The sequence below is a fragment of the Scyliorhinus torazame genome, chromosome 14 (assembly GCF_047496885.1).
Source record: "Scyliorhinus torazame isolate Kashiwa2021f chromosome 14, sScyTor2.1, whole genome shotgun sequence".
In the NCBI taxonomy this organism is placed as follows: Eukaryota; Metazoa; Chordata; class Chondrichthyes; order Carcharhiniformes; family Scyliorhinidae; genus Scyliorhinus; species Scyliorhinus torazame.
The window spans coordinates 20,189,366-20,766,081 of NC_092720.1; the positions used below are offsets into that span (position 1 = coordinate 20,189,366).

The 576,716-nt window shown below is 50.2% G+C and overlaps 1 protein-coding gene and 1 non-coding gene across 3 annotated transcripts; both read right to left on the reverse strand.

Moving 5' to 3' along the window:
- Positions 1-5,020: 5,020 nt before the first annotated feature.
- Positions 5,021-279,757, reverse strand: LOC140389567 (rho guanine nucleotide exchange factor 26-like). Of its 2 annotated transcripts, none has more exons than XM_072473800.1 (15): positions 279,490-279,757; positions 276,160-276,942; positions 251,642-251,690; positions 240,172-240,338; positions 207,396-207,452; positions 204,510-204,670; positions 126,142-126,294; positions 119,771-119,900; positions 113,730-113,804; positions 94,884-94,973; positions 74,474-74,628; positions 45,312-45,521; positions 19,592-19,662; positions 16,155-16,259; positions 5,021-7,213 (listed from the first exon to the last, which is right to left on the reverse strand). In XM_072473800.1, exons 2-15 carry the CDS (start codon positions 276,832-276,834, stop codon positions 7,071-7,073), a joined length of 2,241 nt encoding a protein of 746 aa, XP_072329901.1. In that variant the 5' UTR covers positions 276,835-276,942; positions 279,490-279,757; the 3' UTR covers positions 5,021-7,070. The 2 variants fall into 2 exon arrangements, with proteins under 2 accessions (XP_072329901.1, XP_072329900.1); XM_072473799.1 differs by lacking the exon at positions 279,490-279,757 and adding an exon at positions 279,304-279,439.
- trnac-gca (transfer RNA cysteine (anticodon GCA)) lies at positions 227,462-227,533 on the reverse strand. The gene has a single exon. It is a non-coding gene; the product is annotated as a tRNA-Cys (tRNA).
- Positions 279,758-576,716: the final 296,959 nt, after the last annotated feature.

Genomic DNA, 576,716 nt, shown 5'->3' on the forward strand with positions numbered 1-576,716 from the left:
GAGTCAACTTGCCAGCCAATCAGCACCCTTTTCTCCCCTGATATAAATTGTCGTGATTGTTTGAAATTTTTCATTCTTGGATTTGTCCTGATGAGTGTGAGATGAAAAACTTCAACAACATAGCTATCTTTTCAGCAATATACAAGTTCTGTAAACCAAACAAATATTTGTTTCTGTCCAGGATTGTGTTGTAATAAACTCGATTGTGAAGGGAAGGAAATCTATGCTAGTGCTTCCCATTTCTCAGCTATGAGACATACACCTCTCTTACAGCAATATAAACAAACATGACCTGCCATATGCTTGCTGTGAAAAAGCTGGAACTCAGCCATGAAAAGCTCTTCAGCCCTCATATATATGCTAATTGGGTCAGTCAGGGGAGCTCTGTGCTATAACTCTAACTTCGCTGCCTTGCTGTTGTGTTGCTCTCTGATATATCAATACTTTGAAATCCAGGGCAAAGCAGCCCGCTTGATTAGCGAGCCACCCACAAACTCCCTCCATCATCGACACAGCGGCAAGGATGCACTGCCGAATCTCGCCAAGGCTCCTGAGACAGCACCCTCCAAACCCACAACCGCTCCACCTAGAAGGGGCTGGTTTAGCACACTGGGCTAAATTGCTGGCTTTGAAAGCAGACCCAGGCAGGCCAGCAGCACGGTTCAATTCCCGTTCCAGCCTCCCCGAACAGTTGCCGGAATGTGGCGACTAGGGGCTTTTCACAGTAACTTCATTGAAGCCTAGTTGTGACAATAAGCGATTTTCATTCATTCATTTCATTTTCAAGGGCAAGGGCAGCCTCGGAACACCGCCACCTAGGTATTACCCGCCAAGCCACTCGCCACCCTGATCTCCCTAATAGCACTGTGGGAGTTACTACATCACATGAACTGCAGCGGTTCAAGAAGGCAGCTTGCCATCGCCTCAAGGACAATTAGTGATGGGCGATCAATGCTGGCCTAGCCAATGCCTGTGCGGAGTCTGCACCTTCTCCCCGTGTCTGCGTGGGTTTCCTCCCACAGTCCAAAGATGTGCAGGTTCGGTGGATTGGCCATGATGAATTGCCCTTAGTGTCCAAAAAGGTTAGATGGGGTTACGGGGATAGGGTGGAGGTGTAGGCTTAAATGGGTTCTCTTTCCAAGGGCTGGTGCAGACTCGATGGGCCGAATGGCCTCCTTCTGCACTGTAAATTCTATGATGCCAACATCCCATAGCTGAATATTTTTTTTAAAAGGCCACACTGAAACAGACCCTTAAGTCCAGCGGGTCCATGTTGCTCATCATCATCCACATTCCCAGATCCCTTCACTCCCCCTTTTCCTTCATTTAAGCAATTCTTAAATATTTCTGTGGTCATTGCTCCGATCACTAAGTGTCCAAGAATCAGAAGATTAATTTTCTGGACACTGCAACAAGTCAACCCCCAGAGAAAACCGTTAGAAAACTCATAAAAATGAAATGATTTAGAAAAACAATTCTTTGAGCATTTTTATTAGTTACAGAAATATTGGCGGTTGTGTTGAAGAAGACGGTTTGACCAGGCGAACTGATAAGAGATGGGAGAGCAGGTGACAAAATCTTCAGGAATACGTCCAATTTGTGTTGCCAACACAGGTAGTTTAACACGTAGTAATGTAATAGAAATTCCTCACTCTCATAGAATTTAGTGCAGAAGGCCATTCGGCCCATCGAGTCTGCACGATTCATCATTGTTAACCCCGTAATCAGTCTGTTGTTATCTACACTGACCCATCCTTTAACACGTTTAAACAACATGTATCTGTATATCATAGAGTTATCATAGAAATTACAGTGCAGAAGGAGGCCATTCGGCCCATCGAGTCTGCACCAGCTCTTAGAAAGAGCACCCCACCCAAGGTCCACACATCCACCCTAACCCAGTAACTCCAGCCAACACTATTTCGGCAATTTTGGACACTATGGGCAATTTAGCGTGGCCGATCCACCTAACCCGCACATCTTTGGATTGTGGGAGGAAACCGGAGCACCCGGAGGAAACCCACGCACACACGGGGAGGATGTGCAGACTCCTCACAGACAGTGACCCAAGCTGGAATCGAACCTGGTACCCTGGAGCTGTGAAGCAATTGTGCTATCCACAATGCTACCGTGCTGCCCCCAAATAGAACTTTAATGAAATGGAGTACATCTCGGTGCTTCACGGGCGAACTTATCGAACAAAAATGTGTTTCTGGTTTTTTGAAGAGTTGGTTCTAAACACCAAAAATCTCCTCCTTTCTGTGGACTTACTTCCTCCATTCCTATGAGGGACAATGGGTGGGAAAGCTCTGGCCCATCGCACTTTTTCCTGCTCCAGCCCAGGAGGTGTCCGCCTCTTAAACGTCCCCCTTAAATGTCCCCCACCAGGACTTATTTTGCTGGCCCAGTCTTCTTCTTCCATCTGGTGGTTTTAATTCTACGGCCACTCTATTGAGCACACATCAGGGTGACGAAATACATGTCCTCCCAGCCGCAGTCATTTCTCCATCACAATATTCCCCCAAATGCTTCTGACCAATTCTCCGTAGCTCTTCTTCATTGGTGATCTCTCCATGTGATGCCCAGGATCTTACGTAGGCAGTGTCGGTGAAAGACGTCCATCTTACCTTTGCTGTCCTCTTCCATGACTCACTGGCATAGCTTATAGTGGGTGCGCCTAAGGATGTGAGGCACTACTGTTAAGACAGAGATGAGGAGGGATTTCTTCTCCCAGAGGGGAGTGAATCTGTGGAATTCTTTACCGCAGAGAGCTGTAGAGGCTGGCTCTTTGAGTATGTTCAAGATTTTTAATCACTGAGGGAATCAAGGGTCATGGGGATTAGGTGGGAAAGTGGAGTTGAGGATTATGTCAGATCAGCCATGATTTAATCGAATGGCGGAGCAGACTCGATGGGCCGAATGGTCCACTTCTGCTCCTACGCCTTATGGTCTGATGTAAAGTTGCAGCTTCATAACCGTGTTGATGGTGTTGGATGTGCACACTGTGTGGATCCACTGGAAAGTCAAAGCTGCTTTGCTTAATTCCAGAGTGAATATCAATCTCTACGTCGCTCTCCCTGGAGATGTTGCTTCCCACGTAGGGAAAGCGGTGTACAGAGTGTAACATAGCAGAATATGCGGATGATACTAAAATAGGTGGGAAAGCAGACAGTGAAGAGGAGTTTACAGACAGATATAGATTGGTTGGGAGATTGGACCAAAATTTGGCAGATGGAGTTTAATGTGGATAAGTGTGAGGTTATCCATTTTGGCCAAAAAAATAGAAAGACAAATTATTATCTTAATGTAAAGCAGATTCAAGATGTGTTTGGGCAGAAGGATCTGGGTGAGTTTGTTCATGAATTACAGAAAGTCGATATGCAGGTTCAGCATGCAGTTAAAAAGGCAAATAGAATGTTAACGTTTATTGCGAAAGGACTGGAGTATAAAAGTAGAGAAGTGTTGTTGCAATTGTACAGGGTGTTGGCGAGACCACATCTGGAGCATTGTGTCCAGTTTTGGTCTCCTTATTTGAGGAAGGATGTGGTGGCATTGGAGGCAATTCAGAGGACGTTCACCAGATTGATTCCGGGGATGAAAGGTTTGACATAGGAAGGGGAGATTAAACAGTTTGGGCTTATACTCGCTGGAGTTTAGAAGGATAAAAGGGGATCTGATTGAGGTATATAAAGTACTAAAAGGGATTGATAAAGTAAACGTAGACCAAATTTCCCCCCTGGTGGGGCAATCTAGAATGAGAGACCACGGATATAGATTGGGAACTGAGATGAGGAGGAGCTACTTCTTGCAGTGGGCGGTGAATTTATGGAACTCGCTGCCCCAGCGTACGGTGGAATCTGAATCATTAAATGGTCTCAAGAAGCAGAAAGATATATTTCTGATTTTTAAAAATGGATTAAAGGGATATGGGCAACAGGTGGGGGGTGGATTTGAGACCAGGAAGAGATCAGCCTGGGTGTGAATTGTGGAGCAGACTCGAAGGGCTGAATTGCCGATTTCTGCTCCGAATTCCTATGTTCCTGTCTTCAATAACTCTGGGCATTTGAAAGCTCTCAGCAAAGGGACATATATAGATCAGCCTGTTGATAAGAGCATACTTTTGCCTCTTGAAGTTAAAGGATACAAATTAAGTAATTAAAGAAGTGGATTTATAATTAATCCTTGCATAGAAGCTCTTAAATAGGACAAGGGTGTATATTTCCAATATAACATTTGGGGAGAGAATTGGTTGAGACCCACATTCAAATATTCTAAATACCATTGCTGGGGGTTACCATTGAACAGGAATTAAACTGGTGGAGCCATATAAATACTTGGCAGGATTCTCCGCTGTTGGGATTCTCCGTTGCGTTGGCAGCGCACCTATGCCCGGGGATGTCCCAACAGCGTGGGGCAGCCCACAATGGGAAATCCCATTGGCCGGCTGGCGGGATGGAGAAGACCGACCACTGTGGTTTACGGGAGCAAGTCAGGCGCTCGGAATTCTGCACTTGACTCCTCAAAGTCCACGCTCTGATTGGCACCCCATCCACAAACATTTACCCCCTCCACCACCGAAGCTCAGTGGCAGCCGTGTGTATCATCTGCAAGATGCACTACAGGAACTCACCAAGGCTCCTTTCCCAAATCTGTGACCTATACGTACTAGAAGGATAAGGGCAGCAGATGCTGGAAACACCACACTCACAGTTCCTCTCCAACAAACACACCATCCTGACCTGGTGCTATAGCACCATTCCTTCACTGTCACTGGGACAGAGCCTGGAACTCCCTCCCTAACAGCACTGCGGGTTTACCTACACCACATGGACTGCAGCAGTTATGAAGGCAGCACACCACCACCTTCTCAAGGACAATTAGGGATGGGTAATAAATGCTGGTTTAGCTAGTGAAACCCACATCCCATAAAAATGAATTAAAAAATATATTCTACATAGGACCATGATGGTTCTCTTGGATCCCACTCTTACCTCAGTGAAAGATTGCGAGAACGCCAATGAAAATGTCACACCATCAATACGGGGTTGACTTTACTGGTAATGTTTATACTTGGTGACAAAGGACAGTAGACAAGTCCTCACATTGAGGATATGCATTGTGTTAATGGAATCAAAACAGATCTAGCATCTTAAAATGAGGCATCCATGAGGTGCTGTTGGCCATCAGCAGCAACAGAATTATAACCCACTGCATTCCGTAACATACAATCATAGAATGTACAGTGCAGAAGGAGGCCATTCAACCCATCGAGTCTGCACCGGCCCTTGAAAAGAGCACCCTATTTAAGCTCACGCCTCCACCCTATCCCCGTAGCCCCACCTAACCCTCTTGGACATTAAGGGCAATTTATCATGGCCAATCCACCGAACCTGCCCATCTTTGGACTGTGGGAGGAAACCGGAGCACCCGCTGGAAACCCACGCACACACGGGGAGGACGTGCAGACTCCACACGGACAGTGACCCAGGCCGGGAATCGAACCTGGGACCCTGGAGCCGTGAAGCAACTGTGCTAACCACTGTGCTACCGTGCTGCCCGTACCTACCAGGCTGCCTCATGGACTAGCACGTCCCTCACTCTATCTTTACTGTCAAGTCAGGGGCCAACCAGGCTAAAACACTCAACTCATTTGAAAGATATCAGGATCTGCATTTAATGTGTTGCAACCTGCAAGGCGGCAGACCAGGTGCTGGGAAGCGGGATTAAAATGAGTGGCTAGATTCTTTTCTTTCCTTTGGCCGGTGCAGACACGATGGGCTGAATAGCCTCTTTCTGCATTGTTGAACTTTGGTTGAACGAGCAGCAACAGCAGGCATACCGAAAGCATGAAGTGCCAAACTGGGGAAGCCGCGACACAGGACACCACATGTGAAGCCTCACTCCAGAGGCATCAGCACAAAGTCCAGCTGGCACTCCCCGTGCGGCGCTGAGCGAGTGCTGAGCTGTGGGTGCTGCCCTTCAGGTGCAACTCGAGGCCCCGTCTGCCCTCTTCAGGCGAATACAAAAGACCCCATGTTGCTGGTTTGATGCAGAGCAGGGGAATTTTCCCTTTTGTCCTGGCCAACATTCGTCCCTCAAACAACACCATGAAAAAAATCCCCATGAGGGAAATATCAGATGGCTGGAGTCTGCTGTGTGCAAATGGCCACGTTTCCTACATGATAACAGAGTCGACACTTCACAACTAATACATTGACCGGAAAGTGTGTAAATAAATCGTCGGAATGCAAGTTTATTTGGGGGAATGGATTGTTGAATTATGCAAAAGAACCCACATGTATCAGGCCAATGGAATTTAAAGTTCATCCCTCTGACAGGAATAATCAAGTGTCCAAGAACTCGGGGTTGGCTACTGGACTGCAAAGGAATGATCAGTAACCTTCCTTCTCCCTCACCCTATTCCAAATTTATCTTTAATAAACTGCATCTTTATTCAGTGCATTGTAATCACATTAACAGCACTACAGAGCAACGCATAGTGGGGTCATCCCTGTAGTTGACTTCATTGTTTCGCATGTAGTTAATAAATGGTCCAGCAGCAGTAGCTTTCCATCAAAGACATCCGTTATTTACATGAAGAAATTCCAATACCTGTCCAATTGATTACTGCTGCTTTCAATAAAATAAACAATCAACCGCCGGATTTGGTGCTCCGTCCAAGGTTCCTTCCTTGTCCAGTTAAACAGAACAATCAGAACACCCCCCTCCAATTCATCACTGGGGACTGGCGGCGATCATTTCATTGAGGCCCAAGTGCAATTTCGGACAGGCCGTCCAGCCTGGGACTTTCTTGACTGCATTACAATGACCCTCCACCCCTACCCCCTCCCACCGCCGCGCCCCAATTGTCCTTTTAAGAGGTGCGGTCCTTGCCACAGAAAATTCTCTCAGACGACTGTCTCCCAAGGCTTGATTCGGATGAGGAAGGTGATGCAAAGAACAGGGCTCCACCCTCTGTGAGGCCACAAGCACGTCGCTCCTCTGTCAACGGTGGAAGGGTTAAATGCAGGGGCTCTCCTTAACCCGTGTCCGCTCTCTCTCTCTCTTTCTTAGACATTTGTTTCCACTCCCAGCAGGCGGCCCATACGTTGCATGTTCTTGCTGATCGTAGCTTGGCAGGTGATGACCTTGGCACACTCCATTGGAAACCAGCCTATCTCGGCGTCTCGCAGACGCTCCCCTTCATACCAGCCTGTAAGAGGTCAAGAGTTACATTAGTACGGGGGGTCTGCCACCGTGGGGCGTGGGGCGAGGGCGCGTGGCTGGCCGAGGAGGGGTTATGGCTAGTCGGCGGGGGAGGGGGGGGGGGCGGGTAGCCCCCTGATCCGGCTGATAACCTGCAACGTAAAAACGGGCCGGTTAAGCGGGCCCGGGTGTTCGCACACCTGAAGGGGCTGAAGGCGGATGTGGTCATGCTCCAGGAGACACACCTGAAGGTAACAGGCCAGGTAAGATTGAGGAAGGGGTGGGTAGGCCAGGTGTTTCATTCGGGGCTGGATGCAAAAATCTGGGGGGTGGCGATCTTGGTGGGAAAGAGGGTGTCGTTCGAGGCGTCGAGCATTGTGACAGACAATGGCGGCAGGTACGTAATGGTAAGTGGTAAGCTGCAAGGGGAGAGGGTGGTGCTGGTCAACGTGAACCCCCCGAACTGGGACGATGCAGATTTTATGCGGCGCATGTTGGGTCGGATCCCGGACTTGGAAGTGGGGGGCCTGATAATGGGTGGGGGGACTTTAACATCGTGTTGGATCCGGCACTGGATCGATCCAGGTCTAGGACGGGTAGGAGGTCAGCGGCGGCTAAAGTGCTGAGGCGAGCAGGGACCAGATGGGAGGGGTGGACCCTTGGAGATTTGCAAGGCTGGGGGCTAGGGAATTTTCATTCTTCTCACACGTTCATAAGGCCTATTCCTGGATCGACTTTTTTGTTATGAGCAGGGCGCTGATTGCGAAAGTAGAGGATACTGAGTACTCGGCGATAGCCATTTCGGATCACGCCCCACATTGAGTAGACCTAGAGCTGGGGGAGGAGAGGGACCAGCGCCCATTGTGGCGCTTGGAGGTGGGGCTGTTGGCGGACGAGGAGGTGAGTGAGCGGGTCCGAAGAAGCATAGAGAGATACCTGGAGGCCAACGATAACGGGGAGGTCCGAGTGGGGATGGTCTGGGAGGCGCTGAAGGCGGTGGTTAGGGGAGAGCTGGTCTCCATTAGGGCCCACAAGGAGAGGAGAGAGCAGAGGGAGAGGGAGAGGCTGGTGGGCGAGATGGTGAGGGTAGACAGGAGGTATGCGGAGGTGCCGGAGGAGGGACTGTTGAGGGAGAGGCGTAGCCTCCAGGCCGAATTCGACCTGTTGACCACCAGGAAGGCGGAGGTGCAGTGGAGGAAGGCCCAGGGGGCGATTTATGAATATGGGGAAAAGGCAAGCCGGATGCTGGCGCATCAGCTTCGGAAGCGGGACGCAGCTAGGGAGATCGGGGGAGTTAAGGACAGGGGAGGGAGCGTGGTGCGGAGTGTGGTTGACATCAATGGGGTCTTCGGGGACATTTATGAGGAACTGTATCGGTCCGAGCCCCCACTGGAGGAGGGAGGGAGGGGCCGCTTTCTGGACCAACTGAAGTTCCCGAAGGTGGAGGAGGGACTGGTGGCGGGATTAGGGGCCCTGATTGGGTTGGAAGAGCTGGCCAAAGGGATAGGGAGCATGCAGGCGGGGAAGGCACCGGGGCCGGACGGTTTCCCGGTCGAATTTTACAAAAAGTATGTGGACCTGTTGGGCCCGTTGCTGGTTAGGACCTTCAGTGAGGCAAGGGAGGGGGGGCAGGTTGCCCCCGACGATGTCCCGGGCACTGATCTCCTTGATCCTGAAGCGGGACAAGGATCCCCTGCAGTGAGGGTCTTACAGGCCGATTTCATTGTTAAATGTAGATGCCAAGGTGCTGGCGAAGGTCTTAGCCACAAGGATTGAAGATTGTGTGCCGCAGGTGATCCATGAAGACCAGACGGGATTCGTGAAGGGGAGGCAGTTGAACGCGAATGTGCGGAGGCTCCTGAACGTTATTATGATGCCGGCGAGGGAGGGGGAGGCGTAGATAGTGGTGGCGATGGACACTGAGAAAGCCTTCGATAGGGTAGAGTGGGGCTACTTGTGGGAGGTGCTGAAGAGGTTCAGGGGGGGGGGGGGGGGGGAGAGATTCGTCAGGTGGGTTAGGCTGTTGTACGAGGTCTCGATAGCGAGTGTGGCCACGAACAATAGGAGGTCCGAGTACTTTTAGTTGCATCGAGGGCGAGGCAGGGGTGTCCCCTGTCTCCCCTGCTCTTCGCGCTGACGATTGAACCCCTGGCTATGGCACTGAGGGAGTCGAGGAACTGGAGAGGGTTGGTGCGGGGTGGGGAGGAGCATAGGGTGTCGCTCTATGCGGACAACTTGCTGCTATGTGTGGCGGACCCAGTGGGGGGAATGCCGGAGGTAATGAGGATCCTCAGGGAGTTCGGGGATTTCTCAGGGTACAAGCTCAACATGGGGAAGAGTGAGCTGTTAGTGGTTCACCCAGGGGACCAGGAGAAGGGGATTGGCGAGCTCCCACTAAAAAGGGCGGAGAGGAGCTTCAGGTATTTGGGGGTCCAGGTGGCCAGGAGCTGGAGGGCCCTGCATAGGCTTAATTTTACAAGGCTGGTCGAGCAAATGGAGGAGGACTTCAAGAGGTGGGACGCGTTGCCGCTGTCCCTGGCGGGTAGGGTGCAGTCAGTCAAGATGACGGTGCTCCCAAGGTTTTTGTTCCTGTTCCAGTGCCTCCCCATTCTTATCCCAAAGGCCTTCTTTAGGCTGGTCAACAGGAGCATAACGGGGTTTGTGTGGGCGCAAGCGACTCAGAGGGTGAGAAGGGTGTTCCTGGAGCGGAGTAGGGATTGGGGGGGGGGGGGGGGGGGCGCTGGCGCTACTACTGGGCCGCCAATGCGGCGATGGTGCGCAAGTGGGTGATGGAGGGGGGGGGTGGCGTGGAAGAGGCTGGAGACGGCGTCCTGTGTGGGTACGAGTCTGGAGGCGCTGGCAATGGCGCCGCTGCCGCTCCCTCCAATGAGGTATACCACGAGCCCGGTGGTGGCGGCTGCCCTCAAAATTTGGGGGCAATGGAGGCGGCACAGGGGGGAAGTGGGGGCCTCGGTGTGGACCCTGATATGGGGGAACCACCGGTTTGTCCCAGGGAAAATAGATGGAAGGTTTTCGGGGTGGCACAGGGCAGGGATAAGAAGGTTGGGGGACCTGTTTGTGGATGGGAAGTTCGCGAGCCTGGGTGAGCTGGAGGAGAAGTACGGGCTTCTCCCGGGAAACACCTTTAGGTATCTACAGGTAAGGGCGTTTGCCAGGCATCAAGTGGTGGAATTCCCTCTGCTGCCGCCACGCACGGTACAGGACAGGGTGCTCTCGGGGGGGTGGGTGGGAGTGGGGAAGATCTCGGTAACATACCAGGTGATGCAGGAGGAGGATGAGGCCTTGGTAGAGGTGCTGAAAGGTAAGTGGGAGGAGGAGTTGGGGGAGGAGATCAAGGAGGGGACGTGGGCAGATGCCCTAGGGAGGGTGAACTCTTCCTCTTTGTGCGTGAGGCTCAGACTCATACAGTTTAAGGTGCTGCACAGGGCACACATGACCGGGACAAGGATGAGCCGTTTTTTGGGGGTGAGGACAGGTGTGTTAGGTGCTCAGGGAGCCCAACAAACCACACCCATATGTTCTGGGCATGCCCAGCGCTGGAGGAATTTTGGAAGGGCGTAGCGAGGACGCTGTCGAGGGTGGTAGGATCCAGGGTCAAACCAGGCTGGGGGCTCGCAATATTTGGGGTTGCAGAGGAGCCGGGAGTGCAGGAGGCGAAAGAGGCCGGTATTCTGGCCTTTGCGTCCCTGGTAGCCCGGCGAAGGATTCTTCTTCAGTGGAAGGATGCGAGGCCCCCAAGCGTGGAATCCTGCATCAATGATATGGTGGGGTTTATTAAATTGGAGAGGGTGAAATTTGCCTTAAGGGGATCGGTGCAAGGGTTCTTCAGGCGGTGGCAACCGTTCTTGGACTTCCTGGCAGAACGGTAGACAATGGTCAGCAGCAGCAGCAACCCGGGGGGGGGTTTTGGGGGGGTGCTTTTTATTTATGTATGGGGTGGGGGGGGGGGCACTGGGTTGTTTTGTTTTGTATTTAATTCTATTGGGTTCCTTTTACATTTGTTGTTGATATTTTGTGAAAACTTTAATAAAACATTTTTTTAAAAGAGTTACATTAGTGTCCAGTTTTGTCATTTTATGTACGTGTGCACAAGAAGGAATGGATAACACCCCCACAGATAGAAATGTCTCTGGTTGCAAAGGCTCTCCTCCCAGGGAAAGCATTGAATTCTACATCACAGAAGGGGGCCATTTCGTCCACCTTATCTGTGCCAGCTCTCTGGAAAAGCAACTCAGCCAACCCGCTGCCCAATCCTTTCCCTCTGGCCCTTCTCGCAAATGCTTTCTCTCTCTTCAGCTTCTTACTCAAATTATTTTTGAAAGCCACAATTGAATCCCACTCCTGATATTGGTTTCTGGGGGCGGCACGGTGGCACAGTGTTTAGCACTGCTGCCTCACAGCGCCAGGGACCCGGGTTCAATTCCAGCCTTGGGTGCCTGTCTGTGTGTAGTTTGCACTCTCTCCGCACGTCTGCGTGGGCTTCCTCCGGGTGCTCCGGTTTCCTCCCATAGTCCAAAGATGTGTGGGTCAGCTGTGGTTTTGGGGATAGGAGAGTAGGGTGCTCTTTCAGAGGGTTGGTGCAGACTCGATGGGCCGAATGGTCTCCTTCTACATTGTAGGGATTCTATGAATCTACTGAGAACCATAGTACAGAAGGAGGCCACTCGGTCCATCGAGTTTGCACCGATGACTCTGTTAACCCACCCCCCCTGACCTATCCCCGTAAGCCTAAAACCCCACTTAACCTCCACACCTTTTGACACTACGAGCAATTTAGCATGGCCAATCCACCTAACCTGGACATCTTTGGACTGTGGGAGGAACCGGATCATCCAGTGGAAACTCCACCCAGACAGTCACCCAAGGCTGGAATTGAACCCGAGTCCCTCGCACTGCGAGGCAGCAGTGCTAACCACTGTGCTGCTGCATCTTCACTTCTGTCAACATCTCAGGCAGTGCATTCCACAGTAGTGTGGGAGTTGGTGGTGTGGTGGTAATACCATTGGACTAGTGATCCAGAGGCCTTAACTAATGCTCTGAGGACATGGGTTCAAATCCCCCCAAGGCAGCTCATGGAACTTAAGTTCAATTAATAAATGTGGAATATAAAGCTAGCCTCAGTGATGGCGATGATGGCAACTACCATCGATTAATTGAAAAAACCCAGTTGGTTTACTTTAAGGAAGGAAATCTGCCGTCCTTACCTGGTCTGGCCTACATGTGACTCCAGACCCACGGCAATGTGGTTGACTCTGAAATGGCCGAACAAGTCATTCATCAAGGGCAATTAGGGATGGGCAACAAAGGCTGGGCTTGCCATCATCGCCCACTTCCCAAGAAAGACTAAAAAAAAAGAACGATTGTAACACTTGCTGCGTAAAAAAAATGTTTTGCACGTGTCGCTTGTTTATTTGGCAATTAACTTAAACCTGCATCTTCTAGCTCTCAATATATCTCCTACCCTTCCACCACACCAAGTGCACGTATAATTTCCCACTGCACATCCGTCTGGAATCTGGGGCGGGATTCTCCGACCCCCCGCCGGGTCGGAGAATCGCCGGGGGCTGGCGTGAATCCCGCCCCCGCCGGTTGCCGAATTCTCCGGCACCGGATATTCGGCGGGGGTGGGAATCGCGCCGCGCCGGTCGGCGGGCCCCCCCCCCGGCGATTCTCCGGCCCGCAATGGGCCGAAGTCCCGCTGCTGGAATGCCTGTCCCGCCGGCGAGAATCAAACCATCTACCTTACCGGCGGGACAAGGCGGCGCGGGCGGGCTACGGGGTCCTGGGGGGGGGCGCGGGGCGATCTGGCCCCGGGGGGTGCCCCCACGGTGGCCTGGCCCGCAATCGGGTCCCACCGATCCGCGTGCGGGCCTGTGCCGTGGGGGCACTCTTTTCCTTCCGCCTTCGCCATGGTCTCCACTATGGCGGAGGCGGAAGAGACCCCCTCCACTGCGCATGCGCGGGGATGCCGTGAGCGGCCGCTGGTGCTCCCGCGCATGCGCCGCACGGCAAAGTCACTTCTGCGGCAGCTGGCGGGGCACCAAAGGCCTTTCCTGCCAGCTGGCGGGGCGAAAATCAGTCCGGCGTGGGCCTAGCCCCTCAAGGTGAGGGCTCGGCCCCTCAAGATGCGGAGAATTCCGCACCTTTGGGGCGGCGTGATTCCAGACTGATTCGCGCCGTTTTTGGCGCCGGTCGGCGGACATCGCGCCGATTGCGGAGAATCCCGCCCCTGATTCTACTCCTCTCTTAGGCATTCAAATTCTGGGAACAATGTTACTTCACCAGCATTTGAGCGTCAATCTATTCAGTAGGCAGGCGATTCAATGCTTTTTTGCTCGCCATCGATCACAGGCATCTAATCTAAAACCAGCCTGACAAATTTACATCAATCTCAGAGACTGTCCTAATGTAAGTTTAGAATCAGGAAGCAATTACTGCTGGATTACATTGGCATAACCTTTCAACCGCTGCAAGTCATGTCATCAGTTAACTCCATCCAATAATTATTCTGCCAATGCATAAATTTCCATGCTGGTAACCATAATTCCATGGTTAATAAATAATAATGAGTTTGTAACTTGTCTGACTTACCCGTTTGATAATTAATAAGTGAGAGTTAATCTGTTTTCCTTGGTAATTTGTCTGATGGTAGGAGTGGAGGAACAGCACCTCTAATCTGAACTGGTTGATGCAATGATAGACCTACCAGATTTAAGTATTATTAACGCCTAGTAACAGACTGGGTGGTCCCCTGAAGGAGGTTCTTTGGCATGGGGGTTAAGATGACAGGTTACAGTTTCCTCTGGTGGCCTTGGTGAATATTCTTGTCAGTGTATTACTCTCAAGGTTTTTACAGAAGGTCAAGTTGAGGGCAATTTGGGCCAGGTACGCCTTCCGAGAACATAAGAAGTAGGACCAGTGTAGGCCATTTGGCCCATCAAGCCTGTTCTTTCTGCCAGTCGATAAATTCATGGTTGATCTGATTGTGGCCTCAACTCCACCTTCCTGCTGGTCCCCCATGACGCTTGACTCCCTTGTCAATGAAAAATCTGTCCAACTCCTGTCACTGCTGCCTCACGGCGCCAAGGCCCCGGGTTCGATTCCGGCCCAGGTCACTGTCCGTGTCGAGTTTGCACATTCTCCCACTGCCTGTCATAATAGACACCAGTATATCATGGTGCAGACACACACTGATGGACACACAGTGGGACCAATCAACACACACAACACCGCAACCAATCACCAGTTAGAGCACACTCACTATAAAGACAGGGGGCATCAGAGTTCCCGCTCATTCGAGCTGCAGCTTCCTAGTAGGACAGAGCTCACAGCCTGCAACACAGACATTCACCATGTGCTGAGTGCATCGACTGGTTAGGACAAGGATGTGAATGTGGCTGAAACTGGCAATGCTGCACACATTGTCCATCTCAAATTATCCTGAGAAGATTCTGGTGGGATTTCATCTGCAACTGATGGAGGCCTTTCTTGGAGTTCAAATGGAGAAGGAATTTTCCTTCCGCTATGATAGTGCAAGATTGGTGAAGTTCGGCAGAAGGCCCTACTATGGTTTTACAGTGCGCACTCACCCATTTCTTCCGTGTTCCCTGACCTACATTGACTCCTGGTTAAGCAATGCCTCCATTTTAAAATTCTCTTACTTCTTTTCCAATTACTTTGTGGCCTTTTACTGCTCCAGGTCCCTGCAGGTTCCTTCAGCCCCACAGCCCTCTGCGCTCCTCCAATTCCAGCCTCTTGGACATTCCCAAGTTTAATCGCTCCACAGCTGGTTACCTATCATGCCTTCAGCTGCCTGTCGGCCCTAATCTCAGAAATTCCTTCCCAACCTTTCTGCCCGTGGTTCTGCGTTCAAGTCCCATCCCTGGGCTTCAGCACACAAAATCAACGTGGACATGTCGGTGCAATAGTGAGGGGAGTGCTGCACTGTCAGAGATGTTTCAGCAGCTGTCTCACCTACTTTGGGATGTTTTGACCTCTCAGAGATTCGAGGGATTTGGGGAACGGGTGTCAAAGTGGAGATAAAGCGGAACATCAGCCATGATCGAATTGAACGGCAAGGCAGTCTCCAGACGCTTTGTGGTCTATCCCTGCTTCAAAATCTTGTGTTCTTGTGATGATCCTTAAAACCTTTGACTAAGGTTCTGGACATCGGACCAAATATTCTATTATGAGGCTTGGTGTCATATTTTATTTGATAAAGCATCCTTTGGAGCATATTGTGATATTTTGCCAGTGCTGTTGAAGTTTTCATCTTGCACAAGGGGCGGCATGGGGGCACAGTGGTTAGCGCTGCTGCCTCACAGTGCCGGGGACCCAGGTTCAATTCCAGTCATGGGTGACTGTCTGTGTGGAGTTTGCATGCCCTCCCCTCATCTGCGTGGGTTTCCTCCGGGTGCTCCGGTTTCCTCTCACAGTCCAAAAACGCGCAGATTAAGTAGACTGGCCATGCTAAATTGCCCCTTAATGTCCAAAATGTTAGGCGGGTTTACTAGGCTATGGGGATAGTTTGGGGGTGTGGGCCTGGGTAGGGTGCTTTTTCAGAGGGCCGATGCAGACTAAATGGGCTAAATTGCCTCCTTCTGCACCGCAGGAATTCGATGACTACCAAATTTCATGGGGAGCGATAATTTATACTGCATGAGACACGGGTGCTGGTAAAGTTGTTGCTCCCCTTGAAATTTGACATTCTTGTGTTTGTTCTGATGAGTGCAAGATGAAAAACTTCAGCAATGTGTCTCTCTTTACAACAACACTCAAATTCTATGCTACCGAACATCTATGATTTACTGTGTTGAAGGTGCCATGTGTCGGAGGGGGAGGAGCCCCACTCCCCTCCTCCAGGTGATCAATGGCTGCACAGTTTAACCACCTGATCCATGTGTAAGCACAGAGGGTAGAATACTCACCATCCTCTATACTCTGGTAAAGGAGGACCACATCTGCTACCTGCAGGGACAGCTCATCAGGTTGTTTGGCTGGGTACGTTCTGGTGATCTCCACTTGCGTTAAGGCTGTCAGGAAGAGAAGGAACGTGGTCAGGTATTGTTCAGCCAGCGAACTGTTTAACCCTTTGAATACTTGACGCTACTGCGGTAGTTTGGAAGAAACAGAATCTGGTCAGCCAGGTCAGAGTTCAAAAGCAGAGAAGTTGGGTTGAACTCATTAGGCTGCACTTGGTGCACTGCATGCACTTCCCATCTCCTTTAACACAGGATAATAATAATCTTTATTATGGTCACAAGTAGGTTTACATTAACACTGCAATGAGGTTACGGTGAAAAGCCCCTCGTCGCCACATTCCGGCGCCTGTTCGGGTACACGGGAGGAGAATTCAGAATGTCCAATTCACCCAACAAGCACGCCTTTCGGGACTGTGGGAGGAAACCGGAGCGCCCGGAGGAAACCCACGCCGACACGGGAAGAACGTGCAGACTCCGCACAGGCAGTGACCCAGTGGTTCACTGGGAACCTGGGACCCTGCATCTGGGAAGCAACCACTGTGCTAACCACTGTGCTACTGGCTTTGACAGGCTGGATATACAGAAAGCTAAGGAATCGAAAACTATGAATAAAGGGAGGGATTCCCCAGCCCCCGGCCGTGTGGTTCACAGCGGATCACAGTTCGCTGGCGGAGGGATTCGCTACTCCCTCTGCTTGTCAATGGGATTTTCCCATTGAAGTCACCCCACTCCGTTGGGAAATTCAACAGGCGGGGGTGCACTGCCGGCAGGAAAAGATATTCCCAACGGCCATGATATAATAAACTAGCCCCAATGCCTGTCTATGTACAAGGTCAAAGTCAGGAGTGTGACGGAATACTCTTCAATTTCCAGGATGTGTACTGCTCTAGCAACGATCATTACCACCTCAGGGTAATTAGGGATGGGCAATAAATGCCGGTCTAGTCTGTGGTCAGTTGGGAGCAATCCGGCCTCTGCCACAAGGTCCTGGGTTCAAGTCCCACTCCAGGGATTGCAATGTTAAACCTCCGCTGACGCTCCAGTGCTGTACTGAGGGAGTGCGGCATTGGCAGAGGATGAGGTGTTGAATTGAGTGCTGGCTCGGGTAGATTTGAAAGATCAAAGAGCAATATTTTGAAGAGGCGAGGAGTGATGCCCAAAGTCCTGGCCAATATCGATCCCTCAATCAACGCTACAGAAAAAGCAGATAAGCTGGTCATTGACACATTGTTACTGGCATTTATTAAAATGTTGGCGGAATGTGAATGCTCGCCTGTGTTGCTGACACAAACAAGCAGCAGAAGCCAGCAACACCCACCTTCCCGGAAAGAATCGAATGAAAAGATAGTCGCGATTAAATCCAACATGGAATTGAGAAAAAATAACTTCTCTCCCCACAGAGCAAAACACGGAAATCTGAGATAAAAGGAGACAACTCCTGGAAATACTCAGATTCCGAAGGAGAGAGAAACGGGGTTAATGGGCTGAACTTCAGCACGGGCTTCGGGAGCCGATGTTGGGTTGGAATGGAGGTCCGATGTCTGTCTGCACTTGAGGGCAGCAGGATCTACCTGGTGATTGTCGGCCTCCTAATTGGCTGCCTCCAGATCCGCTGTCCAATTAGGTTTCGGCAGCTCTCGAAGCGTCAACATTGCCACCAGCTGCCCTGGGAGTGAGGGCCCCGGAGGTGTAAGTTAAATAAGAACTAGTGAAGAGCACAGGCAGAAGCCCCTTTTGACGCAACTTGGTAATTCCAGAGATGTAAGGGTTTTAAACAAGTGGAGGGGCTGTGATAGGAGGGAGGGGGTAGAAACGTGGAGAAAAGGAAAGGCAGGGTCTGTGATAAGGGTCGAGTGGAAGGCAAGGAGAGATTCGCTGACAGAAGGGGCGACTGGGTTAAGATGGAGGAGAGTTCCTGTATGGGGACGTCCCTCAGAGCACTGGCCACGGCCGCGCTCCCACCCCTCCCCCAGCCAGATACTCAAAAGGCCCAGTGGTCGTGTTCATGTTGAGGACGTGGAGCCAACTACAGCACCACTTCGGTCTGACCGTGATGTCCATCATGGCGCCATCTGCAAAAACCATAGATTCGCCCCCGCGAAGATGGATGCCTCCTTCAAAAGACGGAGACAGGGTGAAGGGACAATGATGGTACGGAACCTATGTGCAGACGCTCCCCCAGATACCAGAACACTCACTACGGACAGACCGCGGGCGAACTAGGGGATGGATACTAGACGGATACCCCTTGATGAGACACGGGAGAAATGGGAGGAGCAACTGGGCACAGAGATAGTGGAAGGACTCTGGATCGAAGCAAACACATGGCGAACTCCACCTCCACATGCGCAAGGCTGAGCCTGACGCAGCTAAAGGCGGTGCACAGGGCCCACTTAATCAGAACACAAATGAGCGGGTTCTTACTAGAGGTGGAGGACAAATGCGAATGGTGCCAGGGAGGCCCGGCCAACCACATGTTCTGGTCTTGCCCCAGGCTTGTTGGGTACTGGGCGACTTTCGTTGAGGCCACGTTCAAGGTTGTGAGGGTTGAGCGGCGCCCACTAGTGGCGGTCTTTGGCTTATCGGAGCAGCCGGGGAGAATGCCACAGAGGGAACACCGGAAAGGGGAACCGGAAGAGACAAAGGGGAAGCGGAAGTGACCACAGCGGTGAGACTGAACCGGGCCAGGCTAATGCCAAACAAACCCCCCGCCCCCCCCCCCTTCGGGTATGGCTCAGTGTCAGGGGGCAATGAGGACGGGTGGCAAAGCGAAGCGGTGGTGGGGGCCCATCACCGGGGGCTTGCAAGCAGGAGCCCCCACACCTGTACATAGATCTCAAGGGGACACAACTGGATGTCTGCCCACCCCCCCAGTGGAGCTCGTGGGTCTCCCTTAGGTATCGGTCGGTTTTGTCTTTGCTCTCTGTTCCTTATTTTTCACTAACATTGCACTCTGTGAATATATCTTTTTGTTTTCATGTTGCTTTGTAAGCTCTGTTTGTCACAAATGAAATTCTTCTCTCAGTAAAAATACTTTTTCAAAAAATGCAAAAGGAAGCATCACCCTTGTGCCAATTTGAAGGGATTTCCTGCCCCTTTTTCTGGTTTGCTCTGCGATGTGATGTGTGATCAGATGTTCTCCCCCCTCCCCCCGATCTTGTGAGTTACCCGATTGCAGTCGGTTCTGGTGAAGAAATGTCACCCATTCCCGGACAGTGGGTGACTGGTGGGAATGCCGATGCTGCAATCTGGCCCGGTGTCCAGCTGGGGGCAGCACAGTAGCAGAAATGGCTGGCTTCTTCGCCGTGATTATTCTCCTCTTTCTCCCGTTCCCTCCCCCTCCTACCCTCAGCTCCATCCCACGCTGCTGGCCGCACACTTACTTGTCCTGTCTGGGTGTTGTCTCTCAGGGCCCTTCTGCCCCAGGGCGGTGAACCAACGTGCACAGTCGCTCCTGCATCAAGAACCAACAAAAGCAAATGAGATTCCACTCCTTCCCAAGTGACCTTTCAAGTAGTCGCACTCGGTAACCTTTTCCTGGGCCTATCGCCAATTTGTCCAGTTTTCAATGGTTAGAATCATAGAATTTACAGTGCAGAAGGAGGCCATTCGGCCCGTCGAGTCTGCACCGGCTCTTTGCAAGAGCACCCTACCCAAGACCACACCTTCACCCTATCCCCAGTAACCCCATCCAACACTAAAGGCAATTTTGGACACTATGGGCAATTTAGCATGGCCAATCCACCTAACCCACACATCTTTGGACTGTGGGAGGAAACCGGAGCACCCGGAGGAAACCCAAGCACACACGTGGAGAACGTGCAGACTCCACACAGACGGTGACTCAAGCCGGGAATCGAACCTGGGACCCGGGAGCTGTGAAGTAATTGTGCTATCCACAATGCTACCGTGCTGCCCTGGTGAAACCCGTTTGACATCCCATATAATATTGTATTAAACAACAGTTTAACTTCCTCAAGGAAAGTTGCTGATCCTGTTAAGTGCACAGGATTTACACCATGTGTAATACTCAATGTCCGATCCGCCCTTTGCCTCAGTTCCTTCCAGTGATTATTTTCCCTTTACCCTTCATATTCCCTCTCTGCTCTCCTTTTCCCAAATTTATTCTTTCATGGGTTGTGGGCATCACTGGGAAGGTCAGTATAATAATAATAATCTCTATTGTACAAGTAGGATTACATTAACACTGCAATGAAGTTACTGTGAAAAGCCCCTAGTCGCCACACTCCGGTGCCTGTTCGGGTACACGGACGGAGAATTCAGAACGTCCAAATTGCCTAACAAGCACGCCTTTCGGGATTTGTGGGAGGAAACCGGAGCACCCGGAGGAAACCCACGCAGACACAGGGAGAACTCCGCACAGACAGTGACCCAAACCGGGAATCGAACCAGTGCCAAGCTGTCTGTGCCAGGGTACCAGCAGTGCTAGGGTACCACCCTGCCCAAAGGGCATGCACCTGGAGACCTTCAATCCCCTGGGAAGCCCCCAGGAGGGCCATTCCATGTAGTCTCCATTTGTGGAGACCAGTACTGCTGTCGGCAGCTGCTTTGTGGGCACAGCGTGGCTACTACGTTTTAACTTGTTAACACAAGGATCTTAACAAATTATAAATTTAACTGCGCGTAATCCTTCAGCCGAAGGTTCCACGGGCAGAGCCTGTGTGGGTGAAATCTGCCCCTGCAGTTCATGGGCAGTTGGGTTACATGTCAGACAAGCAAATGTGGGAACAGCAGTGTTGTTAGCTCAGCTGGTTTAGCACAGGGCTAAATCGCTGGCTTTGAAAGCAGGCGAAGGCAGGCCAGCAGCACGGTTGAATTCCCGTACCAGCCTCCCCGAACAGGTGCCGAAATGTGGCGACTAGGGGCTTTTCACAGTAACTTCTTTTGAAGCCTACTTGTGACAATAAGCGATTTTCATTTCATTTCATTACCCAAGACCTGAGCTGAGATATACAATGATTAGCTCACATGCACACAAGATGGGCAGATACTTTTTTTGACAGTATCTCTGCCACTGCTTTCCGCCAGGCAACAGCAAAAGCTAATTCAGTGTTAGCGTGTGACTTGATCACAAATACACTGAGAGAGGATTGAATGTTCAGTGCTGGATGACATAAAAGCTGATTGTGAAGCCCATGGGTTGTACTGAGATGGCTGAATGAATTATTTGAGCTCCCCTGTCAATCCTGGGCATTCAGCCATTCTTCATTCACTGATTTCCATAAGAGGCTCCCCCTGCTGTGGGACTGAGTGCATATTCTGTCACGCTATGTATCAAAAGGAAAGAGCTCACTCTGAAGCTGCAGGCTGCTTTGGCACCTTATCTCTTCACTCTCTTCATTAATTACTAACTGCGCTGTCACCTTGAAACTTTTGTGTTCGTTCAAGATTCTGCACTAAAATGTTCAACCCCAATATTTTCCCCATCTCCTAGGTACAATAATACAGTTCCTTTCACAATTTCAAGGCATCCCCAAAGCACTTACGGTCAATGACTGATGGAGGAATCGCAGCCAATATGTGCACAGAATGATCCCAGAAGCAGCAACCTGATAATGACCAGATAAGCTAGTGACTTTGATTGTGGAATAAACGTTCTCCCCTGGACTCTGTGTGAACTCCCCCTGCCCGTCTCCGAAAGACTGCCGTGGAGTATTTTATGTCCATCCATGGAGGCAGACGGGACACGGACTTCACATCTCATCGAAGAGACGGCGCTTCCGACAACGCAGCGGCTCTTCAGTGCCACGCTGGATTGTGAGACTAGTTTACGTCCACAAGTCTCAAGATTGGGGTTTGGAATCACAATCCTCCCAGGTGAGAGTCCTAGCCGTGGTAACAAGACATCGACTTGAAATTTTGTGTAAAATTCAATGTCCTTATCACTGGTTATATTGTAGTTGGTGCAGAAACTGGAACTATAGCCAATGCCAACAGAACATTAAGTATAACTTAGGGTAGGGAGAGTGGCCCTACGTTTAGGTCCTGCATTTTGGGCTACACCCTCTCGTTGGCTGTTTCTCATGGAAGGAGGGTTATCAAAACAGATGACACTCATTTAAGGGAATCGGCAAAAGACCCAGAGCAAGAGTTGAGGAGAATTCTTTAATCCTGAAAGGGTGGCGGCATCCGATTCACCGGAAACTTTGAAAGTGGATCTGGATAAAGACTCGATGTAAAGAGCACTTACTGAGTTCTGGGAAAGAGACGGGAAATGGGACTGATGGGCCAGCTCTCCAATAGAGCCAACACAGACATGTTGGACCTCTTCCTGTGCTGTGTCACTCTGTGATCCTATACGGAGGAAGAAATGGATTTGTCTTTTGACATCCAGTTTATAAGTTTTCCAGCAACCCCACTGTAAACGTCTGCGCCAAACCCTGAATGCTGAGTGTAAATCGCCGAGAGGCATGCAGAATCCTCTGGCGCTGGTGCGAGCTGAGAGCTTGCATGACCTTGCTAAAAAAGCAGCAGTCATTCCTTGTTGGGTCACATCTGTCTTTGCACAAGTTGGAAACAATTTAACTGCCCTTGGAGACCAATCAGCTTCAACAGTCTGAAATCCACAACTGTACACGAGAGTTTAATTAACTGCAACATCAGGAAGAACATGCAGAGGGGGGGGGGGGGGGGGGGCAGAAGAGAAAGGACACAGCCAGGTCTGCTGCAGGTCTGGAAGATCGTGAAAGCGTCTGATTGGGTGGATGTCGGGAAGATGTTTCCACTTTCAGATTGAGACCAGAATAAGGGCGCATAAATGTCAGATAGTCATCAGCAAATCCCATTGAGAATTCAGGAGGGATATCTTTACCAAGATTGTGGTTCGGATCAACTACCACATGAAGTGCTTGAGGTGAATAGCATACAATCATTTAGGGGACGTTACATACGCACATTGGGGAGAAAACGATAAAAAGATAAAAGATAAAAAGAGGCATCTGAATAGATACATGAATAGGGAGGAAATAGAGGGGTACGGACCGAGTAAGGGCAGAAGGTTTTTTTTTAGTTGGGGCATCATGATCGGCACAAGCTTGGAGGGCCGAAGGGCCTGTTCCTGTGCTGTACCTTTCTTTGTTCTTTGTCCATAAGGTTAAGAGAAGGTGGATGGGAGGAGGCATCTGTGGAGCATGAATAAGGGGCTGGTTTAGCACAGGGCTAAATCGCTGGCTTTGAAAGCAGACCAAGGCAGGCCAGCAGCACGGTTCAATTCCCGTACCAGCCTCCCCGAACAGGCGCCGGACTGTGGCGACTCGAGGCTTTTCACAGTAACTTCATTTGAAGGCTACTTGTGACAATAAGCGATTTTCATTTTTTTTTCATCTAGGCTCAATAAGAATGGGCCAAATGGCTGTAAATTCAATGTAATTATAGACTGGATTCTCCGGGCCCCCAGCCGCCTGTTCCTCAGCGGCTCGCCGTTCTCTGATGGTGGGATTCACTACTCCCACCGCTTGTCAACAGGGTTTTTCATTGAAGCCACCCCATGCCACCGGGAAACCCATGGGTGGGGATACACTGCTGGCGGGATCATTGAATCACAACGGCTGGAGAATTCCGGCCTACGTGAATTGCTTTGGCTGCTGTTAGATAGAAACTTCTCTTTGGAGCCCGAGCTTCAGAAATATGTTGCAAAACTGATTGGGGTTGGCCAATAGCCTGTCCGTCGTCCCACCAAGCTGCTTTCAATGGCCGAGCTCCGGGGTCCTGGTGTACCGAGCGCAGCTCTGATATCTAACACGGGTCCCAGCACCTGACACCAATAAAGCGCAGACGTTGTGAGCAGAATAAATTCTTCACCAAATTAACTGCCAACAGCAATCCCTTCCTCGGCTTGCCAAAGCAGAGCTCACTATTCACCGAGCCCCCACATTCCAGCCACCCCCCCCCCCCCCCCCCCCCCACCCATCTGCACTAAGTTGGCTCGTGGGTATTCGTTGCCAAGTAAACCCACAGGACTGGGCAGGAACCAGTGCCGCCCCTCAGTACATTACTGAAAGCTGGATGCTTGAGCTGGGCTCCTCTAACTCAGAAGCGAGTGTGATGCCCACAGAGACTTAGGTGATGCAGAACCTCAGGTTAATCTGGCATCTGCAGTTGAGACACACAGCAAGCCTGGTGTAAGAGTGCACCACTGGAGCCCAGGGCAAACTGGGAAAAGTGTAGTTCCGTTCTGCCAGGTTTTCCAGACATAAAATGAATGCAGTATGTACTGATTTCTGTGAGGTCCTGGGCCAAGGCGGGCGTCTGGTGTGTCCATCAGCGTTTTGGTCTTTCTCTGTCTTTAGGCCTGTTTAGCAACCATCTGAAAGTATGGCAAAGAGAATCCTGCACCAGATTCAGTCCTGCTCTATGATATTCACCAGAAACTACACGGAGAGTGTGCAAGTATGTGTCATAATATCCACTCATGTATATAATGAGATGCAGTGATTGACACACAGGATGACCAATAAGCACACAGCACAGTGCAGCCAATCACCAGACAGGACACCACCACTATAAAGCCAGAGGGCACTAGGTTTCCCACTCTCTCGGGACCCAGCCACTGAGACAGTCAGAGTCCACGAGCTAGCCAGTGCAAACACCATGCGGTAGCTAGTAAGTCTGGTCAGGCTACTAAAAGGTCTCCAGTCAGTTCAGTATAGTGTCGACCCACAGCTGAATATGTATATCAGTTCCATCATTGAATGAAACAGTGTTCGATCTTCTCCAGTGTCAGACATCTGTTTCTAGCTTCCCTGCATCGAGTGCAGTCCACATCGAACCTACCTGCCTAACACAACATGGTACCAGAGTGCTCCTGATCTTGACGGACCTACCTCGAGTGAAGCAGCATTGACCAGCAAGCAGCCATCCGGTGAAATGGAAAACATCCAGCCTCTTCCGCAGCTCTGCATCTCCGGCAACCTCGGCGCCAATTGGAAAATCTTCAAGCAAAGTTCCTCTTGTACATCGAGGACTCCGACCTCGAAGCAGCATCGGATGCCAGGAAGATCGCGCTATTTCTCTCCACTGCGGGGGACCACGCCATCCACATCTACAACTCCCTTACGTTCGCTGACGGCGAAGACAAAACAAAATTCAAAACAGTCCTGCTGAAGTTTGACAGCCACTGCGACATTGAGGTGAATGAGAGCTTTCAACGGTACATTTTCCAGCAGAGGCTTCAGGGTAAGGATGAACCTTTTCAGTCCTTCGTGACCCATCTCCGCATCCTAGCGCAGTCATGTAACTATGACTCGACGTCTGATTCCATGATCCGGGATCAGATCGTCTTCGGGGTCCACTCCGACTCCCTTTGGCAGCAGCTCCTGAAAGTCAAACAGTTGACCCTCCCTGTCGCTATCGAGACGTGCGTTGTCCATGAGCATGCCAAGAATCGTTACTCCCACATCAGGGCAGCAGAAACTGCAAAGCTGGCCTCCCATGAGGCAGAATGGGTGCAGGCCATTGCACAAATGCAGCATCGAGGAGAGTGGCCGTTTTGCGCGCTTTTCCCGGGTCCCTGCGCATGCGCGCCACGACCGAGTGGACGACGAGCCTGACAACCCGACTGCGCAGGTGCGTACATCGACCGACTGCACTGCGCATGCACAATGGCTCACGGAACGCGCTGACGTCGGCGTCATGACGTGCTCGAATTGTGGCTCAGCCCATTTAAAGCAGCAATGTCCGGCAAAAGGACGCCGGGTCTACAGTGTGGCCAGCTTAGCCACTACGCAGCCCTTTGCAGATCTGCTCCACCGCTCAGCAGCCAGCGATCCCAGCTGCGGCACAGAAGTGTCCGCTCAATATAACAAGGCATGGCAGATTCCGATCCCGACAGCCCAACGGACCCTGATGCTGAGTGCCTCAAGTCCCCCTACCGGGTGGGCATCATAACTACACATGCGCTGCCTTCCACCACAACGGCGAAACGCCTCTCGATCCTCAGCGTGGATCCCAACGACGAGTGGTGTGCTGTCCTCACAGTGAACAAGGCTTGCATCCGATTTAAACTGGACACCGGCGCATCAGCGAACCTCATCTCAAAATCCAACCTCGACACCATCCGCGCCAGACCAAGCATTCTTCCACCGGCCTCCAGCTCCTTGACTACAACGGCAATGCCATAGCTGCCAGTGGCTCCTGTCAACTAGGGGTATCCAACAAGGCGATCAAGGCAACACTGCGGTTTAAAATCGTCGGGCCTGACAGAGCGTCCCTGCTCGGTGCTCGAGCCTGCAAGCTCCTGAAGCTGGTTCAGCGAGTCCACACCATGTCATCATCACCGGCGACGGCCTCGCCTGATGGAAACTTGCAAGCCGACATAGATGACATTATCACGCAGTACCACAGCGTATTCGATGGAATGGGCACACTCCCATACCGATATAAAATCCTGCTCAAGCCGAACGCCACCCCTGATATTCCTGCACCACGCCGGGTGCCGGCGCCCTCAAGGATCGTCTGAAGTAGCAATTACAGGACCTCCAAGACCAGGGCATCATATCGGAGGTCACAGAGCCAACAGACTGGGTCAGCTCCATGGTCTGCGTAAAGAAGCCGTCAGGGGAGCTTCGCATTTGCATTGACCCTAAGGATCTAAACTGCAACATCAAGCGGGAGCATTACCCGATAGCAAAACGTGAAGAGTTGACCAGTGAGATGGCTCATGCCAAATTCTTTACTAAGCTGGACGCCTCCAAGGGTTTGGGGCAAATACAACTGGACGCATCCAGTCGCAAGCTGTGCACGTTCAACACCCCGTTTGGTCGCTACTGCTACAACTGGATGCCTTTTGGGATCATATCTGCCTCCGAAGTATTTCAATGCATCATGGAGCAGATGATGGAGGGCATCGAGGGGGTGCGAGTATACATTGACGACGTAATTATCTGGGCCACAACGCCCCAGGAACACATCGCTCGCCTCAAGAAGGTATTCCAGAGAATTCATGAACATGGTCTCCAGCTCAACAGGGCCAAGTGCTCATTTGGTCAATCGGATATTAAGTTCCTGGGTGACCACATCTCACAGCAGGGCATACGGCCAGATGCCGACAAGGTCTCGGCGATCAACGCCATGAAGACCCCGGAGGACAAGAAGGCGGTCCTCCGCTTCCTCGGGATGGTCAACTTCCTCGGAAAATTCATTCCCAATATGGCATCCCACACCACGGCCCTCCGCCATCTCGTCAAGAAGTCGATGGAATTCCAGTGGCTGCCCACGCATGAAGACGAATGGCGTGAGCTGAAAGCAAAGCTCACCACAGCCCCGGTTCTGGTGTTCTTCGACCCAACCAAAGCAACCAAGATATCAACTGATGCAAGCCAGGACGGCATTGGGGCGGTGCTCCTTCAGTGAGATGACTCCTTGTACTGGGCTCCAATGGTGTATGCCTCCACGCCCACTGAACAACGGTACGCTCAGATTGAGAAGGAGTGTCTGGGCCTCCTGACCGGGATAGTCAAGTTTCACGACTACGTTTACGGCCTGCCAAAATTCACGGTAGAAATGGACCACAGGCCTCTAGTCCATATAATTCAGAAGGATTTAAATGACATGACACCTTTGTTACAGCAAATTCTTCCTAAGCTACGCCGCTACGACTTCGAGCTTGTCTACACGCCAGGCAAAGAGCTGATCGTTGCAGATGCCCTATCCAGGTCCATTACCAAACCGTGTGAACAAAGTGACTTCATCTGCCACATAGAAGCGCAAGTGCCGTTGTGTGCCACCAACCTTCCGGCCTCTGACGAACGAGTGGTCCAAATTCGTGAGGAGACGGCCAAGGATCCTCTGCTGCAGCGTGTGATGCAGCATCTTACCAATGGCTGGCAGAAGGGACAATGTCCCCAGTTCTATAACGTAAAAGACGACCTGACGGTGGTGGAGGGAATCATTCTGAAACGCGACAGGATCGTAATTCCTCAGAGCTCGCGGGCTATGGTGCTGGGCCAACTCCATGAGGGTCACCTTGGGGTCGAGAAATGCCAACGCAGAGCTCGGGAGGTGTTCTATTGGCCGGGCTTCAGCCAGGACTTGCCGACAGAGTCCTCAACTGCCCTACCTGTCAGAAGTTTCAACCAGCTCAACCTAAGGAAACGCTGCAACAGCACGAGATCGTGACATCTCCGTGGTCCAAAGTAGGTGGAGACCTTTTCCACGCCAAGGGGCATGACTACGTACTCATGGTCGACTACTTGTCCAGTTACCCAGAAGTGGTGAAACTGTCCAACCTCACGTCGAAGGCGGTAATCAAAGCCTGCAAAGAAACGATCGCCAGGCATGGGATTCCGCTCACGGTAATGAGCAACAACGGTCCTTGCTTTTACAGCCAGGAATAGTCTGATTTTGTACAGTTCTACAACTTCTGTCATGTAACCTCCAGTCCCCGCTACCCGCAGTCAAACGGGAAGGCCGAGAAAGGGGTCCATATTGTAAAGTGGTTGCTGTGCAAAGCTGCAGACTCAGGCTCCGACTTCAACCTGGCGATGCTGGCATACAGGGCAACCCCACTGTCCACTGGTTTGTCTCCAGCGCAGATGCTCATGAATCGCACTCTGAGGACCACAGTTCCAGCCATCCATGTTCCAGGCCTTGACCACCTCACGGTCTTACAGAAAATGCAGCAGTCACGGGCCCAACAGAAGGCCACATACGATGCTCATGCCACGGATCTACCCGAGCTGGCCCCAACTGATCATGTTTGTGTCCAGTTGCCTGAGGGCGGCTGGTCAGCCACAGCTGTTGTGGTCAAAAAAGTGGCCCCAAGATCGTTCCTTATCCGTATGGCTGATGGCTCCCTGCTAGAGCGCAACAGATGGGCATTGCGAAGAGTGCCACGCCTGCTACCTGACTGATGTGCCCCGCCGCCTACGATGCTTCCTCCGGACGTACCCTGCCACGAGACCACCGACCTACCAGCAATCCTGCCGGCCCATGCGACCACCGCGATGGCAGCGATCCCGCCTCTCCAAGCGCAGGCGGCTCCTGATCCACCTCTGCGGCGAATGACAAGAATTTGTCGCCCACCACAAAGACTGAATCTGTAGACGGAACTTTTGTACATTTTGTGACTTCATCAATTTAATCTCTGTAAATATTGTTTTGTTTGCCATGTATCTGCACTATCGACACCTTCCTATGTACATACATTCATTTAGACACCTTTTGCATATAGTCAGGCATATATATATATAATATATATACGCACGCACATCTTAGTATTTATTTATATTTAAAAAAAGGGGAGATGTTATAATATCCACTCATGTATATAATGAGATGCAGACAGGCAGTGATTGACTGACAGGATGACCAGTAAGCACACAAATCAGTGCAGCCAATCACCAGACAGGACACTACCACTATAAAGCCAGAGGGCACTAGGTTTCCCACTCGCTCGGGACCCAGCCACTGAGACAGTCAGAGTCCACAAGCTAGCACATGCAAACACCAGAAGTCTGGTCAGGCTACTACAAGGTCTCCAGTCAGTTCAGTATAGTGTCGTCCCACAGCTGAATATGTATATCAGTTCCATCGTTAAATAAAACAGTGTTGGATCTTCTCCTGTGTTAGACGTCTGTTTCTAACTTCCCTGCATCGAGTGCAGTCCACATCGAACCTACCTGCCTAACACATCAGTATGGAGCTCTTTATTATGAACCCTCGTTCTACAGAGGTCTAACCTTAAAGGGATCACCAGAGGCCAAGGTAACAGGCAAATAAATTTGTTTTAACTTACTGTTGACATGGAGTTGGGGAGGGAGAACGCAAGAGACTTTCTGCAGGTTACATTGGCGAGCTGCGTCTGGGCAAGGGGCATCCCTGGCAGCTCACTGCACATCCTGATCATTGAGATGAGGCCTGAGGATCAATTTGTGAAGGGCCCTTAATCCTAGTACCCAATTTTGACCCTACTAGTCGATGTCCCGTACCAGCCTCCCCGAACAGGGTGGCGACTAGGGGCTTTTCACAGTAACTTCATTGAAGCCTACTTGTGACAATAAGCGATTATTCTTGTTATCTGGAGCACCATTGCTGAAGAACAAGTACATCAAGGTGCTGTAAGAATAACGATTTTTCAATGAGAGAGCTTTAAGGTCCTCATGCAATAAGTAGAGTAGCTCTAATATCTGTCACCAGTTAGATGGCATTGAAAACCAATTTCACACAGATTGCAACTGTGCTGCACAATATTAATAATAAAACTCAGACAATTGTCCTGCACACGGTTTAACAAAGTCATTTTAAATAAAGGAGAGATTCATGCAAACAAATTTGTTGCTAATATTGGAAGATGCAACTTCACCCCCAAGGGTACAGCCTGAATTCATCCCTTCATTGCTTCATAAATGAGCCGCTTCAACTAGTGATTAAACATGAAGGGTTTTCTCTTGTGAGTCAATGAGTCTCTCTGTCTTCTGGTGAAGAAAAATTAAACAGGATGTCTTGGTTTCCATGGCATTGCAGCAAACTGCTGCCTGGTGTCGAAGGCCTCTCTCCAAGCCAGCAAATGGCTGCCCTCAGGAAATTGGGAGCATCCACAACAAAATGTTCATTTCCTGCGCAGATGAAATGATAAGAATCTGAGTGTTGTGGGAATTGAATACTGGAGCACTGTTCTGCTGGGATACCGGGCGTTCTCACAAAAGCCACAGAGCAAATTGTCCAGGGCAGCGGCCCAACTCCCCCCTAACTTGTCTGAAGATCACTCAAACCCTGATGAGTGGAATGGGAGCCAGGGCTCCTCGGAACGTGAGGTGCTGCTTGTCTGGAAATCCAGCCATTGTTGAAAACAGAACATGTCAGAGAGCAATTAGGGATGGGCAGCAAATGCTGGCCTAGCCTGTGATCCCCCCCACCCCGGCCATTCCATCCCATCCCATGAAGGAATTATTTAAAAAGTGTAGTCACGAACAGGGCAGCACGATAGCATTGTGGTTAGCACAATTGCTTCACAGCTCCAGGGGCCCAAGTTTGATTCCTGCTTGGGTCACTGTCTGTGCGGAGTCTGCACGTTCTCCCCGTATGTGCGTGGGTTTCCTCCGGGTGCTCCGGTTTCCTCCCACCGTCCAAAGATGTGCAGGTTAGGTGGGTTGGCCATGGTAAATTGCCCCTAGTGTCCAAAATTGCCCTTAGTGTTGGGTGGGGTTACTGGGTTATGGGGATAGGGTGGAAGTGTGCAGTTGGGTAGGGTGCTCTTTCAGAGAGCCGGTGCAGACTCGATGGGCCGAATGGCCTCCTTCTGCACTGTAAATTCTATGATAATGAAATAAATCTGGGGGCATCACAGGCGGCGCTAGATCGTCAGAACCTTTCAGTTGTCACAATCCCTTTCATTTGTTGTGCTTGACGCAAATAAAATATACCAGTGAGCTGTTTTCATCATTCGTTCTCAGGTGATCGTTGTCACTGGCAAGGTTAGCATTTTCTGCCCATTACTAATTGCTTCGGAGGAGCTGGGTGGTGAGTCTCAATCGTAAACTGCTGCTTTGTGTAGAATTACATAGAATTGTACAGCGGAATTCAACGGAGCCCATATTGGTTGCTTTCTCCCATTCTACGTCTCAAACTTCAGCCAGTATAGTGAAGGTCCTCCCATAATGTTGGCGGGTAGAGAGTTGCAAGATTTTGACCCAATGTCAAAGAAGGAATAACCAGTATATGGCCAATTTGGGGTGGCGTATGCAACTTGGAAGTGGCTGTGTTCTCGTACACCTTGGGCGGGATTCGCCCTCGGAATTCTCCGTCCTGCCAAACGGTCAATGGGGTTTCCCATTGTGGGATATCGGGAAATCCCCGGGCGAGGGCACACTGCTGGCGCAACGGAGAAACCCGACAGCGGAGAATCCAGCCCCTTTCCTTGACGCTTTCATGGGATGTGGCTGTCACTGGCAAGGCCAGCGATTGCTGCCCATCCCTAATTGTCATCGAACTGACTGGTTTGCGAGGCCACTTCAGGTCGCAGTTAAGAGTCAACCACATTGGTGTGGGGTCTCGAGTCACATGTAGGCCAGACCGGGTAAGCACGGCAGATTTCCTTCCCTAAAGGAACATTAGGGAACCAGGTGGGTTTTTCCAACAATCGATGACAGTTATATTGGTCATCATTACTGAGGTTGGCTTTCAATTCAAGATTTTACGAACTGAATTTAAATTCCGTGGTGGGATTTGAACCCATGTCCGGAGAGCACGAGCCTGGACCTCGGAATTACTAGTCCAGTGACATTACCACTACGCCACCATCTCCCCCTGCTGCCCCTTGTCCCGACAGGAGGCAGAGGTGAGTTAAAAACCCTGGCTCTTGGGAAATTAGGAATGCCATCCTGTGGCTGAGATGGGAAGAGCCACTAAACTGTAAACTGGAATTGGTCTCTCCATTTCTGTGACCTCCCGCAGCCAACAACCCTCAGGAGATATCAGCTAACCTCCAATTCAGGCCTCCAGTGCATCCTGATTTTAATTGCTCCACTACAGGCGCACATGCCTTCAGCTGCTTGGGCTCTGAGCACTGGGATTCCCTCCATTGTTCATTCCATCTCCCTCTTCCTCCCTTGCCCCATCTCTTTAAATCGCTCCTTAAAAGCTGTCTCGTTGACCAAGCTTTTGGTCACCTACCCTAAGATCAAATTATGTATAACAATGCTGCTGAAGAGCGAGGTGGGGGGCTGGATTCTCCGATTCTGGGGCTATGTCTGGAGGATCCGTGGCGTTTTACGTGGGAAATGTCGGCGCGGCCCCAGCGCCGATCCTCAACAGTGAGGGGCTAGCAGCCGCACCACGTAAAACGCACGGCCTTCCCGATATAAACGCCTGGTGAATTGCCGGGTCCGTGGCCGCGTATGCGATGGCGATGACCGGCAGCGGTCGTGCCGTACAACATGGCGCCGGCCATGCGCGGAGCCGACCTGCCAGATACTTGCTCTCCTGGACCACCCCTTGCCACCCCCACCAGTCCCCTCAGCCCTCGCCGAAGCCCCCCCCCCCCGGCCAGCAGCACAGCTCCCACCCAACTGTTGGCGGCACTGGTTACAGTCCGCAGCCGCCACGCTGTGTTCCCAGACCGCTGAGACCATACGTCTCCCGTGTGGTCGGGAACTTGTCCCATGGGGGGGCGGAGATCGGGGGAGGGCCTTCAGGTGACGTCCTGAGGCCGTCCCAACGTAAAAAAGGGATTCTCCGTCCGATCGCTGAGTATGAAATCCCGCCTGGGGTATTTTCCTATGTTAAAGGTGCTATATCACACACTGAACGGGAACCCCTTATCGCTGATGTGTATATGTCAGTCCAGCTTCACTTCCATTATATTCCACGCCTGGTTTTTGGTGATCAAAGCCTTTAGTATGCGGTGCATATGCTGCTGTGAAATTTGCTGTGCAGCTCACACACTTCCCAATCCTGCGAAAGCTGATTCGATTACCCCATGTCCAGGAACTGTCACCGTTTATTCGGTAAGAGTAACTAGGTGCCTTATGATGGATATTAGACCAGCTGGCTCCCTCGCTTTTCACAACAGCTTACTTTATGCCCTGAACTATGGAAGAAAGTCGGGCTAGTGGATTTCCTCCTTCGAGAGCAGCATTTTTAATGGGGGTTTTAATGTATTCTGCCCTTACTCTGGAGAGGAGTCACTTAAAAATGTGCTTTGGCTCGCTTGCTGCAAATGCCCTCAATTTTAGGGGAGGGGGGGCGGCGTAGGGGTATTGTTGCTGGGCTAGTAATCCAGAGACCCTGGGCGGGATTCTCTGGCTCCCCGCCGGGTGGGAGAATCGCCGGGGGTCGGCGTGAAACCCCCTCCCGCCGTCCTCCCAATTCTCCCGCCCCCCCAAAACCCGGCCCGGCGTGAGTCGCGCCGCCCACCTCGGAGAATGGCGGGGTCCGGCGCGACTCAATGGGCGCCAGGGCTGTCCGAAATCTCCGACCCGCGATGGGCCGAAGTCCCGCCCGTCTGTTGCCAGTCCCGCCGGCGGAAATTAGAGTAGGTCCCTTACCGGCGGGACCTGGTGGCGCGGGTGGGCTCCGGGGTTCTTGGGGGGGTGCGGGGGGATCTGGCCCCGGGAGGTGCCCCCATGGTGGCCAGGCCCGTGATTGGGGCCCACCGATCCGGGCATGTGCCGTGGGGGCACTCTATTGTTCCGCACGGAGGCTGTGATCCTCCGCCATTCTCGGTTCGGAAGCAAATCCCTCTGTGCATGCGCCGACTCGCGGAGGCCAGCGGAGGCCCTTCGGCGCCGGTTGGCGTGGCGCCAAGCCCCTTTTCCGCCAACCGGCGGGGCGCCAACCACTCCAGGGCGGGCCTAGCCCCTCCTCCGCACCTTTGGGGCGGCCCGATGCCGGAATGGTTCACGCCACTCCGTCCCGCCGGGACCCCCCGTCCCGCTGGGTAGGGGTGAATCCCGCCCCCGAGTCATGCTCTGGGGATCTGGGTTCGAATCCCGCCATGGCAGATGGGAAAATTTGAATTCAATAAAAATCTGTAATAAAAGTCTAAAGGTGACCATGAAACCTTTGTCGATTGATGTAAAAAAAAACATCTGGTTCACTAATGTCCTTTGGGGAAGGAAGTCTGTCATCCTTACCTGGCCTGGTCTACATGTGACTCCAAAACTACAGCTGACGGGGATAGGGTGGAGGTGTGAGCTTAAGTAGGTGCTCTTTCCAAGGGCTGGTGCAGACTTGATAGGCCGAAGGGCCTCCTTCTGCACTGGAAATTCTATGGTTCAATCTGGTTGACGCTTAATTGTCCTCAGGAATGGGCAATAAATGCTGGCCCAGCTAGCAAGGCCCACATCACATGGACAAATAAAAAAACATTTAACCCTTCCACAAATATTTGTAACACCAGGTTAAAGTCCAACAGGTTTGTTTCGATGTCACTAGCTTTCGGAGCACAGCCCCTCCTGAGGAAGGAGCAGCGCTCTGAAAGCTAGTGACATTGAAACAAACCTGTTAGACTTTAACCTGGTGTCGCAAGACCTCTTACTGTGCTCACCCCAGTCCAACGCCGGCACCTCCACATCACAATTATTTGTAGCAAATCATATATATATCATGATATCATGAATAAATCTATCCACTGAATTTCCTTTTGCGTCTTTAATTAAATGTTTTAACTTTAAAGTCTCAGCCTCTCTTTTTTAGTTGTCTAAATAACAGTGAGGCTAACGTCAGTCCCCCTAATTTAAACCAGGCTAGAGGTAGGTGTGAGGTCAAGCACCAATATACTAAATTTGTTGCCTGAGGTGCCTTGTGTAAATATTATCTCTGTCGCGCGCTTAAAATGTGTTGAAGAGGGTCAGGTTTCTGTGTTGTGCAATAGATTCCAACAAAACGCAAGGTCCATTTAAACTGTGATGGTTACTCCCTATCAACCTCCATAGCACTAAAAATGAACTATTGAAAGTGTGGAGCTCATTCCTTCAGGTGTTAATTGTTGTTGGCGATTTTAAAATGTCGATTCTGATTTTTTTTTTCTAACTTCTCCTTTCTGTATCATCTTCCTTTCTCTCTTCATTCAAATGATTTGTCCTCTCACACCTCTCCTTTTGTCCTTGATTTGACATTGAATTTGCCCATTTTACATTACTCTTCCTCCTCAGTCCTTGCACAGTTAATTCCGCAATTCTTCCATCGAAATCTGTTAAGGACACACGCAATTGCTTGGCCTGTCCACTTAAGTTCCAGACGTCTGGTTTTCCCCACTCATCCTGCCAGGACCTTCCCATGCAATAAAATTAAAACTTAAGGAGCAGAACGTATTAGATCCTGCAGCAGCAGAATTTGTCTAAATTATGTATCTGCATTATACCAAAGAGCTAAGAGGTGGTAATTGGAAAACTGAAGGAGAAAAAGTTGCACTACAACTCTACTTAGGTAATTTTGTGCCAAAAATGGCTCCTGGTCTGAAAATCTTATTGCATGGTGTGAAAGATTGCCTGCTTAGTGGGAGCTTGCTGTGATTTTATGCTGGGTGTTGGGATAGGGCATTGTGTGGAGTCCCTTCCCTTTCACTTGGCTGTGGAAGAAATACGGCTGATTGATACCTGCTCTCTCGCTGCTTCAATGGCTTGTTGAGTTCAGGGGCGAGATTCTCCGACCCGCCGCCGGGTCGGAGAATCGGCGGGAGCTGGCGTGAATCCCGCCCCCGCCGGTTGCCGAATTCTCCGGCACCGGATATTCGGCGGGGGCGGGAATTGCGCCGCGCCGCTGGGCGGGCACCCCCCCCGCGATTCTCCAGCCCGGATGGGCCGAAGTCCCGCCGCTAAAATGCCTGTCCCGCCGGCGTAGATTAAACCACCTACCTTACCGGCGGGACAAGGCGGCGCGGGCGGGCTCCGCTGTCCTGGGGGGGGCGCGGGGTGATCTGGACCCAGGGGGTGCCCCCACGGTGACCTGGCCCGTGATCGGGGCCCACCGAACCGCGGGCGGGCCTGTGCCGTGGGGGCACTCTTTTCCTTCTGCCTTCGCCACGGTCTCCACCATAGCGGAGGCGGAAGAGACTCCCTCCACTGCGCATGCGCGGGAATGCCATCAGCGGCCGCTAACGCTCCCACACATGCGCCGCCCGGAGATGTCATTTCCGCGCTAGCTGACGGAGCACCAAAGGCCTTTTCCGCCAGCTGGCGGGGCGGAAATTTGTCTGGTGTGGGCCTAGCCCCTTAAGGTTGGGGCTCGGCCCCCCAAGATGCGGAGCATTCCGCACCTTTGGGGCGGCGCAATGCCCGACTGATTTGCGCCATTTTGGGCGCCAGTCGGCGGACATCGCGCCGATACCGGAGAATTTCGCCCCAGATGTGGCCCCAAAATAAGCCGCAGCACATCTAATCTCAAACTCTTTCCTTATCCCAATATTCTTTCCTTCTTTTCTAAGGTCTCTACAGCAACGGGAATTCCTCTTCTGCTTCACCCTGTCCATTGGGCGGCGCGGTAGCGCAGTGATTAGCACTGTTGCTTCACAGCGCCAGGGTCCCAGGTTCGTTTCCCGTTTTGGGTCGCTGTCTGTGTGCAGTCAGCACCCTCTCCCTGTGTCTGCGTGGGTTTCCTTCGGGTGCTCCGGTTTCCTCCCACAACTCCCAAAACACATGTTGTTAGATAGTTTGGACATTCTGAATTCTCCCTCCGTGTACCCGGACAGGCGCTGGAATGTGGCGACTCGGGGCTTTTCACAGTAACTTCATTGCAGTGTTAATGTCAGCCTACTTGTGACAATAAAGATTATTATTATTACTTTATAACTGCCGTGCACTACAGCTTGCATTGCGGTGGTATCTTTGTCGCAGTAAAATGCACCCCGGACCACGTTGCTTCACAGAGCACTGTCGAAATCATACCAGGCTGAGCCAATTGAGGAAATATCGGGACAGGCCTTTTGGTCACAGAGGAAGGGTTCAGAAAAAACAGGGGCGAAATTCTCTGTTATCGGCGGAAAGTCCGCCGATCGGCGCAAAAAACGGCGCAAATCCGACTTGCGTCACGTCGGAAAAATGGGTCGATAGTCTCCGGCCCGAAATGGGCTAGCAGCGACGTAACGGGATCCGCGCTTGCGCAGTGGTTCACGCCGTGCAGCGTCATACGCGCTGCACAGCATGACGGCTCATAAGGCCGCGCTGCTCCCCCCCACCCGACCGGAACACCCGACTGGATGGATGGCCGTCGCTCAGCCCCGAGGTTCGAGTCACGCGATGTGGAGGCGCTCCTGGACGCGGTGGAGCAGAGGAGGGACGCCCTGTATCCCGGGCACGGCCACAGAGTTGCCCCACGCCACAGCCGGCGTCTGTGGAGGGAAGTGGCAGAGGCCGTCACCGCTGTGGCCCTGACACCACGGACAGGCACCCAGTGCCACAAGAAGGTGAACGACCTCGTCAGAGCAGGCAGGGTGAGCCTCCCCATATCCCCCCCTCCCCCATATCCCCCCTCCCCCATAACCCCCCCTCCCCCATATTCCCCCCTCCCCCATATTCCCCCCTCCCCCATATTCCCCCCTCCCCCATATCCCCCACATCCCCCCTCCCCATATCCCCCCTCCCCCATATCCCCCACTCCCCCATATCCCCCCTCCCCATATCCCCCTCCCCATATCCCCCCTCCCCCATATCCCCCCTCCCCCATATTCCCCCCTCCCCCATATTCCCCCCTCCCCCATATCCCCCTTCCCCATATCCCCCATATCCCCCCCTCCCCCATATCCCCCCTCCCCCATATCCCCCTCCCCATATCCCCCCTCCCCCATATCCCCCTTCCCCATATCCCCCCTCCCCCATATCCCCCCCTCCCCCATATCCCCCTCCCCCATATCCCCCCTCCCCCATATCCCCCCCTCCCCCATATCCCCCCTCCCCCATATCCCCAAGTGAATCCAGCCCTAACCTTAACCTCTGCAATGCACGCGCAACTGATGGCGTGCATTCATATACCTGCCTAACACTGTTGCCTTTTACCCCCCACCCCCCACAGGAGAAGCGCGCACACAACAATAGGGAGCATGTGAGGACTGGAGGAGAGCCCGCTGATGAGAGGCCACTGACCGTACACGAGGAAAGGGCCCTGGAACTGGCTGGCGGACCTGAGGACCGGGAGGTTGCTGATGCAGAGGTCGGGGGCGTACTAGCGAGTGAGCCACCGACAGCCCCTCCCCATATCACCCCTCCCCTATATCCCCCTCCCCCGTATCACCTGATCACTGCCTGATGTCTAACCATGCATGCTTCATTGTGTATCGCAGGACCAAACGTCCAGGCACCCATCCCCGCAGATGCAGACCGCCCGCAGGATGCCCCTCGGAGACCACAGGAGACGGAGAGACCCGCACCCTCCAGCATGCGACGCCCGCAGGATGCCCCTCGGAGACCACAGGAGACGGAGAGACCCGCACCCTCCAGCATGCGACGCCCGCAGGATGCCCCTCGGAGACCACGGGAGACGGAGAGACCCGCACCCTCCAGCATGCGACGCCCGCAGGATGCCCCTCGGAGACCACGGGAGACGGAGAGACCCACACCCTCCAGCATGCGACGCCCGCAGGATGCCCCTCGCACACCACGGGAGATGGAGAGACCTGGACCCTCCAGCATGCGACGCCCGCAGGATGCCCCTCGCACACCACGGGAGACGGAGAGACCTGGAGCAACAGGGAGACGACACCCCCGTCACGTGCGGGAGCGACCACCCAGCGACGAGGGGGGCAGCCACAGGCCCCCGTCACATCCGAGCCAGGACACCACTACCTAGGACACCACTACCCAGGACACCACTACCCAGGACACCCCTACCCGGGACAGCACTACCCAGGACACCCCTACCCGGGACAGCACTACCCAGGAAGACGAAATACCGGACAGTGACTCAGAGTGGATGGGTGGAGACGAACCCCCACCCCAAAGTGCCATGGACTCAGAGTGGGACGAAGAGCACGACACAACGCCACTGCTGTCACCAACACCCTCCACCATCGCAGAAACACTCACCACGGTTGGGCACTTTAGTGATGAGGCGTCTGGTACACTCACTGGTGCGCACAACACAGCCATCCCGGTTCAGCAGGTGGAGGTAGGAGCAGCAGAGGGACCGGGCGGTCGGAGGGCAGCCCAGCCCAAGCGAACATCTGCCGCCCAGATGGATCCCGCGTTCCTGCAGTTACCACACCCACACATCGATCCGATGCAACCACCGACCCGGAGACGAGCGAAGAGGGTGACGGGCGGCTTGCGGCGGCTGCGGTCGCAGGTGGAGGAGTCCACCCGCGTCCAGGAGCTGGGAGTGGTGCCGGTCATGCGTGCCACCCAGGCTGACACCGCACGGGTGGCGTCCGCGGTGGAGGCAATGGGTGCGACGGTGTCAGACATGGGGAACGGTTTGCGAGGCCTGGGGCCTTCCGTGCAGGCGGCGTCTGTGGCCCAGGAAATGGCTGCCCTCTCACAGGAGGCCATGAGCCAGTGCCAGCGCCAGATGGCAGAGGCGCTCAACGCCATAGCCCAGTCTCTGCAGGCCATGGCCCAGTCTCAGCAGGCCATGGCCCAGTCTCTGCAGGCCATCGCTGAGGGCATCGGCGCCAGTGGCCATGTGCGAGCCGGCGTCGCACTGTCACAGACAGGGTTTGCCAACCCCCTGGGCTCCATGGCTGCAAACGTACAGACCCCTGTCGATACCAGCACGGGCCTCCAGGACTGGCAGCGCCAGATGTCGGGGTGGCGTCGGATGGCCAGTCCGTTCGCATCCCCCACCCATGTAGAGGCCTGGGGGCCATCGGGCACCCCGAGGGAGGAGGAGGTGGTGTGGTCCGTCCCGGCTCCCTCTGTAGGGGAGGTCCCGGTACACCGCGACACCTCGGACTCCCCCCTTCCGTCCCAGGTGCATCGGGTGGGCAACGGGCAGGACAGGCTGGCAGCTCGCCATCCCAGTCGCCCGGGCCGCAGCCTGGCCCATCTAGGCCAGGACGCCCCAGGAAACGGCCGCCAAAGGGATCCAGTGTCAGAGGGCAGGAATCACAGGAGTCCACCTCCAGTTCTGCTGTACCGTCTGGGGAACCACGTAGACGTAGTCAAAGGGCCCGTAAGGCCAAACAATTAGACACTGAGTAAGTTGGCACGGGTGCAGGGCACAGATGAGTTTTAGGGGCTAGGGCACGTGCATGAACTCCTTTGGTTATTAAAGTCAATGTTACACCTACCGAAGCTGCCTTTGTGCTCTGTCCAAAGTGTGCGGGGGTGTCATGTACGTTGAGCGCAAGTGTGTGTGTGAGGGGTGGTCTTACCTCAGCCCCAGGTGAGTCTGCCCCCTTCCCCCTGGGCCGCCATCAACATCCCCCGGGCAGAGGACGGGACCGTGCGCTGCAGTGTCACAGCCGCATGCAGGGATGGTCCGGGTGGATGGTGGTACTGTGCCATGGGTCAGACATAGTCCAACGATGTAGAGCCAGGAGCTCATCGCAGGGCGGGTTGTCATCATCCTCCATGGCCTGCGATAGACACGCGTCCACCCGCAACTGTGTGAGCCGGCCCGTTGTGCCGCAGGTGGATCGGCAATGGGGGGGGGGAGGGTGGTGTGCATGCAGGTGGGGTGGGTGGGGTTGGGGAGGGGGGTGAGGGTGCTGGGTGGGTGGATGGGTGGGGGGTGTGGGTGGTCGGCTGTTGCCATGGTGTGCGGTCTGTGGCCATACTACCCGATTCCCACGCCCATCTAGTCAGTGAAGCGGGTGTCTATCAGTCTGTCCCGTGCCCGCTGGGCCAGCCGGTAACGGTGGACAGCCACCCGCCTGTGTCTACCCCGTCTGCCCTGACCATTGCCCCCATCCCCCTCATCTGGGGAGGACTGGGCCTCTTCCTGCTGCTCCTCCACTCCGCTCTCCTCTGCCTGCGGCACATCGCCCCTCTGCTGGGCTATGTTGTGCAGGACGCAGCACACCACAATGATGCGGCCGACCCTATCTGACCGATACTGGAGGGCGCCCCCAGAGAGGTCCAGGCACCTGAAACGCATCTTCAGCACACCAAAGCACCTCTCGATCACCCCCCTTGTCGCTACATGGGCATCATTGTAGCGGTTCTCCGCCTCATTGCGTGGCCTCCGTATAGGCGTCATCAGCCACGATCGCAATGGGTAGCCCCTGTCGCCCAGCAACCAGCCCCTCAGCCGGGGATGGCGTCCCTCGTACATGCCGGGGATGGATGACCGCGACAACACGAATGAGTCGTGTACACTGCCTGGGTGACGGGCGCAGACGTGCAGGATCATCATGCGGTGGTCGCAGACCACCTGTACGTTCATCGAATAGGTCCCCTTCCTATTAGTGAACACGGCCCTGTTATCTGCAGGTGGCCGCACGGCGACGTGCATCCCATCGATTGCGCCCTGGACCATGGGGAACCCGGCCACGGCAGAGAAGCCCACGGCCCGGGCATCTTGGCTGGCCCGGTCCACGGGGAAGCGGATGTAGCGGTGCGCCATGGCATATAGGGCATCTGTCACTGCCCGGATGCACCGGTGCACCGATGTCTGCGATATGCCGGACAGGTCCCCACTCGGTGCCTGGAATGACCCTGTTGCATAAAAGTTCAGGGCCACCGTAACCTTGACGGACACGGGGAGAGGGTGTCCCCCGCCAGTGCCACGCGGTGACAGGTGTGCCAGCAGGTGGCAGATGTGTGCCACGGTTTCCCGGCTCATCCGGAGTCTCCTCCTGCATTCCCGGTCCGTGAGGTCCTGGTATGACTGCCGGGGCCGGTACACACGGGGTGCCCTCGGGTGCCTCCGTTGCCGTGGGGGCCGCGATGTCCTCCTCCCCCTCCTCGTCCTGTCGGTCAGGTGTCCCTCCAGCCTGGGCGGCTGCCGCCTGCCCCTCTGCGGCAGCCTGCGCCGCCTCTCTGGCACGCTCCTCCTCCTCCTCCTCCTCATCCAGGGCAACATAGACATGAGCGGCTGCCACCACGGCGGCCAACATCGCTGGATGATCTGAAAACATGACGGCCTGGTGGGGGGGAGGAGAACGACGACATGTCATCATTGCCCATATCCCCTCCTCCCCCCAGCCAGGTGGCATGGACCGCATGGGTCCAACTGTTGGAGGCTGGCACCTGGCCAGGTGGACCAACTCACTTGCCCTCCCATTCCCCTCCTCGGCACGGACCCCCCCCCAACCTCCACCCCAGCACGGACCCCCCCCCCCAACCCCCAACCTCCACCCCGGCACGGACCCCCCACCAACCTCCACCCCGGCACAGAACCCCCCCCCCCAACCTCCACCCCAGCACGGACCCCCCCCCAAACCCCCAACCTCCACCCCGGCACGGCACGGACCCCCCCCAACCTCCACCCCAGCACGGACCCCCCCCCCCCCAACATCCACCCCGGCACGGCACGGACCCCCCCAACCTCCACCCCAGCACGGAAACCCCCCCCAACCTCCACCCCGGCACGGCACGGACCCCCCCCAACCTCCACCCCAGCACGGACCCCCCCCCAACCCCCAACCTCCACCCCGGCACGGACTCCCCCCCCCACAACCTCCACCCCGGCACGGACCCCCTCCCGGCACTCCCCCGGAGCCCAGCCTACTCTAACCACCCCCCCCTCTCCCCGCCGCACACACGCACACACAACCCGAGACACACCTCTCCTCACGCAATCAGACTGCGGTCACGCCATCGCCTGCCCAGAGCCAACCCCCCAGGCCGTCACTCACCTCCACGCTGGTCGGCGTGAGCCTGGAGCACCGGGTCACGCCGATGAAAAGGAGGTTTGATTCACGTCGACGTGAACGGTCATCACGTCGACGGGACTTCGGCCCATCCGGAAGGGAGAATATCGGCAGGCCGAAAATCGGCTGCCTTGCGCAGACCCGTGACATTCTCCGCGGCAGCGGCGCCATTAACGCCCCGCCGACTTTTCTCCCTTCGGAGACTTCGGCGGGGGCGGGGGCGGGATTCACGGCGGCCAACGGCCATTCTCCGACCCGGCGGGGGGTCGGAGAATAACGCCCCAGGTTCTGAAAATTGAAGGACTGGAGGGAAGTGGGGATGGGGTGGAGGGGGGGGGGGGGGGGGGGGGGGGGGGGGGGTACGCGGGCAGCCATGGAGAGACTTGAAACTAAGGATTAGGGAGGTACAAACTAAAACGCGGAAGGACGGAGTTAATAATAATAATCACTTATCGTTACAAGTAGGCTTCAATGAAGTTACTGTGAAAAGCCTCTAGTCGCCACATTCCGCTGCCTGTTCGGGAGGCTGGTACAGGAATTAAATCTGCGTTGCTGCCTTGTTCTGTATTACAAGCCAGCTGTTTAGCCCAATGTGCTAAACCAGCCCCAGTTACAAACAAAATGCAGAGGGACTGAGATACAAACTAAGATGCAGAGGGACAGAGTTGCAAAGTAAGATGCAGAGGGATGGAGATACAAACTAAGATGCAGAGGGACGGAGATACAAACTAAGATGCAGAGGGACGGAGTTACAAACTAAGATGCAGAGGGACGGAGTTACAAACTATAACACAGGGACAGAGATACAAACTAAGATGCAGAGGGACGGAGATACTAACTAAGATGCAGAGGGACGGAGATACAAACTATAACACAGGGACAGAGATACAAACTAAGATGCAGAGGGACGGAGATACAAACTAAGATGCAGAGGGATGGAGGTACAAAACTATAACACAGAGGGACGGAGTTGCAAAGTAAGATGCAGAGGGACGGAGATACAAACTAAGATGCAGCGGGACGGAAATACAAACTATAACACAGGGGGACGGAGTTGCAAAGTAAGATGCAGAGGGACGGAGATACAAACTAAGATGCAGAGGGGACGGAGATACAAACTAAGATGCAGAGGGATGGAGATACAAACTAAGATGCAGAGGGACGGAGATACAAACTAAGATGCAGAGGGACGGAGATACAAACTAAGATGCAGAGGGACGGAGATACAAACTAAGATGCAGAGGGACGGAGATACAAACTAAGATGCAGAGGGACGGAGTTACAAACTGTAACACAGAGGGACAGAGATACAAACTAAGATGGAGAGGGACGGAGATACAAACTAAGATGGAGAGGGACGGAGTTGCAAAGTAAGATGCAGAGGGACGGAGATACAAACTAAGATGCAGAGGGACGGAGATACAAACTATAATTTAGAGGGACGGAGATATAAACTAAGATGCAGAGGGACGGAGATACAAACTAAAATGCAGAGGGACAGAGTTACAAACTAAGATGCAGAGGGACGGAGATACAAACTAAGATGCAGAGGGACGGAGATACAAACTAAGATGCAGGGGGACGGAAATACAAACTAAGATGCAGAGGGACGGAGATACAAACTAAGATGCAGAGGGACGGAGATACAAACTAAGATGCAGAGGGACGGAGATACAAACTAAGATGGAGAGGGACGGAGTTGCAAAGTAAGATGCAGTGGGACGGAGATACAAACTATAACACAGAGGGACGGAGATACAAACTAAGATGCAGAGGGACGGAGATACAAACTATAACACAGAGGGACGGAGTTGCAAAGTAAGATGCAGAGGGACGGAGATACAAACTAAGATGCAGCGGGACGGAGATACAAACTAAGATGCAGAGGGGACGGTACTCACGGTGATTCTGCTCCAAAGACCATCACCACCTTCTCTCCAGCATGATTACTGAGCATAGTGAGCCGAAAGAGGTGATTGAAGGAGCTCTGCCGGGAATACAACATGCCAGGAGCTGTCTTCATGGGAGATAGATTTAGTTCCTCGGCCTCACAGGGTTCCACCTGTAGCAAATCCCTCATGGCGTAATCGGTCACACTGTAACTGTCCTCGCTGGAACACAAGAATATGGGGATAAAAGAAATCATTAGTGACAAAAAAACCCAACTTAACATAAAATACAGGGGGCTGATTTCTAAACCCCATTCGTTGTCATGGGGAACAGCGCCGCCGGTGGAAAATCCTGCGAGAATCAGAAAACGCATTTTCTGATTTTCTGTGCCCCTCGCTGGTGACATAACAAGGTTCACGCCCAGAAAAGGCAGGAACGTCATTTAAATACATGTTAATACACTCACTGAGCATCCCCTGCGACACGATCGCCCTCACTGAGTTTTTATACCTCAACGATGTGACGTCATGTCAGTGAGGTTGACAACAGGTTTGTAAAAACGGGCATCAGTCGAGGGGATTCCTCCCGCCCCTCCTCCCCGATGGCGCAAAGGTAAGTATAGCCCCCACAGGGGAGGGGGGCTTTTCACAGTAACTTCATTGCCTTGTTAATGTAAGCCTACTTGTGACAATAAAGATTATTATTATTAATAAGCACAGGTTGGCGCCAGCGAAAAATGTTTGTAGAGGTAGCGCTGTGCCGGCAATAAGTGTTCGGGGGGGGGGGGGGCGGGAGACAGCCCCCGAGACCGCCATTATGTAGGCTGGGGGGCCGTTGCACTGCACTGGTCGGGGCACCCTTTATAATAATCATTTTTATTGTCACAAGTAGGCTTCCATTAACACTGCAATGAGGTTACCACGGAAATGTCCTAGACGCCACATTCCGCCGCCTGTTTGGGTACACAGAGGGAGAATTCAGAATGTCCAATTCACCTAACAAGCACGTCTTTCGGGATTTGTGGGAGGAACCAGAGCACCCGGAGGAAACCCACGCAGACACGGGGAGAACGTGCAGACTCCGCACAGACAGTGACCCAGGCCGGGAATCGAACCTGGGACCCTGGCGCTGTGAAGCAACACTGCTAACCACTGTGCTACCGTGGCGCCACGGTAAAGATGGCACCCGATCTATGTGGAGGCGGTTCCCGGCTTGAAGTGTCCTTGCCCTGCCGGAGTAAACCACTCCCACTGGCTTTACTCTGGCAAATATATTGAAAATTCCGTGAGAAAACAGGTCTGTGAAACTGAAGTATTCGGTGCCAGTTTTCAGTGTGGGTCTGACACTTTGCCAGGTTCTGGTAAGCGCCCACCCATGCAGCACGGAGAGAGGCCCTTCAGCCCATCGTGTCTATGCTGACCGTCAAGCACCTATCTATTCTAAACCCATTGTCCAGCACTTGGTCTGTAGCCTCGTACGTTCTGGCATTTCAAGTACTCATTTAAATGCTCATCAGGGTTCCGGCCTCTCCCACCCTTTCAGGCAGTGAGTTCCACATTTACACCATGCTTTGCGTGAAAAGGTTTTTCCTCAAATCCCCTCTAAATCCCCCGCTACTTACCTTAAGGCTATGCCCCTGGTTAATGACCCCCCTGTTAAGAAGAAAGGTTTCTTCCTATCTACCCTATCTATGTTCCTCATAATCTTGTACAGCTCAGTTTGGTCTCCACTCAGCCTCGTCTGCTCCAATAGCTAACCAGCCTGTCTTCATAACGGAAATGCTCCAGCCCAGGCAACATCCTGGTGAATCTCTTCTGCATCCTCTCTAGTGCAATCACATCCTTCCTATAGAGTGGCGACCAGAACTACACATAATACTTTAGCTGTGGCCTAACGAGCGCTTTATACAGCTCGGTCATAACCTCCCTGCTCTTATATTCTATGCCTCGGCTAATAAAGGCAAGTAATAATAAAAATCTGTATTAATGTCACAAGTAGACTTGCATTAACACTGCAATGAAGTTACTGTGAAAATCCCCGAGTCGCCACACTCCGGCGCCTGTTCGGGTACACGGAGGGAGAATACAGCACGGTAGCATGGTGGTTAGCACAATTGCTTCACAGCTCCAGGGTCCCAGGTTCGATTCCCGGCTTGGTTCACTGTCTGTGCGGAGTCGGCACGTTCTCCCCGTGTGTGCGTGGGTTTCCTCCGGGTGCTCCGGTTTCCTCCTCCAGTCCAAAGATGTGCAGGTTAGGTGGATTGGCCATGCTAAATTGCCCTTAAGTGTTCAAAATTGCCCTTAGCGTTGGGTGGGGTTACTGGGTTGTGGGGATAGGGTGGAGGTGTGTGTTTGGGTTAGGTGCTCTTTCAAAGAGCCGGTGCAGACTCGATGGGCCGAATGGCCTCCTGCTGCACGGTAAATTCTATGATTATCTACCTATCCTGCTGTCTTCAGTGACCTATGAACATGCGCCCAAAGTGCCTCTGGTCCCTCCTAGCATCCTATCGTTCGTTGCATATTTCCTTGCCTTGTTTGTTCTCCAAAGATGTTTCACCGTACACTTTTCAGGTTTGAATTCCATTTGCCACTTGTTTGCCCATCTCATCAGCCCCTCTATGTCGTCCCATAGCCCAAGGCTTTCCTCCTCGTTCCTTACCGCACGCCCACTTTTCCTGTCACCTGCAAACCTACTGATCAGACCTCCTAATTTCACATCTGGACCCTTCAGCAGCTCCCCTGCACGCAAACTGTCCAAGTTAAAGGAGCCCTTGGACTGAATAAAAAGGTAAACATTGCCACAGAGTTAGCGAGGTCTCAACAACGCCATTAATTCACTTCCTGCCTTGATCTCAGGCAAGTGTTGGAATAACCCAGAGACGAAGACAACCTCCCAGACTACAATGAACGCAGATTTACCCAACCCCCACTGCAAGCTGCTTTCAATCAACACAGGTCTGTTTATGCTCCGAAATCCTAACGTCATTGTTAATTGGGTTGAAGGGGCCCAATTACGGGTGCTCAAGGATTTGGCAAGGGAATGTGATTAAAGCTGCAGCACTCGCAAAATGAAGCAATTATTGAATTATACAGCACTGACTGGTCTGTCCTGACGTTTATGTTCCACACAAGCCAATCTTACTTCTGTCACCCCTGAATTCATGATAGCCCTTTTGAAGATATAGAGCCACTAAACAGGCCTGGGCAGCCACACCCTTGATTTTTAGACATGACTTAATTGATTAGTATTTTATTAGAGATAAACCTTTAATACATTAAAAATCAGAAATGGCCGAAGCACATTTCCCTCTAAATTTCTGCATCTGTATTTAAGATAGAGGATGCTCTATTAAACGTGTCCGAGTGTAATTTTGGGTTTGGGCTTGAAGACAGGAGCTCTGGGGAATTGGGTGGTCATGGATAAAATTATTTGGACACCTTCCATATATTTGACATGAACCAACAGTCTGCTATCTGCAGCCTATAACTGACACCAAATCCCATTCACCCTTCCGAACTGTGCTCGCCGACCGGTCTGGCAACAAGTTGTAAATTCCGGGGCTGCATTCTCCGTTTCAGCGGCTAAGTGCCGGCTGAAACTGAGACTCCGAGGGCGTTTTATGATGCCAAAATCAGTGCTGAACCCTCACCGGTTCTGGGACCGGTGAGAGGCTAGCAGCTGGGTGACACCCTCCCCCCCCCCCCCCCCCCGCGGCTCCCACAGCAAGAATGGCCGTGCCGTAAAACATGGCGCCGGCAATGCGCGGATCCGACCTGTCACAAAATCACCCCACAAGTCATTCCCTACCCCCCAGTCCCCCCATTCCTCGCGGAAGCCCCCCCCCCCCCGCGGCCAGCAGCACGGATCCCGGCCGAGTCCGCAGCAGCCACGCCGCGTTCCCAACTGCTCAGATCGCACATCAATCGCGCGGTCGGGAACTCAGCCCATCGGGGGGGGCTGCATCGCGGGAGGGCCTTCCGATGACGCACCAACGCCATTTCAATGGCGTGCGGCGTGACGCGATGACACCATTTCAGAGGGGAGCGGTGACTCGAAAACCGGTGTCAAACTGGCGCTGCTCACGATTTTGGAGTCGGAAGGGATTCTCCGCCTGATCGCCGATTACAATATCGCCGTCGGGCAACGGAGAATCCCGCCCTTTATATTTTATTGTTAATGTGGTGAGGGCATCTTTGATTCTATGAAGGCCAACATTTATTGTCCATCACTAACTGCCCTTGGGAAGGTGGTGGTGAGCTGCCTTCTTGAACCGCTGCAGTGTCTTTGGAGTAGGTACACCCACTGCGCTGTTAGGGAGGGAGTTCCAGGACTTTGACCCAGCGACAGTGAAGGAACAGCGATATATTTCCGAGTCAGGGTGGTGAGTGGGTTGGAGAATAATTCCAGCGTGTTCCCCACGTGTCTGCTGCCCTTGCCCTTCAGGATGGTCGCGGTCGTGAGTTTGGAAGATGCTTGAAAACAGCCGTGGTTGTAGTGTTCTTTGCGATTCTGTTTTCAGGATGGATGTCGTAGTGTTCACAAAGACCACAGAAGTTAAGTTCATTAGCAAAGCTAACTTTTATTTACACTACTTAAGTTAAGCTCCACCACTTACTCCTATAGTAAACAATAATTATAGTAATCTACATCTGTAACCAATCACTGTTTGTCGATGTACCAGAAAAATACTTTTCACTGTACTTCGGTACATGTGACAATAAATCAAATCAAAATCAAACTCTACTAACACTAGTCTCTACACTCTAACTCTATCCTCTCTAGATCTCTCCTATCTCGCAGAAGCCTGATAGTCAGTGCTTTATATAGTACTGCATCTAGCTCCATCATAAAACTTACAGTGCAGAAGGAGACCATTCGGCCCATCGAGTCTGCACCGGCTCTTGGAAAGATCACCACACCCAAGGTCAACACCTCCACCCTATCCCCATAACCCAGTAACCCCACCCAACACTAAGGGCAATTTTGGACACTAAGGGCAATTTATCATGGCCAATCCACCTAACCTGCACATCTTTGGACTGTGGGAGGAAACCGGAGCACCCGGAGGAAACCCACGCACACACGGGGAGGATGTGCAGACTCTGCACAGACAGTGACCCAAGCCGGGAATCGAACCTGGGACCCTGGAGCTGTGAAGCAATTGTGCACATCTGGTGGTTAATTGTAACATGACATTAACTCTTTATATGCTGAACATTTTGTGTTCCTCCAGTGCATCTTGTAGATGGTACACATGGCTGCTACTGTGTATCAGCAATGGAGGGAGTGAATATTTATGGAAGAGCCTCCAATTAAGTGGGTTGCTATATCCTGCATTTCCAGGTAATGATATATTTGAGCAAAGCAGCGAAGATAAATTTACGGCATAGAGCTCCCCTGACTGACATTATTAGCATATATATTAGGGCTGAAGAGCTTTGCAAGGCTGGGTTCCAGCTTCTTCACAGAAAACATATGCTGAAGCACATGCCAGGTAGCTCATGAAATCCTGAGAAATGTGAAGCATTACCATAGGGGGCGGGATTCTCTCATCCTGCAGCAGAGTGTCCACGCCATCGTAAACGCCGCTGCCAGGTCTAATTCTGGCCCCTACATGGGGCCAGCACAGCGCTAGAGCGGCAGTGGCTTCCTAAAACGCCCCGACAGGAAATGGCGCAGGGCTACAGGGGCCGGCGCGTAGGAAAGGAGGCCCCCAGCCAGAGAGGCCGGCCCGTCGATTGGTGGGCCCCAATTGTGGGCCAGGCCACATCGGATGCCCCCCCCCCCCCCCCCGCAAGGGTCGGAGCCACCCCGCCCCCCCGCCTCACCACAGGCCGCCACCCTACCCTTCCACGCTGAGTTCCCGCCGGCTGAGAGCAGGTTAGAACGGCGCCGGCGGGACTCAGCGTTTACACGACGGCCGCTCGGCCCATCCCGGCCCGAGAATCGCTTAGAGGGGCCCGCGACCGGCGCCGCGCCAACCACGCGCGGCCCCAATGGCGCCGATTCTCCGCAGCCGGCGTCGGTGGCGGTGTGGCCTGGTCGCAGGGTTTCTCCGGCCCGGCCCAGGGCTTAGAGAATCCCGCCCAGGATTCCTATCCTTCATACTCGGTACATCCACAGTGCTGGTAAGAAGGGAATTTTAGTATTTTGATCCCAAGACAAAGAAGAAATGGCGTGTGACCTGGAGGGGAACTTGTAGCTTCTGGTGTTCCCATGTGTCTGTTGCTCTTGCCCCTCTAAGTGGTAAAGATCACCGTTCTGGAAGGTTCTGTCGAAGGAGCTTTGGCGTGCTGCCATGTATCTTGTAGATGATACATCCCCTGCTGTCAGCGGCAGAGGAAGTGAAAATTTGAACGCGCCGGCCCCGCGCTAATCCAGGCCACTGCCGCTCCAGGATGGTGTGCTACCTTTGTCCTGGATGGTGTCGAGCTTCTTGAGTGTTGTTAGAGCTTCACTCATCCAGGCAAGTGGAGAGTATTCCATCACACTCCTGACTTGTGCCCTGTAGATGGTGAACAGGCTTTGGGGGGTCAGGACCTTGAGTGACTTGTGAATTCCCAATCTCTGACCTGCTCTTATCGACACAGTATTGAAGTCCAAATAAGCTTCTGGTCAATGGTATTCCCCAGCATGTTAATAATGGAGGATTTGATGCCAATGAAAGTCATGGCGAGTTGTTTAGATTCTGTCTTGTTGGAGATGGTCATCACTTGGCACTTGTTTGCTGTGAATGTTACTTGCGGGCAACACGGTGGTGCAATGGTTAGCCTCACAGCGTCGAGGACTCGCGTTCGATCCCAGCCCGGAGCCACTGTCCATGTGGAGTTTGCACATTCTCCACGTGTCTGCGTGGGTCTCATCCCCACGACCCCCAAAAATGTACAAGGTAGATGAATTAGCCACGCTAAATTGCCCCTTAATTGGAAAAAAAGAAATGGATACACTAAATTTACAAAAAAAAGTTGAATGTTACTTGCTACTTGTCAGCATAAGCCAGGATATTGTCCGAGTCTTCACTGCATTTGGACATGACTGCTTCAGTATCTGAGGATTCGTGAATGGTGCTGAACATTGTGCAGTCATCAGAGAAGATCCCTACTTCTGACCTTATGGTGGAAGGATGGTCGTTGATGAAGGAGTTGAAATGGTTGGGCCTGGGACGCTGCCCTGAGGAGCTCCTGTTGTGCTGAGTGCTGTCCTAACACTGAGATTGGCTTCCAACACCCACAAACATCTTCCTTAGTGTCTGGTATGACTGCGACCAGTGAGAGTTTTCCCTCGATTTCCACTAACTTCAATTTTGCCAGGGCCCTTTGATGGCCACTAAATGCTGCCTTGATGTCAAGGGCAGTACCTCTCACCTCACCTCTGGAATTCAGCTCTTTGTCCATGTTTGGACCAAGGCTGTAATGAGGTCAGGAGCACAGTGACCCTGGTGGAACCCAAGCTGAGCGTCAGCGAGCAGTTTACTGGTGTAAGAACACCGTCAGTGACACCTTTCATCACTGTACTGATGGTGGAGAGTAAACTAATGAGATGTTAATTGGCTGGATTCGTCTGGCATTTTGAGTACTGGAATTTTCCACATTGCCAGGTAGGTGCCAGTGTTGTAGCAGAACTGGAACAGCTTGGCTAGGGGCGCGGATAGCTCTGGAAATCACACCGGATCGCTATTGCTGGAATGTTGTCATGGTCCACAGCCTTTGCAGTATCCAGCGCCTTCAGCCATTTCTTGATATCACGTGGAATGAATCCGATTGGCTGAAGACTGACATCTGGGCACATCAGGAGGAGGCCGAGATGGAACATCCACTCTGTGCTTCTGGCTGTAGACAAATCTTTTCCCTGGATGTGCTCCCCCACCATTGAGAATGGTGATAGTGGTGGAGCCTATTGCTCCGGTACAATTGTGCAATTGTCCACCACCATTCACGACTGGACGTGACAGGACTGCAGAACTTAGATCTTGTGAGATTGCTTAGCTCTGTCTATTACACGGTACTGCCATTGGTTGTGTGTGGTTCTGTGTTGCAGCTGCACCAGGTTGACACCTCATGTCTGGCGCTGCTTCTGGCATGCCCTCCTGCACTCTTCAGTGAACCATCCCTTGGCTTGGCGGTAAAGGTCGGGTGCGGGAGATGCTGGCCAATGAGGTTACAGATTGTGGTTAAATACAATTCTGCTCTGCTGATGGTAGCACCTCATGGATGCCTACTTTTGAGTTCCTAGATTTATTCTGAATCTATCCCATTTAGGAGGCTGATAGTGTCACAGCACATAACCCAGGGTACCCTTAATGTGAAGACGGGACCTTGTCTCCACAAGGACTGAGCGCTGGTCACTCCTGCCGATACTGTCATGGACAGATGCTTCTGATGTTGAAGCACCCGGGATGTATTGCTATCATGATGTCACACCAGTGAAGGTTGTTTTTGAGGTAAGGCCCCATGGATGAGAAGCCAACAGAGTTGGGTGGACTGAAAAGTGAAGAGTGGCTACAGAAAGCTGGAACTCTCAGACGGGCTTGCAGGGGAAGAGCATTTTACCTTTCAGTGGCCACCTCTCCAGTTGTCTAACAATAATAATAATCGCTTACTGTCACAAGTAGGCTTCAATGAAGTTACTGTGAAAAGCCCCCCAGTCGCCACATTCCGGCGCTTGTTCGGGGAGGCTGGGACGGGAATTGAACCCGCGCTGCTGGCATTGTTCTGCATTACCCGCCCCTTTTGAGACGCTTCTAAAGGCAAAGTCAATCGCCACCCAACGACCCCCTCATCTGGAACACAGCCAGGGTCAGTGAGGTCAATGCAGATTCAGGGAGATGTGCAGCTCCACTGGGAAACATTCCCTGAACAAGAAGGGAATGAGTTCCAAACACAGGTTTGACGATAGTCGACGAAAGAGCCAGAGGGGCAGATGAGGAGATTGTATTTTTTAAAACAGCGGATTCTGGATTACGTTGCCTCGAAGGGCAGTGGAACCAGATTCAATGATAGCTTTCGGAAGGGAATTGGACAAATACTTGAAAGGAGAAATACAAATTGGGGAAGGGACTAACAGGGAGACTAATTTGATTGCAGTTGGAAAGCAAAATCAAACATGCACTTGCGGTGCTGAACGCTATGTTTTGCTGCGGTAAAATGTGATGTCATCTACTTGGCAGCCAGCTGCTTCCCGGAGCACTGTTCATTTCTGGGTTCGCTTAATGTTCGAAATCCAAACAAACCTGTTTCAGATGAATCCTTTCGGTTCCATCGAGACTGTTTGCAGTTTATGAAGACAATGGCTCTAGGATATTTACCAAGGCTTTGGGCGGGATTTTCTGGTGGCGCCTGGCCACCCCCAGATTGGAAATTCCTGACCAAGGTAACGGACCTATCTATGGTCCTTGAAATTGATTCCCGCGGCGGGCAGGACTGGAGGATTTACCCCTTTGTCGCGCTCATTTCTTTGTGTGTGTGTTGATGTGAGTCGGTACGTGTGTCTGTCGGTGTGTGTGTGTCGGTATGTGTGTGTCGGTGTGTGTGTGTGTCGGTATGTGTGTATATATGTGTGTGTGTGTGGCGGTATGTGTGTGTCGGTGTGTGTCGGTGTGTGTGTGTGGCGGTGTGTGTGTGTGTGTGTCGGTATGTGTGTGTCGGTATGTGTGAGTCAGTATGTGTGTGTGTGTCGGTATGTGTGTGCGTGTCGGTATGTGTGTGTGTGTCGGTGTGTGCGTGTAGGGTGTGTGTGCGTCAGTGTGTGTGTCGGTGTGTGTGTGTCGATATGTGTGTGTGTGTCGGTGTGTGAGTGTCGGTACGTGTGTGTATGTGTGTGTGTGCGTCAGTATGTGTGTGTGTCGGTATGTGTGAGTCAGTATGTGTGTGTGTGTCAGTATGAGTGTGCGTGTCGGTATGTGTGTGTGTCAGTAAACGTATGTGTGTATGTTGGTATGTGTGTGTCGGTATGTGTGTGTGTGTCGGTATGTGTGTGTGTCAGTGTATGTGTATGTCGGTATTTGTGTGTCGGTATGTGTGTGTGTGTCGGTATGTGTGTGCGCGTGTGTGTGTCGGTATGTGTGTGTGTGTGTCGGTATGTGTGTGTGTATGTCGGTATGTGTGTGTCGGTGTGTGTGTGTGTGTCGGTATGTGTGTGTGTGTGTCGGTGTGTGTGTGTGTGTGGCGGTATGTGTGTGTGTGTGTCGGTATGTGTGTGTGTCGGTATGTGTGAGTCAGTATGTGTGTGTGTGTGTGTCGGTATGTGTGTGCGTGTCGGTATGTGTGTGTGTGTCGGTGTGTGTGTGTCGGTATGTGTGAGTCAGTATGTGTGTGTGTGTCGGTATGTGTGTGCGTGTCGGTATGTGTGTGTGTGTCGGTGTGTGCGTGTAGGGTGTGTGTGCGTCAGTGTGTGTGTCGGTGTGTGTGTGTCGGTATGTGTGTGTGTGTCGGTGTGTGTGTGTCGGTACGTGTGTATGTGTGTGTGTGCGTCAGTATGTGTGTGTGTGTCGGTATGTGTGAGTCAGTATGTGTGTCTGTGTCGGTATGAGTGTGCGTGTCGGTATGTGTGTGTGTCAGTAAACGTATGTGTGTATGTTGGTATGTGTGTGTCGGTATGTGTGTGTGTGTCGGTATGTGTGTGTGTCAGTGTATGTGTATGTCGGTATGTGTGTGTCGGTATGTGTGTGTGTGTCGGTATGTGTGTGTGTGTCGGTATGTGTGTGTGTGTCAGTATGTGTGTGTGTATGTCGGTATGTGTGTGTCGGTGTGTGTGTGTGTGTGTCGGTATGTGTGTGCGTGTCGGTATGTGTGTGTGTGTCGGTGTGTGCGTGTAGGGTGTGTGTGCGTCAGTGTGTGTCGGTGTGTGTGTGTCGGTATGTGTGTGTGTGTCGGTGTGTGTATGTCGGTATGTGTGTGTCGGTATGTGTGTGTGTGTCGGTATGTGTGTGTGTGTGTGTGTCGGTATGTGTGTATGTGTCGGTATGTGTGTGTGTATGTCGGTATGTGTGTGTCGGTGTGTGTGTGTGTGTCGGTATGTGTGTGTGTGTGTCGGTGTGTGTGTGTGTGTGTCGGTATGTGTGTGTGTCGGTATGTGTGAGTCAGTATGTGTGTGTGTGTGTCGGTATGTGTGTGCGTGTCGGTATGTGTGTGTGTGTGTCGGTGTGTGCGTGTACGGTGTGTGTGTGTCGGTGTGTGTGTCGGTGTGTATGTCGGTGTGTGCGTGTGTCGGTGTGTGTGTGTCAGTACGTGTGTGTGTATGTGTGTGTGTGCATCAGTATGTGTGTGTGTGACGGTATGTGTGAGTCAGTATGTGTGTGTGTGTCGGTATGTGTGTGCGTGTCGGTATGTGTGTGTGTGTCGGTATGTGTGTGTGTCAGTAAGCGTATGTGTGTATGTTGGTATGTGTGTGTCGGTATGTGTGTGTGTGTCGATATGTGTGTGCGTGTCGGTATGTGTGTGTTGGTATGTGTGTGTCGGTATGTGTGTGTGTCGGTATGTATGTGTGTGTATGTATGTCGTGATGTGTGTGTATGTCGGTAAGTGTGTGTGTATGTATGTTGCGATGTGTGTGTGTGTGTCAGTATGCCTATGTGTGTATGTCGGTAGTGTGTGTCGGTATGTGTGTGTCGGTATGTGTGTGTGTCAGTATGTGTGTATGTCGGTATGGGTGTGTCGGTATGTGTGTGTATGTGTGTCGGTATGTGTGTGTGTGCCGGTATGTGTGTGTCAGTATGTGTGTGTGTGTCGGTATGTGTGTGTGTCGGTATGTGTGTGTCGGTATGTGTGTGTGTGTGTCGGTATGTGTGTGTATGTATGTCGTGATGTGTGTGTGTGTGTGTCGGTATGTGTGTGTATGTATGTCGCGATGTGTGTGTGTGTATGTCGGTATGTGTGTGTGTGTCGGTATGTGTGTGTCGGTATGTGTGTGTGTGTGTCGGTATGTGTGGATGTGTCTGTGTGTGTGTGTCGGTATGTGTGTGTGTGTCAGTATGTGTGTGTGTCGGTATATGTGTGTGTCGGTATGTGTGTGTCGGTATGTGTGTGTGTGTGTCGGTATGTGTGTGTGTGTGTCGGTATGTGTGTGTGTGCGTGTCGGTATGTGTGTGTCAGTATGTGTGTGTGTGTTGGTATTTGTGTGTGTGTCGGTATGTGTGTGTGTGTGTCGGTATGTGTGTGTCGGTATGTGTGTGTCGGCATGTGTGTGTGTGTCAGTATGTGTGTGTCAGTATGTGTGTGGTGTCAGCGTATGTGTGTGTATGTATGTCATGATGTGTGTGTGTATGTCGGTATGTGTGTGTGTGTCGGTATGTGTGTGTGTGTCGATATGTGTGTGCGTGCCGGTATGTGTGTGTGTCGGTATGTGTGTGTGTGTCGGTATGTATGTGTGTGTATGTATGTCGTGATGTGCGTGTGAGTATGTCGGTAAGTGTGTGTGTGTGTATGTATGTCGCGATGTGTGTGTGTGTCAGTATGCCTATGTGTGTATGTCGGTAGTGTGTGTCGGTATGTGTGTGTGTGCCGGTATGTGTGTGTGTCCGTATGTGTGTATGTCGGTATGGGTGTGTCGGTATGTGTGTGTATGTGTGTCGGTATGTGTGTGTGTGTGCCGGTATGTGTGTGTCGGTATGTGTGTGTGTGTGTCGGTATGTGTGTGTGTCGGTATGTGTGTGTGCGTGTCGGTATGTGTGTGTCAGTATGTGTGTGTGTGTCGGTATTTGTGTGTGTGTCGTTATGTGTGTGTGTATGTGTGTGTGTGTCGGTATGTGTGTATGTGTGTGTCAGCATGTGTGTGTGTGTGTGTGTGTCAGTATGTGTGTGTGTCGGTATATGTGTGTGTCGGTATGTGTGTGTCAGTATGTGTGTGTGTGTCGGTATTTGTGTGTGTGTCGGTGTGTGTGTGTATGTATGTCATGATGTGTGTGTATGTCGGTATGTGTGTGTGTATGTATGTCACGATGTGTGTGTGTGTATGTCGGTATGTGTGTGTGTCGGTGTGTGTGTGTCGGTATGTGTGTGTGTGTGTGTCGGTATGTGTGTGTGTGTGTCGGTATGTGTGTGCGCGTCAGTATGTGTGTGTGTCGGTATGTGTGTGTGTGTGTTGGTATGTGTGTGTGTGCGTGTCCGTATGTGTGTGTCGGTATGTGTGTGTGTGTCGGTATGTGTGTGTCAGTATGTGTGTGTGTTGGTATGTGTATGTTTCGGTATGTGTGTCAGTATGTGTGTGTGTGTGTGTCAGTATGTGTGTGTGTCGGTATGTGTGTGTGTGTCGGTGTGTGTGTCGGCATGTTTGTCGGTATGTGTGTGTGTGTGTCGGTATGTGTGTGTGTGTCGGTATGTGTGTGTGTGTATGTGTGTGTCGGTATGTGTGTGTGTCGTTATGTGTGTGTGTGTCGGTATGCGTGTGTGTCAGTATGCGTATGAGTGTATGTCGGTATGTGTGTGTCGGTATGTGTGTGTGTCAGTATATGTGTATGTCGGTATGTGTGTGTCGGTATTTGTGTGTGCATGTCGGTATGTGTGTGTCGGTAGTGTGTGTGTGTGTCGGTGTGTGTGCGTCAGTATGTGTGTATGTCGGTATGTGTGTGTCGGTATGTGTGTGTGTCGGTATGTGTGTGTGCGTGTCGGTATGTGTGTGTCGGTATGTGTGTATCGGTATGTGTGTATGTGTGTCGATATGTGTGTGCGGGTCGGTATGTGTGTGTGTCGGTATGTGTGTGTCGGTATGTGTGTGTGTGTCGGTATGTATGTGTGTGTATGTATGTCGTGATGTGTGTGTATGTCGGTATGTGCATGTGTCAGTATGTGTGTGTGTCGGTATGTGTGTGTGTGTCAGTATGTGTGTGTGTGTCGGTATGTGTGTGTCGGTATGTGTGTGTGTGTGTCAGTATGTGTGTGTGTCGGTATGTGTGTGTCGGTATGTGTGTGTGTGTCGGTATGTGTATGTCAATATGTGTGTGTGTGTGTGTGTGTGTCGGTATGTGTGTGTGTGTGTGTATGTCAATATGTGTGTGTGTGTGTCGGTATGTGTGTGCGTGTGTCGGTGTGTGTGTGTGTATGTCAATATGTGTGTGTGTGTGTGTCGGTATGTGTGTGTGTGTATGTCAGTATGTGTGTGTGTGTGTGTGTGTATGTCAGTATGTGTGTGTGTGTGTGTGTTTGTGTGTGTGTGTTATGAGAACATATCGTCTAGGTGTGGTTTCCAAGCTTCCCTGAAGTGGCCAAACATTCCTGAAGACTCATGGAAAAGCCTGACTGACTAAAATGGAAGAGGTTCGTTCAAAAAGAGAGCGAACAGATCGAGAGATTGTATTGGGAATGGGCAGAGGTGAAGTGGAGGTGTCTTTGGACAAACCTCCAAACAACCCATATTTAAGCAACGCTTCGAGCACCATCGACCCCAGGCCTGGCACAGTCTGCAGATTGCTTGTTGGACATATCAAACATCTCAGAACCCATCAAACTGGAATGAAAGCAAGTCATTCTCATGCCCCAGGGACTGCCTAGAAAAAGTATGTAATTAAAATAATTTTCTGTCTGTGTGGCAGTTGTTTGAGCCGTCTGGCTGCAATACCTAGGCATTCCTCTTGGAAGTATAGCCCACCCCCCTCTCCCCTCCCAGAGCAGCATGTGATTTAGCTGCTGAGAGCTGTCCGCGTACAGCCTGTTTCTGTGACCAGTGGAGTGTTGCTAGAATCAATGCTGGGGCCTCAGCTATTTACAATCTATATTAATTAGTTAGGCAAAGAGACCAAGCATAAATAGCCAAGTTCACTGACGATACGAAGCTGGGAGGGAATGTAAGCTGTGCAGGGGACACAAAGAGACAACAAAAAGATACAGCAAGTGTAGTGAGAGGGCAACAGTTACAAAAGGACCACCATCTGTTCAAACCTGAGGATATTCATTTTGGTAATAAGAATGCAAAGCTAATTTGTTTTTAAAGGCGCAAAGTTTTTAAATGTTTATGTTCAGAGGGACCTGGGTGTAGTCACACAAAGTTAGAATGCAGGTGCTAACAACTGTGCCACCAAGACATTCTGATCTGCTTGTAACTTCAACCCCACATTCCTGCTTATCCCCAATAACCTTTCACTGTGTTTATCAAGAATCTACCTAGTTGCTCTGCCTTAAAAAGCAGCGGTAAAAAATAAATTTAGAGTAGCCAATTCATTTTTTCCAATTAAGGGGCAATTTAGCGTGGCCAATCCGCCCACCCTGCCCACCCTACTCGCCACATCCACCCAGTCAGGACCCTCAGCATTTTAAAGGTTTTGGTTAAGTTACTTCTCACTCAGGGCAGCACTGTGGCGCAGTGGTTAGCACCGCTGCCTCGCGGCGCCGAGGTCCCAGGTTCGATCCTGGCTCTGGGTCACTGTCCGTGTGGAGTGTGCACGTTCTCCCCTATTCGTGTGGGTCTCCAAACCCCAAAGATGTGCAGGGTAGGTGGATTGGCCACGCTAAATTGCCCCTTTATTGGAAAAAAATTAATTGGGCACTCTAAATTTTTTTTTTAAAGTCGCCTCTTACTCTTCACAACACTCTGAGGGACAGAGTTCTTCCGCATCTCAGTCCTGAATGGCTTACCCCTTACTCTTCGGCTAGTTTTGGGCGTGCCCAACATCGGGAACATTCTTCCTGCATCTAGCCTGTCCAGTCCCAGCAGGATTTTATATGTTTCTATCCCCTTCACAATAAATTATAATACTCCATTAGTTTTCCCAATTACTTGCTGTACCTGGATACCAGCAGGAATTTCACATGAAAGAAAGGAGGCTTTGCCAGGGAAGCTGCTTCGACTGAGAGCCTTCTGCCTGGAGTACATCAAAACTACAATGTAGTAGGAAAGTCTCTTGCTGTTCCCTTACCTCAGAAAGTGACAGTGTTTCCCTTGATTCAAGTGTATAATTTATAAACAATGCCTTGAAGTGATGTGTTGGGTGCTCTGCTACACAGACGAACCAACACGGTTGCGAATGGTACAACTCAGTTTTATTACTAACATTTATTTACAGTGGTAAACTGGTTACTGAGGTTCGATCATAACCCTTGAATCTGTGGACCTATTCCTAATACTATCTTGTAGTGGCACTCAGCACATGGTGGATGTCTGAGTGGCTTGCTGTGAGCTCTGTGCCCTGAGCTGTCTCCTGCTGGAATGCTCACGAAGTGTCGTGTTCCCTGTTTTGTACTGTGTATGCTCTTGCCTGTGATTGGCTGTGGTGTTGTGTGTGTGTTGATTGGTCCGTTGATCTGTCCATCAGTATGTATGTATGTTTGTGCTATGATGTTTACCTAAATATCATGACATGAAGCAGTGAATGAATTGGACAACTGACTTTTGATTCAAAATTCAGTGTAGCAATCTTTGAGGCAAAACCTCTGGTTTATTGTTGCAACTTTGGTAGAACATTTAAAGTTGTGAAGCCTGTTGACTCCAGCTCTCTGTGACTTTCGCAGATGTCACACCGCCCCCCCAACCTCCTCCCCACACCCTCCTTGCCACCACCACCACCCCTCCCCACCACCACCATCACCCCTCCCCACTACCACCACCACCCCTCCCCACTACCACCACCACCGCCCCTCCCCACCACCACCACCACCCCTCCCCACCGCCACCACCACCCCTCCCACCACCACTACCACCCCTCCCCCCCACCACCACCACCACCCCTCCCCACCAACACCCCTCCCCCACCACCACCCCTCCCCGCCACCACCACCACCCCTCCCCACCACCACCACCACCCCTCCCCACCACCACCCCTCCCCCATCACCCCCACCACCCCTCCCCACCACCACCACCACCCCTCCCCACCGCCACCATCACCCCTCCCCACCGCCACCACCACCCCTCCCCACCACCCCTCCCCACCACCACCACTACCCCTCCCCACCACCACCACTACCCCTCCCCCACCACCACCACCACCCCTCCCCACCACCACCACTACCCCTCCCCACCACCACCACTACCCCTCCCCCACCACCACCACCACCCCTCCCCACTACCACCACCACCCCTCCCACTACCACCACCACCACCCCTCCCCCACCACCACCACCATCACCCCTCCCCACCACCTCCCCCCCTCGCCCCCCTCACCACCACCACCAGCCCCAACCTCCTCCCACCCCATGACTTTGCTGGTCGACGAAGAAACCAATTTTTAAATGGGGGACAAAAAGGTGTAAAACTGGCTGTCGGGCCTTGCAAAATCAAGACCTAAGCTAAAGTTAGGGCAACTTGCCTCTCCCAATCCTCACTGCTTTATCCACGGTGTCAGGTGGCCGCTTGACATGGCGCAAGAAGCCATTGCTCAGCGGTAGCTCTCCTGTCTTTGAGTTAGTCGTCCCAATATTGACACTTCAGAACACAGTCTAGGCTCCAGTACAAAACTGAGGGAGCGCTGCAGTATCACTGATGCCAACGTTCAGATACGGCATTAAATTGATGCCCCATCTGCCCTCTCAGGTGGGCATAAGTCCCACGGCACTATTTTGAAGATGAACAGGCCAATTCTCCCTGGTGTTCTGGCAAATATTTATCTGTCACTCAATGGCTGAAAGAAAATGATTTGCTCACGTGTCACATACCTGTTTCTGGCATCTTGCCTTGTGCTAATTGGCTGCCAGACTTTCTGCATTTTAACAGTGATGCCAATTCAGAAACACTTAGGTGGCACCAGCGTTTTGGGGTGTCTTGAGATGAAGGAGTATAAAAAAAGTGAAAATGCTTCCTTTGCAGTGTGCTCCAGGCCTCCATTGGTCCAGCTGCCCGAGATTCAGCAGATTTGTCTCTTAACAGATACTCAGGGCCTTCCTCTTTCCAGTCCCAATGAACTGGAGCCATCCTAAACGCTGCAGCCGACATGCTAACTCACAGCAAGACCCTCTCACCATCATCTGTGTGCTCGACGATCTACGATCAGGTGTAGGAGCAGAAGTAGGCCATTCGGCCCATTGACTCTGCTCCAGCATTCAATGAGATCATACTGCTCTGATAGGCTAATCTTCAACTCCACTTTCTCGCCTTGAATCTGTTATGTGTTGTAACCATGGCCCTCTGTACAATATGTCACATGATTACATGGCGACATTATTAGAGGCACTTGGGCGAGTTTTCCTCTCTTCCATTTTAGACTGTGAGCAAGCAACACCTCAGCAATAAACTCTGAAAACTGGATACGTAACCTGCGGTGTGGCAACCTGGTTATCTTTTGTTTACATGATCAAACCCCAAAACAAAACAATCCCATAACCCGTGATTCCCTTACTGATTCCCTTACTGGGGCAGCACGGTAGCATTGTGGATAGCACAATTGCTTCACAGCTCCAGGGTCCCAGGTTCGATTCCGGCTTGGGTCACTGTCTGTGCGGAGTCTGCACATCCTCCCCGTGTGTGCGTGGGTTTCCTCTGGGTGTTCCGGTTTCCTCCCACAGTCCAAAGATGTGCGGGTTAGGTGGATTGGCCATGATAAATTGCCCTAAGTGTCCAAAATTGCCCTTAGTGTTGGGTGGGGTTACTGGGTTATGGGGATAGGTTAGAGGTGTTGACCTTAGAACATAGAACATAGAACAATACAGCGCAGTACAGGCCCTTCGGCCCACGATGTTGCACCGAAACAAAAGCCATCTAACCTACACTATGCCATTATCATCCATATGTTTATCCAATAAACTTTTAAATGTCCTCAATGTTGGCGAGTTCACTACTGTAGCAGGTAGGGCATTCCACGGCCTCACTACTCTTTGCGTAAAGAACCTACCTCTGACCTCTGTCCTATATCTATTACCCCTCAGTTTAAAGTTATGTCCCCTCGTGCCAGCCATTTCCATCCGCGGGAGAAGGCTCTCACTGTCCACCCTATCCAACCCCCTGATCATTTTGTATGCCTCTATTAAGTCTCCTCTTAACCTTCTTCTCTCCAACGAAAACAACCTCAAGTCCATCAGCCTTTCCTCATACGATTTTCCCTCCATACCAGGCAACATCCTGGTAAATCTCCTCTGCACCCGCTCCAAAGCCTCCCCGTCCTTCCTATAATGCGGTGACCAGAACTGTACGCAATACTCCAAATGCGGCCATACCAGAGTTCTGTACAGCTGCAACATGACCTCCCGACTCCGGAACTCAATCCCTCTACCAATAAAGGCCAACACTCCATAGGCCTTCTTCACAACCCTATCAACCTGGGTGGCAACTTTCAGGGATCTATGTACATGGACACCTAGATCCCTCTGCTCATCCACACTTTCAAGAACTTTACCATTAGCCAAATATTCCGCATTCCTGTTATTCCTTCCAAAGTGAATCACCCCACACTTCTCTACATTAAACTCCATTTGCCGCCTCTCAGCCCAGCTCTGCAGCTTATCTATATCCCTCTGTAACCTGCTACATCCTTCCACACTATCGACAACACCACCGACTTTAGTATCGTCTGCAAATTTACTCACCCACCCTTCTGCGCCTTCCTCTAGGTCATTGATAAAAATGACAAACAGCAACGGCCCCAGAACAGATCCTTGTGGTACTCCACTTGTGACTGTACTCCATTCTGAACATTTCCCATCAACCACCACCCTCTGTCTTCTTTCAGCTAGCCAATTTCTGATCCACATCTCTAAATCACCCTCAATCCCCAGCCTCCGTATTTTCTGCAATAGCCTACCGTGGGGAACGTTATCAAACGCTTTGCTGAAATCCATATACACCACATCAACTGCTCTACCCTCATCTACCTGTTCAGTCACCTTCTCAAAGAACTCAATAAGGTTTGTGAGGCATGACCTACCCTTCACAAAGCCATGCTGACTATCCCTGATCATATTATTCCTATTTAGATGATTATAAATCTTGTCTCTTATAATCCCCTCCAAGACTTTACCCACTACAGACGTGAGGCTCACCGGTCTATAGTTGCCGGGGTTGTCTCTGCTCCCCTTTTTGAACAAAGGGACCACATTTGCTGTCCTTGGGTAGGGTGCTCTTTCCATGAGCCAGTGCAGACTCGATGGGCCGAATGGCCTCCTTCTGCACTGTAAATTCTATGATTCTATGATTATAAATCTGTCTCTGTCAACCTTGAACATACTTAATAACCCAACCTCCACAGCTGTCTGCGGTAAAGAATCCCACAGATTCACTATCCTCAGAGAAGAAATTCCTCCTCATTGCTTTCTTTTAAAAAAAATTTAGAGTACCCAATTCATTTTTCCAATTAAGGGGCAATTTAGAGTGGCCAATCCACCTACCCTGCACATCTTTGGGTTGTGGGGGCGAAACCCACGCAAACACGGGGAGAATGTGCAAACTCCACACGGGCAGTGACCCATAGCCGGGATCGAACCTGTGACCTCGGCGCCTTGAGGCTGCAGTGCTAACCCACTGTGCCACCGTGCTGCCCCCCTCATCGCTTTCTTAAATATGTGACCCCCTTACTCTGAGATTATGTCCTCGAGTCCTAAACACTCCGACAAGTGGGAAACATCCTCTTGGCTTCTACCTTGTCAAGCTCCCTGCGAATCATATACGTCTCAATAATGTCAGCTCTCATTCCTCCAAACTCCAGTGAGTACAGGCCTAATCTACTGAACCTCCCCTCATATGAAATTCTCTCCATACTGTTATGGGTCAGGGTTTAGAGAATCCCAAAATGTATCATGGAGTTCACCTGACCCACAACTTTTAATAGATTGTGGTATGGGGACACTACAGCTGTGGTAGAGCAGAAATGGACGAGTATTTTTTAAAACAAAACAATGTTTATTCTATGAACTCCAAGTTAACCTTTCTAAAACAAACAGTGAACATCTTAGCACCCATTAATTCAAATACACCCCACAAAGAATACAACACTAAGTAATCTGTATGCTGTTCTTTTAACGTCCAAAAGACTTAACAAACCTCTAAACAGAAGCACATCAGGCTTTACGTTCAATACTGAAATCATTTATAATTCTGAATTCACCAAATGATTAAGATAGTCTTTGGATGGCAGACTTCAGATGCAGCTCCCTGAAAAACATAGACACACCCAAGCTTTTCTCAAACTGAAACTAAAAACCAGAAGTAGAGCTCAGCTCCACCCACACTCTGACATCACTCCAGTAACATGAGCAGCTCCATTTCTTAAAGGTACATTTCTTAAACACCCATTTCTTAAAGGTACTCTCACATGACAATACCCGGGATTGTGAACCTTCTCTGGACTGCCGCCAACGCCAGTATATTGCTGCAAATTTGAAATTCTCATCCATGAATGTTTCAATTCTTCCATTGCTTCACCCCTCCCTATCTCTGTAATCTCACTCAGCCCTATTAACCTCGACGAACTCTGCATTTCTCCACATTTGGCCTTTTGCGCACCGCCAATTTATTTTGCCCCATTGCTGACAAGCCCTGCTGTCAGCTGCCAAAGCAACCCAGGCCTGAAATAAACTCCTCAAATCTTTTGCAGGGAATATACAGTGCAGGAACAGGCCATTCAGCCCAACCTGTCCTTCAGACTCTCGGAGAGTTCAAACAACCAGTTACTCTATTGTGACATGGAAATTATTCCATCCAACATTTTGCAGAAGCCGCTTGGATTCTTGCAAACAGTCGTTGAATTGGATTGGAGATAGAATACAGTTGCCGATGTCATGCAAGGTGACCTCTTGTGGAATGTTTCGTTCCACCAGTAGAACCTTGAGTGACATCACCGCGTTTTACAGGACCGACAATTGTAATGGCTTTGCCTTAATGCAAATATTCAGTTTCACAGCACCCCTTCACCTCACAGCTTTGCTAGTTACCCAGAGAGCCTCATCTATGTTGCTGAAGAAAGACATGCGCTGTCATAGTTCAGGAGACACAGCTGCCAATTTGTGCGCAGCAAGATCCCACAAATAGCAATGAGATAAATTATCAGATGATCTGTTTTAGTAATGTTGGCTGAAGGATACATATTGAACCACGACAACGGAGAGAACTCCCTGGCTTTTCTTTGTAAATAATGCCATGGGGTCTTTTGCAACTGCCTGCTGGGGAGGCCAAGGCTTTGCTGCTGCCTTCCCACAGGTGAGCCTAAAGGATGGGCCCTATATGAAGAGCAGGAAACTGGTATGTTGGCTAACGTTCCTACCTCAACCAGCATTGCCAAAAAAAAAGACATCTGTTTCTCCAGAAAAACCATACGATGTAATCAGAAACTCTTCCTGTTTAAAAGACTCTCTCAAGTTTAATGATTTTATAGAGGATTATGGCACAGTGCCATTCTTTAAAGAGGAGACATGGAGTCCAACTTGACTCTATGGTTATATAGGCCCATAATTTTGAGCAGGGAAAATGCTATCCTGCTAAGCCAAGAGGCCTTTTAAGCATCTCAGCCCAGCACAATAATAAACAGATGCGAAGACATTCAAAGTAATTAAAGGCAGCTCGTGAGAGAGTAAAATAATGAATGGACGTTCTTCACCATTGGGCTGGCTTCTTTTAAGAAGACAAAGAGGATTGATGAATGGTTATGTTACTGCAGAAGCTGAATTCCAAATTCGCTCTGAACTTAATTCCGAGACTGAGGTCACAAATATATAGGGTTTCTGGCTTGCTCCCAATGGGGAATGTGTGGTCAATGTTCAGGGCTCCCGGCTTCACAGAAAGCACAGTCTGCCTCCAACATTTAGCACAAGGCTCTTGCGCAGTACACTGAAGTCCCAATATGTTGGGTGCACACTGGCATGATCCAACTTGGACCTCTTGTTCACCGCCTGTTATGGCCAGGTACACCACTCGAGTGAGGTCGGAGACTATGTTATTCTCTAAGTCTGAATAAAGATTGTAGACTTCCAGTTAACACAAATACTTTATTCAGTGGGTTTGTTCTGTTTCCAGAGCTTAACTAGATGCAATACAGTCAAGAGGTATGACCAGAGAAGCTAAGGTAAACTGCCTATGCTGAGCTGTCTCTGTCTGCTGCTGCTCACTAGCCTTGTGCTTCTGAAAGAGGATCCTCCCTTGGGCTGGACCCTTTATACCCGTCTCTGATGCTGCCCTCTAGTGATGCTGTGGCTGTTACATCTGTCTGTAGTCCCTGGTGTATGTGCAGATGTAAGTACAGATCACTACATCCCCCCTTTTATTTGACATGTTTTCTAGACTGGCCTCAAGAAAACTACATAACAAGTGGTGAGAATATGCAAATCTGCACACTGTGAAAATGATAAAAGTAATACAGATACAATTAACTGTGTTGTGAGTCCATCGTGAGAAATGTCCGTATTTGTCTTGTGTGTGTGTTGAAGTGTTGTTACAAATCAAACTGGTCGGGTGCCTTACGGCTTCTGCTGGAGCGTCTTAACGGTGGTAGAATGGATGATGGTTTGATGTCATCAAGAGTACTGTCTGGCGTTGTGGGGCGAGGAACGTCCTGTGGACAAATGGACTCGGTCAAGTCCAGTGTGGGAAATACTGGCGTTGTAGGTCGAATCTCTAATAGATCCCGGCGGTTACGGCGAAAAAGTACTCCCGCAGACGATTTGACAATGTAGGACCGCGGTGCCTCCTGCCTGATCACCGTGGCTGACTCAGACCATCCGCCTTCTGGGTCCCTGATTCTGATGGTGTCACCTATTGTCAGTGGCTTGAGTGGGATCGCATGTTGATCGTAGTATAGTTATTGTTTGGAGCATAGTGCCCGCATGTCGTCGAGAACCGGTGCGTTGCCGGGGTCTCGGAATTGCTTTGCCGGTAGGGTTGTCCGGATGTCTCTGCCGAAGAACATTTGCGCTGGCGACAGTCCTGAGCTCAATGGGGTTGCTCGGTATGATAACAGAGCAAGGTTGATGTCGGAACGTGACTCGGCTGCTTTGCTGATGAGTCGTTTAATGATGTGGACACCTTTTTCCCTTGTTCCATTTGATTGTGGGTAGCGATTCTGTGTCGCACCATTGTCTGGCCTCAACTTTTTCCTGTGTTTGTGATATTGATGCTGTACGTCATCGTTTGTGAAAGCTGTTTTGCTCATTTGTTCTGGAGCAGATGTGAATTCATGAGATTCTTTATCATGCCATGGCAAGTTTGTAGTCTTGTCATTGTTTCGTAGTGTGCTGTGGCATTGTCCTTCACGTGCAGAGTTGTACCATGTTGTACAGGTCGTTGTTTCATTGTTGTTGTTTCTGTCATTTCTGTCTTTGTTGTTTTCGGTGTCGTTCTTGTTGTTGTTTCTGTCATTTCTGTCTTGGTTGTTTTCGTTGGCGTGCTTGTTGTTCTTTTTGTCACGCTTGTTGATTCTGTTTTCGTTGTTTTCACTTTTATTCTTGTTCTTTTTCTTGTCATGCTTGTTGTTTCTGGGATGCTTCTTGTTGCTCTTGTCGTTCTTGTTGCGCTGCAGGTTGTTTTTGTTGTTGCTGTTGTTGTTCTTGTTTCTGCTGTGCTTCTTGCGGTTTTTGTTGTTCTTGTTGCGCTCAATGAGTGTGCCATGTGGATGATTTGAGTCATTGTCACAGTTATTGGTGTCCGTGTCCTTTGTGGTATCTGCTACATTGAGCGTATCTTCTTGAGAATTGTGAGAATGATCTGATGTTGCATTGATGTTGGTGACATCAGTCATTTGTGGTGGATTCGATTCCTCTTCTTTGCTTCCTTGGTGCTCCTCTTCTAGAGTCATTTCTGGTTCATTTGAATCATCATTGATTTCTTGGTGCTCCTCTTTTGGAGTCATTTCAGGTTCATTTGAATCATCTGTGATCTCTTTGTGCTCCTTCTCTGGAGTCAAAATCTTCAGGATTTCTATTGACATGGTATCTCTGGACTCATGGGTGGCCGTCCTCTGATTATTGAGTGCTTCTGTGCAGACGAGCTGAGATATGTCAGTCTCGCGCTGTGATCCTGCTCATCCTGTATGGGAATTATGATTTCTTTGTCACTTGCCTCACATACAGTGGGTAGACATTCAGTGTCTTCTTCTGGTGGCTCAAATAAACTTGATAGATCTTCATGGTCATGTACATGCATGGCGTTCGCTATGGAGTGTTTGCTTTCTTCCATTTTTGAGTCTGTCACCGAGCTGTCTGTGGAGGCTTGCGTCGCTCTCTTTGGGGAGGCTTGTGTCGTTCTCTTTGTGGAGTCTTTCATCGCTCTCTCTGTGGAGTCCTTCACCGCTCCCTCTGTGGAGTCTGTCATCGCTCTCTTTGTGGAGTCGTGCAGTGTTCTCGCTGTAGAGTCGTTCTGTGCTCTCTGTGTGGCGTCGTCTTCGTCTTGGGTATTGCTGTCATCCAATGTACCGACAGATCACTACAGAGACCACAGAGACCAAAGAAGCTTCCTCTCCCTCTATCTCCCTTGTATATGATGGTCCATATACTCCCTAGTTCCTGATTTCTGTAAATGGGCCGTTTCAGCTGCTCAGCCGTGCCTCCCCATTCCATCACACGACTGAATCACACCCTTAAAAAAGACGGACCATCAGTCTGTTGTGACCTCAGTTATTCCAGCTTTTCTCCTTCAACACTTTCGGCCACCATTCCACCAAGAAAATTGGGAGTTAAAATGTTGGTCGGTTCAAAGCTGAATGGAATGCCATTCTACGAGCCAGATCATTTGGAAGGGAAATCAGGAAGCATTATCCCTTCAGGAAGGATGGTAGAAATCTGGAATTCTCAGTCCCCAAAATGTCTGTGAAAGCCGGAGGACAATTGCAACCTTTGAGACTGAAATTTGTCTCAGGTCAAGAGATATGTTGCTAAGGTGGCTGAAGGGAGTTAAGGTCCAGATCAGCCATGTTGTAAAGGTTAGGGACAGGCTTGAGAGGTTTAATGACCCTCTCCTGTTGTTAATATACTTGAATTCCCCAGCTATCTATCACCACTGCTAAAACACAGAGCAGGTCAAAGACCAGGAATCCTGTGGTGAGTCACTCACCTCCTGACCCCCGCCCCCAAGCCTGGTCTGTCCACAAGGCACAGTCAGGGGTCAATGGGATACTCTTCACTTGCCTGGATGAGCGCAGCTCCAAAAACACTCAGGATGCTTGATGCCATCCAAGACAAAGCAGCCCCGCTTGATTGCTCCCCGCCCACAAACATTCACTCCCTCCACCGCCGACGAACAGTAGCAGCCGTGCGTGCCATCTGCAAGATGCACTGTGGGAACTCGCCACGGTTCCTCAGACAGCACCTTCCAAACCCACAACTACTACCACCCAGATGGACAAGAGAAGCAGACACCTGGGAACGCCACCACCTGGAGGTTCCCCTTCAAGCCACTCACTTTCCTGACTTGGAAATATGTTGACGTTCCTTCACTGTTGCTGGGTATAAATCCTGGAATTTGCTCCCCGACAGCACATTGGCTGCACCTACACCTCAGGAACTGCAGCGGTTCAAGAAGGCATCTTACCACCACCTTCTGAAGAGCAACTAGAGATGGGCAATAAATGCTGGCCTACCCAGCAACGCCCGCATCCTGCAAATTAATTTTTTAGAAAATTACTCCAAGGGCTGCAGCGGCAACAAGCAGAAGGCTAATTGTAGTGTAAATAATAATAATCTTTATTAGTGTCATAAGTAGACTTACATTAACACTGCAATGTTGTTACGGAGCATTGATGGCAAAATCCCCTAGTGGCCACACTCCGGCGCCTGTTCAGGTACACAGGGAGAATTCAGAATGTCCAATTCACCAAACAGCACGGGCGGGATTCGCCCAGCCCTGCGGGATTCGCCCAGCCCTGCGCCCGGCAGGAGAATCCCCGCAACCGCGCACCAGCGCCACTGCGCATGTCCTCGTTGACGCCGGCGCCACTGCGCATGCGCGGATCCCGCGGCGCACAGTTCGCGCCGGGATGGGAGGCTGGAGTGGTGTGAACCGCTCCAGCGCCGCGCTGGCCCCCTGTAGGGGCCAGAATCGGTACTCCCAGCGGCCCGTTTACGCCGTCGTGAAACGCGATAGAAATGTTATGGTAATGAATGACATAGACCTTGATGTAACACTGACATCAGTCGTCATGTACCTGACACTGTCGAGAGAGCAGTCTGTACTCATGAGAGCTATACCTACTCTGTAATAATGGGATAATAAAGCGTTTTGAAAGATCTACCTGAGTTAGGCTATAGTCTCTGGAGATAGGATAGGCCCCGCCGTCAGAAAATGAGACAGCTTAACGCCACCTTCTCAAGGCAGCCAACAGTTGGGTCATCGCTGCAGCCTTTGCAGTGCATCAGCAATCCTGGGCAAATGAGGGGTAGTCAGCCACCAGCCATTACAAAACACGGTTCTTACAAACCCTGCACTTACGTTTCTCACTGCGTGGGCAACACCAATGCTCTGCGGTTAAGTGACAGTCAGGACACACACATCTGTCAGCTTTCCGGGTTGCTGCGAAACATCTGCTTCTGATCTGTGTTGGATGTTTACAGCGTTCACTTGAATGCACGCCAGCAAACCTTCAGCAGTAACAGTCTTCCCTTCAATGTGTTCGGCTATTTAAAACTAAAGTGACAAAAGGCCCCTTTAACCTCCCTTTTCCCAGCAATATCTTACCTTCTCTTGGTGAGGTCAAGACTTCCAGAAACTTATCAGCTGGTAAAACATTCCCCCAAATTCCCTCAACTCAGAGGAGCGCTGTGTGCTAAACCCGGGGTGTACGCTTCTTATTCTGCAGATAGCAGTAATTGAGAAATACTTCTGGGAAAGCCAAGCTCCAATGATCCTGGTGAGTGGAGATAAACAAACATTGCCCTGTTTAACCCTTTCTTCTGCGGTATCATGGATAGTGCGACTGATTGAAAAGGTTGAATTCAGCATTCCTCGAAAGTTCAGGAAGTGAATAGCTGAGCCGTACGTTCGGCACAACCTTCCACGGGAGGGAGATGATGCCGTAGTGGTAATGTCACTGGGCTCAATCCAGAGGCCCGGGCCACTGGTCTAGGGGCACAGGTTCAAATACCATCACGGCAGCTGGTGAGATTTTAATTCAATTAATAAATCCGGAGTATGAAGCTAGTCTCATTAAGGGTGACCACGGGCAGCACGGTGGCGCAGTGGTTAGTGCTGCTGCCTCACGGCGCCAAGGTCCCAGGTTCGATTCCGGCTCTGGGTCACTGTCCGTGTGGAGTTTGCACATTCTCCCCGTGTCTGCGTGGGTTTCGCCCCCACAACCCAAAGATGTGCAGGGCAGGTAGATTGGCCACGCTAAATTGCCCCTTAATTGGAAAAATGAGTTGGGTACGCTAAATTTATTTATTTTTTAAATTGAGGGTGACCATGACAACTATCATCAATTGTCGTAAAAAATAATTTGGTTCATTAATGTTCTTCAGGGAACGGAATCTGCCTTCCTAACCTGGTCTGGCCTACATGTCACTGCTGACACACAGCAATGTGGTTGACCCTTAACTGTCCCTCTGAAATAGCTGAGCAAGCCAATCTGTTCAAGGGCAATTAAGAATAGGAAATAATGGTGACGTTGTCAACGATGCCCACATCCTGCGCAGGAACAAAGAAAAAATATTTGTGTTTGTCCAATTCTCGTCTCCTGTGCCTAGCTGCCCAGGTCCGAAGCTCTGGAATTCCTTTCCTAAGTTTCTCCGCATCTCTCCCTTCCTTTCGGAAGCTCCTTAAAACTTTTGGTCACATTCCCCCACAGCTCTTTGAGAGGCCCGCTGTCACATTTTGTCTGGTAATGCTCCTGTGAAGACCCATGATGCTGCTATCCTGTGCACAGCAAGCAAGACTTTGGTCAATCTTTATGTTTGTCGCAATAGAACCAAAAACAAGCGAGCTAATACACTTGAGAAGACGAGGGGAATGAAAGGTGAAGGGCTGGGAAGGCGAGAAAGTGGGAAGGCGCGCGGGTGGGAAGGCTTGACAGCGGCAAGACAAGAGAGGGTGCTAGGCACGAGAGGGGGCAAGACACAAGAGGGGAAAGTTAATGAGAGAAAGGGGAGAAGGGAGAATGGGCGAGGAAAGGCCAACTCGGGACAGCTTCGCACTGCTGCCTCATGGCGCCGAGGTCCCAGGTTCGATCCCGGCTCTGGGTCACTGTCCATGTGGAGTTTGCACATTCTCCCCGTGTTTGCGTGGGTTTTGCCCCCACAACCCAAAGATGCGCAGGGTAGGTGGATTGGACACGCTAAATTGCCCCTTAATTGGAAAAAATGAATTGAGTACTCGAAATTTATTTTTTTTAAAAAGGAAATGCCAACTCACCTTTTCTTCTTTGTGACGATAAGGACATCGTTGAACAGGAAGAAATACACTTGTTGCTTTGACATGCGTTTGGAAAATATCCCTGTGTCCTCGACGAATTCCAGCAGCTCACCTCGCTTGGACAGCCATCGAGAGGAAGAGACTAGCGGAAATGGCTGGGAAGAGAAAATGGCAGATTGTCAGGTCGGGCAGGGAAACTATAAAGACAAGTCGTGGCTCCCGATAATTGATAGCCACCTTGTCTAAAAATAGAATATATCGCTAAGCATAACGTGGTCAGAATCTCCACTAAACTGGATGACAGGATTTAGCAGGAGCACCTTTAAAGTGTCTCTTGGCAATTTAATTACTGTGAGGTCCGTGCGATTCCGTCTGGAGCAGAGCAATTCATGGTCTGTTCAGACCACCAATCTTCGGGAGAGTTGATTCTTTTGGGTCTGAAATAATTGACTCTGGGAACACTCATGAAGACTGTTTTTCACAAAAGCAAACCACACCCACCATCGAGAAGGACAAGAGCAGCAGGCACATGGGAACACCAATACCTGGAGGTTCGCCTCCAAGTCACACAACACCCTGACTTGGAAGAATATCATTGTTCCTTCACTGACCCTGGGCCAAATTCCTGGAACTCCCTCCCTAACACCACTGTGGGTGTACCTACGCCACAGGCAGCTCAAGCAGGCGGCTCACCACCACCTTCACAAGGGCAATTAGGGATGGGCAACAAATGCCAGTGAATCCCACATCCCGTCAATGAATAAAATAAAAGCCTCCAGCAGTTTGCCACTTAACACCGGACTATTGCAACGACAAATCTGTCTCCCCCATGCATCAATCCAATTAAGCTCGGCAGTAAGATGTAGACCTCGTCATTAACGAAGGACAGGGATAACACAATGAAGAATAGATTCTTTCCGCCTGCAGACTGACATGCAAATAAACCATAAGACCATAAGACATAGGAGCAGAATTAGGCCACTCGGCCCATCGAGTCTGATCCGCCATTCAATCATGGATATTTTCTCATCCCCATTCTCCTGCCTTCTCCCCATAACCCCTGAAGCCCTTGAAACACCCTGCATGCCTCTGTCTCATGGTTAATTAGTAAAACAGCTTTTTATAAAAATTAACTCTTGAGGCATGCGAGTGTCACCAGCAAGACAAATACTTATTATTGAGTTCTAGTTGATCTTGGGAAGGTGGTGTTGAGCGCCCTACTTTGAACCAGAGCCATCTGTTCAACAAAGCTAACTCCCACAGTGCTGTTAGGGAGTTCCAGGATTTTGACCCAGTGACTGTGAAGGAACAATGATATTTTTCCAAGTCAAGAGGCGAGTGTCCTGGAGGGGAACTTGCAGGCGGTGGTATTCCCAGGTCTTTGCTGCCCTTGTCCACTAGATGGTGGAGGGTGGTGGAAGTCTTATTTCGACAATTGTTAAAAACAGCTTTGTTTTAACCTGACAACAAAGTATTGTTATTTGCATTATTAAAACCACCAACACGTTTGCTGGGACCTTATTCCATTCAGATTCAATCACAGTTTGGGGGGAATTTTAACATTCCCTTGGCCTTCAAGTGGTAGCATGGGATTTTAAATTTTTTTCCCTCTGAGGGCAGACGGGACCAAGGTGTAATAGCTAACATCAGAGTCACCTCTGACAGTGCTTCCTAAATGGGGTGGGGATGGATTCCATGCCCTCATCTTTCCGAGCTCTGCCAATGAATGAAGGCAACATTATCAGTGCAGGATGAAATGTATGATTGCGTGCCTGAATCGGCTTTTTCTGTCTTGCACAGTCTTATGTTCTCATTTGCTTCATTGGTCGAGGGAAAATCGGGGATTTTCCGGAGCTTTTCCAGAAAGTGGCCGCAGTTTGGTTTTTCCAAAGTTGCCATTATTATAGTTCGGGAAAAGTTGAGAAATCTTTATAAAAGCAAATTACTGCGGATGCTGGAATCTGAAACGAAAGAGAAAATGCTGGAAAATCTCAGCAGGTCTGGCAGCATCTGGAGGGAGAGAAAAGAGCTCACGTTTCGAGTCCGATGACTCTTTGTCAAAGCTAACAGACAGAGAAAGTGGGAAATATTTATACTGTGGAGTGAGAATGAAAGATGAGACATAGCCACAGAAACCCAGGGAAACCGGGTGCTAAATGGCCGCAGAAACCAAGGGGAAAGAGTGCTAATGGCAGTCCCCAGAGAGGACAAAAGATGTGAAAGGACAAACAACAGAGAAACTAACATCAGAAGATGAACTGTAGATGTGGGGGGAGAGGACGCAAAGAGGAGAAAGGTTAAGGAAAGGTGGATAAGATTCGGGGTGGGGTTTAAATACATGTTCAGAAAGAAAGAAGTGGTAAAAGACAGTTAAAATGAAATGGGGTGAAAACAAATGGGTGGAGGTGGGGTAGAGCTGATCATCTGAAGTTGTTGAATTCGATGTTGAGACCGGAAGGCTGTAGCGTGCCTAACCGGAAGGTGAGATGTTGTTCCTCCAGTTTGCGTTGAGCTTGACTGGAACGTTGAGGTACTAACCCTGCTGCAAAAAGCCACGTCCAGTATCATATTTCCTTCTGTAACATGTGTTGTCAAATTTAAGTCAGGCTAATGCATGAAGAGACAAAGGATGAAGAACAGGCTCCCTTTGAACAAACGTTTTTCAAATCAGTCTTTGGGCCGATGTCAAGAATGCTACCATTTCAATTGAAGTTGTTTACACCAGCAGTGAATTTGAACTTGTTGTCCTTTTCTTTTCCACCAGATTGTCAGTAAGCCATACTCTTCAGCCAGTGAAAACCTCGGACCCAGTGACATTTTGATGTGGCAAATGAAATGTAGAAATGCCTCATTGTGTGAACACAGTAAGAAGTCTTACAACACCAGGTTAAAGTCCAACAGGTTTGTTTTAAACACTCGCTTTCGGAGTACTGCTCCTTCCTCAGGTGAATGAAGAGGTTCATACCTCTTCATTCACCTGAGGAAGGAGCAGTGCTCCGAAAGCTAGTGTTTGAAACAAACCTGTTGGACTTTAACCTGGTGTTGCAAGACTTATTACTGTGCTCACCCCAGTCCAACGCCAGCACCTCCACATCATTGTGTGAACAGCAGGGTCAATTTGCACTTGACCGAGAAGATCTCACAAGTCAATAGCGACTGGAAGGAACCTGGTGATGCATCCCTCTCCCCGTTTTAGCCCAATGAACAAATGGCCCAGGAAACTTTGGGCTCCAATCTCAAGTTAGGAGTGTTTCTGTCAGCTCAGGCGATGATGCAGCTTAAACTGAAGCAACGGAGAGGAAATGTCATCTTGGAGGTGAAAAAAGTGAGAAAATCGATGAACAATGTGGACAATGACAGGAAGCATTAGACAAGAAAAAAATATAAACAGGCAGAGGTTTTATAAATTGCCACATTCTAGCAAAGAACGCCGAGATATGGAAGTGGGTATCAGAAGCTCTAGCACTGAGGAGTGGAATGGCACATGTGTGTGTGTGTCTGTGAGCGAATGTGTGTGTGTGTATGCATCTGTGTGTATGCATGTGTGCGCCCATGTGTGTGTATGTGCCCATGTGTGTGTGCATGTTTGTGCCCAGGTGCGTGTGTGTGTATCTCCATATGTTTGTGTCTGTAATACATGTGTGTGTGCGTGCATGTGTACATGCATGTGCGAGTATTTGAGTGTGCCCATGAGTGAGTGTATGTTTATGCGTGTGCATGTATGTTTGATTTGATTTAATTTTTATTGTCACATAATAATAATTTTTATTGCCACATGTATGCGTACATTAACACTGCAACAAAGTTACTGTGAAAAGTCGCTTGTTGCCATATACCGCTGCCGCCTGTTCGGATACACCTAGGGAGATTTCAGAATGCCCAATTCACCTCACGGCACATCTTTGGGGATTTGTGGGAGAAAGCCGGAGCACCCAGAGGAAATCCACTCAGACACAGGGAGAACGTGCGGACTCCGCAGGCAGTGACCTAAGCCAGGAATCGAAGCTGGGATCCTGGAGCTGTAAAGCTACCCACTGTGTTACCCTACTGCCCATGTACCAAAGTACAATGAAAAGTATTTTTCTGTGGCCAAGGAAATGTACACAGTACATACACAGTTGACAAAAATGAATAGTAGATAGTTACAGTGAATGCGAAAAAGCACACAATACATTGACAAATAAGTAATTAGCTGCAGTATGGAACAAGGGCCAAACAAAGCAAATACAAGAGGAAGAGCAGCATAGGGCATCGTGAATAGTGTTCTTACGGGGAACAGATCAGTCCGAGGGGGAGTCGTTGAGGAGTCTTGTAGCTGTGGGGAAGAAGCTGTTCCTATGTCTGGATATGCGGGTCTTCAGACTTCTCTACCTTCTGCCTGATGGAAGGGTCTGGAAGGAGACAACGCCTGGGTGGGAGGGGTCTCTGACAATGCGATCTGCCTTCCCGAAGTTGCGGGAGGTGTAGGCAGAATCAATGTGGGGTGGCAAGCTTGTGTGATGCATTGGGCTGAGTTCACCACGCTCTGCAGTTTCTTGCGATCTTGTTGCCGAACAGCTGCCACACCAAGCTGAGATGCAGCCGGATAGAGTGCTCTCTACTTCGCTTCTGAAGTCGATGATCAGTTCCTTGGTTTTGCTGATATTTAGAGAGAGGTTGTTTTCAGTACACCATGCAACCAAGTGATTTATCTCCCTTCTGTAGTCTGACTCGTCGTTGTTTGAGATACGACCCACCACAGTCGTATCATCCGCAAACTATACATTGATTTTGGAGTTAAATCTTGCCAAACAGTCATGTGTGTACAGGGAGTACAGTAGAATACTGAACACACATCCTTGCAGGGCCTCGGTGTTGAGGACTATTGTGGAGGAGGTGCTGTTGCCTATCCTGACAGATTGCGGTCTGTTGGTGAGGAAGTCCAGGATCCAGCTGCACAGGGAGGGGTCAAGTCCCAGATTGCAGAGTTTGGTTATTAGTCTTGTCGGGATAATGGTGTTGAAGGCGGAGCTGTAGTCTGACGTAGGTGTTCTTGGTGTCGAGGTGTTCGAGTGTTGATTGCAGAGCCAGGGAGATAGCGTCTGCTGTGGACCGGTTGCGGTGATAGGCAAACCGCAGTGGATCGAGACCGGGGGCAGTGATCCGTCTCATGACTAGCAGCTCAAAGCATTTCATGATAACAGACGTCAGGGTCACTGTAGGTAGTTATTGAGGCAGGCTACCTTGTTCTTCTTTTGCACTGGTATTATGGTGGTCTTCTTGAAGGAGGTGGAACCTCGGAGCGGAGAAGTGAGGTGTTGAAGATGTTTGCAAATACACTCGCCAGCTGGTCTGCGCAGGATCTGAGTGCTCGCCCAGCGACTCAGTCAGGGCCTGTCACTTTCCGTGGGTTCACTTTCAAGAAGGCAGAATGTGTGTGTGCGTATGTGTGCGTGCATTTGTGTGTACATGTGTGTGCATGCATGTGTGAGTGTGCACATATGTGTGTCTACACTTCTCCACATAAAAAATGATGTGGGCTGTAGACTGTCCCTGTTTGAGTTACAGGGTTATTAAGGTGTTGCCTGCATCAGAGAATTTCTGACTTGCGAGATTTCCCCCAAAAGGATATGCAAAAAAAAGTTTAAAAAGGAAAATTAAAAATAATATCAAAATTGTTCTCGCAAAAAAAACTGTTGAAAATCCACCAGTACCAGATCACAGAATCTAGCCTCCCTCTCATTTGTTCTGATCATGTGCATCTTGGCCCTAGCATTGCAATTTATAATTTAAATATGAACACACGAATTAGGAGAAGGAGGAGGCCCTCGAGTCTGCTCCGTTATTTAACGAGGTCATGGCTGATCTGATTGTTACCTCAACCCCAGATTCCTGCCGACCCCCAATAACCTTTCACCCCCCCCCCCCTTGCTCATCAAGAATCTATCCAGCTGCTCTGCGTGAAACATATCGAAAGATTCGACTTCCACCAGCTTTTGAGGAAAAGAGTTCCAAAATCAGATGATCCAAAAGTAATTCTGCTCATCTCTGCCTCTGGTTGTTGCGGTCGGGATATCACTGCACAAGTTCACCAGGGTAGTGTCCTAGGCCTAACCATCTTCAGTTGCGTTGGCAGTGACCTTCCTTCCAACATAAGGTCAGATGCGGGGATGTTCGCTGATGACTGCACAATGTTCAGCACCATTCTCCTCAGATACTGAAGTAGTCTACATGCAAATGCAGCAAAGACTGGACAATATCCAGGTTTGGGCTGACAAGTGGCAAGTTACATTCGCGCCACGCAAGTGCCAGACAATGACCATCTGAAATAAGGGAGAATCAAACCTCACCTCTTGACATTCAATGGCATTACCATCATTGAATTCCCGACTATCAACATCCTGAGGTTACCATTGATCAGAAACTGAACTGGGCTAGCCACATTAATACTGTGGCTACCAGGGAAGGTCAAAGGCGAGGAATGCTGTGGTGAGTAACTCACCACCTGACCCCCCAAAGTCTGTCATCATAGAGTTAGCATAGAATTTACAGTGCAGAATGAGGCCATTCAGCCCATCGAGTCTGCACCGGCTCTTGGAAAGAGCACGCTACCCAAGGTAAACACCTCCACCCTATCCCCATAACCCAGTAACCCCACCCAACACTAAGGGCAATTTTGGACACTAAGGGCAATTTAGCATGGCCAATCCACCTAACCTGCACATCTTTGGACTGTGGGAGGAAACCAGAGCACCCGGAGGAAACCCACGCACACACGGGGAGAACGTGCAGACTCCGCACAGACAGTGACCCAAGCCGGAATCGAACCTGGGACCCTGGAGTTGTGAAGCAATTGTGCTATCCACAATGCTACCGTGCTGCCCTACACGGCAACCATCTACAAGGCACAAGTCAGGAGTGTAATGGAATACTCTCCACTTGCCTAGATGAGTGCAGCTCCAACAACATTCAAGAAGCTTGAGACTATCCAGGACAGACTAGCTCGCTTGACTGGCACCCCTTCCACAAACATTAATTCCCTCCACCAACGACGCACAGTGGTAGCTGGGTGTACCATCTACAAGATGCACTGCAGGAACTCACCAAGGCAGCATCTCCCAAACCCACGACCACTACCATCTAGAAGGACAAGAGCAGCAGAGACCTGGGAATACCACCATCTGGAGGCTCCCCTCCAGGTCACTCTCCATCCTGACTTGGAAATACATCGCCGTTCCTTCACTGTGGCTGGGTCAAATTCCTGGAACTCCCTCCCTCATAGCACATAGCCTCATAGGTGAACCTACACCACATGGACTGCAGCAGTTCAAGAAGGCAGCTCACCACCACCTTGTCAAGGACAATTAGGGATGAGCATCAAATGCTGGCCCAGCCATCGAAGCCCACATTCTGTAATAAATGATTTTTTTGAAAAATGAGCGACCCTTTTAAACAGTGATTCCTGGCACTACATTCTCGGACAAGAGGAAAGATCCTTTCCACATCTACCCTGTCACTACCCCTCAGGATTTTAAATGTTTCGATCAAGTTAAACTGTAGTGGATACAAACCTCTCCAACCTTTCCTCATAAGACAACCCGCCCATTCCTGGTATTAGTCGAGGAAACCTGGATCAGATCAAAAAGGTTCTCGGACTAAACATTTGCTTTCGACTATTCAACCCGTAAGCCTCATTGACCGAATTTAACCCGGCAATCACAGGTCGTCATTTCATCAAAAGTATGTTCCTGTTGAGCACATCTGACTAAACAGCAAACTAAACAAATGGGCTGCAGACAATACCAAGGTTTCAGGCGAATTGGCAACTTTAATCTGCAGCTTTAACTTCAATAAGGTAGGTAAGACTTGTCTGAATGTAGCACCCCTCATAATGTCAGGACACCCCAAAGCACTTTATAGTCAATGGAAGACCTCCCTTTTGCACTGGTTGCCTGAGAGCTGAATGGTCAAGACCTTGGAGAGCAAGGAAGCTGGATTCTCTGTCGGCAGGATCCTCCGCTTCGCCGGCAGTGCACTCTCATCCGCGGATTTCCCGACACGGGTGGGTGCCCACAATGGGAAACCCCATTGGCCGGCTGCTGGGACGGAGAATCCCGCTCCTGGTCTCCCGATCCGGTTGACGCGGCTCTGGGACCGACGGTCCTGCGGTGGCTCTGGAATCATGAAGGGAGCAGAAGGCCAGCTCAGGGTGGGTGGGTGAATCGCGAGGCTGTTTCCTGGGGGGCATTGCTGTGCCAGTGGGGTTGCCGGCAAGTGAGAGCTCGGGGATTGCCATCTGCTCAGGAACAATCCAGCCCCGTGCATCCCAATTCAAAAATGTATTTCTCTTCGGTGGAGTAACTATTATCATCTCAAAACGTGAGATATTCCAGATGTGGCAGCTAAATAACAGACAGGTGAGGACCCTCTGTCCAGCAATCCAACAAATACAAGGCCTTGTTTATCACTAATGTGTATAATGAAATATATGTTTATTAATGGCTTACATTAACACTGCAATGAGGTTACTGTGAAAATCCCCTAGTTGCCACACACCGGCGCTTTTCAGGTACACAGAGGGAGAATTCAGGATGTCCAAATTATCTAACAGTACATCTTTCGGGACTTGTGGGGCGTCATTCTCCGTCATTCCCCAGCGGGTCGGAGAATGGCCGTTGGCTGCCGTGAATCCCACCCCCGCCGGTTGCCGAAGTCTCCGGTACCGGAGATTGGGCGGGGGCGGGAATCGGGCTGCGCCAGTTGGCGGGCCCCCCCCGCTCAATTCTCCGGCCCGGAAGGGCCGAAGTCCCGCCGGGAAATTGCCTGTCCCGCCGGCGTAAATTAAAGTAGGTATTTACCGGCGGGACAAGGCGGCGTGGGCGGGCTCCGGGGTCCTGGGGGGGGGCGCGGGGCGATCTGGCCCCGGGGGGGGCCCCCACGGTGGCCTGGCCCGCGATCGGGGCCCACCGATCCGCGGGCGGGCCTGTGCCGTGGGGGCACTCTTTCCCTTCCGCCTCCGCAACGGCCTCCACCATGGCGGAGGCGGAAGAGACTCTCCCCACTGCGCATGCGCGGGAAACTGTCAGCGGCCGCTGACACTCCCGCGCATGCGCCGCCCGGGGATGTCATTTCCGCGCCAGCTGGCGAGGCAACAAACGCCGTTTCCGCCAGCTGGCGGGGCGGAAATCCCTCCGGCGTCGGCCTAGCCCCTCAATGTCGGGGCTCGGCCCCCAAAGATGCGGAGCATTCCGCACCTTTGGGGCGGCGCGATGCCCGTCTGATTGGCGCCGTTTTGGACACCAGTCGGCGGACATCGCGCCGTTGGGGGAGAATTTCGCCCGTGGTGAGGAAACCAGAGCACCCGGAGGAAACCCACGCAGACACGGGGAGAACGTGCAGACTCCGCACAGACAGTGACCAAAGCCGGGAATCGAACCTGGGACCCTGGTGCTGTGAAGCAACAGTGCTAGCCATCCTATTCATGTGTGAGGGCGACACGGTGGCGCAGTGGTTAGCACTTCTGTACCGCGGCACCAAGAACCCGGGTTCGATCCCGGCCCCGGGTCACTGTCCGTGTGGAGTTTGCACATTCTTCCCGTGTCTGCATGGGTCTCACCCCCACAACCCAGAAGCGAGACAGAAGTGCTAACCACTGCGCCGCTGTGCTGCCCGAGAGTACCTTACCTAGGCCCACTCCCTCACCGTATCCTTGTAACCTTTGGACCCCCTAGCATAGCCAATCCACCTGGGAACACCCGGAGGAAACCCACGCAGACACGGGGAGAAAATGCAAACTCCACACAGGGAGTCACCCAAGTCCAGAATTGAACCTGGGTCCCTGCCGCTGTGAGGAAAGTAGTGCTAACCACTGTACCAACAAGCCGCTCCTTCAAGACAAAGCCAGTGACAGTTTCAGGGCTGTATAGAGATGCTCGTTGTAACTAAGCAGGCAAGAGAAGCAGAATTGTGGTGCAGCCCTAGTTGCCTGAGCAAAGAAAACCCTAGATTTCACAGCCCTTCTCACCAGGCCAGGAGTGGGGAAGGGTTTGGCTGTGAAACCGCATATCTCATGATCAATTTGCACGATTCCGCATGTCTTCTTGTACCGGGGAAAATGCAGGTCCGTTGATCCCAATTTGCCATCCATTACGGGAAAAAAATAACGGCTATCTGCATGATTCCTGACACGCGCGGTAAAGTCAGAAAATTACCTCTCGGAATCTCAGGGGCCAGGATTGCCTCGCGTTTGACACTCACCAGCCCTCAACAACAACCTGCATTTATACAGCAGCTTGAACATAGAAAAATGTTCCCAGGCATGTCACAACTGAACGACTTGACAGTTCCCCTCATGACCACAAGATGGAGCACCAGCTGAATTGGTGATGAACTGTACTTCCAGCAAAACGTCAGCCTGAAATGTTTAGCTCGGTGGACAAGGGAGGTCTTGTGGTGAACTGGATAGCATCCCTAACTCTGGGCCAGAAGGTCTGGGTTCAAATCCCACGTCAAGACTTGATGGTCATGGAAGGTGAATTTATAATACGGCCAAAGAATTTAATTATCAACCTGTAAATCCTCCCGGTGCGAGCAGGAGTACTCACTGGTCAGTCATGCTGCAGAAGGCAACAGAAAACCACTGCAGTGATTTGCCAAGCAGAATCATGCACCGATCCAATGGTCAACAACTTTTAGTGCATGGTACCTGAAGCAAAATCACGGTGGGCTCAGGTTGGAGACTATTTAGGGAGTGCTGCATTGTCGGAGGTTCTGTTTTTCAAGTGAGACAAGAAACCAAGGACCTGCCAACTCTCTCAGGCAGATGTAAAAGATCGCACACCACTGAAGCAGCATAGGGCGAGTTCACACCAGCGATCTGACCAATATTCATCTCTCAAACTAACATTATGGCCAGAATTATCCATTTCAGATACTAAGTGCTGACGCAGGGACTGAATCGTGTGGGTTCTACAGACCCGAAAGGGGCGCCGGTCCTGGAGCGTTTCAGGACGCCCTATTGGGCTAGCACTGGCGCCACATGGAGCTAGGTGCAATGCCGAGGAACGCTGGCGTGCGATTCTCCGGGCTCGGGGTTGGCACTCGAGAGCCTGACAATCAGGAGCTGCATTTAGTTCTCCACTCCCCACCCATCCTCACCCCAGCCAAGAAGGTGACATTGGAGCACACCCATCCTGCTGATGGGTTGGCTGGGGCCAGAGGGTACCATGCGACCAGTGGTGCTAAATTCACATGTGGCATGTGCAGCCGCACGGCTGCCTTGAAGGCTGCGGCAAAGGTGGTGTGTGCCCGTCCACTCTGACCCCATGATCCACATCCTGGGCACACCCCGTTATTCCCCCCGGCCCTGGCAGAGGCCCCCCCCCCCCCTGCCGCCCCCGGCCAGCGACACAACTGTCAGCACACTATAGCAATGTTGGACAGTTTTTGTACCCCCTCTCAATCCCTCAACAGCCACGGCTCCTGTTTCCCGATTTTAAGTACCACAAATGAACCTCGCCATCAGTAATTCCTCCACGCGGAGGCGGAGCATCGCGGGGGGGCCCGGAAATTGCCAGATCTGGCCCATTAATGATATGCCAATGGTGTTTACTGTAAAACATGCATGCCCACACTGGCGTGCAGTGTAGAACACATTCACGCTGCTGTCGAGGGGACCGGTTCATGGCTTCCTCCGGGCCCTCAGTGACAGCCTCGATTTCCAACTGAGGCGCGATTCTCCACCCAATCGCACTTCGCGATTCCGGCGTCGCGGGACGGGAATCCCGGACTGTGGCGGTGCTTGACACAGTCCCCAGCCGCTCGGCCGGGTTCCCGCACGGCTGAGACCTGAAGTGAACCGCGCCATCGTGAACTCGGCCCTTTCGTCGGAGGTGGAGGATTGGGCGAGGAACTTCAGGTGACGCGCTGAGGCCGTTCCAACGGCGTGCGGCGAGCGCCACGACGATGCCGTTTCTGAGGGGGCGGAGCATACGAAACCTGCGTCAAACAGGCGCCGCTCCTGATTTTGGCGTCATAAAATCATAGAATCTACAGTGCAGAAGGAGACCATTCGGCCCATCAAGTCTGCACCGGCTCTTGGAAAGAGCACCCTACTTAACAGCTCCACTCTATCCCCGTAACCCTGCAATGCCATCTAACCTAAGGGCAATTTAGCACGGCCAATCCACCTAACCTGCACCTCTTTGGACTGTGGGAGGAAACCGGGGCACCCGGAGGAAACGCACGCAGACACGGGGAGAACCTGCAGACTCCGCACAGACAGTGACCCAAGCGGGAATCGAACCTGGGACCCTGTGAAGTCATAGTGCTAACCACTATGCTACCAAAAGGGATTCTCCACCCGATCGCCAATTACGAAATCGCCGTCGGGAACGGGAAATCTCAGAAATGGAGATTCCTGCCGCATAATTTTGAACATCTCTCTGAACTCTTCACTTTCTCCAAACTTTCCTCAACCATGGAACCATTCTCTTCCCCTATTAATAAAATCAAGCACCATGTTCGCTCTTATAACAGCCTTTCTGTCCTGTCGCCTTCAAAGATCTAAGGATCCTGCAGATCCCTATATTTTATTGCTGGATAGATATTTTAAAAAATCCTTCTAATTTTTGCAGACTGACGAGGATTATCAAAAACGTATCAGAAAAATAAAATTTATTTTAAGGAGACAAAGACAGCGAGGCATCCGTCGATGAATGGTGTGCACTACAATATTGCACAGCCACAGATATTCAGCCAAACAGGACTTGAAAAAATATGCTCCTAATTGGACTCTGGTCTATCTGTCTGAAAATCCCACCCACTCACTTCCCACTGTATGCCGTTTCCTGGTTATGGACTTAATGGGTTGCTGGTGCCAAAAGCCTGTCCTTCCTGGGCCAGAGTGATTCACCGAGTGCCAGGACTTAATGTATTCGACGGTAGCTGCTTTTAATATGAAAGTTCTTTCCGGGGGTGGGTTTAGCTCAGTTAGCTGGACAGCTGGTTAGTGATGGAGAGTGAAAGCTAACAGCACGGGTTCAATTACTGCACCGGCTGCCGTTATTCTCAAGCCTGCCCCTCACCTGAGGTGTGGTGATCCTCAGGTTAAATCACCACCAGCCCGATCTATCTAGAATATGTGGAACTTGTGGCCAAAGATGATATTCTGAAAGTCAAGTGTGCAATCTTTCTGGCTCAATGAATGTTGGAATGACGAAAAAGTTACAAAGTGGCTAATCCCGATATGTTTGTGAACCAAATCACTTTTTCTCACTGAACTGGATTTGCCAGAGTTGGTGTCCATTCTGCCCGTGTGGCTGATCAAAGAACGGCAGACAGTTGTCGCGTTCTCTTGAGCTGATCAAGCTTCCGCTGTGTGACGCGTTGCAAATTGAAAAGCCCGGGCCTGAGGGATGGGACAACACCGAGGCTGACAAGAATCAGTCGGAAGATGAGACAAATCAGCAATCAAGTGAAACAAGCTCTTGTGTCCACGTGGACCCAAGTCTCTCTATCTGAGACTTGAGCAGAGAATACAGACTGGCAACCCGGTGCAGTACTGAGGGAGCCCCACACTGCTGGAGGTGCTGTCCTTCCGATGAAACATCAACCAAGGACCCTTCAGGTGAGCAGGGAAGATCCTGTGGCGCTATCGGAAGAAGAGCAGGGAACTTCCCCCGACATCCTGACCAATATGTTTATCGTTCGTCTGACAGCGCCCAGGAGATGGCACCTGGTGATGTATTTTATTGCTGTATGTGGGACCTTGCTGTGTGTAAATGAGCTGTTCTATTCCCCTGCGTTACAACAGTGACAATGGGCGGGATTCTCCCGTACCTGGCGGGGCGGGCGGTCCCAGCGGGAGGAATGTGGCGTGAACCACTCCGGCGTCGGGCCGCCCCAAAGGTGCGGAATCCTCCACACCTTCAGGGGCTAGGCCCACCCTGGAGTGGTTTGCGCCCCACCGAATGGACTCCGCCGGCCGGCGCGGGTCCACGCATGCGCGGGAGCGTCTGCTGACGTCATCGCCGCGCATGCGCAGTGGGGTTCACCGTCACGGCCGGCCATTGCGGAGGCCGACAAGACAGGCGCGTAGGAAAAGGGTGTCCCCACGGCACAGGCCCGCCCGCAGATCGGTGGGCCCCGACCGCGGGCCAGGCCACCCTGTGGGCACCTCCCGGGGCCAGATCCCCCGTGGCCCCCCAAGAACCCCGGAGCCCGCCCGCGCCGCCAGGTCCCGCCGGTAAGGGACCAACCCTGAATTACACCGGCGGGACTGGCAAAGAACGTGCGGGACTTCGGCCCATCGCGGGCCGGAGAATCCGGACAGCCCTGGGGCCCATTGAGTCGCGCCGGACCCCACCATTCTCCAAGGTGGGCGGCGCGACTCATGCCACGCCGATTTTTTTGGGGTGGGAGAATCGGGAGGACGGCGGCGGCGGGGTACATGCCGACCCCCGGCGATTCTCCCACCCGGCGGAGGGGTCGGAGAGTCCCACCCAAAATATAGGGGGCAAAATTCTCCCCCAACGGCGCGATGTCCGCCGACTGGCGCCAAAGACGGCGCCAATCAGATGGGCATCGCGCCGGCCCAAAGGTGCGGAATGCTCCGCATCTTTGGCGGCCTAGCCCCAACATTGAGGGGCTAGGCCGACAGCGGAGGGATTTCCGCCCCGCCAGCTGGCGGAAATGGCGTTTATTGCCCCGCCAGCTGGCGCGAAAATGCGGTGCATGCGCGGGAGCGTCAGCGGCCGCTGACAGTTTCCCGGCGCATGCGCGGGAGCGTCAGCGGCCGCTGAAAGTTTCCCGCGCATGCGCAGTGGGGAAAGTCTCTTCCGCCTCCGCCATGGTGGAGGCCGTAGCGGAGGCGGAAGGGAAAGAGTGCCCCCACGGCACAGGCCCGCCCGCGGATCGGTGGGCCCCGATCGCGGGCCAGGCCACCGTGGGGGCACCCCCCGGGGTCAGATCGCCCCGCGCCCCCCCCCAGGACCCCGGAGCCCGCCCACGCCTCCTGGTCCCGCCGGTAAATACCAGGTTTGATTTACGCTGGCGGGACAGGCAATTTCTGGGCGGGACTTCGGCCCATTAGGGCCGGAGAATTGAACGGGGGGTCCCGCCAACCGGCGCGTCCCGATTCCCGCCCCCCGCCCAATCTCCAGTACCGGAGACTTCGGCGGGGGCGGGGGCGGGATTCACGGCGGCCAACGGCCATTCTCCGACCCGGCGGGGGTCGGAGAATGACGCCCCAGAAGTATTTCACTGAGTGTAGAGCATTTTGGGGTGTCTTGAGATCAGAAAGGCATTGTTCAATTGTGAGCCCTTCTATATTCTTTCCATATTGTGCCTTTAAAGTAAAAAGATTTTCCAAGGTGCTTCTACTGTCCATCAAGTGGCCACCCTGATCTCCCTGCCAGACTATCTGAGAGGCACTCCCATGAGCAGGACATTCTGTATTAGAAGCTGCAATGTTCACTTAATGGCTAATGATTGATAGATTTTTAATCAACTTGGGTCTAAATATGATACAGGGTGCGAACACCTATTTACCCATCAGCCTTGAGGGGTGAATATGGAAGATCACCGAGGAGGAAGATCCCTATCGCAAGGTGGTCGGGTTTCGGTACGTTCCAGTAACATACTGGTCCATGTGTCCACTCATTAATCAGCCCCTTCCTTTGAATTATTCATCCCTCTCAGCGGTTTGAGTGCATTTACCCTGTTGATTTTGGACAGGACTCTAGGTTTGTAATCTGACACCAAGAGTTCAGTATTAGGAAATGTTCTCAGGGACCTAATACCTAATCCTACCTGATAATGTGTGCTGTACATTGCCTGTGTGTTCCAATGCCAGGTCTATAAAACTCTCAGGGTGGCTTTAGGGTCAACTTGGCACTTTGCAAAATCAAAATAAGAACTGAACAAGGTCACTTTTTTTAAATAATGCGTTTTGGGAAAATAGATGGCCGGTTTTGGAAAAGCTGTGCCAGTGGGGGGGAAATTGTCTTGTGGAAGACGGCAGGTTGGCGGGGGAGGGGTGGGTGTTAGCATCAAGGATCACCAGATTAGTTTGGGGGTCAATGGAAAGTAAGTCCCTCTGATCATCATCATAGAATTCTCTGGGCGGCACGGTGATTAGCATTGCTGCCTTGGGGTTACAGGAATAGGGTGGGGATTGGACAATAGTGTGCTCTTTTAGAGGACCGGTGTAGACCCGATATGCCAAATGGCCTCCTTCTACACTGTATGGGTTCTATGATTAAAAATTTTTTTTTTAAAGAGTACCCAATTATTTTTTTCCAATTAAGGGGCAATGTCGCGTGGCCAATCCACCTAACCTGCACATCTTTGGGTTGTGGGGGCGAAACCCAAGCAGACAGGGGGAGAATGGGCAAACCCCACACTGACAGTGATCCTCAGCGCCAGAGGCAGCAATGCTAATCACTGCGCCACCGTGCCGTCCAGGGGATTCTATGATAATGATGATCAGAAGGACTTACTTTCCATTGACCCCCAAACTAATCTGGTGATCCTTCTTGCTAACACTGGCCGCAAACAATGGGGGACCGTCCATTACCTATCAGTAGCCAGTCTGCAGAGAGCATCGACGTAAAACAAAGGTACGGATATTGGATTTGAAACATTGAGAACAAAGGATGTTTGGATCAAATAATACCTGGATCAGAAGTGAATGTACTGGAATGCTGAACAACAAGGCTGCTTGGTTCTGTTATGATATAACTGTTTCAGGGTAAGAAGTCTTACAACACCAGGTTAAAGTCCAACAGGTTTGTTTCAAACACTAGCTTTCGGAGCACTGCTCCTTCCTCAGGCTCCTTCACCTGAGGAAGGAGCAGTGCTCCGAAAGCTAGTGTTTGAAACAAACCTGTTGGACTTTAACCTGGTGTTGTAAGATTTCTTACTGTGCTCACCCCAGTCCAACGCCGGCATCTCCACATCATGTTTCAGTGTTAGTTTGACTCCAATTCAGAAACAAGCTTGGCTCCAAGTGTTAAATTCTGAGGACATGTTGCACGGACTGTTATCCCGTGGGGTTAGTGTGGTAGTCACCACTGTTGTATTATACTGTATATACTGCACGCACTGCATACGAGGGTATTACGGTAAGGCCTCTGTACTACAGGTACGGGGGTAGATCCCTGCCTGCTGGCTCCGCCCAATAGGCGGAGTATAAATGTGTGCGCTCTCCGAACTGCAGCCATTTCGGCAGCAGCTGTTGGAGGCCACACAGCTCTGTGTAATAAAGCCTCGATTACTCTCTACTCTCGCCTCGTCGTAATTGATAGTGCATCAGTTAGAAGATTAAGAGGTGGTCCAACTGAGGAGTTTAAGATGATCAAAGGAGTTAACAGTGCAGATAGAGAAAAACTATTTTCCCTGGTGGGCGAGTTCAGGACAATGGGTTCGAACCTTAAAATTAGAAATAAAAACATGAAATGCTGAATTTCTAGCAGCATCTGCGGAGAGTGAAACAGATTTAGTCTTTCGGGTCCTTACGACTCTTCTTCAGAGCTGAAGAGAGGTAGAAATGTGATGGAGCAAAATGCAAGGTCGGGTGGTTGCTCAGGTGAGACAGACAAAGGTATCATGGATACAAGGCGAAGGGCGTGTTAATAGTAGCTTTGAGGACTAAAGAAGATGCTGGTAGAGGCATAAAGCTCAGGTAGCAGAAAGTGTTCATCGCAGAATGATAGTCAGCGCTCTCTGAAAGCAAAGTATAAGAACAAGTTACAAACTGGCTCGAGTGGGGGGGAGGGGTTGGCAAAAGACATGTCCATATAAACAGAGGACAGAGTTTGTGGTCTGAAGTTGTTGAACTCAATGTTAAGTCCAGAAGGCTGTAAAGTGCCTCATCGCAAGATGAGGTGCTGGCCCTCCAGTGTGCGTTCACTGAAATATTGCAGTCAGTGAAGGACAGAAATGTGGACATGAGAGCGAGATTGTGAATCGAAATGGCAAGCAACATCGTGGACAGGGGGAGGGGTCGGGGCCATGCTTGAGGACTGAGCAAAGGTGTTGCCGAAAGCAATCAGCCAGTTTGCGTTCAGTGGCCCCAATGTAGAGGGGGCCAAATGCAGTAGACTAAATTCAAGAAGGTGCAAGTGAAACGCTGCTTCACCTGGAAGGCGAGTTTGGGGCCATGGACAGTGAAGAGGGAGGAGGTAATTGGGCAGGTGTCACACCACCTACATGGGAAGGTGCCGTGGGAAGGTGGATAAAGTATTGGGAATGATAGAGGAGCGGACTAGGGTGTTACTACAGAATGTTATAAGAGACTTATAAAATTCTAACAGGACTAGACAGGGTAGATGCAGGGAAGATGTTCCCAATGGTGGGTATGTCCAGAACCAGGGGTCACAGTCTGAGGATTCAGGGTAAACCATTTCGGACAGAGATGAGGAGACATTTCTTCATCCAAAGAGTGGTGAGTCTGTGGAATTCATTACCACAGGAAATAGTTGATGCGAAAACATTGAATATATTCAAGAGGCGGCTAGAATTAGCACTTGGGCGAATGGGATCAAAGGCTATGGGGAGAAAGCAGAATTAGGCTATTGAGTTGGTGATCAGCCATGATCGTGATGAATGGCGGAACAGGCTCGAAGGGCCTAAAAACCTGGGCTTGCTCCTATCTTCTATGTATCTATGTATCTATGCAACATGTAGATGGTACACACGGCTGCCACTGTTTGTCGGTGGTGGACGGAATGAATGTCGGCTGAAGGGGTGCCACTCAAGTGGCCCGCTTTGTCCTGGATGGTGTCGAGCTTCTTGAATGTTGTTGGAGCTGCACACATCCAGGCAAGTGCAGAGTATTCCATTACACTCCTGACTTGTGTCTTGTAGATGGTAGTTAGGCTTTGGGGAATCAGGAGGTGAGTTACCTGAGCAAAGAGGTCAGACCGAAGGAATGTCTTAGAGGAGAAAATTGGGGTGGGGATGTTTTGGGCAGGAATTCAAGATGTGGGACTGAGGTGACTGAAGGCATGGTGACCAATCAGTGTTCTTTTTTATCTTGCACACATGGCAGTTTTAATCCATGTACCTAATTTGTTTCCATAGGGCAGCACGGTAGCATTGTGGATAGCACAATTGCTTCACAGCTCCAGGGTCCCAGGTTCGATTCCGGCTTGGGTCACTGACTGTGCGGAGTCTGCACATCCTCCCCGTGTTGCAGCTGTATAGAACCTTAGTTAGGCCACACTTGGAGTATAGTGTTCAATTCTGGTCGCCACACTACCAGAAGGACGTGGAGGCTTTAGAGAGGGTGCAGAAGAGATTTACCAGAATGTTGCCTGGTATGGAGGGCATTAGCTATGAGGAGCGGTTGAATAAACTCGGTTTGTTCTCACTGGAACGAAGGAGGTTGAGGGGTGACCTGATAGAGGTCTACAAAATTATGAGGGGCATAGACAGAGTGGATAGTCAGAGGCTTTTCCCCGGGATAGAGGGGTCAATTACTTGGGGGCATAGGTTTAAGGAGAGAGGGGCAAGGTTTAGAGTAGATGTACGAGGCAAGTTGTTTACGCAGAGTGTAGTGGGTGCCTGGAACTTGCTACCGGAGGAGGTGGTGGAAGCAGGGACGATAGTGACATTTAAGGGGCATCTTGACAAATACATGAATAGGATGGGAATAGAGGGATACGGACCCAGGAAGTGTAGAAGATTTTAGTTTAGACGGGCAGCATGGTCGACACAGGCTTGGAGGGCCGAAGGGCCTGTTCCTGTGCTGTACATTTCTTTGTTCTTTGTTCTTTGTGTGTGCGTGGGTTTCCTCTGGGTGCTCCGGTTTCCTCCCACAGTCCAAAGATGTGCGGGTTAGGTGGATTGGCCATGCTAAATTGCCCTTAATGTCCAAAATTGCCCTGAGTGTTGGGTGGAGTTACTGGGTTATGAGGATAGGGTGGAGGTGTGGACCTTGGGTAGGATGCTCTTTCCAAGAGCCGGTGCAGACTCGATGGGCCGAATGGCCTCCTTCTGCACTGTAAATTCTATGAAAACATATCCTATTATCTCCCATTCCTTTAACCACATATCAAACCTATTCTTAAATGTCGATCTGGTCCCGATGAAGTGAAATCCAAGCTCCAACACCCTTTGTAGAGAAAGGTTTCTGCTGTTCTCCATCTACAACACTTATATTTGATCTGACATCAATGCCCTTATTGCTTCGAGTTATTGAACAATGGAATCATCCACCACCCACTCAATGGTCATTAATTCCAGTTGGTTGAAGCATCCAAAAAGGTAATTGGATAGCTGCGAATCAGAGAGCCATGGGTTGAAGGAAGAACAAAAAGGAAATATAATGTCGAGGTGATTTAATTCAGCGGTGTGGAGGAAATGATCTGAATGAAAGAGCCTTTTGCATTCCTCTCTCTTCAATCACACCCAAAGACAAAACACTTACCTTTATTTTGAACTCCAGTTGACTGTTGATGGTGTACATCATCTCTGTGCGCTCCATTCGCCTTGCCCCTTCATTGCACTGACGCACCAGCTAACACAAAGCACAGGAAAATGATTATTTTCTTTTGCCGCCAGGAAACTTGGTCAGACAAGAAACCTGGTCATACAATGCAAGACGTCAATCCATCTTTGGGATCAGACTTTAAACTGAGGTTCTGTCCCCCCCCCCCCCCCCCCCCCCCGTGACGCTATTGCAAAGAGAAGCAGGGGAGTTATCCCCAGTGACACAACCATTATTTATCACTCGACCAACATCCCCCCAAAAACCCAGATTAACTGGTCATTACCAGGGGCAGCACGGAGGCACAGTGGTTAGTGCTGCTGCCTCACGGCGCCGAGGTCCCAGATTCGATCTCAGCTCTGGGTCATTGTCTGTGTGGAGTTTGCACATTCTTACCCAAAGAGTAGGCGGATTGGCCAGGGTAAATTGCCCCTTAATTGGAAAAAATTAATTGGGTACTCTAAATTTATAAAAGAAACCTGGTCATTACCAGTTTCTGGGAGCTTGCTGTGCACAAATTGGTTGCCACGTTTCCTACATTGCGGCGGAATTCTCCGGTGGCCCAGCTGCGTGTTTCTTGGCGGTGCGTGTTCGCCGGCGGCAGGATTCGATACTCCCGCCGCATGTCAACGGGATTTCCTACTGAAGCCACCCCTCGCCGCTGGGAAACCCTGTCGACGGGAAAGGTGACTCGCAACGGCTGGAGAATTCCGGCCTACAACAGTGAAGAGGCTTCAAAGGTACGTCGATGACTGTAAAGCACTTTGAGATGGCTGCAGCGTGCCAAGGGGCTGCATGAGTTCAAGTCTTTTTGTTCGCATCGTTGGTATATTTAACTGCCACCCACAGTGTCGAGGTGCCGGCCTTGGCTCAGCGTCAGCCCACTTGGGTTCTCAAGACCCGACTCCAGAGGTTTCAATATGGGTTAAAACCCCAAAGCGGGAGTAGGTGATGGATGATCCCGTATTGTCTTTGGGAAGAAATGCTGAAGTCTGTCCTCTCAGGCGTTTATAAAAACTCTCATGGTACTATTTGTCCAATGCAGGAATTCTTCCTGCTGAACTGGTCATTAGTTATCCTGTAACCACCCTCAATGAAAGAAAACACCCTGTCATCTAACTCTTGGCTGTTTTTTACACAGTTGGCTGGCATGAAGCTCTACTAAGCAACAGCGACTACACTTCAAAGGTACTTCATTATCTATTTAGCATTTCAGGATGTCCAGAATACATGAAGGACAATATTGCGCACTGTAAACAAATGCCCTTTTCTTAATCCTGCTTTTATGAGAGACAAATTGCTGTCACGAATTTGAAGTTTGAGAGATTAGTCACCCTCTGTGGAACTTCAGTAAGAAACAGAATCCTTAGAACAAGAGAAGAGAGGAAATATTTTACTCAGAAGAACTGGGCATAAATTTGAAAGGCTTTAGAGACAGGTATGGCCTGTGAGCGGATAGTGTCATCTCCCTGGAACACATTCCCCCGACATGCAAATCGGTGAAGGTATTGTCCTCTGGTGGGACTCTGAATGTCACGTTAGAATCTGTGGGTGGGATTTTCCAGCTCTTTCCGTTGGCGGGATCTTCCCGGTTCCGCTGATGACGACACCCCACGCCGAGTTCCTGCGGCAGGCTGGGCTCGGCGGGGCTGGAGGTTCTAGCAGGCAGCCAATGGAGAGGCGCCTCAGCTGCCGGAAAACACGCCGTGCGGAGGCCTGGAAGTTCCCGCCTCGATGTTCTGCGTTCCAAATCCCACTATTGTTTGCGGCAAAGGTCAGCACAGAAGGAGGCCATTCGGTCTATCGTGTCTGTGCCAGCTCTTCGAAAGAGGTATCCAGTTAGTCCCACGTCCCCGTGGTCCTACAATATTACCCCCTTCAAGGGTTGATCCAATTCCCTTTTGGAAGTCATTATTGAAGCTGCTTTCAGGCAGCGCATTGTAGTCACAACAACGCTGGCTAATATGGTTCAAAATAAATCTCCCCATCTCCCCCCCGGTCCTTTTGCTGTTGTGACACTTTTGCTTATCCTGTGGTAATCTTACATCAGAGTCAAAAGCCATGACCTTTCACCCTGCCCCAAATCTCCCAGGTTACCAACCCCGGATTGGTGTATTTCCCGGACATTTCATCCTCTCTCCTCCACTTTCTCGATCTAGTCAAACTGCCAGCATGCTGAAGGGGAGGCAGTTCCCGGATTCTGACCCAGTGACAGTGAAGGAAGGGTGATTATATTTCCAAATCAGGGTGTTGTGTGGCTTGAGGGGGAACATCCAGGTAGTAGTGTTTGTTTATATCTGCTGCCCTTGTCCTTTTATGTGATAGAGGTCACGGGTGGGACTTTCTGTCCCAGGACGCCTGGAATGCATTCCCCGATGGGACGGGGAATTGAGCGTCGGGGGAAAATCAGGATCGACGTCGGGCACCGACCACAACTCCCATGCTCCGACCCCCTCCTGGCGTTAACGAGGTCCTCGATGTGTGCCGTACAGGGGGATGCAAATAAACGCAAATAGGACTTAATGACCCATTTGCATCTATTTAGCGGGCCTGGTGCCTAATGCTCCAGCCTCCCGTGATTCCCCGGCCCCTATGGCTGGGAATTATATGTGGAGGTTCACTTGTGGTCTCAGCAATCGTGATCCTGCCGTGGTGGACCTTGCGGTGAGCCAGGGGGGCAACGGTTTCCCCCTTGGCCCACCGCGAGGTCCACAACACCAGGGCCACGCTGGTAGCGACCATCCGAGTCCATCCGAGGACCACACCCTCCCCCTCAACTGCCTGTCCACGCCTCCTCTAGCAGAACACCCCCTCCCCCAAATCTCCCACTCCACACGGACCCCTGTAATAGTGGAACCCCCCCCCCCACAGGGACCCCTTTAATAGAACGACTCCCTCCAAGGACCACTGCATCTAGGAGTTTAAAACGATGTCCACCATTTGCAGAGAGAGAGAAAGGGAGAGAGAGAGGGAGGGGAAGAGGCAGAGAGAGGGAGAAAGAGGGAGATAGAAGGGGAGAGAAGGAGGGAAAAGAGGGAGAGAAAGGTGAGGCACAATCAATTGGACAAAGACGATAGTTGAATCCAACTGAGGCTTTATTACTTTCAGATGTGTGGCCAGCAGCTGGCGAAATGGCTGCTGGCTGGAGGACACGCATTGCTCGAGTAACCTTCAGAGAGGGAAGGGAGAACGATTTGTGCAGAAAGAATAAGATTTTACAAACAAATACTCTTACTCGGGGCTGGTTTAGCACACTGGGCTAAACAGCTGGCTTGTAAAGCAGACCAAGGCAGGCCAGCAGCACGGTTCAATTCCCGCACCAGCCTCCCCGAACAGGTGCCGGAATGTGGCAACTAGGGGCCTTTCACAGTAACTTCATTTGAAGCCTACTTGTGACAATAAGCGATTTTCATTCATTTCCTTTCATAGTAGCAGTTTTTATGAACAAGTGGAGTCTCTCTCCCTCTCCATCTTCCTCGCTCTTTGTCTCTCTCCCTCTCTCTTCCTCTCTTTCCTGCTCTCTTTCCCTCTTTCTCCTTCCCTCTCTTCCCCCTTTATCTCACTCTTTTTCCCTCTCTCTCCATCTTCTATGTATCTATTTGAGTTGGACGATCAGCCATGACCGTGATGAATGGCGGAGCAGGCTCGAAGGGCCAAAAGGCCTCCTCCTGCTCCTATCTTCTATGTATCTATGTATCCCTCTCTGTTTCTCTCCCCTTTTCTCTCTTTCTACTCTCTCCTGCTTGTCGTAAACCACTGTTGCACCTGTATTAGGTGATGTACGGTAGGACCTGTACTACAGGTTCGCCGGTAGTCCCTGCCTGTATAAATCAGGATCAGGGGAAAAAAACAAACAGGCAGACAGTGCAGGGATCCCTCGTGGCCGTTCCCCTTCAAAACAAGTATACCGTTTTGGATGCTGTTGGGGGGGATGACCTACCGGGGGAAGGCCCTAGCGGCCAGGTCTCTGGCACTGAGTCTGGCTCTGGGGCTCAGAAGGGAAGGGGGGAGAATAGAAAAGCAATAGTTGTAGGAGATTCAATGGTTAGGGGAATAGATAGGAGATTCTGTGGTCGCGAGCGAGACTCCCGGAAGGTATGTTGCCTCCCGGGTGCCAGGGCCAGGGATGTCTCGGATCGTGTCTTCAGGATCCTTAAGGGGGAGGGTGAGCAGCCAGAAGTCGTGGTGCACATTGGTACCAACGACATAGGTAGGAAAAGGGGTGTGGAGGTAATAAACAAGTTTAGGGAGTTAGGCTGGAAGTTGAAAGCCAGGACAGACAGAGTTGTCATCTCTGGTTTGTTGCCGGTGCCACGTGATAGCGAGGCTAGGAATAGGGAGAGAGTGCAGTTGAACACGTGGCTGCAGGAATGGTGTAGGAGGGAGGGCTTCAGGTATTTAGATAATTGGAGCGCATTCTGGGGAAGGTGGGACCTGTACAAGCAGGACGGGTTTCATCTGAACCAGAGGGGCACCAATATCCTGGGAGGGAGGTTTGCTAGTACTCTTCGGGAGGGTTTAAACTAATTTGGCAGGGGAATGGGAACCGGATTTGTAGTCCAGCAACTAAGGTAGCCGATATTCAGGACGCCAAAGCATGTAATGAGGCAGTGGGGAAGGGAACACTGACAAAGGAGAGTATTTGCAGGCACGGAGATGGGTTGAAGTGTGTATACTTCAACGCAAGAAGCATCAGGAATAAGGTGGGTGAACTTAAGGCATGGATCGGTACTTGGGACTACGATGTGGTGGCCATCACGGAAACTTGGATAGAAGAGGGGCAGAAATGGTTGTTGGAGGTCCCTGGTTATAGATGTTTCAATAAGATTAGGGAGGGTGGTAAAAGAGGTGGGGGGGTGGCATTATTAATTAGAGATAGTATAACAGCTGCAGAAAGGCAGTTCGAGGAGTATCACCCTATTGAGGTAGTATGGGTTGAAGTCAGAAATAGGAAAGGAGCAGTCACCTTGTTAGGAGTTTTCTATAGGCCCCCCAATAGTAGCAGAGATGTGGAGGAACAGATTGGGAAACAGATTTTGGAAAGGTGCAGAAGTCATAGGGTAGTAGTCATGGGCGACTTTAACTTCCCAAATATTGAGTGGAAACTCTTTAGATCAAATAGTTTGGATGGGGTGGTGTTTGTGCAGTGTGTCCAGGAAGCTTTTCTAACACAGTATGTAGATTGTCCGACCAGAGGAGGGGCAATATTGGATTTAGTACTGGGTAATGAGCCAGGGCAAGTGATAGATTTGTTAGTGGGGGAGCATTTTGGAGATAGTGACCACAATTCTGTGACTTTCACTTTAGTAATGGAGAGGGATAGGTACGTGCAACAGGGCAAGGTTTACAATTGGGGGAAGGGTAAATACGATGTTGTCAGACAAGAATTGAAGTGCATAAGTTGGGAACATAGGCTGGCAGGGAAGGACACAAGTGAAATGTGGAACTTGTTCAAGGAACAGGTGCTACGTGTCCTTGATATGTATGTCCCTGTCAGGCAGGGAAGAGATGGTCGAGTGAGGGAACCATGGTTGACAAGAGAGGTTGAATGTCTTGTTAAGAGAAAAAAGGTGACTTATGTAAGGCTGAAGAAACAAGGTTCAGACAGGGCATTGGAGGGATACAAGATAGCCAGGAGGGAACTGAAGAAAGGGATTAGGAGAGCTAAGAGAGGGCATGAACAATCTTTGGCGGGTAGGATCAAGGAAAACCCCAAGGCCTTTTACACATATGTGAGAAATATGAGAATGACTAGAGCGAGGGTAGGTCCGATCAAGGATAGTAGCGGGAGATTGTGTATTGAGTCTGAAGAGATAGGAGAGGTCTTGAATGAGTACTTTTCTTCTGTATTTACAAATGAGAGGGGCGATATTGTTGGAGAGGTCAGTGTGAAACAGATTGGTAAGCTCGAGGAAATACTTGTTAGGAAGGAAGATGTGTTGGGCATTTTGAAAAACTTGAGGATAGACAAGTCCCCCGGGCCTGACGGGATATATCCAAGGATTCTATGGGAAGCAAGAGATGAAATTGCAGAGCCGTTGGCAATTATCTTTTCGTCCTCACTGTCAACAGGGGTGGTACCAGGGGATTGGAGAGTGGCGAATGTTGTGCCCCTGTTCAAAAAAGGAACTAGGGATAACCCTGGGAATTACAGGCCAGTTAGTCTTACTTCGGTGGTAGGCAAAGTAATGGAAAGGGTACTGAAGGATAGGATTTCTGAGCATCTGGAAAGACACTGCTTGATTCGGGATAGTCAGCACGGATTTGTGAGGGGTAGGTCTTGCCTTACAAATCTTATTGAATTCTTTGAGGAGGTGACCAAGCATGTGGATGAAGGTAAAGCAGTGGATGTAGTGTACATGGATTTTAGTAAGGCATTTGATAAAGTTCCCCATGGTAGGCTTATGCACAAAGTAAGGAGGCATGGGATAGTGGGAAATTTGGCCAGTTGGATAACGAACTGGCTAACCGATAGAAGTCAGAGAGTGGTGGTGGATGGCAAATATTCAGCCTGGATCCCCGTTACCAGTGGTGTACCGCAGGGATCAGTTCTGGGTCCTCTGCTGTTTGTGATTTTCATTAATGACTTGGATGAGGGAGTTGAAGGGTGGGTCAGTAAATTTGCAGACGATACGAAGATTGGTGGAGTTGTGGATAGTAAGGAGGGCTGTTGTCGGCTGCAAAGAGACATAGATAGGATGCAGAGCTGGGCTGAGAAGTGGCAGATGGAGTTTAACCCTGAAAAGTGTGAGGTTGTCCATTTTGGAAGGACAAATATGAATGCGGAATACAGGGTTAACGGTAGAGTTCTTGGCATTGTGGAGGAGCAGAGAGACCTTGGAGTCTATGTTCATACATCTTTGAAAGTTGCCACTCAAGTGGATAGAGCTGTGAAGAAGGCCTATGGTGTGCTCGCGTTCATTAACAGAGGGATTGAATTTAAGAGCCGTGAGGTGATGATGCAGCTGTACAAAACTTTGGTAAGGCCACATTTGGAGTACTGTGTACAGTTCTGGTCGCCTCATTTTAGGAAGGATGTGGAAGCTCTGGAAAAGGTGCAAAGAAGATTTACCAGGATGTTGCCTGGAATGGAGAGTAGGTCTTACGAGGAAAGGTTGAGGGTGCTAGGCCTTTTCTCATTAGAGCGGAGAAGGATGAGGGGCGACTTGATAGAGGTTTATAAGATGATCAGGGGAATAGATAGAGTAGACAGTCAGAGACTTTTTCGCCAGGTGGAACACACCATTACAAGGGGACATAAATTTAAGGTGAAAGGTGGAAGATATAGGAGGGATATCAGAGGTAGGTTCTTTACCCAGAGAGTAGTGGGGGCATGGAATGCACTGCCTGTGGAAGTAGTTGAGTCGGAAACATTAGGGACCTTCAAGCAGCTGTTGGATAGGTACATGGATTACGGGAAAATTATATAGTGTCGATTTATTTGTTCTTAAGGGCAGCACGTTAGCATTGTGGATAGCACAATTGCTTCACAGATCCATGGTCCCAGGTTCGATTCCGGCTTGGGTCATTGTCTGTGCGGAGTCTGCACGTCCTCCCCGTGTCTGCGTGGGTTTCCTCCGGGTGCTCCGGTTTCCTCCCACAGTCCAAAGATGTGCGGGTTAGGTGAATTGGCCAATGATAAATTGCCCTTAATGTCCAAATTGCCCTTGGTGTTGGGTGGAGGTGTTGAGTTTGGGTAGGGTGCTCTTTCCAAGAGCTGGTGCAGACTCAAAGGGCCGAATGGCCTCCTTCTGGTTAGTCAGTTTCAGCGGGAGCATTGCGGAAGGAGGGTGCTGGGAGGTAAGTCAACCTTTAAAAGCACTTCTCTTTGCAGGGGCAGGCCAGTCGATTTCGGTGGCGTGAGAGCAGCTGGTTAGTCAGTTTCAGCGGGAGCATTGCGGAAGGAGGGTGCTGGGAGGTAAGTCAACCTTTGAAAGCACTTCTCTTTGCAGGGGCAGGCCAGTCGATTTCGGCGGCGTGAGAGCAGCTGGTTAGTCAGTTTCAGCGGGAGCATTGCGGAAGGAGGGTGCTGGGAGGTAAGTCAACCTTTAAAAGCACTTCTCTTTGCAGGGGCAGGCCAGTCGATTTCGGTGGCGTGAGAGCAGCTGGTTAGTCAGTTTCAGCGGGAGCATTGCGGAAGGAGGGTGCTGGGAGGTAAGTCAACCTTTAAAAGCACTTCTCTTTGCAGGGGCAGGCCAGTCGATTTCGGCGGCGTGAGAGCAGCTGGTTAGTCAGTTTCAGCGGGAGCATTGCGGAAGGAGGGTGCTGGGAGGTAAGTCAACCTTTAAAAGCACTTCTCTTTGCAGGGGCAGGCCAGTCGATTTCGGTGGCGTGAGAGCAGCTGGTTAGTCAGTTTCAGCGGGAGCATTGCGGAAGGAGGGTGCTGGGAGGTAAGTCAACCTTTAAAAGCACTTCTCTTTGCAGGGGCAGGCCAGTCGATTTCGGCGGCGTGAGAGCAGTTGGTTAGTCAGTTTCAGCGGGAGCATTGTGGAAGGAGGGTGCTGGGAGGTAAGTCAACCTTTAAAAGCACTTCTCTTTGCAGGGGCAGGCCAGTCGATTTCGGTGGCGTGAGAGCAGCTGGTTAGTCAGTTTCAGCGGGAGCATTGCGGAAGGAGGGTGCTGGGAGGTAAGTCAACCTTTAAAAGCACTTCTCTTTGCAGGGGCAGGCCAGTCGATTTCGGCGGCGTGAGAGCAGCTGGTTAGTCAGTTTCAGCGGGAGCATTGCGGAAGGAGGGTGCTGGGAGGTAAGTCAACCTTTAAAAGCACTTCTCTTTGCAGGGGCAGGCCAGTCGATTTCGGTGGCGTGAGAGCAGCTGGTTAGTCAGTTTCAGCGGGAGCATTGCGGAAGGAGGGTGCTGGGAGGTAAGTCAACCTTTAAAAGCACTTCTCTTTGCAGGGGCAGGCCAGTCGATTTCGGTGGCGTGAGAGCAGCTGGTTAGTCAGTTTCAGCGGGAGCATTGCGGAAAGAGGGTGCTGGGAGGTAAGTCAACCTTTAAAAGCACTTCTCTTTGCAGGGGCAGGCCAGTCGATTTCGGTGGCGTGAGAGCAGCTGGTTAGTCAGTTTCAGCGGGAGCATTGCGGAAGGAGGGTGCTGGGAGGTAAGTCAACCTTTAAAAGCACTTCTCTTTGCAGGGGCAGGCCAGTCGATTTCGGCGGCGTGAGAGCAGCTGGTTAGTCAGTTTCAGCGGGAGCATTGCGGAAGGAGGGTGCTGGGAGGTAAGTCAACCTTTAAAAGCACTTCTCTTTGCAGGGGCAGGCCAGTCGATTTCGGTGGCGTGAGAGCAGCTGGTTAGTCAGTTTCAGCGGGAGCATTGCGGAAGGAGGGTGCTGGGAGGTAAGTCAACCTTTAAAAGCACTTCTCTTTGCAGGGGCAGGCCAGTCGATTTCGGTGGCGTGAGAGCAGCTGGTTAGTCAGTTTCAGCGGGAGCATTGCGGAAGGAGGGTGCTGGGAGGTAAGTCAACCTTTAAAAGCACTTCTCTTTGCAGGGGCAGGCCAGTCGATTTCGGTGGCGTGAGAGCAGCTGGTTAGTCAGTTTCAGCGGGAGCATTGCGGAAAGAGGGTGCTGGGAGGTAAGTCAACCTTTAAAAGCACTTCTCTTTGCAGGGGCAGGCCAGTCGATTTCGGTGGCGTGAGAGCAGCTGGTTAGTCAGTTTCAGCGGGAGCATTGCGGAAGGAGGGTGCTGGGAGGTAAGTCAACCTTTAAAAGCACTTCTCTTTGCAGGGGCAGGCCAGTCGATTTCGGCGGCGTGAGAGCAGCTGGTTAGTCAGTTTCAGCGGGAGCATTGCGGAAGGAGGGTGCTGGGAGGTAAGTCAACCTTTAAAAGCACTTCTCTTTGCAGGGGCAGGCCAGTCGATTTCGGTGGCGTGAGAGCAGCTGGTTAGTCAGTTTCAGCGGGAGCATTGCGGAAGGAGGGTGCTGGGAGGTAAGTCAACCTTTAAAAGCACTTCTCTTTGCAGGGGCAGGCCAGTCGATTTCGGCGGCGTGAGAGCAGCTGGTTAGTCAGTTTCAGCGGGAGCATTGCGGAAGGAGGGTGCTGGGAGGTAAGTCAACCTTTAAAAGCACTTCTCTTTGCAGGGGCAGGCCAGTCGATTTCGGTGGCGTGAGAGCAGCTGGTTAGTCAGTTTCAGCGGGAGCATTGCGGAAGGAGGGTGCTGGGAGGTAAGTCAACCTTTAAAAGCACTTCTCTTTGCAGGGGCAGGCCAGTCGATTTCGGTGGCGTGAGAGCAGCTGGTTAGTCAGTTTCAGCGGGAGCATTGCGGAAAGAGGGTGCTGGGAGGTAAGTCAACCTTTAAAAGCACTTCTCTTTGCAGGGGCAGGCCAGTCGATTTCGGTGGCGTGAGAGCAGCTGGTTAGTCAGTTTCAGCGGGAGCATTGCGGAAGGAGGGTGCTGGGAGGTAAGTCAACCTTTAAAAGCACTTCTCTTTGCAGGGGCAGGCCAGTCGATTTCGGCGGCGTGAGAGCAGCTGGTTAGTCAGTTTCAGCGGGAGCATTGCGGAAGGAGGGTGCTGGGAGGTAAGTCAACCTTTAAAAGCACTTCTCTTTGCAGGGGCAGGCCAGTCGATTTCGGTGGCGTGAGAGCAGCTGGTTAGTCAGTTTCAGCGGGAGCATTGCGGAAGGAGGGTGCTGGGAGGTAAGTCAACCTTTAAAAGCACTTCTCTTTGCAGGGGCAGGCCAGTCGATTTCGGTGGCGTGAGAGCAGCTGGTTAGTCAGTTTCAGCGGGAGCATTGCGGAAGGAGGGTGCTGGGAGGTAAGTCAACCTTTAAAAGCACTTCTCTTTGCAGGGGCAGGCCAGTCGATTTCGGTGGCGTGAGAGCAGCTGGTTAGTCAGTTTCAGCGGGAGCATTGCGGAAAGAGGGTGCTGGGAGGTAAGTCAACCTTTAAAAGCACTTCTCTTTGCAGGGGCAGGCCAGTCGATTTCGGTGGCGTGAGAGCAGCTGGTTAGTCAGTTTCAGCGGGAGCATTGCGGAAGGAGGGTGCTGGGAGGTAAGTCAACCTTTAAAAGCACTTCTCTTTGCAGGGGCAGGCCAGTCGATTTCGGCGGCGTGAGAGCAGCTGGTTAGTCAGTTTCAGCGGGAGCATTGCGGAAGGAGGGTGCTGGGAGGTAAGTCAACCTTTAAAAGCACTTCTCTTTGCAGGGGCAGGCCAGTCGATTTCGGTGGCGTGAGAGCAGCTGGTTAGTCAGTTTCAGCGGGAGCATTGCGGAAGGAGGGTGCTGGGAGGTAAGTCAACCTTTAAAAGCACTTCTCTTTGCAGGGGCAGGCCAGTCGATTTCGGCGGCGTGAGAGCAGCTGGTTAGTCAGTTTCAGCGGGAGCATTGCGGAAGGAGGGTGCTGGGAGGTAAGTCAACCTTTAAAAGCACTTCTCTTTGCAGGGGCAGGCCAGTCGATTTCGGTGGCGTGAGAGCAGCTGGTTAGTCAGTTTCAGCGGGAGCATTGCGGAAGGAGGGTGCTGGGAGGTAAGTCAACCTTTAAAAGCACTTCTCTTTGCAGGGGCAGGCCAGTCGATTTCGGTGGCGTGAGAGCAGCTGGTTAGTCAGTTTCAGCGGGAGCATTGCGGAAGGAGGGTGCTGGGAGGTAAGTCAACCTTTAAAAGCACTTCTCTTTGCAGGGGCAGGCCAGTCGATTTCGGTGGCGTGAGAGCAGCTGGTTAGTCAGTTTCAGCGGGAGCATTGCGGAAAGAGGGTGCTGGGAGGTAAGTCAACCTTTAAAAGCACTTCTCTTTGCAGGGGCAGGCCAGTCGATTTCGGTGGCGTGAGAGCAGCTGGTTAGTCAGTTTCAGCGGGAGCATTGCGGAAGGAGGGTGCTGGGAGGTAAGTCAACCTTTAAAAGCACTTCTCTTTGCAGGGGCAGGCCAGTCGATTTCGGCGGCGTGAGAGCAGCTGGTTAGTCAGTTTCAGCGGGAGCATTGCGGAAGGAGGGTGCTGGGAGGTAAGTCAACCTTTAAAAGCACTTCTCTTTGCAGGGGCAGGCCAGTCGATTTCGGTGGCGTGAGAGCAGCTGGTTAGTCAGTTTCAGCGGGAGCATTGCGGAAGGAGGGTGCTGGGAGGTAAGTCAACCTTTAAAAGCACTTCTCTTTGCAGGGGCAGGCCAGTCGATTTCGGTGGCGTGAGAGCAGCTGGTTAGTCAGTTTCAGCGGGAGCATTGCGGAAGGAGGGTGCTGGGAGGTAAGTCAACCTTTAAAAGCACTTCTCTTTGCAGGGGCAGGCCAGTCGATTTCGGTGGCGTGAGAGCAGCTGGTTAGTCAGTTTCAGCGGGAGCATTGCGGAAAGAGGGTGCTGGGAGGTAAGTCAACCTTTAAAAGCACTTCTCTTTGCAGGGGCAGGCCAGTCGATTTCGGTGGCGTGAGAGCAGCTGGTTAGTCAGTTTCAGCGGGAGCATTGCGGAAGGAGGGTGCTGGGAGGTAAGTCAACCTTTAAAAGCACTTCTCTTTGCAGGGGCAGGCCAGTCGATTTCGGCTGCGTGAGAGCAGCTGGTTAGTCAGTTTCAGCGGGAGCATTGCGGAAGGAGGGTGCTGGGAGGTAAGTCAACCTTTAAAAGCACTTCTCTTTGCAGGGGCAGGCCAGTCGATTTCGGTGGCGTGAGAGCAGCTGGTTAGTCAGTTTCAGCGGGAGCATTGCGGAAGGAGGGTGCTGGGAGGTAAGTCAACCTTTAAAAGCACTTCTCTTTGCAGGGGCAGGCCAGTCGATTTCGGCGGCGTGAGAGCAGCTGGTTAGTCAGTTTCAGCGGGAGCATTGCGGAAGGAGGGTGCTGGGAGGTAAGTCAACCTTTAAAAGCACTTCTCTTTGCAGGGGCAGGCCAGTCGATTTCGGTGGCGTGAGAGCAGCTGGTTAGTCAGTTTCAGCGGGAGCATTGCGGAAGGAGGGTGCTGGGAGGTAAGTCAACCTTTAAAAGCACTTCTCTTTGCAGGGGCAGGCCAGTCGATTTCGGCGGCGTGAGAGCAGCTGGTTAGTCAGTTTCAGCGGGAGCATTGCGGAAGGAGGGTGCTGGGAGGTAAGTCAACCTTTAAAAGCACTTCTCTTTGCAGGGGCAGGCCAGTCGATTTCGGCGGCGTGAGAGCAGCTGGTGAGTGGTGAGTCAGTTTCAGCAGGAGCTGAGACTTTTTCTCTTTTCTTTAAATTAGTTTTTTAGGCGGGATCAGGAAGTCGACCCGCGGACGTCTGGGAAGACCCTCACCAATAAATTCTGGTGGAGAGGAAACCCGAGACACTACACGTGTAGTGTCTCCCACCCACCCTCCTCCTCTAACCTAATAATAAAACCCATTGGTCTGAGGTAAGTACCATATTTTTATTATATTATTATTATTTTTTATAAAAATTTAATTTAGTTGTTAGCCAGATCTTGGTAGAAAGTTAGAGGAATGGCAGGGAAGGGAGTACAATGTTCCTCCTGCAGGATGTTTGAGGTGAGGGATGCAGTTAGTGTCCCTGCTGATTTTACCTGCAGGAAGTGCTGCCATCTCCAGCTCCTCCAAGACCGAGTTAGGGAACTGGAGCTGGAGTTGGAAGAACTTCGGATCATTCGGGAGGCAGAAGGGGTCATAGATAGCAGCTTCAGGGAATTAGTTACACCAAAGATTGGAGATAGGTGGGTAACTGTAAGAGGGACTGGGAAAAAACCGTCAGTGCAGGGATCCCCTGCGGTCGTTCCCCTGAGAAACAAGTATACCGCTTTGGATACTTGTGGGGGGGACGACTTACCAGGGGTAAGCCATGGGGTACGGGCCTCTGGCACGGAGTCTGTCCCTGTTGCTCAGAAGGGAAGGGGGGAGAGGAGCAGAGCATTAGTAATTGGGGACTCTATAGTCAGGGGCACAGATAGGAGATTTTGTGGGAGCGTGAGAGACTCACGTTTGGTATGTTGCCTCCCAGGTGCAAGGGTACGTGATGTCTCGGATCGTGTTTTCCGGGTCCTTAGGGGGGAGGGGGAGCAGCCCCAAGTCGTGGTCCACATTGGCACCAACGACATAGGTAGGAAAGGGGACAAGGATGTCAGGCAGGCTTTCAGGGAGCTAGGATGGAAGCTCAGAACTAGAACAAACAGAGTTGTTATCTCTGGGTTGTTGCCCGTGCCACGTGATAGTGAGATGAGGAATAGGGAGAGAGAGCATTTAAACACGTGGCTACAGGGATGGTGCAGGCGGGAGGGTTTCAGATTTTTGGATAACTGGGGCTCTTTCTGGGGAAGGTGGGACCTCTACAGACAGGATGGTCTACATCTGAACCTGAGGGGCACAAATATCCTGGGGGGGAGATTTGTTAGTGCTCTTTGGGGGGGTTTAAACTAATGCAGCAGGGGCATGGGAACCTGGATTGTAGTTTTAGGGTAAGGGAGAATGAGAGTATAGAGGTCAGGAGCACAGATTTGACGTCGCAGGAGGGGGCCAGCATTCAGGTAGGTGGTTTGAAGTGTGTCTACTTCAATGCCAGGAGTATACGAAACAAGGTAGGGGAACTGGCAGCGTGGGTTGGTACCTGGGACTTCGATGTTGTGGCCATTTCGGAGACATGGATAGAGCAGGGACAGGAATGGATGTTGCAGGTTCCGGGGTTTAGGTGTTTTAGTAAGCTCAGAGAAGGAGGCAAAAGAGGGGGAGGTGTGGCGCTGCTAGTCAAGAGCAGTATTACGGTGGCGGAGAGGATGCTAGATGGGGACTCTTCTTCCGAGGTAGTATTGGCTGAAGTTAGAAACAGGAAAGGAGAGGTCACCCTGTTGGGAGTTTTTTATAGGCCTCCTAATAGTTCTAGGGATGTAGAGGAAAGGATGGCGAAGATGATTCTGGATATGAGCGAAAGTAACAGGGTAGTTATTATGGGAGACTTTAACTTTCCAAATATTGACTGGAAAAGATATAGTTCGAGTACAATAGATGGGTCGTTTTTTGTACAGTGTGTGCAGGAGGGTTTCCTGAAACAATATGTTGACAGGCCAACAAGAGGCGAGGCCACGTTGGATTTGGTTTTGGGTAATGAACCAGGCCAGGTGTTGGATTTGGAGGTAGGAGAGCACTTTGGGGACAGTGACCACAATTCGGTGACGTTTACGTTAATGATGGAAAGGGATAAGTATACACCGCAGGGCAAGAGTTATAGCTGGGGGAAGGGCAATTATGATGCCATTAGACGTGACTTGGGGGGCATAAGGTGGAGAAGTAGGCTGCAAGTGTTGGGCACACTGGATAAGTGGGGCTTGTTCAAGGATCAGCTACTGCGTGTTCTTGATAAGTATGTACCGGTCAGACAGGGAGGAAGGCGTCGAGCGAGGGAACCGTGGTTTACCAGGGAAGTGGAATCTCTTGTTAAGAGGAAGAAGGAGGCCTATGTGAAGATGAAGTGTGAAGTTTCGGTTGGGGCGATGGATAGTTACAAGGTAGCGAGGAAGGATCTAAAGAGAGAGCTAAGACGAGCAAGGAGGGGACATGAGAAGTATTTGGCAGGAAGGATCAAGGAAAACCCAAAAGCTTTCTATAGGTATGTCAGGAATAAGCGAATGACTAGGGAAAGAGTAGGACCAGTCAAGGACAGGGATGGGAAATTGTGTGTGGAGACTGAAGAGATAGGCGAGATACTAAATGAATATTTTTCGTCAGTATTCACTCAGGAAAAAGATAATGTTGTGGAGGAGAATGCTGAGTCCCAGGCTAATAGAATAGATGGCATTGAGGTACGTAGGGAAGAGGTGTTGGCAATTCTGGACAGGCTGAAAATAGATAAGTCCCCGGGACCTGATGGGATTTATCCTAGGATTCTATGGGAGGCCAGGGAAGAGATTGCTGGACCTTTGGCTTTGATTTTTATGTCATCATTGGCTACAGGAATAGTGCCAGAGGACTGGAGGACAGCAAATGTGGTCCCTTTGTTCAAAAAGGGGAGCAGAGACAACCCCGGCAACTATAGACCGGTGAGCCTCACGTCTGTAGTGGGTAAAGTCTTGGAGGGGATTATAAGGGACAAGATTTATAATCATCTAGATAGGAATGATATGATCAGGGATAGTCAGCATGGCTTTGTGAAGGGTAGGTCATGCCTCACAAACCTTATTGAGTTCTTTGAGAAGGTGACTGAACAGGTAGACGAGGGTAGAGCAGTTGATGTGGTGTATATGGATTTCAGCAAAGCGTTTGATAAGGTTCCCCACGGTAGGCTATTGCAAAAAATACGGAGGCTGGGGATTGAGGGCGATTTAGAGATGTGGATCAGAAATTGGCTAGCTGAAAGAAGACAGAGGGTGGTGGTTGATGGGAAATGTTCAGAATGGAGTACAGTCACAAGTGGAGTACCACAAGGATCTGTTCTGGGGCCGTTGCTGTTTGTCATTTTTATCAATGACCTAGAGGAAGGCACAGAAGGGTGGGTGAGTAAATTTGCAGATGATACTAAAGTCGGTGATGTTGTCGATAGTGTGGAAGGATGTAGCAGGTTACAGAGGGATATAGATAAGCTGCAGAGCTGGGCTGAGAGGTGGCAAATGGAGTTTAATGTAGAGAAGTGTGAGGTGATTCACTTTGGAAGGAATAACAGGAATGCGGAATATTTGGCTAATGGTAAAGTTCTTGAAAGTGTGGATGAGCAGAGGGATCTAGGTGTCCATGTACATAGATCCCTGAAAGTTGCCACCCAGGTTGATAGGGTTGTGAAGAAGGCCTATGGAGTGTTGGCCTTTATTGGTAGAGGGATTGAGTTCCGGAGTCGAGAGGTCATGTTGCAGCTGTACAGAACTCTGGTCCGGCCGCATTTGGAGTATTGCGTACAGTTCTGGTCACCGCATTATAGGAAGGACGTGGAGGCTTTGGAGCGGGTGCAGAATAGATTTACCAGGATGTTGCCTGGTATGGAGGGAAAATCTTATGAGGAAAGGCTGACGGACTTGAGGTTGTTTTCGTTGGAGAGAAGAAGGCTAAGAGGAGACTTAATAGAGGCATACAAAATGATCAGGGGGTTGGATAGGGTGGACAGTGAGAGCCTTCTCCCGCGGATGGATATGGCTGGCACGAGGGGACATAACTTTAAACTGAGGGGTAATAGATATAGGACAGAGGTCAGAGGTAGGTTCTTTACGCAAAGAGTAGTGAGGCCGTGGAATGCCCTACCTGCTACAGTAGTGAACTCGCCAACATTGAGGGCATTTAAAAGTTTATTGGATAAACATATGGATGATAATGGCATAGTGTAGGTTAGATGGCTTTTGTTTCGGTGCAACATCGTGGGCCGAAGGGCCTGTACTGCGCTGTATTGTTCTATGTTCTATGTTCTATGTTCTATGTTCTATGTTCTGCACTGTAAATTCAATGATAATCTATGATTAATCTAGGACAAAGGTTCGGCACAACATCGTGGGCCGAAGGGCCTGTTCTGTGCTGTATTTTCTATGTTCTATGTTCTATGAGCACCATACTGCTACAAACATCATGCCCACGTGGGCAAGCTCTGTACATACCAGCCCTAATCCCCTGTACCAGTCTAACATTGGCTAAAAACGTTTGGGGACACCCTTAACTACAAACCTTTGTGTCGTTTTCAAGGTTGTGATGGATTCCTCCCTCCCCTATCAAACAATAACCCAAAGTAGATACACGCCAGCAAATTATTTAAACTGATGGTCAACTCCCTTTAACACAATCCATTACAAGAGCAAACGTACAGGTGACACACTGGTTTCACCTCCCAATGAAAGTTGCTCCACCAGTTCCACCACATCACAAATTCTTTCCTACCAGTGCATGAAGAAGAGACCTTTCGAGAGAAAGAATTTAAGAGTACTTAATCCCAAAATAGTAACATTACCTCTGGGCAATGAGAGGATCATGCACTTGACGTACTATTTCCAATGACAAAATGACCACAGCCCTGCCTCATTCCACGGCAACTCTCCCATTGTGGGTGGGTTAATTCTATTTTGAGCAGTCCATTTCCTGGGTGTCACTTGAGGAACCTAATCAGGCCCTTCAATTGACCGTTTCTCCCATGACCAGTACGCTTAAATCCAGCAAATGATCAGGAGGATATTCCTGGAGGATCACTTGTGAGGTGTGTGGAGTGCAACTTGACAGTGGCTCGGCTTGCCCATAATTCTTCCCGAGGTCTGTGATCATTATTAGCTTCGTGTTGGCTGTGGGATAAATATTGACCAGGGCACCAGGAAGCACTCCGCTGCCCCTCTCCAAAACCGCGCATTCCACCTGAGGGGGCAGAGAGGGTCACCGCTCCGCAGCTCATCAAAACGAAGGCTCCCATCATCGACAGTGTAGCACTTCCTCATTACTGCACTGGAGTGCCAACATGGGGGTCGTCCTCGTGTCTCTTTACTGGGACTTGAACCCACCACCCCAGAGTCATAGCTGCTGCTTAAACTGTACACACAGCTTCTGTACGTGCACATAACTAGCCCATGGGTTAAAGACATGGAAGCACTCTCAATAGACTGAGCAAGCAACTCCTCCATTTGGGGATCGATCTGAATGCTTTCTGTTAGATGGATCCAAGCCAGATGGTGAAGTATAAAACTAGACAGAGGTCCTTGTCTTGACGGTAGGATTATTCACAGAGTGCAGCATTACATATCACTGCATCCTACATATTAACACCCAGTTTCCCAGCCGTCCCTTTTTATATGTGCTCAATATACTTAGCAATCAATAGCCTCCGGCTGTTTTTCCTTAACCGTATCTCTGCAGTAAACAGCAAGAATTATACACTTGTAATAATATTCCTTGTAATTATAAGGTTGGCTTATACCTTAAGGTAGTTGTTTGATAGGTTTACCACAAAAGGATAAAGTTCCTCACCTTGCTCACAGCTTGCAACGCTTTCTTTGTGCACTCGTTCTCTGGGGATTCTTTCGGCGTTTTCTGGCAAATTGTCTGCAAAGAAAATGTCAGGGTATGACACACGAGTCAGAATGTTCTCTTTCTGAATGACCATGTACTTCAAAAGCCATATCTTACATCAGAAAATCAAACACCAAAGTATCGTCAGGCCATCGTTCATTTGGAACGCTATTCGGGCTCTCAAAAAATGAACCGCGGGCCGGATTCTCCATGCCAGGGACTAAGTGCTGATGCTGGGACTGAATCGCATATGTTCTGCAGGCCCGAAAGCGGCGCCGGTCCCGGAGCGATTCAGGACTAGCACAGGCGCCACGTGTCACTATTGCAATTGCAAAGAACGCTGGCACGTGATTCTGACAAACAGGAACTGCATGACGGCACTCCACTCCCCACACACCTTCATCCCAGCCAGGAAGATGCCAGTGATTGCGCTGGAGCACACCTATCTCGTTGATGGGACGGCTGGGGCCAGATGGTATCTCGGAGGATGACCTACAGAGGCACCATACAACCCGTGACGTTAAATTCACGGTGGGCAGCCAGTGGCATGCGTAGCCGCATGGCTGCCTTGCAGGCGGTGGAAATGGTGGCCCCTGATCCTGCTGTTCTCCCTGGCCCTGGCAGAAGTTACCCCCCCCCACCCCCGGCCAGCGACACAACTGTCAGCACACTATAGCAATGTGTTGAACACTTTTCCAACCCCCCCTCTCTCAATCCCTCAGCAGCGACGGCATCTGGGGCGGGATTCTCCCAGTCCTGGGCCGGGCCGGAGAATCCCCGCGACCAGGCCAGGCTGCCCCGACGCTGGCACGCGATTCTCCACCGAGCGGAGGATCGGCGCCATTGGCACCGGCGTGGTTGACGCGGCCGACTCGCTGATTCTCCGGCCCGAATGGGCCAAACGGCCGCAGTTAAAACACCGAGTCCCGCCAGCGGCGTCCACACCCGCTCGCAGCTGGCACTCTGCATGCAAGGGCCGGGTGGTGGTTTGTGGGGGGGAGGGGAGATGGGCTCCGACCCCGGGGGGGCCTCCGATGTGGCCTGGCCCGCGATCGGGGCCCACCAATCGGCAGGCCGGCGTCTCTGGCTGGGGGCCTCCTTTCCTACGTGCCGGCCCCTGTTGTCCTGCGCCATGTTGCGTGGGGGCCAGCGGGTTGAAGGAGGCCACCGCGCATATGCGTGTTGGCGCCGGCGCCACTGCACATTCGCGGATCCCGCGGCGCACAGTTCGCGCAGGGCACGACCCGCTTCAGCACCGTGCTGGCCCCCTGTAGGGGCCAGAATTACTCCTAATTCTGGAGTTCTGGGCAGCGGCTCGTTCACGCCGTCATAAAACGCATCAGCGTTTCCGACGGCGTGGACACTCTGCCGTGGGATGGGAGAAGCCCGCCCCAGATTCCCAATTTTAAATACCACGGGCGTCATTCTCCGACCCCCTGCCGGGTCGGAGAATGGCCGTTGGCCGCCGTGAATCCCGCCCCCCGCCCTCGCCGAAGTCTCCGGTACCGGAGATTGGGCGGGGGCGGGCATCGGGCCGCGCCGGTTGGGGGGACCCCCCGCTGGATTCTCTGGCCCGGATGGGCCGAAGTCCCGCCCAGAAATTGCCTCTCCCGCCGGCGTAAATCGAACCTGGTATTTACCGGCGGGACCAGGCGGCGTGGGCGGGCTCCGGGGTCCTGGGGGGGGGGGGGCGCGGGGCAATCTGACCCCGGGGGGTGCCCCCACGGTGGCCTGGCCCGCGGTCGGGGCCCACCGATCCGCGGGCGGGCCTGTGCCATGGGGGCACTCTTTCCCTTCCGCCTCCGCCACGGCATCCACCATGGCGGAGGCGGAAGAGACTCTCCCCACTGCGCATGCGCGGGAAACTGACAGCGGCCGCTGACGCTCCCACGCATGCGCCGGGAAACTGACAGCGGCCGCTGACGCTCCCGCGCATGCGCCGCATTTCCGAGCCAGCTGGCGGGGCAACAAACGCCATTTCCGCCAGCTGGCGGGGCGGAAATCCCTCCGGCGTCGGCCTAGCCCCTCAATGTTGGGGCTAGGCCGCCAAAGATGCGGAGCATTCCGCACCTTTGGGCCGGCGCGATGCCCGTCTGATTGGCGCCGTTTTTGGCTGGGGACCACAGAAGTATAGAGTGCCCCCACGGCACAGGCCTGCCTGCAGATCGTTGGGCCCCAATTGCGGGACAGGCCACCGTGGGGGCACCTCCCGGGGCCAGATCCCCCCCCCCCCCCCCCACCGCCGAGGCCGCCCGCGCAGCCAGGTCCGGCCGGCAAGTACCTACACTAATTTACGCCGGCGGGACCGGCCGAAAAATGGGTGGCCACTCGGCCCATCGCGGGCCGGACAATCGCCGGGGGGGGGGGGGTGGGGGGGGGGTGGGTGGGTGGGGGGGGGGGGGGCGCTGCCAGCGGCCGCCGACCGGCAGGGCGCGATTCCCGCCCCCGCCAAATCCCCTGGAGCCGGACAATTCGGTAGCCGGCGGGGGCGGGATTCACGGCGACCCCCCGCGATTCTCCGACCCGGCCCGGTCGGGGGGGGGGTCGGAGAATCCCGTCCTTTATTTTTTCCCCTAAAGAATTCTCAGAATGAGAGCACAATTGTCCATCTCTAACTGCTCTCGAGAAGGTGTTCGTGAGCCATTTTCTTGAATTGCTGCAATATGTGTCATCGTGCTTGCTGAGTAAATGCTTCAGGGAATCAGTGCCATGAGGAAGAGACTCGACAACAATGAGGTTACACATTCGTTCCTCCGATGTTGGTTTGTGTGAGTTCTCATTAGCTCCAGTAGTAGTTGCACCCTCTTTTGCCGTGAGCTTATTCAAGCGAATCAATCCGGAATCATTGTGAAAATGCATTCCTGAGAGTTCGGAGTTGAGGAGGGAAGATGGCTGGGAATAATGGAGAGGTGGAATTCCATGAGCAGGTGGGCCTTGATTCAGGAAAGGAGCAAAAATAAAAAACACCCTGCATTTATGTCGCAACTTTAACACAGTAAAACCTCCCAAGGCACTTCACAGGAGTCTGACCGAGGAAACAGTATTTGTTAGGGAGAGCCATGAGGAGAAACGTCAGATAAGAGGATCGATTGCGGAGGTTGGGTCTGTTCTCCTTGGAGAGAAGATGGACAAGAGGAGATTTGATTGAGTTGTTCAAACTCAGGAGGGGGTTGAACAGAATAGAAGGGAGAAACTGTCCGTAAAAGGACTAAAAACGAGAGGGCAGAGATTTAAAGTGATTTGCAAAAGAAGCAAATGTGATGTGAGGAAAGAGCTTTGTCATAGAACGAGTGGTTTGATCCTGGAATGCACGGCCTGGACGTGTGGTGGAGGCAGGTCCAATCGAGGTGTTCAAGAGGGTATTAGTTGACTAATTTGAATAGAAGCAATGTGCAGGGGTACGGGGAAAAGGCAGGGGAATCGCATAACGCCATGACGCTCGTTTGGAAAGACAATGCAGACACGATGGGCCGAATGGACTGCGCTGTAACAATTCTGTGAAACTAGGCATGTACTCGACAAACTTTTGGTCAAGAAAGATAGGTTTTAAGGTGGGTTTTTCAAGCTGAAAAGTGAGGTGGAGCGGCGGAGATGTTTACAGAGGGAATGCAAAACGTAAGGCCCAGGCAAGTGAAAATCATGGGCGCGATACTTCGCTCCCGCGCCGGTTTTGGAGAATCCCCTGGCGCGCCATTTTTCCCCGCGACACTGGTCCGACGCCCTCCCAAGCGATTCACCCAAGCGGCGAGAACGGCCCCGTCGGGTTCTGCGCCGCGCAGGCCGGAGAATCGTCCGGGACACCCAAAATGGCGATTCTCCACTACACCTGCTATTCTCCGGCCTGGATGGGCCGAGCGGCCTGCCCAAAACGACGGCTTACTGCCGGCGCCATCCACACCTGGTCGCTGCCGGCGGGAACAGCGCGGGAACGCTGGGGGGCGGGGGGGGCGGCCTGTGGGGGGGGGGGCGAGGGGGGTTCTTTCACCCGGGTAGGACTCAAAAGGGGTCTGGCCCGCGATCGGTGCCCACCGATCGGCGGGCCGGCCTCTCTGAAGGAGGACCTCCTTTCCTCCGCGCCCCGCAAGATCCATCCGACATCTTCTTGCGGGGAGGACGGCAACCACGCATGCGCGGGTGACGCCAGTTACGCGGCGCCGGCCGCCTCATTTACGCGGCGCCGCTTTTAGGCGGCGTCAATGCCCGGCGCGCGCTGACACCGCTGCTTTCGCGACACGCTGCCCCGAGTTTCTCGCGGCCCCGATCCTAGCCCATTTTTGGGCCCTGAATCGGTCGAGATCGGGGACGTTTCGCGCCGTCGTGAAACTCGACGGCGGTCATGACGGCGTGGGCACTTAGTCGCAGGAGCGGAAAATCGTGCCCCATATCACCAATGGAGGAGAGATGAAAATTGGGGTGGGAAAGAGACCAGGGGCGGGATTCTCCGTAATCGGCGCGATGTCCGCCGACCGGTGCCAAAAACAGCACGAATCAGACCGGCATTGCGCCGCTCCAAAGGTGCGGAATTCTCCACATCTTGAGGGGCCGAGCCCTTACCTTGAGGGGCTAGGCCCGAGCCGGACTGATTTCCGCCCCGCCAGCTGGCGGGAAAGGCCTTTGGTGCCCTGCCAACCGGCGCGGAAATGACTTCGCGGGCGGCGCATGCGCGGGAGCGTCAGCCGCCGCTCACGGCATCCCCGCGTATGCGCAGTGGAGGGGGTCTCTTCCGCCTCCGCTATAGTGGAGACCATGGCGAAGGCGGAAGGAAAAGAGTGCCCCCACGGCACACGCCCGCCTGCGGATCGGTGGGCCCCGATCGCGGGCCAGGCCACCATGGGGGCACCCCCCCGGGGCCAGATCGCACTGCGCCCCCCCCCCCCCAGGACCCCGGAGCCCGCCCATGCCGCCTTGTCCCGCCGTCCCAAAGGTGGTTCAATCCACGCCGGCTGGCGTGGGTTGACAGTGCCGGGACTTCGGCCCATCGCGGACCGGAGAATCGCCGGGGGATTCCCGCCGACCGGCGCGATTCCCGTCCCCGCCGAATCACCGGTGCCGGAGAATTCGCGACACGGCGGGGGCAGGATTCACGCCGGCCCCCCGCGATTCTCCGACCTGGTGGGGGGGTCGGAGAATCGCGCCCTAGAGCTGGAGGAGATCTGTGATAGTTTCATGGCTGGAGGACAAAAGGGTGAGATGACTAGAAATCGAGGATTACGATTTTAAAATCAAGGTGTTGCTTATCCGGAAGCCAATGTGGGCCAGAGGGTACACGGGTGATGGGTGAACGTGGGTAACGCGGGTAGATAAGGGCAGCAGAATTTTGATGGAGCTCAGGTCTAATGGAGGGTGGAAGATGGCCACAATGGGGGAAACCCCATTGGTCGGCTGCCAGATCGGAGGATCCCGCTGCTTGTTGAAAACGGGGCTGGCGGGACGGAGAATCCCGCCCGGGATTCCCGAGCAGGATTGCAAGAAATCCCAAGAGCCCCTCGCACATCTGCTGTCAGCGTGAAGGCAGGCAGTGAGGGGAGGGGGGTTACTTGACAGAGGGATAAAACATCACACTGAAGGAGTTGGTGGGTATCCTGGCCCAAACATAAATCAAACCCTGAGGAGATGTTCCACTTCCCCGAAATATTCAGTCAGCTGATTTCTGTCTGTCTTTGAAAGCATTTCCAGGAACAGGAGGGCACTACTCAGCTTCTCCAGGCTGGGAGTACATCCTGCCTGATCTGTCTCTGAACTACATTTGATTCCATAAACTTGCCCAACAAAAATCCCTTCCAGACTTCCGCTACATTTTGTGATGTTTCCTGAGGTCACCTCTGATCTTTAAAGTTTAAGATTTTGCCCCATTATTTTTACAGAGATCTTCAAGTATTTTGCATGGTGAGACAAGACGATACAGAACCACAGCCTGTTATCAGCCACCCGCGCCCCACATCCCTTCCCCGTAGATTTTCCGTTCAATTAAGGCAGAGAATATTTCAGTCGCTCCTTACGTCCATCAGAAGAGGAAGCCTTGTGACTCTCTGCATCGGGAGGATAAGAAATGAGATCATGGGCAGGTTTCGGCACTCCGGGTGGGCTTCAATCCTGGTCAGAATTTCTTTGAAGCTCGGATTCGTATTTCTGGAGAAGGGGGGGGGGGGAAGGATAGAAAAGAAAAATTACTGGAATGGAGGGCTCAGTGGGGCAACGGACATGAAAACACACCTCAAACTGAAAGTAGAGCTCAGCGCTTTTTAATAATCAAGCAGTTACCCGTAAGGCCTGAGTTCCTGCTCTCCCGTGGAGTGTGATAGTGGCCATCAGTCCACCCCCCCACCCCCCCCCCCCCCCCCCCCCCCCCACCCCCACCCCGAGTTCCACCACTCCGATGAGGCCGCATCTCACTGCCAACACACGGGACTGGGATGCACGGCAAGTGAGCCGAGGGCCCTTTGGTCCCAGAGGACGCCCACCAGGGGCATCGAAGGCAGTGAGGGGAGGGGACGCAGTAAGCAGCTGGCTGCCTCCGGCTCAGATGTGCGTCCTGGGGACACACCTGGACGTAATGGTGGACAAAGCACATCGAGGTTCACTGAAGGTACTGGGGAGGAGAGGGGGGAGGGGATAGGTAGGGGGTGAAGGGCTGTGGTGGGAGAAGGGGACTGGCAGCACCATTGGACGGGTGGGGAATTGTCAAACACAATAAAGACCTTTGTGCACAACCAGTAGGATGCCTCTATCACCTTCTTCCGCAATGCGGGCCAACCCCCGGTTGTCCCAAACAACGTACCCCAGCCTCCCACGGTGGCCAATCCTGTGGAGGGTCGGCCATCCCTAGCCGAGGATCCCCCTCCCCCACTGACCACTGGGGTGGCAAGCCCAGCCCCCCTGGGCTCTTTGCCTGTAAGCAAAGATGGCTACCCACCTCCTCAGCTCCCCACAGAAGCCCTTCCACCAGGTTCACATTCTTCAAAAGGAGTGCTAATCGGCGCCAGTGTGAGCACTTTCTGGGGAGGCCGATGAATGACGGGAGGCCGTTTGATACAGGGTTGCTCTCGTTAATTGTATCGAAATGGGACTTAAGTGGTGATAATTGGTTTCTCGCCACACTACGGCAAGATCTCGATTTCGCCTACGGGAGCGGGACGGTTGCCTGGCAAACTGTTTGGCGCGTGGCGCGGTTCTCGTTTTTGGCCTCTCCCGCTATACACCGGCCTCGTTTCGCTTGAGCGATAGCGTAACAAGGCCAGTGAATCACACTTAGTCCTTTTATGGAGCTTGGAGAGATTCCCGCTGCATCCTCCCACATTTGGAATTTTTTTGGGAGTGGGGAGCTAACGATGCCGGCAAGACTGGCTCCTTAGAGATTGGGGCGCCATTTTGAAAAGATCTCAAGATCTCAAAGTTAAGTTGAAGGCCATCCACACCCCACCCACGGACATCACAGCCCCCCACCCCCAACCCTTGACACGGGAGGAGCAACCACCCCCCCATCATTAAATATCCACATCAACTCCCCACACCAGGGAGGCATGAGGGTGAACCACCATCCCTCGAACCCCGCCAAATCTATCCTCGCCGCCATCGGCTCCCCCCCCCTCCAAGTGAACGATACCCCGCTATAGGATATCCCAACAGAATCAAACTCCCTCAATTCAATCCCAACAGAACCAAACTTCCTCAACTCAATCCCAACAGAACCAAACTCCCTCACTCAATCCCAACAGAACCAAGCATCCTCAACTCAATCCCAACAGAACCAAACTTCCTCATCTCAGTCCCAACAGAACCAAGCATCCTCAACTTAATCCCAACAGAACCAAACTTCCTCATCTCAGTCCCAACAGAACCAAACTCCCTCACTCAATCCCAACAGAACCACACTCCCTCACTCAATCCCAACAAAACCAAGCATCCTCAACTCAATCCCAACAGAACCACACTTCCTCATCTCAGTCCCAACAGAACCAAACTCCCTCAATTTACTCCCAACAGAATTAAACTCCCTCAACTCAATGAACCAAACTCTGTCAATTTAATCAAACTTCCACAATCCCAACAGAACCAAACTTCATCAACATAATCCCAAGAAAATCAAACTCCCTCAACTCAAATTCTTATTTTTTTAATGATTTAGAGTACCCAATAATTTTTTCCATTTAAGGGACAATTTAGCGTGGCCAATCCACCGACCCTGCACATTGTTGGGTTGTGGGGGCGAAACCCGGAGAGAATGTGCAAACACCACACTGCCATGAGGCAGTAGTGCTAACCACTGCGCCACTGTGCTGCCCCCTCAACTCAAATTCAACAGAATCAAACTTATGCAAATCAATCCCAACAGAATCAAACTCCCCCAACTTAATCCCAGCAGAATCAAACTCCCTCAACTCAAATTCAACAATCAAACTCATGCAAATTAATCCCAACAGAATCAAACTCCCACAACTCAATCCCAGCAGAATCAAACTCCCTCAGATCAAACCCAACAGGATCAAACTCCTCCAACTCAATCCCAGCAGAATCAAACTCCACCAACTCAATCCCAGCAGAATCAAACTCCCTCAGATCAATCCCAACAGAAACAAACTCCCCCAACTCAATCCCAGCAGAATTAAACTCCCCCACCTCAATCCCAGCAGAATCAAACTCCCTCAGACAAATCCCAACAGAAACAAATTCCCCCTGCTCATTCCCAGCAGAATCAAACTCCCCCACTCAATCCCAGCAGAATCAAACACCCTCAATTCAAATTCAACAGAATCAAACTCAAACTCAATCACAACATAATCAAACTCTCTCAACTCAATCCCAACGGAATCAAACTCCCTCAATTCAAATTCAACAGAATCAAACACCCTCAAATCAATCCCAACAGAATCAAACTCCCTCAAATCAATCCCAACAGAATCAAACTCCCTCAGCTCAATCCCAACAGAATCAAACTCCCTCAATTCAAATTCAACAGAATCAAACTCCCTTAACTCAATCACAACAGAATCAAACTCCCTCAAATCAATCCCAACAGAATCAATCTCCCTCAAATCAATCCCAACAAAATCAAACTCCCTCAACTCAATCCCAACAGAATCAAACTCCCTCAAATCAATCCCAACAGAATCAAACTCCCTCAACTCAATCTCAACAGAATCAAACTCCCTCAACTCAATCCCAACAGAATCGAACTCCCTCAACTCAATACCAACAGAATCAAACTCCCTCAACTCAATCTCAACAGAATCAAACTCCCTCAACTCAAATAGAACAAAATCCAACTCCCTCAACTCAAATAGAACAAAATCCAACTCCCTCAACTCAATCCCAGCAGAACCAAACTCATGCAATTTAATCCCACAGAATCAAACTCCCTCAACTCAATCCCGGCATAATCAAACTCCCTCAACTCAAATTGAACAAAGTCAAACTCCCTAAACTCAATCCCAACAGAATCAAACTCCCTCAAATCAATCCCAACAGAATCAAACTCCCTCATTTCAAATTCAACAGAATCAAACTCAAACTCAATCACAACATAATCAAATTCTGTCAACTCAATACCAACAGAATCAAACTCCCTCAATTTAAATTCAACAGAATCAAACTCCCTCAAATCAATCCCAACAGAATCAAACTTCCTCAAATTAATCCCAACAGAATCAAACTCTTGCAATTTAATCCCAACAGAATCAAACTCCCTCAACTCAATCCCGGCATAATCAAACTCCCTCAACTCAAATTGAACAAAGTCAAACTCCCTAAACTCAATCCCAACAGAATTAACTCCCTCATTTCAAATTCAACAGAATCAAACTCAAACTCAATCACAACATAATCAAATTCTCTCAACTCAATCCCAACAGAATCAAACTCCCTCAATTTAAATTCAACAGAATCAAACTTCCCCAACTCAATCCCAGCATAATCAAACTCCCTCAACTCAAATTGAATAAAATCAAACTCCCTCAACTCAACAGAATCAAACTCCCTCAACTCAATCCCAACAGATTCAAACTCCCTCAACTCAATCCCAGCAGAATCAAACTCCCTCAGATCAATCCCAGCAGAATCAACCTCCCTCAACTCAATCCCAGCAGAATCAAACACCCTCAACTCGATCACAGCAGAATCAAACACCCTCAACTCAATCCCACCATAATCAAACTCCCTCAACTCAATCCCAGCATAATCAAACTCCCTCAACTCAAATTGAATAAAATCAAACTCTCTCAACTCAACCCCAACAGAATCAAACTCCCTCAACTCAATCCCAACAGATTCAAACTCCCTCAACTCAATCCCAACAGATTCAAACTCCCTCAACTCAATCCCAGCAGAATCAAACTCCCTCAACTCAATCCCAACAGATTCAAACTCCCTCAACTCAATCCCAGCAGAATCAAACTCCCTCAGATCAATCCCAGCAGAATCAACCTCCCTCAACTCAAATTTAACAGAATCAAACTCCTTCAACTCAATCACAACAGAATCAAACTCCTTCAACTCAATGCCAACAGACTCAAGCTCCAACAACTCACTTCAAGTAGACTAGAGTTCCATCAAATCCATCCCAAATTTGAGCTCCCTCAACTTGTTTCAATAAACACTACCTTTCTCCCTATCCCAGTGTATATGAACTCAACCCCGATTGCTGGACCATTGGCTTTGATTTTTATGTCATCATTGGATACAGGAATAGTGCCAGAGGACTGGTGGATAGCAAATGTGGTCCCTTTGTTCAAAAAGGGGAGCAGAGACAACCCCGGCAACTATAGACCGGTGAGCCTCACGTCTGTAGTGGGTAAAGTCTTGGAGGGGATTATAAGAGACAAGATTTATAATCATCTAGATAGGAATAATATGATCAGGGATAGTCAGCATGGCTTTGTGAAGGGTAGGTCATGCCTCACAAACCTTATCGAGTTCTTTGAGAAGGTGACTGAACAGGTAGACGAGGGTAGAGCAGTTGATGTGGTGTATATGGATTTCAGCAAAGCGTTTGATAAGGTTCCCCACGGTAGGCTATTGCAGAAAATATGGAGGCTGGGGATTGAGGGTGATTTAGAGATGTGGATCAGAAATTGGCTAGCTGAAAGAAGACAGAGGGTGGTGGTTGATGGGAAATGTTCAGAATGGAGTTCAGTTACAAGTGGAGTACCACAAGGATCTGTTCTGGGGCCGTTGCTGTTTGTCATTTTTATCAATGACCTAGAGGAAGGCGCAGAAGGGTGGGTGAGTAAATTTGCAGACGATACTAAAGTCGGTGGTGTTGTCGATAGTGTGGAAGGAAGTAGCAGGTTACAGAGGGATATAGATAAGCTGCAGTGCTGGGCTGAGAGGTGGCAAATGGAGTTTAATGTAAAGTGTGAGGTGATTCACTTTGGAAGGAAAAACAGGAATGTGGAATATTTGGCTAATGGAAAAGTTCTTGAAAGTGTGGATGAGCAGAGGGATCTAGGTGTCCATGTACATAGATCCCTGAAAGTTGCCACCCAGGTTGATAGGGTGGTGAAGAAGGCCTATGGAGTGTTGGCCTTTATTGGTAGAGGGATTGAGTTCCGGGGTCAGGAGGTCATGTTGCAGCTGTACAGAACTCTGGTACGGCCGCATTTGGAGTATTGCGTACAGTTCTGGTCACCGCATTATAGGAAGGACGTGGAGGCTTTGGAACGGGTGCAGAGGAGATTTACCAGGATGTTGCCTGGTATGGAGGGAAAATCTTATGAGGAAAGGCTGATGGACTTGAGGTTGTTTTCGTTAGAGAGAAGAAGGTTAAGAGGAGACTTAATAGAGGCATACAAAATGATCAGAGGGTTAGATAGGGTGGACAGTGAGAGCCTTCTCCCGCGGATGGAAATGGCTAGCACGAGGGGACATAGCCTTAAACTGAGGGGTAATAGATATAGGACAGAGGTCAGAGGTAGGTTCTTTACACAAAGAGTAGTGAGGCCATGGAATGCCCTACCTGCTACAGTGGTGAACTCGCCAACATTGAGGGCATTTAAAAGTTTATTGGATAAACATATGGATGATAATGGTATAGTGTAGGTTAGATGGCTTTTGTTTCGGTGCAACATCGTGGGCCGAAGGGCCTGTACTGCGCTGTATTGTTCTATGTTCTATGTTCTAACACATCTATTCCAAAACCCACCCGTTCTACCCAACAATTCTGACCTCTCACCACACAATCGTACCGGATTCTGCCTTCCTCCACCACAACCCAACTGACTTAAATTGCTCCACTATTTTGCCATAGATTCAAGTTCCATCCATTCGAACCTAAATGATTCCCCAAATAATGGCAATCTCCAAGACCCACCGACAAGGAAGAAATGAAGAACAACTTTTTGATTTGCACAACACCGACAGGGCTTGGCATACTCACATGAGTTTCTGAAGCGTGCGTTGCTGATAGACCTCATTTGAGCAGTACGTCACATAGGGGTCAAAGGTGGACGTGGCGTGCTTCTCCACAATGTCACTGATGTCAGGTATCAGAGCATTCTGTCGGTACCTTGCTTCAAGTTCCTTGAAGAACCTGTGAAAATTAGCACAACAAAAGAGATCAAATCCAGAGATTCAAGGGCTTTCTTACCTTATGTAAAATCATTAAACAGTCACTCCTGCATCAGTTTAAGCACAATTCCCACCAGCGCATATACATTCTCACAGGATCTGTTCCCCTTCCTATTACCAGTCTCAATTGGGATAATACAAAATCTTTAATTACTGATTATTATTATTGGCACATCTTCACACTCACACTGTTTCTTACTCAATGGGGAATAGTGGGGGAGCGGGACGAGATCTCTAGTTACTGATCACACTTCTGGGACAGGATTCTCCGACCCCCCCGCCGGGTCAGAGAATTGCCGGGGGCGGCGTGAATCCCGCCCCCGCCGACCGCCGAATTCTCTGGCACCGAAAATTCGGCAGGGGTATGGAATCGCGCCGCAGCGGTCGGCGGGCCCCCCCCCCCCGGCGATTCTCCGGCCCGCGATGGGCCGAGGTCCCGCTGCTGTCATGCCAGTCCCGCCGGCGTGAATCAAACCACCTACCTTACCGGCGGGACTGGCGGCACGGGCGGGCTCCGGGGTCCTGGGAGGGGGGGGAGCGTGGGGCGATCTGACCCTGGGGGGTGCCCTCACGGTGGCCTGGCCTGCGATTGGGGCCCACCGATCCACGGGCGGGACTGTGCCGTGGGGGCACTCTTTTCCTTCCGCCTTGGCCATAGCCTCCGCGATGGCCGATGCGGAAGTGACCACCCGCCTGCGCATGCGCGGGGATGACGTCAGCAGCCGCTGATGCTCCCGTGCATGCGCAGACTTCCGCCGACGAGCGAAGACCTTTCGGCCCCGGCTGGCATGGTGCCAAAGACCTTTCCCGCCGACAAGCGGCGCACCAACCACTCCGGCGCGGGCCTTGCCCCTCAAGGTGAGGGGGCAGAAAGTCGCTGATGACAACAGGGAATAAACCCAAAACTGCGGCTCCGCCTTAGCACTGTTGCTTCACAGCGCCAGGGACCCGAGTTCGATTCCCGGTTAAGGCCACTGTCTGTGCGGAGTCTGCACGTTCTCCCCGTGTCTGCGTGGGTTTCCTCCGGGTGCTCCGGTTTCCTCCCACAAGTCCCAAAAGACGTACTTGTTAGGTAATTTGGACATTCTGAATTCTCCCTCAGTGGACCCGAACAGGCGCCGGAATCTGGCGACCAGGGAATTTTTACAGTAACTTCGTTGCAGTGTTAATGTAAGCCTATTTGTGACAATAAAGATTATTATTATAGGATATCTATGAGAAACTTGAGAAAGGAAGAACAGAGAATTTGGTCAGCCTCGCACAGTATTGCACGAAATTCTTAGCACTGCTGCCTCATGGCGCCGAGTTCGATCCCGGCCGCGGGTCACTGCCCATGTGGAGTTTGCACATTCTCCCGTGTCTGTGGGGGTCTCACCCCCACAAGCCAAAAAGATGTGCAGGGTAGGTGGATTGGCCACGCTTAATTGCCCCTTCATTGGAATTTTTAATAAAAATGTTGCACTAAATTCTAATTTAGGCGTTAACTGTGGCTCAACAACAACACTTACTTTCTCGGAGGAAGTGACGATCAAAATCCTCATTGATATGGGGGTCTCTCATATAGAACATACAGTGCGGAAAGAGGCCATTTGGCCCATTGAGTCTGCACCAACCAACTTAAGCCATCACTTCCACCCAATCCCCGTAACCCAATAACCCCTCCCAGCCTTTTTGGTCACTAAGGTCAATTTAGCATGGCCAATCCACCGAACCTGCATGACTTTGGACTGTGGGAGGAAACCGGAGCACCCGGAGGAATCCCCCGCAGACACGGGGAGAACGTGCAGACTCCGCACAGACAGTGACCCAGCGGGGAATCGAACCTGGGACCCTGGCGCTGTGAAGCCACAGTGCTAACCACTATGCTACCGTGCTGCCCATAAATATGGAGGGATTCAGAAGGGGGGTGGACGGTCTCTGTTTGGGGTCTGATGGGGCATTTGATGGGAGTGGCTGGAGGGTGGGGTGGGCAAGATTTGCATTGTAGGGCACCCTCCGATGGACTTTGCGTGGGGGGCACCTACGTTTACACACTTACATCTTTGACCCATCGCAGGCTCCACTGAGTCAGGGCCAGGTTTGCAAATACTTGCACCAATCCACGCCCGGGGGAATCCCGGCCGAGGGGACCGGAGCATCACGGGGACGCGGACAATGACCCATTCGCATTCTCCAGCTGATGCAGAGCGTGTAGCTCGCTGCTGCCGCTGGCTGGGGACAGGAGCATCGGAACAGGATCGGTGCCCTTAGGCCAACGTTCGATTCTCCACCGCATTGGGAACGCCGCCACTGGCAGCGGATGGTGGGGAATACATCCTGAGATATCTATCGATCTGTCTCGAATATACTCAATGATTGAATTTGAAATGAAAATGAAAATCGCTTATTGTCACAAGTAGGCTTCAAATGAAGTTACTGTGAAAAGCCCCTAGTCGCCACATTCCGGCGCCTGTACGGGGAGGCTGGTATGAGGCTTCCACATCCCTCTGGGGCAGACAATTAAAATGATTTACCCGGGCAACACTTTGGCGGGTAAAGATGTGCAGGGTAGGTGAATTGGCCACGCTAAATTGCCCCTTAATTTGAAAAATGAATTGGGTACTCTAAATTTATTTTTAAAAATATTTACCACTCCCTGGGTGAAGAAATTACTTCTCATCTCATCCTAATTGGCATACTCCTCATTCTGAGCACGTGGGCTGGATTCTTTGTCCTGGAGGTTAAGTGCTCTCGCTGGAGTAAGTTTGCTCCTGGTCACCGCTGACGCCAGGAGCAGTGCCCAGGAGCGATTCCCTCTTCTTTTCCCTGCAAATGTATGCACGGAGGAGAGCTTGAGGGATTCTGTCGGAATCCCAGTATCAGGCCACCAAGGTTCCGCAGATGACCACGCCCGCCCCCCACAACACAAATCCTGCCCCTGCCCCCCACTGACCAGGAGGGCCATCCTCCCCCACCACCACCACGGGAACAATGGATTACCCATCCCACAGCACACAAGCACGCACGCGTGAGGATGACCTGCCCCCCCATCCCATGACCCCCCATCAGACCCTCAATAGAGACACCCCCCCCCCAGCCCCCATCAGACCCAGACCTTTATCAGACCTGTCGTCCGGGTATTTAAATGAGCCGCGAGACCTCTTCTGGCCAAAACGTACCACTTCACACTTCTCTGCATTAAATCTGATCAGCCTTGTGTCCACCCATTCCGCCAGCCTGGCCTTCTCCTCTGGAAGTCAAGCACTACCCGCCTCACAGATCAAAATGCTTCCAAATTTTGTGTCACCTGCAAATTCTGAAAGTGAACCCTGTACACCACTGAGCAGAATCTGAACCGGACCAGCTATAAAAAGCTGGGCCTGCCAGACCAGGTCAGCGACTCCTCCAGAACCCACCTTCAGACTCCGCAACGCCCGTCCATCATCGACACAAAGTGTGATGAAATGCTCTCTACGGTGCAACACATTTCAAGTAACTTTGCACCATTCGCATCAAGCAACCTGCTCAGCGCCCTACTGACCACCTTAGACATTCCTCCACCGCTCGCATGAGCAGCCGTGTGTACCAGTTATGAGACGCACTGCAGCAACTCACCAAGGCTCCTACGATCTTCCAACCCCGTGTCCTCTACCACCTAAAAGGACAAGGGCAGCAGATGCATAAGAACCCCACCAGCTGCAGGTTCCCACTCCCACCCCCCAAGCCTCACAGCTTGTTTTGTTTTGATAAATTTGAAGTTCCCAATTCTTTTTTTCCAATTAAGGGGCAATTTTTTCCAATTAAGGGGCAAAGTCCACACGGACGGTGACCCGGGGCCGGGATCGAACCCAGGCCCTCGGCGCTGTGAGGCAGCAGAGCTACCCATTGAGCCACCGCGCTACCCGCCTCTCACCGTCCTGACTTGGAAGCATATTGGCATTCCTTCACTGTCGCTGGGTGAAAATCCTGGAACTCCCTCCCTAACAGCACAGTGGGTGTACCTACACCGCAGAGACTGCAGCGGTTCAAGAAGGCAGCTCACCACCACCTTCTCAAGGGCAGTTAGGAATGGGGAACAAAGGCTGGCCCAGCCAGCAATACCCACATCTCTTAGTGAACAGAAATATTTGGTAACACTGCTGAAGCAGAATCCAATGAAACCGTTGCAGCAAATCAGAGAGGACGTTGTGACCCTGGAGGCTCTGTCAGCCTGATGACACAGTACAACCTGGGCACAAAGACTCTGACAGGAGGTCAGGCTGAGTGCCAAAGGTCACTGCAGCCAGGTCACATTCCAGCAATTCTGAAGCTTGTTGGCCAACTGAGACCCAGAATTAAAGGGACATCCTTACTTCAAAGAGCAGGTACAGCTGGTGAGATTATTCATCGGGACCTGTGTGAAGTTTTCAAAAAAGAGTCGGGAAATGTTGGTGGCATTCAGTGATGATGGGCGCGATTCAACTAATTGGGAACAAAGTCACATAGCGAGCGCGTTTGGCCGCGTGCGTCCCGGCGCTTGCAGGGCTGAGAAACATATGGGGCAGGATTCTCCGCCCCCCCCCCCCCCCCCCGTGCCGGAGAATCGCCGGGGGGGCGGCATGAATCCCGCCCCGCCGCAGGCTGCCAGTTTTTCGGCGGGGGGCGGGAATCGCATTGCGCCGGTCGCCCCCCCCCCGGCGATTCTCCACCCGGCGATGGGCCGAGCGGCCGCCCATTATCGGCCGGTCCCGCCTGGCCTGTCCGTACTGGCGGGACCTGGCTCTGAGGGCTGCCTGCGGAGTCCTCGGGGGGCGCGGAGGGGATCTGGCCTGGGGGGGGGGGGGGGGCTACGGTGGCCTTGCCCGCGATCGGGGCCCACTCTTTCCCCCGGGAAAGCTGGATCCCTCGCACTGCTGGTGCCACCTAGGTATTTTGGCAGTGTCAGGCTGGCACCCAGGTGGCAGTGCCAGGATGCCAGGCTAGCAGTGCCAGGGTGCACCAGCAATGCCAGGCATGCAGCTGGGAGCCTTCGATCCCCTAGGAGACCCTCACGAGTGCCGTTCCGTCTGGTCCCTGTTTGTGGAGGCCAGTACCAACCTGCACTCACCCGAGGTCTCCGAGGCTAAAGGGATTCCAAAGCCTCAGGTACCTCGGGAATCTGTACATTAAAGTGAGATTAGCAGTCTCGCTTTAATATGTAGGTTTGCCAAAAAAGGGGTCCCACCCATTGCAATGTTTTGTGAGATCGCGGGAGATCTCGTGAGGTGTTGCGAACCGGGTAGATCCCAGGGTGGAGTCTCCAGGCTTTTAATGGCCATGGTGCGCCACGGCTAGCTGACTTTCAGGCACAGCGTGGCAATTGGATCGCACCCAATATTACAGTAGTGATCATTCACAAAACACGAGTTCAGACACCTTGGCCGGATTCCCCAACCCAGCGCCGGGTCGGAGAATCCCCGGGGGGACGCGAGAATCACGCCCCGCTGCTCTGCCGGTGGCTTCCCCATTCTCCGGCAACCGATTATCAGCCGCCCGCGGGATTCCCCCTGTGATTCTCTGGGCCCCGATGGGCCGAGTGGCAGACGAGTTTGGACGAGTCCCGCCGGCGTGGGTTACTCAGGTGAGGACGTGGAAGGTGAGTGTGCGGGGGCCGTCCTGGAAGGGGGGGGGGGGGTCCGACCCTGGGGGGCGGGGGAGGGGGGGGGCTGCCCACGGTGGCCTGGCCCACGATCGGGGCCTACCGATCGGAGGGCGGGCTGGTTCCGTGGGGGCCTATTTTACTCCACGCCGGGCCCCTGTAGGACTCCGCCATATTGCCCGGGGGCCGGCGCGGAGAAGGGAACCCCCGCGCAAGCGCAGAAGTATGCCAGCCCTAGCGCGCATGCGAGGAACAGCCGGCGTATTTCCGCGCATGCGCGCTAGGGCCGGAATGCTTCCGCTCATGCGCGGGGGTTCCCTTCTCGCGCGGGCCGTTCCACACCGGCTGGCGCTGCGGGGACAACTCCGGTGCCAACCTCGCCGCCAAGGAAGGGGAGCATTCCCCATTATCGGGGACCGTTGACGCCGGAGTGGTTGGCGACGCTTTTCATGCCGGGTAGGGTCATAGCCCCATGATTGGAGAATCCCGCCCCTTGACAATTTGTGAATTTGAATTAATTTTCAATTGAGGATTTTTTTCTGGTCCTATCTTTTAGACAATGCACAAAGCCCTTATGGTTTTTTGTTTTAATAGTCTTTATTGTCACAAGTAGGCTTACATTAACACTGCAATGAAGTTACTGTGAAAAGCCCTGAGTCGCCTGTTCGGGTACACTAAGGGAGAATTCAGAATGTCCAAATTACTTATAGTACATCTTTTCGAGACTTGTGAGAGGAAACCGGAGCACCCGGAGGAAACCCACGCACACACGGGGAGAACATGCAGACACAGACAGTGACCCAAGTTGGGAATCGAACCTGGAACCCTGGCGCTGGGAAGCAACAGTGTTAACCACTATGCTACCGTGCTGCCCGAGAACGTCTTCATTATTCTCAAATACCGAGGGCAACTTTCAGTAACGTGCCTGAGATAACAATCTCCAAACCAAAGCTGGTATCAGTAAAAGTGACCTTGAAGCTATTGTCACAAAAAAACCTCACTAGTTCACTGATGACCTCGAGAGGTAAACCTGATCTTCGACAGTCTGGCCAAGGTCAATGCCATGACTCAATTGATAGAAGTCTTGTCTCCAAGTAGACCCCCCGCCAAGACCTCCCAATCCCCCAGAGACTCAGAAATCTAGACTGACATGATCCAAGCAGCACCATGGGCATGCGGCCCTGCCCGAGGTGCTGGCTCTCAGATGAGACATTGAACATTTTAGGTTGCTGCAAGAGATTGAGGGGCACCACTTCAAGGTAAAGCCAGGGGTTTTTCCCTGGTGTTCAAGTCAATATTTACCCCTGAAGCAACCTCACTGAAAAAAAGTTACCTGATCATTACCACACTGATGGTTGTGGAATCTTGCTGTGCACAATATGGCCGCCCTCCACGATTGTCCAACAGCGACTTCAAAAAGTAATTAATTGGCTATGAGGTGCTTTGGGGTGTCCGAAAATATTTTTTTTGGGGGGGGGGTGGTAGAATGTTCCAGGCTCGTTCGCCGGGGGTGCAAATCCCGCAATGACCGCTAACTCGCGTGAGGTCTTCCAGGCCCCTCCCCCGCCGCCGGTGATGTAATCAGGTTCATGCCCGGTAGGTATCACTATTGCGCTTCAGCAGTCGGCATGACCACGCCAGGGGTGCGGAGACCAGTGTAGTCCCCGGGTGCTCAAGGACATGACAACCTGGCACCCTGCAGCGCCAACCTGGCAGTGCCAACCTGGCAGTGCCCAGGCTGGACTTCCAGGGGACCCCATGGAGGTGGGAGTCCTCCCTCCGTGGGGATGGTGGTCGTGGAGAGCCGGGGTGGGGGGGGGGGGGGGGGGGGGGAGGGGGGGGGGGAGGGGTGGGGGGGGGAGGGGGGTCTCTGTACCCCGATGGTGGTGGGGTGGGGCCTTCAATTTCACTTTGAAATCGGGGCATTCTCGGAGCAGGACTTGCCGGCTCTAGGAAGTCCTGCTCGACCACAGTGACGGTGCAGAACACTGTTTTTTTTTCACAAAGTGTGAGGAGATCGGGAGAGAAAACCTGACTGTTTCTCAAACGCCGATTTTGAAATGAATGAAATGAAAATTGCTTATTGTCACAAGTCAGCTTCAAATGAAGTTACTGTGAAAAGCCCCGAGTCGCCACATTCCGGCGCCTGTTCGGGGAGGCTGGTACGGGAACCTGAAACTTTGACATTTTTGGGGAAACTTTTGCCCGCTATCTGAATTAAATTCTTCTTTATAATCGGAATATAGTGGACAGGATGGTAGCACAGTGGTTAGCACTGCTGCCTCACGCTGCCGAGGGCCTCGGTTTAATCCCGGCCACGGCTCATGGTCCGCTTGGAGTTTGCACATTCTCCCCGTGTCTATGTGCGTCTCACCCCCACAACCCAAAGCTGTGCAGTGAGAGAGAAAATGCCGGAAAATCTCAGCAGGTCTGGCAGCATCTGCAGGGAGAGAAAAGAGCTGACGTTTCGAGTCCGATGACTCTTTGTCAAAGCTAACAGTTAGAGAAAGTGGGGAATATTTATACTGTGGAGTGAGAATGAAAGATGAGTCATAGCCACAGAAACCCAGGGAAACCGGGTGCTAAATGGCCAGAGGACCCAAGGAGAAAGAGTGCTAATGGCAGTCTCCAGAGAGGACAAAAGATGTGAAAGGTCAAACAGCAGGGAAACTAACATCAGAGGATGAACTGTAGATGTGCGGGGAGGGGAAGGGGGATGCAAAGAGGAGAAAGGTGAAGAAAAGGTGGATAAGAATGGGGGAGAATTAAATGTATCTTAAGTAAGAAAGAAATGGTAAAAGACAGTTAAAATGAAATGAAAACAAATGGGTGGAGGTGGGGTAGAGCTGATCATCTGAAGTTGTTAAATTCGATGTTGAGACCGGAAGGCTGTAGTGTGCCTAACCGGAAGATGAGATGTTGTTCCTCCAGTTTGCGTTGTGCTTCACTGGAACATTGCAGCAGGCGAAGGACAGACATGTGGACATGGGAGCAGGGTCTTCTGTTAAAATGGCAAGCAACAGTGTTCCTTCTCAAACATGATTTCCCACCTACAGTTGTTGACAGGGCCCTCAACAGTGTGCGGTCCATCTCCCGCACCACTACCCTCGCCCCCTCCACTCCCTCCCAGAACAAGGATAGAGTCTCCCTCGTTCTCACATTTCATCCCACCAGCCTCCGTATGCAAAGCATAATCCTCCAGCATTTTCGCCAACTCCAGCGTGGTGCCACCACCAAACACATCTTCCCTTCACGCCCTCTGTCAGCATTCCGCAGAGACCGTTCCCTCCGAGACAATCTAGTCCACTCCTTCACCATACCCAGTACCGCTCCCATCACCCATGGCACCTTCACATGCAATCGCAGAAGGTGTAACACCTGCCCCTTTACCTCTTCCATGCTTAACATCCCAGGCCCAAAACACTCATTCCAGGTTAAGCAGCGTTTCACTTGCATCTCTTCCAATTTGGTCTATTGCATTCGCTGCTCCCAATGTGGTCTCCTCTATATCGGAGAGACCAAACGCAGACTGGGTGATCACTTGACTGAGCATCTTCGGTCTGTGCGCATTCAGGACCCTGACCTTCCTGTTGCTTGCCATTTTAACAAAAGACCCTGCTCCCATGCCCACAGGTCTGTTCTTGGCCTGCTGCAATGTTCCAGTGAAGCACAACGCAAACTGGAGGAACAACTGTTGCGACCATCAATCCACTCGAAGACACGTGGAGAAGTAAACCGGGGTTTTAATCAGCTTAGAACTGTGCCTGCCTGCGACCGGTACAATACTGAAGACGGCCCCGCTCTTATACTTCCTCTAAGGGGTGAAGCCATGGGCGGAGCCCGTACATGCCCCAACATATCTCCCTGTGGGCGAAGCCACACAATGGCCCATTGTGGAGCCCACAGGGTTAATAACATAACATAACATAATACACTGCACTGGTGAATTATCAGTAATTATACATTCACCACATTCACCCCCTGTTTAAAAAATGAAGTCCGGCGGGGGTGACGGCCTCATAGATTGAGTCGGTCCGGTGCCCGGATCGTACGTTGCGACCGCCGAAGCACTGGTGTTGCAGCCGGTCCGGGTGGCTGTGGAAGTGGGTCCGGTGCGGGCACAGGCGTGGACTCCGGGAGCGGCTCTTCCGGAGCTTCATTCCTGTGGACCGGTGCGGCGGGTGGGAGGGAGCACCGGAGCCATATAGGGGTGGGGGCTCGGAACACGGGAGGTTGGACGGGACATAGTGTGGGGGATGCAGTAGTGGGAGTGGTGTTGGAGCCTGCGGGCGCCAGGTCCCGGAGGGAGACGGTATCTTGCCGGCCATCGGGGTGTTCGACGTACGCATAGTGTGGGTTGGAGTGCAGGAGCTGGACCCTCTCTACCAGGGGGTCGGTCTTATGGCTCCGAACATGTTTTCGGAGGAGGACTGGACCCGGTGTCATCAGCCAGGGTGGAAGCCAAGCCCCTGAGGTAGTTCCGCTAGGGAAAACAAACAAGTGGTCATGAGGAGTCTGGTTTGTGGCTGTGCAAAGGAGGGACCTAATAGCGTGGAGCGCATCGGGAGGACCTCCTGCCAGTGAGAAACTGGGAGATTCCTGGACCGCAGGGTCAGTAGGACGGTCTTCCAGACCGTCGCGTTCTCCCTCTCCACCTGCCCGTTTCCCCTGGGGTTATAACTGGTAGTCCTGCTCGAGGTGATGCCCTTACTGAGCAGGTACTGACATAGTTCGTCGCTCATGAACGACGAGCCCCTGTCGCTGTGGACATAACTGGGGAAAACAAACAGGGTGAAGACACTATGCAGGGCTTTAATGACAGTGGGGGTGGTCATATCAGGGCACGGGATGGCAAATGGGAAGCGGGAGAACTCATCTATGATGTTAAGGAAGTACGTGTTGCGGTTATTGGAGGGGAGGGGCCCTTTGAAATCAATACTGAGGCGTTCAAAGGGCCGGGATGCCTTTACCAGGTGGGCCTTATCCGGTCGATAGAAGTGCGGTTTACACTCCGCATAGAGTTGGCAGTCTCTGGTTATAGCTCTGACCTCCTCGGTGGAGTAGGACTGGTTGCGGGCCTTGATGTAATGGGCGAGCCGGGTGACCCCCGGGCGGCAGAGTTCATCGTGGATAACCCGTAGTCGGTCATCTTGCGCGCTGGCACAGGTGCCGCGGGACAGGGCATCTGGGGGCTCGTGGAGCTTCCCAGGACGATATACTATATCGTAGTTATAGGTGGAGAGTTCGATCCTCCACCTCAAGATTTTATCATTCTTGATTTTGCCCTGCTGCGTATTGGCGAACATGAAGGCAACCGTTGGTCGGTGACGAGGGTAAACCTCCTACCAGCGAGGTAGTGCCTCCAGTGCTGCACGGCTTCCACGATGGCTTGGGCTTCTTTTTCGACCGAGGAGTGTCGAATTTCAGAGGTGGTGAGGGTGCGTGAAAAGAACGCTACCGGTCTGCCTGCTTGGTTGAGGGTGGCGGCAAGAGCAACCTCTGAGGCGTCGCTGTCCACCTGGAAGGGGACGGACTCGTCCACCGCACGCATCGCAGCTTTGGCGATGTCCGCCTTGATGCAGTTGAAGGCCTGGCGGGCCTCGGTTGCCAGTGGAAAGAGGGTGGCCTTAAATAGTTGGCGGGCATTGTCCGCATACTGGGGGACCCACTGGGCATAATCGGAGAAAAATCCAAGGCACCTCTCCAGGGCCTTGGGACAGTGAGGGAGAGGGAGTTGTAGGAGGGGGCTCATACAGTCAGGGTCGGGCCCTAGGACCCCGTTTTCCACGACGAAGCCGAGGATGGCTAGCCTGGTTGTGCGGAAAACGCATTTCTCCTTGTTGTAGGTGAGGTTGAGTTTTTGGGCGGTTTGGAGGAATCGGTGGAGGTTGGCGTCGTGGTCCTGCTGATCATGGCCGCAGATGGTGACATTGTCCAAGTACGGAAACGTGGCCCGCAGCCCGTACTGGTCCACCATTCGGTCCATCGCTCGTTGGAACACCGAAACCCCGTTCATGACGCCAAAGGGGACCAGGAGGAAGTGGAAAAGGCGGCCGCCTGCCTCAAACGCCGTGTAATGGCGGTCCTCCGGGCGGATTGGGAGCTGGTGGTACGCAGACTTCAGATCCACTGTGGAGAACACGCGGTAGTGCGCGATCTGATTTACCACGTCTGCAATCCAGGGAAGGGGGTATGCTTCGAGTTGCATAAACTGGTTAACGGTCTGTCTGTAATCAACCATCATCTGAAACTTTTCCCCGGTCTTGACGACCACCACCTGAGCTCTCCAGGGACTATTGCTGGCCTCTATGACCCCTTCCCGCAAGAGACGCTGGACCTCGGACCTAATGAACGTCCTGTCCTTCATGCTATACCGCCTGCTTCTGGTGGCTACTGGCTTGCAATCGGCGGTGAGGTTTGCGAAGAGGGGGTGGGGGGGGGTCGATTTTTAGGGTCGCGAGGCTGCATATAGTGATCGGGGGCAGGGGCCCCCTGAACTAAGAGTTAGGCTCCTGAGGTTGCACTGGAAGTCGAGTCCCAAAAGGAGAGGAGCGCACAGGTCTGGGAACACATATAGTTGAAAATTAGCGTACTCAGCGCCCTGTATCGCTAGGGTTGCAGTAGTGCACCCTTGGATTTGCACCGAGTGCGACCCAGAGGCGATGGATATGGTTTGTTGCATCGGGAATACTGGGAGCGAGCAGCGTCTTACCATGTCCGGGTGAATGAAGCTCTCTGTGCTCCCGGAGTCGAAGAGGCAAGGTGTCTCGTACCCGTTAACCCAGACGGCCATCAGGGAGCTCCGGAGGTGCTTAAGTCACGACTGGTCCAGGGTGACCACGCTGAGTTGTGGGTAGCCGGCGGCATGATCGGAGGTGCTGGGGCGGCCCCGCGATGGCTGTCCGTGTAGGTCGTACGCGTCGAGCGGCACAGCAGATGGCGGGCGTGGCGGGCTGTGAGGAAGATGGCATCCAAGATGGCGTCCCCCATGGATCGCACGTGGCCGGCCACGTGGGGATGGCCCAAGGTGGCGGCCCCCATGAGTCGCACGTGTTGTGCGGAGGCGGAGGCGGCAGACACGCTGCCACCTTGCGGGGTCTGCGGGCCTGTGAGTCTGTGGATCGGGTCTGTGAGATCGAGTTCTTAGACCTGGACAGGCAGACCTCGGCTAAGTGTCCTTTTCGTCCGCAGATGCTGCAGTTCGCGTTGCGGGCCGGGCAGTGCTGTCTGGGGTGTTGGGACTGGATGCAAAAATAGCAGGCTAGCCCCCCATGATGGGTGGGCGTCCGTGCGGCACAGGCCTGGGGTAGTCTCTGGACGGGGGCCCACGAGGGGGTCACGTGGTCGGCCGGGAACGCAGTAAGGCTCTGAAAAGCGACCTCCAGAGAGGTAGCCAGTTTTACCGTGTCGTCCAGGTTCTGGACCCCTTTTTCGAGCAGGCGCTGTCTCACATAGTTCGATCGGACCCCCGCCACGTAAACGTCTCGGACGGCGAGCTCCATGTGCTGAGGGGCCGTAACAGCCTGGTAGTTACAGTTGCGCGCGAGGGCTTTGAGGTCGCTTAGGTAATCATCTAGTGACTCCCCGGGGCGCTGGCGGCGAGTGGTGAAGACGTGTCGCGCGTAGACCTCGTTCACAGGTCGCACATAGAGGAGTTTGAGTAGTGCGAGGGCCTCTGTATAGGAAGTGGCTTCGTCGAGCTGGACAGAAATGCGATGGCTCACCCGTGCGTGGAGGAGGCTCAGCTTCTGTTCATCCGTGATGGATGGCGTAGACGACGCGGCGAGATAGCCCTTGAAGCACCGAAGCCAGTGCGAAATAATTTATTTTGCCTCCACGGCCTGTGGATCGAGTTCCAGTCTGTCAGGTTTGAGGGCTGATTCCTTAGTAGTATTTTAAGCTGATTAAATTGATGTGACCATCAATTCACTCAAAGACACGTGGAGAAGTAAACCGGGGTTTTAATCAGCTTAGAACTGAGCCTGCCTGTGACTGGTACAACACTGAAGGCGGCCCCGCAGGTCAGCTGCTCTTATACTTCCTGTAAAGGGGGTGGAGCCATGGGCGGAGCCTGTACATGCCCCAACATATCCCCTGTGGGTGAAGCCACACAATGGCCCATAGGTGGAGCCCACAGTGTTAATAACATAACACAGTGCACTGGTGAATTATCCGTAATTATACATTCACAACAACAACATCTCATCTTCCGGTTAGGCTCGCGACAGCCTTCCTGCCTGAACATCGAATTCAACAACGTCAGATGATCAGCTCTACCCCATCTCGACCCATTTGTTTTCATTTAATTTTAACTGTCTTTTACCATTTCTTTCTTTCTTAATATATATTTAATTTCCCCCCCCTCCAATCTTATCCACCTTTCCTGCACCTTTCTCCTCTTTGCTTCCCTCTTCCCCTCCCCCCACATCTACAGTTCATCCTCTGATGGTAGTTTCCCTGCTGTTTGGCCTTTCACACCTTTTGTCCTCTCTGGGGACTGCCATTAGCACTCTTTCCCCTGGGTTTCTGTGGCCATTAGCATCCGGTTTCCCTGGGTTTCTGTGGCTATGACTCATTTTTCATTCTGACTCCACAGTATAAATATTTCCCACTTTCTCTGTCTGTTAGCTTTGACAAAGAGTCATTGGACTTGAAACGTTAGCTCCTTTCTCTCCCGACAGATGCTGCCAGACTTGCTGAAATTTTCCAGCATTTTCTCTTTCTTTTCAGATTCCAGTACCACTCTCCAATCCCCTGGTACCACCCCTGTTTGATTGAATTATCATTGGGCGGCATGGTGGCACAATGGTTAGCACTGCTGCCTCACGCCGCTGAGGACCCAGGTTTGATCCTGGCCCCGGCTCACTGTCCGTGTTTGTGCATTCTCCCCCCTGTCTGCATGAGTCTCAGTCCCACAATCCAAACATATGCAGGGTAGATGAATTGAGCACTAAATAGCCCCTTAATTGGGGGGGGGAAATAATTGGGTACTCTAAATTTACTAAAACAATTATCATTGCACTTTGTGGTGACAGGACATACATATAGATACATAGAAGATAGGAGCAGGAGGAGGCCTTTTGGCCCTTCGAGCCTGCTCCCCCATTCATCACGATCATGGCTGATCATCCATGAGAGAGTAGTTAGAAAGCATACGGGACCTTGGTCTTCATTAATAGAGTTATTGAGTGTAAAAGCAGGGACGTTATGCTGAATCTGTATACAACTCTAGATAGTCAACACCTTTCCAAAAGGTAGAGGAGTCTAGAAATAGAGGGCATAGGTTTAAGATGAGAGGGGAGAGATACAAAAGAGACCAGAGGGGAAATTATTTCACACAGAGGCTGGTGGGCGTCTGGAACGAGCTGCCAGAGGCAGTGGTAGAGGCGGGTACAATTCTTTACTTTATAAAACAACTAGATAGTTGCATGGGCAGGGTGGGTGTAGAGGGATATGGGCCAAATGCGGGCAAGTGGGACTAGTTTAGTGATGGAAACTGGGCGGCATGGACCAGCTGGGCCGAAGGGCCTGTTTCCATGCTGTAAACATCTATGACACTCTATCCGTAGTAATTTGCTTTTATCCAAAGATGTGCAGAGCAGGTGGATTGGCCACGCTAAATTTCCCCTTCATTGGAAAAAAAGAATTGGGTACTCTAAATTTATTTTTTAAATACCGGAATATAGTCTCATAGCAACATATTTTACCACTTCCATTCATCTGTCTATTAAACATGGACAATGAATGCCTGCCCTGCCTGAAATGGTCAATCAAGGACTGACGAAGTCACACCTTGAAGATTCCTGCAGACCACATTTTAACACAAAAGCTTTGTTTCTTCTGAATTAGCATCAGAGCTTCCTGTGATGTCAAAGTTAATCGGTGTGCGGGAATAGAATGGCGAGAAGGACACTCTGCAGCTCTGACTGAATAATGAATTGAAGGTGCTTCATTTCAAAGGCTATATATTTAAATTCTTCATGCAACAGTGGAGCCTAAACAAACCTCTTGGACACAGGGCCCCTCATCGAAAAAAACAAACGCCTGCAAAAAGAGATCAAGACAGCCTCGTATCGTATGTGTCTGCCCTGATTTAGCTGATGACGTCGACCCCTCTGAGAAAAATGATAGAGCAGAGTACTTTCCATGGGAAGAGATTAGGTGCAGTGGATGTCCAAAGAGACTTGGGGGTTCAGGTGCACAGATTTTTGAAATGCCAGGAACAAGTGCAGAAAATAATCAAAAATGCTAATGTAATGCTAGCCTTTATATCTAGAGTATTGGAGTATAAAGGCTGGGGTTATGCTGCAGCTATACAAAACCCTGGTTCGCTCCCACTTGGGAGTACTGTGAGCAGTACTGGGCACCACATCGTAGGAAGGATATATTGGCCTTGGAGGGAGTGTAACGTCGGTTACAAAAATAATACCTGGATTACAGGGATTGAATTCCATCGGGCAGGAGATACAGAAGTCTGAGAACACGCACCAACAGACTCAAAAACAGCTTGTTCCCCACTGTCACCAGACTCCTAAATGACCCTCTTATGGACTGACTTCATTAACACTACACCCTGTATGCTTCATCCGATGCCAGTGCTTATGTAGTTACATTGTATATCTTGTGTTGCCCTATTATGTATTTTCTTTTAATCCCTTTTCTTCTCATGTACCTAATGATCTGTTGAGCTGCTCGCAGAAAAATATTTTTCACTGTACCTCGGCACACGTGACAATAAACAAATCCAATCCAATCCAACAAGGTGAGATTACTCAAAGCAGATCTGTTTTCGTTAGAATTTAGAAGGTTAAGGGGTGATCTGATTGAAGTATTCAAGATATTAACAGTGAAAGACAGGGTAGATAAAGATTTCCACTGATTCAGGAGAGATGTTAGGAAGAACTTATCCACTCAAAGGGTGGTTGAGGTTTGGAACTCTCTCCCACAAACAGCAGTTGAAGCTAGATCAGTTGTTAATTTTAAACCTGAGATGGATAAGATTTTTTAAAGCAAAGATATTAAGGGATGTGGGCCAATGGCAGGTAGATGGAGTTAAGCCACAGATCAGCCAAAATCTCAGGTTCGAGGGGCTGAATGGGCTACTATGTTCCTGTGTTCCTCTCCAGTGGTTTGTGCGTTTATGCCCCACTCTGAGGACATCAGCACAATATTTTGGCGGACATTCCCATTGCAGCAACGAGGGAGTGCAGCATCATTGGAGGTTCCGTGTCTTGGGGCGGGATTCTATTTTGTAAAAAATTTTGAGCATCCAATTTTTTTTCCCCAATTAAGGGACAATTTAGCTTGACCAACGCACCTACCCTGCACATCTTTTTGGGTTGTGGGGGTTAACCCACGCAGACAGGGGGAGAATGTGCAAACGCCACACGGATAGTGACCCGGGGCCGGGATCGAACCCGGGTCCTTGTCGCCATGAGGCAGCAGTGCTAATTGGTTGGGATTCCAAACAGAGAGCCCCATCTTCCCTCTCTGGGAATAATCTGTAAAAGAACTGGAGAGTTTGTACTGCCTCCTGGTCAATAATGGTCATTAACACATCATTGTTTATTGGCCCTTGATGTGTGCATTTCCTACAGTGCAAATTACACCTCTACAGCACTTGATGGAAATCCTTTCATCATTTTCAGTGTCTCAATCAGGGCACCCTATACTCTCCCTATTCTTCCCCTAACAATTCCCACCCCCACCCCCGCCACTGTCTGCTAACGGACGATTATAAATTTATATCACTTGTGAACTTAAAGTATATTTTTAAACATTGCCAATCAGTGCAAGTCATTATCCGCTGATCATTCTCTGAAAACGGGCTATAACTTGCAAAACGTCGGCTGGATTCCTTTGTGTGAGGAATACCACGGAAACAGCGGGTGCTGTGGCTGAAGTCCAAAGCACAGGAAGGCTTCGATCTGATCTGCAAATAAATTCACCCTTCAATGGACCACTGTAAATTCCTCCCCACATTCACAGCAAACCGGCAGTTACAACCCAATAAAACAGGAGTGGTAATAAAGGGCTTTGCGAAGGCACTGCCTTCAGCAACAGGGGGTGTCACTGCTCAATGGAGGGCCTCCTGAATAATTAACGTCCTGCCGTTTGCAAACTGTAGCTACGGAGCTTTAGGGCGGGAAAGACTGAGAGACTTGAATTATAGTCACCGCTAGGAGTCACAGACAGCGTGCAGGAAGGTTCGTTTAGCTGCGCGAGAGGATCCGTGGTCAAAAACCTTCTGACCAAGCTTCTACGGATGAGCGACTTCAGCTCGGTGGAGAGACTGCAGAAACTGGGATTGCTGGCCTCAGAGCAGGGAAGAGTATGAGAGATTTAAGGAGGTGTTCAAAACAAGAAGACACTATTTCCACTGGCAGGTGGGTGGGTAACGAGGGGACACAGATTTAAGATAATTGACAATAGCATCACATGGGAGATGAGGGGAATGGTTCCAATGCAGTAACTTGTAACGATTTGGAAGAAATGCTCTCCATTTTAAAATCTTCAAATCTCTTCACGACCTCAACCCTCTCGAACCTCCTCCAGCTCTACAACGCCCGAGACCTCTGCGCCCCTTCCAACCCTGGATTCCTGCGCTACCCCGATTTTAATCGCTCAACCATTGTCTGTGCCTTCCGTCATGTGGGCCCATGGCTGTGGCATTCCCTCACGAAATCTCTCCGCTTTGCTACCGTGCCTTTGCCCACCATACATTCCTGAACTTTCCTCTCCCCCTGTCTGCGTGGGTCTCACCCCCATAATAATAATAATCTTTTATTGTCACAAATATGAAGTTACTGTGAAAAACCCGAGTCGCCACATTCTGGCGCCTGTTCGGGGAGGCCGGTACGGGAATTGAACCCGGGCTGCTGGCCTTGTTCTGCATTACAAACCAGCTGCCTAGCCCACTGAGCTAAACCAGCCCAAAAATAACCCCAAAGGATTGGCCACGCTAAATTGCTCCTGAATTGTAAAAAAAAGAATTGGGTGCTCTAAATTTAAAAAATATATATTTTTAAATTACAAAAAACGTAATCTTCCTCTTTGACCAATCATTTTGGCTCCTGCCCTAATACCTTCTTATGGGTTGGGTGTCACATTTTCCACAGAACTAGCAGCAAGTATGGTAAGGGTGGCAGGAGAGTGGCAATCTCATAGTCACCTGACTAAGTCCAAGGTGCGAAGGCTTGTGGACAGCCTTCCTGCCCACGTATCGACAGAGGGTTCTAAGTGGGCTGTTGGTATTTCCCAAGTGGCAGGTGGGGAACTGGCTATGCAGAAACTCTATTGAGTTTTCTTGTGAGTTCCTGGGGGTGAGGAGGGGGGAGAGAGCTCCCAGTGGGGTGAGGGTGTCTGTCATTCAAAGGCAGCATTTCAGTGCCTGATCAAAGGACCCGGCATCGGGAAGCAGGATCCGTTGAAAGCAAACTCCCTCGCCTTGGCACCCATCCCCCCCTCCTCCTCTCCACCGACCGCCATCCCCTCTTTGATCCTCGGCCTCAGGTGCGTTATCTGTAGCAGGCACTGCTCTCTGTGGCGAGGTGCCCACACCTGCTCCCGGGAAGGAGGGTGGGAGCGGTATTTCCAACCCCAGGGTCCTTAATCATAGGGTTTTCCAACGGTGGCCACTTATGACATTTACTATGATGGGCATTCCCCAAGGGAAGTGATGTTGGCTTTCCAGTGAACGGGCAAGACCCCATCACCAAGATTAAATTCTTTGGCAGCACTCCTGCGAGGTTTTACTATGTTAAAGGTGTTAGATAAGCAGATTCAATAGTAACTTTCAAAAAGGAATTGGCCAAAGATTTGAAAAGAAGACATTTGTGATTATCACCCTGTAAATCCTTCGAATGTGGCAGGTGGTAAGATTCATAGAACCCCTACAGTGCAAAAGGAGGCCATTCGGCCAATCGAGTCTGCACCGACTTTCGAAAGAGCACTCTGCCCATGTCCACTCCTTAACCTATTCCCGTAACCTAATCTGCACATCCCTGGACACTAAGAGGCAATTTAGCGTGGCCCATCTATCCTAACCTGCACATCTTTGTACTGTGGGAGGAAACTGATGGACCTGGAGAAAACCCATGCAGCAGTGCCACATGGTCAAAACTGAACCCAGGTCCCTGACGTTGTGAGGCAACAGTGCGAACCATTTTATTCAAATTTTTTAGTAAACTCAAATTTCACTATTTGCCATGGTGGGATTCGAACCTGGGACCCCCAGATCCTGGATTACTAGATCAGGGATAGGATAATACCACTACGCACCATCACTTTTCTGGGAGTGGGAGAGTATCCGGGTCAGCCATACTGCAGAAGGCAATAGCAGACCACTGCACTACTTGGCTAAGGATCATAGACCAGACCTACCGAAGTCCATGGTTCCCTTAGGGCATGGTACCTGGAGGGGGACGGATTCCAATCATTCCATTCCCACCCCCTCCATTATTTCCCTTATTCCCTTTCTTTTTAAAAAAATATATTTTATTCAAAATTTTTGGCCAACCATGACAGTACATTGTGTATCCTTTATACAGTAATATAACAATATAAATAACAATTGCCAGTTTTAAGCAAGAAATAAATAATATATAAACAACATCAAAATTAAAAAACAAAACTAAATGGCAACTGCCTTGTCCCAGATAAATACTCTCCAAAAATACAATTCAGCAGTCCAATATACAATTACCTATAACAACAACCTATACATATTATACATATACACTAACATCCCTGAGAGTCCTTCTGGTTCCTCCCCCCCCCCGGGGTGCTGCTGCTGTCTTCTTCTTTTCCATTCCCTCTATCTTTCTGTGAGGTATTTGACGAACGGTTGCCACCGCCTGGTGAACCCTTGAGCCGATCCCCTTAGGACAAACTTAATCCGTTCCAACTTTATAAACCCTGCCATGTCATTTATCCAGGTCTCCACACCCGGGGGCTTGGCTTCCTTCCACATCAACAGTATCCTGCGCCGGGCTACTAGGGACGCAAAGGCCAAAACATCAGCCTCTTTCGCCTCCTGCACTCACGGCTCTTCTGCAACCCCGAATATAGCCAACCCCCAGCTTGGTTCGACCTGGACCCCCACCACCTTCGAAAGCACCTTTGTCACCCCCACCCAAAACCCCTGTAGTGCCGGACATGACCAGAACATGTGGGTGTGATTCGCTGGGCTTCTCGAGCATCTTGCACACCTATCCTACACTCCAAAAAATTTACTGAGCCGTGCTCCAGTCATATGCGCCCTGTGTAACATCTTAAATTGTATCAGGCTTAGCCTGGCACACGAGGACGATGAGTTTACCCTACTTAGGGCATCAGCCCACAGTCCCTCCTCAATCTCCTCCCCCAGCTCCTCTTCCCATTTCCCTTTCAGCTCATCTACCATAATCTCCCCCTCGTCCCTCATTTCCCTATATATGTCTGATACCTTACCGTCCCCCACCCATGTCTTTGACATCACTCTGTCCTGCACCTACTGCGTCGGGAGCTGCGGGAATTCCCTCACCTGTTGCCTCGCAAAAGCCCTCAGTTGCATATACCGGAATGCATTCCCTTGGGGCAACCCATGTTTTTCGGTCAGCGCTCCCAGACTTGCAAACGTCCCATCTACAAACAGATCTCTCAATTGTGTTACTCCTGCTCTTTGCCATGTTCCAAATCCCCCATCCATTCTCCCCGGAGCAAACCTATGGTTATTTCTTATCGGGGACCACATCGAGGCTCCCTTCTTACCCCTATGCCGTCTCCACTGCCCCCAGATTTTCAGAGTAGCCACCACCACCGGGCTTGTGGTGTATTTCTTCGGTGAGAACGGCAACGGCGCCGTCACCATAGCTTGTAGGCTAGTCCCCCTGCAGGACGCCCTCTCCAATCTCTTCCACGCCGCTCCCTCCTCTTCTCCCATCCACTTACATACCATTGAGATATTGGCGGCCCAGTAGTACTCACTTAGGCTCGGTAGTGCCAGCGCCCCCCTATTCCTACTACGCTGCAAAAATCCCCTCCTCACTCTCGGGGTCTTCCCGGCCCACACAAAACTCATGATATTCTTCTCAATCCTTTTGAAAAAAGCCTTCGTGATCACCACCGGGAGGCACTGAAACACAAAAAGGAATCTCGGGAGGACCACCATTTTAACTGCCTGCACCCTCCCTGCCAGTGACAGGGATACCATGTCCCATCTCTTGAAGTCCTCCTCCATCTGTTCCACCAACCGCGTTAAATTTAACCTATGCAATGTACCCCAATTCTTGGCTATCTGGATCCCCAAGTAGCGAAAGTCCCTTGTTACCTTCCTCAGTGGTAAGTCCTCTATTTCTCTGCTCTGCCCCCCTGGATGCACCACAAACAACTCACTTTTCCCCATATTCAGTTTATATCCTGAAAATTCTCCAAACTCCCCAAGTATCCACATTATCTCTGGCATCCCCTCCGCCGGGTCCGCCACATACAACAACAAATCGTCCGCATACAGAGATACCCGGTGTTGTTCTCCTCCCCTGAGTACTCCCCTCCACTTCCTGGAACCCCTCAGTGCTATTGCCAGGGGCTCAATCGCCAGTGCAAACAATAATGGGGACAGCGGACATCCCTGCCTCGTCCCTCTATGGAGCCGAAAATATGCAGGCCCCCGTCCATTCGTGACCACGCTCGCCATCGGGGCCCTATACAGCAGCTGTACCCATCTAATATACTCATCTCCAAAGCCAAATCTCCTCAACACCTCCCACAAATAATCCCACTCCACTCTATCAAATGCTTTCTCGGCATCCATCGCCACCACTATCTCCGCTTCCCCCTCTTGCGGGGGCATCATCATTACCCCTAGCAGCCTCCGTATATTCGTATTCAGCTGTCTCCCCTTCACAAACCCAGTTTGGTCCTCATGGACCACCCCCGGGACACAATCCTCTATCCTCATTGCCATTACCTTGGCCAGAATCTTAGCGTCTACATTTAGGAGGGAAATAGGTCTATAGGACCCGCATTGCAGCGGGTCTTTTTCTTTCTTTAGGAGAAGCGATATCATTGCCTCTGACATAGTCGGGGGCAGCTGTCCCCTTTCCCTCGCCTCATTAAAGGTTCTCATCAGTAGTGGGGCGAGCAAGTCCACGTATTTCCTGTAAAATTCAACTGGGAATCCATCCGGTCCCGGAGCCTTCCCCGCCTGCATGCTCCTAATTCCTTTCACTACTTCCTCCATTTCGATCTGTGCTCCCAGTCCCACCCTCTCCTGCTCCTCCACCTTAGGAAATTCCAGCTGGTCCAGAAAACACATCATTCTCTCCTTCCCATCCGGGGGCTGAGCTTCATATAATCTTTCATAGAATGCCTTGAACACTCCATTCACTCTCTCCGCTCCCCGCTCCATCTCTCCCTCCTCATCCCTCACTCCCCCTATTTCCCTCGCTGCTCCCCTTTTCCTCAATTGGTGGGCCAGCAACCTGCTCGCCTTCTCCCCATATTCGTATTGTACACCCTGTGCCTTCCTCCACTGTGCCTCTGCAGTACCCGTAGTCAGCAAATCAAATTCTACATGTAGCCTTTGCCTTTCCCTGTACAGTCCCTCCTCCGGTGCATCCGCATATTGCTTGTCCACCCTCAGAAGTTCTTGCAGCAACCGCTCCTGTTCCCTACTCTCCTGCTTTCCTTTATGTGCCCTGATTGATATCAGCTCCCCTCTAACCACTGCCTTCAGCGCCTCCCAGACCACTCCCACCTGGACCTCCCCATTATCATTGAGTTCCAAGTACTTTTCAATACACCCCCTCACCCTTAGACACACCCCCTCATCCGACATTAGTCCCATGTCCATTCTCCAGGGTGGACGCCATTCTTTTTCCTCCCCTATCTCCAAGTCCACCCAATGTGGAGCATGATCCGAAATAGCTGTGGCCGTATACTCCGTCCCCCTCACCATCGGGATCAGCGCCCTTCCCAAAACAAAAAAGTCTATTCGCGAATAAACTTTGTGGACATAGGAGAAAAACGAAAACTCCTTACTCCTAGGTCGACTAAATCTCCATGGGTCTACTCCTCCCATCTGCTCCATAAAGTCTTTAAGCACCTTGGCTGCTGCCGGCCTCCTTCCAGTCCTGGACCTCGATCTGTCCAGCCCTGGTTCCAGCACCGTGTTAAAATCTCCACCCATTACCAACTTCCCCACCTCTAGGTCCAGGATACGTCCTAACATGCGCCTCATAAAGTTGGCATCATCCCAGTTCGGGGCATATATGTTCACTAAGACCACCACCTCCCCCTGTAATTTGCCACTCACCATCACGTATCTGCCCCCACTATCCGCCACTATGGTCTTTGCCTCAAACATTACCCACTTCCCCACTAATATAGCCACCCCCCTGATTTTCGCCTCTAGCCCCGAATGAAACACCTGCCCCACCCATCCTTTGCGTAGTCTAACCTGGTCTATCAGTTTCAAATGCGTCTCCTGTAACATAACCACATCTGCCTTAAGTTTCTTTAGGTGTGCGAGTACCCGTGCCCTCTTTATCGGCCCATTCAGCCCTCTCACATTCCTCGTGATCAGCCGGGTTGGGGGGCTTTTTACCCCCCCCCCCTTGTCGATTAGCCATCCCCTTTTACCCAGCTCCTCACCCGGTTCCCACGCAGCTGTGTCCCCCCCAGGTGGTGCCCCCCCACCCCGCCCACCCCACCCCATACCAGCTCCCCCTTCTCCCCAGCAGCAGCAACCCAGTAAATCCCACCCCCCCCCCCCCCCCCCCCGCTTGATCCCCCACTAGCATAGTTACACCCCCCATGTTGCTCCCAGAAGTCAGCATACTCTGGCCGACCTCGGCTTCCCCCCGTGACCTCGGCTCGCACCGTGCGACGCCCCCTCCTTCCTGCTTCCCTATTTCCGCCGTAATTATCATAGCGCGGGAACAAAGCCCGCGCTTCCCTTTTGGCCCCGCCCCAATGGCCAATGCCCCCAACTCCTCCACCTCCCTTCCTCCCTCCCCCACAACCTGTGGAAGAGAGAAAAGTTACCGGGTCGCAGGATTAACAACATAAAAATCATCTCTCCCCCCTTTTTTCCCCCCTCTTCGCCCCCCATATTCGCCCCACCACTTTGTCTCGAACATTCTTTTTTAATAACCCACTCATTCCAATTTCTCTTCAACAATAAATGGCCACGCCTCATCCGCCGTTTCAAAGTAGTGGTGCTTCCCTTGATATGTGACCCACAGTCTTGCCGGCTGCAGCATTCCAAATTTGATCTTCTTTTTATGAAGCACCGCCTTGGCCCGATTAAAGCTCGCCCTCCTTCTCGCCACCTCCGCACTCCAGTCTTGATATACGCGGATTACCGCATTCTCCCATCTACTGCTCCGAGTTTTCTTTGCCCATCTTAGGACCATCTCTCTGTCCTTAAAACGGAGGAATCTCACCACTATGGCTCGAGGAATTTCTCCAGCCCTCGGTCTTCGCGCCATAACTCGATAGGCTCCCTCCACCTCCAGCGGACCCGTCGGGGCCTCCGATCCCATCAACGAGTGCAGCATCGTGCTCACATATGCCCCGACGTCCACCCCTTCTGCACCTTCAGGAAGACCAAGAATCCTTAAATTCTTCCTCCTCGCATTATTCTCCAGCACATCCAGCCTTTCCACACATCGTTTATGGTGTGCCTCGTGCATCTCCGTCTTCACCACCAGGCCCTGTATATCGTCCTCATTCTCGGCAGCCTTTGCCTTCATGACCCGAAGCTCCCGATCCTGGGTCTTTTGCTCATCTTTTAGCCCTTCAATTGCCTGTAATATCGGGGCCAACGGCTCCTTCTTCATCTCCTTTTTAAGCTCTTCCACGCAGCGTTTCAAAAACTCGTGTTGTTCAGGGCCCCATATTAAACCGCCACCTTCCGACGCCATCTTGGTTTTTGCTTGCCTTCCTTGCCGCTGCTCTAAAGGATCCACCGCAATCCGGCCACTTTCCTCTCCTTTTTCCATCCGTATCCAGGGGGGATTCCCTTCTGGTTTACCGCACAGTGCTTTTAGCCGTTAAAATTGCCGTTGGGGCTCTTATTGAGAGCCCAAAAGTCCGTTCCACCGGGAGCTGCCGAAACGTGCGACTTAGCTGGTCATCGCCGCACCCGAAAGTCCCCCCCCCTTATTACCTTTCTAATAATTATTGGCAAGGTCAGCATTTATTGTCCATCTCTGTTTGTCCGTGAGAAGGTGTTGGTGGTGACAGTGGGCTGCCATCTTGGACTGTCGCTGTTGGTGCCATAGAAGTGGTTGCTGTGGAGATACAGGAAGTCAAATACTTTCCCACAGAGAAGAGGGCAAAAAAAAATGAAATAATTGGTGCTGCAGAGAGCTTGTGGCATGGTTTTTCTCCCAGAAACCTCTTTTCGTCCAAAGCTTTGAAATCAAATGAAAGCCAAAGTGTAAGGCTGTGTCAGACAATAGTAAGATTGGGTTGCACAAAATCACTTGCCTGAAAAAGCCGAGATGGATAGACTTTAGACTGATAGACCATAAGAGCAGGGAGGTCCTGTAGGACCTGTACAGGACTTTGGTTGGGCCACAAATGGAGTACTGTGTTCAGTTCTGATCACCACACTAGAGGAAGGATGTGATTGCTCTAGAGAGGACGCAGAGGAGATTCACCAGGATGTTGCCTGGGATAGAGCACTTTAGCCATGAAGAGAGGCTGGATAAACTCCGGTTGTTTCCTTTGGAGCAGAGAAGGCTGAGAGGGGACCTGATTGAGGTGGATTGAGGTGGATAAGAGGCATGAACATGGTGGATAGGAAGCAGCTGTTCCACTTATTTGAAGGGTCAACAACAAGTGGGCATAATTTTAAAATGAAAGGCAGGAGGTTCAGAGGGGATCTGAGGAAACATTTTTTCACCCAGGAGGTGGAGGGAATTTGGGATGCACGGCCTGGGAGAGTAGTAAAGGCAGGATACCTCACAATCTTTAAAAAGTACTTGGCTGAGCACATGAAATGTCATAACATTTATGGCTATGGGCCAAGTGCTGGGAAGTGGGATTAGTGTAGATTAGAGAAGTTTTTTTTTGTTAGTACAGGCTTCATGGGCCGAAGGGCCTCTTCAGGACTGTATGATTCTATGATTTACGAATGGGAGCAGATGTAGGGTAGCCTATGTTGAGCACATGAGTGAGAGATTGAAGCACAGTGCGGTGCTGGAGATGGAATTTGATGCTTGTAAGCAGCACACAGCTGTTCCCACTTATCAAGGTGAATGTCACCCTCATTGGAACGCAATCCAAGCATTTTATATACATATTAAACACTTGCACTGAGCTCTCTGTTACAGTGACAGTTGTAGGCCATAGCATGTAACACAATACGAATGAATTCCAAGTCAAAGTCCAAGGATTTCTGAAAAATGATTGTAGAGAGGGTGAGGTACCATTCGGAGATAGGGAGCCAGTTGACAAAGGAGGGATGTGTCTAGGAGATATAGATAAGATAGGAGTGTTTAAGTAGGGAGGAGCAAGGGCAGCACGGTGGCGCAGTGGGTTAGCCCTGCTGCCTCATGGCGCTGAGGTCCCAGGTTCGATTCTGGGTCACTGTCCGTGTGGAGTTTGCACATTTTCTCCGTGTATGCGTGGGTTTCGCCCCCACAACCCAAAGATTTGCAGGCTAGGTGGATTGGCCACGCTAAATTGCCCCTCAATTGGCAAAAATGAATTGGGTACTCTAAATTTATATTTAAAAAAAAGTAGGGAGGAGCATAAAACAGTGGTAGCCCTCCTAGTCATAATTATTTTTAGCTTTTCAAATGCCACTGGAATTTGGCATCTTTCACACTTGAATTGGATGGCAGACATTATACTGGTTTAATTCTGACGGTTTGCAAGCTCTACGTATTGGATAAAATGGCTGCTGCAATCTCCTGACTGATCATTACCCTGGTTATCCTGGCTGTTTCTGGGACCCAGTGAAGTAATCTTGCGCAAGAAACTGTTTTATGGCTTTTTTTTTTCTTTCGGAAGTGGAGCTGTTTACTGACTCGAGCTTCAATTTTGGCATAAATCTCAGAACGGTATCTGCCAACCCTCCCAGAAATTTCCCTGGAATCTCCAAGAATTAGCAAATAAACCCCTGGCCTCAGCAGTGGAAGATCATCGGGGAACTACAAGATATTTTGTGATCTTTTTTTCTCCTGGGAACAGTTCCAGCTCTTCCATAAAACGGTTGGAAATGGGGACCAAATGCTGTCGAGCGGGTTAGCTGAAGGCGTGGCCTCATGCGACGCAACCTCCTGGAGTACGTCCAAATAGAGTTGTTTACATGAACTCGCATGGGTCCAGACTAGAGTCCAGGGGTTCCAAACAATTGGACTTCCTCACTAAATTTCTCCGCTTCTCAAAAACGCCCAACATCTTCAACCAACGCTTTCTAATCTCTCCACACCTGGCTTGCCATCTATTTTCCTTCTGGAAATTTGTGAAGCATCTTTGGAAATATCTTTCCCTCAAGGGCGCTGTACCAATTTACGCTTTTGGTAAAGGCCAGACTCAAGACGAGTGGTTTGTGAATTGTAACGCTTGTTCAAAGGGCTACATCACATATTGCAAAGAAATTAACATCATAAAAACAGGCCATTCATCCCCACAGTCTCATGCCAGTGCTTCTGCTCCAGAAGAGGATCCTCTCAGTCCCTCCTTCATCCATCATATCCTTCTTTTTCTCTCATATGTTTATCCAGCTTCCCCTTAAAAGCCTCCACGATGCATATGGCTCTCAGTATCACTTATTTTTCCCGCCTTCCCAAACCTTCTCCCATCCTTTCTCTTGAAGATAACATCAGACTGCAACAGTGTTCCACCAACACCAGCGGTCTCGTTCACCCTAGCTACTGTTCATGTACCAGCCAAGTGACAGCGCCAGGAAGCTATCCATCTGCAGGATTTAATGGCAGCCAATATGGAAGAATATTTACAGTGAGTTGCAGGATGCAATCGGCTTTATCAAAAGGACGGTGAGCAATGTTCTTTGCTGACTGGAGGCAGGTGGATCAGGAAGCTGCAAGCTAGGCCTCCATTCTGTGCTTAAGCATCGGAGCAGCGGTGAGGGAATTCCATTTGGCCTCAGTTTCCTCAACTTAGGAAGGGGGGGAGCAACGGGCAGGATCCCCTGAACGTGATCCAGTGATTCCTGCCGCTAAGCGCATGGTGGGTGTGAACATGCTGGAGTTCGACTGTGATCCCCTCAATGGTCAACATTTCATTGTCAGGGCCCCAGACTTTGGTCTCTATGGTCTCTGGCTAATTGCACGGGGTACTGGCGGCTGAAAGGCAACTGTGCCTCAGTTGGAATCAAGACATGGGGGTGGGGAAAAATTAAAATGGAGAGGGCGAAAAAGGACAGCGTTAAGCAAAGGCAAAGATGACCCAGGCAGTCATCACCAAAAGAGTTAAATCTGAACAGGTTCAGCTTTCCAGGCTTGGCTTGGAACTGCAATATGCAACAGCTGCCAAAAATATCCCAGGAACTGAGTGGAGGCTCGAGTTGATCTCAAGCATGAAGGAACGCAAGCTGCCTGTATCAGCCCAGGGCCAAGCGGATTCTACACTCGTCTCACAAGAGTCGTCCAGCTCCACTTAAGTCAATGGGACATTGTTCAACAGATAGACAGGACATACCCTGGCAAAGCTCCAACCCACAACTTGCCACACATAAGTTGGCACCTCGAATAGGGTGACCTGATAGCAGTCTTTATGATTATGAAAGAGGCTGATAGGGTTAAGATAAACAAGAGGTTTCCACGTATGGGACGTGGTGGTGGTGGTTGGGGGGGGGGGGGATGCAAAACCAGAGTCAATTATTGTAAGGTCCTCTCTAATAACTCCAATAGGGATTTCAAGAGAAACACTTTTTACCCAGAGAACATTAAGGATGTGGAATTCGTTACCACAGGGCCCGTTAGGGGCTGGTTTAGCACAGGGCTAAATCGCTGGCTTTGAAAGCAGGCCAGCAGCACGGTTCAATTCCTGTACCAGCCTCCCCGAACAGGCGCCGGAATGTGGCGACTAGGGGCTTTTCAAAGTAACTTCATTTGAATCCTACTTGTGACAATAAGCGGTTTTCATTTTTCATTTCACAGAGAACTTGAAGCAAACCGCATAGATTCATTTACGGGTAAGCTAGATAATACATGATAAGGAAAGGAATAGGGATATTTACTGATGGGGAATGGAATTTTTTGGCTGTTGGGATTCTCTGCACCCCTGCCAGTAGGATTCCCGGCGGTGTGGGGTGGCTTCAATGGAAAATCCCATTGACAAGCGATGGGAAGAAAGAATCCCTCTGCCAGTGAACGGCGTTCCACCAGGATACACGCGGCTGGCGGAGCAGAGAATCCCACCCAGGGTGAAGTGAAGTAGGATGTGGGGAGGGTCGTGTGGAACATGAACACTGGCACGTACGAGCTGAGTGAATGATCGGTACATTCTATGCATTGGTGTTAGCCAGATGTTTGTGGATAAATGTTTCCACCTGAACGTCTCACTCCTGCTCCTGAGTCCTATGAGATCCTGGGTGTGAAACCACATCAAATATGTGCAAACGCTTGCTCACTGAAGCTCCAGAACTTCAACAATTCAATTCACTTTTTTAGTGTCCGTGGGTTATTCGCACAAGGCAGGGTTAGCTCATTGCTATAGAAATGAAGCAAGTCAATCAACGTAAACCCCAACTCAAGGAAACAACTGAAGGTGCAGGCACCTATTCGCCAAGTCAGAGAGTTCATGGAATTTACAGTGCAGGAGGCCATTCGGCCCATCATGTCTGCACTGATTCTTGGAAAGAGCACCCTACCTAAGCCCACGCCTCCACCCTAAACCCGTAACACAATCTAACCTTTTGGGCAAAAAGGGGTAATTTAGCATGGCCAATCCACCTAACCTGCACATCTTTGGGCTGTGGGAGGAAACCGGAGCACCCGGAGGAAACCCCCGCACACACGATGAGAACGTGCAGACTCCACACAGACAGTCACCCGAGACCGGAATTGAACCTGGGACCCTGGAGCTGTGAGGCAGCAGCGCTAATCACTGTGCCGTTTCCATGGGATATGGTGACTCTTCGTTGATGCAGTCAAAGAGATTTCTTTGTCTTTATAAACAAATGAGGAGATTTTCTGGCAGATATTCCTGCTTTTGCGCCTGAGGCAATTAGGTTGCCTGGGTGTTATCCATTACCCCTGTGCTTGCTGACCTATAGACTCGCGATATCGCAATATCTCAATTTTAAACCTCTCACCCTTTGTTTTAATGCTTTCAATGGCCTTGCCCTCTTAATCACTGTAATCTCCCGCAGCCCGATAGGTTCCCTGGCATCTCTAAATTCTATCTCTCTGGGATCCCTGGTGTGTTTTGCTCCACCATTGGTGGCTATACCTTCAGTACCGAGACCCTGAACTCTCAAGTTCATTCTCTAAAGCTCTGCATTTATCTATTTTGGTCATTTTTCCTAATACCTCATGAGGTTCAGCACCAATTTTTCTCTGATAACATTCCTGCGAAGAGCCTTGGGACATATTCAAATGTTAATGGCAGGATGTGAACCCAAAGGCGACCAAGGCAAGCAAGTTGGGAATGGGGAGAAATTCATTTCCATAGAGGGATCCCAGTCAATTTTCCTCACGGTTACATTCCTGGATGAGGAAATTGGTTGCGTTCTGTTCCAGCAGTAAAGTGACTGGAGCCCAGGCAATTGAGGTGGAGGAAAAACTGTCCCATTTCATAAGATGCCCTTAAATGAGAAGCAGGGGACGGGATTCTCCGAAACGAGGCAGTGTGTCCACGCCGTCGTGAACGTCGTCGTACGGGCGCGGGCATTACCGATTCTGCCCCCCACAGGGGGCCAGCACGGTGCTGGAGCAGTTCACGCCACTCCAGCCTCCCTTCCCGCCGCCAACTGGGCACCGCGCCAACCCGCGCATGCGTGGGGGACCTCGTCAACACGCCGGCCCCGACGCAACATGGCGCGGGGATTCAGGGGCCGGCCGCGTGACAAAATAGGGCCGGGCTGGAGAGGCCGATCGGTGGGCCCCGATCGTGGGCCAGACCCCATCGGAGTCCCGTCCCCCCCGGTGAAGGAGCAACAGGCCGCCCCCCGACCCTGCGCGCAGAGTTCCCGCCGGCTGTGAGCAGGTGTGAACGGCGGCGGCGGGACACTGCCGTTTCCGCGCGTCCGCTTGGCCCATCAAGGCCGGCGAATGGCGGCCCGGCGTCGGGGCGGCCTGGCGTTGTTGCGGCGACTCTCCGGCCCTGTGCGGGGCTCGGAGATTCCCGCCCCATAGGTGGATGTGCCATGGGTTTCCTGGGCTCTAAACTCGAGAATCCCCCCCCCCCACTAACCCTCTCTACCCGTCTCTGCTCCCAAAAGTTAATCCTTAAAACCTACCACCTTGCTGCCATATTTTGTTTGGTAATCGCTGATGTGATTGGACGTTTCACTGTATAAAAGGAACTTTATAAGTGTTGCTGTCATTATAAAGTTGCCATTATTAAATTCCAACATCTAGGTGCCCGCGGAGGGGAATTGCTCAAGCTGTGGTCTCAGAAAGCTGAACGTCACAGAAATGCCAAAGGCTTCCCCACTTTCGGGTGAGTTTGCCGCAATGATCGTGACTCTCTGCAACACTGACAGTTACAATGGTCCCTTTGTTATTTAAACTCACAGTCACTCAAAGTTTGTCAAGCTCCCTGACATATCCTCCCTGCCTCCCACATTCCCAATGTTTTCTTTCTTTTTTTTTTCTCTATCCAGGAATTTGACTCTGCTGTGCATTGAATTCCACGGGCTCCAGTTCCGCTCCAGCACCGAACACAATTGAATGTTCTTCACAGCCGAGTTACATCGAAGTCAAAACATGGGAACAGCAAATTCGACCCAGCCAGGTGCTGCTGGATGTTGCTCCGTCACATCAGCAAACAGCCCATGTCACTTTTCCACACTCAGTTAGAACATAGAACATACAGTGCAGAAGGAGGCCATTCGGCCCATCAAGTCTACACTGGCCCACTTATGCCCTCACTTCCACCCTCTCCCCGTAACCCAATAACCCCTCCTACCCTTTTATGTCACTAAGGGCAATTTATCATGGCCAATCCACCTAACCTGCACATCTTTGGACTGTGGGAGGAAACCGGAGCACCCGGAGGAAACCCAGGCAGACACAGGGAGAACGTGCAGACTCCACACAGACAGTGACCCAAGCCGGGAATCGAACCTGGGACCCTGGTGCTGTGAAGCCACAGTGCTACCCACTGTGCTACCGTGCTGCCCCAAAACGTTCATCCACTTTTTCTCCCTGCTCCTATTCAATCCAATCCTGAATGGTGAGGTGGGTCAGGATTTTCTGTCCCCCCCACCTCCCATCTTCCCGCCCCGCTGCAGGCCATGCCGCTTTCCGTGGCTCACGGGCCGCACTGCCGAGCAGCCCACCGGCGCCCGCCTGGGCCTCCGGAAAACCCGTCATGGAAGGACCGGGAAATCCCGGCCATGGTTTCTGCTTCGATCGCTGTTCCCACAGGGGTCATCAATCCCACAGCCTCGCACTCCCGGTCGAGGAGGTTGCTCCCACCTGATGGTTTCAGCCATGGCTTGGTTGGTCTGTTCTTGCCTCTGAGCCACCAGGTTGTGGGTTCAAGTCCCCGTCCAGGACTTTGTGCAAAAGAAATCTAGCGGGCGTGGCAGGTTCCATTCTAATCTGGTCAATCGTTCTCAGAGAATCACTTGCAATGGCTTCTTTTCCAGCTTCCGCACCATAGCTCTGGTGTACCCTCGACCTGCTCCTCGTTGGAAGCACTTAGGTGGTTTCACATGTTCACTAACGACACCCAAGCTCCACATCACCACCACCTCTGCCTACTTTTCACAGTAAGTTCATTGCAGTGTTAATGTAAGCCTACTTGTGACAATAAAAATGATTATTATTATTCCTGCACTGCTACTCAATTTGGCCTCAATTATCCAACTGAAGGCAGCACGGTGGCGCAGTGGTTAGCACTGCTGCCTCACAGCGCCGAGGTCCCAGGTTCGATCCTGGCTCTGGGTCGCTGTCCGTGTGGAGTTTGCAAATTCCCCCGTGTTTGCCCCCACAACCCAAAGATGTGCAGGCTAGGCGGATTGGCCACGCTAAATTGCCCCTTAATTGGAAGAAATAAATTGGGCATAATTAAAATTATCCAACTGATTATCTGACATCCGGTGAGAAGAAGATGAGAAATTAAATATTGGGAAGGCTGAAACCATTGGTTTTGGCCCCTGTCACAAACTCCATTCTCTGACTTCATATCCCTCCTTGTCAATTCTCTGAAGCTGAACCAGATTGCTTGCAGCCTCAGTGTTGTATGACAAGAGCTGGACTTGTGTGACGTCCCTAAGAATGCCAGTTCCCCCTCTGATATTATCTGTCTCTACCCTGTCACCATTCTTGTGCGGTTGAAACTCTCATTGATGCGTTTGTTGCCTGTACCAAAGCACTTCTCAATAAGTCTGACATTACACCATCTGCAAACTTGCCATGTCCTTACTCACATAAACTCCCGTTTATCCACTACCCCTGCGGTCGCTAGGTTACAATGGCTTCCAGTTAAGCAATGCCTCAATCATAAAATTCATCTCTGATGAAGAGTCATCCAGACTCGAAACGCCCGCTCTGTTCTCTATCCACAGATGCTGTCAGACCCATTGAGATTTTCCAGCATTTCCTGTTCTTGTCTCAGATCTCAGAATCTGCAGTAATTTGTTTTTGTCATCCAATTCTCATCCTCGTTTTCAAATCTCTCTATGGTTGTGCCCCTCCACGTCTCTGTAATCTCCTTCAGTCCCTAGAACGCTCACAAATGGGCAGCACGGTAGCACAAGTGGCTAGCACTGTGGCTTCACAGTGCCAGGGTCCCAGGTTCAATTCCCGGCTTGGGTCACTGTCTGTGCAGAGTCTGCATGCTCTCCCCGTGTCTGCGTGGGTTTCCTCTGGGGGCTCCGGTTTCCTCCCACTGTCCAAAAACGTGCAGGTTTGCAGGTATAGCTTTGAGCAATCCTTTTGTCATCTGAGCCAATAATTCCCATCCTGAATTGGCGACATACTTTGGTTTCATAATGAGCCTGTGTAGCACCTTGGGACGTCCCATTACACTAAAGGCTTCCGCCTAAATATAAATTGTCATTATATTAGGATGGCGTGGTAGCGCAGTGGTTTGCACTGCTGCCTCACAGCGCCAGGAACCCAATTTCAATTCTGGCCTCGGGTGACTGTTTTGCGTTTTCACTTTCTCCCCGTGTGTGCGTGGGTTTCCTCCGGGTGCTCTGGTTTCCTCCCACAGTCCAAAGATGTGCAGGTTAGGTGGGGTTACGGGGATAGGGCTGGGTGGTGAAGGGGGCGGGGGGGAAGGAGGGGGGTGGGAGGGCTAAGTAGGGTGCTCCTTCAAAGGGTCAGTGCAGACCCGATGGACCGAATGGCCTCCTTCTGCACGATCGGGAATCTATAATTCTAAGGAAGTAAATCTCTTGTGCTGGCTCAAACCTGTACTTCATTCAACAACGGGATGTGTAAAAATTGCACACAGTACTACAACCATACAGATTTACATCACCAAACCCCTTTATTTGTATTTTGTGCTTCAGAAAAAAACAAATACTTAAAAGCCAATGGCTCAATCCTCCTTTCATACAAACCCTTCGATTAGTAACTCTGTGATTAGTAACTCAAAGGCGGTGAAATCAGCCCTCCCCCAAAACCAAACAAGACATCAATAGGATTCTCGGGGCCTCTTCCTCTCTGTGATGCTAATTGGACTAACAGTTGGCAATTTTGCAATGAAACTGAAACTCTGGGCAGTCCCATGCTAAACACTTCCAACTTCCATAATATGTGTGTGCGGGGGGGTGAGTGGGGAGTGGGGGGGGGGGGGGGGGGGGGGAGTGGGGAGGGCGGCGGGGAGAATGCGAGCAGGGGGAGAAAACAAAAGGAACAGTTTTGCCAGCAAACAATCACTTGAACCCAACTTTTGCATCTAATGTAATCCATTTCTTCTAGTCAAAACTTACGAGAGTGGAACTTCCAGATTTTTAGACTGAAGCAGTACGTACAATGGAGACATGGCAGTGGTTGTATCAAATTAGATAAGGGCAAATGGTATCCCTCCTGTCAGATATTGCAAAGGGCTCCTCCGTGAGAGGAAAGATCCTGCGCAAGAAAGAGTTAATTGTGTCCCAAAGGCACTTTGTATACTAAATTGGCCTCGTGCCAGGATTTCACTTAACTCTTCAATTCTGATAGCTTTTCAGCAACTGAACAGGTGGCTCACAAGGCCTGGATTCAAGTTGAAACCCAACTTGTACATTGCACTGACAAATGCTACTTGCAGCATCGCAATCCAGAGTAATTGAGTCAGGTGGCCAGGCACTCCAGTTTTGCCGACACCGCTCCGGTTTTTCACCTAAAGTCCCGGCAGCCACCTCCCGGTTTTCAGCTTTCCCATTTATTCTGCGGGAGCGGTATGAGTTTGAGTTGACTTTAGGTTTGCACTCTGCCGCTGTGCCCCGCAACGCGACATTACCTTCCCGCACAGAGTGTGGAAAACGCTGCTGGGTGAGGCGGGCAGAAAATAGGCAGCATGGGCACCGCAGGGAGGGGGGAGAGACGCGGTTTCCTTTACATCCGCCGAGTGTCGTTTCCGTGCGACTTGACAGGGAATCGACTTTAAAAGGAAGAAAAGGGCAGGACGGTGGCAGTGGTTAGCACTGCGGCCTTACAGTGCCGAGGTCCCAGGTTCGATCCTGGCTCTGGGTCACAGTCCGTGTGGAGTTTGCACATTCTCTCCGTATTTGCGTGGGTTTCGCCCCCACAAACCCAAAGATGTGCAGGGTAGGTGGATTGGCCACGCTAAATTGCCCCTTAATTGGAAAAAATGAATTGGATTCTCTAAATTTATTTTAAAAAGGGAAGACACACACACACCTCCCCACACACACACACCCCTCCCCCACACCCCCCCTCCCCACACACACACACACCTCCCCCCCACACACACCCCTCCCCCACACCCCCCCTCCCCACACACACACACCTCCCCCAACACACACACCTCCCACACACACACACCCCTCCCCACACACACACACACCCCTCCCCCACACACACCCCTCCCCACAAACACACACCCCTCCCCCACACCCCCCTCCCCACACACACACACACCTCCCCCCAACACACACACCTCCCACACACACACACACCCCTCCCCACACACACACACACACACCTCCCCCCAACACACACCCCTCCCCCACACACACACCCCTCCCCCACACACACACACCCCTCCCCACACACACACACCCCTCCCCCACACACACACCCCTCCCCACACACACACACACCTCCCCCCACACACACACCTCCCCACACACACACCCCTCCCCACACACACCCCCCCTCCCCCAAACACCCCCCTCCCCACCACACACACACCTCCTCCCACACACACACCCCTCCCCACACACACACCCCTCCCCACACACACACCCCTCCCCACACACACACACACCCCTCCCCACACACCCCTCCCCCACACACACACCCCTCCCCACACACACACACCCCTCCCCACACCCCCCCTCCCCACACACACACCCCTCCCCACACACACACACACACTCCTCCCCACATATACACACAGACCCCTCCCCACACACACACCCCTCCCCACACACACCCCTCCCCACACACACCCCTCCCCACACACACAAACACCCCTCCCACACACACCCCTCCCCACACACACACACCCCTCCCCACACACACACACACCTCCCCACACACACACACACCTCCCCACACACACATACACCCCTCCCCACACACACCCCTCCCCACACACACACCCCTCCCCGCACATACACACAGACCCCTCCCCACACACACCCCTCCCCCACACACACACACACCCCTCCCCCACACACCCCTCCCCCACACACACACCCCTCCCCACACACATCCCTCCCCACACACACACCCCTCCCCACACACACAAACACCCCTCCCCACACACACCCCTCCCACACATACACCCCTCCCCACACACACACCCCTCCCCACACACACATACACCCCTCCCCACACACACACCCCTCCCCACACACACACACCCCTCCCCACACACACACCCCTCCCTACACACACACACCCCTCCCAACACACACACCCCTCCCCACACACACACACCCCTCCCCACACATACACACACCCCTCCACACACACACCCCTCCCCACACACACCCCTCCCCACACACACACCCCTCCCCACACATACACACACCCCTCCCCACACACACACACCCCTCCCCACACACACACCCCTGCCCCCCACACACACCCCTCTCCCATACGCACCTCCCTCACACACACCCCTCCCCACACACACACACCCATCCCCACACACACACACCCATCCCCCACACACACATACCCCTCCCCACACATACACACACCCCTCCCCACACACACACACACACCTCCCCCCACACACACCCCTCCCCACACACACGCACACACACACCCCTCCCCACACACACACCCGTCCCCCACACACACACACCCCTCCCCACACATACACACACCCCTCCCCACACACACACACACACCCCCCTCCCCCCACAAACACCCCTCCCCACACACACCGCTCCCCACACACACACCCCTCCCCACACACACACACCCCTCCCCACACATACACACACCCCTCCCCACACACACGCACACACACACACCCCTCCCCACACACACCCCTCCCCACACACGCACACACACCCCTCCCCACACACACACACACCCCTCACCACACACACACACATCCCTCCCCCCCCACACACACACCTCCCCCACACACACACACACACCCCTCCCCCATGCGCACCTCCCCACACACACCCCTCCCCACACACACACACCCCTCGCCACACACACACCCCTCCCCCACACACACCCCTCCCCACACACACCCCTCCCCACACACTCACATCCATGCGCACCTCCCCCACACACACCCCTCCCCACACACACACACCCCTCGCCACACACACATCCCTCCCCGCACAGACACACCCCTCCCCACACCCACACACACCCTCCCCCCACACACACCCTCCCCACACACACACACACCCCTCCCCACACATACCCCCTCCCCGCACACACCCCCCTCCCCGCACACACACACACCCTCCCCACACACACACCCTCCCCGCACACAAACACCCTTCCCCGCACACACACACACCCTCCCCGCACACACACACACCCCCTCCCCGCACACACCCCCCCTCCCCGCACACACACTCTCCCCACACACACACCCTCCTCACAAACCCCCCCTCCCCCCACACACACACCTTCCCCCCCACACACACACACCCTCCCCACACACACACCCTCCCCGCACACAAACACCCCTCCCCGCACACACACACCCTCCCCGCACACACACACACCCCCTCCCCGCACACACACACCCTCCCCGCACACTCCCCCTCCCCACACACACACCCTCCCCACACACACCCCCCTCCCCGCACACACACACCCTCCCCACACACACCCTCCCCACACACTCCCGTCCCCGCACACAAACACCCCTCCCCGCACCCCCCCCCACACACACACACACCTTCCCCCCCCCCCCCACACACACACACCCTCCCCGCACACCCCCCCCCTCCCCACACACACCCCTCCCCACACACACACAAAAAAAAAGGAAGAAAAGGCACCAGTTTATGGCCGCTTCACCTGTTTCCGGCAGTGCAACAACGGAAAAGTTTGCCTCACCTCAGGTACTGAGGAGGTAAATCTGTTTGTGTTGTGAGGGAGCATTACCTCGGTGGGGGGGCACTTTTGAAAGTCTGGTCACCCTATATGAAAGAGCCCACCGTGTAACAGAAACGGCTCCAAGACCCACAGCATGAAGAGGTCGACAAATAAAAATGCCGAGAGCTTTAAATCACAAATGTCCGCTTCCCCCTGCAGGATACTCCTCTCATACACTATCATCTGTGGCTCAATTGGGTAGCAGCCTTGCCAAAAGGTCATGCTTTGAAGTGCAGTTCCAGATACCCCAGAACAAAAATCAAGGCAGCCATTCCAATAAAGCTCAGGACTGTAATATCAGAAACGAAAGAGAAAATGCTGGAAAATCTCAGCAAGTCTGGCAGCATCTGCAGGGAGAGAAAAGCGTGAACTTTTCAAGTCCGATGACTCTTTGTCGAAGATAACAGACAGAGAAAGTGGGAAATATTTATACTGTGGAGTGAGAATGAAAGATGAGTCATAGCCACAGAAACAATATCAGAGCTGCCTTCTTTCAGGTAAGATGGTAAATTGAGGCTCTCTCAGCTGGATGTAAAAACAAAACGGCAAGGCACTATTTTGAAGAAGCAATCCTGGCCAAAACTTAATCAGAACAAACTTCTCTTAAAAAAAAAGAGATTGTCTTGTCTTTGCCACATTGCTATGTTACAACACTGACTAAAGTTCAAAAACACTTCACTGGCTGTGATGGGTCATCCCGAGGTCATAAATACAAATTCCTGCTCTTGCAAAGGCCTGATTCCGCAGTTGGATCCTCTCAACCAGGATGAGATGGCGGCAGGGAAGCACAGTGGTTAGCGCTGCTGCCTCACAGCGCCAGGCACCCGCGTTCGATTCTGACCTCGGGTGACTGCCTGTGCAGAGTCTGCACGTTCTCCCCGTGTGTGCGTGGGTTTCCTCCGGGTGCTCCGGTTTCCTCCCACAGTCCAAAGATGTGCAGATTAGGTGGATTGGCCATGCTAAATTATCCTTCAGTGTCCAAAGGTTACAGGGGCAGAGCACTTGGGATGTTCCTTCAGAGGATAGGTGCAGACTTGATGGGCCAAAAGGCCTCCTTCTGCACTGTGGGGTTTCTATGATTCAATGATTGTGAAATTGCCCCATCTTTTAATCTTTTTTAAATCCCATTCTTAAAGTTACATAGCCAATGCACAGACTGGACAGGGTAAACCCTTAATCCATCTCATTGCTCGCTTCAAAAACCATCTCAAATTCAAATTGGGTCCAATTCATGGCCTCCACAAGCTTCATTGCCTTTTGGCTCAGATCAAGCCCGAGATGAGGTGCAATGTCTTTTCATGTCAGCTTGGACCGAGTATGTCTCTCTTGTGGAAAATTGCCCGTTATTCCATTTAGTGCCTGCAATTCTCTCGGACAATATTCCATGTGTCGGAACTCTGAACATGATTGGCTCACATTCAGGTCAAACGACCAAAGTAGACATCCAGTAACTCTTCTAAATGGTGGTGGCACTCTCAGGTGAAAGGGGATATCTAAATGCAGGTCTCCCTGACTTCTTCTCATGAATGTGAGACAATGCCAATACACTTCCACCTTCAATGGAATAAATATTACCCAAGGTGCTTCTCAGAGAAAACAAATTATCGAGAAATAGTGCAAATGGTAAAAGCAATGACTTAAAGCAATAAAAGGACAGTTTATGAGTGGTTTGCTGTCTCGCTCCCCATTACTGTAACCTTTTTAGGCCCTAAAACCTTCTATGAACAGTGCGTCCCCAAATTAGGCCTCTTATGCAAGCTCCTCTCCCCTCACTCCATCATTGATGACCATCCCTTTAGCTGTGCAGACTCAGGAATTCACTGCAAAGACCTACCTGTGGCATTTTCCCTTTTAGTTCCTCTCTGAAAACAAATTATTTTGGCCAGACACCCATTCTAATATCCCGCTTGGGCTTGGGGTTAATTTTTACCTGATGACATTCCTGCAAAGCACTGTGGGACATTTTAGGTTAAAGGTGTTATGTCAGTGCAAGTTGTTTCATAGTCTCATAGGACTTAGGAGCAGGAGTAGGCCATTCAGCCCATTGATAAGATGATGGTCGAGCTGGCTGTGACCTCAACCCCACCTTCCCGACTGCCCCTTGTCGATCATTCAAATCTCGAAGAAGATGATGTGGCTGGCTGTGGGAGGGTGAATTAGAAACAGCAGAAGGGTGGGTCAGTGCACGGTTGCGTATGCTTTTAGAAAAATATGCCACTATCCCTCTTGGCTGCCAGACGAGTGCAATGTAGGATTCAGCCAAACCTGTAGACTGAATGAACCTCGGTATTCTGAAACCTTGACTGGCTCTCTGATTCCTGACAATTGAATTGGGTCGAATGTGGGCCAGTTTGGGCTGGAGCCTGGAATCGACAGAACGCTCTTGTTGATTTTCACACAGGCCTCTGCAGAATACACGAGACAGAGACAGGGGCCTAATTTTTTCATTCAATGTTTCATAGTCAGAGACCCCTCCAGTGGTGATATGCATCGCTGTAAATACACAAGGGGTTAATGTAAATACACTACGACTAAGTAAACACTAGAGGGAGCACCGGAGATGTCATGACATGCAGACATACAGCTAATGAACACAGAGAATAGGACACGACCAATGGGCAGTCAAGACACCCAGAGGTGATACTACCACAAGGGGGCATTACACAACCCATATATATGGATAGGGCACACATGCTCTGTCTCTTTCCACAGGCGACACTTAGAGAGGACAGGGGCAGGTCAGAAGCATCACACCCATCACTTGGCTTAGAGCAGACTGGTTAGTTAGACTGAGTTACTGTAGCAAGGTTAGCAGGAGAGTCGAACTTTCGAGAACTGTGCTAATGGTTCAATAAATCACGTTGAACTTACTTTAACGTCTGGAGTATCTTTTGGTCAAAGCTGCATCGAGTTGCAGCCTGTGTTATCCCAGAGTCCATAACACAACACCTCCCACCCACCTTACTCACTCTTCCAACTTCTTCCATCGGGCAGGAGAAAAGTCTGAGAACGTGCACGAACAGATTCAAAAACAGCTTCTTCCCCACTGTTACCTAAACGACCCTCTTATGGACTGAACTGATTAACACTACACCCCTGTATGCTACACCCGATGCCGGTGTCTATGTATTTACATTGTGTACCTTGTGTTGCCTTATTATGTATTTTCTTTTCATGTACTAAATGATCTGTTTGAGTTGCACGCTGAAAAATACTTTTCACTGTACCTCGGTACACGTGACAATAAACAAATCCAAATCCTTCTTGCTTGGTTATAAAGCAACAACAAAAAATGCATTTATATAGCATCTTGGAGATACTGAAAGGTCCCAAGGTGCTGTACATGAGTGGCAAATAAAAATGTGACAGAGCCGTTCAGTGAGATATTCGGGCAGATGGCCAAACATTTGGTCGGAAAAACGGGATTTGAGGATCATCTTATGGAAGGAGATTGTAAAAGCTTTGGGGGGGGGGGGGGAATTCCAATGGGGGACTTTCCATCACCCCACGGTGTGTTTTCCGGCATCAGAGTCATTGGTCACATGGGAACCCGCCGCAGGGGAGTCGTCTTCCGTGGGCCTGGAAATTTCCGCCAAGGGGGCAGGGCTGGAAAATCACCCCCCGCCCCCGCCAGAGCTTGTGTCCTAGATAGCTGAACACATGACCACCAATGGTTAAAGCAAGCGATGCACAAGAGACCAGAGTCAGAGGAGCACCGAGATCTCGCAGGGATAGAGGACAGGATGAGGTTGCAGAGACCGGGAAGCTGAACATTTTATTTATTCTTTTGCTCTGTTACTCAGTCCATGAATACCATGAAGCTCCAGCTTGAGTCAGTTGGCACCAATGTGTTGGCATTAATGTGCCCAGTGACAACTATAGCGAGACGGTGGCAAAGCGGTAATGTCACTGGACTGGTAATCAAGGGGCCTGGGTTAATGCTCTGGAGACATGGGTGGAATTTAAATTCAACAAATAAACGTGGAATTGAAAACTAGCCTCAGATGGCCATGAAACTATAGCGATTCAGATAAAACCCAACTGGTTCATTAATGTCCTTTAGGGAAGGAAATCTGCCCTCCTTACCTGGTCTGGCCTACATGTGACTTCAGATCGTAGCAATGCGGTTGACTCTTAATTACCCTCTGAAATTCCCCTGCCAGCCACTCATTTGAGCTACAAATGCTGACCTTGCCAGCGACGCCCAGATCCCATAAAATAATGGAGAAAAAGAGCAGAACTCCTGCTGACCTTTTGATGCTCTGCAGATTGTGCGTTACCTGGAATGTAGTTCCTACAGAACTGGAGGAGAGCGGAGAATTTTAGGGCAGGTGCAGTAAAGGCCATGGAGGGATTTGAATGGAAGGGTGAGAGTTTTAAAATTGAGGCATTGTCAGATCTGAGTGCCAGTATAGGTGCGCTAGGGGTGATGAATGAATGGAATATGGGTGCAAGTTTGGGTGCATAGAATCATCAACACTTGGGCTCAGCTCCCCCTTTCTCAAAGCAATCAATTGGCCTATTTATCTCTTGATGTTGTGCTATCTTTGTACCATTCCCAAAGTGAGACAACGGCCTTTCGAATCCCTGCAGTAATTCACATTAATGGCTCCTCCCAGGACATCTGGAAAGGCTACAATGGAAATGATCTTGGCACAATGTCAACATGTCAGAGCAGTGATGGACTGGTCCACTTCATTGTGTCAATCGAGCTCAGGAATAGTGCACTTGGCATAGATCAGCTACAAAAACACTTAATGCTGTTCATGCAGGTATCTTCCACTATGATGCCTTCAAAGAACAAGCATTAGAACAACATGTGTGTTACAGTTCACACAGGGAATCCCAGTTGCTGTCCCTTTTTTCATGCATGTTGTAGTTCGGAGCCAAGGATAGTGATGTTGGAGGCTCCAACTATCTTTCTATCACATGGCTGATCAGGAACCTCTCCCATTCTTACCACCTGTTATTGGTGTCAGTTGAGAGGATTTTGCAGGTTGATACTCAACCTGTTTGGCCACGTTACGAATGCACCCTCTGTGCCCATCAAGTCCTGAGCGCGATCCGAACCCGGAGCTTCTGGCTCAGAGGCAGGGATGCTACCCATTGTTCCACACGCCTCCCGTGGAACGCAGGAGGAGGCATTTATTACATTGGGTGGTATCAGGGCCGGAATTCTTCGTTTGAGGACATGAAGGGCCCGATTCTCCCAAAAGCGAACAAAGTCCCTGAGCGAGCGTGTTTAGATCGAGGTGTAATTTAGAAATGGTGTCCCAATCTCCAAAGCGCTCAAAGCGATTCCAGACCTCCCCTCAGCCCAAATGAACACAGGGCACCCCCGGACCGATTGCGCATGCTACCTTGGCAGTGCCCATGCCAGCTGGCAGTGCCATTTGGGCACATTGGCAGTGTCAGGCTGGCACCCAGGTGGCACCAGTATGCAGCTGGGAGCTGCGATCCCCTGGGAGATCCCTTGGAGTGTCATTCCGTCCAGTCCCCATTTGTGGGGACCAGTGCTGAATGGTGCTCGCTCGGGGTCTCTGAGGTGAAGACGAGAATTCCCAAAGACTCAGGTACCTCTGGAATCTGCACACTGGAGTGAGTTAATGGGCGGGATTTACATCGCAACGTCTCGCAACGCCGTGTTGGATCTCGTGAGGCGTAGCGAGCCAGGTAGATCCCGGGAGCGGGGCCCGCTAGCTTTTATCGCCCATGCTGCGCCATGGAGAGCTGCTTTTCTGGCACAGCCTGGCCATTGGATCGCGCCCTAAGTGTTCCCACCGGGACTGAATAGCGTGCGATTCACATTTCTATTGGAGGCACAATTCGGTAAGCGAGTTGGGACATGCAAATGGGCCGGCACTCTGCAGCGCAAAGTGAGAGCAATTCCCGAGAAAAGGAGGGACGCCTCCTACCCCAGTGTGAGCCGCAGACACAAGCCTGCCCTCCTGAACACTGCCTGGGAGGTGGTGGCAGAGGCAGTCAGCGCTGCCAGTCTCGCCAAGAGGATTCAGCTGGAGATCTAGAGGGGTGCGGGTCACCGGTGAGCCCTCCGCCCTGAGGGGGCAGAGAAGCAGAGAGGGTTCCAAAGGCAGCGGGGCAGGTGTCCTTGGGTTGGGGTGAGCTCTGTTGATCTCCTGCTTCCTCTGCAATGGGGCAGCGCTTCTGAGGAGTGCCAACACCTGGTGGGTCCCTGATTGAGCTTGGCCATGCCCATCCACTGGATGAAATAACTGGGGCATGAAGGTGGCCAGAGCGACGACCTGGGAGGTCAGCAAGCCGGATAATTTCTGAGTTTTTTTAGCTTCCCGCTCCCCCACCGCAACCGCGGAGCCCAGGCCCCACTTGTAAATACTTGCATTAATTCCCGTCCGTGAGACTTCCACCTAAGGTGGCAGAACATTTCAGGGAGCGTTGAGCATGAAATGTCCAAGCCGTTAATGATGATTCTCTGCACGATCGTGATTCTTGCTTCCAGTGTTGGAAGCGGAGAATCCAGCCTCAGATCTGGGGCGGGGCGGGGGTTCCCGGTGGGATGGAGTGGCGGGAACCACTCCGGCAGCGGGCCGCCCCAAAGGTGCGGATGTCTCCGCACTTTAGGGGCCAAGCCCTCACCTTGAGGGGCTAGGCCCGCGCTGGAGCGGTTTCCGCTCCACCGGCTGGCGGGAAAGGCCTTTGGCGCCACGCCAGCCGGGGCCGAAAGGTCTTCGCCAGGCAACGCATGCGCGGGAGCATCAGCGGCTGCTGACGTCATCCCCGCGCATGCGCAGTGGAGGGGGTCTCTTCCGCCTCCGCCATAGTGAAGACCATGGCGAAGGCGGAAGAAAAAGAGTGCCCCCACGGCACAGGCCCGCCCGCGGATCGGTGGGCACCGATCGCGGGCCAGGCTACCGTGGGGGCACCCCCCGGGGCCAGAACACCCCGCGCCCCCTCCAGGACCCCGGAGCCCGCCCGCGCCGCCTTGTCCCGCCGTTCAAAAGGTGGTTTAATCCACGCTGGCGGGACAGGCATTCCAGCAGCGGGACTTCGACCCATCGCGGGCCGGAGTATCGGCGGGGGTGGGCCCGCTGACCGGCGCGATTCCCGCCGACCGGCGCGGGGTGATTCCCGCTCCCGCCGAAGCTCTGGTGGCGGAGACTTCGGGACACGGCGGGGACGGGATACACGCCAGCACAAGGCGAATCTCCGACCCGGCGGGGGTTCGGAGAATCCCGGCCCTGTTTCCAGTTCTGACCTCACCTGGATGTATTAATGGGATTCTCCCTTCTGGGAGACTAAGTCCCGCGCCAGCGGGAGAACCGGCGGCAACCACATCCGGCGTCAACAGCCCCCGAAAGTGCAGAATTCTCCGCACTTTCGGGGTTAGGTGGACGCCGGAGGGGTTGGCGCCGCTCCAGCTGGCATGCACAGACCGGCCGGCGTATTTTGGCACATGCGCGGGGGGATTCTCTTCTCCGCACCAGCCATGGCGGAGCCCGACAGGGGCCGGCGCGGAAGGGAGACGTGCCCCCACATAACAGGCCCGCCATCTCCGACCAGCGGGAGGTCGGAGAATCCTGCCTTATGTTTTCAAGATGAATCTCTTAAGGTTTCAACTGCTCTGATTTTACTCCGGGAATCGGAAGTGTGCAGGGGTTGGGGTTGGGCTGCCATGGCAGCCAGGCAGAACCAGCAGAGTTCCTGTGATTTTAACTCAGGTTCTTGGGAGACCTGGAAGCTACCAGGGGACTGGTGAAGAAGGAACTCGTTTGTGTAGCACCTTCAAAACAGTGAACACTCAAAAACAGGAGCGTTTCTCAAAGAACTGACACTGAGCAGCAGGGGATAACAGGACAGAAAACCCATGGAAGCAAAGTTTAAGAGTTACCTTGACGAAGGAGAGGGAAAAGGCTGGAGGGGTTTAGGGAGGGAATTCCACAGCTTACAGCCTTGGTGGTTGAACGCACAACCACCAATAGTGGAAAGAACAAAACGAGGGATGCCCGAGTGGCCACAATTGGAGAAACATTGAAAATAGGAGCAGGAGGAGGCCTTTTGGCCCTTCGAGCCTGCACCGCCCGCCGTTCATCACCATCACGGCAGATTGTCCAAATCAATAGCCTAATCCTGCTTTCTCCCCATACCCCTTGATCCCATTCACCACAAGTGCCATATTTCATAATCGTTATTGTCACAAGTAGGCTTACATTAACGCTGCAATGAAGTTACTGTGAAAAGCCCCTAGTCTCCACATTCCGGCGCCTGTTCGGGTACACGGAGGGAGCATTCAGAATGTCCAAATTACCTAACAGCACGTCTTTCGCGACTTGTGGGAGGAAACCGGAGCACCCGGAGGAAACCCACGCAGACACGGGGAGAACGTGCAGACTCCGCACAGACAGTGACCCAAGCCGGGAATCGAACCTGGGACCCTGGAGTTGTGAAGCAACGGTGCTAACCACTGTGCTACCGTGCTGCCCACCTCTCGAATGAGAAATATTTAGCCGCCTCTCGAATGAGAAACGTAGAGGTCTCAGAGTGTTGTCGGGCTGGAGGAGATAACAGAAATAGGAGGGGCTGAGCCCATGGAGGGTTTTGAACACAAGGGTAAAAACCATAATGTTGAGGGGTTGAGCGACCGAGAGCCAGTGTAGGCCAGCAAACACTGGCGTGATGGGCGAATGGGTCAGGGCGCGGGAAGGCGCAGGTTTTGGATCAGAGGGGGCAAAGGGGTAAGTAAGGATAGGAGAGCCTTGGAAGACTTGTGTCTTGAGGTAACAAAGGTCTGGAATGAGGGTTTCAGCAGATGGGCTGAGGCGGATGCATACTGAAACACCAGGGCCTGACGCAATGAAAACCCCACTTCCCAACCTAACTGTAATTATGGAACGTGCAAATCACTGTACCACCTACTTACAGGTAAGTCCAGGTAACGAGGGAGAGGGGAAACATCTGCAGGAACCTTGTCAACTCCCACCCTCGCTGCTATTTCATTCCAGGGAACAGTCAGAGCGAAGTGGGCACGGCCCTTTTCCCATCATGCTGTGCAATTCAATATTCCACAAAAGTCAGTCGGGTCTCAGGACCTAACCGGTGGGTTGTCTATGAAATGGAACCAAAAATAAAAGGCAAAAATTGCTGCCCTGGACAGCAGCTAAGCTTCAAATCAGACTGAGTGATTCCTGGCCTTGCATTCTGTTGACGTTTGAGAATTGAGATAAAGACCCATGCAACAAAAAAAAAAGTGTCCAGCTCATTTGTTTCGGCACTTTGACATTATGCCAAGGTGAATGACCAGTGCTGTACAATGTGACCATACAGGTGAGGAGTTCATTATCAATTTGTTTTACTACGCACAGGGAAAAATAAACTTCAGGTTCTTTTCCCCAGTGATAAAATGAAAGGACTTTCATTCATATAGTGCCTTCCACCACCTCAGGATACCCCGAAAAGCTTTATAGCTCACGAAATACATTTTGAAGCACTGTCACCATTTCAGGATACGTTACAATCTAATTACATCTATCAAGTTTCCAAAAACAGCATCGCAATCATGACCCAAATTAAAGAGGGAGGGGTCTTTGGGGTAAATATTGGCAGGGAGAATGCCACTGCTCTTCTTCGAAGAAGTCTTACAACACCAGGTTAAAGTCCAACAGGTTTGTTTCGAATCACTAGCTTTCGGAGCACAGCTCCTTCATCAGGTGAGTGAAGAGGTGGGTTCCACAACCACATTTATATAGACAAATTCAATGATGCAAGATGATACTTTGAATGTGAATCTTTGCAGGTAATTAAGTCTTTACAGGTCCAGATAGTGTGACTGGAGAGAGGGATAATCACAGGTTAAAGAGGTGTGAATTGTCTCAAGCCAGGACAGTTGGTCGGATTTCGCAAGCCCAGGCCAGATGGTGAGTGTGAATGTAATGCGACAAGGTCCCAGTTCAGGCCGTACTCATCCGCACGCATGAGTACGGCCTGATGCACCTGAGGAAGGAGCTGTGCTCCAAAAGCTAGTGATTCCTAAACCAACCTGTTGGACTGGTGTTGTAAGATTTCTTACTGGTGATGTAAGACTTCTTTTTTTTTTTAAATTTCCAATTAAGGGACAATTTAGCGTGGCCAATCCACCTAGCCTGCACATCTTTGGGTTGTGGGAGCGAAATACATGCAAACACGGGGAGAATGTGCAAACTCCACACAGACAGTAACCCAGAGCCGGGATCGAACCTGGGAGCTCGGCGCCGTGAGGCAGCAGGGCTAACCCACTGCGCCATCGTGCTGCCCGATTGTAAGACTTCTTACTGAGCCCAACCCAGTCCAACACCGGCATCTCCACATCATCTTCTTCCAAGAGTCTCACAGTGGGCTGGATTCTCCGCACCCCAACGTCGAAATCGCGTCCGGCGCCGGGGCGAAGAATCCAGTTCCACGCATGGAATCGGGACTGGCGCCGGTTCCTCGATTCTCCAGCCCCCAAAAAGCAGCGTACTCAGAGAGTACGCCGCGCCACGTATCCCCCACCTGCGGCCATTGCCTGAGGCCTGCCCCGCTATTCTCCGCCCCCGACCGGCCCAATTTCCGACGGCGTGGACCACTCATGGTCCTGCCGTTCGGGATACTCGCGTGGCAGCTGCGGACTCAGTCCGCGGCTGCCATGGTCAGGGGCAGACCGATCGGAGAGCCTCATATGGGACCGGGGTATTTTTGAGCGGGCGGTCTAGGTCGGGCGGGCGGCCAATCGGGGGTACTATTTCCGCGGCAGCCGCCGCCGTGCACATGCGCGGCCTCTGACCCGGAAGTGCGGTGGGCCGTATCTGCTTCATGGCGGCTCCCTGCTAGTTCCCTGCAGGGCTGTATATGAGGCCTTTTGACGCCGGTTTTTCTGCCGTGAAAGGCCATAGTTTTCACAACAGTGTGGGGACATAGTCCTTGAAACGGAGAATCCAGCTCAGAATCTTTTACCTTGGGGGGGCTTCAGTTGAAAATCTCACCCCTAAAGACAGCACATCCAACAATACGGCACTCTCTCAATATTGCACTGCAGTGTTGGCCTCGAGATCGCTGGAGTGTGACTTGAACTCACAACTGCCTACCTCCGTCGCGGGCACACGGCAGAAATAACTGAAGCAACGGGCAGCAGAACCACCCACGTCCGAAATACCACACCCGGAAGCCTCAACAAATGACATCCTTTTCAAGTCTGTGCCAGTGTCTACCAGAGCCTGCAAGGCCTCCGTTATTAGCTCACACCAGTGCTGCACACAGCCAACTAACCTCGTTGTCCAGCACTGTTTGCTTTGGGCTGATTGAGGTTTTAACCAGACCTGGATCACGGCCAACGCCAAACTCAATCATGACAAGAATAGACATTGTCCCATAGACTATTGCTTCCAAAAACCGCATGAAGGAATCCTCAGGGTTGAAAGCTGCACTGCATTCCTGCCGCATGCAAACAACAGTTGCACGGTTCCTTATCCTGTACAGTCAGTGTTATGAGCCAAAAACTGACATCTAGCACAGCACGGAGGGATCCTACAGAACAGGCTGATGGGGCGACTTCTAGTTCACACTCGTGAGGCTTGATGTGAGGAACAGAGTTCTCACCACTCAGTTGTTATGGCAACCAAGTGTTTCCAGGGGTGATGAAACCCGCTGTCTCTCCTCCTTCCCCTCCCTCTCCTTTCTCTACCCTGCCACCAATGGGACTTGGAAAGGCCTGTGTATTCTGTATCCTTTTCAACACCCTACACTGGAAACAACATTAGCCAACTCTTCCCTGTCGGAGACTAGTAAAACAACAGCCTAATATAGTTATATCTCCGTAATTATACCGTACAATCGGAGACTAGTAAAACAACAGCCCGATATAGTTATATCTCCGTAATTATACCGTACAATCGGAGACTAGTAAAACAACAGCCCGATATAGTTATATCTCCGCAATCATACCGTACAATATCCCAGACACTGCCATCACCATTGCTGAGTATGTCCTTTCCCACCAGTAGGACAAACCTATGTGGCACAGTGGGATACAGTCGGGAGGGAGTTTTCCTGGGAGTGCTCAACATCGACTCTGGACCCCAAGGCTTCAGGCTAAACATGGGCAAGGGAATCTCTTCCCCCCCCCCTCAGTTGATGAATCAGTACTTCTCCATGTTGAACACTGCTTGGAGGAAGCACTGAGGATGTCAAGGGTGCAGAATGTCCATCACCACTTCAAGGCCCATCACCAAGAGTGGCTCAGTAGTACCACTACAGAGTGACCTGGCTCAGTCTTAAAGAACATAGCTGCTGGACTGGGTCTGTGTCAGGTATAAGGGAACCAACGAGAGGGAAAACATTCTTGACCTCATTCTCACCAACTTGCCTGCCGCAGATACATCTGTCCACGACAGCGTCGGTAGGAGTGTTAAAACCGGTTCCCAAGGTGAGTTTCCCCAAACTTGTTAACCCGGGCGAGGTCCCTCAATTTGTTACCTCTGGATAGGATACCCCCAAATTGTTATGCCCCGGGTGAGGAGGGATAAACCGGCTCCTTCCTTTATTCAACCTCCTCTGCTGGTCACAAGATTAATCCAAAAAGGATCCCTCCATTCGCGAATGCTTTTTCCCCCAATCCCCATATTTATGTTATAACAGGAGTCAATTTAACCAGTTAAAGATATAAAGTGTGTTTATTAATTACTAAAGGCAGACAAATAATAAAACACATACAAAAACATTCAGACAAATTAGAAGGGAGAAGTGGAGGGTGGCGCAGTGGTTAGCACTGAGACTGCGGCACTGAGGATCCGGGTTCGAATCCTGGCCCTGGGTCACTGTCCGTGTGGAGTTTGCACATTCCCCCCATGTCTGCATGGGTTTCACCCCCACAATCCAAAGATGTGCAGGTTAGGTGGATTGGCCACGCTAAATTGCCCCTTAACTGGGAAAGAAAATTAGATACTCTAAATTTAAAACAAAAATAAAAAGTGGGAAGCGAGTCCAAAGTGAGTAAGTAGGAAAACGCTATATGAAACAATCGCTGACTGTGATGGGTAGGGAACTGAGCATTGCGGTCCATGCGATTCGAGATTCCAGTCGTGCTGCCTTCAGCAGGTGAATAGTCCGATTTCAGATTCCAATGTTCTGCAGTTTGATGGAGAAGATTTCCTTTTACAATTTCAGCTGTGATCTTTGCTGACTTGGCTTTTGAGACGGAGATATTTCTGCAAAAAGCTTTTGCAGGGATGCTGCTGCTGTTTTTTTCTTTTCTGTCACACATTCCAAGACTCAGTGTGCACACACATGCGCACACACATAGATACACACACACACACACACACATGCACACAAGGGGTTGGTTTAGCACAGTGGGCTAAACAGCTGGCTTGTAATGCAGATCAAGGCCAGCAGCGCAGGTTCAATTCCCGCACCGGCCTCCCCGAACAGGTGCCGGAATGTGGTGACTAGGGGCTTTTCACAGTAACTTCATTGAAATCAACTTGTGACAATAACCGATTATTATATTACTATTATTATTACATGCACCCAAACAGACACACACATACATGCACACACCCACACACACATACATGCACACACACACACATACATACACACAAACACACATAGACACATACACACAGACATACATACACATGCACACATACATACACACACACATAGGCACATACACATACATAGACACACACATACACACAGGCACACACACAGACACATACACACATAGACATATACACACATACATACACACACACATAGGCACACACATACACACAGGCACACACATATAGACACATACACACATAGACATATACACACACACTCACATGCACATACACACACACACATAGACACACACACTCACATGCACATACACACATATACAGACAAACACATACACACACACATACAGATATGTCCACATTAACCCTTACCAACTTTTACAGATGCACCATAGAAAGCATCCTATCGGACTGCATCACAGCCTGGTATGGCAACTGCTCGGCCCAGGACCGTACGAAACCTCAGAGAGTCGTGAACACCGTCCAGTCCATCACACGAACCTGCCTCCCACCCATTGACTCCATCTACACCTCCCGCTGCCTGGGGACAGCGGGCAGCATAATCAAAGACCCCTCCTACCCGGCTTACTCACTCTTCCAACTTCTTCCATCGGGCAGGAGATACAGAAGTCTGAGAACACGCACGAACAGACTCAAAAACAGCTTCTTCCCCACTGTCACCAGACTCGTAAATGACCCTCTTATGGACTGACCTGATTAACACTACACCCTGTATGCTTCATCCGATGCCAGTGCTTATGTAGTTACATTGTATATCTTGTGTTGCCTTATTATGTATTTTCTTTTCTTCCCTTTTCTTCCCATGTATTTAATGATCTGTTGAGCTGCTCGCAGAAAAATACTTTTCACTGTACCTCGGTACACGTGACAATAAACAAATCCAATCCAATCCACTCCTATATATGTATAGATGCACACACACAATCATACACACACAGATACACATGCACACACATACTCACACATATACACACATACCTACATGTACACACACATAGACATACACACACATACACATGTATAGGTGCATACATACACAGATGCACACACACCCACATACACATAAACACACACACACACACACACATAGACAGACACACACACAATCATACACACACAGACACACACACACACACACACACACAGACACACATGCATTGTATCTAGGAATGGGCTGACAAGTGGCGAGTACCTTTCACACCACCTCCAACAAGAGAAAATCTTGTCCCTTGACATTTCATAGCAATAACATTGCAAAATCCCCGACTATGAAAATCCTGGGGGTTACCATTGACCAGAAACTGAACTGTACTCACCATATAAGTACAGTGGCTACCTGAGCAGGTCAAAGGCTGGGAATCCTGCTGTGAGTAACTCACCTCCTGACCCCGCAAAGCCTGTCCACTATCTACAAGGCACAAGTCAGCAGTGTGATGGAATACTCTCCACTTGCCTGGATGAATGCAGCTCCAACAAGACTCAAGAAGCTTGATGGCATCCAGGACAAAACATCCTGCTTGATTGGCACCCCTTCCAGCCGTGTGTACCATCTACAAGATGCACCGCAGGAACTCACCAAGGCTCCTTATGCATCACCCTCCAAACCCATGACCACTACCATCTAGGAGGACAAGGGCAGCAGATGCATGGGAACCCCAACATCTGGAAATAAACCTCCTCCTTCAGTGTTGCTGGAACCAGTATGGTGTGTTGGCTTTCATTAACAGGGGAATTAAGTTGAAGAGCCGCGAGGTTTTTGCTGCAGCTTTATAAAACCCCAGTTAGACCACACTTGGAATATTGTGTCCAGTTCTGTTTGCCTCATTTTAGGAAGGATGCGGATGCTTTGGGGAAGGTGCAGAGGAGATTTACCAGGATGCTGCCTGGACTGGAGGGCATGTCTTATGAAGAAAGGTTGAGGGAGCTGGGGCTTTTCTCACTGGAGCGAAGAAAGAAGAGAGGTGACTTGATAGAGGTGTACAAGGTGATGATTATCATAGAATTTACAGTGCAGAAGAAGGCCATTCGGCCCATCGAGTCTGCACCGGCTCTTGGAAAGAGCACCCCACCCAAGGTCAACACCTCCACCCTATCCCCATAACCCAGCAACCCCACCCAACGCTAAGGACAATTTTTGGACACTAAGGGCAATTTATCACGGCCAATCCACCTAACCTGCACATCTTTGGACTGTGGGAGGAAACCGGAGCACCCGGAGGAAACCCACGCACACACGGGGAGGATGTGCAGACTCCGCACAGACAGTGACCCAAGCCGGAATCGAACCTGGGACCCTGGAGCTGTGAAGCAATTGTGCTAACCACTATGCTACCGTGCTGCCCTGATGAGAGGCATGGATAGAATGGATAGCCAGAGACTTTTCCCCAGGGTGGAAATGGCATTCACGAGGGGACATCATTTTAAGATGATTGGAGGATGGTTTAGGGGAAATGTCAAAGGTTGGTTCTTTACATAAAGAGTGGTGGGTGTGTGGAATGCACTGCCAGCAGAGGTGGTGGAGTCAGAGTCATCAGGGACATTTAAGCGATTCTTAGACAGGCACATGGACAGCAGTAAATTGAAGGGGTGTAGGTTAGGTTGATCTTAGATTAGGATAAATGGTTGGCACAACATTGTGGGCCGAAGGGCCTGTACTGTGCTGTACTGTTCTATGTTCTAACTGTACACAACTGGAGTGACTGGCACTTACAAAGGGAAAGCGGCTGTGATTCTACGTCCCAGTTGACTTCTGCTGGGACAAGTTGTTGAGCAAGTGGCACCATTTGGAATTAAGTGCAGACAGTTGCCATGTTGCTGTTTCAATGACTCAAAACTGTAAAGTGCACCAGTTTAAGACAACTGGGTTAACTTTTCTTTTTAATTTTGGAGAACCCAACTCATTTTTTCCAATTAAGGGACAATTTAGCGTGGCCAATCCACCTAGCTTGCATATCTTTGGGTTGTGGGGGCGAAACCCACGCAAACACGGGGAGAATGTGCAAACTCCACACGGACAGTGACCCAGAGCCGGGATCGAACCTGGGACCTTGGCGCCGTGAGTCAGCAGTGCTAAACACTGCATCACCGTGCTGCCCGGCAACTGGGTTTAGCTTAAGTGGAAAAGACAAGAATTTTGAATTTTTCGAGTGCGCACACATAATGATATAACATTATTGATCATATTGAAATCTTTGCAGAATAGGAAAAACAAAATCAAAAGAATTTGTCTGAATGAAGAGCATGAAAACAGCAAGGACGGGTGTAACCATTGCCGTAAGTACCTTAGTTGCCATGGTATAGAGCGCGACTCCCGAGCATGTCATTGCGAACTAGAATGGAAAATTTGACATTCCAGCCAAAACTCCATCCACTGTCAGCCGCTCGGGAAAATCCCAGCCGTGAACGAGGACGGATGATTTTGGCTATTATGCCAATTATAACTCAGTGATAGCATTCCTTACGCCCACAGTGATTAGGGAATAACCTCACGTTCTCTGATAACCCCAGTTGGGAATGGATAATGGTAAAACCCAGATGGGCATCAAATAAGAACAAGTTGAAAACGTGGCAAATATTTATTTATAATTTAGAGTACCCAATTCATTTTTTCCAAATAAGGGGCAATTTAGTGTGGCCAATCCACCTAACTTGCACATTTTTGGGTTGTGGGGGCGAAACCCATGCAAACACAGGGAGAATGTGCAAACTCCACACGGACAGTGACCCAGAGCGGGGATCGAACCTGGGACCTCAGCGCCGTGAGGCCGCAGTGCTAACCACTGTGCCACCATGCTGCCCTGAAAAGGTGGCAAATATAAATGGAGCAAAACTCAAAACAATGAGCGTATCTTTAAAAAAATTAAAGAACTGAACGTAAGAAATAAACAAATATAATTTCTCAACATTAAGAAATGATGAGCATTAAATACAATGGGGGTTATGGCCGGCTCCCGCCCACCTCGATGCTCGCCTCACTCTCACCGGTATTCGACGGCTCACTCCCCCTGCTTGTCAACCTCGTCCCGAGTGCAAAATCTCTCATTGGGCCTGCTTGCCCTCCTTCTGATCGCACCTCTGAACCATTAGTGGGTGGGGGGGGGGGGGGGGGGGGGGGGGTGCTGATTCAAAGAGGGCGAGTGGCCCCCAACAAGAGATTTGACAACCGGGATGTCAGGAAGCAGTGAGAGAGACGGCGAATGTCAGCAGACAAGGGGAGTAATGGGGCGGATGGAAAGGCCATAATGGAGAGCGGGAAGGAAGGGTTGGGAACTGGGGAGGACGCGAGCAGGAGCAGCCGTTGCTACTGAACTAGAGAAAGGCAGCTGTTACTGGCAAGAGGATGCAAAACGCTGAAGTAACACTTTAGAATTGATAGGTGCTTGATGACCGGTGCAAACACGATGGACCGAAGGGCCTTTTTCCGAGCCCTCTATTATTCTATCTGAAGCCACTGCAGCCTTCAATGTGACTCATTACAGCCTGATTGGTCAGCTTTAGCAAAATCAGCTTTCTGATTGGCCAGAGTGTTCGTCCCACCCCTGCAGTGTTGCATTCTGGGTGAACGAGGGGAAATTGGTTGCTTTGAATTTTCTCGGTGAGGAGGGGTTGAGGATGTGACAGTTTTACTCGAGACTATGCCTCGTACTGTCCCTTCAGCAGCATTATCGCCTCCGAATACGAGGGGGCGTCTCTGATAAGAAGGAAAACTTGCCGGCTCACCCGTGCGTTTAGTATTTGCTGCTTTTGGAGGTCGGTGACGTCTTCGGTGGAGGATCCGAGGCAAGCTTCGAAGCAGCTTAGCCAGTGCTCGAATGTTGCAGTGGCATTGGCTGCTTGTGGGTCCAGCTGCATTAATCAGGCTTGACCGATTAATTCATCTTGAAAGTTTAGCTTATTAAATTGATGCGCCATCAATCAACACAAGAAGAGTAGTGAATGAAACTCCGGCCTCTGATCCAGAACTGGGGCAGGGCCGGAGGTCGGCCACCTTTACACCGAGCCCGAGGGGAGGCGGAGCCATCAGGCAGTGGTTTACCACAATACATGCAATACAGTAACAGTTTACCCCAATACATATAATATACTAACAGTGGTTTACCACACTATGGAGCCTATGAAAGCTGTTTTAATATCACTGACTTCAACGTGTTCACAGGTAGATCTCTTTACTTATTCCTTCAATGCCGGCCAGAGTTTGTGTCAATTAATTCCTTGACCAATGGTACATCTGTTGAATTGTACAGTCTCACACCTGTGACGAAAATCCCTGATGGAAGGGCAGCACAGCGGCACAGTGGTTCGCACTGCTGCCTCACGGTGCCGAGGTCCCAGGTTCGATCCCGGCTCTGGGTCACTGTCCGTGTGGAGTTTGCACATTCTCCCCGTGTCTGCGTGGGTTTCGCCCCCACAACCCAAAGATGTGCAGGGTAGGTGGATTGGCCACGCTAAATTGCCCCTTAATTGGTAAAAATGAATTGGGTACTCTAAATTTTAAAAAAAATCTTTGATGGATCCCATCGAACAGCGGTGAATACAAGCGGGAGAGTTCTAAGCTCATCCTCATGCAGCCAACTGTTAATTCTCCTTTGAGGTTCACTCAATACTTAAGCAGATGGGTCAGTGACTGGGGGATGTGATTGGTAGGATGATTAGAGGGCAGATGAGAAAAACATGATTCATCCAGAGGGTTGTGAGGTTCTGGAACAGAGGCAGATACCCTCATTCATTGAAAATACATCTGGATCTGCATCTCAAGTGCCGTATCCTGCAAATCTCAGGACCAAATCCTGGAAAATGGGATTAGGCTGGAAGGCTCGTTTCGGGGCCAGCTCAGGAATGGTGGGCCAGGTGGCCTCTTTCTGTGCCGTCAACATTTTACGCTTCTCTTTGGTAAATTTCACAGATATAAGGAAAGTTTCTTTTCATCAAAGCAGGTGAGAAGATTTGTGAATCTTGGAAACAATTTGCCTGGTGTAATGTCCCAAATGATTGGACAGGTAAATCGCAAATGTGCTGCGTAATGCTATTAAATTGTTCTCGATACATAGGCACCCGTGAATAGATCAGACAGAAGGTATGGAGTAGCCCAGGTTTTAAGGTATCCAAGTTTGTGCACAGCACTGTCCTCGTCAACAGCAGTGATAACAATACACCCTGCCCTGGATGAAGCCACCCTCGAAGGTGCAGCCAGGGTCAGTATCTTCTCATTTATTTCTGCTGTGAGTGGTTTATGAGATCTCAAATCAAAGCTAAATGGCTTGACAAATAGCTCCTCTCTGACAGAATTACGACTAAGTCTGCCTGAAACAGGCCCGAGGGCAACAATGGAAGGGAGCGAATGACTGCAGGGAGGATTTGATCGTCTCCCAGTCCAAGGGAAAAGCAGCAGGAGGCTATGGACCGCAAGGTACAGGAGGAAATGGTGGAACTGCCAAAACTAGGTGAGATGCAGCTGATATTTTAATGTTGCATAGTACACCCCTCTCTGTGACTAATGCAGCTCTTGTCTGATCATGACAGTTCCGCCGTCCCAGGAATGCACTCCCTCCATTGCAAGAACATCCTTCCTCAGATAAGGACACCAAAACTGCACACAATACTCCAGATGCAGCTTCACCAAGGCCCTGTACAATTGCAGTAAAACATCTCTATACTCAAATCCTCTCGCTATGAAAGCCGACATACCATTTGCCTTCTTTACTGCCTGCTGTACCTACGCGCTCGCATTCAGCGACTGATGCATGAGGACAGCAAGGCCTCGCTGACTATCCACCTCTCTCAATTTACACCCATTCAAATAATAATCTATCTTCCTATTTTTGCTACCGAAGCGGACAACCTCACATTTCTCCACATTATACTGCATCTGCCATGCATGTGCCCACTCACTCAGCCTGTCCAAATCACGCTGGAGCATCCCTACGTCCTCCTCACAGCTCACCCTCCCAGAAATTTGTATCATCTGCAAATTTTGAGATAATACATTTAGGCCCCTAGTCCAAATAATTAATATATATGTAAACAGTTGGGGTCCTAGCACAAATCCCTGCGGTGCCCTGCTAGTCACTTCCTGCCAATCAGAAAAAGACCCATTTATTCCAACTTTTTGCTTCCTGTTTGCTAACCAGTTTTCTATCCATCTCAGGACACTACCCGTAATCCCAAGTGCTTTAACTTTCCATATTAATCTGCTATGTGAGACCTTGTCGAAAACCGTCTGAAAGTCTAAATAAACCACATCCACTGGTTCTCCCTGGTCAACTCCCTGGAATGGGGGGGGGGGGATGCCATGATTTCCAGTTTCCCAAAAGGCTTTTCACTGCTCTTCCTCCTCAATCCATTCACTAATCTACCACCCTTAATACATACATTCAATCCACTGGCGTGTCACTCTTTCTACGCCAAATAAAGAAAGAAAAAGGAAAAATGTGATGCCTGTTTCCGTGATGTTGTTTGAGTGATAAATATTGGGCTGGATTCTCCGGTCCCCAGCTGCTTGTTCCTTGGCGGTGCGCCGTACCCTGGCAGCGGGATTCTCCTCTCCCACCGCTTGTCAATGGGATTTCCTATTGAAGCCACCCCACACCGCCCAGAAACCCGCCAACGGGAGGGCACTGCCAATGGGAAAAGAGAATCCCAACGGGCGGAGAATTCCTAATTGCCCTCCATTTCAGAGGTTGAGAGTCAATCACATTTTCACATGTCGGCCAGGCCAGGTAAGGACGGCAGATTTCCTTCCCTAAAGGATATTAGTGAACCAGATGGGTTTTTACAACCATCGAAGATTTTTTCATGGTTGTCATTGGACTTTTTTAATTCAAGAATTTTATTGAACTCCAATTTCACCAACTGGCATGGTGGGATTTGAACCCAGGTCCCCAGAGGTCAGGTGGACATCAGGAAATTTCACACACTGGGATCCAATGTCCTTATATATGCTGCCAGAGAGTGGGAACTCTGCATCGGAAGTGTACAGTCGGGAAATTTACCCTCTGATATTTAAGCACTAAAATGGCAATCTTAATGCTGGCTCTGTCCGGTAGTAACCCTTGCGAATGTCTGCTGCCCTTCCCCGAGCTGGGACAATGTAACTGGGCAAGGCAGTGAACGCATTATTCAATTTTGTTTCCATCGCTGACAAGCCAGACAATTCTGCCCCTGTATCAATGCCCGGCTGGAATGTGTTCGCCTGAACTTTGCACAAGACAGTGGATGCTTTGTAGGGATCTGCATAAACGACCTAAGCTGTTTGGAGATGCAGCTTCTGACCTTTTAGGGGATATTTTTGAGTCCCCACCCCCCCAAATAAATGAACTCACAGTGAAATCGGTACATTCGCAATAGGAGCAAAGCATCAACCAACGGTCAAAAGCCATCGCATTGTAACGAACCACCCACAGGCCTAATGAGTCTTTGGCGAATCCAATATGCAATTGGACATTTGATCAAAGAATTTGTATAGCGCCTGTTACAACCTCAGGATGTCCCAAAGCTCTTTACAACAACAATTCCACTTCACTGACTGTAATGTTGGAAATGCGACAGCCGATTTGTGTACAGGAACCTCCTACAAACAGCAACGATATAATGACCATGGCTGGAGCCTTTTCAAAAATGCAGAGTGTGAGCCCAGGGAGAAAATCTGCGTGAGATTTTCAGGCTATACAGCTGTTTTCTCTCGCTGTATTGAACAGAACTCTGTGCAATTTCCTTTTTAAAAAAATTTCCAATGAAGGGGCAACTTAACGTGGCTAACCCACCTACCCTGCACATCTTCTGGGTTCTGGGGAGTGAGACCCACACAGACAAGGAGAGACCTGTTACCTGTGGCCGGGATCGAACCCGGGTCCTCAGCACAGTGAGGCAGCAGTGCTAACCACTGCGCTACCCTGCCGTCCCCACTCTGTGCAATTTCAAAGGGGAAGCAGGATTCACAAAGCCAGCTGGAGGGGCATGGTCTAAAAACGCCCGCATCGCCAGGCATCTCGATTTAAACAAAAGGCACCCCATTTCTACATGGACAACGAGACACCCATGGACATGGGGACCCCCCCCCCCCCCCTCCCCCGCAACACACACGCGGAAGATCAATCACCCCTATGGATAAGGAGAACTCCTGCAATGGATCTCCCCAGAGGGCCCCCTGGCACAGTGGGTATTGCCGAATGGCAGTGTGAATTCCCAGACATGTCCCTTACCACCCAGGGCCTGTACCTACCTGTACGCCCCCGGCGTGGTCATCTCGACTGGTTTTTGGTTTTACAAAGCCAGTATTGATTCGTGGCCTGGGTGGGAAGGTACAACCAAGCTGGATATTGTGTCGTGACGTCCGCTGATGAGATGGTCCTCCATGCGAATCAGGCTCGCACCCTTCCTGGGAGTGAACCTGGTCACCTCATTGAAGGTGGGCTGGGAAGATCGCGAACCGAAATCTCGCCGTCGAGATTTACATTTTCGGCATCTTGCGAGATTTAACGACCATTACGGGAATTGCGAACACGGCTAACACGGCCACTAAGGGACGGCTCGGCTCGGTGGTGCAGTGGTTAGCACTGCTGCCTCACAGCGCCGAGAACCCCGGTCCCATCCCGGCTCCAGGTCACTGTCCATGTGGAGTTTGCACATCCTCCTCATGTCTGCGTGGGTCTCACCCCCACAACCCAAAACAAAAGGTGTGCAGGGTAGGTGGATTGGCCATGCTAAATTGCCCCTTAATTGGAAAAAAAATAATTGGGTACTCTAAAATTTTTATAATAAAGAAATAACAGCCAGTAAATCGTGGCATAAACATTCTTATTTAATTAGGTTGGCTGAGGCGTAAACATTGACTGAGAGGCCCTGGGCATTGGCCTTTGTTTAATTTCAGGTCGAAGCCACCAGACCCCAAGCAGGCCTCATGTGACATCAGCCCCAACTTTGTGACTTTTTAAATGGAAAAATTGGATCACTCCTCCAGAAAATCACACACATGTGGAAAGCCCACAGGATCTGCTGTTCAGTGCTATGTTCTGCCAAATTACTTGGTGGAACCATATTGTCATTGCCAATGTTGGGTGTGTTGTGTCAGTCGAGGCCCAATATTGCCATTTTCCTCACTTTCAGAAGGATGTGGGAGCCATGAGACTTCAGCTGACAATCCCAGGGCACTGCTGAGGGAGAGCTGCGCTGTCAAAGTTGGCGGATGAGGTCGCATCTGCTGCCTCGGGTAGATGTCAAGGATTCCATTTGAAAAAGAAGAGTAAGGGAATTCTCCTGACCAAAGCGGTCATTATCTCACTGGAGGAAGCTTGCTGCGCGCACATTGGCATCTGCGTTTCGCGTAGAACATCAGCCGCTACACTGCGCTGGCTGTGAAGGACTTTGTGTGTTCTGAGGACATGAAAGTTCTTCCTTCCAATTTTAATTACAGCGATTGTTACCGCAACGGAAAGCTGCTGACGATTTTGTCTCCTGATTGTTGTGAGAAACTTTCAACTGAAGCAATTTTTAAAAGTTTACAAAACATGTAGCTGCCGAATGCCTGCCATGTAGCTGCTTTCTTAAAATAAAAACACTCTCGCAGGAGGAAGGGGAATATTCGGATATGACCCAAAAGGATATGAAACTCAACTGACTTTTACTTATTCCAATTTGCGTGTGCGGGACCAGAACAGAATACCCTGGAGGGACATAGAACATACAGTGCAGAAGGAGGCCATTCGGCCCATCAAGTCTGCATCGACCCACTTAAGCCCTCACTTCCGCCCTATCCCCGTAACCCAATAACCCCTCCTAACCTTTTTTGGTCACTAAGGGCAATTGATCGTGGCCAATCCACCTAAGAAGGAAGCCAAAAATGTTGGAACCCTGAATGGAGCCAATGTTTATTTTTCTTAATTCCTTCGCGGGATGAGGTCGGAGCGGACAAGGCCAGCATTTATTGCCCATCTCTAGTTGCCCTTGAAGTGAGTAGCTTTTCAGGCCATTTCAGAGAGCAGTTAAGAATCAAGCACTGCCGTTGAAAGTGCAGCCGGATGAATAAGCGACTGTATTGGCCGCATTATTGATTAGCAGTCCAGAGGATCAGAGTTCAAAACGGAAGGCAGATTAAGATTGGAAATAATGGAAAAAATGGTTTCAAAACGATCGGGGAGCTTTTGGTTTGTTCCAAAACCCAAATGGGTGAACTGCAGTTCCACGATCAATGTGGTTGACTCTGAACGGACTTTAGTCTCCAACGAAGCGAGGGATGGGGCAGTAAACGCCAGCCTTGCCAATGACGCCCACATCCTGTGAATGGATTGTTAAAAAAAAAAGCCAGAATCTGAGAGAAAAAGATGCGTATTTCAGTTGAAAATTTCCACCAGGAGAACATTACTAAAAACACTGCTCTCTATTCCTGAGAGACTTCAAAGGGCAACTCAATCAAACACGAGGCAGGGAAATCATAATGAGGAGGGAAGACAACCTTGCTTTTATATAGCGCCTAGAAATGTTCCATACCAATGAAGTACATTTGAAGTGCAGCCACTCTTGCGGCACGGTGGCATAGTGGTTAGCACTGCTGCCTGACAGCGCCAGGGACCCGGGTTCAATTCCGACCTCGGGTGACTGTGCGCGTTCTCCCCGTGGGTGCGTGGGTTTTCTCCAGGTGCTCCAGTTTCCTCCCACAGTCCAAATATGTGCAGGTTAGGTGGATTGGCCATGGTCTATTTCCTCTTAGTGTCTAATGTTAGGTGGGGTTGCGGGGATAGGATGTCAATGCAGATTTAATGGGCCTGGTAACCTCCGACTGCAGTGTAGGGACTCTACGGATCTGTGAAATGCAGCAGTCAATTTCCACTCAGCAAGATCCCACGAGTGATAATGATCAGGGGCGAGATTCTCCGACCCCCCGCCGGGTCGGAGAATCGCCGGGGGCTGGCGTGAATCCTGCCCCCGCTGGTTGCCGAATTCTCCACCACCGGATATTCGGCGGGGGCGGGAATCGCGCCGCGCCGGTTGGCGGGCCCCCCCCCCCCCCCCGATTCTCCGGCCCGGGTGGGCCGAAGTCCCGCCGCTAAAATGCCTGTCCCGCCGGCGTAGATTAAACCACCTACCTTACCGGTGGGACAAGGCGGTGCGGGCGGGCTCCGGGGTCCTGGGGGGGGCGCGGGGCGATCTGGCCCCGGGGGGGTGCCCCCACGGTGGCCTGGCCCGCGATCGGGGCCCACCGATCCGCGGGCGGGCCTGTGCCGTGGGGGCACTCTTTCCCTTCCGCCTTCGCCACGGTCTCCACCATGGCAGAGGTGGAAGAGACTCCCTCCACTGCGCATGCGCGGGAATGCAGTCAGCGGTCGCTGACGCACCCGCACATGCGCCGCCCGGAGATGTCATTTCCGCGCCAGCTGGCGGGGCACCAAAGGCCTTTTCCGCCAGCTGGCGGGGCGGACATTCGTCCGGCGCGGGCCTAGCCCCTTAAGGTTGGGGCTCGGCCCCCAAAGATGCGGAGCATTCCGCACCTTTGGGGCGGCGCGATGCCCAACTGATTTGCGCCGTTTTGGGCGCCAGTCGGCGGACATCGGGCCGTTTCCGGAGAATTTCGCCCCAGGCCATTGGTTTTGATCATGTTGGCTGAAGGATAAATATTGAAGAGAAAAGCAAAATACAGTGGGTGCTGAAATGAAAAAAATGAAAATCGCTTATTGTCACAAGTGGTCTTCAAATGAAGTTTCTGTGAAAAGCTCCTAGTCGCCACATTGCGGCGCCTGTTTGGGGAGGCTGGTACGGGGATTGAACCGTGCTGCTGGCCTGCTTTAAAAGCCAGCGATTTAGCCCTGTGCTAAACCAGCAGCATCCTTTCTGGCTACATCACAGCCTGGTATGGCAACTGCTCGGCCGAAAACTATAAGAGAGCCGTGAACACAGCCCAGTCCATCACACGAACCTGCCTCCCATTCATTGGCTCTTTCTACACCTCCCGCTGCCTGGGGAAAGCGGGCAGCATAATCAAAGACACCTCCCACCCGGCTTACTCACTCTTCCAACTTCTTCCATCGGGCAGGAGATACAGAAGTCTGAGAGCACGCACGAACAGACTCAAAAACAGCTTCTTCCCCGCTGTTACCAGACTCCTAAACGACCCTCTTATGGACTGATCTGATCTCTTCACACATCATCTCTACTGAGTAGTACTACACTCCTGTATGCTTCACCCGATGCCTGTGTCTATGTATTTACATTGTGTATTTATGTATGTCCTATGTTTTTTTCACATATGGAATAATCTGCCTGGACTGCACGCAGAACAATACTTGGCACTGTACCCCGGTACACGTGACTACATATCCAATCCAATTCAATCCATGGGACTTTCTGCATCGTCCTGAGAGGGTAGACAGCGACCTCAGTTTGATGAGAGATAGGACTTGCAATAGTGCAGCACTTCATTGGTTCTGCACTGGGAACGTCAGCCTAGATATCCATCCGGAAATCTCTGAGCCCCGATCTTCGAACTCACTGTGCCACTGCTGACACCACAGGGGCTGGAAGGTGCATAGTGGGCACGGGACAAGCAATGGGAGAATTAACATTACAACAGCAAGGGAATCTCATAGTTAAAGTTACGTCAATCAGAAATACCCTGTGCAGAGAACGAATCGACCGCACACAAGTAATATTCCCCTTTTCTGCATGCGTTCGTCAATCTTAAAGGGACACCGCAGTTCGATAACCCGGTCGGGCACTGCAAATAGAATGTTGCTCGTGCCAATACTTTCTACTTCTCAGCTGAATGGCGATCCTCGATGAGATGGCCTCAAGGCGGAAATGTTCTTTATTCTTTCATGCGGTGGAATGTGGATGTCGCAGGCAAAGCCAGAAATTGCTGCCCAGCCCTTATTGCCCTTGAACTGAGTGGCGAATAAAGCATACAGTGAACATCTTAGCAACCATCATTTTAAAGACAACCCCCAAAGAATACAACACTAAGTAATCCTTAATAACTTCCCAAACAACAAAAGAAACACCTTTTAACAGAAGCACATTAGGTTTACATCCACTACTGAGAACATTTATAATTCTGAATTCACCAAATGATCAAGAGGTAGTCTTTTTATGGCAGAGAGATCAACAGTACACCTGCTGTCTGGCTTCAGCTCCAACCCTGAAAATGAAACTAAAACACACCCTACAGCAAACAGCCTAAAACAAGAGTAAAAAGCTAACAGACAGCCCAGCTCCACCCACTCTCTGACATCACTGCAGTAGTAAAACCCATTTCTTAAAGGTACTCTCACATGACATACCTGTTTGTTCTGACTTTTTATTTTACAATGCAGCTTTATATTCGCCAAAGCATCACTTAGTTTGGAGGCCAAGGAGAAAATGCTGGAAAATCTCAGCAGGTCTGGCAGCATCTGTAGGGAGAGAAGAGAGTTAACGTTTTGAGTCCAGGTGACCCTTTGTCAAGCCAAAGATCACCTGGACTCGAAACGTGAGCTCTTTTCTCTCCCTACAGATGCTGCCAGACCTGCTGAGATTTTCCAGCATTTTCTCTTTGGTTTCAGCTTCCAGCTTCCACAGTAATTTGCTTTTACTTAGTTTGGAGGAACTGATACCTCATATAGTTGAGCAATCTCCACTGAAGTGAGATGGAAGAATGGATGGAAGCCACAAAAGGCTCCCTCAGTCCTGATATATCCCTTTCCGTGTGAGCTACTATTTCTAAAGGGATCTTAGGAAAGACCTGGAACCATATTGCCGTTCCTTCACTGCCATTGGGTCAAAATCCTGGAACTCCATTCCAAACAGCACAGTGGGTGTACCTACATAACATGGACTGCGGCGGTTCAAGAAAAAGCCACCTTCTCGAGGGCAATTAGGGATGGGCAGTAAATGCTGGCCTCGCCGTCGATGCCCACAGCTAGTGAAATAATTAAAAAATAAGCTCCCAAAGCTGTAAAACTCTTTGAACTTCAATCTCTCTGTGAGCGAGAGCACCTTCACCACATAGACTGTAGTAGCTCAGGAAGAGAATTCACCATCAGCAGTTCAAGGATAACAAGATCACAAATGTCATAATATACACCAGTATATCATGGTGCAGACACACACACTGATGGACACACAGCGGGACCAATCAACACACACAACACCGCAGCCAATCACCAGTTAGAGCACATGCACTATAAAGACAGAGGGCATCAGAGTTCCCGCTCATTCGAGATGCAGACTCCTAGTAGGACAGAGCTTACAGCTTGCAGCACAGATCTTCACCATGTGCTGAGTGCATAGACTGGTTAGGACAAGGCATAGGTCTTTAGTTCAATCTAATACCGTGTTAACCCACAGTGAAAGTATGTTCAACAGTTTCTGACTTAATAAAATAGTGTTGCACTATTTTAAGTGTTGGTTGCCTGTATGTGTTCCACGGATCCAGAGCACCCAACACATCAACAAAAATATCAGCCTTGTCAGCTCCACCCAGTTTCCAAGTACAATTTTATAAAAATACCACTCCTCTTTGTTGTTGACTTGAGCAGTTTAACATTCCGAACACTACGACTACGTACTCTTCTATCGTGCGTTTCAAGTCATATTCCTGGATAACCATCTATCAATTCCCCCTCGAACAAAGATTAATCCTCGCCATCAACCTCCGCTGAGTCTCCAGACAATCTGTGAGGGTTGCTATGTTATATTGACAATATGGATTTCAGCTGCTTTGCGTAAAAGTGAATGCCCTTTTTTCTCCTTTAACTAAAGCATTTTCTTTCTTCGCCACTTCATTGAAATAAAAATCTAAATATACGGATGGTAAACACTCCAGTGGCTCACGGAGTTTCATTGCCTTGTCAACTTGTCTTATGAAGAGCGATTGTACAGTTTACATATTACATAGAATTTACAGTGCAGAAGGAGGCCATTCGGCCCATCATGGCCAAGATTAGGCCTACACTTGCTGGAGTTTAGAAGAATGAGAGGAGATGTAATTGAGGTATATGCTAAAGGGGATTGACGGGGTCGACATGGAGGGATGTCACCCCTTGTTAGACATTCTAGAATGAGAGGCCATAGTTTTAGGCTAAGAGCGTGGCAGATTTTAAACAGAACTGAGGAGGTTTGTCTTCACTCAGAAGATCGTGAATCTGTGGAATTCTCTACCCCAGAGTGCAGTGGACACTGAACAAATTTAAGGAGGAGATGGGTTGGTTTTGAATTATTAGCGGGATGAAGGGCTGTTGGAGCAGGCAGGGAAGCAGAGACAAGGCTGAGATGAGATCAGCCATGATCGTAATGATTGGTGGAGCAGGGTCGAAGGGCTTCATTTACTAATCCTGCTCCTCCTTCTTATGTTCACCGATGAGCTGAGGAGGCCAAGGGAAAGTTAGGTCCATCTCATTGTCTGAAAACTGAATTCCTATCAATAGTTTTTCAGCCAATTGAGACAGTTCACTGATAGTTCAACCTGGTCATATTGTTAGTATGCCCACCCTCTACAAGACCCAAGTCTCTCCAAGACTTGAATACTATTACCATATCTAAGGAGCTCTGTCACTCGAGGATGGGATACAAGAGGAGCTGATTGTTGAGCAGGCAATACTCCTGGTATGCTGCCTCACAACCCCTTCTCCGCCTCTGACCCGCACACTCTTAGAATCGAAAAAAAACCATAGCCAGTGGATCACTGAACTTTCCTCTGACATGATCTCCATGTTATACATGACCTCAGTGTTATACACAACCTCAGTGTTATACACGACCTCAGTGTTATACACAACCTCAGTGTTATACACGACCTCAGTGTTATACACGACCTCAGTGTTGTACACGACCTCAGTGTTATGCATGATCTCAGAGTTATACACGATCAGTGTAATACACGGCCTCACTGTTATACACAATCTCAATGTTACATAAGACCTCAGTGTTACATACGACCTCAGTGTTACACACGACCTGTGTTACACACGACCTCAGTGTTACACACGACTTCAGTGTTACACACGACCTCGGTGTTACACATGACCTCGGTGTTCAATGCTAGATCCTGCTTCTGGAACCCTTTGCAATGTTTACTTTTCTAGAACCTATGTATCTCCTTCCTTAATTACATCGCTAATTCCCTTTACAGTTTGGAAAACCTGACTTGCTTCACAAAATCTCCAGCTGTCGATTTGTCATTTCTCTTTCCCCCCTTCAAACTCGGTGATGTTCTCTACTCGTTGGCCTTGGCCATTGATGTTATGTCTTCAGTCGATAAAGTAAAAGTTACAATGTTCAAATTCTGGGCATCATACTCACTGAAAATGTATGAGAGATTGGGACTGAGTGCAAGAATCACAAAAAGCTGGCGTGCAGGTACAACAGGTAATCGGGAAAGCTAATGGAATGTTGTTGTTTATTGCGAGGGAAATTGATTACAAAAGTTGGCAGGTTATGCTTCAGTTGTACAGGGTACTAGTGAGACCACATCTGGAAGATTGTGTACAGTACTGGTCTCCTTATTGAAGGAAGGATGTAAATGTGTTGGAGGCAGTTGAGACGAAGGCCTGGAATAGGAGAGTTGTCTTATGAGGAAAGGTTGGACAGGCTAGACTTGTATCCACTGCTGTTTAGAAGAGTAAGTGGTGACTTGATTGAAACATATCCTGAGGAGTATTGACAGGGTGGATGTGGAGAGGGTGTCTCCCCTTGTGGGAGAATCTGGAACTAGGGGCTTAAAAATAAGGGGTTGCCCAGTTAGGGGCAGAGATAAGGAAAAACGTTTTCTCTCAAAGGGTTGAGAGTGTCTGGAACTCTCTTCCTGAAAATGGGCGGTGCGGTGGCACAGTGGTTAGCACTGCTGCCTTACAGTTTCAGGGTCCCGGGTTCAATTCCGGCCTCGGGTGACTGTCTGTGTGGAGTTTGCGCTTTTTCCCTGTGTCTGCCTGGGTTTCCTCCAGGTGCTCCGGTTTCCTCCCACAGTCCAAAGATGTGCAGGTTAGCTGGATTGGCCGTGATCAATTGCCCCTTAGTGTCCAAAAGGTTAGGTGGGGTTACTGGGTTGCGATAAGGGTGGAGGTGTGGGTTTAAGTAGGGTGCTCTTTCCACGGGCTGGTGCAGACTCGATGGGCTGAATGGCCTCCTTCTGCACTGTAAATTTGATGATCCTATAAAAAGGCAGTGGAAGCAGAGTTGTTGAATATTTCTTACACTGAGGTAAATGGATTCTGGATAAGCCGTGGGGAGGTGGGGCTAGGGGAGGTGGGGCTAGGGGGGGTGGGAGGGGTGCGGAGGTTATTGGTGTAGGTGGATGATGGTTTTGAGGTCACAACCAGCATTATTAAAATATTGAACCAATCAAATAAGGAGTTAAGATCAGGTTGTTACCTGTTTGTTCACTGGAAGGAATAAGCCACCAAAGCATTTTAGTAGCAGTTTAAAAGTCAATCTCATTCCTGTGAGACGAGTCACATCATAGCCAGGGTGGGTAATTCCCAAAAGTACAATCTGGTAGTTTCATGGTTGCCTTTACTAATGCATAGAAACATAGAAAATAGGAGCAGGAGGAGGCCAAGAGGCCCTTCGAACCTCCTCCGCCATTGATCATGATCATGGATGATCGTCCAATTCAATAGCCGAATCCTGTTTCCCCCCCGAATATCGTTTGGTCCCCTTCGCCCTAAGTGCCATATCTGACTGCATCTTGAAAACATACAATGTTTTGGCCTCAACTACTTTCCGTGCTAGTGAATTCCACAGGCCAACCACTCTCTGGGTGAAGACATTTCTCCTCATTCTTGTCCTAAATTCAGTTTGTTGAATGAAATCTGGAAGAGAGCCCTCCAAGTCATTCAACACCGAACACAAAACCAAGATATTGTTGTTCAAAACACATCTGGCTCATTAATGACAATCAGGGAATGGAATTTGTGGCCCATACCTGGCCTGACCTATACCTGGCTCTCGGGCCTGAATTCTCAGGCTGTTGGGATTCCCTGTTCCCGCTCGCAGCCCATCCCCGCCCGGGTTTCCCGGTGGAGTGAGGTGGTTTCAATGGGAAATCCCATTGACAAACGGCGGAAGTAGTGAATCCCGCTGTCAGCAGACGGCGCCACGCCGAGAAACACGTGGCGGGGGTCCGGAGAATCCAGCCCCTGATCTGTACCAATGTGGTTTTGACTCTTAACTGCACTCTAAAATGGCCAGACAGAGCGCACAAACTTCCAAACAGCTCATCGGCCGAACGTTCAAGCTCCTTTCAACCTGCACATGGCAGAGTCTGCAGGTCGCACATTGGACTGATCAGCCAATTGGAACCAGTCAAACCAGAGAGGAAGTCAATCATCCACGAACCAACTGGGTGTGGTGTGGGTCCCTTGGGGCTTCAGAATGGCAGCTGGTGGCCATTTGGCTGTGGAAATGGTGTTGCTCACCTTTGATCAGTGACCAGTGTAGTTAATGTTCCCGAGAAATAACATGTTTATGGCGCTGCTGCACACAGTGACCGTAGCAACACTTCTCTCCAACCCCACCAGGGCACTTATACAGCATCGGAGTGCAAGAGTCAGAGTTTCCAGTTCACAGCCTGAGCTTGCCCTTTTAAAGAGCACTCTCCTTTCAGGCAGTCTCCTACAATGGAACATTGACTTGCCCTAAAGAGACCCAAATATAGGCCGCGCAGTAACTTTGCTGTTATGGTCCTTGGATCAGACAGTCCTGATTACAGAACAAACTGTTATACTAAACACAAAGCTACAAGATACAATGTGAAGGCTACATCATTTTCAATCATTACTAAAAAATCTTCAATGATTCTGCTGCACAACCTTTAATCAATTTAAACCCAGCAAGCGAGAACACAAGAAACTTTAGACGTGGCAATTTCTTCAGATGGTTAAAGGGTGGCATGGTGGCACAGTGGTTAGTACTGCTGCCTCACAGCGTCAGGAACCCGGGTTCAATTCCGGCCCCGGGTGACTGTGTGCATTTTACACTTTCTCCCCGTGTCTGCATGGCTTTCCTCCGGGTGCCCCGGTTTCCTCTCTCAGTCCAAAGATGTACAAGTTAGATGGATTGGCTATGATTAAAAAATTGCCCCTTAGTGTCGTTCCTGGGTTACGGGGATAGGTTGAGGGGAATGGGCCTAGGCAGGGTGTTCTTTCCTCGGATTGGTGCAGACTAGATATCTGAATGGTCTCCTTCTGGAGATATTCTTTGAGTCTATGATTTGACTGGAGAGAGAAATAAACTATTTCTTCTGGTGGAAGATTCCAACAGGATCTTAAAACTAGGAGCTGGATTCTCCGGTTGGCAACTCTGAAACCGAATTCGGCGACAGGCTGAATTCCCGACAGAGGCGGGGGGGGGCGCCGCTTCTGTGTTGCTCCGCCCCCTACAAAGCGACGCACTGACAGAGTACGCCACGTATCCATGGCCTCAAGCCATTGCCTGAGGCAATGCTCCGCCCCCGAGTACCCGACGGAGTGCACGTATAGCCTGATCCGTCGGGTACTCAGCATGGTGGCTGCGGACTCAGTCCTGCGCCGCCACAAGCGGGGAATGCCAATCCGCGGGTAGGGGGGGACATTATTCCGGGCTGGGGGTACACTGTGGTGGGGCGGTCCGGAGCACCCAAAGGGGGGGAATATTCCGCCATGAAGCACGGCGCGGCCGCTGCAGGTGGCCGCCATGCGCATGCGTGGCCACAGACCCGTCAATTCTCCAGGCTGTGTTGGAATCTAGAGCCGGGTGCTCTGTGTTGCCTTCCTGATCGCCCCCAGCAAAATGGAGAATCGGTGGCCGTTTTGCACCAGCTTTCCTGGCCGTCCCACGCCGGCGTGGGGGACATCGTCTCCAAATCGAAGAATCCAGCCCGAGATCGCTTAACATTAGGCCATTCAGGTGTGATGTCAGGAATCTCTTCTTCACACAAAAGGCGGGGGAAATCTGGAACTCTCCCTCCCACTTGCTCATGCCCATCACCCCTTCCCTGCCCACCCACCCCCAGAAAGCTGTTGGAACTGTGGATCAACGTAAACTTTCAAAACTGAGATTGATCGAATTCCAGGATATTAAAGGTCACAGAACCAAGGCGGAGGTAGATGGAGTTGCAGGTACAGATCAGCCATACAGATCAGCCTATCCATCAGGGGGTTGGATAGGGTGGACAGTAAGAGCCTTCTCCCGCGGATGGATATGGCTGGCACGAGGGGACATAACTTTAAACTGAGGGGTAATAGATATAGGACAGAGGTCAGAGGTAGGTTCTTTACGCAAAGAGTAGTGAGGCCGTGGAATGCCCTACCTGCTACAGTAGTGAACTTGCCAACATTGAGGGCATTTAAAAGTTTATTAGATAAACATATGGATGATAATGGCATAGTGTAGGTTAGATGGCTTTTGTTTCGGTGCAACATCGTGGGCCGAAGGGCCTGTACTGCGCTGTATTGTTCTATGTTCTATGATCTCAATGGAGGGCAGTGTGGTGGCGCAGTGGGTTAGCACTGCTGCCTCACGGCGCCGAGGTCCCAGGTTCGATCCCGGCTCTGGGTCACTGTCCGTGTGGAGTCTGCACATTCTCCCCTTGTTTGCGCGGGTTTCGCCCCCACAACCCAAAAGATGTGCAGGCTAGGTGGATTGAGCACGCTAAATTGCCCCTTAATTGGAAAAAAAAATGAATTGGGTACTCTAAATGTATTTTTTTTAAATGATCTCGATGAACGACGGAACAGATTCAAAGGGCCGAATGGCCTCCTCCTGCCCCTACAGGAAGTATTTCAATGGGAGCCAAAAGTGGGAGAGGTGCAAATTGGTCTGCTGGTTCACTGTCATCCATTTTCTTTACGCCATCACTCAGTCAACATCCATCCTAAAGTTTCTCGCGAAGGAAATGCAAAGTCATAACACCAGCCCCGTAATCCATTCTCCCTGCAGAACTAAATGTGTCGGTGGGGAGGAAAGGTTTGCTGACGTGAATTGGGAGCTGAATTTTATAGGGAATCGTGGCGAAAAGGTTTGCCTTTTTAACCTATTGAAGGAGGAAGCTTTTTCCCACAGTAGTCATTGGGGATATATTTTGATGACCTCATTGTCATTCATGATCACAGACTCAACGACAAGGGAAACATTGTCAGGCCAGCACCAGAATGTTAATGAATGCTATTCACATCAGTGTTGCAGCCAAAAGGATTATTGATGAGTCCAATGAGCAGATAATAGGCAAATAAATCCCTGCTGTATCCCAGGGCTGAGTCTTTTGCACTGTACACATGCGACAAGGGCAAATTCTTTAAAGTAACTCTCTCATGCTTAAAGACACACTTTCACACACCCTGCCACAGTTACCAGGAATCAGTTACAAAGAATTACAACTAATTTAGACATTGTTTTAGTTTTATTCTTTCCTTTCAAGCCCGGCTCATTTTTTCCTCCCTCCCTCCCCCCTCACCTCCGTTATATGCGACAATGAAAAGATGCCTCGCAATCCGTGGGGGATTTAAACCCAAGGTAAAGGAACGCTGACTGAGCCAACAGGGGACATTACAAAGACACCTCATGCTCTGGTTCTCAGAACCACGGCGCGTCACGTTCGATGAGCCGGGTACAAAAAGGTCGCCCGAGGAACAACAGCCCACGTGCGCCTTAAGGTCGGTTAGTGTGTGGTTGCCAAATGCCCCACTTAATTAACCACCGCCATCACGAGCGCCCAGAAACAGACACTCCTTCACCTTGGAGTGAGTAACACTGCTGGAGCATTGGCAACATTGTTGATTAATGTATGGAAGATAACACATCAGTTGCTCGCAGTAGCACATATCAGACAATAGATTTCACCGTGCACAACTTTCTAAGGCGCAGCACCTTGAGAGCCCGGGACTCTAATGCAACGTAAATGTTAGGCTGATGCTGCTCCATCACCCTACCAGATGTCTAACTATCTTTACATATTGGCCTCCCAAGAAAAGGTACTTTTTTTATTGAGTGTCGCTGGTACTTTCACAATCTCAGGATAAGGTTGAGTTCCTCTCTCGCAGCTGCTTAATATAATACTAAACTAAATGCTGTTGCTATGATTTTCCCACTCCAAACTTTCACAAGCTCCAGTGAATCGCAAGTTCTTTCTCACACAGAGCCTGCACCACCTTTATCCAAGACCTTGAGAATTAGGAGCAGGAATAGGCCATTTGACCCCTCGAGTCTGCTCTCCCATTCAACTAGATCGCAGTCAATCTGATCATGACCTCAACTCCACTTTGCCCCCTGTCCCCCCCCCATAGCCCAAGACTCCCTTGTATCCTTCAACCTCGTACCTGCTGCTAGATCATTCTTTGAGGCCCTTCTTTTCTCATATTCTTTCATAGCTTCATCAGTCCATGTCCCAGTCAAAATATCGAGTTGCTTCCTCCAAACAGGAGCCTACAATTGTGCACTACAATTCCTGCTCCGTACTTGCACACTTTTCTTAATGACCCATTTCCTTCCACCCCTATTCTATGAAGCTCTCTCCCAAAACTACTACACGTTGATGCCGCTTGTCCGTTCCTGCAATCAAGCCTTTTGATGCCCACCTCTTATGCTTCTATCCATCTCAGTGTTCTTCACTCCTCAATACATTTTGGAGCATTTGGAGAAGGTCTGCTCTGCATGAGGCAGGACGTGAATGTGAGTTGTTCATGTTGTCCTGGATGTTAACAGTATTCCATGTTTCAGTAATAATTCACTGTGTGAAACACAAACTGGGTCTGGTTCAGAGCTCCAATTTGCACCATTTTAACTGCATGCAACTCAGAAAAGAACAGAAGCAAATTTCAATGGTCAACGTCCCAAAACATCAATGCTCGGGCTATCTCTGTAACCTCCCTCCGACAGCCCCTCTGAGAAATCGCTGTTCCTTCAATTCTGGCCTCCCGTACATCACTGATTTTAATCACTCCAACATTGGACAGCCTCTGGCTGTCTGGGTTTCATAGATTATCATAGAAATTACAGTGCAGAAGGAGGCCATTCGGCCCATCGAGTCTGCACCGGCTCTTGGAAAGAGCAGCCTACCAAGGTCCACACCTCCATCCTATCCCCATAACACAGTAGCCCCACCCAACACTAAGGGAAATTTTGGACACTAAGGGCAATTTAGCATGGCCAATCCACCTACCCTGCACATCTTTGGACTGTGGGAGGAAACCGGAGCACCCGGAGGAAACCCACGCACACACGGGGAGAATGTGCAGACTCCACACAGACAGTGACCCAAGCCGGGAATCGAACCTGGGACCCTGGAGCTGTGAAGCAATTGTGCTATCCACAATGCTACCGTGCGTTTAAAGCTCAACAATTCCTCACTTATCCCACCTGACTCTTTCCCACTTCTCCATCTCTCTCTTTCCTCCTTTACAGCATTCCTTTAATGCTACGCAAGCTGCTGGTCACCTGTGTTAATATCTCCTGAAGTAGTCTGGGGGCTGGTTTAGCTCATTGGTTGGATACTGGTTCGTGATGCAGAGCAAGGCCAACATCGCGGGTTCAGTTCCTGTACTGGCTGAGGTTATTCATGAAGGTCCCGCCTTCTCAACCTTGCCCCTTGTCTGAGGTGTGGTGACCCTCAGGTTAAATCACCACCAGTCAGCTTTCCCCCCTCAAATGGGAAAGCAGCCTGTGGTCATCTGGGACTATGGTGCCTTTACCTAAGTCATCTGTTGTCAAATTCTGTTTGATAACCATCTGTAAAGCTTTTTGGGAAGTTTTGCTACTTTAAAGGCATTACATAAATTCAAGTTGTTATTGCACACAGTACATTTTTACTGGGTAAATGGAACTTCCCACATGTGGCTGTAATTATGTAGTGTTCACTATTAAAACGTATGGCAAAATGGGACGTAGCTGACATTTTTGCTCCACCCCTTTTAATCGCAGTTTTCTTTTTCAACACCTCATAATGGTCTGCTCCCACTTCCAATGCCCCGAGACTAAATCTTTCTGCAGACATTAAAGCAGCAGGTTACATTCACATGTTAGCACATGCGCTAACCCCCTCGCCCATCGCGTGGGCAGATGATGGTCTAACATTCCTACAGCTCAGGGAGATGCTCAGCAGGGAGGAGCAGAGCAAACAGATCAGAGCACGGCCAAAATGGCAGGCGGCCGGGCAACAGAAACTACAATCGGCACAACTCACTTGTTGCTGGACTTGTAGACCTCCACGATGTTGGAGAACAGATGATGCCTCTCGGTTTTGGTCATGGTTAAGTTCAGTGCATCCGAGTCCTTGAACATGCGGATCAGGATTTCGAGGCTAAGCATGTAGGAGTGCTCCGATGAAATCACTTCAAAAATAGCCTGTCGACAAAGACAGAGTTCACGGTTCAGAAAAAGCGATGACAAGCCACAGCTCCATTTCCCCAACACCTTCCTCGCCTTCAGCCCATCCCTCGCCCTCCGTATGAAGACAGGAGCAGGAGGAGACCAATCAGCCCCTCAAGCCTGTTCTGCCATTCAATTAGATCATGGTTGAATTGTATCTGAAGTCCATTTCTCCGTCCTATAACCCTCGATACCCATGCCGAACAAAAATCTGTCGATCTCCAAAATTTGCAACTGACCGAGCCCCCATCAAAAACAGGTTTCTGAGAGAGAATGTTCTAGATATCCGCTACTCATTCTGTGAAGAGAGCGCAGAGGATGTTTAAAAGAACGGCTCAAGGGGTGAGAAACTTGAGCTTTGAGGATAGACTGGAGAGATTGGGACTGTTCGCCTTGGAGAAAGGCTAAAACGCGGGCTGTTCAAAATCATGAAGGAGCTGGACAGAGGAGACGGGGAGAAACCGTTCCAGCTGGTAAAAGGACCAAGAACGAGAGGGCACAGATTTAAAGTGATTTGCACAAAGAGGCAAATGTGATGTGTGAAAAAGCTTCTTCACTCAGCGAGTTGTTCAGGTCTGGAATGCGCTCCTGGAAGCGTGGTGGACACGGCTTCAAAGGAGAAATTCAGGAGGGAATTCGATGATTGCTTGAATAGAAACAACGTGCCGGGGAACAGGGTCAAGGCAGGGGAATGGCACGAAGCCATCATGTTTGCTTGGAGAGCCGGTGCAGCCACGATGGGCCGAAAGGCCTCCTCCTGAATCGTAACAACTCTGTGATCCTGTGAAAAATGGTCCAGCTCTAATTTTAAGATTATGGCTGCTCGTCCTGCACTGCGCCGTCAGAGAAAACAGTCTATTTCAATCTGCCTGCCAAATAATGTTAAAACCTGTCACATCTGGATTTGGTCAGATGTCCATTTTACACCCCGTCCAACACTACAGCCATGGTAGCACAGTGGTTCGCACTGTTGCTTCACAATGCCAGAGTTCCAGGTTCAATTCCCGGCTTGGGTCACGTTCTGTGCGGAGTCTGCATGTGCTCCGGTTTCCTCCCACAAGTCCCAAAAGACGTGCTGTTGGGTGAATTGGACATTCTGATTTCTCCCTCAGTTTTCCTGAACAAGCGCCGGAATGTGGTGACTAGGGGATTTTCACAGTAACTTCATTGTAGTGTTAATGTAAGCCTACTTGTGACAATAATAAAGATTATTATAGTTATCCATTGCCATGAGATGTATCAGGTTAAAATCCGAACTCAGGAATGAGGAAGGGCCATAGTTTGACAACGACCTGCGTTAGGTAAACACTCGAGTTTTTACATACTGTCATTCACTTGGTCCTCCTCCTGTACCCTCAGGCAGATGTGTTCTCCCCACTGTAACCAAAGGGCCAATTATAGGATCCCCACTGCTACCCATACGAGATGTTCAAGTTCAGCACCAAGCAAAGATGTCCTGGTCTGTGCGGATTAGTGCTAAACAATATCATGTGTTTACTAATCGAGGTATGTAGCTGTCAAACTCAATCAAAGTGATGGACTCGCTAAGAGCTACCTTTGGGCACCAAAATATTTCCTCTCATTCGGTTGTGGGGGAGGGGGTGGTTGTGGAAGTGAGAGTGTCTTCAGCTGAAAGTATTTTCCTCGGCGTAACACTTCCCTTTATAATTGCAGTCAAAGTAAGGAGAATTAATTCTGGGCCCAGAATCACAAACCATAAAATGCACAGAAAACCGCCACCAACTGTTCTGGTTTATGTTCCCGGCTGGCCCAGGTATATAAGTAGTTTGCAGCACAGAGTGATGAGGAAATGTCGCTGTGAATCTGTGTGTGAGGGAAAGAAATAGTTCTGTCAGATTTTTTACACAAAGCATTATTGGAACTTAATCTAGAGGAAAAGATCCATCTCGTTTATCTTGCTGGTTGTCTCGTACATACGGTGACAATGGAGTTTTTGATTCTTTGTGGTGATCAATCTATCAATTAATCTGCAACAAACCCAGAAGAAAGGCGGGAAAACCCCAGTGGAGAAGAGCTTAGGTTTGGATTGGTTTATTGTCACGTGGACCGAGGTACAGTGAAAAGTATTTTTCTGCGAGCAGCTCAAACAGATCATTTAGTGCATAAAAAGAAAAGAAAATACATAATAGGGCAACACAAGGTCCACAATGTAACTACGTAAACACCGGCATCGGATGAAGCATACAGGGGTGTAGTGTTATTCAGGTCAGTCCATAAGAGGGTCGTTTAGGAGTCTGGTAACAGCGGGGAAGAAGCTGCTTTTCAATCTGTTCTCAGACTTTTGTATCTCCTGCCCGAAGCAAGAAGTTGGAAGAGTGAGTAAGCCGGGTGGGAGGGGTCTCTGATTATGCTGCCCGCTTTCCCCAGGAAGCGGGAGGTGTATAGTTTCTTCCAAGCTAGCTGTACTTAGCATATCACAAAATGTTGCTTTCTGGAATCTAATTTGTTATTGAATGGATGAGCACCAGATGCTTCCAGCTGGGGGACAGTTCCGCGGATCAATCACTCGCTGAAATATTGTTTCCACCGATTATTCAAATTCTTCCCACTCAAGTACAGACCAGTCCCGGACCTCTGCTGCAGTAAGTGAGGTGAAGCGACTTCGTAACACCTCGCAACCTTCCCTTTTCCAGTTATCAGTGGTCAGAATCTAACCATTTAAGCAAGGAAGGAAATCTACCTCCTGCCTCTTCTTTTCCTCCTGAGTGACCGTCTGTAATATTCCACTTTTCTTCACCTGAAAGACAAAAGGATCCATTATTTCTACATGATGCATTGGCCTGAAAGGGAGAAGATAAAAGTGAACAAGAAACCTGTCAGTCAACATCACTTTCCTGGATCAGTGCGGCTCCCAAAAAAACCCCAAGGTGCCCAGCACCCTCAAGGTCAAAGCAGCCCGCTTAACCAGCAGCCCATCCGTCCACACCCTCCAGCACCAGTGCACAGTGTGCGCCATCGACAAGATGGCAACTTGGGAAGTGTTCTCTAAGAGCATCTTCTAAACCCGCGACCTCTACCATCTAGAAGCATAAGCAACGCAGGCGCATGTGAACACCACCAGCTCCAAGTGTCCCTCCAAGCCTGACTTGAAGATACAGGTGACGCTGGAAAAGGATGTTATCCATCCCTAATTGCCTCTCAGGTTGTGGGGAGCCGCTGCCTTGAACCCCCGCAGTCCATGTGATTCAGCTACACCCACAGTGCCGGTAGAGCTGTAAGGACTTTGATCCGGCCACAGGAGTCGCAATATAGTTTCAAGTCAGGATGATGTGTGGCTTGGAAGGGAGCTTGCAGGCAGTGGTGTTCCCATGTCCTGGCTGCCCTTGGGCTGCTGGGTGGTAGAGGTCACAGATTTGGAAGGTGCTGTCGAAGGAGGCTTGGGGATTGTCACAGTGCATCTTTCTGCTACTGGTTCTGCTATTGCCTTCCTGTCGTGCAGGAAATGGATGCCTAAGGTGGTGGATGGGGTGACGATCAAACAAACCGCTTTGTCCAAGATGGTGGAGAACTGATGACGTGCTCAGGTTTGGAATGCCAATAGGTTTAGACAAACTCAGAAAGCTTCTCTCAGCTGGAGACACATGAAGCAGACAAAGTGCATGCTTACATCTGTTTTCCATAGCTTCCTTATCCTGGAACAAGTCGTGAGTATGAAGCCAGAGGCTATAGCATGAGGGGTGACAGTCTGCATCAAGCAAAGCTGACCAGGAGACCCTCACACTTTTACTGCCTGCGTTGTTGCACAGATAATCAAGCTGTTTGGCCACGTATGAATGCACTTTCCTTGGCCATCACGTCCCAGAGTGGGACTGGAACCTGGAGGTGTTGGCTTTGAGGGGCACTACTCACGATGCCACAAGACCTCTCTCAGCAGTTATCCAAAATTCTTTCATGGGGTGTGGTCATCACTGGTAAAGCCAGCCCTTATTGTCCATCCCTAACTGCCCTTGAACTTGAGTGGCATAGTAAACCATTTCAGAGGACAGTGAAGAGTCAACCCGTGTGGGCCTGGAGTCACATGTAGGCCAGAGCACTTGAGGACGGCAGATTTCCTTCCCTAAGGGGCATTAGTGAACCAAATGGGTTGTTATGACAATCGATGATAGTTTCATGGGAGACTAGCTTCTAATTCCAGTTTTGTAAAAAAATCAATTGAATTTAAATTCACCAGCTGCCATGGTAGGATTTGAACCCATGTCCCTGAAGCATTGGCCTGGGTCTGTGCATTACTGGTCAGGTGACACAGCGGCACTATCTCTCCAACCACCCTCCCCCCGCCCGCCCCCCCCCCCCCCCCCCCCCCCCCCCCCCCCCACACCCAACCTTATAGGGAAATAGGAAAAGTGAGAGATGTAAGTTCTGCAGATTTCCTGATGATCCGAGGTCACGGATGAATGCTAAAGGACTTTGAATGAAGCAGAACGCACTATAGCATTTTACACAAATTGTAATTTGTGTAATTCGCCGGATTCTCCGGCCTCCCAGCTGCATGACTCCGAGCAGGATTCTCTGCTCCCGCTCCTGTCAATGGGAATTCCCATTGAAGCCACCCCACGCTGCCGGAAAACTGGGGGGCAGGGGTGCGCTGCCGACGGGACAGAGATTCCCGCTGCCAGAGAATGGCTGGAGAATTCACTGGGGTGACAAATGCAAAAGGGAAGGAACAGGGTTGCCCTGGCTGTAATCCCAACAGTGCATCCGGTCCAATGCTTTGGAATTGTTGCTGAACTTCCCATTGGGGTCATTTTTAATAATCTTAATAATCTTTATTGTCACAAGTAAGCTTACATTAACACTGCAATTAAGTTACTGTGAAAATCCCCTAGTCGCCACATTCCGGCGCCTGTTCGGGTACACTGAGGGAGAATTCAGAATGTCCAAATTACCAAACAAGCTCGTCTTTCGGGACTTGTGGGAGGAAACCGGAGCACCCGGAGGAAACCCACGCAAACACGGGGAGAACGTGCAGACTCCGCACAGGCAGCGACGCAAGCGGGAATCGAACCTGGAACCCTGGAGCTGTGAAGCAACAGTGCTAACCACTGTGCTACCGGAATTCCAACGCTGTGTGGGTTTTGACATTTTCACCAGGCTGCAGTCTTTCTTGGGAATACAATGGACGGTGGCCACTTATTCTGAACATTGGACGTTGAAAGGCAATAAAAAGCAGCTGTCTGGAAACACTGATGGTCATTTCAAAAATCTGGAGCGAAGAAATGAAAAATTAGATCTGGCAGCTGCGACTCCAAGGGAAGTCCGAGTTCAGCATCGATTACCTCCACTGACTGAAATTCTTTTTTAAAAAAAGTTCCAATTAAGAGGTGATTTTAGCGTGGCCAATCCACCTACCCTGCACATCTCTGGGTCATGGGGGTGAGACCTACACAGACATGGGGAGAATGTGCAAATGTGACACGCACACTGATCCGGGGCGGGATTTGAACCCGGGTCCCCGGCGTCGTGAGGCAGCCTGATTGAAAAGCTAGCTCAGGAAAAGTAGATTGGACAGAGTTCAAACAAATTTTCAGATAAATCTGGTTGCTAAATCCATCCACAATTTTATGATCTTCCAAATTTTGCTACCTACACGTTACTTTTACGCTGAATATCGAAACTGCGGCCGGCTCCGGGGCGGAGAATCAATTTCCCTGCATGGAATCGGGACCGGCGCTGGTTTCCCAATTCTCCGGGCCCCGAAAAGCAGTGTACTCGGAGAGAATCCTCGACCTGCGGTCATTGATGGAAGCCCGCCCCACCATTCTCCGCCCCCAACTGGCCTAAGCCAAGATGGCATGGATCTAACATGGTCCAGCCGGTCGGGATACTAGTGTGGCGGCTGCTGTCTCAGTCCGTGGCCGCCTTGGTCAGGGGCAGGCCGATCGGAGGGCAGGGGGTGGCTTTATATACGGCCAGGCAATTTTTGGGCGGTCCGGGTCGGCCGCTCGGGGGCACTATCTTTCAGGTCCAGCTCCACGGTCTGAATCCGCCATGGAGCACAACGCGGCCGCCGCTGTGCACATGCGTGGCCTCTGACCCGGAAGTGCGGGGCCCTTTTCTGTAGCAAAAGCTGCTAGTTTCACCCTGGTTCACTGCTAGCCCCCTGCAGGGCTAGCAATATGTGGCCCTGTAATGCCAGTTTTTCTGGTGTGAGAGTCCACAGTTTTTACGACGGCGTGGGGACTTAGTCCCAAAAACAGAGAATCCAGCCCACTTATGTTTACTAGAGAAACACACCAAGGTGCTTCGTAGGAGCTATTACCAGGCAAGTCACGTGAGGATATTCAAAGACATCAAAGGTTTGGCCAAAGAGGGAGGTTAGAATTATGTCTTAAAGTGAAGGGGAGGGGGGGGGGGGGGGGGGGGGGTTTTCGAGCTGATGGAGATTACGGAGAGAGGGAGGGGCAAAGACATGGAGGGATTCGATAACAAGGATGAGGATTTTAAATAGCGAGGCATTGCTTCACTGGGATCAATGGAGGTCAGCGACCATAGGTGTGAGTGTGTATAGGACTTTGCTACGCGTTAAGAGAAGGGCAGCAGAGTTTGGATGCTGTAAAACCTAGATAAGGTGCAATGTAGAATGCTGTTCAGAGGTGTATTGGAGTCTCGCGGTAACAACGGCAGTGATGAGGGTTTCAGCAGCAAAGACCTGTGGCAGGGCGGACTGTGTTATGGAGGCAGAAATAAGCAGTGCAGAAATTTATCACAGCATCAAATACAACACGAAGGTAACAAACAATCTGCTTCAGCTTGAGACAGTTACCAAGCACAGATATAAAGCCAGTGCCTACACCAATGGGCTTGTGGTAGGGACTGAAAGCAATGGCTTCAGTCTTCCCCATATTTAACTGGAGGATATATCTGCTCACCCAGTACAGGACGTAAGGTAAAGAATGAAAGAAAATCACTTATTGTCACAAGTAGGCTTCAAATGAAGTTACTATGAAAAGCCCCTAGTCGCCACATTCCAGGGCCTGTTCAGGGATGCTGGCACGGGAATTGAACCCGCGCTGCTGGCCTTGGTCTGCTTTACAAGCCAGCTATTTAGCCCACTGTGCTAAACCAGCCCCTGAAAGAGTCTGATGATTTAGCAATAGTGCAGGCGTCAAGGCCTGATTGTGAGGTAGATTTCGGTGTCGTGTGGAAAGATGCCATTGCAGGTAATTCTCTGAATAGATAAGTATGGAACCAGGCGAGCGTAGTCCCACCTAGCTGTGTGGGAGCAGGATGGCGTGATCAACCACATCTAAGGCTGCAAATAGGCCAAGAAGGGCAAGTGTACCTTTGTTGCATAGGTTGTTATGAGTGAGTTTAATAAAAGTCTTTCAGTACCATGGCAGGGGCGAAAACCTAATTGGAAGGAGTCAAACATGGAGTTCAGGAAAAAACATGCATGAACTTTGGAGGTGGCAACATGTCAAATGGGATTGGAGGATGGCACGGTGGCACAGTGGTTAGCACTGCTGCCTCACGGCGCTGAGGTCCCAGGTTCGATCCTGGCCCCGGGTCACTGTCTGTGTGGAGTTTGCACATTCTCCCCGTCTCTGCGTGGGTTTCACCCCCACAACCCAAAGATGTGCAGGTTAGGTGGGTTGGCCGCGCTAAATTGCCCCTTAATTGGGAAAAAAATAATTGGGTACTCTAAATTTCTTTTTTGAAATGAGTTTGTAGGCAGACGGGAAGTTGGCGAGGACAGTTTGCAAGGAGTATGGAATCAAGGTTGTTTCTTTGAAAGGGGGTGATGACAACAGATTTGGAGCTGATGATGCACTTTTCAAGTGTGCGATGGATGGAGGGATTTCAGATATATTAAATGATATGTATTTTGTGCATAAGGGTTAAAAGCCTGGGTTAACAGTATGTGTGTGACTGCTGTCGTCATGTTTTTAAAAATCCTGGTTTGAAAGACAGCTAGTGTTTTTGGAGACACCGGAGCCTGGCACACTGGCCCCGGGTGCCCCAGTTTCCTCCCACAAGCCCCGAAAGACGTGCTGTTAGGTGAATTGGCCATTCTGAATTCTCCCTCTGTGTACCCGAACAGGCACCAGAATATGGCGACTAGGGGCCTTTCACAGTACCTTCATTGCGGTGTTAATGTAAGCCTACTCGTGACAATAAAGATTATTGTTAAAATATTATTATACCCTTCCTGATGTGGGATTCCCCAAATAAAATGCTCTATTCCAAAATCGGGTCTGACCCAGGCTCTCCACAACTGTAATGTAGCTTCCACTCCTTTGTATTCCAGCTCATCATCCCCATGCTCGCTGACCAACATTGACTAATTATTTGACTTGTTTGTTCTTTATTCATTCTTGGGATGTGGGCATCAGTGGCAAGGCCGGTATTTGTTACCGATCCCTAATTGCCCTTGAACTGAGTTTAAGAGGCCACTTCAGAGTCAACCACATTGCCATGGGTCTGAAGTCACATGAAGGCCAGGCCGGTTAAGGCCGGCAGATTTCCTTCCCCGAAGGACGTTAGTGAACCAGATGGGTTTTTACAACAATCGACAATGGTTTCATGGCCACTGTTAACTGAGACTTCAGTTTACTAATTGCATTTAAATTCTGCCAGCTGCTGTAGTTAGATTTGAATCCAGGTCTCCAGTGGAGAGCCTGGGCCTCCAGATTACTGGGGGCTGGTTTAGCTCAGTGGGCTAGAGAGCTGGTTTGTGATATAGAACAAGGCCAGCAGCGCGGGTTCAATTCCCGTACTAGCTTAAAATTCTAAATTCTCTCTCTGTGTACCTGAACAGGTGCCGGAATGTGGCGACTAGGGGCTTTTCACAGTAACTTCATGCCAGTATTAATGTAAGCCTACATGTGACAACAGAGATTATTTATTTATGAGTAACATTACCACCGCGCATCCTCAGTTTCAAATCCATCCATGGCCATACCCCTTCCCCATCTCTGTAATCTCCAGTTCTCGGATATTTCTCAGGAGTTCCTCCAGTTCAGACCTTTGTCACGTCCCTGAATTCAATTGCTTAATTGAATCACAGCGCCAGGGACTCTGGTTCGATTCCGACCTCGGGTGACTGTCTGTGTGGAGTTTGCACTTTCTCCCCATGTCTGTGTAGGTTTCCTTCGGGTGCTCCAGTCCAAAGATGTACAGGTTAGGTGGATTGGCTATGCTACGTTGCCCCTAGGTGGGGTTCCGGCGATTGGGTTTGGGCCTGGGTGGGCTGCTCTTTCGGAGGGTCGGTGCAGACCTGATGGGCCGAATGGCCTCCTTCTGCACTGTTGGGATTCTATGATCATTGATGGCCCTGCTTTCAGCTGACTGGACCCTCAACTCTGATACTCCCTCCCTGAAATTCTCCATCTCTCCCTCCTGCTTAAATACCAGCCGTCTTGATGACGTTTTCGATCACCTTCCCTAATATCTCCTTTTTGTGGTTTGGCGTCCAATTTTCTTTGATAATGCTCCTGTGAAGCGCCTTGGGACACCCTACCAGAGTAAAGGCGCGATATGAACGTGAGTTGTTGTTACTAATTCCATTGACCATTCCTTGGGTCAATGCATTCAAATTGACAACTTGCAAGGAAGTGCAACACGTGAGCGTGAGGGCGGGTGTTGATGATTATCTTGTTTCCGCAAAATCACGTGGAGTCGATTATGTGAAATGTGATCCGTGCACAGTTTTACGCCTTTTTTTTCTTATTATGTCTTATAATCCTTGTGGCTGTGGTAGGGGAGTGTTCTGTTTTTATCATTCCCCTATCTTGTTTACAAGAGGGATGAGTGAAGTTGGTGGGGTAAAGGGTGGTTGGTTGGGGTTGGTCGGGTTAGTAGTTCAGTCCTCCCTGAGATTGAGGATACAGCTCAAATTAGAGCAGATCATCATCATGTATATTTTTGGTTTCATAGATCTCTTTTTCTTAATTTTGGGGTATTTGAATTTAAAAATCTGTGCCTTTATTATTTGATGGCTGGGGCAGGTTTTATATCCCAGGGAGGACTGGGTTCCCCGTATGACTCTTGAGATCGAGCCTTCCTTTGTATGGATCTCTCTCTGTGGCCCTCTCTTGAGCTATTAGAAGGAGAAGATTTAATACTGGGGCAGACTGAGGTGAGACTGGTTAATTATCGTTGGGTTGTTGAGGAGAGCGATCGCTCTTGCTATTCTTTCTGTGGTGGTGGTCGTTCTGAGTTACCTCATGTGTCTCTCCCCGGCGGGATTTTCTTTCTTTCTCTCTTCATCCGGGAGAGCAGGGTGCTGTTTCTAATCGTGGTCTGGTTTGGGGGTTTGGGGGAGTCCCTGGTTGTACCGGGGAGGAGGGAATTGGCGTTCCCTGCCAGGACGGTCAATTGTTGGGGGCCTTGATGGTTCTTCTTCTGGGGTTGGGTTCCCTCCCCACCCCCCACCCCAGGTGGGGCTGGGGTGATCATCCCATTACCCTGAGTGTTAGTGGGGACATTGGATTGCTTTGGATGGGGCGGAAGAGGTGTGGGTTTGGCTGGGTGTGTTGGGAGGCCCTGGGGGCAGCAGTTTCCTGTGTGTTTGGATGTGCTACTAGGCTAGATCCAGCACTAAAGCTAGTATTCTGTTGCCTCTAGAGATTTGGGGTGTCCCTTTTTGAGGTGCTTGTTGAGGGCAACCTAGGCAGTTAGGCTTTGCTAACCCCCCTGAGGGAAAGATCAGGGTGACATTAAAAAATGACGCCCAGACCTCTTCCTGGTGCATTCCTGACCGAGGCCAAAAAAAACCCAGAGTCCCGTCTGACCACTATACACGCCCCAAATGGAACTCTGTCTTTTGGGCGTTAAATCGTGCCCAAGATGTTGTTTCCTGTTTCTCTCTCTCTGTTCTCATGAATGTTGATCCTTTTGTTTTCTTGGTTCTTGCTTGTGGGATATTTTATTTTGTAATTTTGTTGAGTTATTCTTTAAAATGTAAAACCTTCGTAAGTATACTTTTAAAAACCAGGGTCTCCCATTTGAGACTGACATCAGGAGAATTTCCTTTCTCTCAGGGTGTCCCTGGTCTTTGGAATTCTGTTCCACAGCGAGCTGTGGAGGCTGGGTGACTGAATATATTCAAGGCGGATGCTTGACAGGTTTCTGATGGCGAGGGAGTCAAGGGTGACGGAGGGGTGGGAGGAAAGTAGAGTGAAGGTCACAATCAGACCAGCCGTGATCTTACAGAATGGCGGAGCAGAACTGGGGGGCCAAATGGCCTGACCCTGCCCCTATTTCTGAGGTAGGGTCGCAGGGGATTTGGGGGGGTTGTGGCGGGGCGGGCAGGGGCTTCACGAATGGTGGGGGATATCTGGTAAAATGGAAGTCCGGGAAGGGCCAAGTGGTCGCTTGAGTGGAGGATGGGAGTCGGCTCATGGGGCTGGAGCAGCTGAGTTAGCGGGCCAAAGGGAGGCCAGGCAAAGAAAATCTGTGAAGCCGGCGTTTAAAAAATAAAAATAAAAATATTCTTTGGCCAGCGCACGCACACACACACACACACACACGCACACACACAAACATGTAACTCGACTGCCGGAAGATTCACTGAGAGGCTCGACTATTACGTCCATCCCAGAGAATCTGAGGCAGTCCCAATGGCCTGATTAAGAAATATGTCTGGAATGCTCCTAATCTGTAACACACTGCAGCTGTAAACAACAAAGCAATGATCAGTATGCACCACTCTACCAAGTGTTACAGCGTGGTCATCACCAGTGATGGATGCAGTCTTCTTTTTGAATTCTGCGGGATGGGTGGGTGAGAAGGGGGGGCGTTGTCTAATGCCAGCCCCAGTATCCCGAGCACTGTTTTAAATTCCTGCTCATTCCCTTTTACAATATTGCAACATTTCGAGAGCGAGGCACCAGCCTCAGGTGACATCTTCCAGAGCTGTGAATGCTGGGGAGGGGGATAACTGGAGAAGGCCATTTTGTTCTGCTGTACCTCTGCCAGCTTTTTCAAAGCTCTCCATTAGTCCGACTCCCCCCGCCCCGCGCTACCTCAGAATTTATTCCCCTGCAAATATTTATCAAATTCCCTTTTAAATCTGCTCCCACGTTCCTTTCAGACAATGTATTCTAGATCATGACAGCACGGTAGCACAGTGGTTAGCACTGTTGCTTCACTGCGCCAGGGTCCCAGGTTCGATTCCCGGCTTGGGTCGCTGTCTGTGCGGAGTCTGCACGTTCTCCCCGTGTCTATGTGGGTTTCCTCCGGGTGCTCCGGGTTCCTCCCACAAGTCCCGAAAGACTGTAGCAATCTGGGATGGCCACGTCCCGATTACAAAATGGACACTTTGCAAAAAATGCAGGGAAAATTGGACAATACCGAAAAAGCAAGCAGGTGCAAGGTCTGTCTGTTGATTAGAGCTGTAGCTCTCAGACAAGACCGATACTGCAGAACCATCTACATATTAATGAGCCATCTCTGGGGACAAAAGGGTAACATTTAGGTAAACGATGCTAAGACAGACACCCCGGCGCCAGAGGAGACGAAAACAAAGCAGACCAATGGCCACCTAAAACATGCCCAGTAATCAGGGAACCCACCCATCTATTGGAGGAAGATCGATAAGAACGATTGGGAAACGGCCCAATTAATTGGGGCCAAGTTCAAGGCCTGCCCAAAAGTGAGGGAAGCCCTTTTGTGTATAAAAAAAGTAAGTTCCAAGTCAACGCACGCTACGAGATAGACGCTCCTAGTTACTATCCTGTAAACAGCTCAACCCAGCAGCCTCAGAACCGAGCAACGGCCATTGTTCCTCTGACTGAGTGGGCACCCGAAGCTAAGTATAGGCTTTTAGTAATAGTGATAGTTTAGGTTGTAGAGTTTTATGCATAAGTAGATTTGACTGTGTACAAATAAATGAGCATTGCTTTTGAACTTACTAACTGGTGTATCGAGTCTTTGATCAGTATTTGGTTTGAACCTTGTGGTGGTATTGAAAGATACCTGATGACTCTTGAGCAAACGTAATTAAACAGAGCCAAATTAAGAAACAACAGCAAGTTAGCAACATTTACTGGCGACTTCTGACGGGACTCGATTTAGAAGTGGCCTAACCACTCCGAGAGAACCCAAATTTGAATTGAGAATCCAATTAGAAACAGAAAACCACAAGCGTAAAACAGTACTGATCAAGCCTCCGAGATTCGGAAGTGTGTTAATGCATGCGTACTAACAGGGATATAAGGTAAACCTAAGAGACTTTGTTGCGTAAAACTGTTGGGAGCTTTGTAGGCCGGAAATTAGCGTAAGCCGTACCCATGGTTACATCACCACTTTATCACCCCCTGTTCCTAATTCAGTAGAGAACCTAGATAGAAAAAATGGCAATGAAGGCAATGGAACGCCTTATGAACCCCCAGGAATTTGAGATCGCAGCGACCAATAGAGTAGGACAGTGTCCCGTTTGGGAAGATGAGATCAGGAAATATATCAAAGGGAAAGGATGGCCCCTTTGGAGCGAATTCTGCGCCGATGACGAAACAGGTCCCGGGAGTATAGGACATACTTGGTGGGAGAACCTGTCAGAGTTACACAAGAAGAGCTTAGGGAAAGCTCGCAAGCCGATGGCAATCATGTCCTGTTTGGCACAATTGCGAGGCACAGAGGAGGTCGTTAGGACGCTCCGTAGAGATAGAGGAGAGAGACAGAAGTAGTGAGGTAGACGTGAGCGAAGTAGAGATGGAGAATAGAGATCTAAGAGAGCAGTTAGCAGCAAGGGACAGAGAGGTGGATGATGCCAAGAGGGCACACCAGTCTTGTCTCGCGCATTTGTGTATGTTCCAAACGCAATACGATAAGGCCTACCAGGACACGCAACATGCGGCGTTCGTAAGACAAGACAACGAGCAACAAGTTGAGAAATGGCAGAAACAGTGCAATGATTTAAAAGCAGCCCTACGAGCACTACAGACTTCCACGACGGAACAAAGGCAGAGCTCCGTAGACCAGGCAAAGTGCTGGAAGCAAATTGCAGAATTGCAATCTCTGCTTTCCGTTCAAAATGGGTTTCAAAGCACATTCGGACCCCAGTTAGATCAGGAAAACGGGCCCGATTGGCAGGAATTGAACAAGACTGCCCATAGATATGTACATAGGACATGTACGCAGGAAAAAACCCAGAAAAGGAGAGCGCCCCAACCCCCGACTGAACAGGCAAAACACCCCCCCCCATGAACCCTGTAACCACACATCGCAGGGCCACAGCAGAAGGAGATGCAGATTTCCTTTACACAACCCCGTTAACCGTGACCCAATTACGGGACGCGTGTGGAAAAATTACACCGTTCCTTCCCACATCAGACCCCCACCAATTTTTCGCGAAAGTCAAACAGCAGGCTACCATGTACAGCCTGGACGAAAAGGAGCAAGTGAAGCTCACAGTTTTAAGACTCGACCCTTCAGTCGTGGCAGCCCTTCCCAACCCACAGAATGTAGGAGGAGGCACACTCCAAGAGATGCACACAGCGATCCTTGATGCGATCGGCTATAACACAGGAGACCCCGTAGAAGGCCTAAATATGTGTGAGCAAAAGAAAACAGCGCACCCCACAGCGTTTGCTGGACGCTTGTGGATAACTTCACAGCAGTTGTCGGAGAGTTAGCCCGTGCCCATTTGTCCCCAGATAATATGGCCAAATGGACTTGAATCCTACTCTCTCACGCGACAGATGCTGGACATAAAGCTTGCACAGATTATGACCCCTCAGACAAGGCCCACAATGAAAAATGGGTTTTGAAGAGATTGTCCAGTGCTTGGGAGCAATCAGTCCAAAACAAAACCGCATTTATAACATCCAATGAAGAGCAGGCAGATATGAATCCAGTGAAAGCGCACCGCATGGGTAAATGAGGGCAGGAACAGCCCACCCCAGCCCAAAGCTCAGGAATGTTACAACTGTGGACAGCTAGGACACTTTGCACGAGAGTGCAACGCGCCCCAAAAGCAGCAGAGAAGCCAACAGACAGGCACCCTAAACAGGAATAGGGCAAAGCCGATCCATAGCGTTAGCGCCCGTTCAGAAAATCAGACATGAACGGCACCGACTGACGGTGTTCGGGCTCCCCAACGTGGGTCTGCGACACCCTTTGGGACAAGTCCGGTAGACCGGTAGTAGCAGGCAAAGTCCAGGGACACCCCATAGAATTTCCATGGGACACAAGAGGGTCCCGCACCACACTCAATTCCTCCACGATGTTTCAGCGAGACACGGGGCCCACAACAGACACCATCACACTCAACGGTTTTACAGGTCAATTACAACAGGGACACATCACAGCCCCTGTAGCGATACAAATAGGTAACATTACAACTAAGCACGCCGTGGTTTTGGTTGATATGCCCCAGACAGCAGAACATATCCTAGGGATCGATTTTATGAGCTCCCACAACCTTTCTTTTGACCCAGTTAACAAGTGTGTATGGAAAATGGCAAAGGCAGCACGAGCCACTGCCACGCTCACAGTAGGAGAGTATGTAAACAGGATTAGCTCAGTAGGAGACTTCTGGTTCGACCCTCGAACCATTAGTGCAGACAAACAGATTGGCAGTCCTACAGGAACACAAAGCAGCATTTGCACAGCACAAGCACGACTGTGGCAAATTGGCTGGCTTTGTGAACATTACAGGTCCCGACCCTAAACCCCAGAAGCAGTACGGATTTGCCCAGGAAGCAGAGGGAGACATCTCCAAAGTAATAGAGAGTTTGGTGGATCAAGGTGTGCTCAGATCAGTAGCCTCCACAAACAACGCACCGATTTGGCCCGTCAGGAAACCCGATGGATCATGGCGACTGACCATTCATTACCGGGAACTGAACAAAGTAACCCCAGCAGCAGCCCCCACCGTAGCCACGAGTCCCGAGACCATGCTCAAACAGGGACTCCAGTCAAAATTGTTTTCGGTTTTGGACTTAGTAACGGCTTTAGGTCCATTCCATTGGCTAAAGCGTGCCAGTACAAATTCGCCTTCACATTCCAGGGACAACAATATACGTGGACGTGCCTTCCACAACTCCCCCTCCATTTTCCACCGACAGCTGGCAAATGGATTAGCAACATTTTCCTGCCCCGATTGTTTGGTCCAGTATGTAGACGACTTGTTACTACAGACAAACACAAAGGGAGAGCACATTTCGCTTCTCGCCGAACTCCTAGGACTCCTAAAACAAAGCAGACCAATGGCCATCTAGGATACGCCCAGCAATCAGGGAACCCACCCCCAGCAATCAGGGAACCCACCCCCAGCAATCAGGGAACCCACCCCCAGCAATCAGGGAACCCACCCCCAGCAATCAGGGAACCCACCCATCTATTGGAGGAAAATCGATAGGAACGATTGGGAAACGGCCCAATTAATTGGGGCCAAGTTCAAGGTCCGCCCAAAAGCGAGCAAAGCCCTTTTGGGTATAAAAAGGAGTCCCCAAGAGAGAATCGCTCTCTTGGCCTTGGCTCTCAGCGAGGAGAGACCCGCCAAAGCTGCTCCAGACCAAGTAAGTTCCAAGTCAACGCACGCTACGAGATAGACGCTCCTAGTTACTATCCTGTAAACAGCTCAACCCAGCAGCCTCAGAACCGAGCAACGGCCATTGTTCCTCTGACTGAGTGGGCACCCGAAGCTAAGTATAGGCATTTAGTAATAGTGATAGTTTAGGTTGTAGAGTTTTATGCATGAGTAGATTTGACTGTGTGTAAATAAATGAGCATTGCTTTTGAACTTACTAACTGGTGTATCGAGTCTTTGATCAGTATTCGATTTGAACCTTGTGGCGGTATCGAAAGATACCTGGCGACTCTTGAGCAAACGTAATTAAACAGAGCCAAATTAAGAAACAACAGCAAGTTAGCAACAAGACGTGCTGTTAAGTAATTTGGACATTCTGAATTCTGCCTCTGTGCACCCGAACAGGCGCCCAAATGTGGCGACTAGGGGCTTTTCACAGGAACTTCATTGCAGTGTTAATGTAAGCCTACTTACGACAATAAAGATTATTATTATTAAGATTATTATTATTGTCTCGCCTCTGGTTCTTTCGGTAATTGAATGTGAAGTACTTTGGGATGTCTGGGTTGACATGGAAGGTGCTATATAAATGCAAGTCTTCTTTTCTTTAATAAAAACACAATGCTGAATAAAATCAGCAGGTCGGGCTGCATCTGGGTGGCGAGAGAAACAGAGATAACGTTTCGAGTCTGTGTGTCCACATGGACTTGAAACATTAACACGCTTCCTCTCTCCACAGATGCTGGCGGATCCACTGCGTTTATTCAGCACTCTGTTTTTATTTCAGATTTCCAGCGCCTGCAGTAGTTTGCTTTTGCTTACTTTCTTTAATTCATTACTTAGAATTGGCTACGACATTCAAGGTGAGGTCTAATGTGTGCTTTCGGAACACTCACCACTACTTACTTGGTTTCTTAGTATATGTATCCATTTATAATATTAACCTATAGAGCTAAAGACCCCTTAACATTTTTAAACAGCCTTATTTTTAAACAGCCTTATCAGCTTTTCCTGCCATCTCCACAGATTGTTTTAAGCAAATCCTTTGTTTCTTTACTTCCAACTATTTTGATTGTCATAAATAACCAAGGAAACTCAATCAAATTAACTGAAGGACAAATTAAAGGGGCAGTCCCTTAAAGGGGTACAGCCCTAAACAAAAAGCAAATCGCAAATGAAACTTAACACATCCAATCAAAATGTGATTAAGAGGGTTTATAAGGCACACCAGCCCCTGTGATACCCACCAGGCACGGAAGGCCTCGATGGTGCCGGTGGACTCTACGTGCTCCCTCTCTAGGGACAACCGGCCGTGAATGTAGCCACAGTAGAAGGCCAGACAGCCGAGTCGGACAACTCCCTCACGTCGCCCGATGCCTGGACCTGTTGATAGCACTCGTCTCTATATTCCTACACCTGCTTAATGGTTGTAACACTTCAGGGAAACCTGTTCCCAATATTGTTTTAAAAAGAAATAGTTATTTTTGGTTCAGCTGAGGTATGTATATTACATTTTCAGGAGAACCAAATACAATAAATACAGGAACAAGAGCTGGTCATTTAGCTTCTTGCGCCTGTCCCATCATTTAATAACATCACGCCTGTAACCGCAACTCAAACCCATTCTCCTGCTCCCTTGGTGCCCTTGCCCAATGAAATGCTTTCAGAGAGCAGCCAGCATGCACGAGCAGACAAACGCAGCAGCTAATTTGTGCACAGCAAGATCTGTGATGATATGCATCACTGTAAATACACAAGGGGTTAATGTAAATACACTTGGACTAGATAGACACTAGAGGGAGCACCAGAGACATGACACACAGACAGTCAACCAATAGGTCAGTAAGATAGGACACGACCAATGGGAATTCACAACACACACAGAGGTGACGCTACCACAGGGGGGCATTACACCAACCCATATAAAAGGACACAGCACACATGATTTTCCTCTTTCCAGTGGAGACACTTAGTGAGTACAGACAGGGTTGATTGAAACACATCACACCCACCACATGGATTGTAGCAGACTGGTTAGATAGTCTGAGTAGCTATATCAGGATTAACAGTAGCGTCAAATCCAAGTAGGAGAATTGTTAACAGTTTAATAAATGTGTTAAAGCTATCTCCAAGTCTGAACCTTCCTTTGTCAGAGTGCACATCAAGGAAGCAGCTTATGCTACGTCAAGAGCAGAACAAAACAAGATCCATCATTCCAAGCGAGTTCATTCCGCACCCGAGGGTTTGAACAGATAACATCCCGGGAAACTCCAGCGTCGATAGTGAGGAAGTCTTGCTTCATGGGAGGTGCTGAAATTCCTTCAGGCTGGAGCTGATGAGCCAGAAATGGGAGCAGGAATCATCAACATTATACCACGCAGATTGCCTGGGAATGGAGTCTGGCTGTGCGTATAAGGCACTTCAGTGTAGAACCCAAACATTTGACAGAGAGTACAAAACTCTGCATCAACGCAATAACCAATAATGAAAGAAAGATACAGAATGCAACATTGCAGTTATAACCTCCAGTACCCACGCATGCAAAAGCCCAAATTTGCAACCTCTGAGTTGAGAATAGCAAGGCTGTCACTGAGCTCAAATTAAATAAACCATGACTGTTGTACACCAGGATCGTGTCGCTCTTTGGTGAAACATTCCAGGCTGTTCTGTCTCTCAATAGGCTGAAATGCCACTGCATTCAGACAGAGGAACACAGAGACACAGAGCTATTGGATTCCAGTGAAAGGCAGGACCAAGGCAAAGTGGAATGATTTCTCCAGGACAAGCATTAGGGGTAGGGGGTGGCATGGAAATATTTTCCGTAGCTTTCTAAATGGCATAAATTGCATGTGGTGCAATTTGTTTGTTTCTGCTATTACCTGAATTTTGAGCAGCAAATTTGGTTTGTCGTGCATGTCCCCCCATTCACCCACGCCCCCCCATCCATCCCCACCTCCCCCCCATCCACCCACGCCCCCCCATCCATCCCCACCTCCCCGCCATCCACAAGTGCCCCCCCATCCATCCTGTCCCCCATCCACCCCCATTCCCCCATCCATCCCCACCTCCCCCCATCCACCCGTGCCCCCCCATCCATCCTGTCCTCCATCCACCCCCACTCCCCCATCCATCCCCACCTCCCCCCCCGTCCACCCACGCCCCCCCCATCCATCCCCACCTCCCCCCCCCGTCCACCCGTGCCCCATCCATCCTGTCCCCCATCCACCCCGACTCCCCCATCCATCCCCACCTCCCCCCGTCCACCCATGCCCCCCCATCCACCCACACCCCCCATCCATCTGACCCCCTCATCTATCCTCACCGCACCACCCACCTGCCCCCCATCCACCCGCCCCCCACCATCCATCCCACCTACCCATCCTCCCCCATCCACCCCACCCTCCCATCCAGCCTAGCCCCGCCACCCATCTCCCATAGTCACTGAAGAAGAGCAACTCAGAAGTCCTTTTTCTGCCGATAGTTTTGACAATAAGCAGCGTGCCTTAAATCAGAACAATGCTCCCGTTTGAACAGTACCCGAGAGCAAAACATATTCCGGGGCAGCGGATGAAACTCTTTGGGAGTGGCTCATTTTGACAGCCCCACACTGCAGATCCACTCCAGTGACTGATACAGATTACTGCAGGGCTCCGCTGCTCTGTTTGAAGCAAAAGAGACGACTGAAGGATTGCCCCCTTCCCCATTTACCTTCCTGCCCACACCAAATGCAGCACAGACTGTAGAAGCAGAGATTCTGTTCGACCATTACCTTCTTTGCTGCCTTCATGTTGCGCAGGCTGGGAACTGTCAGTGAGTCTCTCTATCAAAGACAACTAGACAGTGCTTAGAAAATGCATGAGTGCGGAGGGGCCAGCTGTCTAGTCTCTCTTTCACGTGGTCTCTCCTCCTGGCTCCCTCTCTCTCTCTCTCCCTCGCTCTCTAAATTCCAGTGCACAGTAGCGCGCAGAGCCCCGAACACACCGCCTCCATCCTCCGGACTGTTTATCTTTCTCTCTCTCCCTCTTTCGGTGATGGCGCAACAAAAATAAAACTAACCATTCAACCTTCAAGTAAGAAGATGACGCTAATCTGGCTTTGCTGCTTGTTTTCCAACTCCCTAGCCTGCTCCGAGGGGGGGGGGGGGGGGGGGCGGAGAGAAACATCACAATGTCAGAGAGCTTCCCTATTGTAACATCCCGTTACTATTTTGTTGCTGTTCTTTGCAAACTGTTTGGACCTACTGCTTTATCGAGAAACACTTTCTGGCATTTAACACGGGCTCCTGATTAACGAGCTTTCCAAATGTTTCGCAGCATCCCAAGCGCCACTCGCTTCAGCCAGTCCTCGCTCGCTCACCACGGGACTAGCTTTGGGTCCTCGCAGCCCATCCCCTCCACGTTGCCGTGGCTACCCTAATGCCCGCTGACATATGGCAGCCTGATTCTCAGCCAGGTCAACAACAACAACTTGCACTCACGTAGTGCCATTAATGTATAAAATGCCCCAAAGCCTCGGCAAGCGCAAGGCTTAAGGCACTCCCAATATCCTTTCCACCTTCCCCGGGGATATCTAATCCTTTCCGATCATTTTCAGTGATCCTGGCTGGGATCTGCTCCACACGACGCTTTTCCCAGCACATTACCAATAGTAAGTGCCCTCAGAATATTCCTGAATGTGTCCTGGACAGGTTGCCATTTTGGCCTGGATATATTTTTAAAAATTCTTGAACTGACTGGCTGACCAGGCCATTTCAGAGGGCTAACCACATTGCTGTAGCCCTCGAGTCATATGTAGACCAGACCAGGTAAAGGTGGCAGATTTCCTTCCTAAAAGGACACCAGTGGACCACCTGTGTTTTTACGACAATAGCTGTCACGGTCACCATTACTGAGACTGGGCTGAGAATTTAAACTCCACCAGCTGCCGTGGTGGGATTTGAACCCACGTCCCCAAAGAATTGGCCTGAGACTCCAGATTACTGGTCCACCACTACGCCACCATCTCCCCATTAACTGTGGTTCAGAGGGGGGCGGCACGGTGGTGCAGTGGTTAGCACTGCTGCCTCACGGTACCGAGGTCCCAGGTTCGATCCCGGCTCTGGGTCACTGTCCGTGTGGAGTTTGCACATTCTCCCCGTGTCTGTGTGGGTCTCACCCCCACAACCTAAAGATGTGCAGGCTAGGTGGATTGGCCACTCTAAATTGCCCCTTAATTGGAAAACAAAATTGGATACTCTAAATTTACAAAACATTGTGGTTCAGAGGGTATCACTCTCGCTCAAGTCAGAAGGCCGTGGCGGGCTGGTTCTGTGGGGGCCTATGTTCCTCCGTGCCGGGCCCCTGTAGGGCTCTGCCACATTGCCCAGGGACCGGCGCGGAGAAGGGAACCCCAGCGCATGCGCGGAATCACGCCGGCCGTTCCGCACCGGCTGGAGCTGTGGGGACCACACTGGCGCCGACCTAGCCCCTTGGAAGGAGAGCATTCTCCATTATCGGGGACGGTTGACGCCAGAGTGGTTGGCGCCACTTTTCACGCCGGAGTAGGGTCATAGCCCCATTATTGGAGAATCCCACCTCATATTCTGATGAGGCCTTTGCAACCCGCAATGGACTCCATGGCAGAATTGTGAAGGTGAGCACGGGCTATCTCCCTGTTGTCCTGGCCAATATGTAGCCCTCAATCTCGATCACTAAACCAGATTAACTGGTCACCATCTCTTTGTTGTTATCGTGGTGTGTTCTGCACAATTTGACTGGCGTGCCTCCCATACTACAACACCGACTTCACTTCAAAACCGTACTTTGCTGGCCGTAGCACTTTGAGGTGTCCCAAGTGATGTGTTGGGTGCTCTGGATCCGTGGAACACATACAGGCCACCGACACTTAAAATAGTGCAACACTATTTTATTAAGTTAGAAACTGTTGAACATACTTTCACTGTGGGTTAACACGATGTTAGATTAAACTAAAGACCTATGCCTGTCCTAACCAGTCTATGCACTCAGCACATGGTGAAGATCTGTGCTGTAAGCTCTGTCCTTCTGAGAGGCTGCATCCCAAGTGAGTGGGAACTCTGATGCCCTCTTTCTATATAGTGAGAGTGCTCTACCTGGTAATTGGCTGCAGTGTTGTTTTTGTGGGAAGGTACAAACTCTCTCCGTCAGGGAATTGAACTCCGGTCTCCCGTGTGACAAGTGGGGATACTAACCATTATACGAACAAGGAACTGCATAAATTGCTGCAATGAAGCAGACATGACAGCCAAACAGCATAGGAGGCAACTGGATTTGAACCAGAAACCTCTTGATCTGCAGTCAAAGGCTCTACCACTGAGCTATGCCCCCATGTGTGTTGATTGGTCTTGCTGTGTGTCCATCAGTGTGTGTGTCTGCACCATGATATACTGGTGTATATTATGACATCCTCCCTTTTATAAAAGAATGTATGGGTGTGGCAATAAATAATGTGTGGTGAGAATGTTCCTAACTACGTGTGGGGTGCGAAGACACATTTACAGGACTACGTACATGAGAACTAAAGCTATTTACATGGGAAGGTGCCTGGTGCAGAGAAGCGGTATGCAACAAGAATAACGAGATCAACACGATATACAAACCAGGGAAATGATCAAACAAAGCAACAAAACAATTCAGAGAGTCCATAAATTCAAAAAGTTCATAAATCTAGTCTCTGAGGTGGGTGACGGATTCTGGTTGACCGCCTCAAGGGTGGGTCGGGAGCCGCCGGTTCGGGAGCGGGCTGGACTGCGTCAAAGTCAGGGGGAGGTAGAGTGACAGGGAGCTCTGCAAAGTCCGTAGCAGGGTCAGCAGGAGGGCGAGGCGACACTGGAGGATCACGTGGCGAGCGTGGAACGAGACGAAGGGCGCGTCGATTGCGGCGCAGAATAGAGCCATCCGATGAGCGGGGGGCCTCCTGCTGAAGGACAGCAGCGGTTGCAGCCCAGCCACCATCCGGAAGATGGATGCGGACTTTGTCATCTGGAGCCAGAGCAGGGAGATCAGCTGCACGAGAATCATGAGCCGCCTTGTGCTGTGCACGAGACAGCTGCATCCGGCGAAGGACCGGAACGTGGTCCTCAGGGTGCGACTCATGAGTAACTAGGCTGGCGACAGGTCAGTTGACAGTGGGGCGGAGCGCTAGGCCAGCAAGACAAGGTAGAAATCAGACCCAGCATCGGCAGCCTTGCATAGGAGCCGTTTGACGATATGTACTCCCTTCTCTGCTTTGCCATTGGATTGGGGGTACAGGGGACTGGACGTCACATGGGCAAAATTGTACCGTCTGGCAAAGCTGGACCATTTTTGGCTGGCGACGCACTGGGCCATTGTCCGACATAACCGTGAGCGGGATGCTGTGTCGAGCAAAGATTTCTTTACATGCACAAATGACTGCAGACGAGGTGAGGTCGTGCAACCGTATCACCTCCGGGTAATTCGAAAAGGAGTCCATGATCAGGACATAGTCTCTACCCAGCGCGTGGAACAGGTCGATGCCCACCTTGGTCCATGGTGACATGACCAACTCATGGGGCTGCAGGGTCTCACGTGGTTGGGCAGGCTGGAAGCGCTGACAAGTGGGGCAGTTGAGCACTGTGTTGGCTATGTCCTCATTAATGCCGGGCCAGTACACTGCCTCTCGGGCCCGTCGGCGGCACTTTTCCACGCCAAGGTGGCCCTCGTGTAGTTGTTCCAGGACAAGCTGGCGCATGCTATATGGGGTGACAATGCGGTCCAGTTTTAGAAGAACCCTGTCTACTACCACCAGATCATCGCAACATTATAGAATTGAGGGCATTGGCCCTTGAGCCACCCATCCGTTAGGTGGTGCATGGCACGCTGTAGCAAGGGGTCAGCCGCAGTCTCATGGCGAATTTGGACGAGGCGTTCATCCGAGGCAGGTAGATTGGAGGCCGCGAATGCCGCATGGGCGTCAACCTGGCAGACAAATCCCACTGGGTCACATGGAGCGTTGACTGCCCTGGAGAGAGCGTCAGCATTGATGAGGTCCTTGCCTGGGGTGTATACCAGCTGGAAGTCATATCGCCGGAGCTTGAGAAGAATACGCTGGAGGCGAGGCGTCATGTCGTTCAAGTCTTTCTGTATTATATTGACCAGCGGGCGATGGTCGGTCTCGACGGTGAATTGAGGAAGTCCGTAGACATAATTGTGAAACTTAACCACACCGGTCAGAAGGCCCAGGCACTCCTTTTCTATCTGCGCGTAGCGCTGCTCCGTGGGGGTCATCGCACATGACGCATATGCAACGGGGGCCCATGATGAGGCCTCATCGCGTTGCAGGAGCACTGCCCCAATGCCGGATTGACTGGCATTGGTCGAAATTTTGGTCTCCTTTGCTGGATCAAAGAAAGCTCAGACCGGGGCCGTGGTCAGTTTTGCCTTGAGTTCTCTCCATTCGCGCCCGTGGGCAAGGAGCCATTGGAAGTCTGTCGTCTTCCTGACCAGGTTCCTGAGAGCCCTGATATGAGAGGCGAGGTTAGGGATGAATTTCCCTAAAAAATTGACCATGCCCAGAAATCGGAGGACTGCCTTCTTGTCTTCTGGTGTTTTCATAGCTGTGATGGCAGCTACCTTGTCCGCATCCGGCTGCACACCCAATTGGGAGATGTGGTCCCCGAGGAACTTAAGTTCTGTCTGACCAAAAGAACATTTGGCCCTGTTGAGGCGAAGGCCATGCTCATATATATGTCTGAATATGCGCTGGAGGTGACTAACATGCTCCTGCGGGGTGGTGGACCAAATGATTATGTCATCGACATAGATGCGAACACCTTCAATGCCTTCCATCATTTGTTCCATAATCCTATGGAACACTTCTGATGCAGAGATGATCCCAAACGGCATCCTGTTGTAACAATATCTTCCAAAGGGGGTGTTAAATGTGCAGAGTTTCCTGCTGGATTTATCGAGCTGGATTTGCCAGAATCCTTTTGAGGCGTCGAGTTTGGTAAAGAGCTTGGCGCGAGCCATCTCACATGTGAGCTCTTCGTGCTTGGGAATTGGATAATGCTCTCTCATAATATTGCGATTTAAATCCTTGGGATCAATGCAAATTCTCAATTTTTTTACACATACCATGGAACTGACCCAGTCGGTCGGTTCCGTGACTTTGGAAATCACTCCTTGGTACTGGAGGTCCTGCAGCTGCTGCTTGAGGCGGTCCTTAAGGGGTGCTGGGACCCTGCGAGGTGCGTGCACCACAGGCGTGGCATTCGGTTTTAATAAAATCTTGTAGGTGTATGGGAGCCTGCCCATGCCCTCGAAGACGTTGTGGTGATGGTTGATAATGGCGTCGAGCTGCGCCCTGAAGTCGGTGTCCTGAAAGGCAGACGCGTCAGCAGGAGAGAGAGAGTGAACTCTCTGAACTAGGTTCAACAGCTTGTATGCCTGCGCGCCAAGCAGGGAGGCTTTTGAGGAGCCCACAATTTCAAAGGGAAGGATGGCTTTGCGTGATCTGTGCGTCACTTCAAGTTGGCATGAGCCGCTGGCAGCAATGGCATTGCCATTATAATCTAATAGCTGGCAGGCTGATGGCAGGATGGCTGGTTTGACACGAAGGCTTTGGAGGTCAGAGATTGGAGGTCAATGAGATTGGCGGAGGCACCGGTGTCCAGGCGGAATCATATTTGGGACCGGTTGACCGTAAGGGTGGCACACCACTCATCGTCTGGATCGATGCTGTATACCGATAAGAGGCTGGATTCTTTGCTTCAGGGACACCCTGTTTTTTGTAATGATAGCGACTCGAAAAGGCGCCTTCGGGTCCTCGGTGTCAATATCGGGTAGCAGGTCCGAATCGGGCTCGGTGACCGTGGGTTGAATGGCCCGGACATTCCTGCGAGGCTGGCTGGAGCGACGAGAGTTGGCAGGCTGAGCTGATCTGCATAAAGCAGCATAGTGGCCAAGTTTGCCACATCGCAGGCATCGTCGGTGTTATAACCTACCTACTTACCATTGGCTGGGGACTAATGACAATCCCACAATCCTGTGGGAGTATGAGCTTCCCCAATGAGGGGGGCGGAGAAACCATTAGTAAACTCCAAGTATAAATAAAGCTGGCCAGTTCAGGAACCGGCAGGAAGGAGTATGCAGCAAGGGACGTTACTGCTACTGTTATATATATATATATATGTTATTGTAAATAAATGTTATTACTTTGTATCCTTAAAACTCATGCTGGATTCTTTGTGGCCCTCACAAAACTGGCGACGAAGGTTAAAGTGAATAGCTGTCTACACTGCTGAAGCCACCTCCCTGGATTTTTGTTGGATACAGGTTGGAAGTTGTTTTCTATTATACCATGCCTCTGTACGGACGTTTGGATGTTTTTGATGCTGCGCTGGAAAGCTGGAACCAGTACACGCAACGGATGCGTTACTATTTCCGGGCAAACAATATCACCGAAAACGAGCGCCAGGTGGTCATATTGCTCACCGCCTGCGGCCCGCATACGTTTGGGGTGATTAGCAGCCTTACATACCCAGCTGCGCCAGACACCAAAACGTTTGATGAACTTGTGAATATAGTGGGGCAACATTTTAACCCAACCCCGTCCACAATAGTCCAGCGTTACCGGTTTAATACCGCTGAGAGGACCCCTGGAGAATCCCTTGCCGATTTTCTATCCAGGCTACGCAGGATTGCGGAGTACTGTGACTATGGTGAGACCTTGTCAGAAATGTTACGCGACCGTTTGGTTTGCGGTATTAACAATGCGGCCACCCAGAGAAAGTTGTTAGCTGAGCCAACATTGACTTTTCAACAGGCCATTCAAATAGTATTGTCCCGAGAGAGCGCAGAACAAGGAGTGCAGGAGCTACAGGGAATGGAAGTGCGTGCCTTGGGGCGCAACCCCTTCCATCCGAAAACGTCCCCCCGCACTCCTGCGGTACCTTGGGCGAGGCAACGTTCGGACCGACGCCAGTGGCCGTCGGACATTCCTCCCCGAAGGGAGCCTTCTCCAGAACCAATGGATGAGGAGACATGTCCGTGTCAGACTTGTAGGTACCGACCCCGTCGCGGACGGCGGTCCTGGGGCGCCGTCGTTCCGACCGAAACTGGGACCCGCCCAGGGGCCGTAACTGGGACCAGCCCAGGGGCCGTACCTTCCATGTGGATGAACCTGCGGCGACTACTCCTGAGGACGTGGAGACGGAGGACTACTGCCTGCAGCTGCATTGTGTGGCAGCTCCCCGTGTGGCCCCCATTAAGGTGACAGTACGGGTCAATGGCCACCCGCTTGAGATGGAGTTGGATACTGGAGCAGCGGTCTCCGTGATCGCCCAGAGGACATTCGACCGCATCAAGCAGGGTATACAGACCCTTACATTAACCGACTCACAGGCCAGGTTGGCCACCTACACGGGGGAACCACTGGACATTGCAGGAACTACAATGACCCCTGTTGTTTATGGACGCCAGGAGGGGCGTTTCCCACTTATCGTGGTGCGCGGCCATGGGCCCAGCCTGTTGGGTCGGGACTGGTTGCGCCATTTGCGGTTACAATGGCAGCACATCCTCCAAACAGTTTCTGAAGGGTTGACTGAGGTGCCAAGACGATACCCGGATGTATTCCAGCCTGGTTTGGGGAAAATAAAAAGGGCCGCAGCCCATATCCAAGTCGAACCAGGAGCCACGCCGCGCTATTTCCGGGCACGCCCAGTGCCTTACGCCTTGCTCGAGAAGGTAGAAGGGGAGCACACTCATTTGGAGAGTTTGGGTATTATCAGGCCCGTCCGTTTTGCTGACTGGGCAGCACCAATTGTACCTGTAATGAAGCCAGATGCCACAGTTCGCTTGTGTGGCGACTATAAACTTACAGTGAATACGGTTTCCCGACTCGACCGATATCCAATGCCTCGCATAGAGGATCTCTATGCGAAACTTGCAGGTGGACTCTCGTTCACAAAATTAGATATGAGTCACGCCTACCTGCAGTTGGAGCTGGACCCTGCGTCCCGACCATATGTAACGATTAATACACACCGGGGCCTGTATGAATATACACGGTTGCCCTTTGGAGTATCCTCTGCCTGCGCAATTTTTCAACGTGTTATGGAGGGCATTTTGAGAGGTTTACCACGTGTGGCTGTCTACTTAGATGACGTTTTGATTACAGGGACGTCGGAGCAGGAACATTTGGAAAATCTGGAGGCTGTCCTTAGACGCCTTTCGGAGGCTGGAGTCCGTTTACGTTGCACAAAGTGCGTAATTCAGGCAAAGGAAGTAGTCTACCTAGGTTATCGGGTGGACCGCGAAGGTTTGCACCCCGTCGCAGAGAAGGTGCGTGCAATTCAACATGCCCCCGCCCCGACTGACACTTCGCATCTTCGTTATTTTCTCGGTCTCGTAAACTATTACGGGAAGTTCCTCCCCAATCTGGCAACTACGCTGGCCCCCTTACACCTGCTGCTAAAGAAAAATCACACCTGGGTTTGGGGTCAGCCGCAAGAAACCACTTTCCGGCGGGTAAAGCAACAATTGTCGTCGTCTGGGTTACTAACCCACTATGATCCTGGAAAGCCCTTGCTCGTCACATGTGATGCATCCCCGTATGGTATTGGGGCCGTCCTGTCCCACAAGATGGAGAACGGGGCCGAGCGACCGATAGCTTTCGCCTCCCGCACATTGACTGCAGCGGAGAGAAAGTACGCGCAGATCGAGGAGGGCCTGGCAGTGGTTTTTGCGGTGAAACGCTTCCACCAGTACGTGTATGGCCGCCATTTCACTATCGTGACTGATCATAAGCCTCTGCTGGGACTTTTCAGAGAGGATAAGCCAATACCGCCCATTGCTTCCGCACGGATCCAGCGCTGGGCTTTGTTGCTTGCTGCATACGAGTATTCTCTGGAGCACAAACCAGGTACGCAGATAGCAAATGCCGATGCACTGAGCCGATTGCCTTTATCGACCGGCCCCATGTCGACCCCCACGACCGGTGAGGTGGTTGCAACCCTAAATTTTATGGACACCTTGCCTGTCACGGCATCACAGATCCGTGAGTGGACCCAGACGGGTTCGGCACATAGTCCTGTATGGTGGGCAGCATAGACAGCTCCCAGGCGAGTTGCGGGCATTTTCCTCCAAGCTGTCAGAATTCAGCGTGGAAGACGGCATCCTCTTGTGGGGGACGCGTGTGATTGTCCCGGAAAAAGGCCAGACTTGCACAATGGGCATCCAGGTGTGACCAAAATGAAAATGTTGGCCCGGAGTTATGTCTGGTGGCCAGGCCTCGACACCGACATTGAGAAGGTGGCCCAAAACTGCTCCATTTGCCAGGAGCATCAGAAGCTTCCGCCGGCCGCGCCCCTACATCACTGGGAATGGCCAGGGCGGCCTTGGGCACGCTTGCATGCAGATTTCGCAGGCCCTTTTCAAGGATCCATGTTCCTTCTACTAATTGACGCCCAGTCTAAATGGCTAGAGGTGCATAAGATGCAGGGGACAACGTCCTGCGCAACAATTGAAAAGATGCGTTTATCGTTTAGTACGCATGGCCTCTCCGAGGTGCTGGTCACGGATAACGGCACTCCATTCACGAGTGAGGAGTTTGCAAGGTTCACGAAGATGAACGGCATCCGCCATATCCGCACTGCCCCTTACCACCCGGCTTCAAATGGGTTGGCAGAGCGCGCAGTGCAGACATTCAAAAGAGGCCTAAAGAAGCAGTCTTCTGGATCAATGGACACGAGACTGGCTCGCGTTTTGTTTACGTATAGGACCACCCCCCATGCAGTGACTGGGGTAGCTCCCGCAGAACTCCTAATGGACCGGAGACTTCGCACCCGCCTTAGTATGGTTTTCCCAGACACTGCCGCAAAAGTACGCCGCACACAAGGACGGCAGGGACAGGGATTTTCTCGGCATCGGCCGATTCGGCAGTTTGCGCCCGGTGACACAGTGTTCATTCGGAATTTTGCTGGTGGTGCCCAGTGGGTTCCTGGCGTAATCTTTCGCCAAACGGGCCCTATATCTTACCAGGTGCAAGCCCAGGGTTGTCTCCAGCGCAAACATGTAGACCACGTTCGGTCCAGAAGACTATCCCCTCAAAAGATTCCCCGCCCCCGGAGCTCATTTCTACAGCCGCAGAGACCAGAGACAAGGGAAGGTAGTCCTCACAATCTTCCACTGGTGCCTCACTCGAAGCCTGCGCAGGTCGTTACAGAACCGAATGGAGATAGAGACGCTGACATGACGGAGGCAGCAGCCTCTGACTCCGAGATGGAGACACAGGACACATCAGAGGGGGGATCCTCGGGTCCACGGGCCGTGGATGTACAACCGTTATGCCGTTCATCATGGAAGCGCCGGTCTCCATCTCGTTACACATCGCCTGATCCAGCGCCGCGTGCAAATGGTGTCCGGCCTGCGGCCAAACGAGTCCAACGCCCTCCTTCGCCAGGGTCTTCGTGGATTCCTTGGACTTTGGGAGGGAGGGATGTTATAACCTGCCTACTTACCTTTGGCTGGGGACTAATGACAATCCCACAATCCTGTGGGAGTATGAGCTTCCCCAATGAGAGGGGGCAGAGAAACCATTAGTAAACTCCTAGTATAAATAAAGCTGGCCAGTTCAGGAACCGGCAGGAAGGAGTATGCAGCAAGGGAAGTTACTGCTACTGTTATATATATATGTTATTGTAAATAAATGAAATCGGGATTTGGCAGGACATTGCCGCTTTAAGTGGGCGGAGCCACAGTTGCCGCAGTCGTAGCGTCAGTACGTTCGGTGCGCCACCGCGCATGCGCGGTGCGGTCGTACGTGGTGCGCGCCTGCGCAGTACGTTCGTCGACGTCGCCGTCCCCTCGTTCGGTGCGCACAAGCGTGGGAGTCTGCAAAATGGCTGCCCTCATCCAGGCTGAGGCCCTGGAGTTGCTCGATTGCTTGGACCCGTTCTGCCCCGTGGGGACCTTGCCGCGCCATTTCAGCCGCTTGGATGTGGGAATACCGACTAATGGCGTGTTCGTGTAGCACGCAGGTCTCGATGGCGGTCGCTAGGGTGAGCTGTTTTACTTTGAGGAGCTGCTGGTGTGGGGGGTCCAACTGAACACCGAAAACGATCTGGTCGCGTATCATGGAGTCGGAGATGGGCCCGTAATTACAGGACTGCGCAAGGATGTGGACTTGGGTGAGAAAGGACTGGAAAGGTTCATCCTTACCCTGCAAAAGCTGTTGGAATACATAGCGCTCAAAACTTTCATTCACCTCGATGTCGCAGTGACTGTCAAACTTAAGGAGGACCATCTTGAATTTTCATTTATCTTCACCATCAGCAAAGGTGAGAGAATTGAAAATGTGGATGGCATGTTCCCTGGCCGTGGATAGGAAGAGAGCGATCTTCCTGGTGTCTGAGGCAGCTTCCCGGTCTGTGGCTTCAAGGTAGAGCTGGAAGCGTTGTTTGAATATCTTCCAGTTGGCCCCTAGGTTACCGGTGATGCGGAGCGGCGGCGGCGGGCGGACGCTGTCCATTTTGCAGGATGGCTGTATGCTGGTGGAAGGCAGATCACTTGCAGGTAGGTCTAAGAAGTTCTAATATCCCTCAACTCCTGGTACCATGATGTGTTGGGTGCTCTGGATCCGTGGAACACATACAGGCCACCAACACTTAAAATAGTGCAACACTATTTTATTAAGTTAGAAACTGTTGAACATTCACTGTGGGTTAACACGATGTTAGATTAAACTAAAGACCTATGCCTGTCCGAGCCAGTCTATGCACTCAGCACATGGTGAAGATCTGTGCTGTAAGCTGTAAGCTCTGTTCTTCTGAGAGGCTGCATCCCGAATGAGCGGGAAAACTGATGCCCTCTGTCTATATAGTAAGTGTGCTCTAACTGGTGATTGGCTGCGGTGTTGTGTGTGTTGATTGGTCCCACTGTGTGTCCATCAGTGTGAGTGTCTGCACCATGATATACTGGTGTATATTATGACACCAAGCTTGCGAAAGATCTTCCCTTTATTCTTTAGCTATGATTAACATGACCACACATGCTGCTGTACAAACTCTGTGGGATGGTGTAGACTCTCTCTTTCCTCTTTTAGCCCAGAGACAGGGATGCCAAGGGCAACTAAAATGTGCAATAAATGCTGACCTTGCCACAAGAACGAATAAAGAAAATTTGCTGTAGTTTACCAGCAATTGGACTAAAAAAGAATCAATTCAGCGCCAACAACCCTATCAGACTCAAGTGTACCAGTGGCCTCCTGCAATAACAAAAATGTCAAACTCTATTTATGTGGTGCCTTCAACAGAGAAAACCATCCCAAAACTTGTCACAGGATGGTTGTCGAACAAGCGAAGGTGAATAGCTATATCAGGTTTTATGCAACTTGAATAGTAGATGAGAATATATTGGGGCACCACAGTGGTTAGCATTGCTGCCTCACAGCGCCAGGGTCCCAGGTTCGATTCCGCCCTCGGGTGACTGCTTGTGTGGAGTTTGCGCCTTCTCCCCGTGTCTGCCTGGGTTTCCTCCGGATGCTCCGGTTTCCTCCCACAGTTCAAAGACATGCAGATTAGGTGGATTTGTCATGGTAAAATTGCCCCTTCGTGTCCGGGGATGTACATGTTAGGTGGGGTTATGGGGGTAGGGCGGGGTAGTGGGCTTGGGTGGGTGCTTTCTCAGAGGGTCGGTGCAGACCCGATGGGCCTCCTCTGCTCTGTCGCGATTCTGAGCTTCTAAGATATGAGATTGAGTCACACGAGAAGATGTCAAGACAGATGACCAAAAAAAGTTGGTCAAAGGGGTAGCTTTTAAAGAAAAAAAGAGGGGTAGAATGGTTTAGGGTGGAAATTCCAGTTCATTTTTCTCAAGTGTATTCACACACTGAGCTACTGCGGATATTTTTTAATTCATTCATAGGCTGCAGCTGTCACTGGCTAGGCCTACATTTATCGTCCAACCCCAATTGCCCGTGAGAAGGTGGTGGTGAGCTGCCTTCGTGAACTGTGTAGGTACACCCACAGTGCTGTCAGGGAGGGAGTTCCAGGACTTTGGTCCAGTGACAGTGAAGGAATGGCGATACATTTCCAAGTCAGGATGGTGAGTGGCTGGAGGGGAACATCCAGGTTTTTGTGTTCCCATGTATCTGCTACCCTTGTCCTTCTAGATGGTAGCGATTGTAGGCTTCAGGGGCCTTGGTGAGTTCATGCAGTGCATCTTGCAGGTGAGACACATGACTCCTACTATGCGTCGGTGAAAGAGGGTGTGAATGTTTGTAGATGGGTGCCAATCAAGTAGGCTGTTTTTGATCTCGACTGGGCCAGTTATGAGGTTGCAGTTGGAACCAAAGAACATATAATTCGTGAAAAGGTCAAAGATGTGCAGGTTAGGTGGATTGGTTATGCTAAATTGCCCCTTAGTGTCCAAAAGGGGTTACTGGGTTATGGGAATAGGATGGAGGCGTGGGCTGAAGTAGGATGCTCTTTCCAAGGGCCGGTGCAGACTTGAAGGGCCGAATGGCCTCCTTCTGTACTGTAAATTCTATGTTTCTATGACTGTAACTCCACAGATACCTTTTTATTACTTTATGCTGTGCACTCTGTCATGTGAGAGTCCCTTTAAGAAAAGTGTGTTTCGTCAAATGCCTGCAATGATGTCATTGTATGGGTTGAGCTGGGCTGTCTCTCTGTCTTTTACTTTAGTTTTGAGCTGGCAGCTGCAGTGTGTTTTAGTTTTGTTTTCAGAGTTGGAGAGCTGCATTCACAGCAAAACAATGTTATGATCTCTCTCTCTCTGCAATCTAAAGAATGTCTCCAAATCACTTGATGATTTCACAGTAATACTTGTTTCTGTAGAGAATTTAAAAGGGTTTAACTTATGAATGTTGTTTGGGAAGTTATTAAGAATTATCTATAGAGTATTGTATCTGTGGAGTTACGTGTGTTGGTCGTTGATAAACTGTTTACTGTGCATTTATATAATATTAACTGGATTCATAGAATAAACATTGTTTTGTTTAAATATACTTTTAGTTCTCTGTTGCATCACACCTGTGAAATGGGCCGTGTGCTCCCCATAACTATCTATTAAACGTTGTGGGTCAGGTGAACTCCATGATATACTTTGGGGTTCTCTAAACTATAGCACGTAATAACTCATAGGCTTAAAAAGAAGACTGGGCCTAAAGTCTGTACACCTGACTGATGATGTCACTAGTGCTCACATGACACACTTCTTAAAGGGACACTGCCCCAACATAACATACACCAACTATAAAACATAACAGATCTGCCCTGGATGGTGTCAAGCTCTTTGAGTGCTGTTGGAAGTGTTCTGCAGCCAATGCCTCTAGTTTTCATAGATGCTTATTACTCATGATATAAATGTTTGGATAACTCCACTACTCTCGCAAAAGAAGATATTAGGGCAGGGTGGACTAAAATTTGGCTTAAAGTAACATCTTAACAGAACAGAGAGAAATGGAGAACGCGGGGTTTAAAAAAGTGGCATCATTGGTTGGGCCAGCATTTAATGCCCATCCCGAATTGCCCTTCAGAACGTGGGAATTTAAGGATGGAATTCCGGAGCTTCAGACCGAGGCAGCTGAAGGCAGGGCCAACAACAAACGATGAAAACTGGAATGAGCAAAAGGCCTCAACTGGTGGAGTGCAGGGATCCCGGATAGGTGGAGAGCTGAGGGACATTACAGAGATGGGGAAGGTGAGGCAATGGAGAGGTTGGAAAAAATAGCAAGTATAAGTCGGTATGCATGGGATTATGGGTGAACGGAACTTGGTGCAAGTCAGGGATTGGGCAGTGGAGTTTTGGATGCGCTCTACTTTATGGAGGGAGCAAGGTGAGAAGAGTGCTCGAGTGGTCATGCCTGGAGTAGGAGGATCATGCACGAATGTGCATAATTGTGCCAATCCCCTAATTCTCTGTGACAGCACACACACTCTACTTAAACATCACAGCTTACAACGTGAAAGATCTTCTCTTACCACAGAGAGTTGGCTCCACGAGCATCTGATTGGCTTGAACTGCACGATTATTCTATCATCTGATTTCTGCCCCTCCGCCTGCACGCTCTGATCCGAATCCTCATCGGAATCGCCGTTATTCAGCGTCAGAGCCTTTTCTTTGTAGTTCTGATAAAGAACTGCGTTCTCTGCAAAAAAAAAGCCTTTTGTAAATAAAAGACTTGCGTTTCCATCGCACCTTTCTCAATCTCAGAATGCCCCTCGTGTGCTTCAGAGCCAATGAAGTACTTTTCGAGATGTAGCCACTGTCACAATGTCGCAAACCTAGCAGCTAATTGACGCTCGACAAGACGGCACAAACAGCAAGGTGACAATGACCAGCCACTCTGCTTCCAGAGATGTTGCATGAGTGGTAAACATTGGCCAGGACACCAGGGAGAATACCCTTGTTCTCCTCATGCCACAGGATCGTTACATCCACACACCCACCGGAAAGTACGGACAAGGCACAGTTCTGATGAAGAATCAGATCGACTCAAAACGTCAACTCTGCTTTCTCTCCCTACCAGATGCTACCGGACCTGCTGAGTTTTTTCAGCATTCTCTGTTCTTGGCTCAGATTGATATAATAATCTTTATTATTGTTGCAAGTAAGCTTACATTAACACTGTAATGAAGTTACGATGAAAATTCGCCACACTCCGGCGCCTGTTCGGGTACACTGAGGGAGAATTCAGAAATTCCAATTCACCTAACAGCACGTCTTTCGGGACTTGTGGGAGGAAGCCGGAGCACCGGGAGGAAACCCACGCAGACACGGGGAGAACGTGCAGACTCCGATGAGAAGGTGGGTGCTCTGACAGTGCAGTACTCCCTCAGTGATACACTGGGTGCAGCAACCTGCTTAGTAGCTCAGGTCTCTGGAAGAGGACTTGAACGCACTCAGTGCCACCCACTAATCACTCGACATTAATGCCAATTCCTTCCTTGCTTTCCAAGGGGACCCTCCGACATTCTACAGTTGACGATAATGGAGACGAGACAATTTCACACTATGATGTTGCTCAGGGAATTCCTTTTGCTCCCTGCTTTGACAGCTAGAAATCTTTGGTTGACATTTTCACTAATCTCTTATCTCTCTCTCTCCCCCTCTCTCTTTGGGGGCATTAACTCATTTCCAGTGAAAGGTTTAGCACCATGGAAACGCGGAAGCTATTCTTAACTATATTGCGTTCCCACTCTGCTGGAATGTATTTCTCTAGATTCCATCACCGACCTCCAGCTGCCAACTAGCACTCCTCCCACACCCGACATGTCCATCCTCATGGTGCCTCCCCAAGGGTCAATCAGGAAGCAAAAGGATAATTCCTGATTGTTAGCCAAACCACCTTCCCCACCCCCACCCATGTCCAATGGCAACTAATAAACAAAAATGTTTAAGGATAACTTTAAAAACATATTTTGTTTTAGTGTCCTTATGATTTTCTCCAAGGTTGTACTCGTAACACTGCACAGTAAATTAGTATTAGTAATCTTTAGTGTCACAAGTAGGCTTACATTAACACTGCAATGAAGTTGCTGTGAAAATCTCCTAGTCACCACATTCCGGCACCTGTTTGGGTACACGGAGGGAGAATTCAGAATGTCCACATTACCTAGCAGCACGTCTTTCGGGACTTGTGGGAGGAAACCGGAGCACCTGGAGGAAACCCACGCCGACACGGGGAGAACGTGCAGACTCCGCACAGACCCAAGCCGGGATTCGAACCTGGAACCCTGGAGCTGTGAAGCAATAGTGCTAACCACTGTGCTAATGTGCTGCCCGTTAAGCTTCAATTCCTGGAGGGTCCAGGTCAGCCCTCGAGGGTTGGTCACCCGAATGCACAAGAGAGACTGGTTAAGCTGTGGCTGTTTTCCTTGGAGCAGAGAAGGCTGAGGGGGGACCTGAATGAGGCGTATAACACTATGAGCAGCACGGAGAGGGTGGAGAGGAAGGCAGGTTTCTTTAGCAGAAGGGTCAATAAACAATGGTATGGATTAAAGGTAAGGAGCAGGAGGTTTAGAGGGGATGTGAGGAAATCCCTGTTCACCCAGTGGGTGGTGGGAATCTGGAATTTACTGCCTGAAAGGGTGGAAGAGGCGGGAACCCTGATAACATTTAAGAAATATTTAGATGAGCACTTGAGCACAAGGCTACGGACCAAGTGCTCGAAAATGGGATTAGTACAATCACATCCTTCCTATAATGTGGCGACCAGAACTGCACACAGTATTCTAGCTGTGGCCTAACGAGCGTTTTATACAGCTCCATCATAACCTCCCTGCTCTTATATTCTATGCCTCAGCTAATAAAGGCAAGTAACGCATATGCCTTCTTAACCACCTTATCTATCTGCCCGGCTGCCTTCGGGGATCCATGGATATGCACCCCCAAGGTTCCTCTGATCCTCCTCTGTACTTCCTTGGGTCCCAGCAGTCATTGTGCGTTCCCTTACCTTGTTAGTCCTCTCAAAATGCATTACCTCACACTTTTCAGGGTTAAGTTCCATTTTCCACTGTGCTGCCCATCTAACCAGCCGTCGATATCATCGTGTAATCTAAGGTTTTCTCCTCACTATTTACCATATAAATTTTTGTTGTCATTTGCCAAATTGCCATGGGCTCTTACCTGCTTGGCTAGATTCCCATGCAAAACCGCGCCAAAAACCTTGTTGAAGTCCAGGTAGACTACATCAACTGCACCACTCTCATCGACACATCTAGTGACCTCCTCGATAAAAGTCAATGAAATGTGTAAGACATGACATCCAAAGATGTGCAGGTTAGGTGGATTGGCCATGCTATATTGCCCTTAGGTTAGATGGGGTTGTTGGGTTACGGGGATAGGGTGGAGATGTGGGCTTAAGTAGGGTGCTCTTTTCAAAAGCCGGTGCAGACTCGATAGGCCGAATGGCCTCCTTCTGCACTGTAAATTCTCTGATCTATGATTTGATCTCCCTCTGATGAAGCCAAGTTGACTATGCTTGATTAATCCTTGCCTCCCCAACTGGAGATTAATTCTGTCCCCCAGAATTTTTCCTGTAAATTTCCCAACCACTAAAGTTAGACTAACTGGCCTGTTAGTTCCTGGTTTATCCCTACCATTCTTTTTGACTAATGGTACCACGTTAGCTGTCCTTCAGTCCTCCGGCACCTAATTAGAAGACATTTAAAAAATAGGAGCAGGAGGTGGCCATTCTGCCCTTCATTATGATCATGGCTGGTCATCCAAATCCCGCTTTCCCCCATATCCTTTGATCCCTTAGCCTTAAGTGCTATATCTAACTGCTTCTAACTGGAAGGGCTGGTTTAACTCAGTGGGCCAGACAGCTAGTTTGTGATGCAGAATAAGGCCAGCAGCGCAGGTTCAATTCCCATACCAGCTTACCCGAACAGGTGCCTGAATATGGCCACTAGGGGCTTTTCACAGTAACTTAATACTTGTGACAATAAAAGATTATGATTATTCTTGAAACCATACAATGTTTTGGACTCAACTACTTCCTATGGTAACGAAGATGTGGAGATGCCGGCGTTGGACTGGGGTGAGCACAGTACGAAGTCTTACAACACCAGGTTAAAGTCCAACAGGTTTGTTTCAATGTCACTAGCTTTCGGAGCGCTGCTCCTTCCTCAGGTGAATGAAGAGGTCTGTTCCAGAAACACATATATAGACAAATTCAAAGATGCCAAACAATGCTAGGAATGCGAGCATTAGCAGGTGATTAAATCTTTACAGATCCAGAGATGGGGTAACCCCAGGTTAAAGAGGTGTGAATTGTATCAAGCCAGGACAGTTGGTAGGATTTCGCAGGCCAGATGGTGGGGGATGAATGTAATGTGACATGAATCCCAGGTCCCGGTTGAGGCCGCACTCATGTGTGCGGAACTTGGCTATAAGTTTCTGCTCGGCGATTCTGCGTTGTCGCGGGTACTGAAGGCCGCCTTGGAGAACGCTTACCCGGAGATCAGAGGCTGAATGCCCTTGACTGCTGAAGTGTTCCCCGACTGGAAGGGAACATTCCTGCCTGGTGATTGTTGCGCGATGTCCGTTCATTCGTTGTCGCAGCGTCTGCATGGTCTCGCCAATGTACCACGCTTCGGGACATCCTTTCCTGCAGCGTATGAGGTAGACAATGTTGGCCGAGCCGCACGAGTATGTACCACGTACCTGGTGGGTGGTGTTCTCACGTGTAATGGTGGTATCCATGTCGATGATCTGGCACGTCTTGCAGAGATTGCCATGGCAGGGTTGTATGGTGTCGTGGTCACTGTTCTGAAGACTGGGTAGTTTGCTGCAAACAATGGTTTGTTTTAGGTTGCGCGGTTGTTTGAAGGCAAGTAGTGGGGGTGTGGGGCTTGCAAAATTCTACCAACTGTCTGGCTTGAGACAATTCACACCTCTTTAACCGGGGTTACCCCTATCTCAAGTGTTCGCGCCATTGTGAACGCCGTCGCGTTTCACGACGGCGCAAACAGGGCCCGGGCTGGAGCGGTTCACGCCACTCCAGCCTCCTTATGTGGTGCCAACCCACGCATGTGCAGTTGGGGCAGCTCATTCCTGCGCATGCGCGGGGAACTTCTTACGTGCGCCGGCCCCTCACCAACATGGCGCCGGGGTTCTGGGGCCGGCCGCGGAAGGAAGTAGGCCCGGGGGGGGGGAGAGGCCGGCCCGCCGGTCGGTGGGCCCCGATCGCGGGCCAGACCCCATCCGAGGCCCCCCCCCCCCCCGCTGAAGGAGCCCCCCCCCCCCCCACAGGCCACCCCCCTCCCCCCACACTAGCGTTCCCGCAGAGTTCCCGCCGGCAGCAACCAGGGTTGAACGGCGTCGGCGGGACTGTCATTTTTGTCGCCGGCCGCTCGGCCCATTTGGGCCGGTGAATCGCCGCTCGCCATTTGCGGCGCTCCTCCGAGCGGCCCGGCGCGATTCTCACGCCGCTGGTTTTGGGTGGCTGGGAAAATCGCGTGTGGGTGTCGGGGCGGCATGGCGCGACTCGCAGGGCGCCCCGGTGATTCTCCCACCTGGCGTGGGGGGGGGGGGGGTGGAGAATACCGCCCGTGCAGTTTTGGTGAATTGGCTATGCTAAATTGACCCTAAGGGCGAAGTTCTCCGGAAACGGCACGATGTCCGCCGACTGGCGCCCAAAACGGCGCAAATCAGTCGGGCATCGCGCCGCCCCAAAGGTGCGGAATGCTCCGCATCTTTGGGGGCCGAGCCCCAACCTTAAGGGGCTAGGCCGGCGCCGGACGAATTTCCGCCCCGCCAGCTGGCGGAAAAGTCCTTTGGTGCCCTGCCAGCTGGCGCGGAAATGACATCTCCGGGCGGGGCATGCGCGGGAGCGTCAGCGGTCGCTGACGGCATTTCCGCGCATGCGCAGTGGAGGGAGTCTCTTCCGCCTCCGCCATGGTGGAGACCGTGGCGAAGGCGGAAGGAAAAGAGTGCTCCCACGGCACAGGCCCACCAGCGGCTCGGTGGGTCCCAATCGCGGGCCAGGCCACCGTGGGGGCACCCCCCAGGGCCAGATCGCCCCGCGCCCCCCCCCAGGACCCCGGAGTCCGCCCGCGCCGCCTTGTCCCGCCGGTAAGGTAGGTGGTTTAATCTACGCCGGCGGGACAGGCATTTTAGCGGCGGGACTTCGGCCCATCCGGGCCGGAGAATCGCGGGGGGGGGGGGGGGGCCGATTCCCGCCCCCGCCGAATATCCGGTGGTGGAGAATTCGGCAACCGGCGGGGGCGGGATTCACGCCAGCCCCCGGCGATTCTCCGACCCGGCGGGGCGGGGCGTCGGAGAATCTCGCCCCTAGTGTCCAAAGATGTGCAGGTTGGGTGTGGTTACGGGGTTAGGGCGGGGGACTGGGCCTAGGTGGGGTGCTCTTTCAGAGGGTCGGTGCAGACGTGATGGGCCGAATGGTCTCCTTCTGCACTGTAGAGGTTCCATGGATTCTATGGGAGAAGAAATTCCTCATCTCCGATTTAAATAGGAGACCCCTTATTCTGAAACCGAGTCCCTGGGTTCTAGATTCTCTCTGGAGGTGAATCATTGCCTCAACAGCCCCCCTGTCAAAGCCCCCTCAGAATCTCACATGTTTCAATAAGATCATTTGTCGTTCTTCTGAACTCCAATGAATGTAGGCTGAACCTGCTCAACCTTTCCTCATGAGTCAACCTTGTCACCCCAGGAACCAAACAAGTTAACCGTGTTTGAATTGTGTCCATTGCATCCTTCTTTAAATAATGAGACCGATACTCTAGGTAAAACCCTGTGCAATTGGAGCAAGACCTTCCTACTTTCATTCTCCAATCCCCTTGCAATAAAGGCCAACATTCCATTCGCCTCCCTAATTACTTGCTGTACCTGCGTGCTAACATTTTGTGTTTGTTTTCTCTGTGTTCGGCAGCAACAGTAAACAGGGTGAAGCGCGGCTGAATGACAAAGGACTGTGTTCTCTGTAAGAGGGAACTATTTAGAACCTGCACCAATGGAATGACAACAAATTAACTCGATTGCTGGCACCCGTGTTGGAGGCGTGTGCTGTGTGCTACATATCAATTACACGGTTCACTGAGGTTCTTTGCAAAACAGAAAGTAACTCTGCGGAGAACATGGTGTACCTAACTGCTGGACAAGACCCAGGTAGCCATTGCTTCCAGTAAGACGGCTTATACAGTTTTGCCGTAGGGTTCCTTCAGGGGTCGTGCAGCCCTCCGAAACAGGTCTACACAAAATATTTCTGAGGCACAAAAGCCACATCAACACCATCACAACCACGTCACCTCGAGGCGAGCTACTGATAAGTTTTGAAACCACGCCATTTAGTTTCTATTCTGCCTGGCCAAGCTTGCCTTTGTACTATTCGAAAGTAACAGTTAATCTCATTGCAACTCCCTTCGTACCAACACACTAAACAAAAGCAAGGAGCAGAGGATCAGGAGCAGGCCAGTCAGCCCTTCAAACCTGTTCCGCCATTCGAACAGATCAAGGCTGATCTGGATCTCAAATACATCTCCCACACTGGCCCTAAGAACCAAAAGTACTCCGATTTAGAAGAGTACCCACCTATCGCAGATTTTAAATTTCTAATTCGCACACAAAGACGAGCGGGTTGGGTGAATTGGCCATCTGGTGTCCAGGGATGTTCAGGTTAGTTTGCGAGGGATAGGGGTGGATGGGAGAGTGGTCTTGGGCAGAGTAATTCTTCGAAGGGTCTGTGCAGATGTGATGGCCCAAATGTCCTCCTGCTCTGGAGGGATTCTATGAATTGGCAAAACAGTTTTTGAGTGAGTGTGTTCCAGATTACCATTACCTTCGGGGGGAAGAGGCTCTGCCTGACATCATAGAATTTACAGTGCAGAAGGAGGCCATTCGGCCCATTGAGTCTGCACCAACCCTTGGAAAGAGCACCCTACCCAAACCCACACCTCCACCCTATTCCCGTAACCCAGTAATCCCACCCCACCTTTTGGACAGTAAGGACAATTTAGCACGGCCAAATCACCTAACCTGCTCATCTTTGGACTGTGGGAGGAAACCCGGAGGTAACCCACGCAGACACGGGGAAAACGTGCAGACTCCGCACAGACAGTGGCCCAAGCTGGGAATCGAACCTGGGACCCTGGAGCTGTGAAGCAACTGTGCTAACCACAGTGCTACCGTGCTCACCCCAAAGAGTTTCTGCTTTGGACTTCCCCAATCAGAATGAGCCAAAATGGTTTCTGCCTATCCACCCTGTCAAATTCTTTAATTATGCGAAACATTTAATTTGCAGCACACTACCAGGGCCTTGGCGAGGCCACACCTGGAGTATTGTGTGCAATTTTGATCTCATTATCGGACGAAGGATGTTCTTGCTCCAGAAGGACTGCAGTAAAGGTTTACCAGACTGATTCCTGGGATGGCGGGTCTGATGTGTGAGGTGAGACTGAATTAGTTAGGATTGTATTCACTGGGATTGAGAAGAATGAGGGGGGAATCTCATAGAAACCTTTAAAATTCGAACAGAACTAGACAGGGTAGATGCAAGAAGGATGTTCCCGACGGTGGGGAGTTCAGAACCAGGGATCACAGTCTGAGGAAACAGGGTGGACCATTTAGGACAGAGATGAGGAGAAAATTCTTCACCCAGAGAGTGGTCGGCCTGCGGAATTCGTTACCACAGGAAGTAGTTGAGGCAAAAACATTGCATGTTTTCAAGAAGCAGTTAGATATAGCACTTAGGGCGAAGGGGACCAAAGGATATGGGGCGAAAAGTGGGATTAGGCTGTTGAGTTGGATGATCAGCCCTGACCATAATGAATGGTGGAGCAGGATCAAAGGGCAGAATGGCCCCTTGCTCCTATTGTCTATGTTTCTTTCTTTCCACCAGATTGAACCCCAGAAGGAAAAATAAACATTTCAGATCAGAATTCCTATTTCCCCCTTTTACTGTATTTTCCCTCCAGAAGCAGAAAGCCTTTGGGTTGCTCCAAATGGGGAGATACAGCAGGGGGCTTGAGCGAGGCACTGGAAATGATTAACCAGGTGGATTTTGTGATGGAGCTGATCTCCTGCCCAGTCCACTTTATGCAGTAAGGCAGGTCAGCACAGTGGTTGGCACTGCTGTGTCACAGCGCCAGGGACCCGGGTTCAATTCCAGCCTCAGGTCACTGTCTGTGCGGAGTCTGCACGGTCTCTCTGTGTGTACGTTGGTTTCCTCCGGGTGCTCCGGTTTCCTCCCACAGTCCAAAGTTGTGCAGGTTAGGTGGGGTTACGGGGATGGGGGCAGGGGAGTGGCCTAGGTAGAGGTCTCCTTCAGAGGGTCAGTGCAGACTCGATGGCCCGAAATGCCTCCTTCTGCACCGTAAAAAGAAAACAGCCAAATGTTTATCCCACTGAGGTGAACAGAAATATAAGTCAGAGATGTCTGGGAACACATTGGTGATCCATATCCACTGGACTGCAGCCGAGCATCTCGTCTGCACTGACCCTCTGAAGGAGAACCCTACCTTGGCCACTCTCCCACTCCATCCCTCTGGCGGTAGTGACTCTTTAGGGGAGCGCGTTGATTTGTGTTGCCTGCTACTGTGACGTTCATGGAGAATGAGCACAAGCAGCTCAATGGCACAGTTTTCCTGCTCAGTGAGTCCTACCCGCCGCCTCGTTTTGGCGAGTGCGTACAGAGGGTGTGTGGGAGATGCGGGCAAGGGGAGGGGAGCGGGCAGCTGATGGGCTTTGATCCCAGAAAAACCACGGTCATCTTTTACCTCGATGAAATTACAAAACCCTAAGCCAAAAATCACGGGTCAACTTTTACACGGGGATATGCGGTAAGGGTAAAGTGCTTTGGCATGTCTTTGGGTTTGTGAATGGTGCTACATAAATGCAAGTCTTTCTTTCAATTTACAACACATTCAAAGCTTGCCCTAGAAGTAAGATATTTCTAATATGCTGACAATATCCCTGTCGACCTTTTCGCACTTTGAGTAAGAGGCAATGCTGTTGGGAATGGGTGGCAGATTTGGGGATGTTGCGGTGTTGTCGGGATATTGTATTCATAATGGGGTGAAAGATTTTGGAAAGCAATGTGATTTCCACCTCCTCTCCTTCAGCGAAGGTGAATCCATTTGAATTGGTCGATGGAAAATAAATCATAGGCTCCTTGCTTGATCCTCTGTAATTTGATAAATAAACAACTTGATCCTTTCACATGTGTGAATGGATCACAGAGAAAGCAATTCCTCATCCTGACTGCCCATTACTTAATGGCACTCGCTTCTTGCTATAAAGGCCAAAACCTTGTGGAATTTAAGCAAGACATTTATATGTAAGCCGTACAAATTCAGTGTTTGCAAGAGCAGGTCAGGGGCTGGGAATTTAACAGTGGGTAACTCACCCCTAACTCCCCAAAGCCTGTCCAACATCCACAGGACACAATCTAGAGTGTCCACTTGACTGGATGAGTGCCGCTCCAACAACACCATCCAGGACAAAGCAGCTCGCTTGCTCTGCACCCCCATCCACCAGCTTGAACATCCCCTCCCACCACCACCGACACACAGTGGCAACAGTGCATGCCATCCACAAGATGCACAGCAGCAACTTCGCCAAGGCTCCTTCGACAGCACCTCCGAAATCCGTGACCTCCACCACCGAGAAGGACAAGTGCAGCAGATATATGGGAACACCACCACCTGCAAGTTCCTGCCGATCACGCACCATCCTGACTTGGAAATATATCACGGTTCCTGTGTCAAAATCCTGGATCTCTCTCCCTAACAGCACAGTGGGTGTATCTACACCACAGGGACTGCAGCGGTTCAGGAAGGCAGCTCACCACCACCTCCTCAAGAACAATTAGGCATGGGCTATAAAGTTGGCCTTGCCTGCAATGCCCGCACCCAAGGAATGAATAAAACAAAAATCCTGAGGACAATTAGGTCAGCTAATTAGTAAGTACATGCAGAGGTCAATTAGAAGATAACTAACTTATAGGGACATCCAGAGGCAATATTATTCTTGAGATAAGAACATAAGAAGTAGGAGCAGGATTAGGCAATCCAGCCCATCGAGCCCACCCCACCATTGAGTACGATCATGCCTGATCTCTCAGCCTCAACTCCACTTTCCCGCCCGTTCCCCATATCCCTTCAACCCATTACTTTTTAAAAATAAATTTAGAGTCCGCAATTAATTTTTTCCAACTAAGGGGCAATTTAGCGTGGCAAATCCACCTACTCTGCACATCTTTGGGTTTTGGGGGTGAAACCCACGCAAACACGGGGAGAATGTGCAAAGTCCACACGGACAGTGACCCAGAGCCGGGATCGAACCTGGGACCTTGGTGCCGTGAGGCTGCAGGGCTATCCCACTGTGCCACCGTGCTGCCCCCTTCAACCCATTACTGATTAAAAATCAGTCTTCTGCACTTCACTTTGTGTGAAATCTTGTTTGGGCCAAAGATCAGCTTGAGGAGCATCACATCAGCGTTTTCTTGCAGAGATGGTTGGCAATAAACTTCAAAAGGAGATAAGGGTAAATTAACTTTGCCACCCTTTCCAGGGCCTTTGGTCTGAACACCGCCATGGTTTTAAGTTCATCGCCACCTTTCCTCCCAGTGAGTTTAAGTGACCGCGGCACACCGGCTCATCCAGACCAGAAAGTGGCCGAATTCTACGCTCGTTGGGATTCAAATTTTCCCGCCGGCTGCACACCCCCACCAGCGGATCCACGGCGGAGTGGGGTGGTTACAATTGGGAAATCCCATTGACAATCAGCTGGTTGATATAATCACGCCAGCGAACGGTGCGCAGCCGATAAACACGGGTCCGGCGAACCGGACAGTCCCTCCCAGTGTTCCCTGTGAAAGTTTGCATTGTGAGCAGTCGTTTCTCACTCATTAACCTGGCCTCAGTCACAAACACTTGCATCATGATGAACAATACACCATTAACGCCAAAGGATTAACCCAGTCATTACCTTCCCCATCGAACGGGCCCTGCGCAGGCAGCTGCTTCTTTTCATATTCCTTGGGGCAGGAGAAGAGAAAGATAAAAGCGATTTAGTGTTGGTAATCACTTTTAATAATAATAATCTTTATTGTCACAAGTAGGCTTACATTAACACTGCAATGAAATTACTGTGAAAAGGCCCTAGTCGCCACATTCAGGCGAACTGTTCGGGTACACAGAGGGAGATTTCAGAATGTCCAATTCACCCAACAAGCTTTCGGGACTTGTGGGAGGAAACCGGAGCACCCGGAGGAAACCCACGCAGACACGGGGAGAACGTGTAGACTCTGCACAGACAGTGACCCAAGCCGGGAATCGGACCCGGGACTCTGGTGCTGTGAAGCAAAGTGTTAAGCACTGGGCTACCGTGCTGCCTGTAATAATTCTACCTGGAATAATACTACCGTTAATAATTCTATCTGGAATAGTTCACTACACTTCATGGGAAACATCTTATGAGCGAGAGAGAGGGGGAGGCTGTGAGGAAGTGAAAAAAAGACAATCAAACAAACAGAGAGAGAGAGAGAGAGAGAAAGAGCATCATGGAAAAACATTTGTCCAACCCACATTTATTAAGCACCTTTCACAATCTCAGGATATCCGAAGGCAAGTTTCATTGTCAGTGAAATACATTCCAAGGTGTAATCACTGTTGTAATATGAGAAATGCGGCAACCTCTTTGCAAACCACAACCTCCCACAAACAGCAATGTGACAATGAGCACACAGTGGATTTTTAATCATTCTATTCTCTGTCCTCCACCCTGACAGGTTTGGTTGGGGGGGGGGGGGGGGTGCGTTTAACCAGGTGGGAGGTATAGCTATCTGGGATGGCCACTTACAACCAGGAACAGAGAAACTCGCAAAGCGTAGCGGGTAAAATGGACAAAGCAACACTCAGGCAGGCTCAGAGCCTGAAATGTATATTTGCAAGCGAGGAGTCCAGACGGTATCGAAACTCTGACCAATTAGCATTTTAATGGGGCCGATTAGCATTTGATGGCCCATCTTCACCAAGACAAAAGACTGGTACTCGAGCGACCGGTACAGTCCCAGACATTTCGGCGCCACTCCCTGTACTAGGGAAGCGTAAACAACGGAGTCAGTGACCGCTTGGGACACGCCCAGCCATCCTGGCACCCGCCCATTTATTGGTTAGAAATCGCACATAGTGATCAGGGATCACCCAATTAGTGGGGTCCAAACTGAAGGACCGCCCAAAAGAGCGCGAAAGCCCCCAAGCATAAGAAGAGAGTCCGCCATGTGTTCGTCCTCTCTTGGACCTGGCGCCCCGGCAACGACCATCTCCAATCGCAGCACCACCAGAAGCAATTCCAAGTTCAACGCCTGCTACCAGACGGATGAGCCCAGCTGAGCAGCAGTTACTTCTACAGGCCCGATAGATTCAGATTCAAACAACGGCCACTGTTCCTCTGACCTAAGCCGGGTGCCTGAAGTTAAGTACAGGTTGTCTTAGTTGATAGGTATAATTAACTAATAGTGTTTATGTTGCATGACTAATTGTGCGTAAATAAAGTACCCTTGACCTTGAACTAACAAACTGGTGTTTGGCTCTTTGATCGATAGCCGGTTGAACCTTGTGGTGGTATCATTAGATACCTGGCAACTCTGAGTATTAGAATATAGACATCAAAAGAAAGGAGGGCAAACCCACTGATTGCCATAGTTACAGCAGAGGCACAGAAAAGGCAACAGAGGGTGTTAAGTGGAGACCCCCCCCCCGCACATATTTCTTCCTCCACCCCAATTATATCTGTGACAAGAAGGTCTGGATTATCTTCCAGCTCTGTCACCAAGTTGAGGTCCATAAACAAGAAATTAAGGCCCATTTAAGGGTCGCATGCTGCTGATGCCAGTGAGGGAGGGTGCGGGGTTAGAGAAATGAGGCTGCATTGCAGAAAGCATGTCAAGTGATCCCATGTGGGGTTACTTATGGGTATACAGGGGTAGGGGAAAGGGGCGGCCTCGTTCAAAGATACTCAGTTCCTGATCAAGGGACCTAGCATTAGGAAGGTTGACTTCCCTCCCGGCCTTACTGTTGACCGCCCTCCCTTGTGACCCCCCAACCCCCCTCCCCACTCCTCCCTCCCCAGCTATGCCACGTGATCCAACAACAATCCTGGCCTTGGGTAGGCGTCTTCCCAGCGGCGCTGCCAAGTTGAAGAGATGGCGGCCACTGATTAGCTGAAAGCTCTTGACGGGTAGTAACTCCGCCCCTAGGGCCCTTCATCCTGTGGAAGACATGCCGCTGTCTCGTTTAGTGCCTGAATTGTACTTATGCAGTTGACCTTCCCGAAAGAGGCAATGCGGGGCTCTCATTGGCTTTCCAGCCAATGTCCCCAAGACCCCTGTTGCCTCCATAAGAGTCCAGGTCCAGGAACACCAGCCAAGATTATGTGCTTAATTAACGAGAATGGGACTTGAACTCACAACCGGCTGACTCAGAGGGCAGAGTCCTACCACTGGGTTGAAAAGTACATCCAGTGATATGCGCAGATGACCTATATCTTTGCATATGGGGAGTGGAGACAATAGGATACTAGGAGTATCAACAGCACAGGTTGACAGCGATGTCAGAATCAGTGCAAAAGAGCCATGTATGGCTGGGGAGTAGGGTTGCCAACTCTGTTTGGATGCATTTCTGTAGACGTCAATGATCCTATAAACACATTCACAACAGGTCACCTGACACACCCATTCTCACAATGCCCGCTCCTTCCCTACCAACCAATCATAAAGCAAGAAGGCTCTTCACCACCAGATTGGATGATTCTTGACTGTCAAACCACGCTCAAAGCCAATATTTTACAACTCGTAAGAAACCTTTAAAAAAAACACAATGTTTGTAAGTGCCGGATTGGGTTTTGCTTTTGGGCTCTGCTGACAGCTGTGTGTTGGAGATTGATTCGTCGAGACACCACGGATGTCCTGGAGGTTTGGCAAGACTAGAGTGGCGAGGCCAAAAAAACATGAAGTGGGGAAAGCAATGGGAGGGAGAAGGGCAACACCAAGGACGAGAGATTAGGTGCAACAGGAAAGGCTGAGGCCAGAAAAAAGGTGAGGAATGACAATCCTGGCCTCGGGCGGGTGTTTTCCCAGCAGCAGTCACCGCCTTCCTGGTGGCACTGTCATACTGTAGAGCCACCGGTCTCTGATTGCCTGACACCTCTCGTCAGACAGTACCTCTGCGCTAGGGTCCATTATCCTGGGAGGACACACTGTTGCCCCGTTTAGCGTCTGATTAACACTTAATGCAGTGGCCTTCCTAGAAAGAGCTCTTGTTAGCTCTCCAACAAATCAAGTCTGCCTGATTTGTAAACATAAGATGAACAGGACAAATATTGGGAGAACTTTCCTCGTGCCTTTTATACGGAATAAATATGGAAGCAAGAACTTTATAAATGATTGGCAATTGGCAAAACATTAGGTTGTTGAATTTGTCATTTTGATGTATCTTTACTACACAATCCACGTTTGTCAGGACAGGGCACAGATTTAAGGTGATTTGCGAAAGAATCAATTATGATAATAATAATCTTTATTCTTGTCACAAGTAGGCTGACATTAACGCTGTAATGAAGTTACTGTGGAAATTCCCGAGTCGCCACATTCCAGCACCTGTTCAGTACATGGAGAGAGAATTCAGAATGTCCAATTCACCTAACAAGCACGTTTCAAACACTAGCTTTTGGAGCACTGCTCCTTCCTCAGGTGAATGAAGTGGTGGGTTCCAGAAACATATATGTAGACAAATTCAAAGATACAAGCCAATGCTTAGAATGCGAGCATTTGCAGTTAATTAAGTGTTTATATTTAATTAACCGGGATTATTCTCTTCACAGCCTGAAAGGTTAATGAAACTTTTGACGAAGTCGCCCCAAATTGAGTCGGTCGGCAAAGGGGAACTATTTCCACTGACAGGAAAGTTGGTCACCAGGTCACACAGATTTCCGATAATTGACAAAAAGAACTGGAATGGAGAATATGTTTTTTTTTTAAAAACGCAGTTGATATTTTGATCTCAAATGCACTGCGTGAGCAGGAGATGGAAACAGAATCAATAATAACTTTCAAAAGGGAACTGGTGAAATATGTACAAGGGTAGAACAAATGCAGGGCCGTACTGCAAGGGCAAAGGGAAGGGACTAATTGGTAATACTTTCAAAGAGCTGTGATAGGCACAATTTGCTGTATAACCTCCCGAGTGCTGTACTATCCCACGGGTATTATCCCCCAGATATATTATGAAGCGAAGCAAGGCCTCCTGCTCCAGAGCTCAAATCAACAGGTGTGCAATGTAGAGAATAGCATGGAATGGCTTCCAATTTTCAGGCAATTCAAAACCAAACAAATCAGGAGGATCGCAATTCCGCTGCTCGATTTGGTGTTCCGCTTCTGAATGGAATGGAGCCTTGTATAAATGGCTCTCTGAAGTAAAATAAAATGTCACAAGTTAGGCCTGATGGCTCGTGCAGCACAGAGACGCAAGGAGCAGGTGAACCCTAGTATCGATCCTACAGTGAATTGCGAGAGTCTACACGCGTCAAGGGACTGAGGTGTTAATCCAAACTCAATTCACACCTCAGAGTCAGAATGGTGTGAGTTTCAAGTCTCACTCCAGCACCTTGGGACGCCTAATCCCGACTGACACTCCCGGTGCAGCGCTGAGGGAATGCTACACTGTTGAAAATGCCATCTTTGGACGAGGCGCTAAACAAAGGCCTCAATCCGTCCTCTCAGGTGGCATCTGTTTGAAGAGGAGGTGGCGAGTTATCTCCGATGTGTTGGACAGTTACAAAAACTAGCTGAGCACTGAACACGAGAAGAGCATTACAATGGATGACAGAAAAATAATAAAACAGACAGGGCTTCCACTCCTAATCGTGATCCAGGAACCCAAGAAAAAGGAGTAGGATTAGATCAAATCACCCACCAAGCCTAATCTGCCACTCAATATCATCATTGCTAATCTTGGGGGGGGGTCGGAGAATCGCCAGGGGGCGACGTGAATCCCACCCCCGCCGGCTGCCGAATTCTCCGGCGCTGGGGATTTGGTGGGGGCGGGAATCGCGCCGCGCCAGTCGGGGCCGCTGCCAGCGCACCCCCCGGCGATTCTCCGGCCCACGATGGGCCGAGTGGCCACCCGTTTTCGGCCGGTCCCGCCGGCGTAAATTAGAATAGGTACTTACCGGCGGGACCTGGCTGCGCGGGCGGCCTCCGTGGTCCTCGGGGGGGGCACGGGGGGATCTGGCCCCAGGAGGTGCCACTACGGTGGCCTGGCCCGCGATCGAGGCCCATGGGGGCACTCTATTCCACCACGTCGGCTGGTGTAAAAGTCCGCAATGCCCGACCTGGAGATGAACATCCCCTGCGCATGCGCTGGGATGACGCCAGCACACGCTGGCGCTCCCGCGCATGCGCCAACTCGCGCCGGCCGGCGGAGCGCAAACCACTCCGGCGCCTGCCTACCCCTGAAGGTCAGAATTTTGAATGTTTCACTCAGATCGCCCCTCTCTCTTCTAAACTCCAGAGAACATTCCCATCAGAGGCTGGCCCCTTCAACCCAGGCACCAATTCAGTGAACCTTCGCACTACTGCCTCCAATGCACCTGAAGAGTGGTGTGAGGGAGAGTGACGGTGCCCAACAACGCTTTTTGGCTACGGGAAGCGTCACAACTATTCCTGTTCTCACCCATTTACAGTCAGGGATTATCTGGTAATTATCAGAATGATTTTTGAGGAATTTTCTGAGCAAAGATCAGCCGCTGCATTTCCTACAGTGTTGAATCATAGAATTCCTGCAGTGCAGAAGGATACCATTCAGCCCTCCGAAAGAGCAGAGAATCTAGCCCCAGGCCCCTGCTCTAACCCCGTAACCACACCTAACCTTTTGGACACTAAGGGGCAATTTAGCATAGCCAATCCACCTAAACTGCACACCTTTGGACTCAATAAGAAGACGTACAACACCAGGTTAAAGTCCAACAGCTTTGTTTCAAATCACTCGTTTTCGGAGCACAGCTCCGAAAGTCACCTGAGGAAGGATGCTATGGTCCAGGGTTTAGAGAACCCCAAAGTGTATCATGGAGTTCACCTGAACCACAACTTTTAATAGATTGTGGTATGGGGAGCACACGGCCCACTCTACAGGTGTGGTACAGCAGAAATCGAAAAGGATTTTTAAAAACAAAACAATATTTATTCTATGAACTCAAGTTAACCTTTTTAAAACATACAGTGAACATCTTAGCAACCATCAACTCAAATACAGCCCCCAAAGAATACAACACTAAGTAATGTTTAATAACTTCCCAAACAACGTCCAGACAAAAGAAACACCTTTCAACAGAAGCACATTAGGTTTACATTCACTACTGAGAACATTTATAATTCTGAATTCGCCAAATAATCAAGAGATAGTCTTTTCATGGCAGAGAGATCAACCTGTTCTGTCTGGCTTCAGCTCCAACACTGAAAACGGAACTAAAACACACCCTGCAGCAAACAGCCTAAAACGAAAGTAAAAAGTTGTCAGACAGCCCACCTCCACCCACACTCTGACATCACTGATAAACACCCATTTCTTAAAGGTACATTTCTTAAACATCCATTTCTTTAAAGATACTCTCACATGACAAGGAGCAGTGCTCCAAAAGCTAGTGATTCGAAACAAACCCGTTGGACTTTAACCTGGTGTTGTAAGACTTCATACTGTGCCCACCCCAGTCTGACGCCAGCATCTCCACATCATCTTTGGACTGTGGGAGGAAACCAGAGCACCCGGAGGAAACCCACCCAGACACGGGGAGAAAGTGCAAACTCCACACAGTCACCCGGGGCCGGAATTGAACCCGGGTCCCTGGTGCTGTGAGGCAGCAGTGCCAACCACTGTGCCACCGTGCCACCTAAATATATCATAAACTGCATGTCAAAAATACATCATTGGCCATAAGGTTCTTTGAGGTATTTCGTAGCTCAGGGGTTCTCTGAACCTCGGTCATTGCTTCCCAGATTATGATCATGACAGCATCCCTGGCCTCTGAACCTTTCCTTTTCACTGGAAAAGGTTGACTCGAGCAACACTGCGACAGAGAGAGAGAGAGAGAGAGAGAGAGAGAATGGAGGCGACAATGTGCCAAGAGCACAGGTTTCCCACACTGGCCAGGCATGGCTGAGAACAGGAGGCTGTGTTTGGCAAAGGGCTACAGTCTCAGAGAGGACACTGGGAGTTGGCGCTGTCTCAGAAGAATGCCTACTCCAAGCGTGCTACTCTGTGACAGGTTTAAACACTCTACTGGGCAAAGTGCCAAGGGGGTGGAGGGAGTGCTGCCAGCTCCCTGGGATCCTTCAAACCTGTAAAAGCCACAGCCCGTCTGTTTCATTCACAATCAGCAGCACTCGTTAAAGCAGTAAGTTTCTTCAAATAAGTTCTGCCTTTGTTTGGACACATAACGTGTGTTTGTCATGGCTGCTAATATCGATTGCATGAACAGTTTTTCATTTTGCATACCAAGCATCATTTCCCGCGTCCTAACATTCTTACGTCGGACTCGCTGCTCTGCTGGAGTGGAGCGTCAAGGGATATGAAGCGAAGGCTGGAAAATGCAGTCAGGGCGCAGATCGGTCCCAAGAGAGAAACAAACTCACTTTCCTCAGTTTTCACAACCTCAAGACATCCCAAAACACTAGATGACCAATGAATCACATGCAATTTAAGTTGCAATGCAGGAAATTATTACACAGCAAGCTCCCAACAAATGGCAATTACGTAATTGCCAGATAATCTGTTGTAAGTATTGGTTGGCAGAATAAGTGATGGTTAAGGTGTCATCTAATGGCTTAGCGGTGTAGAGCTAAGAGTTGGATGTCCTACTCCTATTATTAATGTCTTACTTCAAAATCACGGAATGGTGAGGTTCAGGTGGAAGCCATTTGGCTCATTATTCCCTGTGCCTGATGGAACAACTTCTCCTGCCCTCAGAGGAGCAGCCCCTCCTCTCCAAGTGCGACGTCGCGCCTTTACAAAACCAGTTCCTCGCTGTTGCTCGACCAGGAAAATTCCCCAATTCCATCCCTAATTGGGGCAATTTAATTCCTTGCACTTGAGCCCCCAGGGATCGAAGCTCACTGACGCATGCCTGGAGGGCCCCCACAGGCCCGTGTCCTTTGCAGACAGGTGGAGCACATCCACGCATTGCACCTTTTATCACTAAACAAAAGTGTGGGCGGACACCCATTCCGCAGTCCATGCCCCACAGCAATGCCTTGACCAATCAAAGTCCACCTGCCTGGTTTTGAATTTAAACACAGCTTGCATTTAACTGCTCCCTGGCGCATTCTCCATGGCAACACCTCGACCAATCAGGATCCACTTGCCAACCAATCAGCACCCTCTTCTCAGGCAGTATATGTTGTTTTTACCTTTACAATTGGTGCTCTTATGTCTCTGTCTTGATGAGTACAAGATGAAAAGCTTTGACAGTATGTCTTTTTTTTTCAGCAGGAGGGGAACTTGTGTGTAGATGCAAAGGCTGTGGGAAGAGTTTTTAATGAATATTTTGCCTCCGTGCTTACAAAGGAAATGGATGATCAAGAGATAGTAGTCCTGGGGGAACACTGTGAGATAGTGGGCGGGATAATCATAAAGAGTGAGGAAGTGCTCGAAGGAATGAAGTCCTTGAAAATTGATAATTCGCCAGGGCCAGATGGATTGTTTCCGAGGTTACTGAAGGAGGTCAGGGAGGAGGTAGTAGATGCTCTGAGGAATATTTTCCAAGCCTCACTAGACATAGGGGATGTACCGGAGGACTGGAGAAATGCAAACATGGTTCCATTGTTTAAAAAGTGAACGAAGGAAATGCCAAACAATTATAGGCCAGTTAGTCTTATGACAGTTGTGGGCAAATTATTAGAATCAATCCTGAGAGATAGGATTAACTATCGCATAGAAAAACTTGGACGAGTCAGGGATAGTCAGCATGGATTTGTCAAAGGAAGGTCTTGCCTCACAAATTTGATTGAATTCTTTGAGGAAGTGACAAGAAGGGTTGATGAAGGTAGTGCACTGGATGTGGTGTACATGGATTTTAGCAAGGCGTTTGACAAAGACCCACATGGCAGATTGCTCAAGAAAGTGAAACCCCCTGGGGTACAGGGCAATGTGACAAACTGGATAAAAAGATGGCTCAGTAACAGGAAACAAAGGGAATGGTCGATGGCTGCCCTTGCAATTGGAAAGTTGTTTCAAGTGGTGTTCCACAGGGCTCGGTGTTGGGAATCTTACTGTTTGTTTTATATATGAACGATTTTGACGTGAAAGTGGGGAGTATGATCGGGAAATTTGCAGATGACACAAAGGTTAGCCGAGTGGTGGACAGTGTACAGGATAGCTATAAACCGGGTACTCTGGTTTCCTCCCACAAGTCCCGAAAGATGTGCTGGTTAGGTGAATTGGTCATTCTGAATTCTCCCTTCGTGTACCCAAACGGGCGCCAGAGTGTGACGACTAGGGGATTTTCACAGTAACTTCATTGAAGTGTTAATGTAAGCCTACTTATGACACGAGTAAAGATCATTATTATTATAAATATGCAAAATATTATGTTGAATAAATGCAAGTTGTTGGTGCTGTTGAATGTTCTATAGAGTGGCACAGTGGTTAGCACTGCTGCCTCACAGCGCCAGGGACCCGGGTTCAATTCCGGCCTTGGGGGTCACTGTCTGTGTGGAGTTTGCACGTTCTCCTCGTGTCTGCGTGGGTTTCCCAGGGTGCTCCGCTTTCCTCCCACAGTCCAAAGATTTTCAGATTAGGTGGATTGGCCACGCTCTATGTGCGGTGGGGCGTTGGCGCGTGAGGTAGAGAGCTCCATTGGAGGGCCGATGCAGACTTGATGGACCAAATGGCCTCCCTCTGCATGTAGGGATTCTATGGAATTAATCGTTACCAATGTGTCTGAGCTTAGCTTTGTGCCAGCAAGCTGTGGATTCAGGCCAACCCCACAGGCCTCCAGCTGATCGTACAGTGCGGTACAATGGGAGCCTGAAAAGTCAGAAGTGCTATGTTTAATCCAAAATGGCCCAACTCCTTGTTTGGATCAAAGTAAAATGACAAACTAGGCGTTTCAAAGAAGGTCAGGCATTCTCCTGCCCAACAATCATCTTTCAACTGACAATCGGCAAAAGAATTACCAGAGGACAGTTGGTCTGTCCAGTGTGAATATGAACTCAGAACCCAGGCTTAAAGAGGTAAAATCTTGGTCTGAGGTGGGTCCAGACTGGAGAACTACGTTACATTGCCCCTTTCCTGACATCAGGCCATACCAAAGCATTTTGCAGCCAATGGGTAACTTTTGACATGTCTTTCCTCACTGTTACAAATGTCGGAATCCGAGCAGCCAACTTGCGCAAGGTCTCACAGGCAGACAGAAATGAAATAAATGATCATCTGTTTTTTTGGTGAGGGAGAAATGATGGCTTCAGCACTGGGAGAACTCTCCTCCTCTTCTTGTGGTTGTGCTGTGTGGGAATCAGTTACACCCACCTGAGATGGCAGACGCAGCCCTGGCGGATTCCTCATTCAGAAGACGGCACCCTCAGCAGGGCAGCACTCCGTCTGTACTTGTGGCAGGTCAAAATTCCCTGTCCAAGCCTCTCGAATCCACAACCTTCTCAGTCGGAGGCCTGGGTGGCACCCACTGAACCAGGCACAGGTGCTACTGGGTGTGGAGAGGAGGGGCGGGATTCTCTCAGCACGGGGCCGGGCCAGAGAATCCGCGCGACCGGCGCAAATCGCGCCACGCCGCCGGCACATGATTCTCCGTGCCCCCCCCCCCCCCCGGCCGATTCTCGGCCTTGGCGGCCGTCGTACAAAAGGCGTGTCCCGCCGGCGGGGTCCACACCTGCTCTCAGCCGGCGGGAATTCGCTGTGGAAGGGTCGGGGGGTGACCGGAGGGGGGTGGGGGGTCTGCACCCGGGGGGGGGGGGCTCCGATGTGGCCTGGCCCGCGATCAGGGCCCACCGATCGGCGGGCCGGCCTCTCTGGCTGGGGGGCTCCTTTCTTCTGCGCCGGCTCCTGTAGCCCTGCGCCATGTTGCGTCGGGGCCGGCGCGTTGAAGAGAGCCACTGCGCAGGCGCAGATCCGGCGGCGCCCAGTTGACGCCGGGATCAGCAGCTGGAGCGGCGTGAACCGCCCCAGTGGTGCGCTGGCCCCCTGCAGGGACCAGAATTGCTGATCCTGAGGCCGTGTTGACGCCGTCGAGAAATGCTACAGCGTTTCCGATGGCGTCAACGCTAAGTCTCAGGATCAGAGAATCCCGCCCAAGATTTCCTCTTGTGGGAGAATCTAGAAGTAAGGGGGTCACTGTTTAGAAATATTGCAGTGGCTCATTTAAAACGGAGATAAGGCAAAAACAAATTCTCTCAGAGGGCCTGGGGTCTTTGGAACTTTCTTCCCAAGAGGGTGGTGGAAACAGAGTGTTTGAATATTTTTAAGGTGGATAGACTCTTGATAAGCAAGTGGATAGTTTATCGGGGGTCGGCAGCATGCAGATTTGAGGTTACTATCCCATCAGCCACTATCCTGTGAAATGGCAGAGCAGGATCGAGGGGCTGAATGGCCTACTCCTGCTCCTTGTTCGTATGAATTAAGCTTCCCAGAAGTCAGTTCGCTGTTTGCCAGTGAACGCTCTATGACGCAGGCTGGCTCCACTAACCATCCCTCTCACATCCGACACCTAGAACTTCTCTGTCAAATAACTGTCACTGCTGGTCACAGCCTCTGTTTCTGCTGCATTTTATAAATCAGACGGCGCCAGTGCATGGCACCTTATCAACAAACGCTCCCTCCTCCAGTCATCGCCTGCTCCAGCAGTGGAACGACCCCAAACAGAAGGTCAAGAAGGTCTCGTTACAGAGAGAGACAATAGGAGACAGAGAGAAATGTGAAAAAGCGAGTGGCATTGTCACCATTTCTTTTTCTTAGTCTCTGAAAAAGAGAAAGACAAAAGAGGAGGGACAAAAGGAGAGAAACAGAGTTTGCGGGAGACTGAGAGAAGGAGTCAGAAATGAAACTGAGAGAGGTCAGCAGGAACAAGAAAGATGGTGGGTTGGATTCTTTTTTTAATTAAAGGGGCCATTTAGCGTGGCCAATCCACCTAACCTGCACACCTTGGGTTGTGGGGGTGAGACCTACGCAGACACAGGGAGAATGTGCAAACTCCACACGGACAGTGACCCGGGGCCGGGATCGAACCTGGGTCCTCAGTACCGTGAGGCAGCAGTGCTAAACACTGCGGTGGCCCGAGGGGGTCGGTGCAGACACAATGGGCCAAATGCACTGTCGCAATTCGATGGGCCTGCTTTGAGACGCGATGAAAACAGTTGCGAGTTTCAGCTCCCCCCGCCACCTGTAGCAGGCGCTGGAGCAGGCCATGCCCCAGCTGTCTGTCCACTCAGCAAGTCTCGGAAACTCAGCCAAACGCCACCACATAGCACATAACTGCTCAGTATCGTGAGAAATAAACCCACATAAACCCCGTACAAAAACTCTATTTCTGCTTCCCCTCCCACTACCCCCTCCCTCCCTCTTCCTCCCCCCCTCCCCCCCCCCCCACCGCCCCCCCCCCCCCCCCCCACCCCCAGTTCACCAGGCAATGGGAAAATGAGGAGAGAAACACGAGAGGGAGGGTGGGGGGGAAGAGAGAGAGAGAGAGAAAGACTTTGCCGGGAGAATGTTCAAGGATCACTGGAAATCCCTCTCCAATGTCAGCCCTCTACAGTAAGTATCAGTAAGCTGTAAACTGCCAGCATGCCCAGACCTCTGGCCAACTGCACTTCATCTGTCAACTGCACATGTGCACTCTTGAAAGGAACTGGGAACAGGAGCCCTCGCGATTATTCCCATTCATTCTCTCAGCTTCTCCAGGAAGACGAATAACTTCCACAACAGGGATCACTGAAGGACTATACCTGGGATCTTCCTGACCCAGCATCACACTGTGCATTTAGACCTGTGGGTCGCACAATAAGCTAACCATGCCCCAGGATCTCTCAAAGTGTTGTGGAGCCAATGAAGTACTTTCAAAGTGTTCTTACAGTTGTAAACAGGAAATCTGGCAGCCAGTTTGTGCACAGCAAGCTCCCATAACCAGCAGTGTGATTGATAGTGATCAGATAATCTGTTTTCTTGTTAGAGTTGTTGAATGAGAGCGAAACAATAACCAAGGCGCAGGGAGAGCTCGCCATTAAAAAAGTGGCCTGTTAGCCTTCACATCCACTCGAGACACAGCTGCTGTTAAAATGTCTTATCCAATAGTGCAGCACTTCCCCAGGACTGCACGGTGAATGTCCCAAACCTCAGGAGTGGAACTCAGAATCAGAAATGAGAGTGCTAGCAACTGAGACGTGACTGGCACTGAAAGTACTTGGGGTCAGTTCCGAGCACAAACAGGCCAGCTAGCCTACCACAGTCCACACAGATAATAACCTCCTTGTAGATGGGTGGGAGGGTGAGCTGTGAGGAGGATACAGAGATCCTTCAGTGTGATTTGGACTAGTTGAGTGAGTGGGCAAATGAATGGACGATACGGAATAATTTCGAGAAATTCGAGGTCATCCGCTTTCGTCGCGAAAATGGGATGGCAGATTATTATCTGGATGGCCATAAATTAGGAGAGGGGAATGAATATGCAGCGGGACCTGGGTGTCCTCGTACACCAGTCACTGAAGGTAAACATGCAGGTACAGCAGGCGGTAAAGAAAGCAAATGGTATGCTGGCCTTCATAGCGAGAGGATTTGAGTACAGGAGCAGGAATGTCTTGCTGCAATTATACAGGGCCTTGGTGAGGCCACACTTGGAGTATTGTGGGCAGTTTTGGTCTCCTTCTCTGAGGAAGGATGTTCCTGCTCTCGAGGGAGTGCAGCGAAGGTTTACCAGACTGATTCATGGTATGGCAGAACTGACATATGAGGAGACATTGAATCGGTTAGGATTGCATTCGCAGGAGTTCAGAAGAATAAGGGGAGATCTCATAGAAGCCTAGAGAATTCCAACAGGACTGGACAGGGTAGATGCAGGAAGGATGTTCCTGATGGTGGGTGTGTCCAGAACCAGGGGGCACCGTCTGAGGGTACGGGGTAGACCATTTAGGACTGAGATGAGGAGAAATTTCTTCACCCAGAGAGAAGTGAGCCTGTGGAATTCACTACCACAGGAAGTAGTTGAGTCCAAAACTTGTTTGGTTTCAAGAAGCAATTAGATATAGCACTTGGCAAGTGGCTGGGAGAGCAGGGAGGCGATCTTATGAGGAAAGGCTGAGGGACTTGAGGCTGTTTTCGTTAGAGAGAAGAAGGTTAAGAGGTGACTTAATTGAGGCATACAAGATGATCAGAGGATTGGATAGGGTGGACAGTGAGAGCCTTTTTCCTCGGATGGTGATGTCTAGCACGAGGGGACATAGCTTTAAATTGAGGGGAGATAGATATAAGACAGATGTCAGAGGTAGGTTATTTACTCAGAGAGTAGTAAGGGCGTGGAATGCCCTGCCTGCAACATTGGATCGACATATGGACGATAAGGGAATAGTATAGATGGGCTTTAGAGTAGTTTCACAGGTCGGCGCAACATCGAGGGCCGAAGGGCCTGTACTGCGCTGTAATGTTCTATGTTCTATGTGTGTGTGAGTGGTAGTCAGTGTGTGTGTGTGTGTGAGTGTGTGGTAGTCAGTGTGTGTGTGAGTGGTAGTCAGTGTGTGTGTGAGTGGTAGTCAGTGTGTGTGTGTCTGTGAGTGTGTGGCAGTCAGTGTGTGTGTGAGTGGTAGTCAGTGTGTGTGTGAGTGGTAGTCAGTGTGTGTATGAGTGTGTGGTAGTCAGTGAGTGTGTGAGTGTGTGTGTGGTAGTCAGTGAGTGTGTGTGGTAGTCAGTGTGTGTGTGTGTGTGAGTGTGAGTGGTAGTCAGTGTGTGTGTGAGTGGTAGTCAGTGTGTGTGTGTGTGTGTGTGTGTGGTAGTCAGTGTGTGTGAGTGTGTGGTAGTCGGTGTGTGCATGTGTGAGTGGTAGTCAGTATGTGTGTGTGTGTGTGTGTGGTAGTCAGTGTGTGTGTGTGGTAGTCAGTGTGTGTGTGAGTGGTAGTCAGTGTGTGTGTGTGTGGCAGTCAGTGTGTGTGAGTGTGTGGTAGTTAGTGTGTGTGTGAGTGTGTGGTAGTCAGTGTGTGTGTGTGGTAGTCAGTGCGTGTGTGTGAGTGGTAGTTAGAGTGTGTGTGAGTGGTAATCAGTGTGTGTGTGGTAGTCAGTGTGTGTGTGTGGTAGTCAGTGATTGTGTGGTAGTCAGTGTGTTTGAGTGGTAGTCAGTGTGTGTGTGTGAGTGTGTGGTAGTCAGTTTATGTGTGTGGTAGTCAGTGTGTGTGTGTGTGGTAGTCAGTGTGTGTGTGTGTGGTAGTCAGTGTGTGTGTGTGAGTGGTAGTCAGTATGTGTGTGTGTGTGTGTGGTAGTCAGTGTGTGTGTGTGTGGTAGTCAGAGTGAGTGGTAGTCAGTGTGTGTGTGAGTGGTAGTCAGTGTGTGTGTGAGTGTGTGGTAGTCAGTGAGTGTGTGAGTGTGTGTGTGGTAGTCAGTGAGTGTGTGAGTGGTAGTCAGTGTGTGTGTGAGTGGCAGTCAGTGTGTGTGTGGGTGTGTGGTAGTCAATGTGTGTGTGAGTGGTAGTCAGTGTGTGTGTCTGTGAGTGTGTGGTAGTCAGTGTGTGTGTGTGTGTGAGTGGTAGTCAGTGTGTGTGTGAGTGGTAGTCAGTGTGAGTGTGAGTGGTAGTCAGTGTGTGTGTGTGTGGTAGTCAGTGTGTGTGTCTGTGAGTGTGTGGTAGTCAGTGTGTGTGTGTGTGAGTGGTAGTCAGTGTGTGTGTGAGTGGTAGTCAGTGTGTGTGTGAGTGGTAGTCAGTGTGTGTGCGGGTGTGTGGTAGTCAGTGTGTGTGTGAGTGGTAGTCAATGTGTGTGTGAGTGGTAGTCAGTGTGTGTGTGGGTGTGTGGTAGTCAGTGAGTGTGTTAGTGGTAGTCAGTGTGTGTGTGTGTGGTAGTCAGTGTGAGTGTGAGTGGTAGTCAGTGTGTGTGAGTGGTAGTCAGTGTGTGTGTGAGTGTGTGGTAGTCAGTGTGTGTGTGAGTGGTAGTCAGTGTGTGTGTGAGTGGTAGTTAGAGTGTGTGTGAGTGGTAATCAGTGTGTGTGTGTGTGGTAGTCAGTGTGTGTGTGTGGTAGTCAGTGAGTGTGTGGTAGTCAGTGTGTTTGAGTGGTAGTCAGTGTGTGTGTGTGTGAGTGTGTGGTAGTCAGTGTATGTGTGTGGTAGTCAGTGTATGTGTGTGGTAGTCAGTGTGTGTGTGTGTGGTAGTCAGTGTGTGTGTGTGTGGTAGTCAGTGTGTGTGAGTGTGAGTGTGTGTGTGGTAGTGGGCATGTGTGTGAGTGTGAGTGTGTGTGGTAGTGGGCATGTGTGTGAGTGTGAGTGTGTGTGGTAGTGGGCATGTGTGTGAGTGTGAGTGTGTGTGTGGTAGTGGGCATGTGTGTGAGTGTGTGTGTGGTAGTGGGCATGTGTGTGAGTGTGTGTGTGTGTGGTAGTGGGCATGTGTGTGAGTGTGAGTGTGTGTGGTAGTGGGCATGTGTGTGAGTGTGTGTGTGTGTGGTAGTGGGCATGTGTGTGAGTGTGAGTGTGTGTGTGGTAGTGGGCATGTGTGTGAGTGTGAGTGTGTGTGGTAGTGGGCATGTGTGTGAGTGTGAGTGTGTGTGGTAGTGGGCATGTGTGTGAGTGTGAGTGTGTGTGGTAGTGGGCATGTGTGTGAGTGTGAGTGTGTGTGGTAGTGGGCGGGTATGCAGCACGATATTATCACCATCATCTTGAAACAGGATCAGTCTCATAGCCGATTACACCAAAACACATGTCAGCTTTATACAGGAAATATAAACTCGGTCTGTCAGGAATGCTAAGTGAGCTGAGGTGATACATGACAATGATTGAATTTGAAGCTCCTGCTGTAAATTGCCCTAACTTTCATCTTGCAGTTTATCAGGGCTCCAGAACATCTTCGATTCAATTACTGTCTTCAGTCTCAGTCCCGGTCATCTATTATCCAAAGCGCATTGGACCAAAAATGGCCCCAACTGGGAGTCAGTTGTAACCTTTCGGGTCGGGTTACCAACCCTCCAGAATTGTCCTGGAGTGCCCAGGAATTACTAACGAATTTCCAAAACACCGCTGAAGGCAAGTCAAGAGAGTGAGATAGAGGAAGTACAGGGGCAATAAGTGTTTTATTTGATTTTCTTTGACTACTTGTGTTTATTAATTCCTAGGAAACAGCAGGATAGAATGTTCTTTGACTGACAGTCGAGAATCATCCAATCATCGGGAAACAAAGCTACTGTGTGTTGCCTGATTGGACACGGGAAGATGGATGGGTAGCCAATGACAGGAAGAAGGGGGCGGGACAGTTGCAGGAGGGATGAAACGTCAGCGATGAAACCTCCAAGAATATGACAACCAGAGGCACCTCCTCTGTAAGAAGTGAGTGAACGTGAAGCTATTTTAGCCACATTTGGGACGAGTGGGATTTAATTGGGACAGGCTTCCCTACTCCAGAAAAGAAAGACTTGTATTTACATAGCACGCTTACATAGACCACAGGACATCTTGCAACATTTCACAGCCAATGAAGTACTCTTACAAAAAGTATTTATTCTTGTTATGTTGGAACTGTGGCAGCCAATTTGCGAGCAGCAAGTTCACAAAATGAGTGATGATAATCAGATTGAGCAGTGCTCAAAGGAACATGGATATGGAAACAGAAAGAATCATAGAAGTCACAGTGCAGAAGGAGGACGCTCGACCCATCGAGTCTGCACCGGCCCTTGGAAAGAACACTCTACCTCCACCACATCCCCACAACCCCACCCAACCCTTCTGGACACTAAGGGCAATTTAGCATGGCCAATCCACCTAACCTGCACATCTTTGGACTGTGGGAGGAAACTGGAGCACCCGGAGGAAACCCACGCAGACACGGGGAGAACGTGCAGACTCCACACAGACAGTGATCCAAGACGGGAATCGAACCTGGGTCCCTCGAGCTGTGAAGCGACAGTGTTACGCACTGTGCTACCGTGCTGCCCCCTAAGAAACTTTACGCCATCTTTCATGATCTTCCAGCGCCCCAAAAAACATTTGCAGCCAAATGCAATACTACTGAAATAATCTTGCCGTTATAATGTAGGAAGCACTGCAGTCTATTCGTACCCAACAAGTTCCCATACACAGCAATGAGATAAATGACCAGTTAATCTGATTTCCCGATGTTCATCATGGTATCATAGAATTTACAGTTCAGAAAGAGGTCATTCGGCCCATCGAGTCTGCACCGGTCCTTGAAAGAGCACCCCACCCAAGCCCGCACCACTTTATCTCCATAACCCAGTAACCCCACCTAACCTTTTTTTTGGACACTAAGGGCAATTCAGCATGTCCAATCCACCTAATCTGCACATTTTTGGAGTGTGGGAGGAAACCGGAGCACCCGGAAGAAACCCACGCAGACACAGGGAGGACGTGCAGACTCCACACAGACAGTGACGCAAGCCGGGAATCGAACCTGGGACTCTGGAGCTGTGAAGCAACGGTGCTAACCACTGTGCTACTGCGCCACCCTGTTGATTGAGAAATATCAATGTTCGCCAGGGCACTGAGGAAGAATACGTTGCCCCTTCTTCACAATATTGCCCTGGGCTCATTTGAAATATTGCGAACAGCTCTGGGTGTCACGCAATAGGAAGGATGTGAACGCATTGGAGAGAGTGCAGAAGAGCTTCACAAGAATGGTTCCAGGGATGAGAAAGTTCAGTTGTGAAGATAGATTGGAGAGGTTGTGACTGCTCTCCTTGGAGAGCAGGAGAGCAGAAGACTAAGAGGAGGCTTGATAGAAATGTTCAAACTCATGAGGAATTTGGACAGAGTAAAATAGGGAGAAACTGTTCCTGCTCGTCAAAGGATCAAGAGCGAGAGGGCACAGGTTTAAAGTGATTTGCAAAAAGAAGCAAATGTGATGTGGGGGAAAACAACGAGTGGTTCAGGTCTGGGTTGCACCGCCTGGAAGTTTGGTGGAGGCCAGTTTAATTGAGGCGTTCAGGAGGGCATGAGATGATTATTTGACTAGAAACAATGTGCAGGGGTATGGGGAAAAAGTTTGGAGAATGACACTCAGCCACGATACTCGTTTGGAGAGCCGGTGCAGACACGATGGGTTAAATGGCCAATGTCTAATATAGAGCTACAACATAGTGGGGTCAAACCTCCACATGGTGATTCTCCGAGTAAGGGTCCCTCTTGGGTGTAAAGTGTTAATGAATTCGCGTTGAAATTTTTGCGAGTACATTTACAATAATGTTACACACGGGAGACTGGGGAAATTCTGACCATTGTTTGTTTCTGAACCATTTACCCAGCTTGTTGTCGGCATGGTGTTCTGACTATGTCTATTCACAGCAGAGTGGTCACTGGCCCCAGTGGCACCAATGTGCCATCGGGGAAACTGTACTTGACCTCGTACAATGAGGCCAAACATTCCAACCGTTTCATTACCAAGTCACTAATTACAGAGTAAAGTCGGCATTCTCTTGTTTTTCATTAAAGCGTGGAGTATGATTCACTGCTTTAAAGCAGGAATCTGTAATAGTGAGGATTATTCAGTCCAGACCTTCAATTAGCTGCACTGTTGCCACGGGCAACAATCCAGATATAGAGAGCTCTGAGGAACAGAAGGCCCCAACATAGTGACACCATCGTGCCCTCTAGCCTGGCAGACGAGTTTGGATTTGTGCCAGTGGATGTTCGCAGGACCAACACAGACATATAGATAACAACGAGAACAGGGACTGGTTTAGCACACTGGGCTAAATCGCTGGCTTTTAAAGCAGACCAAGCAGGCCAGCAGCACTGTTCAATTCCTGTACCAGCCTCCCCGAACAGGCGCCGGAATGTGGTGACTAGGGGCTTTTCACAGTAACTTCATTGAAGCCTACTTGTGACAATAAGCGATTTTCATTTCATTCATTCAACTTAGTCAATTCTTGATTAAAAGGCGCACCGAAATCGCAACGGACAGCTTTCAGATCGGCTGGACTAGGAATTATAGAACCAATGGGGAAGCCATTCAGCCCTCTGTACCTGTGCCAGCTCTTTGAAAGAGCGATCCAGTTAGTTCCATTCATTTCAGGCATTTATCCATTCCCTTTAGAAAGTTACGATTGCATCTGCTTCCACCACCCTTTCAAGCAGGGTATGAAAGATCGTCATCACTTGCTCTGTAATAAGCAAAATTCTTTTCTTTTGCCAGCTGACTTATGACTTCAATGGTATGATATTCTGAAGGCTCCATTGATGCCTTGCGGCGCATTGCCAATTTCACCTTCTGAACCGCCGGCTCTTAGTCTGCCAACAGGTCGTCATCGCATCAAAGGAAGTGGTAGACAGGCAAAGCTAAGAGTAGATAGAATTACAGAGTAATGGGCTTGGGTCTGGGGTGCACTCTTGTAACAGTCAGGGTGAGGATTGTGTTGCAGAGCCACACTTGGGGGGCTTTGATACCGACGCAGATTCGTGGAAGACGCTCAGCCAGGATCGTTGCAATTGGCACAGCCAAAGAAGGGGTGTGACCTCCTTCAAAGATAAATATGTGTCCAGGGGCAGGGAGAAAACTCTGGAAGAGGAAATCCCAAGCCAGCAGCTCCTCCAGGGTTTGATTACCTGCAGTATTCTGCCCCTGTCTGCAGTGGAGCGTTCAGAGGGCACATCAACCTTAGCAGTCACCTTCACACACCGCAATAAATGCTAGCTTAACCATCCCGTGAATGGATAATAACAGTGAGAAGTCTTACAACACCAGGTTCAAGTCCAACAGGTTTGTTTCAAACACTAGCTTTCGGAGCACTGCTCCTTCCTCAGGTGAATGAAGAGGCAGATTCCAGAAACATATATATAGACAAATTCAAAGATGCAAGACAATGCTTAGAATGCGAGCATTTGCAGTTAATTAAGTGTTTACAGATCCAGAGATAGGGGTAACCCAGGTTAAAGAGGTGTGAATTGTCTCAAGCCAGGACAGTTGGTAGGATTTTGCAAGCCCCACACCCCCACTACTTGCCTTCAAACAACCGCGCAACCTAAAACGAACCATTGTTTGCAGCAAACTGCCCAGCCTTCAGAACAGTGACCACGACAGTGACCCGTGTTTAGGGCAGCACGGTAGCATTGTGGTTAGCACAATTGCTTCACAGCTCCGAGGGTCCCAGGTTCGATTCCGGCTTGGGTCACTGTCTGTGCGGAGTCTGCACGTTCTCCCCGTGTCTGCGTGGGTTTCCTCCGGGTGCACCGGTTTCCTCCCACAGTCCAAAGATGTGCAGGTTAGGTGGATTGGCCATGATAAATTGCCCTTAGTGTCCAAATTGCCCTTAGTGTTGGGTGGGGTTACTGGGTTATGGGGATAGGGTGGAGGTGTTGACCTTGGGTAGGGTGCTCTTTCCAAGAGCCGGTGCAGACTCGATGGGCCGAATGGCCTCCTTCTGCACTGTAAATTCTATGTCTATGACACCACACAACCCTGCCATGGCAATCTCTGCACGACGTGCCAGATCATCGACATGGATACCACCATTACACGTGAGAACACCACCCACCAGGTACGTGGTACATACTCGTGTGGCTCGGCCAATGTTGTCTACCTCATACGCTGCAGGAAAGGATGTCCCGATGCGTGGTACATTGGCGAGACAATGCAGACGCTGCGATAACGAATGAACGGACATCGTGCGACAATTACCAGGCAGGAATGTTCCCTTCCAGTCGTGGAACACTTCTGCAGTCAAGGGCATTCAGCCTCTGATCTCCGGGTAAGCGTTCTCCAAGGCGGCCTTCAGGACCCGCGACAGCGCAGAATCACCGAGCAGAAACCTATAGCCAAGTTCCGCACACATGAGTGCGGCCTCAACCGGGACCTGGGATTCATGTCGCATTACATTCATCCCCACCATCTGGCCTGGGCTTTGTCTTTGACTTTATATATGTTTCTGGAACCCACCTTTTCATTCACCTGAGGAAGGAGCAGTGCTCCGAAAGCTAGTGTTTGAAACAAACCTGTTGGTCTTTAACCTGGTGTTGTAAGACTTCTTACTGTGCTCACCCCAGTCCAACGCCTGCATCTCCACATCATTGAATGGATAAATCACTCATTCCCATTGGAACTTTCCAGAAAGCACAGGGAATCTATTGTCCGTCAATACTAGCTACATAAAAGGTGCAAAGGGACAAATCATTGAGGAAGATGAGCTCGGGTGGGATAAGATGTCTGATATTGGAAGATTGTGAATTCATGCCACGCTTCAGAATTAAAGCACATCATTAATAACAATCTTTTTATTGTCACAAGCACGCTTACAATGCACTGCAATGAAGTTACTGTGAAAAGCCCCTAGTCGCCACATTCTGGCACCTGCTCAGGTACACAGAGGGAGAATTCAGAATTCTCAGCTGACATCTTCTGCATCACAAACCAGCTGTTGAGCCCACTGAGCTAAACCAGCCAGGCCCCAAATCACCCAGGCTGACAGACACATCAATGCACTGGGAATGTTCATGTGGAGTTTGCACATTCTCCCTCATGACTGCATGGGTCTCACCCCCACAACCTAAAGATGTGCAGGGTAGGTGGATTGGTCATGCTAAATTACCCCTTAATTGGGAAAAAAAGGAATTGGGTACTTTAAATTTTAAAAATAAAATCAATGCACTGGCCTGCATTATGAGGAACCAAAGCTCGATCTGGATATTAAGAATGTCATAGATTATCATAGATTTTACAGTGCAGAAGGAGGCCATTCGGCCCATCGAGTCTGCACCAGCTCTTGGAAAGAGCACCTTACCCATGGTCAACATCTCCACCCCATCCCCATAACCCAGTAACCCCACTCAACACTAAGGGCAATTTTGGACACGAAGGGTAATTTAGCATGGCCAATCCACCTAACCTGCACATCTTTGGACTGTGGGAGGAAACCGGAGCACCCGGAGGAAACCCACGCACACACGGGGAGGATGTGCAGACTCCGCACAGACAGTGAACCAAGCCGGGAATCGAACCTGGGACCCTGGAGCTGTGAAGCAATTGTGCTATCCACAATGCTACCGTGCTGCCCCAAATGTCTCACAAGTCCATGGCACCTGTTCAAAGCTGAATTAAACAGAGAGTTCTCCAGGTGTTCTTTCTCAAACATCAGCAGGAAACAGATTAACTGGCTCTTCACTTGGCGAGATCTTTGTTTTGTGTCAAAAAATTAGCTGCTGTACTTAGTTATGTAACAACATTTTATAAACCACTTTGGGGCAGCCTCAAAGATGTAAACGCAACAGGGGTGGAACCTTAATGCGCTGGACACTTACAGGGAAGAGAGCGAAATGGTGAAGGACAGCACAGGCCACAATATTGGAACAAAACCATTGTTGCTTTAACTGAATCAGGCACGATTATCACCACCAAAGTAAATATCAACGGCACCTGAATTAACAAGAGTGTGTAGATGGATTAAACACTGAAGTCATAACTTGAGAGTTCCATTCTTAAACTGTTTGCTCTTGGTGAGGAGCCTGACCTGATCTACCTATGTAATGAATGGCATGCATGCGGTTTCTCCAACCTGTGCTTCCCGGGAGTGGATAGAACAGGAGGCCATTCAGCCTCCAAGCCTGTTCTGCTACATACATAGATCATGGCAGTTTATGTATCATAAACATCCTGCTCACTGGCTAACAGCAGCTAATGACCAGACTCTAAGCTTACGCAGCCCTGCTCTCTTCACATCTTAACGTGATTAACGTGCCATGGCTCTGCATCCCGCTCAAGGCTTCCATTTCACAAATATCCATTGATTTCAGTTTTGACATTTCAATGTAACCTCGAGATTTAAAAGGTTTTTTGTTGTCAATGAGTACCCAATTCATTTTTTTTCCAATTAGGGGGCAATTTAATGTGGCCAATCCACCTACACTGCACATCTTTGGTTGTGGGGGCGCAACCCACGTAAACACAGGGAGAATGTGCAAACTCCACACGGACAGTGACCCAGAGCCGGGATTGAACCTGGGACCTTGGCGCCGTGCGGCAGCAGTGCTATGCACTGTGCCACCATGCTGCCCTAATAGCTTGTTTTGAGGCAAGGATATTTCTGGATTAGCACAGTGGGCTAAATCGCTGGCTTGTAATGAAGAACACATCCATCAGCGCGGGTTCAATTCCCGTACCAGCCTCCCCGAACAGGCGCCGGAATGTGGCGACTAGGGGCTTTTCACAGTAACTTCGTTGAAGCCTACTTGTGACAATAAGTCATTATTATTATTATTTCCGCTATCCCCACTGTGAACTATTGCTTACTTGTTATTTGGTCTTTGATCCAACAAACACTTACTTTTCCTCTGCCCAAGCTAGAGAATTTCTCCTTATCCTCGAGGACGGTCTTGAGATTGGGCTGGGACCGCCGGTTGTTGTTCTTCAAACTCAACGTCTTGTCAAAATGAATCCCGCTAACCACTGCTCTTCGATATGAAGTGGACCGCAGCCCTCGCCGAAGCTGTCCTGGACTCTCCACTTCGGCGTCCATGTCTCCTTCCAGTTCACGTTTGGGTATAAGCGGGGCAGTGAGGGGCTCGACCATACTCTGTACCCGCCGACTTCTCGTACCAACCTCCAGAATCTGATTGTTTTGATGGTAGTTCTTGATTTTAATGCCCGACGCCAAGTCCTTGGGAATGATCTGCTGGGTTCCGTTCTTCAAAGAAACGGCACTGTTGGTGCTCAGGACAAGATGGGGCTTATCGGGTGTCGGAAGCGAATGGGTGGAGGGCTGCCTCTGGAGCATGGGTCGGCCATCCGGATCAGGGGGAACGTTCCCGTTTCGGGTAGGGACATTTCCGTCCACTGGAAAATCTGTAACCAGGATGCCATCGATCTGGTACGAGGATGGCCTTGACCTGCTGTGCCGGTTCAAAGACCTCGTATTGGGCGATTTGGGAATCGATCTCCTCTTCCGCCACAGGGGAGTTATGGCAAGATTGGACAGGTCAACCTCACTCTCCTGATCCATCTTATCCGTCGCGGTCCCACATCAGCTTGACAGGGGCGATCTCCCACAAAACCCCATCTCCTTAACTCCTCTGGGACATCATTGTGGGGCTGGAGTCACATGTGCCGTCTGACAATGAAAGAAATTGTGTTTTAAGCACTTCATCAAGCTCAATTCCATGGAATATCACAGCAACAGTGAGCGAAAAAGAAACACATCAATTAAAAGAGGCACAAAACACATTTCCTTGTGATACAAACTCTTAAAATAGTTTTTTTTTAAAAAGCTGCAAATCTATCACAGAATCTGAAATATTGACGATGTCATTGGTCATGCAGCAGTGATCCAAAAGTTATCAGTTCAAAAAGCATGGTGGTACGTTGGCGAAAATGAATTCAATAAATAATTCAGGGGCAATTCAGCATGGCCAATTTACCTACCTTGCACACTTTTGGGCTGTGGAGGTGAGACCCACACGGACACGGAGAGAATGTGCAAACTCCACACAATCAGTGACCCGGGGCCGGGATCGAACCCGGGTCCTCGGTGCCATGAGGTAGCAGTGCTAACCACTGCACCATCGTGCCACCTGGGGGATCTGAATTCATGGCTACAGCCACAACCTCTGGGTTATTAGTTAACCTACATAAATACTATGTTCCCCAGCCTGCCTGTTACATTTTTGTCTCAAATTAAATTTGGATGGATAGCAATTATTTCCATCTCAATTTGTTTCACCGCCACCCCCCCCCCCCCCCTCCCCCTCCCCACCCACCAGTAACAGGCCGTGGAAGCACTATGGACCATCCAGATTTAGTGGCACATTTTACAAAAAAAGAGGATATTACCATTGAATCAGATGAAACCCTTTCTGTCTCATCCTTCCCATACACAGAGGCTATTGCCACCTCATTCACAGGAGCCTGGTACAAAGCCCTATCTGCAGGGTGGCATTTTACGCAATCTCTCTGCATTGCACCAGGGGGGAGTCACAGCCTGTTTTAGGCTCTCAAGTCCTGGTGAGGGGGCCAAATCCACACCCAACATGTTCGCTAAGAGCTGACACATCTGCAAAGGAAACTCTGAACAAACAGCTTAGGTCTCCTCAGTTGCCCAATGGGTCCGGTTTAGCTCACTTGGCTGGGCAGCTGGTTTGTGATGCACATCATGGGTTCAAATCCCACGCCACCTGAGATCATTCATGAAGGCTCCACCTTGCCCCTCACCTGAGGTGTGGTGACCCTCAGGATAAACCACCACCAGTCAGCCCTCTCCCTCAAAGGGGAAAGCAGCCTATGGTCACCTGGGACTGTGGTGACTTTACTTGTCCCCCAGTTTCATCATTTACACCTCACCTTTTTTTTAAAAAAATGAAACACATTCTCAGGACCAGGGCATTGCTGGCAAGGCTGGCATTTATTGCACAATCTTGGCTGTCCCAAGATTGCGGGCAATCGTGGACATTCTGCCTGCAACTTTCTTTGGTGTGGCTTTGATAAGAGTGGGCAGCATCTTTGCCGGGCCACTCGGGAGAGACAGTTAAGGGCCAACCACACCCAATCAATGCCTCTTAAGACATTTTAGTTTTCACTCCTGCGCTCAACATGCATGCAGACAACTGACCACAAACGGCATGTTCGGCAATCAAGAGAAGTTACTTTAACAGTAACCTGCAGTCGGGAGGGAAGGGCAGATTTGAGCACTGGAGATTTAATCCCAATTTACAATCCAGCAACGCTATCTCACACAATAGGACATTCTGTTTGTTTTTTAAGGAGACTAGTTTACTGTACCCCAGTTGGACCTTGAACCGCAGATAAGGAATTAACGAGAGGGGGGGGGAATATAGATACACTTCCCGCAATCTTGCATTTGATAGAAACAGCCACTTGCCTTGAGGTGTGCAAGAAAGGGTTAATCTTGGTTGCAGCCTTCGTTCAATGAGAATCACCTCTCAGATGTCCCATAAAACAAATGTCCCACAAAATAAATCTCCCAATCTGCTAAAAGAAAATCAACAGAGCAAGAATATCGGCAGCCACCCTCCCCTCCCAATGAGATTTTGCACTAAAATTGTGACTAGTTCATGCGTCGAGGTATTGTGGCGGTGTCCAAGGGAGAGAGAGAGAGAGAGAGACTGCATAGAAAGACATAAACTGCTGGGTATGTCAGACATCCAGCAGCCGCAGTATTTTGCTTCGACGGGAGAATAGAGAATTATTTTTTGGAAGCAACGACAGAGGAGCAACTTGAGTGAAACTTGCAAAAGCTCTGCTAAGGTGCAACCTGCGTGTGCAGCCTTTGAAATTGATGGGTGAAATCCCCCCCCCCCCCCAGCCTCAGAAATCAACAAGCAACTTCTTGGATCTGACAGAGAAAGAGAGGGAGGGGGGGGGGGGGGGGTCAAAAATAAAAGCAGAATCTCAGAATCCGCGCTTTCCTCCCTCCCCACCACCGCTCCCAGAGAATAGTTACAGAAAACAAGCTCACCCTCTCTCAGTCACGCTCCTTTCCCGCTGTTGCGATGGGGGTCATTGTCCCGCAGTGCTAGCGCCAGCTGCCCATTCTACAAACTCTAGGCGATACACGGGGGGGCTCCTTTTTTGCTGGTATTTTTAATCACCCCCCCCCCCCCCACACACTCTCTTCCTCCAGCCCCCACCTCCCCAGACCCACCACTCTTGCGCCTCTCCCACCCTCTCGATCTCCGCTGGAGCAGGGCTGGCTACAAGTTGCCGCGTCGCTGAGTTTGAAGGCGAGTTGAATGTGTTTTTTTTTCCCCCCTCCTTTGGAGCCGGTTAAACGGGGCGACCCGAAGATGGTCCAAGTTCAAAGTGACGCGGCGTCAGTCGTGCTTCCTCCATCTGCCGGTTCAGAGCCAACAACCGGGACCCCCACCCCCCTGCTCCTCCTTTCACAACTTACTCCCATTCCTTGGAAAAGTTTGTGAACTTTTTGTCAGTCTCCCCCGACAGAAAACGCTGCAAATATTGGCTGCAATGGCGCCTCCTCGCGGCCTCTTTCCGAATAGGTTTTCCAAAACCCACTCATTCATCTTGCTTGTGGCTTCCAAACTAATAATTTTGATTCGAAGACCGATTATTTCCTATTAGCTGTTTTCTGTCCAGACAATTAGATACATTAATTGGCTCCATCTCCAGCTTTGCAACCCTGCGCCTTGTCCCTTTGCAGGGAATGATAAGGCACAGGAAGAGATCATTTGGCCTGTGAAATCTATGCCAGCCTTGATTTAAAAGACAGTGGTGTCAATCCAGTAATCCAGGGACCAAGGCTACAGATCTGAGGGCCTGGGTTCAAATCCCACCAAGGCCTGTTAGTGCCACAATGGTGTTTTAGTCGAAACCACTAGGTTACGTCATTACATAGAATTTACAGTGCAGAAGGAGGCCATTCGGCCCATCGAGTCTGCACCGGCTCTTGGAAAGAGCACCCCACCCAAGGTCAACACCTCCACCCTATCCCCATAACCCAGTAACGCCACCCAATACTAAGGGCAATTTTGGACACTAAGGGCAATTTATCATGGCCAATCCACCTAACCTGCACATCTTTGGACTGTGAGAGGAAACCGGAGCACCCGGAGGAAACCCACGCACACACGAGGAGAACGTGCAGACTCCGCACAGACAGTGACCCAAGCCGGAATCGAACCTGGGACCCTGGAGCTGTGAAGCAATTGTGCTATCCACAATGCTATCGCGCTGCCCCTTGGAACAGGGCTTGGGGATCAACATCCTATTGACTCAGAGCTGGCAATACCCAACTGAACAACTAAGTAAACTATCACTCCTCATCCTAAGGTGCTCTTTTGGAGGGTTGGTGCAGACTCGATGGGCCGAATGACCGCCTTCTGCACTGTAGGGATTCTATGGTCTCTACTCAATCTTCTTGCCTACCTCTGATAACCTTTGACTCCCTCGTTAGTCAAGAATCTATCCACCTCTGCCTTAAAAATATTCAATGACCCAGCCTGCACCGCCCTCCGGGGACGTGAGTTCCAATGACTCTTGACCCTCTGAGAGAGAAGCGGTTCTCCTCATCTCCATCAAGCCCACCAGCTTTGTGTCAGCTCTTTGGAAGAGCCAATCCAGTCATCCTGGTCCTCTGTCCTTTCTCCAAAGCCCTGCAAACTTGTTTCTTCTCCAGTATTTGGGGTCTTATTATATTATATAGGGGCTGGTTTAGCACAGTGGGTTAAACAGCTGGCTTGGAATGCAGAACAATGCCAGCAGCGCGGGTTCATTTCCCGTACCGGCCTCCCCGAACAGGCGCCGGAACGTGGCGACTAGGGGTAACTTCATTGAAGCCTACTTGTGATAATAAGTGATTATTATTATGAACAGAAGGATGTCCTGTCAGAGATGCCATCTTCTAGATGACACAATTAAATCTAAGGGGCGGGATCCTTTGTCCCGGCAGCCGGCCAATGGGGTTTCCCATTGTGGGCACCCCCACGCCGTCGGAAAATCCCCCGGCGTGGGTGTGCTGCCGTCGAAGTGGAGGATCCCGACCATGGAGAATTCCACCCAAGGACTATCAGGGTGGATGCAAAAGATCCATGGACTATATTGAGGAAAACCATGGGAAGTTCTATGTGAGTCCCTGCTATATTTATCCCTCAATCAACATCACTCAGTCAGCTTTCCAGATCATTATTGCTTGTAGTATACAAACTTGATAATGGGAATCTGCTGTGCACAAATTGGCTGTTGTGTTGCTGACATTCCGACACTAACTTCACTTCAGAAGTTCTTAAAAGTAAAATACTGCAGCTGCTGGAAATCTGAAATAAAAACAGAAAATGCTGGAAAACCTCACTGGTCTGGCTGCATCGGTGGAGAGACAAAGAGAGTTGGCATTTTGAGTCCAATATGATTCTTATTGGGGAGGTGGTGGCGGCATCGGGGTACTGTCGCTGGCAAGAGATCTGAGGTAATGCTCTGTGGGCCCAGGTTCAAACCCCACCACAATGGCATTTTCCAACAAATGATCACTTTGCATCATCAGCCATCTTTCACCCAGTGTTTTTGTTTAGGATTTCTTCTAAAAACAGGTCTTCCTTAAAAAGTTCACAAAGACCATGGGCCGAATTTTCTGCTGTCTGGATTCTCCATTATGCGGGCAGCGCCCCCACGCCTGGCGATTTTCCGGCGGCGTGTGGTTGCCCACAATGGGGGATCCCATTGGTTGGCTGGCGAGGCGGAGAATCCCGCACCAGTAATTTGGGGTTGTAATCCGCCATCGTGACATTGCACGGTTACAGAACCACAGAATTGTTCCGGCACAGACAGAGGCCATTCGGCCCATCGTGTCTCCACTGGCTCACCAGACGAGCAGCATGACTTAGTGCGGTTCCCCTGCCTTTTCCCCCGTTTCCCTGCGCATTGTTTCTATTCAAATAACCAACATCTCGGGCGTGATTTAACAGGACAGCAACAGAGTCCCCTTTGGGAGGGCAGCACGGTGGTGCAGTGGTTAGCCCTGCTGCCTCACGACGCTGAGGTCCCAGGTTCGATCCCGGCTCTGGGTCACTGTCCGTGTGGAGTTTGCAAATTCTTCCTGTGTTGTGCGTGTTTCGCCCCCACAGCCCAAAGATGAGCAGGGTAGGTGGATTGGCCACGCTAAAATTGCCCCTTAATTGGAAAAAATTAATTGGGTATTCTAAATTTTTTAAAAAAGAGTCCTCTTTGGGGCGCTTTCAGAACGACACCGCTATTTAACGGCACTTTGTCATTTTTTTCAGTCTTGGTGAGAAACGCCCCTCTGAGGTCACACTTACACCATTTCGTATGCCAGTGTAGGAAGAGGACTCGCGGATCAGGAGCCGTTTTTAAAACAAGTTGGCAAATTTATTAATCTTTTGACACCCCCTCAGCATTCCCACCATGGCGACTGGACCCCCCCCCCCCCCCCCCCTGCACCCAATGCAATGAACTTCTGCCACCCTTATCATGCCGCCCAGGCACCCCGGCAGTGCCAAGGTACCAGGCTGGCAATGCCAAGATGCCTGGGTGTCAGTGAGGGTGCCATCCTGCCCAGAGCCCAACCGCCCAGGGGTCTCCAATGGCCTGGAAAATCCCGTAAAGTGCTGTTACGCCTGGTCCATGTTTGTGGAAACCAACGCTAAGCGGCGCCAGAAGAATCAGGCGTAGACATATTTTATGAACCTAATGACTCACTTAAATATGTTCATCTGGATCTCACTCAGCGAGGGTGCGATTCAGATCACAACGTCTCGCGAGATTTCGTTAAATCGGTTTGAGCATCGCGAATCTCAGAAGCGTCCTCTTGCGAGATTCAACGGCTTTGTCGCGTCACCAAGTCAGGCGTGATGAGGTCATTAAATTGCGCCCCTAAGGGCAGCACGGTAGCACTGTGGATAGCACAATTGCTTCACAGCTCCAGGGTCCCAGGTTCGATTCCGGCTTGGGTCACTGTCTGTGCGGAGTCTGCACATCCTCCCCGTGTGTGCGTGGGTTTCCTCCGGGTGCTCCGGTTTCCTCCCACAGTCCAAAGATGTGCAGGTTAGGTGGATTGGCCATGATAAATTGCCCTTAGTGTCCAAAATTGCCCTTAGTGTTGGGTGGGGTTACTGGGTTATGGGAATAGGGTGGAGGTGTTGACGTTGGGTAAGGTGCTCTTTCCAAGAGCCGGTGTGGACTCGATGGGCCGAATGGCCTCCTTCTGCACTGTAAATTCTGTGATAATCTGTCTGTGATAATGTCCCCTTGAATGCCTCAACTCTCTCCAATGCGTTCACATCCTGCCTATCGTGTGGCACCCAGAACTGTACACAATATTACACCTGAGGACTAACTAGTGACTTGTACAAGTTCAGCACAACTTCCTCGCTCTTGTACTCTATGCCCCTATTAATAAAGCCCACAATACTATATATTTCATTAACTGCTCTCTCCACCTTTTCTTGCCACCTTCAATGATCGATGCACATATACACCCAGGTCCCTCTGCTCCTGCACCCCTTTATGAATTTTACCTCTTATTTTATATTGTCTCTCCACATTCTTCATATCAAAATACATCACCTCACACCTCTCCACATTGAACTTCATCTCGCACCTCTCTGCCTACTCCACTCATTGTTCTTCTGAAGATTTACGCTATCTTCCTCATAGTTCACAATACTTACAAGTGTTGTATCATCCACAAACTTTAAAACTGTTCTCTACACACCAAGATCTAGATCATGAATGTATATTCAGAAAAGCAAGGGTCCCAATACTGACCTCCCTCCAGCCTGAAAAATATCCATTAACCATTACTTTCTGCTTCCTATTAATCAGCCAATTTTGTATCCATGTTGCTCCTGTCCCTTTTATTCCATGAACTATAGCTTTTCTCACAAGTCTGTTGTGTGGCATTGTATCAAATGCCTTCTGAAAGTCCATGTACACCACATCAACAGCATTACCCTTATCAACCCTCTCTGTTACCACCTCAAAAAACTCCAGCAAGTTTAATTGAACACGATTTTCATTTTAGCATTGTTTAGTTTTTGGGAATGCCCTCGAGTCAATGTATGCCTGCTTTCTGATACAATTCTTCTCGACCTGAATGAGTGCAGTTCTGAGGCCTGGTCACGATGCATCGGCGACCACCACTGTAGGCAAAATTGTGCCAGTACATTTGAAGACATGAGTCTTTTTGTTAATCCCTGGAATGCATTGGTTTGCTCAATGTCCCAAAACCTCGGTTAACCCTTTTGTAAAATGTCGCACAGAATTGAGTAATTGTAATTGTAACCAACATTTTAAATAAATTTGCCAACTTGATTGACCATTCCGAGGAACTGCTGAATATCAGTAACACACTTTGAATGTGCGAAGTCACTGATGGCTTTCATCCTTCGATTCTCTGGAACAATGCCCTGTCTTTGAGTGATTCAAAATGTTAACACTGGTAGTTTTGACAATGGTAGCTTTGTCAAGTTCATAATTCTGGAGATGTGCCTCCTGTAGTACTTTGAGAACTTTCCCAACCCTGTGGTCTTGTGGTCCCATGGATAAGGACACCATCCGTGTGACGAATGACTCCTTGTTTATCTTTTAAAATATTTTACATGTGGTTTGCTGGAATATCTCCGGAGCTGGTGATGTCTCAAAGGGAATGTGGTTAAAACAAAAGCATAGAAATGGAATAATAAGTGTTGTTAACAGCCTGGTCTCCTGATCGAGGGGTATTTGCCAAAACACAACATCACTACCTGAACTTGTAGCTGGATGTCACTTTCTTTCTTCACCATCAGTGTCCTGTTCTTCTTGGCCTTCCCACTCCTACACCACTGCCTGGCCAGGTGGTAGTTCTTGAGCATCTTGTAGTATAATGGGTTAATGGGAATTCACCATGGCCCCTTAGACAGCATGGTCCAAACCCATGACCACTACCAGCGAGAAGGACAAGAACAGCAGACACATGGGAATGCCAAAGCTAGACGTTCCTCTCCAAGTCACTCTATCCTGACTTGGAACTATGTTGGCACGTTTTGCCAAGCTGTCATCCACCAATGCCATTGGATGGATTTCCATTTGGACTGCTTTGTTTAATTGTGTGAAGTCAATGCAAAAGCTGAGCTGACCATTCCTTTTATGGGCTGTTAACTCATCCTGAGCACCAGTGGATTGGCTCCACGACAGTTGATACGCCTCCTCTGTTTAGAATTCTGTCTTTAATGTTTGGTAGCGGTAGACATGGTGCCCTCCTTGGGGGTATATAGACGTAAAGGTGCAGCTTCTTGAAGCAATGCAATCTGGTATTTATGTTTGAGCTCGCCGAGCCCCTAAAAGGGCTGTGTGAAGTCTTGGCGGAATTCGCTTCATAGGTCTGTGTCCACCTTTCGCAGAATGCGCACAGGCTTTTCTGCTGAGTAAAGAGATACTTTGCGCAGGATGGAGAGGGTCTCTGTGATCTGTCGCCCCCTGTGGTGAAGAGTGGCAGTGATTCGTACGACCTAGGCCTTGAAGTTGAATGTTTGATGGTTGGGCAGGAATTGTGTTGAACGATGTCAAATGATCAGCGAGTGTTTTAACACCAGGTCCAGTGTCAAGTTTAAAGTCAGTTTTAAAGCCTTTAAGTGCCAATAGTTCCAGAAAAGGTCTTGTTTATGGTCCTTTCCCGTTTCAAGGCATCTGTTTGCGTATGTCCAACATGATGAGTTAGCCACGTATTGTATCTATTCCGTCGCTTTCTCCCATTTGTGGAATTTTGAAAAATTTACAAAACAACTTGACGTTTCCTGTCTTTCCGCAATGGAACCACTCTGCGCCCCCTGCTGGGCAAACGTGACATCTGCGCTGCTTTTTTTGTGCCGCAGTGTCAGCGACACAGGATGGCTGTGTCGGGGTTCCCACTCTTTTGGCCACTTTCGCCAAGCTATTGCGTGGTTGGGCGGGGCTGCCACCTTTGGGCCTAAGTTAATAGCAGACTTGTCCGAAGCCTCGGTGTGTTGACGGCCGAGAGGCCAATCTCACTCACTAAGTTCAGCCGGCCTAATTTTATTGAAGCGCTCCATCGTGTGTGAGGATGTCTTTAGTCTGTAAAAAAACAAATCTGCCACCAGTGCTTCGGCGTGGATTCTGATGACAACACGATTCCAAATAAATTAATCTTTCACTGCCCCATACTGGCTACCATTAGTCAACCTGTACGGTTCAGTAAGAAATGATTTGACAAATTCCCTAGTCTTTGGGAAATCTTCTCTGGCAGAATTGCGCTCCCTTAACAACAAGGTTTTGGATCAAAATACACATCAAATGCTTTTAGGACAGTTTTGAAGACTGTGGAGATCTCTTCTACCACTCTCAGGAGAACATCATTGGCAATAGGCCTTACGACGTAGAGAATACACTAACCGGGCCTTTCTGCTCTTTGGTTTGTATTCCAAATGCTGCTCGAAATGTCTCGTCCATAAGTCCCAACGTTGGCCTCTCTGCAGGTCCTTGAGAGTTTCAAACGGGCAGGGAAGGGGCAGTGACTGTTTGCCTGGTGTTGACATTGCCACCACTTCTCAACGTCCCTCTCTTCTGGTTAGGTTTCCAGATTCTTGCATCTAACAAATTGTTTACTTTTCCCCATGGCTGTTATGCAGTTGGCAGCAAACTGTTGTCAGATTGGTCTCACCACCGCTGTTACCATGTCAATGTGTGATGGATTTGTGGACTAATGGAAATGTCGCCCTCTTACCGTGAGTAAATCTGGTTGAACTCGGGTAGGTTTCTTCAAACTGCTTTATTAACACTATGTACAAAGTAGGTTACAGAGTAAGTCCATCTCTCTTGAGTATAGCTTGTTCGATCTACTCTATGGATTCTCTAGTGTTTGATTGCTGATGTCACTGTTACATCATGATACACATCATTAACTCATTACCGTAACTAGTTTCTAAAATTCATTCATGGGATGTGGACATCGTTGGCTAGGTCAGCATTTATTGACCATCACAAAATGCCTTTAGGAAGGTGGTGTTGAGCTGCCTTCTTGAACTGCTGCATCCACAGCGCTGTTAGGGATTTCCAGGATTTTGACCCAGCTACAGTGAAGGAACGGCGACATAGTTCCAAGTCAGGATGGAGTGACTTGGAGAGGAATGTCTAGGTTTGGCATTCCCATGTGTCTGCTGTCCTTGTCCTTCTCGCTGGCAGTGGTCATGGGCTTGGACCATGCTGTCTAAGGGGCCATGGTGAATTCCCATTAACCCATTATACTACAAGATGCTCAAGAACTACCACCTGGCCAGGCAGTGGTGTGGGAGTGGGAAGGCCAAGAAGAACAGGACACTGATGGTGAAGAAATACAGTGATATCCAGCTACAAGTTCAGGTAATGATGTGTGTCATTTACAGAGTAGCATAGAGGCAGGATCTACACATGGTATGTCACTAAGTGCAGTCAGGGCAGGGGAAGAGAATGATATAGGGTCCTTAGAGGCAGGGTCAAATATGCTGCTGGGTGTAAGTTTAGGGTTTTGAGGTATAAAACTCTTCTAATTAAGAAACACTCTAAGGTCTGAATTCATAACACAAATTCCTCAGTTGTGGTTGGCTTGTTAACTGGCAGTCGGTTCAGCTCAGTTGGCTGGACAGCTGTTTTGTGATGCAGAGCGAAGCCAGCAGCAGGGGTTCAATTCCCGTACCGGCTAAGGTTATTCATGAAGGTCCCACCTTCTCAACCTTGCCCTCGCCTGAGGTGTGGTGATCCTCAGGTTAAATCGCCACCAGTCAGCTCTCCCCCTCAAAGGATGGTCATCTGGGACTATGGCCACTTTTACTTTACAAATGGCCCGTATTTATCAATCAAGTAAAATTTGTTCAGCAAGCTTTTACATATACTTAACAGTAAGCAATGAAGACAACTTAGAAGTTTCTCATCTCTGAAGATCCTAGGAGTCCTTGGTGTTGCCCACACAGCTGATGTATTTTTCTTTGATTTCAAAGTGATGTTGAACTGTATCCAGAAGCGCGGATACCAGAAGCTGTGGTAACACTGTGCCAAGTTTCTCATTTTCCTTCCACACTCTCTCATTATTCCTCTCTTATTTGGAGATTGTCCAAGTACACCTTCCCTATTGGCAAACCACCTTGTATCACCCCACCTCCGTAACTAGAGCCATATGGATTAAGGACAAGCATTTATCTCTTTTCCCCTACCTCATGGCCGTAAACTCTACCTATTACTTCCTGGCCCAGACGTTTAGATTCCTTTGCAAAACAAAATTGTCACATCCTTTAAATACAAAACAGTCATAAGTAAAGTCACATTCTCTTGTCAACATATTTGAGCCCAAGCCGCACAGATATTAGAAAATAAAGATTTTCTTCTGGTTCAGGCGTCCTGTCTAGTTATTCAATTCAATCAGCGTATGCTTTGTTTAAACATAAGGGCTGGGATTCTCCCGCAATTGGCGGGACGGCTCGACGCCGGCCCCAAGAGCAGCACGAACCACTCCGGTGTCGGGCCGCCCGGAAGTTGCAGAATCCTCCGCACTTCTGGGGGCTAGGCCGGTGCCGGCAGGGTTGGCGCCGCGCCAACTGGCGCCGAAGGGCCGGCGGGAGTTGGCACATGCCCAGAACCACCGGTGTGTTCTGGCGCATGCGCAGAACTGCCGGTGTGTTTCCTGCGCATGTGCAGGGGGTTAGTTCTCCACGCCGGCCATGGCGGAGCCTTACAGAGGCCGGCGCGGAGGGAAAGAGTGCCCCCACGGCATATGCCCGCCCGCAGATCGGTTGGCCCCGATCGCAAGCCAGGCCACCATGGGGGCGCCCCCCCGAGGACTCCGCTAGCCATCCTCCAAGCCAGGTCCCACCGGGATAGACCATGTCTATCACTAACTAACTTGATAGAGTTTTTCGAGGAGGTCACTAAGATGATTGATGCAGGTAGGGCAGTGGATGTTGTCTATATGGACTTCAGTAAGGCCTTTGACAAGGTCCCTCATGGTAGACTAGTACAAAAGGTGAAGTCACACGGGATCAGGGGTGAGCTGGCAAGGTGGATACAGAACTGGCTAGGTCATAGAAGGCAGAGAGTAGCAATGGAAGGATGCTTTTCTAATTGGAGGGCTGTGACCAGTGGTGTTCCACAGGGATCAGTGCTGGGACCTTTGCTCTTTGTAGTATATATAAATGATTTGGAGGAAAATGTAACTGGTCTGATTAGTAAGTTTGCAGACGACACAAAGGTTGGTGGAATTGCGGATAGTGATGAGGACTGTCAGAGGATACAGCAGGATTTAGATTGTTTGGAGACTTGGGCAGAGAGATGGCAGATGGAGTTTAATCCGGACAAATGTGAGGTAATGCATTTTGGAAGGTCTAATGCAGGTAGGGAATATACAGTGAATGGTAGAACCCTCAAGAGTATTGAAAGTCAAAGAGATCTAGGAGTACAGGTCCATAGGTCATTGAAAGGGGCAACACAGGTGGAGAAGGTAGTCAAGAAGGCATACGGCATGCTTGCCTTCATTGGCCGGGGCATTGAGTATAAGAATTGGCAAGTCATGTTGCAGCTGTATAGAACCTTAGTTAGGCCACACTTGGAGTATAGTGTTCAATTTTGGTCGCCACACTACCAGAAGGATGTGGAGGCTTTAGAGAGGGTGCAGAAGAGATTTACCAGAATGTTGCCTGGTATGGAGGGCATTAGCTATGAGGAGCAGTTGAATAAACTCGGTTTGTTCTCACTGGAACGAAGGAGGTTGAGGGGCGACCTGATAGAGGTCTACAAAATTATGAGGGGCATAGACAGAGTGGATAGTCAGAGGCTTCTCCCCAGGGTAGAGGGGTCAATTACTGGGGGGCATAGGTTTAAGGTGAGAGGGGCAAGGTTTAGAGTAGATGTACGAGGAAAGTTTTTTACGCAGAGGGTAGTGGGTGCCTGGAACTCGCTACCGGAGGAGGTGGTGGAAGCAGGGACGATAGTGACATTTAAGGGGCATCTTGACAAATACATGAATAGGATGGGAATAGAGGGATACGGACCCAGGAAGTGTAGAAGATTGTAGTTTAGTCGGGCAGCATGGTCGGCACGGGCTTGGAGGGCCGAAGGGCCTGTTCCTGTGCTGTACATTTCTTTGTTCTTTCTTTGTTCTTTGTTGTCTATTTCACGCCGGCGGGACTGGCTGAAAACGGGCAATCACTCAGCCCATCGGAGCCAGGAGAATTGCCGGGGGGTGGGGGGGGGCACTGCCAACGGCCCCCGGCCAGCGTGTCCTGATCCCCGCCCCCGCCCGAAAACCGGCGCCGGAGAATTCGGCAGCTGGCGTCGGAGCGGCGGGGTGGGATTCACGCCGCCCCCCAGCGATTCTCCGACCCGGCGGGGGGTCGGAGAATCGCTGGGGGGGCGGCGTGAATCCCACCCCGCCGCTCCGACGCCAGCTGCCGAAAATTAGGGTGGCACTGTGTTTAGCGCTGTTGCCTCACGGCGCTGAGGACTCGGGTTCGATCCCGGCCCTGGGTCACTGTCTGTGTGGAGTTTGCACATTCTCCCTGTGTCTGCGTGGGTCTCGCCCCCACAACCCAAAAGATGTGCAGGGCAGTAAATTGGCCACGCTAAAATGCCCCTTAATTGGAAAAGAAAAGAATTGGGTACTTTAAATAAAGAAAATTATCAAAATCTTACACAACAGCTCAGGTGGAAACCTCACAAGGTGGCCTATAGATAAAGGTATGTACAATAAAGTGCTCGATGCATCAGTAGGTCTGTCATATTTGGCGAGGGGGTGGTGGAAGATTCTGGAGGAAGACAGGGGTAAAGATATAAGGCCAAGTGGGAAGAAGAGTTGGGGAAGGTAATGGAGGAAGGTCTGTGGTGTGATGTGCTACAAAGGGTGAATGCCTCAACCTTATGCGCGAGGATGAGGCTAATACAACTGTAGGTCATGTCTAGGGCGCACCTCACGAGGGCGAGGATGAGCCAGCTCCTTGAGGGGGTGGATAGCTGTGAGTGGTGCAGGAGGAGCCCCGCAAACCATGTATATTTGTTTTGATCCTGCCCAAAGTTTGAGAGCTATTGGAGGGAGGTCTTTAGCATCATCTCTGGGGTACGCCATGTGGACTTGGAAACTGGTCTCCAAGAGGCCATTTTCGGGGACTGGCCCAAGCTGCAGGCGGGTGGGGAGGCAGATGTTTTAGGCTTCCCCTCGCTGATTGCCAGGAGGCGGGTCCTGCTGGGGTGGAGGTCAGCTTCTCCACCCTGTGCCTGGGCGTGGCTGGGGGACCGACTGGAATTCTTAATCCTGGAGAGGGTGAAATCTGAGGTAAGAGGGGCGGAGGAGGGGTTCTACCGCTCATGGGGATTGTTAATCATGCACTTTCGGGAACTTGTTGCCATTGAACACTGGGGGTGGGGGGGAAGGGGTGATTTGTTTTTCTATGTTTTGTTGTTAACTTATTTTTGGGACTTCCGGGTGCGGCGATGACCAGCTAAGCCGCATGTTTCGGCAGCTCCCGTTGGAACGGACTTTTGGGCTCTTGATAAGAGCCCCAACGGCAATTTTAAACGGCCAAAATCACTGTGCGGTGAAATAGAAGGGAATCCCCCCCGGATATTGATGGACAAAGGAGAGGATAGCGGCAGGATTGCAGTGGATCCTTCGGAGCAGCGGCAAGGCAGGGAAGCTCGAAGCAAGATGGCGTCGGAAGGTGGCAGTTCGATATGGGGCCCGGAGCAACAAGCGTTTCTGCGGCGCTGTGTGGAAGAGCTGAAGAAGGTGGTGTTGGCCCCGATGCTACAGGCGATTGAAGGGCTAATGGAGGCGCAGAGGACCCAGGAGCTGGAGCTTCGGGTCGTGAAGGCAAAGGCTGCTGAAAATGAAGATGAAATTCAGGGCCTGGTGGTGAAGACAGAGACGCACGAGGCGCAGCACAAGAGGTGCGTGGAGAGGTTGGAAGCCCTGGAGAATAATTAGAGGAGGAAGAATCTAAGAGTCTTAGGTCTTCCCAAGGGCGCAGAGGGGGCGGACGTCGGGGCATATGTGAGCACGATGCTTCACTCGCTAATGGGATCGGAGGCCCCGACGGGCCCTTTGGAGGTGGAGGGAGCTTATCGAGTTATTGCGCGAAGACCGGGGGCTGGAGAAATACCTCGAGCTATAGTGGTGAGGTTTCACCGCTACAATGACAGAGAGATGGTCCTAAGATGGGCGAAGAAAACTCAGAGCTGCAGGTGGGAGAACGCGGTGATCCGCGTATACCAGGATTGGAGTGCAGATTTGGCGAGAAGGAGGGCAAGTTTCAATCGGGCTAAGGCGGTGCTTCACAAAAAGGTGAAATTTGGAATGCTGCAACCGGCGAGACTGTGGGTCTCATACCAAGGGAAGCACCACTACTTTGAGACGGCAGAAGAGGCATGGACATTCATAGTGGACGAGAAGCTGGAATAGTCTGGCGAGAGAAAGAGTTTCTGGGGCAAAGTGGTAAGGTGACTATGTGGGACGAGGAAAGGGGGTGGGGGGATGATTTTTCAATTGTTAACTCTTTAATCCTGTAAATTTTCTCTCTTCCTCTCGTTTGGGGGGGGGGGAGTATGAGGAACTGTGGGCGCCGGTGGGTAGGAAAGCGGGGCTGAGTGGGAAACGCTGGCTTCGTTCCCGCGCTATGGTAATTAAGGCGGGAACAGGGACGCAGGAAGGTGGGGGCCTCGCACAGTGAGAGGCCGAGGGCAAACGGGGAAGCCGAGGTCAGCCAGAGTTCGCTGACTTCTGGGAGCAACATGGGGGGTGTAATTACGCTAGAGGGGGATCTAGCGGAGGGGGGGGGGGAGGGAGCTAACTGGGTTGCTGCTGCTAAGGAGAAGGGGGAGCTATTATGGGGCGGGGTGGTCGAGGCAGGAGGGCACCGTCGGTGGGATATACGGGTATGTGGGAACCGGGTGAGGAGCTGGGGTAAAAAAGGGGATGGCTAGTCGACAAGGGGGGGGGGGTAAAGAGCCCCCCAACCCGGTTGATCACGTGAGAGGGCTGAATGGGCCAATTAAAAGGGCGTGGGTACTCGCACACCTAAAGAAATTAAAGGCAGATGTGGTTATGTTGCAGGAGACGCACCTGAAATTGACAGATCAGGTCAGACTACGTAAAGGATGGGTGGGGCAGGTGTTTCATTCGGGTTTGGATGCGAAGAATAGGGGGGTGGCTATTTTAGTGGGGAAACGGGTACTGTTTGAGGCAAAGACCATAGCGGCGGACAGTGGGGGTAGATACGTGATGGTGAGTGGCAGACTGCAAGGGGAGGCGGTGGTCCTGGTGAACGTATACACCCCGAACTGGGATGATGCAAACTTCATGAGGCGTATGTTGGGGCGTATCCCGGACCTGGAGGCGGAAAAGTTGGTAATGGGGGGAGATTCAATGCAGTGCTTGATCCAGGGCTGGACCGGTCGAGGTCCAGGACCGGGAGGAGGCCGGCAGCGGCCAAGGTGCTTAAGGACTTCATGGAGCAGATGGGAGGAGTAGATCCTTGGAGATTTATCAGACCGAGGAGTAAGGAGTTTTCATTCTTCTCCCATGTTCACAAGGTATATTCACGGATAGACTTTTTTGTCCTGGAAGGGCACTGATTCCGAAGGTGACGGGGACAGAGTACACGGCCATAGCCATCTTGGACCACACTCCACACAGGGTTGATCTGGAGGTAGGAGAGGAAAAGGAACAGCACCCACTCTGGAGAATGGATATGGGCCTGTTGGCGGATGAGGGGATATGTCTAAGGGTGAGGGGGTGTATCGAAAGGTACTTGGAGCTTAATGACAATGGAGAAGTTCAGGTGGGAGTGGTCTGGGAGGAGTTGAAGGCGGTGGTCAGAGGGGAATTGATATCCATAAGGGCACATAAAGGGAAGCAAGAGAGTAAAGAAAGGGAGCGATTGCTGAGAGAACTTCTGAGGGTGGACAGGCAATATGCAGAGGCACCGGAGGAGGGACTGTACAGGGAAAGACAAAGGTTACATGTGGAATTTGACCTGCTGACCACGGGTAAGGCAGAGGCACAGTGGAGGAGGGCACAGGGAGTGCAGTATGAGTATGGAGAGAAGGCGAGTCGGTTACTGGCCCAACAATTGAGGAAGAGGGGAGCGGCGAGGGAGATAGGTGGGGTGAGGGATGAGGAGGGAGAGATGGAACGGGGAGCGGAGAGAGTGAATGGGGTGTTTAAGACATTCTATGAGAGGTTGTATAAGGCTCAGCCCCCGGAAGGGAAGGAGGGGATGATGCATTTCCTGGATCAGCTGGAATTCCCGAAGGTGGAGGAACAGGAGAGGGCATGACTGGGAGCACAGATGGATGTGGAGGAGGTGGTAAAGGGGATTGGGAGCATGCAGGCGGGGAAGGCCCCGGGACCGGATGGGTTCCCAGTGGAATTTTATAGGAAATATATAGACCTACTGGCCCCGCTCTTGACGAGAACCTTTAACGAGGCCAGGGAAAGGGGGAAGTTGCCCCCGACTATGTCGGAGGCGACAATATCGTTACTTTTGAAGAAGGATAAAGACCCGCTGCAATGGGGTCCTACAGGCCCATTTCCCTTTTGAATGTAGATGCTAAGCTCCTGGCCAAGGTAATGGCGACGAGGATAGAGGATTGTGTCCCGGGGGTGGTCCATGAGGATCAAACTGGGTTCGTTAAGGGGAGACAGATGAACACGAACATACGGAGGCTGCTAGGGGTGATGATGATGCCCCCACCAGAAGGGGAGGTGGAGATAGTGGTGGCGATGGATGCCGAGAAAGCATTTGACAGGGTGGAGTGGGACTACCTGTGGGAAGTGTTGAGGAGATTTGGTTTTGGTGAAGGGTTCATTGGATGGGTACAGCTGCTATATAGGGCCCCGGTGGCAAGTGTGATCATGAACAGGCAGAGGTCTGACTACTTCCGTCTTTATAGAGGGACGAGGCAGGGGTGTCCCCTGTCTCCGTTACTGTTTGCATTGGTAATTGAGCCCCTGGCCATAGCACTGAGGGGCTCCAGGAAGTGGAGGGGAGTACTCAGGGGAGGAGAAGAACGCCGGGTATCATTGTATGCAAATGATTTACTGCTGTATGTTGCGGACCCGGTGGAGGGGATGTCTGAGATAATGCGGACACTCAGGGAGTTTGGGGAATTCTCGGGGTACAAATTGAACATGGGGAAGAGTGAGTTGTTTGTGGTACATCCGGGGGAGCAGAGCAGGGGAATAGAGGATTTACCGCTGAGGAGGGTAACAAGGGATTTCCGGTACTTGGGGATCCAGATAGCCAGGAGTTGGGGAACCTTACATCGGCTTAATTTAGCACGATTGGTGGAACAGATGGAGGAGGATTTTAAGAGATGGGACATGGTGCCCCTGTCACTGGTGGGGAGGGTGCAGGCGGACAAAATGGTAGTCCTCCCGAGATTCATTTTTGTGTTTCAGTGCCTCCCGGTGATGGTCACGAAGGCTTTTATCAAGAAGATCGAGAAAAGCGTCATGAGTTTTGTGTGGGCTGGGAAGACCCCGAGAGTGAGGAGGGGGTTCTTGCAGCGTAGCAGGGAGAGGGAGGGACTGGCACTACCGAGCTTAAGTGAGTACTGTTGGGCCGCCAATATTTCAATGGTGTGTAAGTGGATGGGAGAAGGGGAGGGAGCGGCGTGGAAGAGATTGAAGATGGCGTCCTGCAAAGGAACCAGCCTACAAGTACTGGTGACGGCACCGCTGCCGTTCTCCCCGAAGAAATACACCACAAGTCCAGTGGTGGTGGCAACACTGAAAATTTGGGGGCAGTGGAGACGGCATAGGGGAATGACGGGAGCCTCGGTGCGGTCCCCGATAAGAAATAATCATAGGTTTGTCCCGGGGAGAATAGATGGGGGATTTGGTGCATGGCAGAGAGCTGGGATTGTGCAACTGAGGGATCTGTTCCTGGACGGGACGTTTGCGAGTCTGGGAGCGCTGACGGAAAAATATGGGTTGCCCCAAGGGAATGAATTTCGATACATGCAACTGAGGGCTTTTGCGAGGCAACAGGTGAGGGAATTCCCGCAGCTCCCGACGCAGGAGATTCAGGATAGAGTGATCTCAGGGACATGGGTGAGGGATGGTAGTGTGTCAGATATATACAAGGAAATGAGGGAGAGAACATGGTGGATGAGCTGAAGGGAAAATGGGAGGAAGAGCTGGGGGAAGAGATTGAAGAGGGGCTGTGGGCAATGCCCTACGTAGGGTAAACACTTCATCCTCGTGCGCCAGGCTTAGCCTGATACAATTTAAGGTTTTGCACAGGGCACATATGACCGGAGCAAGGCTCAGTAAATTTTTCGGAGTAGAGGATAGGTGTGGGAGATGCTCGAGAAGCCCAGCAAACCACACCCACATGTTTTGGTCATGCCCGGCACTGCAAGGGTTCTAGGTGGGGGTGGCGAAGGTGCTTTCAAAGGTGGTGGGGGTCCGGGTCGAGCCAGGCTGGGGGCTGGCTATATTCGGGGTTGCAGAAGAGCTGGGAGTGCAGGAGGCGAGAGAGGCTGATGTTTTGGCCTTTGCGTCTCTAGTAGCCCGGCGAAGGATATTGCTTATGTGGAAGGAAGCCAAACCCCCGGGCGTGGAGACCTGGATAAATGACATGGCAGGGTTTATAAAACTGGAACGGATAAAATTTGCACTAAGGGGTTCGGCTCAGGGGTTCACCAGGCGGTGGCAACCGTTCATTAACTACCTCGCAGAACGATAAAGGAAATGGGAAGGTAACAGCAGCAACCCAGGGGGGAGGCGGGGGGGAGGGGGGGGGGGGCTCGGGTGGGTCCTCAGGGGTGTTTTTGTAAAGATATTGGTACTTGGTTATGTATATTGAATTGCTGATTTTATTATTTGGGAGAGCTATGATTTTTGTTATGGCAGTTGCCATTTAGTTTATATATTATTTATTTATTTGTTAAAATACGGTCACGGTTATTTATATTGTTTTGCTGTTGTAAAAAGGGGAAAAACCTTTGTACTGTTTTGTTTGGCCGAAAAAGTTGAATAAAATATATTATTTAAAAAAACTTATTTTTGGAATGGACGAGTTGATGTATCAGACTATATATTGATGGGTTTGGTTTTTTTGGAATTGTTGCATTGTTTGTTTTGCTTCTTTGATGTTTGATGGAAATGTGGAGAATAAAAAGATTTTTGAAAAAGAACCCTCCATCCAGGCTGCCAGAATCAAAAGTGAAACCAAACTGGAACCTGGTGACTCTGAAAGCATTCCAGTGCGATCAGATCCAATCACCGCCTCTTACTGGACTGAGCACAGCCTTTTGTGCCAATTCATTGGCCTTCAGCCAAATCAATCACACCGAGTCATCACTGATGCCAGACAATCTGCAATCACCCATTATTAATAATAATCTTTATTGTCACAAGTAGGCTTACATTAACACTGCAATTAAGTTACTGTGAAAGTCCCCGAGTCGCCACACTCCGGTGCCTGTTCGGGTACACAGAGGGAGAATTCAGAATGTCCAAATTACCTATTAGCACGTCTTTCAGGACTTGTGAAAGGAAACCGGAGCACCCGGAGGAAACCCATGCAGACATGGGGAGAACATGCAGACCCGTAAAGACAGTGACACAAGCCGGGAATCGAACCTGGGACCCATACATTGTGAAGCCACAGTGCTAACCACTGTGCTACCGCGCTGCCCGTGCCAGGGTCAGCGCAAGCTTGGAGGGCCAAAGAGCCTGTTCCTGTGCTGTACTGTCCTTTGTTCTTTGTTTGTTGTTAGGTCATTAAACTAAAACACCAATCCTATTTTATATTGCTAGACTATTGGGCATCTTTGAATAATTCAACATGGTAGCTTTCGACAGGGGTATGGATCTCTCAGTGAAAAGATTTGTCAGGGCTACGGGGAATTGACATCGGGTGGGTGGAACTAATTACGTTGTGCGTTGAGAAAGCCAGCATAGCCATGATGTATGATTCAATGAAGAGCTGGAGCTTTGGATTGTGAAATCCATGGTTCTAGAGAGGATTGTTTTCCTACATGACTCCTGGCAGTGAGCCATAGCCATTGGGCGTACTCATGGGAAATTTGGGGGCTTTCCGTGCCATGATTTTCCAACCACTTCAATGAATGAGGCTGCAAAAGCCAAAAATGACTCTTTAAAAATTGGCACAGCACCCCTTCTGAAAATGGTAATTCCCACATGAGAAGAACGATTGAATAAACAGCTTAATAAATCAAGCTGAGCTCTCATTTTACAACCAGTTGACATACTGACAAGATCGACCAACTCAAAGGGATGATGAATGTACTAAACATGCTAAAGGAATGCAATGTAAGATTCAGATAAACACAATGTTGTGATGGTAGCACGGGGGCAGCACTGTAGCACAGTGGTTAGCACAGTTGTTTCACAGCTCCAGGGTCCCAGGTTCCCAGCTTGTGTCACTGTCTGTGCGGAGTCTGCACGTTCTCCCCGTGTGCGCGTGGGTTTCCTCCGGGTGCTCTAGTTTCCTCCCACAGTTCAAAGATGTGCAGGTTCGGTGGATTGGCCATGATAACTTGCCCTTAGTGTCCAAAAAGGTTAGGTGGGGTTAGTGGGTTGTGGGGATAGGGTGGAGGTGTGGGCCTAAATGGGGTGCACTTTCCAAGGGCCGGTGCAGACTTGATGGGCCGAATGGCCTCCTTCTGCACTGTAAATTCTATGATAATATTATCCAACACTTAGCTGGTCACCTGATCCAATTATTTCAGAACATAAGGCATAAAGGAGGCCATTCAGTCCATCAACTCTAACTTGCCTAGATAGATGGAGTTTAGGTATAGATCAGCCATGCTTGAATTGAAAAGCACAACACAATCGAGAGGTTGAAGAGCCTTCCCTCCTGGAACCACTAAATCTCTGATGGTAATGCTGTGTCAGCTTGTTTCATTTGGTAGCGGCAGTGGGAAGAATTTTCACAGGAGGTTGGAGGTGGTAGAATGGGTGGAAAATTGGATAAAATGTGATCGGGCCAGTACGCCAGGGTGTTCCTGCCTCCTGCCATCTCTCACCAAGGGTGGGCTGGTGGATAAGTCAGGAACCCCTGCACAGGGCTAAATAGCTGGCTTTGAAAGCAGACCAAGGCAGGCCAGCAGCACGGTTCAATTCCCGTACCAGCCTCCCCGAACAGGTGCCGGAATGTGGCGACTAAGGGCTTTTCACAGTAACTTCATTTGAAGCCTACTTGTAACAATGAGCGATTTTCATTTCATTTTCATTTTCATTTCAGAAGGAAATGCAACACCTGAAGGAGGAGAATAAGTGCAATATCTCGAGTGCAATCCTCTTTCCTAATGGTGTTCCAAACTGGCAGGGAGGATAAGGTACCAGCACAGCGAGAGGCGCTGCGTCACTGAAACTGACAAACTGCAAATGCTTTGATCAGTTGCACTGAAGAGCGGAAGACATGGCCAGGTCTGAGAGGTGTGTTTATTCGAAGTGTCCATTCTCTCACCTGACACTTCTGCCACAGCACTGAGGGAGTGCTGCACTGTCCGTGACACTGAGTGCCACGGTGACTTTCTTTGGCCACTCAACATATCTTGACGCCTCCAGCGTGTTACTGGTCAAGACTCACGCAGTTCGCCGCTGAGGCATTCATGAATGAATATTCTTTATTTCTCTCACATTCTGGTGCCAGCAGCAGACGTTTTATCACTCAACAGCTGGGAAGTTGCAGAGACTAATCAAGTAACTTTGATCGATGTTTGTTGAGACAGCAGCCTGGAAAATGCACTGCACAGTCCTTTGAGCAATGAGTGCTCTTCATTATGACAAAATGTCACAATTTCTAAAGATATTCGTTGTTGATTATGTAATAATTTCCACACTTACATTCTTGGCATTATCCTCTTATTCACCCCATACAAGCTTGGCACATGTTTTTTGTTTCTTTGTTTAATTCGACAGAGAGAGAGAGAGGAAAGTGCCAGAACCCTGCTCCCGCTTTGAGCCGAGTTAGATGATCTCTGCTGAAGTATTGGTCAGATGCTAAGGTTGGCCTCAGAACCTCTTATGTTTGGATCAGGAATAAAACTCAAGCAGGGCTCTTGATCCTGAAAGAGCTATCTGATTGATCTAACCCATAATTTTCATTTTAAGTAGAGTTCCAATTTCCTTTGGAAAGGTTACTGTTGAATTTGCTTCCATCACCCTTTCCAATTGTAAGGACTCGCTGTATAAATAACATTCTCCTCCTTTCCCATGGTTTCTTTTTACCAATTATTGTAAATCTGTGTCCGTCTGGAAGAAATAATTTCTCCTTATCTATATCGATACTTCTGCTAAATTTGAACCTACCCTTTTCTGGGGAGAATAGTCAACATCTCTGCAAAACCAAAACCTCCCATTCCAGATTCCATTCCAGTAAATCCCTTCAAGGCCTTCATGTTTCTTTCAACTGTGTGGGCCCCAGAATTATTTTTCTTTATTCTTCCGTGGGAGCACCGCTGACGAGGCCGGTATTTGTTTCCCATCCTTCGTGGCACTTGAATTGAATGGCTTGCGAGGTCATTTCCGTCAACTACATTGCGAAAGGGTCTGGAGTCAGGGGCAGGATTCTCCGACCCCCCGCCGAGTCGGAGAATCGCCGGGGGGCGGCGTGAATCCCTGTCCCCACCGGCCGTCGAATTCTCCGGTACCGAAAATTCGGCGGGGGCGGGAATCGCGCCGGTCGGCGCCCCCCCCCCCCCCCGGCGATTCTCCGTCCCGCGATGGGCCGAAGTCCCGCTGCTGTCATGCCAGCCCCGCCGACGTGAATCAAACCACCTACCTTACCGGCGGGGCTGGCGGCCCGGGCGGGCTCCGGGGTCCTTGGGGGGCGTGGGGCGACCTGGCCCCGGGGGATGCCCCCACGGTGGCCTGGCCCGCGATCGGGGCCCACCAATCCGTGGGCGGGCCTGTGCCGTGGGGGCACTCTTTTCCTTCCGCCTCGGCCACAGCCTCCGCGATGGCCGATGCGGAAGTGACCCACCCTCCCGCGCACGGCGGGGATGACGCCAGCAGTCGCTGACGCTCCCGCGCATGTGCGGACGTCTGCCGACCCGCGGAGTCCCATCAGCCCCGACTAGCGTGGCGCCAAAGGCCTTTCCCGCCGGCTGGTGGTGCGCCAACCACTCCGGCGCGGGCCTAGCCCCTCAAGGTGAGGGCTTGGCCCTAAAGGTGCGGAGAAAGGACGGCCCGACAACGGAGTGGTTCACTCCAACCCGTCGGGACCCCCCGCTCCGCCGGGTAGGGGAGAATCCAGGCCCAGATGTAGGCCAGACTGGTTAAGGATGGAAGATTCTGACCCCTTAAAAACATTGGGGGGGGGGGGGGGGGGGGGGGAGAGGTAGTCTCCGCCCCTCCCCCCCCTCCACACAAACCACAAACAGCATGGAAACCACTGGCTCCAAGGACCATAAAAAAAAGTTTTAAAGGACAGCACAATGGCACAGTGGTTAGCACTGCTGTCTCGCACAGTGCCGAGGACCCGGGTTTGATCCAGGTCCCAGGTCATTGTCCATGTGAAGTTTACACATTTTCCCCTTGTCTGCGTGGGTCTCACTCCCACAACCTCAAGATATGCAGGTGGACTGGCCGCGCTAAATTGCCCCTTAATTGAAGAACATTTTTTTTAAAGTTAAGAGATGGGTCCAATGACATGGTGTAGGTTAACAACTAAAAACCACCCCCACAGAGCCCTCTCTCACCATGGAACGACGGCCACCACAGAACCCACCCCACTTCCCACAGAACCACCCCTCTGGTGCTCTCGGGACATTGCGGGCAGTGCCAGGGTCTGTTCCCGGGGGATGTACTTGCCTGCGTGTCTCCGGTGGGTTTGACACATCAGGTACACATCGTGGGGTACCTGTTCATGATCGGCATGTCGACGTGAATGGACAAGCCAACGAGAGGTTTCAATCAATCAGGTGTAAAGAGGAAAAGAAAATTACTGTGGATGCTGGAATCTGAAACAAAAGAGAAAATGCTGGAAAATCTCAGCAAGTCTGGCAGCATCCGTAGGGAGAGAAAAGAGCTAAGGTTTGGAGTCCAATGATTCTTTGTCAAAGCTAACAGACAGAAAAGGTGGACCCTCCCCCCCCCCCCCCCCATCTTATCGACCTTTCCTTACCCTTTCTCCTCTTTGCTTCCCCTTCCCCTCCCCCCACATCTACTGTTGCTCTTATTAGCCTTAGTTTTATTAGCTCTAATTCTGTCACCTTTGCTCACGAGTCGCACAGGTATCTTTCTGATACCGCCACGTGGTTCAAGCTCGAGTTATGATTAATAATGCAGCACACCGCTTAGTAAAAGTTAAATCAACGATCATTTATTATATACAGCAATAAATACTTATACAATAATCCTACTTCTAGACTATTACCTTCCACTAAAGGCCAATACTTAACTTTGGTGATGGCCCACCAGGTCAGGGAAACGAATGGTCTATCGAATTGGGTCTGGCCTGCGGGATTTAAAAAGGCTGGTACGTGTCGATAGTCTGGAACACCTCTCTGGTAGCGATCGCTGGAGTAATACTTACTTGTTCTTCGTCGAAGGGTCTCGAAGGTTGCGAGTAGGAGAAGAAGGGTCGATCTGAACTTGGCCCCTTATTTTTATAGTTCCCAGGGGCTTCCCGCCTCTCGGGGCGGACCTTGACCCTGGTTCCAAGTGATTGGACTTGGTCCCAATCACTGGGTTCGATATGCTCCAATAATGGGCGATTTCTTGATCGGGGGGTGGTCGTCCACCTTTCTTTGTCTCAGCCACTGCTGGCGCCGAAAAGTCTGGATCGGCTTTATGTTGCTAATGTGTAGCAATTGTTCCCGGGGATCATAGAATTTACAGTGCAGAAGGAGGCCATTCGGCCCATCGAGTCTGCACCGGCTCCTGGAAAGAGCACCCTACCCAAGGTCAACACCTCCACCCTATCCCCATAATCCAGTAACCCCACCCAACACTTAAGGGCAATTTTGGACACTAAGGGCAATTTATCACGGCCAATCCACCTAACCCGCACATCTTTGGACTGTGGGAGGAAACCGGAGCACCCGGAGGAAACCCACGCACACACGGGGAGGATGTGCAGACTCCCCACAGACAGTGACCCAAGCCGGAATCGAACCTGGGACCCTGGAGCTGTGAAGCAATTGTGCTATCCACAATGCTACCGTGCTGCCCCAAAATGGGGATGGCTGGGTTGATGTGCTGTTAATGGTTGCAGGTATCGGTCTGGGCCGACTTCCCCAGAGCCGAATACACTGTTTTGCCTGCAGCTGTCTGTTTGAGTCCTGTTGGCTGATTTTCCCATCAGCCTCTTTCGTTCGCCATTTTAGATCGGGATTTGACCATTTTACTCGGGGACCAGCCATTTTAGGTGGCTACACTACATCTGTCACAGTTTACCCTCTGATGTTAGTTTCTCTGCTATTTGGCCTTTCACACTTTTTGTTCTCTCTGGGGACTGCCATTCGCACTCTTTCTCCTTGGTCTCTGCGGCCATTAGCACCCAGTTTCCCTGGGTTTCTGTGGCTATGACTCATCTTTCATTCTCACTCCGCAGTATAAATATTTCCCACTTTGTCTGTTAGCTTTGACAATCAGGTGCAAAGGCAATGTAATTAGATGTAAATGCATTTGAATGTGGATCCCGATGTTTCCTGTCAGGATTCCCGTTACGTCATGAGCGGGTGACGGGGCCAATTGCAACGGAAAATCCCACCAACGTCAACCATGTTTTGTGACTGCTGCAGGATTTCCCACTTCCACCACCGAATCCACCCCCCCCCCCCCCCACCCCTCGAAGACAGGTGTGGAAACCCCTCCCAATATTTTTATGACAGTTGACGATAGTCACCATGGTCACCATTGCTGGGTCTAGTCTTATATTCCAGATTTATTAATTGAATCTAAATTTCAGTTGCCGTGGTGTTTTTTGAACACATGCCCCCAGACCGTTATCCTGGGCGTCTGGTTTACTGCTTTAGTAGCAACACCACGATACGGCCATCGACCCAGCACAATACTACAGCTGAGGGCCTGACCCGTGATTTATAATGATTTAGCATAACTTCCTTGATTTTGTACTTACTGACTTACTTTATAAAGCCAGGCTTTTTATCACATTCTTTCCCAGTGATTTATCTTCCCTCTCTACAAACTGTTTGCTTTTTCTCGGTTGTGATTCCACGGATGCCAGTCAAACGCTGGTCCTCAAATGAGGAGACAGGAGTTTAAACTGCGATTGTCAGGGATCCTATTTAACAGTCGGCTGCTATGGCTGCCTGAGGCAAAAGGCACATGAATGAAAGTTGAGCACGGGCCTGCAGATGATGCCAACAAAGGTCGACACAAAACGAGGATTAATTAAGGGCGGGGAGGGGAAGCGTTGATCCCCATTAACATTGAGTGTTGAGTGGCACTGGAGGAGAAGTTCCGATCAAGGAAGTATTTGCAGGAACTGCGTGAGCACAATGGAGAAAGAGCAGGGAGGAGGGGCAGATCTTATAAATGCATACAAGGAGGTGGCACACGCCTGTAAAAAATAATTCATTTACGGGATATGGGCATTGCTGGCTAGGCCAGCATTTATTGCCCATCCCTAGTTGTCCTTCAGAAGGTGATGGTGAGTTGCCTTCTTGAACTGCTGCAGTCCCTGAGGTGTAGGTACACCCACAGTGCTGTTAGGGAGCAAACCCCAGGATGTTTACCCAGCGAAGGGATGGCGATATATTTCCAGGTCAGGGTGGTGAGTGACTTGGAGGGGAACCTCCAGGTGGTGGAGTTCCCAGGTATCTGCTGCTCTTGTCCATCGTGATGGCAGTGGCCGTAGGTGCTGTCTAAGGAACCTTGGCAAGTTCATCTTGTAAATGGTACACACGGCTGCCACTGTTCTTTGGTGGTGGAGGGATTGAATGTTTGTGGAAGGGACAGCGATCAAGCGGGCTGTTTTGTCTTGTATGGTGTTGAGCTTCTTGAGGATTGTTGGAGCTGCATTCATCCAGGCAAGCGGGGAGTATTCCATTACACTCCTAACTTGTGCCTTGTAGATGGTGGACAGGCTTTGAGGGGTTAGGAGGTGAGTTACCCACCGTAGGATTCCTAACCTTTGACCGGCGCTGTTAGCTACAATATTAATATGGCTCGTCTAATTCAGTTTCTGTTCAATGGTAACCCCCAGGAGCAGTAGTTGGATCCTCTCTTGTCGAAGATGGTCATTGCCTGCCACTTACGTGGCGCGAATGTTACTTGCCACTGCTCAACGCAAGCCTGGATGTTGTACAGGTCTTGCTGCATTTGGACATGGACTGCTTCATTATCTGAGGCATTGCGAATTGTGCTGAAAATTGTGCAGTCACCTGTGAACATCCCCACTTCTTACCTTATGATGGATTCTGACCATTATGAAGCAACTGAAGATGGTTGGGCCTAGGACACTATCCTGAGGAACTCCTGCAGCAATGTCCTGGAGCTGAGCTGATTGGCCTCCAACCACCACAACCATCTTCATTTGTGCCAGGTATGACTCCAACCAGTGGTTAGTTTCCCCCCTGATTTCCATTGACTCCGGTTTTGCTCGATGTCCCTGACAGCATACTCGGTCAAATGCTGCCTTGATGTCCAGAGCAGTGACTCTTACGTCACCTCTGGCATTCAGCTCTTTTCTCTCCAACACCCAACACTTTTGGGCAGCATGCTAGCATAGTGGTTAGCACAATTGCTTCACATCTCCAGGGTCCCAGATTCGATTCCCGGCTGGGTCACTGTCTGTGCGGAGTCTGCACGTTCTCCGCGTGTCTGCGTGGATTTCCTCCGGGTGCTCCGGTTTCGTCCCACAGTCCAAAGATGTGCAGGTTAGGTGGATTGGCCATGATAAATTGCCCTTAGTGTCTTAAATTGTCCTTAGTGTTGGGTGGGGTTACTGGGTTATGGGGATCGGGTGAAGTGTGGGCTTGGGTGGGGAACACTTTCCAAGAGCCGGTGCAGACTTGATGGGCCGAATAGCCTCCTTCTGCACTGTAAATTCTATGAAATCTATGAAACCATCCACCGTCTCAGAGACTATCACCTCGGTTGGGCAAATTAGTGAAGTGGCTTCTGGGACATTCGCTGGTGAGCACCACACAGTCGTTCCGGTACAGCAGGTGGAGGTAGGTGCAGCCGAGGGGCTGGACGGTCACAGGGTAGCCCGGCCACAGCAACCAGCTGTCGCCCAGACGGGTCCAGGAACATCCAATCCCACCAATAGGGGGCAGCACGGTAGCACAGTGGTTATCATTGTTGCTTCATAGCTTCTGGGTCCCAGGTTCGATTCCTGGCTTGGGTCACTGTCTGTGCATAGTCTGCACATTCTCCCCGTGTCTGCGTGGGTTTCCTCCGGGTGCTCCGGTTTCCTCCCACAGTCCAAAGATTAGGTGGATTGGCCATGCTAAATTGCCCTTGGTGCCTAAAAAAAGATTAAATGGGGTTACTGGGTTACGGGGATAGTGTGGTGGTGTGGGCTTGAGTAGGGTTTTCTATCCAAGGGCTGGTGCAGACTCGATGGGCCAAATGGCCTCCTTCTGCACTGTAAATTCTATGATTCTATTACAATGCAGATGCAGGCAGAGACCCAGGAACTAGAGGAGGAAATGACGGCCGGCTTCCAGAACCTGCAGGGGCAGGTGAAGGAGTCCATCCGCATGCAGTATCAGGGAGTGGTACCGGTCATGCGTGCCGCCCAGGCCGAAACCGCACGGTGGCATCCGCGGTGGAGGCAATGACGGTGACGGTGTTGGACATGGGTCAGGGTGTGTGTCATAATATACATCAGTACATTATGGTGCAATCACATACACACACTGATGGACATGCAGTAGGACCAACCAGCATACATAACACCGCAGCCAATCTCCAGTGAGAGCACAAGCACTATAAAGACGGGACAGGAGAGTTCCCGCTCATTGTAGCAGCAGCCAGCTCAGAGCACAGAGCTCACAGCCTGCATCACAGACAGTCACCATGTGCTGAGTGCCTCACCATAGCTAGTGATAGGAAAGGGTCCACAGTTAAGCTGGTATTGCTTATACCCACGTTTACAGTATGTTAGCATAGTTGAACAGTTAATAAAATAGCATTACACAACTTCCAGCATTGTTGGCTTGTTTGTGAACCAGAACACCCAACACGACATGGTACAAGGAGTGGCCGCAATCTAGCACTTGTGAGACCTACCTACAACTTCTCAGCATTCCGGCATCCTACAGCATGGAGAACATCAACCCGCCGCAGCCGCTCCGCATCGCTGGCAATCTCGGGGTAAATTGGAAGATATTTAAACAGCGCTTCCAGCTCTTCCTCGAGGCCACGGACAGGGAGAATGCATCGGACACCAGGAAGATAGCCCTTCTTCTCTCCACGGCTGGGCAACATGCCATCCACATCTTTAACTCCATGACATTCGCGGACGACGAGGACAAGACCAAGTACAAGACGGTGCTCCTCAAATTCGACACACACTTCAGTGTTGAAGTCAACGAAAGCTTCGAAAGGTACCTGTTCCAGCAGCGCTTGCAGGATAAGGACGAGCCTTTCCAATCCTATTTATCACACCTCCGCATCCTCGCGCAATCCTGCGGCTACGGGCCCATCTCCGACTCCATGATACGCGACCAGATTGTTTTTGGGGTCATGTCGGACACCCTGCGTCAGCAGCTCCTTAAAGTTAAGCAACTAACCCTATCGACTGCCATCGAGACCTGTGTCCTGCATGAGAATGCCACCAGCTGGTACTCCTACATACAGGCAGCTGAAACGGCGTGGCAAGGGCCCCATGAGGCGGAACGAGTCCAAACGATCGAACACCTCCCGGGCCGCCGTCTGGAGGAGGGCGGCCATTTCACGCGCTTTCCGAGGCCTCCTGTGCTTGTACGCGCCAAACGAGGGGACGGTGACGTGGAGGAACGCGATGCGCAGGCCCGCACCACGCAAGACCGTACCGCGCATGCGCGGTGGTGCAGCGAACGCACTGACGTCACGACATGCGGCAACTGTGGCTCCGCCCACTTAAAGCGGCAATGCCCTGCAAAATCGCCACAGTGCCTACGCTGTGGCAGGCTTGGCCACTGTACTGCCTGCTGTCGAGCAGCCCAGCCTGCCAACTCGCAACGATTTAACCAGCCTCGCAGGAATGTTCGGGCAATCCAACCCACCTTCACCGAGTCCGATCCTGACTTCATGCAGACCAGTGACACCGAGGACAGGGAGCCTTTTCGAGTCGCTGTCATAACCAAGAACAGGCTGTCCCCGAATCGAAAGCACCAGCCGCTGTTGATCTGGACGACGAGTGGTGTGCCACCCTGACGGTCAACCCAAATTCGTCGCCCACCTTAGAGACTTGATTTATGAGCCTTACAATGTTGGACTCAATGCTTTGTTCTTTCAGCCTGTTTCAGCATTTCACTAGTTTGTTTATAGCGTTCGTTATTAATTTTGTTGTTGGTGTAACACCTTGTTTTTCTTTTCTCTGCACTAGGCACGTTACCGTGAATATAGACTAGCCCCATGTACATAGTTATGTAAATTCTGCACACACATGGTCAGATACACTCATTACACGTTATTTATTCTCACATAGGCACACGTTCTTTGTAAAAAAGGGGGATGTCATAATATACATCGGTACATTATGGTGCAATCACATATACACACTGATGGACATGCAGTAGGACCAACCAGCATACATAACACTGCAGCCAATCACCAGTGAGAGCACAAGCACTATAAAGACAGGGGATAGGAGAGTTCCCGCTCATTCTAGCAGCAGCCAGCTCAGAGCACAGAGCTCACAGCCTGCATCACAGACATTCACCATGTGCTGAGTGCCTCACCATAGCTAGTGATAGGAAAGGGTCCACAGTTAAGCTGGTATTGCTTATACCCATGTTTACAGTATGTTAGCATAGTTGAACAGTTAATAAAATAGCGTTACACCACTTCCAGCATTGTCGGCTTGTTTGTGAACCAGAACACCAAACACGACAGTGTGCACGACCTGGGGCTATCTGTACAGGCGGGGGCCGTGGCCCAGGACAGGGCTGCCCACTCATAGGCAACCGTGTTCCAGAGCCAGCTGGAGATTGCAGCGGCGCTCCTCAGCGTGGCCCCCTCCCAGCAGGCCATTGCTGAGAGCATCGGTGCCATTGCCGAGGTGCTGGCCGGCATTGCACAGACACAGAGGGAGTTAGCTCAGTCCTAGAGGGAGGTGGCCCACTCCCTGTGCTCCATGGCTGCTAATCTTCAGACCCCACCCCTGCTGCCATTTTCCCAGCGTCCACCCAGGGGCTGGGGTGGGTGGCCAACAAGATTGCCTCCCAGTGCCTGGGCACCGCCCCTGTCAGCCAGCACAACTTTTTAAAGGACGTTAGAACCACGCAGTTGGGAAATGCACCCATCTGAGGCGCAGGATCGCTGAGGCCCCAGAGAATCGGCCGTCAGGGCATATAATGGGATGCGTACGGACCGCACGGCGGGCGCCGTAGTTTCGTCGAGTTGGGGGGTCCGGAGAATTCCAAATCGGCGCAAAACCGACGTCAAGCCCGATTTCGGCATCGGAGCAGATTCTCCCGACGATCACATTTCACTGCATGGAGAATCCAGCCCCTGGTCTTCATAGACGGTCGAGGGCTTAGACGGTGCTGTTGAAGGCGATTTGCTGGGTTACTGCAGTGCATTTTGTAGATGGTACTGTGGTACGCCACAGGTACACATTGCTACCACTGTGCTACGGTGGCAGAGGGAGTGAATGCCTATTGTGGTGGACGGGGTGCCAGTCGAGGGGAGTGCTTTGTCCTGGATGTTGACGAGCTTCTTGAGTGTTGGAGCTGCACTCATCCAGGCAAGTGGAAGGTATCTCATCACACTCTGGCCTCGTGGATGGTGGACTAGGCATTGTGGAGTCAGCTCAGAATTCCCAGGCTCTCACCTGCTCTTGTAACCACAGTATTTATTTGGCTAGTCCAGTTCAGCTTCATAGAATCATAGACTCGCTACAGTGCAGAAGGAGGCCATTCAGCCCAGTGAGTCTTTGAATGGGCACTCTACCATGTTCACTACCCCTTCTATTTCCCTAGCATAACCTTGGACGCTGAGGGGCAATTCAGCATGTCCAATCCACCTAACCCGCACATCTTTGGACTGTGGGAAGCCAACGCAGACATAGAGAAAACGTACAAACTCCACACAGAGAGCGATTGAAAGCTGGAATTGAACCTAGGTCCCTGGTGCTGTGAGGCAGCAGTGCTAGCCACTGCGCTGCCCAGCCAGCTTTTGGTCAATGGTAACCCTCAGGATGTTGATATTCAGGGATTTGGGGAAGCACGGTGGCACAGTGGTAGCACTGCAGCCTCACGGCGCCAACGGCCCAGGCTCCATCCTGGCCCCAGGCAACGGCCATGTGAAGTTTGAACATTCTCCCCGTGTCTGCATGGATCTCACCCCCACAACCTAAAGATGTGCAGTGTAGGTAGATTGGCCACACTAAAATTGCCCCTTAATTGGAAAAATTAGAATTGGGTATTCTAAAATTTTAAAAAAATATATTGGGGGATTTGAAAATGAGAATGCCATTGACTATCAAAGCAAAATGGTTAGCGTAGTAGTGTGCCCCTTTAAGGTGGTGAGTTCTCAGAGGGTCATGTGACCCATAGGTCCAATCAGGTTGGAGTGTGTGAATCCTGGGGCTGAGCGCGGGTTTTACTGTTAGGAGCTTTGAATCGTGGGATACGGTAGCCTTTATCTCACTCTCTGTAAATAGTTATTTGCCTTAATAAACAGTTTATTCGTTAATCTACTTGGTGGTGGCCAATCGTTCAAGATACTACATTTGGCGACGAGGATGAATCGGAGTGCCTTTCTACTGCTGCACAAATCAGAAGACCAGGCCTCATGTGGAAGCCTTTCCTTTGAAGCAATCTCATTCAACAGTCTGTGAATGTCAAAATGCCCTTTTTGGGGAAACTTGAGTCATTCGATCCTAAAGTGCAGCAGTGGATGAATCATGTCGAACGCTTGCTCTATTTCTTTAAGGCCAATTAAATTGTGTGTGTGGGGGGGGGGGGGGGGGGGGCGGGGGTGAAGAGAAGCAGCGGGTAATCCCATTAACAGCCTGTGGGGCTCCAACCCATAACTTGATTAGGAGCCTGATTTCTCCAGATGCTCCCGGTTCCAAACCTTCTGAGGAGCTTGTGGAATAATCACGGCGCATTATAATTTGAAGCCCTCAGTAATAATGCAATGATACAAATTCAATTAAAATGACAAATTCCCCAGAGAGGCGATAGCAACGTCCATGCTGAACCTAAAAGGAGTGGTTGAACAATGCAAGTTCGGGGCTGCACTCAATGACATGTTGAGAAGGAGGCTAGTCTGTGGTGTTAGCGACATGGCCACACAAAATAAATTGTTAGCAGAGGCAGAGATTACCTTAAAGAAGGCATTAGAGGTTGCCCAGGCTTTGGAATTGCCTAAAGGGGGTAACGGAACTGCAGAGCGTGCAAGCAGGCAATGTCCACCGAGTTTAGCAGGAGGCTGCTGGCAATCACAGTGCCAGCGATGAAGGTACAGAAAATAATGAGTGAAGGGGCTTGGAGCAGAACAGAGTGTAGAGATACGGGGAGTTTGGTCCGCAGACCAGGAACAATGAAGAATGCTACTGGTGTGGAGGAGATCACCCCCAGGAGAGATACAAATTTAGGGAAGCTAGCCCTGCAATAGGAGGGAGCGCATTAGGAGGAAGGGGAAGGCTAGGGAGAGCCTATAGGAGGCCAACAAGAAAAAAACTCTCACTCCAGTACACAGTGTTGAGAATAACGCTGAAAACAGATCTGAAATATAGTTTAAACAACAGTAAGTAGCGCAAGACTGACCCAATTACAATTGTGTTATTAGTAAATGGTCAGTCACTTAGAATGGAGGTGGACACGGGTGCCTCTGCTACAGTTGTAGGTGAGCAAATATGTCATTATTTACAAGGTGGGGTCTAGCCCCTGAAGTTAAGAAGCACAATGGACAGGCTAGCCATGTATAATGAGGAAGCTTTGAAGATCCTGGGAACAACCAAAATGTCCGTGAGCTACCGGCACCCGTCAGCTCAACTGCCTCTAACAGTAGTTGGGAGGGGGCCAGGGGTCAGGTCTGATGGGCCAAAACAAAAACAGAAAACACTGGGCCATCTCAGCAGGTCTGACAGCATCTGTGGAGAGAGAAAGGAGCTAATGTTTCTAGTCTGGATGACTCTTTGTCAAAGTTAGAGAGACCTGGAAATAGGATCAGATTTATACTGTTGGAGGCAGCAGGGTGACGCAGTGATTAGCACTGCTGCCTCACGGCGTCGAGGTCTCGGGTTCGATCCCGGCTCTGGGTCACTGTCTGTGTGGAGTTTGCACATTCTCCCCATGTTTGCGTGGGTTTCCCCTCCACAACCCAAAGATGCGCAGGCTAGGTGGATTGGCCACGCTAAATTGGAAATTGCCCTTTAATTGGAAAAAATGAATTGGGTACTCTAAATGTTTTTTTATTTTTAATTAAACCGTTGTGAGGGGGTGTGGAGCAGTGGGGCTGGATAGGGGGCCAGCAATAGGTGGAGATTGACAAAGATGTCATGGCCAGAAAGACAAAAGGAACGTAAATGGGGGTGATTAAGGCGAAGAAGGGTGCTGGTAGTGGCACATAACGAGATTAGAATGTGTGAATGGCAGAACAAAGGTAAGCAGTGTGTCAAAGGGCTCCTTGATGCCACACTCGGTCATGGGGCTGGTTTAGCACAGTGGGCTAAACGTCTGGCTTGTAAAGCAGAGCAATGCAGAATAATGCCAGCGGCGCGGGTTCAATTCCCGTACCGGCCTCCCCGAACGGGTGCCGGGATGTGGCAAGTAGGGGCTTTTCACAGTAACTGCATTCAAGCCTACTTGTGACAATAAGTGAATATTATTATTCTGTGCTGCCTTGACGTCAAGGGCAGTCACTGTCACATCATCCTTGAGTTCAGCTCTGTTGTCCATGTTTGAACCAAGGCTGGAATGATGTTAGGAACTGAGTGGCCTTGATAAACCTCTAACTGAACATCAGCCAGCAGGTTCGTGCTGAGCTACTTGATAGAACTGTTGATGATCCCTTCCATCACTTTAGTGAAGATCAAGAGTAAACCAATGGGGTGGTAAATGACTGGATTGGATTTGTCCTGCTTTTTGTGGCTGGGATATACCTGGACGATTTTCCACATTGCCAGGTAGATGCCAATGTTCCAGCTGTACTGGAACAGCTTAGCTAGAGTCACGGCTATTTGTGGAGCACCAGTTTTCCTTTCGCCATGGATGGCCTTTTCCGAAGATCACCAGCATTACAGATGCCAGCCTTCAGCCTATCAGATTTGCTCCATGTGTTATCAAGAAATGGCTGAAGGCACTGGATACTGCAAAGGCTACGAAAGCTGATAACATTCCAGCATTATTTCTGAACAGCATTGTGGGTATATCTGCACCTCACGGACTGCAGTGGTTCAAAAAGGCAGCTCACTGCCACTTTCTTAGGGACAGGCAATAAATGCTGTGATGCCCACACCCCACAAATGAGTTAAACAAAACTATTGCCAGGATGAGGCACCGTAGCCTTGGATCCAATGATCTAAAAGCTCAAATTTTAGCAACAGATAAACTGAAGCCAGAAAAAAACACTACCTTTATTGGGGATATTATTTTTCCTGTGTGATAGTTACTGCAACTCCCCATAATTCCCTTTCCTGTTTAGATATAGAAGATACTAAGGCAAAAGGCCTTCGTTCAGCCTTACGATTCACTGTGGAGTAGATGACAGTAATGTGTCTGCTCCCCACAAGATGGCACTGTGGCATGACTCAGCAGAACTTAGATACGTCTGGTCTGAGCAACAGTTCAATGAATGAAAACACAAGTAAATCACCTTCAATTAGTCTTTTAAATAGAAAATCATTGAGTGATATGGAGCAGAAAAACCTATTCAAACACGGTGATAAAATGTTCAGCTTGCACACAGCTGGTGAGGCCAAACCTGTGTGTGCAACATTGGACAGCAGCGATACCATTTCCTTAAAAAAAAACCAATTGGAATATGAAAAATGAAATGAAAATCACTTATTGTCACAAGTAGGCTTCAATGAAGTAACTGTGAAAAGCCCCTAGTCGCCACATTCCGGCGCCTGTTCGGGGAGGCTGGTACAGGAATTGAACCGTGCTGCTGGCCTGTTTGGTCTGCTTTAAAAGCCAGCGATTTAGCCCAGTGTGCTAAACCAGCCCCTGGGTGCTGCATATTGGTGCTGTATTAATACAAGGAAAGGATCAATAAGTTGTGGAGTGCACCTCAGGTTCCATTGAACAAAGCTAGCAGAACTGAATTCTTCCTCAGTGTACCCGAACAGGCGTCGGAGTGTGGCGATGAGAGGATTTTCACATTGCAGTGTGAATGTAAGCCGACTTGTGACACTAATAAAGATTATTGTTATTATTATTATTATTATTATTAAAGACAATTTGAAATGAAATGGACTGAGATAACTCAAAGTATATGGCATATCTAGACTCAGTGCTATTCCAATGCTCTCCTCACCTTGACATCTTGCACCCTTTGTAAACTTCACCTCATCCTAACTCACACTCAGTCCAGTTCACCCATCACTGCTGGTACTCACAGACCAACACTGGGTCCTAAGCTGGCAAATTCCTGATTTTATCATTCTCATCCGCGCGTTCAACCGTCTCCACAGCTTTGTCACCGCCTGCACCCATTCTCTGTAACTGTCCCCAATCTTACATCGGTCCAAGTACACTGACTCCTCTCACTCTGCCCCTCGCACATCCACGGTTTTCATTGCTCCACCACTGGCGGTTCAGCCTTCAGCTCCTAGGCTCCACACTATGGAATTCCCTCCCGAAACCTCGACAACTCCTCCTTCAAAATATTCCTTAAAATCTATCTCTTTGCTTATCTGTTCTAAAACCTCCTTTGTGACTCTGTGAGGCACCGATTATAATAGAACAAAGAACAAAGAACAAAGAGCAGCACAGGAACAGGTCCTTCAGCCCTCCAAGCCTGTGCCGACCATGCTGCCCGACTAAACTATAATCTTCTACACTTCCTATTCCCATCACTCTATTCCCATCCTATTCATGTATTTGTCAAGATGCCCCTTAAATGTCACTATCGCCCCTGCTTCCACCACCTCATCCGGTAGCGAGTTCCAGGCACCCACCACCCCCTGTGTAAAAAACTTGCCTCGTACATCTCCTCTAAACCTTGCCCCTCGCACCTTAAACCTATGCCCCCTAGTAATGGGCCCTGAGAATTCTGGGGCGGCTCTGTTAATGATATGCCGACGGCCTTTACTGTACAATTTGCATGCCACGCTGGCATGTGGCACCGGAGCATGGCATTCTGACTGGCGTCAGATCGTGATTCGCGATTCCAGCATCGACCGACAGGGGATCCCACCAAGATGATCATAAAAGGGGTCTATGTAGACTAATTGTAACTCCTTTCTTTTCTTGTTATTTATCCAGCCAGCGAACTCTCAAATTCTCCGCCGCCTCCTTCAAGGAAGTTGGAATTGCCGTTTATATACTGAAGTGCCCTGATGCGCCAGCTGTAGTCAGTCTCCTGACGCTGTTGCACCCTGCGCCCGCCTCCTCTACACCAGCCAGCAAGCCGTGGGTTGAAATGTGGCACAGGGATTCGCAGATGTCATGTCCCGGGTATTGAAAACTGGGGTGGCGATGAGCCCCGAGGTGGCAATCTTTGGGGTTTCGGAGGACCCGGGAGTCCAGGAAGAGAGAGAGGCCGACGTTCTGGCCTTTGCTTCCCTGGTTGCCCGGCGACAAATACTATTAGCATGGAGGGACTCAAAGGCCCCGAGGGCTGAGATATGGCTATCGGACATGGCGAGCTTTCTTGGCCTAGAGAAAGTCAAGTTGCCCTTGAGAGGTTTGCTATTAGGGTTCGCCCGAAGGTGGCAGCCATTTATTGACTTCTTCGCAGAGGAGTAAGCGTCAGCGGGGTAGGGGGGGGAGAGGGGGGGGGGAAGGGGGGGGGCTAGGGTAGAGTAGAGCAGAGTAGGGGGACATTGAGGCAGATCCGTGCGGGAACAGAGCTGTGGTTTGCACTATGTTTAATTTGTGCCTTGACTTTTCTTTTGTACTGTACAATGTCACTTTTTCTATATGCCTAAAATACCTCAATAAAATTGTTTGTTAAAAAAATAGAAATGTGGCACTGTTCCATTTTTGTACTAATTGTACTTTTAATAGATTTTTCCAGTTTTTTCTCCCCCCCCTGCATAATTAGCTTCCCCAAAGGTTGAAAGACACATTTAAAATGTTCGAATCAATTATAAGGCCAACCAAAAATAAATTGCCCTGATGTGCAATTGCTCGCCTTTTTTTAAGTGACTGCATTCCTTTAATTTTGCCAGGCACCCTTGATTATCCATAATTTACACCCCCTCCCCCACCACTCAACTCCCAGCCCACCGCATGAACTGGGAAGGCTCCCACATTATGTGGATCAACCTCACTGCACAAAATCAAACACTGATGGTTGAGCGGGTGCTAATAAGGGACAGTCTGATTACTGCTTAATCAAGAAGTTTCGGAACCGTCCCCTATCACTTTCCTTTGCTGGTTGTCCTATTCCGTGTGACTCAGGCTAAATGAGGGAGCTTCTCCAGCCTCGAACACAAAATTAGCCCCAGAGTTACCTCAGACGTTTAGCGCTTGGCGAAATCTGCTTCTTCCTTTTGTTAATTGGTGGGTTGGCTGACCATGCGCGATCCTGCACAGGCCAGCTCATTAAATATGCAACCACAAGGAGCTCGCTAATTCTCATGGCGGGGGGACAGGCACGGAGTCGTCATCCATATAATCCCGACACTGCAGAAGGAGGCCTTTTGGCCCATCAACTCTCCATCGACCGTCCAAAATAGCATGCCGTCTAGGCCCACTGCCACGTAACCCCACCTAACCTGCACATCTTTGGACTGTGGGAGGAAACCGGAGCACCCGGAGGAAACCAACGCAGACACGGGGAGAACATGCAAACTCCACACAGCCAGTCACCCAAGATTTGAGGCATGGTGGCGCAGTGGTTAGCACTGCTGCCTACGGCGCTAAGGACCACTGTTCGACCCTGGCCCCGGGTCACTGTCGGTGTGGAGTTTGTACATTCTTCCCGTGTCTCATCCCCAGAACCCTAAAATGTGCAGGGTAGGTGGATTAGCCACACTAAATTGCCCCTTAATTGGAAAAAGAAAGAATTGGTACTCTAAATTTATTTTAAATAGACAGTCACCCAAGGCCGGAATTGAACCCTGGTCCCTGGCGCTGTGAGGCAGCAGTGCTAACCACTGTGCCACAGTGCTGCCCCCCGCCGTAACCACGTGTGGTTGAAGTCTGGGCATCATGCCGAAAGGGCACCCGAACAGCCTGTAATATCCCTTCTACTTTTGCCCAGCCACTATCGCACCCTTCCCCACTGACCCTCCCTTCCGTGGGCGCAATGGCACTGCTGCCCCCCGCCCTCAATCATAGGCTGCCATTTACAGGCATCCCCTCAATGAGAACAATGCAGCAGCAGCTCACCATTAATTTAGGAGGAAGTCGACCTCGCCAGGTGCACGCCAGTTGTAAAGCTGAACGATCTAATTTCTCGTTGGCGGGGAACTTAATTCCAGCGCAGTGGCCTTTCAATGAGCATGCCTGACATGCTAATGTATGCAAAAGAGTTTCCTGACATCGTTCATCGGGAAGTTCGACCCACCATTAAAGTCCCAAAAACAAAATTCCTCCAGTTCATCCCAGCGTGAGGAATTTTTGGCCTTAAACCAGATTAAATTCCTCTGCTGCCCATCACTTCCCGTGGTGGCGTGACTGTGGGACTCTTGTGGAGCCGTACAGCACACAAGAGGCCATTGTGCCTGAAGTCCTGAGCAGTTTAAGGTCGTGCACCGGGCCCACATGACGGTGGCCTGGATGAGAAAATTCTTCGGGCTGGTGGACAAGTGTGCCAGATGTACCGGAGGGCCGGCTGACCATGTACACATGTTCTGGTCGTGCCCTAAACTCAGGGGGTATTGGCAGGGATTCGCAGATGTCATGTCCCGGGTATTGAAAACTGGGGTGGTAATGAGCCCTGAGGTGGCAACCTTTGGGGTTTCGGAGGACCCGGGAGTCCAGGAAGAGAGAGAGGCCGACGTTCTGGCCTTTGCTTCCCTGGTAGCCCGGCGACGAATACTGTTAGCATGGAGGGACTCAAAGCCTCCGAGGGCTGAGGTATGGCTATCGGACATGGCGAGCTTTCTTGGCCTAGAGAAAGTCAAGTTCGCCTTGAGAGGTTCGCTACTGGGGTTCGCCCGAAGGTGGCAGCCATTTAGTGACTTCTTCACAGAGGAGTAAGCGTCAGCAGGAGGCCGGGGGGGGGGGGGGGGGGGGTGGCTAGGGTAGAGTAGGGGGATATTGAGGCAGGTCCTTGCATGAACAGAGCCGTGGTTTGCACTATGTTTAATTTGTGTCTTGACTTCTTTTTTTTTGTGCTGTACAATGTCACTTTTTCTATTTGGCTAAAATACCTCAATAAAACTGTTTGTTAAAAAAAAGAGGCCATTGTGCCTGAGATAGTTCAGCGAAACCGTTAACAAATTGTCTCACCGCACCCCTCCCCCGCACTCCCTTCCCATTCCCCTCGCCTCGTACACGTCTTGCCTTTTCAATGATTTATCCGATTTCCTTTTGATAGTTGATAAATCTGCTTGCTCCGTCTTCTCAGGCAGCACACTCCTGACCACAACAATTCACTGTAAATAAAGCCCATTTTGGGCGGGGTTCCCCATCCCGCCGCACCCGTTTCCTGTTGAGGCAGGTCCTGGCAGCCGGCCAATGGGGTTTCCCATTGTGGGCACCCCCGCGCCGTCGGGAAATCCGCAGTGGTGAGTGCACTGCCGGCAAAGCGGAGGATCTAGTCGGCGGACAATCCCGCCCTTTGTCTCCTCCATGTGTTTTCTGGTTTCTGACTCGCCTGCCAATGGAAACAGTTTCTTCTTATTTACTCGGTTTTGAACATCTCTATTAAATCTCCCCTTAACCTTCCCTGCTCCAATGGAAATAATACCGGCTTCTCGTGTTCCTCTACAGATTTGAGTTGGGGGCTTGACAGGGTAGGTGCAGAGAGGTTGTTTCCCCTTGTGGGAGTCAAGAACCAAAGGGCATAATCTCAGAGTAAGGAGTCGAACATTTTGTGGGCGGCACGGTAGCACAGTGGTTAGCATTGTTGCTTCACAGCTCCAGAGTCCCAGGTCGATTCCTGGCTTGGGTCAGTCCAAACATGTGCAGTTTAGGTGGATTGGCCATGATCAATTGCCCTTAGTGTCCAATATTGCCCTTAGTGTTGGGTGGGTTACTGGGTTATGGGGAATGGGTGGAGGTGTTGACCTTGGGTAGGGTGCTCTTTCCAAGAGCCGGTGCAGACTCGATGGGCTGAATGGCCTCCTTCTGCACTGTAAATTCTATGATTGCCTGTGCGGAGTCTGCACGTTCTCCCCATATCTGCATGGGTTTCCTCCGGGTACTTCGGTTTCCTCCCACAAGTCCCAAAAGACGAGCTTGTTAGGTGAATTGGACAATCTGAATTCTCCCTCTATGTACCTGGACAGGCGCCGGAATGTGGCAACTGGAGGATTTTCACAATAACTTCATTGCAGTATTAATGTAAGCCTACTTGTGACAATATTATTAATCAATAAGCGAATCAAGCGTTATGGGGAAAGTGGATTTGAGGATCATCATATCAGATTAGTCATCAATCCATTGGACGGCGGAGCAGACTCAATGGGCCGAATGGCCTACTTCTGCTTCTACCTCTCATAGCTTTATGGTCTAATATCTAGGCTTACAATTAAACATGGCACTATCATGTGCTACCCTGTCAAAATGTTGTTTTATGGACGAGGTATTAAACCAAGGCTGGTCGGCCTGTTCATGTGGATGCGAAAGACCCCCATTGCAATCCTTCCAAAGAAGATCAGGATTAAGGGTTGTCCTCACGTCATGGTCAACATTCATCGTTCAAGCAACACCATTTAAAACAGATCATTCGTCTTACTGCTGTTGGTGAGGCCTTGTTGTGCAAGTGCACTTCCCGACAAAACAGCCGTAGTCATGATTAGGATTTGATTGGTTGTGTAGTCCTTTGGGATCTCTTCTGGTTTTGAAAATATCTCTCTTCAAAATGCTTAATGTGTTTCTGGAAAGCTGCTAATTATTAAGTGGCTCTTTGGCTTGGTAGACATTTGGACGGTAAAAATACCCTGGACAGCAGTCTCGTCATTCCATTATATCATTGTTTTCACGCAGAACGCACACACTGTGGTTCTCAAGGTGACAATGAGGGGAACGGATAAAACAGAGGCCACTAAATTATTCAAAGTTAATCATGATTATGGGATGGGTGAAGGCATTTTAGAAATGATAAAGACACAAACTGAGCAGGAGGCGAATAAAGGCCTGGGTTTTTCATTCAGTAAGTTGCTCCTGAGTAAATTCATAGTGATAGAATAATTTATAACATCAAAGAGGCCATTCACCCCATTGACTCCATACTGCCTCCCTCTGGCCCAATCCAGTCAGTACCATCCTCTGCTCGATTCTCGTAGCTCTGCAGATTTATTTCCTCACAGTACAGTCCGATTTCCTTTTGAAATTGCTTCTCCTTCCGGTACCACGTGGGCAGTGAGCTCCAGGTCATCACCATCGCTGTGCCAATGAATTCTTCCTCAAATTTCCCCCTGCATCTCTTGCCCCAAATCTTAAACCGGTGTCCATTTGGTGGCACAGTGGTTAGCACTACTGCCTCACAGCGGCAGGGACCCGAGTTCAATTCCGGCCTTGGCGAGCTGCCTGTGTGGAGTTTGCACATTCTCCCCCATGTCTACGTGGGTTTCCTCTCTGGCCATTGAGATTCTCTTTTCCCACCGGCAGTGCACCCCGGCTTCAACTTTCCCGGCGGTGAGGGGTGGCTTCACTGTAAAGTCCTATTGGCCAGCGGCAGGAAGAGAGAATCCCGCCATCAGCGGACAGTGCGCCATTGAGGAACACGTGGTTGAGGGCCCGAAAAATCCTGCCCAATGATCGAGTCAGGATTTAAGCAGGCAACCTTATTTTTCCTCCGAGTGCTCCGGTTTCCTCCCGCAGTCCAAAGGTGTGCAGGTTAGGTGGATTGGCCGATGCTAAATTGTCCCCGAGTGTCCAGTGTCATGATATCCAGCCTATTCCTCTCTCGCCCGTGGCCAGGCCCATTCCTCAGCCGGTGGATCCTGACCCACCCTTGAGGCGGTCAACCTGAATTCGTCGCCCACCTGAGAGACTTGACTTATGAGCCCATTAGCACATTGGACTCACTGAATTGTTTTACAGTACAGTTAACGTGTTTCTTTCTTGTCATTCCAGAAGTTCTCTCTCGTCGTTTGCTGATTGTATTTGTTTTGTTTGTGGTAGAACCTCGTTGCTCTGTTGCACCTGACACCTTCCTCTGTATATAGTTTAGCCTTATGTACATGTTGTAAATATTGCACACACATACTCAGATGCACTCAGTACACATTTCTATTTATTATCATGTAGGCACATATCCTTGTGAAAAGGGGGGATTCAGGATATCCACATTAGCATAACATGGTGCAATCACACACACACTGATGGACAGGTGGATGGACCAACCAACACACACACAACATCGCAGCCAATCACCAGTGAGAGCACACGCACTATAAAACAGGGAACACCACAGTTCCCGCTCATTCTACCAGGAGATAGCTCAGAGCACAGAGCTCACAGCGTGCCACTCAGACATACATCATGTGCTGAGTGCCTCACCAAGATAGTGATAGGGCTGGGTCAACAGGTTAGCTGGTGAAGCACGAACCTAAGCCAGCAGTTAGTAGTTGTTATTGTTTAAGACAATAAAACAGACTTGTGCCATCTACAGCCGTGTTGGATCATTTGTGCATCGGAACACCCAACACGACACAGAGGTCATGGGTTACCTGCTATCAGACAGGTCCTTGGGTACCAACAGTCCGTTAATAAGGTTGTCTGCTTAGATCCTGATTTGATCATTGGGCAAGATTCTTCGGGCCCTCAACCACATGTTCCTCAATGGCGCACTGTCCGCTGATGGCGGGATTCTCTCTTCCTGCCGCTGGCCAATAGGACTTTACAGTGAAGCCACCCCTCACCGCCGGGAAAGTTGAAGCAGGGGTGCACGGCTGGTGGGAAAAGAGAATCTCAATGGCCAGAGAGGTCCAGCCATTAACTTACAGTTTTCAAGCAGCAATCACGATGATGAAACATGCCTGATTTATATTCCCTCCCCAACCAAGAGAGATGTTGAGGCCAACCTTAGCATCTGACCAATACTTCAGCAGAGATCATCTAACTCGGCACAAAGCGGTAGCAGGGTTCTGGCACTTTCCTCTCTCTCTCTCTGTCTAATTAAACAAAGAAAGAAAAACCATTTGCCAAGCTTGTATGGGATGAATAAGAGGATAATGCCAAGAATGTATGTGTGGAAATTATTACATAATCAACAACGCATATCTTTAGAAATTGTGTCATTTTGTCATAATGAAGAGCACTCATTGCTCAAAGGACTGTGCAGTGCATTTTCCAGGCTGCTGTCTCAACAAACATCGATCAAAGTTACTTGATTAGTCTCTGCAACTTCCCAGCTGTTAAATGATAAAACGTCTGCTGCTGGCACCAGAATGTGAGAGAAATAAAGAATATTCATTCATGAATGCCCCAGCGGTGAACTGCGTGAGTCTTGACCAGTAACACGCTGGAGGAGTCAATATACGTTGAGTGGCCAAATAAAGTCACCGTGGCACTCAGTCAGTCAGCTTGACTTTGAGCAAACTCCCCGACTCTTCCTCAAAAACGTGCAGTGGGCTCTTTCGCCCCCGCCTGCAAGAGAGTCAACTTCCCATCTGAAAGACAGAGGCTCTGACAGTGCAGCACTCCCTCAGAACTGCAGCAAGAGTGTCAGGCGAGAGAATAAGCGCCTCGAAGAGCTGCTTCTCAGGTTGACCATGTCTGCAGCTCTTCAGTGCAACCGATCCAGACAGTGCACCACTCCCTCAGTAATGCAATGGAATTCTCAACTGCGATCCTGTGCTGAAGGAGGACTAGAAGGCCTGTCTTTCTGATTCCGAAGCAAGGATGCACTGTCTACCGAGGCTTAGCTAAAGCTATGCACTCATCATCAAAGGTTGGGCTCCATCTCAGAATCCTTTGACAGGCTGAGAGCACAATATTCACTGATAACTCACAGAGGAGATTAATTCAACTGGTGAAAAGATCTGACAAATATTCCACTGTACAAGCTGATTTCCCTCGCTCAAAAGGAACAATGTACGCCTGGGACCTTTAAATGCAACAGGTCCAAGCCAATTTAACTGAGCTTTCTTGCGAAAGAAATACATAATTGAAAATATGAAGATTTTGTTTTCCCAAAACACTATGACTTTCAGTAATCAGTGTGCAAAGCAGTTTTGATTTTTATTTGGGCGTATGCAATGCCTCAGAAGGGTTTGCAAACAAGAGAAATATTCCAAATTGGATTCTGCTTCTGTCTAGTGAGGTCATAGGGTCACTTATGACAGGGATGTAACACCGCTGTTTAAGAGAAGGAGGCAGAAGATGGGAAATTATAGGCCGGTTAGCCTGACTTTGGTCATTGGTAAGATTTTAGAGTCTGTTATTAAAGATGAGATCGAGGAGTACTTAGAAGTGCATGGTAAAATAGGACTCAGTCAGCACAGCTTCATCAAAGGGAGGTCATGTCTGAGGAAGTAACAAGGAAGTTAGACAAAGGAGAACCAGTGGACGTGATTTATTTAGATTTCCAGAAGGTCTTTGACAAGGTGCCACATAGGAGACTGTTAAATAAGATAAAAGCCCATGGTGTTAAGGGTAAGATCCTGGCATGGATAGAGGATTGGCTGGCTGGTAGAAGGCAGAGAGTGGGGATAAAGGGGTCTTTTTCAGGATGGCAGCCGGTGACTAGTGGTGTGCCTCAGGGGTCTGTGCTGGGACCACAACTTTTCACAATATACATTAATGATCTGGAAGAAGGAACTGAAGGCACTGATGCTAAGTTTGCAGATGATACAAAGATATGTAGAGGGACAGATAGTATTGAGGAAGCGGGGTGGGGGGGGGGAGGTGCAGAAGGAGGTGGACAGGCTAGGAGAGTGGGCAATGAAGTGGCAGATAGAATACAATGTGGAAAAGTGTGAGGTTGTGCACTTTGGAAGGAGGAATGGAGGCATAGACTATTTTCTAAATGGGGATTGCTTAGGAAATCAGAAGCACAAAGGGACTTGGGAGTCCTTGTTCAAGATTCTCTTTTTAAAAAAATTTAGAGTAGCCAATTATTTTTCTTTTCCAATTAAGGGGCAATTTAGCATGGCCAATCCACCTAACCAGCACATCTTTGGGTTGTGGGGATGAAACCCACGCAGACATGGGGAGAATGTACAAACTCCACACAGACAGTGACCCAGGGCCGGGATACAAACCCGGTCCTCAGTGCCGCAGTCCCAGTGCTAACCACTGCTCCACTTGCCGCCCGTTCAAGATTCTCTCAAGGTTAATGTGCAGATTGAGTCGGCAGTTAGGAAGGCAAATGCAATGTTAGCATTCATGCGAGAGGGCTAGAATACAAGGCCGGGATGTACTTTTGAGGCTGTATCAGGCTCTGGTCAGACCCCATTTGGAGTATTGTGAGCAATCATAGAATTTACAGTGCAGAAGGAGGACATTCGGCCCATCGAGTCTGCACCGGCTCTTGGAAAGAGCACTCTACCCAACCCCACACCTCCACCCTGTCCCCATAACCCAGTAACCCCACCCAACACTAAGGGCAATTTTGGACACAAGGGTAATTTAGCATGGCCAATCCACCTAACCTGCACATCTTTGAACTGTGGGAGGAAACCGGAGCACCCGGAGGAAACCCACGCAGACACGGGGAGAACGTGCAGACTCCGCACAGACAGTGAACCAAGCCAGGAATCGAACCTGGGACCCTGGAGCTGTGAAGCAATTCTGCTAACCACCATGCTACCGTGATGCCCTTTTGTACCTTGTATCAAAGGAAGGATGTGCTGGCTTTGGAAAGGGTCCAGAGGAGGTTCACAAGAATGATCCCTGGAATGAAGAGCTTGTTGTATGAGGATCGGCTGAGGTCTCTGGGTCTGTACTTGTTGGAGTTTAGATGGATGAGAGGGGATCTTATTGAAACTTACATGATATTGCGAGGCCTGGATAGAGTGAACATGGAGAGGATGTTTTCACTTGTATGAAAAACTAGAAGCAGAGGACACCATCTCAGTCTAAAGGGACGACTCGTTAAAACAGAGATGAGAAGGAAATTCTTCAGCCAGAGGGTGGTGAATCTGTGTAAAAAACTTCTTCCTCACATTCACCTCCCTGCACCTCTGGGCCAAAATCTTAAATCTGTATCCCCTGGTCCTTGTAGCATCAGCAAATGGGACTTGGTACCTTATCTAATCCTGCCCTATTCCTGTACACCTCAATCAAATCTTCCCTCAATCACCTTTGCTCGAAGGAAAACTCCAGCTTCTCCAACCTAAGCTTGCAACTAAACCCATCCCCTGCCCCCTATTCCTGGAACCACCCTGGTAAATCTCCTCAGCAGCGTCCCAATGATCTTCCCAAGGCGTGGTGACCAGAACTGGACACAATGGCCAGGATTTTCCGCTATCCGGCGGGGCGGGCTGTACTGGCACCGAGGAGTGGCGTGAAGCACTCCGTCATCGGGCCGCCCGGAATGTGCGGAATCCTCAGCAGCTAGGCCAGCGGGGTTGGCGTCACGCCAACCAGCGGCAAAGGGCCTCCGCCGGCCAGCGCGAGTTGCCGCATGCGCGGAAGCGCCAACGTGATCTGGCGTGATCCGGCCCGGCAGGGGGTCGGAGAATCTCGCCCCATAGTCTAGTTGGTGCGTAACCAGAGTTAGAGTCATAGAGTGTCAAAGATGTTTACAGCATGGAAACAGGCCCTTCGGCCCAGCTGGTCCATGCCGCCCAGTTTCCATCACTAAACTAGTCCCACTTGCCCGCATTTGGCCCATATCCCTCTACACCCAACCTGCCCATGCAACTATCTAGTTGTTTTATAAAGAATTGTACCCGCCTCTACCACTGCCTCTGGCAGCTCGTTCCAGATGCTCACCACCCTCTGTGTGAAATAATTTCCCCTCTGGTCTCTTTTGTATCTCTCCCCTCTCTTCTTAAACCTATGCCCTCTATTTCTAGACTCCTCTACTTTTTGGAAAAGGTGTTGACTATCTAGAGTTGTATACAGATTCAGCATAACGTCCCTGCTTTTATACTCAATAACTCTATTAATGAAGACCAAGGTCCCGTATGCTTTCTAACTACTCTCTCATGGATGATCAGCCATGATCGTGATGAATGGCGGAGCAGGCTCGAAGGGCCAAAAGGCCTCCTCCTGCTCCTATCTTCTATGTATCTATATGTATGTCCTGTCACCACAAAGTGCAATGATAATTGTTTTAGTAAATTTAGAGTACCCAATTATTTTTCCCCCCCAATTAAGGGGCTATGTAGCGCTCAATTCATCTACCCTGCATATGTTTGGATTGTGGGGCTGAGACTCATGCAGACAGGGGGGAGAATGCACAAACACGGACAGTGAGCCGGGGCCAGGATCAAACCTGGGTCCTCAGCGGCGTGAGGCAGCAGTGCTAACCATTGTGTCACCATGCCGCCCAATGATAATTCAATAAAACAGGGGTGGTACCAGGGGATTGGAGAGTGGCGAATGTCGTGCCCCTGTTAAAAAAAGGGAATAGGGATACCCCTGGGAATTACAGGCCAGTTAGTCTTACTTCGTGGTAGGCAAAGTAATGGAAAGAGTACTGAGGGATAGGATTTCTGAGTATCTGGAAAGACACTGCTTGATTAGGGATAGTCAGCACGGATTTGTGAGGGGTAGGTCTTGCCTCACAAGTCTTATTTAATTCTTTGAGGAGGTGACCAAGCACGTGGATGAAGTTAAAGCAGTGGATGGATTTTAGTGAGGCATTTGATAAGGTTCCCCATGGTAGGCTTATGCAGAAAGTAAGGAGGCATGGGATAGTGGGAAATTTGGCCAGTTGGATAATGAACTCACTAACCGATAGAAGTCAGAGAGTGGTGGTGGATGGCACATATTCAGCCTGGAGCCCAGTTACCAGTGGCGTACCGCAGGGATCAGTTCTGGGTCCTCTGCTGTTTGTGATTTTCATTAATGACTTGGATGAGGGAGTTGAAGGGTGGGTCAGTAAATTTGCAGACGATACGAAGATTGGTGGAGTTATGGATAGTGAGGAGGGCTGTTGTGGCTGCCAAGAGACATAGATAGGATGCAGAGCTGGGCTGAGAAGTGGCAGATGGAGTTTAACCCTGAAAGTATGAAGTTGTCCATTTTGGAAGGACAAATATGAATGTGGAATACAGGGTTAACGGTAGGGTTCTTGGCAATGTGGAGGAGCAGAGAGATCTTGGGGTCTATGTTCATAGATCTTTGAAAGTTGCCACTCAAGTGGATAGAGCTGTGAAGAAGGCCTATGGTATGCTAGTGTTCATCAGCAGAGGGATTGAATTTAAGAGCCGTGAGGTGATGATGCAGCTGTACAAAATCTTGGTAAGGCCACATTTGGAGTACTGTGTACAGTTCTGGTCGCCTCATTTTAGGAAGGATGTGGAAGCTTTGGAAAAGGTGCAAAGGAGATTGACCAGGATGTTGCCTGGAATGGAGAGTAGGTCTTACGAGGAAAGGTTGAGGGTGCTAGGCCTTTTCTCATTAGAACGGAGAAGGATGAGGGGCGACTTGATAGAGGTTTATAAGATGATCAGGGGAATAGATAGAGTAGACAGTCAGAGGATTTTTCCCTGGGTGGAACAAACCATTACAAGGGGGCATAAATTTAAGGTGAAAGGTGGAAGATATAGGGGGGATGTCAGAGGTAGGTTCTTTACCCAGAGAGTAGTGGGGGCATGGAATGCACTGCCTGTGGAAGTAGTTGAGTCGGAAACATTAGGGACCTTCAAGCGGCTATTGGATAGGTACATGGATAACGGTAGAATGATGGAGTGTAGATTAATTTGTTCTTAATCTAGGACAAAAGATCGGCACAAGATTGTGGGCCGAAGGGCCTGATCTGTGCTGTATTTTTCTATGTTCTAAATATTGGTGGAAGGAGATTCAAAGTAACTTTCAACAGGTAATCTAATCTCCATTTGCAAAGAAACAAATTCCAGGGCTTTGGGGAAGAGCAGGGGAGCTAGACTACTTGGGAACTTCTTTCAACGTGCTGGCACTGGTGAATGGGCTGAATGGCCTCATTCTGTACTGCGTGATACTATCATTCGAAAGCCTCAAATTGAAGGCTAGCAGGTCTTGTGTAACTCTTCTCCAGATTCTTAAAGTTGGAGATGTGTTTGTGGCTCTGGACAAGAATACTTGAACATAATTGCATTCGATCAAGAAAACAGCGCACGTTACTCTGTAGATTATTCAAGCTGTGATCACTCCTGAGGAAATCTATGTCGCTAGCCCAGGCATACACAATGTGCCATCAACATAATTAATCAATAATTCTGTGTTCTATTTTTTTTCTGTAACCCTTCACGACCCAGTGTATTAATTTAGTGGCCACAGAGGAGTCCAAAACGAGAGGCGTAAAGAAAATTATTTTATTACAAACTATACGCTATACACAGTGCGCTCCGGGTCACAGCCGGGATTACTCACACTTGGCTCCCTTCTGCGCAGCTTTTATGCGATAGTCCGCACTCCGCTGAGGGGCTCCCACCCCTCAGCGTGGAAGCTCATATTCCACGAGGCTCATGGGAAGGCTAATTGGTCCGTCCCCATAGATCTCACGCAGGATATAAGAACCATTTATGTTGTTTTACATGTGATTTAATAATAATAATCTTTATTAGTGTCGCAAGTAGGCTTATATTAACACTGCAATGAAGTTACTGTGAAAAGGCCCCAGTCGCCACATTCCGGCGCCTGTTCGGGTACATTGAGGGAGAATTCAGAATGTCCAATCCACCAAACAAGCACGTCTTTCGGGACTTGTGGGAGGAAACCGGAGCACCCAGAGGAAACCCACGCAGGCATGGGGAGGACGTGCAGCCTCCGCACAGACAGTGATCCAAGCTGGGAATCAAACCCGGGTCCCTGGCGCTGTGAAGCAACAGTGCTAACCACTGTGCTCCGTGTGGGCACGCAGGTTAGGCCAGCATTTATTGCCCATCCCTAATTGCCCTCGGGAAGGTGATGGTGAGCCGCCTTCTTGAACCGCCGCAGTCCATGTGGTGTAGGTACTCCTACGATGCTCTTAGGGAGGGAGTTCCAGGCTTTTAATCCAGCGACAGTGAAGGAACGGTGATCATATTTCCAAGTCAGGATGGTGAGTAGATTGGAGTGGTGGAGTTCCCAGGTGTCTGCTGCCCTTGCCCTTCTAGGTGGCATAGGCTGGCGATTTGAAAGGTGCTGTTGAAGGAGCATTGGCGAGTTGTAAAGGGCACACACGGCTGACAGTGTGCGTCGGTGGTTGAGGGAATTAATATTTAAGATGGTTTGTGTGTTGATAATATGTTTTCTGTATTGGTAGAATTTTTCAGTCGAGGTAGAGGCCATTTAGTCCAGCGTGGTTATGCACCTCTTCAAGCTAGGTATCTGCTTACTCCCACTGTACGACCCTTAAAAATAACAGTAGAAGCATACTTTTCAGTCAATTTCTTTTTAAAAGGTGTATTTATATAGCACCTTTCATCACCCCAGGATTTCCCAACGTGTTTACAGCCAATGAAATATTTTTGAAGTGTAGTTGCCCGTGAAATGTAGGAAGTGCAGCACCTAATTGGCTCAAATAGCAAAGGTGAAAGTGACTATTTAATCTGCTTCAGTGCTGTTGTGTGAGGAATAGGTATTGACTAGGGCACCAGGGATAATTTTCCACATTTTCAAGATATTGCCACCGGATATTTCGCAGACATCCCAGAGCACAGATGAGGGCCGGGATTCTCCCCTACCCGGCGGGGCGGGGGTCCCGGTGGGATGAAGTGGCGGGAACCACTCCGGCGTCGGGCCTCCGCACCTTCAGGGGCCAAGCCCTCACCTTGAGGGGCTAGGCCCGTGCCCGAGTGGGTTCCGCTCCACCGGCTGGTGTGGAAGGCCTTTGGCGCCACGGCAGCCGGGGCCGAAGGGACTTTGCCGGCCGGCGGAAGGCCGCACATGCGTGGGAGCGTCAGCGGCTGCTGACGTCATCCCCGCGCATGCGCAGGGGAGGGGTCTCCTACGCGTCGGCCATGGTGGAGGCTATGGCCGAGGCGGAGGGAAAAGAGTGCCCCCATGGCACAGGCCCGCCTGCGGATCGGTGGGCCCCGATCGTGGGCCAGGCCACCGTGGGGGCACCCCCCCCCCGGGGCCAGATCGCCCCGCGACCCACCCAGGACCCCGGGGCCCCGCCCGTGCCGCCAGTCCCGCCGGTAAGGTAGGTGGTTTGATTCACGCTGGCGGGACTGGCATTACAGCAGCGGGACTTCGGCCCATTGTGGGCTGGAGAATCGCCGGTGGGGAGGGCCCGCCGACCGGCGCGGTGCGATTCCCGCCCCCGCCGCATATCTGGTGCCGAAGAATTCGGCAGCCGGCAGGGGCGGGATTCACGGCAGCCCCCGGCGATTCTCTGACCTGGTGGGGAGTCGGAGAATCCCGCCTGAGGTCTGTTTAACATCTCAAAAATCATCTGTTTAAAAAGGGGTCTCTTCAACTTTCTCTTCCTTCATTTGACGGTCGTGCCTGTATCTCTTCATGTCAGAACATTCCCTGATTACTTACTCTGGGCCACATGGGGGCGGCACGGTGGCACAGTGGTTAGCACTGCTGCCTCACAGCTCCAGGGTGCTGGGCTCAATTCCGGTCTCGGGTGACTGTCTGTGTGGAGTTTGCACTTCCTCCCCGTGTCTGCGAGGGTTTCCTCCGTGTGCTCCGGTTTCCTCCTGCGGTCCAAAGATGTGCAGGTTAGGTGGATTGGCCGTGCTAAATTGCCCCTTAGTTTCCAAAAGGATTAGGAGGGGTTACTGGGTTACGGGTTTAAGGTTGGAGGCGTGGGCTTAAGTAGTTGGCTCTTTCCAAGGGCCGGTGCCGACTCGACGGGCAGAATGGCCTCCTTCTATGCCGCAATGGCTATGGCTTAAACACTTGGGGCGAGGCAAGAATTGATACGAGTCATGACAACAACAACAACTTGCATTTATATGGCGCTTACAACATCGTAAAACATCCCAAGCCGCTTCACAGGGGTGTTATGAAACCAGAATGTTTCACCGGGCCACGTAAAGAGATATCAGGTACGGTGACGCGAGAGCTTGGTCAAAGGGGCAGATTTCGAGGAGCGTATTAAAAAGGAGGGGAGAATGGCGCCAGGACAGCAAGGTTGAAGGAGGGAATTCCAGAGCTTTAGGACCCAGGCAGTTGAAGACGCTCTCATTAACCGTGCAGTGAAGGATGCTGGGAGCGCACGAGTGGCCGGGAAGGGAGGAGCCGCATCACAGAGTAAAACTGCATAGAAGGAGGCCAACTGGGCCCGCCATGCCCTTGCCTCACGGCTTGGGAATGGAGTCTGTTTGTGGGTTTAAAAAAAAAAATGTAGAATACCCAATTCATTTTTTCCAATTAAGGGGGAATTTATCGAGGCCAATCCACCCACCCTGCACATCTTTGGGTTGTGGGGGCGAAACCCACGCAAACAACGGGGAGAGTGTGCAAACTCCACACGGACAGTGACCCAGAGCCGGGATCGAACCTGGGACCTCGGCGCCGTGAGGCGGCAGGGCCTGTCGTGGTTTTTTAAATTATTAATTGGCATTTAGGAATCACACATTACAATCGCCTCCGTGTGCGCAGGAACCAAGCCTCTCTGCGGAATGAAAAGCTGGCATGAAGGGTTAACTTTGTTGCTGGGTGTGAGCTGCCCAGCATCAGACTCTCTCCACTAGGTGGCAGGCTTGCCATTATCTCCAGTGGTCTTGATCACCAGTTTTGTGTGTTGGACTTGTCTGTGAGAAGTGAGCCCATTCAAATCATTTCTATGGAAATGAAAACAGCCACAACAATACAGAGGAAGTTATTATTATTTAAATGCCAGATTTCATGTTCTCTTTCCAATCTCAGCAAAGCAGATTCAATGATGCCGTTGAATGGCCGACATTTTCCATTTTAATACTGATCTGCAAGTTAAATGTTTATTTATAGTTTTTGGAATCTGCTCAGCTCCTTTCCTCCCATTCTTCCTCTCGCCTTCGCTCTGCGGTTATCTCTCGCAGTCGGAAAAGGCAGGCTGACTGGCCAGAGAACAGCCCACCGCAAATTTCCGATGCCGTTGCTGTTCTGGGGCTTGCGGCTGGCAGGAACCGTGCTTGCTGTTTGCTTCCGTCAGTCTGTCTCGCTCGGGATGCGCCAAGGGGGAAAAAGAACGTGGCACGATCAGCATGGCAGTCAGCCAGAGCTGGCATGCAGGGTCACGTTAAACTCCTCTCCCTGCACCCCCTCCCCTCACCACCCCCTCACCCCGGAATCTTCCAAATTACCCCCCCCCCAACCCCCACTCCACCCCCCTCCCCACCTCCTCTTCAACATCACAGTTCCCCTGGTGATGACTGCTGGAAGAAAGACATGTGAAGCAGGTCTTGGAAAAACGCTTCTATTTATCTGAGAAAGAGCTTTGAGAAACACAGCGGTTTTTACAACCTCAGAATGGCAAGAGCAGGTCAGAGACTAGGAATGCTGTGGCAAGTAACTCAGCGCCCGACTTCCCCCAAAGGCTGCCCACCACAAGTCAGGGGTGTGAGGGAATACTCCCCAATTGCCTGGATGAGTGCAGCTCCGACAACAGCCAAGTAACGCAACACCATCCAGCAGCCCCGCTTGATTGGCACCCCATCCACTACCTCAAACATTCACTCCCTCCACCACCAATGTACAGTGCAGTGTGCACATCTACAAGATGCACTGCAGGAGCCCACCTTGCCTGGATGAGTGCAACTCCAGCAACGGCATCCAGGACAAAGCAGCCAGCTTGATTGCCACCCTTTCCACAATGTTTACCCTCTCCACCATCGAAGCACAGTGGCAGCTGTGTGCACCATCGACAAGATGCACTGCAGGAACTCACCAAGGTTACTTACACATGATCGTTACCATCTAGTAGGACAAGGACAGCAGATACCCGGGAACACCAGCACCTGGAGGTTCCTCTCCAAGTCACTTGTCGAGTGGAATTCTCTATTTGAGAGATTAAGGGTGGGATTCTCCACCCGGGGATGTCCGGAATGCGTTTCCCGATGGGATGGAGAATCGGGTCAAGGCAAAATCGGGATCGCTGCCGGGCGCCGACCCGAGTAGCATGTTCCAACCCCTCACTGGTGGCGTGAACGAGTTCCACACCGCAAGCCAGCAGGAGCATGGAACTAAATGCAAACAGACTATAATTACCCATTTTCCTCTATTAAGAGGTCCCGATGCTCTCTGCTCTGCCCTCCCACGATGCTCTGGTCCCCGCAGCCGGGAATCCATGGGCGATGTTCACTTGTGGTCTCTACCATTGCCCCCTTGGCCCACAGCGAGGTCCAACACACCAAGGGAGGATGTGCAGGCAATCCAGGGTTGGGGTCTGCTATGAAGTGACAGGGGCCAGGGCCATGATGGTAGAGACCATCCAAGACCATTCACCCCCCTCACTGCAAATCCCACAGGGATTGCCTGGCTTCAAGAACCCCCTTGACTACCTAAAAGTACAAGGCAGCAGATAGCTGGGAACACCATCACCTGCAAGTTCCCCTCCAGGTCACTCACCATCTTGAGTTGGAAATATATCGTCATTCCTTCACGGTCCCTGGGGCAAAATCTTGGAAGTCCCTCCCTGGACTTCCGGTTGCGGCTATGCGGAGCTAAGCCGCACGATTCGGCAGCTCCCGCTATCACGGACTTTCGGGCCCCAACGGAATTTTTTTCGAAGACAACCCGTGGGGAAGGGAAGAGAGATGTCCCCCTTCAACCTTTATGGACCGGACCAGAAGTGAAACGGCCAAAAAAGCGGCATTGGAGCAGCGGGAGAAGCGAGGGAAAAAACGCAAAATGGCGGCAGCCGGGGACAAAGCGGAGTGCGGGCCGGAGCTGTAGGAGTTCATCAAACGCTGCTTCGAGGAGCTGCGGAAGGAGATGCTGGCGCCTATGCTGGCGGTAATTGAAGGACTAGGGATGACCCAGAAGGCCCACGAGGTAAAGATCCAGGAGGTACAGAAAAGAGTCAGTGAGAATGAGGACGAGATCTTGGGCCTGGCGGTGAGAGTGGAGCAGCACGAGGCGCTACACAAGACGTGGGCGGGAAGACTCAAGGACCTGGAGAACAGGTCGAGGAGAAAGAATCTGCGGATCCTGGGTCTCCCTCAAGGAGTGGAGGGGGGCGATGCCGGGGCATACGCGAGCACGATGCTCAGGGCGATGATGGGCACGGAGGCCCCTTCGAGGTCGCTGGAGCTGGATGGGGCACACCGGGTGCTGGCGAGGAGGCCCAAGGCAAATGAGTCGCCAAGGGCGATGGTGGTGAGATTTCACAGGTTCACGGAGAGAGAGAGGGTCCTGAAATGGGCCAAGAAGGAGCGGAGCAGCAAGTGGGACAATGCAGAGATCCGAATATACCCGGACTGGAGTACGGAGGTTGCTTCGCGGAGAGCGGGTTTTAACCAGGCCAAGGCGGTGTTGCACCGGAAAGGAGTGAGATTTGGAATGCTGCAGCCAGCGCGACTGTGGGTCACATTCAAGGACCAACACTATTATTTTGAAACGCCTGAAGAGGCGTGGACCTTCATACAAACCGAAAAGTTGGACTCAAACTGGGGGTTTGTGAGGGTGGGGGCGATGTTTGAGGTTTGATGTGTGATGGTTGTTGTATATAGGGGGTCAATCACGCGCAGGAAAGGTTACATGGGCTGGGGGAGAGAGACAAGACAGGAGCTGCGCCAGAGGGGGCGGGGCAGGCTTTGGAAAGCACTGGGTTTTTCCCGCGCGAGGGAAGAACGGCGGAAAGGGGAATGGAGGAACGCATACTGATTGGGACACTCCCACACAATTGGAGAGCCCCTCCAATCCGGCTGATAACGTGGAACGTGAGGGGCCGGAACGGGCCGGTGAAGAGGGCCCGAGTGTTCGCGCACTTAAAGGGGCTGAAGGCAGGCGTGGTCATGCTCCAAGAGACACATCTGCAGGTGGCGGACCAGGTCAGGTTAAGAAAGGGATGGGTAGGACAGGTATTCCATTCGGGACTGGACGCAAAGAATAGAGGGGTGGCAATATTGGTGGGGAAGCGAGTGTCATTTGAGGCCAAGACTATCGTAGTGGATAATGGAGGGCGATATGTGATGGTGAGCAGTAGGCTGCAAGGGACATGGGTGGTGTTGGTAAATGTATACGCCCCGAACTGGGATGATGCTGGATTCATGAAGCGCATGTTGGGACGCATTCCGGACCTGGAGATAGGAAGCCTGATAATGTGAGGGGACTTCAATACAGTGCTGGACCCAGCACTGGACCGCTCCAGATCAAGGACTGGAAAGAGGCCGGCGGCGGCCAAGGTGCTCAGGGGGTTTATGGACCAGATGGGGGGAGTGGACCCATGGAGGTTTGCAAGGCCGCAGGCCGGGGAATTTTCTTTTTTCTCCCACGTGCACAAAGCCTACTCCCGGATAGATTTTTTTGTTCTAGGCAGGGCGCTCATCCGAGGGTGGAGGGGACTGAGTATTCGGCCATAGCCATTTCGGATCATGCCCCGCACAGGGTGGAACTGCAGCTGGGAGAGGAGAGGGACCAACGCCCGCTGTGGCGGCTGGATGTGGGACTGCTGGCAGATGAGGTGGTGTGTGAGAAGGTGAGGGGGTGCATCGAAAGGTACTTGGAGGCCAATGACAATGGGGAGGTGCGGGTGGAGGTGGTATGGGAGGCGTTGAAGGCGGTGATCAGGGGAGAGCTAATCTCCATCAGGGCTCATAGGGAGAAGACAGAGGGCATGGAAAGGGAGAGGTTAGTGGCGGAGATTTTAAGAGTGGACAGGAGATACGCAGAGGCCCCGGAGGAGAGATTACTTGGGGAAAGACGACGGCTCCAGACGGAGTTTGACCTGTTGACCACAGGGAAGGCGGAGGCACAGTGGAGGAAGGCGCAGGGGGCGACCTACGAGTACGGGGAAAAGGCTAGTCGGATGCTGGCACACCAGCTCCGTAAGAGGATGGCAGCGAGGGAAATAGGGGGAGTCAAAGATGGAAGGTGAGCCACGGTGCCGAATGCGACGAAAATAAACGAGGTGTTCAAGGCCTTCTATGAAGAGATGTACAGATCCCAGCCCCCAGTGGGGGAAGAGGGGATGAGACGATTCCTAGACCAACTGAGATTCCCGAGGGTGGAGGTGCAAGAGGTGGCTCGTTTGGGGGCACCAATTGGGTTGGAGGAGCTGAGCAAGAGTTTGGGAAGCATGCAGGCGGGGAAGGCCCCGGGACCGGACGGGTTCCCGGTGGAGTTCTACAGGAAGTACGTAGACCTATTGGCCCCGCTACTAGTGAGGGCCTTTAATGAGGCAAGAGAGGAGGGGACCCTGCCCCCGACAATGTCGGAAGTGACGATTTCTTTGATCCTAAAGCGGGACAAGGACCCACTGCAATGTGGATCGTACAGGCCGATCTCGCTCCTCAATGTGGATGCTAAGTTGCTGGCAAAAGTGCTGGCCACGAGGATCGAGGACTGTGTCCTGGGGGTGATCCACGAGGACCAGACGGGATTCGTAAAGGGCAGGCAATTAAACACCAATGTGCGGCGGCTCTTAAACGTGATAATGATGCCATCGGAGGAGGGAGTGGCGGAGATAGTGGCAGCTATGGACGCGGAGAAGGCCTTTGACCGAGTAGAGTGGGAGTACCTCTGGGAGGTGCTGCGTAGGTTTGGGTTCGGGGGAGGGTTTATCAGTTGGGTTAAGCTCCTTTACAGAGCCCCGGTGGCGAGTGTAGTGACGAACCGGCAGAGGTCGGAGTACTTTCGGCTGTACCGAGGGACGAGGCAGGGGTGCCCCCTGTCCCCCTGTTGTTTGCATTGGCGATCAAACCCTTGGCCATGTCATTGAGGGAGTCTAGGAAATGGAGGGGGGTGGTCCGAGGGGGAGAAGAGCATCGGGTGTCGCTTTATGCGGATGACCTGTTGCTGTACATGGCGGATCCAATGGAGGGGATGGTGGAGGTCATCCAGACTCTAAGGGAGTTTGGGGAGTTTTCGGGCTATAATGCTCAATGTAGGGAAGAGTGAGCTCTTTGTATTACAGGCGGGGGACCAAGAAAGGGGGATAGGCGATCTACCGCTGAGGAGGGTGGAGGGGAGCTTTCGGTACCTGGGGATCCAGATAGCCAGGAGTTGGGGGGCCCTACATAAACTGAATCTGACGAGGTTGGTGGAGCAAATGGAGGAGGACTTCAAAAGATGGGACATGTTACCACTCTCGCTAGTGGGTCGAGTGCAGTCGGTCAAAATGGTGGTCCTTCCGAGGTTTCTGTTTGTGTTTCAGTGCATTCCCATCGTGATCACCAAGGCCTTTTTTAAGAGAGTAGGTAGGAATATTATGGGGTTTGTGTGGGCGAATAGGACCCCGGGGGTAAGGAGAGGGTTCCTGGAATGCAGTAGGGACCGAGGAGGGTTGGCGCTGCCAAACCTAGGGAGCTACTACTGGGCAGCAAATGTGGCGATGATCCGCAAGTGGGTGATGGAGGGAGAGGGGGCGGCATGGAAGAGGATGGAGATGGCGTCCTGTAAAGGAACGAGCCTGGGGGCGTTGGTGACGGCACCGCTGCCGCTCTCGCCGACAAGGTACACCACGAGCCCGGTGGTGGCGGCAACGCTAAGGATCTGGGGCCAGTGGAGACGGCACAGGGGTGCAATGGGAGCCTCGGTGTGGTCCCCAATCAGGGGTAACCACCGGTTTGTCCCGGGGAAGATGGACGGGGGGTTTCAGAGCTGGCATCGGGCGGGGATTAGAAGAATGGGGGGACCTGTTCATTGACGGGACGTTTGCGAGCCTAGGGGCACTGGAGAAGTTTGAGATACCCCCGGAAAATGCTTTTAGATATATGCAAGTGAGGGCATTTGTGAGGCGACAGGTGAGGGAATTCCCGTTGCTCCCGGCACAAGAAATTCAAGACAGGATGATCTCGGGTGTATGGGTCGGGGAGGGCAAGGTGTCGGCAATACACCAGGAGATGAAAGAAGAGGGGGAAGCCCTAGCAGAAGAGTTGAAGGGTAAATGGGAGGAGGAGCTGGGGGAGGAGATTGAGGAATGTCTGTGTGCTAATGCCCTAGGTAGGGTTAATTCCTCCTCCTCGTGTGCCAGGCTCAGCCTGATACAATTTAAGGTGGTCCACAGAGCGCACTTGACAGGGGCGAGGTTGAGTAGGTTCTTTGGGATAGAGGACAGATGTGGAAGGTGCTCAGGGAGCCCGGCGAACCATGTCCATATGTTTTGGTCATGCCCGGCACTGGAGGGGTTCTGGAGAGGAGTGGCAGGAGCAATATCTCAGGTGGTGAAAGTCCGGGTCAAGCCAAGCTTGGGGCTAGCAATATTTGGAGTAGTGGACGAGCCGGGAGTGCAGGAGGCGAAAGAGGCCGGCATTCTGGCCTTTGCATCCCTAGTAGCCCGGCGAAGGATCTTGCTAATGTGGAAGGAGGCAAAGCCCCCCAGCGTGGAGGCCTGGATAAACGACATGGCTGGGTTCATAAAGCTGGAGAGGATTAAGTTTGCCTTGAGAGTGTCTGCGCAGGGGCTCTACAGGTGGTGGCAACCGTTCCTAGACTATCTCGCGGAGCGTTAGAGGAAGGTCGGTCAGCAGCAGCAGCAACCTAGGGGGGGGGGACGTCCTGGGAGGGGGGAATGGGGGCTTGCCTGGGAGGGTGGATGAGCAAGAGATAACATGAAGGGTTGGGGAAACTGGCACGTGCGGGAGAGAGCCAGTGTACAAAGCTATGTAACATATCATTTTACCATGTATATATCATGCTCTGTGTGATTTCTTGTTATTTTGTTACGAGGGGGGGGGTTATTGTTTGTAAGGGTGAAAAATTGTGTTAAAAAACTTTCATAAATATATTTTTTAAAGAAAGAAGTCCCTCCCTGACAGTACGCCGGGTATACCTACACCTCAGGGACTGCTGGCCTTCTGAAGACGGCTCACCACCACCTTCTCTAGGGCAGTTAGATATGGTCAATAAACCTCCTTCTAGTGAATAAAAATTGACAAAGAAATAAAATGAAAGCTAAGACATCGGCCACCAGCCGCTGCAAGAGTTATCCTGTAGTTGGTTATTGCTTCTGCGCTGGGAAGAATGTATTCCAAGCTCTGTGTAAATCTCTGCCGTAGTGATGCTGGAATACTCCATGTTCCTTGTCAGCAATGGCAGATTTCCTGCTAATGCGGCAAGTATCTCACGAATCATCCCTTGTCTGTATGCCGACCCCCTTGATGTCCTGATCTGTCCCATGTAGCAGGACCTCATTCTCTGGGAGGTTGGCGCCTACAGGGGGCCAGCACGGCACTGGAGCGACCCACGCCGCTCCAGTTGCCGATCCCGGCATCAGATGGGCGCCGCGGGTCCGCGCCTGTGCAGTGGGACTGGCCCGATTTCCGCGCGTGCGCGGTGTCTCCCTTCTCTGGCGCCGGCCCCGACGCAACTTGGCGTAGAGCTTCAGGGGCCGGCGCGGAACAAAGGAGGCCCCCAACCCGAGAGGCCGGCCCGCCGATCGGTGGGCCCCGATCGCGGTCCAGGCCGCAGCAGAGGCCCCTCCCGGGGTCGGACCTCCCTTCCCCTCCCACAGGCGGCCCCCGAATCGTTCCGTGCCGAGGTCCCGCCGGGTAAGACCAGCGGGAGCGGGACGCGGGTTTTTTTGTTCGGCCGCTGAATCACTGGGGCAGCCCCGTAGAGCGGCCCCCGACCAACCACGCGCGGAACTCCTTGCAGTATCCTTTCCCTGTCTTCTTGCTGCCGGCTATTTCTAAGCAATGACACAGTGACCCACCCCGTGCAGAGCCTGCCTCTGTATCTCTGTCTAAAGTGTGCCCGGTGCCGATATCGGAGCTGGTGGCTGAGACTGAATAGAAGTGCTTCATTAACGTCAGTCTCTTGTTGCCCCAGGACGCCTGCACCAGTACCTGACCAGATGGTAGTCCCGAGGTGTCTGCAATCGAAAGGCACGAGTGTAAGTTTGTATTGAAGGAAACAAAGGGAAAGCAAGAGGATGGATGACGGGCAAGTGAAGAGGTGGGTTAGGAAGAACTGCAGGGTTCAATTGCTCTGTCTTCGATTATGTGAGTCTGTTTACTATTGATGCTCACTGTGCTTGACTGAGTAAGTGGGTGTAGACTCAGAGCAAAGTAAACAAAGCTGCAGAAAGAACTGGGAGCCTGAGCTAGAAGCCCGGAGTAGACATCTAAAGCATTGTGAATAAAGCCTGTTACATAGAAACTAGTGTCATCTCGACATGGAACTGAGATCTAAAATAAACAGGAACATACGGGTATGTTTGCTGCTTTCAGCCTCACCGCTGGCCATAGCCTTACTCATGATGGTGAGCACTGTCTCCTCCATGCTGATAAGGAACATGAAGTTCTGCCTGTCCCTCATTAGTTAGCTTCTGCTGCCTGCAGTTGGCCACTCTTTTGTCCTGCAGAGGGAGGTACCTGAGAGTGAATGCAGTGTGTCTGGGCAAAAGGCCTGTCATAGTTGAATAGCTGGCAGTGTGTGCAAACGATGAGCTGATGGGTGTGAAGTTTGCAACAGTGCACCGTCTGTGAGGGTGAGGTGAGAATTTAGATGTTCGGCCTGAGTTGCGCTTGACAGAGAATGTTAATAGATGAGTGAAGCAGGATTGGTGAATTAAGGAGTGTGTGCGTGTGGCTTGACGTTCACTTGTAAGGATATGGGGCGGGATTCTCTGAGCCCGGGGCCAGCGAATCGCGCCACGCCGCCCCGATACCGGCACACGATTCTCCGGAGAGCAGAGAATCGGTGGCGGTCGCGCGGCGCCGGTCGGGGACCGCTCTACCGGGATGGGCTGAGCGGCCGTACCATGAAACCCGCGTCCCGCCGGTGCCGTTCTAACCTGGTCTTACCCGGCGGGACCTCGGCACGGAAGGATCCGGGGGCGGCCTGTGGGAGGGGAAGGGGGGTCCGACCCCGGGAGGGGCCTCTGCTGCGGCCTGGCCCGCGATCAGGGCCCACCGATCGGCGGGCTGGCCTCTCGGGTTGGGGGCCTCCTTTGTTCCCTGCCGGCCCCTGAAGCTCTACGCCAAGTTGCGTCGGGGCCGGCGCAGATAAGGGAGACACCGCGCACGCGCGGAAATCGCGCCAGTCCCACTGCGCAGGCGCGGACCCGCGGCGCCCATCTGACACCGGGATCGACAACTGGAGTGACGTGGGTCGCTCCAGTGCCGTGCTGGCCCCCTGTAGGGGTCAGAATTGCTGATCCTGAGGCCATGATGAAGCCGTCAGGAAACGCAACGGCGTTTACGACGGCGGCAACACTTAGCCTCAGGATCAGGGAATCCCGCCCATGGTATTTAGAGACGCATTCACTGACCTTGATCACTCAGGTGAGGTCATTAAACGTGTTCCCAAACTGCATTCAGGTCTTCAGCTGGCATTGTTTGCAATGGCTTTGTCATGACTGTCTGGAGGGCCTCCTGGCCGCCTACAAGTGGAGGATATCACTCCTCCTAATGCCTGCATCTAGCCCTCCAATGTTGCATGAGAGAAACCGAGAGTATGTTCTCTACCCCGCAGTGCCATTTCACTCTCTGTGCAGCGCAGAGAGCCTTCCACATGCCGAATACTGAAGTTTTAAATTGTGCTCCCTCGCACAAACCTGGGCCTACAGCCGATGTGCGCAAGTGCTCAGCAGTGCTGGTCAGCGCACAGGCTATCATTTGAATCAGCAAGCAGCATGAAGTTTACATGCAACACAACAAACAGACATGGTTTCATAGAGCCCCTCGCCTCTTTCCCGATATGAGTCGGGTTGCCCCCTTTCTCACTTCAGTTGGATGAAGAGCGATGGCGCCCATTGTAATTCTAACCATTCTGAACCTCTCAAGATGACCCAGAGCATTTCTCTTCTTTTGCCATCGAGTATTCCACACAGCCTACATCTAAAAAAATTGGGATCAAAGCGGATCCATATATTGACCACACTGGTAATTTATAAGGAGAAATGAGGCCTATGGGGCATTTAACAAGCAAAGATTTTCTTTCAGCTCTTGTGAGGTTCCTTGTGATGTGTTAAATAACCAAATTGGCTTTTCAGATTATGCTCCATTCTCAGCAAAATATAAATGATGACACGTGACAATTATTTGTTCACTGAATATTTTCTTTCACTTGTGTCTGCACATTCTGGTTGTGATGGCAGGGAATGGAAAGGTTATCATTTTTAAACAAAGCATGTAGGAGACTGTGTGTGTGTGTGTGTGTGTGTGTCTGTGTGTGTGTGAGTGTGTGTGTGTCTGTGAGTGTGTGTGCGTGTCTGTGTGTGTGTCTGAGGGTCTGTATGTGTGCCTGTGTGTGTATGTGTGTGCCTGTGGGTCTGTATGTGTGTCTGTGTGTGTGCGGCTGTGTGTGTGTGTGTGTGTGAGTGCCTGTGGGTCTGTGTGTGCGTGTGTGCCTGTGGGCCTGTGTGTGTGTGTGTGTATGTGGCTGGTTGAGAAAGTTTATCCCACTAACTGTTGACGAGCCCTGTAGCGCAGTCGATCGGCTAACACAAAATGTGACAGATTGATTCCAGCCAGTGATGCTCTCTCACATCTTGACCTCGGGGCAACGCTTCAAGGGATCCATGGTGACTCAACCAGATTGAGATTGCAGCTGCTGTGCTTTCATTACACTCCACTGCACCGATAGGAAGGATGTGATTGCACTGAACAAAGAACAAAGAAATGTACAGCACAGGAACAGGCCCTTCGGCCCTCCAAGCCCGTGCCGACCATGCTGCCCGACTAAACTACAATCTTCTACACTTCTTGGTCCGTATCCCTCTTTTCCCATCCTATTCATGTATTTGTCAAGATGCCCCTTAAATGTCACTATCGTCCCTGCTTCCACCACCTCCTCCGACAGCGAGTTCCAGGCACCCACTACCCTCTGCGTAAAAAACTTGCCTCGTACATCTACTCTAAACCCTGCCCCTCTCACCTTAAACCTATGCCCCCTAGTAATTGACCCCTCTACCCCGGGGAAAAGCCTCTGACTAACCACTCTATCTATGCCCCTCATAATTTTGTAGACCTCTATCAGGTCGCCCCTCAACCTCCTTCGTTCCAGTGAGAACAAACCAAGTTCATTCAACCGCTCCTCATAGCTAATGCCCTCCATACCAGGCAACATTCTGCACCCTCTCTAAAGCCTCCACATCCTTCTGGTAGTGTGGCGACCGGAATTGAACAATATACTCCAAGTGTGGCCTAACTAAGGTTCTATACAGCTGCAACATGACTTGCCAATTCTTATACTCAATGCCCCGGCCAATGAAGGCAAGCATGCCGTATTCCTTCTTGACTACCTTCTCCACCTGTGTTGCCCCTTTCAGTGACCTGTGGACCTGTACTCCTAGATCTCTTTGACTTTCAATACTCTTGAGGGTTCTACCATTCACTGTATATTCCCTACCTGCATTAGACCTTCCAAAATGCATTACCTCACATTTGTCCGGATTAAACTCCATCTGCCATCTCTCCGCCCAAGTCTCCAAACAATCTAAATCCTGCTGTATCCTCTGACAGTCCTCATCGCTATCTGCAATTCCACCAACCTTTGTGTCGTTTGCAAGCTTACTAATCAGACCAGTTACATTTTCCTCCAAATCATTTATATATACTACAAACAGCAAAGGTCCCAGCACTGATCCCTGTGAAACACCACTGGTCACAGCCCTCCAATTAGAAAAGCATCCTTCCATTGCTACTCTCTGCCTTCTATGACCTAGCCAGTTCTGTATCCACCTTGCCAGCTCCCCGCTGATCCCGTGTGACTTCACCTTTTGTACTAGTCTACCATGAGGGACCTTGTCAAAGGCCTTACTGAAGTCCATATAGACAACATCCACTGCCCACCTGCATCAATCATCTTAGTGACCTCCTCGAAAAACTCTATCAAGTTAGTGAGACACGACCTCCCCTTCACAAAACCATGCTGCCTCTCACTAATATGTCCATTTGCTTCCAAATGGGAGTAGATCCTGTCTCGAAGAATTCTCTCCAGTAATTTCCCTACCACTGAAGTAAGGCTCACCGGCCTGTAGTTCCCTGGATTATCCTTGCTACCCTTCTTAAATAGAGGAACAACATTGGCTATTCTCCAGTCCTCCGGGACATCACCTGAAGACAGTGAGGATCCAACGATTTCTGTCAAGGCCTCAGCAATTTCCTCTCCAGCCTCCTTCAGTATTCTGGGGTAGTTCCCATCAGGCCCTTGGGACTTATCTACCTTAATATTTTTTAAGACACCCAACACCTCTTCTTTTTGGATCTCAATGTGACCCAGGCTATCTACACACCCTTCTCCAGACTCAACATCTACCAATTTCTTCTCTTTGGTGAATACTGATGCAAAGTATTCATTTAGTACCTCGCCCATTTCCTCTGGCTCCACACATAGGTTCCCTTGCCTATCCTTCAGTGGGCCAACCCTTTCCCTGGCTACCCTTTTGCTTTTTATGTACGTGTAAAAAGCCTTGGGATTTTCCTTAACCCTATTTGCCAATGACTTTTTGTGACCCCTTCTAGCCCTCCTGACTCCTTGCTTAAGCTCCTTCCTACTTTCCTTATATTCCACACAGGCTTCGTCTGTTCCCAGCCTTTTAGCCCTGACAAATGCCTCCTTTTTCTTTTTGACAAGGCCTACAATATCTCTCGTTATCCAAGGTTCCCGAAAATTGCCGTATTTATCCTTCTTCCTCACAGGAACATGCCGGTCCTGAATTCCTTTCAACTGACACTTGCAAGCCTCCCACATGTCAGATGTTGATTTGCCCTCAAACATCCGCCCCCAATCTGGAGAGGGTGCACAGCATATTCACCAGGATGTTGCCTAGGCTGGAGCGTTTGAGCCGGATAGGCTGGGCTTGTATTCTTCAGCACAGAGAAGGCTGAAGGTGGACCTGATTGAGGTGTACGAAATTATGGGGGACACAGATAGGGTAGGTAGGAAGAAACTTTGGTAGATAGGAAGAAACTTTCACCCTTAGGAAAGGTCTCAATAACTAGGGGGCAAAGATTTATGGTAATGGGCAGGAGACTTAGAGGGGATTTGAGGAAATACGTTTCCATCCAGAGTGGTGGGAATTTGGAACTTACTGCCTGAAAGGGTGGTAGAGGCATGAAGCGTCATTTAAGAAGCATTTAGATGAGCATTTTTCCATGCTGTAAAACTCGATGAGTCTATAACTATCACCTTTTCCAGTAATGCTGGTGTCACGGGCATTTAATCAGTGTGCTGTGGGGCAGCACAGTGGTAACAGTGGTTAGCACAGTTTCTTCACAGCACCAGGGTCGCAGGTTCGATACCCCGCTGGGTCACTGTCTGTGCGGAGTCTGCACGTTCTCCCCGTGTCTGCGTGGGTTTCCTCCGGGTGCTCCGGTTTCCTCCCATTTCGGGACGAAAGACGTGCTTGTTTGGTGAATTGGACATTCTGAATTCTCCCTCCGTGTATCCGAACAGGCGCCGGAATGTGGCGACTCGGGGCTTTTCACAGTAACTTCATTGCAGTGTTAATGTAAGCCTACTTGTGACAACAATAAAGATTATTATAAATTGAATCAGAGTTTTGTTTTGTGTGCATCCGAACTTGCATCAACGGCTGCTCACCCATAGTCCACTGTACCTGCTGGAAGACACTCGCTTAGGGTTTCCAACCCTCCTGGATTGGCCTGGAGTCTTCAGGAACTGAAGATCGATCGCCAGGACGCCGCTAAGTGCAACTTTGGAGAAAAATCATCGGGATATTAAAAAATATAGGAAGAGATTGTGTGGTCAGGCCTATCCTGGGACTGGAAACTCCCATCCGAGGTCAACGGACCTTTTGCTGCTGCAATGAGCTCTCCGTCCCGCCCGCAGCAATTCTCACGGCCGCCGTGGCTGGGGGATTTGCACCATAGTTTTTAAAATAAAAATATTTGAACGCTTTTTTATGGGATACAAAAATTTTGGAAGTGGGCATAAAAAGCCTGTCTGGCTCACAGTCAAGCTATCATCCAATTAGTTCTTTAAGCTTTCCAATTGGTGTCGGAGGTCTGTGAGGCTTGGCATCACATGGGTGGATGTGTTGGCTAACTAATGGCTGGAGTATGGGGGCAAATCATGTGATGATATCTCCAGGAATACATTCAATTGCAGTTGGCAACCCTGCATCTTCTCCTGGTACAGGTCGTGCTTTGAATTTAAAATTATCACCCTTTATCTAAAGCACTCCTCAGCCTAATTGCTCTTCCCAAGCTTGGATATCTTCTCCAATACCGTAACCCCTTTGATCAACTGGCCTATCCTGCCGATGGGTTTGCAGGGTTTTGTGGAGACGGTGCTTGTACTTCTCCAGAGTTTTGAGGTGTCTGTTGCACAAATTCCACGGGCGGGATTCTGCGAAAACCGGCAGGGCGGGCAACTCCAGTGGGAAGGATTGGCCTGAACCACTCCGGCGTCGGGCCGCCCCAAAGGTGTGGACTCCTCCGCACCTTCAGGGGCTAGGCCGGCCCCGGAGTGGTTTGCGCTGCGCCGGCCGGCGCAGAAGGGTCGGCGCGAGTTGGCGCATGCGCGGGAGCGGCAGCGTGTGCTGGCGTCATCCCAGCGCAGGCGCAGTGGGGGTTCATCTCCGTGCCGGCCATCACGGACTGTTACAGCGGCCGACCCGGCGCAGACAGGTCCCGCCGGTAAGTACCTGTTGTAATTTACGGCGGCGGGACCGGCCGAAAACGGGCGGCCACACGGCCCATCGCGGGCCGGAGAATCCCCGAGGGGGCCTCTGCCAGCGGCCGCCGACCAGCGCGGCGTGATTCCCGCCCCCGCCAAAACCCCGGCGTCGGAGAATTCAGCAGCTGGCGGGGACAGGATTCACGCCACCCCCCCCCCCCCCCCCCCCCGGTGTTTCTCCGACCCGGCGGGGGGTCGGAGAATCCCGCCCCACATCTCTGAGCCCTATCGGAAGGCGTGTATCAGTACTGTTCTGTAGACCACGTGCTTGCTGAAGGGTGTGAGGTTCTGGTCTTCAAACACTCTCTTCCTCAGGCGACCAAAGGCTGCCCTGGCACACTGAAGGTGGTGTTGAACCTTGTTGTCTTGACACTATGTTCCTAAAATATGGAAAGTGGTCCATGTTGTGTAAGATTTTGATAACCAGGGGCCAGCGCTGTGTGATAGGGGCAGGTTGGGAGAGGATCTTTGTCTTATGGATGTTACTGTAAGGCCCAAGCTCTCATATATCTCGGCTAGTGAAGAGGCTATTAAAGGATTAAATGTCTTTGATCCAGTACATCAAAATATGAATAAGATTATTTTTGAAATAGATTGGACACGTTAGGGGATTTAAAAGATTTGAATGTGTTTCACGAATGGGAGTTTTTTTCATTATCAAATGTGTATGAGTGAGAAGCGTATTAGATTGTTAGAAGACATTTGTTTTGTAGCTTGTAAGGTCTGCCCATGTTGTCTTTTGGCTGAGTGGCTATGGAGGTGGTATGAAGGGTTCTGTAGGTTATGAGGAGATATGAGGGTGGGTGGTGGCATCATTTGGCATGCAGTAGCTATGGGGGATGGTTTGAGGGGCCATGGAGCAGTGTTGGGGGCATGAGGTGGCATGGCTGGGCCATGGGGGCGGGTGAGGTTTTGACACTCATATAGTTCCTATCAGAATGCTGCCATCGGTCCAAAAAGACCTTCTGTCTTCACATGGTGGAGCACTATCATTTATGAATTTCAGTGCAGGTGCGATGCCTGGTACATAGGACGTATGTCCCAACAACTGGGTGATCAAGTCAAACAGCATGTTCTTCCTCCTGTTCGGAAGAGGCAGAGTACAGTCCATACGCAACTAACCCATGCTTGTGAAACCTAAAACAAAACGTGTACTGTTAGATGTGATTCCGTGATTGGACAGCACTTGTGCGCAATCCTGAGTGTGCCAATTGCTGCACTCACAACCAATTTCAGATAATCAATCAAGCTTAGAAAATGGCTCATTTGCTCTTGCTAGAAGCGACATACATTCATACACAGGCATCCATACACAGGCACCCATACACAGGCATTCATACACAGGCATTCATACATAGGCATTCATACACATGCATTCTCTGCCAGCAAAAAGCCTTGCATTTGTTTTGAATTGCCCTGGAATTTGATCAAATAATCAGTTATTGTAAGATTGATTGAGGGACAAATATTGGCCATGGCACTAGGAATGATTCCTCTGCTTCCCTTTAAAATAAATCTGTGGGATATTTCACATGCAGCTGGGGCAGTCAGGACCTCAGATCAGCATCTTACCTGAAGGACAACAGCTCTAAACAATGCTGCACTCTCTCACTACTGCATTATTCTGAGCCTAGGCTTTGTGTTCAAGTCTCTGGAGTGAATGGTGATTGGGAATCCCGCCTTAGTAATAAGCCCAGTCTGGAAAGATGTTGCGGCTCAGCCAGTAAAATCCTTGTTTCTGAGTCAGGGGATAATGGGTCCAAGTCCCTCTCCAATGGCCGGAGCACAGCTCACACCATTATCTATCCTCTTTCAGATCTGCCGGTTCTTTCATACCAAATGTTAAACTGAGCCCAACTCTCAGCTGAACATTAAAGATTGCATGGCATCATTTCAAAGAAAGGCATGAAATTGGTCTGAACCAACATTTACCCCCTCAACCAACACCAAAAACATTTGTTTTTTTTAATAAATATTTTATTGAAAATTTTTGGTCAACCAACACAGTACATTGTGCATCCTTTACACAACATTATAACAATACAGATAATAATGACCTTTTTTTTTTATATAAACAAAAAACAACAAATAAATAAATATTAAATAACAAAAAATGAAAACTAGCCCTAATTGGCAACTGCCTTGTCACAGGCTATACCCCCCCCACCCACCCACCCCATCCCTCCCCCCCCCCCCCCCCCAAGTCCTGGGCTGCTGCTGCTGCCTTCTTTTTTCCCCCATCTATCTTTCCGCAAGATATTCGACAAACGGTTGCCACCGCCTGGTGAACCCTTGAGCCGACCCCCTTAGGACGAACTTAATCCGCTCTAGCTTTATGAACCCCGCCATATCATTTATCCAGGTCTCCACCCCCGGGGGCTTGGCTTCTTTCCACATTAGCAATATCCTGCGCCGGGCTACTAGGGACGCAAAGGCCAAAACATCGGCCTCTCTCGCCTCCTGCACTCCCGGCTCTTGTGCAACCCCAAATATAGCCAACCCCCAGCTTGGTTCGACCCGGACTCCTACTACTTTTGAAAGCGCCTTTGTCACCCCCACCCAAAACCCCTGTAGTGCCGGGCATGACCAAAACATATGGGTATGATTCGCTGGGCTTCTCGAGCACCTCGCACACCTATCCTCCACCCCAAAAAATTTACTGAGCCGTGTTCCAGTCATATGTGCCCTGTGTAATACCTTAAACTGAATCAGGCTTAGCCTGGCGCACGAGGACGACGAGTTTACCCTGTTTAGGGCATCTGCCCACAGCCCCTACTCGATCTCCTCCCCTAGCTCTTCTTCCCATTTCCTTTTTAGTTCGTCCACCATAGTCTCCCCTTCGTCCCTCATTTCCCTATATTTATCCGACACCTTACCATCCCCCACCCATTTCTTTGAGATGACTCTGTCCTGCACCTCTTGTGTCGGGAGCTGCGGGAATTCCCTCACCTGTTGCCTCGCAAAAGCCCTCAATTGCATGTACCTGAATGCATTCCCTTGGGGCAACCCATATTTCTCGGTCAGCGCTCCCAGACTTGCGAACTTCCCGTCCACAAATAGATCTTTCAGTTGCGTTATTCCTGCTCTTTGCCACATTCCATATCCCCCATCCATTCCCCCCGGGGCAAACCTATGGTTGTTTCTTATCGGGGACCCCCCCAATGCTCCGGTCTTTCCCCTATGTCGTCTCCACTGTCCCCAAATCTTCAGTGTAGCTACCACCACCGGGCTCGTGGTGTAGTTCCTCGGTGAGAACGGCAATGGGGCTGTCACCATAGCCTGCAGGCTGGTCCCCCTACAGGACGCCCTCTCTAATCTCTTCCACGCCGCTCCCTCCTCCTCTCCCATCCACTTACTCACCATTGAAATATTAGCGGCCCAATAATACTCACTTAGGCTCGGTAATGCCAGCCCCCCCCTATCCCTACTACGCTGTAAGAATCCCTTCCTCACTCTCGGAGTCTTCCCGGCCCAAACAAAACCCATGATGCTCTTTTCTATCCTTTTAAAAAAAGCCTTCGTGATCACCACCGGGAGGCACTGAAACACAAAGAGGAATCTCGGGAGGACCACCATCTTAACCGCCTGCACCCTCCCTGCCATTGACAGTGCTACCATATCCCATCTCTTGAAATCTTCCTCCATCTGTTCCACCAACCGCGTTAAATTTAGCCTGTGCAATGTGCCCCAATTCTTAGCTATCTGGATCCCCAGGTAACGAAAGTCTCTTGTTACCTTCCTCAACGGTAGGTCTTCTATTTCTCTACTCTGCTCCCCTGGATGCACCACAAACAGCTCACTCTTCCCCATGTTCAATTTATACCCTGAAAAATCCCCAAACTCCCCAAGTATCCGCATTATTTCTGGCATCCCCTCCGCCGGATCCGCCACATATAGTAGCAGATCATCCGCATATAAAGATACCCGGTGTTCTTCTCCTCCCCTAAGTATTCCCCTCCATCTCTTGGAACCTCTCAGCGCTATCGCCAGGGGCTCAATCGCCAGTGCAAACAGTAATGGGGACAGAGGACATCCCTGCCTTGTCCCTCTATGGAGCCGAAAATATGCCGATCCCCGTCCATTCGTGACCACACTCGCCACTGGGGCCCTATACAACAGCTGCACCCATCTAACATACCCCTCTCCAAAACCAAATCTCCTCAACACCTCCCACAGATAATCCCATTCCACTCTATCAAATGCTTTCTCGGCATCCATCGCCACTACTATCTCCGTTTCACCCTCTGGTGGGGCCATCATCATTACCCCTAACAGCCTCCGTATATTCGTGTTCAGCTGTCTCCCCTTCACAAACCCAGTTTGGTCCTCGTGAACCACCCCCGGGACACATTCCTCTATTCTCATTGCCATTACCTTGGCCAGGACCTTGGCATCCACATTTAGGAGGGAAATTGGTCTGTAGGACCCGCATTGTAGCGGATCCTTTTCCTTCTTTAAGAGAAGCGATATCGTTGCTTCAGACATAGTCGGGGGCAGTTGTCCTCTTTCCTTTGCCTCGTTAAAGGTCCTCGTCAGTACTGGGGCGAGCAAGTCCAAATACTTTCTGTAAAATTCAACTGGGAATCCGCCCGGTCCCGGGGCCTTTCCCGTCTGCATGTTCCTAATTCCTTTCACCACTTCTTCTACCGTAATCTGTGCTCCCAGTCCCACCCTTTCCTGCTCTTCCGCCTTGGGAATTTCCAGCCGATCCAAAAAATCCATCATTCTCTCCCTCCCATCCGGGGGTTGAGCTTCATACAATTTTTTATAAAATGTCTTGAACACTTCATTCACTCTCTCCACCCCCCGCTCCATCTCTCCTTCCTCATCCCTCACTCCCCCTATTTCCCTCGCTGCTCCCCTTTTCCTCAATTGGTGTGCCAGCAATCTGCTCGCCTTCTCCCCATATTCATACTGTACACCCTGCGCCTTCCTCCATTGTGCCTCTGCAGTGCCTGTAGTCAGCAAGTCAAATTCCACATGCAGCCTTTGCCTTTCCCTGTACAGTCCCTCCTCCGGTGCTTCCGCATATTGTCTGTCCACCCTCAAAAGTTCTTGCAGCAACCGCTCCCGTTCCTTACTCTCCTGCTTCCCTTTATGTGCCCTTATTGATATCAGCTCCCCCCTAACCACCGCCTTCAACGCCTCCCAGACCACTCCCACCTGAACCTCCCCATTGTCATTGAGTTCCAAGTACTTTTCAATACATCCCCTCACCCTTAGGCACACCCCCTCATCCGCCATTAGTCCCATGTCCATTCTCCAGGGTGGGCGCCCTCCTGTTTCCTCCCCTATCTCCAAGTCTACCCAGTGTGGGGCATGATCCGAAATGGCTATAGCCGTATATTCCGTTCCCCTCACCTTCGGGATCAATGCCCTACCCAACACAAAAAAGTCTATGCGCGAATAGACTTTATGGACATAGGAGAAAAACGAGAACTCCTTACTCCTAGGTCTACTGAATCTCCACGGGTCCACACCCCCCATCTGCTCCATAAAATCCTTAAGCACCTTGGCTGCTGCCGGCCTCCTACCAGTCCTGGACTTCGACCTATCCAGCCTTGGTTCCAACACCGTGTTAAAGTCTCCCCCCATTATCAGCTTTCCCGTTTCTAGGTCCGGGATGCGTCCTAGCATTCGCCTCATAAAGTTGGCATCATCCCAGTTCGGGGCATACACGTTTACCAAAACCACCATCTCTCCCTGTAATTTGCCACTCACCATCACGTATCTGCCCCCGTTATCCACCACTATAGTCTTTGCCTCGAACATTACCCGCTTCCCCACTAATATAGCCACCCCCCTGTTTTTCGCATCCAGCCCCGAATGGAACACCTGCCCCACCCATCCTTTACGCAGCCTAACCTGGTCTATCAGTTTCAGGTGCGTTTCCTGTAACATAACCACATCTGCTTTAAGTTTCTTAAGGTGTGCGAGTACTCGTGCCCTCTTTATTGGCCCGTTGAGCCCTCTCACGTTCCACGTGATCAGCCGAGTTGGGGGGCTTCCCACCCCCCCCCCCCTTGCCGGTTAGCCATCATCTTTTTCCAGCTTCTCACCCAGTTCCCACGCAGCTGTATCACCCCCAGGCGGTGCCCCCCCGCCCATCCTCTCCCGTACCCACTCCCCCCTTTCCCCAGCAGCAGCAACCCAGTAATTCCCCCCTCCCACCCCCCCCGCTAGACCCCCCGCTAGCGTAATTACTCCCCCCATGTTGCTCCCAGAAGTCAGCAAACTCTGGCTGACCTCGGCTTCCCCCCGTGACCACGGCTCGCACCGTGCGACGCCCCCTCCTTCCTGCTTCTCTATTCCCGCCATAATTATCATAGCGCGGGAACCAAGCCCGCGCCTCTCCCTCGGCCCCGCCTCCCATGGCCAACGCCCCATCTCCTCTCCCTCCCCACCTCCCCCCATCACCACCTGTGGGAGAAAGAAAAGTTACCATACCGCAGGATTAGAACATAAAACCCCTCTTCGCCCCCCCCATTCGCCCCACCACTTTGTCCAAACGTTCTTTTTCATACTCCACTCATTCCAGTTTTTCTTCTACAATAAAAGTCCACGCTTCATCCGCCGTCTCAAAGTAGTGGTGCCTCCCTTGATATGTGACCCACAGTCTTGCCGGTTGCAGCATTCCAAATTTTATCTTCCTTTTGTGAAGTACCGCCTTGGCACGATTAAAGCTCGCCCTCCTTCTCGCCACCTCCGCACTCCAGTCTTGATAAACGCGGATCACCGCGTTCTCCCATTTACTGCACCGAGTTTTCTTCGCCCATCTAAGGACCTTTTCTCTATCCTTAAAACGGAGGAATCTCACCACTATGGCTCTGGGAGTTTCTCCTGCTCTCGATCCTCGCGCCATCACTCGGTACGCTCCCTCCACCTCCAACGGACCCGTCGGGGCCTCCGCTCCCATTAACGAATGCAGCATCGTGCTCACATATGCCCCGACGTCCGCCCCCTCCACACCTTCAGGAAGGCCAAGAATCCTCAGGTTGTTCCTCCTTGCGTTGTTTTCCAGTGCCTCCAACCTCTCCACACATCGTTTCTGGTGTGCCTCCTGTATCTCCGACTTCACCACCAGGCCCTGTATATCGTTCTCATTCTCGGCTGCTTTCGCCTTCACGACCCGAAGCTCCTGCTCCTGGGTCTTTTGTTCCTCCTTTAGCCCTTCGATCGCCTGTAGTATCGGGGCCAACAGCTCTTTCTTCATTTCCTTTTTTATCTCCTCCACGCAGCATTTCAAGAACTCTTGTTGTTCAGGGCCCCATGTTAAACTGCCACCTTCCGACGCCATCTTGGTTTTTGCTTGCCTTCCTTGCCGTTGTTCCAAAGGATCCGCTGCAATCCGGCCACTTTCCTCTCCTTTTTCCATCCGTGTCCAGGGGGAACACCCTCCTGGTTTACCGCACGGTGTTTTTAGCCATTAAAATTGCCGTTGGGGCTCCTATCAAGAGCCCAAAAGTCCGTTTCACAGGGAGCTGCTGAAACGTGCGACTCAGCTGGTCATCGCCGCACCCGGAAGTCCACCAAAAACATTTGTGACGGCCCAAATCACCTAACAGCGTGTGGAGTAGTTTGCTGCTTCTTTCTCCAAGGCAATGCCTTGGCCAATCAGAGTCGACTTTCCAACCAATCAATGCTCTTTTCTGCAGCAGTACAAAATTGTTGTGGTCGTTTGAAATTTGCCATTCTTGGGTTTGTTCTGATGAGTGCTAGTCAAAAAGCTTCAGCAGCATGTCTCTCCTTCCAGCAATATTCCAGATAGGTTTTAAAAAAAATTTGGAGTCCCCAATTCATTTTTTCCAATTAATGGGCAATTTAGCGTGGCCAATCCACCTAGCCTGCACATCTTTGGGTTATGGGGGCAATACCCACGCAAACACGGGGAAAAAGTGCAAACTGCACTCGGACAGTGACCCAGAGCCAGGATCGAACCTGGAACCTCGGCGTCGTGAGGCAGCAGTGCTAACCCACTGCGCCCAATATTCCAGATAGGTTGAACCAGTTTTTCAAACTGGAGGCATGTGACCAGCGGTGTGCCTCAGGGATCGGTGCTGGGTCCACTGTTATTTGTGATATATATTAATGATTTGGATGAGAATGTAGGAGGCACGGTTAGTAACTTTGCAGATAAAACCAAGATTGGTGGCATAGTGGATAGTGAAGAAGGTTGTATAAGATTGCAACAGAATTTTGACCAATTGGGCCAGTGGGCCGATGAATGGCAGATGGAGTTTAATTAGGATAAATGTGAGGTGATGCATTTTGGTAGATCAAATCAGGACCTACTCAGTTAATGCTCGGGGGTTAGAACATAGAACATAGAACAATACAGCGCAGTACAGGCCCTTCGGCCCACGATGTTGCACCAAAACAAAAGCCATCTAACCTACACTATACCATTATCATCCATATGTTTATCCAATAAACTTTTAAATGCCCTTAATGTTGGCGAGTTCACTACTGTAGCAGGTAGGGCATTCCACGGCCTCACTACTCTTTGCGTAAAGAACCTACCCCTGACCTCTGTCCTATATCTATTACCCCTCAGTTTAAGGCTATGTCCCCTCGTGCTAGCCATTTCCATCCGCGGGAGAAGGCTCTCACTGTCCACCCTATCTAACCCTCTGATAGTGGTTGGGGAGAGTTACAGAACAAAGAGATCTAGGGGTACAGGTTTATAGCTCTGATGCGACCATCAATTCACTCGAAGACACGTGGAGAAGTAAACCGTGGTTTTAAGCAGCTTAGAACTGAGCCTGCCTGTGACTGGTACAACACTGAAGGCGGCCCCGCAGGTCAGCAGCTCTTATATTTCCTGTAAAGGGGGTGGAGCCATGGGCGGAGCCCGTACATGCCCCAACATATCCCCTGTGGGTGAAGCCACACAATGGCCCATAGGTAGAGCCCACAGGGTTAATAACATAACACAGTGCACTGGTGAATTATCAGTAATTATACATTCACCACATTCACCCCCTGATTAAAAAATGAAGTCCGGCGGGGCTGACGGGCTCATAGATTCAGTCGATCCGGTGCCCGGATCGTACGTTGCGACCGCCAAAACACTGGTGTTGCAGCCCCTTCGGGTGGCTGTGGAAGTCGGTCCGGAGCAGGCACAGGCGTGGACTCCGGGAGCGGCTCTTCCGGAGCTTCATTCCTGTGGACCGGTGCGGCGGGTGGGAGGGAGCACCGGAGCCATATAGGGGTGGGGGCGCTGAACATGGGAGGTTGGACGGGACATAGTGTGGGGGATGCAGTAGTGGGAGTGGTGTTGGAGCCTGCGGGTGCCAGGTCCCGGAGGGAGACGGTATCTTGCCGGCCATTGGGGTGTTCGACGTACGCATAGTGTAGGTTGGAGTGCAGGAGCTGGACCCTCTCTACCAGGGGGTCGGTCTTATGGCTCCGAACATGTTTTCGGAGGAGGACTGGATCCGGTGTCATCAGCCAGGGCGGAAGCGAGGCCCCTGAGGTAGTTCCGCTAGGGAAAACAAACAAACGGTCATGAGGAGTCTGGTTTGTGGCCGTGCAAAGGAGGGACCTAATAGAGTGGAGCGCATTGGGGAGGACCTCCTGCCAGTGAGAAACTGGGAGATTCCTGGACCGCAGGGTCAGTAGGACGGTCTTCCAGACCGTCGCGTTCTCCCTCTCCACCTACCCGTTTCCCCTGGGGTTATAACTGGTAGTCATGCTCGAGGCGATGCCCTTACTGAGCAGGTACTGACGCAGTTCATCGCTCATGAACGACGAGCCCCGGTCACTGTGGACATAACTGGGGAAACCAAACAGGGTGAAGACACTATGCAGGGCTTTAATGACAGTGGGGGTGGTCATATCGGGGCACGGGATGGCAAACGGGAAGCGGGAGAACTCATCTATGATGTTAAGGAAGTACGTGTTGCGGTTATTGGAAGGGAGGGGCCCTTTGAAATCGATACTGAGGCGTTCAAAGGGCCGGGATGCCTTTACCAGATGGGCCTTATCCGGTCGATAGAAATGCGGTTTACACTCCGCACAGATTTGGCAGTCTCTGGTTATAGCTCTGACCTTCTCGGTGAAGTAGGGCAGGTTGCAGGCCTTGATGTAATGGGCGAGCCAGGTGAACCCCGGGTGGCAGAGGTCATCGTGGATAGCCCGTAGTCAGTCATCTTGTGCGCTGGCGCATGTGCCGCGGGACAGGGCATCTGGGGGCTCGTTGAGCTTCCCAGGACGATATACTATATAGTAGTTAGAGGTGCAGAGTTTGATTCTCCACCTCAAGATCTCACCATTCTTGATTTTGCGCCGCTGCGTATTGTCAAACATGAAGGCAACCGATCGTTGGTAGGTGGCGAGGGTGAACCTCCTACCAGCGAGGTAGTGCCTCCAGTGCCGCACGGCTTCCACGATGACTTGGGCTTCTTTTTCAACCGAGGAGTGTTGAATTTCGGAGGTGGTGAGGGTGCGTGAAAAAAACGCTACCGGTCTGCCTGCTCGGTTGAGAGTGGCGGCGAGAGCGACCTCTGAGGCGTCGCTCTCCACCTGGAAGGGGACGGACTCGTCCACCGCGCGCATCGCAGCTTTGACGATGTCCGCCTTGATGCAGTTAAAGGCCTGGCGGGCCTCGGCTGCCAGTGGAAAGAGTGTGGCCTTAAATAGTGGGCGGGCTTTGTCCGCATACTGGGGGACCCACTGGGCGTAATAGGAGAAAAATCCAAGGCACATCTTCAAGGCCTTGGGACAGTGAGGGAGAGGGAATTGGAGGAGGGGGTGCATACGGTCAGGGTCGGGCCCTAGGACCCCGTTTTCCACAACGTAGCCGAGGATGGCTAGCCTGGTTGTGCGGAAAACGCATTTCTCCTTGTTGTAGGTGAGGTTGAGCTTTTGGGCGGTTTGGAGAAATCGGTGGAGGTTGGCGTCGTGGTCCTGCTGATCATGGCCGCAGATGGTGACATTGTCCAAGTACAGAAACGTGGCCCACAGCCCGTACTGGTCCACCATTCGGTCCATCGCTCGTAGGAACACCGAAACCCCGTTCGTGACGCCAAAGGGGACCCTTTGGAGGAAATGGAAAAGGCGGCCGTCTGCCTCAAACACCGTGTAGTGGCGGTCCTCGGGGCGGATTGGGAGCTGGTGGTATGCACACTTCAGATCCACCCATGGAGAACACGCGGTAGTGCGCGATCTGATTTACCATGTCTGCAATCCAGGGAAGGGGGTACGCATCGAGTTGCGTAAACCGGTTGATGGTCTGGCTGTAATCAACCACCATCCGGAACTTTCCCCCGGTCTTGACGACCACCACCCGAGCTCCCCAGGGGCTATTGCTGGCCTCTATGACCCCCTCCCGCAAGAGTCTCTGGACCTCGGACCTAATGAACGTCCTGTCCTGCATACTATACCGCCTGCTTCTGGTGGCGACTGGTTTGCAATCGGCGGTGAGGTTTGTGAAGGGGGGTGGGGGCGATTTTTAGGGTCGCGAGGCTGCATATGGTGAGCGGGGGCAGGGGCCCCCCGAACTTCAGAGTTAGGCTCCTGAGGTTGCACTGGAAGTCGAGTCCCAAATGGAGAGGAGCGCAGAGGTCTGGGAGCACATATAGTTTAAAATTAGCATACTCAGCGCCCTGTATCGCTAGGGTTGCAGTAGTGCACCCTTGGATTTGCATCGAGTGTGACCCAGAGGTGAGGGATATGGTTTGTTGCGTCGGGAATATTGGGAGCGAGCAGCGTCTGACCATGTCCGGGTGAACGAAGCTCTCTGTGGTTCCGGAGTCGAAAAGGCAAGGTGTCTCGTACCCGTTTACCCGGACGGCCATCATGGAGCTCTGGAGGTGCTTAAGTCACGACTGGTCCAGGGTGACCACGCTGAGGTGTGGGTAGCCGGCGGCGTGATTGGAGGTGCTGGGTCAGCCCGGCGATGGCTGTCCGTGTAGGTCGTACGCGTCGAGCGGCGTAGCAGATGGCGGCCCCCGTTGGTCGAGCGTGGCGGGCGGTGAGGAAGATGGCAGCCCCCATGGATCGCACGTGGCTGGCCGCGTGGGGGAGGATCGCCAAGATGGCGGCCCCCATGAGTCGCACATGTTATGTGGAGGCGGAGTCGGCAGACACGCTGCCACCTCTTTGTGGGGTCTGCAGGCCTGTGAGTCTGTGGATCGGGTCTGTGAGTTTGAGTTCAGAGACCTGGCCAGGCAGACCTTGGTGAAGTGTCCTTTTCACCCGCAGGGGCTGCAGTTCGCGTTGCGGGCCGGGCAGTGCAGTCGGGAGTGTTGGGACTGGCCGCAAAAGTATCAGGGTAGCCCCTCATGATCGGCGGGCGGCCGCGCGGCACAGGCCTGGGGTAGTCTCGGGTCGGGGGCCCACGAGGGGGTCGTGCGATCGGCCGGGAACGCAGTAGGGCTCTGAAAAGCGGCCTCCAGAGAGGTAGCCAGTTTTACTTTGTCGTCCATGTCCTGGGCCCCTTTTTCGAGCAGGCGCTGTCTCATAGTTCGATCAGACCCCCGCTACCTAAACGTCTTGGACGGCGAGCTCCATGTGCTGAGTGGCTGTAACGGCCTGGTAGTTACAGTTGCGCGCGAGGGCTTTTTTGGTCGCTTAGGTAATCATCTAGTGACTCCCCGGGGCGCTGGCGGTGAGTGGTGAAGACGGGTCGTGCGTATACCTCGTTCACAGGTCGCACATAGAGGAGTTCGAGTAGTGCGAGGGCCTCTGTATAGGAAGCGGCTTCGTCGAGCTGGACAGAAATGCGATGGCTCACCCGTGCGTGGAGGAGGCTCAGCTTCTGTTCGTCACTGATGGATGGCGTAGACGACGCGGAGAGATAGGCCCTGAAGCATCAAAGCCAATGTGAAAAAACTTCTTTCGCCTCCGCGGCCTGTGGATCGAGTTCCAGTCTGAGAGGTTTGAGGGCTGATTCCATAGTAGTATTTTAAGCTGATTAAATTGATGCGACCATCAATTCACTCGAAGACACGTGAAGAATTAAACCGTGGTTTTAATCAGCTTAGAACTGAGCCTGCCTGTGACTGGTACAACACTGAAGGCGGCCCCGCAGGTCAGCAGCTCTTATACTTCCAGTAAAGGGGGTGGAGCCATGGGCGGAGCCCGTACATGCCCCAACGTATCCCCCTGTGGGTGAAGCCACACAATGGCCCATAGATAGAGCCCACAGGGTTAACATAACACAGTGCACTGGTGAATTATCGGTAATTATACATTCACCACAAGCTCCTTGAAGATAGAGTCGCAGAGGATAGATTAGTGATAGAAACTGGGCAGCATGGACAAGCTGGGCCGAAAGCCTGTTTCCATGCTGTTAACATCTATTACTCTATAACTGTAGCCCACTTTCTGGGCACTTAAGTATATATATTTGAAACATTTTTTGCCGGGAGTGTAAGAGAGCGCAAGGTAGAGAGCAGAGGTTGCTCAGAAAGAGTGTCATTGACACAGGGCCTTAATCCATACTACACCTGCCCAGTTCCTCCAGCTGAAGTATATCTGGAATACTGAAAATTGGGTGGGGGAGGGGAGACTGAGCTACGATTGGCAAGGGAATCAGTTAACAGAAGACACAGAGAGGTTTATAATCAACCTTGTGAGCTTTGTTTCACTTAGGTTTCTCCAGGCTTCACTACACTGGATCCATTGATTTGGGATTAGAGCAATATGCTCCAATGTCTCAGATATGGAAGTGAAGATTGACACTAAATTTCAGAGCTTAGCAGAAAAGGGTGAGGTTTGATGTAGGAAATGCCCTATATCAGGCCTCAATGTGAAAGCCTGTGTAAATCCCAGCCCAGTCAGGGTTTGATTGAAGGTGTCACAGATTTAACATTCATGCCAGTGTAATGTGGCAGTGGGTTCAATGTCAAATTATCTCTATTGCACTTGCCAAATACCCTCATTATATCTGGCTGAACTCTGAACCATAGACCTCTTCCTCATCCATTCCGGTCTTCGCCCCAACAGGGACTTTAAGTTCAAAACAAACAAGTCAGTCAGTCCTATTTGCTGAATGGGACAGGTGGTGTCAGATCTGGACACAGTAGTTTCTAGATTTGCAAGAATATGGGGCGGGATTCTCCGCAATCGGCGCGATGTCTGCCGACCGGCGCCAAAAGCGGCGCGAATCAGTCCGGCATCGCGCCGCCCCAAAGGTGCGGAATTCTCCGCATCTTGAGGGGCCGAGCCCCCACCTTGAGGGGCTAGGCCCGGGCCGGACTGATTTCCGCCCCAGCAGCTGGCGCGGAAATGACTTTGCCGTGCGGCGCATGCGCGGGAGCGCCAGCGGCCACTCATGGCATCCCCGCGCATGCGCAGTGGAGGGAGTCTCTTCCGCCTCCGCCATTGTGGAGACCATGGCGAAGGCGGAAGGAAAAGGGTGCCCCCACGGCATAGGCCCACCCGCGGACCGGTGGGCCCCGATCGCGGGCCAGGCCACCGTGAGGGCACCCCCCGGGGCCAGATCGCCCTGTGCCCCCCTCAGGACCCCGGAGCCCGCCTGCGCCGCCTTGTCCCGCCGGTAAGAGAGGTGGTTTGATTCTCGCCGGCGGGACAGGCATTCCAGCAGCGGGACTTCGGCCCATCACAGGCCAGAGAATCGCCCGGGGGGGGGGGGGGGGGGGGGGGGGGGGGGCGCCAACTGGCGTGGCGCGATTTTCACCCCCGCCGAATATCTGGTGCCGGAGAATTCGGCAACCGGCGGGTGCGGGATTCACGCCAGCCCCCGGCGATTCTCCGACCCGGCGGGGGGTCGGAGAATCCCGCCCATGGTTTCAAATTTCATTCCAAAGGATTCGAGGCTGACACCCTTAACTAGCGATGGGCCAGTGAGTGGGCCGCATGAGTGGTTCTCCGTTATCTCAGTGAGACGCAAGATTGAAATTGGGATGGATCACTAACCATGACCACATGGATCAGACTAAATACATTTAATACATGCCAAATATTTCACAATGAGTTGTAGAAAATGCTTATTCATATATTAATAGAACTATCATCAACTTTAATATTTACTCCTTGGACATAGAGGGAGTGCATGGCTCTCATGTTTAAAAAAAAAATTCTAATTGGGTGCATTTCAGTGTGGCCAATTCACCTACCCTGCACATCTTTGGGTGGTTGGGGTGAGACCCATGCAGACACGGGGAGAAGGTGCAAACTCCACACAGACAGTGAGCCGGGGCCAGGATCGAACCCGGGTCCTCGGCGCCGTGAGGCAGCAGTGCTAACCGCCGTGCCACGTGCCGCCCCTCACGATCAATGTTGTGACCAATCAGCTCTTGCCTCACTTTGCCCTTGCTTTGCACGTGAGTCACTTCAATCACACTGGTAGGGGAAAAAAAACACGCAGACTGAAATCAGCGGAATGTGGCAGCAAAATGTCTCCTGGGCCACACCCAGAACCCAGATAGACCCCCAGGCCCTACGTTTCCACCACTGCTATAGTGCTGCAATGTAGGAGGTGCCTTTGGACAAGATGTTTAACCCAGATGCTATCTGTCCTCTCTGGCGGGTACAAAAGATCACATGATATTTTTTGGCGATAAGCAGGGGAATTATCCCCACTGGCCTGACAAAAAACATTTCCCTCAATCAACATCACTAAAACAGATGAGCTGACAGTTCTGTCAGCGGGACCTTGCTATGCACAAATTGGCTTCTGTGCTTCCTACTGCACTTTTAAGAAAGTATTTGATTGGCTGTAAAATGCTTTGGGACATTCCGAGATTGTGAATGGTGCCACTTCGATGCTTATCTTTCCTCATCGCAGGAAATAAAATGCATCTCAGTCGCAAACCCCTCTCAAGTTGCCGTTAACAGATGGAATGTGCTAAATCCCTTGGCTTTACTGCGATGGGTCTCTTGGCCTAACAACAGCATCGGGTTACTTTCGTGGAGGGAGGACATTCCTTTGACCTCGTTCCTTCTTTTTCAAACACAGTACGAGTGTAAACAATACACAGCGCAGGGCTACAATCGGGCAGGAACTGGGTGAACCCAAATGCTGCTGTGTAATGAGAGCCTGGCTTGTCAATCTGTCCAATCAATTAAGCAGCCCAGACAGTCATTAAAAATCTAGAATACGCGCAGGGGGCCTCTGACCCGATATTAATATTAGATTGGGTTTTGTCGGACCAACTCCCAGAGCACGTCTGCAGTCCGAACAGAAAGAGAGCTAAAGGCAGGACACTTTGTCTTATCCATCAACCATTGTTGTTCTTCTTTCCTTTTGCGGAGGTAGGTCAGTCCCTCAGTGCAAACAATGACCCTGTTCGGCTTTGCGGCAAGTTTCTACCAATTCCTCTTCAAGTTGTTCCCCCCACCCCCCCCCCATCCCGCTCCCCCCATCTTTCCCCTTCTCCTCCTCCCTATCCAACCACTGACCTCCTTGTAATTCCAGAAAAGGTACTCGATTCTCCGGTCCCCCAGCCGAGTGTTTCCCGTCGGCACGCCATTCGCTGGTGGCGGGAATCTATATCCCCGTCGCTTGTCAATGGAATTTCCCATTGAAGTCGCCCCAAGCCGCTGGGGAACCCGCGGGTGGTGGTGTGCTGCCGACGGGAACAGAGAATCCCAAAGGCCGGAGAATTCCGGCCAGGATTTCTCTGGAGCGGTGAAGCTGGAACATCGAAGGGTGAGTCCCCTTTTCCGCTGATGGTGGCACGGCCTTTAAGTCAAAGAGGCGGCACAATCGGGGGATGGACAACATTCCGCTCACGAGGAAGTGCCAGAAGTGGGAAGACTCCCATGTGACATGAAGGCCAAGGGGAAAAGTTCACAAACGAAGTCCACGGAACAATGCCATTGGACGATGCCGAATGGCAGTCTTGTGGATTGAAAAATGCCCTTGTGGGTGTTTATTGTGGCAAACCTCCGGGATTCCTCGTCCAATTCGAATTGAATGTATGCATGGATGAGATCTAATTTAGAGTAGGTGAGTCTTTCGCCAACTTGGTGTAGAGGTCCTTGATCTGAGGATTAAGGTACCAATGCACCAGGGCAGCCTGATTTCTGGGTGGGTTGTCGTCCCCACAGATGCTTATGGAATGATCTGGCTTGAGAACGGGGATCATGGGCGCTGACCACTCTGAGAACTGACCCGGTCTGGTTACGGCCAGTTCTTCTAATCTCTTAACCTCACCTTCAACCTTCTGATGCAGGGCATAGGTCTCCGGTCTGGCTCGACAGAAGTTGGGCATTGAATCCGATTGACACAGATTTTGGTTTTGACTCCTTTGATCCGACCTAGTTCGCTGTGAAAAACGTCCTCATACCTACTCAGCACATCTTGAAGTACAGCGTTGGAAATGTAAAAAGCTTCCAGCCAATTAAGTTTGATCTGCTGTGATCAGTCTCCTCCCATGAGGCTGGGCCTGTGTCCTTCCACCATAACCAGGGGCAGTTGACCTCTTGCTTTTTATAAGCCACTGGTGTGCTGGTGGTTCCAAGAATTGTCAAGGTTTCCCCAGTGTAAGTGCAAAGCTTGGCTGTGGGACTGTTCAAACTTAAAGGTTGAGTTCCATCATGGTTATATCGAAGGTCTTCCCCCCCCCCCCCCACAATGATACAAGTCCAACTTTGACTTGGGTCGAAGCCTGGTCCTTTGACTCCAGTCTAATCCCAAAGATCGTGTCTGGTTCTCTGCTATGCCTGTTGATCCTGCCTTGCTGTAGCGCCCCATACTTGATTGACCTGCCATTTAGCCATGCTTTGGAGCACGGCGATGCCTTTTTCGGCGCACTCCATCACCTGAGCTATCTCAAGTCGCTTTTTCCAACATTACGATGGTTTCAGCCAAGAGTCTATTCTGGATATTGAGGTTATGCATCCCTCAAACCAGTTGGTCTTGCAACATATCACTGAGCGTGGTCCCGGACTCATAGTGTTCAGCGAGCTCAGTGGCACGGTGGCACAGTGGTTAGCACTGTCGCTTCACAGCGCCAGGGTCCCAGGTTCGATTCCAGGCTGGGGTCACTGTCTGTGCAGAGTCTGCACGTTCTCCCCGTGTCTGTGTGGGCTTCCTCCGGATGCTCCGGTTTCCTCCCACAAGTCCCGAAAGACGTGCTGTTAGGTAATTTGGACACTCTGAATTCTCCCGCAGTGTGCCCGAACAGGCGCAGGAATGTGGCGACATGGGGCTTTTCACAGTAACTTCATTGCTGTGTTAATGTAAGCCTACTTGTGACAATAATAATAAACATTAATATTAATAGCTGGCGACAAAAGCTGAGATGGACTCTTTGTGGTCTCCAACCGTGGAGTTAAATTTATAATGTTGGAGGATAATCGGGGCCTTGGGTTAAACTGTTCTTTGACCAACTTAACTGCCTGATCACGGGTGCAGCCTGGGACGTGATGTTCCTCATTAGATTATACGTTTGGGGCCCACAATCTATCAAAATTGTCACTTTCTGCTTGTCCTCCCCTGTGATTCCATTCATGGTAAAGAAATGGTGGAGCCATTCAATGTACTGACTCCAATCTACAGGCCCTTGGTCAAACGGGTCTAGTTTACTGATGGTAGACATTTTCACTTATGTTTTAATGGTTCCCAATACTGCATGATCCTTCTTTCCCTTTTCAAGTGCTCCTTCCCCCCTCCCCCATCCCCCTCAATGCAGGAAGTACTGCAGGCTGCGATCGAAGCTTTTGCCTCGACGCCAATGCGGTGGCTCGAGAAACACACTGGAGGCTTTCGGCGGTAACAACGGGGGTAGTGATGAAAGGCTGGTGTTAATAGAGGCGCAGAACATGGTATGATAGATCCAGTCATGTCCTAGCTCCGCGGCCCACTCTGCCCGGGGTCCTGCTCCCAGGGCCCCGTGCAAACTCCCTAATGGCCGTGTTCGTGCATTCCCATGCGACAGGCCCCAAGCTGGTCATGTGGTCAGTCAAGCCCAGCCCCTTAAGGGCCACGCTACCACAGAAGGACTCCTAAGTGGATAGCTCTTCAGAGAGCCATCGGAGGTACAATGGGTTGAAAGGCCTTCATTGTGTGTTATAAGATTCTATGGTTACGTGATGAAACCTTGGAGTGGGACTTAAACCCATAATTAGCAGGCTCACAAGGATTAATTGCAAGGTTGCAAGCTCATTGAGAGGTTAAGAAGGTTTGCACATAGAATAGCGAATAATTGATAATGATTGCAAAGCAAGAACCTTTTAAAAAATGTTCGGATGATTTGTACTGAAAAATATTTCAGACACCTTCATGCGATTACAAGGCGGTCACCCAATCTGCAGTACCCTGCATTCACTCGCTAATATTCAATCCTTAATCAACTTCACAGAAAGTAGGTAATCCAATCATTATCACGCTGCTGTGTGTGACAGCTGGTTCTGTGTTTCAATCATAACAACAGTGACTCTCTCACTTCGGGTACCATGCCCCGAAAGGGTGTTGCTGACCATAGACTTCTGCGATTGGTCTATGGTTGTGCTTGGCAAGGTACTGCAGAGAGTTGATAATCAACTCTCTTTGGCACTGTTATAATGGACATCCTATGGCCAACAGGTCCTGGTGGGAGCCTGAACCATTTTGCCAAGAGGTCTGGTCGCTACCACTTTTAGGGGTTTGCCGTTTACCTTTCAGAAGTACTTCGTTGGACATAAAACACTTGAGCACCCTGAGGTTGTGAAAGGCGCTATACAAAATGCATGTTTTTGCAACTCATTCGGACAGAGACAGAAATTGATCATGGCTGTGATGGCCCCATGTTGAAGTAGAATCCATTGAAACACTACAAGGTAGAAGGAGGCCATTTGGCCCACCGAGTCTAGACCCACCCTCTGAAAGAGCACCCCACCTAGGCGCACTGTCCTGCCCTACCCCGTAACCCCAGTTAATTTGCACTAAGTGGACACTAAGGGGCAATTTAGCATGGCCAACCCACCTAACCTGCAGGCACCATGATTTATGTTTCCGCATGAAGATTAGCTACTTGTATAAGGCACTTTGTTGACCCCAGTGTAAATCAGCGGCTAGTGGTCTTGGCTTTGAGGTGGCGAATTCAAGCCTCAATCCAGGGACTTGAGCCCAGAATATACACTGATGCTCGGATGCAGGGTGTATGAGAGGGTGCCTCCGTGGTAAAGTGGCTCGAAGCCAAGCCTTTCATCAGCTGGGCTGTACTGAGCGAGGGCTGCTCTGTTGGAGATGTTGACCTTCAGATGATCTGTTAAGCTGTAGAAAAAGATCCCATGGAACTATCCAAGGAAGAGCAGGGATCTTCTCTTTGATGTCCTGGCCAATACCAACCATCAACTAACCTCACCAAAACAAACAGTGTGATTATCACCACATTGGTACCTGCGGGAGTCTCTGCTTTTTCACCATGACAACTGTCTCACACTTCAGAAAGTAATTCATTGACTTCAAATCGCTTTGAGAGGTCTGGTGGTTGTGAAAGGTGCTATGTCAATGCAAGTCTTTTTCGTTGTTATGCATGAGAAGGGAAGACACTTGGGAAAGTTAGTTATTTATTTTGCATCGTTGAATCTCATTGAATAGATACAGCTCTTCAGTATTCCTGCATTGAGATTCCATGCAGCAATTGTTGTTTTGATGAGATACTGCTGTGAGATAACCCATGTGATGCACTTATGGTCTGAAATTTACTATCATATATTTATAGGATGGTTCATCTTGTGCCAGGCAAATATAAAAATCATTACATGAAGTGCAATCTGCCTTAATATAATATCTGACACAAACCCTCAAATCACTGCAGCTAGCTTGTAAAGGTTATGGTCATGTTTCCATAGAGATTGCAATAATTTCTAAATTCCCAGAGTGACACTGGCAAAACTCCTCAGGACAATTCAGGGCCCACATCCTGAAAAGCTCCTCTGTGGGTGCATCATAGCTCTGTACATCCTAACATTTTTATATGCAGCAAGAAAACAGGGTATGGTTAAGAAGTTATAGTACAAACCATTTGGCTAGCCAACTGGCTCATGATGCAGTGCGAGGCCAGCAGGGGGGGTTCAATTCCCGTACTGGCTGAGGTTATTCATGAAGGCCCCGCCTCCTCAACCTCACCCCTCACCTGAGGTGTGGCGGACCTCGGGTTAAACCACCACCAGTCAGCTCTCCCCCTCATAGGGGAAAGCAGCTGGGACTATGGCGACTTTATACAGTAGCACAGTGGTTAGCACCGTTGCTTCACAGCGTCGGGGTCCCAGGTTCGATTCCTGGCTTGGGTCACTGTCTGTGCAGAGTCTGCACGTTCTTTCTGTGTCTGCGTGGGTTTCCTCCGGGTGCTCCTGTTTCCTCCCACCAGCCCCGAAAGACGTGCTGTTAGGTGAATTGGCCATTCTTGTATTCTGCCTCTGTGTACCCGAACAGGCGCTGGCGTGTGGCGACTAGGGGATTTTCAGACTAACTTCATTACAGTGTTAATGTCAGCCTACTTGTGACACTAATAAAGATTATTACTATTATTACCTATACACTACAAACAACAACAACTTTCCGCGCATGTATAGCACCGTTAGCATCATAGGATAGCCTGAGGTTCTTCCCGGGAGCATTAGCAAGTGAGATTTGACACCGAGCTACATAAGGAGATATTGGAGTGGGTCAGGGAGGTGGTTTTAAGGAGCATCGCAAGGGAGGAGAGATTGGCGGGGTTTAGGGCCGGAATACTAGAGCTGAGGGCGGAGATAACTGATGGCAGATCCGCCAGTGGTGCAGTGGTTAAAAGCGGGAATGCACCAGAGGTCAGAATTCCAGACCTGGGAAGATAACTTGGAGGGCTGTTGGGCTGGAGGAGATTGCACGGTTTGGAGGTTGGTGGGGATAGTGGTGGTGGTAGTGGTGGGGGGTGAGGGGGGCGGGGGGGGGGGGGGGGGGGCGGGGGGGGGGGGGCGGGGGGGGGGTGAGGGGGGAGACGGACAAGGTCATGGAGAGGTCTGAAAACAAGGGAAAATATTTTAAAGTCAAGCCAGTGAATATAAACCAAATGTATCTGGACTTTAAAATAAGACTGGCTATTTTAACTTTTAGAGAACGTCATTATTGAGCTGAATTTTAATGAGTTAATTAGTCATCTTCTGCTGGGGTGATAATATCAATTGCTGCAATTAAATTAGAGTGAATCCACAGCTTAACAATAAAAATTGGGCTGAATTCTACCAGCCGTATGAAGCCTTCTTGCCACCACAGCTTAACGCCAGTGGGGGGTGCAGGGGGAGGGTGGGGGGGGGGGGGGGGGGTGCGGGGGGTTGCTGTGGGGGTGCCTCATGAGCCAACCAGACAGCCAATTCTGGTAATTAGGTGCCCAATTAAGGGCCTATTCCCGCCAGTGCTAGAATTTCCCCGACATGCAGTGCAGGAAGACTGCCGTGTAACCCCTGGCGCTCTCCCGGCATGTTCAAGTGGGCACTGGTTGGGGCTCCATTGTAGCGGCTCCATGCTGGGGACCCAAGTGGTGCCAGAGCCAGAAGCTACTGCCTTGCCAATGGAAGTTCCACAACCACCACCCACTCCCCCCCCCCCTCCCACCACCCCCGCAACCTCCCCCCCAACCCCCTTCAATCGCTGGGACCTGCCTGCTTCCCGCCTACATAAAAACTCGCCTTTACTTCGAGGCACTTTACCATGGAGGCGCCCTCCCATTCACCCTGCAGCTTCAACAGTGGCGGGCCACCTCCAATAGCGATGTTGTGGGAGTGCCAGCATTCTGAGTGGACAGCTATCCTGTCCCGTCTGTTATAATCATATAAAGGCACCAACTGCTCAGAAGCGATTGTGTAAACATGTTGTGGGTTCATTTATTAAGAACGGGCACAGGTGAACAGATGTACATGGATAGAGAGCTTGGGGACATCAGCAGCAGAGCTGTGTCTGCTGTGTTCTGCTCCAGGACAAAGTGAATTGGCTGTTGCCGGTGAAATTCCACCGGGCCGGGGGTTCTGCCTTCACTGGTGCTGGGGCGAGGGGGTCCCATTATTTGGGTCTGCCAGCTGGACTTAAAACTTGCTCGAATTGTTTAGCCCTATGTTTCAGCAACAGCAACACAAATGGCTTGGGTGAATTTTAAAGTTTGTGAGTGTTCAGCGTCCATCATCTGGAGAGTTGGTGGGGAACCCACCTACCCCTGTTCACTCCAACAGGCCTGCAGCCATTTCTCGCTCTAATGAGCGTTGATTGGCAGCAGGCGGGGAGGGAGTGCTGTTGTGTTATTATTGCTGGATGAGTCACCGAGAGACCCAGGGTAATGCTCTGCGGACCTGGGTTTGAATCCCTCCCACAGCAGATAGTGAAATTCTAATTCAATAAACAAAATTCTGGAATCAGAAGTCTAATGATGACTGTGAAACCATTGCCGATGGCCGTAAAAAAACAACTGGTTCAGTAATGTTCTTTCGGGAAGGAAATCTGTCCACTTTAGCTGGTCTGACCTACATGCGACTCCAGATCCACCGCAATGTGGTTGACGACAGCTCTCCAGTCCATCGAGCACAGCGCTGCAGTGGCCGGAAGAGGGACTGCAGTGCCACGCTTGAGACTAAGCCCCAAGAACCTAAGAGCTCCTCAGGAGGGTCATGAGGTCCTGGGTGAGTCATAAAAGGGGGACATTTCCCTGTTGGGGGGTACACTAGGTGGCGGCAGGAGTGCTGGAGGTCTCTGGCCCATGAAGAGAGGGCATCCCCAATCTGAGGGCCCTTCCAATGGAGGCGCTATGCCCCCCCTCTCCCCGCCCTTCCCCTCCCATGGTGCTCTGGTCAAGTCTTCCTCCCATCCCCAGCTTCCTCCCTGATTGGTTAAATTAGTGGACCCTCGGATAAAGGTCAATAAAGGTAATGAATTCAGGTTGACTTGAGAACATAATCCAGATAGGCACTCCAGTGCAGTATCACTGGAGCACTGCCCTGTCTGAGGCTCCATTAGTTGGCCTATATTTAATTGCCTACTTATTTTGGATTGTCTACTTACTTTTTCAAGATCCTGGGGCAAAGTTTGTACTTCGGGAAATGGTGGAAAAGTTGTTGAAAAAAGGTTTACGATAAAATTAAAATGGTTGGAATTCTCCGGCCATCGGGATTCTCTTTTTCTGCTGACAGCGCACCCCCGTGGGAAATCCCATTGACAAGCGGTGGGAAGAGAGAATCCCGCTGACAGCGAAGGGAGCACCGCCGAGAAACATGTGACTGGGGGAATCGGGGAACCCCGCCCATAATCTGACATGTAAAACCCTCCATGAATTCCAGAAGTCCAGCTGCAGCACGGTCACACAAGTGGATAGCACTGTGGCTTCACAGCTCCAGGGTCCCAGGTTCGATTCTGGCTTGGGTCACTGTCTGTGCGGAGTCTGCACATCCTCCCCGTGTCTGCGTGGGTTTCCTCCGGGTGCTCCGGTTTCCTCCCACAGTCCAAAGATGTGCAGGTTAGGTGGATTGGCCACGCTAAATTGCCCTTAGTGTCCAAAAAAGGTTAGGAGGGGTTATTGGGTTATGGGGATAGGGTGGAAGTGAGGGCTTAATGTGGGTCGGTGCAGACTCAATGGGCCGAATGGCCTCCTTCTGCACTGTATTTTCTATGAAGCAGTACAACTGGACATTGAAATAGAAATTTGGTTTCTTTCCATGAAAAAAACTGTTCCTTAATGTGTTTTAAGAGAGGTAACCTTGGTGCAGTTTTATAATACAGTATTATTATGCAACTTATTTATCATTGCTCTCAAGAGAGGCATGCTGCTGAAGTTTTTCATATTGCACTCATCTGGACAAACACAAGAATGGCAAATGTCAGCTGATCACAGCAATTTATACTGTACTGCTTCATTATTACGATTGATTAACATCTCTCCACGTCTTCATGTGCTTGGCTGAGTCTGATTCAATTCAAGGTTTTGCATTGGATGTGCCTGCCCAGAGATAGGGTAAGCGGATTTTTCTCTCGGGTCGCTGATCTCGGGAGCTGGCTAACCATACAGATATGTTCTGGTCCTGTCCCAAGTTGCTAGTCTTCTGGGCTTCTTTCTTGAACACCACGTTGGAGATACTCCATGTAGCTTTGGATCCATGTCCGTGGGTGGCCATATTTGTGGTCTTGGATTCGCCGGTGGCTCAGGTTGGGGTGAAGGTGGACATCCGCGCCTTTGCCTCGTTGATAGCCCGGAGGCAAATTCTGATTTGGTGGAGGTCCTCCCACTCCGCCCAGTGCCTCTGCTTGGCTGGGTGACCTCACGTCATCTCTGCATTTGGAAAAGGTCACGTTCAAAGGTCGGTGGAGATGTTCTATCTAAGGTGGCAACCATTCATTTCCTTTTTTAATAATAATAATCTTTTTATTGTCACAAGTCGGCTTACATTAACACTACAATGAAGTTACTGTGAAAAGCCCCTAGTCACCACATTCCAGCGCCTGTTCGGGTACACGGAGGGAGAATTCAGAATTTTCAGGGATTGAACGCGCGCTGCTGGCTTTGTTCCACATCATAAACCAGGTGTCCAGCCCACTGAGCTAAACCAGCCACTTAAGGAGCTAGTCAGCGGCTAGGAGGTACAGGTTAGTTTTTGTGTCAAAGTTAATTAGGTGTGTGTGTTTTGGCTTTGTTATTTTTCTCTCTTTTGTGCACCTCTGTTTGATTCATTTGGGTTTTTCTGATTAATATGAAAAGATTTTAATAAACACATTGAAGAAAACAAATTGGTTAACATCTGACATTCAGTTATGTTTGCCCTGTTGAGAGACAGACAAAATTCTTCAGCAGTACATCTCTCTTTTTATCAACATTCAAGCTCTGTACTGTCCAGCAACTTATTTATTATGTAAAAACAGAAAAGGCTGGACAATCTCGGCGGGTCTGACCACATCCGTGGAGAGAGAACAGATCTAACGTTTCAAGCCTGGATGACCCTTTGAAAAGCATTTTCTATTTTTGTTTCAGGATGCAGAATCCGCAGTAATTTCCTGTTATTTATTATACAACTGACCATAGATTAACTGCCAAAACTGACCATTATTAATATGGGGTTTGAGGGTTTAAAAAAAAACATTTAGAGTACCCAATTCATTTTTTCCAATTAAGCGTTAATTTAGCGTGGCCAATCCACCTACCCTGCGCATTTTTGGGTTGTGGGGGCGAAACCTACGCAAACACGGGGTGAGTGTGTAAACTCCACATGGACAGTGACCCAGAGCTGGGATTGAACCCGGGTCCTCGGCGTCGTGAGGCAGCAGTGCTAACTACTGCGCCACCTTGCTGCCCTGGTTTTGAGGGTATAAAGGACGCCGAAAATGAGGTAATGAAAGGGGCATCTTGACAAATACATGAATAGAATGTGAATAGAGGGATACGGACCCAGGAAGTGTAGAAGATTGTAGATTAGTCGGGCAGCATGGTCGGCATGGGCTTGGAGGGCCGAAGGGCCTGTTCCTGTGCTATACTTTTCTTTGTTCTTTTGAAAGCTATGCTTAATTATTTGATAGTTTTGTTGGTGTATACGCATTGCTTTCTTAGTAAAGTATACTAGAGGCCATCACTTGAAGATAATCATCAAGAAATCTTTTAGGAAATTCAGAAGAACTTCTTCACCGAAGGAGTGGCGAGAATGTGGACCTTTCAAACACAGGTTGAAGCGAATGGCATTTGAGTTGAAACTGGACCAGACTATGAGGGGGAAGGGACAAAATGGTTACAATTGTATGTTTAGATCAGGAAAGATTGGAGGAGACTAGATGAGTACAAACCGGTATGGATTGGTTGGACTGAATCGTCTGTCCTGTGCTCTATATCCTACTCTGATATCCCTAAGACAGAGATCATGAACTGTTTAAATCAAACTTCACATTTTAGCTTATTTAAGGCATAGACTTTGATGAACCAAGAGATGGCTGCTGCAGGTCTCATGATTGACAGGTTGGTTATGGATTCTGGCAATTTCCAACAGCTGTTACACAGGATGAAGGCTCAACCCCCAATCCTTGTGGAACCTCATACATCTCATTATGAGGGCACATCACAATCAGCAAAACCAGGGACCAGCAGACAACCTGTCCCCCCAGCCTGGTGTTATAACAAATGGGGAACCATTGAAATGTGTTATACCTTCAGAGGCAGTAATATCTACCACCCATCTCCTGAGGTGAATGATCGATTTTGAGTAGCGACATAGGCCAGAATTTTCCAACCATTCAGGCCAGAATTTTCCAACCATTCCTGTTGGCGGGATCTTCCAGTCCCACCCATGGCGAACCTCCTCTGCGGGAATGCAATTTCTCCTCATCTCCATCTTAAATTATTTTTAAACTAGATCTAGATTCTCCCACAAGGGGAACATCCTCTCCACATCTACTCTGCCACTCCCGGCCTGGGTCGTAATGGTTTTGATCAAGTTGCCTGTTACTCTTCTAAACTCTAGCCAGTGGATACAAACCTAACTTCGCCAAACTTTCTCATCAGACAACCCACCCATTCCTGGTATCAGTCTAGTAAACCTTCTCTGAACCGCTTCCTTAAATAAGGAGACCAACACTCTTCATAACACTCCAGATGTGGACTCACCAATGCCCTGTATAACTGAAGCTTCACCTCCCTACTTGTGTACTCAATTCCCCTCACAATAGATGATAACATTTTACGAGCTTTCCTAATGACTTGCTGTATGTGGGGGCCAAACTTTGGTGATCTTTTGAAAGCTCAGCCTCCATCCTCAGGGTTACCTCTCCCCCTGTCTGGAACAGTATCTAATCCTGTATAAACTGGCCTGAGAATGTGAACGCAATTTGAAGAGACTTGCGGAACCAGCACAATGGAGGGAATTTTGGAATTTTCCCCTCGGGGCTGTGAAGAGTGTCGTGGAAGGGACCTGAGTCTCATTAATTGAATCCAAAACCGGCACGAAAGATGGAAGAAAATGCCCACGTTACTGGGTTTGGGGTAATATCTCAGTCACGTTTAAAATTCCTCGGCCTTTTGCGTTGGTTTTGCCCGTTCTACCAGCACTGTGCAGCTTATCGCCAGCATGACTAAGTAGTAAATCGACCCCCCCACCCCACCCCATGCTTGTGTCACGTGGCCGTCTTTGTTGCAAAATGACCTTTTTCCTACGAGGCTCGTTAGAATAAAGAACAAAGAACAAAGAAAAGTACAGCACAGGAACAGGCCCTTCGGCCCTCCAAGCCCGTGCCGACCATGCTGTCCATCTAAACTAAAATCTTCTACACCTCCTGGGTCCGTATCCTTCTATTTCCATCCTATCCGTGTATTTGTCAAGATGCCCCTTAAATGTCACTATCGTCCCTACTTCCACCACCTCCTCCAGCAGCGAGTTCCAGGCACCCACTACCCTCTGTGTAAAAAACTTGCCTCGTACATCTCCTCTAAACCTTGCCCCTCTCACCTTAAACCTATGCCCCCTAGTAATTGACCCCTCTACCCTGGGAAAAAGCCTCTGACTATCCACTCTGTCTATGCCCCTCATAATTTTGTAGACCTCTATCAGGTCGCCCCTCAACCTCCGTCGTTCCAGTGAGAACAAACCGAGTTTATTCAACTGCTCCTCATAGCTAATGTAAATTTAGTCTCCCACTTGTCTCATCCCCTCTCCTCTTTGCCTCCTACTTTGTCATTCATTCCCTCTGCCTCTCCCTAACCTCTCCCTCTACCCTACCTCTTTTTACTCCTCTGTCCATTATCACCACCAATGGAGCATCGGTAATCCGAGAACACGGAATTAAGGTATTTGGCAAAAGAATTAGCGGGGCTGGAGGAGAATTTAGATTAAGCAGTGAGTAGTTCTGATGTGCAATGCATTGCCTGAAAGCAGTAGAAGCAGATTCAACAATCATTTTCAAAGGAAGTGATATTTGAAAGTCGTCACAGTCCCAGAGAGAGAGAGAGAGCTGACAGGCGGTGATGTAACCCAAGGGTCACCACACTTAAGATGAGTGGCAAGTTTGAGAAGACTTTGGATGGATAACCTCCATTGAAGGAAGACCTTCATGGATAACCTGATCCAGTACGGCGACTGAACCCGTGCTGTTGGCATCGCTCCGCATTATAAACCTGCTGTCCAGCCAACTGAGCTCACTAATGGGGCACAGTGGTTAGCACTGGGTTCAATCCCAACCCTGGGTCACTGTCCATGTGGAGTTTGCACATGCTCCCAGTGTCTACATGGGTCTCACCCCCACAAACCCAAAAAGATGTGCAGGGTAGGGAGCGAACTGGGAACGATATAAATAAATCCTTGAAATGGAAAACAGATGCGTTGCTAGGGGGATAAAGTATGGGGAATGGGGTTAAAGGGGTAGGACTTCTAAAGAGCCAGCACCCATGGCTTCAACTGGCCAAAAGGTCTCTTTTTACACTGTCAGCTTTATGGCTCCATTCTTTGACCTCATCAGGCAATTAAGTGACATCAAGTGTAGAATCATAGGTCACAAAAGGAGTCCATTCGGCCCATTATGCCTGTGCTGGTCCTTTGAAACACCTATCTGTGCGCTCTCGCCACACCCCTCTAAATGTTCCTTTCAAAATATTTATCCAATTCCCTTTTGAAAGCTCTGATTAAATATGCTTCCACTGCCCTTTCTGGCAGCACATTCCAGCTCACGCATGCCCAGGTCAACCAAACCCAGAGAAGGAAGGCATTTCTGCCACCCCATACATGCCTCGCCAAGTCAACGTTGCTGAATGAAATGAAATGGTTGCATTTATGAAGCAACTGATCATTGTTACCCCGACCCCACTGGGGAGACACAGATGTTGACATGATTATGGTTTCTGAAGAGGTGCAACATCTTTTGTTTATTAACTTGCAGGCGCGGTGCTGGAGAGAAATAGATGTACAACATACGGAACCAAATGAGACTGATTTTCTTGCTTGTTCGAAAAGGGATACTGAGCACGATGAGACATTAAAGTGAGGCCCCGTCTATCTTCTCAAGGTGGAGATAAAAGATTCCACGACATTGTTTTGAAGAAGAACAGGGGAGTTACCCCTCATGCCGGGGAGGCGGCAGCATAGTGGTATTGTCACTGGACTAGTAATCTAGTGACCCAGAGTACTCTGCGGTCCCAGGTTCAAATCCTGGCTCTGCAGATGGTGACATTTGAATTCAATAAAAATCTGGAATTAAAAATTTGTGATGTCCATGAAACCCACAAAAACCCATCTGGTTCACTAATGTCCTTCAGGGAAGAAAATCTGGCCTCCATGTAACTCGAGACCCACATCAATGTGGTTGACTCTTAACTGCCCACTCAAGGGCAATTAGGGATGAGCAATCAATGCTGGCACAGCCTGCATCACCCACGTCCCATGAACAAATAAAATAAATTTGGGAGGCACGGTAGCATAGTGGTTAGCACAGTTGCTTCACAGCTCCAGGGTCCCAGGTTCAATTCCTGGCTTGGGTCACTATCTGTGCGGCGTCTGCACGTTCTCTCCGTGTGTGCGTGGGTTTCCTCCGGGTGCTCCGGTTTCCTCCCACAGTCCAAAGATGTGCGGGTTCGGTGGATTGGCCATGATGAATTGCCCTTAGTGTCCATAAAGAGTAAGTGGGGGTTACTGGTTTACGGGGATAGGGTAGATATGTGGGCTTGAGCAAGGTGCTCTTTGTAAAGACCGGTGCAGACTCGATGGGCCAAATGGCCTCCTTCTGCACTGTAAATTCTATGAAATGTGCTGGTCAATATTTATTCCTTAACCAACATGCCAAATAAAATGATTATCTGATCACTAACATAGGAACAGGAGTAGGCCATTCAGCCCCTCGAGCCTGTCCCGCCATTCAATGAGAACATGGCTGATCTGTGGCCTAACTCTATATACCTGCCTTTGGCCCACATCCCTTAATACCTTTGCTCAACAAAAATCTACCTATCTCAACTGATTTAGCTTCAACTGCGCTTTGTGGGAGAGAGTTCCAAACGTCGACCACCCTTTGTTGTGTTTCCGAACATCTCTCCTGAACGATCTGGCCCTAATTTTTAGACTATATCCCCTAGTTTTAGAATCTCCAACCAGTGGAAGTAACTTGTTTTAATCTACCCTGTCTTTTCCTGTTAATATCTTGAAAGTCATTATCACATTTATGGGACCTTGCCGTGCTCAAATTGGGTGCTGCGTTTTTTGCTATGTCGCAGCGATTAAATTTCATGAAGTGCTTCATTGGCTGTAAAGCACTTTGGGATGTGAGAGGCACTATGCAAATGCAAGTCTTTTATTTTCTCTTGTGTTCACAATGGCACAGCTGCAGGGACACAATACCACATTATTGCCCACTTGATTCATGGCTGGGAAAACAACTTGTCTTCCAGTTCTGTAAGTGCTCCTGTGAAATGCACTCGCTATTCGCAGATTTCCCTTGTCAACGTCGATTGTAGAACCAGGGAATCACGGAATAGTAAAACACAGGAGGAGGCCTTTCTTTGAAAGGACGTCCCAATTAGTGCCAGTTTCTCTGCTCTTTCCCCGTTGCGTGTGAAATTCTCCCCTTCACGTATTTACCTTGTGAAGCTATGCATCCTATCAATCGTCATGATGTTGAAAATCTCGATCAAACCTCTTGTCTACTCTAAAGTGAAGGACCCAAGATTCTCCAGTCTCTCCATGGTGGGGAAGGAGGAGAATTTTGATTAAACAGTGAGTAGTGTAAGGGGGTCCTTCCTGCTTATTGCCTTATTTCCCCTTTCTTTTATTTTCTTGCCGTTACATTTTTGATCCATGGATGGTTAATGGACATGTGTCTTTAAGGTAGCCAGAAGCTTAAATTCAAGCAGAAGAATTCAGCAGCAGGAGATCACTGTGCTAGTCTGTGCTGGTTTAAACTGGAGTTGCGGACTGGCCGGCATCAGTGACAGAGATGGGCTGGAACTCGGTTTGATTGATTTGGCTGGTGACCAATGAATTGGCCCAAAAGGCTGTGCTCGGCCCAGTAACAGGTGGTGACTAGATCTAATTCTACTGAAACGGTTCAGAGGCCTGAGGAGGTTTCAGTTTCGATTTCGGCAGCAAGAGGTACAAAATCCAGCTAAATCCTCGCCAGAAAGCTGTAACTAACTCTCTCCAGAAAGCTTTTATTAACTCTCTTCAGAAAGCTGTGGAGGTCATGATCCCGGAGCTACAGAGGCCTGAAGACAGACCTCGAACTGAAAGCAGGTTTGATGAAACAAAAACTCTGCCTCACCAGGAAAGGTGTGAGTACGGTATTTAAATCTGCAGGAAAGAGCAGTACAGGCTGCAAAACAAAGACTGTGATCTACAAGCTTACTGTGAAGAAAGCCTGCAAGGAACCATCATCTGGAGTACAGACTCTTGTCTCTTTCACTTACTTTTTTTCCCTTTTCCACCCCTCTGTGTTTGTCTGTCTTGTGGGTGTGTTTAGAAGGTGGGGAGGCAAGTTAAAATAAGAGTTAGGTACTTATTAATAGTCAACCCACTGCATTTGCTGCATATTTCATTATAGTTCTTGTTATAAATAAACAGTGATTGTGTTTAAACTTACAAACCTGGTGACTGTAATAATTGGGCAGCCAAGGGCCAAAGACCTCTAGATGGGTGGTACAATGGTTAGCCCTGTTGCTTCACAACGCCAGGGGCCCGGGTTCAATTCCAGCCTTGGGTCTGTGTGGAGTTTGCACTTTCCCCCCGCCCCTGCGTGGGTTTCCTTCGGTGCTCTGGTTTCATCCCACAGTCCAAAGATCATAGAATGTACAGTGCAGAAGGAGGCCATTCGGCCCATCGAGACTGCACTGGCTCTTAGAAAGAGCACCCTACCCAGGCCCACATCTCCATCCTAACCCCATAACCCAGTAACCCCACCCAACACTAAGGGCAATTATGGACACTAAGGCCAATTTATCATGGCCAATCCACCTAACCTGCACATCTTTGGACTGTGGGAGGAAACTGGAGCACCCGGAGGAAACCCACGCACACACGGGGAGAACGTGCAGCCTCCGCACAGACAGTGACCCAAGCCGGGAATCGAACCTGGGACCCTGGAGCTGTGAAGCAATTGTGCTAACCAATGTGCTACCCTAAGATGTGCAGGTTCGGTGGATTGGCCGTGCTAAAATTGCCCCTTCATGTCCAGGGATGTGTAAGTTAGGTTAAGCGGTTATTGGGATAGAATGGGGAAGTGGGTTTGGGTGGAGTGTTATTTCAGAGGGATGCTGCAGACTCATTGGGCTGAATGGCCTTCTTCTGCACTGTGTGTATTCTATGATTCTGTGACTTTATAAGAATTATTGGTTAATTCACTTGTATTGTAACTCCGGTATGATTAGAGGCTGGAATTGACTGCACACTTGCCCAGGGTGTCTTAACCGTAGTTCTGATGTAGAATGCATTCTCTGAAAGCAATAGAAGCAGATTCAATAATCATTATCAAAAGGAAATGATGGGTGGGATTCTCCCCTACCCGGTGGGGCGGGGAGTCCCGGCGTGATGGAGCGGTGGGAACCACTCTGGCATCGGGCCGCACCTTTAGGGGCCAAACCCTCACCTTGAGGGGCTAGGCCCGCGCTGGAGCGGTTTCCGCTCCACCGGCTGGCGGGAAAGGCCTTTGGCGCCACGCCAGCCGCAGCCAAAAGGACTTCGCCGGGCGACGCATGCGCGGAAGCGTCAGCAGCTGCTGACGGCATCCCCGCGCATGCGCAGGGGAGGGAGTCTCTTCCTCCTCCACCATAGTGAAGACCATGGCGAAGGCGGAAGAAAAAGAGTGCCCCCACGGCACAGGCCCGCCCGCAGATCGGTGGGCCCCGATCGCGGGCCAGGCCACCGTGGGGGTACCCCCCGGGGCCAAATCGCCCTGCGCCCCCCCCCAGGACCCCAGAGCCCGCCGCGCCGCCTTGTTCCGCCATTCAAAAGGTGGTTTAATCCACGCTGGCGGGACAGGCATTCCAGCAGCGGGACTTTGGCCCATCGCGGGTCGGAGAATCAGCGGGGATGGGCCCGCCGACCGGCGCGATTCCCGCCCCCGCCGAATCTCTGGTGGCGGAGACTTCGGGACACGACGGGGGGGTCAGAGAATCCCGCCCCTGATTTGTAAGTCACTGCAATACCAGAGGACCATAGACTGTTTTGCCCTTTGAGAGAGAGAGAGCTGACTGGTGGTGATGTAACTCTGAGGGTCACCGTACCTCAGGCAAGGGGCAAGGTTGAGAAGGAGGGGCTTTCATGGATAACCTCAGTCAGTACGGGAACTGAACCCGTGCTATCGGCTTCGCACCGCAACACGAACCTGCTGCCCAGCCAACTAATTCTCTAGGGACATGGGTTCAAATCCCGACATGGCAGCTGCTGGAATATAAATTCAATTCAGAAAATCTGAAATCTAAAGATAGCCTCAGTAATGGCGACCATGAAACTATGTCGTAAAAATCCATCACTAATGCCCTTTTGGGGAAGGAAGTTTGCCGTCCTTACCCGGTCTGGCCTACATGAGACTCCAGACCCACAGCGATGTAGTTGACTCTCAACTGCCCTCTGAAATGGCCGAGCGAGCCTCTCAGTCCGAGAACAATTAGGGATGGGCAGTAAATGCCAACGATGCTCACTTCCCATGAAAGAATAGAAAAGTCTGAAGCCCCTCATCCCGGATACCATTGCAGCAGCTCTCCGCTCCACTGTCTACAAGGCCTTAACAACCCCCTTGCGGACAGCATGGTAGCGCAGTGGTTAGCACTGTCGTTTCAAAGTGCCAGGGTCCCAGGTTCGATTCCCGGCTTGGGTCACTGTGCAGAGTCTGCACGTTCTCCCCGTGTCTGCGTGTGTTTCCTCCGAGTGCTCCGGTTTCCCCCACAAGTCCCAAAAGATGTGCTGTTAGGTGAATTAGACATTCTGAATTCTCCCTCAGTGTACCCGAACAGGCGCCAGAGTGTGGCGACTGGGGGCTTGTCACAGTAACTTCATCGCAGTGTTAATGTAAGCCTACTTGCGACAATAAAGATTATTAAATTAGTCGTGGTGGCACTTATAATTGGGCACAATACCTAACTATAAAGGCTCAGCATAATGTCGCATGGTGTTAGATGAACACAGGTACTGGGGCTGATTACTTCATCGAGTTGTTTCTGGAACGAACGCTCCTTGTGGCGTTTCCATTTAACAGCGATAGATTTGTGTTGTAGGTTGCAGACCCGGGGTGGGGATTTGGAGTTAGCATACAGATCAGCCGTGATCTAATTAAATGGCGGGACAAGCGCCAGTGGGTGAACTGTTTCCTCTGTCCATCCCTGTCCCTCTCTGACCTTCAGGCTGTCTCTCCTCGCGGACTATCCATTTAAAGAAGAAATCCCCCAGCTCTTTACCTTGGAGAGAACCAGGTTCAGTAGCAGGTGATTGCCTGCCTTCTGTTTTTGTATGTACGCTTTCTGAGATGTTATTTTCTCAATGATAGACCCCTAATTTCTTCAATTGCTGTCTGTAACTGGTTTACGAATATGAAACGTGAGCCAGTCATCTGCTACACTTCCAAATGTAACACTTTCAATTGTGACATTTCCAGGCATGAAAGAGTTCAGAAGAAGTCAGTAATGTCGGCAGATTGGTGGGTACGCTTCATATTCTCATCCATTTCTTACACATATTTTGCACTAGGAACAGCCGTTGTATGGTCACGTACCTCTCCAGGAATTAACAGCCTATGGGAGGACAGGACAAGAGAAATATCAATGAGAAAAAAGGCCCACATCTACCCCAGGACTTTCCCACGGGAATGTTCTAAAAAAAACACAATCAAATTTTATTGAAGTCTCAGGGTGCGATTCAGCAGACTCAAGTTAAAATCTGCTGAATGGTGCATTGACTGGGATATTTTTCGTCGGTTCCAGCACTGTAAAACATACCGCCACTCAACAGCACTGTGGTGGTATGTATTAGAACATAGAACATAGAACGATACAGCGCAGTACAGGCCCTTCGGCCCACAATGTTGCAACGACATGGGAAGTCAAAAAACAAAAGCCATCTAGCCTACACTATGCCATTATCATCCATATGCTTATCCAATAAACTTTTAAATGCCCTCAATGTTGGCGAGTTGTTGCAGGTAGGGCATTCCACGGCCTCACCACTCTTTGCGTAAAGAACCTACCTCTGACCTCTGTCCTATATCTATTACCCCTCAGTTTAAGGCTATGTCCCCTCGTGCTAGCCATTTCCATCCGCGGGAGAAGGCTCTCACTGTCCACCCTATCTAACCCCCTGATCATTTTGTATGCCTCTAATAAGTCTCCTCTTAACCTTCTTCTCTCTAACGAAAACAACCTCAAGTCCATCAGCCTTTCCTCATAAGATTTTCCCTCCATGCCAGGCAACATCCTGGTAAATCTCCTCTGCACCCGCTCCAAAGCCTCCACGTCCTTCCTATAATGCGGTGACCAGAACTGTACGCAATACTCCAAATGCGGCCGTACCAGAGTTCTGTACAGCTGCAACATGACCTCCCGACTCCGGAACTCAATCCCTCTACCAATAAAGGCCAACACTCCATGGGCCTTCTTCACAACCCTATCAACCTGGGTGGCAACTTTCAGGGATCTATGTACATGGACACCTAGATCCCTCTGCTCATCCACACTTCCAAGAACTTTACCATTAGCCAAATATTCCGCATTCCTGTTATTCCTTCCAAAGTGAATCACCTCACACTTCTCTACATTAAACTCCATTTGCCACCTCTCAGCCCAGCTCTGCAGCTTATCTATGTCCCTCTGTAACCTGCTACATCCTTCCGCACTGTCGACAACACCACCGACTTTAGTGTCGTCTGCAAATTTGACGGTACCCTGTGATGCCGAGAGACTATTGGTGGATAGACGCCGGGTCTCGATTGGATCAGCCGCCTACTGGCTCCACCCAGTAAGGCGGAGTATAAGAGCCCGGGTTCTCCCAGCAGCCGCATTCTGTAACTGTGCTGCTGGGGAACAAGTCTGCGTAATAAAGCCATCGATTGACTCCTTCTCATCTCGTCTCGTGAGTGAATGTGCTACAATTTATTACGCAGACTTTAAAGGACATGGAGCTCCAAATCACTCCGGAGTGTCTGCGAATCAGCCCCCACGCGGCAAATTCAGCGGCCCCATTTAAACACTGGTTAGCGTGTTTTGAAGATACCTCCGAACGGCCACCTGCGTACCTACAGAAGACCAGAAAATGCTGGTCCTGCATTCCAGGGTGGGGCCGTAAATCTACACTCTCATAGAAGACGCGGACGATTACCAGGCAGTGCTCGCCATGCTGAGAGGACTCTATATTCGGCCCGTCAACCAGGTTTACGCACGCCACCAGCTCGCGACGAGACGGCAAATCCCCGGGGAATCGTTGGACGAATTTTACAGTGCGCTGCTAATACTGGGGAGAAATTGCAACTGCCCACCGGTTCCGGCTAATGATCATACGGTGCTACTGATTCGGGATGCTTTCGTCCCAAATTCGTCAGCGATTGCTGGAAAGAGACTCACTAGGCCTCAAGGTGGCACGGGCCCTCGCTGCCTCGTTCAATGTGGCATCGCAGAACGCCCGTGCCTACGCCCCCGACCGCGCGGCAGCCCCTTGGGCACCATGGACCCCCGCCGTGACCGAACCCCCGGCACCCCCCGCAGGCTTGTGCTGCCAGAGCGCCAGATCCCCCGGGTTTGCCCCGCTGCTACTTTTGGGGGCAAGCAAAACACCCCCGACTGCGCTTTCCGGCCCGCTCTGCCCTCTGTAAAGGGTGTGGCAAAAAGGGGCACTTTGTAGCAGTGTGCCAGGCCCGGGGGGTCGCCGCAATCTCCGGGGGAGAACCAGGACCCCAACCTCAACCCCCCTAACGATCCATATGCGGCCACCGGCCGCCACCACCTTGGGTCCCGGACTCCATGCGGGTGGGATGGGCGTCGCCATTTTGTGCTCCTCCGGCCACGTGCGATCAATGGGCGGCGCCATCTTGTCCACCCCCGACCGTGTGCGACCCATGGACGCCGCCATCTTGGCTGACGGCTAAGGACCCGGGATGGACGGCCCCACGGGGCCTGAAGAAAACGCCCATATGCAGCAATTGCGACTGGCTTCGGTGACCCTGGACCAGTCACGGCCCCGAACACTACAAACGGCTACAACGACGGTATTCATAAACGGGTACGAGACGCCCTGCCTGATCGACTCTGGGAGCATGGAGAGTTTTATACATCCCGATACGGTAAGACGCGGTTCCCTTCCGATCCACCCGAGTAATCAAAACATTTTTCTGGAGGCAGGGTCCCATTCTATAGAGATCAAAGGGTTCTGCATCACGAACGTCACGGTGCAGGGGAGGGAGTTCAAGAACTAACGGCTTTACGTCCTCCCCCACCTCTGCGCTGCCACACTCCTGGGGTTGGATTTTCAGTGCAACCTCCAGAGTTTAACGTTTAAATTCGGCGGCCCTATATCCCCACTCACTATCTGCCGCCTCGCGACCCTCAAGGTCGACCCGCCTTCCCTGCTTGCGAACCTCACCCCGGATTGCAAACCCATCGCCACTAGGGAGCAGACGGTACAGCACCCAGGACTGAACCTTTATCTGGTCAGAAGTCCAGCGGCTGCTGAGGGAAGGCATAATCCAGGCCAGCAATAGTCCCTGGAGAGCTCAGGTTGTAGTTGTAAAGACCGGGGAGAAGCAGAGGATGGTCATAGACTATAGTCAAACCATCAATAGGTACACGCAGCTGGATGCGTACCCTCTCCCCCGCATATCCGACATGGTCAATCGGATTGCACAGTACAAGGTCTTTTCCACGGTGGACCTTAAGTCCGCCTATCACCAGCTCCCCGTCCGCCCGAGCGACCGCAAATACACTGCTTTTGAAGCAGATGGGCGGCTCTATCAGTTTTTAAGGGTTCCATTCGGCGTCACTACCGGGGTCTCGGTCTTCCAACGGGAGATGGACCGAATGGTTGACCGGTACGGTTTGCGGGCCACGTTTCCGTACCTCGATAACGTCACCATCTGCGGCCACGACTAGCAGGACCATGACGCCAACCTCCGCAAATTCCTCCAGACCGCAAACGCCCTGAATCTCACATACAACAGCGAGAAATGCGTATTTAGCACCAACCGTCTAGCCATCCTCGGCTACGTAGTGCGAAATGGAGTTATAGGCCCAGACCCTGAAGACATGTGCCCCCTCATGGAGTTCCCCCTCCCTTTCCCCTGTCGACAGAGGCCCGCCAGGCTTTCAGCCGCATCAAAGCGGATATCGCAAAGGCCACGATGCACGCGATCGACGAGTCACGCCCCTTCCAAGTCGAGAGCGACGCGTCCGACGTAGCTCTGGCGGTTATCCTCAACCAAGCGGGCAGACCTGTGGCCTTTTCTTCACGCACTCTCCACGCTTCAGAAATCCGCCACTCCTCAGTGGAAAAGGAGGCCCAGGCCATAGTGGAAGCTGTGCGACATTGGAGGCATTACCTGGCCGGTAGGAGATTCACTCTCCGCACTGACCAACGGTCGGTTGCCTTCATGTTCGATAATGCACAGCGGGGCAAGATCAAGAACAACAAGATCTTGCGGTGGAGGATTGAACTCTCCACCTATAACTATGAGATCTTATATCGCCCCGGAAAGCTGAACGAGCCTTCCGATGTCCTATCCCGCGGCACATGTGCCAACGCACAAATGGACCGTCTCCGAACCCTCCACGAGGACCTCTGCCACCTGGGGGTCACTCGGTTCTATCACTTCGTAAAGACCCGCAACCTGCCCTACTCCATTGCAGAGGTCAGGACAGCCATCAGGAACAGGAGCAGGATGACTAGTTACAACCCCCGGGGGAACGGTCAGGTAGAGAGGGAGAACGGAACAAAAGACCGTCCTGCTGGTCCTATGGTCCCAGTTTCCCGCTGGCAGGAAGTCCTCCCGGACGCCCTCCACTCCATGACGTCACTGCTCTGTACAACAACGAATCAAACACCTCGCGAACACCTCCTTGTCTTCCCTAGGAAGTCCTCCTCCGGAAAGTCACTTACGACCTGGTTGGCAGCCCTGGGACCCATCCTGCTCTGAAAGCATGTGCTGACGCACAAATCGGACCAGTTGGTCGATAGGGTTCATCTCCTCCACGCGAACCCTCAATGCGCCTACGTGGCGTTCCCCGACGTCCGACAGGACACGGTCTCCCTGCGGGACCTGGCACCCGCCGGAGCTCCACACACCCCCCCACCACCAATCACCCCCTCCCTCCCAATGGTACACCCCACAGCCGCCCCCTCCGGAGCGCCACACACCCCCCCAACACCAATCACCCCCACCGTCCCACCGGCGCACCCCACTGCCGCCCCCCTCCCGGGTGGATCGCTCCTTCCCCCGGCCCCACCTAGGGGTAGTGGAGCAGGAAGAGGCATCGCTACGTTCCCAGAGACAACGGTTCCCGAACCAGCACCTACATCACCACCGGGGCTGAGACGATCGGCGAGGATGAACAGGGCATCCATTCGACTCATCAAATCCGTATAACAAAGCAAGAAATGCCTCTGTAAATAATTAGTTGCCCAGTAAAAGTGGCATTGCAAATAATACTGGTAGTGGATATCGGAGCATAGCTGCCGTGTTAGCGGTATCCTAGGTACCGACTCTGTAAACCCCTACCACCATACGGCCCACTACCCCCGCCGGGTTCTTTTTTAACAAGGGGTGAATGTGGTGGTATGTATTAGAGGTAAGACGGTACCCTGTGATGCCAAGAGGCTATTGGTGGATAGACGCTGGGTCCCGATTGGATCAGCCGCCTACTGGCTCCACCCAGTAAGGCGGAGTATAAGAGCCTGGGTTCTCCCAGCAGCCGCATTCTGTAACTGTGCTGCTGGGGAACAAGTCTGCGTAATAAAGCCATCGTTTGACTCCTTCTCATCGCGTCTCGTGAGTGATTGATTGTGCTACAGGCACTTGGCTAGTTTTTTGATCCTCGGAAAGATTCACTTCGCCGAGGCGGCACTTAGAGGGATTTCCTGCTGCCGCACTTCAGCTCACCAGCAGGAAAGGCGCCTCGCAGATCCGGGCACCATTTTGTCTGGTTTCTCCCCCACTTTCAGCCTCCCCTCCGCTTTTTTGAAACCCTCCCTCACGCCCCCAACCTTTTGGAGGCCACCCGGTAACACTACCCTCACCTCCCCTCTTCTTGGCAAGGCACCCTCCGGGCCTGATCCCTGGCAGTGCCAACCTGGCACCTGGGCACCCTGGCACTGCCACACCAGCAGTACCACCTGGGCAGTGCCAGGGTGGCGCTACCAGAGTGTCCGCCTGAGTGTCACTTCCAGGGTGCAAGTATGGCAGTGCCAAGGTGCCCAGGTGACCAGGGAAGTACCAGGGTGCCACCCTGCCTTGTTCCCGACTACACGGGAGGCTCCCCACCGAGTTGTCGCTACGCCTGGCCCTTTGTGTGGTCCAGTACTATATGGCGCCTTAGTGATGTCTCCAAGGCGTGGCCGGGGAAGCCCCGGCCGCTGGGCGAATCTGGTTTCTGCATATTTAAATGAGCTGAGTGGAGCGAGCAGGGTGACTCGCGATCGGCCTGGCGACCGGCGTGGAGCCCAATTTGGCGCTCGGGTGCGATTCTCCTGTTGTGCCCGGAACCACTCCGGGCGCAAAGGGTCACTGAATCGATTCCTTTGACATAGAGCCTGATTATCGTCAAAATGCATGGGGAGGGGAGATAGAGGGGAAGAGGGGACAGCACGGTAGAGGAGGAGAGGGGAGAGGAGGGAAAGGAAGAGGATGAGAGAGGCAAGGAGGGGAGAGATGGATAGACGGGAAAATGGGAAGAGAGGAGGGGGGACAGAGGAGAGAAGGAAAGAAGAGAAGGGGAGAGGGAAGGAGAAGAGAGGAAGGGAGAAGAGAGGAGAGGACTGGAGGGAGGGGGGAGAAGGGGAGATAGGACAAGACAAGAGGATTGGATCAAGCAAATGAATTGATCTTCAGTGACAGTGGCCCCTGCGATATGTCAGCCTGTTTTACACAGTGCCTGAATTTATTTTCTATGCACCCTAATGATGGATTTTTGAGGCACATCTTCTGCTTTTGCCTGAAGACTAGTTTCATCCCCTTAAGTATTGTATAGAAGGTGGTGTTAGATTGTTACGTTCTGCAGTCCATTCAGTGAGCTGCCGGCACACGAGGCAAGATGTGAGTTCAGCGGAGTCGATAGTGGGCTGCCTCTCGGGAAGCGAGGGGGCAGGATGGTCATTTAGAAGGCATGGCGAGGCAGCCGCCCTTGTGCAGCACATCACACCTTGCTCTGGATCAGAAGCAGACCACCTGTTCACTCTAGCAACTAAAGATACCGCTTGTTAAGAGGGAAAGACGGAATAATGAAGTCCTTCACCGCATCCTTTTGTTTCCAAAGCTCTCCATTCTTTGTGAGTGTCAACACCCATGATTCCAAATGAAGTTGTGTCTTTCAGATCATTTTGGTAGCAGTGATCCAGGCACGGTTGCATCTGCGAACTTATCAGACCTGAGATAGACTCAGATTTTGCCCTGAGGTGTTGTTCCGTGCACATCTAGAAGCTGAGCAATTGGACTGGATTGGATTGGATTGGTTTATTGTCACGTGTACCGAGGTACAGTGAAAATTATTTTTCTGTGAGCAGCTCAACAGATCATTAACTACATGAAAGAAAAGAAAATAAGAAAAAAATACATAATAGGGCAACACAAGGTACACAATGTAACTACATAAACACCGGCATCGGGTGAAGCATTCAGTGGTGTAGTGTTAATCAGGTCAGTCCATAAGAGGATCGTTTAGGAGTCTGGTAACAGCGGGGAACAAGCTGTTTTTGAGTCTGTTCGTGCGTGTTCTCAGACTATTGTATCTCCTGCCCGAGGGAAGAAGTTGGAAGAGTGAGTAAACTGGGTAGGAGGAGTCTTTGATTATGCTGCCCGTTTTCCCCAGGCAGCGCGAGGTGTAGATGGAGTCAATGGATGGGAGGCAGGTTCGTGTGATGGACTGGCCGGTGTTCACGACTCTCTGAAGTTTCTTGCGGTCTTGGGCCGAGCAGTTGCCATACCAGGCTGTGATGCAGCCTGATAGGATGCTTACTATGTTGCATCTGTAAAAGTTGGTAAGTGTTAATGTGGACATGCCGAATTTCCTTCGTTTCCTGAGGAAGTATAGGCGCTGTTGTGCTTTCTTGGTGGTAGCGACGACGTAGGTGGACCAGGACAGATTTTTGGAGATGTGCGCCCCTAGGAATTTGAAGCTGCTAACCATCTTCACCTCGGCCCCGTTGAAGCTGACAGGACTGTGAACAGTACTTTGCTTCCTGAAGTCAATTACCAGCTCTTTAGTTTAGCTGGCATTTCACGGCGATGCTGCCTAGAGTCAAACAGCCAGCTAATACTCATTATCAATGCACACACGTGAAGAGGTTTTGTGAGCTGATTCCAAGGACGTTGAAAAGGATTTAGTGCAGATTCCCCTGATGATGTAGGAGATTAAAGGGTTAAACGTGAGAATAGGTTGCTTAAACTTGGCTTGCAACCCTTGGGTTTATGTAGCTGAGGGGCAAAGCTAATTGGGGTATTTAAATTCGATTTGTAGGGGCGGGGGGGGGGGGGGGGGGTGAAATGCAGTGGGTGATGGGTGGGGATTTTAAAATTACAACTGGGCAATTAAGGAGTTAAATCAGGTCACTTTTGACACTGAAGGTCAATGGAATCCGGAACTCTCTCCTCAAAGATTTGGGATGCCGAGAGCAAACTGGAAGCTTCAAGGCTGACGTCGATTGCCCCATGTCAGTGGACGAGAGGAAGGACGGGGTTAATGTGCAACACTTCTTACGGTGCCCCTGCCCATATTTACAATGTCTGAACAGGTATATCCTCAACAACAGATGTTACAGGTGGAGCCAGTGCAAGGGTTAACAAGCGGGACTCAGCTGGTAAGCACTGCCACTCACTTCGTGCTGTTCACACTAATGATAACAAGCAACGGGGCGACTATGAGGACCAAAAGCAGCTGATATATTCACCATATGGCACAGCTATAAAAAGACTGAATAGATGAACCAGTGCCAAGGTTATTGAAAAGGACAATTTTCCAATCCACTGGATTGGGTAGTGCTGTGTTAGATTGTTAATGATAAGTTACGTAGGAGGTATTCTATTACAAATGAAGACACATTCTAATTATAATAAAGAGGCAGCAGGCAACTTTTGTGAGCATTGCAATCAAAAATAAGTTGGCAATGCTGAAGGTTGCGTATCAGGAGAACAAAATACGGCTTGAAATCCGACATTAGAAAGCCGATCAGAGAGATTCTCGCCAATCAACCCACACTAGCTTCCGAAACTCAGGAACGGTTATGCGAACGCACTTACAACTTGTCCCGGAAAATATCTAAGTAGCAAATAGCATCAGCTATTCGGGTGGCACAGGGTTGTTGAGCATTAGGATGCCAACGTCAAACAAGGACATATGTTATTTAGAGCTTTGATCATCTGGGATCCCAGCCTGAGTCATGCTAAGTGAGGAAATGGAACAGCAAAGTCTCTGCCTCTCTCAGGAAGGCAGTTGAGAGTCAGCTCCTAAGCATTGCTTAATGGATGGAAATGCAAAACAATGCCAATGGGCCCATTTTGCATCTCGGTTCACATTTTATATTTCAGATCTATGCAGGGATGACTCGAGTTTCAAACTGTGCAAGAATTTATTTGCCGTGTTTTTTTTAACACAAGGCTTTAAAATGGCCGCAGTCACCACGTTTCAGCTCTTCCAGCAGCCTTTGTGTATCTGCATATTTTTCTCTGAGTCAACAGCCAGGCGTAGCTAATCAATCAGCATGGATAGGTTACCAGTCTCACAGGATAATCAAACACTGTTGATGCTAGCCTGCATTTTGTGTTCAAGTCTCTAGAATGGGGATTGAATCCATAGGATGATAGAATCCCTACAGTGCAAAAGGAGGCCATTCAGCCCATTGAGTCTGCACCGACTCAATCGAGATCACCCTACCTAGGCCCACTCCCCTACCCTATCCTCGTAACTCCACCTAACCTGCAGACCTTTGGACACTAAGGGCAATTTAGCATGGCTAATCCACCTAACCTGCACATCTTTGGACTGTGGGAGGAAACCTGAGCACCCAGAGGAAACCCACGCACACAGGGGGAGAGCATGCAAACTCCACCCCGTCACCCAACATCAGAATTGAACCCGGGTCCTTGGCGCTAAGAGGTAGCAGTGCTAACCACTGCGCCCACAATGTTCTCACTCACCTACAGTGCCAGAGTAGCAACACCTTGTCCAATTGTCCAATCAGGTATCCAGTGTCTGTCTAAGAGCTGGCGCGATGGCACATTACTTGTGTTAAGCCATGGGAATGGAAATGAGACTTCTAAAAGAAACTTTGTTATTTAAAGTTGTGCCAGTTTCAAGCTTGGAGATTTCTGTCGGTTTCAGTGTGTGATCGAAGGGTTCAGTCACTATGTTGTAAATTATGAATAATTTAGGAATTAAATAGTTATTGACCTCATATTTTTGTAGATCATTAGGGCATAAAGCCAGCTAAACAGACTCGGTGTGAATCTTTAACTTATGGGAAACTTCTAAACATCAACCGAATGAGACAGAAGATTGCAAACCTCTGCAGGGAGCAGAAATTTAAATGACGACCCATTGACCCTCCCTTCAGTAAAGAGTTAATAGAGGTCTTTAAAATGATGAGTTTATTGGGTGTCGGGAAAATGGTCCCATTAGTGACAGCGACCAAAAGTACGGGTGATAAGCATGAGATAGTCACCAGGAATGTGCCAATATCAAACTCAGGTGAAATTTCCTCATCCTGGGAGTGATTAGAATGTGGAAATTCTACCTTGAAATAGCTGAGGAAAATAGCACAGATGCATTGAAGGGGGAGCTAAGATAAGCACACAGGGGCAAAAGAAATAGGAGATTGTGCAGCGGGGCAAGAAAAAGCTTGCATAGAGCAATAAACATTGACATGGACCAATTGAGCAGGGTGGCCTGTTTCTGTGCCGTAATTTCGATGTGATTTTGTGCGATGTATGGGTTTTTTGAGATATGTGTACATCCAGTTGCTATAACGGATAGTGATTAATAAGCAAATTATAGGGCACAAGAATAGATGTATTTGCTGAGCTTGTAGCTTTGGGGAGGTTAAGCTGGTACGTAGAGAAGGGATAATTTAAATTCTAGAAACTGATGTCATGAATTGAATGCTCTCTGGGCGTATGGCTCAGCGATATTAAAATTGAGAATCCCAGGTGCAGGAAATAGATATTCAAAGGTTCCGAGTCGCTTAATCCTCACGAGTCATACATTTTCTTAACAACTGGGGGTTTAAATCCAATCTTGCACCAATAAATCACTCCCCTGCCTGATCACCATTCCTATTAGTTTTAAGTATAAGTGGCAGCTGTGTTTGAACAAATGCAGGAAAATCAGCACTAAGCTGTAGTCGTACAAGTGTAGAATCTTACAGCACAGACTGGCCATTCAACCCATCACAACTTTATTTTTATCCATTCAAGGAATGTAGATTTCATTGGCTAGACCAGCATTTATTTACAGCGAGTAACATTCGCGCTCCACAAGTGTCAGGCAGTGATCATCACCAACAAGAGACAACCTAACCCCTTGACATTCAATGGCATTACCACAGCTGAACCCCCACTATCAACAGCCTGAGGGTTACCATTGACCAGAAACTGTATTGTACTAGCCATATTAATACTGTGGCGATAAGAGCAGGTCAGAGGCTAAGAATCGAGTAACTCACCTCCTGACACCCCCCTAAAGTCTGTGCACCATATACAAGGCCCAAGTCAGGAGTGTAATGGAATACTCTCCCCTTGCCTGGATGTGTGCAGCTCCAGCAACACTCAAGATGCTCGACACCATCCAGGACAGAGCAACCCGCTTGATCGCCACCCCATCCACAAGCCTTCACTCCCTCCGCCATCGACGAACATTGGCAGCTGTGTGTACCACCGACAAGATGCACTGCAGAAACTCACCAAGGATCTGAAGGCAGCACCTTCCAGACCCTCAACCTCTACCATCTAGAAGGACAAGGGCAGAAGACACATGTGAACTCCATCACCTGGAGGGTCCCCTCCAAGTCACGCACCATCCTGATTTGGACGGATATCGCTATTCCTTCACTGTTACTGGTCAAAATCCTGGGACTTCCTCCCTGTGGTGATACACCACTGTACTTCCCTAGCATTGTACATAGTTATATAATAGTTGTGTGTAACGTGGCCCTGTAATCCTGTGTATGGTACTGTGTATTGTACTGTAGCTCTGTAGAGGTTCGGTCACCTGTATGTAACCTGACCTGGCCACGGAGAGCTCCGCCTTGGCCACTCCCCCGGGAGTTAAGTATAAGACCCAGCTTCTGAGACCTGACCCATTTTGTCTGGGGTCGTCTGTGTCGGGTAAGCTTCCTATGTAGTGTATTAAAGCCTTGGTTAAAGTCTCACATATCTTTGTGGTTCTTGACGCTTAGTGCATCAATTTAATACACTACAGTTATAATGGAGGTTGCTCTGAAACCCGACAAGCTCTCGCTCGACCCCCACGCTCCACGCGCGGATCACCTTTTCAACTGCTGGCTCCGGTGTTTCGAGGCCTACCTGGAAGCATCCTCCGCCTTCGCCAAAACGGACGCTGACCGACTCAACCTCCTGTGCTCACGGCTCGACTACGGGCTTTTCGATCTCATCACGGGAACAACGACCTACGCCGATGCCATCGTGAAGCTCAAAAGCCGGTATGCAAGAACTGTTAATTCTATTTACGCCCACCACCGCCTCGCCTCCCGGCACCAGCAGCCGGGTGAACCCCTATCCGTGTTCGTTCGGGACCTCCGTTCCCTCGCGCTCACCTGCAACGTGCCAGCAGTCTCCGCTGAGCAGAACACTGAGGCCCTGGCGCTCGATGCCTTTGTAGCCGGCATCGCTTCCGTCCCAATTCGCCAACTCCTACTGGCACAAACTACCCTGACTCTGGACACGGCAGTCACTATGGTAGAGGCCCAACAGGCAGCCTATGACAATAATGCGTCCTACACGCCTGCCCAAACTTCCTATGCGCCTGCCCACGTTCCCTACGTGGCCGCTACCTCCCTGCCGCCCACCCAGCAACAACGCCGGCAAGTCACGGCCCACCCAGCCACACCAGCAGTAAAAATAATGCCTGGCCAGTGTTACTTTTGTAGCCAGGCAAAACACCCCAGGAAACGCTGCCCTGCTAGAGATGCTACCTGTTCAGCCTGTGGCAAGAAAGGCCATTTTGCAACCGTCTGCTGCTCCACCGCTGCCTCGGGGTCCAACACTGCGGCCTGCTACTCCTGGGTGCCGCCATCCTCCGTTCCCGGCTCGCTATTCGACAAGTGCGACGCATGGGCGCCGCCATCTTTGATTAACCCCGGCCCGGCTTCCTTCACTTCCGGTCCGCCGCACGTCACTTCCGGTCCGCCGCCGATCGTCGCTTCCGGGTCCGTCCCGGCGCCGCCCGGAACCCCGACTTACGTCACTTCCGGTCCACCGCCGATCGTCACTTCCGGTCCTGCGCACTCGACCGAAATGCTGCAAACAACTGAGATACAGCCAACGACAGCAACCTGGCCTCCAACAGCAGCCTATGACTCCTGGGCGCCGCCACCTTCTTCCGCAGGCCGCTCCCCGGATCCGGCACCCTTCTCCAACAGCTCCACCATCGCATCCATCGTCCTCGACCAGGACCGACCGCATCAGCTCGCCAGATCCACCATGGAGGTTCAGGTAAATTGTTTCACTGTTACCTGCCTCTTCGACAGCGGCAGCACGGAGAGCTTCCTCCACCCGGAAAACCTGTGCCGCTGCTCCCTCAAGGTACTACCCACGCGCAGGCATATTTCCATGGCCTCCAACTCCCAGTCGGCCGAGGTTTCGGGCTGCTGCGTCATCACCCTCTCAGTGAACGGCGCGGTGTTCCAGGATTTCAAATTCATGGTCCTCCCTCACCTCTGCGCCGCCGCGATCCTCGGTCTGGACTTCCAATGCCACCTGCGCAGCCTCACCTTGCATTTTAACGGCCCCCTCCCCCCCCCCTCACGGTCTCCAACCCCCAGTTCTTCCCTGACCCCCCCCCCCCAGGTCCCACCTGTAGGCTCTCCATGCTCAGGACCCCCCTCCCCCTTCACTGTTTGCTAATCTCACCCCCGACTGCAAGCCCGTGGCTACTAAAAGTCGGCGTTACAGTTTCGGGGACCGCCAATTCATTCGAGCGGAGATTAAGCGCCTTCTCTCGGAAAAGATCATTGCTCACAGCACCAGCCCCTGGCGAGCCCAAGTGGTGGTAGTCAAGTCTAGCGAGAAACACCGCATGGTCATTGACTACAGTCAGACCATCAACCGGTACACGCTGCTTGATGCGTATCCCCTCCCCCGCATATCTGACATGGTCAACCGGATTGCACAGTGCCGGGTGTTCTTCACCATAGACTTGAAATCCGCCTACCACCAGCTCCCTATCCGCCCGGAGGACCGTAACTTCACGGCTTTCGAGGCGGACGGCCGCCTCTACCACTTTCTTATGGTACCTTTTGGCATCACCAATGGAGTCTCGGTCTTCCAACGGGAGATGGACCGAATGGTGGACCAGAACAGACTGCGGGTTACCTTCCCGTATCTGGACAACGTCACCATCTGCGGCCACAACCAGCAGGACCATGACATCAACCTCACTAAATTCCTCCAAACTGCCAAACGCCGCAATCTCACGTACAACGAGGCAAAATATGTTTTCGGCACCACCCGCCTCGCCATACTCGGCTACGTGGTGGAGGACGGTGTCCTCGGTCCCGATCCCGATCGTCTGCGCCCCCTTCTCGAACTCCCCATTCCCACCTGCCCCAAAGAACTGAGGCGATGCCTCGGGTTCTTTGCCTACTATACCCAGTGGGTGCCCGAGTACGCTGACAAGGCCCGACCCCTCCTCCGTTCCCCCTCATTCCCCCTCCCGCCCGAGGCATGCCAGGCCTTCCACCTCCTAAAAACCGCTATCGCCAAAGCCGCCATGCATGCGGTAGACGAGTCTGCACCATTCAAAGTCGAGAGCGATGCCTCCGACTTTGCCCTGGGTGCCACCCTCAACCAGGCGGGCAGGCCCATCGCCTTCTTTTCCCGCACACTCCAAGGCCCCGAGATCCGCCACTCCTCTGTTGAGAAGGAGGCACAGGCCATAGTGGAAGCCGTCCGGCACTGGAGGCACTACCTGGCCGGAAAACCATTTACCCTCGTTACTGACCAACGATCAGTTGCGTTCATGTTCGACAACAAACAACGAGGTCAAATCAAAAATGATAAGATATTACGGTGGAGGATCGAACTCTCCACCTACAATTATAGTATCTTATACCGGCCAGGTAAGCTCAATGATCCTCCTGATGCCCTGTCCCGTAGTACTTGTGCCAACGCACAGGATGACCGACTGCGGGCACTACATAATGACCTCTGTCACCCGGGCATCAGGCGGTTCTACCACTACACCAAGGGCCACAACCTGCCCTTCTCAGTCGAGGAGGTCAAGGCCATGACTAGGGACTGCCAAGTCTGTGCGGAGTGCAAGCCGCAATTCTACAAGCCAGACAAGGGGCACCTAATCAAGGCTATCCGCCCCTTTGAACGTCTCAGCATTGACTTCAAAGGGCCCCTCCCCACCCACAACCGCAACACGTACTTCCTCAATGTCATCGACGAGTACTCGCGGTTCCCCTTCGCCATTCCCTGCCCCGCCACGACCTCCGCCACTGTCATCAAAGCGTTGCATGACCTCTTCATGCTGTTCGGTTATCCCAATTACATTCACAGTGACCGGGGCTCCTCCTTCATGAGTGAGGAGCTGCGTCGGTACCTGCTCGCCAGGGGCGTTGCGTCGAGCAGGACGACCAGTTACAACCCCCGGGGGAACGGACAGGTGGAGAGGGAGAACGCGACAGTTTGGAAGGCCGTGCTGCTAGCCCTCAAGTCCAAAGGCCTACCAGTCTCCCGTTGGCAGGAGGCCCTCCCTGCCGCACTCCACTCCATCCGGTCCCTTTTGTGTACTGCAACGAATGCTACCCCTCATGAACGGATGTTTCTCTTCTCCAGGAGATCGGCATCCGTGACTTTGCTTCCGTCCTGGCTCCTGTCCCCGGGAGACGTCCTGCTCCGCAAGCACGTGCGGACCTCTAAGGCGGAGCCCCTGGTGGAGAGAGTCCGTCTCCTCCACGCCAACCCACAGTACGCGTACATAGCGTACCCCGACGGGCGTGAGGAGGCCGTCTCCATCAAGGACCTGGCCCCCTCTGGGGCCCCTGCCGCCCCCGCCCCGCAACCTCCACCCCGCTCCCTCTCTGCTCCCGCCGATCCCTCGGCCTGTTACTACTCCGTGCCAGCCACTGTCATCCCGCAGTTTCGCCTCGAGCCAGCCGAAGCGGTGGGGAATGTCATGCCGCCTGGCGACCCAGCACCACCGACTGCACGGATACCGCCGGACACTACCTCAGCGCCGCAGCTCCGACGTTCAAAGACATCGACCAAACCCATTGTTCGTCTCGACGTCTGACGACACGGAACCTCCTGATGGACTCTGTTCGTTACTCCCTGTTTGTTCACTGTGTTTGCTACTCCATATTTACACCCCGGACTTCCTTCTAAACAAGGGGTGAATGTGGTGAAACACCACTGTACTTCCCTAGCATTGTACATAGTTATATAATAGTTGTGTGTAACGTGGCCCTGTAATCCTGTGTATGGTACTGTGTATTGTACTGTAGCTCTGTAGAGGTTCGGTCACCTGTATGTAACCTGACCTGGTCACGGAGAGCTCCGCCTTGGCCACTCCCCCGGGAGCTTCTGAGACCGGACCCATTTTGTCTGGGGTCGCCTGTGTCGGGTAAGCTTCCTATGTAGTGTATTAAAGCCTTGGTTAAAGTCTCACATGTCTTTGTAGTTCTTGACGCTTAGTGCATCACTCCCTAAAAGCACAGTGTGTACCTACACCTCAAGGACTGCAGCAATTCAAGAACGCAACTCACCATCTCCTTCTCAAGGGCAACTAGGGATGGGCAATAAATGCTGGCCTAACCAGTGAAGCCCACATCCTGTAAATGAATTTTTAAAAATTGCTCTCAGAATTGCTCTCTTTGCGCTTCATTCAAATAGTTCAATTTCACTGTTCTTTTCCCTCGGTACTGTAATATGTTTCCTTCAAATATTTACCGAATTTTTTTTTGAAAAATCTTATTGAATCTGCCTTCACTACCCATTCATGCATTCCGGATCAAAGTGATTCACTGAGTAAATAAAGAATTCTCGTCACTTCCACTCTTTTGCCAACTGTCTTCATTCTGTCTCCTTTAGTTTCTGACCCTCCTAGCAGTGGAACCAGTTTCTCTTTATTTACTCTCTCAAAGTTGCTCATAATTTGGAACACCTTGATTGAATCTCCTCACAACTTGCTTTTGTCTTCATTGGAGTGCTGCCTTGTTGCATTAGAAATGCAGCTGGAGTTTGGTGCAACAGGGAGCCTCAACAGGGTCGGCTTTAAGGAATAATGTAACGTAATTTAAGGGCTAACTTCAACCTAAATTTCAACCCAAAATCCAGTTTGTTCTTTAATTTAGCAATTAACTAAAAGTTGCTCTTTTAACGAGGTGAAGTTTAATTGCAGCTTTAAAACAGGAGTTTACCGGCTGTCAGCTAAAGTTAGTTAATTAAACAACATTTAATCGAGTTACAGAAGCCTTGAATTAGGGGCCATAAAAGGTGAGCTCCTTCAGTGCTTCCCTGTCTCAGGGAATTGGGTGAAAGATGGAGGAGGTGATCAAGCCCTTCTTTTATCTGATTTGATGAGTACGCTTGATGAGTACTTCTGCCCTTTAAAATAGAAGTAATGTCGTAGGGAATCAAGGGAATGAGGGACTTTTTAAAAATACAAATTTAGAGTGCCCCATTCAATCTTTCCAATTAAGGGGCAATTTAGCATGGCCAATCCAGCTACCCTGCACATCTTTGGGTTGTGGAGGCGAAACCCACGCAAACACGGGGAGAATGTGCAAACTCCACACGGACAGTGACCCAGAGCCGGGATCGAACCTGGGACCTCGGCACCGTGAGGCGGCAATGCTATCCACTGCGCCACCATGCTGCCTGAGGAATGAGGGACTTTAAGTAACTCTTACACCAAACGTAAGAGAGAGGTCAGAGAGAGCAAATCTGGTGAGAAGCAACGGAAAAGCTTTAAAAGGAGCATCCCAGCGTATGCTCGTTCAATCCAGTGGCGGAGTTCCTGAGGTGATGCCAGGATTCAAAAGTGATGGAGGGCAATTGGAAGCTGCAGATTGGGTGAGTACAGGTGGTGCGTATTTATACTACTATTATCGCTAATAGTTGTAAAGTCTTTATTTTGTGGTTATAATTTGTAAGAGCTATATTCTGTAATAATGACGTCAAGGGAAGATAGGCCCTAAAGTATTTGACATTATTTAATTTTAAGAGGCCTTTAAAGCTTTAATCCAAAGGAGCAAGCCATGGCAGGAGAACTCAAAGCTGTGGTTTGCTCCACCTGCTCTATGTGGGAAGTCGGATACATTTCCAGTGCCTTGGATTAGCATGTGAACAGGAGGTGTCTCCCACTACAACTTGTGGAAGCCCTAGTTTTGGAGCTGCAGTGGTGGCTGGGAACACTGTGGAGCATTCGCGAGGCATAGAATATAACGGAATGCATGTATAGAGAGGTGGTCACTCTGCAGGCTAAATGGCCACAGGCAGGAAGGAAATGGGTGAACACCAGGCAGTGCAAGAGGACGAGGCAGGCAGTGGAGGCACCTCCTGTGGCTTTTCCCCCGCAAAACAGATATACCGCTTTGGATACTGTTAAGGGGAAGGACCTCTCAGGGGCAGGCAACAACAGACAATTATGTTGCACCATGGTTGGTTCTGCTGTACAGGGGAGGAGTAATATTTGTAAGAATGCAATAGTTGTAGGGGATTCAACTGCAAAGGTATAGGCATTTATGTGGCTGCAGACTCCAGGATGGTATGTTTCCTCCTTGGTGCTAGGGTCAAGAATGTATCAGAAAGCTACAGGAGGGGGAGGGTGAACAGCCAGTGGTCGTGGTGCGCATCGGTACCAATGACACAGGTAAAAAGAGGGATGAGGTCCTCAAAGCTGGATATAGGGAATTAGAAAGTAATTTGGAAAGAAGGACCTCAAAAGGTAGTGATCTCAGGATTGCTACCAGTGCCATGTGCTAGTCAGAGTAGAAATAGCAGGATATATCGGATGAATGCGTGGCTGGAATGAGGATGCAAGGGGGAGCGTTTCAAATTCCTGGGATATTGGGACTGGTTCTGGGGGCGTGGGGTTCAGAACAAACTGGTAGCTTACACAGGGGCAGGACCAGGACTGGTGTCCAAGGGTGAGTGTTTGCTAGTGTGGTTGGGTAGGGTTTAAACTAGAATGGCAAGGAGGATGGAACCTAAGCCGGGTGAAAAAGGAAAGAGAAACAAGGACAGTAATGAAAGAAAGAACAGTAAAATGCAAAAACGGTACACAGGGTCATAAAGGGCGAGAGGCAAATAGGACCAGAGTGCAACTAAAAGTTAGGATAATTAAAAAGGCAAAATGGCAGGTTGACTGTTTGTCCCTCCACGGATGCTGCCCGACCTGCTGAGTTTTTCCAGTAGTCTCTGTTTTTATTCCCTTCTACTTGATGTCATTCTTGTCGATCCTCCCCTGCACCATCTCCATGGATGTGACAACCTTTCAGAAGTGTTGCATCCAGATTGGACACAATCCTACAGCTGAGGCCTAAGCAGTGGTTTCTAAGGCAGTATCTTCCAATTGCTTTGAGCCAAGATTATGATGTAATGGCTCAACATTCAGAGCAGGGTGACATAATTGAAGGCCAAAGTCACCTATGCCATAATATCCTCTTTGTTTTGCGCCATTCCTGAATTCATAGGGACCTTCTCGAGGGCAATGTGAGAAAAAGAGGCCGGCTGCCTGGAATTCTGCCTCATAGAGAATTGATGAAAACCTAGCTTTGGCCCATCAATATGTACATTGAGCAGCAAAATTTTCCCCAGCTCTTGGCTAATAGGAAAATGCAGATGGATGCCGAGAGAGAAGGAATAATGCATAGTAGAGAGGCTGAAATGAAAGTGTACTTGAAATCGGTACAAGCATTTACAGGCCCTGGTACCTCATCTGAATTTCCATTATCCACATGAATCTGGGATAGTGAATATTGCTCTAGATTCAACAATCAGGCATTCAGTCAACCAACTCCGTCCTCACTCCATACTCACCCATGCTCCCTCTATGCTCTTTCAACCGGGTTGCTAACCTTTGAAGAATATTTTCCCACCTGTCTTTCCCAGTTTTCCTGGTTACATTCAGCTGACTCAACAAGGACCGGAAGGAGGTGGCACGGTGGCATAGTAGTTAGCACTGTTGCCTCACAGCACTAAGGACCCGGGTTCAATTCCGGCCTCGGGTGACTGTGTGGAGTTTGCACGTTTGCCCGGCCCCTGCGTGGGTTTCCTCCGGGTGCTCCGGTTTCCTCCCAATGTGCAGGTTAGGTGGATTGGCCAAATTACTCCTTAGCATACAAAGATGTGCAGGTTACCTGGAGTTACAGGGATAGGTTCGGGGAGTGGGTCTGTGTAGGGTGCTCTTTCAGAGGGTCAGTGCAGACCCGATGGGCTGAATGGCCTCCATCTGCACTGTAGACATTCTGTGGTTTCCACAGACCTTTGTTGACCGTGGTCAACTTACCAACACATTCCTACACTGCTGTTTGTGAGAGCTTGCTGCGTGTAGATTGGCGACCGTGACCTGACATTGCAACAGTGACCACCCATCAAAATACTTAATTGGCTGTAAAACACTTTGGGATGTCCTGAAGTTGTGAAAGGTGCTATATAAATGCATGGCTATTGTCCAGCAATCTATCAGGTAAAGGTTTCTTTTATTGACTTATGACTTATTGTCAGTGAATTTAAACTGGCTGCGTTCTGTTGCCCAGAGAGCCTCAAAGGGAGTGCTGCTTTGGAATTCACAGTGATCTATCCAATATGTTCTATTCCGTCTTATTGTGAGTGCTGGTAAAATTCAGGGTAGTCAGGAAAAGATGTGATTATACATTTGGAGGTAGCACAGATATTTGAACAGCCTGAGGTGTCTGCAGCAGACTGCAGCCAGTAACACTATCAGGGACGGCCAAGCTGGAAATTAAAGTAGCAGATGTTGGTGTGTCTTTTAAAACTACAAGGTGCAATCGGTGTTCGACATTTTAAATCGTGCACTCTTGGTTTACAACAGAACCTGTGACAATTAAATACATATTGTACAAAAGCCTGTTGTACCTTTGTCAACACACTTATTGAACGGGGATACCAGATCAAGAGGTTCTGCTTCATCGCAACACTTTTACCATCGAACTTGAAGCAAATTAAAATCCGGATTAGGGTTTTATTGTGAGGCAGAGTTAATTGAGTGTGTGCAATAAATGGATTCAATGGAGGAAATGAAGCAAAACTATTTCTCACATTTGGGTATCTGGGATTAGGGAACACAATCTTCAAATGATTTGACTTGCTCTGGCTCTCTAAAAGCAGAATCTTCCCTGTGGCATGGAGGTGGGTTTGAAGGCGGGACCAGGAGTAAGCTTGGAGATTACGGGCGGGATTCTCCCGTACCCGGCGGGGCGGGGGGTCCCGGCGGGACGGGGTGGCGTGAACAACTCCGGCATCGGGCCGCCCCAAAGGTGCGCAATACTCCGCATCTTCAGGGGCTAGGCCCGCCCTGGAGTGGTTGGCACCCCGCCTACCGCGGGATAGGGGCCTGGCACCATGCCAACTGGCGCCGAAGGGCCTCCGCCTGCCGGCGCAAGTCGGCACATGCACGGGAGCGCCAGCGCGTGCTGGCATCATCCCCGCGCATGTGCACAGGGATTCACTTCCGCATCGGCCATCACGGAGGACCACAACGAACGATGCCGAAGGAATAGAGTGCCCCCACGGCACAGGCCCGCCCGCGGATCGGTGGGCCCCGACCGCGGGCCAGGCCACCGTGGGTGCACCTCCTGGGGCAAGATCCCCCGCTACCCCCCAAGAACCCCGGAGCCCGCCCGCACCGCCAGGCCCCGCCGGTAAAGGACCTACTCTGATTTACGCCAGCTTGACCGGCTACAGACGGGCGGGACTTCGGCCCAACACAGGCCGGAGAATGGCGGGGTCCGGCGTGCCTCACGCCGGGCCGGCTTTTGGGGGGCAGGAAAATTGGGAGGATGGCGGGCCGGGATTCACGCCGACCCGCGGCGATTCTCCCACCCGGCGGGGGGTCGGCGAATCCTGCCCTACAGCATTAATTAAAGATTAATGGTGTTACCATTGTTGGTTCCCCCGCTATCAATATCCTGGCGGTTACCATTGACCAGGAACGAAACTGGACTCGCCATATAAACACTCTGGCTAACAGAGCGAGCACCAATGCTGAGTAACTCATCTCCCGACCCCTCAAAGCCTGTCCACCATCTACAAGGCACATGTCAGGAGTGGAATGGAATACTCTCCAATTGCCTGGATGAGTGCAACTCCAACAACACAAGAGGTTTGACACTATCCAGGACAAAGCAACCCGCTCGATTTCTACCCCCTTTGACAAACATTCAAACCCTCCAGCACCGACGAACAGTGGCAGCCGTGTGTACCACCTACAAGATGCACTGCAGTAACTCACCAAAGTTCCTTTGACAACACCTTCCAAACCTAAGATTACTACCATCTAAATGGACAAGAGGAGCCGTTACCTGGGAACGCCACCACCTGGAGATTTTTCCCTCCAAATCACTCACCACCCAGACTTGGTAATATATCACCGCTCCTTCAGTGTCACTGGGGCAACATCCTGGAACCCCCTCTCTAACAGCACTATGAATGCACCTGCACCTCAGGGACTGCAGTGGTTCTAGAACGCAGCCCATCTACACCTGAAGGGCACCTAGGGATGGGCAATAAATGGTTGCCTAGCCAGTGATGCCCATATTCCATAAATGAATAAAAACATAAAAAGAATGTCAGTGGCTGGAGGTGGATTGACATTGGCACGTTACCTGCGCAACAGTGGCAGCTAGCCAATAATACTCCATGAATACAAGATTGTTTTAAAAATTAATTTAAAGTACTCAATTCATTTTTTTTCCAATTAAGGGCAATTTAGTGTGGCCAATTCACCTAACCTGCACATCTTTGGGTTGTGGGGGTGAGAGCCACGCAGACATGGGGAGAATGTGCAAACTCCACGCGGACAGCGACCTGGGGCTGGGATCGAACCCGGGTCTTCGGCGCCGTGAGGCAGCGGTGCTAACCACTGCGCCGCCGTGCCGTCCTCAGTTTTTACAATGATTGACAATGATTTCATAGTCATCATTGAACTTGTAGTTCCATAGTTTTTAAAAATTAAACTTGCCTTGGTGGGATTCTAAGTTAGGTCCCCAGAACATGTTTCTGGATTACTAGTCCAGTGACAATACCACTCCGCCACTGCCCCCCCCCCCAATGACTATAGGACCAGAGATTTTGTGGAAGTTGTGTACCCCTCTCAAGCGGAAAAGCCACAGCTCAGCCTGCCTCGACTTGACTGGGTCGTCCCACAGCCATTTAATGACTGTTGGGTCATTAATAATAACAATTGGACCAAGTTTGGATTTCTGTCACCAGGACATTGAACACAATAGGTCTGTGCTGGTACTTATGTTTCACGCACACCTCACTCATCAATATATCTTTCTATTCCTTTCTCCCTCATGCATTTAATCCAGCTTTGCTTGAAAGGCATCTGATGAATTCGCATCACCTCCTCCTTGCGATATCAACTTCCATATTCCAACAATTCTTGGGGTAAAGTTTGAAAAAAAAATCTTTCAAGGGTTGTAGCAAGGCCAACATTTGTTGCCCATCCCTTTAAAAAAAAAAATTAGAGTACCTACTTATTTATTTCCAATTAAGGGGCAATTTATCGTGGCCCATCCACCTAACCTGCACATCTTTGGGTTGAGACCCACGCTGATATGGAGAGAATGTGCAAACTCCACACAGACAGTGATCTGGGACCGGGTCCAAACCCGGGTCATCAGTGCCGCAGTGCTAACCACTGTGTCACCCTGCCACCCATGTTGCCCATTCCTAATTGCCCTTGAACCAGGTGACTTTCAGGGGGCAGTTAAGATTCAACCACCTTGCTGTGGGCCTGGTGGCACACGTAGGCCAGGCCAGGTGTGGTCTTCCCTAAAGACATTAGTGTACCAGATGGCGGAGGTAATAATCGACGATCGTTGCCATGATCCCTGTTTCTAGCCTTTACATTCCAGATTTTACAATTGAATGTAAATTCACCAGCTGCCATAGTGAAACTTGAACCTGCCCCCCCCAGAGCATTAGCCTGGGCCGCTGGACATTACCGCCACACCAACATCTGCCTGAAATCCTTATTGCTTCCCTCAGTGTCTGTTTTACACTTGTGGCCTCACCTGCAATTGGGAACCACTTCTACCTGCCCACCCTCTCAAAGCCTTTAATAACCTTCAGGCCACCATCAGGTCACCCCACAACCTTTTTTCAACAAAAAACATTTTTATTGAACTTTTATCGTTTTCTACCAACACAGACACAAAGCACACAATATCCAAACAAGAGTAAACTAGAAGAACGAAAATAGTAGACCAGTGAACCAACCCCCGCTCCCCCCCCCCCCCCCCCCCCCCCCCCCCTCCCCAATTGCTCCCCTCCCCCTCTAACAGCCAACAGTGGTTTCCATCTTTTGTTTTCTCGAACTTCCTCCTTGGGACCATGGATTGAGAATTCAGGCGTGGAGACAGCCGGCATAATACCTTTTTCTGACAGAGCGGAACCGGGCACACCTAACATTTTCCTCAGTCATGGGGGGGGGGGGGGGGGGGGGGGAGAGGGGGGGCTGAAATTGATGGGTTGAATAAACTTCATTTATCTATCATCGCAAAAATAGAGAAAGAAAGGACTTGCATTTCTTTTTTTAAATTTAGCGCACCCAATTCGTTTTTTTCCAATTAAGGGGCAATTTAGCGCCGGCAATCCACCTACCCTGCACATCTTTGGGTTGTGGGGGCGAAACCCACGCAAACACGGGGAGAATGTGCTAACTCCACACAGACAGTGACCCAGAGCCGGGATCGCACCTGGGACCTCGGCGCCGTGAGGCAGCAGGGCTAACCCACTGCGCCACCGTGCTGCCCTCGGATTTGCATTTCGAAAGCAACTTTCACACCCCCGGGACACAACAAAGGGACTCATGGCCAACGAAACACATTTTCAAGAGAGACGTCGATAGATTTTTATTGTCGCCCAACAGCTGGCTTGTCATGCAGAACAAGCGCGGGTTGAATCCCCGTACCGGCCTCCCAGAACAGGCGCCGGAATGTGGCGACTCGGGGCTTTTCACAGTAACTTCATTGAAACCTACTTGTGACAATAAACAATTATTATTATTATTAGAGGTGCAGGCTTGAATGATCAAATGATCCATTCTTGCTCCTAATTCTTACGTTCTTATGTTCTTTCATGAAATGTAGGGGCAGGATTCCTGCCTCCTCCCCCCACCGCCCCCTCACCCGCCCTGCACCGTGTTTTGAGATGGCGTAGGTAGACAATGGGGACCCATGGTGGGAGGTAGGGGGGTCACCGGTGGTGGATTCGGAACATCCTGCTGGCAGGAACGGATGGAAAATCCTGCCCCCAGTGTTCTAATGCTGGGAATGCGGTTGCCAATTTACTCACAGCAAGCTCCCACATACAGCCACGTGGGAGTGGCACAGAACTTGCTGGACTGGCGTCTTCTGTTTGGTGGCGTTTTCTTCCGTCACCTTCAGCTTGGAGATTTTGTCTGCTGCAAATTGCTGCAAGTGTTGGCTGCTCTCACCAACACAAATGCAGCAAAACTTTGAACCTGATGGGGAGTTGGAGGGCGCTCTGATATTTTGGCCAACAATTTGAAACAATTAGTAATTCATGGGTTTATCTTTTCCTCTGCGCAAATGATTGGGTTATTTACGCACTGGAACATCAAACCGACTTATTTTTCAGATGCACTCTGAGGCAATCTGTTTCAGTAATGTCGGTTGGGGTGTAACTATTGACCAGGACGTTTTCTTTCCTTCCTGTTTGGGGTTCTACCGTTGAAATGTTGATTTGTTTTCTGCCTTTACAAATGCAGACTGACATGCTGACTGACGTAATGTGTATTTTCAGCATTTTCTATTATTAATTCAGGTTTCCTGCAATTGTAGTTCATTTTTGCCCTGTCTAAATTAGGAATTTGTGTAGGGGACAAGTTAGCTCCGTTGGCAAGGTGGTTCCTGTCATAATATCCACTCATGTATATAATGAGATGCAGACAGGCAGTGATTGACACATAGGATGACCAGTAAGCATACAGCACAGCACAGCCAATCACCAGACAGGACACTACCACTATAAAGCCAGAGGGCACTAGGTTTCCCGCTCTCTCGGGACCCACCCACTGAGACAGTCAGAGTCCACGAGCTAGCAAGCACAAACACCATGCGGTAGCTAGTAAGTCTGGTCAGGGTACTACCAGGTCATTAGTCAGATCAGTATAGTGTTGACCCACAGCTGAATATGTACAGCAGTTCATCTAGTTGAATAAAACAGTGTTGGATCTTCTCCTGTGTTAGACGTCTGTTTCTAACTTCCCTGCATCGAGTGCAGTCCACATCGAACCAACCTGCCTAACACATCAGTTCCTATTTGGTTCAGGTTAACACCAACATTGTGGGTTTGATTCTTATTCCAGCTGAGGTAGATTTAAAGAGGTAAGTTTTAAGGAGGGAATCGGGGGCATTTAGGGAGACACTTTTAAAACCTTATCCCCAGGCAGCTGAGTGCAATGGTGAAGAGGTGAAAGTTGGTGATGCGCAGGAGGCTAGAAATAGAGGAGAGTGGAACTCTCAGAGGGGTGTAGGGATAGAGAAATAAGGGGCATGTTTCAGCGATCTTCTGATGCCCGGTGTAGATCTGGGTGCAATGGGTGAATCGCGAGCCCCAAATCAGGCCCCCAGCCGGGCGTGGAACCTCACGCGAGTCACCCGACTCACTCCGCCCGGCGCGATCTGGATCTCGCCCTCACTGGGTACGATCCAGATCTGAATATTTAAATGAGTCTTGTCGCTCATTTAAATACCCAGACAGCGGATTCACCTGTCTCCCGGGACTCACCGGCCATGCCTGGGAGACCGCGCCAAGGCGACATTTAGTACTGGCCCACACAAACGTGAACCAGTCGTAATCATAGAATCATAGAATTTACAGTGCAGACAGTTACAGTACAGTACAGTGTAATGACACCTGGGGGGGGGGTGTCCTTCAGGTCATTGGAGACCTTTGGGATGGTCAGGGACAGGGCTGGGTGGCACCCTGGCATTACCCCTGGGACCTGGGACCCTTGGCACTGCGAGCCCAGCACCCCGGCAATGCCTCCCTGGAATTGCCTGGGTGGCACTGCCATGGTGTCATCAGAGGTACTGCCAGGGTGCCAGGCTGTGTGCCCAAGTGCCAGGTTGGCACTGCCAGGGCCAGGCACCGGAGCACCTGGCCAGGTAGAGGAGGGTGGGAAGGGGTTGAGGGGTAGAAACTACTCCGGGCAGTCAGCAGAGTGTGGGCGGCCTGAAAGGGGTGGGGGAAGAACGGGGCAGCCTACCAAAATGGTGCCCCCATCTGCGAGGAGCTTTTCCTGTTGGCGAGCGTCAGCTCAGCAGCAAGAAATCTCTGTAAGTGCCACCTTGGTGGGGAGAAACGCCCCGGAGCCACAAATAAACAACAAAGTGGCGTTGGATAGCGGGTGTTTCTCGTCGCTGCTGCCGCCAACACCCCGCTAAACGTGCCGTTCAGCCAACTTTAGCTTGAGTCTGCCGAATCGCGCCCAAGGCCTCAAACCTGCTGCTAGCCTTGGAGGCAGCACCCAGGGGCTTAAGCAGCTTCCTTGTGCCTGGCGCGGTGGTGATGGCTCTCTGTAGACTCTGCCAGCCTGGGGCACTCTCCTGGGGACCTGCCTCCTCACCCGGCCCCTGAGATTGGAAGGCAGTGTCAAGCCAACTCTGACAAAAACTTCTAAGAAATCTCAAGATGAGCCGAAAATCAGCCAAGGACCAACCTCCAGGCAGAGCACACATGGATGAAAATATTGTAATGTCCATGTATAGGAATATGATTTTTATTTTGAATGGTTGGTCCTGCTATTGTCATGTGAGTGTCCCTTGAAGAAATGTGTTCTCTTATCACATGGCTTTAGTGATGTCATTGTGTGGGTGGAGTTGGGCTGTGGCACTGGGTTTTAGTTTTGTTTTTGAGCTGGGAGCTGTTTTGTGGCCCTGGGTTTTGCTTTTGTTTACACAGTTGGAAGCTCGATTCAGACAAAGAACGTTTATTTGGTCTCTCTCTCTCTGCATGCTAAAAGATGTCCAGATCACTTGATAATTTAAAAGTGATAACTGTTCTCTGTAAAGAATTCAAACCTACTGTTTTGGTAAAAGGGTTTTTTCTGCTTTATGGATGTTGTTACTTAAATTGAAAGTTGAAAGGGAAGTTATTAAGGGTTATATATAGAGAACTGTAGCTGTGTGGGGTATTTATGTTTGTAGTTGATAAAATGCTTACTGTGTGTGTTTATAGAAATGTTAACTGAATTCATAGAATAAACTTTGTTTTTGGTTAAAAGTGTTTAAGGCCTCTGTTGAATAACACCTGAAGAGTAGGCCCTTATGCTTCTCAAAACCAAAATCAATTAACAGTTGTAGGTCAGGTGAACTCCATGATATACTTTAGAATTTTCTAAACCCGGGCCCAAAACACACTAAACTCGTTTGAGTCTGATGAGCAAAACATCTGTTAGTCCAGAGGATGGTGATCCAGGCGGGCAGAGTCTACTGAGAGCTACCCCCACTGACAAAGGTACAGGGAGCGTGTTCAAGTACCTGGAGTCTGCCTCCAAGGTATGCATCAGGTTCAAGGCCTAATCTCTGGAACCTTCTCCAGCCTCCGAGATTCCTGCTCTCCTCCATTACTGTCTTCTTGCACATTGCCAATTTTCCTCTCTTCACCAATGCCTTCAGCTGCCTGGGCATAAAGTTCTGGAAGTTCCTCAATAAACTTCTTCAATTCCCTTTTGCCTCCTTTAATCTGCTTCTTAAAACCTATTTCCTTGACCAGACATTTGGCCACCAACCCTAATCTGTAGTTCATTGTCAAACTTTATTCAAAACCCCTTCTCTGAAGCACCTTGGATGTGTTTCTGCATTGAAGATGCTATATAAATGCAAGTTGTTATTTTTGATGTTGTCGTAAGGTCTAGGGGGAGGAATGCGAGACCAGGAAGTATTAATTGGAAGGGACAATGTTGGTTGCTTGCTTGAAATGAGCATGGACCACACTTGCTGGAGTGTCATCTCATGTAGGGTGTTTCTAGGCTTACCTCCACTGAGTCAATGCCAGGCTACAATTAAAGCCAAGGGAATGTGTAATAACTCCTGCAGGGCCCACAGGGATACCATAATCCATCTCCTCGTGGGACTCGTGAAATATGAGTTTTCCCGCTCGTGGGCGGAGGCCCACGCAGTTGGGGCTCACAATTATCTTGTATAAAGGCCGGCCCAGACAGGGACCGCTATGTAGGTAGACACTGCTGGGGCTGATAGCGTGTGTATTTGCTGCCGTGGCGGGCGTTTCCTTTGACTGTGAATATACCAGCGATTACTCGTCTACACGGCCTCCTGGGTCTTTATACTGGCGACGAGGTAAAAATCCGCAATTCCGATTGTGGACGTCCCAGACACTCCAGGGTATCGCCGTGCAACAGCATGCTTGTCAGGCTTTTGAAAAATGCTACTCTTTGAGAAGTTAGAGGCCTTTGATGCAGGTCTGGAAGATTGGGCTCAGTACATTGAGTGAATGAGGTACGTTTCCCAGGCTAACGGCATCAGTGGAGAGGACCGCCAAAAGCTAATCCTCCTGCCTGTGGGCCCCCAACCTTGGAAAGCCTCACATACCCGCCTGCTCCAGATTGAATGTCCTTTGACGAATCGGTGGAGTTGGTATCTACTCATTATCAACCAAAAACATCCATGATTATGCAACCGTACCGATTCAAAGTGCTGTACAAACCCCGGGCGAGTCAGTTATGGACTTTAAATACAATCAGTAAAAATCTGGAATACATAAAGGCAGTCTCAGCAATGGTGACCTTTACAGGCCAATGTTGTAAAAATCCATCTGGTTTACCAATGTCCTTTAGGGGAGGAAGTCTGCCGTCCTTACCCGGTCTGGCCTACATGAGACTCCAGACCCACAGCAATGTGGCTGACTTTTAACTACCCTCTGAAATGGTCGATCAAGCCACTCTGATCGATGTAAATTTGGAATGGGAAGCAATTGCCTGCAACGACCACATCCCCATGAACGAATCGGGCTATAAATGCTGGCCTAGCCAGTGATGCCCACATCCGCACGAACAAATAAAAACAATAACAAAGGCAAGCAGATTGAGTTGGTGCCTCTACCATCACTACCCTTGGTTCAACACTGCAACATTCATGCAAAAATGTGTGTTGCCACAGCAACTCAGAAACTCTGGCGGAATTCTCCGGCCATAGATATTCTCTGGTCCTGCAGGCAGTGCACATACCCCGCCCGCGAGTACTTTGGCGGCGCGGGGCGGCATCAATGGGAAATCCCATTGACAAGCAAGAGCGGCACGGTAGCACAGTGGTTAGCACTGTTGCTTCACAGCGCCGAGGTCCCAGGTTCGGTTCCTGGCTTGGGTCACTATCTGTGCGGAGTCTGCACGTTCTCCCCGTGTCTGCGTGGGTTTCCTCCGGGGGCCCGGAGCACCAAGTCCCGAAAGACGTGCTTGTTGGGATTCTATACTCCCGCCGCTTAATAATAATCTTTATTGTCACAAGCAGGCTTACATTAACACTGCAATGAAGTTACTGTGAAAAGCTCCTAGTCGCCACACTCCGGCGCCTGTTTGGGTACACTGAGGGAGAATTCAGAATGTCCAATTCACCTATCAAGCACGTCTTTCGGGACTTATGGGAGGAAACTGGAGCACCTGGAGGAAACCCACGCAGACACGGGGAGATCGTGTGGACTCCACACAGACAGTGACCCAAGCCGAAAATTGCACCTGGTGCTGTGAAGCAACAGTGCTAACCACTGTGCTACCGTGCCGCCCTGGTGTCTGCCTGGTTATAGGGACTGTGAACCCACTTATCGGAGACGTCTTTGACAGTGAAAACAGTTGCCTTTGTGCACCATTGTACAGATAACTGTTGCTTTATGGACTAACGTCTGTGTTCAAATAGAAGATCGACACAAACTTATGAATCATGGCGCTAACTAAGAACATGAAATCTTGACATAACTACATTGGAACGAGTCACTTGATTCTGGGAATACCTTTCGACAGTGCCAGTACTGTGGGTGAGAGAAACATCCGTACATCAACCTCACCGAATAAATGCTCAAAGAAGTAAAAAAGTTACAGGGATATGGGCGAAGAGCTGCAGAGTGGGAATGATTGGGTTGCTCTTGTGACAGGGCATACGTGATGGGTCGAATGGCCTCCTTCTTTGCTGTCCTACTCTTTGATTCGACAAAAAGAGCAGAGCTGTGGAAAGGAAAGCACAATTCTGGTCCTTTGAACCTATTTTTTTGAGTTGTATTGAGTTTTGCACTGGATTAATGGTGGTTTAAACCCCTTTATGCTCAGTGCTTTCAAATACCTTTTAACTGCACTTCAATCCTGATAATTTAATTCACTCCTGCGCTGAGTACAGTTTGTTAAAACCAGCGTATGATTGGCCCTGTTACCATGTTAGCTAATAATACGCACATATCACAGTTCACTCGTGTAGGCCATAAATCACAAAACCCATTACTGTCACAATATGAAGGTACAACTCAATTATTATCTTTCTCCTGGACTCCAGTGACATAAATGTTCAACTTGTGCAGCGTTTTGCTTTAGCTCCCACACATCAGTCAGTCAATCCTGGTCTTGATCTCTCTCCCCAACAATAGGCCCTGATGGGAAAAAAACATTTTATTCCCCCCATAACATTGTGGACGCCACACGTTCCATGAAACCCTCCTCAAAATCTTTGTGATGTCTAATGTGAGTTCACCACCACATAAATTCCAACAGGGTATTCAAGGGCAATCCCCTTGCCCACTTTGGCATTTTTAATTTTAATTATTGTCACAAGTAGGCTTACGTTGACACTGAAATGAGGTTACTGTGAAAAAGCCCTAGTCGCCACATTCCAGCGCCTGTTCGGGTACACGGAGGGAGAATTCAGAATGCCCAATTTACCTAACATCACGTCTTTCGGGATTGGGGGAGGAAACACACGCAGACACATGACGATAGTGCAGACTCCACACAGACAGTGACCCAAGCCAGGAATCGAACCTGGGACCCTGGAGCTGTGAAGCAACAGAGCTAATCACTGTGCTAGGTGTAACCTGTTACCACAAGGAGTGGTTGAGGTAAATAACATAGGATTTATGTTAGGGGAAGCTGGATAAACACATAATGGAGAAAGGAATGGAAATGTGGGTGGCAGGGTGGCACAGTGGTTAGCACTGCTGCCTCACAGCGCCAGGGACTCGGGTTCAATTCTAGCCTTGGTTCGCTGCCTGTGTGGAGTTTGCAAGTTTGCCCCGTGTCTGCGTGGTTTTCCTCCCACGGTCCAAAGATGTGCTGGTTAGGTGGATTGGCCGAGTTAAATTGCCCCTTAGTGTCCAAAGTTTATTTGGGTTTATGGGGATTGGGTGGGTACGTAGGGCAGGATGGGGCACTCTTTCTGGATAGATGTGTGCAGACTCAATGGACCGAATGAAATGAAATAGAATGAATGAAAATGAAAATCGCTTATTATCACAAGTAGGCTTCAAATGAAGTTACTGTGAAAAGCCCCTAGTCACCACATTCCGGCGCCTGTTCGGGGAGGCTGTTACAGGAATCAAACCGTGCTGCTAGCCTGCCTTGGTCTGCTTTAAAAGCCAGCGATTTAGCCCTGTGCTAAACAGCCCCTAAACAGCCCTGTGCTAAACAGAATGGCCTCCTTCTGCATTGTTCGAGTTCTATGATTCTAAGCAGAGGGTTAAATGATAGGGTTAAATGAAGAATGGTAGGAGGAAGCTCATCTGGCGTATAAATACTGGCATAAACCAATGGGGCCAAATGGTCTGATTCTGTGCTGTAGGCTTGATTTGATTCTACGTAATATTTCTATCTTTTTGGACAGATGAAAGCTCTGTTTTGTGCAAATTCACATGGGGTGAATGGTGAGGAAAGAAGAGTGCACAAATATATTCGCCAATAATTCCAGTTGGTAATAATGTTCAATTGCAGCGATCCAGAATGCTCAGCATTAAACGATGCTGGAAGTAACTGAAGTAGGACCCTTCAAATCGAATTGACATTTGAACGAAACCTCCTGTGGGGCTCTGGAGAAGAGGGTGGGGGAATGACGTTAATTGGGCAGCGCTTTGAATGAGCTGGCAGAGATGGGGTGGTTCTGGTTTTTTTGGTTGCATCTCCAATTTAGCTCTAAAACCCCCCCCCCCCCCACCCCGGGTAGGATGGTGAGCGTTCGCCACTCTGCCTGTAACGACGTCCCGGGACTGTTCTCAACGGGGATTTAGTACTCCATCACCCTGGGGGCGAGGGCTCCCCAACTCTGAGGGGGGGTCTTCAGAGTAAGGCGCTCCCCCCCCCCCCCATGCTCCGCCTTCTTCCCATTCGAGATGGGGAAAAGTTTTTTTGTCAGTTACCCACCCTACCCGAAACCGCTTCTCCCAGCCTAAAAAATTGAGGCTGGGCGCGAAAAGGTTGTTAAGTTGCCACATAATAATAATAATAATAATAAAAAACAATCGCTTATTGTCACAAGTTGGCTTCAATGAAGTTACTGTGAAAAGCCCCTAGTCGCCACATTCCGGTTCCTGTTCGGGGAGGCCGGTACAGGAATTGAACCCGCGCTGCTGGCCTTATTCTAAATTACAAGTCCGATGTTTAGCCCACTGTGCTAAACCACCCCCTTAAGGGCCTTAATAGGCGAATGGGCAGGTTTCCCGGCCGAGACCCTGCCTCGCCAAATGTGAAACTGTGTCTGGATTTGGGCAGGTCTGTTCTCGGGAATATTGGGGGGGGGGTGCGCGGAGAGTGAGGGGAGGGAGAGACCGGGGCGGAATCCCATCCATTCAATTTAACGCTCCCCCCCCACCGTCTCAGGAGCCGTATTGGTGGGTGGGGGGGGGGGGGGAAATATAAAATTATGCCCCTCCCCCCCCACCCCCCCGGCTTTCTCTCCTTAACCCTGCAAATTAATCCTCTTCAAATAAATTCTTATTGGCTTTTGAAAGTTCTTGTGGAATGTTATTCCACCACCCTTTTATAAGTGTGTTGCATGTGGTCTGCAAGTCGAAGAAGAGGGTTGCAATTATACTGTGCTGTGTCAGACCACTGACAAAGTTCTCAAACTTCTTCCCAGACAGTGGAATAATGTTGGAATGCAGCCACGGTTGCTGTGCAGGTAGCTGCTTGGACTTGTTTTGTGCACAGAGAGATTCTAGAACACGGTCTCAGGATAGTGGGTAGGCCAGTTAGGACCTAGATTAGGGTGGTGAACATCTAGATTTCTCTATGACAGAAGGCTGTGTGGGCCAAATCCCTGAATGCATTTAAGAAAGAAATAGTTAAGAGTTCTGGATTCTAAAGGTGTCAAGGGGAATGGGGAGAGGACGGCAGTGTGGCGCTGAACTAGAGGATCGGCCGTGATCGTGATGAACGGCGGAGCAGGCTCGAAGGGCCGAATGGCCTCCTCCTGCTCCTATCTTCTATGTTTCTATATTTTCTAAATGAGAACCTGTGGAAAAGAAGGATAGAGGATAGAAAGCCTTGTATTGTATCTGTGGGGCTGGTTTAGCACAGTGGGCTAAACAGCTGGCTTGTACTGCAGAACAAGGCCAGCATCGTGTGTTCAATTCCCGTACCAGCCTCCCCGAACAGGTGCCACAATGTGGCGACTAGGGGCTTTTCACAGGAACTTCACAGAAGCCTACTTGTGACAATGAGTTATTATTATTTTATGACGCTTTTCACAACCTCTTTTGCAATCCCAAGGTGCTTACCAGCCAATGACATGTTCCCAAGTGCAGTCATTGGCAGGACCATCCAGGCCATTCCCGTCGACGGGACCTTCCAGACCTGCCGGGGGCGTAACCCTACCACGGGTACCCCGGCGGCAAGAAGCGCATTCAACGGTTTAGTAGTCCAGGAGGAGTCCGGATAGGAGAGTCAAACAATGGTTTATTTCCAAAAGGGATGTATTTACATGCAACAGTCCGGGTTCCAGCCGGGATGACTCTGCAGTCCGGCTTCTCCCCGGGTCGGCTTTTTCGGCAATGAATCAATGAGCCCGCTGACGTGCCAGCCACGCGTGGAGAGAAGCCAGGCTGTGGCAGCTTGCCATGGAAGATCAGTGCAAAGCAGGCTCCAGGAGCACGCACTCAACAACCTGATGCCACTTCCTTCTGGTGGAGGAGAAGAGCAGCATCAGTGATGAGCAATAAACTGTGGGTGTTCATCCCTCAAGCTGCATTCTGTTACTTTGATAAAATATGCAAACAACATGGTGTAGCACCTTTTAAATTCCCTTACCCTCAGCATCACACATTTCTCTGCACAGGAAACTTGGCCTGAACTCTTGCTGAGTGTCAGAGGAATCTATGAGCGCTGCACTCTGAAATTGAGAGATAAACTGGGCAGCACATCTATACTGAGCTGTTTTGTCACCTTAGTCTTGTAGCAATTCTCACCCCAGAGCACCCGGTTCTATGTAAGACGTTGAGATAAGGAAGGGGTTAAGCGTTCAGCTTGTGAATTGGCTCACTCGGAGCAGTTTCTGGGAATTCGAAACGAGAGCAGCAACCCAGCATTTTGGGGGAATCGTTTGAGAACGATTTGAGGAAACGTGGCCCTGCGCTGATTTAGACGTCCTCAGCTGGAGGGGCAGTAGGATTGCGACTGGCGAGGTGAGGGGGGATGGTTCGGTATCCTCTCGGCGCTGGGGTGAAGTGGGGGAACAAGGTGGGCAGCTGCAACCGATGGAGGCGCTCCAGCAGAAGGGAAGCAGCACTACCAGCCAAACATGAGGCCTCAGCTGAGCCTCTGTTGATGGCATTCTGGCGCCTGAGTCAGCAAGTTACGTGCTCAAGTGGGATTTGAATGTAAAAATGCAGGCTGACACTGAACCTGCATTGTGACATTGCTGTTTGTGGGAGATCACCGCGTGCACATTGGCTGCTTGTGTTGCTAAACCACAGTGCGTCTTAACCCGTGTGCGGTGGACAAATGTTTGCAAATCTGTTTCGTCAAACAATCAATATTTATTCACGTGCACTCAACGTTAAGGTTATACAATCACACGCACGCACACCATACGTTATACTACAGAGCAAGTTCATACAAGACTTTGACTTAACTTCAGAGTGACTGACAGGTACTGGACAGATATTGGCCTTTATCTGTGATCCTAAGTCTTGTAGTCCTCAATGTTCAGTCCTTGGTCTGATCTGTTCCTGGCTCTGGTCTTCCTTCTGTCGGTCGGATTATGGTCTTCCTCGTTGGCCGGTGAAGGTCACCATTGGTTGGTTGCCGCTGTGCAGAGAGAGAGATTCTCACGTGGTGCGGCAACTTTTAACCTGCTTGGATTTCGTGCCCTTTTGTGGGCGGTCTCTGGGTCATTGTCAATCAATTGATCAGGGCTCGATCACCCTGATTGATAAAGTCCAATCAGGGGATGCCACATCGATTTTGGGGTGGGCACTTAGAGGCCATGCCTGCAAGTGTTGGGGGCAGGTAAGCCCTTCCAAATAAGGAGTATAGGTGCCGCTGTGTCTGGTAAACAAGTGTGATTGACAGGACAGTTCTGTTGTTCCTGGGATGGCCTGGAGATGGCCTTTTCCCTGTGTGTTGTAGAGTCTGGGCTGCAGTTTATGCCTCAGCCTACTTGTCCTCGAACTTGGCCAATTCTCCCAGCATCCCTTGCAGGCCGCACCTCCCACATTCCAACAATTGCTGTACTTCAAAAATACTTCCTTGGCTGTAAAACCCGTTGGAAAGACCTGAGGATGTTAAAGATGCTTTAGTTTTAACAGATGGCTAAAAGGAAACACGAGTGTTGGGTTTGTAACACATATGGGATATAGTTGAGGAAGTTCTTGAGTTGAGATTCAGATTTCATGCTGATTTGGGCCCAGTCCTGTTATAGTGTCCCATGACTTAGGTCATAGGATAGTACCAGCGAGCTGTGCGCCTTAGTCGAGGTCTTTGAGAGTGTTTGAAACAGAGATCATTGTACTTTGCAAGCAAAAAATGTATATTTATTTGAAGCAGAGCATGATTCCAGGCTATGGGGAGAGCACTGGACAGTGGGGGTCAGTTTTGGATCGTTCTAGCCAGTCCAGAAATATTATGGCCAAATGGCCTCCTCTGGTTTGAAAATGGCTAATTATTCCTGCGGGTTGGCCGAGAAGTGTCGGTTTCTTAAAATACTTTGTATTTCATGGTTGATAATTACTGCCATTTCAGTCCTAATTTAAGAGATGTCATGTATTTTTCCTTCCCCCTCCTAATAGTTCTCATTCTTTTCAACCCGTTTTTGGTTCTCCCTCTGTCACACCGCTCCTCCAGTTTACCAGTTGGTGGTGTCCACGATGGCCAACACTACCAATATTTATGTTGTCATTGTTGTTTGGCGTTGGTTTGGAAGTTGACACTTGGGTCAGATTAGGACACCTAACTACACTGCTATTAGTTAGCCTTGATGCTGCAGCTTTCGTTTTGGCCACTATTTTATTGCGGGTGCAAACTAATAAAGGCCCAGCGTGGTCAACATAGAGTCTAGGACTTGAATGAACAGGGTAGCAACCAACATGGTATCTCTTCAACAAATCAGATTGAAGAGTTGTGGAATTAATAGCAAGGACGGCGAAGGAATAAATTAGAGTGGGTGAAATCCATGTCAAGTTGGGTACAGAAAGTGAAATAAACAGAAGGAAAGAAAGATTCAATTATGAGAGGATAATACGTTATAAAGAAAAATGAAAATGTTTGAAATTAAATGTTACATTTACAAAATCTCATGACCAGTACAGGCTTGGAGGGCCGAAGGACCTGTTCCTGTGCTGTATTGTTCTTTGTTCTTGGTGGAGTGGAGTTCTTGTGGGGCAGTGGGTAGTGTCCCTGCCTCTGAGCCAGAGGCTCTGGGTTTGAGTCTCACCCAAGGATTCGATGATCAAGGAAGTTGCGTTCATGATATGGTCAAACAGGTTGTGGGTCAACTTGCAAAATCCTTCCAACGTACCAGTGGCTGCTGGTAAGAGTGGGAGAGATGCCCCATAAGCTATAAACCTAGCGACGTGTTCCAGGAATAACTAGCTATGGAAACAGATTAAAGTTGCCTAGGTGCGGGAAGGGAATTGGTGGAGTGGTGCAACTTGGATACCAACTTTGGCATCCAACCCCTCGCCTGGAGTTTCTGTACCATTTACGCTTCAGCATTATTTTGGCAACAAAGTCTGGACCCATTGTTACTGTTAAAAGAAACCTTCCTCCACCCGTCAAGAAAACGAGTCAGACAGATTTTGAATAAGTGCACACACGTTGTACCTTGTTGCGTGTATATTAATTGAATTTAATTGTATGCAGATGGTGGGCATTAACTGGGAAACAGATGGGAACTACGGTTGCTGGGTGAGGAGGAGAATGTTTGAAATGCATATGTCTGTAAATAAATCCTTATGAAAGTGAAGAAAGTTTGGTTCCAGTTCTACCCTTCGCCACCTGGCTTTCTGGAATATAACAACCTTTGCTCAGTGGCTTTTAGATCAGGAATACGTCTATTTTTAGAATTTTCATCCTTATTTTCAAATCCCTCCAGACTGACATCCCATCCTACCTCTAATCTCCTTCAATCCTACTACCTTCGAAGAGCTCTGTGCTCCCCTAATCCTAGCCTTCTGTGCATCCTGCATTTCCTTCACTATCATTCCACCACCACTGTGCCTTGTGCAGCCTAGCCCCCACAGGCAGGTGAATTCCCTCCCTAAACCTCTCTGCCTCTTCTTGCTCTTTAAAGGTGTTGATTAAAACCAACCTCTTTGTCCGAAGTTCTGTTTACTTGTTATCCGCAGCAAAGGTTGTCTGATAATATTCCTGAAGCACCTCAGTTACGTTAAACAGGCGAGATAAATGCCTGCTTGTGCATTTAGGTTGTTAAAATATTTGTCACCGGCGCTGTGAGATATCGGCCGCGATTTTGTACAACCCGCCACGTGTTTCGCAGAGGCAGCCAGCCATTGGCTGGCAGCGAAATCCTCTGGGTTTTCCGTTGAAAGCACCTCTTGACGCCGGGAAACCCGCGGCAGGGGTGGGCTGTTGGCGGGACCGGAAGATCCGGAAAGTTCCGGCCAGTGGCCTGGTGCTGGGTTGAGGCCGCTGAACCACGTGAATCGCAATGCTCAAACGTCTCGCAAGATTCAATGGAATCCCGTGAGGTGCCACGATCTGGAACTCGCTCGCCCTGGGCGAGATCCAGGCACGCAGTGTCAAGGTGCCCAGGTTGGCGGTGCCAGGGTTCGGGCCCGGGGAGGCCTTGCCCATGTGAGGGGGGGGGGGGGGGGCTCGAGGGCCCCAGTAAGGGTAAGTTGGGTGAAGTAGAGGGAGTTCCTGAGGCTGTGGTGGGGGCGCTGAGGGGGATCGAATGATCGGGGAAGAACCCGTTTTGCGAGTAGTCTTCATGCGCTGGCGAGCTGAGCTTCTCGGTACAGGAAATTATTTAAAGAGTGGCCTCCACGGCGAGGTAAAACAACCCAGCCAAGTTCGGTTGAGTAGCGGGGCAGAGCTAGGAAACACCCTGCTAAAGGTGCCATTCAGCAGACTTTACCTCGGGTCCGCTGAATTGCGCCATCATCTCAAACATACACGTTGAGAATACCAGGTGTCTCATGGTATCAGGAAACTGCTTATTTATTTCTCGTAGGCAGGTCCTCGGGATCGAGGGCAACTGGCTTCCACTTCAGTTCGATGGGTTCTGAGATGGCTGACAAGTCCAATGTGCAATCCGCAGACTCTGCCCCACGTGGGGCAGGTTGTGCCTGATGGCGTACTGGGGAGAAGTTGTTGGTGATTTATGTGCTCCCTCTGACGCTTTGATTTCACCTCCCATTTTAAAAAATCCGTTCATGGGGTGCGAGATACCCTGGCTGACCCAACGGTTATTGCTCATTCCTACTTGCCCTTGAACTGAATAGCTTGCTGGGCCATTTCAGAGGGCAGGTAAGTCAACATTGCATGTGGAGTCACATGTAGGCCAGGTAAGGATGGCAGATTTCCGTCCTTAAAGGCACGAGTGAACCAAAAGGGGGTTTCATGGTTATAGTTAGACTTTTGCTTCCACATCTTTAGTGAATTAAAATTTCACCACCTGCTGAGGTGGGATTTAAACCCGGTTCCACAGGGCATTACCCTGCGTCATTGAATCACTCATCCAGTAAAAGAAACACTGTGCTACCATCTCTCCATGTTTGCACTTGGCCGATAAAATCTCTTGTTATGTTTGGTGCTTTCCTGAATGAACCTTTTTTAAAATAAAGACAAGGGGAATCCACACCGAGTGAATAAAGAACTTTGTTTTATTTACAATTACAGTATATGCACTTCCCGATAGATTCCCAGCGGGTCTCTCCCTGGTCAGTGCCTTACCGACCGACCTTTTATAGATTGCTAAATGGAGATCCACCTGTGATGATATGCATAAGGCAAGTTTGTACATAATTGTTATGCACGACGTCCGACCACTAAGTGGCAGTGTAAACCCACAACCTGGCCCTGTGGTCTGGGAGTTGGGAGTAGGTCGTGCTGGAGGACAGACGTATTTTGCAGCAGTTCCACAAGAGTTGATTAGTGTTAGTAGTTCAGTATTTTATTTATCCTAGTTATCTCATCACGCAGTTGTTCGACAATAGAATATTTGAACTATATATTCTGTAGTTCATCATTTATTACGGCCAGTCTACAGCACATGACACCCCCGGCCCGCCGCAGGGTGCTCCGCGAGAACCACGGGGATGATAATCATTCCCATCCTGTAAGTCCTGTGCGGGATATTACACTTTTCCATTCCGGCCAGTCACAAACCAGAATCTGCCATGAGCGGATGGGTGTGTTTGAGCTCTCCCGGGATGCTTTGATCACATTCCAAAAGTGTTTCTGCTGACCCCCCGGGAGTCCCGTGCTGCCACTGAGTTCTGAGTATAGCACTTGCTCAGAGCTTATTCTGCACTGAAAATGACTCATGGTATAAATAGGACGTGACAGCCGCTAATTGGAAAGTCATGATTAGGAGCCAACCTGTCACTCTTCAATATAGCTATTGGGTGCATAAATAACCCATTTCTCAGGATAAATGTTATAAAATAACTGCAATTGAACGCAATGTTCTCGGAGCAACTAGGCTCACCTCCAGACGGTGTACGAAACACAAGTTCATGCTCACTTCTTTGGGTTGCATGTTGCTACATTGAAAAGTGCGTTTCTCCCCGCGCTATCGCTGAAAGTTTAATGGAGTGAGTGATTTCCTAGCTGGTCGTGTTTCTGTTTGATGACACATTGCCACAAGAGCTTTGTGGAACATTTCGCTTTCTCGGTTGCGTTGCCTTCAGCTGTTGTGCGAACCACCGTGAGCAATTTGCTTCTAGCGACTGTCAGAACAAATCCAGCTTGAGTACCACTGAACTCCCCCAGATGCTGGTGCAACCCCTCAGGTGCCATTTCAAAGTACGGTGTCATCTGCATCGAGAAAGGACGCTGCAATGCCCAGGGTTTTACATTTAGACTTTGAAACGTAGGAACAGGAGAATGCTACTTAGCCTCATCCAGCCTACTCAACCATTCCATTAAATTGTGGCGGATCAGTATATGAACTATTCCTGCATTACGGGGCAGCGCGATGGCGCAGTGGTTAGCACTGTTGCCTCACAGTGCCGCGGTCCCAGGTTCAATCCCGGCCCTGGGTCACTGTCCGTGTGGAGTTCGCACATTCTCCCCGTGTTTGCGTGGGTTTCGCCCCCACAACCCAAAGATGTGCAGGCTAGGTGGATTGGCCATGCTAAATTGCCCCTTAATTGGAAAAAATGAATTGGGTATTCTAAATTTATTTAAAAAAGCTATTCCTGCATTTCAACAGTGATAATTTTCCATTGGCTGCAAAGTACTTTGGGATATCCTCATTAAAGGTGCTATACCAATGCATGTTTTTTGTCCTTTCTTTAACACCTGGCTCCTTAATCTATAATATGCTTGCCTAACAAAAATCTATCAATCTTAGTTTTTTCATTTTTCATTGACTCCCCAGCCTTAACAGTGAATTCCAGATTTCTCTTGTCCTCTATGCAAAGATTGCCAACCTTAGAGCTCTTCTTGCTATTTGGAGAGCCGAGACCCAAATTTGGTCTCAGGCAAGTCAAGGGAAGTTTTGGTGAAGAGTTGTCAAGGTTAGGTGGATTGGCCATGCTAAAATTGCCATTAGTGTCCAAAAAGGTTAGGAGGGGTTATTGAGTTACGGAGATAGGGTGGGAGTGAGGGCTTAAGTGGGTCAGTGCAGACCCGATGGGCCAAATGGCCTCCTTCTGCACTGTATGTTCTATGCTCTATGTTCTGTCCTTTTGAGTACACATTAAAAAAATGGGCAGCACGGTAGCACACGTGGCTAGCACTGTGGCTTCACAGCACCAGCGTCCCAGGTTCAATTCCCCGCTGGGTCACTGTCTGTGCGGAGTCTGCACATTCTCCCCGTGTGTGTGTGGGTTTCCTCCGGGTGCTCTGGTATCCTCCCACAGTCCAAAGACGTGCAGGTTAGGTGGAGTGGCCATGCTAAATTGCCCTTAGTGTCCAAAAAGGTTAGGAGGTGTTATGGGAATAGGGTGGAAGTGAGGGCTTAAGTGGGTCGGTGCAGACTTGATGGGCCGAATGGCCTCCTTCTGCACTGTATGTTCTATGTATCTATCAACTGTTTAAATTGGGGGCCCCAAACCCAAAGGAAGTCACAAAGGGTGCAACTTCCTGCACATCTTTACCAGCCCCCTCTCTAATATTGGAGTTGTCCTGTACCCTTTTCCATGGCTTTTCATGTTAGCTTTACAATGATCAGGAAGCATTTAGATTAGTTTTCATTTGTCAAAGATGCTAATTTTAGTCCAGAAAAGACTGGGGGGGCAGAGGTAAAATGGGCAAAAGGGAGTCAGCGGCCTGTTCCACATCTCTCTGCATTTTTATTTCCAATGAAACAAAGTGGTAATGGAGAGATGACCTCTGAGGGATCATTTCAACATGTGAAAGGAAACATGCGCAAAGCGTATGAAGAGCAACTTGGAATGAAAAAATGAAATGAAATGAAAACGAAAATCCCTTATTGTCACAAGTAGGTTTCAAATGAAGTTACTGTGAAAAGCCCCTAGTCGCCACAATCCGGCGCCTGTTCTGGGAGGCTGGTACAGGAATTGAACCGTGCTGCTGGCCTGCCTTGGTCTGCTTTAAAAGCCAGCGATTTCGCCCTGTGCTATACCAGCTCCTGGAATGAAACGTGGTTGACTCTGAAATGGCTGGGCAAGCCACTCAGTTCAAGGACAATTAGGAATGGGCAATAAATGCCAGCGACACACACGTCGCATAAATGGGTTTAAAGAAAATGGGGGGCGGGGGGGGGGGGGGATCGCTCCGTGGGCAGGAGGGCTTTGGGGGGGGGGAGGGTTAGGGACACTGGTGGGGAGTGGTCCGGGGATGGCGAGGGGGGTTACTGGGCGACAGAATATGGTAGGCGGGTTTCGCGCGCGGCCGCCGCCGTGTGCCTGTGCGGCCACGGACCCAGCAATTCTCCGGCCGTATCCACAGGTAAAGCCGGGGGCTTTACGCGACGTGGCTGCTAGCCCCCCACCAGATGGAGGATCGGTGCAGCTGTTGCGCCGTTTTTCCGGGAGTAAAACATCACTGTTCCCACACCGGCGTCAGCACTTAGTCTGCAAATCGGAGAATCCAGCCCAAGAGTTGGGCCATTCTGCCCCTTGAGCCTGGCCTGTCATTTAGTAAAGATCACGGCTGATTGTTGTTTTACGTCAGCTGTGCCCTCTCGCACTGACACATCGTTAGTGCCTTCGAGCCTTTCCCTCCCTGGACCTTTGATGAGCTGTCTATATGCAGTGCATGAGTCGTACATGCTCTGTGGCAACATCGCCCATTGAGGAAAGCTCAATGAAGTATCCAATGCTGCAACATCAGATCGGGGCTGTTGGTGGTGGTGTGGAGGGGGGGGTGACGGAGTGGGGGGGGGCGGGGGTTAGTGGGTGGGCACTGGGGAGAAGGAGCTAATGCCTTGGATTTTGAAATTCATCTTTTGGTGTGTAGTTATTGTGATAATACCAGGTATTGCAGTACCTGAGAGGTGGATGCCCATTGGCTAGCCCCAGGAGTCTACCATTGGCTGACGTACATAGCTCCGCCCTGAGAGGCGGAGTATAAGAACCAATGCCGTCCCAGCAGCCTTCACTTTCTGTATCGAAGCTGCTGGGTACAGTTCGAGCTGATTAAAGCCGATTAGTTATGACTCACCTTGTCTCGAGAGTAATTGATTGCGCATCAATTATTAATTAGGTTACACCTTAAAATTAAACTTAACGAATCTTCATTTATGTGTACCGCTACATCTGAAAGGCTTAGGGGACTTCGATGTCATTAAATATTCAAAGGGCCATTGAGCTTCTGACAACCTTTTCAAAAATCTATCTATATTCATTCAAAGAATATATCTTAAATGCAAATAATCCTCAATAAGGACAACTGCAAGGGTAAAATTTAATTTTTAAATTTGATGTATACATATTATAAACACTAGAATTCCTAAAAGCCTCTGCACCCAACAGAAGCACATGGGTGTATATGTCACTTAGTATAAAACAATAATACTTTGTCACATTAACTGCTGCACTGGTTTTGACAATAATGTTCACCGTTAATACCAATTCGCTGTAGAACATTGAGCCCCTGTAATGCTGCAATGGCAGAAGCTTCACCATGTTGGTCTTTTAAGGTGGAATTTCATACTGTCACAAGGCCCAATCTGATGCAAATGACTGGTTAATTCCCCTGTCAGTCACCCCTGGAGCCCCCACTGCTGTCAGTGGCTGCATTGACTTTCTCCACAAAATGTGTATTCAGCACTTACTGGGCTCGATTCTCCCAAAGGGAGACAAAGTCCCGACGCCGGAGTGAAAACTGATGTGTTTCACTCTGGCGCGGAGCCCGCTCCCAGCCCCCTATTCCCCCGCCCCCGGGGGGCTAGGAGTGGCGTTGTGTATTTTATACGCACTGGGCTCTGGCGCCGCGTAAAAAGCGGCGCCGCGTAAATGACGCAGCTGGCATCACATAAATGAAGTCACCTGCGCATGCGCGGTTGCCGTCCTCCCCGAGGCCGCCCCGCAAGACGATGGCGGATGGATCATGCGGGGCGGCAGAGGAAAGGAGGTCCTCCTTTAGAGACCTCATCGGAGCCCCCCCCCCCCCCCCCCCCCCCCCCCCCCCCCGGTGAAGGAACCCCCCTCCACCCCCCCCACAGGCCGCCCCCCCAGTGTTCCCGCACAGTTCCCGCCGGCAGCGACCAGGGACGGGATTCTCCGACCCCCCGCCAGGTCGGAGAATCGCCGGGGGCTGGCGTGAATCCCGCCCCCCGCCGGTTGCCGAATTCTCCGGCACCGGATATTTGGCGGGGGCGGGAATCGCGCCGCACCGGTTGGCGGGCCCCCCCTCGGCGATCCTCCGGCCCGCGATGGGCCGAAGTCCCGCTGTTGGAATGCCTGTCCCGCTGGCGAGAATCAAACCACCTCTCTTACCGGCGGGACAAGGTGGCGCGGGCGGGCTCCGGGGTCCTGGGGGGGGGCATGGGCGATGTGGCCCCGGGGGGTGCCTTCAAGGTGGCCTGGCCCGCGATCGGGGCCCACCAATCCGCGGACGGGCCTGTGCCGTGGGGGCACTCTTTTCCTTCCGCCTTCGCCATGGTCTCCACTATGGCAGAAGCGGAAGAGACCCCCTCCACTGCGCATGCACGGGGATGCAGTGAGCGGCCGCTGACGCTCCCGCGCATGCGCTGCCCGGCAAAGTCAGTTTCGCGCAGCTGGCGGGGCACTGAAGTCCTTTCCCGCCAGCTGGCGGGGCGGAAATCAGTCCGGCGCGGGCCTAGCCCCTCAAGGTGAGGGCTCAGCCCCACAAGATGCGGAGCATTCCGCATGTTTGGGGCGGCGCGATGCCGGACTGATTCACGCCGTTTTTGGCGCCGGTTGGCGGACATTACGCTGATTGCGGAGAATCCTGCCCCAGGTGTGGACGGCGCCGGCGGGAACCTGTCGTGTCGGAGCGGCCGGCCGGCCCATGATTGTCTCGGCGATTCTCCGGCTCGCGCGGCGCAGAACCCGATGGGGCCACTCTCACCAGTTGGGAGAATGGCGGGACGGCGTCGGACCCGAATGTCGCGCGATATAATGGCGCGGCCGCTGATTCTCCCAACCGAGCGCTGCCTCAGGGAATCGCGCCCACTGAATTTTGTTTTTGTCACAACACTTTGCTGTGGTCTCGTTCAAAGTTAGGTTTGCGCTAATTTGTCGAGACTCTCTTTGCGATTCGCTGAGTAAATAGATTCTGTTTGCTGTCAGCTCTGCTGTAAGTCCTGTTCCTGACTTTAATCGATTGGCCCAAACCGCGGACGAATTTTTATACTGACGGTCCCTGGCTAAACGGTGGGTCCTGGACGGATTCAGAAAGCTGATTGCTGCCGGGAGGGCTTTGTTTTGGCATTCGCTTCGCACTACTGGGTTAGCAGACCGATCAGCGAGAGTGAGCGAAGTTATTCTTCTCCTCTGACAAAGGAAGGATTGTTAATTCAAGGGACTACACCCTGAGCCAGGGAAAACTCAGCTGGGCGTGGATACCCCAAGTCTGCAGCAACCATACAAACGGAAAGGACACCTGGGAAGGCCCCAAGGGATCCATGGCCCCAGGGGTGGCACAACTTTGCCGAGTGCCAGTCCCCACAATCTGTCTTTCCGGGGGAAATTTCAATTTCTTGTTGCCCTGCGCCTGTAATTATCCGAAACCCCAATTTAAATCTGAGATTTGGGGTGATTCCGATTCTCTTATTAGAACGTTGAAAAGATTAAACTCTCTTTTAACCTCTGGGTAACTGGACTTCTGACCCTCCGACCCCACACTGTATACACCCCCCCCCCCCCCCCGGTACTCATTACAACCCCTTCATTCACCCCCCCCCCCCCCCAACTATTGCCTGAACCTTCCATATTCCCCAAATCCCCCCGTCCCCTGATTAGAGATGATACGTAAAATGAGGGACTGGCTTCACTTCCGCTAACGATCCTGCACTACATAGAAGGGGACTCCAGGGGGCACTGGTTACAGGCCCAACTCCAGGAGAGAGGTCATTAAAAAGGAATGGAGTGGCAACTCCACAGGAGATCTGGTCCCAAAATTAAAGAAAGAACATGGGCTGGATTTTTCCGCCCCCCGACGCGTGAAATTGCGTTCGGCGGCGGGGCAGAGAATCTGTTTTGCCGCCAAAATCGGGAGCGGCGCCGGTTTTTCATATTCTCCGCCCCCTGAAAAGTGGCGTACCCTAGGTATTGCCCGAGGCCCGCCCCACAATGCTTCCGCCACCGACTGGCTGAGTTCCCGACGGCGTGGGTTACGTGTGCTCACAGAGTCCGGGGCCGCCACAGTCGGGGGAGGGCCAAATCCGCAGGCAGGAGGGGCTTCATTCGGGGTTGTGGGGCCATGTGGGCAGGCCGGCCTGAGGCGGCGAGCGGCCGAAAGGGGGGGCACTACTTTGCCGGTCTAGGTCCGCGGGCTGAGTCCGCCATGGAGCACAGCGCAGCCGCTGCAGACCGCCGCCGTGCGCATGCGCGGCCTCGGAACCGGATGTTCTGAGGGCCGTATCAGCAACTAGAGCTGGGAGCGCGTACACTTCCTCCCTGCTAGCCCTCAGCACAACGGGGCATCGGTGGCCGTTTTACATCAGTTTTCCTGGCGTAAAAGACCACCGTATTCACGCCTGCGTGGCGACTTAGTCTCCACAAGGGAGAATCCAGCCCCATGTGTTTATAGAAGGTAGTGAACCTTGCAACATCCCAAAACACTTTACAGCTAATGTCCATTTGAAGTGCAATGCAAAAGAAAACGCTGCAGCTAATTTGCATACAGCAAAAAGCAATGAAATAACGACGAGATATTCTGTGACCCAATTTTTCACAGTGGTCTCTCTTTAAAGGGCATTCTGACGGCGCTCATTTCCTTGTTTGCCTTTCCAGAGGTGTTAAGTTTGTAAACAGAAGGGCGGCACGGTGGCGCAGTGGTTTAGCACTGCTGCCTCACAGAGCCGAGGACCCGGATTCGTACCCAGCCCCGGGTCACTGTCCGTGTGCAGTTTGCACATTCTCCCCGTGTCCTAGCGCGGGTGTCACCCCCACAACCTAAAGATGTGCAGGGTAGGTGAATTGGCCAACGCTAAAATTGCCCCTGAATTGGGGAAAAAAAGTTTGTAAACAGAGTAACGCATCTGTTAACTGAGCAGGGGTAGAACTTTTACTCAACCAATCCAGTACCACACTTCGTGGCTCTCACCCCAGTTGATTTTGATGATTCATTTTGTAACCCAAGAAATAAGTTGAAACTCCGGTTAATTTTTCTGTCAGTGGGATATGTGGAAATACAATCTGCGTTTCCATTTCTAAGTCTGCATTTGAGTGTTATAATTTTGAGATGCTGAAAGCAGACAGCCACAAGATTTGACACAGTAAATCAGGGGGCCTACCACACACTGAGATCTATATTACTGTTCGGAGTGTCATTATACTGTCAACCATTACACGCTTCATGATCACCATAATGCAAAGATATTAGTCTTCCGACCTTTACTTCAGGCATAAGCACTTTTATAAATACGTTTTTCGTGAGTACCTTTGAAATGCAGCAAGAACATTAAACTCTCATTCATCGACATTGACTCGTGACAAAGCAAGGAGGTTCCCGTCTGAGGTAAAAGGCAAAAGCAGAATGTTGCGGATGCTGAAAAAGGTTGCAAGGTCTGAAGGTAAAAGGTCAACTCGAAGGGAGAATGAGGGGGTTTGGCAGAATCTTATGGAGGTGTTGGGGCTCTTGGCTGGAGAGGTGGCGAGGGTTTTGCGTCATCCCTTTTGGGGAAGGCCCACCTGCATTCTGTTCCACTTGACGGGCCTTTCCTGGGATCAGGAAACCCGAGGGAAAGAGGCCCCGCCGGCCAAGAGCTGCAGGCCAATTACAGGCCTGCACCGCAGGGGAGATGGTGGCTGTCCCCCGGGTACAATATCCACCCAATGCCTAGTATCAGTGCTAGATTCTAGGCTGGAGGTGAATGATGGTGGGGACTGGGGCGGGGGGAGGGTGGGGGGGGGGGGGGGGGGGGGTGGCGAGGGGGGGTATCGGGTTGGGTGGGTTTGTGGGACAAGGCTGTGGATTGCGGAGGTTGTCAGCAGCGAGGAATGGGTGTGCCTTTCAGTGGGCTTCCCTCCCCGATGCTGGGTCCCTTAATGAAGGACCTAACCCCCACCCTGAGAGGGTGCAAGCAATCCCACATGCTTGTCATGCTCCCTGCATGGGAGGCACGGTGTCACAGTGGTTATCACTACTGCGTCTCAATGCCAGAGACATGATTCAATTTCGGCCTTGGGCGGCTGCCTGTGCGGAGTCTGCACATTCTCCCCGTGTCTGCGTGGGTTTCCTCCCGGTACTCCGCTTTCCTCCTACAGTCCAAAGATATGCGGGTTAGGTGGATTGGCCATGCTAAGTTGTTTCCTTCGGTGTGGATTATTCCGCCTCGCCTGCCACAGGATCGCCACAGGCGGAATGCGGACCATATAAAAGTCCATTGTCCTCAGGTGGGAATTTCCAGGCGACGGGCGGGCACGGCCAGAGAATCCTGGCCCCTCCTGTCCAAACGTCAGATGGGCTTACAGTACAGAGATAGAGTGAAGGTGGGCCTAGATTGGCTGCTCTTTCAGAGGGTCGGCCTGCACTTGATGGGCCCGAATGGCCTTCTTCTGCACTGTAGGGATTCTATGATTCTGTGGGAAGGTAAATATCAGCAGCAATGGGATGAGACTCTTCAGTGCATATTAATTTCCCACTTGAGAGTCACAATTGGGACAACAGGGCAGGAAGACGGTCAATGGACCTTACTGCCATGGGCGGGGGACCTTGCTGCCATGGGCGGGATCCCCACCCTTCGCCTTGCCACCTGATTAAATGTCCCCACCCCCCCCCCCACCAACTACAAAACCACCAAGGTGGGTGTAATTTCAGTCGAAGGTTTCGAGATGATGACCTGCTGTCAGACACTGGGAGATGGGTTTGAGTCCCTTGTCCCAGCAAATTAGATCGATTTTCATTTTTGGCCCACTTGATCTCAAAGTTCCACCTATGAACATGCAAAAGTTAGCTAGCCTCCTGATCAAGCACTGAAGGCCTTACTTTAATATTTATTTTTAACCTAAAGGGGTCGAGTGTCTACAATACAAAATGCTCCAGTGGTACACTGGTGTCTAGATTGGACGATGAAGCCCCAGGCTGGGTCTCGAACCCGCAAATGAGCCGATTCAGACAGTGCGGTGCAACAAATCCAAGCTGCACTGTCAACTTGCTTGTAATTTCCCACCAGGATCGCAGTCCGTAAGCCCTTCTTTATAAAAAGGGCAGTTGAGTCCTAGAGTTCTTTCAACAAGCCATTGAAGCTGTGATGATTCTGGAGCGAGGGTGGTAGGGTAGTGAGAGGAGAATTGAAAATTGGTCGATTTGTTTTATCAATTAAGGGTTCTGGAACCAGGGTGGAGCTGAAAATTCAGAGCAGCCGTGTTCTAACTGAATGACAGAACAGTGAGCGAGGGGCTGATTCAGACCACTGCTTTTCTTAGAAAGGGGAGAAGAGAATCAAAAGCAGAAGTGAAATCATTGTGAAAGATTTACAAGCCACCAGAGCGACAAGTTGCCCTATCAATACTAACAACCTCTTTAAGAGTAATTTTCCATGGCATATGTACTTTACGTGGGCTCTTTAGGAACAATCTCATTACCAAGCCCATCCATAACAGTCCTAGTTTCAGACAGGATTCACCCTGCTGTTAATGCCATCCAATTCTAACGTTTAATTGAATTGAATGAATGACGATGCAATCAAATAAAATTCCCTTTTAATGAACCATTTTGCTGAGGGATCGACTGTGTGGGCAATGGCTCCCATTGTGCGGATTTACATCTGCTACATGCAGACCATAAAAGTGACTGATGAGTGTAGTGCCCTAGTTAGCTTGAAAAGCCACCATTGCCACGACATCCTGGGCTCGTACGCGGTCAATTCCAGCCCACTTGACCCGAAGTTGCAACACAGGTGAAATTAGATTTTATTTAAAATCCCGAGGTCCTTGTTAAGCCCCAATAAACTAGTCACCAGGTGATCTTTAATATGTACAGTATTAGAATTAAACGGACAGAAAATGTAACTGCCTTTCTATTACCCTTTTTCCCAACCCCCCTCTTCTCAACTCGCCCCACTCTCTTCACACATACACACACACACAAACAAACTACAGAGGGGAAAGGGCATTGGAAAGGGACTGAAAATATTAATGAAAATAAAAGGAAGAGGATCTCTGCTGCACTGGGATGACTTTCAGCCAATATCTTTCTGAAGTTCAGGCTTTTGTTTTGGTACTTCTTTCCTTCTAGGTTGGAGATGGCTTTCGCTGGCAACGTTGTCCACCATTGCTGCAGCCTCAGCATCGTTTCAGGTTCACAGCAAAGGATGGGCCAGCCACTCACTGCTTTCAGAACAACAGAGCAGTTCTTCCAATTCAGCAAGCAGGAGAGAACGTTCCTTTCGCTTCCAAGGTCTAGAGACTTCTGTTAAATTCTCGCAGAAAGCACCACTCGGGAAACAATCACTGACTGTTGTCATGCAGAACACCATCCCTGGCCAACCACCGGTTGCCAGTTAACCAATCGAACCGAGTCCCACCAAAGCTGGTTCCTAAGATCCAGTCATTGCGGAGGAGTTTGGTTTCACCCCTCCAAAATACAAAACCTGGGAACACAGTGTCCTGGCAAGCAGGTTGTTTCAACAGAGTCTCCTGCTTAAAGGCACATCCCGATTGTAGGTCCACAAACCAAAAATAATAAAGTAAAATAAAATAAATGGGAAGAAAGAAAATAAATAGGAAGGACTCTTACACCATGTCATATCTTCTACTAATGGCACGTTAGTGCTCAAAGGCTTTTAGCGGGTTTCAACATGCAGGTGTGACTACAGTCCATGAGCTACAAGGGCCCCAGAATTCAGCCTGTTTCAGCTACTATCTCCTTGAGAATGATATCCAATTATTAATTAATGAAATTGTCGATGTCCCATTGTAACTATCTCCTGATCCATTCTCCACACCCCTGACCCACATGGGGCGTTTAGTCAAATTTGTACCCCCTATCACTGGCCAAGTTGGAATAGGTTAAAAAAGAACAAAGAACAATACAGCACAGGAACAGCCCTTTCGGCCCTCCAAGCCTGTACCCTCAGCACTTCCTTCTGCCGTATCCCTCTGTACCCATCCTATCCATGTATTTGTTGAGATGCCTTTCGAACACCATTAATGTATCTGCTTCCACAACCTCCCCTGGCAACGCGTTCCAGGCACTCACCACCCTCTGTGTAATAAACCTGCCTTGCACATCTCCTCTAAACTTTGACCCATGGACCTTAAACCTCTGCCCCCTGGTGACTGACCCCTGGGTCACTATCTGTGTGGGAAAGAGTGCCTGCCCAATAACTCTATCTATGCCCCTCATAATCTTGTAGACCTCTATCAGGACACCCCTCAATCTCCGTCGTTCTAATGAAAACAGTTTGAGTTAACTCAAGTGCAGACCAGAAATTGAACTTCAGACCTTCCTGGTCCAGCTACTGTGATGCGAGTCAGTCACAAAGTTAACTGCCCTTGACGGCAACAATAAGATTTGGCTAAATTTGAAATTAAACCCCCCGCTCTGTAATATCCACTTGTGTACCAAATCTGTCCAAACCATCCCTCACTGCAGTGTATTGGCTGCTGTGCATGCTTACATTATAGCAGATGCTGTGACTGCAGGAATGTATCCCCTGGAACTCAGAAGGTTACGGGATGTTTGAACAAAGTTTTCAAGACGTGAAGAGTAATTACTCGGAGAGACGGAAAGAAACCACTGATGCTGGATGCGGAGTCTAGAACTAGGGGACGAGTGAAATGATGAAATGCTTAACACCAAGACGATGATAAAACTTTGGAACTTGTGGTATTATCATCATTGTAAGAAGTTCAAGTTCAAGGGTTAATGAAATGTCTAGAGTAGCCACTAGAGGGGTCTACAGACCCAAGTATATAAGGCATTGATGCGATAATAATTTTTATTGTCACAAGTAGGCTTACATAGAATTTTACAGTGCAGAAGGAGGCCATTCGGCCCATCGAGTCTGCACTGGCTCTTGGAAAGAGCACCCTACCGAAGGTCAACAGCGCCACCCTTTCCCCATAACCCCACCTAATCCTCATAACCCAGTAACCCCACCCAACACTAAGGGCAATTTTTGGACACTATGGGCAATTTAGCATGGCCAATCCACCTAACCCGCACATCTTTGGACAGTGGGAGGAAACCGGAGCACCGGAGGAAACCCACGCAGACACGGGGAGAATGTGCAGACACCGCACAGACAGTGACCCAAGCCGGGAATCGAACCTGGGACCCTGGAGCTGTGAAGCAATTGTGCTATCCACAATGCTACCGTGCTGCCCAATTGCAATGAAGTTACTGTGAAAAGCCCCTAGCCGCCACATTCCAGCGCCTGTTCGGGTACACTGAGGGAGAATTCAGAATGTCCAAATGACCTAACAGCACGTCTTTCGGGACTTGTGGGAGGAAACCGGAGCACCCGGAGGAAACCCACGCAGACACGGGGAGAATGTGCAGGCTCCGCACAGACAGTGACCCAGCCGGGAATCGAGCCTGAGACCCTAGCACTGTGAAGCCACAGTGCTATCCACTGTGCTACTGTGCTGCCTTTTGTGGGTGAGAGTAGTCCAGGAGTTAGCTAGAGACAGTCAGAAATATTAGTGTGAGTAAGAGCAGATCATAGTTTATACCAGTTTAAAATTAGTTGTCGCTGAGTGGGGGTTTATATGTTAACAATAAACTGTGTATTATTTCAAAGTAAGTGTCGAATCCAAGTTAGTAGTGTTAATAAATTTATAGCTTTATTTAAGTTTCAGCTATTTTGTGGTCTGTGTGAACACTGCGCCAACCATCCTGAATTAAGCAACACAAAGAACACCTTAAAAAAACTCTGTTTTGCAAGCAGCAATTGATGTTAGTTCAACTGTTAATTTAAAAACTGAGATTTTTTGATTTTAATTTACCAGAAGTATTAGGAATATGGTGCAAAGGCCTCATATGGAATTGGATCACAGATTAGCCATAGTGGAACAGTGGAACACAGTGGAAGGACAAAATGGCCTCCTTCTGTCTTTACAAAGCAGAACAAGGCCCTTCAGCCCACCCTGTTCTTCAGTAAATATGCAGAAGTAGAGTCAAATGTTTCAGTTGTCTTGTTGTAAGTCAGTTGTGAGTCAGACTGTCCTTGATTCTTGCAGAAGGATTTACCAAACTTTGAAATTTGCTCTATTATCCACCATATACTGAGCTGCCCAGGCTATTCACTGCCTGGGCTTGTTTGTACAGCAGAAGGTGCTGTGACTGTTGGAGGCCCAATTGCTCTTCGAGCAACGGACTCAATCTTAGCTTCTAGCCAAAACCTAATGAGCTCTGACAGTGGTTCAAGGGGCTCAGGCATTTAGCAGCAAGACTACATGGACCAGTAAGATTCCAGGTTCAATCCCTGTTCCACATTGAGGCAATCTCTTCCAGTTTGGGCAGGGACAGATCACAAAATTGGTGTTAACAGTCTTTGGGTTGGGGCAGGGACATTATTCCGGAGGAAGCTGTGAATGGCTTTGATTCATGAATTAGTTGAACTAAATGAAAAACTCTTTCAAGGAGCTGGAACAAATCGGCTGAAGGACCTGCTTTATTGTATAACTAAGTGGATGGGAAACATTATGACAGATGGAGTTCAATGTGGTGGGTGGGGGAAATATGATGTCACCCACTTTGGATCTGCAAATAACAATTGATGGTGAGAGTCTAGAAGTGTGGATTTGGACAGATTGCGACATAAATCACCAAAGGCTGATCATAGAATCTACAATGCAGAAGGAGGCCATTCGGCCCATTGAGTCTGCACCGGCCCTTGGAAAGAGCATCCTACTTAAGCGCCATGCTTCCACCCTATCCCCATAACCCAGTAACAACACCTCACAATTTTTGGACACTAAGGGGCAATTTTTCATGGCCAATCCACCTAACCTGCACATCTTTGGACTGTGGGAGGAAACCGGAGCACCCGGAGGAAACCCACGCACACACGGGGAGCAGGTGCAGACTCCACACAGATAGTGACCCAAGCCGGGAATCGACCCTGGAGCTGTGAAGCAACTGTGCTAACCACTGAGCTACCCTGCCGCCCGGTTGCTGCTACGGTGATGCACAGGTTCAGAAAAATAATTGTATTGGTTCATGGGATGCTGCCACATTCTAACGGCATTCTCCATGAAAGGCATTGAGTGCCGTTTGATTACAAGGGCAACCAGTGGAGAACATTTTGGAAGGTAAGAGATTCACTCTCCTTACGGACCAACGGTCGGTAGCCTTCATGTTCAATAACACACAGCGGGGCAAGATCAAAAATGATAAAATCTTGCGGTGGAGAATCGAGCTCTCCACCTATAATTACGAGATCTTGTATCGCCCCGGTAAACTCAACGAGCCCCCAGACGCCCTCTCCCGAGGTACATGTGCCAGCGCACAAGTGGACCAACTCCGGGCCCTACACGAGAGCCTTTGTCACCCGGGGGTCACTCGATTGTACCATCTGGTCAAAGCTCGCAACCTGCCCTACTCCGTCGAGGAAGTAAGGACAGTCACCAGGGACTGCCAGGTCTGTGCGGAGTGCAAGCCGCACTTTTACCGGCCAGACCGCGCATGCCTGGTGAAGGCTTCCCACCCCTTTGAACGCCTCAGCGTGGATTTCAAAGGGCCCCTCCCCTCCACCAACTGTAACATGGATATTCTCAGTGTGGTCGATGAGTATTCCAGATTCCCCTTCGCCATCCCATGCTCCGATATGACGTCTGCCACCGTCATCAAGGTCCTCAGCACCATCGTCGCTCTGTTTGGTTTCCCTGCCTACATCCACAGTGACAGGGGATCCTCATTCATGAGAGATGAACTGCGTCAGTTCCTGCTCAGCAGGGGTATAGCCTCCAGCAGGACGACCAGCTACAACCCCCGAGGAAACGGGCAAGTAGAACGGGAGAATGGGACGGTTTGGAGGGCCGTCCAGCTGGCCCTACGGTCCAGGAACCTCCCAGCCTCTCGCTGGCAGGAGGTCCTCCCTGACGCTCTGCACTCCATCCGGTCACTATTGTGCACCGCCACTAATAACACACCCCATGAAGTGTATTTACCTTCCCCAGGAAGGCGGAACCCTTGGTGGACAGGGTTCACCTGCTCCACGCCAACGCTCAGTATGCTTACGTTGAGTTCCCCGACGGCCGCCAAGATACTGTCTCACTCAGGGACCTGGCACCGTCAGGTTCCACCCCAACACACACCTGCACCAATGCGCCCCCCCCCCCACCTCCCACCGTGCCGCCAATATTGACCCCACCAGATCATCGCCCCTCCCTCCCCTTTTCCGCACAAGAGGATGAAGAGGACTTCTGCACGCTCCCGGAGTTCCCCGATGTCTGGCCAGCATCAGAACCGCCACCACCGCCATCGGGGCCACCTCCACCACCGCCAGCACCGACTTCGCCGTCACCGTTACGCCGATCCCAACGAAGCACCAAAGCACCGGACCGGCTGAACCTTTGACGGACTCCGGACCGTCAACATGGACTTTTCCTTCCCTACCACTGTACATAATTGCACTAATTGTATATAGTTTCACGTCATCCCCGCCGGACGTATTTTTAACAGGGGGTGAATGTGGTGATCCACTGTAAATGGAGATGTAAGGTAGGACCTGCACTATAGGTTCGCCGGTAGCTCCTGCCGGCTGGCTCCGCCCAGGGAGAACTGTATAAATATGCATGACCTCCAGTGCCCTGCCATTTCGCCAGCTGCAGCAGGAGGCCACGCATCTGACTGTAATAAACCCACAGTTGTACCCAACTTTAGTCTTTGTGCAATTGATCGTGCATCAGCCAGATAAATTCAGTAAAGGTGGGTCGTGTAGGTCTGAAATGCAGCAAGTGTCCAGCACTGCAGGGACATCCAAGATATTTCAGTGTTAGAACATAAGAACTAAGAGCAGGAGTAGGCCATCTGGCCCCTCAGGATGTGCCACTCTGCTCCAAGAAGGAAAGGGTTTCCCCTGGTCACCAAGGCTCCAGGATTGAAGCTAACGAGCGCATTCACTTTAAGACCGCTTGTGTTAATGATTGGCTGCCACATTTTTCCAGTTAACTATCACCGTTCACCAAAATAGGGACTCATTGAATCCCCAGACTGCAGGTTAAACTGCATCAACTTGCCCGGACCTCTTCGACAGCTGACAAACCTGCATCAAGGTTTTCAGGTAGATTGAGATGCCATCACTTGGACGTTTCGAGTATAAAAACTGGCAAATCATGCTACAGTTGCATAGAACCTTGGTAAGGCCGCACTTGGAATATTGCGCACAATTCTGGTCGCCACTCTACCAGAAGGATGTGGAGGCTTTGGAGAAGGTGCAAAGGAGGTTTACCAGGATGTTGTCTGGTCTGGAGGGTGTTAGCTATGTGGAGAGGCTGAATAGACTCAGACTGTTTTCATTAGAACGAGATTGAGAGATGACCTGATAGAGGTCTACAAGGTTATGCGGGGCAGGGATATAGTGGATGGGCAGGCACTCTTTCCCAGGGTAGAGGGGTCAGTCACCAGGGGTCATCGGTTTAAGGTCCGTGGGGCAAAGCTTAGAGGAGATGTGCGAGGCAGGTTTTTTACGCAGAGGGTGGTGAGTGCCTGGAGTGCGTTGCCAGGGGAGGTTGTAGAAGCAGAGACATTAACGGCGTCTAAAAGGCAACTTGACAAATACATTGAGAGGATGGGTATATCATAGAATTATCATAGAATTTACAGTGCAGAAGGAGGCCATTCAGCCCATCAAGTCTGCACCGGCTCTTGGAAAGAGCACCCTACCCAAGGTCAACACCTCCACCCGATCCCCATAACCCAGTAACCCCACCCAACACGAAGGACAATTTTGGACACGAAGGGCAATTTATCACGGCCAATCCACCTAACCTGCACATCTTTGGACTGTGGGAGGAAACCGGAGCACCCGGAGGAAACCCACGCACACACGGGGAGGATGTGCAGACTCCGCACAGACAGTGACCCAAGCCGGGAATCGAACCTGGGACCCTGGAGCTGTGAAGCAATTGTGCTATCCACAATGCTACCATGCTGCCCGTCAAGAGGGATACGGCACAAGGGAGTGGTGAGAGTTTTGGCCAAGGGTGGTATCGTGGCCAGTACAGGCTTGGAGGGCCGAATGGCCTGTTCCTGTGCTGTTTTGTTCTTTGTTCCCCTGCAAGTCACATGCCACGCTGACTTGAATATGTGTTGCCCTACCCTCATCATCATGGAGTCAAAATGCTGGTACTGGCCCCTTAACATCTCTGAAGGAGCACCTCTGCCACGCTGACTAGAGCGTTTCAAGACAAGAGCAGTTCTTCTCAAGGGCAACCCAGGATGGGCAATCGATGTCAGTGGGGCCAGTGACACCCACATCAACACGAATTACAGCAACTTGCATTTATGTAGCACCTTCAGTGTTGTGAATCCGGCCAAGGTATTCACGGGTGCGTTACCAAACAGGATCTGACACCGAACCTCACGAAGGGGATATTAGGACTGGCTTGGCCAAAGGGGCTGATTTCCAAGAGCATTTGAAAGGCGAGAGTTCCACGAGACAGGCAGCTGAAGCCAATCGTGGAACCATGAAAATGGACAAATGGAGGGCGGAGGGGGAAGAGGGGGGGAGGGGCGGTGTAGAAGTATGTTGTCTAGTTGCGGGGCTGAAGGAGGCTCCAGTAATAGGGAGTGGTGAGGCTACGGAGGGATTTAAAGTAGGAACGTGAAATCGGACCAGAGGTCAGCTAAGGTCAGCGAGCAAAGGGTTGATGAATGAATGCACCAGCCTGAGAATTAATAGACGGAGATGTGTTTGGAACGTGTGCTGGCGTGCTGTATCAGTGAAGGTCTTCTTCATTTTCTTCTTTTAATTGACATATTTCACCTTCACCTTACTACACACACAAGAAATAAAATCGATGCTCAGGGAAAGGTAATAGTTTTCATATATTTCCGGTCAATATTTACAATTTGTACACCCATGTTATGATTCTGTGCCGGCAGCCGATGCGAAGATCACTCGACCATGAAATTGAATTTGCTGTTTTCTGTTTACAATCGCAATTATAGTCAGAGAAGACTTGTCCAGATATACATTCAAAAATTCCGAGACATGAACCCAATGGTAAAAATTATCAAAACAACATGGAGTTTTTCAGCAAATCATTACATGGATTCCAAACATAGACAAAAGAGCTGAAATCCAGAGGTGAGGAGAGAGTGACTGCCCTTGACATCACATGTGGTATCCAGGAGGCATAGTAAGACTGAGTGAATGGGTATTTGGGGATGGGTGGGGGTCACTTCTACACACGTAGCGCAAAGGAAGGTACTTGTGGCTGTTGGGAGCAATGATCTCAGCCCCAGGGTATCACTGCAGGGGTTCCTCAGTGTAGGGCCCTGTGGTACGATCGTAACAGTAAGAACTGCAAGGGTTAATGAAGTGTCGAGGGCAGCCACAAGAGGGAGCTACAGTTGCAACTATATGAGGCAGTGATGCTAAGCCTTGTGGGAGAGTGTTTGCAGTAGTTAGTTAGAGAGAGTCAGAAGTGCAGATAGTGTAAGAGAGAACAGAACATAGTTTATATCAGGAGTGAGATTACCTGTAAATGAGTGTCGTTTATATGTTGAAAATCATCTGTGTATTCTGTAGGAGTACGTGTCGAATCCAAGTTAGTAGTGTTAATAAATGTATACCTTTGTTTGAGTTCAAGCTATTTTGTGGTCTTTGTGAACACTACGCCAACAATCCTGAAATAAGCAACATAAAGAACACCGCAGGCCCTAGGCCTGACCATTAGCCATTTCATCAATGACTCCATCATAAGTGAGAATGTTTGATGATGATTGCACGTATTTCAGATCCATTGGCAATGCATCAGGTGCCAAAGAGGAAGTTCAGCCTTCTTGACGTGTCTGAGCGCCAGTGCTTCAGGATGCTCAGGCTTCCATGGCAGGTCATTGCTGACATCCGCGCCCTCCTGGAACAAGACGTCATCCACATTGGGCTTGGTGGGTATGCATTGTCGGTGGCCCGTCAAAATGCATGTACCCGGACCCCACCCCCAACTCCTGTCCAGGTTCACTGTATCGCTCCCCACGGAGCTGTGGGCTCTCCTTTCCTGAAAGCAGAGCGTCACCAGTGTAAGAGATGGTATGTGTGAAGTGGAGGGAATGATAGTAATTGTAGAGGCTGACAGTAGGACATGGATGAGAGATGGCAGTAGATGCGGCTGAGTGTGAGTGTGGGCTGTTCACTTGAGGATGTGAGGAGGGTACACAGTTTGTTAACGATGGCAGGTGAAGAATTGCGTAAGACAAGACAAAAAGAATTTCAGTCTTTGCACTGAGAAATATAGGGGGTAATTCTGACTTTGGATGAGATCCGCCACCCATTACACGTGGCCCCCAAATTATATTTTTCATTGATTTCAGTGGGAACAGGAATTAGGAGGGATCTGAAATAGTAGCCAAGTCACTATCATTGGTCTTCAGACACCTTCTCACATACTAATCCAAACAACCAGCACTCATAAATCTTTATTCCACTTACAACCCACTGGCATTTGTGGAGAATTTAATCCCTCATCCATATCCAAACCCACCCCTTGGCAGTTAAAATTCCACCCACAGTCAAAACCAGGGAAATTAATCAGGAAGTATAAATTAGATTTAAATATTGGACAGAAACTAAATAAAGATCGTCGTAGATTGAAGTGATTAAATGGAAGATAAAAAATGCAGAAGAAATAAAAGAAAAATGAATTATTTAATGCTTTTGAAGTTTCCAATATTAATTAATTTATTTAGGAAGGCTACTCCATGCTTATAAGGTTACATTTTCTGGTCCAGAGAGGTTGGGCTGGACACTCCATAGCCCGATGCTGAAATTGTGTTCTGCGATTGGGCGGAGAATGGATTCCGACACCCAAATCGGGGCCGGCGCCGGTTTGAGGTCAGCCCGCCGTACGCCGCCCCCTCTAAACTAGCGTAACCATGATGCGCGCTGCGCGTCGTTTCGACGGCGTTGGCACATTATCGGCCCACTCACGATGCTCCGCCCCCAATGGGCCCAGTTCCCGGCAGCGCGGGCCACCTGTGGTCCCAACCATGCGGGAACCTGGCGTGCCGGCTGCGGACTGTTTCCAGAGCCGCCACACTTGGCCGGGATCTGTGCCGTTGGCGGGGGTGCTTCTGCTAGGGCTGGGGAGCTGGTGGGGGTGTCCAGGGCGTGGGCTGTGGAGTCGCGGTTTGCAGGTTGGAGTCGCGCATGGCCGGCGCGACCAGTGCACGTCATCAGCCGTGCGCATGCGCGGCCCGGAACCCGGCAATTCTTCGGCCATTTTTGGCGCGCTCCCCGGCAATTTCAGTTGCCGCTGGTGCTAGCCCCTCGTCGGTACTGGAATCGGCGAGGGTTTCACGATGATTTTTCAGTCGTGAACATCCACACATGCTCCGCTGGCATCAGCACTTAGTCCCCCAAATGGAGAATTCAGTTCGTTGTTTGGCAGTCATGATCCCTTAACACACCATTGAAAAAGTATCTAGTCCTGAATATACCAGTCGCTTTTGTGACTTGTTTAGTGCAGAACTAATAGGAAAGGATCTCAAGTTCACATCATTCCGTTTATTTCAACGGCGAGTCCATTCCGAGGATTGTAATAGTGAACAAAATGGAGGAGCCGGGCCTGATGGCCATTTCTGTTTTTCTGCATTTAACTGCACGTGCATGGTTGTTCTCCAATACAGGGGTATAGTAGCACAGATGTTCTGTTATAGACTAGTGCTCTAGAGTCATGAGTTCAAATCTCAACCTGGCAGCTGGGGGAAATGTAATATCAATTAGTTCAATAAATCTGAGATAAAATGTGAGTTTCAGTAAACTCGACCATGAAACTGTCATTAAAATAAAAAACACCTGAATGTCAAAGGAAATTTGCTGTCTTTACTTGGTCTGACCTACATGTGACTCCAGACCCACAGCGATGTGGTTAACTCTCAACCAGCCTTGTACCTGGTCCAGCAAACCTCTTGTGCAGTATTCATAAGGTGACTCACCGTCATCTTCACATTGGAAATGAGCGTTGGGCAATAAATATTGCCAACGGTGCCCTACGTCAGATGAATGATTAAAAATAATTACTCCACAATAATGGTGACTGCTGTAAGCCTGTAAGTCATAATTACCATAAAGTCCAGTCCGTTTTCTTTTCTACAAGAAGTTGGACAAAAAAAAGCGAACTCCCTCGAGCACTCCCACGCGCCCAGTAACTGGTTTGGTGCTAGAATGTGAAGAGTTAGATGTTGCCATTTAATTCTACAATTCCCGTAAGACGTGTCATAGTTGTGACTCATTGCAAAATGAATTATAGGTATTTAGTCATCCATGGATTGAAAAATGAGTCAGAGAATTTTAATCTGCTACAGGTAAGGGTGCTCTTTAAACAGCAGCAGCTGTCATTTGTTTGAAAGGAAGCAAGAAAAAAAGGGAAGAAAATAAGTGAGAAAAGAACAGGAAGGGAGGGAGGGAATTTTGTAACACTGCTGAAAGTGATGGTGTGGCAGCACTTGATCACTTTAAGGCATATTACAATAGAGAGGGAGGGAGGGAGAGAGGGAGGAAGGGGTGGGGAAGGAGGGAAGGAGGTCACTGTGTGGTCACTGTTGTAATAAATCTGTTGTACTGTTGTAAAGGGGCAGCACGGTAGCATTGTGGATAGCACAATTGCTTCACAGCTCCAGGGTCCCAGGTTCGATTCCGGCTTGGGTCACTGTCTGTGCGGAGTCTACACATCCTCCCCGTGTGTGCGTGGGTTTCCTCCGGGTGCTCCGGTTTCCTCCCACAGTCCAAAGATGTGCAGGTTAGGTGGATTGGCTAAGATAAATTGCCCTTAGTGTCCAAAATTGCGCTTAGTGTTGGGTGGGGTTACTGGGTTATGGGGATAGGGTGGAGGTGTTGTCCTTGGGTAGGATGCTCTTTCCAAGAGCCGGTGCAGACTCGATGGGCCGAATGGCCTCCTTCTGCACTGTAAATTCTATGATAAAAAAACAGGGGAAACGGGGCAACAGATTTTCCCTCAGCAAGCTCTTACAAGCAGCAATGTAATAATCATCTGTTTCAGTAAAGTGATGCAACACCAACAATGGAACCTTTATTGTCCTCCATAATGTGTCGAGCCATGAAGCTGAGCCCCCCTCCACCCTCTCTGATGGATGCCTTAAAGATCCCACGGGGAAGTATTCGAAGAAGAGCAGAGAGGTTCTCCCCAGAGTCCTGGCCAATATTTATCTCTCAGGACAAAGTACTAAATCAGACTGGCTGCAAAATCTGCCTCTGTAATGCTGCATACTACGATCGCCACCTTTGAAGGACTCAAGCAGATCACAATGTCAGTCAACATTGAGTGTTGGTTTCGGACATGATCTGCCATTTGGATCTCACGGGTTCTGTCACAGCCGATGTTAAACAAGTACAGCTGCACAAGGCCAGCCTCACGACTGCCCCCTCACGTCCCCTAACCCTCTCCCGAACCGTGCTATTTAAAGGGATCACCATTCAACTTTAATGCAAAGCGTTTTTTCTGCTGCAGTGTTTGTAGAAGTATTATGCAGACTGTCATCGGGGAGTTGACATGGATGCGGGCGGGGGGGGGGGGGGGGGGGGGGGGGGGGCGGGGGGGATTCTCTGCCACCCACTGCCGGTAGCAGAGTTTCGGATGGAACGGAGAATCTCGTGTTGGACAAAAACTACCCTGTTGTGATGCCCCATGCCAGCGGGAGGATATAAATGTCATTTGAACCAATTTGCATGCTTTTAACGGGCTGCACACCAGATTCTCCACACTTCTGTGATGCTCTGACCCTTTGGGCCGGTATTCACGCGGGTGTGGATTGGTGCAAGTATTTGCCAGCGTGTCCCTGATGCAGTGGACCTCACGGCGTGTCAACGGGAAATTATTTAACAGAGATATCTCAAAGTCCTTCAGAGGCCCCCCCAATGCAAATCCTGCCCACTCCACACCCAGCATCCCCCCTACCAGAGACCCCTACCAGAGACCCCAATCAGACACCCCCCTCTGACCCCGCCCAGACCTCCCAATTAGACCCCCCCCCATCAGGTCCCCCAACAGCCGCCGCCACCAGAGACCCCCATCAGAGACAATCCCATTTCGTAATTAAGTGCTTGCATTTCCTATTTTTCACAGCAGAAAGCACTGAACTGCTTTTGATATGGTCAGGAGCTGTTAATCATAGCTAGATGTTTATAAACATTGAGGCTAGTCTCAAACAGGGCACTTGCAATACACTCAAGCATGAAGGGAAATGAAAATGAAAAATGCAGACACCTCCACTTCTGGAAAGCTATTAACCTGTCGATTGCAGCCTACTAAAAGCTTTTTCTCTTTGAAAGTGAATAGAAGCCTTGCAGATCAAAGGACTTGAAGGGGTTTAAAGTATTGTGATGTGGTTTTGACATTGTATGAAGTAACAGCTGCTGCTTTCTACAACTTTGTCTGAGGCAACAGGTGAAAGGGACAAGTGAATGAAAAAAAAGTGTTGTTTCCACTATTTCTGCCTTGACTGCTCTTTAGCTTCCAGGTTGGGGTGAGTGATGGAAGGGGGGAGGCATCTCTGATATGGGGAGTCTTGGATGGGGGGTCTCAAATATGATGGGGTCTCTGATGGTGGGGGTCTCTCATATGGCGGGGCCTCTAATGGGGGGGGGGTCTCTGATGGGGGCCTCTGACTGGGGGCTCCTTATGGGGGTTCAGTGAGGAGTGTCTGGCCACCCCCATGCGTGCGTGCTGTGCGTGGGAGTGGGGGGGTGGGGTGACCCAACAATTCTCAGGGTGGTATGGTGGGTCAGGAAGGAGGATGCCCCTATTCGTCAGTGGCAGGGCAGGGCTGGATTTATGTTGTTTGGGGGGAGGGGGTCCAGCCGCCAGACCTTGGCACCAGGCAGCCAACTCAAAATGACGGCCCGGCAGCGGGATTCTGATGGAATCCCCCCGTCATGCAAAAATCTTCACGACAAAGGAGAGAGGATCGCTTCTGGGCACCACTCCCAGTGCCAGTGCAAACCAGAAGTGATTCATCTCCGGTGGGAGAACCTTGCCCCACAAACGGAGAATCCAGATCTTTCAGTCAGATGGGAACTTTATGGAATTGACAGACCTCTGAGCAGAAAAGTTGCTGACAGTCATGAGGATTACAGCTGCAGTTCCTCTTGAGCTGCAGCCTGTCAGGGAGATGCAGCCTAGGCAGCGGAGGAGGCAAACTGATGGAGGGGAACAGCTAACAACAGGAGGCCTTACCCACACAGTGCATTCAGAGAACTGCTCTCCTATCCGCACCTCAGCCAGTCCCAGTATCTGCAGTGGCTGCACTTCACCAAGGAGATAGAGTCACCCGGAGGCCTGTTTAGCTCAGTTGGCCGGACAGCTGATTGTCATAGAATCATAGAATTTCCAGTGCAGAAGGAGGCCATTCGGCCCATCGAGTCTGCACCGGCTCTTGGAAAGAGCACCCTACCCAAGACCACACCTCCACCCTATCCCCATAATGCAGTAATCCCACCCAACATTAAGGGCAATTTTGGACACTAAGGGCAATTTAGCATGGCCAATCCACCTAACCTGCACATCTTTGGACTGTGGGAGGAAACCGGAGCACTCGGAGGAAACCCACGCAGACACGGGGAGAACGTGCCGACTCTGCACAGACAGTGACCCAAGCCGGGAATCGAACCTGGGACCCTGGAGCTGTGAAGCAGTTGTGCTAACCACTATGCTACCGTGCTGCCCGCACGATGCAGAGCGAGGCCAGCAGCGCGGGTTCAGCGGCTGAGGTTATTCACAAAGGCCCCGCCTTCTCAACCTTGCCCCTTCCTGAGGTGTGGTGACCCTCAGGTTAAATCACCACCAGTCAGCTCTCCCCCCTCAAAGGGGAAAGCAGCCTGTGGTCATCTGGGACTATGACAACTTTCCCTTTATAGTCACTGCACTGCCTGCTACCTCCTGCTGATCAGCAGCTGCCGTGGCTGTTGTATTTTCTAGAGCTCCTACAAAGTCCTCCCCCGGTGGCTGTGGAATGACTGTTGACTTTCACCGGGGAAGACTGCAGATGGTTTTGCAGGGAGTCCTCACAGAGGATTTGGCCTAAAGGGTACAGTATTGGGCTGCCCCATCTTGGAGGGAGCAACTGCATTCAGAAAAAGGCAATAACATGGGCACTGGCAGAGTAGTCGGTGACGGGAACACATGGTGAAGGGACTGCAGGTTCAAACTTCATCGAACCTTCGCCCCTAAGTTGAACATAAGAACATAAGAACTAGGAGCAGGAGTAGGCCACCTGGCCCCTCGAGCCTCCATTCAATGAGATCATGGCTGATCTTTTGTGGACTCAGCTCCACTTTCCGGCCTGAACACCATATCCCTTAATCCCTTTATTCTTCAAAAAACTATCTATCTTTATCTTAAAAACATTTAATGAAGGAGCCTCAACTGCTTCACTGGGCAAGGAATTCCATAGATTCACAACCCTTTGGGTGAAGAAGTTCCTCCTAAACTCAGTCCTAAATCTCCTTCTCCTTATTTTGAGGCTATGCCCCCTAGTCTGTTTTCACCCGCCAGTGGAAACTATCTGCCCGCTCTATCCTATCTATTCCCTTTATAATCTTTTATGTTTCTATAAGATCCCCCCTCACCCTTCTAAATTCAAACGAGTACAGTCCCAGTCTACTCAACCTCTCCTCGTAATCCAACCCCTTCAGCTCTGGGATTAACCTAGTGAATCTCCTCTGCACACCCTCCAGTGCCAGTACGTCTTTTCTCAAGTAAGGAGACCAAAACTGAACACAATACTCCAGGTGTGGCCTCACTAACACCTTATACAATTGCAGCATAACCTCCCTAGTCTTAAACGCCATCCCTCTAGCAATGAAGGACAAAATTCCATTTGCCTTCTTAATCACCTATTGCACCTGGAAACCAACTTTTTGCGACTCATGCACTAGCACACCCAGGTCTCTCTGCACAGCAGCATGTTTTAATATTTTATCATTTAAATAATAATCCCTTTTGCTGTTATTCCTACCAAAAAATGGATAACCTCACATTTGTCAACATTGTATTCCATCTGCCAGACCCTAGCCCATTCACTTAGCCTATCCAAATCCCTCTGCAGACTTCCAGTATCCTCTGCACTTTTTGCTTTACCACTTATCTTAGTGTTGTCTGCAGACTTGGACACATTGCCCTTGGTCCCCAACTCCAAATCATCTATGTAAATTGTGAACAGTTGTGGGCCCAACACTGACCCCTGAGGGACACCACTAGCTACTGATTGCCAACCAGAGAAACACCCATTAATCCCCACTCTTTGCTTTCTATTAATTAACCAATCCTCTATCCATGCTACTACTTTCCCCTTAATGCCATGCATCTTTATCTTATGCAGCAACCTTTTGTGTGGCACCTTGTCAAAGGCTTCCTGGAAATCCAGATATACCACATCCATTGGCTCCCCGTTATCTACCGCACTGTTAATGTCCTCAAAACATTCCACTGAATTAGTTAGGCACGACCTGCCCTTTATGAACCCATGATGCGTCTGCCCAATGGGACAATTTCCGTCCAGATGTCTCGCTATTTCTTCTTTGATGATAGATTCCAGCATCTTCCCTACTACCGAAGTTAAGCTCACTGGCCTATAATTACCCGCTTTCTGCCTACCTCCTTTTTTAAACCGTGGTGTCAACGTTTGCTAATTTCCAATCCGCCGGGACCACCCCAGAGTCTAGTGAATTTTGGTAAATCATCACTCGTGCGTTTGCAATTTCCCTAGCCATCTCTTTTAGCACTCTGGATGCATTCCATCAGGTCCAGGAGACTTGTCTACCTTTAGCCCCATTAGCTTGCCCATCACTGCCTCCTTGGTGATAACAATCCTCTCAAGGTCCTCACCTCTCATAGCCTCATTTCCATCAGTCATTGGCATGTTATTTGTGTCTTCCACTGTGAAGACCGACCCAAAAAACCTGTTCAGTTCCTCAGCCATTTCCTCATCTCCCATTATTAAATCTCCCTTCTCATCCTCTAAAGGACCAATATTTACCTTAGCCACTCTTTTTTGTTTTATATATTTGTAGAAACTTTTACTATCTGTATTATTTATATATTCTGAGCAACTTTACTCTCATAATCTATCTTACTCTTCTTTATAGCTTTTTTAGTAGCTTTCTTTTGCCCCCTAAAGACTTCCCAGTCCTCTAGTCTCCCACTGATCTTTGCTACTTTGTATGTTTTTTCCTTCAACTTGATACTCTCCATAATTTCCTTAGATATCCACGGTCGATTTTCCCTCTTTTTACCCTCCTTCCTTTTTGTTGGTATAAACCTTTGCTGAGCACTGTGAAAAATCCCTTGGAAAGTTCTCCACTGGTCCTCAACTGTTTCACCATAAAGTCTTTGCTCCCAGTCTACATTAGCTAGTTCTTCTCTCATCCCATTGTAATCTCCTTTGTTTAAGCACAAAACACTGGTGCTTGAGTTTACCTTCTCGCCCTCCATCTGTATTTTAAATTCCACCATATTGTGATCGCTCCTTCTGAGAGGATCCCTAACTATGAGATCCTGAATCAATCCTGTCTCATTACACAGGACCAGATCTATGACCGCTTGTTCCCTCATAGGTTCCATTACATACTGTTCTAGGAAACTATCGCGGATAAATTCTATAAACTCCTCCTCAAGGCTGTCTTGACCGACCTGGTTAAACCAATCGACATGTAGATTAATATCCCCCATGATAACTGCTGTACCATTTCTACATGCATCAGTTATTTCTTTGTTTATTGCCTGCCCCACCATAATGTTACTATTTGGTGGCCTATAGACGACTCCTATCAGTGACTTTTCCGCCTTACTATTCCTGATTTCCACCCAAATGGATTCAACCTTATCCTCCATAGCACCAATGTCATCCCTTACTGTTGCCCGGATGTCATCCTTAAATAACAGAGCTACACCACCTCCCTTACCATCCACTCTGTTCTTCCGAATAGTTTGATACCCTCAGATATTTAACTCCCAGTCGTGACCATCCTTTAACCATGTTTCAGTAATGGCCACTAAATCATAGTCATTCACGATGATTTGCGCCATCAACTCATTTACCTTATTCCGAATACTACGAGCATTCAGGTAAAGTACACTTATGTTGGCTTTTTTACCTCTGTTCTGAATCTTAACACTTCGATCAGTAACCTCTCCTAAGTTATATTTCCTCTTAACCTTTCTCCTAATTTTCCTTGTCATTGAACTCATATCTTCATGTAACAACCTGCCGCGTCGCTTACCATTAATGTTTTCACTTCCCGTTTTATTCCTTTTAGTATTCCTGGTCCTATTCACTGAGCTCCCCTCAGTCACTGTACCTTGTACTGTCGCCCTTTTTGATTTTTGACTATGGCTTCTCTGCCTTACACTTTCCCCCTTACTGCCTTTTGTTTCTGTCCCTGTTTTACTACCTTCCAACTTCCTGCATTGGTTCCCATCCCCCTGCCACATTAGTTTAAACTCTCCCCAACAGCTCTAGCAAATACCCCCTCCCCCCAGGACATCGGTTCCAGTCCTGCCCAGGTGCAGACCGTCCGGTTTGTACTGCTCCCACCTCCCCCAGAACCGGTTCCAATGTCCTAGGAATTTGAATCCCTCCCTCTTGCACCATCTCTCGAGCCACGCATTCATCCTCTCTATCCTGACATTCCTACTCTGACTAGCTCGTGGCACTGGTAGCAATCCTGAGATTACTACCTTTGAGGTCCTACTTTTTAGTTTAACTCCTAACTCCCTAAATTCAGCTTGTAGGACCTTGTCCCGTTTTTTTACCTATGTCGTTGGTGCCTATGTGCACCACGACAGCTGGCTGTTCACCCCCCCCCCCCCAGAATGTCCTGCAGCCGCTCCGAGACATCCTTGACCCTTGCACCAGGGAGGCAACATACCATCCTGGAGTCTCGATTGCGTCCGCAGAACCACCTGTCTATTCCCCTTACAATTGAGTCCCCTATCACTATAGCCCTGCCATTCTTCTTCCTGCCCAGCTGCGCAGCAGAGCCAGCCACGGTGCCATGAACCTGGCTGCTACTGCCTTCCCCTGGTGAGCCATCTCCCTCAACAGTATCCAAAGCGGTATATCTGTTTTGCAGGGAGATGACCGCAGAGGACACCTGCACTGCCTTCCTTCTCTTGCTCTGTCTTTGGTCACCCATTTTCTATCTCCCTCAGTACCTTTCACCTGCGGTGTGACCAACTCGCTAAACATGCTATCCACGACGTCCTCAGCATCGCGGACGACTGTTGGGACGACTTCTTCATATTAATTTGCTGGAGCACAAATTTCTGGTCTGCGGTGGGACCCAAAGGCACCTTTGAGCACTGGGTATCCACAGCAGCCTGAGCCTGCAGAAAGAAGAATCAGAAATGTAACAACCCCAGTCCGAGCTCCCACTGGAGCACTCAGGCACTGGCTACCACCTGCCTGTGCTGCAAGGGAAGACATCAGCCACCAGAACTTGAATCACAGCTGGATTCACAAGAGTTTCTATGGAGTTGGTCCCCACTTCCATTCTGGAAGGGATGGGCTCCAAACCCAGCATGAAGCTCTGTGTCAGGATGGAGTCTGGACCCTCCATGCAACTGGTAGTTAACAACAGGCTCCCTGGTAGGGCTGTCAATGCACCAAGCATTCTGGTTTGCATGCCCATTCAACCTTTTCATGTGTGCAGCCCTCATCCGAATTAGCTGCGGCAGAACCTATCTGCATCTTCGGGGACCTGGCACACGCACTATCCCTCTCCACAGCTCTTGCTGCAGCCCCCTTGTCCAACGATATGAAGTGCAGATCCACCTCTGAACAAAAGCAAGTTGGAGACTGTGAGCGTCAGAACAAGATTAGTATCTGAATGTTGCGCATGATTCGTGATGTTGAAAGATCACTACCGGGCGTATGGTTCAACGAGCAGTGTGTGAGATTAGTGTTGTGGTGGATGGGAGATGGCAGTGGAAGATGCGTTCACTGACCTTGACCGCACATGTGAGCTCATTGAATTTTTTCCGTGCCGTAGCCAGGTCCTCAACTATCTGGAGGCCCTCCTGGACCCTTACAAAAAGTTCACCTCGATCCTCCTTTCAACCTGCTGGACTAGGGGCCCCAGCATTCCATCTGGAACCCGGGAGCCTGCCCCCAAATCCCTCCCATTGATTCCTAGCATAAGCTGTAGTCAGAATGCACCTGGCTTTAAGAGATGCAGGTTGACTTTAAGAAGGACAGATTCGTTTTAATTGGTGTTTGCCCCGCACAAACCTGCTGATCGGGCAGCATGAAGATTACATTTTGCCTACATCACTTCTATTGGGGACGGGATAATTCCACATCGCCATGACCACTGACAGGCCTTATCCAATTTCTAGCCCATTATCTGATGACTATCTCAGGTACTTGCGTAAAAAACGCCACTTTTCCGACAATCCTCATGGACTACACTTCGAAACGTACTTCTTTGGCTGTGAAGAGCTTTTTGACGTCCTGCGGTGGAAGATGCGGTGCACATGCAAGTTCCTTCTTTTAGCGATCTTGGTTGATATCCTGTACAGCCCAAGGTCACAGAACAAAAGCATGAGCTGAATGTAAAGAGCTTGCAGCAATGGAGCTAAGTTCATCTCAAGCTGAAACTTTTCCTTTCGTCCGGGAGGCAAACAAAGATTTTTTGAATTGTCTGAAAGCTGAGTGATTTCTGGGCCGGGAGCCAGGAACCAAGAACCTCTTCACTTCATAGAATTGGCAAAACTGCTGAAACCACTCAGTGAGATGCTATCGAATGTCGTTGACATTACTGCCTTTTTTTTCTGAAATCAGTCACCGACGAAGGTGTTCTGCTTGGCAATACACGCGCCCCAGACAATCACTGCATGGCACCAGGCCACCAACACGCTGCTTTAATCATTCCTGTTTGCACTGTGAGCCACCCTTGAGAAAGTAATCAGGTCGTTGCTCCCAGTGGTGGCCTACGAGCGACGAATCCTCTGAGCTGTGTGGGGCTGCAAAGCAACCGCTAATTCCCCACGCGGACCTTGCACAAGGTGGCTGCTTTAATTTACCGCGGACGGGCATGCGTATCCGTGCGAAATTATTCTGAGAGTCTGCACGCTTAAAAACATCATCCACCCACTCCAGAAATAAATTAGAAGCAATGTCGCTATTGGGCCTATTTTAGATAATAATAATCTTTATGATTGTCACAGGTAGGCTTACATTAGGGGCAGCACGGTAGCATTGTGGATAGCACAATTGCTTCACAGCTCCAGGGTCCCAGGTTCGATTCCGGCTTGGGTCACTGTCTGTGCGGAGTCTGCACATCCTCCCCGTGTGTGCGTGGGTTTCCTCCGGGTGCTCCGGTTTCCTCCCACAGTCCAAAGATATGCAGGTTAGGTGGATTGGCCATGATAAATTGCCCTTAGTGTCCAAAATTGCCCTTAGTGTTGGGTGGGGTTACTGGGTTATGGGGATAGGGTGGAGTTATTAACCTTGGGTCGGGTGCTCTTTCCAAGAGCCAGTGCAGACTTGATGGGCCGAATGGCCTCCTTCTGCACTGTAAATTCTAAAAAAAAAAAATTCTATGATTAATACTGCAATGAAGTTACTGTGAAAATCCCCTTGTCGCCACATTCCGGCGCCTGTTCGGGTACACGGAGGGAGAATTCAGAATGTCCAATTCACCTAACAAGCACGTGTTGTGGGAGGAAACCGGAGCACCCAGAGGAAACCAACGCAGACACGGGGAGAACTTGCAGACTCCGCACAGACAGTGACCCAGTAGGGAATCGAACCCGGGTCCCTGGCGCTGTGAAGCAACAGTGCTATCAGAGAGGGAAAGATAAAGTAAAAAAGATTTGCACTTATAGAGTGCTTTTCATGACCACCTGATGTCTCAAAGCAGTTTACAGCCAATGATGTACGTGTGAAGGGGTAGCCATTGTTGTAATGTAGCCAAGTTTTTCACAGCAGCGTCCCACAGACAGCACACTGATAATGACTGGAAAATCTGTTGTGGGATGTTGATTGAGGTATAAATATTGGTCAGGACACCAGTGATAAATACCCTGTTCCTCTTTGATATACTGCTGCGGAATCTTTTATATCCATCTCAGAGGGCAGAAGGGCTCTTAGTTGAATGTCTCAGACAAAAGAAAGCACCACGTTTCAACAGTGCGGCACTCCCCCAGCACTGGAATGTCAGCTTTGACATTTGTGCTCAAGTGATCATCACTTGTCTATTTGACCTCCAGTTCATGTCCACGTGGATCCTAAAATTTTAAAATTTCAAACCAAACCCAATGATTTAAGGAAGGAACAGACCGAATTCTTTGGAAATTTGAAGTATATTACATTTGAAGTATAATATTTGAAGATAAGATCAGGCCCATGAACCTGTTGCCCCATTCGAATGGCTCACGCCTGACCTAACTCTGCCTACTCACCTCAGTTCCCATCGCACCCTCACCTCATAAAAATCTGCCAATCTCAGTTTAGAAATCAACAACCTCAACAGCTTTCTGGAGAGCGAATTCCAAAAAAGGACGTGCTTCCTGACATCAACCCTGAATATGCCTGGCTCCATTTGTAATGTTGCACCTCTGAGCTGTGAATTCTCTGATAGTGAGCCAGAGAGTGTTGCAGGGTTAGACAGGCAGCAGCACCCGCCTTGTGTTTGGTGATCAACTCAGCAGCTCTGTGGTGAGCTTTTTTAATAATAACTATCAAGTTGTAGACACGGCAGGCAAGGCAGTAGTTGGACATAGACATAGATCATGGAATTTACAGTGCAGAAGAAGGCCATTCGGCCCGTCAAGTCTGCACCGGCCCTTGGAAAGAGCTCCCCACTTAAGACCACACCTCTGCCCCATACCCGTAATCCAGCACCCCTACCCTACCCAACCTCTTTGGACACGAAGGGCAATTTAGCATGGCCAACCCAACTAACCTCGTTGCCTATCAGAAGGTGCTTGTGGGCCTTCATCAGTGCGCCATCGCAATTTGGATGGCAAAGGTGCTCCCACAATGCAGTTTGTCAGTGAGTCCCAGGATTTGGGCCCAACGACAATGTAGGAAAGGCCGTTCTAAGCCCAGGTTGGGATCGTGCATGCCTTGGGCACCTTGGAAGTGATGGTGATACCCGTTGTCCTTGTTCGTTGAGTTTGCACAGAGCTACTTTAATTGGAATAACTCCCACGTAACTTTGCCCTTGTTGCTGAGGGCTGGGCTTCTTAATCCTCTTGCCCATGTTACAGAAAATGAACAAGTTTTTGTTTGGTTATTTGGGGAGGAGCGGGTGGCAGCAGAGGCGGCTGAATGGCCCTTCCGACCACAATACATCCAACTTAGTGGAGGGGAGGTGGCAGATGGCCCTGTTATTCAAAAGCCAATTAAGCCACTTAAATGGCCAATTCAGACCTACTCTCACCACTTCCTGCATATCACCAGCGGCAGACCATGTGAGGAGACAGCCCAATAATACTTGGTGGGCTCTGGGTCATGGGGTAACTCCACTTCTGGCATTATTTCCCATGGATGGGCCCGCTGACCATGGAAGCAGGTTCAATCCCTCACCCACTCCATTTTGGGCCCATCAGCAGTACCTCCAACAACATCACTAAATTCCAGCAGACAAGTAGCATCAACTGATAGTGGGCTGAGTGGAGCTTCCTCATGGAGGTGTGGGGGCTGTTGGGAACCCCTGCTGTGGAACACATTTAGGAGGAAGGGACGATTACTGGCGGGAAAATTAACAAGTGGGTTTTCAGTTAAATGTTGTATTCACAATGCTGCAGAAGTCATCAATGTGACAATTGGCTGTCTGAAATCAAAGGCTCTTCTACACTGCTGCAAAGTGATGGACTCGAGCAGGAGTTCCTCAGGGTAGTGTCCTAGGCCATATCATCTTCAGCTGCTTCATCAATGACCTCCCTTCCATCCTAAGGTCAGAAGTGGGAATGTTCACTGATGACTGCACACTGATGACTGCACAATGTTCAGCATCATGTGTGAGTGCTCAGATAATGAAGCAGTTCATGTGCAAGTGCAACAAGACCTGGGCAATATCCAGGCTTGGGCTGACATGTCGCAAGTTACATTCACGCCACATAAGTGCCTGGCAATGGCCATCTCCAACAAGAGCGAATCTAACCATCACCTCTTGACATTCAATGGCATTCCCATCATTGAATCCACCGCTATCAACATCCTGGGGGTTACCATTGACCAGAAACTGAACTGTGTTAGCTATATAAGTACTGGGGCTACAAGAGAAGGTCAGAGGGTAGGAATCCTTTAGCAGGTAACTCACCTCCTGACTCCCCAAAGCCTGTCCACCATTTACAAGGCACGAGTCAGGAGTGTGATGGTATACACTTGCCTGGGTGAGTGCAGCTCAAACAACACTCAAGAAGCCCAACTATCCAGGACAAACTAGCCCACTTGTTCAACACCCCTTCCACAAACATTCACTCTCTTTGATGCACAGTAGCAGCCGTGTGCAGCATCTACAAGATGCTCTGCAGGATCTCCTCAATTTCCTGTGACAGCATCTTCCAAACTCATTATCACTACTATCTAGAAGGGCAAGGACAGCAGATACATGGGAACACCATCACCTGGAAGTTGCTCCCAAACCACTCACGACTCCAACTTGGAAATATATCGCTGTTGCTTCACTATCGCTGGGTCAAAATCCTGGAACTCCCTCCCTAACAGCACTGTACGCATACTTATACCTCAGGGACTGCAGTGGTTCAAGAAAGCAACTCAATCAACACCTTCTTATGGGTAATTAGGAATGGTTTTGCCTAACCAGCAAAACAGACATCACCTGAATGAATTTTAAGAATAAAGAACAGCAGAGAAAAAAAATCGCTGGTTGCTGCCTCTTCCCTCCTCTTGATGCTAGCCTTATCTCAATTTATTTTTGCCCAGAATGCCACTCGCAATGGCTTCTCTTGCTGCTTCCTCACTGTGACCTCTGGCAACCTCTGGAGTATTGTGAGCAGTTTTGGGCCCCATGGCTAAAGAGGGATGTGCTGGCCTTGGAAAGGGGGCAGAGGAGGTTCACAAGAATGATCCCTGGAATGAAGAACTTGTCGTATGGGGGACGGTTGAGGACTCTGTGTCTGTACTCGTTGGAGTTTAGAAGGATGAGAGGGGATCTTATTGAAGCTTACAGGATACTGCTAGGCCTGGATAGAGTGGAGAGGAAAAAATAGAACCAGAGGACATCATCGCAGACTAAAGGGACGATCCTTTAAAACAGAGATGAGGAGGAATTTCTTCAGCCAGAGGGTGGTGAATCTGTGGAACTCTTTGCCGCAGAAGGCTGTGGAGGCCAAATCACTGAGTGTCTTTAAGACAGAGATAGATAGGTTGTTGATTAATAAGGGGATCAAGGGTTATGGGGAGAAGGCAGGAGAATGTGGATGAGAAATTATCAGCCATGATTGAATGGCGGAGCAGACCCGATGGGCCGAGTGGCCTAATTCTGCTCCTATGTCTTATGGTCTAACCCTCCAAGGGTCTGTCCTTGCGCCCCTCCAATTTCTCATCTACATGTTGCCCTTAGTTGACATTGCCTCAATGCACACATATGCTGAAGGTATCCCGTTCCACCGGAGCAACACCTCTCCCAACGCCACCAGTGTTGCGAAGTGATCAGACTGCTTCTCTGACACCAAGTGCTGGGAGAACAAATACTTACTCCAATTACATATTGGCAAAACTGAAGCCCTTGTTTTCAGCCCCCTCCCCAAACTCTGTTCCCTAGCAACTAACTTCATCGCTCTGTCTGGCAACAATCTGAGATGCAGTCAGTCTGTTGTCTGGCTGGTGTCACATTTGACCCCAAGATGTAGTTTGCAGCTACATATTTGTGCCATCAGAAAAGACAGCCTATGTCCACCTCTGTAACACCACCCAACTTCGTATGAGGAAAGGTTGAGGACTCTGGGCCTGTACACCTTGGAGTTTAGAAGGATGAAGGGGGACCTTATTGAAACTTACAGGATACTGCGAGGTTTGGAAGAGTGGACATGGAGAGGATGTTTCCACGTAGGAAAAACGAGAACCAGAGGACACCATCTCAGACTAAAGGGACGATCCTTCAAAACAGAGATGAGGAGGAATTTCTTCAGCCAGAGGGTGGTGAATCTGTGGAACCTTTTGACACAGAAGGCTGTGGAGGCCAAATCACTGAGTGTCTTTAAGTCAAAGATAGATAGGTTCTTGATTAATAAGGGGATCAGGGGTTATGGAGAGAAGGCAGGAGAATGGGGTTGAGAAAAATATCAGCCATGATTGCATGGCGAAGCAAGTGGCCTAATTCTGCTCTTATGTCTTATGGTCTTCACACCGTTTCAGCTTATCGACTGCTGAGACCCTCATTGTGCCTTTGCTACTCCTGGACTTGAGTATTCTGACACATTGTGTTGGCTAATGTTTCACATTCTCCCCTCTGTCAACCTAAGCCCATCCACACATATGCTACCCAGGTCTTAATTCACCAACTCCTGTTCCTCTATTCCTGAACAGGGCTGTTTAGCACAGGGCTAAATCGCTGGCTTTGAAAGCAGACCAAGGCAGGCCAGCAGCACGGCTCAATTCCCGTAACAGCCTCCCCGACCAGGCGCCGGAAATGTGGTGACTAGGGGCTTTTCACAGTAACTTCATTTGAAGCCTACTTGTGACAATAAGCGATTTTTGTTTCATTTTCTATTACCCCTGTGCTCATTCACTTATGCTTTCCATTCAAGCCACATTCTGCTTTTGAAAGTCTTGTCCTTGTTTTCAAATCCATCCATGACCTTGTTCCTCCTTATCGCTATCATCTCCTCCTATAGTAATCCCCCAAGATATCTGTGTCCATTGAATTCTGGACTCTTGAGCATTGCTCTGTCATTGGCGGCCATGCCTTCAGTTCCCCAGGAACCATGCTCTGGAATTTCTCCCCCCCCCCCCCCCCCCCGCTCCCCAAACCTCTCTGCTTCTCTAGCCTGCTTTCCTCTTTTAAGATACCCCTTACCTATCCCTTTGACTAAGATTTTGACTATCGGACCTCATGGGCAGGAATCTCTGGACCCCCATGTCCTCAGCGACGCTTCGTTCGATGGTGGCGGAATTCTATCTTCCCATTGAAGTCACCCCACACCACCGGGAAACCAACAGGCGGGGGCGCGCTGCCAATGAGAAGAACGAATCGCGGGGGGGCGGTGGCACGGTGGCACAGTGGTTAGCACTGCTGTCTCACGGCGCCGACGACCCGGATTCGATCCGGGCCCCGGGTCACTGTCCGTGTGGAGTTTGCACATTCTCCCCGTGTTTGCGTGGGTTTCGCCCCCACAACCCAAAAATGTGCAGAGTAGGTGGATTGGCCACGCTAAATTGCCCTTTAATTGGAAAAAAAAAGAATTAGGTACTTTAAATTAAATAAAAGAGAAAAGTGAATCTCATCAGCATGAGAATTCTGGCCAATCAATATCTCCTTATGTGGCTCAATGTAAGAATAATAATAATCTTTATTGTCACAAGTAGGTTTACATTAACACTGCAGTGAATTTATTGTGAAAAGCTAGTCACCACATTCCGGCACCTGTTCGGGTACACAGAGGGAGAATTCAGAATGTCCAATTCACCTAGCAAACACGCCTTTCGGGACTTGTGGTGAGGAAACCGGAGCACCCGGAAGAAACCCACGCAGACACGGGAAGAACGTGCAGACTCCGCACAGAAAGTGACCCAAGCCGGGAATCAAGCTTGGGACTCTAGCGCGGTGAAGTGCTAACCACTGTGCTACCGTGCCGCCCAAGGCCTGTTTGTAATGCTCCTGTGAAGACCTTTAGGATGTTTCGTTACGCAAAAGCTGATGTATCACATGTAAGCGTTTGTTGTTATTGTGCATGGTTGCAGGATCGAGATTAGCTTGCTTCGAATTAAAGTGTGAATGATTGAAATATTTCTTTGCAGACTGTGTCTCATCTCCAGGGAATTTGGCCCATGCTGTTGGTTGACAGTTGAGTGCAGTCCTGAGGGAATGCTGCACTGTCGGAAGGTGTCACCCTTCGCTTGCGATGCCAGATCGAAGCCCCACCTGCCCTCTTTGGTGGATGTAAAAGATTCCATGAGGATTTCCAAAAAAGAACAGGCGAGCTTTCGCCCAGTGCCCGACCCAACATCCATCCCTCAGCCAACATCACTGAAACAGATAACCTGGTAATTAGTCCATTGCTGTCTGTGGGATCTTTCTATGTGCAAATTGGCTGCTGCGTTTCTTACATTACAACAGGGACCCCACTTCAATAAAGCATTTTGTTAGCACCTTGGAGGCCGTGAAGGGCGCTGCAGAAATTAAGGTTTTCATTTACGATTTGCAATGATTTTTATTTTGTTGTGAAAATTATTTCTTTGACATTTTTAAAATCCTGAAGGATGATGAAATGGCAATTGATTAGGTTCAGTAAAAAAGGATTACACATTGTGCTTCTCTATACACTGCCCTTTAATATTGATTAATATTCATTTACAAGGAGATTAGTCATGGTCTGCTAAAAAGTATTTCAATCATTCACACTTACATTAGAAGTAAGTTACTCTTGAAATAGTCTGGAGTATTAAATATATTTCAAGGATGACACAAAATCCTTCTGCATACCATTTGCAATGAAATATGGATGCATTATTTTTTGCCTAGGCAACAACGAATCCATCTTTTGCATATACTCATTGATTAGATAGAAATTTAGGTCATTCTGTGAGGACTTGAGGGTTGAGGTTCTTTTACATATGAGTCACTGGTACTGTACCTCACTTTGGGGAGTTCTGTTTCCCTGCCCATTCAATACAAGGAACTTACTAAAACACACTTGCAATGTTTGTCTATATTGAGAATGAACTGCCAGCCATGTTACTGTTCAATTATAGATTCTTCCATTGCAGGCCATTCAGCCTATTAACTTCTGCTAGCTCATTGATAGATCTGTACAATTTAGCCTTGCTCTATAGCTTTTTCCCATAACTATGAAAATTAATCCTCTTCCAGCACATGTCCCATTGCAAAAATAACGACAGCAGCAACTTACATGTAGACAGTGCCTTTAATGTAATAAAACATCCCAATGTGCTTCACAGGAGAATTATAAAGCAAATTATGACATAAAAATTCCTTTGAACGCTGATTCCACCACCCTTTCGGATAGTGTGAAGCGGATCTTAAAGTACTCTTGGTGAAAAATCAGTGCTAATTTCAAAATTAATGCTTTTTTTATTCGTTCATGGGATGTGGGCATCGCTGCCTAGGCAGGCATTCGTTGCCCATCCCTCAATGCTCTTGGGAAGGTGGTGATGAGCCGCCTTCTTGAACTGCTGCAGTCCATTTGTTGTAGGTGCAGTTAGGGAGGGAGTTCCAAAATTTTGACCCAGCGACAGTGAAGGAACGGCCGATACATTTCCAAGTCAGGATGATGTGTAGCTCGGAGGGGAACCTCCAGTCGGTGGTTTTCGCATATATCTGCTGACCTTGCCCTTCTAGGTGGTAGAGATTTTGGGTTTGGAAGGTGCTCTGAAGGAGCCATGGAGTGTCGCTGGAGTGCAATGTAGATGGTGCACACAGCTGCTATTGTTGGTCAGGTAAATGTTGCAGGTGGTGGTTGGTGTGCCAATCAAAGCGACTTGCTTTGCCCTGGATGGTATCGAGCTTTTTGAGTGTTGTCGGAGCTCCAGGCAAGTGGAGATTATCCCATCACACTCTTGACTTTGCCTTATAGATGGTGGCCAGGCTTTGGGGAAGTCAGGAGGTGAGTTACTCTCTTCAGAATTAAGGTGGTGTAGTGGCACTGTCGCTGTACTAGTAATCCAGAAACCATTATTGATTGTCGTAAGAACCCAATTGGTTCACTAATGCTCTTTAGGGTGACAGCCTTACCTGGTCAAGCCTACCTGTGATTCCAGCAGGACAGGCCCAGCAGAGGTGGCAACACAGTGGTATACCACCGGGAGGGAACTGCTCTGGGATTCTTCAACATCGACTCTGGACCACATGAAGTCTCATGGGCAAGGAAACCTCCTGCTGATTACCACGTATCATCCCCTGCTCAGCTGAAGAGTCAGTGCTCCTCCATGTTGAACACCACTGAAGATGGCAAGGGCACAGAATGCACTTTGGGTGGGGGACTTCAATGTCCATCACCAAGAGTGGCTCGAACGTACTGCCACAAATGGAGCTGGCTAAGTCCTAAAGGTCATAGCTGCTGGACTGGGACTGCACCAGATGGTGGGGGAACCAACCAGAGGGAAAAACATACTTGACTTCAGATCAAATCATTGTCGACACTCCCATATCTACCGCCACAGCTTCCAAAGTCAGATTGGCCTTCTTGAAAGTGAACCCTCGGAAAGCACCGGGTCCTGATGAAGTCCCTGGTCGTGCACTCGGTTCCTGCATGGACCAACGGGTGTTCGCGGACATCTTCAACCTGTCCCTACTCCATTCTGAGGTTCCCACCTATTTCAAAAAGACCACCATCATCCTGGTGCCAAAGGAGAAGCAGGTAACATGTCTCAACGAATACCATCCGGTGGCCCTGAGATCTATTATTAGTGCTTCGAGAGGTTGGTAATGACACACGTCAACTCCAGACTCCCAGAATACTTTGATCCACTGCAATTCGCATACCTCCACAACCGGTCCACAGCAGATGCCACCTCCCTGGCCCTACATCCCTGGAGCATCTCGACAATAAGGACTCCTACTTCAGACTCCTATTCATTGAATACAGCTCTGCCTTCAATACCATAATCCCAGCCAAACTCACATCAAAACTCCAAAAACGAGGACTAGGCCCCTCCCTCTGCAACAGGATACTCGACTTCCTGACCCATAGACTAAAATCAGTACATAGATACATAGAAGATAGGAGCAGGAGGAGGCCTTTTGGCCCTTCGAGCCTGCTCCGCCATTTATCACGATCATGGCTGATCATCCAACTCAATAGCCTGATCCTGCTTTCTCCCCATAGTCTTTGATCCCATTCGCCCCAAATGCTATATCTATCTGCCCCTTGAATATATTGAATGTTATAGCACCAACTACTTCCTGTGGTAATGAATTCCACAGGCTCACCACTCTTTGGGTGAAGAAATGTCTCCTTATCTCTGTCCGAAATGGTTTACCCTGAACCCTCAGACTGTGACCCCTGGTTCTGGACACACCCACCATTGGGAACATCTTCCCTGCATCTACCCTGTCTTGTCCTGTTCAAATTTTCTAAGTCTCCATGAGATTTCCCCCCATTCTTCTGAACTCCAGCGAGAACAATCCTAACCTAGTCAATCTCTCCTCATACGACAGTCCTGCCATCCCTGGAATCAGTCCGGTAAACCTTCGCTGCACTCCCTCGAGAGCAAGAACATCCTTCCTCAGAAAAGGAGACAAAAACTGCATACAATATTCTAGGTGTGGCCTCATACAATTTCAGCAACATATCCCTGCTTCTATACTCGAAACCTCTCATAATGAAGGCCAACATACCATTAGCCTTCTTTACCGCCTGCTGTACCTGCATGTTTACCTTCAGCGACTGGTGCACAAGGACACCCAGGTCCCGCTGCACACTCCTTTCTCCTAATTTACAACTGTTCAGGTAGTAATCTGCCTTCCTGGTTTTGCTTTGAAAGTGAAAAACCTCACGCTTATCCCAATGATACTGCATCTGCCATTGATTTGCCCACTCACCCAATCTGTCCAGATCTTGCTGTAGGATCTTTGCATCCTCCCACAGTTCACCGTCCCACCAAACTAGGTATCATCTGCAAACTTGGAGATGTTACATTTTGTTCCCTCATCCAAATCATTAATATATATTGTGAATAGCTGGGGTCCCACACCGATCCCTGTGGTACCCCACTGGTTACGGCCTGCCAATTTGAAAAGGACCCATTAATTCCTACTCTTTGCTTCCTCACTGCCAACCAGTTTTCTATCCACGTCAGTATACTTCCCCCAATCACGTGCGCCTTAATCTTGCACAATAATCTCTCATGCGGGACTTTGTCAAACGCCTTCTGAAAGTCCAAATATATCACATTGACTGGCTCCCCCTTGTCGACTGTACCGGTTACCTCTTCAAAGAATTCCAACAGATTTATCAAGCATGATTTCCCCTTCATAAATCCATGCTGACTCTGACTGATCCTGCCACTGCTTTCTAAATGTCCCGCTATAAAGTTTTGAGAATGGATTCAAGAATTTTCCCCACTACCGATATTAGGCTTACTGGTCTATAATTCCCTGCTTTCTCTCTACCTCCCTTTTTGAATATTGGAGTGACGTGAGCTACCTTCCAATCTGCAGGGACAGTTCCAGAGTCTATAGAATCCCGGAAAATGACCACCAATGTGTCCACTATTTCCAGAGCAACCTCCTTAAGCACTCTGGGATGCAGATTCTCAGGCCCTGGGGATTTATCCATCTTCAATCCCATCAGTTTTCCCAGCACCATTTCTCTACTAATATTGATCTCCCTCAGTTCTTCCCTCTCACTATACCTTTCATTCGCCACCATTTAAGGATAAACAACAACATCTCCTCCACGATAGTCCTCAATACCAGGGCCCTGCAAAGCTGCATACTTAGCCCCCTACTTTGCTCCCTCTCCACACAAGACTGCGTGGCAAAATGTGGTTCCAAATCCATCTACAAGTTCGTTGATGGCACGACCGTAGTGGGTCAGATCTCGAACAACGATGAGTCAGAGTACAGGAGGGAGATAGAGATGTTAGTGGTGTGGTTCAATCAACAATCTCTCCCTCAACGTCAGCAAAACTAAGGGGCTTGTCATTGACTTCAGGAAGCAAACTGTCGTACACACTCCTGTCTGCGTCAACGGCGCCAAGGTAGAGATGGTCGACAGCTTCAAATTCCTAGGTGTGCACATAATAGTAATAATAATAATCTTTATTGTCACAGGTAAGCTTACATAAACACTGCAATGAAGTTACTGTGAAAAGCCCCTATTCGCCACATTTCGGCGCCTGTTCGGGTACACAGGGCGAGAATTCAGAATGTCCAATTCACCTAACAGCACGTCTTTCAGGAATTGTGGGAGGAAACCGGAGCACCCGGAGGAAACCCACGCAGACAGAGGGAGAACGTGCAGACACCGCACAGGCAGTGACCCAAGCCGGGAATCAAACCTGGAACCCTGGCGCTGTGAAGCTACAGTGCTAACCACTGTTCTACCATGCTGCCCTTTCACCAACAATCTGTCCTGGGGCAACATTCTCCGGAAATGGCGCGATGTCCGCCGACTGGCGCTCCGCATCTTTGGGGGCCGAGCCCCAACCTTGGGGGCTAGGTCGGCGCCGGACGAATTTCCGCCCCGCCAGCTGGCGGAAAAGGCCTTTGGTGCCCCGCCAGCTGGCGCGGAAATGACATCTCCGGGCGGCGCATGCGCGGGAGCGTCAGCGGCCGCTGACAGCTTCCCGCGCATGCGCAGTGGAGGGAGTCTCTTCTGCCTCCGCCATGGTGGAGACCGTGGCGGAGGCGAAGGGAAAGAGTGCCCCCACGGCACAGGCCCGCCCGCGGATCGGTGGGCCCTGATCGCAGGCCAGGCCACCGTGGGGGCACCCCCTGGGGCCAGATCGCCCCCCGCCCCCCCCAGGACCCCGGAGCCCACCCACGCCGCTTTGTCCCGCTGGTAAGGTAGGTGGTTTAATTTACGCCGGTGGGACAGTCATTTTAGCGGCGGGACTTCAGCCCATCCGGGCCGGAGAATCGCACGGGGGAGCCCGCCAACCGACGTTGCGCGATTCCCGCCCCCGACGAATCTCCGGTGCCAGAGACTTCGGCAACCAGCGGGGGCGGGATTCACGCCAGCCCCCGCCGATTCTCCGACCCGGTGGGGGTCGGAGAATTTCGCCCCTGGTCCACCCACATCGAAACTACCTCCAAGAAAGAACAACAGCGCCTGTACTTCCTCAGGAAACTAAGGAAATTCGGCATGTCCACATTAACTCTTACCAACTTTTACAGATGTACCATAGAAAGCATCCTATCGGGCTGCATCACAGCCTGGCATGGCAACTGCTCGTCCGAAGACCATATCAAACTACAGAGAGTTGTGAACACCGCCCAGTCCATCACACAAACCTGCCTCCCATCCATTGACTCTGTCTACATCTCCTGCTGCGTTGGGACAGCAGGCAGCATAATCATAGACCTCTCCCATCCGGGTTATTCACTCTTCCAGCCTCTTCCATTGGGCAGGAGATACAGAAGTCTGAGAACACGCACTAACAGATTCAAAAACAGCTTCTTCCCCACTGTTACGAGACTCCTGAATGACCCTCTTATAGACTGAACTGGTCTCTTCACACATCTTCTCTACTGAGTACTGCACTCCTTATGCTTCACCCGATGCCTGTGTCCATGTATTTATATTGTGGATTCAAGTATGCCCTATGTTTTTTCATATATGGGATGATCTGCCTGGACTGTACGCAGAAACAATACTTTTCATTGTACGTCGGTACATGTGACAATCGATCAAATCCAAATCCAAATGATCCCTACTGTGCAGAAAAGGGCCATTCGGCCCGTCATGTATCTACCAACCCTTCGAAAGAGCACTCTATCGAGGCCCACTCCCCCCACTATCACCAAAATCCAGCATGTTGATCATAGCCAATCCATCTAACCTGCACATCTTTGGACTGGGGGAGGAAACTGGAGCACCCGGAGAAACCCCCCACGCAGACATGGGGAGAACGTACAGACTCCTCACAGTGACCCGAGCCTGGAATCGGATCGTCATCACACTGAGGATACCCTTCAGGGTGTTGTGTTCTAAATGGGATAGACTTCGAACAGATCTAGCAACTCAAGACTGGGCATCCATGAAGCACTGTGGGGTCATCAACAGCAACAGAATTGTATTCAACCACTTTCTAGAAACTCATGGTTTGGCATATTCCCCATTCTAATATTACCAGCAAGCCAGGGGAACAACCCTGGTTCAATGAAGAGTGCAGGAGAGCATGCCAGGAGCAACATCAGGCATACCGAAAAATGAGGTGTCGACCTGGTGAAGTTACAACACAGGACTACCTGTGTGCCAAACAGCAGAAGCAGCAAGTAATTGACAGTGCTAAGCGATTCCACAATGAACGCATCAGAACTAAGCTCTGCAGTCCTGCCACATCCAGCCGTGAATGGTGGTGGATAATTGACTAACTCAGTGGAGGAGGAGGCTCCACAAATATCCCCGTCCTGAATAATGGAGGAGCCCTGCACCTTTGTGCAAAAGACAAGGCTGAAGCATTCGCAAAAATCTTTAGCCATATGTGAAGAGTGGATGATCCATCTCGGTCTCCTCCGGAGATCCCCAGCATCACAGATGTCAGTCTTCAGCCAATTCGATTCACTCCGTGTGATATCAAGAATTGGCTGAATGTAGGGCAGCACGGTGGCACAGTAGTTAGCATTGCTGCCTACGGCGTTTGAATCCCGGCCCTGGGTCACTGTCCGTGTAGAGTTTGTACGTTCTCTCCGTGTCTGCGTGGGTTTCGCCCCCACAACCCAAAAGATGTGCAGGGTAGGTGGACTGGCCACGCTAAATTGCCCCTTAATTGGAAAAAATAATTGGGTACTCTAAATTTATTTTTTTTAAAAAGAATTGGCTGAATGCACTGGATACTGCAAAGGCTATGGGCCCTGACAATTTCCCGGCAATAATACTGAAGACTTATGCTTCAGAACGTGCCGCACCCTAGTCAAGCATTTCCAGTACTGGCAGCTACTCGGCAACGTGGCCAGTTGTGCCCTGTACACAAGAAACAGGACAAGCCAAATCTGGCCAATTAATGCTCCTTCAGTCTACTCTTGATCATCAGCAAAGTGATGGAAGGTGTCACCAACAGCTTTGCCAAGTGGCACTTACTCACCAATAACCTCCTCATGGTTGTTCAGGTTGGGTTCCACCAGGATCTCTCAGTTCCTGACCTCATTACAGCATTGGTTCAAACATGGGCAAGGGAGCTGAAAGCCAGATGTGAGGTGAGAGTAACTGCCCTTGACTTCACGGCAGCGTTTGATCGAGTACCATGGAGCCCCAGCTAAACTGGAAAAAATGGTACTGAGGGAAAATTCTCTGCTCTTTGGAGTCATTCCTGGCACAAAGGAGGACGGTTGTGGTTGTTGGAGGTCAATCATCTCAGCCCCAGGACATCACTGCAGGAGTTCCTCAGGATAGTGTCCTAGGCCCAACCATCTTCAGCTGCTTCATCAATGACCTCCCTTCCATTATCAGGTCAGAAGTGGAGATGTTTGCGGATGACTGCACAATGTTCAGCACCATTCACAACTCCTCAGATTCTGAAGCAGTCCATGTCCAAATGCAACAAGACCTGGACAATATCCAGGCTTGGGCTGACAGGTGGTAAATTACATTCGCACCACACAAGTGTCAGCCAATGACCATCTCCTACAAGAGAGAATCTAACCATCGCCCCTTGGGATTCAATGGCATTACCTCACTGAATCCTGGGGGTTACCATTGATCAGAAACTGAACAAGACTAGGCACATTAATACTGTGACTACCAGGGCAGGTCAAAAATTAGGAATCCTAAGGTGAATAACTCACCTCCTGACCCCCCAAAACCTGTCAACCATCTATAAGGCACAAGTCAGGAGTGAAATGGAATACTCTCCACTTGCCTGGATGAGTGCAGCTCCAACAACACTCAAGAAGCTCAACTCCATCCAGGACAAAGCAGCCCGCTTGATTGCCCCTCCTTCCACAAACATTGAAACCCTCCACCACTGATGAACAGTGGCAGCCGTGTGTACCATCTACAAGATGCCCTGGAGTAGCTCACCAAGGTTCCTGAGACAGCGCCTTCCAAACCCATGGTCACTACCATCTAGAAGGACAAGAGCAGCAGATACCTGGGAACCACACCACCTGGAGGTTACCCTCCAAGTCACCCACCACCCTGACTTGGAAATATATCGCTGTTCCTTCGCTGTCGCTGGGGCCAAATCCAGAACTCCCTCCCTAACAGCACAGTGGGTGTACCTACATCTGAAGGACTGCAGCGGTTCAAGAATGCAACTCACCTCCATCTTCTGAAGGGCAAATAGGGACGAGCAATAAATGCCGGCCTAACCAGCGACGCCCACATCCCGTAAATTAATTTTAAAAAAAGATTTGCGTGGCCAATCTGCCTACCCTGCACGTCTTCTGACTGGGGGTGGAAACCGGAGCATCCAGAGGAAATCCACGGAGACACGGAGAGAGTATACAAACTCCACATAGTCACCCTAGGTCAGAATCGAATCCGGGAACCCAACGCTGCGAGGCAGCAGTGCGAACCCCTGTGCCACTTCATCAATGGCTATCCTTAAACCAAGGTAGAACAACAGTGAAGTTGAGGAGGGAGTTCCAGGTTTTTGATAGGGTGACAGTGAAGGGATGATATGGTTCCAAGTCAGGATGATATGTGGCTTGGAGGGGAACTTGGTGATGTGCAGATCAACTGGCTTCCCTCCTCCTCCTGGCTGGTAGGAGTTGTGGGTTTGGAAAGTGCTTTGAAGGAGGCTTGGTGAGTTGCTGCAGTGCATCTTTCTGATGATACATACGGCTGACATGGTGCATTGAGGGTTAAGGGAGTGATGATTAAGGGCTGGTGGACGTGGTGTCCGTTAAGTGGGCTGCTTTGTCATAAATGGTGTCAAGCTTCTTGAGTGTTTTTGGAGCTGCACTCATCCAAACGCTATAAGACCAGAAGACAAAGGAGCAGAATTAGGCCACTCGGTCCATGGAATCTGTTCCGCCATTCAATCATGGCTGACATTTTTCTCATCCCCATTCTCCTGCCTTCTCCCTGATCCGCTTATTAATCGAGAACCTTGATGTGTTGGGTGCTCTGGATCCGTGGAACACATACAGACCACCAACCCTTAAAATAGTGCAACACAATTTTATTAAGTTAGAAACTATTAAAAATACTTTCAATGTGGGTTAACACGATGTTAGATTAAACTAAAGACCTATGCCTTGTCCTAACCAGTCTATGCACTCAACACATGGTGAAGATCATGCTGCAAGCTGTAAGCTCTGTCCTACGAGGAGGCTGCATCTCGAATGTGCGGGAACTCTGATGCCCCCTGTATTTATAGTGCGTGTGCTCTAACTGGTGATTGGCTGCGGTGTTGTGTATGTTGATTGGTCTTGCTGTGTGTCCATCAGTGTGTGTGTATCTGCACCATGATATACTGGTGTATATTATGACATCCCCTCTTTTATAAAAGAATGTATGTGTGTGGCAATAAATAATGTAGGGTGAGAATGTTCCTAACTACGTGTGGGGTGTGAAGACATATTTACAGGACTACGTACATGAGAACTAAGCTATTTACATGGGAAGGTGCCTGGTGCAGAGAAGCAGTATGCAACAAGAATAACGAGATCAACACTATATACAAACCTTGGAAAAAATCAAACAAAGCAACAAAACAATTCAGAAAGTCTATAAGCCCGCAAAGTTCATAAATTAAGTCTCTGAGGTGGGTGACGAATTCTGGTTGACTGCCTCAAGGGTGGGTCGAGAGCCGCCGGTTCAGGAGCGGGCTGGACTGGGTCAAAGTCAGGGGGAGGTAGAGTGACCGGGAGCTCTGCATAGTCCATGACAGGGTCAGCAGGAGGGCGAGGCGGCAGTGGAGGATCACGTAGCAAGCGTGGAACGAGCCGAAGAGCACGTTGATTGCGGCGCAGAATGGAGCCATCCGGTAAACGAACCAGGAACGAGCGGGGGGGCCACCTGCCGAAAGACAACAGCAGTTGCAGACCAGCCACCATCCGGAGGATGGACACGGACATTGTCATCTGGAGCCAGAGCAGGGAGATCAGCTGCACGGGAGTCATGAGTCGCCAGCTGCATCCGGCGAAGGACCGGAACGTGGTCGAGGTCTGGGACATGAATGGACGGCACCGTCGTCCTCAGGGTATGACCCATGAGTAACTGGGCTGGCGACAGGCCAGTGGACAGTGGGGCGGAGCGATAGGCCAGCAAGGCGAGGTAGAAATCGGACCCAGCATCGGCAGCCTTGCAGAGGAGCCGTTTGACTATATGTACTCCCTTCTCTGCTTTGCCATTGGATTGGGGATACAGGGGACTGGATGTCACATGGGCAAAATTGTACCACCTGGCAAAGTTTGACCATTCCTGGCTGGCGAAGCAGGGGCCATTGTCCGACATAACCGTGGGCGGGATGCCGTGTCGAGCAAGGGTTTCTTTACAGGCACGAATGACTGCAGACGAGGTGATATCGTGCAACCATATCACCTCCGGGTAATTTGAAAAGTAGTCCACGATCAGGACATAGTCTCTACCCAGCTCGTGGAACAGGTCGATGCCCACCTTGGTCCATGGTGACATGACCAACTCATGGGGCTGCAGCGTCTCCCGTGGTTGGGCCGGCTAGAAGCGCTGACAAGTGGGGCAGTTGAGCACTGTGTTGGCTATGTCCTCATTAATGCCGGGCCAGTACACTGCCTCTCGGGCCCGTCGGCGGCACTTTTCCACGCCAAGGTGGCCCTCGTGTAGTTGTTCCAGGACAAGCTGGCGCATGCTATGCGGGATGACAATGCGGTCCAGTTTTAGAAGAACCCCGTCTACTACCGCCAGATCATCTCTGACATTATAGAACTGAGGGCATTGGCCCTTGAGCCACCCGTCCGTTAGGTGGCGCATGACACGCTGTAGCAAAGGGTCAGCCGCCGTCTCGTGTCGAATTTGGAAAAGGCGTTCATCCGTGGCAGGTAGATTGGAGGCCGCGAATGCCGCATGGGCGTCAACCTGGCAGACAAATCCCGCTGGGTCACATGGAGTGTTGACTGCCCTGGAGAGAGCGTCAGCAATGATGAGGTCTTTGCCTGGGGTGTATACCAGCTGGAAGTCATATCGCCGGAGCTTGAGTAGAATACGCTGGAGGCGAGGCGTCATGGCGTTCAAGTCTTTCTGTATTATATTGACCAGTGGGCGATGGTCGGTCTCGACGGTGAATTGAGGAAGTCCGTACACATAATCGTGAAACTTAACCACACCGGTCAGAAGGCCCAGGCACTCCTTTTCTATCTGCGCGTAGCGCTGCTCCGTGGGTGTCATCGCACGTGACGCATATGCATCGGGGGCCTAGGATGAGGCCTCATCATGTTGCAGGAGCACTGCCCCAATGCCGAATTGACTGGCATTGGTAAAAATTTTGGTCTCCTTTGCTGGATCAAAGAAAGCTAAGACCGGGGCCATGGTCAGTTTTGTTTTGAGTTCTCTCCATTCGTGCTCATGGGCAGGGAGCCGTTGGAAGTCTGTTGTCTTCCTGACCAGTTTCCTGAGTGCCGTGGGCGGGATTAGGGATAAATCTCCCTAAAAAATTGACCATGCCCAGAAATCGGAGGACCGCCTTCTTGTCCTCTGGTGTTTTCATAGCTGTGATAGCTGCTACGTTGTCCGCATCCGGCTGCACACCCAATTTGGAGATGTGGTCCCCGAGGAACTTAAGTTCTGTCTGACCAAAAGAGCATTTGGCCCTGTTGAGACGAAGGCCATGCTCATGTATACGTTTGAATACGCGCTGGAGGTGACTAACATGCTCCTGCGGGGTGGTGGACCAAATGATTATGTCGTCGACATAGACACAAACACCTTCAATGCCTTCCATCATTTGTTCCATAATCGTATGGAACACTTCTGATGCAGATATGATCCCAAACAGCATCCTGTTGTAACAATATCTGCCAAAGGGGGTATTAAATGTGCAAAGTTTCCTGCTGGATTTGTCGAGCTGGATTTGCCAGAATCCTTTTGAGGCGTCGAGTTTGGAAAAGAGCTTGGCGTGAGCCATCTCACATGTGATCTCTTCGCGCTTGGGAATTGGATAATGCTCCCTCATGATATTGCGATTTAGATCCTTGGGCCAATGCAAATTCTCAATTCGCCGGAAGGCTTTTTTACACATACCATGGAACTGACCCAGCCGGTTGGTTCCGTGACTTTGGAAATCACTCCTTGGTTCTGAAGGTCCTGCAGCTGCTGCTTGAGGCGGTCCTTAAGGGGTGCTGGGACCCTGCGAGGTGCGTGCACCACAGGCGTGGCATTCGGTTTTAATAAAATCTTGTAGGTGAACAGGAGCGTGCCCATGCCCTCAAAGATGTCGTGGTGCTAGTTGATAATGGCGTCGAGTTGCGCCCTGAAGTCAGTGTCCTGAAAGGCAGACGCGTCAGCAGGAGAGAGAGATTAAACTCTCTGAACTAGGTTCAACAGCTTGCATGCCTGCGCGCCAAGCAGGGAGGCTTTCGAGGAGCCCACGATTTCAAAAGGAAGGATGGCTTTCCGTGACCTGTGCGTCACTTCAAGTTGGCACGAGCCGCTGGCAGCAATGGCATTGCCATTATAATCTAAAAGCTGGCAGGCTGTTGGAAGGATGGCTGGTTTGACACGAAGGCTTTGGAGGTCAATGATATTGGCGGAGGCATCAGTGCCCAGGCGGAATCGTATTTGGGACCGGTTGACTGTCAGGGTGGCACACCACTCATCGTCTGGATCGATGCTGTATACCGATAGAGGCTGGATTCTTTGCTTCGGGGACACCCTGTTTTTGTTAACGATACCAAGTCGAAAAGGCGCCTTCGGGTCCTCGGTGTCAATGTTGGGTAGTAGGTCCGAATCAAGCTCGGTGACTGTGGGTTGAATGGCCCGGACATTCCTGCGAGGCTGGCTGAAGCGATATGAGTTGGCAGGCTGAGCTGCTCTGTATAAAGCAGGATAGTGGCGAAGTTTGCCACATCTCAGGCATTGTCGGGATTTGGCAGGGCATTGCCGCTTTAAGTGGGCGGGGCCACAGTTGCCGCACGTCGTAGCGTCAGTACGTTCGCTGCGCCACCGCGCATGCGCGGTGCGGTCGTACGTGGTGCGCGTCTGCGCAGTACGTTCGTCGACGTCGACGTCCCCTCGTTTGGTGCGCACAAGCGAGGGAGTCCACAAAAAGCGCACAAAATGGCCGACCTCATCTAGGCTGAGGCCCTGGAGTTGCTCGATTGCTTGGGCCCGTTCTGCCTCGTGGGGACCTTGCCGCGCCATTTCAGCCGCTTGGATGTGGGAATACCGACTAGTGGCGTGTTTGTGTAGCACGGAGGTCTCGATGGCGGTCGCTAGGGTGAGCTGCTTTACCTTGAGGAGCTGCTGGCGTAGGGGGTCGGACTGAACACCGAAAACGACCTGGTCGCGTATCATGGAGTCAGAGGTGGGCCCGTAGTTACAGGATTGCGCAAGGATGCGGAGGTGGGTGAGAAAGGACTGGAAAGGTTCATCCTTACCCTGCAAACGCTGTTGGAATACATAGCGCTCAAAACTTTCATTCACCTCTATGCTGCAGTGAGTGTCAAACTTGAGGAGGACCATCTTGAACTTTGCTTTATCTTCATCATCCGCAAAGGTGAGAGAATTGAAAATGTGGATGGCATGGTCCCTGGCCGTGGTTAGGAAGAGAGCAATCTTCCTGGTGTCCGAGGCATCCTCCTGGTCTGTGGCTTCAAGGAAGAGCTGGAAGCATTGTTTGAATATCTTCCAGTTGGCCCCCAGGTTACCGGTGATGCGGAGCGGCGACGGCAGGCAGACGCTGTCCATTTCGCAGGATGACGGTATGTTTGTGGAAGGCTGATCACTTGCAGGTAGGTCTAAGAAGTTCTAATGTCCTTCAACTCCTGGTATCATGATGTGTTGGGTGCTCTGGATCCGTGGAACACATACAGGCCACCAACACTTAAAATAGTGCAAACTATTTTATTATAAGGCCCCAGAACCTGATGGGATCTACCCCAGAATACTGATGGAGGCTAGAGAGGAAATTGCTGAGGCCTTGACAGAAATCTTTGGATCCTCACTGTCTTCAGGTGATGTCCCGGAGGACTGGAGAATAGCCAATGTTGTTCCTCTGTTTAAGAAGGGTAGCAAGGATAATCCAGGGAACTACAGGCCGGTGAGCCTTACGTCAGTGGTAGGGAAATTACTGGAGAGAATTCTTCGAGACAGGATCTACTCCCATTTGGAAGCAAATGGACGTATTAGTGAGAGGCAGCATGGTTTTGTGAAGGGGAGGTCGTGTCTCACTAACTTGATAGAGTTTTTCGAGGAGGTGATTGATGCAGGTAGGGCAGTGGATGTTGTCTATATGGACTTCAGTAAGGCCTTTGACAAGGTCCCTCATGGTAGACTAGTACAAAAGGTGAAGTCACACGGGATCAGGGGTGAGCTGGCAAGGTGGATACAGAACTGGCTAGGTCATAGAAGGCAGAGAGTAGCAATGGAAGGATGCTTTTCTAATTGGAGGGCTGTGACTAGTGATGTTCCACAGGGATCAGTGCTGGGACCTTTGCTGTTTGTAGTATATAAATGATTTGGAGGAAAATGTAACTGGGCTGATTAGTAAGTTTGCAGACAACACAAAGGTTGGTGGAATTGCGGATAGTGATGAGGACTGTCAGAGGATACAGCAGGATTTAGATTGTTTGGAGACTTGGGCGGAGAGATGGCAGATGGAGTTTAATCCAGACAAATGTGAGGTCATGCATTTTGGAAGGTCTAATGCAGGTAGGGAATATACAGTGTCTGGTAGAACCCTCAAGAGTATTGAAAGTCAGAGATATCTAGTTGTACAGGTCCACAGGTCACTGAAAGGGGCAACACAGGTGGAGAAGGTAGTCAAGAAGGCATATGGAATGCTTGCCTTCATTGGCCGGGGCATTGAGTATAAGAATTGGCAAGTCATGTTGCAGCTGTATAGAACCTTAGTTAGGCCGCACTTGGAGTATAGTGTTCAATTCTGGTCGCCACACTACCAGAAGGATGTGGAAGCTTCAGAGAGGGTGCAGAAGAGATTTACCAGAATGTTGCCTGGTATGGAGGGCATTAGCTATGAGGAGCGGTTGAACAAACTCGGTTTGTTCTCACTGGAACGACGGAGGTTGAGGGGCGACCTGATAGAGGTCTACAAAATTATGAGGGGCATAGACAGAGTGGATAGTCAGAAGCTTTTCCCCAGGGTAGAGGGGTCAATTACTAGGGGGCATAGGTTTAAGGTGCGAGGGGCAAGATTTAGAGTAGATGTACGAGGCAAGTGTTTTACACAGAGGGTAGTGGGTGCCTGGAACACGCTACCGGAGGAGGTGGTGGAAGCAGGGATGATAGTGACATTTAAGGGGCATCTTGAAAAATAAATGAATAGGATGGGAATAGAGGGATACAGACTCAGGAAGTGTAGAAGATTGTAGTTTAGTCGGGCAGCATGGTCAGCACGGGCTTGGAGGGCCGAAGGGCCTGTTCCTGTGCTGTACTTTTCTTTGTTCTTTGTTCTTTGTTGAACATACTTTCACTGTGGGTTAACACGATGTTAGATTAAACTAAAGACCTATGCCTTGTCCTAACCAGTCTATGCACTCAGCACATGGTGAAGATCTGTGCTGCAAGCTGTAAGCTCTGTCCTACTAGGAGGCTGATCTCGAATGAGCGGGAACTCTGATACCCCCTGTCTTTATAGTGTGTGTGCTCTAACTGGTGATTGGCTGCGGTGTTGTGTGTGTTGATTGGTCCCGCTGTGTGTCCATCAGTGTGTGTGTATCTGCACCATGATATACTGGTGTACATTATGACAAACCTATCTACCTCTGTTTTAAAGACACTCAGTGATTTGGCCTCCACAGCTTTCTGTGGCAAAGTGTTCCACAGATCCACCACCCTCTGGCTGAAGAAATTCCTCCTCATCTCTGATTTAAAGGATCGTCCCTTTAGTCTGAGATGGTGTCCTCTGCTTCTCATTTCTCCACGTCCCCTCTATCCAGGGAAATGGAGAATATTCCAACACACTCCTGACTTGTGCCTATACCTCTATATGTTAATTAGAATTGAAGTGACAAACTGATTTTGCAATGGTGTTGATTGACATATAGCCCAAAGGCTTACTTTAATTTTTTGACAAAAATAGGGCGAGTATATCTGGTAAGGCCCGTACCTGGTAGAACGGGACCTGCTTCCATGAAAAAAAAATCTTTAGTCAGTATTCCCCCGGGAACTGATCTCCATTAGTGAACTCATCAAATCAGGCCATCTAGTTGCTTACAACATAGGCTCTTAAAACATCCTGTTGCTTTACAAGATGGTTAATAGTAATTTTGCTGTAAGGCTAAGTCCTATAACTATGACTGCTAATTCAAGGCAAGCACCTTTTGATCCCATGTTGTAACAATTCAGTGCTCCCACATGCCGCTGAGCCAGGTACTAAATTGCAAAAGAAGATGCCTATGATTTTTAGCACCAAGTTATTACGTTACTCAGGTGATTAACTATATCAGAAAAAAAAGGTTCAGAAGGATTCATCGATTCCCTACAGTGCAGAAGGAGGCCTTTCGGCCCATTGAGTCTTCATCAACCCTCCGAAAGAGCACTCTACCTGGGCCCACTGCCCTGTCCACCTGCCCTATCCCAGTAACCTTTTAAAACAAAATGTTTTTATTGAGTTTTCATATTTTATAACCAACAAATTATAAATTCTACATTATCAGAAAGAAATGTGTAAAAACCAACACGTATATTTACAAGCGAGCATCTTCATACCAACAATTGTGGCCGTGACTCCCCCTTTAACCGGCATATTTTCCATTCCCCAATATGGCCAAAACACATATTTACAGCCATTTATATACAATTTAGTTTGGGCCTTAGCTTGGCATTGGACCGGTCCCTTGCAGCTTTGTCCCTCCTGCTCGTACCTCGCGTTCCTTTTTGTTTGACTTCAGGTCCGCCGCCTCCCTCCATCCCTCTCTCCCTCCCTCCCCCCTCTCCTTTCCTTTTTCCTCTCTGCCCTGTGGTTAACCCCATAACCTAACCTGCACACCCTACCACCGTCCAAAGGTGTGCAGGTTAGCTGGATTGGCCATTCTACATTGCCCCTTAGTGTCCAAAACGTTAGGTGGGATTATGGGGATAGGGTGGGGGAGTGGACCGAGGTAGGGTGCTCTTTCAGAGGGTCGATGCAGACTCGATGGGCCGAATGGCTTCTTTCTGCACTGTTTGGATTCTATGAAATTGTATGAAATAAGGAGAATTAAAGGCAAAGCTTGATCAGAGTTGAGCTTTCAGGAGCATCTTAAAGGAGGAAAGAGTTATGCAGAAGTTTAGGGAGGCATTTCCAGGGTTTCGGGCCTAATCATCTGAAGGCCTGACTGCCAATGGCGGTACAATTAAAATCGAGGATACCCATGAGGCCAGAATCAACAGAACACCGAGATCTCAGGTTTCTGTCGGGCTGAAGACGATTAGAATGATAGGGAAGGGGCAAGGAGGGATTTGTAAACAAGGATGGGAAATTTAAAAGAGAGGCATTGTTTAACTCAGAGCCAAGGTAGGTCAACAGGCACAAGGATGGTGGTCAATTGGCATTTGGTGTGAATTCGGACCAGGAGAGCAGAAGAGTGGTGTGGGAGCCAGAGCTAGAGATCAGCTAAAGTTGATGGAAGGTGGATGTGGGGTGCATTGGAATAGCCAAGTCGAGGGGTTACAGAGACGAGGGTGAGTGGCAAAATGTCACAGTAGAGTTACATCACAAAATCTGACAGCAAGCCACCTAAGGGGTTGTGAGGACAGATGACCAAATATTCCAGCCAAGAATTTAATTTTAAGGAGCATTTTAAAGGAGCAGAGAGGTTGGTGAGGCCACGAGGGTCAGGGTGGGAATTACAGAACGTAGGGCCTATAGTCAGCTGAAGACACAAATTCCACTGGTGAATGGTGGAAATTAGGAATTGGCTCTGGAGGCCAGAATTGGAGGAGTGCAGAGATCTCAAACGGCTGTAGGGATGCTGGACTTAATGTGATTTTGAACACATTTAAGACTTGAGATGAAATAGTAGGCTCAGGACTATTATACACTTGATTGAAATTATTTACATAAACTCAAATGCAGTTATTCTTCAATTGTAATGACCTGGATTTAATATGAGCCTTCTTGAGTTGTTGAAACATAAACCTTCTATGATAATGGGGTGTTGTGCTTTTCTACTCGGCATCAAAAGGATTGGCATTGGAGGTGTGAGCGGCTTGAAGTCTGCATTTTCCAGGGGGCTACAAATTCAGTCACGAAACCTCAGGTGCCAGAGATCTGGAATGAAACGAGAAAGTGCTGGAAAAACTCTGCAGGTCCTGCAGCTTCGGTTCCAAAGAAGAGTCAGAAAGGACTCGAAACGTTGGCCAGAGGTTTCCGGGTCCGACCACCCCTCCCCCCGTGGAGGGTTTTCCCGCAGCGGGGGCGGCTTGTCATTGGCCACAGCTGCGGTTTACTGGTCCTGCCGAAGTCGATAGGCAGCATGGTAGCACAAGTGGATAGCACCGTGGCTTCACAGCGCCAGGGTCCCAGGTGAAAAAATGAAATGAAAATCGCTTATTGTCACAAGTAGGCTTCAAATGAAGTTACTGTGAAAAGCCCCTAGTCGCCACATTCCGGCGCCTGTTCGGGGAGGCTGTTACGGGAATCGAACCGTGCTGCTGGCCTGCCTTGGTCTGCTTTCAAAGCCAGCGATTTAGCCCTGTGCTTAACAGCCCGGAGCCTGGTTTGATTCCCCGCTGGGTCACTGTCTGTGCGGAGTCTGCACGTTCTCCCGTGAGTGCGTGGGTTTTCTCCGGGTGCTCCGGTTTCCTCCCACAGTCCAAAGACGTGCTTGTTAGGTGCATTGGCCATGATAAATTGCCCTTAGTGTCTAAAAAGGTTAGGAGGGGTTATTGGGTTACGGGGATGGGATGGAAGTGAGGGCTTAATGTGGGTCGGTCCAGACTCGGTGGGCCGAATGGCCTCCTTCTGCACTGTATGTTCTATGTTCTAATGGCAACTTGCGTGCTTGCCTGTCGCCCGGCAGTTGGCGGGAAGGGCCCGAATGTCCCACCCGTTAACTCTGCTTCCTTCTCCACAGATGCTGCCAGACCAGCTGTGTTTTTTTGCAGCACTTGCTGCTTTAAGTTCATCTTCAGTGTGAGCTGCCCTTCAGGCAAATGATTCGCTTCTATGGACCGTTGCTTCACAGTGCCCAATGTCGACTTGTATGCCAGCGTAGCCAGAGATGTAACGATGACTATAAGTCGATTTGGTGTGTGTCCTTTTGCACATAGATTTCTTAACTCTCTTTGAAAGTGGACTGCATGCAACAGTGAAGAGGATGCAAGGTTGCACACAAATTATTAAGCCGCTTCGTTTCACAGTGACTTGGTTTAATTTGTACCTCCAGTCCTCGCATAATGGAGCAAATAATGAATATGTTATAATCTTTCCGTTCTGCAGCAATTACACAAGGGATAACAGTGCTTAATGTTCCTCCTAATCCCCTCCCCTTCCACTTCTTTTCACTGACACGCTGTCCCAAGGGCTTTTATTCAGCAGGATTTCCTCCAGTTAACAGAATAATTTAACAGCAGCGATGCACAAAATATCCTGTACAACTTTGCATGTCATGGGTCTCCAATGTACATTTCAACAATGATGAGCTGTGGTTGAAGCTTTTTCACATTAGTAAGTCTGGGAAAATCTCAGCTATTAGAATTATAATTCAGTCTTACAACACATATATTATACTAAACAGGGAGATCCTGTTAATGGTAATGAGCGACAGTTTGCACAAGCAGCAAAGGCTAATTATGAACCTCAGACTACAGTACTCTTCTCTGGAAGATCCATAGTGCACCAGTGCGTTCCTGTTATGTCGCTGAAATTAACTTTTAATGCTAATTGAATCCAATTTCACCATGCCGTTCACATCGTTTGCAAAATAGATTTCCATTTGCTATTTATGTTAAGTGAGCCCGCTTCAAAGCAGTTTCTTTTGACCATTTCCAGTGCCTGTCCCCTGTTGTTCAACTGGGTGGGAAGGCCCTTGCCTGGTCGCATTCTTACCTGTTTAAGTCATTGCAAATGAATCACCAGCAATGTCTACACTTCATGTCTGGCTTTGGCCAGTTGCGTTGCCTGGCACACAGGCACTCGGAATTAGAATCATAGAATTTACATTGCAGGAGGAGGCCATTCGGCCCATCAGGTCTGCACCGGCCCTTGGAAAGAGCACCCTCCACCCTATCCCCGTAACCCAGCAACCCCACCTAACCTTTTTGGGCACTAAGGACAATTTAGCATGGCCAATCCATCTAACCTGCACATCTTTGGACTGTGGGAGGAAACCGGAGCACCCACAGGAAAGCCACGTAGCCATGGGGAGAAAGTGCAGACTCCGCACAGACAGTGACCCAAGCCAGGATTTGAACCTGGGACCCTGGAGCTGTGAAGCCATAGTGCTAATCACTGTGCTACCATGCTGCCCTTCACTGAGTGTTAGCTGTGCCGCAGTCGGTAGCACAGTCGTCTCTGAATCATAAGGTTTCCTGATCACGGCCCACTTCAGGTGTTGAGCGCAATAATGAGGGCGGTACAGGGGCATTGTGCTGTTGGGGCTGCAGTCTTTCAGATGAGCTATTAGAACCAGCGGTGGGCAACCTTCCACCAGGTGGTCACATGTGGCCCATTTGTTTGTTTGCTGAGCGGGGCCTGTGAGACATTTTGTTGACCGTTGCCCACTTGCAGGGTTGCCACATCCCGTTGCTTTCTGTCTGAGTGTTTTTCTTCCTACTGGCTTGACTGAAGTGACACGCACAGAAAGCCAAGGCTAGCTTGGTGCGTGAGGTGCGAGCTGGTTGCACACAACGTTGACTATGAGAGCCGAACCGTAAACATTCATTTTGTTTTACATTTGACGTTGATGACAGTTCCATTAATATATTAAGCATTTGCTATAATTTGTTACGAAATATCCAGTGTGTATTAAATGTACTCAGTTTTACTCATGGGTCATGGTTAGTGAACAAGCCCACTTTGAGTCTTGACTCCCATTGAGATGAAGGTGGGTCACTAGGCCCACTCACTCGCCTCGGATGCCCATCGTTCTGTGAAACCCCAAGCCCCATGGGCCTGCTTTGGTCAATCTAAACGTCCAACGGCACAACTTTGAAGAAAAGAGAAGGGGAATTATTTCCGATGTCCCGGCCAGTAATTAGCCTGCAATCATCGTCACAAAAAATAGATTAATGCCATGTTGCTGCTTGTGGGATTTTGCTGAGTACAAATTAGCAGCCTTGTTTTCCACACTAAGACAGCGGCCGAGTTTCAAAAAATTACTTCATCGGCCATTAAGTGCTTTGAGACTTGCAGTGATCATGAAATGTGCGATATAAATGTAAGTCTTTCTGTCGCTTTAAAAATAAATAAATCACAAATGTCTTTCAGAGGTACAGCACCCTTTATTGTGGGAAAGGAAATTAGCTTAAATTTCGAGCAGTATAGTCCTTTCAGTCTCTGCCGGGGTCTCGATTTAATTTAGGTGTGAAATCAAAGTCAATGAAATCAGTAGAGAGGCTTCCTATTGGTGTGAGAATTTGATTAATCCCAGTGTATAATCTCTCTGCATTAGGGTCCATTCGTTGTCTGGTGGGAGTTGTTGTGTTATTCTGCTTCGGATAACACAGGCTGCTACTTGATGCAGTCTTAACTAAAGGATGCTCCAGACTCTGAAATGAGTTCAACGTGTTTATTGAACTATTAACACAGTTCTCAAATGAGTTTGACTCTCTGCTAATCTAACTGTAGTAACTCAGTCTAACTGTAGCAGCTTGCTCTAAGCCATGTGCTGGGGTGTGATGCTGCTGATCAACCCTGTCTAACTCTCTAGCTGTCTGTCTGTGGAAAGAGGCAGGGTGTGAGTGCCTCATCCCTTTTATGGTGTTTATGTCATGCCCCCTTGTGGTGATGCCACCTCTGAGTGTCCTGACTGCCCATTGGTTGTGTACTATTCTGAGTGTTCATTGGTTGCATGTTTGCATATCATGACAGGAGTGTTCAGTTTGATGGAAGGGGTAAAAGCAGCAAGTTGAAGATCAGTGAGAGTAAATCATTGCCTATCGGAAGGATCCAAAAGCCTCTTGAATCTAGAGAGGGTCACGTAGCGTGCTCTGTTAAATAAGATTGACATCCTGAACTGTAATTGGAGTGCTCAGCAAAACAGATTGACAACAGCAGCTAAACCACACAGTAGAAGAGGGAAAAAACTAATTCCCATGTTGTCCCTTTCACATCGTCAGGATGCCCCGGAGCCATTCACAGCCAATGAATTCATTTTTGTGCAGTCGCTGTTATTGTGCAAGAAAACAGGTTAAGCACCAATTTGTGAATAACCGGGATCAGTTAATCTGTTTAGCGGTATCGATTGAGGGTTTAACATTGGCCAGGGAGCAAATGAGACCTCTGCATAAACTGTCGTCAACACTGATTTGTTATGTTGTAGGTGTAACATAAGCGGCTTCCTTGTGGTGCACTTGACAAAGGAAGGTTCAGACGTGGAGATAACTTCAACACGTTTATTAAACTATTTACACTTCTATTACTCGGGTTCGATACTACTGCTAACCCTACTATAGCTACCCAGACTGACTAACCAGTTGCTGCAATCCATGTGGTGGGTGTAATATTGAATCAACCCTGTGTCTCTACTCACTGACTGTCTCCACTGGAAAGAGGCAGATCATGTGTGTGGTGTCCTTTTCTATTGGTTGGTGTAATGCCCTCTTGTGGTCATGTCACCTCTGTGTGTATCGTGAATGTCCGTTGGTCGTGTCCTATCTAACTGATCTATTGGTTGAGTGTGTGTGTGTGATGTGTCTGGTGCTCTCTCTAGTGTCTAGCTAGCCTACATGCATTTACATTGATGCACATTACCATAAACACAGGGCCTCTTCCCATGGACATTGTGACACTGTGAGAAGAGAAACATTTTGAGCATGTCCTGGTTAATGTTCCTCCCCCAACTCCTGCCACTGCCTACCAATGATTTCATAACTAGTTTTGGTGATGTGACCTTAATATACGCAAAAACTAAACTATGTTTACCCAACTGTGCTTTAAAGTCACTGAATGTAGGGTAGGTTATCTGTGGTGCTTTGAGAAATATGATGATGCACCACACCAATATCGGGAAATCCTTTCTCGATTGCAATAGTTCCTTTTGCCTTTGAATCATCGAATCTTCCAAACAGGAGGAGACCATTCAACCCATTATGCCTGTGTCAGCCCATTGAAAGAGCTGACCGATTTAGATACATGCCCCAATTCTTTCTCTGTGACGCCGCGAACAAATTCTCTTCAAACAGTTGCCTTTTAGGAGATTTCATTAAATGGCATCCTTTCAAGCTGGGACATTGCACATCTTAACACCGTCCACGTGAAGAAACTTCTTCTCATTTCTCTCGTCGATCTTACTCGCCGACTATTTGAATCTTGTGCTAACTGACCCACTTGTTGCTGGAAACACTTTGAATACCTCTATCAGATCTCCTCCTCAATTCTAAGGCCATCAGTATGTAAAATAAAAACAGAAAATGCTGGAGATATTCAACAGGCCTAGCAGCATCTGTGGAGACAAGAACAGAATTAAGAGGGAGCCTGAGAATCTCTCCGCTGTGGCAGAGAATATGGTTACATTTGCTAAATCCCGCCCCCAAACTCCACATTTCCCTCCTTTGCGGGGACCGGACTGGCGTCGGTTCGAGGTTCATGCATGCGTGAATCACAGAGACAATTGGCCATTTAAATCATTAGCTACCTCCACGGATGGCTGACTTTTAAACTCCAGCTGTGTGAATCCCGGGATGCGCTGAATGTCATGACATGCAGACATGCACATAATGAGACACAGACAGGCAGCTAATGGACACAGAGAACAGGACATAACCAATCAGCAGGCAGATTGATTTCCCACTATAAAAGGCATGAGGCACTCACACTCCGCCTCTTTCCACTGGGGAAATCTACAGAGTGAGTCAGGGTGTATATATCACATAACACCTCCAGCACGTGGCTAAGAGCTAGTCTGGTTCAGTCAGACAGAGCAATCACACTTAGGTTAGCAGAGAGTCGAACTCACAGAGAACTGTGCTAACTGTGTGACAATAAATCAGATTGAACTAACTTTAAGGTCTGGAGTATCTTTCAGTTAAAGCTGCATCCAGTTGCAGCCCGTGTTATCTCAGTGTGCTTAACATGACACCGAACAGACCGGTAACAGGGGGTCTTAACTTGATTAATTCCTTAGATAGCCAGGGTACCCCTTTGGAAGAGATAAGGCACCCTTTGCGATTGTTAGAAAAACATGATCATGCACTTTTTATGCACTAACTCATTAGAAATGTCAAGTTGTCACGGTACTGTCAAGGAATTGTCCAACCATCAAGGAAATATCAAATGGGGAGTCAGGAAGGAGCTGCAATTAAAAGGACATCAAAGCAAACATTGCAGATGATTAAAAATGACTTGCCTGTCATGGGGCTAAAGACAGTCTTCAAAGGGGCAAGTTTTCAGCTTGTGCTGCCAGGGGGTGTGTGGCTTCATTGCGAATGCACCATGCAACCCAGCCTCTGCAGTCTGTTTGGTGATGGACCCATGCCATATCCGGAAGCGCAGGTTCCCATACTATCCTATGGAAAATCTAGGGACATAGTTTTACAGAGAGCGAGTTTTACAGAAAGCGAGTGACTTTGCCACTGACTCGAAGATCCGGGCTGGTTCTGGAACAGGGATTTGTGGGTTTTTCGCAAATGTTTTTCTTTGAGGAACAACCTTTGGTTTTCCAATTCCTTCATCGCATCATATCACTTTGTCTCTGTAACTTCTCCTAGCCCTCATACCCTATACCATCCCGATTGACTTTTGATTCTAGCTTCATACGCATAGCTGATTCTCATCAATCTACCAAAATTCCCACCCTAAGCCTCTTGTCCTCTCTACCCCACCTCCCTCCTTCAAGATGCTCTTAAAAATATGCCGCTCCTCTGATATGCCCTGCGCCTTGTCCTTTAGTGTTCCTGTGATGAACGTTGAGATGTTGTACAATGTTAATGGTGCTCGATTAACGTAAGTTGCTTTGACTCGCAAATGAGCGAAGAGGTGTACTGTTAATGTACTTACTTCTTGGTGCTGAACAAACAATGATTGCTGTAACCCCGTAACAAGAGAGGAATATTCTGTGAACACTCCTTAACAAAGGGACATTTCTTCCTCAACCTCTTAGTATTCTGGCCATGCCACACGACAGGCTATGAGGAGCCAGTACTATTTTTAGCAGTTTGACTGCAGTGTGGGGCCTGCCTTTGAACCATCCTCCACTCCATTAAAAGGGCAAGTGCTACTCACTTGGCTCTCATTATCCAAGAGGCTGGCATGAAATTTGTGCTGGTAATGATGGTGAAACTATTCAGGTGCGATGCCATTGCTCTTCTGAAACTGGCGGAAACTTTAGGAGTCCGCACAAGGATGGTTAAACATGTGGATCTAGAAGTTACAGTCTGTCATTCAACATTTTCCTATAGGGTGTGCTCTTCCATAGAATAGAATCCACAGGATACCTAAGGTGCAGAAGCAGGCCATTCAACTCATCATGTCTGCACCCACCCTACGAAAGAGCACCCTACCCAGGCCCACTCTCCCGTACTATCCCCACAATCCAGTAACCCCTGGTTAACCTGCGCATCTTTGGACACTAAGGGGCAATTTTAGCATGGCCAATCCACCTAACCTGCACATCTTTGGACTGTGGGAGGAAACTCCACACAGGTAGTCACCCACGGTTGGAATTGAGCCCTGGTCCCTGACGTTGCGAGGCAGCAGTGCTAACCACTGTACCACTGTGCCACCCGTGTGAAATCCCCACATGTACGAATTAAATCACTGAACCAATGACAACGTCCCTGTTTACTCTTGGTATCTCACTCTAAAAATCTTTGAAAAAGATACAACTTGCTGAATGAAATGTTACCGGGGTTTTAATAAGTTCAAAATTACTGCACACTAGGCTAGGTAAAGGTATTTTGTTTTCTATTGACTGTATGCGGGTATACCTGGCTGGGCAGGGGAGCGGGCCTGGGCGGGGTGCTCTTTTGGAGGCTCGATGGGCTGAATGGCTTCCTTCCGCACTGTGGGGATTCTATAACTCTATGTTTGTGGAATTCGCTGCAGATTGATATCAGAGTCACCAGCAGACACATCAATGAAGCACTTGGAGGAAATCAATGTTCCTGAAGACAAATTTTACATTTGTGGAATGTCAAATTTCCCCAATATTATAAAAATGTCCACACAAATTTAGATAATTTTTGTGGGGTTTTTTCAGAGCTTTGTTTGTGGCAGTTCAGTGACTCGGGTGGGTGTCACAAACATTTATTTCACCCTCTGCACAATTTTAAGTAAAAATGAAAAAGAAAATAATTCTTGTTGCTTCCTGCTTTGCTGCCTGTGAGAAGACTTCAATGTGATTGGTTGCTTATCCTGCTTAATGACAACACCATTGCTGGATGCCTAGAGAGTCTTTAGAGAGAAGTAAGTGCAACAGAGCAGCTTTCTTCATGGTCAGTGGCAAGTGTCATTGCTTAGCTGCTGACAGCAAAATCTAAGCTGTGTGTTCCAAATCAATGGAGAAGTAACGGTAACTGCAATGGCCCTCCACTTTAAAGTTCAGCTTTTTTTGGAGGCAAGATTTGGAAGTGATGCATGGTAATATGAAATAGTGACTTGTGCTGGTTTGAATTCCGAGCTTCAAACCTGTACTATAAACAGTGCACACTGTGTCAGCTCTGCGTATCCAGCACAATCCAAGTATGTTGAGAAAAATGCCAGTTTTGTGCAGGCTACAGACCCATTTTTGCATTCTTCATCTGTCATATATCTGAGTGCGATCTGGAGTCAAGCACTCATTTTTATATGCTACTGGAAAATAAAAAGAACGTGCATTTATGGAGCATCTTTCCCAATCTCAGGCAGCCAACTGAATACTTTCGAAGACTGATCGCTGTTGTGGCACTTAGCTCTGCGTCTCCACCTTCACCCTTAACCCAAAACTGCTCTTCTTCCAATTTCTGCTCAATATTAATAAATAGAGGAGATACGATTTCCTTCAACCTGGCCTTTTTACATTTTCTTTTGTTATTCGTTCATGGGACGTGGGCATCGCAGGCTAGGCCAGCATTTATTGCCATCCCTAATTGCCCTTGAGGGGGTAGTTAAGAGTCAACCACACCACTGTGGGTCTGGAGTCACACGTAGGCCAGACCGGGTAAAGACAGTAGATTTCATTCCCTGAAGGACATTAGTGAACCTGCCATGGTGAGATTCGAACTCATGTGCCCAGAGGATTACCCTGGCTCTCTGGTTGGTAGTCTTGTGGCAATGCCACTGCGCCACCACCTCCCCCATAGGACAGCTCAGCTGCCAACACGGGCCAAGCACATGGTGCAAAATCTTAGCCTCTAGCATAGTATAACCCAAAGCAAGGTTTTGTCTGCCATGTATGAAATATCAATTCCTTTCAATTGTGGAATATTGTCCATCTGCACCCATTACCCTACCCCCACCATTGCTGCTGAAACCCTAATCCACTCTTCTACTGACTAATGAATGTTCTCTTTGGTGGCAGTCAGCTTCGACCTCCAGTTACAGATGCTCCAATGTGTCGTTCCACTTTGAGCCTCAGCACACTCTATTTGTTTTCAGGGTTCCATTGAATTGGTTTTGTTCTTGCTTCCCAAGGTCAGGCTAGGTAAAGGTATTTTGTTTTCTATTGACTGTATGCGGGTATACCTGGCTGGGCAGGGGAGCGGGCCTGGGTGGGGTGCTCTTTTGGAGGCTCGATGCAGACTTGATGGGCTGAATGGCTTCCTTCCGCACTGTGGGGATTCTATAACTCAATGTTTGTTGAATTCGCTGCAGATTGATATCAGAGTCACCAGCAGACACATCAATGAAGCACTTGGAGGAAATCATTTTTTTTGTAAATAAATTTAGAGTACCCAATTTTTTTTGTTTCCCAATTAAGGGGCAATTTAGTGTGGCCAACCTACCTACCCTGCGTATCTTTGGGTTGTGGGGGTGGGGCCCACGTGGACACGGGGAGAATGTGCAAACTCCACACGGACAGTGACCCGGGGCCGGGATCGAAACCTGGTCCTCGGTGCGTGAGGCAGCAATGCTAACCACTCTGCCACCGTGCCAACCACTGTGCCACCATGCCGCCCAGGAGGAATTCAGTTGACGTTGACTTTATTGGGTTAAACCAACCTCAGATTAGCTTTAGCTTGTGGAAATAACATAACACCAAAAGGTACAATGCAATGATGAGTCGATGATTAGAAGGCTAATGGAAGTTGTCTGTGACCATGACAAGATAAGATTCCTGATGAGGTGTCTGAAAATCTAAAACTAATAACACCCAAACAATTGCAGTTGGCTTTCATGTCTGATTACAAAGACATTATGACATATGAAATGACTTTTTCTATTAACTCATGTCACCTGCTTTTGTCACACGATCGCAAATGAATCTACTTGCCATTTTCATTTACTTTGGATATTAGCTTTACAAATTTCATTCCTCCATTTCTCCTGGGCGGCACAGTGGTTAGCACAGTTGCTTCAGAACACCAGGGTCCCAGGTTCGATTCCCGCTTGGGTCACTGTGCGCGGAGTCTGCGCGTTCTCCCTGTGTCTGCGCGGGTTTCCTCCGGGTGTTCCGGTTTCCTCCCACAAGTCCCGAAATGCTTGTTAGGTGAATTGGACATTCTGAATTCTCCCTCTGTGTACCCGAACAGGTGCCGGAATGTGGCGACGAGGGGATTTTCACAGTAACTTCATTGCAGCGTTATTGTAAGCCAACTTGTGACACCAATAAAGATGATTATTATCTATCACTGATGCTTATCGATTTGATATGTTGGGCAGGATTCTTCGTTCGTTCTCCCGCTGGAGCTGAATTGCACCTGGTTTCCTCTCCCGGTGAGAGCACAAATCAGGGAGCGATTCCCAATCCTTAGCCATGCAAACTTTTGCATGGCGAAGATTGCGAGGGATTTCCTCGAGCCACCATTTTTAGCGGGCGGCCCAATAACAAGATCTCAGGCTTGGCACCCCTCTCCCCTGCAATGCAGGTCAGCACCCTCCACGCACCCCCCCCCCCCCCCCCACACACACACACACACCTCCCACAGTGTAATCTGGCCCCACCCTGGGATTTTCTGGATCACCCACATTGCCCCTCTCACGCAGTGTGGGGGTGAGCCGACCGACCCCCACCAAATACCCCCTAATTAGAGACCCTCCAATAGGGTCTTTTTATTTAGCGGTCTCTGGGGCATCTCTTTATTAACACCCCTCTGTGGGGGTGTTTTTATTTCAGGAGTCTCTGTGGCGGTCTCTATTTAGGGGTCTCGGGGGGGTCCCTTTAATTAGGACGTTTCTGTGAGGGGTCTCTTTAATAAGGGGTCTTGGGTGGTCTCTTTATTTAATGGATCTCTGTGGAGACTCTCCTTATTTAGGGGGTCTCAAGGGTCTCTTTATTTAAGGGGTCTCTGGTGGGAGTCTTTTTAATTAGGGGTCCCTGATGCGGGGGAGGAGGGGGGATCTTGTGGGGGTGGCGTGGGCAGGTCTTGCACTGTGGTGGAGGGAGGGTGGTCCTGAGATTGGCTTTGGGAACAACACCGTTAAAGAATTATCCCTTTGACGCAACGTGCGGTCCACCATGTCCTCTACACGCTTATCAACACCTGCATCAATTCTCATCCATATGATATCCGGCTCAGAGGACTTAAGAATCACGAGGGCCTGGAGAATATGGTGCTCGGCCCGGCACAGTGGTTAGCACAGTTGCTTTGCAACTCCAGGGTACCAGGTTCGATTCCCGCTTGGGTCACTGTGGAGTTTGTACTTTCTCCCAGTGTCTGCGTGGGTTTCCTCCGGGTGCTCCTGTTTCCTCCCACACTCCAAAGATGTGCAGGTTAGGTGGATTGGCCATGCTAAATTGCCCCTTATTGTCCAAAAAAGGTTGGGTGGGGTTACTGGGTTACAGGGACAGAGTGGAGGCGTGGGCTTAAGTAGGACGCTCTTTCAAAGAGCTGGTGCAGATTTGATGGGCCGAATGGCCTCCTTCTGCACTGTAAATTCTATGATATGATTCTATGAATAGGACGCAAATTGGTCCGAATGAGGCATTTGCATCCTCCCACTGGCGTGGGGCCGATCCTCGATTCTGGTGCCAGCGGGGAGCCGGAGTATTGGAAACAGATCGGGGCATGGCTGGGTTCTCCACCACATCAGGAACTCCTCTCCCGGAGGACGGTGGCGAATCCCTTTACTCATATCCTCATTCTCGTCGTGAGGGTATGAGGAGCTATGATGTGGTGGGTACACAGGCAAGAGTTGGCACAGGTTGGCATAGATGGGGCATCGGGAGTGTATAGAGGAGTGAGGGGGTGAGGGCTGGCTTTTGTATTCGTTTATGTATTTAAACACAGTTCTGGCGCACAGAGACAGGCCTAACTCACAGCCTGCCTCCGCTCCCGGCAGCCACTGCACACAGTCAGCTCACGGCACTGCCCTCCCCTCCTCACATCCCCCACCCCCACTGCCCCAGAAAGAAAATCTGAGCTGCAGGTGGACATTTTTAAAGGTCGGGTTCAGCGAGCTGCGAGATCTCCCGACTCCGTGCACTCAGCCTGGGTATGAAAATCTGGGGCGTCATTCTCCGACCCCCCGCCGGGTTGGAGAATCGCCGGGGGCTGCCGTGAATCCCGCCCCCGCCGGTTGCCGAAGTCTCCGGTGCCGGATATCCGGCGGGGGCGGGAATCGGGCCGCGTCGGTTGGCGGGACCCCCCGCTCAATTCTCCGGCCCGGATGGGCCGAAGTCCCGCCGATAAATTGCCTGTCCCGCCGGCGTGGATTAAACCACCTTTTGAACGGCGGGACAAGGTGGCGTGGGCGGGCTCCGGGGTCCTGGGGGGGTGATCTGGCCCTGGGGGGTGCCCCCACGGTGGCCTGGCCCGCGATCGGGGCCCACCGATCCGCGGGCAGGCCTGTGCCGTGAGGGCACTCTTTCCCTTCCGCCTCCGCCACGGTCTCCACCATGGCGGAGGCGGAAGAGACTCTCTCCACTGCGCATGCATGGGAAACTGTCAGCGGCCGCTGACGCTCCCACGCATGCGCCGCCCGGGGATGTAATTTCCGCGCTAGCTGGCGGGACAACAAAGGCCGTTTTTGCCAGCTGGCTGGGCGGAAATTCCTCCGGCGTCGGCCTAGCCCCTCAATGTTGGGGCTCGGCCCCCAAAGATGCGGAGCATTCCGCACCTTTGGGGCGGCGCGACGCCCGTCTGATTGGCGCCGTTTTGGGAGAATTTCGCTCCTGAGCTGCAATGTTAGATTTATTGGAGTGTGTGTTTGTGTGTGCGTGCACATGTGCACATATGCACGTGTGTGTATGTCTGTGTGTACATGTGTAAGCGTGTGTGCACATGTGTGTGTGTGCATGTGTGTGCATGTAGTTCATTGTAAAGTGCTTTGGGACAACCTGAATAACAATAATAATCTTTATTAGTGTCATAGGTAGGCTTACATTAACACTGCAATGAAGTTACTGTTAAAGTCCCCTAGTCGCCACATTCCGGCGCCTGTTCGGGTACACTGAGGGAGAATTCTGAATTCACCTAACAAGCACATCTTTCAGGACTTGTGCGAGGAAACCGTAGTGAAGTGTTGGGTACTCTGACACACAGACGAACCAACATGGTTGCGTATGGTACAACGCAGTTTTATTTCATTGAAGTATAAACATAGTAAACTCTGGTATTCAGCATACGGTGAACCTCTGAGGGGCTGGAAATGAGGTCTGTGCCCTGAGTTCTCTCCTGCTTGAGTGCCCAGGAAGTGTCGTGTTCCCTGCTTTGTACTGTGTATGCTCTTGTCCATGATTGGCTGTCGTGTTGTGTGCGTTGATTGGTCCGTTGATCTGTCCATCATTATGTGTGTGTGTATGTGCTGTGATGTTCACATGAATAGCATGACATCCCCCCTTTTTTACAGGATTATGTGCCTACGTGGTTATAAATAGAGATGTGTACTGAGTGTAGCTAAATGTGTGTGTGTGCAATATTTACAGCATGTACATGGGGTTTAACTATATACAAGGGGCGATGTTGGGTGTGACATAACAACGATGTTGTACCATGAACAGAGAACGGGGAAACGTTGAACGATAAAGCGAATTCCTGTAACGATATGAACATAAACATAATAACAAAGTGGTTGCATGAGTTCAATGTATAAACAGTCTCATAAATCCAGTCTAGTAGGTGGGTGACAAATTCGGGTTGACTGTCAGGGTGGCACACCATTCATCACCCGGATTGATCGTGTTAACTTGGTTCCAATCAATGACCGCAACACGGAAGGCATCTCGGTCATCTGTGTCACCAGTCTGGATGTCGTCTGGACAAGATTCGTAATGGGGAGGCTGAATGGTCCGCACGTCCCTGCGAGGTTATCGGAATTGTGGAAGATTGACAGGTTGAGCTGCTCGACAGTAAGCAGCGTAGTGGCCCACCTTGCCACAGCGTAGGCATTGTCAGGTTCTTGCGGGACATTGCCGCTTTAAATGTGCAGCTCCACAGTTGCCGCACGTCGTGATGTCATGATGTTCGTTGCGCCACTGCGCATGCGCAGTTCGATCTTGCGTCGGGCGCGCCTGCGCATCACATCCCTCAGTGTTGCCGTAGGTTTTGGCGCGCACAAGCGCAGGAGGCCCCGAAAAGCGCGCGAGATGGCCGACGTCGTACGGGCCGCGGGCCGGGAGAAACTGGATCACCTGTACCTGTACGGCCTCGTGGGGGACCTGGCTCGCCGATCCGACCGCGTAGGACCCCCGCCGCGCCGATTCGGTCACCTGAAATTGTGCATAGCGGCTAGTCGTGTTTTCGTGCAGGAGGCTAAGGTTAGGCCTTTTATTTTTAAAAGCTGCTGGTGTAAGGTGTCCGAGGCGACCCCAAAAACGATCTGGTCCCGAATCATGGAGTCTGAGGTGGTGTCGTAACCACAGGACTGCACGCGGATGCGGAGATGGGTGAGGAATGACTGAAAGAGCTCATCCTTCCCTTGCAGGCGCTGCTGGAAGACATATCTCTCGAAACTCTCGTTGGCCTCGACGTTGAAGTGTTGGTCGAGCTTGAGAAGGACCGTCTCGTATTTGGATTTGTCCTCGCCTTCCTCGAACACCAGGGAGTTGTAGACATGGATGGCGTGCTGCCCTGCGGTGGTGAGGAGGATGCCGATCTTTCTGGTGTCCGAGGCGCTCCCTCTTTCGTTGGCTTCCAGAAAGAGCTGGAAGGGCTGCTTGAATAGCTTCCAATTTATGCCGAGGTTCCCAGCGACTTGCAGCGGCTGTGGTGTGCTGACGGTGTCCATGGCGCAGGCTGGTAGATTTGTGGGTAGGTGTCAACTCACTTCTGGTACCATGAAGTGTTGGGTACTCTGACACACAGATGAACCAACACGGTTGCGTATGGTACAACGCAGTTTTATTTAATTGAACTATAAACATAGTAAACTCTGGTATTCAGCACATGGTAAACCTCTGAGTGCCTGGCAATGAGGTCTGTGCCCTGAGTTCTCTCCTGCTCGAGTGCCCAGGAAGTGTTGTGATCCCTGCTTTGTACTGTGTATGCTCTTGTCCGTGATTGGCTGTCGTGTTGTGTGTGTTGATTGGTCCGTTGATCTGTCCATCATTATGTGTGTGTGTATGTGCTGTGATGTTCTCATGAATATCATGACACGTAGCACCCGGAGGAAACCCACGCAGACACGGGGAGAACGTGCAGACTGCGCACAGACAGTAACCCAAGCCGGGAATCAAACCCGGATTCCTGGTGCTGTGAAGCAACAGTGCTAACCACCATGCTACCTTGGCACCCTCAGGTAACAAAAAGTCCTATATCCATATCCTGGAGCTTACCATTGACACAAAACCTAACTGAACCGGTCATATAAATATTGTGACGAAAAGAGAAGATTAAAAGAGAGAATTCCGCAGTAACTCACCTCCTGACTCTCCAAGGCAGGAATGTGATGGAATCCTCTCCACTTGCCTGGATGAGTGCAACTCCAAGAACACTCAAGAGGCTGGACACCCTTCAAGACATAACGCCCATTGATCGGCACCCCATCCATCCCCTCAAACATTCACTCCCTCCACTACCGGCACAGCATAGCAATGGTGTATTTCTTTTACATCCAGTTAACAGTTCCTGAGCATCCCTAATTGCTTTCCATTTCAGAGAACACTCGAGAGTCAGCCACATTGCTGTGGATCTGGATCAGATGTCGGCCATGCCAGGTAAGGATGGCAGATTTCCTTCTCTAAAGGACATTATTACATGAGTGAACCAGATGGGTCTTCTAAGGCAATTGTTTCATGGTCATCTTTAGACACTTAATTCCAGATTTTTATTGAATTTCACCATCTGCCATGGCAGGATTTGAACCTGGGTCTTCAGATCTTGTTCTGGTTCTCTGGATTACGTGTCCAGTGGCCATACCACTGTCTCCTCCTGTCAAGCTTTATTCCACAGCACCTACCAGAATTGTGGTCTTTACTACCGAGCAGGACAAAGATATCAGAGGCCAAGGAATGCCTCCAGCTGCAACTTCTCCTCCACGTCACTCACTATCCTGACCTGGAAATATATCACTGTTCCGCCTTTTGTTTGCTCAATATCCAGGAACTCCCTCCCTAACAGCACTGTGGGTGTACCTACACCACAATAACTGCAGCAGTTTAAGAAGGCAGTTCACCACCTTCTCAAGGGTAATTAGGGGCGGGCAATTGCCGACATCTCATGAACAGATATAAAAAATATTGAAAAGCAAGTCTCCGTGTGTTTCTCAGTGATTTACACAACTGACAACATTAATGTCAGTTAACTCCTGTCGCTTCTCACACCCGCTCTCCAAACCCCGTCGCTCTCGTCCTCTCTCATCTCTTGCTCTCTGATGAAGTATGATACTGGCAGGTGGAGATGTGGCACCTTGTTCACGTGAAAGCGTGCCAGGTCCCCCACTTCCCCCGAAGGCAATAACTGATGCGTCTGGAACCCCCACACGCACATTCACAATGAAATACGTTCTAAAAATGTAGCACTGATTAATGATTGAAATGTTGTTTCCTTAGGAGATCGAGAGTTATTTGTTGAAGCGCAAGAAGACTAGTTAAGATGCTAGCGCTATGCCAGCACTTCCATGGAGCTTGTTTCGATAATGAAGGCGCAACATTCCTTGTGCAAAACATAAATAATTCTTAAATTGCTCATGCTATCAAAGTTTGTTGTCTTGCATCAGGAAATGTCCGCAAGGTAAACCAACAATAAAGAGATCAACACGGCCAGGGGGAGGAGGGTGGGGGTGGGGGGGGGGGGGGGGGGGGGGTGGGGGGGGGGTTGAGTGACAGGGTGGCACAGTAGTAGTACTGCTGCCTCACAGCGCCGGGGACCCGGTTACAAATCCAGGCTTGGGTCACTGTCTGTGCGGAGTCTGCACGTTCTCCCCGTGTGTGCGTGGGTTTCCTGCGGGTGCCCCGGTTTCGTCCCACAGTCCAAAGTTGTGCAGGTTAGGTGGATTCGCCCTGCTAAATTGCCCCTTAATGTCCAAAAGGTTAGGTGGGTTGCTGCATTACAGGGATTAAGGAGGGGATGGGTGTAGGTCGGGTGCTCTTTCACAGCATCGGTGCAGAACAGATGGGCTGAATGGGCCCCTTCTGCACTGCAGGGATTCTATGACTCTAACAATTTATACTGCATGAGAAGAGAGTGTTGATTGGTTGGCATATGGACTCTGATTGGTAGAAGCATTAGCATGGAGAATTCAGCGGAGAATATTTAACTGTTACCTTTCAGCTTTTGGAATTTCAGATAATTTGGGATAGTTTGCGCCCCAGTATTATGTCATAAGCTGCCCCTATCTCCACAGATTCATCACAGAGAAACTGCCAATCGAACAAAACTTATTTTGTTTTGCTGACCTATCACAAATACCCCTTGACGCAGAAAGGAACAGAATCCATACATAGGCACAGGCATCGGGTGAAGCATCCGGAGTGTAGTACTACTCAGTAGAGAAGATGTGTGGAGAGATCAGATCAGTCCATAAGAGGGTCATTCAGGCGTCTGGTAACAGCGGGGAAGAAGCAGTTTTTGAACCTTAGAGCATGTTCTCAGACTTTTGAATCTTCTGTCCGATAGAAGAAGTTGGAAGAGTGAGTAAGCCTTGGGGAGTCAGAAGGTGAACTACTAACCACAGGATTCCTAGCCTCTGATCTGCTCTAGTCGCCATAGTATTTATATGGCGAGTCCAGTTCAATTTAGCTCAATCATGTTGATAGTGGAGGATTCAGTGATGGTAATGTCATTGAATGTCAAGGGGCCATGGTTTGATTCTTTCTTAACGGATATGGTCATTGCTTGGCACTGGCGTGGCATGAATGTTGCTTACACTTGTCAGCCCAAGCCTGGACATTGACCAGGCCTTGCTGCATTTGGACATGGTCTACCTCAGTGATTGAGGAGCTGTGAATGAAAATGAAAAATGAAAATTGCTTATTGTCACGAGTAGGCTTCAATGAAGTTACTGTGAAAAGCCCCTAGTCGCCACATTCCGGCACCTGTTCGGGGAGGCTGGTACGGGAATTGAACCGTGCTGCTGTCCTGCCTTAAAAGCCAGCGATTTAGCCCAGTGAGCTAAACCAGCCCCGAATGGTGCTGAACATCGTCCAGTCATCAGGGAACATTTGCACTTCTGACCTTAAATTGGAAGGAAGGTCATTGATGAAGCAGCTGAAGATGGACGATACTTTGAGGAACTTCTGCAGTGATGTCCTGGGACTGGAATGACTGACCTCCAACAACCACAACATAGAACATATAGAACATAGAACAATACAGCGCAGTACAGGCCCTTCGGCCCACGATGTTGCACCGAAACAAAAGCCATCTAACCTACACTATGCCATTATCATCCATATGTTTATCCAATAAACTTTTAAATGCCCTCAATGTTGGCGAGTTCACTACTGTAGCAGGTAGGGCATTCCACGGCCTCACTACTCTTTGCGTAAAGAACCTACCTCTGACCTCTGTCCTATATCTATTACCCCTCAGTTTAAAGCTATGTCCCTTCGTGCCAGCCACTTCCATCCGCGGGAGAAGGCTCTCACTGTCCACCCTATCTAACCCCCTGATCATTTTGTATGCCTCTATTAAGTCTCCTCTTAACCTTCTTCTCTCCAACGAAAACAACCTCAAGTCCATCAGCCTTTCCTCATAAGATTTTCCCTCCATACCAGGCAACATCCTGGTAAATCTCCTCTGCACCCACTCCAAAGCCTCCACGTCCTTCCTATAATGCGGTGACCAGAACTGTACGCAATACTCCAAATGCGGCCATACCAGAGTTCTGTACAGCTGCAACATGACCTCCCGACTCCGGAACTCAATCCCTCTACCAATAAAGGCCAACACTCCATAGGCCTTCTTCACAACCCTATCAACCTGGGTGGCAACTTTCAGGGATCTATGTACATGGACACCTAGATCCCTCTGCTCATCCACACTTTCAAGAACTTTACCATTAGCCAAATATTCCGCATTCCTGTTATTCTTTCCAAAGTGAATCACCTCACACTTCACTACATTAAACTCCATTTGCCACCTCTCAGCCCAGCTCTGCAGCTTATCTATATCCCTCTGTCACCTGCTACATCCTTCCACACTATCGACAACACCACCGACTTTAGTATCGTCTGCAAATTTACTCACCCACCCTTCTGCGCCTTCCTCTAGGTCATTGATAAAAATGACAAACAGCAACGGCCCCAGAACAGATCCTTGTGGTACTCCACTTGTGACTGTACTCCATTCTGAACATTTCCCATCAATCACCACCCTCTGTCTTCTTTCAGCTAGCCAATTTCTGATCCACATCTCTAAATCACCCTCAATCCCCAGCCTCCGTATTTTTTGCAATAGCCTACCATGGGGAACCTTATCAAACGCTTTGCTGAAATCCATATACACCACATCAACTGCTCTACCCTCGTCTACCTGTTCAGTCACCTTCTCAAAGAACTCAATAAGGTTTGTGAGGCATGACCTACCCTTCACAAAGCCATGCTGACTATCCCTGATCATATTATTCCTATCTAGATGATTATAAATCTTGTCTCTTATAATCCCCTCCAAGACTTTACCCACTACAGACGTGAGGCTCACCGGTCTATAGTTGCCGGGGTTGTCTCTGCTCCCCTTTTGGAACAAAGGGACCACATTTGCTGTCCTCCAATCCTCTGGCACTATTCCTGTAGCCAATGATGACATAAAAATCAAAGCCAAAGGTCCAGCAATCTCTTCCCTGGCCTCCCAGAGAATCCTAGGATAAATCACATCAGGTCCCGGGGACTTATCTATTTTCAGCCTGTCCAGAATTGCCAACACCTCTTCCCTACGTACCTCAATGCCATCTATTCTATTAGCCTGGGGCTCAGCATTCTCCTCCACAACATTATCTTTTTCCTGAGTGAATACTGACGAAAAATATTCATTTAGCATCTCGCCTATCTCTTCAGACTCCACACACAATTTCCCATCCCTGTCCTTGACTGGTCCTACTCTTTCCCTAGTCATTCGCTTATTCCTGACATACCTATAGAAAGCTTTTGGGTTTTCCTTGATCCTTCCTGCCAAATACTTCTCATGTCCCCTCCTTGCTCGTCTTAGTTCTCTCTTTAGATCCTTCCTCGCTACCTTGTAACTATCCATCGCCCCAACCGAAACTTCACACTTCATCTTCACATAGGCCTCCTTCTTCCTCTTAACAAGAGATTCCACTTCCTTGGTAAACCACAGTTCCCTCGCTCGACGCCTTCCTCCCTGTCTGACCGGTACATACTTATCAAGAACACGCAGTAGCTGATCCTTGAACAAGCCCCACTTATCCAGTGTGCCCAACACTTGCAGCCTACTTCTCCACCTTATCCCCCCCAAGTCACGTCTAATGGCATCATAATTGCCCTTCCCCCAGCTATAACTCTTGCCCTGCGGTGTATACTTATCCCTTTCCATCATTAACGTAAACGTCACCGAATTGTGGTCACTGTCCCCAAAGTGCTCTCCTACCTCCAAATCCAACACCTGGCCTGGTTCATTGCCCAAAACCAAATCCAACGTGGCCTCGCCTCTTGTTGGCCTGTCAACATATTGTTTCAGGAAACCCTCCTGCACACACTGTACAAAAAACGACCCATCTATTGTACTCGAACTATATCTTTTCCAGTCAATATTTGGAAAGTTAAAGTCTCCCATAATAACTACCCTGTTACTTTCGCTCATATCCAGAATCATCTTCGCCATCCTTTCCTCTACATCCCTAGAACTATTAGAACAACTACATTCTTCTGTGCTAGGTATGACTCCAACCAGTGGAGAGGTTTCCCCATGATTCCCATTGACTCCAGTTTTGCTGGAGTTCCTTGATGCCATACTTGATCAAATGCTGCCTGATGTCAAGGGCAGTCACTTTCACCTCACTTCTGGAGTTGAAATGAAATGAAATGAAAACCGCTTATTGTCACGCGTAGGCTTCAATGAAGTTACTTATGAAAAGCCCCTAGTCGCCACATTCCGGCGCCTGTTCAGGGAAGCTGGTACGGGAGTTCAGCTCTTCTGTCCATGTTTGAACCAAGGCTGTGGTGAGGTCAGGAGCTGTGTGACCCTGGCGGAACCCAAACTGAGCATCAATGGACAGGTTATTGCTGAGTACGTGCCGCTTGATAACATTCTTGATGACTCCTTCCATCACTTTCCTTCTCTTCAATTGAGAGTAGACTGATAGGGAGCTAATTGGCCAGGTTGGATTTGTCCTGCTTTTTCCACATAGGACACACCTGGGCAATTTTGCACATTGCCAGGTATATACCAGCATTGTAGCTGTACTGAAACATCTTAGCTAGGGGCGCAGCCGGAATATTGTCAGGGCCCATAACTTTTGCAGCATCCAGTGCCTTCAGCCATTTCTTGAAATCACGTGGAGTGAATCGAACTGGCTGAAGACTGACACCTGTGACCTCTGGAGGAGAATGAAGTGGATCATCCACTTGATACTTTTGGCTGATGATTTTTGCGAATGCTTCAGCATTGTCTTTTTCACATGGGTGCTGGGCTCCTCCATCATTGGAGGGGGCTGGTTTCGCACACTGGGCTAAATCGCTGGCTTTGAGAGCAGACCAAGGCAGACCAGCAGCACGGTTCAATTCCCGTACCAGCCTCCCCGAACAGGCGCTGGAATGTGGCAACTAGGGGCTTTTCGCAGTAACTTGATTGAAGCCTACTCATGACAATAAGTGATTTTCATTTTCATTTCATTAAGAATGGGGATATTTGTGGAGCCTTTTGTGATTGGAAGCCGACGACCAGCGGCACACCACAGGGATCAGTGCTGGGGCCCTTGCTCACTGTTATATTCATTAACGACATGGATGTGAATGTAGAAGGTATAATTTGTAAGTTTGCAGATGACACAGACATTGGTGGTGTTGTTAATAGCTAGGAGGATAGTCTGAGGCGACAGACTGATATTGATCAGCTGGTAAGTTGCGCAGAGCAATGGCAGATGGAATTTAATACTGGTAAGTGTGAGGTGATGTATTTTAGGAGATCTAATAAGGGTAGGACATATAAAATGAATGTAGGTCGCTAGGGGCTGTTGAAGAACAAAGGGACCTTGGTGTACAAGTTCATGGATCCCTGAAGGTGGCAGCACTGGTAGGTAGTGTGGTGAAAAGGCATACAGATTACTTGCCTTCATTCGCCGGGGCGTAGAATGTAGAATACCTACAGTGCAGAAGGAGGCCATTTGGCCCTTTGAGTCTACATCGACCCTCCGAAAGAGCACTCTACCTCGGCCCACTCTCTTGCCCCATCCCCAGAAACTAAACCGTACTTCCCTGGACACTAAGAGGCAATTTAACAATTCCAATCCACCTAACCTGCACATCTTTGGATTGTGGGAGGAAACTCGAGCACCCAAAGGAAATCTACGCAGGAAAGTGCAAACTCCACACAGACAGTTACCAAGGCCAAAATTGAACCCGAGTCCCTGGTTCGTGAGGCAGCAGTGCTAACCACTGTGTCACCGTGCCGCCTAATATAGGAGCCAGGAGGTCTTGGTACAAGCCCCGAAAGACGTGCTTATTAGGTGAATTGGACATTCTGAATTCTGAATTCTCCCTCTGTGTACCGGAATGTGGCGACTCGGGGATTTTCACAGTAACTTCATTGCAGTGTTAATGTAAGCCTACTTGTGACACTAAAGGTTATTCTCATTATTAACTTTACAAAACTTTGGTCAGCCCACAACTGGAGCATTATGTGCAGTTCTGGTCGTCACACCATCGGAAGGATGTGATTGCTCTGGAGGGGGTGCAGAGGAGATTCACCTGGATGTTGCCTGGGATGGAAAGTTTCAGCTATGACGAGAGACTGGATAGGCTGGGTCTGTTTTCCCTGGAGCAAAGGAGGCTGAGGGGGGATCTGATAGAGGTACACAAAATAATGAGGCGTAGATAGGGTAGATCGTAAGAACTTCTCCCCATGGCAGAGGTGTCTAAGACCAGAGGCCATAGGTCTAAGGTGGGGAGTAAGTGGTTTAGAGGGGAACCTGAGGAAACATTTTTTCACCCAGAGGGTGTTGGGAATATGGAGTGCGCTGCCTGAGAGGGTGGTGGAGGCAGGTACCCGCACAACATTTAAGAAGCATCTGCACGAGCTGGTAAATGGGATTAGTATAGATTGGTATTTAACGGTCTACACCGACATGGTGGGTCGAATGGCCTGTTTATGGGCTCTATGACATCAAGATTTTTGCCGATTATGTCTGCTGATTAGGCCACAAAAGCAATCCTGAATAGAAAAAAGAAATAATTACTTTTATACACTGCCTTTCATGACATCTCAAAAAGCTTTATCACCCATGAAGTACTTTTGAAGTGTAGTTAGTGTGCTAATGCAGGAAATGTGGCAGCCAATTTTACACACAGCAAGACCCGACCAGTAAGATAATGAGTACATAATCTGTTTTTAATCATGTTGGTTGAGGGATAAATTAACATTTGCACCAGGCGGAACACTGTGAAATATTTCTGTCAGACATTTTGCATCCAGTTGAGGGAGCCTGAGTTTAACATCTCCTTTGAGAGATGGCACAAGCGTCAGTATGGCATTCCCTCGGGACCCTTGGAGGGTCAGCCTGGAGTTTCCACCCAAGTCTCTGGAACGGGATTTGCAAACAGGACCAATCCAGAGGGGAAAATATTGTCACCTGAGCCACTGCATTGACCCAACTGGAGGACCACTGCTCTTCCGCTGTGAAGAAGCTCCATTCTTCTCTCTGGCCTGATTTCTGTGTGTCTCTTGTACCTTCCTCCTCTGCCCCCACCCTAAGTGAACCTATGAGCAGGGCAGCCCGGTAGCTCAAGTGACTAGCACTGTAGCTTCACAGCTCCAGGGTCCCAGGTTCGATTCCCGACTTGGGTCACTGTGCGGCGTCTGCATGTTCTCCCCGTGTCTGCGTGGGTTTCCTCCGGGTGCTGCGGTTTCCTCCCACAGTCCAAAGACACACCACGCTAAATTGCCCTTAGTGTCCAAAAGATTTGGAGGCGTTATTGGGTTGCAGGGATAGGGTGGAAGTGGGAGCTTGGGATAGTCGGTGCAGACTCGATGGGCCAAATGGCCTCCTTCTGCACTGAATGTTCTATGTTTTATGATGTGGAGATGCCGGCATTGGACTGGGGTGGGCACAGTAATTAAGTGATGAAGGAGCTGCACTCTGAAAGCTAGTGATTCGAAACAAGCCTGTTGGACTTTAACCCTGGTGTTGTCAGACTTCCTACTAAGTGAACCAAAGTGAATTTCTAAAAATGATTAAATAGTCTGACCACAGAACATTATAAAGCCAAATATTTGCTTTGGAATCCTGCCCATTGGGATTAAACTTATCCGTAACTGCCAACTCTACAGTGTTTTTACATTAGTAATCCAGCACCTGATTATGCTATAAATTACAACCTAAAAAACCCCATAAATTCATCAATTAAATAATGACCATTCCTGTAATTGGTGGTCACGAGAATGAACGTATGTATTTTTCCACAGGATGTGGGAGTCGGCGGCTAGGCCAAAGGTTATTGCATAATTACCCTTGAGAAGGTGGTGATGAGCTGTTGTATTGAGCCGCTGTAGTCTATGTGGACTCAAGTTGCTGGTCGGGTCGGAGTTCAGGATTTTGACCTGGCGACAGTGAAGCAACAGTGGCCGATGTACGGCAAGATTCTTTGGCCTCCTCGTGGTGTGTTTCCCGTCGGCCGGAGGTGACGCACCATTGGCAGGTGGCAAGATCTTCTGTTCCTGCCGCAGTCAATGGGATTTCCCATTGAACCAACCTCACACCGCCGGGAAAATCGTGCTGGGGGAGTGCTATTTGCAGGGGACTGCCAGAAGATCTTTTAGTAATAATAATCTTGAATGTTGTCACAAATGGGTCTATATTGTTCTGGCGAAAGGAGTAAATAGGGTGGTCAATAGGACTTTAAACTAGAGATTGGGGGGGAAGGGAAAGTCAGGGAACCAAGAGGTGAAGTAATCAGTGGGAAGCGTAGCTGCTTAGGAATACAAAAAAGCACGAAAAGACAGAACTCAGGAGAGGTTCCGCTAGTCCCCATCCCACAAAATATGACACAGTGTATGGAAAGGCTCAGTAAACCAAGGTCCACCACGCTAAGAAAACAAAAAGGGACGGTCAATAGAGAATTAAAGGTGCTATATTTAAATGCGCGCAGTGTACGGAACAAGGTAGATGAGCTTGTGGCCCAGATTGTGACTGGCAGGTATGATGTGGTAGGCATCACAGAGACGTGGTTGCAGGGGGTTCAGGACTGGCATTTAAACATCCAGGGATTCACAACCTATCGAAAAGACAGAGAGGTGGGCAGAGGGGGCGGGGTTGCCTTGTTAATTAGGAATGAAATTAAATCAATAGCACTAAACGACATAGGGTCAGATGATGTGGAGTCTGTGTGGGTAGAGTTGAGGAACCACAAAGGCAAAAAAACCATAATGGGAGTTATGTACAGGCCTCCTAACAGTGGTCAGGACCAGGGGCACAAAATGCACCACGAAATAGAAAGTGCATGTCAGAAAGGCAAGGTCACAGTGATCATGGGGGACTTCAATATGCAGGTGGACTGTGTAAATAATGCTGCCAGTGGACCCAAGGAAAGGGAATTCATTGAATGTTTACAGGAGGGCTTTTTGGAACAGCTTGTGATGGAGCCCACGAGGGGACAGGCCATTCTGGACTTAGTGTTATGTAACGAGCCAGACTTGATTAAAGATCTTAAAGTAAGGGAACACTTCGGAGGCAGTGATCATAATATGGTAGAATTCAATCTCCAATTTGAAAGAAAGAAGGTAGAATCAAATGTAAAGGTGTTACAGTTAAATAAAGGTAACTACAGGGGCATGAGGGAGGAACTGACGAAAATCGACTGGGAGCAGCGCCTAGTGGGAAAGACAGTAGAACAGCAATGGCAGGAGTTTCTGGGAGGATTTGAGGACACAGTTTGAGGTTCATCCCAAAGAAAAGAAAGGTTATCAGAGGGGGGATTAGGCAGCCATAGCTGACAAAGGAAGTCAGGAAATGCATTAAAGCAAAAGAGAAAGCCTATAATGTGGCAAAGTGTAGTGGGAAGTCAGAAGATTGGGAAGGCTACAAAAACAAACAGAGGATAACAAAGAGAGAAATAAGGAAAGAGAGGATCAACTATGAAGGTAGGCTAGCCAGTAACATTAGGAATGATAGTAAAAGTTTCTTTAAATACATTAAAAACAAACGGGAGGCAAAAGTAGACATTGGGCCGCTCCAAAATGACGCTGGTAATCTAGTGATGGGAGACAAGGAAATAGCTGAGGAACTAAATAAGTACTTTGCGTCAGTCTTCACAGTAGAAGACATGAATAATATCCCAACAATTCAGGAGAGTCAGGGGGCAGAGTTGAATATGGTAGCCATCACAAAGGAGAAAGTGCTAGAGAAACGAAGAGGTCTAAAAATTGACAAATCTCCGGGCCCAGATGGGCTACATCCTAGAGTTCTAAAGGAGACAGCGGAAGAAATAGTGGAGGCGTTAGTTATGATCTTTCTAAAGTCACTGGAGTCAGGGAAAGTCCCAGAGGATTGGAAAATCGCTGTTGTAACCCCCCTGTTCAAGAAGGGAACAAGGAAAAAGATGGAAAATTATAGGCCAATTAGCCTAACCTCGGTTGTTGGCAAGATTCTAGAATCCATTGTTAAGGATGAGATTTCTAAATTCTTGGAAGTGCAGGGTCGGATTAGGACAAGTCAGCATGGATTTAGTAAGGGGAGGTCGTGCCTGACAAACCTGTTAGAGTTCTTTGAAGAGATAACAAATAGGTTAGACCAAGGAGAGCCAATGGATGTTATCTATCTTGACTTCCAAAAGGCCTTTGATAAGGTGCCTCACGGGAGACTGCTGAGTAAAATAAGGGCCCATGGTATTCGAGGCAAGGTACTAACATGGATTGACGATTGGCTGTCAGGCAGAAGGCAGAGAGTTGGGATAAAAGGTTCTTTTTCGGAATGGCAACCGGTGATGAGTGGTGTCCCGCAGGGTTCAGTGTTGGGGCCACAGCTGTTCTCTTTATATATTAATGATCTAGATGACGGGACTGGGGGCATTCTGGCTAAGTTTGCCGATGATACAAAGATAGGTGGAGGGGCAGGTAGTATGGAGGAGGTGGGGAGGCTGCAGAAAGATTTAGACAGTTTAGGAGAGTGGTCCAAGAAATGGCTGATGAAATTCAACGTGGGCAAGTGCGAGGTCTTGCACTTTGGAAAAAAGAATAGAGGCATGGACTATTTTCTAAACGGTGACAAAATTCATAATGCTGAAGTGCAAAGGGACTTGGGAGTCCTAGTCCAGGATTCTCTAAAGGTAAACTTGCAGGTTGAGTCCGTAATTAAGAAAGCAAATGCAATGTTGTCATTTATCTCAAGAGGCTTGGAATATAAAAGCAGGGATGTACTTCTGAAGCTTTATAAAGCATTAGTTAGGCCCCATTTAGAATACTGTGAGCAATTTTGGGCCCCACACCTCAGATAGGACATACTGGCACTGGAGCGGGTCCAGCGGAGATTCACACGGATGATCCCAGGAATGGTAGGCCTAACATACGATGAACATCTGAGGATCCTGGGATTATATTCATTGGAGTTTAGGAGGTTGAGGGGAGATCTAATAGAAACTTACAAGATAATGAATGGCTTAGATAGGGTGGACGTAGGGAAGTTGTTTCCATTAGCAGGAGAGACTAGGACCCGGGGGCACAGCCTTAGAATAAAAGGGAGTCACTTTGGAACAGAAATGAGGAGAAATTTCTTCAGTCAGAGAGTGGTGGGTCTGTGGAATTCATTGCCCCAGAGGGCGGTGGAGGCCGGGACGTTGAGTGTCTTTAAGACAGAAGTTGATAAATTCTTGATTTCTCGAGGAATTAAGGGCTATGGAGAGAGAGCGGGTAAATGGAGTTGAAATCAGCCATGATTGAATGGTGGAGTGGACTTGATGGGCCGAATGGCCTTACTTCCGCTCCTATGTCTTATGGTCTTATGGTCTTATTAACACTGCAATGAAGTTACTGTGTAAAATTACCCAGTCACCACACTCCGGCGCTTGGTTAGGTATGTGCTATAATGTGTCATGTCTGGAACATTAAAAGTTCTATTCTACCAGCAGGTGGAGCTGGGGAGCAGACCTATAAAAGGGAATGCCTCTCAGACATCTGGGAGAGAGTGTAGAGAACGCGAGAGTCGGTTAGAGAGTCAAGGAGCAGAGCAGAGTACAGTTTAAGATAGTGTGCATGAGACAAGTGTTAGTATAGTGTAGTTTAGTTGGAATATTGCTTGCTTTAGGAATAGTGTTCGAACTGTATAATAAGTAGTGCAATAAATTTAGCCTTGTTGATTTGACTTAGCTTTTTGTGGATTTTGTGTACACTACAAATTCATCCTGAGTACAAGCAACACAAAGAACACCACAGGGTGCACAGAGGGAGAATTCAGAATGTCCAATTCACCTAACAAGCACATCTTTCGGGACTTGTGGGTGGAAACCGGAGCACCCGGAGGAAACACACGCAGACACGGGGAGAACGTACAGACTCCACACAGACAGTGACTCGAACCGGGAATCGAGCCTGGGACCCTGGTACTGTGAAGCAACAGTGCTAACCACTGTGCTACTGTGCTGCTCACCCATTGTTCAGTCAGGATTGCGTGTAACTTGGAGGGGAACAGGCCGGTGGTGGTGTCCCATTGCATGCGCTGCCCTTGTCCTTTTAGCTGGTATAGGTCGCTGGTTTGGGAAGAGCTATCAAAGGGGTCTTGTTGAGTTCCTGCTGGATACCATGTGGATGGTATGCACGGCTGACACTGTACGTTGGTGGTGGAGGGAGTAAATTGACTAATACGTTTTCAAGTAGTCCCTTTAATTATTTCTACACTCTCCTTGCGATGGATGGCTTGTTCATTCATCAGGACGAATTCTACTTTTACTGATAAATGACTATAAATTATTTTTTGTGCAATTTCACACAAATTAGAAATAGAAAATGAAAACTCGGCATGTTCCAAAGCATCTGTGGAGAGAGAAACAGAATTCACGTTTCAGGTCAGTGACAACAAATGTTACAAAAGAAATGTATGATTTAATTCAATGAAGAGGCTGCAAAAGGGGACGGGGAGAGGTGTAGGAAGGTATATGGGACACACAGAAATCACATCAGAGAGAAGAGCAGAACCTCTTCGAGGTTCACGGTTCGCCTCTACTGAGGGCAGCACGGTAGCACAAGTGGATAGCACTGTGGCTTCACAGCGCCAGGATCTCAGGTTCGATTCCCCGCTGGGTCACTGTCTGTGCGGAATCTGCACGTTCTCCCCGTGTGTGCGTGGGTTTTCTCCAGGTGCTCCGGTTTCCTCCCACAATCCAAAGACGTGCAGGTTAAGTGGATTGGCCATGATAAATTGCCCTCAGTGACCATAAAGGGTTAGGGGGGGTTATGGGGATGGGGTGGAGGTGAGGGCTTAAATGGGTCGGTGCAGACTCGATGGGCTGAATGGCCTCCTTCTGCACTGTATGTTCTATGTTCTTTGAGGTGGCAGAGCAGTGACAATGAATTAAACACTGAAGCAAAAACAAAATACTGCAGGTGCTGTACACCAGGCATTTTTGAAAATAAATTTAGGGTACCCAATTCTTTTTTTCCAATTAAGGGGCAATTTAGCCCAATTGTCCTTCGTGACCAAATAGGTTAGAAGGGGTTATTGGGTTACGGGGATAGGGCGGAAGTGAGGGCTTAAGTGGGTCGGTGCAGACTCGATGGGCCGAATGGCCTCCTTCTGCACTGTATGTTCTATGTTCTATATACTTTCCAGCACTGGTATCTGTTGATGCTGATAAAAGTTTATCCAGGTGCAGTGTTACTGGACTCAGTGGCAGATCAGACTGAATATGATTAGTCAACCATTTGGGTTTTAAATTATCATTTGAGTGTTAGTCGTGACTCGTTGGTAGCATTTCTACCTCACTCTCAGATAGTCATGGATTCAAATCCTACTCAAAGAACAACAAAGAACAAAGAAAGATTACAGCACAGGAACAGGCCCTTCGGCCCTCCAAGCCTGTGCCGATCCAGATCCTCTATCTAAAACTGTCGCCTATTTTCTAAGGATCTGTATCCCTCTGCTCCCTGCTCATTCATGTATCTGTCTAGATACATCTTAAATTACGCTATTGTGCCCGCCTCTACCATCTTTGCCGGCAATGTGTTCCAGGCACCCACCACCCTCTGCGTAAAGAACTTTCTACGGATCAGGGATGAACTGGCAAGGTGGATACAGAACTGGCTAGGCCATAGAAGGCAGAGGGTAGCAATGGAGGGATGCTTTTCTAATTGGAGGGCTGTGACCAGTGGTGTTCCACAGGGATCAGTGCTGGGACCTTTGCTGTTTGTAGTATATACAAATGATTTGGAGGAAAATGTAACTGGTCTGATTAGTAAGTTTGCAGACGACACAAAGGTTGGTGGAATTGCGGATAGCGATGAGGACTGTCTGAGGATACAGCAGGATTTAGATTGTCTGGAGACTTGGGCGGAGAGATGGCAGATGGAGTTTAACCTGGACAAATGTGAGGTAATGCATTTTGGAAGGGCTAATGCAGGTAGGGAATATACAGTGAATGGTAGAACCCTCAAGAGTATTGAAAGTCAAAGAGATCTAGGAGTACAGGTACACAGATCACTGAAAGGGGCCACACAGGTGGAGAAGGTAGTCAAGAAGGCATACGGCATGCTTGCCTTCATTGGCCGGGGCATTGAGTATAAGAATTGGCAAGTCATGTTGCAGCTGTATAGAACCTTAGTTAGGCCACACTTGGAGTATAGTGTTCAATTCTGGTCGCCACACTACCAGAAGGATGTGGAGGCTTTAGAGAGGGTGCAGAAGAGATTTACCAGAATGTTGCCTGGTATGGAGGGCATAAGCTATGAGGAGCGATTGAATAAACTCGGTTTGTTCTCACTGGAACGAAGGAGGTTGAGGGGCGACCTGATAGAGGTATACAAAATTATGAGGGGCATAGACAGAGTGGATAGTCAGAGGCTTTTCCCCAGGGTAGAGGGGTCAATTACTAGGGGGCATAGGTTTAAGGTGAGAGGGGCAAAGTTTAGAGTAGATGTACGAGGCAAGTTTTTTACGCAGAGGGTAGTGGGTGCCTGGAACTCACTACCGGAGGAGGTAGTGGAGGCAGGGACGATAGGGACATTTAAGGGGCATCTTGACAAATATATGAATAGGATGGGAATAGAAGGATACGGACCCAGGAAGTGTAGAAGATTGTAGTTTAGTCGGGCAGTATGGTCGGCACGGGCTTGGAGGGCCGAAGGGCCTGTTCCTGTGCTGTACATTTCTTTGTTCTTTGTTTTTTGTATATCTCCCTGAAACTTTTCCCCTCTCACCTTGAACTCGTGACCCCTAGTAATTGAGTCCCCCACTCTGGGAAAAAGCTTCTTGCTATCCACCCTGTCTATACCTCTCATGATTTTGTAGATCACAATGAGGTTCCCCCCTCAACCTCTGTCTTTCAAATGAAAATGATCCAAATCTACTCAACCCCTCTTCAAAGCTAGTGCCCTCCATACCAGGCAACATCCTGGTGAACCTCCTCTGCACCTTCTCCAAAGCATCCACATCCTTTTGGTACTCCAGGAGACCGATCCCATATCCCCTTGAAATGTGAGATTCAAGCACAATGCGTAACGGTTAGGAATAAAAAATGTTTATTCCACTGGCACCAAAAAATGTTTATTCCACCAAAGCTGCATAAATTCCCAAGGCAAAACTGAACTTCAAAAAATGAACTATTCGCAGAGAATATTCACAATCGATGCCCACAATCTCGACCCTATTCGTGACTTAACAGTCTTGAACTGCTGTTCCAACTCCTCAATGCAGCCCTGTTCTCCTCTCTCTCAACAAGGCTTCTGGTCCCTCCTTCTCCTCCAGACGTGATCCCGGTTCAGGGCCCACCTCTGTTTCCCTTCAGCCCACTCTCTGGGTTTCGGGAAAACCACCCACAGTTTTCCCAGGCTCTTTTTCCGAAGGAAGCCTCCAAGGTCCCTCAGATCTCCAGCCCAAATCCTCCCAGGCCGACAGCCTATGCTGGCGTGGACCGAGTGACCCATAGGCAAAGCCACACAATGGGCAGTGCCTGGTCTCCAGGCCCATTTCGAAGTCTGAAGCCCTAAGGCAGGAGACTGGGGAGGTTCGCACATCTCTCCCGCTAAGCTCCGCGAGGACTCGCGGTGGCGTATCGAAGGAATGCAGCACTGCTTGAGACAGCGGCCTGAATTCTCCGCCGTCGGGATGCTCCATTTTGCCAGCAGCCCGGGGGTTTCCCGACGACGTGGGGCTGCCCTTGAATGGGAAACCCCATTGACCGGCCAGCATAACGGAGAATCCCGCCGGCGGGTCGAGGCCGAAATCTGGCGCAGCGGGATGGAGAATTCAGCCCAGCATCTTTCATGGAAGGAAGAAAACCTTCTCTTCTCAGGTCACCTCCGGGCATCTTGATATGTGAAATGTGTAAGTTGCAGTCAATATGCCATCAACAGAAGAATATTTTATGGGTGCGAAAACCTCAATACCTCCCTCAGAAATGTATTGGAATTTCATAGGATTACATAGAATCTTCAGTACAACAACAGGTCATTCATCCCAACAGGACCTGTCACAAAAACAGAAAACTCTGGAAAAACTCAACAGTTCTGCCGGCATCGGTGGAGAGAGAAACAGAGATCACATGTGCGATTTTCCAGGTCCATTTGCCTGGGCCATAGCACCCAGAAAGGTCGTGGAAATGATTTCTATTTATTTAATAATGTTAAACAGCTTTACGCTGTGGCGAGAATGCCCCGCCCCAGGCGGTGTGACATCACAACCGGTGTGAATCACAACTGGTTTTCGAAAACGCGAACTCGTTGCTATGACCGCGCTGGGGGTCCGGAGTTGTCTGGAGGGCCCAGGCTTGAATGGCCAAGGCTGGACATGGCCCCTTGGCATTTTGGTTTCCAGAGGGCAGTGCCCTGCCCAGGTGGCCTCTGCCGGGTGTACCCATCCTCCGTTGGGGGAGGGGGGTTCCCTTTATGTGTGATGGAGAGACAGTGCCCCTGATACTTCCGTGGTGGGAGGAGGGCTTTCTCCGAAGCTTATCGGGGGGGAGGGGGACGGGGGGGGTGGGGGGGGGGGGTGGGAGGGGGGGTGGTATCCATGGCACTTGCTGGGAATATATTTTCTTTACAGATCTCTGAGCCCTTTAAAGGTGGCGTCCCGATCTCTGCGGAGCCGTCCTTTCCAGCTCTATCAGGCACTGACCCACCCGGGTAATGGTGCCAATTACGGCCTCCGATTTCTTTTGACAGAGTGCGTGGTTCAGCGACCGTATTGTGCTCTGCACTGGACCGGGAGCCGGGTGAATAGCGGGAGAGAGCAAAATTGACAATCGCACTGGGCTCGAACCATTCTCCGGCCGAATTCTCCGGCACCGGATATTCGGCGGGGGCGGGAATCACGCCGCACCGGTTGGCGGCCCCCCCCGCGATTCTCCGGCCCGGGTGGGCCGAAGTCCCTCCGCTAAAATGCCTGTCCCGCTGGCGTAGATGAAACCACCTCTCTTACAGCGGGACAAGGCGGCGCGGGCGGGCTCCGGGGTCCTGGGGGGGGGGGGGGGTCAGGGCGATCTGGCCCCGGGGGGTGCCCCCACGGTGGCCTGGCCCGCGATCGGGGCCCACCGATCCGCGGGCGGGCCTGTTCCGTCGGGGCACTCTTTCCCTTCCGCCTTCGCCACGGTCTCCACCATGGCGGAGGCGGAAGAGTCTCCCTCCACTGCGCATGCGCGGGAATGCCGTCAGCGGCCGCTAACACTCCCGCGCATGCGCCGCCCGGAGATGTCATTTCCTCGCCAGCTGGTGGGGCACCAAAGGCCTTTTCCGCCAGCTTGTGGGGCAGAAATTCGTCTGGCACGGGGGGCTCGGCCCCTCAAGATGCGGAGCATTCCGCGCCTTTGGGGCAGCGCGATGCCCGAATGATTTGCGCCATTTTGGAGAAATTTCGCCCCTGGTCAGTGAGACGGAAGGATCATTGTGTCACACATGCACCATATGGTGCATGCATACAGATGCATGCAGATGCACCATAGAAAGCATCCAATTTGGCTGCATCACAGCCTGGTATGGCAACTGCTCGGCCCAAGATTGCAAGAAACTTCAGAGCGTCGTGAACACAGCCCAGTCCATCACAGAATCCACCTCCCATCCATTGACTCCATCTACACCTCCCACTGCCTGCGGAAAGCAGGCAGTATAATCAAAGACTCCTCCCACCTGTTTACTCACTCTTCTAACCTCTTCTATCGGGCAGGAGATGCAGAAGTCTGAGAACACGCACGAACAGACTTAAAATCACCTTCTTCCCCGCTGTTACCAGACTCCTAAACGATCCTCTTATGGGCTGACCTCATTAACACTACACCACTGAATGCTTCACCCGATGCCAGTGCTTATGTAGTTACATTGTGTACCTTGTGTTGCCCTATTATGTATTTTCTTTTATTTCCTTTTCTTTTCATGTACTTAATGATCTGTTGAGCTGCTCGCAGAAAAATACTTTTCACTGTACCTCGGTACACGTGACAATAAACAAATTCAATGAAGCATCAATAAGTCACTTGAGACAGGTCACCTGGGTGAAGGGGCAGTGGATCCTCACCTCTCCGGCGCAGGCTGACCTCTGTCTGTGACTGCTCCCCACTCAGGCAACTCCACAGTCTCCAGCGCCCATTCCTCATGGGGGTGAGGACACGGATCTCTGGGATTCCTCCCCTCAACTACGCCCTTTCCCTCTTTTTGTGGGCTATCTTCTCCTGCGGGGACAAAGAGAGGGCTTTGTGAGCCACACGCTTGATGGGTAAGGGGGTCAATAGCAGATGGCATATGTGGGCACCGCACCTGGACATGAAGGGCTTGTGCTGGTGGGTGCCGGGGGTGCTGAGGAACAAGTCGGGATGTTTGGGAGGGTGTGAGGTGTCAGCCATTGGGTAGGCGGGGGGGAGGGGGGGGTGAAGGTTTGGGAAATTGAAGAGTGGCAGACGGGGTTGATGCCATGAGTGAGACGGTAACTTACCCTTGCAGCTCATTGGAGGCTGTCAGTCATCTTCCTGCATTGGATGGCTGTCCTCCTGGTCATGCTGCCCGCACTCACTGCAGCTGCCACTGCCTCCCAGGCAGCATTGCTGACCCTGCTGCTGGTTCTCTGACCCCCTCGTGGGAATAGGGTGCCCCGCCTCTCATCCATGGTATTGAGAAGCCCGGCCAAGTAGGCATCCCGGAAGCGAGGAGCAGGTCCCTGCGTTGCCATCCTCGTTTCTTCACTGGGAATGAGTGCTGAGGGAACGTTTAAAAGCAGCTCCCCCTTGTTAGCGACGAGGGGCTGAGGCGCAAGTTGAGCAAATCAGATGGCGAGACAGCCAGGCATGACGAGATTCACGTGGGGGCTCATTTTCGGGATTAAGTGTGTTTAATACATGTTGCGACCTCGCCAATGCGGTTGACTTGAAACACCCCGGCAAACTCACCCAAACTGGCACTTTGACATTTTTCTGCTGATGCGCACCCAGGGTAGCAGCAGATCCGTGTCTTAACATGGCGGCTTTCACTCCGAACCTGACACCTTGCCATTTATCTTTGGTAATACCCGCCCAATGTTGAGCCCTGAAAGCTGCAATGTTTGTACTCCCCATGTGTGTCCTTCCAAACCAATTGCTTTTTCCCAACCTTCTCCCTCAATTATGCACCGAAATTCGCCTGAAATGCTTCAGTTACATCAAAAGGCAGAGTGTTCCAAACATTGCACTTGTATACCTCCTATAAAACTCACATGTGGAACTCCGTCAAATGTGTCTGGTCCTCAGTGGGTTAATGGTCTTCATATATCTTGTGAGGCAAGGGTATTAGGGGTTACAGAAACAAGGGGTGCAGGTGGAGTTAAGATTCAGATCGGCCATGATCTTTTGAGGACTGAATGACCTCCCCTTGCTGTTATTTCCTAATAAGCGCTTTAACCCTTTTACTTCAACCTTTTAAAACCTTGCTTACATTTGTAATTCAACTTTGTACGGTGTGTTAGCTTTTATTGGTAGAGGGATTGAGTTTTGGAGCCATGAGGTCATGTTGCATCTGTACAAAACTCTGGTGCGGCCGCATTTGGAGTATTGCGTGCAATTCTGGTCGCCGCATTCTAGCAAGGATGTGGAAGCATTGGAAATGGTGCAGAGGAGATTTACCAGAACGTTGCCTGGTATGGAGGGAAGATCTGATGAGGAAAGGCTGAGGGACTTGAGGCTGTTTTTGTTAGAGAGAAGAAGGTTAAGAGGTGACTTAATTGAGGCATACAATATGATCAGAAGATTAGATAGGGTGGACAGTGAGAGCCTTTTTCCTCAGATGGTGATGTCTAGCACAAGGGGACATAGCTTTAAATTGAGGGGAGATAGATATAAGACAGATGTCAGAGGTAGGTTCTTTACTCAGAGAGTAGTAAGGGCGTGGAATGCCCTGCCTGCAACAGTAGTGGACTCGCCAACACTAAGGGCATTCAAATGGTCAATGGATATACATATGGACGATAAAGGAATAGTGTAGATGGGCTTTAGAGTGGTTTCACAGGTCAGCGCAACATCGAGGGCCGAAGGGCCTGTACTGCGCTGTAATGTTTTATGTTCTATGCCTTAATACCCAAACGCACTCTGATGGACTCCCCTCCAGAAGGTCTATTTTGTATCGTTTTGAAAGGCATAAAAAAAACCAATGTCCAGGATTCTTTTTTTCAATACGATTTCGCATTTCGATTTGAAATGATTTTTAAAAAAAATGCCCAACATCAAATCTGGCGACAAAAATGAAAACGATTTCAGCAGCGAGAGTCTAAAGAAATGAGGGGGAAATACAAATGAGAGAATGGTGTAAGCCTTTTTAAATTGCAGCTTTTGTTCCAGAATCTTGTACAGGACACAAGAGTGCTGAGTTTTTCAGAGTCCTTGCTCCAGTAACCATGGCAAATGAACTGTGGTGGAGCATTGCAGTTTGTCAACCGTGCTGCCTATGAATGATCAGCTGTAGAGATCAGGAATGTAAATACAATCCCTCAAACTCGTTCACAGCCCTTAACTTTTCACAGAGTCCAGAGCTGAAAGTAGGCCCATTGACAAGCCTGCATTCAGATATGCTGACTAATTTAACACTCTTCTCTTCCCATTGCCTATGCAGCAGGCTTTGGCAAGGATGAAAAGAGTCCTTTCACACATCGGGATCAATTCATATGTTGCACACTCCCAGGTGCACATTCTCATTTAAAGACTGCTGCTATTTCTCCCCCCTCCATTGATTGATTAATTTATTGTCACATGTACCGAAGTACAGTGAAAAGTATTTTTCTGCGGCCAAGGGAATGCACACATTACATACATAGTAGACAAAAAGAATAATCGACAGAGTACATTGACAAATGGTACATCGACAAATAGTGATTGGTTACAGTGCGGAACAAGGGGCTAAACAAAGCAAATACATGAGCAAGAGCAGCATACGGTGTCGTGAATAGTGTTCTTACGGGGAAAAGATCAGTCCGAGGGGGAGTCGTTGAGGAGTCTGGTAGCTGTGGTCAATAATAGGGCAGTTTGAGTACAGGAGTAGTGAGGCCTTGCTTCAGTTGCAGAGAACCTTGCTTCCACCGCACCTGGAGTACTGTGTGCAGCTCCAACAACTCATCGAAACCAAAGCCCATCCAGGACCCTCCACCTCTTCCCGTCCCTCAGACCCCATCCTTTATAACCTCGGCCCTTGCTGTGTCTTCACCATATCCTCTGATTATTCCTCTCCGAGGCTGAATGTGCTGTACTCTGCAAAGGACTCTGCTTCATACCCTTACGCCCCCTTACGCCCCACCTCAGTGAATTTCAGGCTCAACGCAATGAACTGTTCTTCCACCGCCTTCGTCTCCGTGCTCACTTCTTCGGGCAGGAGTCCTCCCACCGTCCAACAGATCCTTTTCCCTGCCTCCAGTATTCTCCCTCCATCTGGACACCTCCCTTCGGCCGCTTACCTGCTCTTGATCTTTTCATTGAGAACTGTTGGCGTGACGTCGACCATCTCAATCTCTCTGCTCCTCTCACCCACTCTAACCTGTCTCCCTCTGAACTTGCTGCTCTCTCCGCTCTCTCAGGACCAACCCTGACTTTGTCATCAAACCTGCCAACTAGGGGGTGTCTACAACCAGGGCAAATGGTCTCAGAATCAGAGGTCGGCCATTTAAGTCTGAGGTAAGGAGGAATTTCTTCACTCAGAGGGTTGTGAATCTTTGGAATTCTCTACCCCAGAGGACTGGGGAACCTGAATCATTGAGCATTTTCAAAACAGGATACAATAAATTTCTACACCCCATGAACAGCAAGGGTATGTGGATAGCGCGGAAAAGTAGCGTTAAGGTAGATGATAGAATTTACAGTGCAGAAGGAGGCCATTCAGCCCATTGAGGATGCACCGGCCCTTGGAACGAGCACCCGACCCAAGCCCACACCTCCACCCTATCCCCATAACCCAGTAATCCCACCGAACCTTTTTGGACACTAAGGGCAATTTAGCATGGCCAATCCACCTAACCTGCACATCTTTGGACTGTGGGAGGAAACCGGAACACCCGGAGGTAACCCGCGCAGACACGGGGAGAATGTGCAGACTCCGCACAGACAGTGACCCAAGCCGGGAATCGAACCTGCGACCCTGGAGCTGTGAAGCAACTGTGCGAACCACTGTGCTAATTGAATGGCAGAGCAGGCTCGATGGGTTGAATGGCCCACTCCTGCTCCTCTATTCCTATGTCCCGCCAGTTGGACGTGTTAACTTCCATTCCTGGTTAATGATCTTTACTGAAGCTTCATAGATACATAGAAGATAGGAGCAGGAGGAGGCCTTTAGGCCCTTCGAGCCTGTTCCGCCATTCATCACAATCATGGCTGATCATCCAACTCAATAGCCTAATCCTGCTTTCTCCCCATAGCCTTTGATCCCATTCTCCCCAAGTGCTAATTCTAGCCACCTCTTGAATATATTCAATGTTTTCGCATCAACTATTTCCTGTGGTAATGAATTCCACAGCGTCACTACTCTTTGGATGAAGAAATGTCTCCTTATCTCTGTCGAAATGGTTTACCCTGAACCCTCAGACTGTGACCCCGTTTCTGGACACACCCACCATTGGGAACATCTTCCCTGCATCTATCCTGTCTAGTCCTGTTAGAATGTTATAAGTCTCTATGAGATCCCCCCTCATTCCTCTGAACTCCAGCGAGAACAATCCCAACCTAGTCAATCTCTCCTCATATGACAGTCCCACCATCCCTGGAATCAGTCTGGTAAACCTTTGCTGCACTCCCTCGAGAGCAAGAACATCCTTCCTCAGAGAAGGAGACCAAAACTGCATACAATATTCTAGGTGTGTCCTCACCAAGGCCCTGTATAATTGCAGCAACACATCCCTGCTTCTATACTCGAAACCTCTTGCAATGAAGGCCAACATACCATTAGCCTTCTTTACCGCCTGCTGTACCTGCATGCTTACCTTCCGCGAATGGTGTACAAGGACACCCAGGTCCCACTGCACACTCCCTTCTCCCAATTTACAACCATTCAAGTAGTAATCTGCCTTCCTGTTTTTGCTTCCAAAATGAATAACCTCACACTGATCCAAATTATACTGCATCTGCCATTGGTTTGCCCACTCGCCCAACCTGTCCAGATCTTGATGTAGGATCCCTGCATCCTCGTCACAATTCACCCTCCCACCTAATTTGGTATCATTTGCAAACTTTGAGATGTTACATTTTGTTCTTTCATCCAAATCATTAATATATATTGTGAATAGCTGGGGTCCCAGCACCGATCCCTGTGGTACCCCACTGGTTACTGCCTGTCAATTTGAAAAGGACCCATTAATCCCTACTCTTTGTTTCCTCGCTGCCAACCAGTTTTCTATCCACCTCAATACATGTCCCCCAATCCCACGTGCTTTAATCTTGCACAATAATCTCTTATGCGGGACTTTGTCAAACGCCTTCTGAAAGTCCAAATATACCACATCGACTGGCTCCCCCTTGTCGACTGTACTCCGGCCCGCGATGGGCTGAGTGGCCGCTGTTTTCGGCTGGTCCCACCGTGGTAAATCACAACAGGTCCTTACCGCTGGGACCTTGTTCCATGGGCGGCCTGCAGAGTCCTCGGGGGGATCTGGCCCCGGGGGTGCCCCCACGGTGGCCTGGCCCGCAATCGGGGCCCACCGATACGCGGGTGGACTTGTGCCTTGAGGGGACTCTTTCCCTCCGCAACAACTGCTGTCAACCTCTGCCATGGCCAGTGCGGAGAAGAACCCCCCTGCACATGCACAGGATGACGCCAGCGCACGCTGGCGCTCCCGCGCATGCGCCAACTTGAGCCAGCCGGCGGAGGCCCTTTGATGTCGGTTGGCGTGGTGCCAAGCCCTTCTGCGCCAGCCGGCGCAGCGCAAACCATTCCAGCGCCGGCCTAGCCCCTGAAGGTGTGAAGGATTCCGCACCTTTGCGGCGGCCCGACGCCGGAGTGGTTCACGCCACTCCTCGGTGCCGGAGTAGCCCGCCCCGCCGGTTCACGGAGAATCCCGCCCCCTGTACCTCCTCTTGACAATTTGCCTTTTACCAGCTGCAGTTTAAAATTGTGTTCAACCAGATTGAGAAGGGCAAAGAGGGAGTGTGACCCAGACAAGCTGAGGCTCAATTTTACTCGGCAGAACCAGGTTGTGATGGTGGGACGGGAGAGTGGGGGGGGGGAACAGTTCAAATCCTGGTCTGAATGCTTGATGGACATTTTCAACGTATTGATCTACTTCCACATTTAGCAAAAGTAAGTTCAAATGTAAATTGGTTGCAATTTACAATCAGTCTGTCATTTCACTACTCAATGCAGGAAGTACTCATCCTTCAACATAAAACCAGCAGCACAAAGAGTGGCCCAGGTGAACTAATCAAGCAACACCTGAGTCACCGGGAGAGTGACATCTGCGGAGGAATGCCTTTCTGGTTGGTTTGGAACATAATCCTCGACGGCCCAGTTTACATTCAGCACAATATGGCGAAACACTGGCCAGTGGGTCTCTGCTGGCATTAGATCCGATTCACAGAGAGATGGCTGTTGTGTCAGTTCGGGTTGCCAACTCAGTTCGGGTGGATTCCTGGAGGTTTCATCACATGACTTACAGCCGCTAGCTCCTCTGCCCCCCTCCCCCCCCCCCCCCAAGGCTCCTGCCATTGGTCATCCACCATCCTCGCGGTGCCTCACCAACTGGAACATGAAAAGACTCGCTGTTATTCAGCTGGGTGCTTTGTGATTGCCTGTCAAACAGTTCTCTTTTTCTCATATCCAGAACTAATAAACAAAATTCTTCAAAAAAAATGACACAGTTTCTTTTGATGCACCTTTGATATTTCTCTTGCTCTCTGCTTGCGGCAGCCTCCAGGACCTTATTCCACAATTGTGCTGGAAACTCCAGGCTAATCCCGGAGGTTGGTTAATCCTGTGGAAATGAAACTTGGCAACAGTGTGCTTTTCTGATATTGCGGGTCAAATTCCATTGCTGGAGGGGCATAATGGGAGATTTGCTCCTGGCACATCTCCTGCTGCTGATCCAAGTGCTGTGCCTCATAAGGTGCCTCCTGAGGCTCTACCTACTGGGGCATAATCTTGGCAGCAACCCTCCTCCCAGTGGGACCGTGCACAGATGTCCCTTCACCACTGTTATGGGCCAGGGTTTAGAGAACCCCAAAGTGTAGCATGGAGTTCACCTGACCCACAACTTTTAATGGATTGTGGTTGGAGAGCACATGGCCCACTCTACAGGTGTGGTACAGCAGAAATGGAAAAGTAATTTTTAAAGCAAAACAATGTTTATTCTATGAGCTCAAGTTAACCTTTTTAAAACATACAGTGAACATCTTAGCAACCATTAATTCAAATACAACCCCCAAAGAATACAACACTAAGTAATGTTTAATAACTTCCCAAACAACATCCAGACAAAAGAAACACCTTTTAACAGAAGCACATTAGGTTTACATTCACTACTGAAAACATTTATAATTCTGAATTCACCAAATGATCAAGAGATAGTGACATTTAAGGGGCATCTTGACAAATACATGCATAGGATGGGAATAGAGGGATACGGACCTAGGAAGTGTGGAAGATTTTAGTTTAGACGGGCAGCATGGTCGGCGCAGGCCTGGAGGGCCGAAGGGCCTGATCCTGTGCTGTACCTTTCTTTGTTCTTTACGAGATAGTCTTTTGATGGCAGAGAGAACAGCAGTACACCTGCTTGGTCTGGCTTCAGCTCCAACACTAAAAACGAAACTAAAACACACCCTGCAGCCTGCTCAAAAACGAAAGTAAAAAGCTGACAGAGAGCCCAGCTCCACCCACTCTCTGACATCACTGCAGTCATAAACACCCATTTCTCAAAGGTACTCTCACTACAGATATTTATATACACACCCATTTATTAACACCCGTGTGACCATTCGACCCTGTCCGATTGTATGGCCAAGGAAAGTGACTTGGGCTTTTCCAAATTCACTTTTGGCTAGGTTTATCATCAACCCGCCTCCTGAATTCGATCGAACAACTCCATCAGATGTTTTAAATGTTCTGTCCATGTCTGGCTGAAAATTACCAGATCGTCGATGTATACCGCACAATTGGGTTATCCTGAAACAACTTTGTTAGTTAACCGTTGAAATGTGGCTGGGGCGTTTTTCATGCCAAATGGCATAATTTTGAATTGGTATATACCATCTGGAGTCACAAAAGCTGAAATCTCCTTCGCCCTTTCGGATAAAGGTACCTGCCAGTAACCTTTAAGTAATCCAGCTTGGAAATAAAAGCTGCTTGTCCCACTTTCTTAATGCAATCCTCCAAATGTGGGATAGGATAAGAGTCCATTCTTATAACTGCATTGACCTTTCTATAGTCCCCACACAACCGTTGGGTACCGTCTGGTTTTGGTACCATCACTATGGGTGAGCTCCATTTGGCTGCAACCCACTTCAATTATGCCATTCTTAAGCATACTCTCAATCTCTTTGTTAACCTGTGCCAATTTTAAAGGGCTAAGTCGATATGGATGTTTTTTGATCGGAACAGCATTTCTCACATCATGTATACCCATTTTAGTACTTCCCAGTTTATTTCACAAACTTCCTCATGTGATATCAATAACTCTTTCAGGTCAGTTCGTTTTTCCTCTGGAAGGTAACTCAACAATTTCTCTCAATTTTTAAGAACATCCTCATTTTCCAATTTTATTTGAGGTATGTCAAATTCACAGTCATCTGGATTTGGTTCATCACTTTGAGTTAGAATCATTAAAACCTTTTTCTCTCCTTCCCTTTCAAAGTACCTTTTAAGCATATTCACATAACACTCGGTGATTCTTCCTTCTATCTGGTGTTTTTACCACATAATTCACCTCACTTAATTTTCTTTCAATTTGATAAGGTCCACAAAACCTTGCTTTTAAAGGTTCGCCAATCACTGGTAACAACGCTAAAACTTTATCTCCACTGGCAAAACTACGAACTTTGGATTTCTTGTCCGCTACCCGTTTTGTCACATTTTGTGCAACTTTGAAATGTTGTCTAGCCAAATCACCTGCTCTATTTAATCGTTCCCTAAAATTTGACACCTAATCCAATAATGTAATTTCTGATTTCTCACTCACCAATTATCCTTAATCAATTTAAGTGGTCCTCTTACCTCATGACCAAAAATTAGTTCAAAAGGACTGAATTTGGTTGATTCATTAGGTGCATCCCCAATTGCAAACAGTATGAATGGAATTCCTTTATCCCAATCCTCTGGATAATCTTGACAATAAGTCCTCAACATTGTCTTTAATGTCTGATGCCACCTTGATAACGCTCCCTGAGATTCTGGATGGTACGCAGTTGATATAAATTGTTTTATTCCTAAGCTATCCATAACTTCTTTGAATAACTTTGAGGTAAAATTTGATCCTTGATCCGATTGTATTTCTATGGGTAGTCCATATCTAGAAAAGAATTTAGGTAACTCCTCCACAATCTTTTTAGCTGTAATATTATGTACTGGAATGGCCTCTGGAATCCTAGTGGACACATCCATTATAGTGAAAAGATATTGATTCCCACTTTTTGTTTTAGGAAGCGGTCCTACGCAATCAATTAGGACCCTTGTAAAAGGTTCCTCAAATGCTGGAATGGGTATTAAGGGTGCTGGTTTTATCACTGCTTGAGTCATTCGACATGATTGACAAAATTTAATTACATCTTTATGTAGTCCAGGCCAATAAAAATGTTTTTGTAATTTAGCTTGAGTTTTCCTTATTCCCGAATGACCTCCCACTGGTACCTCATGTGCAACTCGCAACACCTCCTTTCTATACCCTACCAGCAATACTACTTGATGAACTTCTGCCCACTTTTCATCCGCCTGCAAATGTAAATGTCTCCATTTTCTCATCAAGGCATTACTTTTACGGTAATAACACTGGTATACACTCAGATTCCTCTTCCGTATATGCTTTCTGATACATCCGTTTTATTTCTATATCTTTTTGTTGTAACTCCGTCAATTTTCCTGAACTAAAAATATCCGCCTCATCCTCCACTTGTTCTGGTTCTTTTTCAACCATCTGATCAAAAATCGTTTCTGATATTTGCACTTCAACTTCATCTTTACTCTTTGATTTCTCCTCTTGTCTTAACCTGTGAGTTTGCGACCTTGTTACCACACAATCCGGAAAAATCCCAGGATATTCGCCCTTCAACACTTCAGTTGTCTGATTTTCCACTGGCTTATCAACCACTGTAGGCATCACTCCGCCTGCGATCCAGCTATATCATTACCCAAGATAAACTGTATTCCTGGACAAGATAGTTTCTCTATTACTCCTACTACCACTTCATCACTCTTCACTGGACTTTCCAACCTTACCTTATATAATTGAACACTACTCCTCTCACCCTGAATTCCACATATTACCACCTTTTCTGGCAACATTCTTACCAGACTACATAACTCCTCATCACTTACCATTAAAGATTGACTAGCTCCCGTATCTCTTAAAATTGTGACTTCTTTAGCTGCTCCTATGATACACATGAGTAAACTTTACCCACACAAGTAAATTCTTTCAAGAGATCTGGCACCTTCTTATCAATCACCTTTTGATCAGGCTGTACAATCTTTTGCACCTCCTTCTCTTCACTTGGGCTTTCCTTTACCACTTTAACAAACCCCACTGTCTTATCCTGTTTTACCACATCAACCTTCCCAGTGCTTTTCTTCAACCACCAACACTGTGACTTTACATGGCCTAGTTTATTACAATGAAAACATTTGAAATTTTTCATTTCTTTCCCACCCTCCAGGATTTGTTTTTTAATCTGAGGTACACTCTCTTTATTATCTCCCATCAGATCACCTTTACCTTTACCACTTGAGCATTTCTCATGTCCCCAGTTTCTATCCCTCACAGATTGAAACTGGTGTCGGAAACCAAGCTTTGATTTATGAACTAATTCATAATCATCTGCCATTTCTGCTGCTAATCTCACAGTTTTAACCCTCTGCTCTTCCACATGAGTTCACACTACATCAGGAATTGAACTTTTAAACTCCTACAAAAGTATACTTTCTCTGAGAGCTTCATATGTTTTGTCTATTTTCAAAGCCCTTATCCACCTATCAAAATTACTCTGTTTGAGCCTTTCAAACTCCATGTATGTTTGACCAAATTCTTTCCTTAAATTTCTAAACCTTTGACTGTAGGCCTCAGGCACCAGTTCATATGCACCTAAGATGAATTTTTTCACCTCCTCATATGTCCCAGATACCTCCTCCTGTAGTGATGAAAACACTTCACTAGCCCTACCTACCAGCTTTGTTTGAATCAGTAATACCCACATGTCCTGTGGCCATTTAATTTGTTTAGCTACCTTCTCAAATGAAATGAAAAAGGCTTCTACCTCCTTCTCATCAAACCTGGGCAATGCTTGGACATATTTAAATAGAGTCCTACCAAGCCTTTGACTTTGACGCTCTTTCTCACTATCCTCATCACTATCATCCAACTGTACGTTTCCCTTTACGTCTGCCAATTTTAACTGACTGTCATGTTTCATAGCCTTTTTCTGAAGTTCAAACTCTCTTTATCTTTTTCCCTGATCTGTGTCTCCCTTTCTCTTTTGTTTTGTTCTGCTAGGGTTATTCTTTCTTTTCTCCTTTCTTCTCTCTCCTTTTCTTTTTCCTCTCTCTCTCTCTTTCTCTTTCTCTTTCTTTTTCCTCTTTCATATTCCAGCTGCTTTAATTCTTTCTCATGTTCCATTTGTTTCATTTGCAACTGAATTTTTGCCATTTCCAATGAGTCAAACTGTATCTCAGGCAACTCTAAATGCTTAGCTGCCGCTATAATTACCTCATCTTTTCGCATTTTGTCAGGTAATGTTAACTGCAATGTTTTTGCCAAATCTAACAGTCTGCTTTTAGTCTCTGTCCGTAAGGTACTGCGTGTAACCGTCTCCACCCCCAAAAACTTCTGAGCCCCTGAAAGAGCCATTGCCCACAACACACTCCCCACTTAAACTAGAATACCACACCTGAAACACAACCACAATATGCTCACCTCGCACTGTCTTTAAGTTCACTAAGCCAATCCAATAGATAGACTTTTATCCCGGACGAGCCCCCAATTTGTTATGGACCAGAGTTTAGAGAACCCCAAAGTGTTGCATGGAGTTCACCTGACCCCAAACTTTTAATAGATTGTGGTATGGGGAGCACACGGCCCACTCTACAGGTGTGGTACAGCAGAAATAGAAAAGTATTTTTTAAAGCAAAACAATGTTTATTCTATGAGCTCAAGTTAACCTTTTTAAAACATACAGTGAACATCTTAGCAACCATTAATTCAAATACAACCCCCAAAGAATACAACACTAAGTAATGCTTAATAACTTCCCAAACAACACCCAGACAAAAGAAACACCTTTTAACAGAAGCACATTAGGTTTACTTTCACTACTGAGAACATTTATAATTCTGAATTCACCAAATGATCAAGAGATAGTCTTTTGATGACAGAGAGAACAGCAGTACACCTGCTTGGTCTGGCTTCAGCTCCAACACTGAAAACGATACAAAACACACCCTGCAGCCTGCTCAAAAACGAAAGTAAAAAGCTGACAGACAGCCCAGCATCACCCTCTCTGACATCACTGCAGTAGTAAGCACCCATTTCTTAAAGGTACTCTCACTACAGATATTTATATACACACCCATTTATAAACACGCATTTCTTAAAGGTACTCTCACATGACACCACGTGCCATCCTCGCTATACATGCGCTGCACCCCTCTGACGTGCCAGTGTCTGTGTTGCTGGAATGTGGCCTGGTCAGATGTGGTGGTACTTCCTCAGATGCCCCCTCCTCTTGAGGGGGAGACAAGGCTTGAGTTATGAGCTCACCCAGTGAAATGGGTACGAGCTGATGAAATTTGTGTGATACACAAAAGGAGGTGATTAAGAGTAAGGCTTGGACATTTGCGAGCATGCCCACATCCAGCCCAGTCTCTTCAACCTGTTCGGCTGAAGCAATATCATGCAGCCACCCTATGCACTCCTGCTGTAACCAATTTCCCAATCTGCTGAGTGCACGAACAATGTCACCTCCACCAGTGATACCAGATTAGAAAGTGGCTTTAACACCTGTTATGAACGATTGACCATCTCCAATACGGAGCTCAAAGGGCACCCTCAAAATCTCTGTTGTCAGCTTCTCACCCTTGACTGCACTGACCCACCCCAGTCCAGGCCAAATCTTTGTCATTGTGAGTCCCCTTCTTGTGCAAGTATAAAATAGACTCATGTAAGGAAGCCAACAGGTTGAGTATCTTCTAACACACCCCGGTAGCACGGTATGTGCGGAAGACCCCTGGTCAGACATGCACAACCTAGGTGACGCCCCCAAGCTATAAGCCTCTCCCTACAGGTCAGTGACTTGTTCCAGGAATAACTAGTCACAGAAACAGATGAAAGTCTGTTTTGTGCACCACCTGGTGCAGGAAGCGAAGTAACAACAATCTAAAAATCTGCCCCAGGGGCATTATGATAATCTCACTTAATATTGGACTTGCTGAAGCTGCTACGATGCACCCATCTCCATTGCTGAGCGTTGCAAAGCTTTGCCAGCAGTAAATTCCTGCTGTGTGGTACTTTATTGGGCAAAACCAATAAGCAGCATGAAATAACCTATTTTGCGGAGGAATGCCCATAATGGGCCACCCAGCTAACCAGTTGGCCAACAATTAGTTTTACTGCTGGATGATGTCTCCTCCCATGAACCAGCAACGTTCCAGCAGTTAACTCCCTCACACCAGGAACTCTGACCAGGAAGAAGGCTGATAGGTTCCTCATACTGGGTCCAAGAAGTGAGCCACTTCCAGAGATTGACAAGCCCGACGCCATAACGCACCAGCACCATTCCAGAGATGGGCAAACCTGACTCCATTACACTTCAGCACCCCAACACCACTCCAGGGATTGGAAAGCCCAACTCCGTAACACTCCAACACCCAACACCACTCCAGGGTTGGCAAGCCCAACTCCGTAACACTCCAACACCCAACACCACTCCAGGGATTGGCAAGCCCAACTCCGTAACACTCCAACACCCAACACCATTCCAGGGTTGGCAAACCTGACTCCATAACGCTCCTGCACCCCAACACTATTCCAGGGTTGGCAAACCTAACTCCATAACGCTCCTGCACCCCAACACCACTCCAGGGATTGGAAAGCCCAACTCCGTAACACTCCAACACCCAACACCACTCCAGGGTTGGCAAACCTGACTCCATAATGCTCCTGCACCCCAACACCACTCCAGGGATTGGAAAGCCCAACTCCGTAACACTCCAACACCCAACACCACTCCAGGGTTGGCAAACCTGACTCCATAACGCTCCTGCACCCCAACACTATTCCAGGGTTGGCAAACCTGACTCTATACTGACCACTCCATGGTTGGCATGCCCGACTCTATACCGCTCCAATCACACCCCCAGCACCATCCAACACCTCCCCCCCCCCCCACGCCCCCCAAACCAGAAGCAAACACTGACTGAATCAGGACACACTTTACTGAGGTGGATCCGGCGAGTCGAGAACTTTCCCGACTTCAGCTATCCACCTTGGTAGTAAAAATGGTGCCAGTATCTCCAACAGTGCAACACTCCTTCTGTACCGCATTAGAGTATCAGGTGAGTGTGCCCTCAAATGTTCGGGGGCTGGGATGCAATTTGTTTCAGATGGGAGAGTGCCATCGATTGAACCATGGCGACAGAATGAAAATTAAGTAAAATCTTCAGTATTACTATCACACAAATCTAATTTGTAAACATTTAACAAGCATTAGTTTCATTATCTCCCTGGTCCTGGGTAGTCGGGGACGCCATCAGTAAACAAAATTAGTAGCTAATTGAGAATTCCTCGAAAACCCGGAGCAAATCTAGTCTCATGGGTCACCAACACTCCATGGTTCACAATTGATTAATCTCCTGCTACAAACAAAGCACAGGGGAAAATAGCAGGCGGGGTATTAAAAAAAGGTGCTTAGTTTTTTGTTTCCTTTGAACACTTTTGTTGGATGATTCTAAAACTACATGACATGAGCTGGGGGGAGGGGTGGGGTAAAAAAAAAGCGATTTGACCGAAAGTCCAAGGTCATCCAATCAGGTAACGGGTAATTTGGCTTTGTCCTAATTGGCTACAGGTCAGCAGTGCATGATGAGGATGGTCCAATGGTGGGAGGGTGGGGGCGGGGCAGTTTGTTGCCCGAGATCATGGGATGAAACCTCCAGGAATACATCCAACCAGAGAGTTGGACTTGATCGACATGGGAACCCATTGTACATACAGTTTGCAACAAAGGGCGTATCAATTTATAGTTAAAAACTGAAGCCTGGTCTAAGGTATGAGGCCCTCGTTGGGTTTCCAGATGCATAATTCATGGAGCTAAATAAGTGATTCCTATTACCACATAAATCTACATTTGAACACCAAGGATCCAGCCAAACATGTATAAAACTGTAGCCCATCAAAAAGGCAATGTGTAATACACTAGCAAACTATTCAGTGTGATACTAAGAATGTGATTTATTAAAAATACAAAGATAATAGTTTTATTTCATTTCTTATGAACAGGTTTCAGGCAATTGATCAAAAGCTGGGAACTAATAATATGTCAAATCTTCAATAAGCTTCAAATGAGTTTCATAAAAGACAAAAGGTTTGCTATTGTGGTTTCTAATATTCTCAGAAGTTCTTGATTTAATGCCTGCCTTATAATATCCTCAATCCTCAGAGTATTGTAGGTACGTATGGCAATAAGAAGTGACGAGATATCTCAGTGAAACACGCTGTGTTAACTCAACATTATTATTATTCTGCAGTTCTTCCTGGAGGCTTGATTGATGGTCTGTGACTAAAAAGAAATATTTTTTTATTAAGATCTTCCATCTTACTTCGGAGGCTTCAGGTCAATCCACTTCCAACAACCTGCTCCGAAAACTCTGCTCACATTTTGACAGCTGTGACAAATTCCACCACAGCAGTTGAGACGATCCACAATATTCTGAAACAATCAACAGCATTCTAAGGAAAACAACCTACAACATTCTGAAACAAAGTCAAATCGTCCTGGCTCCCAATGCTAATGGAAACAATTCCAGGATCTAGATTTGGTTCCACGCCTTCACTAAAAACAAATAAATCCTTCCTTGGAGCTTAGCAGATTTGTTGAAATCTTTCCATTAGTTTTTGAGATGTATTGTTTGCAGACGAAAAGGCTAACAACCAGGGACGAAGATATTACCTATGCTCACCTTCAGTGGCAGAGGTTTAAGGCTAATATTCCTCATCTGGCCTTCCTAGCAATTGCTTTCTGTATTGATTATGGCGGGTAGTTATCACTCAACATTGAAGACCCATTAGACTCCATCAGCTCCCAAACAACGCAATGATCTCAGAAGGTGGGTGAATTGGAAACAAGCAGATGAAATGCTGAACAGTGCCCCATCTTCCTTCACAGATGGATACAGAAGATCCCACGCACCTATTTCAATAAAGAGCAAGGGAGTTGTTCCCATTTTCCTGGCCAATATTTATCTCAAACAACAGCATAAAACAGATAATCTGGTCATATTTTCATTGCTGTTTGTGGGCACAGTCTGTATGGAAATATTCGACGTACAATAGTGAAAGTGAAGCAGCCATCGTCCCAGGTGAGCATAGGCTGCTTTCCCCTTTGAGGGGGAGAACCGGCTGGTGGTGACTGAGGGTCACCACACCTCAGGCAAGTGGCAAGGTTGAGAAGGCGGAGCATTCATGAATAAACTCAGCTGGTACAGGAATTGAACCCGCGCTGTTTGCCTCGCTCTGCATCACAAACCAGCTGTTTACCAACTGAGCTAAACCAATGACACAGCCAAAGGACTTCATTGGTTGCCAAGTGCTTTGAGGCATGTTGAGATTGCTATAGATGCTGACAGTCCATCCTTCCTCCATACTACACTTCCTTCTTCCTTCCCCCTGTCCTTCCCTCCCATCCTCCATGGCTTCATCCCTTCCTTCCATCCAAGTAAATCTTCATTGTCTTATCTATCACAATAAACTCCAAAATACACACAGTGCAGTAACTGGGGCCTAAAGGCTGTTGTGTGCAAATTTATCCCTATCTCAGATCATGAGCTAGATTCTCCAGTCCCCAGCCACGTGTTTCTCAATGGCGCGCTGCTCCCTGACGATGGAATTCTCCTTTCCCACTGCTTGTCAATGGGATTCCCCATTGAAGCCGCCCCAGGCCACTGGGAAACCCACGGGAGGGGGTGCGCTGCCAGGGGGAAAAGAGAATTCCAACGGCCCGAGAATTCTAGCCCTGATCTAAAGTTTGAGCTGCTCAGTTAGACAGGCCGTCATCTAACCGGTTTCCACAGGTCAATCGACAGGTGACTTGTTGGTGCCAGTTTAGGATTATTCTTCCAAAACCAGTTGTTGGAACTCGCTTCAGAAACCAGCCGTCGCAAAATGTCCCAGAATGTTTGTTTACAACCACTTTTGAGACTTGCAGTTGACTGGTCCACCCCCTTCCCACCCCACCCCACCCCACCATCCATTGATGCCATTGTCAAATTTGTGCTGGATGAACCATAAGTCAGGATTTTCCACCGTATTTTGGGTACGCGACAGACCCGGAAGATTGTGAAATTGCACGCGAGAACGTGGTCTGAAGGCACGTGCGGGAGTCATCAGCATGCCCGCTGACAGGCAAACAGCTGGTTAAGGCAATTGAAAGGGCAATTGACTGGAATTTTGCGTTGCCCATGTGATTTTAAGGTCAGCATGGATAGGCGCCAATCCCTTTTTCTCACTTCTTTTCCCCAAAGCTGGGATAAAAGCGGGTTGGAACATTTGCTGTGTGACTTGTTAGGAATTCAAGTGTGAGCTTGCTGTTGCGTTTTCCGATCTTTCCATCTGTTTCTTCTGAAGTATTTTTCTTGTTAACTTTGTTCTGGTGCTCTGTTGGAACATTTCTGCCCAGTGCAGTCTTCAGTGCATGCGGCAGTGCCAACTGCATTGCAGCAGATGAGGATTGTGAATTCCGCTGGGGCGCCACTTTTGAGGAGGAAGATAGGGGTTGAAAGGAGAGGAGGCCGAATGTGCCCAGGCAATGTTGGAGGGCGAAGCCTGTGGGAGGAGAGGCACAGGCACAGATGGTGCAGGGTTGGCAGGGAGAGCAAGAAGGATGGCCCCACTGAAGACACCATTATCCTACTGCCAGAGTGTGCAGGCAGCGATCCAGCCACCTCAACATGTCCGAGGCCTCGTACCAGAAGAGGCTCCGCCTCTCAAGGGTGACGGTGATACCATTGGGCCACATGATTGGGCCAGAGATCGCCGCCAACCGTGTGGGTGGGCACCCAATGCCAGTGTCTCTCAAGTTCACCGTAGCCCTCCATTTATATACGTGCAGACCATTCCAGGGTCCATGTGGAAATCTGTGTGGAGTGTCCCACTCACCAGTCCATCGCTGCGTCAACTTCCTAACTGATGTTCAGGTGGGTCCGCACATTCATTCATTACCGGACAAACTAAGTCAGCCAGGCTCAGCGAGCCAGAGGCTTTGCAGCTATTGCTGGCTCCCCCCGTATCCAGGGTGCCATTGACTGCACTCATGTGACCATCAAAGCTTCAGTGGGTCAGCCAGGTGCACTTGGGAATAGGAACGGCCTCCAAGAGCGTCCAGATAGTGTGTGACCATAGGTCCCAGGTTTTACAAGTGTGTGCAAGGTACCCAGACAACTCCCATGATGCATACATTCTCCGACATTTCTAGGTGCCAAGGCTGCTGATGGTGCCAGCTCAGCTGGGTGGTTAGTTGCTGGGTGACAAAGGGTATCCATTTGAAAAGGTGGCTCATGGCACAACTCCGGCACCCGAAGACAGAGGCAGAAGAGAGATACAATCAGTGTCATGCCTCCACCAAGGCAGTAGTTGAGAGGACAATATGGCTGCTGAAGATGATTTCCACTTCCTGGTCCTACGTCGATTATCGTCATGGCACATTATGCTCTGCACAACCTGGCACTGGTCAGGGAGGACCTACACGAGGATGAGGTAACTCAGGCAGCTCCACGCGTCTCAGAGGAAGACTCTGCAGATGAATCTGGTGAGCACCCTGGGCAGGTAGAGGGTGAGAACGAGGATCCAAGTGTGAGGAACCTTCAGGGAGACGGGGACACCAGGAAGAGCTTAATTCAACGCTCCTTCAGCGAGACTGCCAAGGTTTGTCTTCCATCTCAGTGACCCCTGCACACATTCTGAGAGCACAACGCCATGATCAATGTTGCCTCACAGCCTCTGTAAAAGCATTTGCTTCCCCTGACATCTATCATACGGCACTGATGAGGTCTGTACCGATGGAAAGCATGAAGGAACCTCAGGGCAATGAAACAAAATCTTAATTTTTATTTTTCAGAGCTGAAAGACTCTCCATGACTGTCTCGATGGAGGAAGCTCTGTGCTCGATGCTGTGAACCAACACACTGCTAAGACTCCTCAGAGACTCCTTAATGACAGAAACCATTGCACGCAGACACTCTGAGATCTTCGCCAGATCTTCCCTCACATCTGACTGGACATCCAGAATCTGCCGCCTGATGGACAACTCCAGGGCTCATCATCTGCCCCGGACTCAGCCTTGTGCTGGTCTCCAGCACTCCTCCGACAGCCGGCGCCCTGAGCATGCCCTGCTTCCGTCGGTTCCTCAAGCGAGTGTGCCATGCTCACCCCACAGTGCACTGCCACCTCAGCCACTAACCTGTAACCCACCAACATGATTGTATCTGTGCTGGTACCTGGTTGATGGTGAGGGGGTGATGCAGGTTTGTGGCCAACAGTTTGAGGGGGATCCTCTGTCCCACCAGTCGGCCATTGTGGACACCCCCACGTTGTCGGGAAATCCGCGGCCGTGAGTATGCTGCCGGCGAAACGGAGGATCCTGCTGACGGAGAATACAGCCCGTTTTGTTTCTTGTTGTCATGTGAGAGCACCTTTAAGAAATGGGTGTTTATAAATGTATTTGTATGTAAATATCTGTAGTGAGAGTACCTTTAAGAAATCGGTGTTTACTACTGCAGTGATGTCAGAGAGTGGGTGGAGCTGGGCTGTCTGTCAGCTTTTTACTTTTGTTTGCTGCAGGGTGTGTTTTAGTTTCGTTTTCAGAGTTGGAGCTGAAACCAGACAGAGCAGGTGTACTGCTGATCTCTTTGCCATGAAAAGACTATCTCTTGATCATTTGGTGAATTCATAATTATAAATGTTTTTAGTATTGAATGTAAACCTAAAGTGCTTCTGTTGAAAGGTGTTTCTTCTGTCTTCTGGATGTTGTTTGGGAAGTTATTAAGCATTACTTAGTGTTGTATTCTTTGGGGGTTGTATTTGAATTGATGGTTGCTAAGATGTTCACGATATGTTTCACACAGGTTAACTTGAGTTCATAGAATAAAAATTCTTTTGCTTTAAAAATTACTTTTCCATTTCTGCTGTACCACACCAGGAGAGTGAGTTGTGTGCTCCCCATACCACAATCTATTAAAAGTTGTGGGTCAGATGAACTCCATGATACATTTTGGGGTTCTCTAAAACCCTGGCCCATAACATTGTTAAAACTGATTAGCGTTCCTATGGCTCTGTTTTTCCATGTCTTATTGAAACAAAACAAAAGTTCCGTTGTGGGGTCTTCCCCTCCAGTTATAACATCAACTGTGACAGTAAAACCAAGAGACCTAGACTTTGATGCCACATAATTCTTCCACTGTTACGTTAAATCCTGTCTGTTCCATCCCTTTTTCCTGGGATTCTGTGCGTTATGCCAGGTGGAATTTAATTCCTGGTTAGAATCTTCCGTTTCAGGATTACAACTGAAGGTCAGCATATGGCCTGCCATCTGTTGTGCCTGCCACAATTTCAGTAATAAGCTGTTTTCTCATAGCCTCCAGTTTGGATAGAAATGCTCAGAGGTGTGTTTTGATTCGCTGCTGGGTGGCTAAAAATATCACAGTACACCCGAGTATTGACTACATCATCCATTTGACCTGACCTGTCATCATGAAACCCTGTGAGCCAGGTATTCTACCACCTTTGCCCCGTCATTGTCCAGGTGCTCCTCAGAAAACTGCAGGCTCATCCTTGGAATTAGGCCTGTTTTCTCGACTGATAAGCCTTAGTTGTTCACGGATCACCATTTTGTTTTCATGTTTCTTAAGCGAGCATCGATCCCGCTTTCCCATATTCGTTCTATCAAGGGAGGACAGTCTGGTTTGGTCAATGACACACGTCATTCTCACGGAATTTGTGTCTCGTTGTCCAATTGTTTTACGTTCCTGGGTATTCACCATTACAGTCACATAGCTCAGGGACAGGGTCAGAAAGGCCATCGTCAATCTAATTTGCCTTCTTCCATCTTGAGGGTCGCCTGAAACAATGGACAGAATTTCACATTCCCCCGCAGTTAGGTTTAGAGGCGGAGGATGGCTGGCAAAACTGTCAAATAGCTTTCCAGCACACTCCCTCACGCTACCCACACCACTCCCCCCCCCCCACCAACCTCTGCCCTGGCCTAGGCCGCACGTTATGCTGGGACAGGCGAGACCTAAGACGACTTGCCTGCCCTTGCCCCTTTTGGGACCCTTAAGCGACCAATTATTGACCACTGAAAGGCTGTTTCCCCTCAATTGGTAGGCTGGCGGGAGGCATTTAGGAGCAGGGGTGAAGCTTGAAAAGTAACCATTTTCCATCCACGGATGGGAATAGGGGGCAGGTGCCTCCATCAGTGGCCTCCTTTTAACATCGAGCACCATCCCTTGGCCACTGCAGGTCCTCCACCCACCACATGCCCACCCAACTCTGAGCACCCCCCACCCCCACCCTGGCCCCAGCCCGCCCTGAGATCCCCAAGACTTACCTGGTCCTGGATCATCGGGCTCTGCTGATGGCTTGCAGTCCCTTTCGTGGCGTTGCAGATTCTGGAGCTGCAGGGACTAGAGATCTGATTGACCAGTAGCTTATTGAGGTAGGACTTCCTCCTGAGTGAGGTGTGCAAATCCCACCTCCAGCCAATTAACGCTTGTTAGAGCACTAAATGGCTATGGGACAGGCAGTATCGGTGGGCGACACTCCACGGATGTGGCAGGAAGACACAGCCACCATCCTAACAATCTTGGTTAATGATAATTGCGTCGTTGTCAAAATACAGCAATCATTTAGTCCTCAATGAACAGAGACAGCCTCAGGGACCTATAAATTGCTTCACAACTGTCATGTGAGAGTACCTTTAAAAAATGTGTGTTTATAAAAATAGCTGTAGTGGATGTACCTTTAAGAAATGGGTGTTTATCAGTGATATCAGTGTGTGGGTGGAGATGGGCTGTCTGTCTGCTTTTACTTTTGCTTTGGGCTGTCTGCTACAGGGTGTGTTTAGTTTTGTTTTGGTTTTGGAGAAGCTGTAGTCACAGCAAGATGTGTGTGAATCCCTGCAGGCTGGGGAATGTTCATTTGGTGATTTCAAAGTGGTAACTGTTCTCAGCAGAAAAGTTAAACCTGATGTCTTTCTGTAAAAAGGGTTCTTTTTGTGTCTTATGGATGTTGCAAGGAAAAATTAAGAGTTACTTATAGCGTACTGTAATCTTTGGGGGATTTATTGGTATTGATAGTTGTTAAGATGTGGGCTTATAAAGTGTTAACTGGTTTAATAAATAAACATTGTTTTAATTTAAAAGTACTGTAGATTTCTGTTGCATCACGCCTGTAGAGTGGGCCGTGTGCTCCCCATAACCACAATCTATTAAAAGTTGTGGGTCAGGTGAACTCCATGATACACTTTGGGGTTCTCTAAACCCTGGCCCATAACACAACCAACAAGGTACTTCTGAGGTGTATGTCTAGATTTAATGGCCTGCCATGCTTCCCATGCCCCAAACGTCAATGGGGGAGCCTGCCTATAATACTGCCAGCTCCCCTGTAGCAATTTAATACTGGGCGCAAAGTTAATTAGCTTCAGGCGTGTCTTCTGCCCCTATCTTGCGATGAGGTCCCGCCTTCGAGAGGTGGTGGACAATCAAGTTGGCTGGCAGCTCTGCCATCCCAGATTCGAGCGGTGGCTGTTGCTATGACTACAGGCAGTACCTGAAGAAGAGGAGCAAATGGAAGCCCCACTTCAGGCAAGTCCGGGGTATCAGTGGGCCTGGGCTGGCGAGGGAGATGAGAGGGTTGCAGGTCTGGGTTTGAGGTGCTGGAAGAGGATTGGTGTAATCTTTCTCCAATGGGCATGGAGGACCCACAAGCCAGGTTCGCCAACACCAACGCTCCCCTACCAAACGCTGCCCCTTGCCCGACACCAGCCTGTGCAGCTAAATCTGGCGGGCTACCTGCTTCTTGGCATAGACCTCCTGCTGCTGTGGGTAAAATAGCAACAGGGGCAGGATGAGGTCCTGAAGTGGTCATTAATTGGCCAATCAATAGTTTTGATAGTCCCATAGCTGGGATGGTTGCCTGCCGTCTCCCTCACACCTCCCATAAAATTTCAGACAGCCTGTGGGGGGGGGGGGGGGGGGGGGGGGGGGGGATGGCGGTGAGTAGGCGGCAAGCAATCAGTGCACTGCATCTTATAAACCCTCCCCACCTTCAAACCTATTGGCGGGGAAGGGGTGGGGAATGTAAAATCTAGCCTGCTATCAGTGCTATCATCTAAGGAAACAAGCAACCAATTTGTGCACAGTAAGCTCCCACAATCACCAATGGGAGAACTGGCCATTTAAGGCCATCATATCCCAACTGGGGAGTTGTTGAGCCTCACGCTCAGTTTATCATCCAAGGATGATGAGGAGAAAATTAACCCTCGATGAGTTTTTAAACGTGGACTAATATCGAATCCTGCAGCATAGAATATTACAGCACTGAACCAGGCCATTCAGCCCATCGTGGCTTTGCCAGTGTTTACGCTCTGCATGAGCCTGCTCTCACGTCACTTTATCATGTTCTGTGTGGATGCCGATGTTTTTGACATTTATGTCCAGATTCTACCCTTTCACAATTCTGTTTATTTTGTTCATTTTATTTCTTCTTGGGATGTGGGTGCCTATGGCAATACAAACATTTAATACCCACCCTGAATTACCCTTGAGATGCCTGCATTCATATAAAGAGGGAAGACAAATCGAATTACTTGAAATCGCATACAAAAGCAAATTATTGGAAATATACGGATCAGTCGGAGCTGCCTAAGGACAGGGCAGTCCCACAGGATTTGCCTCTTTGACATTTCTGAATCAGTGTTTACACCTGAAGTATTAACCTTTCCCCTCGCCCTGCCAACACTGTCTAAGCTGCTGTTTATTTCAAAAAATTTCTGATTTTTATGCCTGCACATCGAATTGACATTATAATGATGCATCTCGACCCTCGATTGGATTTCTATCCTCGGACCCTCCATGTGCCAGATTCCTAAATAGCTGCCGATAGAATGAAGAATGTAGCACAAGATATGCTCTTCACTGAACAGAGTACTCAGGGCATCAATTTAAAGTCTCACCTGACACACCCAACAGTGCATCGCTCCCTCAGTACTGTATTGAGAGGGCAGAATCTTCTCTTGAAAGACTCTTGGGCATCAGGAGCATATGTGGCCCCTGGCATCGATGGTGAATGAGTCCAGCCAGCAGCCCCACAGCGAAAGGTGGGAGGTGCCGATGGAGGTGGATTGCTGGGAGGTCACGTCAAGCTGGAGGAGCCTTCTGAAGGTTTGGATGGTTTCAAGATTTAATTGTGGCCACAGCTGTTAGGCTATTGTGAGGGAGGAGGAACACTTTCATGGGATAGCTGGTGGGTTTTACCTTTAATCCTCTGATACCTGTGGTGCTGGAGGTTGGGGGTGGTGGGACGAAATTAAAAGAGGCCTCAGCGGGGTAGATCATGGAAGGGCGATGATGAACGCACTCCTAAGTGCACACTTTTGTTTCATAAATTTAGAGTACCCAATTCATTTTTTCCAATTAAGGGGCAATTTAGCGTGGCCGATTCACCTACCCTGCACATCTTTTGGGTTGTGGGGTGAGACCCACGCAGGCACGGGGAGAATGTACAAACTCCACACGGACAGTGACCCAGAGCTGGGACTGAACCTGGGACCTCGGTGCCATGAGGCAGCAGTGCTAACCACTGCACCACCGTGCTGCCTAAGTGCACACTTAATAGAGTTGAAATAGCTACCACTGCTGTTGGGGTGGTAGCCAGTTCTGGATGGGACAGGCCTCTGGCAAGTTTGCTCAGTGCTGGAAGTGTGTCAGGGAGGGCCCCCAGTGGGAGTTTCCCAATATTGCCCCCATACACGCCTCCAAACCCACCTCTGTTTCCATGAGCAGGGTTTTTATCTTATGACTTGGTAGCCACAGTGTTACCGACTGAACCAAACTGACACCACACAGCAACTCTGGTCTTTGTTGGTGATTCGCAAGGTCGCTATGAAGTGATTGAAGCATTATAACTGGTCTGGTTGTCAGAGAATTGGATTACATTAAATATTCTGGGCTGGTTCAGTCAGTCATTGTCGGCAATAAATGATTAGTAGCTAAATTAACTGAGGCACAGCTGATGACACATTGCCTAATTGCCACGATAAAAAATATTGTAGGGTCATCGAAATCAATATTTTGACTCATCGTAGGTTGGTGGTTTAATATTGATCCTTCATAATAAAAAGTGACACACAGATATCGAAGTCAATTATCTCTAGTCTGTGCACAATATTGTTAACTGCATTTTTCTGAATTTGCAGGGTTTCAAGGACCCCTGTTAAAGACAAAAGCCTTGTGATTTATTCATTTGTCTTTCTTTGACTCCTGCCAATGTAATAATATTAATCTTTATTGTCACAACTAGGCTCACATTAACCCTGCAAAGAAGTTACTGTGAAAAGTCGCTAGTCGCAACACTCCGGCGCCTGTTCAGGTACACAGAAGGAGAATTCAGAATGTCCAATTCACCGAACAAGCAGGTCTTTCGGGACTTGTGGGAGGAAACCGGAGCACCCGGAGGAAACCCACGCAGACAGACGGAGAGCGTACATACTCAGCACAGACAGTGACCCAAGCCGGGAATCGAACCCGGGACCCTGGCCCTGTGAAGCAACAGTGCTAACCACTGTGCTACCGTGCCGCCCAATGTGCAGTCACCCATCTGACAAAATTCCTTCAATACCTTTAACCCTCTGGTGCCTCAGGGCCTCGACTCAGATGCAAGTCTAGGTGATTGGCTTTCCAACTGTGTTTGGCTTCATAGTCTCCCAACCCAATCCGCTTCCTCTGCCCACCCATTCCAAGGGTCAAAGATCCATGAGACTAAGGTCTAGGCTTTTGCCCCAACAATAGAGTGATGGCTCCCTCTGCTCGGAGTACATTGTTGGTTGAACGATCCATCCACCATTGAGGGTCGAAGAGTATGTCACCTCTGGCAATGCAGCACTTCCTCTGCCCTACAATGGGAATGTCAGTTCAGACCTTGTGCCAAGTCCCTAGACTGGGACTTGAACCCACAACCTGAAACAGAGGCAGCAATGCCGCCCATTCCTGCCAAGGCTGACTGCTCTGTTAAAGTTGGGCACGGGAGTACCGCCTCCAGCCACATCTCCCCCTGGTAAGGCAGATCTTGTTTATGCCAGGCTTTGGTACGTCAGGTCCCAAATTATTTCCCGCGCCTTATGCCCAATTGTTGGCGGAAGGACAGAGAAATCTTCCTGAAGCTTTCCCACAATTTTAACGTGAGCCCGTATTCACTAATGTTTTGAAGAGAGGTTGATCATGTTGAAACTGACAAAATTCTTCCAGGGGCGTGACAGAGTGGATGCCGAGAGGATGATTTTCCCTGGCTGATGATCCAGCAGACACAGTCTCAGAGTAAAGGCCGAGACCATTTAGTTCAATGAGCCAAATGGTGTACTCCAGCTCCTATAATCCTAATTGCCTTCAACCCCGCCAGGTCTTGGCTCTGACAGGATAACAGTTCCCTTGACTTGCTCCATTCAATGTTAATGGCAAGTTGCCATTTGGCTGGGACGTGCGTCACCTTGAAGAATGATGGAACAAGTGCAGCTGCTGACCATTTTCTGGCACGTCTGAATCAGCTCCCAATTCATTCTGCGGTTGTGACTCACACCAAAACAAAAAGATGCGGTCCAGTAGGCTGCCGCTTAGCGGTCAAATCCAAGATATCTCTATCAATGAACTGCAAGCTGCCTTCGAGCCAACACACTCTCGAATGACTCCCTCTTGATGGAGTCCAGGATACCATTGACCTCCTGGAATCGTAGAATTCACAATGCAGAAGGAGGCCATTCGGCCCATCGAATCTGCACCATCCATTGGCAAGAGCACCAGACATAAGCCCACGCTTCCAACCGTACTCAGTAATCCAACCTTTTGGACACTAACGGCAATTTAGCATGGCCAACCCACCCAACCTGCACATCTTTGGACTGGGGGAGGAAACCGGAGGAAAACCACGCAGACACGGGGAGAGAGTGCAAGCTCCACACAGACAGTCACCCGAGGCCGGAATTGAACCCGGGACCCTGGAGCCGTGAGGCAGCAGTGCTACCCACTGTGTCGCTGTGCCGCCGGATTAACTCTAGGACATCTTTTGTCAGCGACACTGCAAGAGAGGAGGAACCCAAGGAACAGACTTCCATCTGGGTTGTTTTTGAGAAAATGTAAATATTTTCCAAACTACAGCCAACAGCATGTTGATTACCCACTGTCCTATTAGCTTCAATCTCGGTTATTTGCCAGTGTTGTCATTGGAATGAAGGCGCTGGGTCAAAATTAGTCAAAAAATTGGCACAAAAGTTATCGTTAAGGTTATAAAGTGAATGCAAAAGATTCAATTATTAGCCAGTAAAGGGGCAAGGTCTCCTCCAATGTGTCAAGCAATGTCACTCAGCTTTCATTCCCCTTGAAAGGAAATTTCAAAATCCAATCAGATGTTGCAATTTTGCACATAATGGTTAATTTATTTTTATACTCCAGTTCTACCCGAGCCTGCGAGAGCCTTTGGCCAGCTTCAGCCGAGCTCAAAGCAAAGGGAAGAGGAATATTAAGATAATAAAGGAGCATTCCTGCAAGAGCCACAAGTCATGTACGTAAATAGAGGATTTAATGAGTGTAATCACTAAGTTAGTCAGAGTGTCAGGAAGTGCCTGTGAGGGAGCAGAGGGAAGTGGCTGCATGAGTCACTGAGTGGAGAAGAGATTATAATATTAAGGAATGACAGAGCACTAGCTGGGATGAACACTGCCTGTCAGAATGTCATGTCATTCTACCAGATGGAGAGAGAGAGGAAAACAGGTTTTCCATCCTCCCTCTCCATGAAACGCAACCTATCAGCATTATAGTGTAATGAATTGGGAGACAATGGCCGGAACAGCAATTCCCCTCAACCCACACCTAAAACAGATGACCTGGGGCGGGATTCTCCGACCCCCCGTTGGGTCGGAGAATCGCCGGGGGAGGTGGCGTGAATCCTGCCCCCGCCGGCTGCCGAATTCTCCGGCGCCGGGGATTTGGCGGGGGCGGGAATCGCGCCTCGCCGGTCGACGGCCGCTGGCAGCGCCCCCCCCCCCCCCCCCGGCGATACTCCAGCCCGCGATGGGCCGAGTGGCCGCCCATTTTCAGCCGGCCTCTCCGGCGTATATTTCAACAGGTACTTACCGGCGGGACCTGGCTCCGCGGGCAGCCTCCGGGGTCCTCGGGGGGGGGGCGCGGGAGGATCTGGTCCCGGGAGGTGCCCCCACGGTGGCCTGGCCCGCGATCGGGGCCCACTGATCCGCGGGTGGGCCTGTGCGGCGATGAACCCCCCTGCGCATGCGCTGGGATGACGCCAGCACACGCTGGCGCTCCCGCTCATGCGGCAACTTGCGCCGGCCGGCGGAGGCCCTTCGGCGCCGATTGGCATGGCGGTAAGCCCCTTCTGTGCCGGCCGGTGCGGCGCAAACCACACCAGCTCTGGCCTAGCCCCTGAAGGTGCAGAGGAGTCAGCACCTTCCTGACGCCGGAGTGGTTCACGCCACTCCTTCCCGCCGGAGTTGCCCACCCCGCCGATTCGTGGAGAATCCCGCCCCTGATGTTTAATTTCATTTGCTTTTTTGTGGGAATTTGGCTCGCGAAGAAGATAATATCGGTTGGCACGTTCCCTACGTTGCAGCAGCTTCTATTTATTCATCCTCAGAATAGGGACAGCACCGATAAGGCCAGCGTTTATTCCAATTCTCTTCCCATGCCAACTTTGCTCTGTTTCCACACCGAGTGTTATTTTTGCCCATTCTGTCTGTGCCACCCATTTAGTCAACCTGTCCAATTAATGTCGCTGTTCTTGCCCCACAACCCTGTCAGTTTTTTCCCCCTTAAAATATTTATCCAATCCCCTTTCAATCTGCTTCCACCACCCTTTCAGGCATCACTTTGCCTGATCAAATCAATGCAAAAAAATTATTCCCTCATGTCATCGCCGACCCTTTTGCCTGTCACTTTAAATCCTTGTTCCTTTGTTGACCTATCCCCCTGCCACTGGAGTCAATTTCCCTTTATTTTGTACATCTAAGGAGCTTCTGCATTTTTGGGGCGACTGGATTTCAAATGCAGTTCAATGTCCAGACTGTATGTTTTGAGGTTACAGAAGATGCATTATCAATATTGTTGTACGCACCTACCAGAAAGTTAAATAAATGAGCCGTGGTCTATTTTTCATTCATCAATTCCGATTGCACAATGGTTAGCACTGTTGCTTCACAGCGCCAGGGTCCCAGGTTCGGTTCCCGCTTGAGTCACTGTCTGTGCGGAATCTGCACGTTCTCCCCGTGTCTGCGTGGGTTTCCTCCGGGTGCTCCGGTTTCCTCCCACAAGTCCCGAAAGACGTGCTGTTAGGTGAATTGGGCATTCTGAATTCTCCCTCAGTGTACCTGAACAGGCGCCGGAATGGGACGCTAGGGGATTTTCACAGTAACTTCATTGCAGTGTTAATGTCAGCCTACTTGTGACACTATTATAGATTATTATTATAGAGCTACTGGCTGTTCATGCTGGTCCTGCCAACAGCACATCCCAGCACGTTTTTCCTGGCGGTGTGAGGTGGATTCAATGGGAAATCCCATTGACAGCGGTGGGAACAGAAGATCTCTCCACCTCCCAATGGCATCTCACCTGCGGCCGACGGGAAACACACCACGGGGAGGCCTCACTTCCTGCGGGATCAACCATACTTACCTGGTGGACGCGCCACTGCACTCCGGGGTTTCCCTTTGTTAGGGGACCGTCCAAAATAGCCACGGCCACTGTTCTCACCATGAGGTTGGGTCCCTGCACTCTGGGGGGTTTCCCTTTGTCCAGGAGGCACCCAACATGGCCGCCAACTGTGTGTATACCACGTGGGTACACCGCCGCACTCCGGGGGTTTCCCTTTGTCCAGGGGGCACCCAACATGGCCGCCAACTGTGTGTACACCATGTGGGTACACCGCTGCATTCTGGGGTTTCCCTTTGTTTAGGGACCCTCCAAAGTGGCTGCTTGCGGCGCCAACTTGTTTTCTCAACCCGTACCTTACCTGTTAAGGCTGACCCAAAAGCCATTCTTCCCAACCTGTTCCTCTTGTATTCCTTTCCACTCCCACCCCCCCCACCCATGTTCCCCCTCCCTGTGTCGCCCTCTCCCTGTCTCCCGCTATGTGTTCCCCTCCCTGTCCCTGTGTCCTGCGATCAGGTCTCTGGGCCCCCATTCTTCAGGTCCCGCCAGGCCGCCTTACACCACCCCCTTAAATAGGGTGCACCTTCCAAGGGCCGGTGCAGACTCGATGGGCTGAATGGCCTCCTTGTGCACTGTAAATTCTATGATTCTATGATCCAAGATCGTCTCCTCCACCTTCTGGATCAACGAGTGCTGCCGCTCCAACGCCTGTTCTACCCTTTCCCGAGCTGCCTGAACTGGCTCATTCCCTTTTGCTAGATCGTCCATAACCGCCTGTCTCTGCTTTCTCAATTCGCCCGTCAAAAAACTCCACCAACCGCTCAGTCGTCCACTGAGCGGGCAACGGCAGCACAGATTCATCCGCCATGTTTTTCCCTGCTGCGCCACGTGTGTCTTCTAAGTCCGATGAGAGCCCTTTGCTCGGCGCACTCTTCGTTTGGTAACCTTCAGACATCCCACACCGGAGGAGGAATCCTAAATCTTCTGCTATGTCGCTATTTTACCAGCACAGCACCCGTTAAACAGAGGTAAAGGGCCAAAAATCAAATCCTCAGGCAGGAGCCTGATGCGTGACCACACTCTTCATGGCCAGCACCGGAAGTCCTGCATCAGCTATTATCAATCTGGCTGAGGGAGTGTCAAGCCGGGAACCTCATTAGAACAAAAATACTGCAGCGCGGCTAAATTATCTCATTCATCCCCAGTCAGTCCAGCTCAATTCACATTTACTCTTAAAACCAAAAGACGATGAGATTTCTACTACTTAAGGGGCAAAGGATTGCCGTGGTGACAACACAGAATGGTTCAATGATATGCGGCACTGTTGTCTGATCTGACTACTTGTCGTTGAACCTTCTGATGGGCTGCCTTCCTCAAGGAGTCGCTCGACGTTGCTCTAACTCTGACCTCTCGTTGTACCCAGCATTCTCTTCGCCGTACTATTAACAGCGGTACCTTCAGCTAGCCAGGTCCCGAGCTCTGGAGTTCCCGCCCTAACACCCTCCGCCGCACTGCGTTCCTTCAAGACGCGCCTTAAAACCTCACTCTTTGGCTGACCGAGAGACTGCTCCTTTGGCTGAGTGACAAGCCTCGATGCGTAACGTCCCTGTCAGGCGCCTTGACATCTTACTCTGCTGAAGCCGCTGTACCAATGTGTCTGGCAGCCTACCCCATCCACCCTCATCATGCCAGTCAATCTGTTCGCAAATGGCCTTGTATTTAGCAAAAGAGCACAGCAGCACGCCACGCGCCTCAAAGCAAAAAACCCAGCAGCACACCAGTGCCTCCAGTTTATAAGGGAAGAAAATAGCACCAAGAAGAGTTTCAGTCAGATAACTAAGCTTAGCAATCATACATCACATACAAAGGATATAATGACTGCAATCAGTGGGTTCGTCAGTAAGCCTGTGAATGTGCAGAGTGACAACATGAATCACCAAATGCGGGAAGCGAATCTTACCGAAATGTACCCTCTGGCTGGCTGGTAGAACACTGCATAAACTGCACTGATGAATAGCATTCCAGTGAGAATTACAATTGCTAATGAGTTACATGAGAAGCAGATGTAACAGAGACTTTAAAAAAGAATTATGACAGAATTTTACAAACAACAATTATTTATCAGCAGCATTTATGCAAAATTATGAAACTTACAATGCAGAAGGAGGCTATTCCGTCCATTGTCACTGTTTCAGTTCTTTGAAGATGCAGATCCCACACTCTTGCTTCTTCTCTTTGTGATGGACGGCTACTGTATTACTGTACCCTTATCATCATGTCAGGTGATGTCCCCTTTAAGACCGGGCTTGGAACCCTGGGGGACTCCGCCTCTGGCTCCGCCCACCTGGGAGTCGTATATAAGGGGCCACCTTGTGGGTGGCACGCAGTTAGCACCCATCTCGGCACCAGGCTAGTTCTTAGCTTATTAAAGCCTTCTTTACCGTTTACTCTCTAAGCGTCGTTATTGAGGGTACAACACTCTTCAATCCTGTAGATCCTTCATCCTCGAGCATCTGTCCGACACCCTTGAATAACTTCCACGTTTCCAGCTGGGGGGCTCCTGACCCCAACAACTCTGAGTGAAAAAAAAAGCATTTTCCTCATCTTCACCTTGAGGTGTCTTGCCTACGATTTTAAATCTATGACCTCAGATTATTGATCCACTTGTCCAAGGGAACAGCTTGAAATGAAATGAAAATCGCTTATTGTCACAAGTAGGCTTCAAATGAAGTTACTGTGAGAAGCCCCTAGTCGCCACATTCCGGCGCCTGTTCGGGGAGGCTGGTACGGGAATTGAACCGTGCTGTTGGCCTGCCTTGGTCTGCTTTAAAAGCCAGCTATATAGCCCTGTGCTAAACCAGCTTCCTCTGCGTTCTCGATCAAAACCTCTCGACATCTTGAAAATCTCCAGGCCGCTGCGAACAGTCCAAACTTTACCAACCTCTCCTCAATACTGAAGTCCCTCATCCCTCGAAACATGCTGATAAACCTCCACTTTCTAAAGCCTTTACATCTTTCCGAAAGTGTGGTGAGCAGAATTTTCTGGAATACTCAATTTTCAGTTCCTGTTTAACCAGTGATTTATGGAGTTCCAAAGAGTTACTTACTGCTATTTATATATTTATTAATGCTTCACTTATGAACCTAAGTAACCTGTATTCTTTCCTAACTATCTTTTCTCAACTTGACTCGCCACCTTTCAGGATTTGTGTGCATGGACACCAAGGTATCTGCTCATCAGAGCTTTTCACACTTGAGTCATTTACAGAATGCTGCAGAGTGCAGCACTGATTCATCTATGTGTGTCTGCTCTGTCCAAAGGGTCAAAGATTGCCATTGCTTCATCCTGAGCAGTGTTCTTGGCAGTTTTTGTGAGTGGTGGCTTGCTATTGCAATCCCCTTGCATGGGGCAGGGCAGGGAGGCAGATCCCTGGTCGACCTAAACAGGAGTCGGGCCCGTGCTGTTGACTTTATTTTGAACCACATGGTGGCCTTTCCACCGAGCATCATCCCACAGTATGGTTTGTAGTGTCCTTAATAGAGCAAATTGTCCCAAGATGCTCTCCAAATGATAAACAGACAGAAAGCGACACAGATCCACATAAGGAGACTAACACAGGTGACCAAAAGCTTGATCAATGAGGCACGTTTTAAGTAGATCATTTTAAAGTGGGAGAGAAAGATAGAAATTTGTAAAGGCTTCGGGGGAACATGCAGAGTCCAGATAGCTGAAGGCACTGTAATGCTCTTGTCGGATGGCCTGATTTATTATAAGAACACTTGTAGCTAAAGCTATAAATGATTTATTAACATTAACTGTGGATAAACTATACACAAGGCAACAGATGAAAAACAGTAAAATCATGTCAAGCAACCTCTCTCTTCAACTTCCTCCAGCCAGTCTGAGGTCAGCTGACTTTAGCATTCACTTATATATAAGTGAGATGCCTAGTGGTCAGTCGGTGAATTACAAAACAACCATGACATCGCTACAGGCACATCCGCACTGCGGGTGTCTGGCAGTATAGTGTTATCGGGAGATAGAGGAGCAGTGTGATTAATTTTGGATTGCTTTGGAAACATGCAGGTAAAGGCACTGTCATGCATTACAGCTTTAAGTGCAGAACCAATCTTATTGTATAAATGACACCATGGCACACTGTTAGATGCATTTGCTCACTGGCTCATCAACAAAACTTTTGACACCTTTAACTTGATGTCAATGTATTTTAGCCTGATGATGCTTCTGTGAAGCCAAGGAATGTTTTTTATTTGTTAAGGGCACTACATAAACGCGACCACCTTGCTGTAACATTCCTCGACTTTACAGCCATCTCCTTCAGACTAACTGGTCCTCTGTTCCAAGCCTCCTCACATTCTCTTTTTCTTCACTGCGGCTAGCCCCCCACTGGGCAGGAGGGCGGGGGCGGCGCCGACGTTTTGGTCGCAAGGCCAGATAAGTCCTGCGGACAAAGCCGCGGAATTGGAGAATCCAGCCCTCTGCCTCCCAATTCCTGATCATCAGTCTCCCGCTGCCACCACCCCTGTGCACATCTTCTCTCTTCCCCTACACCCTGACCACAGTCTCTCCCTCGTTTCTCGATCGCGGGCTTTCTCACCCCTCCTGCTCGCTGCACATTCCCCTCAATCATGGCCTCTCTCCCGACACATGCCAACCACCAAACTCTCTCCCCCCACCTCACAATCGCAGCCATTCTCCTCCACCCTGTTCGCTCGTCCCTCTCCTTCTCCCAATCAGGGCCTCGCTTTCCCACTTCCCAGTCACATCCTCTTTCACTGCCTTATGATAGTGACCTCACTCCTCTCATGGTCCCCTGTCTTCATCACAATCTCTTTTCCCTCATCCGGTCGGTCCCAATCACGGCCTGTCTCCACTCACCTGTTGTGGGTTCTCTCCCTCGCAATTGTGGCTATCTCCCTCCTCTCCCTATCTTCAAGCCTCACTGACCTCCTATTTGTCAGCCGGGAACCATCTCCAATGGTCCCTTCCCCCTCCTCCCACTGTTGTTCCCACCCACCATGGAGGCAGACTAACCGTTTTGGTTGGGTGGGAATGAAGATTTTTTTAAAAATCATTAATGTGATTCCTGACATTAAGAGTGGCAGGGCGTCCCAGCTGTGTCAGGTTTTTGGGGCTTTTTCTTCCTTCTTTCCCCGCCACCAAAATCAACTCCCCACCTCCCCTCTCCCCCAGTCCCCCTTCTTCCCAACAGCAACAACAGATAGTTCAGGGAGGGGCAAGTGTTAAGATAGGAGGTGCAGTAATCAACTGTCCTGTGTTTGATTATGTGAGTCTGGTAACTGATCTGTGCTCACTGCTCTTGATTGGTTAAGCCTCGGTGGTGACGCAGAGAAAAGTGAAACGACACCACAGAAAGATCAGGAAGCCTTGCGCTGTTGTCGTGAGTGAAGACACATCGTGACTGAAGTTATATCTTAAAGCACTGCGAATAAAGCCTGTTGTACACATAGAAACGAGGGTCATCTCTGCATTGCCCTGAGGTATATAAAATGTGCAACAGGAGGCACCAGGAGGATGGGATTATTGTGAAGGAGTGGGGAAAGAGATGATAGTTTGTCCGAGTAAAAGCTCCTTCAGTAAAGCACAGAAGCTTGCAGACCTAAATCAATGTGATACCTTTCCACATGTCGAGGAGACATGGATGGGAAATTGAGGGCTTAAAGGTCATGCTCTTTTGCCACAAAGAATTCTTTAAAAAGCATGTGACTACATTAATCGTAGAGGCTATTAATACTTCAAATATAATGACAGGCTGAGATGGGTAAGCACTCTGTCAGAGAAGTAAGTGCTAGGCACCACTGAGCAGCTGTAAGTGGATAAGAAGTTCAGTTCTGGTGAAAGAGAGGTAATGACAGTGGGACTTCCGACTTACACTTGAGGAGTCTTTTAGTCATGCAAAGCGGTGGAGTAAAAGTGGCACCTGAAGTGGGATTTGGGAAGATAAAATTAGCTGCAAAAGCGTGGGATGTGCAGTGGGTGTGTAAAGTGAGGTAGTCAAATAACATCTGAAATTGACTGAAGTGATCTGCATTTGTATGCAGTTTCCCAATCTCGATAACCTCCTCCAGCCCTGTAAGCCTTTGCGATCTCGGTGTTCTTCCAATTTTGTGCATCCCTGATTTTAATTCCTTCATTGTTGGAGGTCGTATCTTCAGCCGCCTGGGCCCTGAGCTCCGGAATTCCCTCACTAAACCTCTTTCTCTCTCTCTGCCCTTTAGAACTTCTTTGAACAAGCTATCGGCCACCTGAATTGATATCTCCATGTTTGGCTTGGCATCAAATTTTAATTGTCAATGTTCTTGTGACGTGCCTTGGGATGTTTCACCACAGCTATTCATGACATACATCAATGACCTGGAAGAAGGAACTGAGGGCATTGTTGCCAAGTTTGCAGATGATACACAGATATGTAGAGGGACAAATTGTTTGAGGATGCGGGGAGGCTGCAGAAGGACCTGGGCAGGCTAGGAGAGTGGACAAAGAAGTGGCAAATGGAATATATTGTGGAGAAGTGTGAGGTTAAGCATTTTGGTAGGAAGAATAGAGGCATAGACTATTTTCTAAATGGGAAAAGGCTTTGGAAATCAAGCACAAAGGGACTTAGGAAACCTAGTTCAGGATTCTCTTAAGGTTAAGGTGCAGGTTCAGCTGGCAAGTTGGAAAGCAAATGCAATGTTAGCATTCATGTCGAGAGGGCTGGAATCCAAGAGCAGGGATGTACTATTGAGGCTGTATAAGGCTCTGGTCAGACCCCATTTGGAATATTGTGAGCAGTTTTGCACTAAGGAAGGGTGTGCTGGCCTTGGAGAGGGTCCGGAGGAGGTTCAGAAAAATGATCCCCGGAATGACGGACTTGTCATATGAGGAACGGTGGTGGATTCTGGGTCTATACTCGATGGAGTTTAGAAGGATGAGGGAGGTCTCATTGAAACTTGCAGAATACTGAGAGGCCTGGATAGAGTGGACGTGGTGAGGATGTTTCCACTAGTAGGAGGGACTAGAACCCTAGGGTTGAAGGATCAATCCTTTAAAACAGAGATGAGGAGGAATTTCTTCAGCCAGAGGGTGGTGAGTCTGTGGAACTCTTTGCCGCAGAAGGCTGTGGCGGCCAAATCACTGAGTGTCTTTAAGATAAAGATAGATAGGTTCTTGATTAATAAGGGTTATGGGGAGAAGACAAGCGAATCGGGATGAGAAACATAGCAGCCATGATTGAATCATAGAATCATAGAATGTACAGTGCAGAAGGAGGCCATTCGGCCCATTGAGTCTGCACCAGCCCTTGGAAAGTGCACCCTACTTAAGCCCACGCCTCCACCCTATCCCATAACCCAGTAACCCACATAACCATTGTGGACATTAAGAGCAATTTAGAATGGCAAATCCACCTAACCTGCACATCCGAGACTGTGGGAGGAAACCGGAGCACCCGGAGGAAACCCACGCAGACACAGGGAGAACGTGCAGACTCCGCACAGACAGTGACCCAAACTGGGAATCGAACCTGGGACCCTGGCGCTGTGAAGCAACAGTGGTAACCTCTGTGCTACCGTGCCGCCTTGGCGAGGGCCCAGAGGAGGTTCACAATGACAGACCAGACTCGACGGGTCGAATGGCCTAATTCTGCTCCTATGTCTTACAGCCTTATGGTCTTACAGACGCTATTGAATTGCAAGCTGTAGCTTGCATTTAGACTAGTGGGCAGATTGGACACATAAAACTTTGCAGTGACCTCTAATAGAACCGGATGTTACTACTGATCGAACATTAAGACACATCAAGCAAGGGGGTTGATTAGAATATGAGATTACAATGGATCAGATGGGCCTGATGTTCTGTTTGGATATCTGTGTAACATGATCACCATTTTCTGAAGAAGTTTTAACATAATCAAAATAATTATCAGCGACAGTCCTGCAAGGGGTGAGATGTTCAGCGTTGAATTTTCACACACATGAGGGTGAGTGTGGAGTTAGGCTGGCACGTAAACTGGCACCACCGGCTGCAAAGCTGGTTTTCAAGCTTCATCCCGAACCAGGCCATATTCCAGGAGGTGAGATTTCGGGGCAAAGCGGCTAGCCACATGCGGTGGGAGGCAATTGAAGTAGGTTCATGGCCGAATAAGGTCATCGACTGATATTTTGCTCCTCGCCTGCCCGACTTCAACTGTGGCTGCAGGAGGTCCTGTCGGGGGATTGTCCCTCCACAATGGTGGCTGCAGGAGGTCCTGTCGGGGGATTGTCCCTCCACAATGGTGGCTGCAGGAGGTCCTGTCGGGGGATTGTCCCTCCACAATGGTGGCTGCAGGAGGTCCTGTCGGGGGATTGTCACTCCACAACTGTGGCTGCAGGAGGTCCTGTCGGGGGATTGTCACTCCACAATGGTGGCTGCGGGAGGTCCTGTCGGGGGATTGTCACTCCACAATGGTGGATCAGCTAACATGGACGTTCTTGAATTTCACATTTTGACACGTTGCTGAGAGGAAGCCTCAAAATGGACACCAACTGGCCAATTTCATAGAATCATAGAATTTACAGTGCAGAAGGAGGCCATTCGGCCCATCGAGTCTGCACCGGCTTTTTGAAAGAGCACCCTACCCAAACCCACACCCTATCCCCATAACCCAGTAACCCCACCCAACACTAGGGGCAATTTTGGACACTAAGGGCAATTTAGCATGGCCAATCCACCTAACCTGCACATCTTTGGACTGTGGGAGGAAACCGGAGCACCCGGAGGAAACCCACGCACACACGGGGAGGATGTGCAGACTCTGCACAGACAGTGGCCCAAGCCGGGAATCGAACTTGGGACCCTGGAGCTGTGAAGCATTTGTGCTAACCACCATGCTACCGTGCCGCCCTGGGTAAATTCACAACCGGGTGGCCATTTTGCACAGAGTGTGGACGAGGGATGTGACTTGCATTCGATACTCAAATTCTACCTGGGGCAATGCTACCCTGGGTTCTCACGAAAGCCAGTGAGAATGTTGCACTGGCGGAGGTCCAGGCCTGTGCTCCTCACTTTCTCCTCCATTGTCCAGGAGGGTGTTATCTGGGCGCTCAGACAGGACACCAAACCAGACAGAGATCAGCATTGTGACTGGGGTAGGGGCTTGGGGAGGGGGAAGTGGGACGGAATGAGGGAAGGGGACACGGGGTACAATGGTGGTGTTGGGGGAAAGCAGGAGAGAAATGATGAGAGGCCGAGTGGAGTTCAAGAGCAGGAAAGCTGGAAACCAAAGTGAAAGATGTGAATCCAAATACAGTAGGGGGTGAAATAGTAACAAAACTGTAGGAATTGGAGGGGAAGCATGCAGACTCAGGAATACCAGGATGGGTCATGTTAGTTTGGCACAAGAGGACGCACCTTCCACAATGACTCATGGAGGTGGGGAAGAGGAACGGATTGCACATGAGGAAGGGATTTCAGAGACTCTTGGAAGCTGGAGGCTGGGAAGGAGGGACGGAAGGAGGGACACTGTGTTGTCAGCAGTTAGGGTGGAATGGGAGAGCAAAGCGAAAGGCAGTCATAGATCCTGCTCGGAGGCCAAGTAGGTCAGGTGCCAGAATGAAGTCAGTCGTGGGGTTTAATGAACTTCATAGTCAGGGTGTTAAAGTGAATCCAGTCCAAAGGCTTTGCGTGCCATGCTACACAGCTCTGCGTGGCACGCACATTGTGCTCTTGTTACAGGGAGAAGCAAGGACTGGTTGCTCATTTGGGATAATGACTAACTTGGTGTGTAGGGCGTGCTCATGGTCTTAAAGTCGCTGACCATGCTCTTATGCGTCTTGGTACTGGGCTGTAGATGGGATGGTCAGGGTTAGAGGAGGCACCTACAGTCTGTAAATGGGCAAAAGACAATGCAGAGGGGTGGATTCAAAATGTTCCTGGTGAGGGCGGCCTCCTTTGTAAGTGGCCACGCACACAGCCTCGAGGTGGGGAGGGGTGAGGCCCACAGTGGGCATTGGAATATCAACAGTTATGAGTTCAGGTGGGAGGGTTAGAATGTCCACAACGATGACTATGGGATCCAGGATTATTTTAGCAAGCTGAAGAATAACAGGAGACATCTCAACCCTCACACCGTGGGGTTGCAGAAAGATTGGGGGGGCTGGTAACAGTTACGGAGGGAGGTCCAAAGCTGGTCTCACAGTAGAATGTGAGAACCACCATCTTGTCAAGTCAAAGTTATGGCATAGGGAGAATCAAAGCTGGAAAGGAACCTGGATGGGAGGGGTCAGAGTCAGTGTGGGAGGCGCCCAGGGCTCCACTCGGGAAGCATCCATATCCCTACAAAGAGAAAGCAGAATGTTTGCGCTAAACAGGTGAGCGGTGCTCACCAGCAGCAACACGGCCCGACAAAGGGCAAAATCACCATAATCAGTTTTAATTCTTTTTTGTTTATTTTGCTATACATTGGGTTCATCCGCCTCCTCAATTTACAACGGGGTAATTCTTGACTATATTTTTACGATGGTGTAAATTGATCACATTTTTACTATGTTTATTACAATCGTATTTCTTTTATGGTTTGTATAATAGTGTATTTCATTTGTATCTGTTATTATGGTTGATACAATTGTATATACGGATAATGGGCTGGATTCTCCGCTTTGCAGACTAAGTGCTGACGCCGGCGTGGGAACAGTGGCGGTTTACACCCGAAAAAATGGTGCAAAAGCTGCACCGATCCTCCGGCTGGTCGGGGGCTAGCAAGCACACAGTGTAAAGTCCCCGGCATTACCTGTGGCTAAGGCCAGAGAATTGCCGGGTCCGTGGCCACACATGCGCACGACGAGGCCTGCGGTGGGCGCATTGTGCAACACGGCGCCGGCCGAGCGTGAACCCGGCCTGCCACCTACTGACCCCCAGTAACCTCACTTGCCACCCCCGGACCAACCCCCACCCCCCACCAAAGCCCCCCCGGACGCGGATCAGCTCTCCACCTCCCCCCTGACTGTGGCGGCGCTGGACTCAGTCCGCAGCCGCCACGCCAGATTAGAACATAGAACATACAGTGCAGAAGGAGGCCATTCGGCCCATCGAGTCTGCACCGACCCACTGAAACCCTCACGTCCACCCTATCCCCGTAACCCAATAACCCCTCCTAACCTTTTTGGTCACTAAGGGCAATTTATCATGGCCAATCCATCTAACCTGCACGTTTTTGGACTATGGGCGGAAACCGGAGCACCCGGAGGAAACCCCCGTAGACACCGGGAGAACGTGCAGACTCTGCACAGACAGTGACCCAGCAGGGAATCGAACCTGGCACCCTGCCGCTGTGAAGCCACTATGCTAACCACTTGTGCTACAGTGCTGCCCTACCATTCCTGAAACGAAATAGCACACGAGTCCTACGCCATCGGGAACTCGCCCATTTGGGCCGCAGCATCGGGAGAGGGCATCTCAGGTGAAGTCCCGATGGCATGCAGCGTAGTCGCAGTTTGCGAGGGTGCGGACCACCGCAAAAGCAGCGCTGCCCCGGGTTTTGCCGCAAATGTAGATTCTGCGGCCAATCACCGAACGCGATTTTGCCGTCGGCGACCGGAGAATGCCACCCAGTATGTTTAATATGTTTGTGTGGCACAAAAGAAAATCGTCAATAAAAACATTAAAAAAAAATGTAGTCAGAGATGAGAGAAAAGTGGAAGATCTTGTTGAGAAGATTCAATTGGAGCCATTGCCATTTGTAGCTCTTTAACGCAAGAACACAAGACTCATTGGCTCCCATACTGTCGCTCCATTTTAGCATTACCACACAGGAATGTGAAGTTTGGAAATACCAGCAACCGCTGACGAGGAACCGATACTGCATATCTGACAGAATATCAATGAAAAGCTCGAATGTGCTTTCTCCAAATGGCACGGATAACAGGCCAAAGGGTGACCAGTCATCACTCATTTACAGGTTTAATCCGGGTGCCAGACCTGAGATTGGAGGAGTGAGTTTGTAAAGTTGTGTAAGTCATTAACGCATCCAACCATTTCCCAACCTCTGTGGAACTCAGATGTTAAATGTTACGATCCCAGACCAGATCCTCAACAGTGGCGAGAACACGAGACCGAAACCCTAATATTTTAGTTTATTTGAAAGACTGTGCAGGAAGAATTATTGCCTCCAGGAGTGATTGCATGAAGAATTTGAGCTTTGGTATTTTTAAAACAAAACTTTATTATAAATACAATATTAAACTCTTTAATTTCACACCCAATAAGAACAACTGTTATGGGCCAGGGTTTAGAGAACCCCAAAGTGTATCATGGAGTTCACCTGACCCACAACTTTTAATAGATTGTGGTATGGGGAGCACACGGCCCACTCTACAGGTGTGGTACAGCAGACATCTATTAGTATTTGTTAAAGCAAAACAATGTTTATTCTATGAACTCAAGTTAACCTTTTTAAAACATACAGTGAACATCTTAGCTACCATTAATTCAAATACAACCCCCAAAGAATACAACACTAAGTAATCCTTAAGCTGTCCTTTTAACATCCATAAGACTTTAAAAAAACTTTTAACAGAAGTACATCAGGTTTAAATTAACTACTCAGAACAGTTATCCCTCTGAATTCACCAAATGATCAAGAGATAGTCTTTACATGGCAGAGAGAATGACATTACACCTCCTGTGGCTGACTGCAGCTCCAACACTGAAACGAAACCAAAAAAACACAGACGCACCCAAGCTTTTCTCAAAGTGAAACTAAAAAGCAGAGCCAGAGCTCAGCTCCACCCACACTCTGACATCATTGCAGTAACATGAGCAGCCAAATATTTCTTAAAGTGACACAACTTACAATGACCCCCTTCAACATAACTACTCAATTTTGCATAAAACAACAAAACAACAAAAGAAAACCACCATACAGCTCTCAATCTATGTTAAAATCAGCAAGGCGTAGAGTAACATTTGCATCATAAAGAGATTTGGACTCCTAGTAGAACCCCTTCAGACTCTGGCTGAATATCTTCAAATGTTTGGTTCACCTGCCGTGTTTCGGCTTCTTCCATATTCCCCACACAAGACTGCTCTGCTTTACATATTGCTCTTTTAGAACTACCTTACTGTGGGAGAATTGTGGACTCTTTCTCCAAAAAATGTCTCTCTAAAGCTTTTCAAAATGTCTCCAAGGATGTCTCGGATCGTGTCTTCAGGATCCTTAAGGGGGAGGGGGAGCAGCCAGAAGTCGTGGTGCACATTGGTACCAATGACGTAGGTAGGAAAAGGGGTGTGGAGGTAATAAACGAGTTTAGGGAGTTAGGCTGGAAGTTAAAAGCCAGGACAGACAGAGTTGTCATCTCTGGTTTGTTGCCGGTGCCACGTGATAGCGAGGCTAGGAACAGGGAGAGAGTGCAGCTGAACGTGGCTGCAGAAATGGTGTAGGACGGAGGGCTTCAGGTATTTGGATAATTGGAGTGCATTCTGGGGAAGGTGGGATCTGTACAAGCAGGACGGGTTGCACCTGAAGCAGAGGGGCACCAATATCCTGGGAGGGAGGTTTTCTAGTACTCTTCGGGAGGGTTTAAACTAATTTGGCAGGAGAATGGGAACCGGATTTGTAGTCCAGCAACTAAGATAGCCGAAATTCAGGACGCCAAAGCGTGTAGTGAGGCAGTGGGGAAGGGAACACTGACAAAGGAGAGTACTTGCAGGCACTGAGATGGGTTGAAGTGTGTATACTTCAATGCAAGAAGCATCAGGAATAAGGTGGGTGAACCTAAGGCATGGATCGGTACTTGGGACTACGATGTGGTGGCCATCACGGAAACTTGGACAGAAGAGGGGCAGAAATGGTTGTTGGAGGACCCTGGTTATAGATGTTTCAATAAGATTAGGGAGGGTGGTAAAAGGGGTGGGGGGGGGGGTGGCATTGTTAATTAGAGATAGTATAACAGCTGTAGAAAGGCAGTTCAAGGAGTATCTGCCTACTGAGGTAGTGTGGGTTGAAGTCAGAAATAGGAAAGGAGCAGTCACCTTGTTCGGAGTTTTCTATAGGCCCCCCAATAGTAGCAGAGATATGGAGGAACAGATTGGGAAACAGATTTTGGAAAGGTGCAGAAGTCACAAGGTAGTAGTCATGGGTGACTTTAACTTCCCAAACATTGAGTGGAAACCCTTTAGATCAAATAGTTTGGATGGGGTGGTGTTTGTGCAGTGTGTCCAGGAAGCTTTTCTAACACAGTATGTATATTGTCCGACCAGAGGAGAGGCAATATTGGATTTGGTACTTGGTAATGAACCAGGGCAAGTGATAGATTTGTTAGTGGGGGAGCATTTTGGAGATAGTGACCACAATTCTGTGACTTTCACTTTAGTAATGGAGAGGAATAGGTGTGTGCAACAGGGCAAGGTTTACAATTGGGGGAATGGTAAATACGATGTTGTCAGACAAGAATTGAAGTGCATAAGTTGGGAACATAGGCTGTCAGGGGAGGACACAAGTGAAATGTGGAACTTGTTCAAGGAACAGGTACTACGTGTCCTTGATATGTATGTCCCTGTCAGGCAGGGAAGAGATGGTCGAGTGAGGGAACCATGGTGGACAAGAGAGGTTGAATGTCTTGTTAAGTGGAAAAAGGAGACTTATGTAAGGCTGAGGAAACAAGGTTCAGACAGGGCGCTGGAGGGATACAAGATAGCCAGGAGGGAACTGAAGAAAGGGATTAAGAGAGCTAAGAGAGGGCATGAACAATCTTTGGCGGGTAGGATCAAGGAAAAGCCCAAGGCCTTTTACACATATGTGAGAAAAATGAGAATGACTAGAGCGAGGGTAGGTCCGATCAAGGACAGTAGCGGGAGATTGTGTATTGAGTTTGAAGAGATAGGAGAGGTCTTGAACGAGTACTTTTCTTCTGTATTTACAAATGAGAGGGGCCATATTGTTGGAGAGGACAGTGTGAAACAGACTGGTAAGCTCGAGGAAATACTTGTTAGGAAGGAAGATGTGTTGGGCATTTTGAAAAACCTGAGGATAGACAAGTCCCCCGGGCCTGACGGGATATATCCAAGGATTCTATGGGAAGCAAGAGATGAAATTTCAGAGCCGATGGCAATGATCTTTTCGTCCTCACTGTCAACAGATGTGGTACCAGGGGATTGGAGAGTGGAAAATGTCGTGCCCCTGTTCAAAAAAGGGACCAGGGATAACCCTAGAAATTACAGGCCAGTTAGTCTTACTTCGGTGGTAGGCAAAGTAATGGAAAGGGTACTGAAGGATAGGATTTCTGAGCATCTGGAAAGACACTGCTTGATTAGGGATAGTCAGCACGGATTTGTGAGGGGTAGGTCTTGCCTTACAAGTCTTATTGAATTCTTTGAGGAGGTGACCAAGCATGTGGATGAAGGTAAAGCAGTGGAAGTAGTGTACATGGATTTTAGTAAGGCATTTGATAAGGTTCCCCATGGTAGGCTTATGCAGAAAGTAAGGAGGCATGGGATAGTGGGAAATTTGGCCAGTTGGATAACGAACTGGCTAACCGATAGAAGTCAGAGAGTGGTGGTGGATGTTAATATTCAGCCTGGAGCCCAGTTACCAGTGGCGTACCGCAGGGATCAGTTCTGGGTCCTCTGCTGTTTGTGATTTTCATTAATGACTTGGATGAGGGAGTTGAAGGGTGGGTCAGTAAATTTGCAGACGATATGAAGATCGGTGGAGTTGTGGATAGTGAGGAGGGCTGTTGTCGGCTGCAAAGAGACATAGATAGGATGCAGAGCTGGGCTGAGAAGTGGCAGATGGAGTTGAACCCTGAAAAGTGTGAGGTTGTCCATTTTGGAAGGACAAATATGAATGTGGAATACAGGGTTAACGGTAGAGGTCTTGGCAATGTGGAGGAGCAGCGAGATCTTGGGGTCTATGTTCATACATCTTTGAAAGTTGCCACTCAATTGGATAGAGCTGTGAAGAAGGCCTATGGTGTGCTCGTGTTCATTAACAGAGGGATTGAATTTAAGAGCCGTGAGGTGATGATGCAGCTGTACAAAACTTTGGTAAGGCCACATTTGGAGTACAGTGTACAGTTCTGGTTGCCTCATTTTAGGAAGGATGTGGAAGCTTTGGAAAAGGTGCAAAGGAGATTTACCAGGATGTTGCCTGGAATGGAGAGTAGGTCTTACGAGGAAAGGTTGAGGGTGCTAGGCCTTTTCTCATTAGAACGGAGAAGGATGAGGGGCGACTTGATAGAGGTTTATAAGATGATCAGGGGAATAGATAGAGTAGACAGTCAGAGACTTTTTCCCCGGGTGGAACAAATCATTACAAGGGGACATAAATTTAAGGTGAATGGTGGAAGATATAGGGGGGATGTCAGAGGTAGGTTCTTTACCCAGAGACAGCCTCCCCGAACAGGCGCCAGAATGTGGCGACTAGGGGCTTTTCACAGTAACTTCATTTGAAGCCTACTTGTGACAATAAGCGATTTTCATTTCATTTCATCTAATTTTCAGAGAGTAGTGGGGGCATCGAATGCACTGCCTGTGGAAGTAGTTGAGTCGGAAACATTGGGGACCTTCAAGCAGCTATTGGATAGGTACATGGATTACGGTAAAATGATACAGTGTAGATTAATTTGTTCTTAATGGCAGCACGGCAGCATTGTGGATAGCACAATTGCTTCACTGCTCCAAGGTCCCAGGTTCGATTCCGATTTGGGTCACTGTCTGTGCGGAGTCTGCACATCCTCCCCGTGTGTGCGTGGGTTTCCTCCGGGTGCTCCGGTTTCCTCCCACAGTCGAAAGATGTGCAGGTTAGGTGGATTGACCATGATAAATTGCCCTTAGTGTCCAAAATTGCCCTTAGTGTTGGGTGGAGGTGTTGACCTTGGGTAGGGTGCTCTTTCCAAGAGCCGGTGCAGACTCAATGGGCCGAATGGCCTCCTTCTGCACTGTAAATTCTATGATAATCTATGATTAATCTAGGACAAAGGTTCGGCACAACATCGTGGGCCAAAGGGCCTGTTCTGTGCTGTATTTTTCTATGTTCTATGTTCTATGTTCTATGTCTCGCTAAAGCTTTTCAAAATGTCTCTCTGCATTCTTTGTCTCCACCCACTAATCACCTCATTTCCACAACATGAAAAAGAAATGATCTCTGCAGGTTATTAAAGCACATGAACTCCCCAAGGACTTTCCCAGTCGCCCACAGTCCATTAGCTGTCTGAAAGACACACTCTTTGTCAATTTCACCTTCTGGCTGCTAAATACACCCAGGCCCTGCAAAACAAAATTCTTTTTGAAAAAACGTGACCACTTCAGTCACACTCCAAGCTTTTAATAATAATAATCTTTATTGTCACAAGTTGGCCTACATTAACACTGCAATGAAGTTACTGTGAAAATCCCCTAGCCGTCACATTCCGGCGCCTGTTCGGGTATACTGAGGGAGAATTCAGAATGTCCAATTCACCTAACAGCACGTCTTTCGGGACTTGTGGGAGGAAAGCGGAGCACCGGAGGAAACCCACGCAGACACAGGGAGAACGTGCAGACTCTGCACAGACAGTGACCCAAGCTGGGAATCGAACCTAGGACCCTGGTGCTATGAAGCAACAGTGCTACCCACTATGCTACCGTGCTGCCCATAAATTTTAACCCATAAATTGCCCAATACTTCAAATCCAATATTCCTAAAGTCTTCGAGTTGCCACATAAGCTACAAGTGCATCAACGAAACACTGCGAGTAAAGCAGACACAGTTTGAGGCCAAGACAGTGACTTTTTGTTTGTGAGTGGGAACATGACTACTTTTCCCCATTATTCATTAATCTGTTATATCTATAAAGCACCAAGAAAGGGAGGAAGCTAAAATGGAGCCCAGGTTCAGATGCTGAATTCTTACAGTAGTCATTGAATCGAGGAGGAAAAGAAGGGACTTGTCACATTTACCAGCAGCAGCTCTCTAAGGCAGCACCTCCTCCCAAGCTTTTTTACCAGAATGTTGCCTGGTATGGAGGGCATAAGCTATGAGGAGCGATTGAATAAACTCGGTTTGTTCTCACTGGAACGAAGGAGGTTGAGGGGCGACCTGATAGAGGTATACAAAATTATGAGGGGCATAGACAGAGTGGATAGTCAGAGGCTTTTCCCCAGGGTAGAGGGGTCAATTACTAGGGGGCATAGGTTTAAGGTGAGAGGGGCAAGGTTTAGAGTAGATGTACGAGGCAAGTTTTTTACGCAGAGGGTAGTGGGTGCCTGGAACTCGCTACCGGAGGAGGTAGTGGAAGCAGGGACGATAGGGACATTTACGGGGCATCTTGACAAATATATGAATAGGATGGGAATAGAAGGATACGGACCCAGGAAGTGTAGAAGATTGTAGTTTAGTCGGGCAGCATGGTCGGCACGGGCTTGGAGGGCCGAAGGGCCTGTTCCTGTGCTGTACATTTCTTTGTTCTTTGTTCTTTGTTGCTTTAATCAAATAGAATCCTGAGAGTGCAGAAGGAGGCCATTCGGCCCATCAAGTTTGCATTGACCCTCTGAAACAGCATCCTACCTAGGCCCATAACCTGTCCTACCCCATAATCCTACTTTTAAAAAAAATTTTAGAGTACCCAATTCACTTTTTCCAATTAAGGGGCAATTTAGCGTGTCCAATCCACCTAGCCTGCACATCTTTGGATTGTGGGCGGGGGGAGAAAAAACTTGGAGAACGTGCAAACTCCACACGGACAGTGACCCAGAGCCGGGATCGAATCTGGGACCTCGGCGCCGTGAGGCAACAATGCTAACCACTCTGCCACCATGCTGCCAGCCCATCATCCTACCTCAGGGCAATTTAGCATGGCCAATCCACCTGACCTGTGCACCTTGGGACTGTGGGAGTAAAATGGGATCACCCGGAGGAAACCCACGCTGCCAGAGGAGGACTGTGCGAACTCCACACAGAGACTCGAGATCAGAAGTGATCCCGGGTCTCTGACACTGTGAGGCAGCAGTGCAAACCACTGTGCCGCCCATGAAGGGTGCAAGTCCCGCCTTGGGACATTAAATCTCTGTGGGGCAGGCAGCGTTGGTGGGGCTTTGATCCCCACTCACCTTTTGGATGGTGGGAAGGGAAATTCATCATCCTGAAATCCTTGACCCTCACTTCCTTCAGCAGCGATAGGGAAGTGGGCTTTCCCAATAGCCGTCATTTTAATTTAGATTGTGACAGGTCAGGGACAGGCAGGTGCATCCATGCCAAAATCTGGCTCAGCTTGGCAGACTGGCTGACCCAGAACAAAAAAACATTTGGCAACAGTGCAAAAAAACCCAGGTATTAATGGACGGAAATCCCCTTTGAATGTCCTGCTGGGATATCACTGAAGGTTAATTTGGCGCTGCTAAAATCTGCAAGAGTCTGGAATGGAAACCAGATATAGATCCACGGGGACGGATCCATTGGGATGACAATTGAAATGGCATCAATTTCAAAGCAGTTAAAAAAAAAGGATAACAGAAAAGTTGTCTAATCTTGTACAAATGATGCTTTGAGGAATAGTGTTCAGACTCAGCATTGGCCACATGAAGGAGAAGGACACACAGCATTGGAATGTAGTTAAAACTCAGTTCTGACGTTTGGGGAATAACCCTATCATCAAATACCAGAATCTCCATTGCAGAAACCACAGTCTTTATCCAGCCAGTGAAATGCGCCCTTTCATTTGCAGAAGTCCCTTAATGCCTATGTTTAATAATTAGATCAAATACGCGTGTCGGCAGATCAGCTGCCTGTTATACATATTTCCTGACTGCCATTTGCATTTGCCACAATATGGCCCGTACTCTACGGGAGGGGGCACTTGGTGGGCGCAACCACCCTAAACCTTGCCTCAAGCTCCTTCGCTCTAACCTGCCCTCCTCCTCCATGATAATGACCCATGAGGCTGAGCCTTTGGCATTGCCTTATCTGCTCCTCAGCAGTGCTTCCCTGTGAAAGGGCGGGAAAAGGGAGGCACGGTACGTTTGTCTGGATGCATGAGGCGGGGAGGGATGTCAGTGAGGTGCAGCGTGAGGAGGGGATGCTGTCGGAGGTTCCAATAAGCAGCCAGAACCAGAGCCAGTGCCAATCTGCAAAATGGCAACAGAAAGAAATTCAATGATCAAGTTTTCCTTACAGAAATCATTCAACTCGGAAACTGGTCCCATCTGCCTTATTCAGCATAGCCACCCAACAACAGCACCAGATACATCCCAGTTTAAGTATTCCGGAGTGTTTGGGGAATGTGAAACACAATAGCAGGGTTAGATCTTCCAGCCAGCCACATGTGACTGTTGCACCATTTAATTAGATCATGTTTGTTCTATATCTTAATCCCATCTCCTCATTATGGTTCCGTAGCCCTGAATAATCTTGTTCAATAAAAATCTATTCATCTGAATTTTGAAGATTGCAGTTATTTTAAAAGCTGTTTGGCGGAGTTTCAGATTTGTGTGAGGAGGTACTTCCTGATGTAAGCCCCTGACGGCCTACCTTTAATTTGAATGCTTCGACCCCTTGTTCTGGGGAACTGGGATTTGTGGTATCGCCAACTTGCGGGTAATCCGACTACGGCACAGAAACAGGTCATTCAGGTCAACTGGCTTCAGCTGGAGTTCATGGGCGTCATTCTCCGACCCCCCAGCGGGTCGGAGAATGGCCGTTGGCCGCCGTGAATCCCGCCCCCGCCGGTTGCCGAAGTCTCCGTAGGGAGAAAAGTCGGCGGGGCGTTAATGGCGCCGCTGACGTCGGAGAATGGCACGGGTGGGCGCAAGGCAGCCGATTTTGGGCCTGCCGATATTCTCCCATCCGGATGGGCCGAAGTCCCGTCGGCGTAAACCTGGAGCACACCTGGAGGTGGGTGACGGCCTGGGGGGTGGTTAGAGTGGGCTGGGCTCCGGGGGAGTGCCGGGGGGGGGGGTCCGTGCCGGGGAGGAGGAGGGGGGATCCGTGCCGGGGAGGGCCGGGGAGGAGGATGGGGGGCCCGTGCTGGGGAGGAGGATGGGGTCCGTGCCGGGGAGGAGGATGGGGGGCCCGTGCCGGGGAGGAGGATGTGGGGGTCCGTGCCGGGGAGGGGGATGGGGGGGGTCCGTGCCGTGGAGGAGGATGGGGGGTCCGTGCCGGGGAGGAGGATGGGGGGGGTCCGTGCCGGGGAGGACCGGGGAGGAGGATGGGGGGGGTCCGTGCAGGGGAGGGGGATGGGGGGGGGGGGGGTCCGTGCCGGGGAGGAGGATGGGGGGCCCATGCTGGGGAGGAGGATGGGGTCCGTACCGGGGAAGAGGATGGGGGGAGGTCCGTGCCGGGGAGGGGGTCCGTGCTGGGTAGGGCTGGGGAGGAGGATGGCGGGGTCCGTGCCAGGGAGGGGGATTGGGGGGGGGGGGTTCCGTGCCGGGGCGGAGGATGGGGGGGTCCGTGCAGGGGAGGGGGATGGGGGGGGTGCCGTGCCGGGGAGGAGGATGGGGTGGGGGTCCGTGCAGTGGAGGGATTGGGGGGGGGTTCCGTGCCGGGGAGGAGGATGGGGGGCCTGTGCCGGGGAGGAGGATGGGGGGTCCGTGCCGGGGAGGGCCGGGGAGGAGGATGGGGGGGTCCGTGCCGGGGAGGAGGATGGGGGGGCCCGTGCCGGGGAGGAGGATGGGCGGGTCCGTGCCGGGGAGGTGTATGGGGGGGGGGGGGGGGTCCGTGCCGGGGAGGAGGTTCGGGGGGTCCGTGCCGGGGAGGAGGATGGGGGGGGTCCGTGCCGGGGAGGAGGATCGGGGGGTCCGTGCCGGGGAGGAGGATCGGGGGGTCCGTGCCGGGGAAGAGGATGGGGGGGTCCGTGCCGGGGAGGAGGATGGGGGGCCCGTGCCGGGGTGGAGGATGGGGTCCGTGCCGGGGAGGGGGGGTGCGAGGGCAAGTGAGTAGGTCCACCTGGCCAGGTGCCAGCCTCCAACAGTTGGACCCATGCGGTCCATGCCACCTGGCTGGGGGGAGGAGGGGGTATGGGCAATGATGACATGTCGTCGTTCCCCCCCCCCCCCAAACCAGGCCGTCATGTTTTCCGATCATCCAGCGATGTTGGCCGCCGTGGCGGCAGCCGCTAATGTCCATGTTGCCCTGGATGAGGAGGAGGAGGAGGAGCGTGCCAGAGAGGCGGCGCCGGCTGCCGCAGAAGGGCAGGCGGCAGCCGCCCAGGCTGGAGGGACACCTGACCGACAGGACGAGGAGGGGGAGGAGGACGTCGCGGCCCCACGGCAACGGAGGCACCCGAGGGCGCCCCGTGTGTACCGGCCCCGGCAGTCATACCAGGACCTCACGGACCGGGAATGCAGGAGGAGACTCCGGATGAGGCGGGAAACCGTGGCACACATCTGCCACCTGCTGGCACACCTGTCACCGCGTGGCACTGGCGGGGGACACCCTCTCTCCGTGTCCGTCAAGGTTACGGTGGCCCTGAACTTTTATGCAACGGGGTCATTCCAGGCTCCGAGTGGGGACCTGTCCGGCATATCGCAGACATCGGTGCACCGGTGCATCCAGGCAGTGACAGACGCCCTATATGCCATCGCGCACCGCTACATCCGCTTCCCTGTGGACCGGGCCAGCCAAGATGCCCGGGCCGTGGGCTTCTCTGCCGTGGCCGGGTTCCCCATGGTGCAGGGCGCGATTGATGGGATGCATGTCGCCGTGCGGCCACCTGCAGATAACAGGGCCGTGTTCACCAATAGGAAGGAGACCTATTCGATGAACATACAGGTGGTCTGCGACCACTGCATGATGATCCTGCACGTCTGCGCCCGTTACCCGGGCAGTGTACACGGCTCATACATGTTGTCGTGGTCATCCATCCCCGGCATGTACGAGGGACGCCATCCCCGGCTGAGGGGCTGGTTGCTGGGCGACAGGGGCTACCCATTGCGATCGTGGCTGATGACGCCTAAACGGAGGCCACGCAATGAGACGGAGAACCGCTACAATGATGCCCATGTAGCGACAAGGGGAGTGATAGAGAGGTGCTTTGGCGTGCTGAAGATGCGTTTCAGGTGCCTGGACCTCTCTGGGGGCGCCCTCCAGTATCGGTCAGATAGGGTCGGCCGCATCATTGTGATGTGCTGCGTCCTGCACAACATCGCCCAACAGAGGGGCGATGTGCCGCAGGCTGAGGAGGGCGGAGTGGAGGAGCAGCAGGAAGAGGCGCAGTCCTCCCCAGATGAGGGGGATGTGGGCAATGGTCAGGGCAGACGGGCTAGACACAGGCGGGTGGCTGTCCACCGTTACTGGCTGGCCCAGCGGGCACGGGACAGGCTGATAGCCGCCCTCTTCACTGACTAGATGGACGTGAGAATCGGGTAGTACGGCCACAGACCGCACACCATGGCAACACCCGACCACCCACACTCCCCACCCATCCACCCACCCAGCACCCTCACCCCCCTTCCCAACCCCACCCACCCCACCCGCATGCACACCACCCCCCCCATTGCCGATCCACCTGCGGCACAACGGCCGGGCTCACACAGTTGCGGGTGGACGCGTGTCTATTGCAGGCCATGGAGGATGATGACAACCCGCCCTGTGATGAGCTCCTGGCTCCACATCGTTGGACTATGTCTGACCCATGGTCACAGTACCACCATCCACCCGGACCATCCCTGCATGCTGCTGTGACACTGCAGCGCACGGTCCCGTCCTCTGCCCGGGGGGATGTTGATGGTGGCCCAGGGGGAAGGGGCAGATTCACCTGGGGCTGAGGTAAGACCACCCCTCACACACACACACTTGCGCTCAACGTACATGACACCCCGCACGCTTTGGACAGAAGACAAAGGCAGCTTCTGTAGGTGTAACATTGATTTTAATAACCAAAGGAGTTCATGCACGTGCCCTAGCCCCTAAAACTCATCTGTGCCCTGCACCCGTGCCAACTTACTCAGTGTCTAATTGTTTGGCCTTACGGGCCCTTTGACTACGTCTACGTGGTTCCCCAGATGGTACAGCAGAACTGGAGGTGGACTGCTGTGATTCCTGCCCTCTGACACGGGATCCTTTTGGCGGCCGTTTCCTGGGGCGTCCTGGCCTAGATGGGCCAGGCTGCGGCCCGGGCGACTGGGATGGCGAGCTGCCAGCCTGTCCTGCCCGTTGCCCACCCGATGCACCTGGGACGGAAGGGGGGGAGTCCGAGGTGTCGTGGTGTTCCGGGACCTCCCCTACAGGGGGACCCGGGACGGACAACACCACCTCCTCCTCCCTCGGGGTGCCCGATGGCCCCCAGGCCTCTACATGGGTGGGGTATGTGAACGAACTGGTCATCCGACGCCCCCCCGACATCTGGCGCTGCCAGTCCTGGAGGCCCGTGCCGGTATCGACAGGGGTCTGCAGGTTTGCAGCCATGGAGCCCAGGGGATTGGCAAACCCTGTCTGTGACTGTGCGACGCCGGCTCGCACATGGCCAATGGCGCCGATGCCCTCAGCGATGGCCTGCAGAGACTGGGCCATGGCCTGCAGAGACTGGGCCATGGCGTTGAGCGCCTCTGCCATCTGGCTCTGGCACTGGCTCATGGCCTCCTGTGAGAGGGCAGCCATGTCCTGGGCCACAGACGCCGCCTGCATGGAAAGCCCCAGGCCTCGCAAACCGTTCCCCATGTCTGACACCGTCGCACCCATTGCCTCCACCGCGGACACCACCCGTGCGGTGTTGGCCTGGGTGGCACGTATGACCGGCACCACTCCCAGCTCCTGGACGCGGGTGGACTCCTCCACCTGCAACTGCAGCCGCCGCAAGCCGGCCGTCACCCTCTTCGCTCGTCTCCGGGCCGGTGGTTGCATCGGATCTATGTGTGGGTGTGGTAACTCCAGGAACCTGGGATCCATCTGGGCGGCAGATGTTCGCTTGGGCTGGGCTGCCCTCCGACCGCCCGGCCCCTCTGCTGCTCCTACCTCCACCTGCTGTACCGGGACGGCTGTGTTGTGCGCACCAGTGAGTGTACCAGACGCCTCATCACTAAAGTGCCAAACCGAGGTGAGTGTTTCTGCGATGGTGGAGGGTGTTGGTGACAGCAGTGGCGTTGTGTCATGCTCTTCATCCCACTCTGAGTCCATGGCACTTTGGGGTGGGGGTTCGTATCCACCCATCCACTCTGTGTCACTGTCCGGTATTTTGTCTTCCTGGGTAGTGCTGTCCTGGGTAGGGGTGTCCCGGGTAGGGGTGTCCTGAGTAGGAGTGTCCTGGGTAGTGGTGTCCTGGCTCGGCTGTGACGGGGGCCTGTGGCTGCCCCTCCCATCGCTGGGTGGCACACGCCTGCGTCGTCGCACCCGTACGTGACGGGGGCGTCGTCTCCCTGTTGCTCCAGGTCTCTCCGTCTCCCGTGGTTTCCAAGGGACATCCTGCGGGCGTCGCATGCCGGAGGGTCCAGGTCTCTCTGTCTCCCGTGGTGTGCGAGGGGCATCCTGTGGGCGTCGAATGCCGGAGGGTCCGGGTCTCTCCGTCTCCCGTGGTGTGCGAGAGGCATCCTGCGGGTGTCGCATGCCGGAGGGTCCAGGTCTCTCCGTCTCCCGTGGTGTGCGAGGGGCATCCTGCGGGCGTCGCATGCCGGAGGGTCCGGGTCTCTCCGTCTCCCGTGGCCTCCGAGGGGCATCCTGCGGGCGGTCTGCACCTGCGGGGATGGGTGCCTCGACGTTTGCTCCTGCGATACACAATGAAGCATGCATGGTTAGACACGCAGGCAGTGATCAGGTGATATGGGGGAGGGGGATATAGGGGAGGAGGGATATGGGGACAGGCTGTCGGTGGCTCACTAGCTAGTACGCCCCCGACCTCTGCATCAGCAACCTCCCGGTCCTCAGTTCCAGGGCCCTTTCCTCGTGTTCGGTCAGTGGCCTCTCATCAGCGGGGCCTCCTCCAGTCCTCACATGCTCCCTGGTGTTGTGTGCGCGTTTCTCCTGTGGCGGGGGGGGAGGTGGTGGCAGGGGTAAAAGGCAACAATGTTAGACAGGTATATGAATGCACGCCATCGGTTGCGCGTGTATTGCAGAGGTTAAGGTTAGGGCTGGATTCACTTGGGGATATGGGGGATATGGGGGAGGGGGGATATGGGGGAGGGAGGATATGGGGGAGGGGGGATATGGGGGAGGGGGGATATGGGGGACGGTGGGATATGGGGAGGGGGGATATGGGGGAGGGGGGATATGGGGGATATAGGGGAGGGGGGATATGGGGGAGGGGGGATATGGGGGAGGGGGGATATGGGGGAGGGGGGATATGGGGGATATGGGGGAGGGGGGATATAGGGGAGGGGGTTATGGGGGATATGGGGGAGGCGGGATATGGGGATATGGGGAGGGGGGATCTTGGGGAGGGGGATATGAGGAGGAGGGATATGGGGAGGGGGAATATGGGGGATATGGGGGAGGGGGGATACGGGGAGGGGGGATATGGGGGAGGGGGGATATGAGGGAGGTGGGTTATGGGGATATAGGGGAGGGGGGATATGGGGAGGGGGGATATGGGGGAAGGGGGATATGGGGGAGGGGGGATATGGGGGAGGGGGATATGGGGGAGGGGGGATATGGGGGAGGAGGGATATGGGGAGGGGGGTTATGGGGAATATGGGGGAGGGGGGATATAGGGGATATGGGGGAGGGGGATATGAGGAGGGGGATATGGGGGGGGTATATGGGGGAAGGGGGATATGGGGAGGGGGGATATGGGGGAAATGGGGAGGGGGATCTGGGGATATAGGGGAGGGGGATATGGGGAGGGGGATATGGGGGAGGGGGGATATGGGGGAGGGGGGATATGGGGGAGGGGGTATGGGGATATGGGGGATATGGGGAGGGGGATATGGGGGATATGCTGGAGGGGGGATATGGGGGATATGGGGGAGCGGGGATATGGGGAGGGGGATATGGGGGAGGGGGATAGGGGAGGGGGGATGTGGGGGATATGGGGGAGTGGGGATATGGGGAGGGGGATATGGGGGATATAGGGGAGCGGGGATATGGGGGAGGGGGTTATGGGGGAGGGGGGATAGGGGGAGGGGGGATATGGGGAAGGGGATATGGGGGAGGGGGCATAAGGGGGGGATATGAGGGATATGGGAAATAGGGAGGGGAGGATATGGGGGATATGGGGAGGGGGGATATGGGGGAGGGGGGATATGGGGAGGGGGGTTATGGGGGAGGGGGGATATGGGGGAGGGGTCATATGGGTGAGGGGGGATATGGGGGAGGGGGGATATGGGGGAGGGGGGATATGGGGGAGGGGGATATGGGGGATATTGGGGAGGGGGGATATGGGGAGGGGGGTTATGGGGAGGGGGTGATATTGGGGAGGGGGGATAGGGGGAGGGGGATATGGGGGAGGGGGGATATGGGGAATATGGGGGATGGGGGATATGGATATCGGGCAGGAGGGTGGGAGGCTCACCCTGCCTGCTCTGACGAGGTTGTTCACCTTCTTGTGGCACTGGGTGCCTGGCCGTGGTGTCAGGGCCGCAGCGGTGACGGCCTCTGCCACTTCCCTCCACAGACGCCGGCTGTGGCGTGGGGCAACTCTGCGGCCGTGCCCAGGATACAGGGCCTCCCTCCTCTGCTCCACTGCATCCAGGAGCGCCTCCACATCGCGTGACTGGAATCCTGTCAAGCCCCTTGAGAATCCGATATGTCGCAATAAGGTCACCTCGCATTCTTCTAAACTCCAATGAGTATAGGCTAACTTTTCTTCACAAGACAAATCCCTCATTCCCAGTAAACAACCTCGTGAGCCTTGTGTAAACTGGGGCGGGATTCTCCGACCCCCCGCCGGGTGGGCGAATCGCCGGGGATTGGCGTGAATCCCGCCCCGCCGGCTGCCGAATTCTCTGGCACCGGGGATTTGGCGCATGCGCAGGGATGACGTCAGCAGACCCTGACACTCCCGCGCATGCGCGGACCCATACCAGCCGGCGGAGTCCCTTTGGCCCCGGCTGGCACGGCGCCAAAGGTCTTCCACGCCGGCCGGCGCGGCGCAAACCACTCCCGCGCCGTCCTAGCCCCTGAAGGTAAGGAGGATTCCGCACCTTTGGGGCGTCCCAAAGCTGGAGTGGTTCCAATTCTGCCGGCCCGCCGATTCCCGGAGAATCCCGCCCCTGGTCTTTCTTTCTCCCTCACGTGTTTACCCTGCTCCCCTCCGTCGTTATGAGGACAGATTGGAGAGGTTGGGACTGTTCTCCTTGGAGAGGGGAAGGCCAAAGGAGATTTTTGAGATCATGAGAGGGCTGGACAGAGTAGATAGGGAGAACCTGCTCCCGCTCGACAAATGCACTGCCTGGAAGTGTGGTGGAGGCAGGTTCAATTGAGGCATTCAAGAGGGTATTAGATGTTTATTAGAATAGAAAGAATGCGCAGGGGTACAGGGAAAAGGCAGGTGAATAGCACTAAGTCATAATACACATTTGAAGAGCCAGGGCAGAATTGTTGGGCCGAATGGGCTTCTTTTGCACCATAACACTTCTGTGATTCTGTGAATAAAAGTATATTTTTTATTTCCAACACTTAGGGCTGGATTCTTCCGCTCAGCCCACCATAAGAGCGTCACGGGAGAGCCACATCAAATGGAGAACTCCATTGACCTCAGGCGGCATTCTCCAGTCGCTGGCCTGTCGCTGCCAGAGAATCCCCCCCTTTGTGTATGAAAGAATTGTCTGAAATCTTTGATTGCCTGATGTGTGTCGATGTCAAATAGTAAATTTCAATTTAATCTGCTGTACCCACGAATGGAACTTTTTTTATAAAAGGTAGCTCCAAACTGTTAGAACAAAGACACTGACTTCAGATGGCTGCCCTAGGTCAACTGATATATAGGGCTGCAAATTGGTCAGGTTTCGGAAACTCCCCAAAGGTGGATTGCAATGAATATGCTGAGACCACATCCTTGTGGATTGTTGTGCCTACCTTTGTCAGGACTTACTCTAAAAACAAGGACATTAAGGCCTCAGACTTCCTGTCTCCAAGATTACCAGGTAACAAAGGAGAACTAATGAAATTGATTATACATTTGGTAAATGCTAAGGACCCCACCTGCCTCTATTTCAATGGTTTGACTACGAGAGGCGGAGATTTCTTTGTTGACATGAATAGACTGTCGATTGTTTCCCACTGCGTAATAATTGCCAATTGTCATGTGATCAATAATTTTTGAAATTATTTTATTGCTGAGCATCTAAATGCAGCAAATGCTGCTTGCCTCTCTCACAACTGAAGTGAACCATACATGCTTATATTGTACTGTGGACAGCAGACAGGACCATTCTAAAGAAGTCTTCAAATTCCAAGGCAGCACTTCTGGGAAATAAACAAATAGCTTTAAGGATATTTAAAAAAATTTGTTCATGGGACGTGGGCGACGCAGGCTGTGTCAGCTCTTATTGCCCATCCCTAAATGCCCCAGGGGGCAGTTAAGAGTCAACCACATTGCTGTGGATCTGGAGTCATGAGGGGCTGGTTTAGCACAGTGGGCTAAACAGCTGGCTTGCGATGTAGAACAAGGCAGCAGCGCGGGTTCAATTTCCGTACAGGCCTTCCCGAACAGGCACCGGAATGTGGCGACTAGGGGTAAAGGACATGAATGAAACAGATGGGATTTTAAGACAATCGACAATGGTTTCATGGTCATCAGTAGGCTTCCCTCAGCCTTGAACAATAGTAAAGGACTCATAATCAGTA

Bases quoted from the DNA above. Each gene is read 5' to 3' on its own strand.
- LOC140389567 (XM_072473800.1), bottom strand. From the start codon at position 276,834: ATGGATCAGGAGAGTGAGGTTGACCTGTCCAATCTTGCCATAACTCCC. The intron at 113,805-119,770 runs GTAAGGAGCGAC...TTTTCTTTGCAG, and splicing joins GGCTTCCTCTTCTGATGGAC to ACAATTTGCCAGAAAACGCC. The intron at 45,522-74,473 runs GTGAGTTGGCAT...CTTGTGTTCCAG, and splicing joins ATCGTCACAAAGAAGAAAAG to CGAGGACAGTTACAGTGTGA.